Source organism: Apus apus, chromosome 2, assembly GCF_020740795.1.
Source record: "Apus apus isolate bApuApu2 chromosome 2, bApuApu2.pri.cur, whole genome shotgun sequence".
Taxonomy (NCBI): Eukaryota; Metazoa; Chordata; class Aves; order Apodiformes; family Apodidae; genus Apus; species Apus apus.
In genome coordinates, this window is record NC_067283.1 from 52,962,898 (window position 1) to 53,539,613 (window position 576,716).

Sequence of the window (576,716 nt, forward strand, 5' to 3'; positions counted from 1 at the left end):
CCTCGAGTCCATGGCCCACCCTCTCTGCTTTCTTCTCTCGCAGCTCTCTCTTGTGGGCAATATGTAGAGCAACTTTCAGGGCCTGGGACAGGATGTTTCCCTCATCCCTTCTCTCAAAGCTGAACTCCAGCAGCTCATGTTACAATTTCCAACCTCAAAGACTAGTGACAAGAAAATGCCTCTTAAAAAGGTCTGGTTTTTTGTTTGTTTAAGGAGGAGACAAACCTTCACAGGCTGCGGATTTCATTGACACACATCTCTCCTGAGCTGCTTCTCTAGATCACTTCTCTGCAAAAAAACCAAAACGCCCTGATCTCCTCCTGCACTACATCTGCTCATCCAAGCCAAATTACTTTCTATTTCACCAAGGTAAGTGAGTGTTGCTACTCTAGAAAGTGGTTTTTTTTTTCCCCTATCTATTTTTTCAAATTCTTTGATGTCCCAGGATATAGGGAAGAAAGCATATACAACAGGCCCTAGGGTTCTACACAAGCTCTCTCCTTTGATCCACGCCCTGATAAAGACCTCAAGGAGTAGGAAGAAGGAAACATCATCACCTGTCTGGCTGAACTCAGCTTTGCTGGGCAATGTGCTTGTTGGTGGGATCTGCTTTTATTTCTAGCTGAGGAATGTATGTTGTACTTAACACTGAAAATCTCAGAGTATCTTTCAGGTAAAATATGAGGTAAGCATCTTTCTCCCACACTTGTGAAGCCAGAGATTCCCCATGCTCTTACCTGAAGAAGGCCAGAATAATTTACCAGCATTTTTTCCTACAAATTTTTCACTGTGACCCACTCCAGCCTCTACACAGACAGAGCACCATGTCTGGGACTTCATCCAGCAACAATCTCCCTCGTGATTTTTTTTTTAATTATTATTATGGTTTTTTTTCCCCCCACTTTCTTGCCAAATTGAGCCCTAACTTGCTTTTAAAAGTCCCTTCTTATAGGGAGAATAGATCTTGTGTTTCAATGTGAGAAAACCCAGTAGATGAGAGTTAGAAACAAACTGGAAACAGGGTTTTCCTGAGCTACAAAGCATGGTCTTCATGTTTGCATTAGCAGTACTGCTTCTGCTTTGAGCTACAGGAAGGGCAAGCCGAGGGTACAGAGGCCCCCTGTGCTCCCCACCATCCCTGGGAGCTCCTTCTCTCCAGGCAGTGCCTGCTGCAGGCTGTGACATACCAGTGCATATTATGGGGCACAGAAATGCTGTTGAGCACCTTCAGGGGGTTTTTGGGGGAACTGACATCCAACTGTAAAACGACAGAACCCAACCAGAGCACAGTGATTTTCCTCATCTCCCCCTCTTTGACCCTGCACCTGCCATGTGTCAGCTCTGCTCTCAGCAGGAACGCTGTGGCTACTGCCTCCTCCATGCCCCTCTGCCTCACGGGGGTTCATGTAGGGCTGGTGCTGTTTGCACTCCAAGAAGGAGGTAGGAGGGGCAGGGCATGGTGACGAGGCAACACTGCTGCAGCAGGGGCCTGGTAATGCTCAGAGACACGGTGGCACTGCAGTGTCCTGCTGCCCTTGCAAGGAGGGTGGTTTTGATCTGAATTTCCTTTGTGGAGTCACAGCATCTGGAACGTTTGGATCCAAGCCCCAGGTGTGCATCCATTTGTTTTCAGTCAGAAGCATCATTGGCCCCCTGGAACAGTTGAAGTTCAACAACAAGATAATTTTCCGCTACTTGCTGGTCATCTGGAGCGTGTCATCATGCAGCATTCACCAAAGTGTGTCCTTCTTCACCCTCTTCGTCAGAAAGGAATATTTGCATCTCACCAGCACAGTTGGTACACACATCATGACCTTTTCACACTACCTTGAAGGGGAGGTGCTTCGGAAAAAATCCTGTTATTTTTCATTTGGGAATCTGAGAGAAAGGGACTTGCCTGAGGTCACACAGGATGTCTACAGCAAAGTAAGGAGCCGAATGTGTGTGTCTTCTCTTCGTTTAGCCTGGGTTACAGCAGCAAGTGCAGAGATGAGCATGCAGATGGTCCAAGTTTTGTAATGCTGCACCAGTCTCTATAAATTGTAAGCTCCCAGACAAGGTAAACTGGAGCTCTTCTGCTCTGAAAAAACTGGAGCAATCTCCAAAATGCATTTCCAATGATACTGTTGTTCTTACGGAATGATGTTTAGATCATAGTGTAAAAAAAACCCAAATATTGCTGTGTGGCATCTCTAAAGCCAGCATTACCAATGCTACCTTTTTTATGTTGCTTTTATTATTCCTTCTGGAAAAATGGATTTTGGGCACTCCAGCATCTGCTGTTCCCTAATTCCCTCTAACAGGCCAACGGACGTTGATTGTTTCCACAAGACAGAGCACCCAGGCATAGGTTAGATGAGGTTATTGTCTTGTTCTGCCCTGGACAGCCACTTTGTGCCTTGTTGCTTGTCCATAAAATATGAATAAATAGTGGTACCTTATTCCTCAGTACCAAAATCAGAACAAAAGCATGGCTTGAGTTTCTCAAAAATGTCAGTAAGTCCTAAAGATCATAAGAAAAATACAGAACTTCTTCACTTACCAACTCGTTGATCTATACCCTTGCAAAGCAACTTACTAGTGAGAGAGCAGGACTTCTGCTTTGCAGCTGACCCAATGGCAAATAACATGTGGAAGTTACAGAAGAGGAGCAGGCCATCTGCAGTGCAGTGGAGAATCTGCAGGAGCAGTGCCTTCCTGCACTACAGTTTAAAATGAAAATGCGTCCCCATGCTGGGAAGCAAAGGGTGCTGCTGCGCACAGTGCACCAAACCAGCAGCCAGTGTAACTTGGGTGTGGTCCTGCAACCTTCCCCACCTCACAAAGGCTCTTGAAAACTTGTGAACTCCAGCCTGGAGTCCTTGCCCTCAAGACAAAGCAGCAGGCACCTTCTTGCTTTCTACCCTGCCACTGCAGAACAAAAACCACTTATGACCGTTTATTTAAAACCCTTTTTTCTTGCCAATAATTCTTTCTGAGGGGGGGAATAAACTAAGAATTACAGAAGGCATGAGAAATGAACAAAGAGCTACTAACGATGTATGTGAGAAGTGGGGTAGTACATAATAAAAAGCTTATCTACAGCTGGTCTGGTGATTCCACATCAGGAAAGTATTACTGTAAATCTGTCAGACTCTATTAGTCACTATGTACATTTCTCCCCAGATTGCTTCTCGTTATGGATGGTAGATCCTGCTCTGAGACTTCCAACCAAGAATGTACTATTATGCAAGAGAGTGAAAGAAGACATGCAGGTAGTAGTAATAATTTTTATTTGCAAACTGCACTTGCAATTACAATATTGCCTTGTGGGAACAATGAAAAAAATATAGAACCCAAATCTCATAGAATTTTGCAGACCTGTTCTATCAGAAGTTAAATCTTCTGTCAGCTTCTAGTGTCAGATAAACTGGAGATGACCTTCTCTTTCAACTGCTCTTCTGGGGGGCTCAAGTTTGGTTTAGGGCTTGTTTGGGTTTTTTGTTTGTTCATTTTGGTCTGGTTTGTTTGGGGTTTTTTTGCTTGAAGTACAACATTTAAGTCTTAACTGTAAGAATTCCCCGTGGAACTCTCATAAAAAACCTGGCTGCTCATGGCCTGGATGAGCACACGATCTGTTGGATCAAGCACTGGCTGGAGAGTCAGGCCCAAAGAGTGGTGGTCAATGGAGTCAAATCCAGCTGGTGGCCAGTCACAAGTGGTGTCCTCAGGGCTCAGTGTTGGGACTGTTTCTGTTTAACCTCTTTATTGATGATCTCAATAAAGACATAGAGTGTATTATCAGTAGTTTGCAGATGACACCAAGCTAGGTGGGAGTGTTGATCTGCATGAGGATAGGGAGGCCCTACAGAGAGACTTGGGTAGATTGGATCACTGGGCTAATGTTAATGGTCCGGGCTTCAACAAGGCCAAGTGCTGGGTCCTGCCCTTGGGCCACAACAACCCCAGGCGATGCTACAGGCTGGGGAAGTGTGGCTGGAAAGTGTCTGGCAGAAAAGGACCTGGGGGTTCTCATTGAATGTGAGCCAGCAGTGTGCCCAGGTGGCCAAGAAAGCCAATGGCATCCTGTCTTGTATTAGAAATAGTGTGACCAGCAGAAGCAAAGAGGTGATTGTCCCCCTGTGCTCAGCACTGGTGAGGCCACACCTGGTGTGTTGTGTCCAGTTTTGGGCACCTCAATTCAAGAGAGATACCAAGGTGCAAGTACAGAGGAAGGTAACGAAGCTGGTGAAGGGCCTAGAGAATAAATCTTATGAAGAACACTTGAAGGAGCTGGGAATGTTTAGTTTGAGAAAGAGGAGGCTAAGGGGAGACCTCATCAGTCTCTACAACTACCTGAAAGGTCATTGTAGAGAGGTTGGTGCTGGTCTCTTCTCACAGGTAATTAGGGACAGAACAAGAGGGAATGGCTTCAAGCTGCAACAGGGCAGGTTTAGACTGGACATTAGGAAAAATTCTTTCACAGAAAGAGTGGTCAGACACTGGAATAGGCTGCCCACGTTGGATGAGGCTTTGTGCAGCCTGGTCTAGTGTGGGGTGTCCCTGCTCATAGCGGGGGGTTGGTGTCTGATGATCTTTAAGGTCCCTTCCAACCTTAACCATTCTATGATTCTATGATTCAATTACTTTTTTGAAGCAACATTTGTTTAAAAGCATCTGTTATTCTCCTTGAAAGTGATGAATGAAAAAATGTTTTAGTGAGATAATGTCACCATTTTAAAGAAAATGTAATTTTCATCAAAATCTCATGGTGAAATTGACATGACTACCTAAACTGTTTTTTTTCTTGAATACATATTTCCATCAAGTAGTAAAAATAACTGATTATTTGAAATGCAGTTCCAAAATGAGGCAACCTCTTGTCTTGGCTAAAATATGTTTCTGTCTAAATATTTCATCTTTATGACACATTTGTGGTGGCAAGAGCAGAAGGGAAGTAAATGCCATCAAACAGAATTAAATACAGTCACTTCAGCCCATAAGAAAATAAGAAAGTTTGTAGCTTAAATATTAGATGAATTAATCAATTGCCTCTATACAATTGGGAAGAAAAAACATAATTAGAACAAGAGGGATCAGTTCTGCTGACTAATTAAAAACTTCTAAAAGCTTCTCCTGACAACAAAAGAGGCTGCAGATAACAGAAGGTCAGTATTTCACACACAGAATAGCGAGAACATCAATGACACTTAATTTGAGGGAATCTACTTCTAGTCGTGTTTGAAGTGCAACTGATATTCAGAACAGCTTCTGCTGCAGGAAAAGGGGATAAATGACCAGCTTTCTACACAATGTAGAGACAACAACTTGACAAAACCAACATGAACAACATACAAGCACACGCCTTGCTGCACAGACACTTTCATATGATGCTGGCTTGACCTCTTCCAACCAAACACCAGCTGGTTTGCACGATGCTGTGACAGGTTTTCTAACTCTGTTGGACGGTTTCACAGGACAGGAAAGATAACACATCAACAGCAGCATTATTAAATTCATAAGCACATGAAGAGGCCCAACAAATTGGATCTGTTTTCTTATTGGTAGGATTTTTGTCAAGTGGGTCCTCAAAAGTGGGGAAGCTGGCAGCTTCTGCTCTTCTTCACAGCAGTTCTAGAACTGTTTGTAAGTGGGAATGAAAAAGCTGCTGAAGTTGACATCAAACACACTGTAGTTAGTCAGAAAAAGCAAGAAATCAGGTTTGCAACACTTGCATTACACTGCGTTTTGCGAAACACCATCGTGCAACATATTGTTGGAATATTGATTTCAGCACTTCCACAGCTTGAACACTAACATTTTAAAGGCTTAATTTTCCATCACTTTTTAAAAATAAGATCCATGAAACAACTCACTATGTTGAGCTTTATGCCTTAAAAAGAGATTGTGCCACTTAAAGCTCCTATCTAAAAAAGAATCCCCAACCAAACAGCTATGAAACCTCAGCTTCAGAAGTGAGTTTCTGGATTTTCTGGCTTGATGTACAGGAAAGTTTATTACAACACACTTTAGAATGCTGTCATGTTTTGCTTTCTGATTCATCAATCTGAAAAGCTGAACCACATTTGTCTCCAGGAGAAGAGATAGCAGGTGCTTTGCCAGATTAGGCATCTATCAATTATAGAGATACTGGTCATTAAAAAAAAAAAAAACAAACAAAACTTTGGTAAATGAATGGCTTGTAGAGCTAAAGACTGGTTTAGTCTGCAATGTTTCTGAGTCTGTTTGTATCCTTTACAGCAAATTTGAACAGTGCTCATGAAAATAAAAGTGGTTTTGCAGACTTATGAACCATGTAATGAATAGCTGTAGCACAGAGAGAGATGCTCACAAAATGAAACATTTATTGTTAGTGTGTGCTGGAAAGCATGGCTGCCTTTCTACTGGATTCTCTCCTCCCAGCAAAGTGATATATTTGAAATTTGCGCTGGAAAAGTTATTGATTAATCAGCTATAGGGAATGGAATGTGGGAGGTAGAAAACACCAAGTTCTCTTCTGTAATTTAATTGTCCGAATTCTTAACCAAGACAGCTTTTCTTGCTGTTCTTGAATTTTCCCATTTGCAAAATGATGGAATAATAGTGTCATACTCTCTAAAGGATGATGTGATGCTTAATTAAACATCATTAATATGTTAGTTTAGCTTTATACTGAAAGTTTAAAAGTAATGTTACATTTGTAAGGTGAATTTCTGTTTAGAACACTACAGGGATTAAAGCTATGTCTAGAACTGTGCGTTGTTCTCCTATTTGCTCAGATCTTTCATACCGGCCTGTCTGGAGCAAGAGATGAGCCCTGATTTCTAAATCTGATAAAAAGGGGTTGTTTCCACCCCCAGACAGAAACACAACAGATGGAGAGTTGTAGACTTCCACCAAAACACCACACTTTTGTCTTGAAATGAATGTCTTTTCCCCCTCCTGCCCCAGATAGTAACTAGTTGAATCATCTTGAGACCATGAATGTTTATTGTGCCTCATAATTCCCCCTACATACTTAGCTGATTTAGGTATTTAAAATGTGGACAATTTTTCTGTTTTTTAAAAGAGATGTAAACTGGATTTGGTACTACATTCTAAAACAATTATTTGTATCCTTAGCTTCAAAGAAGGGTTATACAAACTCGTAGTCAAGAGATCCACAACTGAGTATTGCCAGACATATGTGCCCCTGCATCCCTCACCTAACTGGGGATGCCTGGGAGCATGAAGGGCCAGCAGAAAGTGGCCCAGGAGATGCTCTTCCTCAGCAGCATCTGCCTCTGCCACTTAGGGGGGGTGGACGAGTACTGGACTAGGTGATTGGTCTGACCTCCCTGTGTGACAGTTCTTACTCCTCTGAGAAAGGACTGCTGCCTCCCTGTGTGATGCTGAACATAAGGGTTAATATGATACATAAGCAGAGGAATATTAATCAGTACGGTTTTTGTATGTAATTTTAATGACTCTGAAGTAAACTATACTTACTAGAAAAGCTTCAGGAAACAGAGAAAAAATCCAGTCCTAGAAAAATGTCCTAATGTGACTTTCATGTCTGTATTTAAATGTTGCAGAGAATGTTCAAACGTTATTTGATCACCTCCCTTGAATAGAAATTTGATATGGAACTATTTAATACAATATAAAAATGTAAAGTGTACTCCACTGATGGAAGCTAACACCAGACAAAGCCAGCCTAGACAGAAAGCAGCTTTTTAAGTGACACTGGTCAGGTTTTGGAATCAGCTGCAACTGCCAAGTGTTGGCATGTCTGCCATCTGAAATCTTTAATTATTGGTTTATCCATGTTCTGGTTAAATGAAGTTGCTGGTTTGATGGAGTTGTCAGGTGAGATTTAGATTTAACATTGTGTAGGATATCAGATAAATACTTCTTTCTAGCACAAACCAATGGACACAGATTTGGGATTTAACAAAATCTATGTATAGTTTATTAGGAAAAAATATTTCACTTGCTACTTTAGTTTATGGAATCCACATTTTGCTGAAAAGCTCTGTATTCCATGCCTCTGAACAAACTAGCATCATTGAACCCACTTTTTGGGACTGAATATGTACAGATTTTGCTCAGAACTTGAAAAAACATTTTCTTCTTTGAAAGATGCTTAAAATTGGGAAATAGTAAAAAAAAAACAAAACACACTAAAATAAAAAAATCCAACTGGACAAATATAATGAGGCAGAAACCTGCAAAGAATTTGCAGGAAGAAAAAAGGAGGAAGATGCAGACAGGTTACAGATGGAAGTACCTTCACAGATCACTTTGCAATTGATGTTGTAACAGCAACAGTAGTACTACTAAGGAGGTTACTGACAGCTTCTGTCCCGTGATTCATTGCTGGAAAAGCTCACTTGAGTCGGCTCTCTTGTTTCAGACATCAGCAAGTTTAATATGAAACACATTTTCAACTATCCAAGTTCTAACTTGTTTGATTTGAAAGCATTTGCAATTTCTGCTTTTTCAGGAGAACCAGAGGAATAGTGGTAGTCAGTTCAGGATGGAAAAATCATCTTGTGCCACAGATAGCTCTGAAGAAGGTAACTTACGGATAGCTTAAGTCACATAAGAGTGAAGTGTGGTAAGAGAGAAGTATCTGGTTCAAATGGAGTGTCAGCCAAAGAGAAGATTGTCAGCTGGTGGGAAGGGAGTCCAGAACAGTGAAGACTTTGCCACAAAGGGTGTTGTGGAGCCCATGAAGAAACAGCATAAAGAAATGAATGCAGGCCTTCTTCAGTTTTGACTCTTCTGTGTCACTTCTGGGGAGACTTGTAATGTGTTCTGGACTCCTGCCCACATTCTGTGCTGATGCTTTTGTGATACTGCAAACAACTTAAAAAAGCTCATGCTGAACTTCAAGGGAAATGCTCTGCTTTTGAAGGTGTAGACTCTTTCACTAGAGAGCCTCCTTGCCAGGAGGTGTTGGAAGGGGAACTCTGCTGTACTGACGATGCTCCCCAGGCCTGTAAGTAACACCAGGAATTGGATTATTATTTTTGAGATGCTTACATAGCAACAGACTACCTGCTGGTAAAGGCTAGACTTTGATTAGATGGGTTTCTGCTGGTTTTATCCGATACATCAATACACTTAGAATGGCACCTTGCTTTTTCCTTCTGCTCATTGGAAAGGTCAGGAGATGGAGAGCAGTTGCTCTGCAGCAGGTCTTGTGGCTGTTTAGAAGATGCTGAAATAGAATTTAGCACTGAAGTAAGTGGGGCTGGACTGAAACAGAGCTGTTTTAAGTAAATGATTAGAGATACTGTATAGGAGAGCTCCCTATGCACACAGACTTTTTATTTCTGCTGCTCTTACAACTCATCTCTCTCTGAAACACACATCTGCTCTCTTGTCATTCATGGATTAAAAACCAGTAGTATGTTCTGTGCCTGTTGAAGGAAGAGTGCGTGATTTTTTGCTTTCATGAAGTAGTTTCCTTCCCTCCAACCTGGTGTGCTATCAACAAGGATATGCTGAGTGGAAATATGGATATTTAGGAGATGGTTTTGTTAGGGACCTGCCAGGAAGAACTGGAATCAAGCTGACACTGTTTTTCTGTGCCATTTTCTTACACGCATTTTCTGTTTTCTTCTCAGTGTGACTTTGCCTTTGCAATGTTTACAATAGATTTGAGCACCATGTCTGCTCAAGTGCACTGCTTCTCTGTATGTTCAGAGAGAACTTTTTGTTAAATCTAGAGGAGAGAAAACTGAGGCTGCTATAGTAGGGGCATGTCTGCCTTGTACAGTTCTCACTGCACATCTGACAACCAAGTCCATCCACCCCTTGAACGCAGAATCTGTTAAGAGGAGTCGGGAGGATTTGTGTGCAGTTTACCTGTTGACATAGTTCCATCATCTCCAGCAACTAACACCAACAGGTGCTTCAGTGGACTAGGCATGTCAGGTGGTTGAGTGGCACAAATTCCACCAAACCCTCCAACAGACAATTACTGGCAGCAGAGCCCTGAGGGTAGATCAAGCCTACTCCAGTGGAAGAGGCAGGAAAGGCAGGGTTATTTCCATGGAAAACCAATGCAGAAAAGCCTGAACATACAGCTGGTGTACAGACAGTTCAGAGAGAGGAAAAAAAAAAAGAGAGGGGGAGGAAAAGGGACAATAGAAGACTCACCGGGAAGGAAGAACTGTGGTAAGACTACTGAAGTTCTCTTCTCTCAATGGAGTTAAGAGGGTGGTAAACAAAATACCAACCTGCTTTTGGTAGGTCCCTTTAAATGGTTTGCCTGAAATATGAAGTACACAAAGCCTTGTGGATGTGTTTATTAATGTACTACAAATCTACTGTTTTCAAGAAGGTAAGAAGACAAATTATAGAGATTTGGTTAACAATTTGATCACCTCCTTACTGGGGCAATCTAATAGCAGAGAGAAATTAAACTGGGCTATTACCAGTAGTGTGTTCCTAAAGTATAAACAATAACTACTTCTTCCTCAACTCAATGTATCAATTTATGAAACATCCAGCAATTATTCTGAGAGGAAATTAAAGTGTCAGAAAAATGCAACCAGATGCAAGAAATACCCTGAAAACAGGTTCTTTGCACCAGCTGTCTATGTGCTTGGAAGATTATTTTAGAAGCTATTCTAAGTACAGGAACACTGCTAGTAGTGGAAACAGCCTTCAGCTTCAACAGGGATGCAATCTGGCAGTTCATTCATTTGAAACAGCTACAGCAGTTTCCCAACCTGTTGTCCACAGTGCACATACTGCTTTCCTAACATCTGGACAACATCTTACCAACCAAATAATTTTTCCCTGGTGTAACTTAATTGCCATAGCAATCAGGAGGCTATTAAAATTTTACAGAAAAAGGAAATAGTTTTAGGAAAGTGGAATGGCAAATAGATCAATAGATGGACCCTTGATGCCACCCAAGTCATACACTGGGATCAATTGCAGGTGTTAATTCGTCATCTTTTTGATGACCCCTGAAACTTTTAAAAGCACAGTTTTATCTTAGCTTAAAAAAAAGAATGAAATGAGACTTATGCAAAGATGCAAGAGGTATACAAAGATGCTAGACTTCACAGAAAAGTGGTGAAGACACTTACTTTCTTCTGCAAACTCAACTGTAGGAATAGTAATGTTAATTCCCAACATCTGTTAAGGGAATACAGCTCAAAGCCTTACTTTACATTAACTTAAAAAATCTTCATTAAACCACAGGAGGCTGTGGTTTGACTTTAAAAGTGCTGTGCAACTATTACTTACAACCCAATTACCGTTGATACAAGTCCCCAGTTGGCAGTGTTTTTTAAAGCTTATTCTTGCTGTTATATGTGGTTTATACTCTGTAGTCATCCACAGAAGTTGTCAATTAGATTGATTCCTCTTCCCTTGTTTCAGCATTAGCTTGTGTGATGCTTGAAAAGGGAATTATTTGCATCAGTGTCAAACAGGTTTTGTTGTCCCATTTATTAGTACTTATACGAATAGTTGCATCAACACCATGTCCAGCAGTTTGCACTCTCAGGAATTTCCTCAAGCAAACGACAAAGATTTAAATCCAAAGCAAACACCTGTTGACTCAACACTAACAACTTTTAACTGTCTTGACTACACTGCAATTAGATTGTGGCAAAATACAGATACCAGAAGGCTTATGTGTATTTGAATAGGGCATCAAGCAGCATGCTTATGGCTGCCCACAAAAGGAGGTTAGTACAAGCAGATTTTTGGTGCAGCCCATTTTAAAATAATGGTGTTAAAAATTTCAATTTGACATGGTATCAAATTCTCTGCCTCATAAGATCCAGTCACTCATGAATAAATAAAAGAACAATTTAAGTTCTCTTATCCTTCACCCCAATAACTTAGTGGCTCGCAGTAGGCTTAGAAAATGAAAAATCCCTTGAGGTGTGTTTATGTGTGGGTATGGGAGGGAAGGGACCTTACTTCTTTTCCCTTGTTAAAATCCCAGTCTAGCTGCAATCTGGAAATGGGCTAAGAGAGGTTACACTGAATTGCAGTGATGTATCTGTCCCTGTAGTCCATCTGGCGCTGTGCAGACCATGATTCACAAGGATGATTAAGGGAGTGGAACATCTCCCTTATGAGGAAAGGCTGAGGGAGCTGGGTCTCTTTAGTTTGGAGAAAAGGAGACTGAGGGGGGACCTCATCAATGTTTACAAATATGTAAAGGGTGAGTGTCAAGGCGATGGAGTTAAGCTTTTTTCAGTGAAGACCAGTGATAGGACAAGGAGTAATGGATACAAGTTGGAGCATAGGAGGTTTAAGATGAATATCAGGAAAAATTTTTTTACTGTAAGAGTGACAGAGCACTGGAACAGGCTGCCCAGAGAGGTTGTGGAGTCTCCTTCGCTGGAGACATTCAAAACCCGCCTGGACGCCTTCCTGTGTGATGTACTCTAGGTGACCCTGCTCTGGCGGGGGGGTTGGACTAGATGATCTTTCGAGGTCCCTTCCAACCCCTAGGATTCTATGATTCTATGATTCTATGATTCCATCCCAGCATCTCAAGCTCTGGCCTAGCGTGCCTGGGTGAACCGTGGTGGCCAGTTCTGGAAAATCAAAGCTCCTTCAAGTAAGAAAGGAAGGAGCCTCAGATTCTTTTGAACCATACAATGCAACCACCACCATTACTGAATCAAGACTGACACCTGAATTAAATTAAGCTAGTTTTCTTTCTTTTGTAGGGAAAATTATAAATTTAAAATATTCTCCGCCATCCTGTCACTGTTACCTGGGAAAAATCAATACTCAGAATAAAGCAATTTTGGGAATTAATTTTACTACTTGAAGATTATTTTCCTGATAGAACTTGAATGCATAACTTTCTTACTGTCAAAAAATAATGACATTTTAAATCAAATGCAAGAATACTTTACTCTAAAAATTTAATAAACACATGCTTAGTGTCAAAAAGCTTTCCACACCCAGTGAATAGTACAGCCTACAATTTTGTGAAATTATGTCCAATAGTCTATGTAAAACAGACTTTTCACTTATGTCAGCAAACAGGTCAAATGGTGATTTGATGGATTTGACTGAAGTTCACGTCAGGGGAAGCTTTGAAGTTAATGGTAACAAGCCTGTGCTTCTCTAGAAGAAAAACAAGGACAGTTCTCATTGTTTCTGAGGCTGTGTAAAAATTATTTTATGTGTAAGGTAATTTTTGAGAAACACCTTTTTCTGTCTTATTAGGGAGTGGGGTGGTATTTTTTCGCTCTTTGTTAAAAGCCCATTTGACCTGCAATTGGAAACTAGCTAATACAGGTTATGCTGAGTTATAACGATGTCCCTAGTGATCTAGTCCATCTCGCAGTGTGGAGATCATAATTTCCAGCAAAGCATCTCACCTTTTTTGCTTCATTTTTGTCCTGTTAAAGGGGGGCAGAGAAGCTCTTATTTTAATAACAGCAGTCAGCAGCATTAAAAACTTCACTCTGAAACTGTACTAGTATGACACCTTTTAGCCACTGAAATTACTTCCTTCTATACAAATGTTTACATGTATAGTTGGGAAAAGGAATGCACAACACCCATAGATCAATGACTCAAAACACCTCTTGGGCCCCACTGCACTGGAATGACCAGAAACTATGAGTAATCACTAGGAGAGGAAGGGGAGTTTAATGACCCTGTTGTAGCATCTGCCCAAATGCTTCTAGCCCAGTAGACAAAAGGTTTCCTAGTGTCATCAATGAAGTAATGAAGATGAGATAAAACTCTTCTAGCCAGATCTAAAATGCTTTAAAGGGAAGGGCTAGACCTGAGGTCTAACACTCAAAAGCTAGTAGTTTCATAAAGACAAATTTAAGTCCAAGCTTGAAGTCAACAAAGCACACTTCAGTGCACCTGACAAAAGGATAACAGTCTTTACTCTTGGAAATTTAGGAAAATGTTGTAAAAACAAGTTTAATTCACTGCAAGACAGTCTTGGCTCAAGTATAAAAGCACATGTATGAATTTTAATTCAGAGCAATTGCTAAGCAGAGCAGTTTATTGCAGAGTTGATAAAAACCACTGGCAAGACAACAGATTATATACCATTTTCAAACTGTACATACTTATGTATCTTGGTTTGCATGGGTGAATCATCAGTGGGATTACTCCCAAGCACAACTTGAAACAAAAGCTAAAAACCTTCCTTTAGAAAGGAGCTGAATAGCTACTTGTAGACTTTCTATAAATGCGTTTTAAATGCTCTTCCTCAGTTTTTAATTACACATTTATATAACTTCATGAGATAGATACTCGTAACTGGAAAACAACCTGACACAAAATGTAGTTGCCCATTCTGTTGACCAGAAGTATTTGCCCTGCAAATTGTTCCCCGATTTGACATTAGAAAAATGCTACCTTGCAATGCCTTATTGCTAATTCTAAAGAGTAGCTTAATTTGATTTTTTTAATCCTGTTTTAATTGAAATTTTAACAATCTAAATTGTTTTACAGTTTCAATGTAAAATAGTGTATTCAGAGTGCGAGAGAAGAGTGACTGTTCTGTAAAGACGCAGCAAAATTCCAAACCTGAACTGTTGTTGAAGTATCACAGTGCACGACTTGGATTGACTCCCCAGGTGTTGTGTTGCCACGTTACACAGAATTATACTCAGCTGATTTAAGTTACCTTATTGTGATATTAGCACAGTCCAGCAGCAATGCAGTTTGTGTTAAACACAGTAGCAAACAGCAACAAATGAAATTATTTGTTAGAAGAGAATTAGTCACGAGTTCTGCAAATCCTTTACAGCAACTGAATGGAAAGTCAGATGGACTTGATGCATAAACACAATACAAAGCCAGAATGGAACTACATCAATCCAAACTTCTGGAAAAGGAGTTCAATCTCTTACCTTCAAGTCTAAGAAGTCTGTTGAAGAAAGAACGATGCCCACATTCTTAGTGTGTTGATTATAGAAGAATCCCTTCTTTAACAAGACAGAGGCACTACTTTGTTTCATGGGTTGATGACGAAAGGATGTTTTTGTTCTGTATTTTTATCATCAAATGCTATTTCCAGAACCACACCGTTACTATGAAGTGGCTTCAGTAACAAATGAGGAAGTGATATATCCTATCTTCATGAGAAACATATGGGGAAAAGAATGTTTGCCACATGGGAGAAAGGACAAAAATCAGTGAGGAAGTAAGTGATTAAACTTCCTGGATACCATATCAAAAAAGACAAAGTTTATATTGTCTTTAAGTACATTATGTTTATAGTTCTGAACATGTGTTCCTATATTTTACAGGTATTCAACAACAACATTTTAAAGTTATACTGTAATTGCAGAATTTCTCCTAGAAGCCAGAAAGGTGAGTAATTTCTAAGTTTTTGTTGCAGTGTGATGAGGTTTATAAGTTTATTACATCTACATTTTAATTCCTTGCTGATTCTTGACCAAATTACTGGAGTCTTCAGCAGTATGATGTACTTATAATTGTTGGGTCATATCCTGAAGTGTACTGGAGCAGCAGCTTAACAGATGGCATTGTGGAAGGCCTGTATTGATTAAACAATGCTTCAAGACTATTTCCTCAACTCTCTTTCTGGAACGTTTACCTTTGTTGATGTCTGACACCAGGTTGCAGGAGTTAACAGTTATTACCAGAGGAGGCTGGCTTTGATCCCTGGGCCAACTGCAAAGTCAAAGTGGAAAAATGCATCTTTGCAATGTGCAAGGGCAGCCGATATTGGCTACTGTATAAACAGTCCCACCTCTAACAGTCTCTTCTGCCATGAATCCTTTTCCTTCCCTTGAAGGAACCCAGTTTCTTCTCATGTCTGACTGAGAACACGCCATAACTTTAGTCTCTTAAATAACACCGTATCCGTTTCACCAAGACCACCAAACACTGCAAAACATTTACTGCACTGAATTATAAAGGAAATTGTAACAAAAAAATATGACTGTTAAACACCCTTAGCTTTTTTTGGTGAGCTTTACAGCACCTGACAAGGTTAAAAAAAGGAAATAAGACTTTACACTGCACTTTTCACAATGACACTGATGAGTTTATTTATAAATGCTAAAGACTACCTCAGTCACGTATCTCAGTTTTGCTGGTACACATTGCAGATAACAATACTGACAGCTGCCACTGAAGGCACAGTTTTGATTCCATGATGAAGATTTAACCATTCTCGATATCAAGCAGACATGTTGTCAGTTCTCTGAGCAGTCTTTTTGGATATAATACTAAAGCAATAAGGTCAGCTGGGGGAAGACACAAGTGACAAACTGTAGATTATGGTCATAAAAGTGCAAGAGACTCAGGCAGCATATATTTAAATGTGTTAACCCCCTCTTTCAGTTGGAAGTTGTTCCTGGAGGCAGTATTAAGCCAATACATTTTATGCTGAAACAGGTGAAGAAGTATCTAGGACTACTATGCCTCAGCAAAAGACAAGTTACTAAGAATAGTCAGTCTAATGTGATTCCCTGTGCTTTTCCACCTAACCATGTTTCAGGACTACAAAAACATGTTTTCTGTGAGGTCTGTAAGAAGCTTAAAACAAAACATACGTTTTGAAAACTGATGTTTTTATTTATTTTAACTAAGTTTTCACCCACTACCTACCGCTTAAAAACCAAAGCCAACAAACAAATACTGGTAAGTTCAACAGAAATTGAGATATTTACTGCAGGCTTAACATGGCATGCTAAGAGCATGCCTGCAGCTAGACCCATTTCTTATTTATTCTAGATTACAATATCCAATACTGGATTTAAGAATGGATCTTCCACATACAGACAAGGTCTAAAGACACCCTCCTTGTTTTCCTCTTCAATATAAAAATAGAGCATGCACACACACAAAGCAAGACTTTCCTAGGCAACAATGCCTGTCATAGGTAAAAATTAAAAAAGGAAAAATCTTGTGCAGACAAAAAGAGAAATGCTATGTATGTATTAACCTAAACTGTGTAACCAACTTTCATTTATTCTATGCTATTTATGCTATTCTAACGTGGATCCAGAAAGTACATTTGCATTTATTTTACCTTGATGTTTTTTTATGTGCTTCTAGACTTAAATTGCCACTGAACAGACTTTTTACCATAATACAGAAATGTCTAATTTTGTTCCAAATAAGATTTTTTTTATAAAACACAAAAGCAAATTATTACAGAACTATGTTTATGACTCAAGAGCTGGTTCAACAAATTTAACTTTTCAAAGACAATACGTTTGTTTCCTGAGATGGCTAAAAGTCACCTTTCAACTTCATGTTACACTACAATTAACAAAAAATACTAGGCACAAAATCAGAGATTAACTACAACATACAAACACATTTACAGAAATCACCTATTTCACTAGTACTATTTATGTTAGTGTACACCTGAACACAAGTCCTAAAATAATCTTTATACATTACAAAACAAGGCTTTACAAAACTTTATTTCCAAGTTACTTCATCCTAAAAATGTTGAAACATAAAAAAATACCATTTCCTAAAGGAGTTTACAATAAAAGACTAACAACCTGGCATGGAAGAGGTAAATATATGGAAACCTGTTTTAACAGTCACAAATCAGTCGCTGGTGATTAAAGAACACTTTGTTCTTCAAAGCTGGTAGGCACTTCCACGTAGCCAGAAACGTAACTTTTCCTACCACTCCTTTTCCCTCCCATACATAAAAATATCCAATGCAATTAAAAAAAAAAAAGGTAGGATAAAAGGCTGGACATGTGATAAAAGCATTATCTAAGGTCTTGATTACTGTTCACCTTGTGTAAGTGTAAAGATTTTGTCCAAAAGTTTTCCTGGTAAGATGGAGTTATTTGGCCTTTAAAAGTGTTAGCTGAAATATCTCCCTTTTTTACCAGTATATGTTGTTTGCTCACTGCTGTATTGCTGCTTTATGTCTGTAACAGAAACTGGCTCTAGGCCAGCCCATGGGTCCTCAAGCATTGAAGGTCTGTAATAGCTTTCCACATCATTAGACTCTCTTTTCTCTCTGCCATGCGCTGTACCAAATGGAGTAGATGTCCTGGGTGATCCCTTTGGAAGAAAACCATCAGGTAAAGAAACGTTTAATAGACCAAACTAAAAACATAAGTTTCCTTTTAATGTAGCAAAGCTTTGAAGCTGATTACTAGTAGTAATTACTACTCCTCACCTGTGTCTTCCTCAGAAAAGATTAAGTTTATTATACTTTTAATTATGAGTGATGATTTATGGGGATAAGAAAAAAAACACCTCTGTCTTCTCCAAAATACTTGTTTACGTCACTCTGGCATGTAGGCACGTTAACTACAGAAAAGCTCCTTGTGCTATTTTTCTTAAGATGCCTAAGTCAACAACATGTCTAACTCAAAAGCTGAACAATAAAACAGGGAGTTAGAAGCTGAAGAAGAGCTGATAAAGTTTACAAGAGCAGAAGTCAGATATGAAGTACTTACTGATTGAACACAGTATTATATGAAGCAAGTATCTACCAATGACCCAAAGAAAATACTGGGAAAATCATCATGTTTTAACCAAATTAGTGTTTTGTGAAATTTGAGAACAGATGACTTCATTTGGTATGCAATCTTCATAGTAATCAGTGATTAACCAGATACTGCATAAACAAAAACCTTTTGCACCGAGTTTTTTATTATTATTAAGATCAAGTATCACCACAATTGCCCATCTAAACCTGCTACAAGTCTGCAACTTGAGAGCTATGACATAAAGGAAATTGCTATGACCATTTCCTCCTGTTAGCATCCTCTATTGTTCTATTCCTCAGATTAATTTCCCTAAAAAGTGAGCTTTTGTCTAAAGCTATATTAAATTCATTTATTTTAACAAAAGTTAAACAACTGTACTACAGATACACACTAGTTAAGTCACCAAACATGCCTGTTGCATTCTCTATGATTAGAAGAACAAGACTACTTGAGGCTGATTATCAGCCCCATCTTTGTAGAGGAGCATAAAAGCACTCACTAAGGGCTGCTTTCCCTAATCCCTCGCAGACTTTATGGCCCAGCAGCTACAGTATTTGAATGTGACTAATAAGCCCTACATAACCTATGTAAATAAATCCTATGAAACAATTTCTGTGGAAAACTGAGAAATGGTGCCATAGAGCAAAGGGCCCTATGCTTAACCAGAACAGATTCCACTGAAAACTGCTGAGTCTTGAACCTACTTCTGAAAGTGTGCTACGGCAGAGCCCTGCTTGTGTGGTCCCAGTAAGTACCTTTCTTCTACTGAAGTCTGATGGTAATGGATACACAACCAAATGCAGGAACATCCATGTCTTATTCATAGGACATTTCTTTCTAATGATTAGATGTAGTATAATCTGGTTATGCAGCTGAGACAATGATCTTAAAACAGAAAAATTGCTAAAAGGTAGAGAATTATTTTACAAACTATTGTATCAAAACCATGAGGGACAGGTCAGAGAATCACCTCAGAACACAGCTAAAAACTTTCAAATGGACAAGGAGATTCCAAGAGCAAGTCAAAATGCACTAGCAAAGTGACATTAATGTTTTTTAAGCACTAACATTTAGTAGTAAAGCAGTAGTACAGAGTGCATTCTATCTTCAAAATAAAAAAACCCCAGCAACTATTTCAAACACTGTGTTTAATTCAGACCCTGTAACTTTTACACCGTAAAACAGTTTGAGCGTGGAATTTGTTTAATATTATATCTAATCTGCAGCAATGAAAAGAAAGCTCAACTAACTTAACAAGCTGCAGTATGCAGTGACAGAACAAAATAATTCAATGGCAAGACTCTTTTGGATGGATTTATTTTATAATATTAAACTTCACTACAGTATCAGTTGGCCATTGGTAACACTGACACTTTTGCACATGCACAACCTAGGAAATGTATTATTATGTAATACAAGACTGGTGGCCTTCAGTAAGTGTTAAACGAATCATGAGTATTCATATCATAGGCCTCTGCAAAAGGAAAATAGCCCTACCTGTGCAAATGAAACTATTCTGCACGACAGAAACTGTTTGGTTCCAAAGACAGCTTAAAAAAACCTTTATATTTTACTGTCACTGGTGCAAACAGCTTTTTCTCATGGAACTTTCCTTAAAGAAACAGTCGACTTCTTCTCAATACTTTTTTTTTTCCAGATAACAAATCTCCCTCTTCAATCAAGAAACCCCAAACTTCTGGTGCTATCAACATGTTACTGAAAGTGGTAATGCTGCCTTGAAAATGGGGACAATCACTCCCTTTAGCAGCTTTCTTGTCCTGATGTAATTTCAGCTGCTGTCAGATGCAGAGAAATTATTATTCTACCATTTCACAAGGTATTTTTTTTACTTTCTGTAATTTTCAACCCATCAGCACTAACTAGCTATTGCTACTAGGTAGTTCACTACTTGCTGTTCAGTGTAGAAAGGGAAACGCTATCACTAAGTGAATTCTAAGAGAAGATATTCAGGAGATACAACAAATGTTTTCATAAAATTTAAAGTAGATGCATCACTGGAAAAAAACCTGAAAGCTCTGTAAAGTACTGGCCATATAAAGGTTAAGTCAGCCGTTTCAGAAAAATTAAGGTTACTATGTTTTTCTTAAAGTTTTCTGCTCATTTCAAGAAATTAAAGTCTGCAAGCAGCAAATGAGCACAGAATGCTAGTAACATGCTGTTAACAGAACACTAAAGTAAATATAAACTGTCTTTTGGATTTCCTGATGAGATTTGAAAGGATCACTTAAGATTTTAATCTCAAAGGTGACAGTAGGATCATAAATTTAAAAAGCACTGTTGTCTCTTAACAGTAGTATCTACAGAAGAGAACAATCCACACACCTCAGAAGAAATTTGATGTCTAGAGCATGCAAAAACAAATTCCTCTACCTGAATCTACTCATAGCCTCATGAACTGAGATTCTTCTTGCCCATGTTGAAGAAAATGGGGACTCATGATTTATGAGACTTCCTCCATGATTGTCTCTAGTGCCCTCCCAGGCAAAGACAATCTGTGACTGCATTCAAACTTGTACCTTCTTCATGTCAGGCTTCTTACTGAACACCAAGGATGGAGGCTATTCCTGCGCACAGGTCCTGACATGAAACAGTTCTGACTAGAACTAGAGGAAAAAGGATTCCTGCATATTCTTCTGCTCAGTTAATTTAAGGTAGGCTTTTAAAAAAAAACACTTAATTGAAGATCCAAAGAGCGATTATCTGAAGGGAAATGTCTAGACATTGGTGACATAAACCATCCCTCCTGAATCTGCAGCAGAAACCTCACATCCTTTGCCTTTCCACCAGGTACACAGGTTAAGCAAACTGTGGGCTTTCACACTGGGAGAATCTTTCCTGATGTGATGAGGAAAATGTACACATTCATAATGACCCCTTTGCATTAACTAAGAGACTTCTGTAAAATAATTATTTGTATCGTAAAAAAGTAATCAAAGACTACTTTTGAATGGAAGCATGACTACGCAGTGCAGGCACATTAAGATTTTACTAATTATTAAGATTTTACTTATTACGCTTTAATCCTTGAGGTGTCAGTAAGAGTATCTGAAAAATGTTATCACTGTCTGTACTGCATGTGTAATTTGTTACACTTTTAAGCTTTCCCTAACACTGCATAAAGCCAGCTAGGTACATAAAGTTGGTATTAACTCCAGAAGTGTCATCCCTATCTGCACTGCCAGCCACACACCCCAACTAAACCACCTGAAAAAAGCATAACTCACAGAACCTGTTGTTGACAGCTCTTAGGAAGATTCCTTTATACAAATTAGAGCCTTCAGTGCAATGCAAAGACTTTAAATTACACTCTATTATTCCAACAGGTGTTCTCATTTCTGCTTAAGTGAGGCTCAGCTTAATTCTCTTTAGTGGAGCACTGCTTTACTCATTGCCCAGGAAGCTCTGTGTGTGGGCAGGGCAGCTTCCATCATGTCAGACAACACAGGCACAGTAAAAACACACTGCACTTCACCACTGCTGGATAAAACTGATCAAAGGGACGTATATACAAGGCAAATGTATGCTTGATGCAGTTTTGGGTGATAATTTTCTTTTTCTCTTCACACTCCAGAACATGAAACGGTAGAAAGCTCTGCTCTTGAGAGTCCCTGTGTCTTACAGCAGGCCTCAGCTAAGCCCGGGACCCTCTCCCCTTTCCTGATCACTCAGCTGCCTAGCCTAGGGTCTCCCCATCCTCTCAGCTGGGAGGAGGGCGCGTATTGCCCAGTGCGCTGCAAGTCTCGTTCTCCCCTGAAACCCGTGGTGGAGGGGACGGATCCTGCGCCTTGCCACACGCCCCCGCCGCGGGCTGAGCGCCCCGCTCGGCAGCACCTCCCCCCCCCCCTCCCTGCCCCACCGTGCGGGAGCGCAGGCCTGCGTCCCTTTCCGCCCTGCCCCATACCTGGTAATGCCGCTGGAAGCCCCCGGGCGAGCGCCTGTGCTGGTGCGGGGGAGCTCCGGCCGGGGATTTGCCGCCGTAGGGAGCCGGGTAGCGGGGGCTGACGCTCTGCGGCCTGCGCGGGGTCTGTCCCCCCGGCGACGGGCTCCCGAACCGCCCGCCGCCGCCGTGGAAGCCGTGGCCTCGGGGCGAGTGGCCGCTGCCGTACGGCCCGGGCCGGTGGCCGAAGGGCGGCGTTTGGTGGGGGTTCCCGTAGCCCCGCGGGGAGGGCGGCACGGGGCCCCCGCCGGAGGGAGGGCTCCGGAAGCCGCCGCCCGCGAACGGGGGCGTCGGGGGGCGGAAGCTCGGCCGGTACATGGCGAGGGCCGGCGAGGCGACGGCGGAGAAGAACACAACCCGCGCAGCGGCCTCCTCCGGCAGCCGCCTCGGCGGCGCGACGTCGCTGCTGCTGGGGTGTGTTTTTTGTCGTTCCTCTTCCCCTTTTTCCCCCACAGGCGGCCGCAAACGTTCCGCTTTCACAAGGTTCCGGGCTGAGGAAAAGGCGCAGCCCGCCACACCGGGCGGGCCACCCGCCCTCCCGGCACCGCGCCCCGTCCCCGGGACCGCCAGCCCGGCCCGGCCCCGCGGCCTGCAGCCCGCCTCGGCTGCCGGGAGGGCCGGAGGGAGGGCCGGGCCCCGGCGGGCCGGGCCGGGCCGGGAGTGCTCAGCGTTCAGCTTCCGGCGGGAGAGCAAGGCGGCCGGCGGGCAGGCGCGGTCCAGCGGGCAGAGCGAGGAAACCCGGTGTGTTGAGAGCCCCGCGTAGCTGCGGGTGAACGCCCGGGGAACGGGAGTTGGTATCCATCGGCAAAACCGCCGCTGTAAAGCAAACGCGAGGATTCGCCTCGCGTCTCCGTGCCGCGACACGCGTGTTTGTGCCCCTTATCGTGTGGCCTTTGTAATACAGGAGCCTTCGAATACTACGTGTGTTGTCGCGGGCCACGCTGAAAACAGCCACCCATTCAAAGAGTGCTTTAACTGAAAGGTTGTGGGGCTTTTTTTGACATCAGTTTGCACTGCTAGCCAGTCTCCAGTAGGGTGGTAGCTCTGGCAATGAGACCTGCTCACACCAAGTAGCTCTTCTTTGGCTGTAACCGGGTGGCGTCTTGTGTTTGGATTTTTGGGGGGATTTTTTCTGCTTTCAGTCAACTCGGCTCTCAACTGTTTTAGAGCCTGCCTGGTGGAAGCATGGGACTGTAATCCTTGCAGTTCTAAAATGGAGACTAAACCTGCTCGCTTCCATGTTGGTATTCATCCTTTACTCTTTTTATCTTCTTTCGAAAACAGTTCTCCATTTATTAGCGTGATGCACACGAGGAACGACACGTCCACGCAAACCAGTTTCCACACGCACATTTCTCTGTCGAATCAGTCTCGCTCTGGAAACAGCTTATTTTAACATAAACCCTTTTCACACAAAATGAATGAGAAAGACGTGTTGTCACATGCCGAGTTACACTGGGATCAATTTCCTGCTGACAAACCCTAATGGCTTCTAGGGTCCTCAGCACCCACCGTCACGCTTGATACTGCACGTTGCGCGTCGGACAAACCGGTTCTGCAGATTTTCCCTGTGCTCCTGCTCAGTGTTCAGCACCTCATGCAACGCTGCTAAGTCTCTGCTCCTTGTAATCACAGAATCCTAGGGGCTGGAAGGGACCTCGAAAGATCACCCAGTCCAACCCCCCTGCCAGAGCAGGGTCACCCAGAGCACATCACACAGGAACATGTCCAGGCGGGTTTTGAATGTCTCCAGCGAAGGAGACTCCACAGCCTCTCTGGGCAGCCTGTCCCAGTGCTCTGTCACTCCGCTCTCGTTCGGGGAGTCAGAAGTTTTACCCGCTCTTGAGATGCAGCGGCTGCCTCATGAGGACAGGCAAGAGGCGAGGACAGTGTATTTCCCATAAATAAATGCCGAGCCTCTCTGCAGGCTCTGCTGTGCTGTCACAGAGCAAGAAGACCCCGTAGCTTTCCTATAAAGAGCCTTCCACGGTCCCAACACAAACTAAAAACGGTCTGAAAGTACTTAGCCGAGGGAAGGAATCGTTTACAGGTCAATTCAAGTTAACCCTTCCCCAAATTACACAGAAACGGAGACACCGCTTAAGTCACACTGCACCTTCGGTGAAGCAACGCTGAGATGCAGGACCTGCCTGAGCTTTCCACACAGCCGCCGGGGCTACTGCCGCAACACCCGCGGGACACCTCCCTGTCGACAGAAGCCCAGGCACCCGCGCCCCGCACACCAGGGGAAGCGGCAGAGGCGCCCGTTCCCCCGGGGCCGCCTCCCCGGAGAGACCAGCCCTCCCGCAGCCTCCCGCCGGGAAGCAGCGGGGATGGCCGCGCCTGCGCAAGGCCCGGCCGGGCGCAACCCAGCGCAGCCAGCCCCGCCGCAAGCCGCGCCTGCGCGCCTCCCGCAGCGCGCACCTTCCGCGGCGGTGGTGCTGGCAGGGCGGGATGGTGCTCGGCGGCGTGGGAAGAAGGCTCCGCCGCGGCGGCAGCGGGCTGTGGAGGAGCCCGTTTGGCCCCGCAGCCGCCGGCGGCAGCGCCTGGCCGCGCTGCTGCCCCGCAGCCCTGCGCGCCGCCTCCGCCTCCCCCTCCGCGGCTGCGGGCGGCGGGGCGCGGGGCGGGGGCGCGACCCGGGCAGGTAGCCGCTCCCCTTCCCTCGCTCGCCTCCCGGGGCTCGGCGCCCGTCACACGGCGCCGGAGCGCCGAGGCGGCTCGGGCGGGGCTGGGAGCCCGTTTGGCTGCGGGGCGGGAGGGACGCGAAGCACCTGAGGGAGGCTCTGCCGCCGGTGCGCCGGCCGCCCGCCCGCCCGCCGGTGCTGCAGCCCAGCCCTGAGCCCGCTCCCCAGCCCTGCCGTCCTGCTGCCCTGGCGCCGTGCGGCCAGACCGCGGGGCGGTGGGTGGGCGGGCGGGCTTGCCTGGCGGCAGCCCGGGTGGCCGAGGCGGCCGCTTGTGCAGCCCTGGCCCGCTGCGTGGCTCCTTGCGGGGCCGTGCCGGGCTGCTGCGGGGCCGTGCCGGGCTGCTGCGGGGCCGTGCCGGGCGGCCGCGACGGACTTTGCCCCGCGGCTCTCGCTGCCGGTGGCTCCGGTTCTCCGGGCCACTTCAGTTCGCGAGGGGGAAGAAGCGCCCTCCGTCCAGCCCTAGCCCTGTGTTGCGCTTGTTGCTGTTCTGCTGTTTGTTTGTTTGTTTTCAAAAGGTTACAAAGCTCTTCATACGCTTGTTTGGTGTTTTTTTTTTTCACTGAAGAAAAATAAAAGCGAGCTGCCACAACATAGCTTTCCTCTGGCTTTTAGGTGTCTCTTGTCTTTTAACAGCGTAGAAAAATACTAACAGTTGCGTTGATTGCATAAAAAAATGGAGCACGTTTGGAGATTGTGCATCCCTGGTTGGAATGTACCTGCTGGTGGTGAATTAATCCACGGTGGTGGTGGGCTTGGCTGTCACTTGTTGCATGCGTGACTTAAAAAACACTGTGCAATCGAAGTAGGGATAATTGACTCGAGGAGTCATCTCTGGAACTGGATGTAATTGGAATGGAATCTATGTCTTTACTGTTAATTTGCATCGTAAAAATATTAAATGTACTAACCAGCTTTCTTCTCCGTGCCCTCTTCTGTTACAAGTATAAAGGAAAGCTTTTTTGAGGAACTACGATACAAAAATTAACTTCTGTTCTGCAGAATGATCTCTGTTGGTTGTCCACTCATACTGCTGTGTTAGACCAACCTTGGGACAACCTACTGAGCTCACCTAAAGAGTTTAAGTGATATTGAGAGTGGATCTATTTTTTTTTCTTCAGTTATGCGTAAAAGATACATACTGCTTTTTCAATGTACAGTAAATTCCAGCATCATGGGAATAAACAGATTACAGGTGGAATGTAGTTGGAGCTGGGAGAGTGGGTTTTTCAGTCATCAAGTTACTGGAATAATTAAAAGCAAAAATATAACAGAAAATACGAGTTTGCGTTTTAGAATATTGAGCCAGAGTTCCAACAGAAAACACTCTGTGGGAAGAGTTTAACTTTGGGTAATGTGCCAAATAGGAGGCTAGTGAGGAGAGGGGAGGGCAAATAATAAAACAGGAGATGCGTGTGGTCAATAGTGATCAGTGCTGAACCTTTTGTTTGTAGTGTGTTGCTGTTTGTTTTTCTTCCTGCAATAAGGAGTTAGTAGCACTCTGGTACTCAGGATCAGTGTACCAGAACTGCTGTTTCTCTGATGGTCAAAGGCTTTCTATTGTTGTTTCAGCAAATTAGTGTCTTGCTGGAATGTGAATCTAGGTCCTGTAAGCTTTCTTTTGTTAATCTGTGCTATTCTAGTCTGAAGAGACTAATGGGTCTATTATTTTTTTTTTTTTCCTCAGATTTTCAGAAGCAAGTATTTTATCTCTTTCTTGCATTTCTTCATCATTCTGGACAGCAGCATTATTTACTAGCCTTAGAAATAATTCGTAAGGGTCAGTTTGTCTCTGAAACAACAGTTGTACTGTCCTGTTCTCTTCCAAGTACAGGAGTTCTAATCCCAGAATGGAGTGTTTGATGTTACTATAATGTGAGTGATATGGTAATTAGTAAGCACCCATCAGTTTTAGTTTGCATAAATGCATATTTACAGGCTAATTTTAACATTTTACAGGCTTATTTCGGAAACACCTTTATGGATTCCAGCAAGACAGTTACCCACAGGTAACCTGTTGGCTCTGGAAAGTTACTGTTCTGGTTAGTCTATCTGTGAGAAACATGAGTAACACCAAATGCTGGCTCAGGAGGAGAGTAAGTGAGCCATTCAGTAAGAGAGTGCACACCTTTTAAAGGTGTGCAAAGAATAGAGGAAGATGGAGCCTTTTCGTTAACAAAAATTATTTTTTTGTTAATGAAAACTACTTTGTTGTTTTGTCAGAGAGCTGTGCTCTTCAGTAAAGCTGTTGCTTACACATTTTCTGTAGACAGAGAGTAATGTCATTGTGGAGCAAATGCTCTTGGTTCCTTACCAAATAAGCCTGTGCTTAAGTATTTGTTCAGCTAGGGCCAACTTCATAAAAGCAGGGTTGCTCTGGAGGATCTGTGGTGCTTACCTGGCTCTAGCACAAGAATTTTCTAACACCTGGAACTTGCACTGAGATGTCCCGTGTTGGGGAGAGGTGGCAGCCTGAGTTTTCCTAAAAGCTTTTAAATGTGCAAATGATATAGCCATTCCTAGACAAGCACTTTTTCAACTTGCTGCTTGGTCAGCATGTTGTGTTAAAGCCCCAAACCTGTTAAATCCCTCTGGAGTGACTGGTAATAATTGGGGAAAATGTCTTGAAGATGAAGAACGAGATGCAAGTGTTCTCATTGAGAGAATGAATGAAAACACTTTAACAGAAGCCTTGAATTCCTGATGCTGCTTCATATCTCTGTGGGTTATTAATTATATATCTTTCTATATATCTATCTCCTCCTTACCATATATACAGTAAGATAGGAGGGAGAGTTATGGGGGTGACTGAAGGGTGGCTCAGGTCTGATGGATGGAATTTGGAGCAGGACACAGGCATTCATTAACACCAAAGAGAGTTGCTTACCACGTTAGCATTGTGTAATTTTGTTGTGTTACTGGCCAGCTGGACTTTTCTGGGGGGGAGTGATATGAGACCACCCTCCAAATAGTAATGAAATTACCATTCACATAGAGTGGATGTATTGTGTTTGTATTCCCTAGCCTAAAAGTAAAGACAGTGAGTTAGTGGAAGATAACCCGAGGTCACCAAAGCAATAGTTGGCAAACCTGTGGTCTAGACTATGAGACTGTTTGCTCTGTCTGTGATGTTTATTGCCACTGCTGTTGTTTCTCACAGCTAGTCAGGTTGGAAAGGGTGAGGAGAAGGAGTAAGGCATTGTGATTTCCTACTGGTTATCTTGCATGTACAACTGCCATTGGAAGTTAGGACAAATAGTTCCTTGGCTTGTACATTGTGTTCAGTTTTGTAACCTCTAGTGGTTTTGTTTTAAAAGCAGATACTCTTTTTGTGTGATGCAAGTGCATGGGTCTACGCTGGTCAAAATCCTTTGTGAGGACACTGCTTTGCATTGGTCTGCTACCCATCAGCTTTAGTTTGTGCCTTTCTGATGTTGCTTGCTATTGCATTTATTGGGTCTTTCTTCAGATTAGTCTTTAAAAGCTATATGGATTTTTGTGGAAGGCACATATAAAGGTATCTCTGAAAAGTAGCTTCACTGTAGAATTGCTAGGTGTTGAGAATAGTTTCTGCAGTGAAAGCTGTTAGGCTTTCCAACATTAAAAGGCTTTACTAATGTAATATACTCCTCACAATCTACCTGTGCAGCAAGTTTTATTATTCTTTATTTGGAGAGGGAGATGAGAGAGGATGATGGGATATTGTCATAAAAACAGTGTTTCAGACTACCCATGAGAAACGAATTTTATAAAAAATACTTCAAGACTAAGTTACTGTTTTCTGTTTCTTTTCAGGTGTTAATAATGTAAAGCCATTGGATGGTGTGAAAATTCTTGATTTAACAAGGTTTGTGTTTTGTCTGTAATTTGGAACAGTCTGTCTTACATGCAAATATTCTGATAGGAGAAACTAAAAGAACAATCTTTTTTTAATGTGACAGGGTGCTCGCAGGGCCCTTTGCCACAATGAATTTAGGAGATCTAGGGGCTGAAGTTATCAAAGTGGAAAGACCAGGTAAGATTTTTATTTATCCATTTTTGATATAAGAAGAATGTGCAGGAGCTTAACAAATAGTTGCTTACATATTTTCAGTAATACCTGACTGAAAAAATGAGATTGAAAGCCTGTGGAAATATTTAGAAAGACAATACTGTGGTTATATGGTGATGGTATATTTTTTATGACCATGTGTATGGCAATATGGTAAGAAATAATTAATTTTGTAGCTATTTGTTGTGGTTTTTTTTTTGGAAACATTTTACATCCTCATACTATTTCAGGTGTGATAGAGAACTAGTTATTAGGACATTTGCTTATATGCCTATGATCTGTTTGCTTGAAGTTTAACACCGTGCTTCGTGTACGTGTATTTTGATCAGAAGTAATCTATGTCTGTATTTAGAAAAGAGTGTGAGAAAGTTGAAGTTAGAAGGTTAGGTAACTATTTAATGTATTAGTGTACAAACCAGTACTGAGTTTTTGCTTACAAAAGTGCCTTATTCCATTAATTCAAACTAAATTAATTTTGCTTGAATTTTGCTGAAGTTTTCAGTTGGGCTTGTGAATGCTTAAGTGGGTAATCATAAAAAATGCTTAATTCTTATGGAACAGCTACACTTTTTAGTTCGTAAGACTATACAAGAATAGTAACTGGCATGGCATTTGTTTCTGTTTTAGAAATATTTCCTGCATTTGGCTTTCAGTTTTGTTATGGTTTGAGTGGGCGAGGCTGATTTTTATGGTACTGATACGAGGACCTAGAGAGAGTGTGTTTAGTACCCTGAGGGATCAGGGAGGGTGGAACAGACAGGGGTCAGTATTCCCTTCCATCTCCTGCCTTACTCAATAAAAGCCAAGAGGACCAAAAGCTCACCCCTTCCTGCTTCCTTTTTCCTTGCTCCATTGCTGCACTCAGAGGTTTTGGAGAGAGATTCCTGCTTTTCCATCAACTCGTCACAAGCTCTGCAGGATCTGAATCCCTCAGGAGCTGCGAGTTTTGTGATGGAAGGAGAAGGGCAGCCTGAGAATCCTGAATTTCAAACAATTTAGAATGTTTAGTGATGCAAATAATGTGAGTAATTAGCTCTTTCCGTGAGAGGATCTCTACTGTCACAGGAGTATTAATCCATATAGGGTAATAGCCATACGAATGTGATACATGGAAGGTACTACTGAAATGTTTTGTTTTGAGTGGCTCAAAGTGGTTACATACAGAAGAGAGATTTTTCCCCCCCCCCAGTCTTCCCACCTGAACCAAACAGTTCTTTGAGAGGCTAAATGGTACAAATGCTGATGAGTATTTGTGTTTGTATAACTCCTACTACAGTTGATCTTAAATGGCTTCATGTTACCATAGTGTATAGCATAATTGTGATAGTGGCTATATTGTGTAGGACCAAAAGTCCTTCAGCTTTTTCTGTATCTATGTGAGTATCAAGGAGTCCTCTGTGTTGCTTCACTAAGGAAAGCTTTCACTTCTGGGAAGGTATCAAGCAGGTAAAGTCTAGATATTGAAATAGATACAGGAATGAGCATGCTTGCTAGCACTTGGGATGATGATTATATCTGAATTTAAATTAGGCTTTAATTGTAATTAAAACAGATTGCCAGTCTTCATGACATTTAAGAAAGGTTTGAAATTGGAAATCAGGCATAAATGATAAAGTGGCATCAGTGTCTGCAGCAGCTTTAACACCATCTTGTCTTTCTGTAAGGCAGATGCAATTCTGGAAGAGCTGGAGGTGCAGGATTGCACCAGCTATAGGAAGTGCTTATTTTTGTTGGCTTTGTGGTTTTTTTTTTTCCTTTTTTTTTTTCTTTTTTTTTTTCTTTTGTGTTCCTGCAGCATGCAGCTTAACAAGTTGTTCCTGACCAGTGGTATCTTGATGTTGTGCCTGGAGTGTTTCAGAAATAGCTTATTGACCATGTGTATTATGTGACTCATGCAGGGCAAGAGCTTCTGCTAAATTCTTCTGGATTGCCTGAAACAATGGCATTGTAGCCCAGCTTAAAATTAAAACAACTCCACCAACAAAAGAACCTCCCCTCTTCCCCCAGCACTCCACCAATCTCCAAACAAAAACAACTAAAAAATCACAAATACATTTGTGCTGTGTGACTCTATGTTAATATTTTTAAAGCCTAAAAGCAGTCCTAACACTAGCAAACACTGTTCACTTTGCTTAATCATGTTAACTCTTAGGTGTTATTTGGACATAAATATCCTACTAAGTATATATTAAACTAATTTTTGTCCTGCCTAGTAGAAGAAGCTTAGGTGATTTATATATGCCATTGGAGGAAAACTTTTTATTCATTTTATTTGTTGGCAGTGTGATATTGGACAACTACAAAAATGTGATGGTATTTCTTTCAGGAGCTGGTGATGATACAAGAGCCTGGGGCCCACCTTTTGCTGGAACAGAAAGTGTTTATTTTCTTAGTGTCAATAGAAATAAAAAGGTAAATGGAGTGTGGTATTGAACATTAGCCTATGTTTCCTGTAATTACAACTGAAGATACAACACTTCTCTTTTGTTTGATTCTTAATACATATGATGGAGCAATAGTTACGTTGACCTTAGGTTATGATGAATACATTTCAGGAGAAAAACAAAGAGTACTTTTAAATAGAAAAGTCTGCAAGCCCTGGTATGATGCTCTGGGCAGCTGAGGCAAATTCAAGAAGCAAGGGCGGTCCTGCCAGTTCTCAGCTGCTGGTGCAAATTGACTCCAGGCATCATATCACAGGTTAGCTAAAAGTAGCTTGGGAAACTTCAAGATGAAGATGAAGTTTCATGATATGCCTGAGGTGTTTAATGGCTTGTTGCCATTGAAACAAATGTTTCTGGTGTACTTGCAGTAGTAGGTGCTGTTCAAACATACAGTGAACAGACTGCAGTGTAGCTCTCAGCTGCACATCTGTCAAACATGTTTGGTGCTTGTCTGATCCTTTAATGAGACAGTTCAACTTGCTTTGATGACAGTTTTTGTTTTGTTTGTTTGCTTGTTTTTCCAGGGGAAGATGGGATGTGTTAGAATCCTACTTACTTGATTTAGCTGTAGTGTGAAATTCAACTGGTTTTGTTTAGAAGAGGCTGATGATCACCGAAAGGGCTTTCACATAAACTACTGTTGTTTTTTTTTGTCTCCCCAGAGTATAGCTGTCAACATGAAGGATTCAAAAGGAGTAAAGCTAATCAGAGAGGTAAGTTTGGCTACCATGCAAACTCTGCCTATTTTGTATGATTTTGGTAATAGTGAAGAATAAATCCTGTATTTCAAGTATTACCTTGATATCTAATAATTTAAAATATGTATTTGTGCAGTAAACTTCTTAAAGAACAAAGCCTCTTTTTAGACTATATGTTCAATGTAACTTCTAATTTTAGATACAAAATTTCCATGAAAATGTCTTCAGAAGCTTCAAATGAAATATTATGAGGAGGTTGTTAACAGCCTTGTACTTTCCTTTTACCGTTGCTGTATTTAATCTTGCTGTACTCCTTCATTAGAAAGATTCAAGCTCGACTGATCTAATGAAGTCAGTGAGTAGTTTACAAAGAGGTGATACTAAACTCCAGCATTTGCAGGATTTTGATTGTTACAGTATATTTGTGACTTGAGTTGCTGTGTGCCTTTCTGAGAAATACTGTCCACTAGGACAAACTTCACATTTGCTTCTTTTTTCATTATTTGAGTTCAGAATGTTAAGGGTCTTCTAAGGATGACCCATTTTTTCATTGAAAAATTAATAAAAGTATAATATTTCATATTCTGTGAAAGTTGTGCTTTGTCATCCCTTTTTCATTTACTGAGAAACATAAGACCTGCCACTTGCTAGTGCTGTGTTTTTAGCCACACAATACTAACACATCTAAGAGGCTAAGCTGGCTTCTGCTACTGTTTGTTTCACTATCAGTTCCAATCACTTTTTCACAGTGAGCCTGGATGTGTCCTGCAATAAGTGGAATTTATCTGATAGTATTTTTTTGTTGGGAATATTGCATGAAATGGAAATAGATTAAGTTGTTCAATACTTTTGACCTTTTTTCTTCCCAGTCAGCTATGTAAAAGACACTTCACATGGAAACCTTTGGAGTTTACAAGCTAAGGATTCTGCAGTGCCTTTCCTCTTAGCAGAACAGAACCACTTTTTGGATAAACTAGTCACATTCTAAATAGGGCTATAAAAATTGTCTTACATGAGACAACTAGCTTGTTATTTGACCTTTTTAAATGATGAAAGAAAAACAGTGTGTGTGGGCTGGATGTGTTTGAAGAGTTAAAGGCAGCTGGGCCTATGAGACAGGATGAGCTGGAGAAAGGATGGCTTCAGCCTAAGCTGCTTCTGTGCCACTGTTTGTGGTTAGGAAGTTCCCCTTTTCTCATCTTGACATTTGTGCAGGAAGATTACTGATTGATTCTGGTTTTGAATGTGTAACCTTCTGCCTGCAATATGGAGAACCTTTTTTGTGGTTTGTGTAGTTTTATGGCTGATGACTTAAGAATCTGCAACTTAACCTTTGTATTTGAGGCTTAGGTTCCTGGTTGAGTTCAAGACCCATATAATTTTTAAATCAAAGAGCAGCTTTCTTCTCCCTCAGTTGTCATTCAAGAATAGCACTCTCTCTGTCAGCTCAGTGCTGGGCTTCCCAACCTTTTCCTACTGGTAGGGTCTCTTGTACCACTGTAATGTAAAGCTATTGTGATGCTGAAGATGGGAGAGGTGGCAGTAAGAGTACTTACAGCTACAGACAAATGGTTCCTGCCAGCAGCAATATTAATTTTTTCCTTAGCTTGATGTCACTGAAATAATCAAGCACGCATGAGAATTATTTCCTAAGATGTGATATTATGGAATTTCCAATGGGTGAACTAGCTCTGTTAAATATTTACCACGCTAGCTGTGGAAAGGAAGATATCTCCTGTGACAAGTTTCTTGCCTTTGTGAAGATAAATCTGTGATGAGAAACCAAGCTCATGGAAAAACTAGAAAACAACTGCCAAGATTTGCAGAATTGACCTAAAAATGAGGGCAGTTAGTATCATTGCCAAGTATTTTCTTATAGTTTTTGTCTCTTATTAAAGTTGCTTTCATAACCACTACAGCTTTCTGTTACTTAAATGGCACCCCTATCAGTGCTGTAGCAACACTGTGGACTGAAGTGATGAGACATTATTGAAATGTGACCCTACTTGTGGTGTTCATCTTGCTTGATTCAGAGTGATAGTTTTGGGAAGTATTTGGTGCAGACATCCTGACATTCCATCTCAAATGGAACCAGAATGTAACTACTTCTGTTTGGAGTTGTGTCAAAAAGAGTATGTAAAGGAAAGTTATCTATAACAGGTATTTTGTTGTCAGTCATCTCCTAATAACATCAGGACTGATGTGTATAGAATTAAGCATTGTGCAGCGGTGTATTTGTTACTATGAAAATAGTGTTCATGTCTGTAAAGTAATTGATGGCAAGAAGAAATTCAAGTTGGTGACACTGATTACTCATACATGAATATGAATTAGCAATATTCAGCAGCTTTGTCAGAAGCTTGTTGTAAGAACCTTGATAATATGTTTCTCCTGAGCATTTAGCCGTAGCTAATTAGCTATCCTATTTGTTCATGAAGAACTTGGGATTATTCCATTGGCTCAGAGCTGATGGCACTCTTTCCCTTCCATTTCCTTTATCTGGTAGGTCAGTGTCTCATGCATGCTCTCTCACTTGATAAAACTATTAACACATACACATCTATACATATTTTTATTTGTGTGTATATATGTGTATGAGTATATGCACTCTGGAGTTTTTATAAAAAACAAAGCCCCCAAACCTCAAGAAAACCCTTCCCCATATGAAACTTCCAAAAGGTACAAATAGTTTGTTTTATCAAGTCAGTAGCGTCATTATTTGTTATTTTTATTCAATGTAATGACTACTTTGGCATAAATGATGTCTTCTTTCATTCTGGAGGCATAGATGTTGAGCACAGCAGTGTCTTACATGGAATACATGGTATTACAACTCAGGTCTGTATTGTATTACTGTGTTAGTAGAGGTTAAAATACGAGTGATATGTTCGGAGGACTTGTAGGACATGCAGTGTGAAATACCAGTTAGTAGTGGACTAAAACCCTGTTGAGACTGAAAACCCCTTTGAGTTTTAAGAACATGCAGTTTATTTGGATCAGAGTCTGAATCCAGTTCTCCACAACAGCAGGATCCTGGGTACCTAGGCTTGGTTCAGTGAGCATCAAAAGAAGTACTATACAGACTGCTGCCTTTGTGTATGAAAGACTATTTCCAAGTGTTGTGAAGACTTTAGCAGCAGAGCTGGCACAGCACTTGTAGGTTATCTTGAAAATTCATGTTCATTTCTCTCTGAGAAACTGGGCACATGTTGTTGTATCATCACTTGCCACTGGTATCATCCCACATTTGTTGCCAAGTCCAGAGGCATGGTGCTTTTTATGTTACAGTACTGTACGACATGCTTTCTTCCTCAGTGGCTTGTAGTATTTGATAATTCTTCAGTATGAGATGGACAACAACTCTCAAACCATTTTAGCCCATACAATCACTGTAAATTGGATAGACTATAAAACTCCAGTGAAAGCAATACACAAGTTGTAACTGATTTTGTTTCTTGAATGAATTAAGCCAAGGCTGTAGTATTACCATTTTGAAAAGTATTTGTGTATGAACTGTGAAGGATTTAAAGAGAAAATAAAAACCCCTTAACTTTTCTTCTCATAAAAGTATACTATTAAAGAACAAATAACTTGCCTCTATTTTGTTCCCCTTACCTTACTTTGGTGTAGATCTGTCTGAGCTATTTATTTTTCTACTAGCAAATGCTTTAGCTCAGTGGAAACCTGGGTCTTCTTAAGAACCTCCTTGTGACTAATGCCCATGTTTTAATAACTTCCATGAAGTTATGTTCTGTTCATTCTGTGGAGTCATGAATTATCAAACCAGCCAGCTGTCCACATTGAAACCAAGCAATGATTATTAAGAATCTGGACACTTTATCATTTTACTGCAGTCCTACAGGTTCTTGACATAGCCACTTTAAAAATACGTAACATATTTTAAAATGCACCCTCACTGTATGTTGAACCATTTTATGTAAATGTTATTAATGTCTCTTCCATGCATCCAATTAAACCATAAGTTGTGTGCCACATTGTCTAAGAATCAGTTTCTGTCTTTTCTGTTAAATACTTGCTTGCTTGGCAGCTTCTTTGGCCTTAAATTCAGCTGAGTAGTGTACATGCTAGAACAAAAATGCTTTTGGTTGCTATTATGATGACAGTCATTTGTAAAAAATAAAATTAAAATAAAAAGCAATATATAATTTTTTTCTGAGGTAGGGAAAGGGTGAAGGATAGAGTTGCATTGTTTCTTCCACTTCTTCCTCAAGCTAAGTGCAGGTATAAAAGTGATGATTGTTTCTGTAAACTATCATAAAGTCTCGGGAAACTGATGTGCTACTGATAATACAATTACAGTTTTGTTTAATTGCTTTAGGATTTTGATAGTCATCTTTCTAAACAGGTAGCATCCTCAATAGGTAGTTTGCAGAGAGGCACAGTCTAGCAAGCCCCAAATGATCTCTGTAGATTTGAATGTTTTCTTTTGTCACAACACTAGAGCCAATTTGATTAGTGAGATTTAAAAATTAAGCTACGTGAAGAATTTGTCAAACTTGTGGAAGTTCATTAACAAATCTTGCTCATCCTTTTCTTTTCTAAAGCTTGCAGCAGTGTCTGATGTTTTTGTGGAAAACTACGTCCCTGGGAAACTGGCTGAAATGGGTCTAGGTTATGAAGACATTAAAGAGATTGCTCCTCACATAGTGTACTGTTCAATAACAGGTATTTTAGTTTCAATTACTTTTGTTCATTATTTCCTTTGTTCCAGTCAACTTGCTATAAAAGTCACGTGGTTATATGGGAGTATATTATTGTGAAGTCAGTCAAGATATATGAAAATAGTGCGTTTGACTGAGTTATAGAAAAATTAGGAGGCAGCAGCCATGTCAACAGCTTGTAAGTTGTTCAGTGTTGGCATTACCATGCCAGCCTGGCATGCTCTTGGTAGCTTCCAAGGAGCCAGGATTGACTGGGCTCCTGACAGTCTGTTTTAAAATGGTCAGTACCTCAGAATATTTATTTATTTACTTGCGCAACAGTTTTACTGTACCAGTTTCTAATCTAGGAGCCTCAGTGCCCTTTACTGCCTGCAAGCATCTCTTTCTTCAGAATGATGTAGTTGTATGTTAATGGAATTTTTGTTACTATGCTACAGTCTATTGCCTGGTAAACAAAATGGTGGAAGAGTTGTAGATACTTTATAAATTATGTGAAGAATGAAAAGAAAGTAGATGTTTGAGTATCAGGAACTGCATACATGAAAGAATAATTTTAAGACTGAAAAATTGGTTATGAAAAAACAAAAAAAACACCTCAAGAAATTATGATTAAGCACTACAACTGAAGGATCTATGCACGTGAAGTCTACTGTTAAAATACAATTAAATTAAAACAGAGAAATTGCAAATGTTTTTAGATTGGTTTAAAGCTTTAGTTGCAAACCTGTGATGCCTCTGAATTTTGGAAGAATAAATGACTTTGGCTTTTTCATTACTGAGTATTGATGTCATTTAATAGGAACCCAATAGCTCTTTAGTCTGCTTGTGTGGCAAATGTCTGAAGAGGATGAGCAGAAAAGCAATTATCATTCAGGGCTTGTGGAGAATCTCTTTGTTTAAATACATTTTAGGTTGGTCAGTGGCTAGTTACCACAACGTTTTTCATATTTGCTTGTGCATGTAATCTCATAAATGGAATCTGTAAAGTGGTTTGTATTTGCATTTTTTTTGTTTAGTGGCTGTACTCAAAATTGATGAGAGAATATAAAATTATATCCAGACTATAATTTATGTGAGGTAGCTTGGCTTTTGCATTGGTAAATGTTTTTCCATTCACACTACATGTCAGCTTTAGAGTGCTTTAATATTTTATTGATAATAAACAAAAACCCTACTTGAAGTGAGGGCCTAAGGAAAGATACAGAATTACTGACTTTTTCTGGGTAGAAACGGCCTCTTGAGTCCATCTAGTGCAACCCCCCCTGCTCAAGCAGGTGTAGCTACAGCAGGTTTCCCAGGACTGTGCCCAGCTGGGTTTTGTGTATTTCCATTGCTGCTCCGAAAAACATGTCCTAGTGTCTGACTAGGACAGTTTTTACCCTCACTGTAAAAAGTCTTTTGCCTTGTTCAGGAAAATTTGCCTGTTGCCTCTGGTCCTGTCAGTGGGTGCTACTGAGAAGGATCTGGCTTCCTCTTGCCCACTCCCACTGGGTGTTTATATATGTTGAAAAGATCCCTTTGAGCTTCTCTTGTTTAGGCTGAAGAGTCTCACCTGTCTTGTTCTCTCATCACGTGTCAGATGCTCCAGTCCCTTAGTCATCTTTGTGGCTCTATGCTAGACTTGCTTCAGTAAGTCTGTATCTGTCTTGTACTGGGAAACTCAGAACTGGACACACAACTCCAGATGTGGCCCACTAGTGCTGAGTAGAGTGGAAGAATCAACTCCCTCAACTTGCTGGTGAAACTATTCTTAATGCATCGCAAAATACTGTTGGCCCCCTTGGCTACGAGGATGAGTGCTTTTGTGTATCTTAAGTGCTCCCTAACTTCTTCCACTATGAGTAATTCTCCTTCTAGGCCAAGGTGACCTGTTTAGTGGATGAGGGAAAGGCTGTGGAGGTTTACCTGGACTTTGGTAAAGCCTTTGACACTGTTTCCCACAGCATTCTCCTGGAGAAACAGGTTACACATGGCCTAATCCAGTGTACTCTTCCCTGGGTAAAAAGAATTGCTGGATGGCCAAGCCCAAAGAACTGTGTTGGATGGAGTTAAATCCAGTTGGCAGCCAGTCACATGTGGTGTTTCTCGGGGTCAGTGCTGTGGCCACTTCTCTTTAATATCTTTATCAATGATCTGGATGAGGGCATCAAGTGCACCCTCAGTAAGTATGCAGATGACACCAAGTTGGGAGGGAATGTTGATCTGCCTGAGGGCAGGAAAGCTCTACAGAGGGATCTGGACAGGCTGGATAGATGGGCCAAGGCCAATTGCATAAGGTTTGACAAGGCCAAGTGCCAGGTCCTGCATTTTGGTCACCACAACCCCATGCAATGCTACAGGCTTGGGGAAGAGAGGCTGGAAAGCTGCCCAGAGGGAACAGGACCTGGGGATGTTGGTTGAGAGTTGTCTGAATATGAGACAGTGGTGTGCTCAGGTAGCCAAGAAGGCTAAATAGAATCCTGGCTTGTATCAGAAATAGCAAGACTAGGGAAGGGGTTGTCCCCCACATACTTGGCACTGGTGAGGCCTCACCTTGAGCACTGTGTTCAGTTTTGAGTCCCTCACTGCAATAAAGATGTTGAGGTGCTGGAGCACGTCCAGAGTAGGGCAATGAAGCTGGTGACGGGTCTAAAGAACAAGTCTTATGAGGAACATTTGAGGGAACGGAGGTTGTTTAGTCTGGAGAAAAGGAGACTGAGGGAGACCTTATTGCTCTCTATGACTACCTGAAAGGAGGCTGTAGTAAGATTGGGGTTGGTCTCTTCTTCCTAGTAAAAAGCAACAGGACAAGAGGAAATGGTCTCAAGTTTCACCAGAGGAGGTTTAGATTAGATGTTAGAAGAAACTTCTTCACCAGAAGGGTTATCAAACATTGAAGCAGGCTGCCCAGGGTAGTGGTTGAACCACCATTCCTGGAGGTGTTCAAAAGACACGTAGATGTGTTGCTTAGGAATATGGTTTAGCACTGGACTTGGTAGAGTTAGGTTAATAGTTGGAGTCTGATCTTAAAGGTCTTTTCCAACCAGAATGATTCTGTGATTCTGCAAGGTCTTTCTTGCTGCAGGCTTTCCCTCTAGTGTCAGGGATCTCTGACTCCTGAGGGCCATCTTTCCTGGTAAATACTGAGGCAAAGAAGGCATTAAATACTTCTGTTTTCTCTGTGTCCTTTGTCACCACCTTCTCTGCCCAACTCAGCAGTAGGCCCACATCTTCTCTGATCTTCTTTCTGTGGCTGAGTTGTTTGCATAATGCTTTCTGGTTGCTCTTCATGTTTTTTGCATAATTCAGCTACAGATCAGCCTTGTCTTTCCTAGCCATATACTTGTACAATCATACAGCAGCTCTAAACTCCTTGGTCACTTGTCTCTACTTTCATCTCTTGCTCACTTTAATCTTATTGTCGAAACAAGTTGGACAAAGATCATACAATTTTGCTGTTTAAAGGTCCACATGCAATGCATAGTTTACAGTTATGTTACACATAATGGAAAATACATAAACATTAAAAAAACCATAAATGCATAGCTAGAGATTCTTTTTACATTCATGCACTATCATCTTTTGAGAATGAAGGTGTTTGGGAGGTAAGAGCTAAGTAACATTTGTCAGGCACCTGCAAAACAATCTGATATCTTATGTTTGGTTAAGTCTTGGACATCAATCAGGTGTGCAGAAAGGGGACATGAAGACACTAGAAGAGACTTGATTTAGGAATGTTTAGCTTAAAAAAATAATTCCAAAATCAGTGAAAAGGAGATCAAGTTGTTAAAGTTAAAACACTTGCTGATATAAATTGCTCAGATTAGCAGCTCAGATTAAAACATGAATACCTATGGGAAGAGACCAAGAGAACTTTTTATTTGCTTTTCCACATTAAAGAAGGCTAGAAAAACTGCAAAGGAGTTTGGTAAGGTAAAAGCATTAAAACATTGTTGTGGTTTGGGCCCAACACAACAACAAAGGAACAGCCCCCATGGCCATTCACTCAACTGCCCCCTCCCCCCCCCCCCCACTCTGGGATGAGGAGGACAAAGCTCATGGGTTGAGACAAAGGACAAGGAGGGTTCTTCACCAATTAAGTTCCTGGGCAAAACAGACTCAACTTGGGGAAAAAAATAATAATTTAATTTCTCACTAATCACACACACAGGACACAGAAAACACACAGAGCAGGACTTACATATGTTACCCCACCCCTCCCTTCTTCCCGGGCCCAAATCCCTTTGTTCCCGGTTTCTCTCCCTCCTTCCCCCCAGCGGCACAGGGGGACAGGGGATGGGGTTTAGAGTCACTTCACAGGCTGGTGGCTCCTGCTGCTCCTTCCTCCTCAGGAAGCAGGATTCCTTACAGTCCTGCCCTGCTTCCCCACGGGGTCCCTCCCATGGGAGGGAGTCCTCCAGGAACCTCTCCTTCACAGAATCACAGAATCATCCTGGTTGGAAGGGACCTTGCAGATCATGAAGTCCAACCGTAACCTAAATCCCCCTGCCATAACCTAATTTACCTGTTCATTGTTTTAATCATGTTGCTAAGCACTATATCTACGTTTCTTATAAGCACTTCCAGGGATGGTGACTCCTTCATGAGTCCTTCCCACAAGGTCCGGAGCTGCTCCAGCCTGGGCTTCCCACAGAGTCACGGCTGCTTCAGGAACAGCCACCTCCCCTGGCACCGGGGTCTTCCAAAGCTGCATAATCGGAGTCCACTGGCAGCAAATCCTCTGGCCACACAATCCAAGTCCAGTGTCCAAGTTCACCCCTCCTGGCGCCTTCAGGGAATGTTCCACCACGTTCCTCCATGAGTGCAGGGGGACAGCTGCCATCTCGCCATGGGTTGCAGGGAAACTTCTGCTTGGGCACCTTCTTCCCCTTCTTCCTCACCAACCACCAGCACTGCTCTCCTCCTGCACAGCTCTTCTGCCCCTCTCCTAGCTCTGCTCAGGTGTTATCTCAGGTCTTTTGTATGTTAATTGCTGAGGAGCACCTATTGTCCCTCTAATGGATCTTTGGCTGGGTTTGGAGCAGGGGGAGCTTCTCAGATGCTTACCAGAGCCACTCCTGTGGCCCCTCCCCTGCTATCAAAAAACCTCACCAAACCAGAACCTTCCACCCCTCGCCTCTGCGAATCACATATGAAAGAATCATTAGCAAAATCTACATTCAGCACAAAAGTTTTCACAAGCTTCACTCACACCACAAAAAAAAAGAAAAAAAAAGTAAATTATGTTGTCCCAAACCATGACAACCATCTTTATGGCAGCTAAGTTATGTACAGTACCGTTTATTATGGGGAAGGTTAGGGAGTTTGAATACTTGTGCCTTTTTCTGCAAGGGATCAGTTTGAGAAAGTTTGTTCATCTCCATATCCAATATAAAAGTGTTTCAGAATAAATTGGTAAATGAGTATTTATGGAACACCTGCAGCAGTATATCTAAAAAAGGTGAAATTTTGGTCTGATCCTGTGTTGTTAAGATATGTCATAATTTTGCTAGTGAAAGTACAGGCAAAAAACCCTAACTGAACAAGCTGTTCCTGTAAAACATAGAAATCAATTCACTTTCCTTTTCTGAAGCAAACAGTGGACCTAATAGGCAATCCTTTGCTTTTGCAACAGCCCTCACATCTGTGTTGCTTATTATTCACGGTGTTCAAGTACTTACCTTTTTCTTCTGGGTTCTTGAATGTGGAAGCCTATTCAATAGTGAGATTCTGGGCACAGATTTGTCTGTAAGCAGTCTTGGAGGTTTTAACTGGGCATTTCAATGTTTGACCAAAAAAAGCAGGTTTATGTAAGTTGAGGCATTTGAGTTGGATGGCTTGTTTTGTAAGATTTGTGCAGAAAGCAGGTAACTGCATTCTAGAAGGCCATGCTTTGTTCCCCCCTCTTGGGGCTGGATCTATGCTTGTGAAAATGTAAAAGCGTGAGGATTTGTATTGAAGTGGAACGAACTGAGACACACTGAATCAAGTAGGTTCCTGAGAGCTCAGATGTAATATTTCAGATAGAAAGAGACTGAGAATGCAATCGAAGTTAATTTGGTAACACCGTAGAAAGTTATGTGTTTATACAATGTCTAGCTAGGGATATGGAAAATATGAGTTAAGGAAGATCCAAAGAGAGGTATTGTTTGTCAGATGTAAGAGATGTGCTGGCCTGGAATGTTGAATTAAATGGACTAGTTGTCTTCGCAAATGTTGAAAATTGCTGAGACAAATTATCTTGGTTACAGCAATCCCTTTTACATCTAAACAGTGGGATTTCATCCATCATTTGGCATCTCACAGGCTGGAAAAGAGATAATAGAAATATGTTAGTTCTTAAGCCCTTTCTGGTTTGCGAGTCCTGTGAAGGATAACTGGTACACAATATAAGATGAATTATGTTCTGAGACCTTTGAACAGAACCATTGGAATGGTTTATGCTGTTTAACTTAGTTTTGAATATGCTTTTTAAGGGTGTATTTTATATATCATAACTATAGTTAACAGACAAAATTATGTTGGTCATTGTTAAAGACTCTCATAAACAGTATTACAGATGTGAGAATATGTAGAGACATTTTGGCATAACATTTGATAATAAATAAGTAAACAAAAAAATAAATATGTCCAGTATGTCAGAATCAGTGTGTTTTTCCAACTTCAGTTTTTGTTTTTCTTGTTTTTTTCTTATTTGTCAGTATATATGCTGAAGATATGACAGTCGATTTATTTAATAAATTAAAAATAATTGCTGGACACTATTCCCCTTATCCAATTAGTTAATTCATGAATGAGACTGGAAATAATGTGGAATGTTTTGGTTTCTTTTTTTTGGAACCATATTACCTTTCAAGTTTAAACTTCATAGGTATGGAATGCAGTAAATAAACTAGTCATTAGAAGGAATAGTTTTCAATGTACAGTATAATTTGTATACCAGCTGCAATCAATATGTCTTTAAGTTTCTTGGTTCTTTTCTCATTCAGTTTTTTGAATGCAAGTATAAATAAATCAAATTGAGTATTAAAACTTCCTTAATTTTAGGGGCCTTCAAAAATATGGGAAGTAATTTTCTGACTCCAGCCTGTACTATATCTTTCCTTTCTGCTACTCCAGCGAGAGTGTGCTCATACAGTTGTTGTTCTTGTTGCTGTTATGGTTGTTATGCTTTAGAAGGGTGGTGCTTTCCCTTTTTAAATACTTGCTATCTGTGACAAGATGTGTGTGAATATATAGGTCTTGCAATTTGTCTTCAAACCTCAGAGATGCTAGTTGATAGCACTAACTGACAGCCTTTTCTTAAGGGCTCTTCTTCTAGAACATTTTAAATATCCCAGTCACTGGTGGGATCAGCATTCTCCGGCTGGGTTGTGCATGTGTGTTTACAGTGATGGTAGCCATTACCTGGCTACGGATTAGGTTATTTGGCATATCCTTGAAGTGAATAAAATACTGAATGAGTGCACTCCTTGTGTTACTATTCTTGTGTGTCCCGTTACATAGGAATTTCATACTCCTTGATGTTGGGGCTTTTGTGCCTTTGGAGTATATTGCATTTGTCATGTGGTCATGAATGATTCATATGTGCCACCTGTAATATAACAATACCAGTATGTATTCAATTAAACTTAATTTTCCTTCTGGGTGGTAGGTAAATATCATAGAGATGGCACCAGCTTACTCTTCATTTATTACTTCCTTTGGTCTCCTTGCCTCAAGTTGTGGCATCACCATGAAATGTAGCCTCATCAATCTCATTTCTAGTACTGTATGGTTGGTCCTAGCCTCACTTTCTCCTTACTTCTGGTGGCCTGCAGAGTAGTATTTCTATTAGCCTTCCATCTACGTGATGCCTTTATGCCCTCTTCTTGGTCTTTGTGTCAGCTCTATTTCCTTTCCTTCTCTTTCTGCCCTTCCTAAGCCATGATTGCCCAGCTCAGCCAGTTCAGACTCTTCCCCTCTCCAGTTCAGTTCCTCACCAACCATCAGTTCCACTACCTCCTTTGGCTTCATGCTTATGTTTTCCTACCAACTTTGTTTTCCAGCTACTTGTGCTTTCCAGTCCTTCAGAACCTTCATTGTAACCTTTCCTCCCCCTCTCATTTTCCACATTGCAGTGCTAGTAGGAGATGAGCAGAGGGAATAACTTCTTACTATGCTTAGATTTTGTGTGCTCACCACATCCACAATAAGTGTGCACAGTAAAGATAAACAAAAACTGGGCTGGAGCATGCTCAGTTGGTCTGTGGGGGCACCATACGTATATTTGTCAGAACAAATTGCTGGGGGCTGTGTGATATAACAGAGCATGCACTTCATGGACTGAATCTTTGGAGATTTTAGCCTTGAAGCACTAACAAACATTTCCTCAGAGAGTGTGTATTTCCCATCCCCCATGATACTTTAAAACTGGTTTTGGGGATTTTTCTAGTGGAAATAGGCACATATTGTAGCAGAATGTAAAATCTGGAAGACATGCTACTTAGAAGTCAGAAGATAAGTTATAAATTATTATATCCAGAATTCAGCAGATTTTCTTAAATATAGGAATAATGTTTGTATGGAAGCACCTCTTTCTAAATTTTGGACTGTTCCAAATTGTTGGTGATAGTAAAATGGTGTACAGTGTAATTTTTCAGGAAGTCCAGGGTTCACATGTAGGTGAAGAGTTTAGACATGGGTAAGCCAGGTGCTGTCTCCCTTATGACATTTTGGAAGTCGTGATCAGCAAATTGAGTTTCTTATCCAAACAGCTCTGATTGAACATATCCAGCCCTGCAGTGGCCGTTTGCAGAGTTGCAAGGATTTCCAGGACATTTCCCAACTTTCCTGCTGCTTTCAGTGCTCTCGAGCTCCAAGTTGGCTTTGCTGAGGAGAGTAATCTTAGAATGAGTTTAAATATAATATATTTTGACAGGTCTGGGGTCGAGAATTTTTTTTGGCTGCTTCAAGTAAAACATGTAGAGATCCCAAGGGAGCGGCTGTTGCTGTCGGTACGGTTTGTGTAGCGCTTCCCCCAGGAAAGTCACCGTTTGTTTCTGAACAGGAGGGGGCACTGTTTAAAAGGATAACTGTTGTCAAATCAAAGCACTTTTTCCCCTCCCTCTTAAAGCCTCGGAAGGCAATGTTTTGAAATCATTTTGTAGCTTGTGTTTGCGTGATGAAAGCTATTCCTCTCAAGTTCTCTACCCCATCCTCTTGCTTTGCTAATTTGAGTGAATTGTGCTTACTCTTGTGTATAGGCTTTATCAAAGATAGTGTTCCTCAATTTATTATTTTTTTTGGTCTTCTCCCTTTCTTTCCTCCTCCTTTTCCAGGAAGTAATACTTTCTGTCACAGGCAGGTTGCTTTGTATGTTGCTCGTGGCTTTACAGAATCTTGAGTCAAATTTTTTTTTCCTGTCATTTAATTTCTTAACATTAAAATGAATGTGTTGCTGAGTTTTCTGCCTTTTAAAGAAATTTTACTCCTGTAAAGACTTTTTGATGTATTTAGGCATGAAAGAAATTGAATGCATAATGATAAAATGATAATAATAAAAATCGTAGAAATATTCTTAGTTCAACCAAAAGAAACTACAAAGGTAAGATTTCTGGGATTGGTATTTTTATTAACTAAACTGTATTAATACTGTAACAGATGACATTTCTTGTAGATTTGCAGTCTCAACCTCAGATAACTTAGTCTTAACTCTGAATCTACAAATACTTTTTACTAAACTGTTAATTTGGTTGTTGGCCAATAGTATTGTTGTAAAAAGGCAAAAAAAATTAGCTGGAAAGAATGGCAAAAGTTTTATAGGAGGAGTGTTGTGTGTCACCTGAGTTTCCTATGGGCCTGAGCCTGAAATTGTTGTGTATGTAGCTTTTATTTAATGCACATAAAGTCCTTAAGATCCACAAATGAATACTTTTCTTAAAAAATAATAAGTAAATCCTTTGTGTCTCTAGAGTGAGTCTGATAAATCTATGAGAAGGAAAATAGTTCTTCCTTCCACCCATCTACATAAAAGTTAATAATAACTCAAAAGAACCAGTATTTAGTACTTCCCAATACATCTTGTTTTCTACTGATAATTTGTAGTGGCTTCTCACGAGAAGATGTAATGTTACAATTTTAATGCATATCCTACTTTGCTTCTAGTATTTTCACAACAGGACATAAAAGCCAACTGCAACATGTTTTGCTGGGCAAAGGCTAGCTGAGTAATTCCTCACATCCTTTAATTTGTGAACTAACTGTGGTAAAACTGGGAATTGCCTTGGATTAGGTATGGTTTGTAGACTCCCTCTTACCAAATTCTGACGTATAAAATTATAGATAACTTGGAGTGTCTATGTCTTCATGCCCACTCCTTTCCTTGACAATTGAAGTTCTTATGGTTTCTAGATGGTTATAGTCTGGTTATAATGACCTGCTACAAATGGATAGATTACCTGCCAACAAAATGATAGCTCCTACTTAAATAAAATGTGTGTATTTCATACAAATTGCATCATTTAGCAAAATAATTTCCTGGTGCTGTATATTGTTGATGTCCTAGAAGCAGCAGACGAAGTTGGATTCAGAAGCTGGTGTAAGCAATCGCTGCAGTTGTCACTATGTAATAGCAACTATAGAAATAGTCTTGATCATGAATCTGTTCAGAAGTTATTAACATTTGTGACCCAAAATTACTAAAAAGAGATTTTTTTCTTTTATAATTACAAAAAAGGCAAGATTACTCTAAAGCTAGGCACAAGAAATTGGAGGGAGAGAGGGGGGTGAAGAGAAAGCAAAAAAAGTCTGCATAGCAAAATGCACAGGTTGGTTGAGCCAAATAGGCCAAATAGCTAGTGTAAGCAGAATGGTGTGCAGAATGAAATGGAAATTAGGAGAATTAACTGAGATTTTGAAGAGTTAAAACAGTCTTATAAACATATATAAGGCATGAACAGTTTGGAGAATGAAGTAATTAAGGAAGCTGGAAACTGCAAAAAAGAGGATTGGTGTCTTGGTACCAGTCTTCAGTAAAAGATGTTCATAGAGAATTTTTCAACAGAAGTATTACTGCACTGTAAGAGATTAATATGTCAAAAGAGGCATTGTTAAAAGAAAGTGGTTGTTGTGATTCCAGTAGTTCTTGATGTGGCTTAAGAACAAGGAGGCAGATCTGGAAAACTGTGAACATTATACCTCCCTCAATTAATCACAAAAATCAGAGGTTTGCAAGCCTTGAAGTATGGACTAAAGTGCTGACAGTGCTTAAATAAAGCATTCTGGGGAGAAAAAATATGAAGTTTCTACCTGACCTTGATTTAGTAAAATTAGAGCCTTCCAGGGTTGGAGAAGAAAATCAAGTCTCTCCAATCTGTTAGTTTTTGCTTTATGCAGTTGGAAGATGGACAGATTAAAGACTTAAGCTATCAAAAAAAAAAAATAATTACAGATTGAAGTTGTCTGTGAGTGGACAATTAAGAGAATCATAGAATATCTTGGGGTGGAAGGGACATTACAGATCATCCAAGTCCCACTAGACCAGGTTGCTCAAAGCCCCAGCTGACCTGGCCTTGAACACTTCCTGGGAGGGGTTATTCACAATTTCTCTAGGCAAATTGTTCCAGGGTCTCACAACCATCACTGTAAGAAATTTCTTCCTAATATCTAACCTAAATCTAGCCTTTTTCATCTTAAAACCATTCTGCATTGTTGTATCACTATATGCCCTTCTGAATAGTCCCTCCCCAGTTTTTCTGTGGGCTCCCTTTAGGCACCAGACGGCCGCTATAGTTTTTCCCTGGAGCCTTCTCTTCTCCAGGCTGAACAGTCCTGGCTCTCTCAGCCTGTCTTTGTAGGTAAGATGCTCCAGCCCCCTGATAATCTTCATGTCCCTCCTCTGGACTCGCTCCAAGAGCTTCATGTCCTTCCTGTGTTGGGTGTCCAGAACTGGGCACAGTACTCCAGGTGGGGGTCTCGGGAGAGCAGAGTAGAGGGGGAAAATCGCCTCCCTTGACCTTCCAGTTATGCTTCTTTTGATGCAGCCCAGGTTGCATCACGGTTGGCTTTGAGTGCTATCTGAAGTTAGTAGTCCAGGTCTAGAGATAAAACAGTCTATGAGAGGGTTGGTGTTATATGAGGAATAACTGTTGGTATTTCATGACTGACAGGGATGGCAATACCTCAGAACTGGAAAGGTTGGAAACCTGAATTATTTTTTTCCTAAAAATGCTGCTGTGATCAGAAGGAACTGTCTTCCCAAGGCATTCTGTAGGTTTTCACACAGTAGTTCTTAAATAAAGATCCTTATAAAAGCCTCAGCAAAAATCCTTCCCTAATGTGTAGACGTAGCCAAAATTTTACTTGGTATTTGAAGAACTGAGGGTGTTAAGAAAAGAATATATTAAGAAAAAGTTTGGGAGTTAGTGATGAAAAGTTAGATATGACCATTGGACAAGCTGATTGGCTTTCAGAAAGTTAAGTAACTGGGAATACTAGAGGAGCATACAAAATAATAAATGAGGCAGATATCCTGTTAGCCACTATTTACAACTACTCTCTGAAGAGTGGTAAAGGCATCTTATGAAACTGGAAGAATATATCTTTAAAGTTGGTAGTGCACTGCAGAGAAAATTTTGCCTTTTAATATTCTACAGGGTTTCCTGCCTTATTATGTCCTTAAGAACTCTATATTAGTAGAGATAAAGATGAAAGAGTAGACAATTATACACAACAGGCACAATTACAAAGATATTCAGGGGTTTTGGAACAAGCCAGCAGTTAACTACTGACTTATTGCATACCAAACTAAGTGATGTTGGTTGTTGTACACCTCAGTTTAAACACGTGGAAGAAATGTAATGAAGGTCTGATTTTGAGCAGGGCAGGTTATAGTATGATTGCCTTGCAATTTTTTAAACCAAGAGAGACACACCGAATACTTCAGTGCTTTTCTACCCTGTGCTGATGTGCTCCTTCATTCAGTGGAAATTGTATGTTTGCACAATTAGTAACTGGTTCCTTTTGTAGTTAAGAATTAGTTTTATGGCATGCAGCAGGAGCTTTAAGAGGGTTTTAATCTTCTCACAAGTAATTACTCTGATACCTGAGGTTTCCATTAATATGTAATCAAATAAACTGATGATTTCAATACTATATTAGTTCTAAATATGAATTTCTGCAAGAACTGGGAACAGAGATTGAATTTATAAAATTGATGGTCTTACGTAGTATGTAGTTCTACTGGTAAATTCATTGAGAATGACTTTGGTCTGTTTATTTAGCTTCTTTCCCTTACCAAAAGAAAATTTTTGAGGCCAGTCAGAATACATCTAGGTCACTTGATAGTGCTGTATAGAAAAGATGGAGCCAGCATGGTAAATTAATCCTAAAGTGTAATAGCTGCATTGCTTTTGTGGCCTGCCTTGTTGATTTATTTGTCATGGTATAGCAGTATGTGCTGTCAATGTACTCCCAGTACTTGTTTGGGACTAAAAGATGTTTTTTGTTAATGTCAAACTTCAGGAAGGACAACTGTGTCCAGTTCTGGTCTCCCTAGTTCAAGAAAGACAAGGAACTACTCGGTAGAGTCCAGCAGAGGGTTACGAGCATGATTAGGGGAAAGGTTTATGAGGAAAGGCTGAGAGTCTGGGGTCTGTTTAATCTGGAGAAGACTGAGAGGGGATCTCATAAATCCTTATAAATACCTGAAGGGCAGGTTTCAAGAGGATGGGGCTGGACTCTTTCCAGTGGTGCACAGCAACAGGACAAGGGACAACAGGCACAAACTGAAACACAGGAAGTTCCATCTGAACATGAGGAAAAACTTCTTTACTTGGAGGGTGACAGAGCACTGTAACGGGCTGCCCAGGGAGGCTGTGGAGTCTCTTTCTCTGGATAGTTAAAAACTTCTTGAATGCAATCCTGTGCAACCTGCTCTAGCAGAGGGTTTGGTTTAGATGATCTCCAGAGGTCTGCTCCAACCCCTACCATTCTGCCACATGGATTAATGGGAGATGGTTCTATGGCTGAGGGTTCTGAAAATTGCCCATACATATTTAGAGACTATCATGTTTTATGGATTTGCTTAATTTAGCTAATAAATGTTAAGATAGTATCATGCCTCTACTTCACTCTATCTTGTAGAGAGCTACCTATGAAGTCCTCAAACCTCCTTTTGCTTGGCATGAGACCCATTCCAGAAGAGAGTCTGCTGCCTCAGGATTGGCACTTTGTGGCCAGTATTTCTTCCCAGAGTAAAATACTTAGTACAGGACTATAAACTGCAATCCTAAGTACCTGAAATTTATTTTTTGTAAATGTTACTGATATATAAAACAAAGCAAATATTATTATCACCTTCACACGATTGACCACTTTGTCAAAACTATTTGATGAGATCCAATGGGAGCTTTTATTTTCCCAACCCATGATGCTAATTACTATCCTGCTGAAGGACAAGAACACAAGCAGGGGGTTATTTCTGATGCTGGACAAGGAACTTGATGTTAACTTCTGCTTCTTGTGAAGATCTCCTATATCTCCCCAGCTGTCTCTGTTTTGTATCACAGATGATCCATTTGCAAACAGGTGTTTACCTCTTCTCCTTCTCTGGACAGAAATTAAAAACATTACATCAGTGTGTTAAAACCAGTATTATTTTTTTTCCCATATTAGTTTTAGTATTTGGTGTGTTCTCTTAGTATGCAGTTATTTTGTGATAATTTTTACTGTTCTTGAACAAAAAAAATAATCCTAATAATTCTGAGGAGGACTGGGAAACAAGGGCTTCATTGTTAATCAGACTTGCAAAGAGACGACAAATAATGGGATTACTTTGAATTATTCTACTTTATTGTTCATGTCTTTTAATACTTCTTAAGGTTCATATGTTTTGGAAGCCTGATGAATAGGATTTGAATTTTTGGGGTTTCTTGTTAGAATACTGTAACATTGTTAAAAATCCTCAGATGATTTTGTTTTGTTGTTCTTGTTTATATTGTAATTAAGGAAGTTGAAAGTATCTGTTTAGGCTAAGCACCTAAAACTTGCAAAGGTTTTCTGTGTGTCTTACCCCTAAACAGTTGATTTTGGAACTGTCACATAACTTTACATCTCCTTTCTGTTATGCTCTAAAGATGAACCCTGTAAAAAACAAACAAACAAACAAACAAACTTTAAAGCATTATCTACTTATTCAGGACACCTGCCAGCTGCAAACAGCTGGAAGCTGAGGGGCATACTCAAGAAAAATACTAGATAGGCTTGTCCTGTTTTTCTCCATTCCTACAGACAGAATATGTAGATAGCTGGGCCTTGAGTCTGAACTAGTGCATTTCTTTTCATATTTCTGTGGCTACTCTGTGCTTTTCAGACACCAGGTAAAATCTTACGCCTGTTATTAGCACAGCATAAGGACAGATACGTTGTGCTTTGGTGCCTCGGGAGTGTTATCAATAGAAGTGTTGCCCAAATACCAATTGCATGTGTGAATCCCCTTAAGCACACCTTGACAACCTATTGGGAGAACATGCTTTTCAAAAGGTTGAAGAATTAAATGTGAATCAACAAGGTTTGACAGGTGTGTGTTGCAGAGCAATTCAGCTTGGTAGCTCTTAATTGAAGGAGAAGCGCAGTGGACTTGGCTTTTGGAGTTTGTAAGTTTTTCTAGTGGTGATAGCAACAATGCTTTTTAACCTGTATTATACACAAAAAGTGCGTATTCAATTCAGGGGTGATTGAAATATGTCAGAGGTGCATTTTTAGGGTGTTTCGGAATAAAAACAAACTTTAAAGATACCTGCTTGAACGGGACTAACATTGTTATTCTGTGTCAAGGTGCAGAACCAAAGGTTCATTTTCCCACTTAAATTCATATTGCTGGTGGGTTTATATTTATTTCTCTGCTGCTGCCAAAATGAGCATACTGGGATCCCAAGCAGGCCTATTTAGGAGAGGAAGCTTCTATGAAGTTCTGCTGCTGAACTAATTTTTTTGGAACTGAGCATGAGGCCGTTTTTTAATAGAACAGGCTTCTGTCAGCACCACTGTGCCCATCAGGAATGTCAAGAGGTGTGAACACTGGTTTAGCTGTTTTGGTAGAAGCCATTAGCAAATATATTAGTATAATGGCAAAACTTTTCTTTTGCTGGTAAAACTGATCTGCTTAGAGATGTGTCTCCGTAAGGGTTTTACATTCTAGTATGGAGTTAATTTGATCTGGGAAGCTATATTTGCCCTATATTTGCAGTGCTTTGCCAGTACCTCTGGAGAACCAAAGGACTCTGGCATTGAACAGACCAAACTTCCAAAATGTATCAGTAATCCAAACTAATATTAAAAGAGTGGAAGCTGAAAGGAGGTGTGTTGAAGCAAAACTTGCTGAGAAGCAGATGGGAGCTGACAGGACCCCTCTTCTGTTGGTAGGATTGATATCCTTGCGTGACTCAGATCTGCTATGCACCTCCAGGAAGGTGGGATTTTTAGTTGAGTGACACTAAATTTTTGAGTTTCTGCTGCTTCTGTCATCAGCACATGAGCAGCAGCTAGAGTGCATTTTATTTATTTATTTATTTATTTGTTTACTTTAAGTGATTGAGCTAGCCTTTTGCACTGGCATTAAGCATCCTAGTAGAAGGACTTAACTATTTTTTCCACTGTTATTTCTTCAGTCACACATAACCTGAATGTCCAAAATACTGTTAATTTTGGAATAAGAAACAGTTGAAAATGAGTGCTGTTCCCATTTCCTGTTCAATATGAAGCCTACACAAAATTTAATGAGCAAGTCATAATTCTTCCTTGCTTTAAAATTAAGTATTGACTTTCAGCTGTGCATGGATGTAATATTTTCCTTACGACTTCATGCTCATTGCTTGTTCTTTCATCTAAATAACACCCTGAAATGAGCAGTATTTTGTGTAAAATCTGAAACTTAAGGATTTTGGACTCTGTCCTAATGAAGAATACCATGGCAGACAGAAAGCCTGTGAGTTGTAAGATTTGACACTGGGTTAGTTTACAGTGAATGAAACCAGATTAGGCATTGAAATCCTGAATATGAACAGCATAGCAACACAGTACAATTGTGGAGACACTTACTGATGGTTTAATGTTTATTTTTCAGTAGCTATTATACTTGGACTGGTGCCTAGCTAAGTTAACAGAAATAAAACTGGGAGATTTTAGCTTCAGAAGCACTGAAGTCAGCTTTTGTAAAACAGTATTTATTGTGTTTGAATTCTAATATTCAAATGAGAAGATTCAAGAAAAGATCACCAAACATTTTATTGGCTATTATTAAAAACATCTCTGCTGGTTTCCAGGGGAAATATTTTCCAGGGAATTCCCTGTCTTGCAGCCTTCTTTTCTGCTTTATGTTGTCTTACGAATCTTTGTTTCCTTGCCTGATTGACTTATTTGGGAGGATTTCTGGATTTTTTTGTTGTTTTACTGTTTAAAATCACAAGTTTTTGAGATTTCACAAAATAAATGAATATGACTTATTAAAATGGTGCAAAGATCTGGTGTCTTTGTTATACCCATTCGCGTTATCATCTATGGCTGTTGTTAGACTGGAGGGAAGACTGTAAGTAGCTGGTGTTGACCTGAAAATGTTTCCCAGTAAGCATGTGGTGTTCATTACTTCTGTTTTTTAAATATTGTGATAAAATAAACCACTTTGTCTGTAGCTAACAAAGAAAAAGAAAACAGTTTTGGGTGTAGAAGACAGAAATTATTAAAAAACTGTCTGCATTTTGTAATTTTTAGAAACCAAAATGTGGCAGTATCTGGCACTTTTCCGTGTACTTGAACATTAAAAGCATTCTGCATCCCAGTGTTTATGTTAGAGTTGGCTGTAACCCACTGATCTGCAAGTTGTCTTGTAGAGAAAACCGTGTCATTGGAAGCTTAGATGTTATTGCAAAGTAAGGGTGTAATGAGAATAGGTTTGTGCATAACAGCCTTCCCATGAGTAAAGGTTATTGTATAGAGAGAGAATAATCTGTTTGTGATATATGGGATAAGAAGTAATTGCCAAAATTTCAGCCAAAAATTTGTAAAATTAAACATTAAGAAAAACTTTCTAATAGTATTTCTTTCTTGTCCAGGGTTAAGAGTTCTTGTGGCTTTGCAAAGTCAGGATAGGGGTACCTAGTGCCATTGTGATCAAGTCTTGCGGTGACTCCTGACCACCTTTCCAAGAGGAGTAAGGGAGGCCAAAATTTTGTAACTTCTTATAGGCGAGTACATATTTCAAAGTAATTCTATGGAACTGCAACTACAAGGTGTTTACTCATATAAAACTACATTTTTTTTGTACAGTAAGAAGCGATAACTTATATCATGTACCTGCTCAGGCTGTATTTTATAAGATTGTTTGTCAGTTTCTTTTACTTCTGTCCAGTTAAAGTCACGATCTTAAGATACATGGGAATGAATTTAGTAATGAATCCTAACTTATTTTAACATTCAAACTGGAAAAACTAAATATAGTAAAATATATGATCTGGAAGTAAAAATACCATCTCTCTTGCTATAAATTGCTCTAGTTCTATTAACTTTATTGCTGTTCTGGAAACCTTCTTAAGTGATGTCCCCAAGATGTGTAAGTGCTCTCTCCAATTAAAAGTTTGTTCTGTTTTCCTGTCTGAAAAACTGGTATCTTGTTGTATTTTGTATTGTATTTACTTAGGTGGTTTTCATCAATGCAATATGAGTCAGACCATCTGGTTAGATGTAATTGTGCTGGGAAAATCTTTAGAGAGGAGAAAATAAACAAGTATGTGGAGTATCAGTTGTGTCCACTACAGATATTTTTTTCTTTTCTGAAGGCAAGTTTTTTTTCACATATGACCCTTCCTAAGGAGCCAATTGGCAAAATCTGTTAGTAGAGGAAAATCTAAGTTAGGCAATACATTGAAATAATCAGTTATTAGATTCAGCTGTTTCAAGTAATCAGATGCATTTACATTTTACTATGGCTCATATTAATTCCTGTGAATGATCAGCAATTATTTAACTATTCATAGTTTAATCTCGGAATCTGTTAATGTTAAGAACATTCAAGATCAGTTTCATACGGGTTTCTAAGAAAAGGCTCTTCCAACTTTTCTTTATGTTCACTTAGTCGCTAACATACTGGTAAGTAATTGCAACTTTCTGCTTCCATCTGATCTGCAAGAATAGTTCATTTAAACTTAAAGCTAGGATTTACATCCATTAGAGTGCACTGAAAAGTAATGTTATATTGGGATTGCAAATGAAATTCATGTTACAATTCATGATTTCAGAAGTAAGAGGTAGGTGCATGCTCATTCTTTGAGCTGAGCAAGGGTTGAGCTATTAACGCATTTTGTGTGTATCAACCAAATAGACCTATAGTCAGGATCAAAAACTGTCAGTAAAGTTATTGGGTTGAGAGGACAGCCTGAAAATTTAAGAATGGATTTTATTCTATATAACTTAATCCTCTTGGGAATTAAACTTTACAGTTTTGTTTTGAAATTTTTTGAATAAATGTTTGGAATGTTTAGAACAAAATCCATACTGATGTTGAGATTGACAGTCTTTTCCAGCTTCTGCTAGTCATCACTAATGGCCCTTTAGGGATGATGAATTGATCTTAGAGGGAGAATTCAGGGCCCTGGTACACATACTCATCTGTGGGGCCACATATGGAGGTGCAGTTGAGCACTTAGTCAAGGTCAGCTTCTTCGCTGGACGTGGCTGCACAGATTTGTCTGTCAGTACAACTACATAGAGACACAGCAGATGAAAGTCTGTTCAGGTGATATCCCCTTTAGAATAATTCAGATAAGAAATAATTACGTAATTAAGTAGTTATTTGAAATTTCTGTCATAGGGTTGTAGGATAGTAACGTCTTTATCAGAGACTACTGTATATCTGTGGCCTCAGAGTTGAGACTTCTCAGAGGCTACCCTGACACTGTACTGCTGGGCCATAGCATTATAAATATTCATAGAAAAGACACTTTGCAGGTACTCTTAGTTTTACACATTTTTTTTCCACTACAGAAATAGGAAGATTGTTAGTATCTGTTGAGCTGAAGTCTGCTGTCTTTCTGTTGACTCCTGGCTGATTCCCAGCATTAGCCAGGTGTTTCTCACAGACATTTGCTCCCTAGTAATAGTACTGAAGAGGTGGGTTGGTGGAGGAGTTCTGGCAGAGTAGGTGAAGACACACAGAGTTTACTACAGCCAGCTTCCCTCAGTATTTAGCTAGTTTCTCTGTAAGTTTTGCAACCTGGGAGGATTCTGGGGGAATGCCACTGCTGTGCTACTCTCAGCCTCCTTAAAAGGTGGGGTAAAAAGGCTGAGTGCTTAATCTGAGTGTAATTGAAAATCTTAAGCTCTTAACCGACATTTTATTTCCTGAAAATGGCCATATTGCCACATCTGATTTCTGAGATCATATAGAGGATTCCCTCCACCTAGATTGGGAAGCCACTTCTGGATCTAGATGATCTTTAAGGGCCCTTCCAACTCAAGCCGTTCTATGATTCTGAGATTCTGCCTTGAAATTCAGAGAGTGGCATGTTAAACTTTAGCTGACTTAGCAAAAGAGAGTTATATCATCTCTTAGGTAATTACTGTTTAAGTTATAGAGGGAAGAAGTACTTTCTTGTAACCTATATTTGGCATGTTGAAAAGCTAGAAAATACGGCCCAGAAGTTTGCAGTCTAGATGAAAAGCCTGTTGAAAGGCCACATTTTAAAATCATCTGTAGCCGTGTCCCAGAGGTGTGGTTGGTGTTTTCAGAGTTGTGTGAGGCTGGGTACCCAAATTGCATGAAAATTGAAAGGAGTTGGACAACTAGCTGAGACTGCTGTTTGTCCCTTTCCAGTCTTTCAGTAGCCAAATCCTAGCAGAAAGTTTTGCATTTGATTTAATATTTTTATTTCATCTTTGTCTTCCAATTTAAAACACCTGATCTTGTTTAAAATGCAGGGTTAGAATGTCTAAATGGGCATGTGTAAAAACAATAAATTGATATATTGCATACATTCCCAATCATCAATTGGGAAATAAAGTGTATTTATCAGATCGTTGGTTAGATTTTATGCCTGCTGACTTGAGGTTTTATTTAAGCTCCTTTCATCTCTCTTGACAGTTTGCTCTGACTTCACCTTTTTTGTTTCGGCTCTGATCTCCTGTAATGTTGCCTACCCAGGAAGTTGTACTTCCTTTCCTTCTGACCAACACATGGCAAGCATTTTCCAAAAGTCTTTACTCGTTTTGCTAACGTATTTGGCAGCTCTGACTTTGCAAAGTTTCATGTAATGCGTCTGTTAGATTTTGGCTTTTCTCGTCACAGAGAATTGCTTGTGTTCTTCTGCTTGTTTCATTAATCTTTATTAAGTAAAGATGTAAGCTGTCTTTAATTGAATGTTTTCTTTTGGCAATAGAACAAGTCAAAAGGTGTTTCTCATTAATTTGTTATTCAGCAGGGATAGCGATCTATCTGGATTGAATTTATGACAGTGTTTAGTCCCTATTTGTAGAAATGCCTATGTTGAACATATTTTTCTATGTTTTGCTCAGAATATCCTATACAGCCTGATTTTATAATGTCATTTGTCATGTGGGAATTCAGCTACAGGGAATTGGGCTGTGTTGACAGCATGTCTCCGTGTTGGTTTATCCTCTCCTTTTAGTACAATGTGTTTTATCTTTGGTCTCCCAAAGTTTTATGATTCTATCAAATCATGAAGAAAGATGGCTTTTGGTTTTCTCTAGCGTGTGATACAAATATTTTGGACAAAGGTCATAATGAGAAATGCTGACCTTTCTTTTTATGACACACAATCGTATTCAGACTTTCCTGTAGGGATTAATTACAGGGCCATCACTAGCTTGAAAGCAAATTGTATTGAAGAAATGAGATTAGCTAATTCAGGTGTTGCATGAGTTCTTTTGTCTCCCGTCCGGTTCCTATGCTTTTAGTAATTTTTAAGATTTACTTATTTATCTGTTTTAAGGAAGGTACAAACTGTCACCCGTTATCCTGAGGAAAATGTTAAATTTCATCAAATACAAATCAAATGTTCAACAACTTGAGAAATGAAGAAGCACTTTTGTTAACATTTGTAAAAATCCCAAATGAATCTAAGGTAGTCTAGATAAAAATATTTGGTTTAGGGCAATTGTCCTTTAAGTGATGATATTGCAACACGTTCGTGTCTGTTTATCCCAGATGCTTTCAGGCAGCTCCTAGCCCAAATGAATTGTTTGTATACACGTTAGGAATCCTGTCATCATATCATCAGTAAGTCCTAAGCAAGCTGACGAGGTGTCCAAATGTGTGTTCAGTACATGTCTTGGAACAGAATAGGATCTACGGACACATGGAACGTCGTCTGGGACAAAGTTGTTTATTTGGTTTGCCTGCTTTCTGAAAGTTTACAAAGAATGTCTGCCATAAATGTAGCTAAAAATCCCACTGTCATCTGGCAAAAATGAAATAAAGCTATGTTGTAGCTGACATGGTATTATAAAGCTAAACCTAGAAAGACACATTAGTCTGTTTTTCTAACAGTTTTTTTGGAAATGGATTTGCTAGCATTTTTAAATTTAGTGTGACATTTTTAAGCATCTGGCATTTGGCAGCTTCACTCATAACACTTTTGTGCAGTCTAACAGCTTTTACTGTTATAACATTTTTCCTAATCTTCAACCTGACCTTTCTCACTTCATAATATTTATTTCTGTCTCTCAGAACAGAATCGTTTAGGGTGGATTCCAAAGCAAAGTATGTCTCTTATGTGATAAATATATTGACCATTTTAAAGTGGATAAACTAGCAGTAGTTTGTTATGACATGTTATTTTTCCCCAAACTTTTGTCCCATGTGATGTCTGCAAATACTATAATTTTTCCTGTGGAATGTTCCAAGGCTTGAGTGCCATCACATGGCACTTGGACACCAAGCACAGAAATGGTTAGTTTCATTGTGTCAGAGGCGACTTAGATGTTTCAGACTAATTTGCCCTCTTTCATCAGAGTAGGAATGCCACACCAACCCTAGAGAAGCTGCTAAGATTTATTTCACGTTGAAGCGTGTCTTTATTTTACTAGGTCTCTCTGATTCAAGTAGAAAAATCTGGGATAAAGAAATATTTTCAGTCCTTCCATTTGTCAGGAATTGTGATGTATTAATAGAGGTGTAATTTAATTGGATAATAGCAGCAGTCTCACTTTTTAAATTAGTTTTTTTTAATTGGAATGGATATATATTGCCAATATTTATGGGAAATGTGTTTGTTTCAATTCAGTTTATCAAATGAATCTTCAGGCAATTATAGTCAGTGTTTTGCATACAGTTACTTCTGAAATGCTCCCAGCTAGCAATGAAGATCTTAGCACTATTATAATTTACTTTTTGTCTTGGCGTGATTATCTTCCACTTTTGTTAGATAAATATTTTTGAGCATCTTGAATCTTCTCTTGTTGCTCTGTATCAAGTATTCGTCCATCAAATAACTGGAGACTTTTTTAGAACAGCTGTGAGCTGCATTATTCCATATTAGCTACCTTATTTTATAAAACTTTGTCATATTCTCCCAAATATGAAAAAAAATTATAAATAGATACAGGAACAGAGGTATTTCTTTTTATGTCACATTAAGCATGTGAAATTTTAAACATTCATATGGTGGGTGTTATGCTACAGACTAACAAAGAGAGGTGGTGATCATCTTAGTTAAGAAAATTCTTTCAAAATTTTCAGCTACAAATTTATCTTTAAGCAGTTGGAAAGTTCTGAAAAACAAAGGATGTTACATAGAGCCAGTAAGGTCAGTTTCTCCATTCTTGGCTGAGGTAAGGATACAGGATTGCTGGTGAAAATTATGAGGGCTACAGGACTGCTGGTGGAAGGCTGTGGCATTCACTTTGTAAACACCTGCCACAAAGGCCTGTTTCCTTTAAGCTGATACCAAGCAGCCAGTGCAACTTGCTTCATACTTGCCAGTTGTTTTTCTTGCTCACCAAACATGAAGACAACAAAGGTACGCTTTCTTATGTAGAAGACTGACTTGGCTGCAGGGTCTGGATAGGAACAGGAAGATTTAGGTGTAAGTGACTGTGCTGAGTAAGCAAATAGTCCTTTAGTGGACAGCTAGAGTTTGTGTTTGTGGGTGCTTCAAATGCTTACTATGCAGATTAAATAATGCATTGACAACAACAATTTTTAGGAGGCACTTGAAGATCTACCTGGGGGTTATTATGTCTAGTAACCAGTTTGGTTGTGAAACTGATGTACATTTTCAAGTAGAGCAAAAGAGCTCATACTGCAACAATTTTGAGATCTAGTTATGTGAGGATGTGGCAGGTATCAGAATAAATTGTGCAAGGTGCAGAATAGGGATTTCGGGAGTTGAAGAGGGGTTTAGGGGAGGTGCAACTTTATTTTCATCTTTCCAGACTCCAGTTTACACAAATCTAAAGCTTTACCTGAGATTACACATCCATGAAGCTCCCTCTCCAGCTGAAATTATATAGAAAACTCTCAGATTTATTCACTTAAGTTTTATATTCTTTTGTCTCTCCTCTGAAACATATTCCCCAAAATAAAAGCCTATTCATTGGATTTAAGGGACTAAAATAAATTATCTACTGGTAGAAAAAGACTATTTAAATATTGACCGTAGCCTGGGGAAGTAAGCTCCACTAGAGGGCAGTTCAGAGCAAGAGTGTAGTCGGTTGCCTTATTTTATCTTCAGAGACCATCTATTCCTGTATTCAAAAGAATTTAATCTTCTTAGTATCAAAGTATTTTCCATTGTACCTAAGCTTGCAAAGCCACTAGCTATCATACACTAAGCAGGAACTTGTATTTAGGGTTAAGTGTGTGTAATTGCAAAGCTATGCTTTTGCATGCTGAATTTAAGTGTGAGGGAACATGCAGAGTATTTGGACAAAAATAAACATCAGGTGGCATTTTTATATCTTTGAGAAGTTGTTTCAGATACGTATGCTCACACAGTCATATATCTACACACATACATACATATGTGTGTATATTACAGTTATGGTGAAGATCTGTGCACCAGGCTGAAAATTTTGTGAATATAAATTGTATACTTTGTCAAACTTCTCGTATTTGTGTTCATAGTTATTTCTAAAACATCTGTACTGAGTTGCTCCATTGACCTGTGTAGTTTACTAGAATAGTAATGTTCAACATTTGATTTGATTTTTGTCTGGGTAAAGAGATCTAGCATTTTTAGAAATTGCTATATATCACTTAACTCTTACAGTTAGATGGCTACCTCTTCTTGCAGACATTTTTAATGTCTATAATTCCTGGGGCAAACAATTTCCAGTGACAACAGATTATGTCCCCGCACTAGTTTTGTCAATTCAGAATTCAGATCTAAAGCAGAATTATGTTATTTTTTTTTTTATTTATTATGACCTGTGTAAACTCATTAAATACTCCCTGAACCTCTAATTTTTACCAGAAACCTATTAAATAATAAGCTTTATTTTGAAACCAGGCTGTTATAATGTGTCAAAAGGACTTTAAAAACATGTATTTGTAAAATACCAGTAGGAAAAAATGCATGACTTGTTGCCTATCACCTTTACTGAATATAGTGTTTGAGGAACGGATGTTTGTCCTTACCAGAGGAGCATTACAAAGCTTTTTACAGTTGGTCTGTCTACGTACTAAATGCTTAATTTTCAGATGTTTTCTGTTTATGAAAACATTTGTGTGAGCAGGCGTGTTGAGATGTCTTTTATTTGCTAATAATTGAGACCAGTACATAATTTCTCATTTACTTCAATATGCTTTTCACTATTTAATTAAAGTTGTTTTGAGTATTATTGTTTATTGAGCAAGATTTTGTTTTTGAAGTGGCCCCACACAGTTAAATGATTTTAATGCTGCAGTTTATTCCAATGAGATAATGGTATATGTCTAGTTAGAGCCCTTCAGAGCATTTTTGGGTGGATCCACCATATTTTATTTGCTAGTCCTATTAGTTTGAAAAGGAAAACACTGTTGTTTTCTGTAAACCTAAGTGTGTAAATATGAAAGGGAATGTCACCAGCTGTTCTTTAGGGTCTCACAGTCAGCTCTTGCCAGAGACATGATTTTGAATAAAACTGGGCAAACTGGTAGTTTTTTTATTCTTTCTTGTGAGTAGTGAAGTCAATAAGATGCAGATTTGAGCATAAGAATTGTGTTGAATACTTTATTCCAAAATGTTTGTTTTGAGGCTACACTGATGAGGTCAATGTACTGGCTGTAGTATCCTGATACTCCATGTGACACTGAGAAGTTGAGTTCCTCCTCAGCTTTGCCCAAGGTGGATCTGTTATCTTCAGAAAGATACTAGGTAGTTAAGTTTGTGGTACAATGAGGAAATGGATATGGTTAGGGGGTATCATTTTGCTTGACGCAGTTTTCAAAATCTTGATTGGAGTAACAAAGTTATTTAACTCTAGATTGAAGGGATTATTATTCTTTTGCACTGTGCATTAGAAGTCATTTATGAATTTTGTACATAACAGCATTGGTCCAAGTGAAGGAACTGAGGAAGATTACCCCGGTCACTTATGATCTTTAATTGCGTGCTGTAATCAAACAAAGCCAATGTTTAGACTGTCACGTCTACCAAACAGACTGTCTGTATATAGAAAATATTATTTTGGAAGAATAATAATAAGAAGAAATTGAGGAGATTTAAGAAGTTTTATCTTGCAGTATATGATGATATATTTTAATTTTAATAGTGTCCTCACAGCTAAAACTTAGTACGGAAACATTGCCTTAAAATTGTCAGCCAAGCTAGACATCTTGTGTGTGGAAAATATTTCTTAACGCTTTACTCCTGTAATTTGGGGATTTCTCCTAGAGATACCTGAAAGGGAAAAGAAGAATGAGAATAGCTTTTGAATTTGTTAACTCTTTGACGAGGAGAGACTCTTAAATCTGATTCTTAAGGGCCATGATGTTTTCTATTAGTTCTAATAATAACAATTGAACATGTTGCATCTTTGCTGTTGACTTCTTCCCTCTGTGTTTGTTGGTGGTCACTGACTCCATAAAAGAAAACCAGACTTGGCTTTCGGGCCTCTTAAAGTCTTTGCACTGTACAGGCCCAGTACATTAACTGCCTCCACTTTCAGCCCTAAATTATTAGATTATACTGGCAGTATATATATATAGGCAGTAATCCCTGGCAGGGGAATAGGATTGATACCTGGATTTGCGACCCCTTCAGCAGACCCTGCAAGATCTCTGCAACTGGAAGATTTTGTGGTTGTTGTTCGAAGAACATGAAGAGTTAAAGCAGAGAAAAGCATCCTGGCTACAGCTATTAATTCTAAGTTAATTCTATAGCTGAACAAAACTGTATTTATGTCTATCCATAAAAGTTTTTTTGTATTTTGCATTTCATTGTTGTAACTCTTGGAACACAGATTGTGTCTATTGGCTAAAGAGTGAGCCTTGTCCTCTGTTGTAAACAATAATTTATTTTGAAGGTAGCTCTGTTTAGATGTGGAATAAATTAGGAGAAGCAAGGGGGGACCAATTAATGTGTCTAAACCATTCATGTGTCATGATTTTAGTATAATTTGTGGTATTCAAGGTATCTTTATTACAGAGTGGAGATAAAACACAGGCAACATTGGCCCTGTTGGACAGCAGTTGCAGGCCTGTAGAGATATCATAGAGCATCTGAAATCACATCTGAATCTCACCTCAGCTGACCCATCAAATTAAAAAAGGAATTCTTGGTGAAAGTGAACGTAATGTAGCAGGGCCAGGAATCTGTCTAGAATTAAGATAAACATATTATCAGCCCACACAGGATAAATCCAACTGTTTAGTCTTAAAAATGTGCAGGAATAAATAGAATACAGTAGTATTCAGTGGTTGTACAATCTGGACAACTTGTGAACAAAGGCCTGTGGGAAATGCTGGTTGGTTCCTTTTTGTACTAAACTAGTAATATGTGTTTGTGTTCTACTTGTCTTTGATTAAATTACTAATTGTTCTCTTTCTGTTCTAGGTTATGGTCAGACTGGTCCAATGGTTCAGAGAGCTGGATACGACTCCATTGCAGCTGCTATTTCTGGTCTCATGCATATCACAGGGCATGAGGTATGGTGCTCAACTTACAAATTTAATAGCATCATTGTGTCATGTACTAAAACTTGATGCTGCATGGAGCAAGATAACTTATGTTCACTTGCCGTATATCTGTTATGCATGCTGTCCTGAGTCAAACAAGAAGTCTTTTCTCTGGGAATCTAAGAAAGTTATACTGCTCAGGTCCTCCAGATATTTCAATCCAGGCTTGCAAAGCACATGCCCTAGAAACAGAAAATAGAAGAAAAATGGTATCCTAAATCTCCAGTGAATGAGTTGACAATTTATGCCAATTTATTAATGACCACTAGTAGTCACTTCAAGAGCTGTAACTGACACATTGACACCCAGATGATGGAACCATACATACGTGTGGCAAGTCTCTCCCATGCTTTGAAACTGATATTCCCTCTTTAAAAGAAGAAATTGTGAAGCCATCCAGATAACTCTGACAAATTGTCTTTTTGATCATCCTGCCTGAAAATAAGCAGAGAGATGCCATTAGTGGCTCTGGAAAAGCTGTATGTGCTGCTATTCCTAGCGATATCCAAGATCTTTGGTAGTGTCATTAGTGCAGGAAGCATTACAGAGATACTTTAGTATCTGGATTCTGGGAATACATAGAATGTGTGTCTTCACCTCAGAAAAATGCTGGTCAAATAGGCGTTTACTTAAGCTGTCTGGAATCACCTACAGATGCAGGGAATGTGGTCTCCAAATGTCACTTTTCAAGTGAGATAGTTTTACAAGTCTGTTCTATGCATCATAAACACTAGATAGTCTTGTATATTGGTGCTCTTAATACTCTGGGAGCAGTAGTGCAGATCTTCAGAGTATGACACTTGCATGCCCTAGATAAACAAGGAGTTTATAAAGTTTCTGTACTTAGTGTCAGATATTCATGTTTGAGTAAGTTATTGAAAATTAACCACGCATGATGTGGACATAACTTTACTGTAGGATTGATATTCTGCCAATAGACTTGTTTTCTGCCAAGAACAATGGCAAATAACAGAACTCTCCGGTACCAGAGTCCTTTTTATTAAGAAAAAAAAAAAAAAGTCAAGCATTTTTTGACTGAGAAAGCTAAAACATCTCATGCCTAGTGTCCTAAGATGGTCTGCCCATTGCTGCTGTGTTCATGATACGTACTCATAGGATATCCTATTTCAGAAAATGAGAAGACATGAAGTTGAGTGCAGTCTTTACAGGTACTTCTCTTCAAATGTGCAATGCACATATACACTGAAGTAATGGCTGATCACAGGAACAGTAGTGCAAGTAATTTTTACATTCTGACCCTGGTGTCTGTAAAGTGCAGGTTTGTACTTCTGGTATAATGCCAGAAACTTCATGCGCACCTCAAAATATGCTAAACAAAATTAAATGGGAGTATAAACAGTTAAAAAGGGGCAAATATGATTAGTACTACATGAATACAGAAAAATATGTTGAAAAATTGAAAATAAACAGGACTATCGTAAAGCTTTGCAAATGTGTGAATGACAAGTATTGTACTGAAAATTTCGTGTATGTTGTTGTATGAGAGTAATAGTCCTTGGTGGCCATTATGAAGATGGATTTTATTTAAAAATTATCTTAAGATCTACACTTGAAGTCCAGATGTTCACATCACCTCACCAGGACTTGAGGCAATGCAATAATAGGAGTCATTTAATCATTGCTAGTAACAGTTCTAGGTATTCACTGGGGGCTTTTAGCAGTTAATTCAAACTTACTCATTCTCTTGCATTATTAAATAAGCTAAAATTTGCTTCTTATTTTTGTTTATTTGAAGTATTTATTAACTTATTTCATCAGTTACACAAAGCCATTTTCTGGTTTATAGAGGGATGATTTTGTTTCAAAGACGTAAGTGGTCAGCTTATTACAAAGCATTTTATTAATACGATGCTAAAATTAATGTCCCATATATCTGACATTTTTTAAATGGCTAGAACAAATAGCAATATATATTCCATTTTAGCTTAGAGAAATTTTGTGGCTGATATTTCAGGATCACTTTCTCCAGGCCTATGAGCGATGCATCCCAACTAAAAGAAAGTCAAGGAAACCAAGGAAAATGTAGGCCCTCTCCTGAAAGGAATGAGAGACCTAGCTATGCAGGATATTGAGAAAGCTGAGGTTCTCAATGACTTTGCATCACTGGTAAGAGCTCCAGGAGGGACTGGGAGAATGAAGCATCCCCCACTGTAAAAGAAGAACAGGTTCATGACCATCTAAAGAACCTGAAAGTGCACAAGTCTATGGGACCTGATGGGGTCCATCAATGGGTCCTGAGGGAGCTGTCGGATGCAGTTGCTAAGCCTCTGTTCATCATATTTAAGGGGTCATGGTGGTCTGGTGAGGTTCCTACTGATTGGAAAAAGGGTAACACAGCCCCTACTTTTAAAAAAAGGAAAAAGTAAAACCCAGGGAACTACAGGCTGGTCAGTCTCACCTCTGTGCCTGGCAAGATCGTGGAACAGCTCCTCCTGAAAACTCTGCTAAGGCACATGGAAAATAAGGAGGTGATTGGAAAATAAGGAGGAGCCAACATGGCTTCACTAAGGGCAAATCATGCCTGACCAACTTGATGGCCTTCTATGACAAGGCTACAGAGATGGTGGATAATGGCAGAGCAACTGATGTCATCTACCTGGATTTGTGCAAGGCATTTGACACTGTCCCACATGACATCCTGGTCTCCAAACTGACAAGGCATGGATTTGACAGATGGACCACTCGGTGGCTGAGAGATTGGCTGGATGGCAGCACCCAGAGAGTTGTGGTCAATGACTCAATGTCCAAATGGAGACAAGTGATGATTGGTGTTCCTCAAGGGGTCAGTATTGGGACCAGTGGTATTCAGCATCTTTGTTGGAGACATGGACAGTGGGATTGAGTGGATTCTCAGCAAATTTGCTGATGATACCAAGCTGTGTCTGGTTGACACCCCAGAGGGAAGGGATGCCATCCAGAGGGACCTTGGCAGGCTGGAGAGTTGGGCCAGTGCCAACCTCATGAAGTTCAACAAGGCCAAGTGCAGGGTCCTGCACCTGGGTCGGCACAACCCCAGGCACAGATACAGGCTGGGGGGAGAATGGCTGGAGAGCAGTCCTGAGAAGAAGGACTTGGGGATGGTAGTAGGTGAAAAATTCTTAATGGCTTACTTTTCTTTATTTGCTGGAAAATAGTTGTTATTGAAGTGACTTAATGCTGATTATTATGAAATGCTTCTGAGCAAAGTTCTGAGCCTCGAAATCAAGCTATAACTTCTGCAAAATTGCAACATTACAGTCACAAACAACTGCATTTGTGCTGTTGTTTTTCCTGATTGTACAAAACCTGACACATTCAGTGTACAGTAAGTAGGATGCTATCTTGAAACCGTGCTTTCCTGTGCAGAAACCTGCATGGAATTAAAGCTTTTACACTTGTACTTGATTACCTCTGTATTAGAAAAGTGTGAAACATACAAATTTGAAATTCTACTGTATTAATGAAAAATTACAAGCAATAGAGGGGAATCTGTTTTGTGTAAATCTGTACCACAAACCCATTTTGAATGAAAGTAGTTGCTATAGGTCACACTTAGTTTTTCTTTACATAAATTAAAATATGCTAAAAGGACAAAGTTTTCACTGACAATACTTTTGTTGTCCTGGATGAAATAATTTGTAGATATTTCCTGGTTAAACACCACATTCAAGTTTCATATTTACTGAATGGAAAGGTTTTACTTAATATATTTGGATACATCAGCACCAGATGAATATCCCTTTGAAAATTTTTATGACTCATTAAGGCAATAACTTGAAATTAATTAAATAAAAATCAAATTGGGTCTAAATCCCTTCCATCTCCAAGTGAATCATTAAGTGCAGTTTTCAATATTCAGGGCATCTTTATGGTGCTGCATTTTTTCTTGCTGAAGAAATATTTTTGTTTTACTGAACATGAGAGAATAAGACATGATTGGGATCTACAATACCAGAGGGGCCATTCTTCAGCTTAAAACCAAACCAAGTGCAACAAAAGAGTACACATGATATATAGCTCAGAGCTGTTGAAAAATATAGCCATTGCTGGTTCATATTAGCTTCAGCAGCTATTTCCCATCTGTAAAGACTACTGGATTTAGAATAATTTTATTAAGCATGTAATTTCATTTTTAATGGATCATTTTTATATTACTGATGTAAATTTTGGAAGAGAATTATGTTAAAGAGCAAAAAAACCCCAAACCTCTGAAAAGGAAGCTTCCAAAGAGTGTTGTGGCTGTCTCTGGGCTGGAATGTGTTGACAAATTGTAAGGAACTGAGCAAACGGCAAAAATTAGGAATAAAAGTGTGAATTGGTGGTAAGATTGAGCACTAACAAAGTGTTGTGATGGAAGAAAAAGTCTTCTCTACTGGAGTGAATCTTCATCTTTTAAAATTAGCGAAGTTCATGCCCTGGTGTTTCCCCTAACTGGGGGTTATCCCAGCTCTTGAGCCTGGATGGCAGCTTTGTTTGCTTAGAGCACTTTCTCCCTGACTAGGGCTGCATTATCTCCTTCTGCCAGAAGAGTAATATCTCTTTTGACTGGCATGTGCTTGAATAAAAGCTACTGTACAGGTCCTTACTTTGGTTAGGGGCCTAGTATAACACTAGCTACACAAAAGTACTGCTGTGCTGCCAGAAGCTCTGTCTAAAGGAAGGTATCTGTGTGTGGAGCTTCATCCTTCATGTAAAGCAGCTTCATATCCCTTGTTCTGCAGGACAGAGATGAAAACCTGAATGAATCCATTTCACAGTATTTATTGTAATGCATCTAGTCATAGAAAGGCTGGTTTATGGCACTGGTGGCTGATTAAAGGGTGAAAACTTGCAGCTACTCATGGATCTTGGTAGAAAGACTAGTGAAGCATGGAAATTGTGTAGACTGCTGGAGCATTATAGGTTGTGGGATGTTAGGATGAAGTAAAGCCAACATGTTAAAAATAACATAGCAGTGTAGTGCTAGTAGTTTGTAGGAGTGTTCGATAAGGAAAAATTGTGAAAGTACTTTTAGAAATAATCTTTTTACTGAGGCAAAGGAAGTGTTTGCTTTAAAACATTTGGTAATTTAGTACTTAATGCAGAAAGTGCTGGAATAAAGGCTTTTATGTCTGATCTATATATCTTCAAAGTGTAGTTTTTCCATCAAGGGTGAAATTAATGACACTTTGAAAGCAGTAGGAAGTGTTTTCAAACAAGGATGTTGCTGTGTATCTCTGCAAATTCTTAAGTATTTTTTATTTCTTCTCATCCTAGTGTCTTGGCTGCAATGAAGAAAGTATGATTTAAAGTGAGAACTTGCAGCAGATATTATGGGCAGACGTTACATCTTTTCTCTTGCATTTCTCAGTAGTAGCTCTGAAAAGCAAGAACCTTCTCATGTGCTATATTAGTTTTCTTAGTATGCCTATAAATAAATACTTTCCTGTTTTCCCCTGGAGCAGGGTACAAGGAAGGTGGGAAATGGATTAAACCTTTGAGTTGTCCATTGTCTTGGAAAGTTGAAGTAGCTTAGTGTAGAGCATGGAGAAAGAAGAAATAAGAGATTCTTCAAAAAATAAGTGCTTCCTAAAGCAGTTTACACCTTAAGAAAGTGTGGTTTATACATAATCCTTAATATCTAGGCTATAGATAGTCACAGAGTTTGAATGACAGTAACTGAGATTTAAAACAAAAAATAACTGCCATATTTCATACAGATTTTATAATTTTGTTTAGTAACTTTCATGACATGAATAAAATAGCACCCTTTTCTAGCTCTAAGCAGAAAATATTGTACTAGTCTTTTATCCCAGAATTGACCTATTAATGCAATTGATAATACACCATGGTGTTTTTTTTTTTCTTAAAGTAATTTTAAGTGTATATATATGACTTACATAGATCCTGTTGGAGTGCAAAAGATAAAAAGCATGGTGAAGATAAGTTTTATATTTTTTATGTGAAGCCAAGACACTCTTTTTATATAATTATCAGTAAATGTAGTTCTTGCAATCTTTGTGTATGATTACATTTCCTAGTTTAGCCATGACAAAGTAATTCTGTAAATCCAATTTTAATGAATTTATGCTAAATTAGTTTAAAGAGATTTATGGAAACTTTGATAATCAGTTATTATTTATCAGTTATACCAATTTTAAGTTGGCTTTTGACAGGCTTATTTATGTGCTGAAAGTCTGAAATAATCCCATTAGCTTTGTGGTGCAATACTTTAGGGCAAGCAATTGCTACCGGAATCTGAACATCTGACCTGGAACTTTTCAGAATAGTAAATGGGAGAAAGTCTTAGAAGAAGCATTTTTAAGCTTTTATGTACAAGCCTTCCTTGACTGAAATAAGAAGTTGGTTTTGCCATTTATTACAGAGGGGCTATATTTTGTGCCAACGATTAGGGAAGTTCTGAAATGCATGATGTAAAATGAAGATTCTGCCCTTGATGCCAGAAAAAGGGATGACATACTGTAAAAGGATATTTGAACCAACAACTTTCCAGTGATTATTGGTCAGAAGGTGAAGAATTTGCATGTGTTGACATGTATAACGTGTACATGCGTAAACAAAGCAGTGCTGTTTTTGCTTTCCTGCTAGAAGCCTGGAATGTGTGTTCTGAAAAATGCAAAACTGAGATATGGCTGGAGGAAGGCCAGGAGAGGAGAGAGAAAAAGAGAGTGAAAAGAGCAAAGAAATAACATTTTGCCTTTCAAACAGGCATGTAGCTTGGGTCAGCTACCCGTTGTGTCTAATGCTATTTCTTTTTCAACTGATGAATTGAAGCATTATGTTACTAAAGCAAAAACTAGCATAATAAATAAATAATTCACAATTTGCAGATCACAGCATTACAAAGTTACAGTATTGTGAGGTACTGCAAGATAATCTGTTTTTCAGTGGTACGTTTATACTTCGGTTCACGCAAAGACACTATTTTTTTCTTGCAGTTAGCAATCCAGAAACTTATGAAAGCTCTTTCAGATGAATCTTGGGTAGAATGTAGCATAACAAAAAGTAATGTTTTGCCTCTCTTTCCCTTTTTTTTTTTTTTTTTGTTCTTGTTCTTTTTTTGTTTGTTTGTTTGTTTTGTTTTGGGGTGCTTTCTTTTTCTTTAGGATGGTGAGCCAGTTAGACCAGGAGTAGCCATGACAGACCTTGCTACTGGGTTGTATACATATGGAGCAATTATGGCTGGTTTACTTCAGAGATACAAGACAGGGAGAGGACTGCACATTGACTGCAATCTCTTGTCATCTCAGGTAGGAGTGCTAACAGTTTGCTTTTAGTTGTGTAGATGTTTGAATCTAAGAATGCAGTTTTTACGTAAATTAATGCAAGCTAGTACAACTTCTGATGACAACAATAAGGACAGTTATGCCATTAACTGACAGTTTCCTTATTCTGCCACTCAATAGTAACCATTTTTTATGATGACATGGTTATACTTACTACTGCATTATATTTGGTTTTCACGTTTTACAAAGGTCTTCTGTGTTCTTTGAAAACATACGTTAATCAAGGTTTGTAATCTCCTGAGATTGTGGGCAACACTTGTAGTAGATAATTTGAGATAGACAAGCATAAATGGTGAAACCAGTGTTGGAAGGGAGGCCTTGGCACTGGGTAATATTACTACCAGAGTGATGGAATGATTTGTGCAAAAACACCCAGAGTGATCAAGTATCACCCAAATGTCAAAGTACTGTAATCCAGTAGGTCTGCCTTTTGGCTCTGGGAATAGAAGAATAAAGTAAGCTTGAAAATGCAGCATTTTCTGTAGGCACATTACAGAGAAATCTCATAAAAATGGTAAAGATGTTTTGATCATGAAACGAATACCATATACCACAAGTAATGAGAACTTTAAACTGTCTTAGAACATTTAAGCATAAATGGTGCAATAATTTGTAATTTACAAAAAGAAGGTGATGTTGTTATGAGCTACATATGATGGAATGTTACATTGTCTTGCTGATGTAGGAATCTGTTGGTACCGACTGGGTATATGGGGCATAGGAGTTTTCGTGTATGTTTTAAAATACAGAACAAAATGATATGCAGCACTAATCAAAACTACTACAATGCTCCATTATTTTCATCTTCGTTCAGTTATATTTTTCTTCACATTATACCTGTCACTACATTTAAAAGATGATAGAGCACCTATTGTACAAAAAAAATTGGCCCTGATGTGAGCAGGAGGTTGGGCAAGATGACCTCCAGAGGTTCCTTCTCACCTATATCAGTGTCTGATAATAATGACTGAGACTAATGATTGAGGTTACTCTTGTTTTAATACTTGCTGAAATCAGATTGGAAAGGAGGGGAAGTCCTTGCTTAGATCAACCAAGCATTTTTCATTTGTTTTGGAGGTGTTTGTAAGGGCTGAACTCTTCATCATGCTTACATATATTTGCAAGTGTTTTGTCTGTATTTCTGTGAAGCCACTGAGGTGAGGGACTCCAGAGCGAGGGGTTGTGCCGGTGGACCCCTTCTGCAGTGGCTAAACCGAGCGGAAACCCTCGGCAAAACCGAGGGAGAGAAGCCGAGAGAGAGGGAGGGAGTCAGTCAGTCCCAGCCCCTGTCCCTGGGGAGTGAGAGCTTTTGGGGAGCAGCAGCTCTGACTCACCGTGGGCGTGGGCAGAGGGACGGTGGCCTGACCCCCTCAGGTAGAAGCAGCCCCTGGGGAGTGCGGCGACCAGGAGCAGCAAACAGGGCCCTCTTGGCTCACGGTAAGAACTCAGCTAGTGGTCATCGACCTCCAGAAGAGGACCTAGCCATGGGATCCACTCAGGTGAAAACCATTGCCAGGATGACAGTGGTGACCCAGAGAGAGGTCCCTCCCTCTCAAGAATGCAGCTGTCCAGGTCTCTGGCTGCAGAGAATGCCTCAGCCTGTCACTTGTATCAGAGGAGAGCAGAGAGAGCACCTGCATGTGCTGTGACCAGGGGAATGATTTACTCAGCCTAGTGGCTGAGCTAAAAGAGGAGGTGGAAAGATGAAGGGGTATCCGGGATTGTGAAAGAGAAATAGATTGATGGGGCCCGGGTTAGTGATGTTACCGAGAAACTCCCAGGCCTGGTGCAGCCCTCTGGTCACTACCCACTAGTGGTCATGCAGGTGGGCGCAGAGGAGTTTGCCAAGGCAAGTCCCAAGGCAATGAAAAGGGATTTGAGAGAACAAGGCTGAATGCTTGCAGGATCAGGAGCACAGGTGGTCTTATCTTCAGTTCTTTTGGTGGCAGGAAATGCTGAAAGGACTAGGAAAACACAACTGATTAATGAATGGCTTAGAGGCTGGTGCCATTGAATGAACTTTGGGTTTTTTGATCATGGAGATGTTTACAGGGCACCAGGTATGCTAGCAAACTGGTATAGAGCTATCAATAAGGGGAAAAAGGGTTCTTGGGCAGGAGTTAGCAGGGCTCATTGAGAGAGCTTTAAACTAGGCTCAAAGGGGGTAGGGAATAAAACCCCTGGAAATGAGCCTGGGGGCAACAAGAGGACAAGAGTTACCAAGGCTCATCCAGAGAGCTTTAAACCAGATTTGAAGGGGGATGGGGATACAGCTGGGCTTGCTAGAGAGGTGCCTGTGGGTTACGGCTCAGCACTTGTAGGGTGGCATGCCAGTATTTTTCCCTCTTTTAAATGCTTACACACTAATGCACACAGCATGGGGAATAAACAGGAAGAACTAGAGATCAGTGTGCGGTCACACAGCTTTGATTTCATTGCAATCACTGAGACATGGTGGGTTAGCTCTGATGACTGGAGTGCTGGCACGGATGGCTATGTACTGTTCAGGAAAGATAGGTCATCAGAGTGAGGTGGTGGAGTGGCTCTTTATGTGGAAGAGCACTTGGAGTTTACTGAACTCCAGCCAGGGGAGAAGGAAGAACACTTTGAAATTTTATGGGTGAGAATTAAGGGCAGGCCAACATGAATGACACTGTTGTGGATGTCTACTATAGGCCACCTGATCAGGATGAGGAAGTTGATGAGGCCTTTTACAGGCAGCTGAAGGTAGCCTCACAATCACAGGGCTTGGTTCTCATGGGGGATTTCAAACACCCAGATGTTTACTGGAAAGCCAACACAGCTCAGCATGCACAGTCCAGAAGGTTCTTGCAGAGTGTTGATGACAACTTTCTGATTTAGGTGGTTGAGGAACCTATGAGGGGCAGTGCATTGCTAGACCTGGTACTAGCAAAGAGGATCTTGTTGATAATGTGAAGGTTGGGGGCAAACTTGGCTGTGGTGACCACAAAATGGTGGAATTTACTATTTTGGGTGGAAATAGGAGAGAAATGAGCAAGACTGCAATTCTGGACTTCAGGAATGAAACATTTAACCTCTTTAAAGATCTGCTTGATGGAATACCATAGGTCAAGGCTCTGGAAGGTATAGATGTCCATGAAAGCTGGTCAACTTTCAAACAACACTTGATCCAAACTCGTAACCGGTGCATCCCAATGAGAAAGAAATCAAGCAGAGGAGGTAGAAGACCTGCATAGATGAGTAGGGGTCTTCTGGAAAAAATTAAAGGAAAGAAGGAAATTTACAGAATGTGGAAAAGAGGTCTGGCCATTTGAGGGGAATACAGGAACATTGTAAGAGAGTGCAGGGATACAACAAGGAACGCTAAGGCCCACCTGGAACTAAAGCTGGTGAGGATCATCAAGGACAACAAGAAAAGGTCCTTCCAGTACATCAATAAAAAAGGAAGAATAGGGGAAATGTAGGCCAGCTGATGAATGAGGTGGGTGCCCTTGTGACTGATGACACAGGGAAGGCGGAGTTATTGAATGCCTTCTTTGCTTCAGTCTTCACTGCAAAAGCCAGACCTCTTAAATCCCAGACCCTGGAGATAGGAGATAAGGTCTGGAGAAAGGAAGACTTTCCCTTGATAGGGGAGGACCAGGTTAGAGGCCACTCAACCAAACTGGACATCCATAAATCTGATGGGATGCATCCATGAGTTCTGAGAGGGCTGGCAGATGTTACTGCTAGACCAGTCTCCATCGTCTTTGAGAGGTTGTAGAGAACAGGAGAGGTGCCTGAGGACTGGAGGAAGGCTAATGTCACTCCAGTCTTCAAAAAAGGCAAGAAGGAGGACCCAGGGAACTAGAGGCTGGTTAGTCTCACCTCTGTCCCTGGTAAGGTGTTAGAAAAAAATCATTCTGGATGTCATCACAAAACGTGAAAATGAGGAATGTCACTGGGAGAAGTCAGCATGGATTCACCTAAGGGAAATCATGCTTGACCAACCTGGTTGCTTTCTGTGATGTCATTACTGGCTGGCTAGATGAGGGGAGAGCAGTGGATGTCATCTACCTTGACTTCAGCAAGGCTTTTGATACTATTTCCCATAACATCCTCATTAGGAAATTCAGGAAGAGTGAGCTTAATGAGTGGACAGTGAGGTGGATTGAGAGCTGGCTGTGTGACAGATCTCAGAGGGTGGTGCTCAACAGATCAGCATAGAGTTGGAGGGCAGTAACCAGTGGTGTCTCCAAGGGATCAATACTTGGTCCAGCCTTGTTCAACGTGTTCATCAGTGATCTAAACGAGGTGACAGAGTGTATCCTCAGCAAGTTTGCTGATGATATAAAAGTGGGAGGGGGGTGGCTGACATTCCAGAAGCCTGTGCTGCCGTTCAGCATGACCTGGACAGGCTGGAGAGTTGGGCAGAGAAGAACCTCATGAGGTTCAGTAAGAGCAAGTGTAGGGTCCTGCACCTGGGAAGAAAGAATCCCAAGCACCAATATAGGTTAGGGGTGGACCTGCTGGAAAGTAGTTTGGAGGAGAAGGATGAAGGAGTCCTGGTAGACAGTAAATTATGCACGAGCCAGCAATGTGCCCTTGCTGCCAGGAAGGCCAATGGAATCTTAGGTTGCATGAAGAAGAGTGTGGCCAGTAGGTTGATGGAGGTCATTCTCCCCCTCTACTCTGCTGTGGTGAGGCTACATCTGGAACACTGCATCCAGTTCTGGGCTCCACAGTTGAAGAGAGATGGGGAGCTACTGGAGAGAGTCTAGAAGAGGGTGACAAAGATGATAGGGGGATTGGAGCATCTCTCTTACGAGGAAAGGCCGAGAAAAATGGGACTCTTTAGCCTGGAGAAGAGAAGGCTGAGGGGAGACCTTATTAATTCCTGTAAGTATCTAAAGGGTGGGTGCAAGGAGGGTGGAGACAGGCTCTTCTCAGTAGTTCCCAGTGTCAGAATGAGGGGTAAAAGGTACAAGTTGGAAAACAGGAAGTCCATTTAAATATGAGGATAAATGTAGTAAATTTAGAAAAAAAAAATTTAAATGTATGTTAAACTTGTAGTAAATGTTTTGTGTATATATATGGAAGGTATTTTTTAAAACTTTTTTTTTTTATTTATTTAAGGTAACATAGTGCTTTGCATTATGGCAGCTTCTCCTTGATCTCTTAAATTTCTAATTTTAATAAAGGGACTTATGGTAATTTCTATTAATTTTGGGAGTTATTTGGCTTTTTAAATTGAGCCTTCATTATTATTTGATAGTTTATCAAATGCTAAAAGTAAGAAGAGTTAAAATCAGACATTTCTGTAACTCTTATTTCATCTTACTTTGTCATCTCATGTCTTTAGTGTCTTTTTCCTTGGTTAGGATAGATTTGGCTATGCACAAAGGTGTTCTCATACTGCAAGACTTCCATCTGAAGTTCCACATCATTCCCCTTTAGGCCACTCACTGGAAAACACAAGGAAGGGAATGAAGACTTGAATAGATATCAGTGAACAAAGCATGTTATGTGGTGTTTGATTTCTGTGTGCTTAGCTGAAGAGGTACTGAATGGTGAAGGGACAGTTTAGTGATTTAAAAAACATTAACTCATTCCACGCTTGTTATCAGATTATAGTTATCTAAAAGTTCTTAAGAAGCAATTCCATACATGCACACTCTTATTGAAAAAGAAGTGTTTTTATTTACTTTAATGTTGGGTAAATTAAACTGAAACACGTCGGTATTTTGAAATAGAGTATGCTTATAAGCTGTTCTTGAGAAAACAGCAATTTTGTTTTAGATAACCCTTTTACTTCAGTCCAAATTAACTTAAGGGTGTTGGCCCAAGACAATTATGAGAACATTTACTAATATTTATGGATGAGGTGCTGGGCTGCCAAAAATAAAACAATGTTTAATCCCATTAAAAAAAGTGTTAAAAATTAATGTAGACAAATGTAATGACAGCTGAGTCTCTCTGAAAACATCTAGTTTTTCTGGTTAATTTTTTTATTTTTGCAAAACTGGTAGTTACTCAGGAGTCTGTAAGGGTGAGTGTACTAAAAATGAGTAGAACAAATCTAAAAATCTTGTAGTACTTCTGGTGGTAATGTTTTGGTTGGTTTTTTTTGGAGGAAAGTTAGACAATTACTGTGATACGATCAGGTTCTTGAAAGATCCATGCTTTCAAAGGGATTATGGTTTTACATACCAAGCTTAAATATCTGAAGCTAGCTCTTCCTCATGTGATGAATGTTTAAAAAGAATGGCCTTTTGAAGTCTCTCACAGATGCTGCCAAACAAATAAGGAACTGAAAGTTGTAGACCTTTTGTTAGGTTCTTGTTGCAGTTGATTAATGGTGATATCTAGAGCTCAAACAGATGCATCATGATAACTTTTTCTTCAGTGTTTCACTGGAGTGTAGTAATTGCTAGCGAGAAAAAAGGATTTTTTTTCTGTATGTAAAACAAAAGTGCTACTGAACCATCCTCTTATTAATAGTGTTATGATAGCAGGACCTGTATAAAGCTTTTGGCTTTTGTCAGTATTTCTGACTGAGCTAATGTAGCAGCATGTTTGCACATTTTATCCATCCCTTCATCTGAACTCAGAATTGTGAAGCTGCCCTATACATATGTGTTTATTGGGCAGTATTGATGAATCAGCTATGTCATAAAGTAAAAAAAAAATCTGGGAGTTAAAAGGGGTTACAGTTACTCTATTAAAGCACTTGGAAATTAGAAATCCCTGAAAACAGCTTTGTTTATTTTATAGCAAAAACTCTAGCATGTACATGTCCCTCTATGTCTGTGCTGTCACTTTTCTGCATGCACTATAGAAATGCAAGAAGATTTTCAAATTTTTTGTGGGAAAGGCTGGAGGATGCTTTTGATGTTAATTTCCTGGAAAGATATGCTAATGACAAAGAGCATTGAATGGAGCTCATCTGGCAACAGAAACGATCTAAAGCTTTTTAAAGAGATGTCCTAGTGACTGACAAATTTGTTTAGTATTTAACTAAATAAGTTATTTAATACTAATAACTTATATCTATACGAGTAGTTATTTAGTAGTATATAATAATAGTTATTTATAACTCAGTATCAATAACTTATTTAGTATTTAACTAAGTAAGTTTCACTGAGAAGTGAAATTTTGTTCTCTAAAGGAATGTTATTTTTAGAACATCTTAAAAAGATGTCGTCCTTTCTAATTCTATATATCTAACTTTTTGCCCTATAGCTTTATAGCAGCATATTACTACCAAAGAGCATTTCTTTCCCCACAAGAAAAATAGAATTCTAGGATTTTATTGACAAGAGAGATATGGTGACCACTAGGATGTGGTTTTACAGTGAGCACTAACTTTCTATATCTCTCATCTATAAACTTTTAACCCATGTCATACAATTCCTTTGAATTTTTTTACTTTTAGATGATTTACAGTTGTCAGCTCCAGACCTTTCAGCATCTAAATAGTATCCTTTAGATGATGCTAGTAAATAAGAAGGAAGTGGGTTTTGGATTTGGTTCCAATTATACAATTGTGCCTTTTCTTCTGTTGTGGCTTAAAAAAAAAAATCTCTTGGAAGTTTTAAAATCCTTCCTGTATTTAATTACAACCAGGCTCCAAGAAATACTGTAATAAGTTGGTTTCTCTGGAATTGAAAATCTGCAAGAAGTAATTTACATTTAACATTTCTGCACTTTTGGAGTGTAGTTTTTCCCCAGAATCCATAGACAGGAAAATGTGGTCAATATTATTTGGATTGTATGATTGTTCATCAGACACTTCTCTGCTTCTGATTACTATGTTTTAGCTTGTATTTGCCATAGCAAACTTCTCAAAATTTTGAAGTGACCCTAAAAAAACCCAGCAAATTGGTATAAATTATTTTCTTTGTTCCACCTTTGTGCTTTAGTTTGGCAGTTAGTTTACTGAGATAATGGTGAGGTTTAGAAACTTAGTTTTTTATTTCTGCATTGCTTTTTCCCCAAGATGACTGTGTTTCACGTTTATACATTTAAGGTGCTTTTAGGGCGTGCTATTCAGGGCTTTCATGATGTCTTTTACTGCCTGTTGGATATATATGGCATCATAGGATCCCTTAGCAGTAAGTTATGTGAGACATGTCAGTCTTGGAAGTCACATATGGTCCAGATGTCTTGACTGTATCTTGTTGCTCTTCTGCTTGCTAACTGAGAGTTGCAAGTTGACTGAAGACAGAAAGAAAACGGGCTTTTTAAGAGGTCATTGCTGCTGGTGATTTCAGAGGCTGACTAGGAGGACTGTGACACAGTTGTCTTGAGTATGGTTTGAATAAGTGGTTCTTTTTTTACAAGCTTATAAAGCAACATCTTTGCAAAGCATTGTATTCTTAATCTCCATCATGATAAAAAATAGTGTATGCACTGTATGGAGATGTCTTTTTCACTGCATAGCTCTAATAAGGAAAGGTAATAAATTCTGAATTAATATTAACAATTATTTAAATATATACTGTGCATTGTCTAGTATTGTCTGTATAAATTATATACTTTTCTTGTCTAGTATTAATAATTTCCATTGAGGACATCAGTATAACTAGGGATGGAACTTGTCCCTCAGAGTTTTAAGTAGCCAGATTTTTATTGAATAGACCAGAAGACCATACTGACATGACAGTAACCCAACTTAATATTGGCCTCTGTGGAATGTGTGTTGTGATTTCTAATTATTAGTTATCAAAAGATCGTTGGTAGATCATACTCCAACTGAATCTTGGATTTATTTAGTGGCTTTCTTTACTCTGGAAACAGAGTACATGCCCAGATTGCTTGAGAATTTCTTCTTTAGCTGCTGACAGTGAATTTTGTGTCTTTTTGTCTTTGTGACTATTGTTGTGCTAATGAAAGTAAGCCTGAATGTGTGGCAGCTTCATTTTCCTGTGTTGAGCTACCTCTGTCATCAATTAGAGAAAGACTAGGAAGGAGACAGAAAAAATATGCCCCTTTATTTCATAGAAAAAAAGAAAATGGCTACCTGGAGTGGGTGAGGGAGGGAGTTTGAAGACAAAGGAAGACAATTCTTTTAATGAGTTTATTATTTGTATGGCCTTTGAATAAGGGTGTAATTCTGGAAATGGAATCAAGATTTTTCTTTTAGTTTATTACAGCAGATTATAATTTGGGATTGTGCTAAGTATTAGGGGAAGAATGGTAATCTGGATAGTTCAAAAGAAATGAGAATAATTCAAGCAACTCGTGTACCCCAGAGCATTTTTAGTGTACCCCAAAAACTCACCCTTCCCTCTAAACTCATAGAAGCCTTCAGAAGTCATTCTGTAACTTGTTCAAATTTGGATAGGACCTTTCAACACCTGATGTGCTATTTATTTATGTAAGTAGCAAAGAAAAGGGCTGTAATTTGATGGAAGAGGTTTCAGTGTTGTGTAATGGAAAATTTTAGGTTAGCAAAACAACTGATTTTTATGTGCTGTCAAACCTCTGGAAATCTAATAAACCTTAAGTATGGCATTTATGAGTATGTTGGTGGAATGCTAGCTAAGGTTTTAACACTACTTGGCTTGATCACCTCAGATCACAGTCATAGAATCGTCATGGTTGGAAAGGACCTCTGAGATCACTGAGTCTAACCATCAGCACAAAAAACTCCTAACCCAAACAAGCACAAACAGCCACATACACTCCACCAAAAAACACCCACAAAACCCCCCACAACCTCAGCCACTGGAGTGTGCCCTGAAGTGCCACGTCTACAATTTTCTTGAATACCTACAGGGATGGTGACTCCACCACCTCCCTGGGCAGGCTGTTCCAGTGCCTGACCACTCTTTCAGTATAGAAATTTTTCCTAATATCCAATTTGAACCTCCCCTGCTGCAACTTCAGGCCATTTGCTTTGATCCTGTCAGTATTTACTTAGGAGAAGAGGCCAACACCCACCTCCCTACAACCTCCTTTCAGGTAGTTGTAGAGGGCAACGAGGTCTCCCCTCAGCCTCCTTTTCTCCACACTCAACATCCCCAGTTCCTTCAGTCACTCCTTGTATGACTTGTTCTCTAGACCCTTCACCATCTTTGTTGCCCTTCTCAGGACATGCTCCAGCACCTCAATGTCCTTCTTATAGTGAGATAGCTCTGACTTGAAATTTCTCTGTAGATTATAAAAAAAGGTGGAACTAATGACTTCTTTTTGGTCTGCTTGGGTTCTGTTGCCATGACTATGTGTTTCTCCTTGTTTGTAGTATTCAGCATGGTATTGTTTCTGGCTTATCAATTAAATTGCAAACTCTTGAGACTAGGGGCATGTAATTAGGCCAGAGGTCAAAATTAGTTACTTATTATATTGTAGTGAAAGCTATAAAAAAATGTGTTCAGAATCCAGTTTAGGACTTCAAAAACAGGTATCCATTAAACTGTCTTAAAGTCAAAGTTCCATGAATTCTAAAAATGTTTTGCCTTCTTTGGAATGAATATTTGTAGTACTAGATTTCTCTCATAATTTGTATGGGACACTGTTTTCACTAAAGCTTTCTCTGTGATATAACATTTTGTTTTTTCGTGGTACTATTTAAATATTTTATAGATCACTTAGAGAAAAACTTGCTTCTTCAGAGAATAATTTTCAAATTTGTTGTCAGTATTCAAAATGCATTATCAGGGAGAAGTACCATATTTTGACTCCAGACTCATTGGTAATACTAACCCATTCATTTTTCAAATCAAATGGAACTTGGGACTACATTTCTCTGACTTATCTGCTGTTTAACAACTCAGTAGATGAAACACATCTGCATGGTGGACAGCATTAAAGTGCTTAAAAAGGCATTGCAGATGACCAAACGGTGTGTGTACATTAACACTGCAGAGGCACAGGAATATATTCTTGTGCATTGTAAAATGTCCTATTTAAAACATTTCATTCAATTGTTTGGATTTGTTTCGTGTGTCATCCCTATAGTGCACGTCCAGAGATCTTTCAGTGTTACAACTACTACCAGTGTTGTTCTGCTGAGAAAATACTGTTATGACCAGAGGAGATTTGGCTGTGATAATAACGGGTGGAATATTTGTACATTTTTCACCCAGCTGAATAGACATGGCTCATTTCTTTATGTGCCTCCCTGTGTATTAAATAAAACCCCTAAAAATCTTTTGAAACTACTATTATTTTTGTGGAGGTGCAGTTCTTCACAGATAAGATGAAAAGGACATTGTCAGGAACAGCCGAAAACGCTTAAGATTCTTTTTTTTGTCTGCAAGTATAAATGCTGATAAATGTGGAGAGAAAAAGATGAGTGCTGTGAATGGTTAGGTATAGACATATTTTCATTGTAAACGGCACTGTTTCTAATAATAAGATCAAAATCAATAAGTGGTTTAATACAGTTTCTTTTGGATGTTGGCAGCTTTCCATGGAAAAGCAACCTTGTTACTTACTAAATAAAACAACAGAATCCTTCACAAAGTGTACATAGCATCTGAATTGGAGCCTCTGGAGACTACCCTATTGCAAATAACAAGGAATACTGCTATAGTTATTCTGATGCCTGTCCTCACTGCTAATTAATTTTCATATGAGCAAAATGTCTGGATTTTATTTGTGGATTTTGCTCTTTTTATTCTCAGCTGTCAAATACAGCTACCGTTTTAAAACTCAAATTGTTCTGTGTTTTGCTTGTGGTTCTTTGTATGAATACAAGCCACTTTTGATCTGTGCTATCATATTTGAGAAGTCATGGTCGTCCAGTGAATTTTCCACTGACTGGAAAAGGGGAAACATAAACTCCATTTTTTAAAAGGGGAAAAAGGAAGACCCAGGGAACTACAGGCCAGTCAGCCTTACCTTTGTGCCTGGGAAGATTATGGAACAGATCGTCCTGGAAACTATGCTGAGGCAGATAGATAATAAGGAGGTGACTAGTGACAGCCAGCACGGCTTCACTAGGGGCAAATCCTGCCTGACAAATTTGGTGGCCTTCTACAGTGGGGTTACAGAATTGGTGGATAAGGGAAGAACAACTGACGTTATTTGCCTGGACTTGTGCAAAACATTTGACACGGTCCCACTCGACATCGTTGTCTCTAAACTGTAGAGGCATGGACTTGACAAATGGACCACTCTTAATAATTAACTACTCAGATAAGGACTTGACTGGATGGTTGCACTCAATGAGTAGTGGTCAATAGTTCAATGTCAAAATGGAGACCAGTGATGAGTGGTGTTCCTCTCATCAGTATTGGGTCAGTATTGGGACTGGCACTGTTTAAGATCTTTGTCAGCTGTTTAACATCCTTGTTAGCTGATGACACCAAGCTGTGTGGTGTGGTTGATGTACTGGAGGGAAGGGATGCTATCCAGAGGGACCTTAACAGGCTTGATAGGTGGGTCTGTGCAAACTGCATGAAGTTCAACAAGACCGAGTGCATGGTCCTGCACATGTGCCAGGGCAATCCCAAGCACAAACACAGGTTGGGCAGAGAACAGATTGAGAACAGCCCTGAGGAAAAGGACTTGGTGGTGATCATGGATGAGAAGCTCAACATGAGCCAGCAATGTGCTCTTGCAGCCCAGAAAGCCAAGTGTGTCCTGAGCTGCATCAAAAGAAGTGTGGCCAGCAGGTCAAGGGAGGTGATTCTCCCCCTCTACTCCGCTCTTATAAGACCCCACCTGGAATACTGTGTCCAGTTGTGGAGACCCCAACACAGGAAGGACATGGTGCTTTTCGAGCGAGTCCAGAGGAGGGCCACAAAGATGACAGAGGGCTGGAGCACATCTCCTACCAAGACAGGCTGAGACAGTTGAGGTAGTTCATCTTGGAGAAGAGAAGGCTGCAGGGAGACCTTATAGGGGCCTTCCAGTACCTGAAGGGGGCCTACAGCAAAGCTGGGGAGGGACTTTTTTTACAAGGACCTGTAGTGATAGGACAAGGAGTATGGCTTTCAAATGGAAGAGGGGAGTGTTCAAGGGCAGGTTGGATGGGGCTTTGAGCAACCTGGTCTATTGGGAGGTGTCCCCACTAGTGCAGTGGGGTTGGAATTAGATTATCTTTAAGGTCTCTTCCAACCCAAACCATTCTATGATTCTGTTTCCTAAACAATCTATGAAATAAAACCAGGCATTATTACATAGAATTAAAAAGCAGGGAAGTTGTAATTCATATTAAATGCATAGGTTATTGGTGGGAGAGACTATAATTAAAGAATAATAAAAGAAAATGTGTTCTAGTATTAAAAAAAAACTGTGTAAAAAGTAGCAGAAGAAACCTTTTGTAAGTTGAATTTTGCCTGGGCTTAGTAAGCCTGTGTGAAGACATGGAGTGGAATTTGTTTAATGTTTCAGTGGATATATATTCTTGTTTCAGCGAAGATAGAGACTTGATTTAGAGATGTCACTTATAGTTAAGGTTGTCTGATAAGTCTGTTACTGGTGTATGATTTTAGTTTTTAGAACTTTGCCAAAGTTTTAACTGTTTTGGCAGACTGTTCCATGTCATGGAATTGCCAAAAAGAGCTTAGTTTTCAAAGTTACTATTAAAATGATACATCTGTTTCCAGGAACAAGTTATGGAAAAATACGTTGATGGGTTGTTTTTTTTTTTTTCTTCTGGGAAACTCTGTGCCTTCATTCTTTGGAGTGGAAACTTGAAATCTGGCAGATGAATCGGCCTGGTTTCAGGGAAGTGCCTTTTCAAAGGAACTCAGGGTGGCAGGAGGTGCAATGTGGATAACATATGATGTGTACAAAGGCTGGTAGGGACCCTCTGAGAAATAGAAGGGAGTGTTTTGGCTTTGTATTCTTGATGAAATTATAAGGAAATATTTAATAAGTACCTACTAATTGAGTGAGTCAGAAGTTTGATTGAAAAATTGTATAGAGCCATATGATTAAGCTTTGTATGTAAGTGCACTAAGATCTTACACAGTTTACAAGCTAACTTTGGAGTTTTGTGGGGTTTTTTAACTTGAATATTTTCTTTTATAGATTTTTTTTTAAGTGATGGATTCCTTAGAGCCATTCCTGTGATATGAAGCTGAAAGAGGAATTTTTCACTTATTGAAATAGTATGATTTTTACAGTTACAGAAAAAGCCTATTACTGTTTTATTTTCGTCAATAATATATATTTTTTATATATATATATATATATGAAATTTCAAGTACTAGATCTGTTAGTTGCATCAGTCTTTGATAACGGTAATATTAAATGGGTCTTAATCAGGAGATGATCTCCATTCTGTGGGAAGCACAGAACTGTTCATTCTGGTTTATAAGCTCTAAATAGCTCATTAGAAAAAAAAGTTGTAGATCAGTTCTTTTTGTTGTTGCATTTCACTGAACTCAGCAGTTCTCTGCTATACAAATGCTTTTTAATTTGAAGATTCCTTAGCTTCTCTATATTTGTTTTCTAAACTTTTTTTTTATACAGCAAAAGTTGTTTTCAGTCATCATTTTCATACTAAAAAAGTATCTACATAATTTTGCACTTTAAAGTCTGTTTTGCTCTCTTCAGCTTTCTTGCCCTGTGAGATTCTGTCTTCAAGACAGGGTTTTCAAATACATTACCACTGGTTTTCTCATTGCATGTATTTTTAATTTTTTTTTTTCTAGCTCATTATGCATCTCCTAGCACATACTTTCTGAGAGTGTGTGATATGCTTTGTGCTATTTGATTAAGTGGGTAACTTTAATCAGCAAGTCCCACAAGCTGGGTGTGATTACTGCCACAGAATTGAATATCTGCTTAAATGTCTATTTGGAAGACCCTAGAATGAGACCTGTTCTAAAATTGTAGTTATTTGTCATTAAGGATTTGATTTTGTCTTTGCAATATTGTATTTGTGTCTGGGATTATACCATTTGCTGATGCTTCAATACAAGGAGTTTTCTTTTGAATTCATGATCACTTCCTGCCGGTTCTCATTAAAATAAATCAGCGTCACTGGGAAGAAAACACTTTTTCCTCAGAGCAAAGTGTTCATAATGTGACCACAGACATTTTCTAAACCGGGTGTAGACTCTTTAATAATGAGTCTTGGCCTACGTGATAGTAGTCTTGCTTTTTTAGACCTCTTAGCTTTTGCAGACCTCTTCAAAGTCATTCATGGAATTTGCTGGTCTGCAGAGCACTGCTTGAAAGCAGCTGCAATACTACTGGCTCTTGAAGGGGAGGGAAAAAACTATGTGGAGGAGGATTATGGGACAATAGTTGTGAATTCTGGAGGAGGTCGGATCTGCTACCTTTCACGGATATAGGTACACCACTGAGGAGTTTGTAAAATCTTGCTTCTTTGTGGGCAGTGGCTTTGCTGTGTACTTGCAGGTGGGGTTGCCTGCCTGGCCTGTGAGTATGTGGCACTCTTGAGATGATTTTTAGCTCCAGCAGAGCTTTCAAGTCCAGGCTAGATGTGAGGCCCTTATGTGCCCAGACATAAGGTGATGTTTGTTGACAACTTTGTGGGAAGTCTGTGGCTTCCTGCTGGGCCCCTGTGGAATGGGCTGCCTTGAATTGTGGTAGTTGTCTCACGTCTGTGGGAGACTGTGGTTCCTGCTGCCCAGTTCATTCTTGCACGAGTCTGACATGCAGTCGCCTGCCTAGAAACTGGTAGAACGGCACCTTTCATTGTGGTGCAGTGTGACGTGCTGAACCAGTTGGGTCAATGCTTAGGATGTAACATAAAACATGCATGCACTGTCCATAGCAGCAGTGAGGTGATTGCAGACTAATAGCTTATTGCTACTCTCATTAAACATTGTGGCTACACATAATTAGACTTCAACTGTAAGTGTGGGAGTTTCTTCTAAGTGGAGTGGGACTTTCTTGGTAGAGAGAGAAGGGTTTTGTTTTGATTTTTTTTAAACAAAAAAGTACTCAAGAATTGAGAGTTGAGGGTCACCCTATGCACATGTGGGAGCAGCTTCAATACAAATATACACATGAGAAGAACGGCGGTGGGATAAGTGCACAAGCAAAATTAATCAAACTTGAATGTTGCTTTATTAGTGTCAAACTATTTACTGCAACATGGAAAGAGAAAAACATATAAACCAGAAAAATCAATCAGGAGGTAAATACCAGTATAGGATCAGAGGGACCTGGACAGGCTGGAGAGGTGGGCCAATGGCAACCTCATGAAGTTCAACAAGGCCAAGTGCAAGGTCCTGCACCTGGGTCAGCACAACCCCAGGCACAAATACAGGCTGGGGGGAGAATGGCTGGAGAGCAGTCCTGAGGAGAAGGACTTGGGGGTGGTAGTAGAAGAGAAGCTCGACCCGAGCCACCAGTGTGTGCTGGAGCCCAGAGAGCCAAACACATCCTGGGCTGCATCAAAAGAAGTGTGGCCAGCAGGGCCAGGGAGGTGATTCTGCCCGTCTGCTCTGCTCTGGTGAGACCCCATCTGGAGTACTGTGTACAGCTCTGGTGCCATCAGCACAAGAAAGATATAGACCTGTTGGAAAGGGTCCAGAGAAAGGCCACCAAGATGATCAAAGGGCTGGAGACAGGCTGAGAGAGTTGGGGCTGTTCAGCCTAGAGAAGATAAGGCTCCAGGGAGACCTTATAGCAGCCTTCCAGTATCTGAAGGGACTACAAGAAAGCTGGGGGGACTTTTCATCAGAGAAGATAGTGATAGGACAAGGGGTAATGGTTTTAAACTGAGAGAGGGGAGATTTAGGTTAGATATTAGGAAGAAATTCTTCACTCTAGGGGTGGTGAGGAACTGGAATGGGTTGCCCAGGGAGGTTGTTGATGCCCCATCCCTGGAGATTTCTAAGGCCAGGTTGGACGAGGTTTTGTGCAGCCTGATCTAGTGATAGGGTTCCCTGCTCATGGCAGGGGGGTTGGAACTTGATGATCTTTAAGATCCCTTCCAACCTTAATGATTGTATGATCCTATGATTTAATTTAAGAGAATTTTGTTAGTGTACAGCAATTGAGAACTGTGGTCATATGGTCAAATTTTTCACATATGAAGAAATTTTTTCCGTGTCACCGGGACTATGGAAAATGTGTAAGTGGAAGATTATTGGCCTTTGCACAATAGAAGGCACTACAATTTTTATAAATTAGTATTTGGGTTACTAGTTCAATAGTATAGTGTAAAATAAGTTATCTGTGCTGCTGTAAAATGCTGATGTCAAAAAGTTCCTAAAAGACAGTCTACATGCTTAATTTAGGAAAAATTAAACAAAGAATGAGAAGAAAAAAAAAATTGGCTAAGAGTGAAAGCCTTGTGGCAGGAAAGCAGACACAAAATTGGAGGGAGAAGAAAGTAAAGAGTATAATTAAAATGTTGCTTTCTCCTCTTTCCAGTTACCTGCCCTCTTTTGGTATTCATATACGCTTGTTGAACTTGCATCTCAATGATTGATTGACTCAGTGAACTCATTGTAATAAATTATGTTTGATGTGCTATCTTGAAAAAAATCTTTTGAAATTCTGTCTCTTTTCTTTGTCTGCTCACCTTGTGGCTTTTAATATCTTGTTTCCCATCTGTCTGATTCCATCATAAGCTGAGCATAACTTTTTAGACCTTAATGCAGCTCTCTTTTTGTTCTGGTTAAAGTAATGCAAATATGTGATTTGGCCATCAACAGTAATACCATAAAGGAATGTTGAAGTGTGTGTTCCCTTTATTGATGTGAAATAAAGAAACTCTTATCTGTAGATATTTGATAATACGTATTTACAGTGCATAGATCTGTCTGCAAGCAAATGAATACAGACATGTCTGTATCATTGTGTTACATCTGCTTTAACATTGCAAGTCCAAAGGTTACTGGTAAAGATTAGTTCTTAATTAAAGGAGGAAAGAAATGGATCTATAAGGTTTCAGGAAAGCATTTTTAAATATATATTTAAAAATACTTAACTAAATATTTAATACAGATGTACCAAAACTTCATTTTGAGAGATTGATTGTACTGTAGATATTTGTACTGCAAGAAGTGCCTCTAGCATTGAGGTATTAACTGAGTTTTGAATTACAGGGGAATTTGGAGACAGACCTATTTTGTTAAAAGTATTTTTTCTAGGGGTTATCATGTCTGTAGAAATGTTGTGTTGGGATATCTTTTTTTATGCTTATAGTTCAGCAGTTTGCTTACAAGCATAAGGTATAGTTAGATAAAATTATTTGTGTTCTTTATTAAGGACAAAAAATGTATATGCAGATTTTTTGGATAGTGCGTTTTTTAACGAGAGTAAATCTTTGGAGACACTAGAGGGAATGAACAGAGTCAGGAAGAGAGGAGAAGGAAAAAAGCATGGTAGTCCTGAGACTGTCTAGAAGTTTCATGGGACAGTGGAAGGAGAACTGTTGTTTAAGTCTGCTGAATTCATCAGAGGGTGGTTATGAAAAGGCCAAAAGGCTGCAGAATTCACTCAACCAAGTGTGTTTATACATAACACATGAAGCACTGAAGTGCTTACTTTGATATGGTCAATATAATTTTATTTGGATGATGATGATGATACTACTGCTACTAATTCTTTTTTGTCTGGCTGATTTGACTATGAACAAGGTAAGCAACTAAGAAAAGTAAGTCATTGGGAGCCAAAAGCCTTTTTCCTTCGTGATTGATTGAAAAAACAGTAAGTAAACCAGTTTCAGCAGAGTGCATAGGCATATTCATTCAAGCAAGTGATCGGTAGGTACATTGACTGAAATAGAATTATTCTTCCATCTAAGTATCGTGTTGAGCTGAGGCCTTAATATGTAGTCTAAGCAACTTTTAGTTCCAAAAATGCTGTCTTTGCTAAACTTCTGACTTCCGTGGCATTTGTTGTCTGTTGCTACTGAAACAGCTCTTTGAGCAAAGAGCTTTAGTGCTGTGATGCTGATATCTAGCAAGTTTTATGTTTTAATTCTTTTTATCCTCTTGAACTGTGGGCAACTGCATTGGAGAAATCTTGGTGTGTATGTGTTACACCATTGAAGGAATTACATTTGTCTCATTGAGAAAGCTGAAGCAATTTGCAACACTACATGAATAAAAATATTTTGAGGATAGAAGTTTTCTTGTGAAACTTCTTGTGGAGAATTTTGTTTATGAAACTCACAGCTCTGTTTCTAAAGCATAGAATATCAACAAACAAACAGAATGAAATCTTGGCTCCACTATATTTAATATCAATATTTTAGGATTTCTGTTTCACTATGTTTTAATTCATCATGTAATTCCTAGAGTTGTTTGGTAGAGTGTTTCTTTCCAGAAGTGTGAAAAGTTAAATGCTTGTGTCACAGTTTGTTCTGGTGTCTTTAAAAGTAAAAGCCTGTTTAAGTAGATACATCTCACGTTCTGAAATTTTTATGTAATACAGCAGCTGTGTATTGTTACACCCAAATACAGAAGATTATCTAACATTTAATGTTTCATCATCATGGCATAAGCATTTGCTGTGGTAGAAAAAAATATCACTAGGGAGTGTGACCCACAAATTGAAAAAAGGCAGGAATGATGGGTCTAGGTTGTGTGTTTCTAATAAATACACCTATGTGACTCATGGCTCTCTCTTTGTAATAATGGTGTGTTTCGTTCTGTGTTGCTGAGGAAAGTTTCAAACCAGAAGAAAAAGTCCTTTCTACATTTTCCCAGATCTATTTCCTTAATTGCTGAGATTTGCATGGGGATTGAAGGACAGACTAGACATTGTTCAACATTTTAGTTGAATGAAGTGACACTGTGCCATAATTAGCTGCAGTTGAAATCCAACTACAAAGTGTTTTCCAACAGTACTCAGGAATAAGGCGTTGTATTTATTGTCAGTATATTTGGATATAGTTATTGGCAGCAGTTAAATGCTTATTTGCTTCATGTTTTCCTAGGTTTTCTGCTGGACTAAATAATTGAATCCATGATGTACAGTTACATCTTTGCTTTAAATGTGAGAGTGACACATTCACATTGCCTTTTCAGCATACATGGAGAAAGGAGAAGAAAATGAAATGGCATTCTTATTCTAGAAATTCTGATATAATTTACATATTGGAATGTGGTGGACTCTGAATTAACTACTGCAATGATTTTGATGTAGATTAGACTGATTAGTAGACAAAGAATAGTGTAAGCACTTGGGTCATCATAGCAAATTTCTTTCATCTAGGGGAGAAATATGAAGAAAATAATACTGTTTGAAAAAAGTGGTCATATGGCCTGTTGTTTAGGCAAGCAGTTGCACTAAGTGGCACAATTAGTTAACAGTGTAAAACAAATATATTGTCTGGTGAAACAGTGATAACCTCATGCTAACTGTAATGCTATGTTATATTACTTGGCTTCAGATATAGTCACACACTGTATTCTCTTGAAGAAATAAGAGGAAAGAGTCTCCCATTGATTATAAGAGGATCACTGATTTTCATGCATTACTGCATCATAAATGTTCACTTCTTTTCTCCTAAGATATCTTTGTGCTTACTAAATAAAATATATTTAGTCCCTCAAATTGTGGTTACTAAATTAGCATGCCATATTTTTCACAAAATGAATCTTTTTCCAGTTTTGTCTGTCTGACTAATAACTGGGTAAATCTCTCCTTATCTTCTAGTGGCACATAATTTATCAAGGCTTACCACTTAATTAATATTACAGAGCATGTGGGGAGCTGAAGAATTTAGAAGTATTTTCCATAGTTTGGACATGTAACATGAGAAGCATAGGAGAAAACAGAAAGATAATCTTGTAATTGAGAAAAAGCCTTTGTGACTTAAGCATGGGATTGAGGTTCAGGAAATAGTGAGTTCTATCCCACGAATCCATCATGCTTCCCACTAGACTTTGGACAAGACACTGATTTTTTCTGTGCTGCAGTTGGCCATTTCGTAAAATGTCAAGGGTAATACTCCCATATCTCTTGAGGTAGTTTAATGTGCTACATTTGTCTATCATTACTGGTGTTACATGACAGCGTATTAATTTTGGGTTTATTGAGTTGTACTTATATAAGCACTTCCATGATATAAATGTAGCCTGAATTTTTTCATATTTAAAAAGGGTACATTATATGTAATATAAAAATGATACTTTGTGACATAAATATGTTAACTTATGTATCTGAAGCACTTAAAAATAGACAGAAATCTCAAAGAAGTTGTCAATGAAGTTTCAGCTTTCCTGAATACTTTTACTTTTTCTCCATTTCCAGGTTGCATGTCTCACTCATGTAGCAGCTAATTACCTTAATTTCAAAATTGAAGCAAAACGCTGGGGTACTGCTCATGGAAGCATTGTTCCATATCAGGTAAGCAGAAAGCATTAAGTATTTTAATTTTTCTCTTGGAATCAATGATTTTGTGTATTATGAGACTGAGCACTGACTTTTCCCATGACTTGCTGTAGTCTGTAATGTGTCTGTGTCTAGGTAGGACAAGGTTCTGTTGTTCATTGTCATTTTTGCATTTTGCATGTTTCTTCATCAGCAGTAGATTAGTAACAGAACACTAAAATAGATCAAAGGTGTTTGCTGAAATTGGATGACTTTAAAGCTAGCATCATGACTTGAGTGCTTCTCACCTGACAGGGAAACCTTTTTTTTAAGGGTTACCTGACTTCCGTACCAGTTGTAAACTGAAATTCTTTACATTTTGGTGTTTTTATCTTCTGAGGCTACAAGAGCAATCTAAATGACCATGAAGATCTGGGAGTTCTACATATTTTGTCATTTTGTATTGATTTTGCTACAAATCACTGTGGCTCAGAGAGACAACAGGTTGGCAAAAGGAATTAACCAGAGCTCAGATCTCCCCAGCAGAATTCAGTGTCTGCTACATGTAATGAAGGGTTGAAATTCCTTAAAATAACATGACCTTCATCATATAAACAAGCACAGGGGAAAAAAAAAATGCTTCAAGCTTTATCTTACTTCTGGCTAGTATGGGAAATTCTTCCCATAAACAAAGAAAATTTTGTTCTTTTCCAGCTGATCATTTTGTGATGACTACTTGATGGAAGTCATGCTAACTGACTGAGACTTGGGCCTATATTTAATTTAATAACCCCATGCTTTATGTCATTATCTTTGGCACTTCTCATCAAATAGTCATGTTTGTAGCTAGCTAGGCAGAGCCTGGATTTCTTAATTTTATTTTTGGTCTGGAGTCCTTTAAATGCTGTGAGGAACATTTCCCAGCATTTATCAGGGAGAACTGCACCTAAACACCACCCGGTTTCTTTACCATCTCCTTTCTTTTTAGGGAAAGTGAGGGAAACACTGTGTATTGTGTTCTTCGCAGTGGTGAAGATGGCGGTGATTGTAGGATTTGAAGATTTGCTGCTTGTGGCCATAGAAACTCTGAAGCAAAAATCTTACATTATTACATAGAACACTGTCACTGGGTAGTGTCACAGCCAGGCCTCCTCAGGTCTGAAACTAAAATCAGCTGGTTTTGTAAGAGCTGCATCTACTTGAGCTAGGAGACTTTTTCCAGTACATACCACTGTATAGTCAGCTGTCTTGTTATGAATTAGCTAGAATGAATCTTAGTATCTTAAGACTGATGGGGAGATGTTGCAGCTCTTTCTGCAAGGATGGGATTGGTCCTGCAGTATTCTTGTCTCAGGTGTCGTGCAGCACAGCTCTGGCTGGCATTGTGTAGCACTATGGTCGTGTTTCTTACAACCAGCTCTCCAATGTAACCAAGCATCCAACATCCTTCTCATATAAACTATAGTATCACCTGGCAAGGGTGAACCAGATGATCCTTGAGGTCCCTTCCAACCTGGCATTCTATGATTCTGTGATCCACATTTTGCTGTGTTTCTGTGATGTGACCTTTTGGTGCAACCTTTATTGAACTTCGGTATGCTGGAAGTATAAAACACATCTGAAGTGTCTGAAGTTTGTATAAACAAAACCAAAAGCCTGACTAAACAAAACATTTTATCTTCACTGTGATGCATTTGGCTTAATAATTGAAACTTGCATTCTGTTATGCCCTTTTGCCTTTGTTTGTCCACAGTCAAAATGAAAAGAAAAACGTACATTAAGTATCCTTTATTTTCTTTCATACACAGCTCTCCAGATATACAAAAATTCAAGGAGATTGTTTTAGCTTTCTTCTGGTTTAATCTGGAGTAGTCAATATGTAAATAACTTTTTTTTTTTTTTTAAATCCCATCTAAACTGCAGTTCCTGTTTCTCTGTATGCTGTTTTTGTAGTAGGTATTAGAAATATTACCTCAATATTATGAAGAGTTTTTTAATCTGTATTTTCTTGTTCATAAACCAGTAATTAGGGTCGTTTTCCTATGGGTGGAGTTGTGTGTGTATGGCTCATCTGCTAACATTCCATCAGCTAGCATGGTTATAATTCTGATTGTAACCATAAGTATATTATGCTTTCTAGAGTTTTTTTTTTTTGCTCTGCTAATGGAAGCTATACTTAGACTGCAAAACTCTTCAGAAACTTGAATTAACCCTGCCCCTTGCTATTGTGCTGCTTTTATAGTTGCTTCCATCACTCATTTGTAATATAGCTTAGATCAGAACTCTGAAACCTTTCATCCCTCATTCTAGTTATTGAATACTGTCTTTTGCTTACTAATCTGTGACTATCACAGTGCTGATTATTACAAATACATGGATTTTTTTGTTGTTTGTTTCAAGATACTTTGTGCAAGTGAACTATAATTTGTTCAAATAATAAAAATCACATTTCAGAAAATTGAATTTCTGTGTATTTCAGAAAAAGGAGATGGTAGTGGATTTTTTCTTTTTTTATGTCCTCAATTTTATTTTTTCATTTTCTGCATTTTGAGTTTTCATGCTGGTAGTAAATTACAGCTTTGAAGTGATACAGAGCCTGCAATCATGCTGAAAAGTATCAGACTATGTTAAATCACGGAACACTAGGTAAACATGAGAGATAATTTCATAGATATTAAAAGGCAAAATCTAAATAATTTCCATCATCCTTTGGTGTGACAGAAATCCGATCAGAGTCATGCTGGAGTGCTGACCAAAATTAAATTAAAAATACAAGTCAAAAATATCTTAAATATGTACTTTAACAGTGCTTTTTTAATTACAGTTGTTACAGTAGCTGTTCTAGTGTTGTTTAACACATTCACTTGTGTATACTGAATGATATTGCAGCTTTTATTTAGTTGAGCTTCAGCTGAATTCCATTTTTGTTCTGAATATTTTTGCAAATTGCTCTATTTATTCTGGGTCAAATTAAGCGTTGAGTATATCTCTTTAATTTCACTGAATTCCCTCTTACTTCTTGGCTGAAAATGTAGCAGCATAATTTGTCCCTGAGTGCATACTCTAGTTTGACCTTTCTTACTTTTTCTTGTTATTTCAAAACATAAAAATTGAGCATTATTGGGCAGCTGGGTTTCCTCTTTCATGAAACTACTATGTTGTGTAGCACCTTCGAAAATCTATTTCTGGCCGGAGCAACAAGCTCTTAATAAAAGACATGTAAAGTTTGGTGTGCAAGGACTTTCATGGTCTTTTTGTGTTTTTCTCATTTCCTGATATTGTGCTGACTTTGTGTCATCATCATTCAAAAAGTCCGAGTTTTCAGTTCTGTGTGCTCATCACCAGAACCCAAAGAAAAGCGTTTCAACTTGTTTTGAGTGTACAGTATCTTTCAGGGTACACGTCAAACTGTCTGTAAATGTTTGCCATATGTTTTCAGTGGAGGTGAACTTTGCAATGTACCAGAAAGACGAAGAACTCTATTTCTAATCAAGCCAAATCAGAAATACTTTTTTTGAGTGCTTAATAAGAAATTCTCTATTTTGAGCATATCTGCTTCTTAATCAGAGAGCAATGTAGTTTGAATAGGTCACTCCTGTGACAGTGCATGTAATCAGATCCCAGTTTGCTTGGTTTCAAGTGTTAAAACACAAACCTTGAGTTCTGGGATGTATCTTAAGTGTAATTAGTGCAATTTTTAAAAACAAGTTTCTATAATGAGACACCTTGTTTAGCTACAGCTGCTCCATGATTATCCAGAGGAAATCAGGGACTTAAAAGCATCCGGTTTACATAACTGTGCTGAAATGTAAAGTTGTATTACTGCCTTTCATTTAGGGTGATAAGGTCTTCCCTGATTCTTGTAGTTTCAAAAGTGGTGCTGTCTTGCCTGAATCACATGCGAGATGTAGACACTCCCTTTTTTGTCTTCCACTTGACACAATTGGAATGGATATCCATTCTCCTGAGAAAGACTACCACAACCAGCATGTTTACAGGATGTTTCCTCTGGCAGCTTATCACCCTGCCATCGGGCACCCAGAGAGCTGGGCAGCACTTTCAGAGGCAAAGTTTCAGCAAAAGATTTAGGGCTGTATTCTCTTGGGCCATAATGACAGAAGTCTTCTCAAAACCTGAGAAACCAACCTCTTACAGATATGACCCCTTCCTTCCCCTGTCAATGTATATGATGTTATTTCTCTTCCAGATTCGGTCCTAGGACTCACAGTGTCTTCTCAAGTATACTTCAGTACAGTTTCAGAATATGCAAAGGACACAACCATTCTGCACAGAAGTTGAAACCACAAGACAGGAAAGAAATTATTGTTTTGACCAATAATATTTTGTGTTGTCTGACCTTTGTATTGTTATAACCCATCAGACTCAACATTAATGGTTTTTTATAGTAGAACATCACTCACATTCTTTAAGCATCATCTTCTTGTTGTGATAAGCATAAAATTTCTTTCAGATGAGGAAACTGTCTGCGTCAAAGGCCTTGCAGTTGAGATGTGTTACAAAAACTAAAGTATAAGCTCACAAGGAAGTGAAAGCCATGAGGTAGCAGGAAGATGAGTATAGTCATAGATATAAATATATTTTCATTGTTTATGGAATTTGTATCTCATACTTTTTGCTTGCAGAATTTCATCCTTTCCAGGGATCTTCCAAAGTAAATACTGCTCATGTCACTCATGTCCCATCACAGGAACAGATCATGCATTGAGTTGTTACCTGATTCATATGGCAGAGATGCCTTTCATACAAAGGCACGATGTGACAAACTTTTCTAACTCAGCTATGGAGAATCTCACAGAACTTTTAATTGCTACTTTTTAAATGTTTTTTAATTGTTTTTTTTTTTCCTCCTTCCAACGGAGAGGGCAACAGAATAATGTCAATAATTCAGAAATTTCAATCTGCTTATTCCACAGAAGAACCTTGTCTATATGAGTCTCCTGGGTTATTTAGACTTCCTTGAGGGCCCCCTTTTCTATATTGTTCTGAGCAATGAAGTATCACTGCTTTTCATTTGACATGAAAATTAAATGTATTCACAGATCAACTGAGTAGAAACTTTGTGCTCTCAAGCAGCAGCGAAGTGTGCTTTCTCACACATGGTTTCAGATTCCAAAGAACAGTCTGGCCACCCTCAAGATATATGTCTTGACTCATATGATTAATACCCAATCTTCCAGATACTTCAGTGGCCTAGTGTATCTCCTTGAACTACTTACCTACAGGTCTTTTTTTTTTTTTTAACTAGGTTCTTCCTTTCTCTCTTTATCTTACAACGGTCAGGAAAGAGAGAAGCCAGAAAGGTCTGTGTCATCCTGGATTCTGTAAAACAAGAAAACAAATATATCATTTGCAGGACTTTATCTTTCTTTGTTTTTGAGCAAGATTCTATTTGTGGATTTCCTTACTATATTCTTCAGAAATGTCTTGTTGTGGTATGACTAGAAGAACTACTGACTGCGCAAACATTTTGGTGTTACTGTGATTATAAGGGATCACAGATGGGGCTCTGCTTGGTAAGCAGTGCTGGAGTAGGGATTCTGTTTCCTTGCCATTGTAGTCAAGGAAAAGTTATAGTAATCACCTGTGGGAATCTGCATAGAAATCGGCCCATTTATGAGGAATGAATTCTAGTTATTCAAATGTGACAACATTATCTTGATAGCTTTCTGGTGATCATCCTGCAGTGAGTTGTCAAGCCTCTCTCCCAAGCAGAGCAGCTGTCTGGAAACCAAATCAGTACGTTTGCCTTAGGCAGTTTTAGGTACATGCTCAGTATATAATGTGAGATGAAGTTATAACTTCATTCATATATATCCTATCCTGTCACAGAGACAGCACTTCAAAGAAACTGACCTTATATTTGAGTAGACAGCTTCTTACCTGTGCACAGGAGCTTTTCAGCTGGAAATGAAATACATTTTTAGTTTGAAATGGGATACTTTTTTTTTTTTTTTTTTTCCTTTCTCAAGAAATCCTCCTGTACCTTTCTACTTTAAGCAATGCCTGCAAGACATTTTATTGTCTTATACTTTGAGTTTGCAAAATATACATGGATAATCACAATTATTGTTATGGAATGATAGCTGCGAATTGAGACTGCTGTTTTTTATGTCCTCCTGAGAAGTGTCATTGTGACTATTTTGTGTCCATCATAAAACATTCATATATGTGTACTTTTATGTGTTTGGACTTGTATATGCATTTATGCTCATTTAAACTGGGTGTACATCAAGATTATTAGTCTGTGTCTTGTCCCTCATCATATGAGAAGAACTGTAATGAAACTAGGATTAGGACACAGGGACACCAATATTCAATGTCATTTAGTGAACATATTTGTATTTTTTGTATTCTGTTCATTGTTTCCTTCAATTTCTCTACTGCTGGTATCAAGGATCTAGTTTGTAATATTTACAGCATCATGGCTGGCCTCCAAACAAGTTGCAGGGTTACTGAACATTACAGATTTGTATAGCCGTGTCAAATTGCAATTCTTAAGAAAGGCAGCGCAACAGAGCCCTGATCAGTAGATTGCTCTTCAAATTAGAGCTGGTTTGAACAGAATAAAGGAATGATCTGTGGGCTCGTAGAGGGGATATTGACTGCGAGTGGTTCACTGCTTTCCTCTAATCTGCTTATCAGATCCAGGACAGAAAAGTAAAATTTTATTTTCCTTTTCTAGAAATATTATAGAATCATAGAATGCCAGGTTAAAAGGGACCTCAAGGATCAATCTTTCTAGGTAATACTATATATGAGGTGGCTCAGCACCCTGTCAAGCTGAGACTTAAAACTGTCCAATGTGGAGGAATTACCACTTCCCTTGGGAGAGTATTCCAATGTTTGATTTTCCTCATGGTGAAAAATTTACCTATTGTGTCCAACCAGAATATCCCCAGGAGCAACTTGTGCTCATTATCCCTTGTCTTTTCCATGTGACTCCTTGTAAACAGGGAATCTCCATCTTCTTGGTAGCCACCCTTTAAGTACTGGAATATTGTAATAAGGTCTCCCTGAAGCCTTCTTTTCTCAAAGTGTAGAAGATGAACAGATTTTTCAAGCAGGATTTGCCCCTGGTAAACCCATGTTGGCTTTTCCCAATCACGTGCTTCAATTGACTTGTGACAGTCCCCATGAGGATTTGCTCCATGACCTTTCCAGGGACTGAAGTGAGGTTAATGGGTCTGTAATAACCTGGGTCCTCCTTTGGACCCTTCGTATAGATGGAGGCAACATTAGCCTTCCTTCAGCCTTCAGGGATGTCTCCCAATCTCCACAGCTTCTCAGAGATTATGGAGAGAGGGTTTGCAACGACATCAACCAGGTCTCTCAACACCCTTGAGTGGGTGGCATCTGGATCCAGTGATTTTCATGGGTCAAGCTCCTGTAACAGTTGACACACCAACTCTTCCTTCACTGACAGTGGTTTGGTGTCTGCATCAACCTGGACTTTAGTTCCTATGACCTAGGACCCAACAGCACTGGTAAAGACAGAGGTGAAGAAGGTGTTGAGGACCTCTGCCTCTTCACCATTGTTTGTGGCAAGTTCATCTCTCCTGTTTAATAGTGGGCCAATATTATCCCTCTGTTTCTGCTTGTTATTAACATATCTGAAGAACCCTTTCTTGAAGATTTTGACATCTTTGGCCAATGTCAGCTTAGGCTGAGCTTTTGCTTTCCTAGCTGCATCTCTGCGGCCCCTTTACTCTCCATGGAAGCTTCTCATGGGATCCCTTAGAACTGAGCTGTGAGCAAGCTGAAGTCTGGTCTCCTAAAATCTAAAGCCTTTGTCCTGGAATTAACCTTCGTCGTGCTCAGCAGGATCCCAAACTCCACAATACTGTGGTCGCTGCAGCGAAGTCTGTCACTAACTGAGATCTTACAGTGCAGGTTTTCTTGGTTGGTGAGTAATAAGTCCAGCTGCTCCCCATTCCTGGTTGGTACACTCATAGTTGCATAGCTATAGAGAGCAGCCACTCAAAAGATGAAACATGTTTAAACAGTCTGAAAGAGAACTCAGAAATCCGTGTGCAGCACTATCACTCCGTGACTTCTGACATAGTTATCCTGCCTATACTGTGTTGCCATCGTAGCTAGAAACCCTAATAAAACACTACAGTCCCTTGAAAAAGGTATTGAACAAGCAGGACAGATGAGCTCTTTCTGGTTGTTAATGGGGAATGAAACACAAAGGAAGTACTTTAAAGGATTAAGAACTTTGGCTGTGTTCACTATCTTTATAGTTTATGAAGAAAAAATAATAAATAAAAAATCCATGAGCGTTCTGACCATTGTTTAATTAATGTTCAGGTGCTTGCTTTTACTATGTGAAGCTTGTGACAGTTTTGTTTGGAAAATGTTGATTGTTATGAGAGGGTATGTCCACTAGATGTCATTCATGTAATCTAGTTTTGATTGTAGCATTTATTTCTAAGGACCTGGTAGGATGGCAGATAAAAGTTATCAGTATTATTAGCTGCTTTTGTATATGCAGTGCTTTTGAGTTTATATGTGTGTGGAATGTTACAAAATAATGTTCTGGTTGTGTCTGTGATGGGTTTGACATACCTAGAATGTCTGTCTTTACATGTTTTTGCCTACAGTTATATGTAAGAGCACCCAGGTGAGCTGTATGAAGCCTGTAACTCTTCTGCAAGGAGAGATGTGAATATAGGACTTTATGCTCCAGAGACAAGAAAAGTATAATGTGACTAATACAATTCCACATAAATATGTTCTTTTCTCAGCTCTTTACACCTCAGAGGGCAGTTATTTAGAAAAGTAAATATCTAATTAGGAAAGATGTCATAAATCTAATAAACTTACAGAAATGGATTTATATACTCACAGGTCTTAGCTGTAGGACTTTGCTTACAGTACTTGATTTCTGTGACTGTATTAATATCTGAGACATTTCAAATGGAATCCCTTAAATCAAGCTTAAATGAAGTACTCTGTGTGTGGACAAATCAAAGATGCACCTGACCATTCAGTCAGGCAGGTTGGTAGGATCTGTACAGTTATTAGCAAAGAGTGTTTGCACCCCTGCTTCCCTCCCCCCCTCTTTGTAGTATGACGCGTTACTAATTGCTAGACAGCTCTGGGAAGCTGTATCTCTTCTCTCATTGAAGAGCAACTGCTGCAGCATTGGCCTGTGCTCTTTCCCACTTTCAACTCGGAGTAGCTACAGCAAAACTGGAAGCTGGAGATCACAGCTTCCTCCAACCTCCCTCTCCCCTTCCATATGGAATAAAGAATTTCTCTGCCCTGTGTAGTCAGCCAGAGGGCAGGATGGGGAAGTGATAATCCTCTTGGAATGAGCACTTGCATGAAAAATGATAAATGCTGCATTACATGGGGATTAACACTTGCTTATGAACTTGCTTTTAATGGAGTGATGCTTCTCTTTCAGCAATGTGAAGGTTCACTGTACTTGCAGACCTAATTAAAAACCTTTACCACTGTTCAGCCAAAAGGGAACCATCTGCCATCAAAAACATACTGGGGTTCAAAACTGTTTCAGTCTTTTGCATATTGCCCTCAAGAATGTAAACCATTTACCTGCGCATAGCGTTTGCTTCCCTAGAAAAATACTTGTGCCTCAGATCTCATTGGAATCTTCTTCCCTATCTCATAATGAGAACTGCATTTCCACTAATACTTAATGCATCTGTTTGAGGTCTGTGCTTTCTCACCATGGAACTAAAACATGACTACCCAGAGATAGTTTAATGAATGGAGTTGCTATACAAATCACTCTGTTCTCATTTTTTTAATGGAGGAGCTTATGATATCCTGGACAGAAGTTAACAGAGTGGACAATCTGTGAGTGGAGTTTATTGAGGCTGTTTGACATCTCTAGATGTATTTGATATTGAGCACTAATTTGTAAAGATACAGTAGTTGCAGCTTTGCAGGATGACCCTTTATTTTCACAGTGAGCTGACTTGTTATGCGAATTTGGTCATTAAGTTAATTTCTAAGCACTGATGTATACTAATATATTTGGCATAGGCTATATTGTTTCCTCCAAAAATACTCCATTACTGCTACAATAAGCTTAGCTCCACTGGAATAACAGCTGTGGTCCTACAGTACCCAGGCAGCTTTTGGGAATTTAACTGGAAGGATAGTATTTTTGAGAGGGCTTCTGTTCCATTTTCAAAAGTGGCATATACACTTTAGAAGTCTCAGTCCTGCTGCCTTATTAAGCATTTAAGTTTTAAATGCTAAATCTAGGTGTGAAAATAAGCTTTAATTTGCAGTACTTTGTAACACGATTTCTCCTGCTACATTCAGATACAATGTTGCATGATGCTAAACCAGGAATTTTTACCAATACTCTCACTAATAAAACTTAATGGTAAAAAGACTGAGAAACTGCAATATAAGTCTTTGTCTATTATTAAACCCCTATTATTACAATTTTTTTAAAAATTTGCTTAGTTTTTAAGATATGCATTACTTTTGGTACAATATTTTAATTCCAATTGTATTAGTAGTAGTAAGGGTGAAGGTGAGACAATTTTTTAAAAAGTAGTTCTCTCTTTTTGACAAAGCCATACTTCCTGACCATCACCTAAAACACACAATATATGCTGGCTGGAATTCACTCTTGTAATACAAATTAAGCTAGAGACATTGATCTTATATCTGTATCCCAAGTCAGATCTCAACCAGTTTTATCTAGTCTATACCTTCACCTTTGTTCCCATATATGTAGGATACTTTTGACAGATGACTTTTGTCCCAATTTCTTTTCACCAGAAGTTTTGCTACAGTCTTGCTTAGGAAAAGAAGTAATTCCTTTTTCAATAAGGAAGACAGAGCCTGGATTTAGGAAAAGGTTTTTGGCTGTATAGTTAGTGATGCATTATGGCAGTTGATTGCCATATTGCCTATAGGAAATTTTGATATATATAAAATATAGGTAGGTCTCATCTAAAGCGTTCCCTTCCCTGTTTTGTGTGAGACCAGCTCATTCCTGTGTTTCTCAAGGTTATATTTTTAAAGCTCTTGTATTTTTTATTTTCTCTGTGACATGATTTCCAATTTGTTCGCCTCTTCAAGTGGTGTGTCCAGATCTGGTGAGTGCTTTAGGTGAGTTCTTCACATTTGAGTATCATGAGGAGCTCTCATATGCTGTTAAGACAGCTGGGAATAATTTGCTTTCATTTTTTGGTGGCATCACAATGCTGTATCTCCTTCTCAGGTGTTCAGCTGCCCAAGTAGGAGAACAGCACATACCTCTATGCCTAAAATTTGCTGATTATTTACCACCTACAACCTTCAGTTTGAATAATTATTACAAAGTTATTTGGGTTCCTTTTCCTGTGTTCTATGACTATTGGTTTGTTTCACCATGGATACTTTTACAGAATAGTTTCACTGATGACTCTCAATTCAGTGAAACCTGCAGAGTGAGGTCAATCAATGTTGGAATCACCTCTGAATCTAACATAGCGGCAGCCAAAGCAATTGTCTGACTCTGATCTTTGTTTATATCAGCTACAGCAAGTTTAGGGAACTCAGATTTTGAATAAATGTGCCCAAGTATGGGTTTAATGAGCTTTTGCGCATTAGTTTTGTATCACTAGTAATCTTCCTTTTTCTTGGTGTTTCTTGGCAGATGAAGCCTGAGATTCCAAAAAGTTGTCTTGTAAGGATGTGGAAGACTCAGCTTTTATTTTGTATGTTGTATTTTCTGTATTTTAGAAGAGCTACCAGAGTAAAGAGTAGAAGTTAGCTTACCTTAGTAGAAAGGCTATTCTTTGCTAGATAAAAATAACAAACAAACAAACAAACAAACACAAAGATAACCTGTAATTTGCTAATTTGTTAATAATAATTGTGATTTTGCATTGGAACCAATCCATTGTCTTGTGAAATGGCCATAATAATGACCAAATAGCAAGTTGATGTGACTTCATGCAGAGAAGCATTAGTCGAATCTATGTAACATAGTTAAAACTTAACATAAAACCAAGGAGTATAAACTATTGTAAATACCAGTGTTAGTCTGGATGATAATGTCTCTTCTAAACAAAGACAGTTTTTTGATCTTGTCAAACTTATCCTTTGTATATGTGGTTATGATAGTGGCTAGAGAGTTTTGACCATAAATAATAGCAGTAACAATGCAATAAAGCCTTTTGTAGTACACACAAGTCATTAACTTAGCTCATTGGGGCAGAGACTGCATTTTAATTTGGCCTGAGGCTTAGAACAATGGGCCCTGAGTCTTATTTTAGTGCTTCCACAAAACCACAAATAATTTCTTCCTCCTTTGTGTACAAGCTTACAGTATTTAATTTCATTTTATTTTGAGGGTTTTAAATATAGAAGAGAGTTTGGAGGGTAAATGAGAAGTAAAAATGACCATCACATGACTGTTGGAATAATGAAAGAATCTGAGATTTGTTTAAGACATATGGTGTTTACTGACATATTTAGTCTGCAAATGATGAGAGCCTTGGGCAGGAACAGAGTTCCATGTATTAGGAATCTGATCAGGTACCTCACTTAAGAGAATGTTATTAGAGATACCTTTTAGCACTCATGCATAATTATGCTATCTTTTCACTCTTACCTTTTCAAACTCCTCCGAGATTCTGAAGTAATTTTATTTCCTGCCATTTAACAGTTTTAAGTAATAATGATAAGGAGAAAACAGTTAAATAATTTCTTTTCTAAAACACCAGGTGCTGAAAGCAACTGAGAATATCGGTGGTTTTTATAGTGGTTTCCTGTTCATCTTGTGTAAACAACTTTGTCAGATTTCAAAAGGTAATATAAATGATTTGTGATCAAGAAATTAGAATGAAACTTAGAAAAGTAGTTCTACATTTGCTTGCGAAATAGCTATATTATTTCTGGTTTGGATACTTGTTACAACTTTATTTAATGTGATGCTGCTTTTTGGGTGAGTGCTCCCAATCAACTTTTAATATAAGGTAGAGAAGTTTCTTGAAATCATCAGTTCCAGATTGTAGCAAGTAACAGAGTGGTGGTTCCTTCCAGAATTTCTGCTGCTGTGTTTTCTATCACATTTCTATCTGTGTTTTGAGATTTTACTCCTGCTAGTGTGATTAGAGTAGGCCACTTTTGTGTGCCCCTCCTCTGTCTGTGAAAGAGCTGATCTCTACCTTCTACTTTTCTCCTGTTTGCTCTTGATTTAAATAGCCAGCTGTTCAAAGAGATCATTGCCACCTTTCAGGGTATGACTGTGTGGCACTGAACAGTGTAATGTAAAAAGTAAGTGAGCTAGTTGCAATGCTGCATGCAGGAAACCATCATAGAAAAACAGTCTTGGATGTGTCTATCCCTTCTTCATGTAAGATCATCTTTACCAGTATTGCTCACCACAGATATTTGCCAGACCTGTTCTGGAACTCCACAACCCCCCAGGCAGTTAATTTTAACGTCACACTATTCATTATCTCTATGGCACACAAGGCAAAAAGTGCTTAAATCACAGCTAGGAAGAGTCAGATCAGACATTAAGAGGAGCTTTCTAACAGAGAAGCTGGATTCCTTCCTTTTTCCTGTTGTCTTTGATGACCTTATGGACTGGTATGTCTCAGTCTAGGCTAAACATTCCTAGTTTGCTTAGTCTTTGTCCTGAGGTCATGCTTTCCAGAACTTACTGCTATCCTCTCTACTTTTTGGAATGCGTTGTTCTTGTGATGTCCAGAACCAAACGCAATACATTACTCCAGCTCCAGTTTCATCATCTTGAAGTACAACTAAAAGATTATTTAATTAATCTTGGTGGTTCTGCTGATGTTCTGAAATGTGTTACCCTGCTGTTGCAAAGGAGCCTTTGTTTAATTCATGTTCAGTTTGTAGAACATGTGGATTCTTGATCCTTTTATTTTGTATGTGAATTATTTATGTGAGTGAATTACTCATGCCTAATTGCAGAACCTCCCGGTTGATTTTCTTTGAATTTCACCCTCCTAACTCCAGACTTCATCTCCCAGAGAGTTGCAAACATCCTCGGTTCTATCCAGTCTGTCCAGTACTTGCAATTATTTTAATTTTGTGGCATCTTCAAGTTTGATGTACATACTTTCTTTTCTCAGTAGTTGGATTATTAATGACAATATTGAAATGATCAGTGAACAACTGATAGTATTTTTTCATGTTGACAAATATTCATTTGAGGGATATCCAACCAGTTGGTAACCCTGTTTCTCATATGGCCTTGTTTAGGTTGGTACTGTCCTTCACTGTAGTCTGGTGTGCAAAGATAGACATCTAAGGCAATTTATTTGTACTTTGCAAGTCAATATTGACTTCTACCTATTCTCTTCTGGTTGTTTGGGGGGATGTATGTGTGTCTTTCTTGGAGGTAAGTGCTGACATACAATTTGCCTCATTTTATTCTTTTTTTAATCCAGTCAGTGTGCTTGCACATTTCTAAGATGTACTATTCCCAGGCTGCTAGTTTGCAGCCTCCTCAGACTCTTCTGCAAGGATTCTAAAAGAAATCTAGGCAAGCCATGACACTTGAAAACAGAGTTTTTAGAAGTACACTCTTAACACAGCTTTCTCATCATCTAGGCCAAATTTCACCTGTTTATTGTCCTGTTGGCGTACTCCTGTGTGCTGAGTATATGTTTGTGTAGTGCATGATGGAGTTAGTAGGTATTATTTTAATGAAAACAATAAGCAATTATAATAGCAACAGAGAGCTTACTGTGAACACTAGGCAGATGGGCTGTGAATGTTCATAAGAATCAAGAGGGTCAGGAGTTAGTTTCAGATTACATTGATTATTGTTCTGAGCATCTTCAGAAGATTTAATCACTCAAATCCAATTGAATAATTTAAAACTAGAAGTTAAGTGTGACTTCAAGGACATATAAAACCTGTTGATTGACTTCCGTGCTAGAGTTTATGAATTTCACCTGGAAAATGTTAATACCCTCTTGAGGAATGAGCTAGTTCCAGGTTTTACATAAAATACTAATCAGTCATGTGATGAATTTAAGCGAGGAGACACTGGGTAGGTACAGCATGTTTACTGTGAAATAGAACTTAGTGGAAACAAGGTTCTGATATTTAAATATTGACAGATGTACCAATTATGTTCTTGCCTCATATTAAATCAGTGTACCAGGTCCTGAAAATCATGAGTGGCATAATAATAATAATGCTCATAATATTAATTAAAAAATTATGTCTTCTGTGTCCATTTACCAGTCTTCTTATTCTCCCCCACCTCATTTTTTTTTCCCCCTCTATTATGAGTTCCAAAATTTGCTTTGATGGAAAAAGAGGGAAGACAGCTGACTCCTTCACATAATCACTCAAGCTGACTTGGCAGCATGCTAGGCTTTGTGTTTTTCTGGCCACCATTTTAATAAAAACCTACTCAGTTATTTGTTTGTTGCATCTTTGATTTCAGCTCCTTGAGGGACTCAAGACCCTGTTCTTGATTTAATGAGACTTTACTATCTGGATGTGAATGGTATTTTTTCAGTAATGTATATTAGATTTACCAGACTCATCAGTAACATATCAACTCATCAGGACTTGGAAGGAAAGGCAGCTTCTCCCTGAGGCTCAAAAAACCCTGAAAGAGAAAAATACTGTTAGTTTTTGGTTTAGAGCATCTCATGGCTTTCAAGCCAGCCTTGCAATTTTGGGGAGATCTGAGTGATTTTGAGTATGTGGCTTGGCATGGTGTAATAATTTAGTGTACCATCTGCTGTAATTCCAGCAAGAGATGCTTGAAGGCCCTACCCTACAGACATTTGATAACCCTGTTTCCAAGTTCTGCACTCATGCCTTCTGGTGGATAAGAAGGTTTTTAACGTGTCCGAAAGGCCAGTAGGGACAAACCTCATATCCACGGTATTTAATACGCTATTCAAATCCATTGTAGTTGTTGTTCTGATGCCACACTCCGAGAATGTCTTAAAAGATATGCAAAAGCATTGTAATGAGAATCAGGAATTCCACAGACTCAGTGTCTCCTGAACCATTATGAAAGTGGCTGCAGTGGAACTGGCAACAGTTGGTGATTGAGTAATGGTATGATGGTAGTTTCAGCTCAGACAGGGAAGATGCTGTGTTTGCCACATGTGAATTAATATAGTGCTGCTTTTTACTGTTGAGGGATTAGCACTTCTTTTTCTCTTTTTTTTTTTTCTTCTTTTTTTTTTTTTTTTCCTTAAGAATATTTGAAGTAGAAAAGACTAGGAGAATAGATGAACCCATATTGCAGACAGCTGCTTTTCTGAGTTGATCAGCTAAAAATCTGCTATAGCTGGGAAGCATCAAATCTGAAATTATAACACTGCCAGTGCCTGTGATAGGACTTTAAAAGTACCTGATAAGTGCTCTGCCCTTCAGACAAGTAATTGCAAAAAGAATAGGAGGCAAGAATATCTGCATGCTATTTGGATTGGGCTTTCATGCTTAAAAGTAATTTGTATTGTATCCGTTTTTTTCCAGTCTAATCCTGTGTGCATAACTTATGAATATCAACCACCAATGGAAAACAAAATTTGAAAAAAATGGAAATGTAATGCTAGAAGTTAAGAGTTTGTTTTTCATCATTCTCGTTCTCTTTTTTCCTGGTATGTGTGCTAAAATCTAAGAAGAAACTCAGAGGCAAACAATGCATTTTTTCTTCAGCTCTGTAACATCCAGGAGGTCAGTATTTGATCTTTACTTACAGAACATATCTTACTGCAAATGCAAGTTAAGCATTAAAGGTAGTGGTTGGATTGTAAAAGCCTCTTTTCAGTATGTAGAAAATACACTTTAAAAGAAATCAAATTATTTTATCATTGTTCATGAAACTACATGTAGCTGAATTTATCAGTTGTCATCATACTGCATTGAGGGGTATCACTAACATGAAGTAAGAGAAACATTCTGAGGCCAATCTTGCACTTTCAGATTAGTTCATCAATATGATTAAGAATACCAAGTTCCTAGAATGAGAAGTAATATATGGACTGCATCATCGTGCTCAGTTCTCTTGGAAATGAAGTGTGTGGAGAAGCAACCATAAAAATATGCCTAGCTTGTGCACACTGAGGCTACAGTGCTCAGAAAAGGGATTTGGAATATTGTGTGACTATAATCTATTGTTTGACACCCAGTGCCTGCTCCTGCGTAATTTACTTGCCTCTTTTGGTCACCTGACTGAAGACATTAAGTGGGCCACAGGGTAAGCCAGGAAATTCAGCTCTCTGCTTTCCAAGTCCAAAGCTCAGTTGTTTCCCCTTTGCCCTTCCTCCTCCCTCTTTCTTCGCAGCTGGTCAGCACATGCACAGTAATTGCTTAGGCCAGGTAGGGCAGATAGGGAAAGACACATATGGAGCACATGCAAATCTGCACTAAATTTCTGGAATGCAGCAACAGGGTGAAGTTAATGTAAAGCAAGATTTCTTTTATGTTTAAAGTTTCTAAAACTAATAAAACAAAAAGAGACAACAAATTCACTTTATAGCCTTTCCTTTTCTCTACTACTACTAACTGAGCGGGTTTGGGATTTTGCCAAAATATTACACATTGCTCAAGAAGATTACAAAGAAATCCCAGACATGCACTAGAGAGCTATTAAATTTAACATTTCTAAAAGATATTTTCAACAGCTAAATACTTGTTAGAGCATTGTTTTCCCCAACTTTCAAAAGTTACCACAACTCAGTCACAGATAAGAACTTCCAGCTCTTTAATTGATATATAAATTGAGTTTTAAACCAAATTCACTACATTTCCGGTGGTAAAGGAAACAGAGACTCTTCAGTTTGGTTTGTCCCTAATTTGAAAATCATGTTCTCAGGAAATCCTGCATAATTATTTTACGTAAACAGGAAAAGTAATTATTTGCTTGGGGCTCTGTTTGTATGGACGTGGGGGTGTGCAGAGGTAGTGTAGATTCCTAGAACTCAATGTGTGAACAAAAATATTTTAGAATAAAGCAAAGCACATTCCAAATAAGGTAATTTTCTGTCTGGTCATTCATAGGCTAATAGGAGGGGTTTTAAAAGGCTTGATTTTTTCATTTGTGTGTTCTTACTGTTTCTCTGAATTTCTTTAATAAGAACAAGAAAAGATGATACATTTGTAGCGAGGGTATCTTTGTATTCTTTTTCAGGTGCCTCTTGCCTTGTCTGTAAAGTTGCTCTTTCTCATCTGGAAATGAAAAAATTATATAAAGCTGTTGTAAAAATGCTGCAGGATCTCAACCCTCACATCCTTCTCTTCTCTCACCCCCTCAAGGCCCTAAATTTACTTTTGCCATTTGTAATAGTTCAGTTAAAGGTTGAACTTCCCCTTCTGCTCCTTGTGAGCTTTTCTGATTTCACTTACTGTTTGAACAAGATATATTGGACTTTGTTTTCTCTAGAGTTAGTATGAACTCTTCACTTCTTCACACTGTTGATTTTGTTTTCAGTTGGAAAATGGCGCTACACATTTTGAGTATAAATTGTACAGTAAGTAGGCTGGTATTTTTTTGTGGGGGTGGAAACAATCATCTGTAGAGTTATTGCAGGAGTTGAACCATGTTTAGTTATGAGACTCTTGAAACAAAAACCCAGAGATTTTTGAGGAACTATTTGTGGATTATTTTTTTAAACCAGGATGTGATTCAGACTATTATTTAACAAGAGGACTCAACAACCTCACCAAATGCAGAGAAGAATTAAGTACAGGAGCAGGTGCATGCTTACTTTATTTGGATTTGTTTGTGGCATTTTCTTAAAAGTTTAAAGTTCAGTATATCACTCTAACAAACTGTGGTCCTGAACAGTCATAGCTTCAGGGGAAAATTGGAAGCAGTGATTGTCTTAGCAGAAATTTAAACACTGAATTTGCTCAGGGAGCATAGTTTAAAGTGGAAAATCAGGTTAGTTTCTTCCTGTTTTCTCAAGGGAAAACAGTGAGTCAATATTTTAACAATGAAATTATAGGTATTTCTTTGTAGATTTTTAATCCAGGGGAACAGATTTATTAAGTAATCAGTCTAAAAGGCATTTGAAGAATGTTAACCTAAAATGGTAATTACTAAGTGACTGTATGTTGCAGTGAGAAATACTTTTTGTGTTACATAGCTACATGAAGGATAACTTGCAGTGGAAAGGTATTCTCAGGAGCAGGGAGTATGGTTTGAAATGGTGAAGTCATACTTTTGTTAGATTAATAACATATTTACCTCTTCTAGGTAATCTCAGAGAGGTAAGCAGGTTAAGCTACTACAGAAAATTCCTCCCACCCTCCTTTTTTTCCTCTTGTATTCGTTTTGTATGTACTTGAAAACTCCCATTGCACGTTCCCATTTCTCCTGTGTGATTCAGGAGTGGGGCTTGAACTGAGTGTGAATTCTTAGGACACTGATTTGGAGGAAGTAATAGTCATTCCTTTTCATGTCAGGTTAACATGTTTTTTTCCCTTTCAAACAACTTTTTCCATGCTTTGTACTGTGATATTTGTAGGTATTGCTATTATTTTTGAAGCCAATAGTTACTTTGGTGGATAACGTTGGTGGGAGCAGGATGCACGGTTTATAAAAAAACATAAATTTTATTCAGAATCTGTGTCTATAATTATAAAGGTAGATCTATGAACCTTTTGGGTATATTTTACTAGGCTATACCTAGTTTGTCTTTTACATAAGGAAATGTTAGGACTCACAGGGAGAAAAGGATATGTCCAAATAATTTCTTATGAAGAGCTGAGAAGCCTTTACGTTCTTCTAATCAAAACTTCAGCTGTGGGAAGAAATTTGTAGGCTAGCATTGCTGTGTGTGTTTGTAGCTTGCAGGTGTGAGTCTGGCATAGGTGTTAGTTAAGGATGTTTTGGAGGAAAAAAAGGACTAGAATTGCACAGGCTCTTCTAAGTTGATGCTTTTTTTATTTATTCTTTGTGGGCATTTAAAAAAAAAAAAACAAAACACCAACCATACCTATGCAGTCCTTTCTCTAAAAGTATTGCTCTACCAGCAAAATCTATTATTGGCAAATTCTTGAATACTGACTTATGGGATGGGAAAACAAACCATGCTTGGATCAACTTTTTGGCCACTGATAGTTGTCTCTTCCTTTTGCAAATTATTTAAGTCATAGCCAGAGAACAGGAGCCATTTTCTGTCGTAGACTTAGATCAGGCAGGAAGACTGTGAATGGTGATGTTATAAATTGTTTAGAGTTGCTGTGATTTTAATAGTATGTTTATAAATGTCTTAATAGATCTAAGGAACATACTTTACAAGGATTTCATTCTGTTTATAGATAGAGATACTTCTTTTTTATATTCCTTCCCCTTCCCTTTTATTTCTTATCCTATTTTTTAGGAGCCATTAAGAAATAACAACTTTTAGCAGCTATTGCCAAGTACATGGTTTCTTCCAAACAAGGGAAAACTGATAGCTTGTGAGAAGTAACAGTTCAATCCACTTCTCAACATTTGATGTAAATCTTCCTGTAGACTTCACAGGGTGCTTCAGTAAGCCCAGGACCCTGATTCTCGCAAGCACTGCCGAGCTTCCTATCTTGGAAAACTCTTCTGAAAGGAAGCTTCTTTTTATATTCATTCCATCCATCATCATGCTCTTTCAATTTATGACTCTGCCCAATAAATTCAGTATCAGCTACTTGAAGTAGCAAGTCTCCTATGTCTTTTCCAAGTTTTACACTTCATAATTCTGCAAAGTTTTTCTGTAAACAAATGGAAGAGAAACCAAGCCCTCACATTTATTTTATACTTACATTGCAATTTTCTTTATGGTATCTGCTTTGATGAGCTCCTTGCCTGGAACTATGGGTGGAAAAGCAAACCTGGAAGAACGGGGAAAAAAAAAAAAAGAGGTTAAATAAAATTAACTTCTGCAGTGATAAAAGCTTTATGGTATCCCATTTTCACTGGCAAAACTCTGGCTTTTTACTTGCAGCAAAATTGGCAGAAACAACTGCAGGCAATTATAGGCTTCAATTCATCAACGTACTTAAGCATATGTCTAACTTTAATTGAGTGAGTAGTCATTTGACTTCAGGGGATTATTCACATTCTTAAAATTATACATATGCCTAAGTAACTTGGTGAATCAAAGCCATGGTGACTATTTTAATAGAATAGTGGAGACAGAACAAGCAAATGTGACCTTCACTGTAGGTGTTCTTTGATTGCTCTGGTTTTTAAAGAATAGTTTTTAGTGGATGTATTTTCTATTTCTTAATAAAATATCAAGGCTTAGTTAACTATATAGTTCTGTGTTAATCTTCTATGGACAGTACTTCTTCTATACCCAAACAGTCTCTTAATAAACATGGATAGAACCTGTGGAGGGCTGTTATGACAGCTGTCATGCAGGTTAAATGTATTTAATAAATTATTGTTTTATTTTACATGCCAGCAGCCCAGGGGCAGGAGTACTGTACATTTCCTGACAACTGTTGTTTGTTAAATTTGCTAATTTGATTTACAGGCATGGTACATACCATGACCAGTTTGCATCAAGAGAGTGACAGATTTTTAATCTGTAGAATTTTCTTGGCTATATATACTTGTAAGAGATTTTATGTTTTAAAGATGCATTGCATTAGATAATTCCGCCTCAGACTCTCCTTCAAATGTTCTGTGTGAAGGCTTAACAATCAGTGTGATACAGATTTGTTTTGGAGGTGCAATGTGATAGTATTCTGAAGAGTAAATGTTAACCAGAAAGAAAAACACAGGAACATGCAGTGGAGAGTAGCTAAGAATTGCTGGCTCAGTTTACTTGTGATTTAAAAGTGGAACATAATTTGAGGCAAGGGTTTGCAGTAGGGACATTTATGTATCTTGAAAACCTAGGCTTTCATCTTGATGTATAAGAATGATGTCTTTTGGTTCAGCTAAGTTATTTTATATCAAACTAAAAAGAATGGATGAAGGATAAAACTAAATTGAACGACTCTCATAATCACTGATGCTGTGCAAATAGAACCACCTTTTGTCCTACGGAGAGGAGTAGGTACTCCTATGCCTAGTCAAAATAGAGGTGTTTTCATAGCTTTGGACAGATTAGCCCTTTTTTCATTCAAATTTTACTTATTCTTTTGTTTCTTCTTTCAGTACACTCTGATTCTTTCTCAATGAAATTGCAATCACCTGGTATTACTGCAGTGTGTCAGAAGTAATCATTTAAGTTATATTTATTTTACTACTTTAGGAACTGCATTGCAGGCTAGTAGTAGGAAACGTACTTTTTGTTATGGGATTCTAACATTTGGACTTCCAAGTCTGTTCCTTTTTCTCCTCCCTTCAGACTAAAATACCTTCTCAGACACTGGAATAGTTTTGATCCTTTTATCATGATGGATCATGTTTAAAAGGATAAATTGTATTGCTGTGATTTGCCAGGTTTTAACGGCAATCTGCAAAAAGTCTAGGTGTTTTTAAAACCCAGAAAAACAGTGTACTTATGATTCTGTCCACTGTTTTTGAGAACTTGCCATAGTAGGATCAATTAAAAATACACAAAGCAGGCTTAGGAAACAATAATGAAGGCAGGCAATGTGAAAGGAATTTTTTTGTTATGCTTAAAACATAAGTAGAAAGCAAGAAATATCTGTAAGTGGAAGCGAGTATATCCAGTTTGTCAGCTGACCTCTGGTGAGGTCATAAAACTGAAGAATTTGGCACTTCCATTTCTGTTTATTGGATAATGGGAACATACAGCTAGTTGTGTTTTTTTCTATTAATGAAAGGAATGTGACCCAGGTGTACAGGAAGGAGCAAATGAATAGACAAGGGATGAGGTTTACGTATCTGCTCTAGATAATGTATGATAACTCTTATTACATCAGTTCTTCTCAGTTATGAAATCTTACTGCCTTCTGCACAGCCAAAAAAATAACTGGAGAGAATGCTATGGAGGTCCACAATGGACATATAGTTAAGCAGCTGTGTTTTGTGTGTGAAACAAAAACCAACCAAACAAAGCCACAATCAATATTATTGGTTACAACAGACTTAAAATATTTATGCTTTCTTAGGTATGGCCAAAATATTTTCTCGGAAGCCTCTGCATAATTTGGACAAATTGAAGTAATTGCTTGATTGGAAATTATTTTATTATCCCATTGACATACTAAGATATGATTAAGAGGTGGTTAGTGAGAGTTTGAGATTTAGCCTATTAGAATCTTGAAGCAGGTACGCAATTATAAAATACATTTAAAGCTCCTGATTAAGTGTATGGATGAGACTTAAACCAGGGAAATGTCTTTTTCCCTCGCTCTGCCATCTAATATCCTGTTCCATTTCAAATGAAGTGTTGCTATCTCTGCTTTTGAAGCTCTTTTGAGATGAATTTAGTAGAGTGGTAGTTATGTATTATATGCTGCTATACCAGTCGTTTAACATGCTGAGGGATACTCTGCAAGACTGACACTGCCTTGTTAAAGGAACAAATTGTGAAATGAGGCTTGCAAATTGCCCTTTGAAGGATACTGGTAAATCCATATTCTTACCTATTTATAGTGATGTATAAACCAGAAATCCATGTAGTGTAAAATCTGCTGGAAAGTAACTCGTAAGCTCCTTGAGGAGCGATGCAAGGTCAGGCTTGTTTTTCCTTGAATAGCAATAATGTGAAAGTTGATGGAAATGGGTTTCTTCCTCATATTCATAATTCCAGAGCTGAACCAGAGCAAGCCTAATTGGAACCGAATACTGAAATATAAGGAAAATTATTAAAAGTGTAAGTGATAAACAGTTTTTACTTACTGAGTGAAGACTTAAAGGGAGCCAAACTTCTCTTCTGGAAGATGTGAGCAAATCAATCACTTTTTCTGGTTTGGAGTGTGCTTTATAGCACACTGTTAAATTTTGGATATATGGAAAATGTAGAAAAGAAAAAATAGGCAAATTTTAACAAGAGCTCAGTACACAGAATAAGAATTCCTTCAATGCATGAAGGGTTTCTTGAATCCTTTATGGTTTTGCTGTGTGACTTTTGTTTTTAACTTTCAATTGTTCCTGCAGGTAGGAATGTAAACGATTCCGAATTATACTGTGTATCCCAGTGGGAAGAAAGCTTAAATTCTTCCGGGGCTATGAAGGTGCCACAAATACTCAAGCTCTTCTTTTTTATTCCAGGAATGAAAAAATAGTATATTAGGTAGACCCCTTTGCAAACAGGTGCTTCCTCAAGTTTTATTAACTCTATATGTGAAAGTAAAAAGTGCGGTTGAAGTTGAGCAGTATCGATAGATTCCAAACCATGAGAGACTTCTGAAGGAAAAGCGTGTTTCTGTGTGATGTAGAGTATATGTACAATTTTTTTTTAACTGGCAAAATGATGTGGCTCATTGACTAATGCCTTAAAGCATTCTAGCATGTGCCAGCTGGAGCATTCCATGCTGTAAATCTGGGCTGCTTAGTCAGAGCTGTGTGTCAAGTACAGAATAATGGCTCCTCTAACTTCAGGTGTGGTCCTTATATTACATATTTAGGAGTTGTAGAAAATTCCCTGTCTAGGTGTTGCTGAGCCTCCAAGTCCTGATCCTATTTGATCTTCAGAGTAAGGTAACATAATGGTTTCAGACACTGAATTTCCATGGTGAAGCTGTTGATGGGCCAGATACTTTGTGGCATGGGGATATGTGAAGCTGAAGTCACGGCAGAAACAACTACTGCCCATTGAAACTGGAGCAGAAAATGGGAGGACACTGCTAAGGTGAAGAAAAGTAAAGAACATAGTTGGAAAAAAAACATAAAAGATGTTGGAATAATATATTTATACTCGCTGGACAATATTGGACATCTTTATAGAGGAATAGCAAGTATATCTTTTCAGCAGTATTAGTTTCTTAATCTACATAAACCTGCATTTGTTATTGACTTGTATAGCCTGGCTTAATTTCACTGAGAGTGCTTGAGGGGTAAATTAACAAGAAATATCACATTAAAAGTAGTTATATTCATTCACTTAAAAAGAAAAAAGAGTAGGGAAATTCAAAACTATTTTTGAGTAACAAGAACATTTTTCTAAAAAGTAAAACCATACGTCTTATTTTTGATGATTTTATAACTTAGAAAAGACTCTAATTTAAACCAAATTAAACTGAAAGAATGCTTGCGGACTGAAACTTCTGAAGGTGGGGCTTAAGCCCAGTGTGTGTTTATTTTAAATGGCTGAAGTACAGATTTCTGAAAAAGAGTTTTGAAGTAAGGTTATTGAAGTCCTTCAAGGCAGTGATAGGGGAGTTTTTTGTAAGATGTGGTATATGTTTGTATGTATGGTTAAAAAAAAATGAGTCTTGTGTGGAGCTGACATCTATCAAAAGTTAATTGGAAACTGTATAATTTGTAAATTTCTGATTAATGATTTATAGCATGTTTTAATTTAAAATAATTTCTCAAGTCCAATTTCTTTGTCTAGTAATAGTGCTAAACAAAAGTGCTTTGGTGCTGGGTTGTTTAGGTACTGCTTGGTCCTTAAGCCAGACTGCCTTGGTCCAAAGTAGTACAGACTTTTCTCAAAGTCCTTTACCTATTTTCTGGATATCTAGTTGGTGTTGTCAGTCCTGGCATGTGCATGGATCTTTTATGACAATTTTTATATTCTTATGCTTACACTTGTGGTGTACTGCCTTAATATTTGCAAGTTTTAACACACGGGGAAGTTATCCATGTGTGCATTTGCTAGGTTCACCAAAAGCTGAGTGTAACACTGATAAACACGTGCTTTTTCTCCTGGTGGAATTAGTTTGTGCACTTGAATGAGCACTTGTAGGAGTGCTACTCTTAGTGAGAGTACATTCTCAAGAGCTACCAATTATTTTTTGGATGCTTCTGTTTCCTGTTTGGCCACTGTGATCCTGAAAATGAGTAACTGAAAAAATTGTTTAGTTAATTAAAGTTTACATACAGAGAAAATGACTTCTCACCTCTTTTCCTAAGTCACTTGACATGTAAAAGGACATAAGGACTGTGTGTCTGTGTTCCCTACACTCAGTGCATAGAGACATTAGAAAATCTAATGGTGTCAAGATATAAAGGAAGATATTTTTGCAATCAAGTAGTGTTTGACAGTGGCAGCATTTCAGTGCTGCTGGAGGAAAAGTGTCCTTATTCAGATGAACTTAAGGACGTGCCTCGTTTGATTCGCGTATGTTCTTGCTGAAGACAATGAAACTTAGAGTATTTTCAATTGGAAGGGACATACATTGGCTTAAGTATTGCACAGAACAGAAATAGATTTAAGAATATACTTAAGTGCTTTATAATGCACAGATAGTGGAGTGGAATTCATACTCATTATCATGTTAAGACAGATAAAATGCATCGGAATTCAGTAAAGACCTAAGGAAGTACTTTTGAAAGGATTCTTAAAGGCAAAGCAGGCACGGTTTCTTCAAATGCAATGTGCATACTGAAGATATAAGCCAGTTCCACAGCATCCAACTAAATTACTAAAAAAACTTGCAAAGCTCTAGAAACTGTTCACATTGATTCACCTGAAAATAGTCCAATGTCAATAAAGAGAAATATGAAAGAAATACCCTTCTAATAAAGTTAGATGATACTTATCAACAAATAAATAACCCTTGTTTCTAAAGCCAAAGAGATTTTGCCTTCAGCCTATAGGATCATATGACTAATGATTTTCAGATTTTAAGACAAGTTACTCTAACTGGTGGTATTGCTGTAACACAAGGGAATGTTTATGTCGTGGTAGCTAGACTATGCTCATTACTTGTGCTGAAGGCTAGCTCAGGTTCTATGTATTTAATCTCCAGTTTGTTCTGTAATTGCAGTGTCTCTCTTTCTCCCAGTTGTAGTTCTTCAGTTACAGAACCAAGGACAAAATAGATTTAGACCTGAATGGATGGAGTTTCACATTTCTACTCTGCTAACCATAACATACCTGCTTGCTCCCAAGGAATACTTGTGGCAAGCTGCTCTCATTTTACATCTGTATCCTCCTTAGCTGATGTATACTAATCTCCTGTACAAAGTTGATCTGATTTTATGATGCTTTGTTGAGATCCCTGTTTCAAAGAGAACATAGTTTATGTTGGAGTTGTTGAATCAGTTAGACTTAGAAAGTGGTGTTTAGATAGTTCTCTGGAAGGATGACTCAGCTTCATTCACAACCTGGTCAACATCTCTTTCTTTCACTGTGTCGTTTGTTTAACTGCATGAAAAATCTTATTTAGATACGATATCTGGAGGTTAAAAGGTTGTGATGGACCCAAAATGGCAACCTGAGAAATGAATGAAAAAGATTTTTGTGAATCTTGCTTACATTTGGCATTTTTGTTGTAAAATTAATAGGACAAATGAAATTATTTTAGATTGCACTTTCTATTTTTTATACAGATGAGATTAATGGCTGAACAATGTCTCTGAAGATGAATGCAAATGCATTTCTGTAGTTCATGCTGTGCTGTAGGAACATAAACAGTCATTAGTGCTCTGTATTTATCTATTACCTAATATTCAATTAGAATCGGCCACTGTACATCTCACTGTTTTTATGGAATGCGGTGCGATGTCTCCTTGGTGTCTAAAAACAGGGAAGGTGGCATGCTGCTTTCCAGGGCCTTGGTGGGGTTAAGGCAAGCAATAGCTGCAGTTATACATCCAGACTTTGCAGCACACAGTCTGTCCAGTGTCAGTCACTGACTGCTCGTGTCCCACCCCAAGTGTCATGTCTGCATCTCACAGAACTGGTATATAGGCAGTAGAATTCAAATCACCTGCGTGTATGAACAGCAAAAGAGGCAAACATGTCTGTCATACTGTAATACTTGGAGTATGCTGGCAGGATTCTTAGCCTACAGAGCTTCCTTTAGATCAATACATTGAACTAAATTTTTATCCTCTTTTGGTAATATATGTGTTTGAAAACTGGAATCCTTCTTACGAAGTAATTTTTGAAGAGTTCTCTGGAAGAGTGACTTGGCTTCACTCGCATACTGGTCAGCATCTCTTTTCCCTGCTATGACATTTGCCTGAGTGTATGAAAAATAGCCTGTTTTATTTGGTTGCATAATGTGAGTCCAAATTTAGTACTGATTTGAAGCTTCTATGCATAGCCCTTTTTGGCTTGTTTTTCTTCCTGGAAAGCTAAAGCCTGAGCCAGGTAGACCACTTTTACAGTCTTTTGTAGCAGCTCTTACTCCAGTGATAATATATCAATGTCGTATAGTAATAAATTAATGCCATTATATCTCAACGTCACAGTTCTCTAGGCAACAAAAGCATTTTCCTCTGACACCAGTGAGTTGTTGACATCCTGTCAGGGAAGAACTGCCTGCTTTTAAGATAAGATCTTTTTAGCACTTAATGTCTTTCATTGATTGGTCTTAGCATCCACAAAGGGGAGCATGTTCACGTACATATATTTTCCTTCTTGCTGTGATTTTGAGGAAGATATCTCTAGAAATGATGAATAGCCCAGAAAAAAATAATAATATTTCTTGGTGTGGTCTGTCAGTTTGGATTGAGAACTTTCACGTGGGGTTGATGATGAGTAGCAATTAAGTAGAACTTGCTATTTTATGGCTTTGTATAGTCACTGTTGAATGTAGATGAGATACTTCTTGGACCGCTGAGCAGCCCACAGGTGCTGTTCAACCTTACACTGTGCATTCATAGCATGAAAAAAATGATTTACCTGGTGTTGACCCACGTATTCTGTGTGGGACATGTATATTTGGGGAGGACTTTGTACTTCTACTGATTTTGTCATGTTAAAGAAAGGATTTGGTTTAGTTGTCATTTTGACTTGTGATTTTTATTTGTTATCCTCTAAAGAAAAATAATTTGTACATTGTTTTTCATTACTTGCTGTAACCAAATTCATTAAATTTGGCCTTGAAGTACATACTGCCTTCTTTGATGCTAAAAGTCTTTGGCTGCTTTTTACTATATAAAAGATTAAATTAAAACTTATTTCTACAGTTTTAAAATTTATGAGTTCTAAAGTCACTTGCAAGCAAATAAAAAAACCAAAAATCAATGAGAAAATTCCATTCTTTTTATTTGCTTTGTAATCTCAGAAACACCCATGATGTATAAAAAGACATGATTTTTAATCCTCTCTTAAAATTGGTGTTCACCAACTCTGAACTCCAGACAAATGGTGCCACACAAAGAAAGTGCTGTAGGGTGATACTGAAGAACAGATTCTGGTTCTTGTAAACCTCTTTTTCATTTTTTTTCCTGTTTTCCGTCTCTCTTTTGTATAATCTGTCATCTTTATTTATACTATGAAATGAGTGATATTTTTATCATTCTAATAAAAAAGTGAGTTATTGCTACATTGTTGAAATAAAATTCTTAGTGCAGAATGGTAGATTATTTTCTGCACTATGATGACATGCAGTGTATGGGGGACAAGCTGCAAAGAATGTTCAGTTTTACAGTGTACACAATGATGCTCTCAGTTGTTTGAATTTTTTTGGGGCATAGTGTAGTAAATGTCAAGTACCTTTGAAACATTTGAAGCAGATGTTCTACTGCCAAACTGAAGCATTTGAACTCAAAATGAAACAGTTCCCTTAAACCTTGACATTAAGTCTTAACAGTTTCACTTCCCAATTGGATGTGTTATAGAGAAGACAAATAATAGAACTGTAGCAAGATAAAATATTTATTCTCCCATGAGGTGGGGAAGGAAAACATGTTTAGCATTTGCTTTGCAATTTTATTTTTTCTGGCTCATTTCCCTCTTATACTCACATATTTACAGTTCCAGGCACATGTTAAAAGCAGTAACTAGGGCTTGGCTGGGGCCTGATGTCCTTCTTTTCCCCTTCCTTTTCGTTCTGATTTTCTCTCACAACTTCCCTTAGATTTCCCTTTTGCCCCAAGTTCCTTTTGGGGAAGCATTCATCAAAATGTTCTCACTTCTCCAAAATCTGCCTACTTAATAAAACGGATCAGTTCCTATGGAAGTCAGCATCAGCCTGTTCAAATAGGAGTGCCATATCGAGACACCTCAATAAAAATGGTTTGAATTTCCCAGGCTCTCTGTACCTGCTACTCCCACTGTTCCATCTGGGAACAGTGTGGGTGATATGAGGTCACAGCTATGATAATATTTTAATTATGTGGCCACCTTCATTTTGGAAATGTCAGGCTCCATTTCCTATTGGTCTAGTGAACACATCATCATAATAAGAGTTTCTGTCTGACATCTTAGTTATTCTACTGGCTCAATCCAAATATCTCATCCTATATGCATTAGTACCGTGTGCTTTGCTGCCTGACTGATAGTGTTGTGTTATAAACACACAGAATCAAATAAAAAGCTTTTTAGGTCCTGTCACTCATCCCACTATTACAAAACCTATGGCACTAGTTTTGGGCCTTTCAGATGTTGTACTTCTGCTGTACTCTCCTCTTTCAGATCAGAGCTGCTTTTCTCCCAGTTTCCCCAAGGTGAGCTGGTGCTATCTGCAGACCCTCTCTGGTTGAGAAATGCTGGGGAAAGATATGGAAGTGGAATAATGCCTGTGTCTTAGCTGACAGCAGTCCTCCCTCCTGTGGCTGCTTGTCATCTTCTGTGAATCCATCTGATTGGGAAGCATGCATGTTTGGAAGAGAAATTCATTGGATAGTGCTTTTTTCTTCAGTACCAAGAAAAGGTGGCATGGACAATGGAGAAATTATTATCTCTGGAGTGATGAAGCAATAACCTTTAGTAAAAAATATAATTTTGGTCCATAAGCACATTCTTATATATACACACACACAGGTGTGTTTGTAACATATAGTGTCAAGTTTACATTGATAGATAAATTAACTTTACTTTCTGAGTTTTCCTTATCATTCCAGTTAGATACCAGAAAATAATCCTTGTCTCTCCTGGGGAAAAGGTTGATAAAAGGTAGATATGCAACATCCAATTTCATATGGAAATTAATGGTTAACAAGAGTGATCACTCTATAAGCTTTATATAAATATATGTGCTTGAAAGCAACGTGTACTCTTTAAAGAAAAATTTGGCATGGTCATACATCATTTGAATGGTACAGCATGTCTAGTACTTGTTGTTTATGGGTGGGGTATTTTTGTTCTATAAAAAGGTCTGTGTAGCAAAATTGGCGAGAAAACTATACCATGTACTTGACTCGATCGTGGAGCCAGAATATACAAGCTCACTTTCAGTGGTAACCTTATAAAGCAATGCTTTTAAGTAAGGGAGAAGTACTTAACACAGCTTTTATAACATCTTGTACTGTGATTCTGTACTGCTGGTTGAATTAGGGCTTCTCCTGTGCAGTCCCATCTTCTAATAATCTGGGAGCTTCATTTTGCTTCCTAATGCAACCTTCTTGCAGGAAAGCCAGTGTTTTCTGTATAGGCTGCAAAGCTGCTGATGCTTTCTTCAGATCATCTTCTGTTTAACCCCCTATAGAATAAACACTTCCCATAAGCTTTAAATGTTCATCCTTCTGAAGGCTTAGGGGTTTGTTTGTTTGTTGTATTTTTATTTTGCAATACCTATTTAGAGAGGTCCTGGTGTGAGTGTGAAAGATCTATTCAACACACACCTTTGTAAAGGTAGAGTAGTGCTGTAGAATTCTGATAAAATTGCTTGGTTTCTGTATTTTCAGTGGCCTTGGAAAGAAAAAAATAACAGCAATTGTGGAACTTTTTTTTTTTTTTAATTATTCCCTTGTAATGTAGAATGTAAATAAATTTGATTTGTGTCTTATGGATGAGCAGCTTTATTCATAGGACCAGCACAGATTAAAGTTAAGTTAGGAGATACATATACACACACAAAAGAGAATTTTTAAAATAGCTTTTATATGTATGTATATGCATTAATACATGCAAATATATATATATATATACACACTCACACACATATGTAAATGTGTACATTTATAAGATTTAGATATTACCTACCTAGATAAGCTTAATTCAGAGGCAGTTGCTGTTAGGGATTGTTGTAGCTATACTAAGATCTACATATATATACACACATGTAGACGTACATATATATGTATATTTAGATCTTTAGCAATAATAAATACTTAATCAATATTATTGCCATCATTATCAAGTGTACCTTTTTACTATCACTTTTTTAAACTCAACATCAAAAGGTTCTAGAGAGTAAGTAAATCTCATTATGCTTACTATGTAAATGAGGAAGCTGGGACAGAAATGAAATAACTTGTCTGTCAGTCACCAGGCTATAAAAAAGTCTTGTTAGAAGTATCCAAAAAAGTCACCAGTTGGTTTTATGGTTCTACCCATTAGACAGCACTGCATCTCATTTGGTAAGGTCAATTGCATTATATTTAAAGAATAAGTTTCTGTTCCCTTATGCTTATTGCAGACATTATTTAGGGTGGGGTTCAATAAGAACGTATTCAGTTACAATTATGTTTTCACTATGAGGACAATCAGTGAGTCAGGTTGCCTTGGAGAGGTTGTGCAGCCTCCATTCTTGGAGAATTTCAAAAACTGATTCAATAAAACCCCAATTAACTTGTTCTAATCTCATAGGTGACTCTGCAGGAGGATGGACTGGAGACTTCCCAAAGTCCTTTCCAAGCTGACTTATGAGAGATGCAGATAAATAAAAGGTCCCCCTCTCCTCAGTTCTGTTGTTGGGTGGAACTACAGGAGAAGGGAATAACCACTGCAGGGCAAGCCCTGTGATTATTCAGGTTGTATCATTTTATAGGGGTAGCAATGCCACCAGCAGTGGCTGATGGTAGTGATGTTTTGCAAATTGGTGCTGAGTGATAAAGGCAACAAAATTTTGTACACAATCAAAGATGTTGTTAGGAGGGAAGAGCAGGTGGGAATATTGGACAAATGGGTAAAAGGAGACCGGAAGACAAAAGTCTCCCCACTCTTCTCACTGTACATGTTGTATAAAAACATTTGGAGATTCTCTTTAATCACCAGTGATATCTGTTGTGGCTTTGCCTGAAAACATATAGCAACTGTGGTCTGAGGAAAAACTGCCTAAAACTTCCAAGACTGTTTTTAAAGTAAAGTTTTAGCTTTTTCTGTTTCCATGGCAACACTTCAGTAATATATTTTTGAATGGAGACTTTAGGGGGAACAAATGGGAAATAAGAATGTGACTCCAACCCTTTGGAAAAAAAGGTGCAATAAAGATCAGGAGTTACTTGAGGTGTGAGCCAGGCCCCTGCTCCAGCATCGCTGTGATTTAGTTGTGTGCCTTGGCTTGGCCCATGATGGTGTGAAAACCATTAGTAGGGCAGAGACAGATGTCTTGCACTTTCAAGCTCCCCTCCTATTCCATTCACCATGTCCCCAGATAAAAAAACCCCACAATTCTCCACAAGCTAAAACTACTTGTTTCTTTTTCCATTGCATAGCATGTTTTTCTCTAAAATAAAAAGGAAATTAAAATGGAAGTTTGTGTTAAAATGAAAATATTTAGCTCTGAAAAAGTAAAAATATTTCATATTTTTAAATTACTGCAATTTTTCAATTTCAATTTTCATTTTAAACTTTTCATGTTCTTTGACATTGTGTGTTACAGTGTGTTATATTGTTGACAAATAAACATTTTCTGTAGGAAAAAAATGAAGTCCTAGGAGTAGCTGGCAGTTCTACTCTTGAATATATGTATCAGATGACAGATGCTGTAGCTCTAAGCATACGTGTTGAAATAGGAAATAAACTAGCGTGAGCAGAAAAAAACTCTACCCAACTGGATCAACATAGCTCCTGAGAAGGATGTTTTGAAAAAAACCAAAGTTCAGCTGCTTTTCAGCTGTGGCAGCAGTATGCATTTTTGTCTCAGGTTGATGTCTTGTGTGTTCAGTTACATTTTACAAGTGTAACTGGCTTTTCTAGTGTAGCTTCCTGTATTTTAAACAGAGTAAGCATAAAACTCTGCTCATATACATCCACTTTCTGAATAGTTAAGGTAACATTTTGTAGAAAAGAAACAAAGTTTGAAAGGATGACTCCATTATTTTGAAAAACTGACAACCTCTAGAAGTTGCCCATATTAATCGACTGGGGCTCAACAGGATGCACCCACTTTGGGGTGAGAAGTTCAGTTCCCAAGCAGTTGAAGTCCTAGTCTTCCCTGAACAAGAGTGGTCGATTTTCTGAACTGTAGGTATTTTTCGTGTTGAGGACTACTGTCTCCTAGGGACTGGGGTTAGAATGCCACAGACTTTCCACTGAAGACATCAGATTGTACCTTAATTTTCAGTCAGTGAGGGATGATTGTATAAAGCTGCAGCCTAAGAAATTGTTATCTCAAATTTGTTTTATTTTTGCTTTGTGTAGCTTGTTTAATTTTTTTTCTCAATATACTTACTTATTTCCAGTTGACTTTCTTTTTATGTTCCTCATGGCCTGCCCCTTTTCTTACAGACATTTTCCCATTTTCTTTTTTTCCCTTTTGGACTGTATCATGTTGTAAAATATATTTAAGATGCATTAATTTTCTCTTCATTGCAAGGCCTTCTGTACTGACCTAGTGGAAAATGCAAAGACGTGGATGAGCTGAACGTCATTAAAGTCCATCTGTCTAAAATTATGGAGTCCCATGCAAGTTTTGTATTCTCATAAATAGAATAGAAACTCAGTTTGAAAAAAAATGCATGTAGACTTCAGCTGAACTATGCAGCCTGGTACAATTTTTTAGAAATACTGTATTGCAAGATGAAATAAAAAATGAACAGGGACTTACCTGATAGAGTTGCATGACTTAGGGGCTTTATGAACACCTAAATTTTTAATCAGTCAAGCCAACAATGTTGTCTAGTGACATCTGCATAGCTGCAGCAGACAACAGAATGAATTTCAGAAGTGTAAAAAATGTTAGAAGCTTGGGTTTGAAAACATTAAATTTAAACCAGAATATTTATTGTAGAGTATAGAAACTATACTGTTTAAACAGGAAGGAAAAAGAGCCAAAGTAAACATTTATCGGGATCTTCAGAGAGAAATACTTTGTGGGAGAACATTGTATCACTGTACTCAAAAATTCTGAAGACTGCAAGAGGGGTCATCCAGGTCCTTAGAACTGTTTCCACCTAATAGCGCAGCATGATTCTGTACACTGAAAATGTTAGTAAGTCCTTTCTCTAAAATGATAATACAGAACACTAAAACTTACAGATTTGGTAGTGACTACTGCAGTGGATTTTTGATTGTGCCTGTAAAAGGGTATGCTTTTCTTAAAATAGATTTAATTATGTATTTGTAATCTCAGTATCAAGGTAAACCTTTAAATATAACTCATAAACAAATTATTTCATCTGAAGTTGAAATGTCATTGTCACAGTCCTGATTGTATCAATTTAGGCAAGCAATCAAGCCTGATCTTTTTATCTCAGAGCCAGAAATGTTTTACCAAGAGAGAAGTATACAATGGTGAAATCATTCATGATACTCTCTTCAGCCTCATGGGGAGGGTGTGCATATAGGTTTCCACTCCATGCTGAAGTTAGTCATAAATAATGTTTCATGATGTAGGAAGGAATTAATAAAATGATGTAAATATTTTTGTAATTAATTTAATGTCTGTATCAAAGCCAATCCATTATTAAACATGAGAGATAAACTTTTATTAAGATGGTGAATGTATGTGTCATAATTAGATCCAGTGGCCTAATTATATTCCAAAAAAGTGTGTGAGTCTTCACAAAAGTTTTGACAGCTGTACAAAAATCACTTTTCTGGAAGTATTTATCATCAAGATTTTATTATAATCTGTGCATCTACAAAAATCTAGGGACATGAAACTGCTTGGGTTCTGTGGCAGTTTTGGGTCTTCCTTATGGGTTGTGTTACTTTCTGATTGTGAGAGTTACTGGGCCTCTGACCCATAGTAAATGAACTGATTTGTTTTTCAGAGCAAATAATGAGATAAGAATGTGTAAAGTTCAAAGTTAGATCTGTATGTCTAGGCTTTTGTTTATTTAAGAACTGTAATATTTTACTCTGACAGTTTTCATTTGATTTAATTTACTACTGGATTTTCTCCAGAGATAAAAGAACTACCCTGCCTTTCTCTTGAAAAACAGTCACAAGACTTTTTTGTAACCACAATATTACTGGGAACTGTGCAAGCAGCAGGCATGTGAAGCCAATGGAATTATGCACAGGAAAGATCCATGTACATAGACATGTTGTGCTAGTAATTTTGGTAGTCTATGACTTTCTGTATTTGCTGTAAACTAAAGCTGTATAAAAATGTTTTGTTTTCTTTCTATGTCAAGCAGCTTGCACTTCTTCCATCTCTTCCATACCTGATATTTTTCGATCAAGGTTGATGCACATGTAACTTTGAGTGGCCCCAAAACTAGCTGGTACTTCATGAATTAAGAGGATCAGAAAATCCAGCTCTCTACCACTCCCTACTGAAGTCAGTCTTTCTTATTTTTGACTGCAACTCAAAATGATAAGCCCTTTGAATTCTGAAGAGTAGTTATTATATGAGAACAAAGTGTAATGGAATACAATAAAATGAAACAGATTGTAGCTCTTAGTAAATTAAGATTAAAAAATGTCCCAATATGAAACACACTCAAATGTGTTGTAAGTTCATGATAGTTTGAATAATGAAATTAATCCAAGCCAGGAACAGTTGACTCAAATGTTTCTTGTAATTAATGCAAGAAAGACACTGTTAATTTAAAAAAATATATTAAAAATTACTACACACCCCTTAATCCTCCTTCATATGACGAAAATGCAGCAACATTTTCCTTTGACTATTGTTCTCAGTATCTTTTGTGGTGTTTTCTTCGAGTTGACAAACAGGGCATTTGGTTTGACAGATTTTTAATAACCTTTCCATCTCACATAAAACTCATATCTCATGGAGACATGGAAAAAGATGATCTTTGCAATTGCTTCACATGCTAAGCTTGGCTGTACTTCAGAGTATTGCCAGCATAGTTATATTGGTTAGATGTGTGGGAAAAATCACAGTTCAACTGACATAACCATGTTGGCATAAGCTTTGTAAACAGTTGTACTGAAAGTGGGGTTACATTCCTGGCATGTAACTATCTGGGGAACTCAAATAGGCTGTACCAGCAAAATAACTTCTGACAGCATGGGCTGGATAGGTCTACTGTAGCTCTGCTGTCTGTAAGGTCTTGTTTTTGTTTCTTAAGCTGTTGAGAGAAGGCTTGAGTATTAGGCTAAACATGGCTTGCTTGGCTTCTGAGGGAAAACAAAACAAGAAAGTGATCAGCTGTGCCTTCAGTGGTAGTGTTGGCTCCTAGTGTGGCAGTGCCAGAGGCTGCTCCCACACATGGATAACAGGCAGTACCTGCCCCAAGGACACGGGGATTCACAGTTGAAACAGGAGCAAGATATTATTTTTAAAAAGAAACATTAAGTCTAATGAGACCTTTAATCATTCTAGGATACAGTTAATTTCTTTAAATAACTATCCCATGGAAGCCTCCTTTTAACTGAGATCCATGTTCTTGTGTAGAATCTGAAAGTATTAGCAGAAACGTATTTTAATAGAATTTTGAAGGAAGTTTCCCTCTAGATTTTTCTTGTCATTATGACCACCTAATGTTCATAGCTCCATTTAGCTTAACAAAAAGAAATAATTCTAGTCTTTCCTGCCAATTTGGATTACCACATAAACTGTTGGTTGTGCTTGTTAAAAAGAAAAGAAGGCTGTACGAAATTTATCCTGAAGCAGATGCGAGAAGCTGTGTTAGATTAGAATTATTTTTTTCTTTTTGCTTAGCTGCTGATCAGCCATTTGTTTAAGCATCTTTTGTTCAACATAGCTTGAAAGGGTGATTGAGATAACAAATGAAATAACAAAACCTTTTGTTTATTAAAATAAGGTGTTAACATCTTACATTCGTATAAATGTTCATGTAAATAAGGCAAAACCAGAAAGGGGCTACAACGTTCATCCTTAAATCGGTCTTTTAGCAGGTTAGGCACTTGTTACCATTCAGCAGCTGTTAGTGCTCCAGATTAACAAGAAATAAGTTTTTAAAGTTTGTGGTTTTCTTCAGGAAGGTTCTTAAATTGTGAGATTACATTAGTCCCTTTGGCCAGTGGTATCCTGACGCTTGGAGAACACGTTTATAACTTCATCCTGGACGTATAGTATCTCCAGAGCCAGGCTGACTATAGCAAATCTGTGTCGGAAGGCCTTACTTTTCTGTATCTGTCTGCAGACAGATAGCATACTTTAATTTTAATGCTAGATTTAGCTTCCTTCAAAAATAACTGCTTAAAAAAAATAGGAAGATTGTGCTTCACATTGCACAATAATATTATGCATTGTGGAAAGCAAACCAGTGTGAATGTGTTCCTTTGTGTATTGAAAAGAAAGATGCAGGCAAGATCAGTATTTTTTAGATGACAGTGTCAAATTAAGTTTTTCCATTGAGAATAAAAATACATTATAATTTAGTTATGTTGATTATTTTATACCTTAGCCTGTTTTTACAGCATTATTAATTTATGGGACTTCAATATTTAAAGGCAATACAGAAATTCTGTGAAGCAGTAATGAGTTCTTTTTTTTACTGCTTCCTCTACTGGATGTTTAGTTGTTCTTTTAAACATTTGGAATCAAGAGCAATATGTTGAGAGCAATACAAACAAATTACTGAAAGGTGGAAAAAAATCAAATATATTTCAGTTCTTAACATTCTTTTATTTTTTAAAGTTTAGACATTTACTTTTGGCATCTTGATTCTTTGAACACTTCAAAAAGTGATGTCTGATTGCTTCAATATTAGGAATATGTAAGACTATGGCAGAAGAAGATTGTCAGAAGATATGAATGAAATCAAGTGAAAGCTAAACGTGGGAAAAACAAGAGAGAATGCGGTCCTCTAAAAATCTAAGCTTGCCACGTGACACTTTATCAGTAGGTGCAGAGGAACCTGCCTTAGACTGAATGTCCTCTGTGCTCCTACCATGAGGTAGGTGTTGCCTCTCAGAGAATGACTGCGATCCCTATTTGTAGTAAATAAAGGTTAAAGATTATATTTGGAAAAGTCTGACTCCATTGAAAAAAAAACAACACCTAAATAATTTAATCCTAATTTAATCTTTTTTATAGTGCATCCTTCTGTGAATTACCAAAAGCACTTGAGCATGCCTCGCATCCATGTAGATTATTTTTTGGTTTTGGCAGGTGCGCTCAGAGCTGTGTTAAGCTCCCTGGTATATTTGGGTTTGCTGCCAAAGTCCCACAACATGCAGTCCATCTCTGCTGGGGGTGGTCATCCTGGCAGTCTCTCTAGTCTCTTGAGTTTGATTTTGAAAGCAGCCATGGAGGTGCAACATGGATTTATTGATTGTGTCTGATCTGATGCCAGTTCCATGTTACTCTGGTGTATGCAGACCAGAGTGGAGCCTTTTCTTCCTTCTGAATGAGTAGAACAGAAAGGACACACTGCAAGTCCTTTTCAGTAGTATTTACACTACTTTTGTATTCCTTGAGGAACAAGACTGTTGTTGAGTTTCTCTGTGCATGCAACATGAATGAGTCCAAGAAGCGGATGCCTCTGTCTTCTGTTCCCATACGTTGTGGAACCAATGCGTCCAGAGGTTTACCTGTCTGCAAAACAAAGGAATGACAGTCAAAGCAGAGTCTGGTTGTGCTACTCTTATCATATTGTAGAAGGTATAGTCTGAAATTAAATTTTGAGGTTTAAGGTCCTCTTTTTTTTTATTATTTTTTTTAATTTTTTATATAGTGATGTCTTAACTGACCAAAAGCTATTTTAACCTGGATTTGTGCAATGGGTGCCGTTATAGCCATTAATAAAGTTCTGGCTGCGAATTAAAGTAGGGAGAGAGCATGCTTTGAAGAGCACCACCATCTTAATTCTGAATCTGTTAGATGGAGTAACTTGTCAAAATTTAGGAAACTTGAATACTTATGTATTGTACTTACATTTAGCATAAAATAAGGATCAGAGAAAATATGTGTAATAGAAGGGTGAAATATCAGATATCTGGAAAAGGAGTAATTTTGAATACGTTAACAATTGCAACACAAAGTTCTGGTTTTAGAAGCCTGTTCCTTTGTCTCTCTGAGATGAAACCAGGCATGCTTGAAGAAAGGAGATGTTTTGCTCTTCCTGGCCAACTAGGAAAATAAGTCCCCCTTCCATCTTATTTCATAAAAGCTAACAGCTTTGTTTAAGTTCCTCTGGAAAATGCTAAGTCCTAAAACCTTCTGCATTGTAGAGTTTCTTACTAATAACTGATGACTTATTGATCTTCATAATTTTATTTTTCACATATCTGTATTTTACATGGCCACTATTGTAATAAAAAAAAAAAATAAAAATGAAAGTGAGGAGATAATTATCTTCTGCAAATTGGATTTATTTAATGAAATTATTTCTTTTTATTGTTTGTTGACTGTAGTAAAGTCAAAGCCGTTTGCAATTGCTGAAGAGAATCTGGTGCAGAATTCCAATCACATAGTCTTTATAAAATGAGAACAAAGGGGCTTGGTAATGCTGCTGAGGGTTCTTTCAGATATCTTACTCTGTTTCCATTTGAAAATAATTTAGAATAAGTTTGGGGAGTTATAATATTGCAGCCTTTAATCATAAGCATGCCATTTGATGCAGACATGGGTGAATGACATTTTAAAAAATCCACTTCTTTGTTATGAATTCATTATCATTTCATGGGAAAAAAAAAAATTGATTTGCTCAACCTTGAATGGTATCATAGCATATGTGGTAAACAGCTAGATTTGGATGATGTGTTACTTTGTGGGCTGTATCATTGTATGTAAACACTTGAAAGACAAGACCAAGAAGATTCACAAAAGGCAAGATTAAAACACAGCTATTGTTCTCTGGCTTAAGATCATAAAAGGAAGGAAATTCATAGTTAAGGATCCAGACCTCAAGTATCTGGGCACACTGCAGTGCCAGCCTTAATTTTACGTAACTGTACCCTGTTATGAGTAGACATTGGTCGTTTGATCCTGAACGATGAGTTACATTGCTCTCAGCAGCTGAAACCAGAAAACTATTTTTTATTTAATGCTTGCCTTTATTTGGTGAATAGACTTTTTGAAACAGTTGTAATTGTTTACTTTTTGTTTTCTTGCTAATTGAAAAAAACAAAATCCCTAATAAATAGTATTTTTTTCAAAAGTTATCCTGAAAACTCTGCTACACAACGTTCTTTTAAAATGGAAATAGGAAATTGTGAAGAGAAGCCAGTGTCATGCTTGGATTTCAGGAGTGTAAAAAAATTTGTGGTAAGTTATACTGGTTATAATCCTGCAGAAGCTTGATTAAAAAAATAAACCCAAAACAAACACAACCCAGTGCCAAAATCCCCAAATAATTTCTGCAATTAATTGAATTTCTGTCCTGCTTTTCTTAAAAAGTTCTCTTTCCCCCCTGTTTCTTAGAAATTGTAATGAGGATAGCAGAATTTGTGCTTTATAGGATGTCAGACTGTGGATGCAAAATGCAGAAGAGGAAAGATAATGACAACAAATCTTATCTTGACATTTTAGCCTAAGGACATTACTTCAAGGATTCCAAAGGGGAGGATCAACAGTTCTTTAGCAATCTCCAGTCAAGTTTGGGAAAAGCCTTTAGAATTTAAAAGCCAGGGATGACCTGCCAAATGGTCAAAGAGTAAAATCTAGCGTTTGATAAGGGGAAGCTGAAATGAAAGAAGGATGGTTGTAGTTTTCTCAGTGGCATTTTGTTTTTTTCACTGGTAGGAAGAAACCTCAATAGTGTCTGAGTCACTTACTCCTTTCTGTCTTTATCTGAGATTTGGAGGGATGAAGCTGACAAGAGCTGATAGGTGAAGAGACAAAAGTATAAAATGATGTATCTTTTTCACAACAGGTGGAGCTCTAGTCAGTTTTGAATGGTAGTTTAAATTTTCTCTTGAGTAGACATTACTAAAGGTATGGGAAATTCACATTGCAGATAAACTAGACTCTTGGGTGTTGCAGTGAAATGAAAAGGTCCCTGACCCACAGCCTGAAAAATTACAGTCCATAAGACAAGAGAGCTGAAGTGTTCAGTGATAAATCTTTTGTTCTTCAGTACAACTGAGCATATCGCTAAAAAAGATTTATACATGAAAAAAAAAAGTCTGGAGACAGAAGGAGAAAAAAAAGTGCTTGATGAATGTGATAGTGCTAAACTGAGCAACATGGATAGCAGCTATGTGGAATGGTGGTACCATGTTAGACCCACAGTATGGATCAACCATCAAGATGTTGGTTCAGAGAATTGCTTAATGTCGGAGTTTCGTGGCTGGGGATTTAGCAGTCACTTCTCTTCTAGTTTTCCTGTATTTTCTTTAGTGAAGCACTGATTGGAATTGTCTCTTAGTGAAGGGAAACCACCTCCTTTCCTGTCTCAGTGCTCATCCCTGGATTCTTTGAGTATTCCCTGGCAGACATATGTGACCCTTTGATTTCCCCTCTCTCTTCATGAGACTACAATAATGATTTCCCTCTGATTTTCTGATGCAATCTCTTCCATTCACATTAGAGTATTCTCTTTTCTGTTGTGACAAACCTGCTTATGATGGTATCTTTTTTCAGCTGCTCCATGTGTTGGGGTTTGTTGGGGTGTTGGTTTGATCTTCGATTTTTTTGGCATAGGTTCTGTAAACTGTTTTTACCATGGAGCACCTACTTGAAATCCATACACAAGTCAGACCAGAGCACTGTGTCTACACTAGCACTGGGTTAAGTGCAGAAAGTTCTACAGGTACATCAGTAAGATACATCACTGTATGAATTTCTTTGCATTGTATTGTGGGAAAACTTTTCCACAGGCCACAATACAAAAATGTTTTTAACTCAACTAACTAAAGTACTTCCATGGCTTTTGTTCCAGCCGGTAGCAAGGCATGGATCCAGCTCTAGATGATGATGTTTTCCATCTGTTGGAATTAATGCAACTCTCATTTTTGGAAGAGCAGAAAATTCTGTGCATGAAATTTAGTGTAAAAGCATTTCAAAAGTAGCTTTTTGCCTAAGAAGTCAGCAGCATATTTTGCCAGTTTTCTGGTGTAGTTGTGTAGATATGGAGACAGTTGATTTAGGTTGCATAGCTGCAGAATCCTCATGCATCTTCTTGCATGTCTGGTATGGCTTCTTCTCCAACATGGAGGATGCTTTTACAAGGGCCTAATTAGACCCTTGTGAAGAGCTTGCTGTGCCTGTGCATAACTAGGACTTACAGGTGAAGGGGATACTTACTAATACCTAAGCTTGCTGCTTTACTCTGATCTGTCTTTTGGCCAGTCCTTTGCTTCTGTCCCAGAGTGTGGAATTATGCATTTCAGTGACTGCTTCAAAGTCAGAGGGCTGAAAAATATTGATTTCCCTGAAATAACATCTGTTTTTTTGAGAGAAAGTGTGAGAGGTCTGTTGAAGCCACAAAATTGTTTAGTCTTCATCCAGAAAGGTTGATATTTCCCTGTTAGGCAAGCTGAGGTCATCCAGATAAAAAGTCCAAAAATGGGGATAGGGGTCAGAATGTGTGATGTAGAGCTAATCTGGAGATCCCATCTTTAAAAATTATTTTTAAATTTAAACAGCAGTTTACTTTATTGCTGCCTCAAATGTGGAGTCACGAGATCCACAGTTGTTTAATGGACCTAGATTGTTGTCACCCACCTTGCCTCAAATAGAAGAAGAACATGGCAACAGCTGGCAGCAGAAAATTTCTTTGTGTTATTAGCAGTATATAATGACATGCTGTTAGTATGGTTTGGCCAACTGAGGCAAAATGGCATGATCAATGAAGTTTTCAGACAATTAAGTCCCTATATGTCTGTTTGCTTTTGAAACATGCAAACATTGTGACATATGTGAAGGGGAGGAGTGAGGAATTTCATAAGGTGCCCCTCTAGCTACTGGCTGTTTATGACTTTGTCCATACTAAAAAATAAGTTTATTTTTTATTTCAGTCTAAATGCCACATGGACCAAGAAAGCAAACTGATTTCCTGAACACTTACCAAAACCTTTTATGCAAGTTTATGATTAGAGCCACGCTTTAGCTCACAAAGGTGATATACTTTTTCCTGTGTTCCTGTTTGGTACTTGCCACCCTTGTGCTGCTCTAGATAACAAAGGCACTTATATTCAAATTCTTCCCAAAAAAGATAGTCTTTGTTCTTCTACTCCTCTATTCACACCTTATATCACATTTTAAGAGCTTTGGTTCCTTAGCTTTTTTATGTAGACTCTATATGAAATTGATTTAGCCAGTAGGGTACAGAACAACATGAAAAGCGTGTAGAAATAATTCCTCTGTGAAGAGTCCGGCTTTGTGTTTTCGGTTGGGAAAATTAAAGAAATGCAGTGTTAGGATGGAGTTATCCATCAGACTTAGTTACATGTTTTTGTTTTGATGACTTAACATGGAATTAAGGTAATGATATACCTGTAGATGATTTTCAGATTACCAGTGTGCTCTATGCAGTGGCTATCTGATTTTCCTTTAAGCTAGGTTCTTTAACATTTAAGTGTGTTAAAATGTTCCCTAAATGCTAATAGCTAAATAATGACACCTCAAGTAATTGCTGCCACTAATTCTACAGCTATTGCTGTGTTGTTCTAGCAAGAGAAAAAATGTTGGATACTTTAAAACACAACACCAATTTTCAGAGCAACAAATAATATTATGGTTCCTCAGAATGTAAAACAACAGTTCATCAGATTAGCTTGTCCTAGTTTGAGAGTTTAATTTAAATCACCACGCACTTTCCTATTTTTCACCAGCTAGATTCTTTCCTTTTCATTCCAAAATATCCAGGTTTAGCTCTTACATCAGCTGTCAGGTTTAGAATGCGGACACCCTTTTTGAAGGTATTTACTCATTTCTGTGGATCTAATGAGGTTTTCGAACTTCTGCATCTGTCCTTATTCAAGTTGATGCTGGTCCACATCCACAAAAATACTTATCTGCCAAACCCCTGTCTCGGACATCTGGCTGTGGGCATTTGTGTGTGAAGTGCAGCTTGCGGAGCAGTTAGAGGAATGACTGGCAGCTGCGGTTGTTGTAGTTCACAGAATTCCCATTCCTTCCTTTTTTATGCAAAGAGGTGTTTTGGATAGAAGAATTCTCCAGGAAAATGTTCAAGCCCTCTTATTTACTATTTGCTGCTTAGTTTTATATTTGCTTCGCTGTAATCTGGATGGGAGCAAACATGATCCCAGGTGCATCGTAATAGTGCTTTTGCTTTCCTTTCTCCTGACACGCCTGTGCCTTTCCCACCACACACATGACCCTTGCTTTGACACCCATTTGTGATGTAACTGCTTTCTGATCTTGAAGTTTACATCCTGCTAACTGATGTGAGAAGGGATAGGGAACACCTCTCTGTGCCTCCTGAAGCTGTCTGTCTTTCTGCAAACTGTTTTTTTGTATGTGGCATTTTAACAGTGTAAATGTAATAATGATGAGTGGAAAACTGGATTCCCTTCTCCTTGCTGTCTAAGTTCATGATTCTTGATGTCAACAGCAGAATGTTTCAGAAACATCCAAGTAGGACATGACCACTGCTGTACAAAGCAATGTAAGCTTGCTGTCCAAAGAGGTACTATTGAAATACCTGTAGGTCCCAGCCTTGGTACTAGTAGCAGCGTATTCATTGTGCTTTGCATTTTACAAGTATCAATACACTTGTAGCAGCTCAAGAAGGGCTGTTAGGAAGATGATTCTCAGTTCACGTTCTGCAATCTTTGAAAATCAGGACAAATGTGAAGGTAGTTAGCCTGAGCTGGTCTAGGTACTTCTGCAGAGTCTCTTACAGAGGAACACAGTGTGTCCTGATGAAACCTTTACATGCCAAAACACTCAGGGTGAACAATCACCTGCCACCATAGGCTTCCTGTTATTTTTTCCTCTTCCATCAGGTTTTAAGACCAAAAAGATTTTGAGTGGGCTGTAAACTTCTGTGGGGGAAGGGAAAGGCTGTGCTTCTGTTTTATACATTTGAAAACCAGGGTTTTCTTCATATGTGAAAAGAATACAAATCTTACTCTATAGGACCTCCATTTCCATTTGGGAGCTGAAGTCCAGGGGACAACCATATGTTCCACTATTTTCAGCTGATTTTACATTTTTTATGGCAGCTTAAGGTTGCTTTGTTTGCTTACTTGGTGTATTTTGTTTTAACTCGTGCAAATTCTGAAAAGAAAGACAAATTAAGTAGCTGGAGAAATGCATTCTTTGTCTAAAAAGTTATATGCTTCAGTATGTAAGGGTGTGAAAGTTGGTGTGCATCCCGGCATAATTTTCACTAGCAATCTTTTACACTTATAAGCACAGCTTTGTCAATGTCTAATAAAATGCCCAAGCTTTGTAACTGGGAGACAAAACGTATATTGGAAGGAAATTAAATGTACCAGTATTCCACTGTTGCTGAAAGCTGCCTCTGTTCATCTTAATTAATATATTGATTTAAATGTGTTTTGTTACTTCTCTCTATGTATTATTTTTTGGTACCGTTTATAAGAGAAGCTGTAAAACATCCTAATGTTTTATCAGCACCCTGGGGGGAAAAGAGTGCTCTTACAAATCCATGCAACTCTTCTCCCTGTTTGCTCCTTCTTCCTCCTCCCCAAGTGAGGCAATCAGATAATCAGCTTCATATAATCGAGGGACAAGGACCTTGTTTCTGTAAAAGGTCATTTCGTAGCCAACTCCATGGGACAGTGGGCAGGCGGCACTTCAGGCTGTTATCTGGGGTGCAAGAACAGGCCAAGCTGCTGCCAGCAGCCCATTTTAGTCCTCCCCAGCACAATGGCAGGTCTGTGTGCTGGGCTTGCTGCTTCCTATTTGATGCCAACCCCAGTGTCACCAGAAGGCCATCTGGATCATTAGGAGACAAGCCCTTTGACTTCGCCAGCTCAGTGAAGAGGGAGACAAGAGCATGACGAAGGCCAGGTGCCAGGCTGCTCCTCCACTCTTGCTCTTGTTATCCTTCAGCCATAGCCAGACTGGGCCCCTCAAAAGCTGGGATCATTTCTGTAAGAAAGATCATCTGCTGTTTCTGAGATGTTCACTCTTACTGGAGATCTTTGCTGTTAGCATGTAGGCTGTAACATGGTTGTGCTATGGTGTACGGACAGCGCTAACTGGGTAGCTTTAAACTTGTTTGACTACATGTGACTGACATCTAATTTAATTGCAATGCTGTGTGTACTTGCTTTGGTTTACTTTCTGTAAATTATTTATTATGAAAAGAGGTAAAAACTGATTTTTGCAAGACTAGCAAAAGCAGGACATGTTCATACTTGTGTTGGTTGACTGAGGTACGGTGATGCTGGTACAGTGTTTGGTATCAACTTGTGGCAATTTTCTGTGGCAAAACTGCAGTAATGTTGCACCTTTCCTGATGTCACAGAATTTGGCAGATGTTAATAAAGGCCTGGTTCTCTATAAGTGCTACTGTGATTTGCAGTTGAATATTTCTTTAAGAATGTGAAAAGTAAAAGTTTAGTTCAACAGTGGAAATAAATTAGCTGATCATGCCAAGAAATTAAATCTCTGTAGCACTGGGTGACCTGCGGAGTCAGAATCTTGCCCTAAATAAGCCCAGACTCCTGTGATTCTCCCATGATTAAAGCAGAATTGTCATTTGGATGTTCATACTCTCTTGTAGGAGAGAGAGACTGTCCCTTGGCCACCTAGAGCCAAAAAAAATAAAATTAAAAAAATGGTGACAATTTAAGGCAAGATGAAACCTGAGAGTAAACCTAGCAATTAATAAGAATCAAGGGTGTTCATTGAAGAACAGCATGATGTACCTGTGAGTGGAAACTAAGTTGAATTTTTTCCTTTCCAATAAGCAGGGGAATAATGTGGGATCTTCTTTGGAAGCTGGGATCTTTTACTTCTCCTTTTGTCTCCTCCTATTGCCTTCTCCCACCATTTTACTAGCATAGCTATGTCCATCACACTTTGCAGGGGGTGTGGGGTGCAAGAGGGTTTAGTACAACTCTGGAAAAAAATCTGATTTTATGCTGTGATTAGAGAGGCACACTTATAACCGTGTTGATTCTTCAGAACAAGTACTTTTGTAAAAGATATGTTTATTATGCAAAAACACCCTGCAAGGCCCAGATGTAAAGATCTTTGGTAAAAAGCAAAATAGGAGCTACTGCCATGCAGATTTTCTCAGCTTTCTCAGTAGATAATTTGATGTTTTATTTGCTAGAATGAAAAACTGGTTAAATATTGGCCAGCACAGTTTTAAGTTGGCAAAGGCTGTAATGTTTTAATCTATCATTGTGGAGATTTTAAAACTTTAACAATTGGAATAATGCTAAATTTGGGGTAGATAAAAGATTGTAGTTGCAGTAATGTGACATATTTCCATATTCCTCAGACTACTGGGGAATGATTAGAAATATAGACAAATATAGAAGTCTGATTTTTATAGTTTTAAGGACACCTAATAGAAAGGCACAGGGAAGTGAAGAGGAAAGGGAATTCTGAGTTTTTTAGACATGTATTTGTTCTACTCATCAAGTGTTATTTTTCAGCTTTTTTTAAACATATCACACTAGTGTTATTCCTATGGCCTAGCAATAGTTTATTTTGGCATAAATGCAGGACTTTAAACAGTGTGCATCCTGGATGTCTAGCCAGTTCAATTTAAGAATCTTTGATTAGAGATAAAGTAGTGTTTTAAACCAAAACAAACTACATGCAATAAACCTTAACAAGTCTAACTTAAAACCACAAATCAAGGATAATGAAGAACTAATGAGTCTGACTTAAAACCACAAATCAAGGATACTCAGGAGTCAAAGTTGAAATCTTTCAAATCCATCCTCACTTCACCATACTGTATCTACTGAAGAGTACACAGGAAAACATACTGTTTGAGAGATATCTCAGTTGAAAAAACATCTCCAAAATGGGGCAAAAGCACTTTGGCAGAATTGAGTGGAGTTTCTCCTGCCTTTATTCATCCTGTTTTGCAGCTAAATGGCAGATTTCAAATATGAGTGCTGCTTAATTTGTGAAAGTCCCAAATTGTGAAATGCAGCCAATTTTGCACGCCTGTAATTGTTACGTCCTCTTTGGTGTTTTTGCTGATTTCCATCAGCATCAGTGCTAATTTGATCCCTTGTTCTTCTTGGTTGGCTGGTTGTCAGAGAAACTCGCGAATGATTCAGCTTGACTTTTTGAAGAGCCTTCTTTATGGCAGGACATTAAGTTATTAGGACTTTGACGTTAATAGCACTGCCTGCCCGGTCTGAGTTCTCATTTGCTTGCACAGGGTCATCTGTCTGCTGCTTGAAATGCCAGGCTGATTGGCTCAGTATGAGTTACCAAAAAGGCTTCCAGTATTACAAAGCTCACCTTTGGAAATTGTACCACTACATCACCTAAAGCCAAGGAGTAAGAGAGGGAAAAGGGACAGAAATAATGAGACAAATCCTGCTCTGATGATTTCTACTGAAAACAGAAATAGAACCTCATTTAGAATTAAATTGTAAATAGCACTCTTAAAACCTTGTATTTGACTACTCAGATTTTCCAGTCAACTATATCTTATGATTTTTGGAAGGTGTAAGAACTATTTGTCATTTCTGCTTCAGTAATGCCTGGAGGCCTGTATCAGGATCAGACTGTGGTCATGTGTGTGGTTTTTAAAAAAGAAATGTTTTAATTGCATTCTTTTACTTTAAAAGTGAAACAAAAAAACAATGCTTACAATCCCAAAATTGGAAGAAATTGTGTGAACTATTGTGTGAGAAGGAAAAAGGGTAGGAAACACAGCTTGGATTCAGGCTTTTGAGAGATTATTATAAATGTTGAGAAAAATATTGTTTAAAAAATAGCTCTACAGTGCCCTTTAAAATCAGTAAGCGTCTATTTTAATTCCCATATAAGTAATAACTGGCTGCTGCCTGTATATATACTTAAATGTTGCTTGCTGTATAAGACCTTGTTTGCTTAATTTCAACCTACCTGAATTTTTATGGCTGTGCTATAAACCTCTTGAAAATAGTGGCCTCAATGGAAATGCTGACACAACATTAATTACACTGGCTCCAGTGTGATACTGTGATTAAAGTTCATTTATTTTGTGAGTGCATGTCTGTGTGTGTGTAATTTCATTGTTGAAAAACTAATGGAAAACTAATGTGGCAATGGAGAATGTGGTTCTGTGCCTGATATTTTATTTTTCAACAGCAAGGAGCAGCTTTAATGCCAGCTTACAATATCAGAGAATTTATTTTTAACTGAGGTATAGTTTAGGTATTTAAAATTTTAGAAATTTGGGAAAAATCACAAGACACATGCTGTTCAGTGCTCTTCCAGGAGTTTTTAAATGGCTTTTTGGGTGGTGAGGCTAGACATATTTTGCATCCACGAAGAAAATGGCCTAATTTCCTTGCAGCATATGTTCTTTCAGATTACTAGGAGGAAAGTCTCTTCTCTACTAATAAGGGTATGCAATCTAAAGTTGTCATTCATTGCACTATTAAACATGAAATAACAGCTATAAAAAGCTTTTTGGTAAATAGCATGTCCAACTGATACTTTTAGACTACAAATCTGTGTATTGCGTCTAGTCAGTTGGGAAACGAACAGTGCAAATATTATATGATCAGAAGAAGAGTGAGAGAAGGATCATGTCTCCACTCCATGTTTTAGGACAGTGAACTGGGATTGCAGAGTCCTTGATTTTAGCCTGTCCCCAGCAGTTTATACTTCTCACATTAGGGAACAACTGGATGAAAAAATGACATGGTGAGGAGAGCAGAACTTGGCTGTCCTGCTTCCTGAGTGTTGAGAGTAATATACTATAATGCCAAATGTAGATATCGCTGTTTGATGCTGTGATTTTGTGATAACTTTGCTGTGTCTTTCACTAGGTGAATTCAGAGCATATTTAATGGTTCTCATCTGCTTTCCTTCTGGATCTGTTAGGCAAAGTAATTTTTTTCTACACTCACACATCTATGGAACTTGAAGGCTGATCAGAAAAGGTGTCTAATGGATTGTGGGTTCTGTAAAAGTAAATGGTCTCCCTGGTTGGTAGTCTGTGGTGTGCTCTCCTTGACATCAGTGCTGGTGTTCTGCTTCATCTCAGAGACCGAAGTAATAATTCCCAGTCTTACCATAAACACCTTTTCCACAGACTTATGGCATCCAGTCAAAATTCTCTTCTCTGCGAGAGAACTATTGCAGATATTCTTGAAACTGATCTGTCTGGTAGACTCTGATAGCTGTGAAGTTGCAGGATAAACCATCCACTATGTAGTGGATGAGTGAAGAGAGAGACAAGTAGCATAGGTTGAGAAGACCAGAGGGAAAAAGTGACATCTTTGCGTGGAATGCCCTTCTTCGGTTTGCTTCGTGAGAACATTCAGGATACATTAGTCCATGAAATTTACATTTTTTATTTTTACTGTTTGCTTTCACTGGAAGAGAGTGCAAAGTAGGCAAATAGTTTCAAAGTGTGTGGTCTTTATGATTTATATGTATTGCTCAGAACTACAGCTGACCAAACTTCTTGGTCTTGTTCCCATTTGTTGCAGTAATTAAATATGAAGTTGTTGTGAAAGGATTGTGCCCTTCCCTTGAGAGAAAAAAAAAGAATGTGCCTACTCTATGATTCTGTGGCACAGCTGACATTTTATTCAAACCAACGTGTAAAGGTAGAGAAGCAATGTGCCAAGTTTATCCTGTCTGGAAGGAATGTAACTGTTCTGGCTTTGAAGCAAATCTGAGGATCTCCTGCTCTTTAATGTATTTGGTAAACAGAGTTTGCTAGGGCTGGAAAGAGAAAAAAAATCAACACATGCTGTAGATACATTTGCTTGGCAGAAGAGAACCTGTGTACGGGTCAGTCAAATTCTGAATACATCACCTTCTTAATTGCAGCCTTTAATCTACATTAAATACTAGAGAATGCTTGTCCTTAAGTGACCTTTGCATTGAATCGCCTATCTCATTGGAAATTTCAAAGTGTAATTGAAGACGAGTTATATAGTAAATTAAGAGTAATATAGTAATTTTTTTCTGTAGCTTCAAACCTGTAAGAGACCAGCTTCTCTCTTTGATCACACCCATTAATACCAGCGAAGTCCTTCAAGCATATTGTGGAGTCTCCTTCTCTGGAGACATTCAAAACCCGCCTGGACGCCTTCCTGTGTGATGTACTCTAGGTGACCCTGCTCTGGCGGGGGGGTTGGACTAGATGATCTTTCGAGGTCCCTTCCAACCCCTAGGATTCTATGATTCTATGATTCTATGATATAAACTGAGACCAACATATATAGAGTCATATAGTGTTTTACTGAGTAGTTATTCACTGATTCTGTGAGTGGAGAGACTGCTGTAAATGGGAAGATGGAGGGTAGAGGAAGGAGTAGCATATGAAAATTAATGTCTTTTAAAAAAATGTTTGGGATTTGTTTCAAAGTTTCGTATTAAAATATTGGGTTAGCCTTTTCTGGTTTTATGTTTACAGATTTCTCAAGTAGCTGTCTTTGTTCTGCACTGTCCCTGGCTGGTCCCAAGGTTCATTCAGCCTTCACACAAAACTGCTTGATCCTATGCCAACCTTAGGAAAGAGCTCGGCGGGGTGTGCTCCCCTGGTGCCATCTGAGAGTGCTCCCTGTTGTGCTGACAAATACGTACCCTACAGAAATAATGTATGTAGCCTTTCTAGCAGGATGCATTTTTTCCAAACTTAAGCAAGCTGCCTCATGATGCCAGTTGGAGCTATCAGCCTGTTGCTTTGTAAAACCAACAGCAGTTAGATGGCATTCAAAAGCTACTGTCCTTTAAGCCCTGCTCCAGAACTCACCAATACATTGCGACTATCCACAAGCCTTCATTTGTTCCCCTCACAGTCCTTCATTGGATGCTTTTAGAGATGCTACTGTTTAACTTCATGAATCAAAAAGCAGTGCTGTCTTGCAAGTTACTTCAAATCTGAGGGTATCTAACATCAAATATTCCTAGTGAAAAGTGACTGTAAATATCTTTACAGATCCCAACTGTTATTTGCATAGGAACAACAGAGAAGAAAACTCAGAAAGTTGAGTAATACACCCCTTTTACCATACCTGATGTAGTGCAAGTCTTACACCAAGGGGAGGCCTGGAAGCTGTCAAATATTTTGACCTCTGACTGCCATTATCAGTAAAGGGCCCACTACAGTAACTGGTACTGAAAATAATCAGAAGCTTGTTCAGATAATCACAGAATCATCATAGAATAGTTTGGGTTGGAAGATCATCTAGTTTCAACCCCCCTGCATGGGCAGGGACACTTCCCACTAGACCAGGTTGCTCAGAGCCCCATCCAACCTGCCCTTAAACTCTTCAAAGGAGGGAGCATCCCAGCTTCTCTGGGCAACCATCCGCACAGTAAAGATTTCTTCCTAATATCTAATCTAAATCTACCTCTGAAAGCTATTAACCTCTCCTGAATATAGAATAATTATCCAATTTAAAAATTAAAAAACACAATGCTTTTTTCTGTTGATCTCCCCAAGTATGGTTTGGCCTCCAAATTCTTCTTCCTGAGAAGTCTCCAAAGAACTGACATCTATCTTCTGCCTGGATGGCACTTGCATCCTTTGCATTTGACCTTGGCAATCCCTGTGGCACTGGGAAGCCGTTTCCTAATGGTAATGGCTGGAGGCTGTATTTCCATGTGTGCTGGAGCTGGTCTGCCAGTAGCTTTTGAGAACAGACCATGAAGTGCCCTCACTACGTCTCCCTCAACAGTGCTGATTTAGATTTAGATTTTTGACGTGGAATGAAAACTGGCTGACCTTGTATGCTCAAAGGGTTGTGACCAGTGGCATGACATCCAGTTAGAGGCCAATCACTAGTGGCATCCCTAGGGGTAAACTGGGCCAGTACTGTTTATCATACTCATTAGTGACGTGGATGATGAACAGAGTGCAACCTCATCCGGTTTGCAGAATATACAAAACTGGGAAGAGTGGCTGATGCACCAGGTGTTTGTGCTGCTGTTCAGATGGATCTTGACAGGCTGGAGAAACGAGCCAACAGGAACCTAAAGAGATACAACAAAGGGAAATAGGAAGTCCTGCATGTATTAGGGAATAACTTTATGCATCAGTTCAGTCTGGGGGCTGACTTGCAGATTTGCAAAAAACCAACCTGGAGGTTCTGGTGAACAAAAAACCAGAACATAAGCCAGCAATGTGCCCCTGTGACAAAGAGAGGATCCTATTATATATTTGGAGGAGTGTAGCTAGTGGGTCAAGGCAGGTGATTCTTCCCCTCTGCTCAGCACTGGTGAAGACAAATAACCAGTGGATCCAGTTATGGGCCCACAACTGGGTTCACTTCTGGGGTTTGTAGGACAAGGATGTGCTCATATTAGAGCGGGTCCAGTGAAGGTCTATGAAAATAATTAAGGCTTGGAGCATCTCTCATATAAAGAGAGGCCGAGAGAGCTGGGACTGCTTATCCTGGGGGCGTGGAGAGGAGGCTTGAAGAGATCTTATGAATGTGAATAAATACCTGATGGAGGGGAGTAAAGCATCACCATAAGCAAGAGCAGATGTTCTGGTTGTTTTGATTTCTGTGTTTTCCATTCAAATACTGAAAACTGGCCTGGACTTTTGATAGTTTTACTGGAATTGGCATATCTTTTAATTAGTCCCTTATATTTTAAAGTTTTGTTTGTGGAATTAACATGCAAATGGAAACATATGTAAAGATATTTATCTATGATTGATGATTTCCATAGCATATATAGGCTTAAAATTCATAAAGCAGGCAATAAATACAATTAGATTGACTGTCTTTCATTAATACCATCAAAGTGGGCAAATTTTGAAAGGCTTTTGATTTAGAACAGTGCAAAGACTGGCTAGTTTTGCCTCACTTTATCTCAGCAAGTCTTTGTCCTCTCTGGTAATGAACTAAGGTTAAGTTTGGCCTACATCTTTATTGTCTATACAGCACTTTTGGAGAGTACTTGTAAACCATTTAGAACATTTCTGAAGGTGGATAGAGTTTATATTCCATGTGTTTATGGGGAGTTAAATTGTTTCAGTACACAAAGTATCTTAGATATACAGTGTTCTAGCATCAAATTTGGAAAAGTGCTGAGTATTAATGAGGCCCGGTAATATCCATTAGGCAGTGTGAGGTGTTGATGCATACATGCTGGACCCTGAGATCTGGCTTTGAACACACACATGTTGAGGTAATGTACTGTATTTTGTTCAGAGTGAATTTACAGATTATATTTGCGGAAACCCCCAAGCTTTTTACACTATACTGAAAAGCTATGCCTTTGCATGCTACACAGTCGGTCTCTGCATATCTCTGAATAATATGTGGACTATTTTTTTTGTCTGATTTACGTTTCTTCTCTTCACTGAGTGATGGTCGTATCGCTCAAGATAACACATGGGAGTAGCAGGTTAAATCATGCACATGCTCTCAAGAATCTTATCAGAAGAAGACCTCATTCTACAGTAAAAGCGGAAGGGAAGAAAGACTTTTGCCTTGTGTGTGCAATGTGCCTTTTATTGTGCTAATGTGAAATGATTCGATGTGATGGACAGCAGTTTATCAAAACAAAATCTCATTAAAATCTCTCTGCACTTTGCCCTTACTCTCCTTTGTATAATAAAATTGGGAAGCTTTCTGTGACCAGACTGTAACCTGTGGTAACCTGTAGTATGCGTACATTTATGGGTGATGAATAAAACCATTGTTATCACCCTTAAATGTTGGCATCAATATTGTGCTAATAACACTTGGAAGTTTCTGCTTTATCAGCAGCAATGACTAGCAAATAATCAGCTGTTTTGTAATGGGAAGCTTAAAATAGCAGCCGAAGACATTTGAGTTAAGCTTCATGGAAAAAGACACTGCTGCATTTATTATGATATCATTTTTGTTGTGTAAGGATGACATGATTGTTGTTTTAGCTTTTTAGACATACAATGCAATTAAGAATAATCAGTTTTCCCACACATTCCGCCAAGCAACTGAAGCACAAATGCTAATAACCAGGCCCTTAAATTTAGAGTGACTTCCGCTGTTGCATGGGCAGCCCATGGGTACAGATGCCTGTTTCATAGTGGTATGCAGCTATTGTGTGACTGCAGTCTTCTTACAGACATGCAAGTCTCAAAAGAAGTTGCTGATAAGTGGTAAAATATTTAAGATTTGCCCATACTACCAATTTAAATGTAGTTTGGAGTGTGAAGGAAAGGGTTCTTTGTAGAAGTACATATGACCTATAATCTGGGTTTCGCAATCTGTAACAGGCATCCAGACTGGAAGTTTAAAAGAATTTCTAATTTAAGTTTACTGGAAGTAGTAGGTGGTCGCACCAATAAAAATTATGTTGTCTTACATATGCACACAGATATGTGAAGTGTTTACCCCGTAACTTGTGTGAAATGTGTGTGGCTGGTTTTAGAATTCAGAGCATCAGCAAAGACGGGTCAGGGTTTGGACAGGGTGTTGCAAAAACAGATCTTGCCTGTAACTAAAGGCGGTCAGTTTATACTGACACGTTTTGGTTTGAAACTGTTCTTACTAAAAAACATGTATTTGTCAGGAGGAAGGTGTCTTATACGGTCTTAGACCAGGCTCTGGCATGATTGTTTTATACAGAAGTCTGCATGAACAGATCTGTCTAAAAAAGTTTATACATTCATATGAGACTTTATTTTCTGTATTCTTTTCCCCCTTTTTTTTTTTTCTGTGCTCATTGCTTTCCTCAGTGTGAGTATGCAGTTCCTTAATATTATGCATGCTTCTAGACTTTTACTGTACGGGGGCTTTTTTTGCATGCCTGGGACTAAACATTTGTTGAATTTTGCCTTTGCTTCCTAAAGACCTTAGGCGGAAGTGCTTAATAAAATGTGTGAAAAATAAATTGTTAAACTGTATCACTGACCAATACTCTACCAGGATTTGAAGCGTAGCGAGAGCAAACAAGTGATACCTTAACTATGATGTACAGTTACTTGCATTTTGTATTTTCCACATACTGTTTTAAATTTTTGAATATACAAGATGGTAAAAGAGTCTTAGTGTGGATGTAGTTGTATCTGTATGAAAGACTGCAAGTAGAAAAAGCATGTTCATGTTTGTGAATTAACAGGACCATGAGAAAACTTTTTACTATGAAAGTGTTTCCACGTTACGACTGATATTTATGTGTCATCTTACCAAAATTTATAGTAAGAATTCACACTTATAGATCAGGACACAACAGCTCAATAAAAAATTGATGTCTGAGAATGGAAGATGAGTTTTGCTGTCTCCAAGAAACTATTGCAAGGCCTCATCACCACTGGTACACCACCCTGTGCTGGCCCCTTGCACAGAAGTCAAATTATTAGTGAAAGAATTTTTTCCAAATGCTTGCAAAAATTGTGGTTGTGACATGTATGACTGAAACTGCCACTACACACTCCTGTATAAGTAAGGGAGTGATGTAGAGGAATCTGTTTGCATTATCCAATTGTAGAAGACGTCCTGATGCAGGGGTAAAAATTGAGGATGATGCCAATTATACATTTTCTTTCATCCAGTGAAAAATCTCAGTGGAGATGATGTTGACTGAAATGAAGGCAGTTATGTCCTGCTCAGTTAAATGTTCTGCTCACTATTAAATGTGACAGTAAGGCCACTGTAATTAACTCAAAAGAAAGAAAAAAATCCTCAAAGCTAGAGAAGTCCCATTTGTGCCAGGAGCTCAGACTTGAGACCACTGACCAAGGAGATAGCTGAAGAGCTGGATAGATGCGTCCTATTCTTTTAATCCCCAGGAATGTCCCTAACTTATCATTGCTGTATTTGGCTTTTTTTTTTTTGTTTTTTTTGTGTATTTGCTCAGGGTCTGTGACACCTCAGTGCAGCTGTCTGCTCTCTGAACCAAAATGTTGAAGGAAGCCATTTGAACATTGTTTACAAAGTTCTTACTTAAAAGTTGTGTTCATGTTTTATAGTTTAGTTGCAGCTTTTCACCTGTCTTTGTTCTTCCAGGCTTTTAAGACCAAGGATGGCTACATTGTGGTGGGAGCTGGAACTGACAACCAGTTTGTCACTGTGTGCAAGGTAATGATGTGTTAGGCAACAGGGCACAAATGTATAACAATTTCTGTTCTGACTATGAAAATAATTACTGATTGCTTCCCCTGTTTTTGGTGAAAAGAAGTAGTGAATAAAAATTCTAACCCTGGGGTTTTGGCTGGTAGTTTAGAGGACTGATACAGGTTCTGTGCTTTGCCTCTGCATTCAGAACACCCTAATTCCCAAACTTGTGGGTGTTGAATCCCTTTTGAAGTCTGTGCACCTAAAAAAATGAATAAACTAACAACCTTCCAGTTCTGGAATGGTCAATGTCACAGTGATGCCTTTTTCAGGAAGAAATGTGACACTGTTTTTCCATAAAATATAAGATAGGCACAACTATTAACAAAGCAAAGCCAAGTGCATAGTCCTTATCAACACTAGTATTTGCTGGTCTGTGCTCACAGAAAAACTCGTGGACTTCTTAGAAAATAAGTGTTACAGGACTGTGGGCTGACTTTGGAGTGGTGCAGAGATATGATGTTGAAGAACAGATCTTCAGACAGGATTGCTGCCTTCAAAAGTTGTTATTTTCATTATTTTGAAAGTCAGGAACATGACTCTGGCAATTCTGTTTTCACAGAGGGTAGCTTGGAAAGTTGTACAATAGTTTTGGATTTTTCACATGCTCTTTTCCTATTGTTTTAATACCTGGAACTACTTTTCCCTGGACAGTGAATACATTTTAAAAGAGAAGTAGTGGTTGTAGGGAAACAACATTTCAAACAGGAGACCCCAGTAACACATAAGCTGGGACAAGAGAAGCGATACATATAGCATTACTATGTTTTAAAATGAGAATTCTACCCGTTTCCTAGCATTATGCTTTTTCTCTGGCAACCTGGATATTTAGCCTAAATTAATCACACTAAATGAGCTGGCAGTCTCAGGAAATGGAGACTTGTTTTCTTCCACTTGTTCATGTCAGATATTTCACATTTCCACAGATGTTCACAGCTAATACATAGGATGTTTTAAAAGGACACTGCAGTTTTGATTCTCTCTTGGTGCAGTTTGGGCTACATATCCACACCTTGCTAACTCAGGATTCTGGTTTTATTTGCTTGAATTGGCTTTCTCATTAGGAAGCAAGTTACCTTCTTTGAAGTATTCTGAGTGGGTTTTCTTCATACAGGTGTGCAACCATGATAGTGTGGTCATTATCTTAACACAAATGAAGACTAACGAGTGAATAAGCGTCTACTTGCCACAACTCGGTTTTATCAAAGCTTCATTGTCTCATAAAGGAAATATTTGCAGAAAGTCACAAGACATAGTTATGAATGTCTTCTTGGAGCTTTGTCACCTGAAGAATTATGTACCAATGCTCGTATTCCTGCCATCTTTGAATAAGGCAGAGCTGAAGATCTGGCTCAGTAGGTTCTAACACTGTGGTGTGAGCTTGATGGCTCTAAAAATTCAGACCCTGCATTCACCTCACTTTGGGGTGCAGCTGAGAGACTGTGTGACTTGTTGCTACATACTCCTTCTGTAATCAGTCAGGAGTAAAAGGTACTCCAGAAAATGAGCCAATATTTCTACAAAATATTACCTTAGAATCTGTAGAACTAGAATGAAGTGAGATGAATATTGGCCCTCATTTGCATGCTGATGGTTTTTGTCTCATCCTTATAAAGGTGATTTTGTATTTCTAGAATTGAGCATAGGAGGTACAGAACATGGAAAAATTATGATTGCTTGCATTTCAAAGGGATTAAAAGACCAGAAAAAGCAGTTCAAGTTTTGGGCAATAGTTAGATTTTTCTATAAAATAGTTATCATTTTTTATTTAAAGAATGGTATTTTTTCCCTTCTTGAGTTATTGTAGGAATTGATTTGGGCTGTTAAGTTGCCCAGAAATGGAGGGATATGGAAATCAGTGGAATGTTGTGAAACCCTTTGGAGGTATATTCTGTGCTAAGTTGGAAGCGACTTAGAACTTAAAATGTCATGAAGTGGGAAAGCCAATAAAGGAAGGGGACTTGATTAGAGGAAGGCCCACAACACCCTAGTGATCCTTTAGTAAATACAGAGAACACTAATTCAAACATTGGAATTGCTGTTAGAGAACCTTTCTGAGATGAGCTGGTGCTAAAAATACAGACTGTTTGGAAGCTTTTGCCCTGAAGATACATACTCTAGAGATTTAACAGCTGTCTCAAGCTGTAAACAATGGCAAACATTTTGTTTCAGATGTATCTTTTCAGGCAAGCAGAAAGAAAAAACATGGAATAATTCACTGTGATATTTTAAAAATGAATGACAGCTAACTGTAGCTTGTTTGGGACTGGGATAATGGCAGAAAAACTGTAACACTGCTGGATGAAGTGCATTTCATAGTGGTCGAGTGTTACAAAAGCACAACCTGGTATGTGGCTGCTATGATCTAGATAGGAATACTGAGCAAAACTCTTCAGAAGACTGAACTTTTGTGTACAGCAAAGAAGAAAGCAAACAGGTTTGCTGGTGTTGGGGGACAAAATGCAGAGACTGTAAACTCCAAATGTGAATCTTAAATCTTGAAGGAGGCCTAGATATGGAGAACAGAAGTTTCATTCCAAGTGGTCACAGTGAAATAAAAAAATAACATTGGCAGTGTGATCAGAAAGATGAATGGTACACTAATTAATAATTTCTCAAATGTGCATTTGTTAGTCACAAAAAAATGAGAACATATATAGACATGCAGCTTTACAACAGATGGACATTAAGTTAAAGCTGAAATCAGTAATGTTAATTAAAACAGTAGAATGAGCAACTCCATATGATCGTTTTTCGTGTAACTCATCAAATGGAGCCATCGTTTTCTGATTAATTTCCTGGGGTTTTTTAAGCTGTTATAAATAAGTATTCGCTATAATTGACTTTGAACAACACTGCATTTTTTTTTTTTCTCGAAAGCAATGATTTGTAACTCTAAAATAGCACTATTAAAAAGAGGACATAATTTTAAGGGGGTACCAATATTATTGTTAAACTTCTAGATAAGAAAGTAAGAACATTTTCTGAAGCTAGATTATGATGCAGTATGATTTTTATTTAGTATAGTCATTGTTTTAACGGATACTTGGGGTTTTGTTCTTAGTTTTGTCACGCTAGGTGACAGCTACATCAGAGGTGACAATCTGTTTTGAATATCTCTCAGTATCTGTTGAAAGAATGTTTTGCTGCTGGTTTGAAGTCATCAACATTTCTTCCCTTGGAAAGGAAGCCATATCCTTATTCAGTCCAGCAAAGTGAGGAGTCATGAAGTGGTAGTGGCCTGAACCAATCTTAGAGGAATTCATAGAATTTTAGGTATGAGGTATCAGAGATTATATAAGAGATATAGATATATCATATAGATATATGAGGTATCAGAGAGATTGACAATAATCTATGTATCATTTACATGTGGTAGTATGTAAACATCTGGATTCAAGGAGTGACATGTTAATAAAACAAAACTCCATTGAGGATCACTAAATCCACCTTCAGCTCAGAAATGCCCTAATCTAAAGAAGGCTGGAGTTTGAATGAATGTTAAGGAAGCATCATATGTGCTGGCCCTATTCTGAAGCTCTTCCTAGGTATCAGTACTCAACAACAGGCAGAGATACGTTGAAGGGCTATAGGGACTTCAGCTTTGAGACAGTACTGTTTTTCTGTAAGCAGTCTTGGAAATAGATATCTTCAGAAATGTAGCATATTTAGAATTATAAGAGTCATCATAAGTAAAATTGATCTTGAGTGTGTGTTAGTGAGTAAAAGTATATGATGAATACATAGAATCATAGAATGGTTCAGGCTGGAAGGGATCTTTAAAGGTCATCCAGTCAAACCCCCCTGCAGTGAGCAGGGACATCTTCAACTACATCAGGTTGCTCAGAGCCCCATCCAGCTTAACCTTGAATGTTTCCAGGGATGGAGCTTCTACCACCTCTCTGGGCAACCCATTTCAATGTTTCACCTCATTGTAACAAATTTCTAGTCTAAATCTACCCTCTTTCTGTTTAAAAACATTACCCCTTGTACCTTGTACTTCAGGCTCTGGCTCATATTCAGCCTCTTATCAATCAGAACCATGTCCCTTTCTGCTGGACAGCTTTCCAGTGACTCTTCCCCAAGCCTGTAGTATTGCATGGGCTTGTTGTGGCCCAAGAGCAGGACCCAGCACTTGGTCCTGTTGAAATTTATATGGTTGACCTCTGCCCATCAATCTAGTTTGCCCAAGTCCCTCTGTACAGCTTCTCTGCCCTCAGGCAGATCAACACTCCCTCCCAACTTGGTGTCATCTGCAAACTTACTGAGGTTGCACTCTGTCTCCTCGTCAGGGTTATTGATAAAGATGTTAAGAAGAAGTGGTCCCAACATTGAGCCCTGAGGAACCCCACTTGTCACTGGCTGCCAGCTATTGTCTTTGCATGATGGCTAAATTGCTAATGTGCCAGGTGGGAGTTATTCACAGAAGATACATTACTTCTACATAGTTGATTATATCACCAATTTACTTTATTAATTATTTTGGAAGAAATCATAAAGAAAAACTGTGACATTTCAACAGAAAAACACCTCGGGTTTTTTGTGTTTTATTTTCATTTTTGAACAGAAATTACTGAAGTGAAAAGAAATATTCTTGGACATAGCTTTTCTCAGCATAGCATATGAAGTACAACCATATTTCTTATTCTGTAACATATAACTTAGTGCAGGATAATCCCACGGATCTCTTCAAGCTCACAGCTGATGTGATATTGGAAAGATAACTTACAAGCTTCTACAATAAGAATTTCTCCCAGGTAATGGTGAAAACTATTAACTGAGGTTTGGATCTTCAGTTGAATTTCTCTTTTATTTATTTATGTATTTAGTTAGTTATTTTTGTCTTGTTATGTAAAATTAACCAGGAGGCATTATCTTTTCTTAATTTCCTAATCTGTATGAAAAGATTAATGAGAAGTAGGGATTTTTTGGAAGCTATTTTAAGTTGTTAGTGAATCTCCTTAGCTATGTAAGAATCTCCCTGTATATGTATCTATATATCTATATAAGAATCTGCCAAGCACATTTCTTACTCACCTTTATTTTTACTTAGATCCTGAATTTGCCTGAAGTTAGTAAGGATTCCAGATACAAAACTAATACACTCAGAGTTCAGAACAGAAAAGAACTTACTGAGATATTGTCAACCCGGTAAGTTAATTAAAAAGGAATAAATTACATTTAATCTATTAATGTGAATAGTCATGCATAAGAAGCTCTCATCATGTGAAAATTTCACCTCAATCTTCTTGAGATACTTTTTTTTTTAAAAAAAGAAAATGAGTATTGAGACTACTTACTGGTGTTAAATACACTGCTTTTTGCACAGAGACTATGGTGTGGACTAGCAAGAAGCCAGGCCTCAGATTTAAATTTTCAAAGACCATTTTAACTTATTTTTAATCATTAACTTGAATTTTAGTGAAAACAACTAGTGCTTTCTGCCTTTCTGGATGAATGTAACTCCTGGAAATAAAATACTTGGTGCACTGTTTGCTTTTGCTTTGACTGGAATGTTAAAGTTTTCACTGAGAGTTGCTGTATCCAAGGGAGTTCCACTTGATGCTACTCCCTCACTGCTGGTTCTGTATTGTGGTACTCTGTGTCCCAAATTCTCAGTCCTTTTGAAATCAAATGGAATATGCTTAGTATTCTATGTGGGAATCATCCTATCAAATACTTTTATTAAATAATTTAATTAAAATTAAATAGCATAATCAAAAATTATTTAAGAGGAAGCTCAGGAACCCTTTATTTGAGACATTAAACCAACTTATTTATCTTCCTCATTCTGTTTGAGAAGGCCTTATCTCTGTGGAGTGCTCTTTTTTTTAGTGGAGAGAATGATAAGTATATGTAACATAAGGAAAAAACATCTATGTAAAGCTACCCAAAGGTGGTTTCAGCAGCACTTTATACTTTGGAGGACAAGCAGAAAAGGTGGTATATATACTGTTGAAAACGATTCAAGAAAAGTCACACTACCATTTTGACATGTGGCCTGTAAGGGTCTTCATGAACAAATGTGCAACAATTATAATTCAGGAAATTTTTTGTGGTGTTTCTTTTTTAGGAGCATTAGGTCAGATGCTCCCCCTTTCCACTCCATCTGAGAAAAGAGTTTCAGTTGCACACCCCTCCTCATCTCTCAACCCCACACATTATTAAATAATGAGAACCAGTGTATTAAAGACTGTAGAGAGAGTGATTCTGCCTCTTCCTGTTGCACTTGCACTTTTGTCTCTCTCTTAGCTGTCTATTTTCAGCTGTCCTGCCCCTCATGAAATACTGAAGTATTGGGTGACTTTGCATTTTCAAATAATGATGGTACAACTGTTAATGCAGAACTTTTGAAACTTGTCTTTTACTTGCCTTCCTATAACAAGTGTAGTGTGATAGCACAGATGAAGCCACTCTTCCCATAAATGTTAAGCCCTTGAAAGGGAACTGACATCTTTTGGCCTACTTTTGAGCTATTATGTTATTGACAGTTAATCTTACTTTAAAAGTTAATTCATGTTGAATTATTACTTGGAGTTAATTCCATTTAATATGGCCTTTAGCTTATGCACTCTGGTACCTTATGAGAGTGCTGTTTTGCGATCCACAGATCAATTAATAGTTTGTTGCTTGTGGTTAATTTTGAGTGCAAGAGTTTTTATGGCCAGTATCTGAATAAGAAACTAAAGTTCAAGTTATTCTGTGAATGAATTGCCAGAATTTTGATTTGTTTTTATATCTAGCTATTAGTTCATCAGAGTACATCAGTGCTCTTTCAGTTACTGCTTTATGTCTTTTTTTGTCAGTTTATTTTCTGTTTTAGCATCATTTAGTCTGAATTTCTGTGTAATTTATAGGCAAGTATGTGACTGTACACACTTCTGGAGTAGACTTTTTCAATAGTATTCTGCTAGGTCATATTACTGTGAATTCATCTGGCATTCAGTTTTAAAACCCTGACTATAGCAAACACCTTTGGCATTCTAATGGAGGTCAAATACATTTCCATATACATTCCATGGTAACTTTGCTTTTATTCACTAATGCACAGTTGTTTGTAAAATTATATGTGGTTCATTTTTCAAGTCACTTAGAGAATTAAATGAATAGTTTCTCAGTGCTGAAAAATGTCAGCCCTTGAGAAATGAAGGGAAATGACAAAATAGTAATGGCAGAATTTAACTGAAAAATACTGTAATTAAATCAGCGATTGCTTGATAGTATTGCAGCTTCCAGCACATGGAAAATATAAACCTAAGGTGCATTAGTTAGAAAGAAACACCTGCAGACCCCCTTACTCACTCATTATATGTACGCTGCTATTCACCTCACAGTGAATTCATGGAGGCCATGAGCTGGAGCAGCTTAGAAGAGTTGTCATTTTCTTGACATGTGCTCTACTGTAGCCACTTTTGTTGAGATGAGACCCTCCTATGTGTGGTAGAAGGCAAAAAAAGAACATGAAAGTTCCTTACAGATTTAGTCAGTCCATTCATTCATGTCTCATTTTGATTCTGTGCCAGACAGGTTGGGTCCAACTGGAGGCAAAGCAGCTTTTTTCCAGTGATGTTGCAATGGAAGAAGTCAGCAAACTTGTTTGGTTTGCCAGGCTGAGCAGGAAAAAGCCAGTAAAAATTTGCATCTATGTATAGGAATCTGGTGATTCCTAAATGTTGCTTCTCTTTTGTACATGCTTGAAAACATAAATGGGAATTATGGTCCTGTAGTGAAATTCTGTGAGAGTGTCACTGCTGATAAAGTCAGTGAAAAGTTTTGCAGAAAAGATTCTCAGCGTCTCAACGGTAATTATGGTGACTAAAAGTACATGGGAGGAAACAGAGTGTGTTTTGCTCCCTTTACCCCAACCTCTGCCATTTTCAGTTGATACATCCTTCCTGTTCCACCAAGCATCATTTTTCTGGCAGATACTTGGTATTCTGCAGATGCTTGCATGTATCACTGCTATTGCACAGTACACATATCCATACTATTTTTTCCAAGCTGTTCATGCTGTTACAAACATGTTGAGCTGAGGTCCCACCAGAGCCTAGAGTAGGCTTCCGTTGACCTAGCTAGACTTTCTCCTTCCTCCTATCTCATTTGAACTATTTCCGGAGGTATGACTTAGCTTTTTTCCCCCTCTTTTTCTTAGTTTTCAAAATGGACTAACTGCAATTCATGTCTAACTTCTGAACACTTAGTGCAGGAAGAGGGATTTTTAGCCTCTACCTCTGAAAGAAAAGGATTTCCCAGCTTTTATTTAGGAATAGAAGGAGATGTTCAGACCTACTCAAAGGGTCAGAAACTCCCTGAAGTCTTGAGCATTTAATTTGCTGCATGTGTGGAGCTGAAATTTTTAAAAACATCTGAACTCTGAATACCAAGGAGACAGTTGATGCCTTTCATTTGCTAGGGTAAATGTTAAGCAATTGAGACTCTGGCCACAGTTTTATTCTAGATGTGTGCACAAAGGAAACATTGGTACAAGCAGTCAATGTTAAGGAATGCTATGTTTTTAAAAAAGGCTTTTTCTTGGGAATTCTTGACTCAGATGACCTACAATTTAGATCAATGATTCTACTCACCACCTGCAGTAACCATACTAGATTTCAAGACAGCTAGATAAGCATGGGGATTACATAGCACTTAGAAGAAATTGACCTTTAAACAGAAGACTTTTCAGAAAGGTGTGAAATTACCTATTCATCACAGTCAGATGTCCTGAGCTGAGTGAGAATACAAGATGGAGATGAATATGGCTTGAGACGTAAATGTAGTTTGAAACAATAGCTCAGAGAGGTGTGAATTGCTCCATTCATTTCAGAAATGAATCATCCTCTCTCATCAGAAATCTCAACCTCTCTCTTCCCTGACAGAAAGGAGGAGTGAAGCACATCTCTCCTTAGCTCTTCACCCCAGCTTGCTGTCTCCTTACCACATCTGTAGAGTATACATGAAAGAGAGAAGTGGAGAGTCAGTAGGGGAGGATAAATTCACATATCCACATAAACTGTCAGATCTCAGTAAGAAGAAACTGGAAGGTAGACCACTCTGGAGTGGTATGCTGCTTCTGAGAGACCCAGCTCCCATGTTGAGTTAAGATGAGGGAATTACAGAAATCAGATCCAGACAAGTTGAGAGGAGGAATGTTTTTCAGTTCCATCTTCTGTGGGGAAATGAGTACAGTGCTGCAAGGACTACTGGTTCATAGGATGTTCACAGGTAAGAAGAATATAGGCCTATGGGGTATTTTATACTTGTTTTACTACTGGTGGTAATATCCCTTTCCCATCTGTGGTCCTCTTCCTGCTATGCCCCTTTTCTCCTGTCTCCATCATCTTCTTCCACTTCCTACTACTCCCCTAGCTTCTTATTTCCTCTTTCTCCTCCTACTGCTGATATTTGCATATCTACTATATTTGCTTCACAGGAAAGGAAGTTTCAATGACTTTTGTATCTTCCTCTTTATTTAGGTGACATTTTTCCCAAATGACAACAAAGCAGAACTCTGACAAATGCAAATTACCTATGAATGCCTTCCTTTCTTGGGTGTGTGCCAAGAGTCAAATTTAAAATGACCCTACCTGGGTGGAGGTCAGGTTCAATGGCTACTACAGAGGCCCCTGAGACTCTCAGTTCATGTGAGAAGTGACAGACTACAGAGCACTCTGTTTTTTATGTTTCCAGTGGAAACCTCTGGTTTGTGAGTTAGATACACATCTATCCGTGAGAACTAGGTTTTGATTGTTGCTTCCTTTCACTTTTGCTATTGCTTCCTCTGAATCAGAATAGTACCAGGCACAATGTGGATTATTCTATATGTGTGTACATGTACATACATATGTGTATATGTGCACACATATATCATGACATACATATATAGTGTGTGCATATAACTTGAGATGCATCTGTGCAAAGGCTGGTATAATGCCTGTTTTAATAAAAGCAGTTGTGGGGAAAAGGACTTGATCTGTTGACCTTCAAATGACTCCAGAAGTTGAATGTTAATCCTACCCTGCACCTCAGTAATGTAGATATTTTAAGGTAGTGCAGCTAAGTGTGTTATCCAAAATGTAAATGGAACAGGGTTTGCAGAGTTGTATGAGTGCAGGAGGAAAGGGAATAGCAGACAGGCCATCAGCCTTTACAGTGCAGCAGCTCATTTACTGAAGAACGCATAAATTCATCATAATTAGTGCTCCTGCAGCTATAGCTAAATTATTGTAGACTTAAAATCAGAAGTGTGAGGGCTGGAAACGATTCAGGGTGGAACTTCTATTCCTAGCACTTACATTTTGAAGCCCTTATTCTTCACGGTCCACCACAGCTGCATGTTGCGTATGTAAGTGTGAGAGGGAAAGGAATGAGCAGGAAGGAAGCACAGAGGAACCTGATCCTCAGTTAATGAGATACTTGCTAAATTGTTTCCACCTAGTAACAGGAGAGGAGGGCACCTAAAAGGGAAAGTGTATTGTAAAGTGTTTAATTTGCCTGATGAGGAGGACTGTTAAATTCACAGTTGTTGAGACTTGTGCAGTCTCTATAAATGCCCTTCCCTCTCCCTGCCATTTTTTTTTTCTAAACTAAGAGCTTTGCAGACTATTACAGGAATGACTATCTGATTGTTTACTACTTCAGCAAGACAGGTATCTGAAGTTTGAAAAATAATTTACTTCAATGTGGTACAGCTGATGAGGTGTACTTTCCCTAGTCATCTCCCTCACCACCAATGTCAATAGATGGCTGAGCTGTGTAGGCATCAGCTACGAAGCTGCCACAGTTTGGTTTCAAATGTGTTAAAGTGTTATTAGTTTTATATTCATGTCTATGTGTGCAACTGAGAGAGATCCAAAATGTCTCAAGCATCTGATTTTTGGACTGGGTAAGCTAATATGTATTGTCTGTATCCTTTTCTCTCCATTTAATAAGCTTCTAAGCATTATCATTCATAAGTGTGAAGTTCAAGATCCTTGCTGAAAAGGAACTTGCTCTCTTTTTTCTAATGATACACAGCTACAAGGCTGCTGAAATCAAGGGAGATCTTTTCATTGATTTTTGCATGAGCTTTTTGACCTGACCCTCTTTGCTACCTTTGAGTAGTTAAAAGAAGAACAGCAGCAAAATGGATATAGTTTTCCATTATTCTCAACGTGCTTTTACTGATGTGTGTTCACCTAGCCGATTTTTAGTTAATTTGGACTTCCTTTGTCATAACTATAGAAGTTACAGTCCTTTTGCTTACATGAGAAAAAGAGAGGAAGGCTTGGGAAAAGGAGTATAACTTTGTCTGAATCCCAAAAGAACTAAGTCAGGAGCTTGCTGGATTTTACAACTCGGGACCCGTAAGAAGAACATTTTATAGTATGGGTGTGTATCCCTATCTCTGGTGTGCTATTCTTTGAAAATTTTATATGGCTTTAAAACAGCATGCAAAGCTTGATAAAGGAATTTGAATATCCATTCATCTTTAAGACAAATTCTGCACATAAAGGTGAAAGTCTGTTAGTAATTTTGTTAAACTGGTAACAATATATACAGCTTTCAGAGTGGATTTCTGGTACCTACGAATATCTGAACTGTACTTTAAGTGGCTATCACTTACAATCTACTATATGTGACATCTTTTAAAGTAATTTACATCAGCAAAACATGCCAGTACAATCAAGTTGGTCCTAGAGATTTAAAGGGTCTGTTGTGATTTGCTTAGTGGTCAATCAGTAACCAAGAGGAGACTAATTAGACACTAACACGGAGATGCTTACGGACGATTTAGTAAATACTATTGTATTCATTTTGAAAACTAATTGTATATTTACTGTACACTAAGGGATAATGATCCATTATTTGAATTTTCCATTTTTTTCTCTATGACTTCTATTTTGTACAGTGTCTGACATAGGTGCTACTGTAAGAAACTGTACAAACTATTTTACTGAGTTAACGACCATTAAAAAGATTAGTAGTGATGAGAGAAGATATTGTAGATGTTTGAAAGTAAGTAGACTTGATAGAACAAGCCAATGCAAAAAAACTAATGCAAATTGTGGTTGTGCTAGAAAACACAGGAATGCTATTGTGGTCTTCAGCAAGAACAGAGGATGTTTTTGTTATTAACTGCATGTAGAAAACTATTACTAATCCTAGACATTGATGTTCCATCCGCATTTGGTAGCAGTCCAAATTACTTCTCTAAATTAATTGCTATAAGCATCCTATGGAAAAGAGAAGTATTTTGCTTCAGTAATTCTTGTAAACTTATTTTGTGTGGCATTGGATAGTTTTATCCATTAGAGAAATCCGTCCACATAGGATAAAGCAATAATAGAAGGATTCCTCTGAAATATGGAAAATGGGATATAGGCGAAGAATGCACACGAAGTTGACTTGTTCATGCTTTAGAAGTCTTTATTTAATTGAAAGACAGACTATTCGCTAAAAAGGAAACAAAGTTTACATTAATAATTAACAGACTGAGAAACTTAGAAACATAACCGTGGTCTCTTAAAACATACTAACTTGTTAAAGTCATCTCATCCAACTGGTGCAAGTCAAGCAGATGCTGTCTTTTTGAAATTAATGATCTATTCTCCCTTAAAAAAAAAAAAAAAACTGAATTAGAAATTTGTTAGAAAGCAGGAGGGGATTTAGGTCTTGCTTTTTAAGAATCAAAACTACACTTTTGGTTTGTGTGAGGAAATAAAGTGTAAGTCCTTTTTATTTGATATTTAATTTCTGGACTCTTGAAGGTTATTTCTTATGTTGTGCCATAAGTTTTTTTTAATTATTTTGCTGAACGTATAGTTTAAATTTAGTATTTTTAATGATGCCTGATAGACTTATGAAAAAATATTTAGTTGGATTTATTCCCAGGAAATGACATTTCAATTAGTTCAGCTCATGCTACACTTTCTATTCTTATAATATTTTTAAGCATGAGATATCTTTAATGTTAAGTGTTTCAGAATCTGATGCCTCATTTCAGAATTGCAACTTCAGTAGCTTAATGAGTGCTGTGTAATTCAGTGCAGAGGAGGCTTTGAGTACAGCTTAAAATGCAAATAAGACATGTAAGGTTTAGTACAGGGTTTGCAGTGAAGGTCCTAGCAATGGGTTTCTTCTCCATTAGGCTACATCTCCTTTTTCAGAAGTGTTTTCAGGAAGAGCCTGCATTCAAGCTTCATACCACAGACTAGAACAGTAAAAAGTAATTTTATTTTATTTTTTAATTTCTGAAATACTGGTAATAATTGTAGAAAGGTAAGCTACATATTTAAAATTTTTCTATGGGTAAATCATAGATAATTTAAATGGCATTTTTGTGATTGTATCTATAGAAGATGGAGCATTTCAGAGGGAAAAGGGACTCATCTGGAAATACATGAATCTGTAGTGTGAATCACATGGTTGAGTTCTCCTGCAGTCACCAAGTACCTTGATTGCAAGTGTCATGCTTCAGAGTTCAGATGCTGTATAGTCTTGGATGATTTTTTAAAAGCTTAAGCTTTAAAAAGATCATTGTTTAGCTTTGTACATGCTTCCATCAGTGATTTTATCTATACATAAGTATAGAAAAATTACTTTTTACCCTCTGTAAGACAGCTGATGACATTGTACATTTTTCGGTTAAGAAAAGGAAATTATAAACTAAGTAGGGTATTTATAACAGGCAATATCAAAGCACAGAAAAATGTTTTAAAACAAGTGTTAGGGGAAAACGATTGACCTGGCCTTGTAAATTCCTGCTGATAGAGCTTTTCATTTTTAGTCTTTTATTTTTCTTGGAAGTTTTTGTTGAAGGTCTTTACTTGATATTTTGAAGTGCTGAGCGTGGTATCAATTGATACCTTGTAACCTAAACATCGGCCCTTTGCTACAAGGAAAGCTTATGGTATTTATTTGTGTTAGTGCTATTAAAAATTGTATTTAGGTGGAAGAAATTATATAGACAGGTTAGCAAAATAATAACAATTGTGCAGCTGTCATCAGAGAGCTAAACTTGGTCATTTTTTATTAATGCATTTTACCCTTTCTCTTGTCAAATGTTGAAACAGTATTTCTACCTTAATGCTGTACAAAAGATATTTCAAATATATATAAAACACAAATGAACATAATAGTTGCATGATGTTGCTCTCAGAATCTGAATAATAGACCTTTATTGGCAGTGGTGATGTTTTTAAACAGTTTAACAGTATGCTGTCAACAGGCTCTTTTTACCACAAATAAAGGGAGCTATTCTACATCAGATTTAGGTCAGGAGTTTCAATTTCAAGAGACAATGCTATGTGTCTCCTTTGAGGGTGATAGAATGTGGCTTTTACAGCTTTGATTGAATTTAAAGCTTTTAGGAATTCTCTCCAACCACCAATAAATAAATTAATAAGTAAGATTAACGACGAGGTTCATTGAAAGCAAGTATTTTTTAAAACAGAACATCACTTGTTTTCTTCAAAATTATGGTAATTTTTTTTTTTTGGTCTGTTACATGGGAAGGAAAAACTCAGAAATTCATACACCCCATAGAAGTTTTGCAAAACATGCACTCCTTTCACTGCATGATGAGTCACTAGTAATAATGTTACTAAAGAACGTGTATCTTTGAAATTATTCTGATTTACCATGACATCAGAAAGTAGCATAATGATTATGCAGATGTAGATAACTGACACTCCCATTAAAATGAGTTTATTTTCAGATTATCCTTTCAATCCAGTAGTTTTTGGGGCTTTTTGTTTTGGTGCTTTTGGGTTTTTTTAAACTCAGGAGAATATTTATCAACTCTTTCTTAAAGAGGAACATAACATAGCAGGGCTTATTCATTAGTAATGGGTCCAGGGAAAGATTATATCAATATTAAGAATTATTTTAATTTCTTATTGATGGTCTTCAGCACCAAGGTTATGATGGGTCCTCTTGTAGATGTGCTATCTTTTATTAGAAACACGATAGTAGTGAAGGTTGAGGTGTCAGAAAAACTAGCTGCAAAAAGCTTTTAAAAAGGGAGCTAGTGAACCATAAATTATGAAGATCTCAGGAGGGAAGTGGCTCAGTTGCTAGCAGAGAATCAGCACAGTTTTGTACAAATAGCACCAATAACTGACAGGAAGCAGTTTTTCATGTGAATAATATTTACACTATGCAGTAGTTTGAGCCACAAACCTTAGCAATAGAAGGAAATGAATGATAAGACTATATGGTTTATGAGAATTGTTGCCAAACAGGCAGTACAGAAGAGAAATACAAATTGTATTTTGTATTTTAGATTAAAATAATGCTTTCCCAATGGCTACAGTCACTAAGGAAGGAATATCTTTTTTTTTCCCCACAGTTTCCTGTAGTGCACCTGATTCTAGGTATCACTAGTGGAATAGTTTTATTTTTATGGTTGAGTACATCTTTACTGTGAATTAAGTTTAATATTCAATGAAGTGTATAACTGAACAGTGCAATAATCTTATATCTGTTTTCTTCAGAAAGTGATGCTTCATTTTATCATAAATTTTGCACTTTTGAAGCATTTTATTTTGATTTTTCTATAGTATTGTTCCTTCCATTTCTACTAGTACTATTTGTTAATTTCACATGTATTCAGCAGGAGTAAAGGTTCTATTTCTGAGAAAAAACAGGGCAACTGTGGTGCATTGTTCCTGTTTACTTAGAGTGCAAAATGTATTGGGTATCAGGGTTTATTCCCTCAGAGCTTGGGGAAGTTGTTCTGCACAGGGAGAAAGACATTAACTGTGAAGCTTGGATCTGTAACTATGTTGTATAGTTAATATAACTGTAACTTGTCACCATCACTATTTTTTTTCTTTAGTTTAAAAGTAGCGTAGAAGAATTTGCAGCCAATCTCTGCATATATAGGAAAACGAGTTGACAAAGTTTGACTTAGTACTGATCTAGGGATTTCTGGGCTTTTTCTCTATTAGGTTTCTATCAGAAACTTCAGTTTTTTTGCATGGCAACATAGAAGTAAAGCTGAATGTTACCAATATCCTTCTGGGTAACACTTGGGCAACTCTGAACTGGTGAGGTACAGAATGCCAGTAACTGAGTGACCCTTATCAAGGTTTCCATTAATTCTAATTTTCATCAGGTCTTTAAATCACACCTAATTTCTTATCAGTGTTGTGTGTATCATGAAGTAGATCTTCCCTTTCTAAGAATCTGGCAGACCTCTGTGCTATTTACCTTCATGAAGTTGAACATACAATTTCCAAATAAGTTCACCTTTGATTCAGAATCCCAGCCAGCTGCAGAAAATACCATCTGTCAGTGACCAGTATTGCTTGAAGAGTGTTTTTTTTTCTTCATGTAGGTAACTCTACTGGGCAGAAAAGGAAAGAAAAATTATCCAGTAAAAGAGGGAAGTAGATTGGTGGTGTACCCGTTATTGAATTGAATCCTTAGAAAGAAATAAACTGAGCTTTTTGTATGAGATACAAGGACATGGAGCTCTGTGCTCACCCACACAGGCACAGTGTATTTACGTTGAACCGGATGTCCTTAGGATACAAGAGGATACAGTAAATAAATATGTAATCAATGTTGTTATTTGACTAAAATATGTGGCTGTTAATCCTGACATATGTTTCAGATGTAATGGAGGAAAAATCTGTGGTGCTTTACATCAGCTTTTAGTGAGCAGTGTTGTATGTTAGACTCGTACCCACATTATATCTATCTTTTTGTTGTCAAATATGTACATAAAAGAAAACAAATGTGAAGCACATTAGTGTAATTAAGAACTGGAGGAAACCCATTGATCCTTATTTGAAACTGCTGGTAAATTTAGCTTTACATCATTGCTGGATTGCTTCAGATGATCAGATAGAAATAGAAGTTAGTTGAGCTGTGTTCTTTACCCCATGTCTTTGGGTTTTGCATTTCTGAAGAACACATGTAATACATTTTCGTTATGTTACTCACTGCTTGGGAAGAAATCAGTGGGGAAGGGTATGGAAGCAGTGAGAGGGAGGAGACATGCTATATATTTTTCACTATCTGAAAGCACGGAGTTGAAACCACATGCTTCTTATTTGCTCTTAGGTTTTCAGAAAAAGCAACAACTGAATGGTTGCAGCTCTTTGAAGGTAGTGGGGTTCCATATGGCCCAATCAACAATATGCAGCAAGTATTCTCGGATCCTCAGGTTGGTTCTCACCAAGTCTTTTCTGTACGTTATTACATGTGTTTTGCAAATGCTGAGTAATGATCACTTTTTTTATCCTGTTCAGACATGGATTCAGCTACCTCAAAATGGGATTTCAGACTTATATGGTGGGTTGAGTTTAAGACCAATAATATGGCATAATAAATAAATACAGATCCTTAAATGAATTCACATTCTTGGGGAAAACAGATCATAATGTACTGAACATAGGTATTCCATGTCCTGTATGGTGTCTGTCTTTCAAAAATGGCTGGTAAAACAGGGAAATAAATTGCAATATATTCTGTAATTGCATTCTGTTAGATAAATAAGCAGCAAAGTACCTTTCTTGCCATCCGCAAGCAACTGGTTTTCTATATGGAATTTAGATGGCCAGGATATGCACAAATTTTGCACTGGAAACACAAAGCACAGAAGTTCTATACAGAAACATGAAAATATTAACCTTTTCTTGGTCTGGTGGTTTCCCTGGCTGAAAACGTTGCAATTTTTTATTTATTTATTTTTTATTTTAACTCCTTCACTGAATTGTATCTATACTTAATGTTGAACAATATTTTACTTTTTAGTACCTGTAGAGTTAGGATACTTGGATTTTCCCTGATTCCTCCAGTTCTCCTCACTCTCTGGTTTATGATGGGTTAAAGAGCCCAACTGAATTGGGCTGAATTATACTGTCTGGAACAGTAGAATATTTTACAGCTATTCTATTGTGTGATTAATCTCTTTAAAATTACTTTCTAATAATGAGAGTAATCAGAAAAATTATTGGCCATTGGGAGGACTGGAAACAACCAATTTTTTACGTATTTGTCAGGAGTATAGATATGATTTGTCTTTGGGAAAGAACTGGCAAATCAATCTCCACCAGAAAGGATTATGTTTTTTATAAATGTTTGCTATAAATATATTTATGAAACTTCTAAAAGTATAAGACAACATTTGTAAGGCTACCACAAGGAAAGAAGCTTTTTTCTTAAATAATACCCTCTTTCTCCATCAAATGATGTAGTACCATGCTGTAAAGTATGCATGGGCCAAATTTTTCACTTCATAACTTTCACAGGGATTACGGTTGGGCTTTGAAGAACATACAGCAAGAGGCTTTATTTTATTCAGAATGTGGCTGACTTGGCTGTACTTGGGACAACCCTGGAAAAATATTATTTGCACTTTTTTGATGCTGCAAATGTTAAGAACTCAGTTCCACTCTGAAAGCGACTGCTTTTTAAAAATTGGTATATTGTGGGATTGCAATTACCTCCCGGATTGCAAAAAGACTAGCTTGTTTTCCCTGCTTTTGTTAGAATTCACCTAAATATTAAATAACCTGACATAGTTAACCTGTCCATAAAAAGTATCACATTGCTTTGCAGTCAGATATCATTGTATGTCAGATTTTTCAAAATACTTTCCTGTAAACTCCTGTAAATACTTTCCTGTGATCATTTTTCCCTTATGAAACTACTTGAAAATGTTGTTTTTTCTACATTCTTGTTTCAAGTGGCACTTAGACAATCTTATTCCTATTTGAAGTGACATGACAGTATTTGTGGTGATGCTGCTTGTTACACATTTTTATTATTTCTGGTGCTATCTGCTTCCTTAAACATTTTCTCACAATTATCAAGGGGAGGGAGGAAAAAAACCTCCCGGAGTTTTTTCTTATTCTTTCTTCAAATGTGGAAAATGGTTGTAATTTTAAAGTATTGCTTCTATGTCAAGATATTTACTTTACATCACTTATATAAAATTAATTCCCCACTCCACCTTTACACCCAGCAGACCAGCAATCGAGAGAAAAGCATACTCAGCCTCTTAAGTATATTTTTCTAATTCAAAATCAGAAAAATTTCTAACACAAATTTTTATTTGCATGGTGAAAACTTCACAGGTGGCTTCATTGCCCTGAGCCATTTATCTGTAGCTTGGATTTGGAGGCTTAGGGTCAGCTTTTTACTTTCACATTTCTTCTGAACAGTGTTTTTTACTGTTGTACCTTGCCCAGTCTCCCTCCCCTTGCTCATCCTTGTGCTGCTGTATAGACAGCAGGCATCTGGGGCAAACACGCTTGGGTATATCCTTACTGTTTCATAAGCCAGGCTGCAATTTTGCTTTCTGAAATGCCAAAGCATGACAGTGCCCTGAGACTATGTTGAGGACTAGGGAAGAAGTCTAGCAACACCTGAGAATCTGTAATCTAGGTATCCTCTGCACTATGAAAACTCAGTTATAACAGGGAAAAACCAGCACCCACCACCACCAACATACTGTAATCACAGCAAGATGTTTATCGTGCAAAGGTTAACCCAGTCATTAAGTATGAGGACTTTGCAGTCATTCTTCACAGTGCTCTCATAATATCGTGGGGTTTTTCAGGCTCAGTTTAGATCCAGACATGCATTTCTAGGAAAGGTATCACTAAGCTTGCATTTAATAACCTCACTTACTATTACAAAAAGTACAAACTGTGATGTAAAATAGTTTATCATAATGCAGTAATCTGCTTTTCATAGTAATCTGCTTTCAGCCACTGCAAAGACTCTAGGAAAACATCAAACCAGTGATACTTCAATACAGAAAAACTCTAATCTGCCTCTAATCAATAGTACTTAGGTTTTGCTAACCTCTTCCATTCTGGATGTTGCCAGCAGGATTGGTTCTAAGCACAATTCCATGTTTAAACTTCATTTGTACTGCCATTCCCTTCCTATTTGATCTGTGGATTTTGCTATCCAGAATGCAACCATCATTCATTTCAAGTGCAGTCTTGTCCTATTAGTTCCCAAGATACACTGCAGGGGTATCAGCCATCATCAAAGCACATGACAGCCCAGCTGTTAGTAATGCTGCAAAGGGTGCCCTGGGCTTGTACCAGCCAAAGGCAGAAATCCTAGGAGGGGCTTGGAATAATGCAAGGCAGGAATGGAAGCAAGTCTGAAGAGAAAGGCAAGACAAGTAAAGGAGATGACTGAAGTGGTCTAATGGAACTTAATCAGCTACAGGTGGGTTGTGTTTTATAATTTTATTTTAAGTAAAAGAACCTCAGAACTCTGAAAGCCAAGAATGGTTTGTATGGCTCTTTCTATAAACTGAGATAAAACAACACATTTTTGATCCCAGGACATTTTGTTAATATCATTAACAGCTTCAATCATACTGGGAGTGAGCTGCCAAAAAACATGAAATTTTTCACTAAGATGGAGTGCCAGGTGATACTGTTTTTTCCATGAATGGAGGGAAACATCCACTTTTCCCACTGATTATAATCTTTTATTCATTTGTGAAGTTAAAATGAATACCACAGGCATTTGTACTGCTAAGTCAATCAGTCTGTGGATAGACGCATATGTGTCCTTGCGGATGTATGGATAAAAAGGCTGAGAAAAGGAGGAGCAGCTTTGCTAGTTAAGGGAACAATTTTCTTAAAAACAAGAGGGAGGAAAGAATGTTTGTAAAAGTTCTTACAAACTCTTCAGAGTACAGTATAGACTATTTTAATGAAGCTTTTTATAGTCAAAATTTTTCAAGCTATTTTTTAAAAATGTGTTCTTTTAAACAAGCCAAGATAGTACAAACATTAAAGGAATTCTTAAAACGTTTTAAAAACTTAGTAGTGACCTCAGTATGGTCCCATTTAACATACCCTGGGGAACATGTGTATGAAATACAATGTGGTTTGAGGTTTTCCAAACAAAACAAACTTAAAAGAGAATGCAATTTTTAATATGAACTATTCAAATTCTCCCAAAAGATAAAACAAAAACAGGTACGCACTGTACTGCAGCTAAAAGTATGGAAGAACAAAGATCTTTGCTGGTAAAGTGAGGGGACTGGAAGTTTTTCTTGTTTTATTTGTTTTAAAACATTATCCTCCCCCTTTTCAGAATGTCATTTCTTTCACTGTTCTTATACAATGTTACCACTTTAATTAAATGGCTGGCGTACATACGAAGCAAAAAAAACAACCCACAAATATTATGGGCAGTTTAAGAAACTGATGTTTTACTAGATAAAATCCATTCATGTTGATTAATTTTACTATGTGAATGCTGCCAACTGAAAACAAAAATTGAAGCCATGCAGTGGTACTCCCCCACCCCTGCCCCAAGCAGTTATAGTCATACCACACAAGTTGAGTACATCAGGTGTAAGACATCACCCTGATGCATCACTTCTGAGAAATATGGGGAGGGACATATCGGAGCTGAAATATCACAGCTGGCCCTGATTTCAGCTCCTGCCAAACACCTGCAGACTCTAAAAGGATACCAAAACAAAACTCCACCCTGTGGCAAGAGGCCATCCCTTAACAACCCTTCCCTGACTTTGCATCAGTCTAAAAATTAATTTAACTTTTTTTACAGGAACCTTAATCTTCCTGTCCCAGAAGGCTATTACAGTTCCTTTAGCCATTTCTCTGAATATGCCTCAGAAAAAAACCCACAGTAAATTAAAGTATTGAAATACCTGCTAGCTGGAGATTATCTGATGTTTGAAGTTTATTATTGGTGGAAAGTTATGAAAGTGCTAGGATTTTTTATTAACCTCCAGATCATCTCTTATTTTGGAATTAATTTCATTTGAACACATCCTGGCAAAAAATTACGTAGCATCTGGTAAAAGCTTCTACAATCAATGTTGTGAATGCACAGAACAGCGAAAGATATAAAGTGTGTTTGGATTTTGTTTTCTTTTCTTCTTTAAGTCATCCTAGAAATGGTTGTTGTTTGTTTGGGGTTTTGCTTTGTTGTTGTGGTGGTGGTGTTGTTTGCTGTTCCTAGTCAAATGAAATTATATTCATGTCCCTCCTGCAGGGAGGTTGTTTTTATATAGAGAGGTTTCTGTAACTGAAAAGGAGTTGATGAAGGCCTGAGGAAATATGGTGAGTGTGGAAGTAATTCCTAGCAGACAAGACAAAGAGAGGAATTAAATTTTGCATGTGTCAATTAAGTAAGCACTAAAACTGGTTGGAAATTTTTCAGTTGAATGTTTTTACATTTAAAAATGCCAATTCATTGAAAGTGAAACATCCACATGAAGGTGTCTAAAATGAACTTCTATTTTGCTACAGGAATTTAGCTTTATTCCTGTCTGACTTTCGAAGTTGAAAATGTGCACTGCCTAGCTTTAATTTCGTGTTTGAAGCCAGCTTTTTACTTCGATTTTTACATTTTATGGAATGAAAAAACCCCACACCACCAACCATACCCAAGCCTTTAATTTTGTCAAACGTAGCTCTTTTAAACTAAATTACAAATGTTTTAAAGCTTTTGGTCTGTGGTAAATTTAGGGAAGTAGATTATGTTCTAAAGTGGAAGGCATTAAGGAATGGAACATAGTTTGAAAAAGTGAAATGGAAAATCCAAGTCTAGGACTGTAGTATATGTTTCCTACATAGGCACTATTATCCTGCTTTTACACATGTTTTGTGATAGTTCTATATCCAGATGATACAGGAAGGGCTCAAAATGAGACATCACTTGTATTTTGGTATAGGAACGTTATCATGGGAAGTGGTTTTAAAATTTTGGCTGTAATGAAATGTGGTCCAGGGCTATGCCATGCTTTTGTGTGGCCTGCGTGTCTCAGTGACTAGTAGAGAGGTTATAGTGGAGAACTCTTGAAATACAATGGGGTTCTAAAAAAAAAAAAAAAAGTATGTTTATATTAATGATAGGCTTTTATTTGTCCACATATTAAATATATTTATTCTTACCTGTTGTCTAGATTTAAAAAAAATATGATAAAGGAGGTAGTTCAACACTTTCTATCATGAGGTTTTGTTTTCACTTGCCTATAGCTGTTCAGAATTCAATATGAACTTTCTAGTGCTGGTTGTCTGCCTAAGTCTGAAGTACTTCTGGAAATATTTCTCCTAAAATGATCCACTCATGTTTGACAAAAAGTCTCCAGAAATCTATTGTCTACCGTATAAATATTTTCATACAACTGCTTTTTGCTTTGCTGCTCCTTTTGAGACAAACAGTTTCTTTGCAAAGCGACTTGGGTAGAAAGGTGACTGCAGTGTCATAGATGTGCTCTTTTGCTATCCCATATTTTAAGAGTGGAGGAGAGAAGCTGGCTATGAATAAAGATGAATGGAGCTGCAGGCAGTATATGCAAAAAGATCTGCTTTCACCTGCTGCTGGTTCTTTACGTGGTTTGTTGAGCCCAAGGATGTTTGCTTTGCTCAAGACCTAAATTAGACATTGTATAACTACACTAGATAAAGTAGTTAGGCTTTTTCAATGCCTGAATTTTGTTTTCTAAAGGTGTCACAATAAATAAATAAGAGCAACACAAACATGAGAAAATTCACCAACAACTTCATTTACTGTAGAAGAAGCTCTTAATTTGTAAACACTGATATTTTTACATCGAGTAGTGTCTTTCTGCTGTACCCCCTTCCTGAAGCAGGCAAAATAGATGACTCTTCATCAGGAGAGCATTTAGTCTGCCTTGTGAACCAAGTTGTCTGTCAGATTCTTAAATAAGTTGATTCAGAATATGATGAGTAGTGAAAGAAGTAAGAGGTTGCAGAAATATGGCTTAATTTTTACAGAAACTGAATGCCAGACAGGAATCTCTTCCTGCATCTGCCACACAGTTCACATGTGGTTTTGGGTAAGGCAGTTCAATCAAAATGTGTGTAAGGTAGTTAAGAAACATGTGCACCTCATGTTTTCTGCACCCACCTCGTGATGTCATATGCTAAATACACAGCAGCACTAAGTTCTTGTGGATGTAAATGAAAACGTTTGAAGTATTCTTTCAACAAATTCTTAAGTGCTGAAAAACCTAACGTACCGGTTTTACCCATAGTTTTCTTGGTACTTTGGTTATTTAGGCATGAAATTGGGACTTATCTAAAAAGCAGTGTTGTAAAGATGTAATAGTTATGCTTCTGAAAAGTATAGTTTGTAATGTGAAAGTACTAGAGAAAGAAATCTTTGAGACTTCTTTTTTTTTTTTTTCCAGGTATTGTAATTTGAGTGATACTTGAAATTACACCTTACTTATGAGAAATAACACCACTTTTGAGTACCTTTTATTTCACTGAAGGAGGGAAGAGCCTGACAGGAAAAAAGTTGAGCATGTACTTGAAGATCATAGAATCATAGAATTGTTTTGATTGGAAAAGACCCTTATCAGCAAGTCCAACCATTATCCTATCAGTGCCAAGTCCACCACTAAACCATGGGAGAGGAGACTGATCCCAACCTTCTTAAAACCTCCTTTCAGGTAGTGGACAGAGCAATAAGGTCTCCCCTCAGCCTCCTTTTCTCCAGCCTAAACAAGCCTGGTTCCCTCAGATGCTCCTTCTAAGACTAGCTCTCTAGACCCTTCACCAGCTTCTGTGCACTACTTTGGATGTGCTTCAGCATGTACTCTATTTCTTTTGTACAAGCAAGCAAATAATGTTTTGTAGCAGCATTTTTAATGTTCTGTTTTAATCTATCTTAAATGTGTACATATATGGATGTACTATTTGCACATGCATTCCATTGAGAAAAGATTAATGGAAGTATTTTTTGGTTATGGAGAGTATTAAGTTCTCAAAAGTATCTCATAAGAGGTCTGTTCTAGTAAAATACTACATTGTGTTTAAAAGCTACATTGCAGTCTGGCTGTTCAAATATATGAATTCACCTAGTCTTTTGGGGCATTTCCTTCTAGGAGAACTATCAAAAAGCCATCCTCCAGTTATGAAGGAAAGAGCACAGCAAAAAAACCTATTTTCAAGACCTCAAAATCTTTGTTAGGCCTCAGTGTTAGGAGTCCATAATACATGTCCCTTCCTTCTTCAACTCCTGAAATAGCCTCTGCCCTTGCAGGAGTTACACACAGGTTCCCTAACCTCACAGCTCATGACAGTGATATCAGCTGGTTCCATGGAATCTGTATTTGGCATCTTGCACTACCAGAGTATGCTCAGCATAAGGCCACACAGCTTTAGGACATGCTGAGCTGGATGATGTGTAGCTTTTTAGAAATCCCTCACAAAATGTGAGCCCAGCTCTCACTTCTGTTCATATAAACTGTGTAACTGTGGCACCAAAAGAGTGTTCTTAATTAGACTGGATGTTGCATTTATCTAAAGTTTGATGAGTGTCAAGTCTGGTATAGGTATGGGAAGGAGGGGAAATACATATATATGTCCCTTTAACAAAAGGTCACTTTTAAAATTTCCTACTGTATTTTTATGTTTTCAGAATTAAATGCCACCTTGTCTTTTTGGAGTTCATGTGAACACAGTCTAGATTTTTTTTTTTTCCCCTTTCTGAGATGCTACAAGGACTATGTTTTGTCATAGGTCTTGTTCACTTTTAAATAGATTGGTTTGTAATCAATACAAGTAGCATGGTGCAGCTTTGTAGTATGAGTTATATTTTGTAGGCATGAAAATACTAATGGTATTCTGGAGAGTAAGTATTTGGCATCTTCAACTTCAGTATCTCCCAAATGTTAGTATCTACAAATGATGATGTTTTCCAGCCAGGTAAAATATAAAATGAAAAATACAACAGCGTATTAGGCTTTAGTTACCATTTGCTCTTCAGCTCCTTTTCCTGAGGGCTTAACTTAATGAATTTAAAAATCTTAGCTCAAGCCATGACCCTGACCCATGATCCTGAAATGACAAGATTTTCCATTCTCTTCAGCCTAACTTCATCTTGGAGTCTCACTGCTGAAAAAAAAAAGTGACATTTTCAAATGAGATGCCAACATGTCCACTTTGTCACATACCTATGAAGTAACACTTAAGAAATACACTGCCTCTTACTGACACGGAGGAATATTTGAACTATGAAAAAGCAAATATCTAGGCTGAGTAGGAGTGGGTATTTGAAGATTTAGATTTCCAGCCACCAGAAAAAAGCATTACTTAGGCAAGCTTTCTCTGTCATTGCCATTTTCCTTCTTATCTGACTGTTTCATGTAGGTTTCTCGTATGATTCAAGTAGACAAGTTTGTAAAGAAGCAGGAAGTATTTCCTCACTGTGCGTGGTCACTGAGGCCAGGACCATTATTACTATTGTTGTAAGGAGGTTGTCGTAAGCTTAAAACTGAGTGCTGCATTCAGATGCTCAATGTTGTGAGCAGCCAGGCATATGTGGAAATGTTCTGCACAGAGTTTCATCTGGCTATTTAACAACTTAGCAACTGTAGCATGTAATTATAGCAATTTAAATCAGGAGTTGTGTAATGTTGCAGTAAATATTTTAGAGGTAAAAGTTCTTTTGAATTACATACAAATCTTGATTAATAATGTTGGTGTTCTCAGGTGTTCTTCAAAACTTTGAATCTCCTGAAGAACAATCTAGGCCTATTGTTAATTTAAAAAAAGAAAGGCAAATTTTGATCAGGTTTGCAGACAGGCCTTTGGGATGACCCAATTGAATTTTAGTTGTCTAGAATGATGCCTGAAATACCTCATAGCTCACACAGGAGGAAAATATATTTATATTTTGATGCATGCCTGTAATGGCCTATTAAAATAAACATTCCTATAATAAGAGCCACCTCAACTTGAAGGTACTGCTTTGAGGATGATTAATGGTAGTATTAAAGATGGAGATCCTGACTCACGTGTGAGAGAAGACAAAGAGTTTAGGAATGGTATGAAAAAGACACAAGGATAAATTGAGATGCCAAGTGGACATTTATACTATGGATCCCAGTTTAATTTCTAAGGCAAAACAAGAAGTAAAAAGAAGAGTCTCTTCAAAAACAAACAAACCCCCTTCCTAGCAGTTCCTCCCTGCTCTTTTGATACCAGTGTTGCAAACACAGCATCATCATCCATGATGAACTGTATGTATGGGCAATATAGGTTGTAGATGAATCTGGGAATTTGAAGAGTCAGGCTATGTCTCCTAGCAACCTGTGAAGGCCAGTTTGAGGGGTTGCTGTTTCCATGAGCTGTGTTTTGGAGTGAAGCTTCTGCCAAATATAGTCTGATGCTCCCTTGACATGAAGCAGGCAACTGAAACGCATCTTCCTGCAGGCCTCAAGTCACACCCAAAGTAGGCGTGACCAGAAAGACCATTTAGTATCTCACATCTTGTTCTTTGAGATACTGTATTTCCACAGGGTGACAAATGAAAAAGGAAATGTGGGTTTCTCTAGTTCTTCTTGTGATGCTCAAGAAGCACCTATTTCTCTAAAGTCTCTGTTCCAGTCATCAAGATACAGGCTTTGAGTTTTAGAGAAACTTTGCTATTAAATCAGTTATGCAATAATGAATTTTGTAAAAATCTCCCTCCTCTTCCCCATAACCTTGAGAAGAATATTTACTGACAACTTGAGTGTGAAAACCATCCCCTTCCCTTGCCACAAGTTTCTAGGTCATGATGCTGCTTTAGAATTAGGGGCTACCATGTACAGGGTAGGAAGAGGTTGTAGCCTGGCACAATAATTTTCAGAAAGGAGACAGCAGCTCTGAAGTTATCAAGATATCATTATATTATTATGATTAAATTAATTTTTATTGATACTGATAAATGTGACCTCGTCTGGTAGTTTGTGCCAAATTTATCAAGATCATGGTCTTGAGAAAGGAAACTGTTACATCCCACAGTTTCCCACATAGGTTTGCTATCTGACATTTAATGTATGTCTCTTAGGTAGGATTCAGCCATCTTTCAATGACTTTCTTGAGCTGTTTTTGGGTACATTATTTGCTCATGCTGAGAACTGCAGTTACACTTTCCATTTTTACCTCTTGCATGTACCTTGATACAGAAGGTGGTGACTGTGCAGCATGCAGGTGCCTCCTTTCTACTTACATGGTGTTGCTTTTCATCCTTATGTATTTTTCAAACTATCATTTCTTTGTTTTTAAACATTTGCATTGTGAATCATCTAATCTGAAATTTCTATTTCACTGTCCATCCAATGTGTATGTTCTGGATGTATTATTTATACACAACTTAACCTATTGCATTGTCTTCTAGTTCTGTTGATGGAGTATTCTTATTCTGCACCTTTAACTGAAATATTTAAAAAGAGAGATACTTTGTGTGGCAAGACCTACTGATTATAAGAACTTGTTGGATTTTTCAGTGTTACATCTTATTTTTAGGGTGCAGGAATATGTATTTAATAAGAAAGTATACTTGCAGATTTTGTAATTCCTAGGCTTTGAAACACAGAATATATATGCCCTAATATAGATTGATTTTTTTAAATTGCCTTTTTTCTGTATTAAGTTCTGACTTCAAAAACTATGCTGCTACAACTAGTGTCAGTTATAAATGTGTGTTATTATAAAAAAGAGACAGCGTGTCCACAGTGAAATTTCAAAAATTAGGGAATTAAAATACATACTGTAATGTCTTTATCCTTTGAATATGTCCTTTCAGAGTTTAGAAAACTAAAATTTTGCTTGCCCAAACAGCTCTTTTAATTGAAATTAAAGGCACAGCAAGACCGGTGCAACTGCTAATCAAGTAAATATCTAACTCTATCCTATATTACATGCAGATTTATAAAAATAACAGCAAATTACAGGTTTCTCGTGACATTTTTCTGCTATTGCAGAAGACTCTTAAATCCAGGCATTTTTCCTACTTCAGAGCAAAATGCAAACACATTCACTCTCACTGTGTACATTTTACTTCTCTTTTTAGATGAGTGATGGAAAAACAAACATAAAAGTATGTGGAGATAGTTTATATCTTCACAAGTCATCTAGGAAACGGTGTAGAAAGAAGTGTTGCTGTAATTTCATAATACAAAGCACTTTTTCAACCTTCTTCACTGTTTTAAGTGAATTTTTGTTTTGCTCATACAAAATTCTGTGGATAAAAACCTTCAGCTGCTACAAAAGGAGAGGCAGATGCCTACTGTAGGTGTCCTCTCTTTGAGATTCTTGCCTTTGCATCAGTCTGACCTGTATCAAATCAAAGGAGCAAAAACCAGAGGGGCAGGCTTAGCTGAAGTAGCTAACCGACCATCTCAGAGGTCAGTAGGGTGAGGGGTGGGACTGAAATTAAGTACGTGCAGAAGTATCCAAGCAATGTGGATGTTGAAACGTTCATTACGGAAACAGCAGTTCACCTGCTCCGCAGATAGTCATTGAGGTTGGTTTCTTTGTTCACCATTCAATTTTTTTGTGATGAAACTACCAGTAGGTAGGCCAGCCTTTGGGTGGGCAGTAATATACCTTCACAGGAGTATTTAACATTACTAATTCATTTCTAGGGGCCAGTATTTTTTTGGAGTGGGTGTGGAGAATTTACTGCTAATTACTCTATCTTGACTGCTTAGCAGGTGACAACACACGTAACTAAGGATTATTAAAAATTAATTTGTTGCTTTTTAAAAAAGTATTTTTTTCAAGCTTTTTGTCAGGAACTTTTTTAAACTGCATTTTGTACACGTGATGCAATTAAATGGGGAGAAGGAGACGGTATGCCAAAGTATAAAATCTATATACAGCAATTACAGGCTAGGAATGTACGTTTTATATAAATAAAGTGTAATTATGAATTATGTCACCAATTGCAGAATAATAAAACTTAGTCTTCTTGCAGAGGAGTCTTGCCTGCTGCTCTGTGTTGTTACTTAGTAAAAGATCACATGTGCCTGAAGTCCTAAAAAAGTCTGAAATCCCATGTAAAACACATTGCAGCTTCAATTAGCTGCATTTGAAGGGATGACAGAGGATGAAAGATAATGTGAAATCTGTTCTTGCTTAGGAAACCTTTGTCTTTTTATTTATGCTAAACAAAGTTATAATCTCCTTAAAGCTATTGTGTCCCAAATTCCTATTTCATTTTTAATTTTAGCATTTGTTCAAAATCTCCAAAGAGGTTACAGGAAATAATAAAAGCATGCACAGGGAGATTGCTGTAGTTGGTAATGGCCATCCTGTTTTCTCTGTTTAGTGACTCTGTGTTTTAGTTGGTTCAGTTAAAAGGTGCAGTTCTCTCTCCCACTTTCTCCTCTGCGTTGGAGTCATTGCAGCTGTACTCAGGAAAGTAAAATACTAAGTATATTTGCTGTGCTAACAAAGTTTTCTGTTACCAAAGCAAAGGATTTTTCCTAATATGCATAGCCTTGGACTGACATTTACCCTTCCTAGCAATGAGGTATTCAACAGATAAACATTTCTTCACTGCTTCCTTGAACAAACTGATGTATGGGCCTGATTTTCTCTCCTGATAGGAAAATACAGCTTAAAAGCAGGTTTATTTTTTCCTTTGTTTTCTTTGTCTTAGGCTATTTTATTATTATTATTTTTAAAATAAGATCTTCATGTGAAATGGAATTGAGCTAATACATTCTTGGTGAATGGGTCACTAGAAGTGTGGTTCTTGAACGCAATTTTTTGTAATTTGTATCAAACTAAGTAGTTTTAAATACTATAAAAAATTTAAACGTGAACAAAATAGCAAGGAGATGAAGCATTTTCTTTAAATATACTGTATCCTGGATCAGAAGAGAGATCTAAAGAAACGTTTCCTGCCTCTCAGAAGGATGATCACTAATATAAATATTATTATACTCTATTATGATTATGATAATATAAAGATAGGATTTTTTTTCCTGTTCTGGCTTTCCATACACTTTAGATTTATGCCAAAGCTCTAGTTTTTTTTCAATAAAACATTACTTTTAAACTACAGTTTTGTAAAGAAGGATGGAAGAATCTTCAGATGGAAAACCTGACTTCATAATATTGTGGAAGTAATATATGATTTTCAAACACAATTACTTAGGTTTTTGCAGTTGACTTGAACTCAGTTAAATATTACATATTTTTAAAAGCTTTTTTTTTTTAAATTGGTGATGTTCTATACTGTGCTGTATATCAAGATGACTCTGATTAGTAGCAGAAGGTAGAATAGGAAAATGTATTTAATTTATATTCATTTTTAGGCAGAAGATTTTTCATAGATGGGGTAAAGTTCTTTGATTTAAAACTTAAGCAGTGTGGCAGACATTTGCATACAGAGGCAAGAGCTCGCTGTTGATTTGTGCATTTCTTTGCTTCCAGGTTCCTGAAGAACAGACATTTCTGCAAGGAGTGTTTTATGAGCAGTTTAGCATGGCAGGGTTTAGGAATATAGTTTCTTGTTTCGAAGTAGGTAAATGCCAAGACAGAGATAGCTGCAATAGAAGGAGTTTCTATATATGTTTTTCAGAGCAGGATGGGATCTCTACATGCTTGCACTTATTTTGGACTTCTCCTAAACTCATATGGCTCCAGAGACTTGAATCTAAGAGGTGCTGAGCATTTCTGACCCCAATCCATCAACCAGCATGCTTCTTGTGCAATGTTGCATTCACAGCAGTGTGATTGCTCATGCTTTTTTTCCCCACTTTCTCCTAGTGTATGCTTCACAATGTTGAACAGTTTCAATTTCATTATTGAATTTCATATATTCTTCCTCCTGTAAAGGATTTTCTTTTCATATTTTTGGTTCTGTTTTAACCTCTAATGGTTTGTCTGTGTTCTGCATAGATGAAAAGCTAGGTGGTGGTGCTGTTTTGCATTTTATTTCAGAATTGTTTGCTATGATGTTCATCCATATATGCCTAGCCTTGCTTCCCCTCTGCTGGAAATACTCTTTAAACTTCTTCTTAATGACTTGAACTTTGAGTGAACCTTAGCAAGTTTGCAGGTGGCACCAAAGTGGGGAGGGTAGTTGATATGCTGGAGGGTAGGATTGCTGTTAATCGGAACCTTCACAGGTTGGACAAATGGGCTAGCAGGAACCTTCTGAAGTCCAAGAAAAACAAATGTGGCATCCCGCGCCTGAGGTAGAATAGTCAACTGCAGCGATACAGGTTAGGGATTCCTGGGATACAGAGCAGCTTCACACATAAAGACCTGAAGACCTTCTTGGACATCATGTTGAACATGAGTCAGCAGCATGCCCTTGTGAGAAATACTAATTCCATGTTGCATTACAATTGTGCATGCTGACAGGATAAGAGACAATGGACACAAGTTGCAGCAAGGGAAAATCTAATTAGATATAAGGAAGAGAAAGTTCACAGTGGAGACAGACTTTGGATCACAGGTGCTGTGAAATCTTCATCCTTAGAGACAGTCAGTACTTGACTGAATGAGAACTTGAACAGCTTCATCTGACTTTGAAGTTAGCCGTGCTTTCCAAGGGATTTGGACCAGATGACTACCAGAGGTCCCTCAGGATCTAAATTATTATTTAAAATATGATTGCACTAATTGTTTCAAAGGCACAAGTGGTGGCATCTGACTAGGCATGCAAGCTAAACTGTATGACAATGTAAACATTTTTAATAAAGGTTTGTCAGAGTGCACACAACAGTTGAAACTGAAAAGGTAGGGGTTTATTGATATTTCAGTAGCTTAGAGGCATATTAAAGCTGAAATTTCAGCAGGTCTGTTTTTATTTATTTCTTTTTACTGCTATCATTCCTGCCTATTTCTACAGTGAATTACTTTTTTACAGTGACAAATTAGATTGTGTTCCCAGCACCTGCCGAAGAGGGAGAAAGAGATTTCTCTGCCTAGAAGACATTTTTGAAAAATCTTTTCTAGTATGCACTAAAACAAAAAAAGGAGAAATGAAGGTCTGTTGCATTAAAAAAAAAAAGAAAAAAAAAAGGTGCATAAACCAGACGGTTTTATTTAAAGCATCCAAAGCTGATAAGGAAAAAAAATAGGGATACAACACATAGGCTGCAAATGCAGTTCCCATGATTTAAATCTGGAGGCTGTTCAGTACATCTGTTTAACATCTTGCATTTTCAAGAACTCTGCCTTGAAAACCTTCTGTCACAGTGACACATGAAATAAAAGGTTATGTTATGACTTTCAGATGCAAACCTGTAAAAGGTTTATCTAATAGCATACCATCTTTTATTAACCCATTGCTGTCACTCACCTATAACTTCCTTTTGCCAGCAGTTTTGGGAGTGATTCTACTGTGTAATGAAAAGCAATGTCAACTCAGACTGCAAAAGTAATTCTGTAATGGCATTAAATGACTTATTTGCCATATGTAAATGTCAAATTTACATATCTGTATATCTCCTCATCTGTTTTCTCTATTGCTCTTAGTATTATTCAACTATATATTTTTTCTTTGATTAAAGAAATGGAATGTATTCTATTTCTGATATAAATTTTGAGAACAACTGGAGTGGCACAGAATAATTTGAACAGTTTCAAGATCGATGATTCTCTAAGGGATAAAATACTAGAATGGCTTCAAGATGGTATTCTTGATTCAGAGCTCTGAGTTTAAGGCTATGAAGTTAAAACAAGTAAGGGTGTAATAGTCACCTTCTCATTAATATTTACTACTGCTGCATCTCAGAACGTGGAAAAAAAACCTTTGCTCACAGGACAAAGCTATTATATAAAAGTTGTGTTCTATCAAATTCTTCAAATTCTTCTTGACAGAGTTATGCTAGGAAATGTTTACTGGGGGAGGTTGAAGTTTGCTTAGTTATAGAAAATGTGCATCATGCAAGAATAGTTCTTCAGGGTCCTACCCAGCAATTACCTGGGAGCCTAGTACAAAATACAGGAGGTGCTGGGATCCATTTACTGGGAAATTTCCTTATACTTCTTAAATTAGAATTTGCTGCAAAATGCCCTGACAAGCCTACCTAAATATATTAGTCAATGAATCTAATTGACTCATTGAGTCAAATAGAAATGAGGGACTTTATCTACTGCCCAGATATGCTTAGTACCTTGCCAAATCAAGTAGTGCAAACATGCATCCAAACTTAATGGTTGAATTCTGGTGGTTCCAAAAATAGAGTCTGGAGCTTGATTATAATACTTGTTACTTCCACAGTTTTTCACAGTGACTTTGGTTAAGTTATTTAGCTAGGTAGAGCTATGGTTTCCATATTTACAAAATATGGAGAATAATACTTACCTTGCTGAAACATGCTTTATTCCTTGTCTGCAAAGAACTTTAGAGATCCTTGAAATTTCAATGAGCACTGCTATTTAATATGTTGAAGTGTTTTGTTGCTTTTCTTTTCAAGGCACAGCGGCTCCCCAAGAAACAATGGTAATTTCTTTACCTCCAGGAGCTGATGCCACGCATGCAGCAGACACATCTCAACAGTGAGCTCTGCTGTATGACCTGCAGTGAGTGGGTGTGTGAAAGAGGGAGAGATAGCATTTCCTTCATAGACATACACACCCTCTGACCCAGACTAGAGAAGAATCCGCTTTGCAGAAGGTTTGCTTCAAGGGATTTTCCACATGTATTTTATTATGTTAAAGCTGATAGTGGTGACAAGTTGCACATTAAGTAACTGTTTCTTCAGAAATGTGATGTTTATATTCTCTTTAGGAAAAGTGATGTAATACTGGGTTTCTCAGATAGATAAACAGTCATTTGGTTATAGAATATGTTACTACTGCATATGAACCTTTCTCTCATCTGCCCAATACCTACTCATTTTAGGCCTCTGGCTTTATATTATGATTACCTGCATGTTTAGGGACAAATGTATTCATATTCATAAAGTTAGTAGCCAGTGGTTTCCACCAGGGAAATAAGTTTAGTACGCTGTTAGTAATTTGGTTTCTAAAGTATCGGCGAGGTCCTCAGCATAAGAGTCAGTGAAACATGTGGTCTTAATCATTCCCTTAAAAAGGAGACATGGTCTATTTTCCATTAGGAATGGTGCTTACAGCAAATGAATAAATACAGAATGAAATTTACACACATACTATAACTTTAGTGTGTGTGTGTATGCTTTCAAACATGCATGTACATGTGTATGCTTAGGCATACTCCCAGTGAGTGTAACATGATGACTACTGTAACACAGCCAGGCTTAGAGAACCAGTTGGTTGGTAGGAGAATTGGAAAATGCAGCTGTTTTCCAATTATTTTTTCTCCCCCCCCCAGCCAGCAGAGTTCAAAACTTACATTTGCATCTTGTAATTGGCACAAAGGAGCTACGGTAAAAAATTTTTAGACGTGTTGGGATTTTAATGTAGCTCTTACACAGAACAGAGTTCATAATGGCAGAAATGCAGCCCCCAGCCTTCTCAATGTGCTGTGCCAGTATACAGAATCAGAGACCAGCCTTGGCTGGACTGGTCACACAGAGCATGGCCTTGGAGAATGGAAGCAGAGAGAACTGCCTTATTTCATAGGAGCTGTTTTATCCCACTGAATTGCGAGGGCATCAAGAAGCTTTCTGGTGGTGCCTTACACTCTTCCCTCTTAGAAGAAGTGGCATAAGAGGATATAAGTTCAGTCTGGTTTCTCCCTTCTGGCAGCCTTCTGCTGCTGTCTGTGGGGCTTTCTAGTGGCAGAACAGCAAAGCAGAGCTCTATTCTGTGTTCCTCATTGTTAGGTTTCCATTGGACGTTGGAGCAGGGGCCTGGGTATTATTTCCATTTTCTCTGCCTTGAGATAACTTTGTCATACTTGATGCTCTAGCATTCACAAGATAAAAACCAGGGGAGAAAGCAGGGCTTGGTTCTGCCTTGAGCACGTTTTATATAGACCAGGTGTGAAGAATAATGTAAACTTGCAGCTTTTCCAGGGAAGCATTCTTGCTCAACTTTTTCAGCCAAATTTGCTTCTGAGGTAGTGTGTTCAAAGCTGACCATTTGAAAATGTTCCCATTCTTCTGATGCTGCCGTGAGCAGAATCTAACCTATAGATACAGATTGTGATAAAATGCCTCTGAAAGGACATTGTCTTCTAGGTTTGGTAGTGTCTGCATTGTTGCATCTTTAATCACACTTGGGCATCTTTCTCTTTTAATCTGTATAGACTACTACATATGACCTCACTAGTTGCTAACCAGAAACTTCCTGACTAGTGTATGTATATGTATATTTAAGACATGTATATTAACTAAAATTAAATTACGGTTTCCAGGAAGAGTTCAATTTTCCAGGGACCAGTGTGAATTTTTGTCTTCTCTCTTGTGAGCTTTCAACTTCAGATTGAACAGCATGATTAATCTGATGCCTTTGGAATTGACAGGTCAATATCAAAATTGCAATATCAAAAATTTTCAGGGGCCACTGCTTGTGTTGGGACTCCCCTCCCCAAATGGAGTCTTGTAGTGCAGATTCCAAGCCATGCAATGTTTTGCCGTTGCCTTTTCCTTCCCCTCACAAGTACTATACTTCTCCTGAAGGGTAACTCAAGCATCTTTTCAAATTTACCTTGGTCCTCACAAAGCCTCATTGCTGTTGTGTACTGTAATTTAGATGTGAAAGGTATTCTGCTGCATTCTTGGATAAGTGTCATATGTAATACAGTCCCGCAGCTGGGGACTCAATATATACCCATCCTTTACTCTTTGTAAACACATCAGTTCCTTTTCTTTAATCTAACAAATCATACAGCCACCATACACCCTGGTCAGGTACCATCGTTGCTTGATCTAGTTTAAAGATAACATCTGTTTCGCTGTCCTGCAGCTGCACTGCAAGGTTCACTGTAGACATGCATTTTCTGTGTCACATTTGGAGTTTGGGTTCTCCAGTTTCTATTGCATTTAAGTAAAGTTGAGCATCTGGCACTTTTGGCACTGGTTAGAGTTATGCAGGTTTTCCTGCAGGTTGTCAAGATAAATCTCTCCTTCTTCTGTCACTTGCTGTATTGTCATCACTAATCCCCAATCTTGTGTGTTATTCATTGTCTTGTTTTCAGAAGAGGATGGACATTAATTCTCAAAAATTAATGTGTTCTTATAAGCTTTGCTCAAGTCAGCATTTCCCATTCAAGAAATCTGCTTGGGCATGTCCATAACTTTGACAGGACTTTCAACATGTACTTAAAATACTTAAATCCTTAACTGGACAGAGATAGACTAAATCTTTCCTGAATCAGAGCTATAATTTTTGATGTGTCAGTTATACAACCTATTGCAGAATCTGCTTTGACAGATGGATCTAGGTAATGTGAAAGCCATAGGCATCTTTGTGGGGAAGCTGGGGATTTCTTCTTATTTCATTTTTTTTGCCTTGTTCATCCTGGGAATAGCATTTACCATTGCTTACGTTTTAAATATATGTGTATGTATATGTAAAGTTATATATATGTGTATATGTCTGTGTATGTGGTCATGGTTGTGAACTGAAAAACCAAATTTCCAAAACTTCTAATACCAAGTCATATCTAGAAGCCATACAATATTGGTAAGTAACCACAAATATAGGTTATTAGTGTAGAACATTTCAAAGACGAAGCTGAAAGTACATAATGTACTACTTTTTTTTTTCTCTATCATCCAGTGTGTGTGATTTCCCACTTAACTGTTTTGACACCTGTTTGGTATAAGCATTTACTCTAAAATGAACTAATCATCTCCATAATAGAATGTGTCCATTCTGTAACACTTTTTATGAGTACATCCCAAAGCTCTTTGCTTTGTGTCATTATCCTCATGTAACTTACCAGGAAATTGAAGCACTGGTCTGGCTTTACATCAGGTATGTGGTCGTCCAGACAAAAAATGCAATCTCCTGTGTTATGGGAGAATATTGCTTAATTTTTTTTATTTTTTTTTTGCACTTTTTAGGATTCCAAGAATATACAAGAGAGTTCAAAATCTTTTTTGGTGTGTTTTGTTTTCTTTTGGTTTTCTCTGGAAACTGGTCAGTTTTTAAGCCAGCAAGCTCAAACTGTTTTGAGGTGAGCTGAAATTTTGCCAAGTATTACTGATGTTGATTGTTCACATAGTAAACCGTGGTGGTTTCAATTTGGGTTTTACCATTTGTTTTCAAGATTTCTTGCATCTGAAGCTGGAAATGAAATGAGAGTATGAAAAAAACTGTCAGAAAGAGAGACTGGGGAATAAATCACTCAACTTCATAGTATACCTTTCTGTTGGATAAAGAAAGTACAAGCAGTATGCAAGCGAATCATAACTATTCAGCAGAGAATTCTGTGTTCTCAGTTCATGTCATGAAGGAAATGGAGATAGAGTGTGTTATGACAATTCTGTCAGGCAGTGACTGATTTTTAACTTTTTTTTTACATTTTTTTTTTTTAATTATTCTTTTACTGTATTTGAATTGAGACTTTCAAATCTACTTTCCTATGAAAACCAGTTTCTCAAAGCGTTGACTTGACTGTCTAAGGCTGGACTGAAATGAGAAACCTGTGCTTGGCTTTTGGCTAATACATCACATAGTGCTGAGATGACGCTCCTGTCCAGCTGGAAATATTCAGTTCATTGTTCATCCATCGTGATCAGGATGTGTCATGGGGGTTGGCCTGTTTGTTCTATTTTTGTTTCTATTGCCTGCATGTTTAAATAGCTTTAAGTGCATAAATGATAACTGAGGCTTTATCCTAATACATACATCTGTCTGTGCAATGTTTTTATCAGTAACACTCTCTGAGGGGGAGTGGAGGAGAATGTACCTCATTTGAATCATAGTCTAGCTTCCACTGCCTTTGCATCCTGTTTCCTTTTCTTCTCCAGGCTATCACATTTTTTTTTCCTTTCTTCAGGGGTTTGATTGCCATGTTTATTTTCCATCTTAGCAATACAGACAGATTATTACTGCATGCTCTTCAGGGGACTGTAGTATGGATTAAGCATAAATCTGTCGGGGAATATTATGGGTTCTGATTTGTTTCTGAGGGTGATGTACTTTTTTTTGTACTTGTCTTTAGGAAAATCACTAAACATTGCACCTCAAAAGGTAAAAAGGTGTGTTAGTTAATATAAGAAAGAACATATGAAAATTAATTTATGATGAGACGTTAATTGAAACTGTGTCAGTTTATAGATTATTTATGTTTTGAGGTGAGAAGAAATGTAGGATAAATGCTAGGCATGATTGTAGGGTTAGCTCCTGTCATTAACTTGGTACCATTGGTAAAAGCTTCTTAGTCTTCACTGTAATTTTTCCAGGTTATAACTAATACTCATGAGCAATTGGAACATAACCATACAACTCTTTATGAAGATACAAACAACTTCTGCTAAATCAACTGGAGAGGGGATTGGTTGATTATTTGGATTGGATTATATAGATTGGATTTTTTTTTTAGGGAATAACTGTCTCTCTTTATTACATTTTTATTTTTCATGAAGAACACACAATTTTAAGATGTATTAAAATTATTGCTTTTAATTTTATATAAAAGCAGGATAGATCAGAGAGCAGGTAATGAACTTACATAATTCAATTCCCAAATTTATTTCCTCTGCTAAGTTTTGATGAGAAAAGAGAAAATTTACAACCAGAGTAAATGACTGATTTCCCCTACAATGGAAATATTGGTACATCCTGACTCCATCCTGGAGGGTACTCTCAGGGATACTGGTTTTAACAGTGCATGTGTGCAGTAGTTGAGCAATACTAAAAGAAGGAAGCAGTGCACAGTTGCACACTGAGTAAGAAAATGAAGGAAAAGCTGTGCAAATTTTAAGTGTGGTTTGTGACAAATTTGTGTGAGAGATGAGTTTAAATGGCCTGTTGATCACTAGTATAAGTTATTTGCTTAACATTGAATAGAATTAGTATATTAGCAAAAGTGTAAGTGATTAAATGCTTACAGACATCTGTAGATATATGACATGAGAACTACAGTGGTAATCTTTTTGACCTTTTACTTTAGTAATTCCAAGATGTTTTAAACTTTTAAGCTGCTAGTTGATGCATTTTCCTTGGATTTCCAGAGAAGAGGTCAATATACTGCTCTAGTACACTTAATTAGCAGCAAATCAGCTTTTGTTATGCTTTGTAATATTACATAGCAATCCAATTGAAAGTGGAGGAAAATTGTGGGTAAACATGAATAAATAAGGAAGTGATTAGATTATATGAAAACTGTTTAGATTCTGATGGAAGTTTCTGTAATCTGCTAATGGCAGTAAGTACAGTTTAATTATTACTGCCAAAAAAGGAGGCTGACCATGGAAGGGAGGGAATTTTTTTACTTGTTACCACTTCTGATTTCCTAAAAGCTATCCATATGGGTCCACTTGGTCTGGTCTTATAGGCAAGTTGGTCTCTAGCCAGATGCTCCATCTCCTTGAGCTCACACCTCTCTATAGAGCTCTAATGTTCCCCTTAAGAGTACTTTTTTTTTTTTTTAAACTCTCTAATTTAGATTTGGCAGTTGGAGCATGATGGCGATTGAATGTTTTGAGAACGAGCAATAAATAAAGCCTTAAAACTTCCATTGTTTTGTCTTTCAGTTGCTGTGCTATGCAGTTGCATAAGCATCCGTAGGCTAATGTAGTGGAAATCAGATTGGATTACATCTGCTAAGGTCACATTTTGGTTAAGATTTCTTTCTTTTCTATTTTTTTTTTTTCTCTTTCCTCCAAAGCTCCAGCTATCCTCATTTGTATCATAAATAGAGACATATAAAGGAGGAGTGCTTTACTTTATGAGATGATGTCCAACAAGGAATTAATTGAATGAAGAGGGTAGAGTTTGGTTAATCGGAACAACACACTTGTAATGGAACATTATTTCTTTCCACCCATGTAATCCTCCCCTCTTCTTCTACCATGGTAACCTGTTGTTGTGCCTCTGCCTGCTCAATGTTTGAGGTTCATGTCATATGGCTCTTTCAAACTGTAGAAGCCCCAGGGATTTGTGCCTCTTTGTCAAAGCAACCTGATGAGGTAAAAAGCCACTATATTGTGGAAAACATGGGGTATCTATGTGGTAGTGTGTTCTCCACCCTTCTGCAGAGCTTTGAAGGCAGTAAAGGGGGCAGCGTGGGTTTTTTTTACTGAATGTAGTGAAGGTAGAATTATATAGGATCATAGAATAGTTTTGGTTGGAAGAGATCTTTAAGATCATCGAGTCCAACCATTAACCCAACTCTACCAAGTCCAGTGCTAAACTGTGTCCCTAAGCACCACCTCTACATGTCTTATAAATGCTTCCAAGGATGGTGATTGAACCACCTCCCTGGGCAGCCTGTTTTAGTGCTTGATAATAATTTCAGTGAATACGTTTCTTCTAATATCCAGTCTAAACCTTGACACAAGTTGAGGCCATTTCCTCTTGTTTTGTCACTTGTTACGTGGGAGAAGAGGCTGTCCCCCACCTTGCTACAACCCCTGTTGTAGAGAGCAGTAAGGTCTCCCCACAGCCTCCTTTTCTCCAGACCAAAAAAACTCCAGTTCTCTCAGTTGTTCGTCGTAAGCCTTGCTCTCTACATCTTTGACCAGCTTCTCTGCCCTTCTCTGGACATGCTCCAGCACCTCAATGTCTGTCTTCTAGTCAGGGGCCCAGAACTGAACACTGTATTTGAGGTGTGTCCTCACCAGTGCCTAGTACAGGGCATCAATCCCTTCCTTAGTCCTGCTGGCCACACTGATACAAGCCAGGATGCTGTTGGCAGCCTTGACTCATATTCAGCTGACTGTTAATGAACACCCCCAGGTCCTTTTCCTCTGGACATCTTTCCAGCCACTCTTTCTCAAGCCTGTAGCATTGCATAGGGTTGTGGTGACCCAAGTGCAGTACCCGGTACATGGCCTTGTTGAACCTCATGCATTTTGTCATGGCCCACTGATCCGGCCTGTCCAGGGTCCTCTGCTGAACCTCTCCAAAACCCTTGTATCAGTAGTTGAGTCAGAGATTTGCTTCCAATGTCCTGGTCCTGGTATTGGGAAAGTAACAATGACGGGAGTTGCTTGCATAATATAGAGCAAGAATGTGGAAACACGTGAGAGAAAGCACGTGTTGATCACTATACAGGATGTGGATGTTAAGTGTGTGCATGAAGATCGGAGGTTTTCAGGATGTTTTTTTCCTTCCACTCTTGTCTGCAGTGTAGGTTGACTATGTAGATATTCAAAAGATGAAAAATGCTGAGATAAAGCTGAAAAGCAATATGAAACAAAGCAGTGTTCAACAACAACAACAAAAGGTAACAGAATCCCGGAATCATTCTGGTTAGAAAAGACTTTTAGGATCATCAAGTCCAGCTGTAGCCTAACTCTACCACCCATTAACCCAAGTCTACCACAAAACTGGGCACATGTAACATAATCCATACTATGCCAAGTAATCTCTAAACTGAGTTAATCTGTAGATTAACATGAAGAAACTCAGATATACCCTTAAAAACACCTGATAAAATTTGATTTCCTCTGATTCATGCTGAAGCTCAAAACTGTGAATAATTAGGTTCCTTCTTCCTTAAAATTCTCTACAGTACTTTAGTGTACTTACTCAACCCCTAAAGGGTAAATGTTAAGTGTTATTGCTTTATTGTTATTAAAAGTTTGGATAATTTTCCATAATATTTGGACTCTACAAAGCTTGCAAAATCATACTAGAAACTTCATAACATACATTCTTGTCAAGTTTTTGACCTTTTCTTCATCTGATTGCACTGTAACAACCATTCTTACAGTATGCTGGAATCCTCTTTCTTGTTTTCTTTAGAAGCACGAAATGCATGTTAATTTTGAAGGAGAGGAGGAATGATTACATTTCCTGAAATTCCAGCAGCAGTTCAAATCTCAGAATTTTTGCTTTCCTGTTTCTTCCTTTCCTTTCAGGGATCTAGTTCATTTGAAACATGGCTTGAAGCTGGAGCAAACTGTGGTAGCAGAGGAATGCAAACTGTCCTACGATAGGAGGGGAGGATAGGTTGAATACTTGCTATTGCATTCCCCCTTGCATCTGTCTCTCAACAGATGCTACATAAGGAATGAACTGGGTGTTCTCAATGCTTTGTTTTACTCCTTCTTCAGCCAGCATTGCCTGTGCTGTCATGGCTCCATAAAATGTTTGTAGTTTGATTGTGCCATCTCTTCTGCTTTTAGCCACTGTGGATGCCAGAATGTCCTGAGCCTCTTGAGGTTAATGATGTTATACAGCTAAAAATCCTGATAGAGACTAAAGCTGCTTTGAGTGAAAAAAGGAGAAATTAGTTTTTTTCCTGACAAGAAAGCCGTTGGCAAGTGACAGTAAAGTGTCACAAGTATTTCATTCTAATGTGCCATGTGGCTGCTTTTATTTTCAAAGGCAGCCATTTTGTTGTTTCCCTTTCAAAGGGACTAAGTGAAACAATATAAAGATGCACAGCTTGAAGTAAACATGTCTGCAGAGGGAGCTACTATCCAATAATTGCTTGCTTTTGCCTTTCCCCTCCCCCCCCCCCCCCCCCAGTTACTGGCCTTTTTTCTCAAGCCCTACATCTTCATTAGCATGCCATGTTCCATCTTTGTTTGGGACAGCTTTTATTTTCCTTTTTCTTTGTCATCGTGTAAATCTGACCACATAAGGTTTTGTCACCTGTGGGTCTGACTTGTGTTTCAGTAGCCCTGTCAACCGGTGATGACCAAGTGAATCAGGTGAAGGCCCCAGCTATGTCAGTGAGGGACATCTGACCGTCTACATGTCCCAAGACTGTGTTTGATGTTAAGTGCCGAAATAGTAGGGGTGAGTTGCAGAGTAGGGAAACAACAGGATGGATAACTGTAAAACATTTGATATCCTGTCAGCTTGGATGGACGTTTTTCTTTATTTCAGGACTAAAAGCAAATGGGGGGACCAGAATGTATCCCCAATAGTTTAATTGTCTCTGGCTTGATTGGCTTGGTTATTATTTAAGGAAAAAAAAAAAGGCAAAACCTCAGTCCTCTAATAATTTCTAATGATTTTATACTCCACAAGATTCTACTCTGTATGTGGAAGGATGCTGTGACAAATCAAGAAACCAACTGATTTTCATTTTGAGGTTTTAAGATTGCATAGGAAAGATGGATTGATGGATATAGACTCTGACTGTTAAACAGAAAATGAGGGAAAAGAAGTTTAAAAGTGATCCCAGACCTCAGAAAAGCTCCAAACAGACCAACTGAACTCTGTGCACATAAATAATAAGCTTTTCTTAAAGCCCCAAGGCTGCTAGATAAAATCTGCAAATCCTGATAAATTAATTTTATACAGTCTTTAGAATAGATTAGTACAGGCTTGGAATTGCAACATTTTAGTAGTCCCTCAGCCATTTTTTTTTTTTTTCTTCAATTCTGAGGAAAAGCCCATCAGTCACAAATGAATATACTACAAATATTTCTTAAAATGTGAACAAATTATTTTCACACTTTGGAAGTGACTATGCAGCATGTTGGTATCAGCTCTTACTTTGGCTGCTGGGCTCTGTGCTATCCTGGCAGGTTTTTAATTTATTCTTTACTTTATACAGAATCTTCTACCTCCTTTTTTCTAAATTGAGAACTTTCCACTAGGGAAAGTGACTAACACCAGCCACATGTTTTTTGTTCTTTGTGTTGTCTTCTGCTGAAGAAAAGATTGGTTCCTTAAAATAATGTGTGATTTAAGTTTTTTGGTTTTGGATGTATTTATCTTACTTGGAGTATATCTTGGGGAGGTAAGGTCAAAGATGTTTGTTTTCACATGTATTGGAAAGTGGTGAAAAGGACTGGAGTGTTTAGTTCTGCAGAGTGACTATATAGCTTCCACCAATTGACATTCTTGCAAATTTCAGGTTGAACTCTAATTCTCTGTCTTCTGGCCCCAGTAGCTCCAGACCTTACAGCTCAAGAAGTCTGTACAGGTATAGATCTTGGGACAACCTAGAGGAATAAAAATCCATGGCTTTTGTGTTACAGACACAGATGAGGAAAAGTAGCATAAATATATTTCAAAATCTCATTTAGATACTGCTTTAGGCTGATAGAAAAGATCATGAGTTATGAGGCTGACTCGACAGCCAGCTGTTTGGAGATGCTTATGCTTCTCTAAATGCCAATCCACTTTTTAACTGGTTGCAGTCATACTTTTGTCACCATCATACAGAAACTTGGCCTGGAAACTTTTTGTGCCTCTCAGGTTATGCTGCCAGAATCTCATGGCTTGTCATCTCTTTTGTGTCTAAACTATGGTAGGAGTAAAAAAAGAATTGTAATGTTACCCTTCTACCTGCAAGTTTATATGGCTGTATGCTGTACAGCATCTGCTAGAGTTTAGCTTCATAGTTTAAAGAGAATATCATTAAATTAACTGAAAAGGTAGGACTCCTTGGATAGTTTTTGAAAATCCTGAGGTTTTTCATTTGTTTGTTTTGGGGTTTTTTTTGTTATTTTTCTTTTCCAGTGCCTTCGAAACTGCTGCCTTCTGTGCCAGCTTTCTCCTGGTAAAGTGAAAGTTCTGTTTTTCTAAATGATCAATAAAATACAACCTGGAAAAAAACCCAAAAAGGATTAAACAGTGTTGTTAAATCCACTTAGAAAGCTTATTTTGATATGCTTGGTGTATAGGGAGTGATTAGCAAAAACGTTAAAATCAGTTTTTAATGGAAGTAAGACAGTTTCAAATAAGATGTTACTGTGATACAGTGAAGTGTACACTGCTTGTAAGTTCAGTGTTGATGTCAGTGGATCTCCTTTTGTGAAAGCATCTGCCTTTGCAGTCTTGACTTCATGGTGGAAAGCTTTCTGTCAAAACCTTTTAATCTAACTGTTCACAAGAGAGAAAACTCTTGTTATTCGTGTGTCTTCCATTTTGCTCTTGTTGCTCTTATATTGATATTTAAGGGGGACATGTAAGACTACACAATAACTACTGTGTAAGAGGTCTTGTTGCAAATAGGGAGTGGATCATGCAGCTACTTGTTTCTCCTGAATTTTCGTTGCTCTTCTGGTCTTTCATCTATTGCCAGTGTCTTTTCCATTTAAGTGCTATCCTAGGACTCTGAATGGATCGTTTCCAGTGGTAGATTTGTGCAGTAAATTTGGATGATCCTGTGTTGTGAAGGTGATAATTTCTTCAACACAAAATCGGAGGATAAAGCTAAGTAGTAGTACAATTTTTCCTAAAAACCTGAGGATTTTCCAAATATATATGGATATGGAGCTTCATTTGGCATTCACTGCCTTTTTAACTGGCTATGAGATAGAGGAACTGAGACCAACAAACTTTTGAAAGTTCGATCCAATTCAGATATGAGTCTGTTTTTAAATTTTGACTGAAACCAGTTTTGTCAGTGAAAACTGTATGGTTTTGATACATTTTTTTTTTTAAAGAAAAATATGATAAATATGATAAACTGCAGTCAGAAGTTTAAGATTCCCCAGCACTGTTTTCAAGCAGATTTTCAAGGCATTTGGAAAATTTAAAATTTCCTCCCAAAATATGAGAATCTAAAAAGTCATAAATAAGAGAATATAGATTATAATGCTTCATTCCCTCAAGTGTGAAAAGCACATCATCCCATCAGATAGCCCTGACAGTCTGTCACCTCTCTACACAAGTCAACAGCAGATCAGTGAAAGGAGATGGGGTATAATTCTATCCCACTGTGTCCAAGCCTGCTTTTTTGTTGTTGTTGTTGTGTTTTTTTTTTTGTGCCTTAAACTATGTTTCTATATCTGTGCTTCTCCGAACAGTGAAGAATTTCTAAAGTGAAGTTGGAGGAAAATTCATTTCTGAAATAACAAGTACCACCTCTTCCCAGCCATCTCATAATATATTATATCTTCTGCTCTATTTTATATGAGCCCTTTTCAGCCCTGACTTTGATCTATTTCTGACAAGTTACAAATGGTAATCTAAGACTTTGCATGATAGGCAGTGGGTTGGGAGCCAAGAAAGAAGTAGCCTTCAAAACAAAGTTGCTAAAGGGATTAAAGGTGAGAGTCAGGAGAATGGGAGAAGAAGTATACCCTACAAACTTTGTTGGCTGTTTTGTAAATATTGTGTCAGTGCAATAAACGTGGCTTCTATGGCTTTAAAACACTATATGCTTCCAGAGGAGAGGTGGCTACTGCAAAATTTTATCACAAGCCACTTGCAGCTCAAGAGAAACACGGAGTGACCTATAAAGCTGAAATTTCCACCTTTCTCCTTTAAACCATTATACTATTGCCCGTTGGCCTGATATACACTATTGGAAACTACAGCTGCTCTCTTCTATTACTTCCTTAACTAAAATTTGAATATTGAAATAATTGTTTCAGTTAAATTGATTGGTTTATGATATGACTGCATAAAGACAAATAATTACCAAATTTTTTTAAATAATAAAAAATAATCCTTAATTCTTCTTCCTGTCCCTTGTGTCCAGGAGGCAGGAACAAAAGAGTTTCTAACATCTTTTATTTAAGTAGCATAGAGACTGGACTGTGTTTACTGGTTTTTTTTTTAAAGTTAATTTTGCAGGCATTATGGCTACATCCACAAACCATCCATGTTTGCCTTTCAGAATGTGATTATTGCTCATAAGGACAATTTTAATTGAATGCTTATGTCACTAATGGCTTGTAGCATGCTTAAAACAACATACCTCTATTTATATGACTATAGTTTATTTTTTAGAACTCCCTGTATAACAATACTGGGAAATTACTAAAGGTTTTTTTTTGCTGTTCAGCTGGGTGATTTTAAAAGATATTGCTGTTATATCTGACTTATTGGCATTGTTACTTAGGAATAAAAACTTAAGAAAATTATCTTTTCCCCCTTTCAAACAAAGCCACATCTGAAAAGGTCACAAAAGGAAACGCAATTCAGATCATCTCCTTGCTGTATCTGAGATTAACTTGGATGCAGATGTTTAAATTTATAGTTTGATCTGGCATAGTGCATAAATTCAACAAAATCCTGTTTTGTATTGCTTCTATAAACACTAGTGTCTGATAAAAGCATGTTGGCTTTTCTGCCATCTACTTGAATCAGAAACCTCTGAGCCACTGCTTAGAAAGCAGGAGTCAGTCTGACATTCAGAGAACTAAATTAACTCTTTCAGCATTTGAATGCAACTTTTCTTAGCCTTTTTCTTGCCTTACGAATGGCAAATCCATTTGTGGCTTTCTTAATTTAAGCTGCTGTGCATAATTATTAGACTTTGTTCTTGCTGCATTTAAAGATGAAATGATTCAATGCTGTTCATTATGGCTCACTTTCGGGCCACGCTGTAGCCATTAAATTTCTGAGATGCTATCTGAGAAATCACTGACATTATTCATACACCATGACTACAAAGTCTCCTCCCATCCCCCTGTTGTTTGCCAGGCATTAACCCACCTGTCTGTAAAGGGAAATGGATTTGGCATGATCAGAATCTGTCTTTATGGAAGGTCATGAACGAGCTGTCTTTGCCCTTATTTATTTGTTTGTTTGGGTTTTTTTTTTTGTGTGGTTTTTTTTCTTCTTTTTTTTTCTTCTTTTTTTTTTCTTCTTTTTTTTTTTTTCTTCTTTTTTTTTTCTTCTTTTTTTTCTTCTTTTTTTTTTTCTTATTTTTTTTTTCTTCTTTTTTTTTTCTTCTTTTTTTTTCTTCTTTTTTTTTCTTCTTTTTTTTTTCTTCTTTTTTTTTTCTTCTTTTTTTTTTCTTCTTTTTTTTTTTTTTTCCCAAAAGCAGTTTCTCCTTTATCTGCAAATAGGATTATCTAAAAAATGAATGGCTTCCTCTGAATCACAGTTATCACTCAAAGATCAGCTGAGAGTGACAGAGCACTGGAACAGGCTGCCCAGAGAGGTTGTGGAGTCTCCTTCGCTGGAGACATTAAAAACCCACCTGGACACCTTCCTGTGTGATGTGCTCTGGGTGACCCTGCTCTGGCAGGGGGGTTGGACTAGATGATCTTTCGAGGTCCCTTCCAACCCCTAGGATTCTATGATTCTATGATTTTTATACCCCAGGTGTGAAGTTACCTTGCTTCTGATTCTGTGTGTCCCACCAAATTTTGGTCACAAGACCTGATACGAGGTTTACTCTAGAAAATAAGTAGAGGCTGCTTTACTTCCTGCTAATTAACCTAATGAAGGAGGGCACCTAATGAAGGAGGCTGGGGCTGAAGAAGATGGTCAAAGAAGTGCCAGGGGGGATTTTATTTTAATAAAATTCGCTGATTTTTCTATGTGTCCTTTGGAAAATAAGGATGGCCTTATACTTGAATTCACCTTATATTTGGGCCACTCTGGTAGTTCTGGCTAAATCCATGAGAACCACCAGAGTCTACAAGGATAAACCACGATGAGGTGGAGAAGAAAGGATTCAAAATTTGTTTTGGCAGAAAATAGTTAATTAAGTCTGTTTAGCATTACACAAGACCTTAGCTTGGCCAGCTTACTATCTGTGTTAAATATGTGGCTTCCCAGGAGTAAATCTGGATAAAATGTCATAATACTGTTTATCTCATTTATTTTTTTTCATAGGGAAAACACAAAAATTGTGCAATTGTATATATTGGAACAAATAAATATATAGGTTTGCATTTTCCCATGAAACACTCTTTTCCAAAAAGAAAAAAATATATGGATAGAGTTGTTCATTTTAGGCCCTATATTGAGGGAAACTGCAGTATTTTCTATGTTATGCCCATCACTCCCAAAGCTGGAACAGAGAGTCAAACAGCAAAAGCTGAGAGTGATATATGTATGGTAATGTTTTAAGAACATTGATATATCAAGAACAACAAGTCAAGTGTCTCAAGCAGATGACTTGAGACAAATATCCCACAAATTTTTCCTAGCTTTAGCAGCTGTTGCTAGACCTAAGTTAGCTAATATCTCTTTAAGTATTAGATTTAAATAAATTTACTGAGGTTCATGGCAGCATTTTCTGACTGTAGAAAAGTATTTCCTGGAGAAAGAGTATGATTCTGGGAAGACCTTAGACATACTGGAGGATGGACTTGGAGACATACTAATTTTCTTCTCACCAGGATATTACATAGCTTACCTTTAGCACATAGTAGACTTAAGTAGGTTCAAGGTCTGTTCTTCCCAAATATAGGAACAAATTAATGAAAATTTAGGAATAATTGACATTTAAAGAAAATCAGTGGTACAAGGGGAACCTAACAGCAATTTTCAGTCTCAAAATACAATTCTAGAGTTAATTTCTAAAAATCAGTCAACCATGAGTTTATTTTTTGTTGTTTTTTTTTAAAATTCTGTCTGTTAAAAATAGAGGCATTCTCAATGTGAATAAAAATAAATAACTAGCAAAAGGAGTTTTAAAGTAGTCCGTGGGCTTTTCAAGGTAGAGAATGTAATGGAGAGGTTACCAGAAAGTAAGCTTAAAAGACTTGGGGTATAATTCCTCTGGCCTGTCTTGTTCCTATAGCTATGCTGAGAGGCCAAAGAGCCTCACTTTGTCAGCCGTGGATTTTTGTGGTATAAAGGAAAGTCTTGGGTTGTAAAATTTTCACTTTCCAGGTCTGTGGCAATCGTGTGTTTTCTTCCTCTTCAATTTCCATCTAATGGACAACTAGGCTGAGCACAGGTTGTGAATATACACGTTACATTACTCTGCGTTGCACTATGGGCCATAAAAGCTCAGACTTGGAATATGATTCTTACAAGCAAAGGATGAGTAAGACTCATTAGTATTGTAAAGCTTTTTTCATTACATTTTACAGTGGGTAGAAGTAGCTGTGTAGATTTAGCTGTATTGTACATAGGTATCAATTATCAATCATTGCTATTTTAAAAGCTGACAAAAGTCTAGGCCTTGGTTAAGGTTTTTTTTTACTTAGTTTGGGAGACTTTACCTATTTTAAGTTGTATGCTGCTATTTTTTGTTTGTTTTAAAATTAACATAATGCTCAAGGTATCGCAAAAACTTTGAGTAAAACTGAATTGTAGAATCATAGAATGTATGGGATTGGAAGGGATCTTTAAATGTCTTCTAGACGAGCCCCCCCTGCAGTGCACGGGGACCTTTTTAACTAGATCAGGTTGCTCAGAACCTTGTAGAGCCTGACCTTTGCATACTTACAGGGATGGGGTCTCTACCACCTCTCTGGGCAACCTGTTCCAGTGCTTCACCACCCTCACTGTAAAGAACTTCTTCCTAATATCTAACCTAAATCTATCTTGCTGTAGTATAAGACCATTGTCCCTTGTCCTGTCACACCCTTGTAAGGAGTCCCTCCCCAGCTTTCCTGTAGGCCCCACTCATGTACTGGAAGGCAGCTCTAAGGTCTGTCTGAAGCCTTCTCTCCAGGCTGAACAATCCCAGCTTTCTCAGCCTGTCTTCATCAGAGAGGTGCTCCAGCCCTCTGATCATTTTTGTGGCCTTTCTCTGGACTTGTTCCAAGAGGTCTGTGACCCTGTTGTGCTGGGGACTCCAGAACTGGACACAGCGCTCCAGATGGGGTCTCACAAGAGCAGAGTAGAGGGACAGAATCCCCTCCCTTGACCTGCTGGCCACACTTCTTTTGATGCAGCCCAGGATGCGATGGGGCCTTTGAATGCAGTGATATAAGCATAGAATTCCGTATATAAAGGAACAAACTATTCTGGTAATACTCACTCTTGATTGCAAATGTAAACGTAATGAATGGCCACTATAGTCTATTTGCCATCTGGTTTTAACGGTGTGTTTCTTTTTCATTTTCCAAAATGCGCTCGTATCTAAGAGCTCATTTAGTAAATTTTTACTTTGGTAATTAATGAAACAGTGTATTTCTAGCATACATGTTGAACTTTTTGAATTGTCATTGTGTTGCCATTCTTAGGACAACAGCTTGAGTTTAAGCCAAAGATAGCTTTGAATCATTTGGTATAAAGGTACTAATGAGCTCTGCAGACGTTTCAAATACAATTTTTCCCTCTTCAGCCAGGTGTGGCTTAATCCACTCTATTTTTCCCATAAGCAATATGATGTCCAATATATAACTTTTTCCTCATACTGCAAAGAATGTTTCCAAAAGGTTAAAGTCATGCTTTTTGCAACACAGAAGAGACTTGACTGATTTCTCTTTTCCTGATGTTAAATTACTATCCATTTCCACCCTGAAATTTGATGGCCTGACCAGAAGTATTTTTTCCTCAATATCTCAGATCATAAACTCTACTAGTTTGTATATTCTGATTTGTCTGTTTCCTACCCTTACAAGCTATTTATGAATCAAAGTAAAAAAGGCTTTTTTAAATCTACAGGGTTCTACTCAAGGATCATTTTTCTAAATTTTACCTGTGATCATGTGAACAAATTACGTTCATATTCCAAGGAAAGAAACTGAGGGTTTGATACTGCAGTAAAAGTATTGAATTAATTACAAATTATTTAATTAATGCTAAAGCAGAAGCATATAGGACGTTAAAAGGATCTTGTATAAATCTTGATAGCACTTGCTGCTGCTTCTTAGAGAACGTGTACATGTTCTGCTATTGATTTTTAGCCACAGAGTTAAATCATAAATTTCTGGCTAGTAAAATTTTTGTGCGTGTATCATGGGTGTTTGTGCTTTGCTCTCCACTTCCAGGAGAAAGGTGCCAGCTTTTGCCTCAGTATTTCTGACTCATTCCACAAAATGTAATTTTGTCTGTGCCCAATTGCCAGAAAGTGTTGGCTCTGCCATTTAAAGCAGTTAGTAAGTCTTTTCAATGCAATTTGCTTACATTCAGCATTTTAAAAAATGTTAGTTCACTGTGCCTTTGGTAGCTCAGTCATTTTCTTTAGAAAACATTCTAGTTACAGGTTGGCTTCTCTAAAATGTCACCTAAACTCACGCTATAGCTTTATTTGCCATGGTGTGGCAATGCTATGACATTCATCATGGCAGTCACGCCAAGAGTGACAAAATTTGGGATTCAAATTTTCCCTTGAGGAAGTCTATAGGTTTTGCTTCAGACCAAAGACGTGAAGCTCCACATGTCATCTTGGTATAAACATGTAGTTCCACAAAACACCTGTATCTTCTATAAATTCCTTGTTGAAGCAAAGAGGACAACACATTTTTTTATATGTACTAAAGAGGATGGGTGATCCTTGGTTATTTCTTCAACTATGGCACCTCCTTTAGTATTGTCATTTGAAGGGCTAAAAGTAGCAGAGAAGTTTCATTCCTTCCCTACCAGGCAAGGTGTCCATCCAAAATGTCAAATGTTTTGTTAAAAGGACTGCATGTACAAGACAGTATCTTCTGAGTACTGAAAATCTTTTTTAAGTACCTCCACATATAAAGAAATACTGTTATTTTTTTAATCAACTACCTGTCTTGAATGAAAGGATTTTCCACGCAAGGGAAAACAACCTCATATTATGATTATTTTGTGTTACTACCACTGTTCCTATTTTTCTCAATAAATACAAGGTTCATGTCTTAGAATTCGAGGTGAGCTGTTTTCTTGTACTTCTGGTTCCTATTGTCAGTTATGATTCCACTGATAACAGAATAGCACAACCTTTCTTTGGGTGGGGAAACATATTTGTGTTTCACTAGAAATGTTTGGGTAACAGAAGCACAAGAAACTAAACCACAAAATCTAAAAAAGGAAGTTTAAATGTATTTTTTATAGGAGCGGATCTGTAATAAAAACAATAAAATCCAGTGTTTAAGCTTTATAGAAATAATTTAATGACCAGCTGCAGCAATAAACACCTTTCGGTTTTGATTGGGTCTTAACTCCTCCATCCAGTGATTAATTGCTCCATGAAAGACAAACACATTACATTATACCTTAAGTATAACATCCTGTTTTAAAGATTCCACTAGTACAGTTTAAATGTTTTTGAACCTATTCAGACTTTAAAAGGGTATTTCAAGCATCCTCCATTTATCATTGCTTCTTGCATATATTCAGGACCAAGACAATAACTGGCCAGTATTTCCTTTCTCATGTTCAGTTTTGGCCTTCCTTGCACTGGATAAAAAGTAATGTAATATTGTGGTGTCACAACTTGTTTTCATTGGAAACACCATGGAAAGTACAGGATGAAGATTGTATTTTATTTAAATTGTGGGGAAAATTTGAACTTTATTAAAAAGGTCTGTAACTGGTTCCAGTGCAGGATGGAGCATGCATTAATGTCTTATTATTAAAGCCATACTCATTGCAGATAACAGAACAGCCACTAAGACAGTGATCTAAAAATATTTTGGCTATAAACTAGATTTTATCTGATGATCTAAGAGGGAAATAATGACAGTAAAAATTTCTAATTTATACACTCCTCTTCTTCCCCAGTTGGGCTTCTTTTCTTGAGGAAGCCTGAAAAGGGGACTGCACAAACTGCTAGCATCAAGAAATCCATGTCACAGCAAAGATTGTATCTGTATCACAAGTATGAACTACATCTGTTTTTTGAGTTTCATTTTATTTCACCTACTGAACCTACATTTGAGAGTGTTACCTTGAGTTTTGCTACGGAATCACAGAAAGGTTGAGGTTGGAAGGGACCTCTGGAGGTCACCTGGTCCAACCTCCATGCTCAAGCAGGGTCACCTAGAGCCAATTTCCCAGAACAATGTCCAGCTGGCTTTTGAGTATCTCCATCCAAGGTGGGAGATTCCACAATGCTTAGTCACCTTCACAGTAAAAAAAATGTTTCCTGATGATCAGACAGTTTGTGTCTGACTCTTGTCCTGTTACTGGGCACTGCTGGGAAGAGTCTGGCTCCCTCTTCTTTACACCCTCCCTTCAGGTATTTATATACATAGATAAAATTTCCCGTGAGACTTATTTTCACCATTCTCAGCCTCTTCTCCTTTGCTGGATTGTCTTCAATAACTTGTTTTATTTTATTTTGGATTAAAACCTTTGTTTTGGGATTATGGCTTTTATTAAAAATCTTCACAGTATAGCACTTCTTTTTATGGTTTCTCTGATGAGCCCAGCCAGAGAAACAATAGATTCTTGACTGGGAACAGAGACAGGCAAGTTCAGGACCATTTCTTCCCTTTATCATCTGTGCATACAGCAGAAAACATTCCTTTGTTAACCTGGAAATCTTTGCTTGCTTGCTGTGTTTTCCTGTAGTCACCTGAGAGCTCAGAGTGGAACTTGACAGAAATGTTTATGAACTCAAAAAATGAGGCAGTAATATCAAGATCCAGAGCAGGTGGGTGACAGCATCCTGCTGATCCTACTGGAAGGGAAAGGTGCTGACTGTAAGATCTCTGGAGAAATCCAGAGCTTAAGGGAAGTGTTTAGTCACCGTCCAGTCCTAGGAAGGTGGATATAGTCACCTTGGCCACTGGGAGAAATAGGTCAGGTTGAGATAAATCTTTCCATTCATTTAATGATCTGAAAGGAAATACTTGATGGACCCAATTGAAATTTCAACTAGGTGAAATCAACCATGTTAAGGCTTTTATAGTATATAGTAAAGATAATGTGAAATTAAACTCACATTCTTTATGCCTTGAGGAACAAGATTTTATGAGCCAAAGATCTAACAATAGGCTGAAATTTTTTTATTATTGGACTAAAAAACTTGTGTAATTTTACAGTTCTTAGTATCCACAACTGTAGGTGCATAGGTGTTGTGATTTGTCTGCTTTATCCAGAAGAGCCAATAATTAGGCAATAGAAACAGGAATTGAGATATTTAATAGAAATATTCAAATAGGAAAACCTCAAGCAAACATCTAAAAGATGTTTAAGACAACGGGCCAGAGTATTTCTTGTAATTCTCTTGTACTTGGTGACAAATCTGGCTCCACTTGAGTCAAGCAGTACAACAGCGAACTACTGAGTTGTAGAACTTCACAGGGAAATAGCTGTCAGATATTTAGCTGCTTCTTAAAAGGACCAGCTCCTTGTTGTTAACAGCTGCTCATTGGTTCCTATCACAAGTGCAACATTATTTGGGATTTCTGAAATAGGGGGAGCAATGTGAAACATTCACTTAAAGCAGTGGAAAAATGTATCTTTATTAAGCATACAAGAACATAGGAAAACAATCAAATACAACACAACTGATGAAAATTCAGCAAGAGAAAATTCTTTGAAGTCATAAACAAAAATGATTTGAAGTCAGAATATCAGGTGAAAATCTGTTCTTTCCAACTTTTCTTTTTATGCTAGAAGTGTTTTGATATTCTCGAGATATAATAATTGCACTTGATTTGCGAGATGAAATAGATACAGTAGCTTTTTATGGTGATAAGGACAAATTCTATTTGAAACTTTTGCTTTCCCTTGCTTTATGATAGTCTGTAGATATCTTTATTTAGGGTTCTCTATTTTCCATACTGATCAAAGCAATAAAGCCAATCTAAAACTCTGTATGTTTGATCTTGCTGTATTATGAGCTTTATAATTTGAATCCATGTAATCAGAGATCAGCAAGACATGCATGGGACAGCATGTAAAGCAAGTGGTGCTCCATGTGTTGATTCATTCTCCCGTTGCCTTATTTAGTGCTTGGTGTTCTTGATATGAAATTGTGTGTTAGTGCAGATGGCATACTATTCAGAAAACAATTCACTGAGTTTTGTGGTATTCTTACTAGTACCTGCACAAATGATCCTGCAGGATACATTATACTCTCTCACAGAAAGAGTTAAAATAGGTTTTTCATGGTCTGGTTTCATCAGTGTTAAGGTTTATACGTTACATCCTAGACCTTTGGAAGCATAATTTGTTTTGCAGACTCGTCCTTGAAAGTGTTCTCTGTTTCAGTCTATTTGATTTTTATATCTTTCTCATTCCAATGTAGTAATAATGTTAAAAAACAGCTAATTTTAAAAAAATAATTAAAAAAAAATAGTTAAAAACTGAAGTCTGTCTTAGAATTTCAATCATTAGTATCTTGATCTTTGTTATCATTCTTGGGTGCTAGTCATCTTGTTGCCTCATACTTTTTGGACAGGACATCAAGATGGATAGACTGTTGACAAAATATTTTAAGTTGAAGTATTTTAGTAGTTTTAATTACTGTAGACATCTCTGAACTTGCATCTATTGAGTGTTTCTGCACACAGTCATGGTAAAATCAACTACTTAATAGTATGCAATGATAGCTTGTAGCTTTTGAACTGATACAGAAAAACTGCTGAAAACAAACACTCATCCATGAAGGATTATTTTTAAGTAGTGCACAGAAAAGATGAAAATATAAATTGACAGCAATCTGTTTTGAGAACTTTCAGAAGAACTTCTATTTGTCCGTTTTTATATCAGCAGCCACAGCAAATATAATGTAAACATGACAGTCTTGAATGTGAGCAAGCCAGGTGCTTGCTCCCAAAGCAGCTGGTGAAGGTCCAGTCCCTGAAGCTTTCCTGGGAATTCTCAGGAGGCTAGGAGGAAAAAAATACTAAAAAAAATCCTCTTGCAGCCCCCCGCTTGTGGAGGAGTGGGGGCAGAAAAGACCCCAACATATCTGAAGATGACTTCTGACTTTGTTCAGGACTGTGGGTATCCTTTTTATTTCCTCCACTATTTATTTACGGTCAGTAAAACTCAGATGTAGCCTAGGACGTGGGCCAGTTACTGCTGTATTGGAGAATACTGTTAGTCCATCTGATGGTTTAGAGGAAGACAAACCCCTCTCCTCCTTCATTCCCTTCATAATGCACCTGGCCAGTTGTGCAATGCTACCCAATGAACAGCTGCTAACAATGAGGAAATTGTGCTCGTAAGAAGTAGCACAGGATCTGATGGTTAGTCTCTGGGGAGAAATTGAAGCACTAGGGACTTGTTTCTTGCCAGGATTTGTTTTTTTTTCCCCCACTTTAAAAAGTTGTCTCTGTGTTGAATTAAACACTTTTATCTTCTCTGTTTATGACTTTATGGAGCTGGTTGCTTTAGAGGGACTCCATTTCCCCATCATTTCCTTTTCCCCTCCCTCTTTTCCCTCTCCTGCTCCCTCCCCCTCTCTCCCCTCCCATCCATGTGGGGGGATTAAAGATTTTACAGCTGAGAAATAGCTAGGCATTGGAATGGCTATTTATAGTATGATTGGAAACTTTTCCTAGCAGTAATGTTTGTCTGCATTAATGCTATCAATATATGTGTATGTTAGTACGTGGATGTGTTTTAGCATATGGGGTACATTTTACAGAGAGTGTGTGCATGTAGCAAATATCTAGTATATTCTCTCAGGACATTCCCATTTACTTAGTGTCCTTCCTACAAACATCTTGTAGTACTTTAAAAAAAAGAAAGTAAGAAAAAAAAAAAAAGACAAAAAAAAAAAAAAGACCAAAAAAGCCAACACAAAACCAAACAGGATATGAAAATTCAGTGCCAAAGAGGCAAGTCTTCAGGCCTGATTGAAACTTAGCTAATAACATAAAGAACTCCATCTATGAAGGGAAGTCGCTTATTTGGGCTTGAGAAAATAAGCAGAAACATCTTAACTGATGTTTTAATTTGAGAAAGTCTGCCATCCTTCACAGCCTGAGTCAGGCATATGCCTCTGGGAGAGCACTCAAAGAAATCCGTATAAATAATGAATGTAGTGAATCTTTTTCTTTTGTATCTATGAAATTCTTGCATTGAATCATGTCTTCAGTCTGGAAAAATCCTTGAAGTGTAAACAAATTCAATTCAGAGGAGCTAGATGGGAGTTTCAGAAGTAACTTGCAGTATTTATACGGCTCTGTGTAAAAGTTGCTTATTATTTTTTAACAACTTCAGTACATATTTCTCTATAGGCCCTCCTGCTTCATCATGAGAATGACCCAACTGAAATACTCTTTCAGAGTTTTACTCCTCACATTAAAATAATTCTTACCAACTCATTACACTTATACAGTGGCACAAGAAAGCTAAAACTATTTCTGGCTTGAAACTATGCCTGTTATAATACAAACAAATGCATTTGCTGTCCTGTATGAAAATATAAGAAAAAAGATCATCTTCAAAAATCTGCTATGGTTGGAAATTTTCATGAGTGGATAGAAAACAAGTAATCAGTAGCAGGCATGATTCATCAATTTTTTTAGCAATGGTCATGGTATTTAGTAGAAAATCTACTAGGATTGCCTTAAATATAACTAATTTTCTCTATTCTTCAGATCCTACAGATCTTATCCAACACAACGTTGAAAAATATTTTAAGTAAAATTACCTCTCTTCTTACCTTATTCTACAGTGAGGAAGGGAGTACTTGGACTGATGCTCTGAAGCTACTCTCTGGGATACCATGAAATGGAAGTCTGCCAAGTGGGCAGCATTTGCCTGAAGGCCTTGGTACTATGCTTACAGACTGGATTTCAGCAGATTTGTTCCTGTGACTTGTGAACCTGCATGTAGGCAGTCTTGAAATAACTGTGAACACATTACTCAGAAACTTGCACTGAATCTGACATTTTTAGTCATAATTATGATCACCAGATCACAATAACTTCAAGTGTTCCTTACAAAAAGCAGACTTTCTTGGAATACCTCCAGCTGCCTTCAAAACTGGAATTTCTGATCAGATCAGCAGAATCTATGAGTATCTTGCTGAGACCAAGAAAGAACGAACCAAAACCTAAAAGCAAGTATCCCAACACTATCTCTGTTGACGTGGTTTGGGCAGTCACAGAGAAAGCATTTGAAGCCTTGAGGAAGTTCTGGCCTACCACATAGCTGATGAGAAGTAATGTAGACCATCTGGCCTTCATAATAACTGAAATCATCTCTGCCAGCTTTAGAGAAGGCAGCATTCCATCATTCCTAAGCATGCAATAGTGTAGCCAGTGTTGGAGAAGTGTACATTTCATGTCAATGCCCTCATAAATTATACTCGTGCTTCTTCCTATCTCATCTCATGTTCTATCTCCTTGTTTTAGGAAGATTGCAGAGTAGTTGATGGCAACTCATTCTCTGTAGAACCTTGAATCTCTTAGAACATGCATACCATGAGGTGACAGAAATGATGTAATCTCCAGATGAAATACAAATGTTCAAATTCTTGTTGCTAGATTTCACTTCAGCTTTTGACAGATTTAAATACATAGGGCATGTAACAGCCCAAGCAAGGTAGAAGTACAACATAAAATCATTCCTTTGGGAGGGATAAGGTAGCATTTCAAAGGCGATGCCCTTTACCTCACCTGGATATCTTTTTTGCCTCTTTGTTATCCAGGACTTCCCAGAACTGCTGAACTCCACAGAAATTATGTTCTACAATTCAAGCTTGCAATGGGAGTTAGACACAATGTTTTTTCATTAAAATATTATTTATTAATGGTAATATATATTATTTTTAATGGCTTTAAGATATATTAGTAACTCCAGACTAGATTCTTCCATTGGTTATAAAGCTGCACATCTAGTCTAACTCCACTGAGATGGGTAGAAGAAGTCTGGAATACTTCAATCAGAATCCACTCTGAAAATACCACTAAACACTGAGGCAAATGCAGCTGTTATTTTTATACTGATAATGCTAGTACATTAGTTGACTTTATTTGCTTCCTGAGAGAGAGAGAGAGAGATATATATATATTTAATTACAGTCACTTTATTTTGGTCACCAAAAACTGGGAGAGGCTCTTTTTCTGTCACAGCAAAGGAAAAAAACATTTTAATGAAAAAGGAAGAAAGTAGCTGCGAAAGACTTTAGTAAGAGAGATGGGGTTGATTTGCAAAACAAACCACTGTTTAAATCATTTTTAGGCACATTTGGAGGCATGACATGGTCAGCAGGGTCAGGATTGTAATTATTTGATAAGCATGTTAATTTCCAAAGTTTCCTGCATGGAGAATGTAAATGATCTAATCTGATCAAGTAGCAGCCAGCCTTCTCTTTGCATAAGTAATGATTTTTGTGTTGATGTCATGTTTTTCAAACATATGAGCCATCTTTTTGTTTTCACCGTTCCTACCTGCACATTTTTCTGCTTCATGGTTCATTCTTATTACTGTTCAGATGTTGTACTAGTCTTTTTGATCTTTATTTCCTCAAGGGCTCTTGTTAAAGATATATTAGGGTTGGGCATATTTTATTATGCCCTATAAGAGCGTTTTTACATATTTAAGCTCACAAGTCATTGTTGCTCATGCTGTTAGACCCACTGAAGTCAAGGAGAGACCACTAATATCAATAGAAGCATGCAAAATCAACTCTTAAACATCCCAAGGTATGAAATTTAATCTTGTTAGCACAAATCTGTTTTCGGACTTTATGGGAGAAACTCCATGCATCTGTTTAATCCCTGGAGCTTTTACATCATTTCTCTGAATTAAGTTAATATGATCCACACTTCCCCCCCTTCCCTTTTGAATCATGGGAGAGTTCAGGATTTTCCTTACGATATATTTAAAACATCAATCCAGAGCAAGTCTCCTGAAAGAAGTACATTGTACAGTATACTTCAGAGTATTTTAAAAAATAAACAAATCTGTTTGGATATTGTTATTAAAACAACCTGGTCTCTTCAAGAAATTGATGAGGATTTTTCAGAAGTGACAAGAACACAGCACTTCCTTTGAATGAGTTTTAGTCTTGAATTCAAAATATTAGTTTCTCCATTGAGGACTTGGGTTTACTACTCTCTGGTTATAATACAGTATTGGAGTAGACTCTTCAATATTACTGTGATTTTGAGAGGTTTTGACCTTTGCGGAAGATGGCAAACCTTAAAGCAGCCTGTTTATTTGGGCAGAGATTTTGAAAACCCGGGTTGTACAGATTACCTCCTCAGTATGGGTGCAGGCACTTCAGAGACCTGAATACTTGGAGATCTATCAGCATCCCTGAAAAATTCAGATTATTAAGAAATAAGGATGCAAGTTTTTATCTTCATTTAAGACAATTTGAAATAAGTGTAATAAAAGATTTAATCTTTAGTTTGCTTGATGCAATAAAGCTTTAGGGATAGTTGTCAGGGGCTAACTTCTAGCCGTGTTGATGTTAGAGGTAAAAATTCTACTAACTTTTTACTCAGTGATCTTAATTTTTACTCACTTGAAGTTTCCATAATTTTAAAATACTGTTAAGTAAAGCACCTCTCTGAAATAAATATTACCCTGCAGTACTGGGAACGAAGTACAACTTTGTTCTGTCACTGAATCAGAACCAAAGGTAGATAATAACTTGTCTGTCTTGCTCCATAGTCCAACCTATAAACATAAACGGAAATTAAATTGATGTTTACACATGCATACTATATTCTTTTCAATTATCTAGTAATACTGTTTGTAAAGCAGAAGATAAAATGTACCCATTATATGAACCAAATATACACATAATGGCTACTCAACTAGAAGCAGGGCAAAAACAATAATCAAGAAATTGCACCACCATCAAAAAAATAACCTTCTGAAATGCTTTGAGAGTCTGTGGAGCAATGGTCAAGTCACAATGTTTTTTTTTCTCAGCTAAAGCAGAACAGCAAAAACCCACACACTGATAAAGACTTAAAAATCCTCCCTTCCTTTGTGTTTGTGAAGGAAAAATTGTCAGTCTTGGTTAGAGGATAGGTTAGGGTACCTGAGATTTCTACTAAACTTTATCATCAAGTGATACAATCAAACACTCAGGCTCTTTCGTCGCCGCAAAGGATCAGGATTTGTCTTATTCCAACTTTTTCCTGAGGTCCATTTAAGCCCAGCATTTGCTCTGTTTTTTAAGTCAGGTGCAGGTTAGGGAATGAGCCATCACTGAGCAGATCTGAGATACCAATCTGGCAACAGTTTACCTCATTTCTCATTATTCTCCTGTCATTTTGTTATGATGTGTTTTTAAGAACATACAGCTTTTATTTGCAGGAAACCCATTTCCTCATGCAAAGTAGAACATGCAGACCTGATTTATTTCTCATTTCAGCTGCAAATCTGTTGATTTTCACTTAGAAGAATTAACGTCTTTTTTTTTCCTTCCCCCAACCCCTACCCCTATCTGTATTACAGGCCAGACTGTGCCTGGCATTCACAGCAGTACACAAGAAATGGAGGGCTGAGAGAAGAGAATTTTGTTCGTTTAAACACCATGTATGGGTTCCAGCTGTAAGTTTAGACCCCACTGCTCAAACACACTCCTTCAGAGGGAAATATTCACCATACTCCTCTATTCCTTTTAATGCAAGAAATACCAGTCACTTAGTCTACAGTCTCCATTTGACCTAATACAAAGGGGATTGTGTACTGTGGTTGCTTTATCATAGCAGAGGATTGGATTTAATGGTGTGAAGTCCCTCTCCCCTGTTGAAAGGGAGTGTTGAGCAGCCATTGTTGGGTTTTTTTGTAAGATAGTGACATATGTGCTGAGAAAATTCTTCTGCTTTATATGACCAACGTGCTCACCTACTGCCACACTCACTGCTTTTACATGCACTCTGCTTGTTTTATCTTCTTCCAGCCACCATTGGATGTGCTGTTTTTAGGCTGCCTAGGTTTCACACTGGGAGAGTGAGTTCTTGAGGGCTCATTCCCAGATGTAGATTTTTGGACCATAAAATTCTCGTGCTCACTGATGGATGTTGTTGTTTTTCAGGGAAATTAAAAGTGTTCTCAATTAATTCCTCATGAGCAAAGTTTGTACATCCATCTGCTGGACTCTGCAGTTGCAGCCGCTCCCCCTTAAAAGTGGTCTTTGCAGGACAAAATGGAATCGCTTTTAAAGGAGATGACAGGGAAGTTTGCACTGCCTAGCTTTGTGGATAGAGGATCCTGATTTTTTTTCGCAAGAAGATACTGATTTTTTTTTAATTTTTTTTTTTGTAAGCCTGTAATTGCATGATATCTGTGTCTGTGATTTTTGTAGTTTCTTTAATACATGTATACACAGTCATGGTTCCCATTTGGTTTTTGGGATTACAAGACTTTCAAGTCATTGAGCTGCCCAAGAAACTTTTAAATGATTGATATAAAGACTATGTTGTACATTATTATCATTTCAGCTGTGTGGGCAGAGCAAGCAAATAGTGTCAAAAATTGTATTAACCAATACAGACATTACAGCTCTAATTGTGCTTCATCTCTCCTGGTCTGAAGGTGCTAGAAGCTTGGTATATGTGAGCTGTTCTGGATGGGCAAGGTAATGGAGCTGGAGTGGATATGATGAGGGAGTAAATTATTTTTTTATATGTCTTTCCCTCTGTGGTCCCCTCTTGTTAACAATGTGATAGGGAAGTTTCAGACAGTACTGCTTAAAGATGCTGCAAGTGGTTACAGGAGACCAAATGGAGCAGTATTAGGTGAGTCAGTCCCACAGCCAGAGCATGCATTAATACAGCATTTAACTCTTCAAGAAGTGGCCATGGGGAACTTGGAAAAACTAGCTGGATTTTGTCTTCTCAGATATAAGCATAGATAACTTTTGCAGTGTCTGGTGTAGGCTACCTCTATATTGTTAGTATTATTCAGGCTTGGTTTTTTAATGGGCTCTGGTTTCTCTTTGACTACAACTTGGATTTGCCCACACTGTACCTTCAGGTGACTGAATAGCCAGTCTCTTCAGTACACAGAGTTTTATTGCTCAGGTTCTCAGATGGATCTATCCCTGAGTATTCCCCAAAATGTTTCAGAAGTGGAAATTGTTCTCGATTATCTGTTTCAAAGACTGGGCTGAAATTCCTCTCCTAGCTGTGGTTTATTTCTTGGAAGAATGCTTGGTTTCCAGCTGTTAGAATGCTATGCTTACCATAAAGGTAATCTGAGTAGATGGGATTAGTTTCTACAAGTTTTTTTAGAAATATAAACATGCAAAAAAGGAAGGAGGTAAATTTGTCTCTGTGGCTAAAAAGTAAGTCAAATGTCTGGTAGCTTTTATAGTGACAGGATTTGTTACACCTTAGAGTGTTTATGCTTTCAGTCCGCCCTAGTGTTTAAACCTGGCCCAGTTTCTTATGTTTCTACATTAACCGTTCTATGATTCTATTATCTTTCTTTTGTAAGAGAGACCTGAACCAAAGCTGTAGATTCCACCATTTCCAGTGTTTGTTGTGGATTTTTTTCAGAAACCAAATCTCAACCTGAATTTTACAAATGTCCCGATCTCCTGAAGTTTCACTAATTGTGCAATACATGGATTTTATTAGTTGGTCTCCTGTTGTCTGTCAAGTCTAACACTTGTTTTGCTCTTCTGCTGTTATACTTCTGATTTCTGTATGTCAAGGACATTGGGGGTTTGCCCCGGTTTCAGTAAACAGAAGAAAATTGTTGAGAGTTCAAACACAGTGAATGACAGCCCTGGATCCAAGCAAGCCATTATTCTATATCTAGGGGTACACAGTTTACTTCCAGGCTAGCGAGGCAGCGTATTAGTTCTTCAACTGTGCGTTTTTGGGAAGCTTCTGAAACGGGGATTGCTTTGGCAGAGCAACACAGGAGATGAGTTTGGAAGCAAGCAACGAGTGGATTTGGGACGTGCTACTGACAGAATTCCAGGGTGCTTTCCCAAAATCATGTGGGAGGCAGGCACACCAGGAACGTGGTAGGACACACCATTCCTTTCTTTGTTTTCCCGATTGTTACAACTCACTAAGGAGCGTTATTATACCAAGAGGTTTCAGAGGTTTAGCTGTGCGGGCTGATGACTTCAAAATGATTCTGCCGATGCACGCTTAGCTGTCGTTTGTGCACGAATTCAGTCCCAACTTACCCGGCAGCAAAATTCCTGTTGCAGGGAAGCGGTGGCAGCGCTGCTGCGCATCACGACTGCTGCACCTCGCAGCCGTGCAGCACCCAAAGGGACCTCCCCGTCCCCTCTCCTTCCTCCTCCCAGCTTTTCCTTTCCGAGGCCTGGAAGCTGACGGAACCCTCCCTGGGAGAGGCCGGGGTGGGGCAGCCCAGCGGGCCCAGGCTGCCCGGCCTCCTCAGCCCCAGATCCCAGCTAGGTTCCCGCCGCGTCGCCCCCCACCCTTACCTGCCTGTTCCTCTGGGATCATGACTTCTTAGGCTGCTCTGGATAGTCGAGGAACAAGAATTAAATTCCCCTCTCCACTCTGTCCCCAGCATTCCTTTTGTAGCGTGATCATCAGGCTGAAAGCAGCATATAATTAAAATTCTTCTTTGAGTCAATCTTTAAAATCATATTTCTCACCACACTCCCTGGTGTGTTACTTCAAGACAGCATGGGGAATTCTGCCTAGTAAAGTAAAACGAGATTTTCTTTCATTTCTTGCTACTACAAAGTAAAATCACAAACAGCGATGTTCAGTTGAATAGCTGGGAACGCTTTTGACACCTTTGTTTCAAGCAAGACTACAGAAAAAGTAAAGCATCGTGCATATCATTTAGCACTGTGAATTTGTAGCAAAATTTGGAATAGCATCTTGCTTTATACAGGCTTCCTTTTTATAGCTTTGTTTAGTATTCAGTATTGTGGTATTTCAAAGATTTAGATACACAGGCAATCATTTACACTGGCACAAGAATACAATAAAAAAGATCATGCATTGGCAAATAAGTGAATATCAGATTATACAGAGGTAAGAATTTGCCATTTGAAAACATTCAGAATTATTAATGTTTATCAGTAGGTATTCTATTATCAAGGATTTAAATTACAGCATTTTTCCCCCCATCTTGTAATACAGGTCTGAGCTGAAAATTATATAGAATTTAAAATAGAATTTGCTTTAGTTTGCTTTGGTGTCCTAATGATAAATAATTTTGTAATCACATACTTTTTTTTTTCTGTACAATTACCTCAAAGCTGTATACCGAGGATAATTTTAGAACTCTGTGTACTCATCTTTCAGGGTATGGATGTATGTAATTTATTGAATAATATGTTGTGATATTGGAAGTGTCTGGAATCATAGTTCTGTGGCAGCTAGAGAGTTGGCCCTTTGTATTGTCTGTAACAGTCCAAACACTGAAAATTCGCTCTCACATAAGTATGCCAATACAAAAAAAGCACTGAACATAATTTCCTAGCTGTTTTTTTAAGGGCCAAATCTATAAATGCAGCTAAAGCCCTTTTTCCTGGGGTCAGTTATTGGATGAAGTCTTTAGTGTCTCCAAGAGATGGTTGATGTTTTCTAAGACAACCTTTAAATATCCCTACTTAGTACTGTGAAAGACTTGCTAATACACTCATCATTATATTTGTCTTTGGGGAACTATTCATATGGGAGTTATTTGAGCAGTGTCACATCTTCATGAATAATACATGTATTCATTTGGAATGGAAGGTGCTCTCTGGCACGCTTCCAAAGCACGAAACATGTCAAAACTATCTTCATTTATTTGCTGAGTCCCCAGAATCCATGTTTAGGAGCAATGGCTTCGTTACTCTTTTGTACATTGTATGCTCTTGCAGTCCTTGACTGGGCAAAAACATCAGTTAAGTAAGCAAATTGTACAAACTTCAGGATATCATCAAAGCTTAGGGAGAACCAAATGTGTGTTCAAGCAAGAAGATTGCGCTCTGGGCAAAATTCAGATGCTACATCAGCTGTATTCCTCTTGAGGCCAATAAATGTCATTTAAAAATGAATTGGTATTTGACACTTTTGGGAGTTGTCCTCTCTCTGAGTGTATTCCAGGGCAGTGTGACCATTTAGGGCTGTTCTCATGTAGGAATATGTTTGGCATTTGAAAAATAGCTTTTGTATTTGCATGGGTATTTATTAGTAGTTCTTTTTCACGTTACTTTGAGATGGGTAAATGATATTAGATTGGGAAGATTTTTAGATTGTTTTTTCAAACTGCATGACAAAATGACCGTACATATTGCTTTTGCACATTCTTGACCAGATCACATTATTTCTGTCACCATATTTTTTGACAGAAAAGGAACAGTAAGTCAGCCACTTGCTCCTGTTGTGAGAAAAGAACACTTCCAGCACTTCCCTTGTTGCCGAAAGAAATAAATCCTCCTTGTTTCATGAAATTTTACTGCTTTTGCAACTTTTAAATTTACAAAATAAAATGCCTCTGGAGTTTTTCTGAGCAAAAGAGTGAGTTTAATGAGATTTTGAAAGGATGCAGTAATTTGTTCAACTTTCACAAGAAAAAGTCCATGTGCATTTGATCCTTTTAAGTCAGAACATCTTCCCAAACATAGCTCTGCCAGATGAAGTCTACATTGGCCAGTACTGCAAAAAAGGCAACACCTGGGAATGAGACTTATCTGCATAGAAACTCAGAAGCTCTGTTCCATGTATTTATTTCAGAAAGGCCTATTCTCTTTGATCAACTTTTTTAGTTCCCTTCTTGAATGTTGGTTTGTTGTTATTTTTTCAGCAGCATTAATTGCCTGTGGTTTCTCTGATGAGTGTCTTTTCCACTTCATTTTAAGCTTTTAGTCTGCAAATTCATGATCCATGATGAAACATCGTCATGATTGTGAATCATCTAATACCTTGGTTTTTCTTAAAAAAGAGAAAGTAGTGTCTGCCATGTTACAAGTTACAGATTTTTATTTTATGTTTTCCAAAAGCACTTTGATTGGTAGGAACACAACCAGGCAGCAGAGTAGGTGGAAGTTAAAAAGTTTAAAAGTGAACACAATTCTGTAAAACCATGCACAAGATCAGTGCCACCTACTGACTGGTCTTCTGCTCTCTGCTTATTACAGGGTGTGCCAGTGTCCTGGCCAGTCCTTTGTGTCATTTTTCTGTCCATGGTCCCACCTCCCAAGACTGTGGGGTCCTACTCCTTGCCATTTTTCTCTTCTCTTTTATCCATACATTGCCTACACGATAGTTGTTTATCTTAAATACAGCACCAGTGTATCTGAACTATTAGCCTTTTCTTGGTTAAAGCAATGGTGGCCATTCTTGCTATGAACTGGCATCCCTGCACTCACAATTTCTGCCCTTTTCAGTCTGCTTGAAATGTTTTTTTTGTGTCTTGTATGAAGTCAGAAACAATTATTTTAATATTTGACCCCATAGATCACCATCAGCTGAGTTCTGCTTTAATTTCTGATGTTCCATAACACTACACTGCTCAAAAAATTCTGTTTAAAATAACGTGACTACTTAGCATGGATCCTGCAGCCCGTGGCTGTGCTAAGTAGTGTTCTGTTTCACAAGTGGTCCCTTTGAAGTCAGTCAAGTTACACATGCTTACATCATGTCTGAACTTGGTCCACTGTGTTTACAACATGCATATTTGATATTGCACAGTGGGTGTACATAACTTTTAAAATAATAAAATCTTTATTACTTTGAGGAGTGTGCACATTAAAGAGCAGATTTTCATTTACATCAAGGCTCCTTACCCTCCTCTGGCTATGCAAAAGGCCTTAAAACCAGCATAAATTCCACTAAAGACCAGCTGAAAATCCCTTTTCACAGCCAACATCATGTAAAATGGTGCTGCATGTAAGCTGAAATGCAGCCTTTCCCAAAAGGGTTTTTTTATTTCAGGGGAATATTTTCACTGTTGATTTTTTTTTCTCCTGTTGTAAATATACAATAGAATTAATCACTGTAACTTTCTGCTTGTTTTTAATGCACAGTATACCATCTTACAATGAATCTTTTATGATGAACAGTTGACCTTTTTCACCCCTGTGAGTTTCAAATCAAAGGTTAGCACTTTTTCTAGTTACTTGTGTAGCAGTGCTCATATAAACAGTGAAAAGGCTGCTTATTTCTTGAATTACTCTGAAGAAGTAAAAGCAAAAAGGATTATTACAAATATGTAATGTCATTTGGAATCTGTTGTGTTTGAGTTCCCTGTTTGGGAAAGGAAGGTAATGTATAAGAACGTTTTTGAAGACTCAAGAGGTGGACTTTTATGTCTAAACCTTTTCAAATCTATTAATTTTTGTTTTTAAGCTCCAGTTCTGGTGCATCTGCATAAAATAGGCTACAAAAGTAAACTCCTGAAGCTTCAGCTTTTGCAGATAAAATACTAAACAGTTATAAATAGTGTAAGTGTATTCGTTGTTACCTGTTAAAAAAGTATAACTTTCTGAAGATGACCTTGTATGGACAAGAAATTTGGGGGATCTGCATCCATTTCTTGACTGCAGCAAATTCCTTGTTTGACTCTTGGTAGTTCATTTAGTCTCTGTACACCAATCTGTTGACCTGTCTGTCTGCCTGTCTGTTTATCCATCTGCCTTGTAGAGGTGTTATAAGGTAACGGCACTTCTACTTCACATACAAGTTCTGCCTGGTATCTCTAAGGAACTGCTAGAGCAGAGGAAAGTAAGTTTCTTCTGCTGCCAGTACTCTTCCCTGAATTTTCGTGTTGTTCTCCCCACAAGAGAAAAAGAAAATGACTATTGCAAATCTTTGTAAGAACCCATCCATATGAAATTTATGTGTATCTGCATAGTCTTGTTTGAAGACACTTTAGTAGGGAGATTTCCTATCTTGGAATAGAATATTTCTTCTGGACAGAATGGTGTAATATTTATCCATACACAGCTAGTTTACAGCTTTCCTATATGTTTCCTGAGGCATCCTTCTCATCTTCTTCCTTTTTCTTTTTAACTGGGAAAATAAGCAGTGTGTTGGAAATTTTTCTTTATGTGCTGTAGGCTACACTTAAACATTGAGGTCTCAGTAATTTGTGTTTTTAATGGATAGGGGGTTTTCCTTTTGGGCCATTTTCACAGAGCAACTTCGGTTGTCCAAACATATTCTGAAATACGTTGGGGATTATGGTTTCAACACATGCATGCCTAGGGCCAAAGTATGAGTAACACATGAAATTTTGTTCCATTCCATGAACAAACCACTGTTTTGTGGTGTAATACAAAACATATCTAAGCAGTTTAGATCACTATCAGGCATTACGTTAGGTTTTCTATTTATGTGACTACCCAAAGCTCATTAGAAGCTCATTTTGTAGCTCTAGGGAAGTAAGAATAAAAAGCAGTGAAAAATAGTACATTGTATTCTGTTCTAATTATACTCTATTTACTGTACTTACTAATATATATCAAGTGTATAATTTTATAGTTGCAGAGCCTGATTTCCAAAACTTGTGAAGTCCAGAATTGTTCATAAAACTGTTGTGCGTGCAGTTTACTGAGCAACTTTGACTGCATGGACAAACTAGCTGTTTGTGCAGACTCCCAGTCTCTGGCCCCACATGAGTATCCTTGAAGCCAGGTCTTTCCCAGTTCCTCGTCTCCACCTGCTTGTAGCCCTGCAAGAAATATGGCGGTTGCCAGGTCCAGAGGGATCATCTGAACGGGACCGATGGATCTGAAATATCAGAAAGCATTTGCAACTGTGAACTGTCAGATTCTGGGTGTGGATTTTGACTATACAGTGCTACACTTTGGCTGCATGAATCTTTCTAGAAAAAAACACAGCAGTGCTCACCTTGGTCATGCAGGTAGAGGTTTCATATTTCCATCAGACTGAGTTTATGCATGTGGAAGAAATCCTGATGGATTGAAATAAGGTATTATGGATGAGAATGAGGTAGGTAGTAGAGCAGGGAGTGCAAGCAGGAAGTGTCCTTTTTGAGGGACAGTATTTTTACTTGCTGTTTCTTGTCAAGTTTTTAAGCTACAGCTCTTACGTAGCCCTTATGGCATATTGGTCTCAGCTTTTAATCAGAGGATGAATGCAAAATACAGCCATAGACAAGTAGTAAAACTTGTGCAGCTAATGGCAGAGAGAGGGAAAATGAGTCCATTAGGTAACAGAAAAAAAACAAGGTTTTGGACAACCTAGATAAAAAACAATGATAACCTTTACCTTTCCATGCTCTTACCCCTCACTGGAAATTACTTTCTCTAATAAAAGGCTATGTTGCATAAACCCAAGCAAAAATGAGTGTTTACATTTTTTTGTAATGTAAAATTAATGAGCCATTCCCCCAATAGTAAAAGCTTCTCCCAAGTGTGCATTAGTGGATTATGAGCACACTTCACAGGTGGTTGAATACACAAGGCTGACACACACCCAAGACATACACTGAATCTTAGTGAGGCATGCTCAGTCATGGCTTATACTATAGGAAAATATTTAACAGCATTCCAGTTTATACAGCACTTAGTTTAAAATGAGATGTGTAAGCTTGTTGTTCTAATAGGACACATGTTTTAAAAGAAAAGCTGTGCATGAAAAAAATGCTTAAAATCTAGATAGCAGAGTGCCTTCTGCATGCTTTCGGTGTAACATATTACAGCAATAAACCGAAAGCACCATGCAGTAGACTGCAAACAATATGCCTGCTCCAGAAGATGAATGTCTGTTTATTAGTCTGTCTTCTTGCGTATTTTGGTGCCCAGACCCCCACTGATAACGAGAAGACGACACTAAATTCAACCACAGGTATTTGTCTTCAAATTAAGGCCACTTGCACTTGCATTCTCTTTTATTTATTTTTATTAATGAGTACAAATACTGGTTTTCTTCATCTTTAGCCTTCTTTCAGCTTTGCTGTTATGCACCTTGTTATAAATTCCTTGGCTTCCAAGCAGAGTTTTATGAGCATGGAGCATTGTATTTAAAAATAAAGATTCTGAACACCCATATGTTTTGAGGTACAATTCCTTTCCTCAGAGGGTATATAACACATAAAACAAAAAAGCCTATTTTATAATGGAAATCTGAAAACAATCAGTGAACCTCTTGTTCAAAGTAACACCGGGTTTGCTTTAATTTTCAACAAATTCAATTTTCTTTAAAGTGCCCTTTATATGCCCGTGTTGGATTATAATAGTTAGTAGTAATTTATTGGGGATATTATTCCTGGAATTTTTCTGTCTTCTGCCTTTGACCCTAGGGATGCAATAGAGGGGGATAAAGAATGTATGGTGCAGTATGACACAATATACAGTACAAGAAAAAGAGCAGTACAGCAGAAAGCTTATCTCAAAAAGACACATTGATTGCATTAGTTTAACTTAAACCACTTTCATAGTGTTTATGCACAATGAGGCTGCTATCTACTCTTGATTATTTTTTTCTCTATGAAGCTTTCTTCAAAGCCACTGTATTTGCTTGCATGATTCTAGGAGAGGGTCTTTGTAGCACAAAAAATTGAGCAATTTTGTCCCAATTCAAAGCTAGTTGGAACAAATGGAAAGTCTCTGCTGTGGGTTTTGGGTGAAGGCAGGAATATTGTGTCTCTTCTTGTTTCTCTGTATAAGCTCAAGGCTTTGTGACAGGGTTTGGGATTTTCTTAATGCTTTTTGAATCTTGAACATTTTGAACCTTTTCAAGCAGAGCCTTGCTTTTATTTTCTTGTAAACTTTCTGTTTAAGTCAAATTTTGCAAGACACTGTTCATGTTTTCACAGCAGTTTCCATGGACTGCTGTATTTACAGCAGAATACAGCAGTTTCCAAGACTAATATTGTGGAAAGGTTGTATTGAACTGTAATTTTTTGGTGTATTTTTTTGGTGTACTCCTGTAGTATGAGGCCTGATGCAGAACTGCAGGGAGACTGATACAAACCTATCTGCATGCTTTATGTCTGGCATCAGGACTTTGCTCCATGTTTTTCTACTAAAGTCTCAAGAGGCACTGATTTAAATGAAGTGATGCATCTTCCTTCCCCAGCCTTCATCGTGTAACTGGTAGTGAGATCTTTTGATTCAGTGAAATGGAAATTTCATCCTGGTAGTTAATCTTGGCCATCCCGTAAGTGAGACTGACCAGGCAAAGCTATTTTTGCTCATGTTTGGGGAATTTATTTGCTCCTGAAGACGGATCACATTGATAATTGATGAACATGTCACCAGACACAAAAGAGTGTTATTTGAGATCTGAAAAATATTTTAAAAACACTGAAAAATGCAAATGGAAAGTTTTATACTGCAATGCCTTTTAGCATCGTACAGTAATTGAAGAGAAAATACATAGTATTGCTTGCTGTCAGTCCTCTTTACAAAGCACTGGTGTAGGAATGGTCATGAGCCCTGGTTGATGAGATTCTGATTTCTGTGGCCTCACAAAAATTGATAACTCCGTTTCTCCTTCATCTCTCCTCAGCTGGGAAACCCTTTGCCTTTTATCCTTGTGCATGTAAGACTTGCCATTTTCAGTTGCCAGACACAACAGTGCCAGGGCAGCTGATTTAGTGGTTTCATTCCTTCTAGGCCACCCAAAAGAGCAGTTTCTATTATACTGTACTGGGTGAATTGGCTTTCAACCTACAGTCATAGAATCATAGGGGTTGGAAGGGACCTCTGAAGATCATCAAGTCTGATCCCCCTGCTGCAGCAGGAACACCTAGGGAAGATCACACAGGAACATGTCCAGACAGGTCTTGAAAGTCTTCAGAGAGGGAAACTCCACAGCCTCTCTGGGCAGCCTGTTCCAGTGCTCTGTCACCCTCACGGTAAAGAAGTTTTTCCTCATGTCAGGTGAACTATGCTTCTAGATGTGCTTCTCCCATACTGCTGCCATCTTTCCAGTAACACATCATCACTCCTGCCTGTTCCCCTGATACAGCATGTTTACAGATCGCTGGAGCAACAGAGCCCTTTGGCAAGGTGTTAGTGCAATACATCATGAGAGACAGCTATTCTGAGTGGGTTTTACTCCAAGGGTGCTTTCATCTTAAGCAGTCCAGCTGGTCTTGGGACTGCCTGAGAAAACTGTTGAGACAGATAAAATGCTATCTTCAGAATGACCCGTAAATGATGCAAGTGTAGGTTCAAGGTCCCCATCGCAGAGGACCATGCAGTGACTCAGTTTTTATGAGAGCTCTCTCCTCTCCTTCAGGATCCCCAAGCAACAATTATTTTGTACTCTTTCTCATTTTATAGTGTGACTGCAAAATCACTGTTTATCGAGAATTCTTGTTTTCTTTTCATCATTAGGTGGCTTTTACGATGTGGGCAGCAGCAGGCATGGAAACAAAGGGCGTTTGAGCTCGGAAGACGGGGAGCATGGTAGCAAAGAACAGTGCTTTGGCACAGCGCATGGCAGGACGGGAGAACACTTTATGTAACTGGATACAGACACCACGGCAGGCAGCTGGCACTGCAGGAGAGCACTTTATGTAACACGATAGATAATCAGCATGTGGCTGGCATCACGTCTTAGAAACACATACAATGAGAGGGGGAACAATTGCATTCTCTTCTCCCTTGCTCTCACAGAGGTTACCGAGAGGAAATCCCTTCTTCCCACTCTGAATAGGAGTGATATTAGATATATTTACTGGGGGAAGACAGAGATCCAATTCCATTGTGCTAAGCTTTTTGTTTGTCTTAATTTATTTTTTAAAAACATGCCCTTTGCTCACTTGCTACTGTTGGAGGGACAGACTAAACAAATCAAAGCTTTCTTAAGGAAAAGAGTAACTTTTTAATCACTGCAGTGAGCAGTACTTTTTGGCAACATTACAATGCTACCAAGAGGCAATTTTAATAAAACAGTCCAGTGCTTCAGAAGCTCCTGAAGTACTAGCAATTTGAAGGAAATAAGAGGACATATTTCTTTCTCCGCTTCTCTTTTTTAACCTTTAAAAGAAAACCACAGTGCCCCTTTGGTGCCTCTTAAGTGGGCACAACTGTTGATTTAAAAGAAAGACGAGCTGTCTTTATGGTTAAGCATTTCAGTCCAACACCCTCTTTTAAAAAGCAAAGCGCTTTACGATTTTGCTTAAGGTTTCTCATTCAAATCCAGAGGGACCAGAAAAGGTTGGCTGTGGAAGGCAAATTTCTCCATACCAAAGTTTCCTTGGTAGGACTCCAGGAAGGCTTCAGAGTACCCTGATTTCTGTCCACTCTTTGTCTTACAGTATTTCTTCCTTGTCCAGTGAATAGATTAAATTATTTTCACTTGCTTATGAAGAAACAGCCTGATGTATGTTTTACAATAGTTTTATGCTGGTGTAAATTCATCTGTGCCAGTGCCTAGGAAAGCAGAGTGAGTTGCACTGGAATACCTGTCATTTCATATCACACCAATCATCCGTCTTACTGGGTTTCATGTTCTGATGGGGTCTTGTAATTCAGTGTGCCAAAACCTTTCAGATCAATTTGTACTCTGTGTCGTATTGTAGATTGCAGGGGTAGGTTGGAAACAGGGAAACATTTATAATGATCTCTGACTGATGGCTGTCACTGGACTACCACTTGGAGCATATGATTTACAGGCCTCATGCAGGCCTCTGGAGAAGAGGAAGCTGAGGGGAGATCTCATTGCTCTGTACAACTGCTTAAAAGGAGGTTGGAGTGATGAGCGGGACAACCTCTTCTCCCTGGTGACGTGTGGTAGGACCAGAGGGAATGGATGCAAGCTGCGCCAAGGGAGGCTTAGGCTAGATATTAGGAAGCATTTCTTCACTGAAAGGGTTGTCAAGCACTGGAATAGTTTGCCCAGGGCAGTGGTGGAGTCACCATCTCTGGAGGCATTTCAACAGCATGTGGGCCAGTTGCTTAGGGGCATGGTTTAGTGGTGAGCTTGCGGTGTTAGGTCTAAGGCTGGACTGGGTGATCTTGGAGGTCTCTTCCAGCCAAAGACATTCTGTGATTCTGTGATTTCCAAAACCTGGAGCCTGTGCATATGAAGTTTTACATGGGCAGGTACCCAGACATGTGCATCTACAAATCTTCCAGCTGATTATGAAGTTCACAGATTCCTGCAATTGCAGCATTAAGAATGCTGCTCAGAGCCCCATCCAACCGGACCTTAAATGTTTCCGGGGATGGAGCTTCTACCACCTCTCTGGGCAACCTGTTCCAGTATTTTACCAAATAAAAGTAGCTAATGCTGATCCTGGTGAAAGAGATGTATGAATGCATGCTTGAAGCGCTGTTCGCACTGTTCATTGTAAAAATGCATGTAAAAAATATTGCAGTCAAAATTTAAATCAGTAAAAATTGATCACATAATACCGATGCACACATATGGGTCCAACAAGCCTGAGGCTGTAAAATGAGCTCAAAAGTGGCCAAGTGTAACTTATGCAGTAGACTTTCCTGAGAAGTGTTCCAAATGTGCTTAAAATTTGGGACCTATAGCTCCTTTTATGTAGTATGCAAATTCTCTTCAAATCCAAGTGAAGCTTTCCATTCATTTAAATGAGATGCGGACCCTAGGACTTAAATCCTTTCTGTTCCTTCCTCCTTCACTCCAGTTTGGGGCTTTTATACCCACAAATGTCCTCTACAGTATGCGTACATGCATGTAATTTACTGCACATGATAGACGTGTATTTCAAAGTTCTTTGTCAAAAAGTAGCCTCCATATGAGTTGGCTTATTACCTCTTAAAGGCTACTATAGTGAAAAAAATAACTTATTCTTAATGGCATGTGTGTGGCTGACAGTTCTAAAAAAAGTAGCAGTAAAATTTTTCCCTGTTCATAATGAGGTCTGGTCTAGTCTTCCTCAAAAATTGGTCTAAAGATGATGTCATTGCCTTGTGGATAAAGTATCCTGGTTTTAAATGCAGCTATGTTTCTTTCATGAAATTTGCAGTAGAGACAGAAAGAGCATGCAAAGTATATATTGTAACTTCATTTCAGTTACTTACAGCAATAGCCTGTCCCTTTACTGAGAAAGGGAAGTTCAGATTCCTGGAGTAGTCTTCTGTCAAAGGGCTGATGAGAAAGCAGTCAGATGCCTTGGCTTTAGCTGGGAGAGTCACAGAGTATAGGATCATCCCAGCAACATGGTGAAAGTGCTCAGGGTGAGAATTTGTTCTGAATTTGTGCAAGGTACACAGGATTTCCTCCTCTTTCAGTCCAGAATGTTTATATTAATAAATATTTTGTATGGAATAGCAGTAGACAAGAATAGCCAGTTCATTCCCAGTTTTTGATCATGTAGCTCTGCCATCCTATATACCTTGCTTCCATCTTGTGCTTCCTGTCCTTCTTTGTTTTTCCTGGTTTGTTTTTCTATATTTTTTAATTGTTTTGTTTTGGTGTGGGTTTTTTTTTGTTTGTTTGTTTTTAAATAGATATTTATACCACATTTTCTTGACTGCTTAGGTTTTGTTTGGAGTCAGCAACTACTGGAAGAATACCATATTTCATTTTCAACCTTTGTGCTGACTTAAAACAGTTTTCTTTTTCTAACGTTAGAAAAATTAATTTCAGTTTAATTTCAAAATTTCTGTCCATTCTAGTAGTGTAATGTCTGTAGATAGAAATCACAGCGAAGATAGGCAAAAAGCACTCTAAATGGAAAGTATTTTCCAGTTTATGAAATAGGTGCCTTTGTGCAGATTTTGCGCAGAATAAAGTGTGCATTTTGTTTTATTTTCAATAGCTAAAACTAAGTTGCTTTGCAACGGTAGGAAAGATAGCACTCTGCAAGCCTTGAGTTATTCCAGGCAACCATCCAGGGTTATTTCTCAGTAAAGTATAATCATTTTCTACCTAGAGCTATTACATCAGATAATCCATGGGCTGTTATTGCTTCAAGTGTGGAGAAAGGGTGACCCTTCATATATCTCTATATATTTTTTAAACAAACCTTGAGGTTTCAGGCAAAGGGTTGGGTTCCCTTTTATGTGATGAAAAATGCCCACTCGATGTATAGCACCAAGGACCCCAGTGCTGATTCGGAAATGAAAATATTCCAAGATGAAAGAGACACAGTGAAGTAATTTTATGGAATTTATATTAAAGTTCTTTTTAATATGACGTACATTTGCAAGTAAAAGGAGTAATTTTATTTTTTTTCTCTTGAGTAACTGTTAGAAAACAGGATTTAGTGGCAAGCAATGTTGTTCTTCTCTACTGCTTCTTAACTACTAGGGATTTTACTCAACATAGCTTCTTTACTTTACATAGCTTCTGTCCTGAGCTGCACTTCTGCAGTCCTGCTGTTTATGGTGTGCCTAACTGAGAGCACTGATTTTGTACTTGTCAGATAATTAAAAATTATGTTGATTGTGCAGATAAAAGAAAGCACCAGAATACACCTTTTACAGCCTATTGTCAGAGTTGTTCTACAGTCAATTGCAAAGCTGACAAAAAAATTAAGGCATGTGCTTCCAAGTGAAGTAGGTAAGCCCACATATCAGTGTCCTGGATGAAGCCTGTGACAAGTATTTGTCTGTGTAACTGAGATGTCTCTGAAGAACTAACAACAGTAAAGTACAGTAGAAGCTAGTTTCTTACAAACGGATTCATTTCCAGTTAGAAGGTTGAGCAGTGTTAACCAAGAAAGTAGATGCTTTGAATTAGAATTGGCAGCTCTGAATAATGAAGAGCCACATTTCTTAGCTTGCAGTGGGTGGGAATTACTAGTAATTTATTTTTCATTTTCAAGTTAAGGAGGAAGTGTTAGGGAGAGCAAGGTGTCTTGGTGTTAGGTCAGCTTAGAGGCATAATGGGCAGCAGTTGCATCTTAGCTCTTGGGGTCCTGTTTGGTTTATTGTTTGGGTTTTTTTGGTGGTGTTTTTTGTTCAGTTGGGGTTTTTTGTTATGTTTGGTTTTGTTTATTTTTTGTTTGGTTTTTTTAATCTAAGTAAAACTGTGGAATTTAAGAGGTTTTGAAGCCTTTTTGAGTCCTTCAGAATTGCACATTGATTGAATGTTTTTCAGGGGCTTTCTGGTTTTAATAATGTTCAATTTTTGTCTCTATTTCTGTCTCTTTAATCTGTGTGTTATTTTGTAGGAAACTCCTAAAATGCCACTGGCAGATAAACATTGTGTAAATAAAAGTACTATCTGTTGTTCTTCTAACTTATAATCATGATTAAGGTTTTAAGTTTTCAGAAACATGTTCACTCAACAGCTTTGAACAGAAAGAGCAGAATGTGTTTTCCTGCTGAGCCTGTTTAGTTTATGCCTGTTAGCTGTGAATATTGCAACTGACCAAGAGGCTGTTAAAAGACTTTTCTTTCAATCTAAGTTGAATTCATAATTTATGCAAACACTTAACCAACCTGATGAATATTTACAACAAACACTTCAAAGCTTGAAGTATGCTTTTTTAATTGTTTTTATTTTCCTGTCAAATGTACTTAGGTATTAGTCAGAGTGAGTAATTCCAGATACATGTTTACAATACAAAAGACATCCTGAGACTTCTCTTTCCTGTGCAAACACAAACATGTAGGACAAATCTTTATGATGTCCAGGCTTATGTGACTTGCTACTCCTTTACTGTAACTAGCACTGAAAAAAAAGGCTTTTTTTTTGCCTTTTTTTTTTTTTTTTAGGATAGGATAAAGTGTTAGTTCAGCATCATCAGAATACTTTTCTGTGACTTGAAGAAATAGCAATTATGAGCACAAGCAGTAGAGTAATCTTATGGCCGTGTGGCAGAGCATCTGAAACAGGACATGGAAGGCACTCATCCTTCTTAAGTGGTTTTCAGGCAAAACTTTGTTAGATCAAGCTTTACTTGTCCTTCCACAGCCAGAATAACTTCTGTATCGCATCTGGGGCTAGTTCAAGGAAAAACGCTTTTGCCCAATCCTGATTTTGTTTCTGGGTTGTTGGGTGTTTTTGATAACATAGGACTAATGACCAAAGAGCTATGACTTTCATTGTCTCTGTGTAAAATGGGATAATCCTACTTCCTTTTCCACTTTTTGTCCATTTTATTTATTGAGATTAAGAGCTCTCTGGAGCACTGATTTATTTTGTAAATAGTTCAACTGTACCAAGCTCAAGTATACTCTCAGTAGAAGCCATCAGATACAGCTAAAATTATTTTATAAAATAGCAGTAACATTGAGTAGTGGACAAGATTTATGAATATGTACGGTTTCCCCTCCATATGCTTTTCCTAAAAGATACTGAGTTACATCTGTAAGTGCCTCAGAGCTCCATCATATGAGAAAAGAGGTTTCTAACTGAGCTGACATTTGTAATGTTTAGATATTTGTTATAGAAAGTACATAGCAGTCGTAGAAAAAGGAAATTGTGCTTTATCCATACAAATACATCCCAAATATCACATTCTGAGTCTACATTACTGGTACTTATTGTGTTGTGTTAATAATAATCCTTTCTTCTGGATGGTGATTGCCCCTCTTTTCCCCTTGCACATTTAAAATGAAAGATCAGAGACCAAGTTACACAGATAACTTTTTTGTTTTGTTTTGTTTTTTTCAAACTATGATGGCAGCATCATCAAGCTTTTGAAATACGGATGCTAGTCAATTGGAAGTAGGCAGATACAAAAACTCTGCAAGTAATTGCAGTGATTTCTGCAGCAGAATTAGCTTGCTGGCACTGGGAGTCCCACACCTGCAGAATTCCAAGAGCCCCAGCTATTCACTGCACTTTGAACCTTTGCTTTTTCCTTTAACTGTTTTAGTTCACTTGAATGTACAGCCACAGTCTGTGGAAATGGACAGATGCTGCATGTATGACAGTTTGCCGCCAGAAATGGAAAAAAAGCAAATCCAACACACAAGAAAGGGCAGCCTTGGATGTTGTATCCAGCTGCCTGTTGTGATTTTTCCACTGAAGCACTAGAGGGATTATCCAAATGCACTGCCAACTTTACATGATCTAGGTCAGGCTTTAAAATGGAGACTTTTGCATTCGTTTGTCTACTCTCCTTTCCCTATGCTCTTCCTTGCCCCTTTTTTTTTGGCATCCCCTTCTGCCACTGACAGTGAAGCTTCTTGGCTAACTTCACATTTGTTGTTACTGTCTTTCAGGTGAAGTGAAAGCTATGGGGGAAAGAATACCTTAAATGAAAGACACTGATTTAATTGGGCCCTGTGATGCTTGTGTTCGTGGGAGACTGTACAAAATTACTTGGCTAGCAGGAATGATTATTCTAATAGTGAACATTAAGAGAATAAACTGATCAAACCAGAGAGATCAAACCTTCAGTGCTGCTATGGGTACAAGTGGGTGAAGGAAGTACATGTGCTCTAAACTTCCAAATTAGTTTCCCTGTTCTGTGTACTAATGCACAGTGCAGGTAGGATCCTAGCCTACTTTTGCTTTCTTCAGATTTCTGAGGTTGGGAATCCAGGGATATTTCTGAGAACAAATCATTGTGAACAGCATTTGCTCAGTGGTGGTGGGAAGAGGGAAGCTTTTTGCTCACCTTCTTGCAGTTGTCCAGTGACAGCTTACAAACATAGCTGTAGGAGAGCGTCTCTGAAAAATGAAGCCTGAAGAAGTAAATGTCTTTTTGTGCATGAGGCAGCATGAATTATGCTCTTCAAATCAGGGAACTAACGCAACATGCAATATCTGTGTCTGGTATACAGTCACTAGCCCATATCAAACACCAATACTAGATTTGCTATTTGTCCTTAAATGCAATTCTGTAATTCCTGGTATTCCTGCAGAAATTATTCAGTAAGTGATGAAAAATCCCAAATAACATGTATATTGTTGCCAGACACTTATTGAACAAGAATGAAGTAATTTTTTCTTAATTGTTCAGGGTTTTTTTTTTGTTAATTTGCCATATTATAGGAGGAGTGGTGGTGGTAAAGAGGAATAGATAAGGGAAAAGTGACCAAATCTGAAATTAAATTTCAAAAAACAAAAATAGTCTGAGAATAAATACAAAAGGTAAGTATGCACCACACACTTACACTGTTTCGCCATGCAGTGGTTGTGTTCAAGTCCTTTGGACTGATGAGATTTTGAAGCACAGTATAAGGGAGTGAGCATCAATCTAATAGTTACTTTGGCAGGTCATTGAAATGAGTGGGTCTCTATAGTAGTGAAGCTAGTTGTTTCCATCACTGCTTGTAGTACTGTAGATTGTGTACATACGGCATCCTATATGTGAGTGTGTTTGTGAGATACAGTGGTTAGAAGCAGGTCATTTGCAGTGAGTGAAGACAGGCTATTTGAAACTTGAGTGTGTGATCTGCTTCTCACTTGAATAACCCAAGGCTTTCTGCCTGACTCTATCAGTAGCCTTCAGAGAACACAGAGAACAAGTGTCTTCTGAAATCCTTATCAAGTTTTTTCTAGAATCACAGAATATAACCAAATCTCCCTGAATTCTAGTGCATTGCTCTGAGTATTGCATGAACAACTCTTTTCAATGGCTCTTTATGTGTTGTCACATAATTACCCTATTGATTATCTCTGCAGTTTGTTTTACAAGTTATATAGGGTGTGGTAAGAATAATTTGGGACTTTTTTAATCTCCAGGTCTCTAGAATAGTGCACAAAGTGTGATTAATATCAGACAAACCTAAGTCAAACTAAAGACTCACTTAAATTAATATGTTATTTTCATGACAGATCAGCAGGAGATAATTTAGTCAGGAAGTAAAAATGGCAGGTATATTGGGAATGATCCCTCCCCTGTTACATCATAGCATCTCCTGGTAATAAAACCTGCTGGAGGAATGGCTATGCTTTGAGACTTTTTATGGGGGGAGGGAGAATTGGGAGGGCAACAGTACAAGTTAAGAAGTGTTCCCTTTAATCTTACAATAAAATGTTGTATTATTGATTGTCACTGCAGAAATAGCAGCAGGGTCTTGAAACCCTGGGGAAGGCATGCCTGCTTCTAGCTTTGGAAAATAAGGCCGTTTTAGAAAAACAGATAAATTTGAATGTACTGGCCTGGTAACCATTGCTGGTAATCTTCCATTAGCTGTCTGCATAATGGACACATTTCACAGTCTAAAGGATGAAATCAGGTATTTGCACAGTTCTGAAGTCTGCATGCTCTGCTTTTGGCTGAAAGAGTTTCCTCCAGATCATACCCAAAGCTTATGGCCAAGACAGGGTAGTGAGTTAAGCTCTTGTTGCTGATATTCTGAGATGAACAGAAGTTTTCACATTTTAGGGCTGTCAGGCTTAATACTATAATGTGAACCATCTTGAGACAAAGGGGATTGAGAACAAAATTGGTGTCGGTCATATGCTTAATTTTGCCAGCCTAACAAAACTTGGGGTTTGTATTTTTTTTTTTTTTAACAGTCTAATTCCTGTGGACTTATGAGGCAAGGACAGATGATTACAGCTGCGGGATGTCTGGAAAACAGCTCACTTAGAATCAGGACAGTTTTGCAGTTCTGTCAATTGAAAATACTGCCATTGAGTGAAAAACAAGAAACTTCTAGTGGCACTCAAATAATACTCAGAAATATGTCACTGTCCTGAAAAAGAAGTGTACAAGTATCTTTGAGATCCCTTCCAGCCCAAACTATTCCATGATATGATTCTATGTATACCCTTAGGAATTGGGATGGGGCTTTTCTGGATAGCTGGCTGCAAATGCAGGAGGAGAAAAAGAATTGCAGGAAAGGCACAAGGGAAGATGAAAAAGGAATCTTCAGTTGCAGACCAGGTTGTTTGTCACTCTGAGAAGAGTCCCAAGGAACTGGCTTTCAGTCAGATGATAGGATGAAGAATTTCTGGGGTTTTGAAGAAGGAAAATACTTATTTGATCTAATTTGTCTGGAGTTCAGGGAAATAGGACTATATCGTTTTTCAAATAACAAAAGTGTATCTGTACATGCCTTAATTTCTAAATTGCTAAACTAAAGCAAAATTCTGACTTTAGCTTTTTGGGTCAATAATTAGATGTATAAGCAAAATGAAAGTTATCTGCTAGTAAAGCATTTATTAACAACAAGGAAGACACGTATCGCTTCTTAAGCTTAGTCTTTTCTTGTCCTTTGTATATTTCCAATAGGAACAAGAAGGAAATTTATGCTTTGTGTACAGTCAATAAATTAGTCAAATATCAGAGTGGGTCAGAAAATAGGGGAGTCTTTGTATTTCACCTTCTTCTGAACTACAAGCTGTGAGCCGTTGCTAGGTAAGAAGTCTAATGTGTTGCAGTAAGCTCTGTGTTGTACAAATTGTGGATGTGGAAGAGATGCACGTGTTGGTGTTCCATATAGCCTGTGTTTTTTCTGAGAGGTACATCTCTGCCACAGTAGATGAATGGGGACTTTCTTTGCTTTTAGTTTCAAAAGCTACTTAAGAGCTATTGGAGAATCATGCATGCATATTCCAGGCCAGTAGGTAGAGTACATGAAGCATTGTTTATCCTTTGGTTGGCATGATTAGCAATACTCGGAGTTGTGTGCAGTTGTTTAGGAAAGATGGAGCAAAAGAGTGAAATGCAGGAGGTGCAAGGATCAAACATATGTCAAATTTTATAGTGTGTAGCTGTCCTTTAAAAAAGTAAGCAACAGAACAGCTATTATCTGGAATAACCATATAAAAGCCCTCTCAACAGCTTCTATTTTTCTATGTGATCATGATTACAAGGCCTCTGAGAGGTAAATGTTGACTTGTTCTGCTTAAAGCAAGTAATTTTGTTTTTTTTTTCTCTTTTCCCATTTTTGCATCCATTCTGTCCTTTTACTTAGTTTAAACAGATACAAATAAGAATTAAGTCAAGGTCTTTGGCAGAATATATTTGCTGCTCTGGGACTGTGCCATTCTATCATGTTTCGGGGTGGGGACACGCGAGGCTACTTCTGTCAATATTGAAAAACACGTCCAGCTTGCTTTAGCATTTCTTTGCAAGCCAGGTGAGAGGAAACAATTTGTTTTGAATATGAATTTTGTAAATTTGGCTCTTAGTGACATAAGTTATGGTGTCTGTCAATGAACAGAGTAGCTTTTTGTATCCAGAAGGAAAGGGACGTTGCCAGAGTTTTACGCATACAGCCATGTATCATAACTTCTGGAGCAATGATTATAGTGTTTAGCAGATGCATAACATATAAGGAGTTAGTTTCATTTAATCACTGGTATGGACAAAAGTAATTTATGAGCCAGAAAGGTACATCTGAACCAAGAAGGTGGTTCTTTAAGTTTATTAGATTCCTTCCTGCCTGGTTTGTATCTGCTGTATCCTTCAATCCCCTTTTCAGTTTCACCATAAAAATGTCTAAGTATCTTTTAAGTTCATCTGTATAATTTGCTTTGATGATTTCACTTGGCAGCTCTCTCCACATGCTCAGTACTCTTTGAGTGATATTTTGTACTGGAGTTCTAACTAAATTCACTTTTTATTCCCATAGTGCTTTATTTATTTATTTACACTCCGACCTGTCCCAGACAAATTATTCCTTTTTACCTTATCAAGCTTTTAAGGAATTCTAAATAAGATTGACACTGTGTTTGCTTGAGTCATGTCCCCTGTTATTTACTTTTGTTTTCACATGTCAATTCCCTTGATTTGGGAGTTTTTGCTTTACTTTATCACTTCTGAAGAACAGATTTGGAGCAACCCTAGTAGAAGTGGTAAGGGTTCACCCCTTGTTATCCTTGTCCCATGGCTGACAGAGGTCAGAATCTGGCCAAAATCCTACTTGGGCAGATGTAGGAAGAAATTGTAATCGAATCTCCTTCCGCATTTAGGTCACGTGCCTGTGCCTTTGGTTTTTCTTCCTTTTCTCCCCTGTGATTACATATAGGCTCATTTAGTTTGCATACCTTCCCTTAGTAGGATCTGCTTTATTTCACACATACTCGCATCTAAGTCCTTATTGTAGATTTTGGTGATGTTTCCAAATACAGGTTTTGTTGCTTTTCCTAAAATCCTCCCCAGAGGTAGCTTTTCCTCTTGCTTCTGATCGGTTATCTACACCTGGCTGATGTGGAAGCCCTCACTCAGTTCCAACCCACTTTTTTTTCCTGTGGTGTTAAGATTTTTTTTCCTCCCCCTTTAATTGCACTGGTGCTGCCTCCAGAGGATAACCATGTGATGGATGACTGCTCTCATGATCCAGCTGTAAGTGGGATCCTCAATAACATGTGCCCACCAGGGTTCTTGAAAGTGATGGCAGAATCTCTTGTGAAGTGACCACTTACTATTTTGCACATTCTGCACTTAGATACAGTATTTTAGATAGCACAACAACCACTTCCCTGTGAGTATTGGACAGGCAGTAGAAGTGACAGAACATATTCTGAGTTGGCGAAGATGGACACAGTCATGGAGGCCTAACTTTCTACAAAAGGCTTGGAAAAGTGTGTGTAAAAGATTGTAAAAGCCTCATTTTCTCTGTGTTTCAAATTATTTCATTGTATATTGAGAGTGCATCCCAGACCCTGGTTTGCCTCTCTTTCATTCTAGTCATAGCTGACTGAAATGTTGTGAGTAAATATTTAGAAAATGGACTGAATGAAAGAGCTGAAGTAATATTTTTTTTTCATATGAAAGTAATAATAATTAAAACATTTCAGATGGCAAGTGGTAGTGTATGAGAAGCACACATGGATGACATATATACGTATATATATAGTCTTCCTTTCTTTTGCTTGTACATTTGCCAAACCTAGCAGGTAATTGAGCTCCAACTAGTCACTTAGAATTGTTAATATGTATGCAAACATAACTGCCTGTTGTGGTTAGTCTCCCTTTCTTCTGTAGTCCTCATTTTATGAATATATTTAATATTATTGTGTGTGTGTGTTTTTCCCGTCTGCTAACACCCTGCATTTCATTCCTACATCTGTGTGTTTTGGGGTGGGTTTTTTGGTGAAAAAAGTCGATGTCCTCACAATTTATTTGATGCTGCAACACTAGCATTCTTGTTAAGTGTCTTTTAAAGAAAACAAGAGCTAGAGTGGATTTTAAAATTTCATTCCCATATGCAGAAGACATATATTTTAACTTATCATAGTGCTCAAATAACTATTAAAACTTTCAGGTTGAGGATAAAGCAGACTTGTGATCAGCAGTTTGTAACACAGGAATCTAATAAATTCTAGAAGATGGACACTCTTAGAAAATTGGTGTGTACTTGTGCACCGGTGACAGGAAAAGCAGGTATTTCTGTTTCCTGTTAAGAACATTGAATGCCAGAGCAAGAACAGTAAGCATTCTCAGTTGTTAAATTTTATGTTTTTCCTTTATATTGTTGTACAAGTATGTCTGCTTTGGGTCAAAGCTTAGCTCTAAGGTACACTAAGATACCAATTGAAACTAATACTAAAGTGACATAAGCAATTCAATTCAGTTTTGTATTAGTTCTTCTGCATCCACTAAGGGTCATTACTGAATTGAAGGAACCTTTCAGTTTTTTAAGGATAGAAAGTTGACAGTTCAGATCCACAGTGCTGGGTTAGCTCAGAACTGCTTTTGAAGAAAATAGAAATGGGTTTCCCAGAGCATTTGTAAATTTGGGTGGAAGTGACCTATCCAGAGTAGTCACTGGCAGAACACAGCCCTACATCCCTATCTTTCAGCTTCCAGGCTTCCAGTCAGTGTCCTCTTCACCCCACATGCCACCTGCTAGCTGGCAGAACTTTGTGTGGCTTTGCCTGAATTTCCTGCAGCATTGGGACCCAGTCCAATGACCACTGAGGCTGGTGGGCGGGAGTGGTTATCACTTGGTAGTCCAAGTACTGAATTCACTGCAGTGCTCCAAAGCAAGGACAAGCTATGCAATTAGTGTACGATTATGCCTCTTACTTGGAATGTTATGAGACAAAAAGTGGTGGAAATAAAAGTAAAAATAAAGAAGTGGAAGTGAAAGTGGAAAACTACTATGCTTTCAGCATAAAAATATCACTGCAGACTTATCATCTGTTGTATCTTTGAGTTAGTTTTCAAACTCTAAGTCCATTTATTTACTCTTTAATTCTGTTGGTACTGCTTTTGTATGTACTGTTTTATGGGAGGGATTTTCTGTCTGGCTTCATAAACTTTTGGGATTATGATCTCTGTTAAAAGATGTTATTCCCATGTATGTTGCACTACTTTTTTTCACAGGACAATAATAAAAATCACTTCAGCCTATAGAAATAGGGAATGAATATGCCCAAAGATGCCACATAGAAATGCTCTTATATCACAGAATCACAGAATGGTAGGGGTTGGAAGGGACTTCTGAAGACTATCTACTCCAACCCCCCCTACTAGAGCAGGATCCCCTAAAGCAGATTACACAGGAATGCATCCAGGTGGGTTTTGATTGTCTCCAGGGACAGAGACTCCACAACCTCCCTGGGAAGCCTGTGCCAGTGCTCTGTTACCCTCAGAGTAAAGAAGTATTTTCTCTTATTTAGGTTAAACCTCCTGTGTACTGGTTTGTGACCATTACCTCTTGTTCTGTCACTGGACTTCTGACCCAATCCTCCTGACGCCTGCCCTTTAGATATTTATAAACATTGATGAAATTCCCCCTCAGCCTCCTTTTTCTCCAGGCTAAACAGACCCAGCTCTCTAAGCCTTTCCTCATATGGTAGGTGCTCCAGTCCCTTAATCATCTTAGTGGCCCTAATATGAGCTGTTAGTATTCTGCTGTTACTCAATATTTTTTAAAACAATTTGGAACAAATATTTTTATTGTTCAGTGTCAGTTCTAGTGACATAGGTTCCAGTAATTCTATCTGGCTGTTCCTTATCCTGCAGACATCTGAAAAGTCCATCATATTGCTGAACTTTCACAACATTTACATATCCCATTATAGTAATTTTTACAGAATTCAAATTAACTGATTTAACACTTGTTTATTTGCTTCCTCTGAACCAGTCTAGGGCCATTATTTAGTTGTAGTTATTCTGTAAAGAAATACTGAATAAAGGCTAGCTGAAACAAATAGAGAAATTAGTCACTTATTAATTATTAATACATTTTTTCTTACAATTCCTGCAACACTTTCAGGAAATGCTCCATTCCAGTAAAAAAAAAAATCTCTAAAACTTAACATGATGTATATCTTCTCTCTTAGTAATAGCCAGAGTATACTTAGGAGGTGTGCATCTCCTGCCTCATGGCCAGGGCCATGCTGGTATTAATTCATTCTTCAGACTTTTCCACTCTGAAGATCAGCAGTCCTCACTGACACAAGAGCCCTGAGATTCTTCTTAGTTACCCTTAGCCCCAGAATCACCTCCTTCCCTTGCCAGCACAGAAGGGTACAAAGTCATTGGTATTGCCTTCCTTCTTCAGTGCAGAGGTTTGCTGGATTTTATTTCAGCGTATGTGTGACCTGTTCCTGATTTGTTTTATGAAGAGCAGTGAGATGTTGTGGGAAACTGTTCTTTTCTTCCCCGCATAAGTCTTGCGACAGATGTCATTTTGAATTTTCAGGTGGGAAATACCCTGTATTCCGTAGCTGAAAGTGTTGCCCTTAGATATGTTTTTCACTGGTTTTATCTACTGTTTTTTTAAATTTCAACTCTAGATACTCAGGCCTTTTTTCAGAACTGTGTGAAAATGATCGCCTCAATACAGGTGTGGAAGTACGTGCACTCAGGTTTCAGAAAGTACCAAGTGTTGTCCTGTGCCATGAGAAATAAAATGTGGAGACCTTGCAGTATCAACCAGCACAGACCAGATTGGGCAGCAAATACATGAAACCCATTCAGGTCTGTTGGTTAACAAATAGATGAGTTGTGAGGTGCAGCACAGCACTGGATTTGTTGGGCCCTGCAGCACATTTGCCTTTAATACAACAAATGGTCTTAGTAGGATGTACACATCAGGTCTGTGATAGAGTAGTATCTGCATGATTCTGCATCCAGTCTGACGAGAAATCCAGGGCAAGGGGAAATGGGTTCAGGCAGGTCCATACATAGCAGAGCCAGAGCTCATAGGCTGAGATTAACCTGTCTTGATGATGTGTAGAGGCAGGGAAGAGTTGTACTGGATTTCCTTGTAGTCTGCAGGAATATTTAGGCTATGTATTCATGGAGCCAGATTGGGGTTGGCAGGTTACTAGCTTTGGGCTGAAACACAAATGATTGCACTCCTCCAGGAGCCAGCTTTGGATGCAGTTTAGTAATATTTGTCTCAAAACTCATACCTAACAGACCCTTCAGATTCCAGGTTTCTTGCATCCAGGCTTGAATAAAGTAACCATCCTAATGTGAAAGGTGAGCAACCAGAAATGTTGGTAGAACATGTACGTTCACAGGCAAAAAAGCAAAACCAACCCCACCCCAAATCAAAACATAAGTCAGTACATTTATTTAACGCATACTGCATTATTTGTCCTGTATTCTGTTGTGTTTGTATCTCCATATACTTGGTGTAGAATTTGGACTTCCCCAGATCATGAGTTCTGGACTCAGGAAAGTAGTCAGTAAAGATTGACTTCGGTGTGACTAGGATTTCACCCAGAACTGAAATTCAAGTTGTGTGATTTTATGTCATTTGATATTATAGATAAGCATGCAGTTTTTGGCCCATACTGAGTGAAATAAGGGTATAGTTTCTGTGGGTGTTCTTTTCAAGTTTTTCAGTTGCTTTTAGACCTTCCTTTCCAATATGAATTGAACCTGACTTGAGGAAGAAGTTCAACTTATCTGGCATAACTCCTCTAGCCAGTCTTTCTGTGAAGAGGATGAGCTTGTGGTTCAAAGAAGTTTTACAGTGGCTCTTCTGGACAGCCATCGATCTGCTCTCATTCAGTTCTGATTACCAGCTGAGCCAGAGAGAAGTTCCAGTATAGATGGACATTCTGTCAAAATACGCAGTAATTAAAATGTGCCTTGGAACCATTTCCACATTCCCATCTTCCCATTACATATAAAATATATTGTGACCCCATGGAGAGCTGCTTGACATCACATAATGGCTGAATGTCTAGCTTCCCAGTCAACAAGGGAATACATCTGAGTTTTTTCTTGGCAGTTAACAGGATTCATTTCAGCTTTTAAGTTTGGGTCGTAGAGCATTCTTCTTACCTTGAGATAAGAGCTTCGGTGGTTTCATTTACATAGAGGTACGTTGGAAAGAATTTCTGGTTTTAATTCAGGAATGAATGCTAGCTCTGGCTTTGTAAACACCTGTTGAAATCATTGAGTGTTTCATACTTTGGCTTTTTTTGTATTTATTTATTTCCATCCCAGACTCCTTTGGATGTGCATGACTGTGCCTTCCAGATCCTTCTCTTTGCAGGACATTCTACATAGTGGATTGCTAGAGGTCAAATGCCAGTTTCTCTGACATTCATGCTATCTGCACTAGGTGTGACAGGGATCCTTGCTGGAAGTTGGCAAAACAAGGTGTGCTCAGAAACATGTTTACAAAGATAGTTTGCTTTCTCTGCTCAGTGGAAAGGGAATAAAAAATTTCTGCATTGCACATGTCTGTGCTCATGAGCTCTGCCTGTGTAGGAGGTGTGAAGCAGAACCCCGGGTTAAGTAGCATCTGTTGTTTCGGGTCATCTCCAAACAGCGGGACAAAAATGTAAGAGAAAAGAAGTTTTTTCTTGATCTGGATGCCTCTTTATCTCTGTTGTAACATTTCTGAAAGTACTGGTCATTTGTGGGTTGGTGACTTAAGGTGAATGTACCATGTACGTACAAAACATTTGTCTTGCAGTGGTTGAAGCAGACTGAGATCTGAGGCAGAACCTACACCAGCCAAGGAGGCTGGCAGCACAGTAGGGGGAAATATTTTTTATCACTGTTGCAGTAAGAGAAGGGTCCTGCTTCCTGATCTCAATATTCAAATTCTGGTTGTGCTCAGTCATAGTCATATCATCTATGTGAGCCTAATTAAGGGTAGTTTGGGAGTTCATAAACTTTAAAATATAAGGAACTGAATAGGTGAACTTCCCCTAAAAAAGCATAACCTTTACAGGAACAGCCTGGCTGTTAACTAAGTAGTAAAAGCAAAACTGTGCTAAGGAGGTCACTTAACAAATAATACAAATAACATATTTTTAAGACTGTAATGATGGCAGCACTTTCAACTCTGGAAGCCAGCAGAGTTAGTGGGGTGGATCTATTGCTCACAGGTATTATGAAGATGTTTCATTTGTACTAACTGTTTTCTGTGAACTATTAAAAACAATTGCCTTGTATTTGGGAAGGCAACTAATGCACAATATTTGTGTGACAGTTTGCTGCAATGCAAACTTCCAGCATTCTGGACTGCTTCCAAGAGCATTTTGGGAGCAGGAAACTTTACTTTTAGGACTAGACTAAGGCCTCCTTCATTAGCCTTGGCTTTTGTGTACAGGGCATTATGTTATGTTTAGAAGATCAGTCTATTTATCTGTCTATTTACCTGTCTAAATAAACTGTCTGTATACACACATATCGTCCTAGCTAGCAAAACATGTTGTTTTCTGGGACAAAACCTTCAGGTTTTGGTTGGCTGCTGTATCAGTAGACTGGAATACTCACTTACAGCTGTCCTTGGAGGCCTTCTATAAAACTGCAGGTGTTCAGCTTTAGCAAATAGTTCTTATTATATGGATAGACTTTTGGCAGCTAGTAATGATGTTTCCTGAAATTGAAAAATGATTTTCTACCTAACACACTGGTTTTACATTACTGGAATGTTGGAGGGGAAAACAAATACCTCTCATCAAGAAGTACTGAGACTGTTTTTGTTAGTTGTATATATTTTCTGATTTGTATATTTTATACTGGAGTGCAAGTTTTTTTTCCTTAACTGTTGTGGTCAGATCTGAAATCTTTTCCAGCAAAACTCAAACAATGAGGAATTAAGGAAGTGTCTGGCAACAGAGAGTTATATACTTCTTTATACATAACTATCAACTGCCTTGCAGTTGGTGTACCACCAAACCCAGAGCTAAGGGGGCGTTGTAAAGCCTTTAAAAATATTGTACAGTATTGTAGAATACTGCAAAAACTTTTACTTTTTTTTTTTTTAATCACTGAGTAAGGCACATATGATGATTTTATGATTAGATGTTTAACCCATTCTGTACCACTGTTATATAGTGCTGGAAGAAAACAGTGGATCATTTTGTTACAACCACTCTTTGAACTATGAGATTGATGGCATACTGTATGTCAGTTCTGAGGAACTGTAGCTTAGCTTCTGGGAGTTAAACAACTTATCTGGATTGTATTTAATTATCCAAATGCTTGACTGGATGATTTAGTGTTCAGGCTTTCTGCAGTATGCCTGCTTAACCTTTACCGTGCTATATCAGTACCTGAAGCCTGGTGGCTCAGGATTCTCCTTTCATAATTTCTATTTATTTCCAAAGTAATATCTTAATGAGGTAGTGTTATATGAGTGTTTTAAGTATAATATGACATATGACATGGTTGAGTCCCTGTTAGACACTGCAGAAAAAGCTCAGGTCTGTCAAATCCAAACGCTTCCTCAGGGAAACCATCGATCCCTTAAGAAGCAGAGCTGGGAAGATAACAGAGTCCACTCAAGGGTTTAGAGGACCATAAACCCTCACCATGAGTTTTTTTATGGTGGCCTTTGCATGTGATGTGAATTACTATAATACAGTCCTCAAGATATAGCACAGTTGGGCAGCAGTGCCTACTTATTTTTTGTGGTGGCACAAAAATACTGAATGTAAAGTAAATGGGAATTTATGACTTCAGCAAAAAGGGACTGTGCAAGCCAACTCTGTGTGCCCAGGAGACCATCCAAGTCCTGGAAGGGAATATCAGGACTGTATTTACTACTTTTGTTTGTTAAATCTTTGTATACATAGTTATTTTGTTTCTCAAATACAGTCCAAGAAAGTAACTCTATGCTTTGCTGTGAAGAACAGCTGCGTATTTGAAACCTTTACAGGAACAAGGAGACACCAAATGCAGGTATTAAGCTTAATCCTCGGACTCTAATAACACTTTATCTGATGCTAATCCACAGTGCTACAGACATGGATTATTGCTGATGGCGTAAGTATGTGGTTATGTTAATTGTAAAGGTTCCTCTTTATCTCCTTATCTGTATTGCCCCTCACATTTCTCGCACCCATTTGTGCACAGTTCTCCAGGTTTTTTTCATCATATGAAAGTATCATTTTCAAAGGCTTTTGCTTTTCACATCCATGTCAGTATTGCAGATTAGAATGTGACAGGGCATACCTGGTTGCATACTTCCTTTAAACCTGAGCCAGTAGCACTGCAAAATGTTAGGGAGAGCACCCTTTCATCTCACACCATGCACCACTTTAAAGTGAAAGGTTTGTTGATGTAATCCTATTTCCAATCTATAGAGGTCACCTGTAATGCACTGCTCTGAAGATAAATGTCTAGTACTGTTTGATGTTAGAGGTTTCTTTTTTTTCAAGACAAGTTTAATGATATTTTGGTTTGCCAGGATACTGTGTTGAAATTTTTGAAGACTTCAGCTGTTTTTAAACCATTGTTAACCTTTCATTCAATTGTTAACAATCCTTTCAAAACTGATATTTTTATTATTTCAATATGTTTCAAGTCTTTGTTTTTTTGGCAAGATCTGATAAATTGGAGGTAATCTGTGATGTGAGATGGATATACTAGCTTCTAGATGACAGGTTAGGTGACTAGACCACATATATATTTCTTTGGCAATCAACGACAACGATAATATTAATTTCACAGGGAGAGGGATCCATCCTGCCAGTTCATCACAGAGTGATGAAATGGAAACCTTAGTTCCTAGTGTAGGTCTTAAGCAGTTGTCAAACTCCCATTCAGGATCTTTCTCGATCTTTTTGAATATACCATTGGTTTTTTTGTGTCTAACTATATGTATCATAAAAGTTACTGTATTGATTGTGGATTTATGGGTGAAAACCTACCCCACCTAAAGTTAGTCATAAAACCTGTAAGTGGGATTCAGCTTCTTCTTCTCCAATTTCCATTAACACTGTTGGCGCAATAGCTTATGGTGTTTCCCAAGTTTACTAACACTGAAAAGTATTTCCTGGCTACACTGTATGGGCAACTCCTCCTGAAGAAACACAGTTTTTGTTGCTGTAAGTCATACAAATTTTCCCCAATAAAAAGGTGGAAATTTATTTCATAGCTTAACTGCATCTACTTTTGCTAGCAAGGCAAAGCCAGTTAGGGATGGGCTTTTTTCCTCTATGAAACTGGCTGATCCAGGTAGATGCAAGTTGGCAAAGGCTTGCTAAGCCTTTGGTTATATATGAGTATTTGGCACATTGTAACAGGAATTTCTTGTCCATATCTCCATCTGTTTTGGTAGCAGAAGAATCCACTCTACCTGTTAACTGTTCAGCAGGCATCTTTCACAGTTGGCAGATCTGCATGTGAATGTGAAACACACTGGTGCACTGTCCAGAACCAGGTTCCCATTTCCAGCCCTGTGGCTCACTGCTTCAGAGAGGAAAACTGCAGACCTGATGTGGTACAGGAGCTCTTTGCTTGGAATTGCTCCGTTTCCTGACCCAAAGTAGTCACGTGGGGAGTTCAAGTCAGGTTAACAAGGGCAGGCTGACATACAAAGGCTTCATTTCACTGGATCTTACGCTGACTCCTGTCTTTTTATTGTTAATGCCCTTTTGTTAATTTTTCTTTGTTTGTTTCATCTGCCTGAGAGTTGTCCCTGGCAGCAGGGAAAGTTCCTTGAGCTGTTTTGGCACAGTGTGTGGTTTTTAAAGCCCTTTGCTGCTTCAGGCAGAACCCACTTTCCAGAGCTCTGTCACTTTCCCTCGTTCGCTTTTTATATTCGGTCCCTTCCTCACCATTCCCCACACATGTTATGCACAGTTGCAATGACTTGCATCTGTCCTGAAGTGTGACTTTCTTAGAGCTGATTCTCCTGTTCCTGTGTGTATGAGCCAAAAAAGGACTGTGTGTTACACGAGGCTGCCAGCACCCTTCTCCCAAGTGAATATGTGTGGTCCCACCACATTCATCTGAATTCCTACTAACCCCAGAGATCAAGAATGTTTAGACTTCTTTCTGTCTCTGGTGGCCACCATTATCAGAATGACTTTGTCGGCCCAGAAAGTTAAAACCCGTTGCTATTACAATTCCAGTTCTATTGATGATAAACTATGGAAAACATCAGTGTCATACATGGTATTTAACATAAGGAGCTGTTTGACACAGTGTATCCTTGAAATGTTTATGTTGAGTAAGCAAAACTGTGAATTCACTTTAATAAAAACTCCCTTTAACCTCAGAAATGGAGCCTGTACAATAAAGTTTTATTTCTCTCAGCGATGTTCACCCTTCTCATTCTAAGGTCCAAACACTACATAATAAATGCCAAGGAGCCTCTCTCCATTTTATTAAGTCCTTTACTTTTATTGTCTGTGTGTAGCACATCTAACAAGAGGAGAATAAAGATCATTCCTTGAATTCCCATAGCATGGAGGCCAGTTGGCATTTCTGACCTCTTTGTTTCACTCCCCATGGTCCCCAAGGAGAGTTCTGGTGACAGGAAGAAGAAAGTAGTCTTTTGCAAACTGATTATCCTTAGAAGGTGGTTTATTCTTTGCTTAATCCCCTGTACCCTGTCTTCCTTGCTGGTTATTCAAGTTGTCTCTGAGAAAGAAGAACTCATTTGATAGATCCTAGCAATCATCCTAGTTGCGAGCATCTTGAAGCTTGCTGAAGGCACAAAGCAGTATAGGGAGACAAAGTGGTATCTCTATGACTTGAAGACTGTGAGAAGGAGAGCTGCTCAGCAGCTCTGGAGCAGAGTGCTGGTGTGTTATGAGAGGAGAACATAGTAAAGCAGAATTTTGTTAGTCCTAATTTCACCTTACTGATGTATGTCAATATCCCTTCCTGACCTTTTGCTAAAAGGGTGGGTGGGCCACTCGATGGTGAAAATTGCCATGATAAACATCCTTAGATGCAACTGAACTGATACTGGTGGTAGTTGCCTTGATTGCTCATTCCAGCCTGCACTCTGCCCTATTCCACCCAACCACAGGATCAATATCTTTCATTTAAATCTTACTCAGACACTCAAAATTTTGATGTTTAGCAGTTTTCTATAATAGTAGCCAAATACTAAAGAACATTAGGGATTAATGAACCTCTTCCTCTCACTTTATCCCAAACCACCAGAAGAGTCAGCAAAGGAATATTCTAGTGTACTTTCGTATGGGGGTATTACATGAAGTAGGATTGATTCTCTTGCACTGAAAAAGTTCCAGATGGAAGTCCCTGAAAACTACCATGAGAGTATGCTGGAAAAGTATCTCCACATTATTTATCCTCTCCACAACCAGAAATTCTTCTGTTAGTGACTGAAATGCATGGACTTTTGATCTGACTTGGCCCAGCCATTCCCGTTTCTTAAATGAGCACTCCACGTGCCAGAAGAAAATGGGGCAGTAAAAAAGGATACAGTCTTGTCCTCAGTGAAAATTCGCTCTTTGATTTTAATAAATTAACTTGGATAGTATATTGTGGGTTCTCAATCTCATTATTTTTTTTTTAGCTAGATGGAGGATTCCACTAAAAAAAAAATATCTTATGTGTTTTGTATGATTTCATTTGCTCCTTACAGGCCCCATCTCAGGCCATAATTCTTGATTTCTCCTAATTAGTTGCTGTGGAAATGATTATGTCATAAACACAAACAATGGGAACATAAGGAGCAGATGAATTCTTAAGACGCAAAGATTTGTTTTCCTGTAAATGACAAAAAAAACCAAAGGAGAGGCATTATAATACTTTCTGCATTGTCTTTCATCTCAGGATTTTACAGTCTTTCTCAAGTATTAATACATTAAAGATTTTTAAAAAGCTGCTGCAGAAATGGTGTTGAAACCTTTTATGTTAGTTGTCCTCAGTAAGTCATGATCAAATCATTGTTTGCAACTAAAAATAAGCCTTTCCCTGCAAATTGAGCCTTTGCTCTGAGAGCTGACTGGATTCTTCCCAATGTACTCATCATCACTAGCTACAGAGATTCTGCTGACCAAGTTATTTACACCTGTGCAGTCCAGTTTGCTTCAAGGCTCATTTTATCCCTCTGCTTTCAGATTCTTTCCCTTGGAGATTTGTAGGCAGTTCCAACACTTTTGATAGTGTTGCCTCACTGTTGCTGCACTATGGAAAGAACAGTAAACGATTGTATCGGAGGAGCACAGGGTGGAATGGAATCTGCAGCTGCGTCAATCTCACTTACGTTCTGCATGACTATCAGGAGAAAAAGCAATAAAAATATATTTTTTTGCCACTGAAGTCAGCACATGTGGCTAAGTGTCCTCTGAGGCGTGAAGTCCATCACTCTACACAAGCCCACTGTACATCAATGTTCTTAAGTGCTCAAAATGGGGCTTGTGTGGTGTATAGACCATGTGAACTCATGTGTGGATTTCACCAAGGGAGAGTGTCTTTTAGTCAGAAGATACCTTTTTGCATAGTCGCTTTTCAGAGTTGTTCCATATTTTGGCTGTCACCACACCTCTGTCAGACAACTGAGTATTTATAACTGCTGCCTTTTACAGATGGGAAAACCAAGGCACTGAGAGGTTAAATGACTTGTCTGAAGGAGCACAGTGGGTTAATGGCAGAGTGAACACAGAGTTCGGCATTTCTGACTGTGTCTTCTAGCCTCCACAGAACATTTCTAGAGCAATACAGAAGCAGTGTGCAAGCGGAGTAGTTTTCAAGCAAAAATATCTGTCAGGTTGCATAAAATGTCCAGAACAGCTCTTTAAACATGCAAGAACTTACTGATTTTAAATGAATGTGGTCTTTTCTTTAGTGGGTAGAGGTAAGGGATGCTTAAATGTTTAAATACTTTGTTCTTCCATTGATTAAAAAAAATTATAGAAATTATCTTTCTCATAGCTATGGAATAGAAATATCTACATAGTTCTTGGGCTTCCATCTGAAAGGTTTTTTGAAACTGAAGCTGTAAGCACAAATTAGGAAGTAGAATCTTCTTGTCAGCTGCTCTCATCTGCTATTGGAACTATACAGTAGCACATTTCCAGTGTTGCCTTCTAATATGCCCATATCAATTTTATAGAACTGAAACATGCACAAGGAAGATACTGTAAGAAAGAAAAAATACTTTTGCATAGTTTTTTATATTATTCACACAGCTGGAATGTTTACAGCGTAGCACAGAGTGTAATGAGCAAATGCTGAACCACATCAAGCGGTTCCCTTGTCGTGCATGTCATTTAAATATCAAATCTATAAGGGCGTTTGCTATGTTCTTCACACACAGAAAGACCACAACTAAGTGACTTAAAAGTATCCCATGAGTTTTTAAAAATGCGGACAAACAACTCTCTTCTTTTGATAATTGCAAATACATTGTTCCACTCCGTTGGTTCTGCAACATCTGGTGTTTTATAAAGCATTTTAAAATGTCATCTCCCATCCCCATTTGCCCACACCCTTCCCACTGCACCTTAACCCCAGCATAACAAGAAACTTTAATTTCTAAGGAATTCTGTGGAAAATGTTGCACAACAGAGTTAAGGAATAGTGTCTGTGTAGGTTTGAGTACTTCTTAACTTCTTAAGAAAACCAAGTCAGTGGCATGGAGCAACTCTAATCAATAGAACAGTTTTCAAGAGGAAGATGAATAGAATTCTGGGCTGATTCAGTGGAAAGGTGTTGTTAAATGACTCTTACAGCAGAGATGACTTAGAACTTTTTGCTTGGTAGTGTTAACTTGATATACCAGTCTTGGCATTAAGTTTTCTTGAAAAGGTCAGAAGGTAGTTTCTCAAGAATGAAAGACTGTAACCACATTTGTAAGTCCTGGTATGTGTCCAACGTTTGAATAGTAAAACAAGTGTAATTAATTCACAGTTCATAGGTTGTGCCTGAGAATGAGCTTATAGGTTAAGGAATCAGAGTGGGGAAAGGGAAGGGTCATTCCTGTTTAGCATTTGTTCATAACCAGGGTATTTTAACATGTTTCATAGAAGTTCTTGTCCGCTCAGTACAGTATACAGTGAATAGGATACTTTATTTGAGAAGCAGAGTGAAGATGCCCACATAAGAATGCAAAAATGAGTAAAGAAACAAATCCATTAATATAGAAATAATTTCAGAAGCTGCAGAAGAAAATCCCAAAGCAAGGAGACAGGGTTTATGTTGCCTGATTTTAACCATCTGTCAGTTATGCATATAGTGCAAGCAGGTTTTATAGTCTCACTGTATTTAGTGAAAAGTAGCAGGGGCACCTCTAGATGGCAGTTCATTCCCCTTGTCTAGATGAGACTAGGTACTCACTTTTCATCTGACTAAATTTAGATGGGATGAATCTCACCTTTACTAGTCAGCACAGAAGAAGATACTTCACAATCCAATTAATTTAAAATAAGATGTACTTCTTTAGCTCTTGAAGTCAATAAAGTAGAAGATTCCTTCCTTATAAAGATCATACTCAGTGAAATTGCCTTTTTACTAATGCACTGTAAATGTGTGGCAAATCCTAAGATAAAATACATCTAGCAACAGTCAGAAAATTATGTTAGTCTATTTGTATTAGCTTCTTGTCATGTAACTGGTGAAAATAGGCAAAATTTTATTAATAATGAAAAATGTCATATTAAAGGACATTTTTTAAAGGAGACTGACAGATCCTGATATGCTGGTGATTTCTGATCCTGAACCCAGTGATTAGGATATTCTGTGTTCTTGTCCCTGTGGTCCTACTGGGACAGCAAATTTCCACAGGCTGTTGTAGACTTACTTAAATTACCAAGTACCACTAGTGCCCTAACGAAAGATTTCTTAGAAGCTGAATAAAAGTGCAGCCTCTAAGAAATCTTATTGCAAGTGCTGTGTTGCCTTAGCCAAAATGTTATTAGTATCCAAGGAGGTGCAATGTGACTCTATATCCTGAACCTTTCTCGTGTCTGTTTTGCCAGAGTTGTGTGACTGTCAGATAAGTAGGGGTACCCTTACCTGCTTTACTCTCACTAAAGCAAGTAACAAACAATGCAAGTGTAGTAGCACTGTTTTCAAGATGGATTAGAAACCAGAGCAACTGTTTTAAGGTCCCAAATAAGCTTGTACCTGTGTGCTGTCATCTGCTTTCCTTTCTGTTATTAACTCCTTAAGATTTTTGAGCTTGTGCTGCAGACTTCCATTTTCCTAACTAGTCATACTCCTTGTAAAAGCATGCCTTGTTTGAATTAATAAAATAGAAGTTATAGGGGTTATTTTTCTTCCCTGTAAATAAATTGAAGGACAAGTTTCAGAGCACTAGATGCAATTTTTGCAAGTAAATTCATAATAAAACTGTTCCTGTGTATATTTAGACTGAAAATTAAGGTGACGTATAACATTCCCATAGGGATAGTGGATGCAAGTGTTCAAGCTAACATAGATAGGTTTAATAATGGGTTTATGGAGAACTTCATGGTGTTGAAGTACAAAGGCCTGGATTTAGACACTTAGGATGGAAGACAGCATAGTCTTCTAAATCCTTGGGACAAATCATCCCTTTCTGATATTTTGTGGCATGATGTTATTATGCAATGGTAGTAGCAAAGATGTAAATTTTTCTAGCTGCAATCTCTAAGAGTCTGCCAATTTCTGCTCTTGGCCCTTTGTCCCTTTCTGCTTCACTGTGATGATTTACTATGATGATGGTGATGCCAGCCAATGTCCCCTCAGCACTGTGAACTTAAATCCCATTACTGTGCAAACACTGTTCCTGCAGCCTTAGAAGTTTAAGAAATAAAGGGAAATGGTGATTCCCTTTGGACCAGCAGCCACATGACCTTTTGTTCTCACATGGTTTAGTCCCTCTTCTGTACGTGACTGCCACTTGGGACTTTTGTTTTTTTGGCTTTTGTCCATTATATTCTAGTTAGCATTTTGTTCACACATCGTTATGAGAAGCGCCGCTTATGAAGATACACAGCTCTTGTCATAACAGAAGTATTTTGTGTGCACCTGCAATTTGACATTTGTGTTGGGGGAATATTGCAGAGTGAATAAAAAACCTGAAACACTTTGCTTTTTTTCTGGATCCACCTGCTATGGAATTGTTTTCTTGTATTTTTTGAGGAAGGGCGTTGAGGTGTTTTGGGTTTTTTTTGTTGTTGTTTGGGTTTTTTTTAAAGAACAATCTGAAGGTGTGTTTATGGCGTTAGGGAAAAGGTACATTGTGGGTTACAGTGCTATAAGCAGAGAAAAAAGGAAAATCTGTAAGACAGATGGCTACAAACATGGTGTAAATACCCTATTTTTAAATGCAAGGGGAAAAAGGTGTTCCATATATAGTCCTCAACCTGGAAGCTTCATGTTTGTAATAGTACCGTGGCAATGTGCAAGGCTTAATCACTTCCTCCATGCTATTTGTGACAGCAACGTTAACAGAAAGTGTTCTCAAGAAGCTTTACAGTCTCATTGCATTTGATTCTCTTGCTTCAGATGCACCTATTCAGATTCACTGAATTAATTAAGCCCACCCTAGCCACCTTTGCTGTGAGTGCAGATGAAAGGACCTGCAACCTGCTTTAACCTTGCCACCTGAGAATCCCCCTGGTGCATGAAGCTGTTAGCCACCGTGCCCAGTCGTCCCCTCACCCCTTGATCACATACCAGAAGCAAGAAGGGAGAGGGTGTCAGGGCACACTGCAGCTGTGCTCTGCTGTGACTCAACCAGGTGCTCCCAGAATTAAGGAGCTGTAAATGGCTTCCTGATTGTGTTCCCCAGCTTGCATTCTCCAAGTAAAACTCTGCACAGGAGACTGTCTGGCCTGATAACATTCACCAAATCAGCAGTTTGGCCTTGAAACACTTCTTGCTGCTCATTGCAAGAACTCAAATGGTTTAGAATGAGAATGACCTAATATACTCCAGAAACTGCACTGCAATTAAGAGTTCAGTCTCATGTATCCACATTAAGTGGAAAGACAAACAATTTGAGTTATGTTAACAATGCCTCTGTAATGGAAAATGTTGATACTTATGCTGATGGGAATTTTCTCTAATTGATCTTCCATATTCAAGAAACTGTTATTGGAAACTGATATTTCACACCTTCATAGCATGGTGATTGTTACTTATTAAGTGCTTTTATATCATGATGTCTGGTAGTAAAGGATCCCCAAATACATGATATTGTTAATCCATCTTGTCAAGTAATTTTTTTTTCATAATGTGGTGTGACTGAAAAAAAAGACTTTGAGTATTTGTTTTTAGTAGTTTTAATATTTCATTCAGAGATTCAGGTTTTTTGGGGGGAGGGGAAGAGGGTTTTTTTGGGGGAAGACTTGCTTGGCAGGCAGTCATTGGCTAGTTTTGTTGAAAACTGAGTGTCAAGACAGGAGTCAAGTTGCAGTAAAATAGCTCATGGTAAAAGGTAAACTGTATGTTTCCATGGAATATATCCTGTGATGAAAGCATCTTTCTTAAGTAGTCACTCTCTCTAAATAATGCATTCTTTCCAGACACCGTTGCTATTTTGTTCTTTGACAGGTAAATACAAACTTGCTCCTAAAAAAAAAAAAAAAAGGAAAAGAAAAGAAAAAAGAAAGCCATGCACCTAGAGGAAGGCTTTTAAATGTAGGTCCTGCTTAATCTGGTTTAATCTTTGTTTGTATAAATTCATGTCTGTTTTGAGAGCTCGTTTTTCAACTTTGAAGCACCCTCTGTATTTCTCTGAAACTTTCTGCAGCTCTCGCACGATGAGAAAAAACAATGCTGGCAGTGAGTTTGTGTATATAAGCTAAAGACTTCTGGAAATGCATGCATTTTTGCCAACTGCAGTGCTGGTTTAAGCTGGCAAGCTAGTACCACCCTCATAGAATAGTGCCTTGATTGCAGATGATGTTTGTGAATTCATTGCCTGAGTTTGAATATAATGCTTTATTTCAAAATAGGCAGTTACAGAACAGTGTAGTTTTTATATAGCATCCTCATTGCCTGAAAGAGCTGTGGAACAGATAAACTAAAGAGAAAAAGGAAGGGAAAGTTTAGGGTGAGGTTGTGACTCAGGGATTCAGGATCCTGATAGAGCAGCCCCAGGAAAAGAATGACATCCAGCTGTTGAAAGTGGACAGATGGAGAAGAGGCCTAGGATGAAGAAAAAGAATGAGTGGAGGAATAAATGTGGTCAGAAGTGTAGGGTGGATTTGGTCCTTTTAGCATTTCAAAAAGGGAGAGAAGCAGTTGGATTTGGAAATTAACAATATCCTAGTGAAGACAAATGAGGCTTTCTTCCCAGAATGAGAGGATTGTTTGGTGGCTCTGAATACTTTTTTAAATTACTGTTGTTGTCCTTAGATTTTCAGTAAAAAATCTTCCTGGTGATCTGAAATGGTTTCCTGCATTAGGAAGCTAGGTATAACCTTGTCACCCCAAATCAAAATATCTAATTGAGTTTTAAGATACATTATTTCTTCCTTCTTTCTCTTTAAAGATGAATTTCAAAATGGAAATATAATTTAGAAGCAATCACTTTGGAATTTGTTTAAGTGATATGCCTTAGGTTTGGGGGGATTTTTTTTCAGTTGAACCATTGCTGATTTCAACCTGAAGTTGTAAATTATTTTCAGGTGGGCTCAAAACTAGCACATTATTCACTGAAAGCACTACCCAGCTGTACAAATCATGAAATGTCTTGGGGACTTTTGTATAAGGAAAAAGCTGTGTGCAATACATAATTGCTTTCAAATCCTCTAGATATCATCTAATCCAAGTAGCCTTGGATCCAACCTGAAGCATTCCGTCCCTAATTTTGTGCCAAATACCTGTGTCGTTTGGGAGTTCAGATTGTTTGTTCATTGTTAAGAAAAGAGTGCCAGCTCACACCGGGTCTAAGACCATGAATGAAAATAATTTTTTGTTGTTTCCTGCTTCCAAAGCCATTTTTAATTGTTGTAAGTGCTGGTTATATATCCTTTGTAAAAGGAGGCTTTTTAAAATGGAGGCATTCAAAGTAGCTTGTTACTGATGTCAAATGCAGTCTTAATGTTTTTGGCTTGATCACAGTGAGAAAATAGAAATAACCAAAGAGTTTGCTTAAAGTTAAAAAAAAATAGAAACAAAAAAAAGGTCTCCTGACTAAAGAAATATATGCTTATTGTCGCGATAAACTGCATACCCCTCGAGTGCTCGAATTCTCCTCTTTTTCTAACAATAGTCCCTTGGCACATTCATCTCTGTGTGTTGCTTAGAGGCCTGTCTGGTAATCTTTAGCTAGTTTTAAATCACAGGTTTCTCCATATGCAGGCCAAATGTTACAGAAGATACTGAAAGTTCATGCATGCGCACACACACACACTCTCAAAGGCTTTAAAATATCCAAAGATACCTTTAAAGGGCATGTGCTTACTGAAAAAGTTAATAGGCTGTGTCACAGGAAGGAATTTCTGAGCAAAAACAAGTTGTCAGATATTCATAAAATGCTTTAAAGAGTACAATTTTTTTAATCTGTCTTCTGGTTCCAGGTACCCAGAAAGTTGGGGGTTCTTTTAGCTCCAGTTACTGGTCCTAATCTAATAATGCTTTAAAATATTGCAAAACATTTTAGTTCTCACTTGAATGCCCTTCCTAGTTACAGGAGGCTATTACGTGCTTTTCCTCTTCTATGCTGCAGTAGTCCTTTCGAATCTAATATTATATTTTTGCTTCACTTACTACCCTTAGTGTACATTGCGGATCTCATAAATAAAATAAAGACAGTTTTGTTGTTTGAGAAGCTGATATGCGAAGTGGCTACAGGGGCTTGGAGGAGGTAATGGGAAGATTGAACAAAGTTAAGAGAGAGCTCTGATCTCTGTACTCCACGTTCCTTCACCAGGACTATCTTGTAGCTAAAAGGCAAAATGGAGCCACGGGGGAACCAGTGTTTATCACCAAGACCACCTTCCTGTTGGAAGGAGGATATTTGTGACAGATACTGGACTAGATGGAGCTGTCAATGGTACAGCATCATGCTTGTGTTATGATGGAGAAATCTACACCTTTTCAGTGACTAGTACAAGAACTGTGTTATTATATTTCTTCTAAACTTAACTCATCTTAGACATCAAACAATTTACATTTAGCAAACCCAAATGCGCAGGAAGGTTGTGTTATTATTATGTAATATTGTCCAGCACAACTCAGGTAGTGAGGAAAAAAAATAATTCTCACCTTTCTAAACTACATTTACAGTAGATTTCCAAGTGAAAAGGGCTTTTTTTTTTTTTTTTTTTTTTTTTTTGTCAATTCATGTGATGGTTTTCAGCTGTTTGGTACATCTTGCACTTCTGTGTTCTCTGTAATACTCATTCGATGTGGAGATAGTGGGGAATAAGCAGCTGCTGACCATGTCCCAGGAATGAAGGATACTAGATAAAAGGTTCAGCAACACCTTCTTGTTCAAAGAGAATGGAAGAGCAAATTTTGGATACAGAGTGATATCACATCCTTGGAATAAGTTATTATTTTGTTATGACTGACCTAAAGATTTAGACCTCCTGTTAATCATGCAGGTTTTTGAAAACTGTTATTGATCGTAACTAGATCTGGATTTAGGTGGGGGTTTAGTATGAATGGCTATACTGAAGGAAAGAACTCCACTGTTGCTGAAGTGAACCCTGTCATTGTAAAAATGATTACTGTAACATTTCTAATGTCTTCTTAAATTTGAGGAAGGCGACTTTTGCCTTTCAACTTTTGTAAGTCTTCATCTGCTTGGGAGTGGGTTTGGTTTTGTTACAGTAGGCTGTAGTGACTTGAGACTTCAGTGATCATCAGCAGGAGTAAATGTGGGCTCTTTCTGGGGCAAAGGAAGAGAAGTGTGTTGTGAGGCCAAGTTTTAGGGTTTTTTTTATAACTGTGACAAAACAGGTATTTCTTACAGCATCCCTATGATTTTATTATAGTTCTTAAACACAGTCAGGGCTTTGTTCTTGCACAGAACAGATGCATGGCCTCAGTGTAGAGATAAGAAGCATGCTTGGGGGTTTTGTAATTTAGATGTGTAAAACTGAAATTGCCAAGATATAACTGGGGGTGAACTGGCCTTCTATTTCAAGAAGAGATTTGGCAAGGAAGATTTAATGTCATCTTCATGTTTAAGACAGGGTGATATATGCACAGTAATGTATTATATACGTTGCACACTGTGGACTGCACAAAGAAGTTATATTTTAAACTGATTTCACATATCTTTTCAGTAGAGAAAGGCAATGTGTTGGTGGATGTTCATGGGGTATTCATTAGTGTACTTAGTCATCAGGAGTTATGTCATTATGATCTTTTATACAATACATAAACCAGCATGTTTAGTAAAAGAAATTATTGGATGACTAAAAGATTATAACTAGCAGAGAGAGTAATGACAGATCACCATAGGAAGTTCTTTCCTGATGGAAGTAGGCACAATGAACAGCACTGGCATTGACATAGATTGTCATAAGCCATATTGAGAATACTACTTTTCCATGCCGTTGGCTATTCCTAGCTGCTAGAAAAGATTTTGGTCATATTCCAATGTTTTATTTCATAGTTAAAGGTCTCACAGTAGCAGTATTTTTAAGTCTTCTGTGTATTAAACTGCAAAAAAGCCATAAAAATAATCTATCTTTCAATTCCAATAAAGTGGAAAATGCCAGAAATGTAGTTCTTGTCCCCACAGAGGCTGTTGGCATTTTTCAGTAGTTAGAAAAATGGCCAGTGTGAACAGACCAATTTATATTTAAAATACAGATTTATAGTGTCAGATGGTATTTTGTCAACACATAAGGAAACAACATATTCTGTCTGAAGTAATATGTGGATTGGAAATCATACATTATCTTAAAAATCCCACCCCTTTTCCTGTAATTAATTCAAATCTATTTTTTTAAGCCATTATATTAACAAGTACTTTCTAGAATGTCAAAGCTGTAAAGCTCTCAGAATCAGGGAGAGAAGGGGTTTGGTAGGAGGCCAAATATTCTGAACACCTTATATGTGTTTGTGTATGTGTGTATAGATCTAAGTATCTGTATACATATAAATAAGAGAAAGGAAAGTTTGCACATCTTAATCAGACTGTTGGATCTGAACACAAAGTATTAGCCAGTGCAGGGCAACATTAGAGCACAGCAGAAGAGCTGAGCCAAACAGGAAAAACAAAAGTTTTCTTTGCATTTGGAGGTTTTTTGGTGTACTTTTTTCAGAGAACTATGTGACAGCTCTGTTCACTTCCTCACCCAGTGGAAAACTCTTTTAATCTACCCAGAAGTAAAAGGGAAAAGCCCTTAAAAAGGTAGCCTGTCCTTAAAGTAGCCCAACACAGATATTGGCATGCTTTGGATTTTGGACATCTGCTTTCTCCTCTTTCCTTGACAAGTAAATCAAGTAAAAAATGTTTACTGACTTGGCATAGAATTTATCAAAATAATTAAGGACCTTCATTTTTTTCCTACAATCCTTAAATTATAACTTTATTATGAAAAAAGAAAAAAAAGCCCTCCTTGTAGGTTTTTCCTATATTTTTCTGTATATTCTTACATATTCTGTCCTCCACTGGCATTTTTTAGCTATGTGAATGGCTCATTTCACCAAACGGAACATAATCTTACTTTTTTTATGTGATAGAAGTTTGAACTTCTTTAACTGAATTAAACCCTAAATTTTGGGGTTTTGCATAGGAATAGATATTTGATACGTCTTTTACACAGGTAAAGAAAAACAAGATAACAAAACCCCAAGGTCAGAATTTTAGAGTAGTGTTATTGAACAGTCTGAGTATTTATGATATGATAGCTGTGACAAAATTTTTTTAAAAAACGCTTCCATGAAAGGATCATCATGAAGAATAATAGTGTTGAAATGTGATTTTTATATAGGATTTGTTTTATTCACATTTGGCAACCAGGATGGGAAAAAATCAGCTATTTTTATTCCATGATGCTGAGACTGAAATTAAGCTTTCTTTAAAACTCATTGTAAATGGGGTATTTGGTGGAGGCCATGAACTACTTTAATACATATTCCATCATTCTGTGCTGCATTTTTTTCTTGTTTTTATTCACTTCAGCATACTGAATGATTGAAAATCCAGGTACAGCTAGCATAGGCTTTATTGTCAGAGCCGAAGCCTTAGATGTGCACTGAATGGCAAGTGGTGTACCCAGAAAACCTAATGCTGTCTGAAGGGAGAGAAGGGCTGGGGTAGCTGGATGAAAACTTAATTCCTGATATCTGTTTTATGTCTCTAGTCAGCCTGGAAACACAGATTTCCTAGTGAAAGTTATATGGTCTTTCCAAGAACTCTGCTCTCTTGCAAAGAAAAGATTGGCTTCTATGTTAAGTGTCAGCAATGCAGGAAAAGTAGGAAAGGAGGAAAAAAAATAAAAAATTGTGTAGGAATCTCAGCAGAAAAGGTAGCTATAAAAAAATAACATTCCTACTGGCACAACCTCTTGGCCCATAATAAAGATGAAATCCTCACATGACAGAACACTCCATTCCTGCGTGTCAGAAAAAGGATACTGTCTAGCAAAGAATTTTGGTTGCCCAAGTTAGTAATTACCAACACTCTGGAATGAAACAAGGACTTTTTTCTTTCTGCTTTGTATATTCTATGACAAGGATTTAGTCTCCTTCACTAAAATCTTACATGACATGCCCGTGGTACTGTAAGACCAAAAACAAAATAAAAACTAACCATCCCCCAAAGAAATAACCCTTTAAAATTTTAGGATTAAAACTGCAGATTCTGATAGTTTTCTTCGATCTGTCATTTATTGCATCCATAGCACTCCATATTTAAACAATAGTCACAGTAATTTACCACTCAACATTAACAGTTGCTTATGTCAGCAATCAAAATTTTTCCAACAGGAGAAGGAAATTAACATTTTGCTTTGTGTTGTCAAGGATTCATGCATATGGTCACTGCACTAAACTGTTTAATTTTTTGTTTAAATTGTTTCATGAATAACTTTATACTTCTGCTCACTTGGGATAGCTGTGGAAAAAAGGAAACATTATATTTGATCCCTCACTGTTGAGTGAAGGAAAGGCAAAAACACCATAGCTTGGCATGGAAACTCATCTGGTTAATTCAGTGGAATAACTCCCTTTTGGCCATCTTCCTGATTATTGTACTGTAACATATTCTGTTTCTTTTTTTCCAGTCTTGTACATATACAAAGATATAACTGAGAAATTTAAAGATTCCACTTAGGAAGAATTTGACCCATTTGTACCAGTAACTATATGGTTTAATATGAATTTTTTTTCAAACTGAAATGTGAAAGTATACTTGATAATGCATCTCTCCTTCTTAATTGTCTGTCTTCCCTGATCACATTTTTCATTAGTCTTTCCTTATTCTACCAAACTACTTTTATTAATGCAGCACTCTCTTTATACATGTTATAAATCATTTTAGTGGAGCAGGCTATGAGCATCTGCCCTTGTTTGTTGAGCGGAGACCCCAGTTGCTTTGCCAGAATTTCTCTTACATGTAGTTTTTTTATGTTCAAATTTAAATGTTTTTTTCACTTATTCAGTGTTTGACAGTTACAGTGTCAGAACTGTATGGTACACAGAAGACATCTGGCCATTGTTACCAGAAGATGTGGATCTAACCAGGTGAAGTTATAAAGACAGCAACTTTGTGAAAACTAGCTGTCATGTGTTTATTCCTGTTACAGTTGCCTCAGAAATCCATTATGGATGTAAATGAGCATGTAAACTATGTAAATGCAAATTTTTATTAGAATAATAATTGAAAATCTTTTAAGGTGGTTCCAACCATAAACAGACACAATCTTCTATGTCTGATCCACATTACAGGTCCCATTTTAATTGGAGCACTAAAGTTGGGGTCTCTGATTCTCAGTTTTGGCAATCACTCTATCCTTTTTACTTTCATTTATGTTTTGAGGATTGAAAATGATGTTTTAAGGAAGGCAGAAGGGGAGTTTGAATCTGGATCTTTTGGTCATACAAATTCTTTATCAACATAAAAAATATGCTGAACAGACCCCTCTCTGAGGTGGCATAGAGAGAAGCATACATTTATGTATTTTTTTATTATAAAGCACAAGTTTCAATCCAAAAGGGAGCACAATGCAATTTTGACAAAAAAGCACAGATTTTGCGTTCATTCCAATACAGAATAAAATAATTTAATGAGACCTCCAAATCTGCCATGAAATTTGTCATCACTTCTGATCCTTCTAATCTGCTTTTTCCACTGACTTTCAAATAATATGGATAAAGCCCAAAGTTTATTAGCTCCATTTCATCCTGTTGACTTACATACCATTCATGAACAATGTGAACAACGTTTTGGCCATTCTTGGCTTTTATCTTTGGTGGTGGTAGACTTGCTCTCCCTTCAAAATTATATGTATTGAAATAATGATGCCATTAAATCCTATGAACTGTGATTGTATTCAGTATGAATAAGCTGAGTTTTGAATGAAAACCTTCCATTTTTAGTTAAGTTCAGCCATGTTATTTTTCTGATGTATGTATGTATGTATGTATGTATGTATGTATGTATGTATGTATGTATGTATGTATATACTGCCTTTTGCAAGACAGTTCTGATCTAAGAAATGCTGGTAGCTGGTTGTGTTTCCCTAAATAACAGATAGGAGGTGAGAGTTGAGGCCTGGGGAGACTGATGGCTCAGTGTATGCAAGTTGTAAGAAACAAGACATTTTCACTTTGCCCGGGCATTCCTTTACAGAGTCTTCCTTGCTTGTTTGAAAGGTTAATGAAGATCATATTTAAGAAGAAAGAAGCCTTTCCATACAACACTAACAAGGCTTTCAATAGATACAAATGATCTCCCCATGTGCAGCAAGCATAATTGTTCAAATTAGTGGTGTTCAGCCAGATTCAACATCACAAACACTGAAAGTTTTGAGTTACACATTCTTCCAGAAAGGATAAAACCAGATTTTTTACTAACTTGCATAATTTCAAATTGTTAGTGTCTGTTTATGTACCAACAAGTGCACTTGGCCGCCTCTTGTCTGATCAAGACTGTCACCTTCTCTGTCCTTCAGGAAAAGAGAACCGCCAAACACCACAAAAGGTGACATTTGAGCAGACAAGGTGCTAAGCTGAGTCCATTAATCTCTTATTAATCACACTGACATTTTAAATAATTATTTTCTTGAGTGGGGAAAACAAAAATCTCCCAATAGCTCACCAGATACTGTGAGGACTGGAAACAGGATGAGTAGTCAGAGGCCAGTGATGGATTGGATTTTCTGTTACCAAGAGACAAAATAAACAAATGTGTTTCATCCTGAGAATGTCCACCTGGGGAAGAGATCTCAAGGGACAGTCACTCACTAGGCCTTTAGACTTCTTGGGTTGACACCAAGCCTCTGAAACCATTCCAAATTTTGGACACCTATCTGAACCAAATTTTCCTATTGCCTATTTTTACATAGATTTTTTTTCTTTTTACCATGCCTTTTTATGTCTGGATAGATTGATTAACTTCTTGTTATCTTGCATTTCCCATCAGCCTTAGGCTGATCGACCAAAACTGTTAGTTGTTTGAAGCATCTGGTAACCAGCTGTTATTCCTGCTTGATAGCATTTTCTTATTAAATTCTCATTTACTTACCTGCACACCTGCACAGAATCCTCCAGGTACACTTTCAGAAGCGATCATGATAGGGTATCCCTGTGAAGGGAATGCAGTTCTGTCTTATCTGCCACTGCACTTGTGACACAGGTACCTGTATTTATTGGCCTTTTGGCAAAGAAGAGGACTGTGCCTTCACTCTGCAGGGATAACACAAAACCTATGTTTTGCATCTATACTAGAGATGTGAACACATTAGTTCTAAGTTTTTTTCTTTCGCTTCCTATTGAAAATTATTTTTCTCTTTCTAGTCACAGCCACCTTAAAAGCTTCCTCTTCTTTTTATTTGATATCTGTCACTATGGAACAGGCTAAAAAAAAACAACAAAAGAAAATACTACTTTTTACCACTTAGTGCTCTGTTCCTTACAAGTTGTGTGGACCCTAAGAGAGAAAGCTATGGAGTTAGGCATAGACACTTACTGATACAATAATTGTTATCCTGTTACATTTTAAGTGGCTGTAAAGGCTGTAAGACAGTCTTTTCTAGAGATAACTGAAGGATGCTTTGATATTTTTTTTCTTTCTTTTTTTTTTTTTTTTAAGTCTTGAGCATTTACCTTTACTCCTAGCAGCTCCTAGCAGAGATCCATAGATTACTGATCAAGACACTCTTATCAGTTTGTAGCCCTTCCCTTCTCTTCCTTTCTTTGCAGTTCCAGATAACTACAAACAAACAATGCCACATGTAAGAGTACCTTTCTACCTGCCCAGATCCCTCAGGAACTCACACAGCTCTGCTGTATTCATGATGTCAGTATAATTATAGATATATATAATCTGTAAGATATGTTCTCCAGTAATTCCCAAATTCCCATGCAAGTTTATCCAGCCCTGACAACATTGTAGGTCCTCCTGACAGAAGGTGTTTCCAGATGTTATATAATTCCAATATATATGCTTTATTTGTAGAAATCACATTTGTAATCATAATCATAATAAAAATCAATATTCTCTCTAGCAAAACAAAAAAAAGCTAAATTTAAAAGTGCTGAAGAGACCCAAGCCAAAAAGTGCCTGGAATATTAAAAACAAGATCTCAACTTGATTTGAAATTAAGTGGGAATCTAGTGTAACAGCTGTGATTCTGAGGAGACACACCATGGACTACAACAGTTGGGATTTCTGAGTCTCTGAAATATCTGTGTCTGAATATATGGTCTTGCTGTTAGTTGGGCTGAAGAGTTAGAGGGCCTTGACATTGTCAGTATCCAAACTGACAGAACATAGCTGGTGATCCTGGTCAAAAGAGAGAGCAGCTTAAAAAACATGTACTGTCCCACTACTGACTGGCTAACTGTTGACATGCACAGAAATGGTGAAGTGGCTACAGACTCCTGGTTTGTTGTTTTTTTTTCTGTCTTTCTTCCAGTGTAGATTGCTGTTGCTCATGCAGGAGCTGGTATGTGGCAGTGGTTATATGACTGATGTGAGGAGGGACTGATAAAGTTCTGTTCTATTTATTTATTGTTGGGATTTGATTCAATACTGTTTCAGCTTGTTGTTCCATGTAGCTATTGAAAATAAACAGAGGGGTAACTGATATTTTTAAAACCCCACAAATACCATGACTAAGAATATTTGTCAGGTAATGCAAAGGACTGCCAACAAAGTTCTTGATTGTGCTAAGTCCTGGATAAACAAAGAGGTGTAGATCATCTGTAGCCAAGAAGCTCACAGTCCAAATAAAGCAGGGGGAGGGTGGAGTGGAGGTACCAGAAAAAAGTGTGTGAACAATGTGATATTTGGGATAAATATCAGTTCCACAGTTCTTGGCTTCTGCAATTACCCACACGGTCTGAGGAGTTCAATGGTGGAGGTAGTTTCCTGTCACTGCTTACTGGGCGTACCTCTCCAGGAAGGACTCAAGTAATTTTAGAGCACTACTGTCACTGCAGAGGTCCAAGATGATGGGAACGGATGTCTGTCCTCTGCCCATTGATGGGTGGAGAATATTCATCAGTCTCCTAGGTGGTGTCAGTTGTGTGTCCTGGCTTGACTCCAGACTATGCTGTGTCTAAAAGGTTAATTTCCATCAGATGAGAATGTCCTTGGCCTTTGAGTTCTCTGTAGACAAGCTTGTGGGAAATTTGATACTGGGCGGTAGTTGGCCAGAACCAATGTATCCAGGGTGGGTTTCCTTTCTGTGAATAAACAGAGCATGTGTATCTCCAGGATCAGGAGTCCGGCATCTTCTGCCAGTACTGAATTCACTTAAAGCCATCAAAGGGGATTCTTTTTATTACAGAGGTTCAATATCTCTTTGTATTTTCCAGCCTATCAGTGACTAACTTACATTTTCAGGTGCAGTATTTTAGCTGACTTACCTAGTTGTCTGCTTATATGAGTTTGTACTGTTCTCTTTACTATCAAGAAGCGTGAGTTAAAGAATTATGCAGCCTAATTCTGCACTCTTCTTTGGTCCTGTAATGTCTGTGTATGATGAATATAAGCCTGTAAATGCTGAAATGCAGTTCTCTTTCTGTGTCAGTGAAATCTCTTTTGTCTTCATGCATTCTATTCTTACAGGAGAATCTTTAGTTTTGTTTAAAAAGTAAGTTTGGTAATATTTGCAGCTAAAGTGCAAGTTCTGATTGTTTTTTTTACAGCTATTAGGTACGAGAAAGTCTGATCTGTTATGCAGCCTGTATTCCTGACAACAGTACTTGCAGATATGTCTTAGTGATTAGAATGCTGTTTAATTTACTTTTGTGCTTGTTTCATATACATACTAATACCAACAAGTGTAGAAGTTTGGCTCTGAGTTTCACTTAAGCCTGAAAGGCAGTGAGTCCTTAATCTATCTTAATCGAGCAGGTTTTCAGCATCAATTGAACAGTTGACATCTGGGATTCTCATTGTAATCACAAAAAAAGCTGTACTGAGGGGACCAGCATTGTATTGGTGTTGTAATCTTTCTCTCACATCTTGTATGTGTCAAAGCAAATTGAGCTGATAAAAGGTAGGTTCTTCTAGCTTCTTGTACTAGTGACCCCCATCATGGCAGCCGATGATGATCTAGTACAAAGTTAACACCTCACTACTGCTACTGTGCTATACCAACCCTTTGTGCAAGGGGGAAAAGATCTGGCAAGATTTAGAGTTGACAACTCAAGGCAAGGGAATTTGTGTCTATCATTATCTGTATTTCATGACCGCAGATGTTTTTAATTGATAGCACCATTACTCATAATGAAAAAATTATGATGTTATTATTATACTATTATTACTGTGCTATTGAATAACCCAGTGAAGGACAAATATAAATGCTGTATTAATTTTTTCCCAGCATTATGAAGTATTATTGTGTCACGGTATGAAAAAGACTCATCACAGATGAAAATTGTGCTTTAAATGCTATCGTCATATTTGAAAACTGAAAGGACCAAGAATAAGACTGGGATCCTGTTCAAGTAATGTTTTTTCCTTACATTGAGTCAGGGATCCTGAATCACTTTTCCAAAAGGTTAGGTCTGAGGTCAGTACCAGAGTTATTTTTTTCACATGTGCTTTATAATTGCCTTCAGTGGAAGTTTGCTTGAATAAGAAGTAAAAGCTGGGAACACAGCTCAGTAAACATTATCCACCTCAGCACAATAGCAAATGTCTTTCTGCTGAGGGTTTGAGTCTTCTAAAGAGCTTGTTCTGGCATGTGCTGGCAGAACTCTTTCTGTTCTGCTTTCTCATATACATGCTTCAAGGAATGGATTACTATTGAATTACTGAGAATTTCTGATTTACTAAAATACCACTTGATATGTCCCCCATCCTTTAAAAAGGATCCCAGGTTTGAGGATTTGTAATTTTACTGGCTTCAGCTTTAGTGTTCATTATTGTAGCAGTCCCTGTTTGACATACACTTCACATGATTTTAATCTTCACAGTTGTGGGGGTTCCATTGTAAAAAAGATGCTATTAATGTTCTCCAACCATTGTTCAAACATTACCACCTTAATGAAAAACAAAACAGAACCACTTTTAAATATTCTCTTGGTGCAGGCAAAGCCATTTTGCCTTTTGCTTTCATTTCAGCCTGTAGGCAAACACTGGTTTTAAAATCTGTCACACAGTCTTGATTGATCACTTTCCAGGAAAACAGGATTCAAGTGATTTTTAAAGTCAATTCATAATGGATTAAACAGAGTTGCCACATAAAGAAGAAACACTTTATTCCTTTCTAATGTCAGAGGAGCTGATACGCTCTGTTTAGCAGTAAAAACTCCTAAACAGCTCAAGCATTCACTAACTACACAGGCACAAAAACTAGACATAAAACAGGAAGGAGAATTTCAGTGCAAGATGTAGCAATCTTGTATTCTTCAAGTTGCTGTATTAATAAGTGAAGTATGTTTAAAAAGCAGGTCTCAGTAGATGTATCAGAAGTAAAACCCTCTAGAAATGCAGCACATGATATTATTAAGGAAACATGAAGGTGAAAATTTGAGCTCGTCATTGGAGATTCTGCTGTTGACTTCCAGGATCCAGAATTTTACACAGTTTAAAAAGTGTAATTTCATGAGATTATAGTTTTAAATGCAAGTAGGATTGACTCATTGGTATTTAACTAGAGACCATCACTTTTGCCAAATATTGGGCAGACACTTATTGTTCATTCACATTTTAGCTTAAAGTTAGCAGCTCCTGTTTGCTGTTCAGTGAAGTGGGTAACTCCCTCTGTTTATTTTGTGTAAGTCTCTCAACGTGAGACTAAGTTATTCTGCAAGTATCTTACTCAATGGGGTGTGTGGAGATACCTGCTTACATCAGCTGGGGTAGGAGTGATTCTACCACTACCTCAGTCAGTTAACTGTGCTATATATATTGGCTTCCAGGGAAAATCGTTGATGTAAACTGATTCTGAAGAAATCATTAAATTCTTTTGCCAGGTCACTGTGCTCTGCAATTTAGCTGTTGTGTTTAGCCTATAAAGAAAATATGGTCTAAATAAATGATATAGAGTCAGACAATGACAACAGTTAATTGAAGCTGCAAATGCTTTTGCAGTATTACAGGGCAGTAATGTTCACATTTTGCAATACTGCGTTGCCCTTCATGCATCCCTTACACTGATGTAAGCTGTTGTAATTCCTTTTCTTTAGAACAGGATATGAAAACAGAGCAGATGAATGGCACCATAATTGTTCCAACCATTCTTGGATAGCCAGCATTGTAATTCTCAAAGTCTTGATGTGGTTTGATAACGTAACTAGAAAAGAAGGAGCTATTACTATAGTTACATCTGATAGTTTGAACATTTCTGTGCTTGGCACAAGTTTGGATTCCTATGCCTTCAAAGTTCAAGTTCATTTTCTTTGTGAGGGAAAAGATTTCAGTTATGGATTTGCTCTTTCAAGTTTTTGCTCAGGGAGTTCAAAATATAGAAGAGAATTCTTCTGTATGTTTTCAGTGTGCCATAAGAATCAAAACATTGTGGTATCCTGGAGACTTGCAGTGTGCACAAATTAAAATCCGTTTCTCAACTTTTTCTTGAACTTAAATGAAACCCTAATTTTTTTACATGCTTTAGGGATTGTCTCTGAAAACCTATTTTACAGGGACCCGTAGTATCTCCCTGTTCAAAAGGTAAAATCAAGAGCTTATTCACAGCATTTTCCGTGATCTCTTTCCCAGGCTTAAGTTTTCAAAGAGAATATTCTTTAAAAAATACTATTCTGTCTTGCAGTTCAATTTCCTCTAGTACTGGTTATGTTGAGATTCACAAGCAAAGTATTCTCTGAAAGTTTGTGGATCGTGATGCGCAACCTAAGCTGGGAGGGGTAGAGGAAAAGGAGGGAGGGTGAAGGTTCCTTCTGTTCTTAAAAGTAATTGTCCTGATGTGATGGAAATTGCAGTCACCTGCCTAGCAGTGGAAAATCTTTAGCTATAAGAAAACCTACAGCATCATCGCATCTTTAGAGTTGCTAGCAATCTTATGCTGGACAGCAGCTCTGATGAGTCTGATATAGGCAGGGTTATTAAAACAACCTAAGGGCTTGGAGAACCATAGTTATAGACTATATAGCTCTTCTTAGTGAAGCTACTGCATAAAATGTTTGTGCTCTTGCAAATTGTACTGTACAAGCAGATTTGGTGCTTGGGAACCTGGAGCTGTAGGGTTTCTTTTGCTAGTCTAGGGTGAGTTCAGAGACAGTGTCAGGTTATTCTAGTGCTGTGTGAGTATCAATAAGGCCAGATTTCAACCCCAGGTTTTATTAAACTTGATATCTGATTTACTGAGAAAACTGGCATTTATGACTACTGGTCTTGCAGTTGCCATGGCTAAATATGTAAACTGAATCATTAGCTTCCCTTCATCTCAATTGCCCCTCTTTAAAATAACTTGCCTTATAGTGCTGCAGTTCTACAGTTAGTTATTTTTATACATTTTATACATTTTATAAGGGTCTTCTAGGTTATTTTCCATAAAATTGAATACAACGTGCTGCAAATACTGTGTCTTGTTTGTTTTTTAAATGTAAAAATAAAATGTTCTTACCATGTAAACTTTAAAAATACCAGGCAAGCATAGATGCTAGGTGTTTCCTTTTACATACATCAGTGCATCTTTCTCCTTTCTTCTCCTAATTATTCCTTGGCAACATCTGGTAACTTTCTGCCTAACTGTCAGATTTCTATTTCTGTTTTATTAGCCAAACACCTGCATGCCAGCTGAGTACGTACAGACAATCCTAAAGTGTTACTGCCAGCTTTTAACAAACTTGCAGTGTGATAGCACAGTAAGATTCTCCCTATTTCCATGTCATTAATTTACAGATTTAAAAAGTTCATAAATCCTAGTACTTAAGGTACTAGCTTATTAAAGTACTAGCTTATTAAATACCTGATACTTAATTTCACTACATGTAAAATACAGTATTAAATACACTGATAAATATATGATGTTTCTGCTTATCTTCTTTATTCTTTTGATTTCACTTCATGAAAAGCTATTCTGGCTGCTTTTCTGGACGATTCATTAGCCCAGGATAAGATTAGCTCAAAAGACATTTTTAAAAAAATCTTCAAGTGAGTTTAAAAATCCATGTACAGATAGAAAACTTAGTTTAAAAATTTGTTAGGCCAGTGGGTTAAGTTTTAACCTCATTGAAATCTCTGGCACTTTCTGGTCAGCTTCTGTGATGCCACAATCTAATCCAAAACCTACAAAGAGGATGAGTCAAATAACACTTACCAAGCTAGGGGCCTTCTTTTAAATAATAGTTGTAATACTGGAAAGAAAATTGTACTAAAATATTCATAAGACAATTAAAAGATTTAATATTTTAAATGAGATTTTAAAAAAGCCTTCTGTGCTTGTGAGCTTGTCGTTTTTTTCTAGCTGTATCAGTGAGCTAATAAAAGATACTGCCTCTTTTCCCAAGTCCTGCTGCATGTACCTTTCCATCTTCTTCCAACCCAAACCATTCTATGAGCATGTTATAGCCTGATGCAGTGCTTCTGCCTTTAAATCTCACTAGGGTATTAGAAATCTCTTTTGTTCCAGTCCCCCAGTTTGTCAGATGGAATTGATAGCATGTCCAATTGAGCTTCACCTGGCTGTTTCCTGTGTGCTCAGTGAAGATCTTTTATAACGCAGCAGTCCTGCTGTTTGAGAGGACTCATCCAAGCTATTTCCTCTTCACTGTTCTCTGCTAGCTCTACCTTGCATGCCTTCTATTCGCAGCTCTCAGCTCCAGCTGCCTCTCTTGAAGACTCATGGCCCATTCCCCCAGTCTTCTGACTATTTTCCTTTCTAATCACCTGTGCATTTCCCAGCTGGGCCATCTATGTCAGTTCTGGCAGTCCCCTCTTGGCTATGTTTGCTGATTCTGGTCTGATTTCTGGTTGTGTTTTTCCCCCCCCTCCCTTGATATAATTTGAAGTCGCTCAGCTAGAGGCTCTCTAGTGCCTTACTTGTCTTTTGTTTTTCATAATTTACCTTATTTTTCTTTTCTTTGGCTTACTTTCTCTTGAATTGTTTGACATCTTGGGTTGTATGAATAGGGATGTTACAAAGAAGAAGTAAAACTCATTGGGTAGAAGCAGTGTGAGATGGGAGATGGTCAAGTAATGGCTAATAATAGTAGATTTTTAAAGGGAAAAAGCAGGTTGAATAACAAGAGAAGAGCTATTGGCTATCACCCGTTACCCTGTGAACGAAACCAGGGGAGACTGAAATGAAACTGGGGAAACGTTAGCATGAACAGCTCTGTGAGAAACAGACAGGCCTAAGTAAGCAAATGGTCTTGATGGCTGAGCAGATTTCTAACACTTCTCATTCTTGTGATTCCAGGAGAGAATGATGAAGGGGAAGGTGATAAGCCAGAAGGGCTGTTTTGTGCAGGGGGTGAATGATCGTAAATGCAGCACACTCAGCTGCTCAGAATAACCAGAAACTCATATTGGAAAAATCTTATACAGCAGAGGGTTAAATTTGAGCCTATAATTCTTAGAAAACATGTTAGAATTCATATGAAAAAGCTTTAAGGACTTCATTTTAATTGACCTTGAATACACAGGAGGTCATGGCCTTCTGAGGAATTAGAACCAGAGCATTCATCATGGAACAATACAAGTTTAGAAGGTCAAGAGCTGATGCCTAATCACAAGTGCAAATGTTCTCATGTGTGTTTAATATGGACTGGGAAATACTTTGCAACATGTTGGTCTGGAAGAAATTGGAGAGAAGGCCTTAATATATTATTTTTTATATTAAATATGATATTTTGAATTGTTGTTTATTATATTTTAAAATCATGAGAAAAAGCATGATGAAGGGCCAGACGTAGCCATAACCACATGCTTTTTGTAATAATGAGATCAATAAACAGCTGAGGCAATGACCTTCCTGACGTGTTGTTGAAAATTTAATTGTGAAGACATGGGTTCTAACTAACTTGCTTTACCAAAACAGGAAGGGGGTGGGGGTGGGGGGTGGGTGCAAAGAGTTTCCCACGTTAAATTTAGGAACAGTCAAAATAAAACGAATGCTAAAATTATCCAATTTACTTCAGGCTTTGTGAGGAAGAATGGGCAAGTAATTGTCAATTATGGAGCGGAATTGGAATGCAGGTTGTAGAGGGATAATTAATTGAGATATTTCATTTTGATTAGCGCAACTTGAAAAAGTGCCATCTGAAGTGGTTTCAGAGACTGCAGGGCAGTTTGCTGCAGATGAGCAAGGGACTGGCATGCAGCACTAATGGGGTTATGAGGTAGATTAGAATCTATCGTGTTACTGAAAATAAAATAAAGGATTAAGAAAGAAGAAAGGATAGCCTTACGATCAAGAGTTAGGTCTCTGCACTGAGAAACCTGGGGTTGTTCCCAGCTTGTGCCATAGAGTTCCTGTGTGGCCTCTGGTGTGGAATTGAGAGCTGGATTGCAATACAACCCAGCAGCATTCTTGCAGAGTATAAAGCAGCTCCCCTACCAGGATGATTCTATTGCTGTTCCCTTCATCACTGTTTCAGGTTGGGCATCAGAGGAAAGGGGAAAGAGAATTAGTGGGTTTGCATCTGGTACTTCTCCGCTTTCAATTTCAGTAGGTGAAGTTGAGCTGGAAGAGGCCAGGCTCATCTTTGGTGTGTTTTTCCATCCTACTTGCTGACCCACTCCCACGGCTAAAGGGCTGCCAAGAGGTAGCTGTGATTTAGCTAGTGCCATAGCTCTTTCCTAGAATTTTCTGCAAAGCAGCACATGACAGCTCATTCTTCTCTTTCATATCCCTTCATTTCACTGTCTTTTCATAACCCAACAGAATTATTTGGAAAAGATAATACATTATCTGAGGCTTGTTAATGTAATGCAAAAGGATATTGAGATCTTTGGGCAAGAAAGACAAAGTACTGTTAATAATTTGCTTTAAATAATTTAGCTGAGAGAGTGATTTTCATCTTGTTTTTATTTGGGTTAATTTGGGAACTGAGATTTTGCGGAGGGGATATTCCCTCTTCCTCCCATGTTCCCTCAGTGGAGATTTTAGGACTTCTTAGAGCAGGGGTCCAAAATGGAAAATGTGGTTGCTGTAAAGAGGCATCATTACTGCAGTGTGTGGAAGCGGGCTGCCTACCTTCCTGCACGAACCATTTTACCACCAACAGATTCCTGTTCTGACACACAGCTTTCAGCAAAATTAGCCAACAACTGCGAGCCAGACACGAGTGTCTTCGGCATTCAACAAGTTACTTGCACATCAGACAGTGCTGATTACCGCTGGAAAACAGTATACATTTCACATTTTATATTTACACTTGTAAAATTGATTCTTTCCCCCTTTGCTGAGTTAGTATGCCAGAAACTTTGTTAATTGTGTGATGGAGTTCAAGGAGATAATTCTGGCTCCAAAATGACAAACAAAAGAAGAGTACTTGTGTCATTGTTATGTTCTTTGGCTGATGCCATTTTCACAGTCACCTGTTTGCCTTGTTAAAACTGCTTTGACCAAATGGAGTTTTAAATTCTGCTGTGTTCTGACTTCTGTATTGTTGATACATCTGTCTAAATTCTACCTATGTAGCCTTTCCTTGCTTGTCTAAAGATGTTTGTAGATTTGCTAATCAAATTACAGTAAGTACCTAATCTTTGTAAAATATTTCAGTGTCTTCATTTGAATACTACTTAAAGAAGAGTCCTTGGAAAAGTACAAATGAATAGTTGATTTGCCAGATGATGTTATTTTTCAGCTTGAGCTGTTTGGTAAATCTTTAAATAGATTAATCTGAAAAAGAACAATTAAGCACAGTATTTCTTTGCAGCCATTTGGAATGGGGCAGTTTAGAACTTTTTTGCACCTTTGTCTCAAAGGAACATTTTGAGACCAAGTTAATTTCTATTTTATCAGAGCATTAATTAATAGAACATGAATTAATTAAGTATTAAAAACATGAAGTAATGAAATACTTAGTTTCCAATTGAAATGATCACTTCCATTGACACCAAAATTTGTTCTTTTTATCCTTTTCGCTTGAACTATGGTTTGAAAAAGGGCCTATTGGCAGAAAGATAACATTGCTAAAAACACTCCTAGAAGCCTTCAAAATCTCCATAATTCCTGATTAGAAAAAAAATAATTTAACTCTACTGATTTTAAGATGTGTGTTCTGACAATACAAGCTCAGTTCCAATTGCACATGTGAATAGCATAACTGCTTTTGAGTTCCAGGGAATGTTTTGCATTGATAAAGCTACTTATGTTCTTAATGTGTTTAAACAATTATGTTTCTTAAGCTTTTGTGTCTACTTAGCATGGCAGCAGAGGTTTTGTAGCTGCATAATGCTTGAAACAGCATGCTCCAGTATTTCTCTAAGCACAGTGGTACAAAGTATCATTTATTGTTGCTGTTTATAATAATTAAGATCTGAATTTATCTCAAAACAACAACAACAACAGGTCAGGAGGGATGACACTATAAATCCTGATGCTGGATGTCCTTGTGTTCTTTTCCTCATGGCATTTAGTGGTACTTAGGCAAGATTGAGCTTGCTGGAAATTCCTGAAGGTTGAAAGAGAGGAAAGAAAAGGACAGGTAGGCAGCTTGATGAGTCAAGTTCATTTCAGAAAAGACCATTATAGATAAAATTGTTCTGAGCGAGAACAGATATAAAGAAAACATTTAACATTGAGAAAATTAAATATAAATTACATAGACTTGATTGTCCTTTCTACTTTTCTTACCAGTTATAGTACTACTGGGAAAACTCACGCTTTCAGAAGGGACTGAGGGTTGTTATATACAATGATATATGAGTAATCAGGTAGAAGATCATTGCCGCTGACAAGATCACCATCCTGCCATAGATTTGTTCAAGTCTGCCTTTGAAAGGATGAAACATGGGAAAGGTACGTCATCTTCCACCCCTTCAAGACTCAGGCCCTCCTTTAAAGCTGTTTCTCTGCCTGTGAAAGGGAAAGCTTCTGAATTCCTGAAGTAAGACACATCTTAAACCATATGAACCACTTTCCCTGCTGACAGAATTTAGTTAAAGCTCATTATGTAAAAAGGTGCTATAAGGAAACTTTATAGAGTGAATGCTCTTTATAAACTGGAAGCTAAGGTTCAGCCAGTTTCCATTTAATCCTCCAATATTGCCTGCAGCAGTCAAGTAAATTTCATAACAGACTCACTCCCCCCAAATGAAAACCATGTGGCTGCTTCATTTTTCACTCCTTTCCTAGTCCCCCCATTCAAATCTCTCCTCAGTGCTTTAAAGAACCTTGCAAGAATGTGTAGAATTAAAAAGTAGAGTTAAGTCTGGCACTTATTAATTAGACCATATTAGCACAAGTACTGTCCTTCCTAAACAAGCTCAATTGCAGGCAAATTGATGTGTGTGTACGGCAATGGGAAGTGTTAAAAATCATGGATGTACATTCTCTCTTCATGCAGCTTAAAAAATTTCATTAGAATTTTCTTCTGTGTAGTGAAATTAACTCAAGTAGCAAAGCAAATAGGTAAAGCAGTGTTATTTAATAAGCCTTCATTTTAGTTAAATTGATCTAGGGCAAGAAAAGAAGTCTTGATTCTTGGGCTTCCTATAGAATACTTGAATGCAACCATTTTTAGAAAGAATGTGTTCATTGCATGTTGTCTGAGTAGTTTCAGATTTTATTTTCTTTTATTTCCCTGATTTATGTCATTGGAGACTTCTTTTCTAAGAAGAAAACATTTCTGGAACAGCCATAGACTTTCTTCATAACCTTAGTGTGCTAAAGCATAAAACTAACTACCGGCAGGCATTAGCAAGCAGGAGTCATGGGGATGTCTGCCCTTCCTCTAGATCCTTGTTCTGTCCCTCAGAGAGTGCCACCACTGGCAGTCAACCTCATAATTTCAGAGCTGCAAAACAGCAGAGACATTTTATTGACTCCTTAGGTTGCAGAGAGAACAGCTACTATTTTTCTCAGAATGATGACTCTACTAATCCTTTTTCAAGACTTAAATGTAACTTGAAAATACATTGTACATAGAACTGCATATCTGAAACTCTGCATACAAGTAAAAACAATGAAGTGCATAAGAGAAAAGTCTCAAGGAATTTTTAAGAGCATTCCAGAAACAATTTTTTGTCTGCTAAAACCCATTAATCATCAAGTATATTTAAACATGACAGAGTTGAGCTCTTCTGCTCAGATTGCCAACACATCCTGATGAGTAAACAACTCTCCTGTTTGTCTTCCATTATGAACAGAGTTTAAAACGAGACTGTGGCTCCACAAAAAATTTAGCTATGGCCTTCATGCCATGTGAACCATGCCCTTAATGCTTTATCTGCTGTCTCATCTGTAGTGAGAGTTAGGAGGAAGATTCTTCCATCATCATGAAGTAAAACTGAAAAGAATTCTAATTCTGAGATGTCAATGCAAAGAAGCAGAGGATAGGATTGTGAAGTATTGAGGGTTTCTCTAGTGATACACAAAGTTTAAGAGAAATGAAACTTCTATCCAGTGTCACAATAAATAGAAGCTAAGGCTAATAGGGACAGAGAATTTGGTTTAAACTTCTGATTTAACTCTTTTTTTTTTTTTTTTTTTTAAAAAGAATTATGCTATTGATGTAGCTTAAGTCTTTTACTTGTAATTTTTTTCTCCTTGATAACACTATTAATAGTAATTAGAATTGCTGTTTTCTAGACTTCTGTCTTTGCATGTGTTAGAGAGTTTTGTTAATCCTTGTGATGATTTTGAGAAGCATTTTTAATAGGTATTTACAAAGTTAAAGGGAGAACAAACGGATCTCTATGGTCAGTTGATCGCAACTGTCAAATTTTAACAAATGGTTTTTGTGTTGTTGAAAAATTAATTTAAAAATATTGGCATTAATTAGCAAAAGAAAAAATACGGTTCTAAAGATGTCTCAGTATAGTGCATTGCACAGTAATATGAGGTTGATGATTGTGTGGTGTGTGTTTTACTATATAAACATCTCATTTCAAAAGATAGCAGTAACATTTTCTGGATCATAATCCATCAAAACCAATACTGTTTTGTAAATCTGAAAAGTAAAACTGTATCATTTCTGCTGGTGTGACAAGAAGAAAGAGTGGGGTTTTTTGTCTTTAGATTTATTCCTCTTAGAAAATTGCGATGAGAACAAGAACTGGACTAAGATGAGATTCTTGAGGGGTTTCTCTGTTCTCACTGTTTGCAGTCTCAAATGATTCTGTGATTACATGAATTTTCTAAGATGAAATAGCTGGGTTTAAAGCACTAAAATGTTTTCAAGCATGTTAGTTTAATTGGAATTTGAAAGACTAATTGTTTCTGAACTTAGTACCGGGTTCAAACTCTGACAGCTTTTGCAAACAGAAAAGTATGAATACTTCAGGATAAAGATTCTGGCAGCTAGCTTCAGTGACAGAAGCACATTAATCTAACATCACCAGCCTAGCAGTAGAGAGAAAAACATTCTGTGTGCCTGAAGGATGTCTTTAGCCTGTCACTTAGAACTTGTACCTAAATAGATGAATTGTAATGAATGAAATGTATTTACTACTCTAGTTTTCCAAGAGACAGCTATGAGTGTTCATCTGGGTTTCATCATTAACAGGCTAAAATGTAAAACCTGACTGAAGAGCAGTAGCCCAGCATGTTTTGGGTTTTGCTCCAACTCCTGTTTCTGTCAGTGGAAGCAGGATCTGTTGTCTTCTTAGCTAATCAACATACAGTTTCAGGTTATATTACACAGGTCCTTTTCCAGGTCCCCAGTTACATACTTCTTTTTGCAAAGTTATTCCTTAATTACAGCGAACCTTTAAGCAACTGTGCATGCATTTACTTCAGCATTTCAGAACGTTTGAAGCCACTCTCTGTTTACCATACTTTGGTTCACGTTGTGGAGCTACCTTAGAGAGAGCAGACTGGATTTCTTACTCATTTGCTTTTCTCCCATAATAAAACACAATCAAAATTAGGCACCTACAATTTAGTAATCAAAGACAAGGTGAATATGAGCTAAATATCTTGCAGCTACATTTGGGTATCAGTTACATATGTGGAACTTTGAAAACTGTTTTTATGGGGGTACCATGTTTGTTAAATTTGAAAATGGTTCCGGCTTAACATGGTTTACCTTTATGAAGTTAAGCAAAGACTTCATTGCCTTATTGCAACAATAACAACAAAGAAGCAAGCATCAGCCTTATGACAGCTCTGCTGCCTTTGATGATGTCTTCTTGAGAGATGTGTTTATGCAAGGCAAATAAGTAAGCTATCTCCATGAAACCTACTTGAAAAACCTCCAGATTTTTTCTGGAGATGGAATATCTCTTTTCTCTTCAAGTATGTGTTGATGGATTAAGGGAGAATGCAGGCAGGCCTTAACTGCCAACTGCCTGTAAGCAAAAAGGCTTGACTAATGATGGAGCATTTGTCCGTGCTGAAAGGGAAAAGTGGGTTATACACACGTCTGAGCTGTCCTTTTTTACCTTATACACTTACCACTTTTACCACTTACTCGGGTCATATTTTCTGAATGCATTTCTGCTTTTTCCTTTTCCACAGAGTATTGACTCTAAGCCTTTGAATATTTTGTTGTTGTATGAAAAAAGGAAAGAACTGATAAGCAACATCTGTGTCAGTGAATATACAGAGGAGCAGTGACAGTGAATTTCAGCAATACTGAGGATTTTATTATATAGTGCAGATTTGTTTTGGCAGCCTGTCTCACCTCTGCTGCTGTAAATCAGAAGGCAGATTGTGTGTGTCCACTGATCTGAAATTAGCCCAACACCATGTCCCTTCTGCATCTTTCAGTGTCCCACGTGCCTTTTAGTCTTCTAAAAAATTGTGGAAGTGTTATTTCCCACATTTTACAGATGAGGAACTCATGTACACAGTCCTGAATACATTTCAGCTAAAACTAAGCATTTAAGTGAGATTTTCGAGCTAGCTACTTTTTTATTCTATGGTTAATGGAATAATATCATAATCATAGTAATAATAATCATAGTCAAATATCCGAGCCATAAGCACCCTCTGGAAGGGCCTTTCTCTCTGTTGTCCATAATGAAGGCAGTTTGGTTGTGATCTTGAGATCCTCAGTCAAGTGTCTAATGTTAGTTGAGGTGAATGTGGGTCATAAGGTTAATCTTCAAAATCATGCCATACATGCATGGCATAGCAAGAAATCCCACAATGCTGAGTTTATTTTTCAATGAGAAATCCTTTCTTTTATTGTCTTCACTAACTCACCAGCTCAGAGTCCATTGCAGTCCATATCAATTATAACTGTAAATTAATTTTATGTGGCAACTGTGTTTTGATCATTTCTGGATTCCTGTTACTGGAGCAAGGGCTGAGTGCAGTGAACATTAGTCAAATACTGGTGGCTGAAGGATCTTCAGGAGAATAAGTAATACTTGAACACAAATATGAAACTTTTGAGCTCTTCCAAAAGAATATTTCTATAGATATAAGATTCAAGTAAAGGATGGACAGATGTGGGAATATTTCTTTTTCTGTTTATCTTAACTAAAAAGGGGTATTAGATGAGTGAGTAAATGTTCACAGGTACACAGATTGAGTTCTGAAGAAAAAAAGAAAAGGCTAACTGAAGCCCATTTATATCTATTTCTGTGTAAATTAAACTAGAATTTTTGTGGGAATGGATTTCCAGTAGGTCTCTAATATGATCTGATCCTCAAGGGAAATACTATGACATTGGGCTTTTAATAGTCACAGAACCTAGATACTAGAGATGCGTCAACATCACTGAAAAATTCATCTGTCTTCTTAAAAGCCAGGGTTCTTGTACAGAGTGTATTTTCTAATATTTTTACTTAATTTAATGTTAAAATTTCTGTCAATGTAAAATCATGGCTGGATCTTAGGAGCAGGAAATTAAAATGGTGCCAAGTTCCATGATGTGAATGGATCCAGAGAAGGGCACCAAAGCTGAGAAAGGGGCAATGGCAGGCATGTCCTCTGAGGAGCAGCTGAGGACACTGACTTTTTCTGGTTGGAGAGAAGGAGGCTGAGGGGCAACCTCACATCTCTCTACAGCTTCCTGAGGAGGGCAAGTTGAGAGCGAGGCATTGGTCTCTTCTCCCCAGGGATCAGGGCCAATCTGCCCCAGGGGAAAATTCCTTCCAGACCCCAGCAGAGCTGGCCATTGGCTGCTCCCTGAGTGTGTGAGCAAGACTTGCCTCCTCCTCCCACAGGACAGCCATGCCTCCTAGTAGATGCCCAAGCCCTGCTCTCCCTCAACCTGCAGCCATCTCAGCCTTTGGCTTGATCAGCCTTCAGGATAAGAATCTTTCCTACCCCTGGCAGGGCACCAGTGGGTGCTCCAAAGCAAAGCTGGCAACATCTCTGTGTCCCATGTATTAAAGCTGTTGCCCCTGGCTCCACAGGACAGTGAGCTCAGCGTCCTCCATTTCCAGTGGCTCCTCAAGGACTTCTTGGATGGAGCCTCAAGGCTCCTCTTGGATGTCTTCTGGCTTGCCCCTGTGCCAGCTCTGGCAGTGGAACACAGGAGAATGTCCCCTTATATACTGTCCTTATGCATTGTCAAATACGACCCAAATAGTGCAAAACTGGAAGTCACAATATTAAAGGAAAACTTCTAAAAGTTGCTTAGACTCTCCTAGGTTTTTGACTAAAAGCCCTCATCAGTTCTTATTTTATCTCAACAATCATATGCCTCTGTTATGGAATAAAAGGCAAACTCCAGTTTTATGCACTATGCTGCCTGTATAGTATGGATATATATTAATGAGATACAAAGAAATAATGCTTTCTCTTTAAAAAGTATCACATGAGGTGCACTTAAAATATATAACATTGTTATTTTGTACAATATTGTTTTCAAACTAGCTTAACATATCAAATATACAGTACTCTCCCTTTTGGTGTAAAACACCAGACATGTTTTAATGTTAGAATTTCCCAACTGATGTCTGGAACAGCAGGTGATAAATCCAAGGAATGGAAATAACTTCAGAATAGAGTCACATGATGATAGTAATGGGGTGATTCCATTCACCAGCCCATTGTATTTGATGGTACTGCTCGATTGTACAGCATTCTTTAACAACTTTATTTTATCCAGTTGGTAGAGCAGATACTTGTTTTGATACTCAGGTAGGATTATATCCTCAAACTTCTGGCTTGCATGGAATATTAAGGAGGTGAAGAGTTTTATTGTCCAAACTAGTTCTGGAAGAAGAGTCCTTTTGCTGGACTAGAGTTTTTTAGAAAGATTGCCCATTTTTAGGAAATACATACTGGATAATGAGCCAGTGGCATTTTAATCGAAGGCCCCAAACAATAAATTTGATGCATTTAGGTTATACTTAAATTTAACCGAGGTTGGATTCAGTGTCACAAAACAACTGCAAGCCTAAACCAATTATTTAAAAATATTTCTTTTTTCATTTTGTTTATTAGATGTCAGCTCTCTACATTTTGTACAGTTTGATTCCCCTTCATTCTAATTGTCTGCTTAAATAGTACTAGTTAGAATGAAAGGTCTTATAGAAAGATAATATTCAGAGTGCTGCTTATGGCTTGACATGAGATACTGCTTCTGGCAAATGTTAATTGCTGTGCAACCTGCTTCAAATAAACTCAGATACAGTGAAGTTTTGCAAATTGATGGTATTTTGAAGGCCCTGAAATGCTTCAGTATGTACACATGCACATACTACGTTTCCAGTTACATTGAACATCTGCTTAGATTTAAATGTTTGGAAAAAATACTCTTCTGTCATGAGAGATTACTGTCAATTCTGCTTTTAATGCTATCAAATCCTAGTATTAACTTCTGTAACATAACATAACATAACAGGTAGGTACTGCTGTTGAGGTAGAAGAAACCTTCAACACAAAGTTGAGGAGTTTAAATTGGGTGTAACTTCCAAAATAGGTCAGAACGTTTGAAGATGTGAATTTCCTTGGGTGAAGAAGTATTTCATGCCTTTGTTCATGCAAACTGGTGTAAGATTTTAAGCAGAAAAATCAGTCCTTGTTTATTCCCTTTTATCTTTTTTTTTTTTTTTTTTTAATCCCCCTCCCCTTGGTCTCCCATCCCTTCTATAGCCACTTGTTTCAGCCACTGTGTTTTCTAATTAATTAATCTGTCAAATGTGTGAAACGTTTTCTGGAGAGCATGTGAGAGATTCTGTCTCTGTATGGACACTGTAAACACTTCAAGTTTCTGCTAGCAATTGTACTGGGAACAGACATGAAAAAAGGATGGCATTGAGGCTTAGCCCTGGTACCTACTTTCTGAGGTGTCCTCATTTGGCAAAAGAAAGTTCAGGCTTGTTATATGGCAGGTCTGACCACAAATGGAAAAGTCATGTGGAGGGTCTGTGCAGAAATGCAAATTTAATGCTTTATCAGGTTCTCTGTGTTTTTAGGAGTACATCTAGAACTTTCTAATTTTCTAACATTTCTGTGGCTTAAGGAAATTAACAGTGCTTGCCTAAAATTTGTTTTAATTAAGTAGCTGATGCATATTTTCCAGCTGAATGGGATTTCATTATAGGAACATAAATAAAATTTGTAGTGTAATACCCAATGACATTACTGCAGGCTATTGTTAGGTCTGTACATTAGCACTCAAAACTGCACTACTTCTATTTTGTTTTATAAATTCAGGTCCTGTATTTTCATTCTTAAGGTTGGTAGCATAGGATTATTAACTTCAAAGCAAGAGAAGACTGCAAAGTTCATAGGAAGTATTGTTTTTTGGTCACAGTTATATATGGATATATATATATATATATAGTAGTCGAACACTAATTGCTTTTTTGCATCAAATTCTCACAGAGCATCCAAAGCACAGTAAATGTAGCAAAATGTAGTATTTTCAAAACTATGTTGTTTGGTTTTGTTTTCTTTTAATGAGTATGGTTTCTGAAAGAAATCACCTCTTTTTTGTGTGCACTCATAGCTCTGGAATACCTGCCTGGCCTTAGTTTCGTTTTGCCTTACTGCAACTTAGAGAGGAAATTGGGTAATAAAACTCATGAAATTCAATGTTAACAATGGAAAGGTGGATAAAAACAGTTAAGTACTGAACTGCTAGAAAGGAAGATACTGACATGGAGTGGCAAGTTATTTTCCACCTAGGTGTGCTTCTCCATACACATCTTGCAAATAGCACTCTTGAATCCAGTCTCCTTTATATACACTTGGTTAGGAGTTCTCCATCTTAAATGCTTGTGTTACAAAGGCCAGTGTTCATAGGGCAGAGTATAAATCAGGAAAGATCTTCATGTGCCTGAGTTTCTGTTGATGAAAGTTAGTTTGACTGCCCACAACATAAAGCACTGAAGAAGGAAAACTAAAATGGAAAATCTACAGTGCTTACCAGTGTAGTCTGCCTGTGTAGCTCCAGAGCACTCCTTTGACTTAGGTCAAAATGCTGTAGTTCAAACCACAGGGACAGTTCCTTTTCTAAAGGGTTACAAAGGTCAGTGCAAGCATACGCAGGGATAAACCGCTTGTGAGGAGAGGTGTAGTGAATCTCTGCCTGCAGTCGGCTGAGCGTCTGCAGGGAGATGGTCCCATCCAGATGTACTATACAACACTAAGCAGGTGCCAATGTTAAGTGGCATTCCTCTGTGGATGAGCAAGTTTTGCAGTCCTGGGAAGGGGTAAGTACTCCGAGCTGACAGACTAGCTCTAACAAAACAATGAATGATGTAGAAACAAACCACAACACTTACATAGCAGGTGAAAGATGGATGGAGTACTTAAAAGTAGGCTCTTGGGAACTCAGTGTGGCGTGCGAGATTGGAAAACCTATACTGATTATGTACTTTGTACTGAGAGAAACAGGTGAGGTCCCCAAGGACTGTCAGAAACCGAGTGATATATTAGCATGATGGTACACTGCTGCTGTTAGTGGTTCCTTTGCTTACTATTAGCCTGGCAGTAAATTTGTGAATATTTAAGGCTTTCTGACTATTGAGATTTCTTTTCCTTCTATAAATGTATTTTTGCCATAACATGCACTCCTGTCTGAGAAAACATGATTTCTATAACAGAACGATTAGAAGTGTTCTTGCTATTCAGTATGAAAGATTGCACATTTTGAAATACATTTCTCCTACGTGTTGGACAAGCCACCTCAGTACATTTCTCAGTCCAGAGTTGCAACTGCAGAGGTACTGCTGAAAAATAGCAGTTGTACAAAGATCCACAGAAACCATCAGAATTTTCTCTTTATCGTTGCTATGTAGGCAAGTTTGCATATGATCCCTGAATAGAATGAAAATATGAAATACAGCATTGTTATGAGAACAGTGGCCGTGGAAAGGTTCTCAGAATTTCCTCCCCACCAATCTCCCACTTTATGGTGCACAGTGCTTGAAGGCATGGCAGTCCTAGCTTCTTACCACTGTAGGAATACGTGCACATTCATTCGCATTTACAAGTCAGTTGCTGCAGAGGAAAACAGCTGGAAACTTATTTTGGCTTTGTTTCATGTGAGAGATGTCACAATGAATAAAGTAAAATGAAAACCTTTCACATGACAGTCTTGACACCAAAATAATATGACCCTCGTACAGTCCAGGACATACTCACTTGCATTTTAAAAAATAATGTGTAATTAGGTTTGTCCAGTTTGATAAACTGCAATCATAATATTTAAATGTTGAATATAGCATTTGTAATAAACCAAAGGAGGAAAAATACTATCAAAACCCAGTGATTTACAGCACCATTGCTAGCAGTAAAATACTGGCACTTCTAACTGAAAGAAGCAAAATGAGTCAGTATTTCAGCCTGTTGTAGTAATAAAATCAATCTGTTTCTATCATGCCTTCCAGGTGATCGGTGCAGCATTATCGATGTTATACATGAAAGGAATGCCACAGCTGGAGACAGGCTCTTTGATTCCAGAGCCAGTGCTTTGAATGCAGCCACATCCCATCCTGCTATCAGGATGAGCCAGGTCTCATAGCCAAATAGCAGTACAGCCAACCATCTTTGCTTAAATATTTCTGTGAATTTAGGATTTACACATTCAAACTCACCAAAAATGTGGTTTTGCAATCACATTTCAGTTCCCAATTTAAAAAAAAAATAAATGAAAAGTATATGTGTTTTTTAACCAACAAAGACAGATTCTCTCCTCTGTCGTGTTTCCAGACTGATGTGGCAAGAGGTTGTCATGCAGCTGTACTTGGGCACCTGAGAGCAGGGACCTGATTTTTGAGCACCCAGAAAGCCTCCTGAAGTGAGGGTCATGTCTGCATCTTTTAAAATCAGAGAATTAAGGCAGTTACTTTCAGTCTTGCATCTTTGCGTTTTTGTATATTTCGGCCTGAGCTATAAATCATTGTTCTCATAATCTCCTTGCTATTCATTGTAAATGTTAATTAAACCATTTGCTGTTAAACCTCCCTGACATATTTGCTTCTCCAGAAGAGTTAAAAATCTGATTCTTTACTGGAATATGGGCTGCTGTTAGAATAAAAATACCTTCTTTTACTCTCATTATTTTCTAATACATCTGATGAAAACATTTGAGATTTATATAAACGTATTTAGCAGCTGTCTCATACTTACCTAGACTGTGAGATATAAATTGAATTTAATACTTTTTCTCCAGACTAAGTATGTGTTTGATGATTAGACAATGGCAAATGTGTTTCTACTCTGTCACAAATGGTTCTCGTTGTTAATTTTTTATTATTATTTAAAGTCTCTTTCTTTTGTGCATTACACTGTGGCTTACTTAGCAGTAAAGGCTTTTCTGGTTTTATTTCATAACAGTAGGTGCTAAGGGAAGTAAAACATTAATATGAGAATAACTCAGTATCAGGGTATTCTTTTGCTTCCATTATTGAATTTGAAAGCAGATGTAGGAAATAAAATTGCTAAAAATGTTAACTGCCTGGTTTACATTGGTCACAAAACCAATTTGCTGAGTAGATTCTCAGGTCAGAATTTGAAGAACAGACTTTCCCAGGATGTCTGAGAGGAGCTTACTGTGGTGGATATGTTCTGTGCCAATATAATGAACTACTAAAAGAATCCTGGAAACTTATCCAGGAAACCTGGTGAAGCTTTATCATCCTTATGCTCACTTCTGAACCACTTTTAGTCTACTGTGCAGATTTTATAATTTCAGCTTGTTAGTATTTAATTTAATGGATGACAAGTAGTAGGATTTCTGTTGGGATATTTACACAGAGCTTTGGAGTAGGAAGAACCTCTGTGGAAGGGATTGCCTAGAACCATAGTAAGAATAGATTGCTGATGTAGGAAATTAATGAGTGTGGTTACTCATACAGGAGTTGAGGAAAAGCTGACAAATGAGGGCCCACACTATTTAAAGACATCTGCTGATGATGTCAGTCATACAAAAGGTGTAAAGGGACAAGAATGAAATGTACAGCAAAACTGAAGGAGGGACAACAGAGCAATTCTGGAAAGCTAATACAGTGTCAAATTTAAGAGTTAAATAAAAAATGACGTGGCCAACTCCCTGCTTCCCAAATGCGTACAAAACCTATGCATGTCTGTATACCAACATGAGATGTGTAAGAGAAAAAAAGAGGTGACATGAAATTCTTGGCAAAGAAAGAGGGTCTTGACATAGTAGCCATTACAGAAGAATGCTGGAATGACAAAAATCAATAGGAGAGTGTAATACCTGGCTATAAACTGCACAGGAAGGACAGATTAGGTCATAGAGCTGGGGGAGCAGTATTAGAGCTGAACTGTTGAGTCTTCTGATCAGGAAACGGATATTGACTCTAAAATGTCGAAGGAGATCAAAGAATCAGCTAGGCCTAATGAGGCAGTAATAATGGGTGACTTCAACTACCTTCAGCTGGTCAAATGGCACAATGGGACAGAGCATAAGGGAAGCAGTTTCTCCTCATTCTATGTGATCGCCTTTTTGGAACATTTAGTTCTAGAGCATGCAATATCTGACTTAAGTGACATACAGGAAGGCAGGTAAGAAACTTATATAAGTCCTATATCACATCAGGCTTTTTTGGGTTAAAGTCACGGCTACTGTAAAACTTACATTCCATATTGAAGAGCCAATAGTTTATAGAACCATTATCAGACTGGAGGATGTAAAAACTCTTTAGGTAAAAGATACTGAATTAAAAGAAGGGAAATTAAATCCTAAGAATCAATATAGAATCCAGTCAAGGTGTCAGGTAGTAGAACAAGAGAGAGAGGCAGCAGGCAAGTAGAAAAGCAACAAGTATTTGAATATGGTTACATGGATCAGGATTTTTTTTCAACCAAAGCTGCATGCTTCAGGCCTCAAAAACCCATCCCTAGGGATGTCGATAAAAAGTAATTTTGTCTACAGTATGTATATGAAAAGCCATGAACATGTGACATAAGAAGGACTTTGTCAAAGCCATCACCTCACACCCACAAAGAAAAGAAAAAGTTTACCAGAGCCAGCAATCTATACGACATAGGCCCGGCAGGGAAGCAGAAAGGGAGAATAAGGACATTGCAGTGAACCGTGGTTTTCTTTTCATCTATTCATTTGGTATCACAGATGTGGTGCTGGGGACATAAGGACTATAACGTAGGCAGAGCATTTAGTGTATCAGAATATGGGACTGAAAGGTAAAGAGGTAAATTAAGAAGCAACCAGAAACAAAACAAATCAGATTTCACTTATTAAAAAATGTGTAAAGAACATGACTTTTGTTTAAATTGTGTACTGATTCAGCATGAAATGGTGAAATACTTCAAATATGAGAGGTAGATGCAGATGATAGATGTGAAGATAGATGTGATTCATTAATACCATACTTACATGTCTCATACAGTAGAGGCATGAGATTATCTTCTCCAGGGGAGCCTGCAGGTTAGAAGCAGTTTTTGGAAAGAAGAACAATACATTTATTAGTGATGAAAGACAACTGTCACTGAAAAAAAAGGAGGAGGGGGAGCATGCTGATATACAGAACATTCTGCCATGTAACATCATTCTAGAAATACAAGACCAAGCAGAACCAGGCATCAGATAGGGATACATTTAATATCCTTTTCAATTTTTGAGTGAGTTAACATCTTTTTATTTGGAAAGTGGTGCTTCTAGGATGTGGGATGTGATTCCAGTATGGCATTGTGTTCACAGCATGTGCTGTTACTTCTTTAGGGGGTGATTATGGCCATAGTTCTATGTTCAGCAAGGACAGGAAAAACAGTATTATTATTTTCTTGTGGTTTGGAGGCACTAGTAGTAATTACATTTACCAACAGCCAGCTATCTTGTGGCTACAAAAATATGGACAAAATGGTTACATCATTTCCTTTGTGGCCCTGCAAATCCTTTTCACTATACTCTAGATGAAACTGTGAGAGAGTGCTATATGGACTAATGTGTATTTAGAACGTGTGGCTCTACATTAAATAGATTTTTTTAAACTTGGAGGTGGGAGGGGGGTTGGAGCTGACAGCTTTTGGTATGGTTTTCATTCCAGCATCTCCTTCGATTGGGATTTGGAAGCTGATTTTATTTTAGGTAGTACCTAGAATGGATTTGAAACCTTGAAACGCTGCTGGAAGTTCAAAGAGAAACTGCATTGCCATGGGTGATCGGTTATGTGCGTGATCAGTTACATTAAAGTTGAAATGAACTAACATGATACTAAATGAACCTTAGGATTGCAGAATTTCCTAGATGTTTACTAGGTGGCCAAACACCCCATTATCAATGTGAAAAAAAGACAGAAACAGTATTTTTTATTCTTCTACCTGCCATTTTTGCTGCTGCATCAATAATACAAAAAGTATTTTACTACTTTAGCATGTAAGAGAGCCATTAATTTTTGAGCAATTCAAGGAAGATTAATAATGTTAATAACGACAGTAATGATTAATTTCTGTTTCACCACTTTTGTTACTTTGCTACATAGTTGTTGTTTTTGTTTTTTTTTTACCAAAAGAACCCTTTTGTATATGTATTTTTATTGTATTTGTCTATTAAGGGACCTCTTATCAAGCATCAGATATTCTTACAAGTTGTGTAGTGTCCAAGAAAAAAACAATTTCTTTAAATAATCCTGAAGTCGTATACTGCACGGTGATAGTTTTTCTAGCTGTTTTTTAGATAGATAGGTAGGTCTGCACACATAAGTCCTCAAGAAAGTCATCACACCTGTTAGCCTGTACATCTTACTATCTTAAGGAACAGTACACTCACTCATAGAAAAACTGGAGTTTCACCTTTTTCCTTGCAGGATCCGTAAAAGTTGAAAAAGTGCCTTGCAGCACTGTAGGTACCAAATGATCTAGTACATAACAAGTCTGAAGTCCCAAGCAGTTGAAGAATCTATTGGAATGTAGAATTTTAACCTTGCAAGTCTTTTACATGAAGACAAAATTAAAAAATTGTTTCTGCAGCCACATTGTATTTTTATATCATAATTCTGCTTCTTTTGAAGTTCAGTTTATATAATTTTCTTCTTAGCTTTTAAGTGAGACTCAAAACAGACTCAAATACTGGTAAAAAAGTACAGTGTTGAACTGAACATGCCTGTAATATAGATATTAATGCAAAAAATTAGTGTCAGTTGAATACTTGTTCTGAACATGGTGAGAATAAAAAAAATAACTACAGTTAATACTTGATCCTCCTTGTGAAAGCAGATGGCTAAGGGAATTTAACTGTTTTCTTATAAAAATGCTAACTGCTTTTTAACTTGCAGCTATTAACATGTTAGGGGAAAGGGCAAAATTAATCATTGAAATTATTGTATCTGAATTACTGTGAACTTCAGAGCAGCTGATGTGAGTATCCTCCATAGTTTTTCTCAAGACAGGCTAAGAGGAAATGATGAAACAACTGAGAATATATATGATGAAATATATTAAATTACCCTTGGTTTGCATTACACAAATAAAACTATGATCTTTGCTCTAAGTTATTTTTTGTGGACTTGCTTACATATTGTATTGGGAAACGCATAAGAAAGTTATTTTTAATGAAATACTTTTATTCTCTGAGGTTGGAAGGCATAATCTCATGAGTTGTTCTATTTGCTGTAGTTTGAATAAAGTAATATAATAACCTATACTGGCTAAGTAAACTTATAGTGATTTCTGTTGGTTTTTACCTTCACCAAACAATACTTTCCATTTGTAACACAGGCAAATCTAACACTGTGTGCAAATACAGTAAATAATCACTAAGTAGAATTTTGCAGCTAATGATAGAAAATTGCATATATTCTGCATTGTATGTGTAATATCTATATAGTTTTTCCAATTCAGTCTGCAAAAAAACCACAATTTAAAAAAAAAAAAAAGATAGCAAAAGTTGATGCAGAAGTCAATGACAGATGACAAGAATCAGACCAACCTCTCATCTATTGACTTCAGTAGAATACAGACATTTTTAAAACTATTTCATGTTGTGTCATTTTTATTTTCTTACAAATAGGAGAGACTTTTCCTATTTATTTAAGTGACAAGTGGAAAGACATAAACTTGTATGAATAGAAAAAAAAATAATCAAGTTTTCTTTACATTAAACAGTAGACAGACAAGAGAAGTTCCTACTTTAATCTACAAGGTGTCTGTATCTAATAAAATGAAATAGCATTAAAAGGTCATTACTGAAAGACGCTGCTTCTGATTCCCTTACAATGATCTCACTCTAATAAGTGCAAAATGTGACTCAAACATCAGTTTGATTCACAAATCTCAAATGGTAACAGGTAGTATTTTAATAGAGTACTTTTAGCCTGGAAAGTAAGTCATGTGAAAAAAAAACAAACCACTTTAAAAATGGATCTACTGGTGGCTGTCACCTTTTACATGATCCTGTTGATTCACCAGTTCACTATGCTGAGCTAAGGTGAATACAAAGGGGATAGAGAACTCTACCACATTTGAAGGATCATGACCATTTGAGCTGTACAAGACCATAAAGGAGAAGGCCTTAAAGTTCTGTTTATTTCTTTGTCCTGAAACTTTCCTTGTCATTCATGACAATGGACAAGAACATTGCATTCTCCTGAAAGCCAGGATGCAGTAATCTTAGATATTTCCTTCATAGTTTTAAGAAGGCACATGAGGAAGAGCCAGTGAAGTTGTTTTTTTCCATTTCTTTTGGGGAATCCTCATAGTGGAACACAAGAAGCAGGAAATTACAAAGTTCTTATAAACAGTGTTCCTGATGTGGGGGAAAAAAAAAAAAAAATCAGTCCTAATAACTGTAGAAATTAAGACTAATAAGAGTAATGACAGTTGCATTGTTTTTGAGAAAATAATGTATCTGAGAGGGAAAATCAACACCAAACTTATAATGAAAATTGAAAGGAAGCCTGACTGTGTCTTATGCAATTATTTTAAAAGTAGATAGAAGTTAAACTGGTGATCCTCAAAGATTCTGCAGGATTTTCTTATTTCATTCTGTCAAAAAAAGGGAGATGGCATTTGAGTGTAACAAAAAATAAATATTTTAAAGGTAATATAAGTCTGCCTTGTCAGAATAAGAATTTAGAGACCCAGAACACAGGAAGGCATTACTTTTGTGGAGCCCTGAGTAGCTGCTAGAGAATCCCTGTGTTTTTCTTTAACCAATTGGTGCCACTCTTGCTTAGGGACAGCCTTTAATTTGCCATCTAAAGAAGTGTTAATGCACCTCAAGTGTGCTGTTGATTTCAAGTTCAAATAAGAATGTTTTCTTGCATTTAGGTCACAAATAATCAATTAAATGCATAAAGAAAGCCTGTGTACATAAGTTATAGACAAAGGAGGCCAAAGTTTCAGTACTGTTTAATTAAGGGCATAACTGGAAAGATTCTAAATATAAGTTAAAACAAGCAACTATGTTTTCCAGTTCTGTCATTTGGAAAAAAAATCCTGAATGTCTCATTTGAATGTCTACCAAAAGTGGTGTTCACCTCCTGAAAAAGAAATAGAACTAATGATTTGGTACAGTGCCTAATAATGAGACCTGTGAACGGACATTCTTCCACCAGCATCTATTATCGGAAATGTCTGGATTTCTAAATGTCAGCTAAATAGGCTCACCCCACAAGCTAAGAGAAAACTGACCTGACCTTTTGACTCCACCTGTTCAGGAATGAGAGTTTCTTAAGTGTGCTATTCTACACAGATAAAAGGTTCACAAAATTTGACCTGGAAAGAATGGCTGAAGGAATTAGTTTTGTTTAGTCTACAAAAGAGCAGACTGAGGGAGGATGTGATTACAATCTTCCAGTACGTAAAAGAATGTTATAAAGATGCTACTGATTGTTTTTCTGTGTCCAGTTGGGGAAAAGACAAGAATAAGGATTTTAACACACCCATAAGGTGCCACTGGCCCTGAGGGTGACATGCAGACGTGTCATAATAATTGTAGAGAACTGAGGATAATTGTAGAAGGAGGATGTGGAGGGTCATAATTTGTAGAGGATTCTTCAATGACAAAATAATTTTTAAGAATTGTTGTTGAGTATAGGCCTTCAATACATATTACAGATTAAAAGTGAAAGTGGGTGAAGGTTTTAATTCTCATTCCATGTTGTTACTAGTTGTCTGTTGGGGGTTGACAGCATGACATTCTTGCAGTGTGGTTTCTGATGTTTGGTGTTGGATATAAGAACTTGAAAATATGTTAGACTTGAAAAGTATTACTGAAGCATTTATTGAGATGCATAAAATAGTAAGTAGTGCCAAACATCAGGGTCTTCATTTCACCAATTAAACAAATTACTTTTATTGTAGCTCCTTATATTTTCAGATTTTCTATGAAAGAACATTATAATAGTTATCTCTCTTTTCCTCTTGAATTTAAGAACTGATTCTATTTTTTATTACATATTTTTAAATTTTTGTTTGTTTTGTTTTTTTTTCCTAGGTGCTGCACAATGGACTTGTGATGGAAATGAATCATCCAACAGCTGGGAGGATAGCTGTTCCAGGTTAGATGTTTTATTATTTTTTCTAAATAGAGCTTGAAATTAAATGCTACAAGACATCCTGAGTAGTTCTGGATCTCAGCTAAGGACATGGTGCATCTTCACATTTCACTCAAATTAACAAAAGTTTAACCTGAAAGACATTTGTGTTCATAATCATACTTGTAGCAGTAAAATGGGTTAAAATGTGTCAGAATAGCTTCTGGTTTTCACTGGTCAGTTGTCATAAAACATGAACATGGATTTGATAATATTTGCAAACTCCCACTGCTAGAAACATTACTGCTAAATCATCTACATGAATATATTAATGTGATTTTGCTTTAGGTCTATTTTGCAAGTTACACAGGCTTCTTTTAGGGACACTTCTGTTCTGACAAAAAAAAACAACAACCAAAAACAACAAAAAAGGGAGGAAGAGCAGGGAAGTTTGTACTGAAGGCTTCATCACACTGTGTTGTTTAATGAAATTAGACATGAAGCTCTGCAATGATGAAGTCTGAAATAACTACTTTGGATTTCCAAAGAATACAGGAGTTATAAACTAGTCCCTACTCTTTTAAGCTCTAAGTGGATCAGAACTTGGAGCTGGTGTAGCTTTACTTCCATTAGAGTTAGTTATGGAATGGGGTTATGTTCATCTAGAGCCATTATGAAAATTCTCATTCAGATCCTCACATTTGGCTCTGTTTTGACAACAGAGCCTTATCTGACAATCTACTAGCTATTGGGTCAACTGTTTCTACTTCTCTATGCTTTTCTGTCTCCCAAGCCACATTGAGAACTATTTCCTCCCTCATTCAAAGCATCATGTCATTTTTATTTTTAAAACATTTTCTCCTTACATTGTGATTTTCTGTGCCAAATTCCACCCTCTGACACAGCATCCAGTTGTCATCAATTTTAGTTGACTTGAGTACGCATAGTGGTAAGAAGAATTTGACCCATAAAATTTATCTTAATTTGCACATCCTGGAATCACACTGGGATGCAGAAAGAATTATTTGAAAGAAATCAATCCCATATTAGATCATGTTTGCTGCATAAATAGAGGGGGTGCTTTGTGTGTGTGTATGTGTATGCTTCATATTCTCTCTTTGTCACAGATTGCATTCCACATTTGGTCCCACTAGGCTTGGATGTTTGGTTGATTGTATTAAAAAATGCTTCTCTAGTTTAGATGCATATATCTGGAAATAATAATCCTTTTGTTTTAGTTTCTAACAGAAAAGTAATCCTGATATATTTAGCCAAAATTAAAAGACTAATAAGGGTATTGGTTTAATTCTTTTTAAAGAAGGGGGCAGAAAAGCCTTGCAGATGGTAGAGAGAAAGTGCGTAAGGTTTTCATGTTGCATACAATGTATAATCTATCTTAGAGAAAGCAAATACTCCTTCAGGGGATAGATTAAACTGCAAGAAGAGGAAGGAGATGAAAGGAATGTTCTAATGTCTGTCGGCAGCAATAGAGTGTATTGGCAAGAGAGTGAGTTTTTACATAGGTAAGCCATAGTACTTCCCAAATCCTTAGTTATTTTTTATTTTATTAAACCGGTGACACTGCACTAAACTACAATAAATCATCTTAATCTCTAATGGTTTGCCATTTAGATGGGCTTCTATGAAGAGCTGCTTGTATCGAAGCAGATGGCTGAAATGATTATTGGATATTTGAGCAGGAAAAGGAGAATTCCTTCCTTTCCTGGCATGCGAGAACAAGGAGGGGAGAGACCAGGGAGGGAAGGGTGAAGGACACTCGTTCAGTGAGAGCAGAATGGACCTGTTGATATCACTAAAAAGACAGTGCATTATCCTGTCCCAAAATTAAAGTGCTTAAGTTAGTTTGGCCACTGTTGATGGTAGCTAATGGAATTACCCTGGAATTTATCCTGGTCCATGATATATCTGAAGAGTACAGGGAAGAGTGTGTGGAGGAGACCTCTGGTAGATAAACAGTTTCTTAATGATTATTCAAAATAGTAACAACTTTCTTTTTCAATATGGTTATATTTTAATATATTATATTTGATAGAGAGAAGGTTCATTAAGCTCTCAGTTTTTTGCTTACAGTTAGTTAATAGAGATATTAATGTGAATGTTGAAACTGAATGGACTAAGAATGTCTCTCCTTAAAGAGACTGGGGAGATTCTGATCCCAAATGACTTCTTAACCATGTAAGACAGATTTTAATGGGTCTTTTAGTAACTGAACTGGACATTGCACTTTGATACTGACACTCCTGACAGTGGTCAGACTTGTGCTGCCAAGTAAAATTGTGAGTGCAGTGACATACACTTACTGAGTTAGTGGATGCTGGCAAACTTCAGTTCCGAGCATGATGGTTGGCCTAGCATATTGGATTGGAATAGTCCTTTACCAGGCTTGTCCCCACTTTGAGAGTGGGTCCAAATCTGTATATGAATCCTCACTTACACATTTTGCATTGTGAAATTCTGAGGGATTTGAACATTGACTTTATTGTAGGCTACATTTTTAACTTTGGACTTGGTGATTCATACCCCTTCTTTGCTTGAGTATCTTTTGATACAGATATTGAATTTGGTTCAGTGAAAGGAAAAGTGGCTTCATCCTGGCTCAAACCAGGGCATACACCTAGTCAATTATTTCCCCCTTGCCTTTTTTTTTATAATTCCCAGCCTGAGATATAATGTGTGCCAATATGCATAGTGTAAGATTCTGATGGAATGGGGGTGGGAAAAGTTACATTGCAAGAAACATATCTGTTTGTTTTTCTTTTCAAAATGTGTGTTGATGGTAGGAGAAATACTGACATTGTATTTTGATACCTCTTGCTTCAAGTACTCATTGAAAAATGGCTTGCACATGCACACTGCTGTTACTATTAGCAAGAGGTCTTAGATTCAGGAATGGATGTGAAAAAGGGAGTTCATCATGTCTGAGAGTGACCGTATAAAACACTATAAGACCATTTTAAAGAAAAATGTGGTCCTGTGGTAGTTGAGTAGTTTCATTAGGATAATGTTTCACATACACCATTCAATATATTTATGTTGGGAAGTTAATCTAGAGCTGACTTGTCATATACATACACATATACTTGACATACCAAGAAGGTGCAATACTGTGAGAGATCCTTGCTTGCATCCCAAAGGCCTGGCACTGAATTGCACTCAGTCTTCACAGGACTGGTTCATCAGATTGCAGAGGTGTACTGGTGAATCTCTTCTGGTTCTATATGAGAAGTCAGCTTAGTTCTCTGCTTCAGGGCAGGGCTGTGAAGATGATCAGGAGCCGGTGCACATCAACTGGAGAAGCTGAGGAACAGGGGCTGGTTTAGCCTGGGGAAAAGGCAGCCTGGGGGAGGTGGGGGATGGGGGTGAGCTGGCAGCAGGCCCCTAACACTGATGGGGACATTATCAATGTGAAGAGCCAGGCTCTTCACAGAAGTGCATGGTGGGAGGATGAGAGACAAGAGATTCAGACTGAATATTGAGTAAGTCCTTTTCATAATGATGACAACCAGGCAGTGGAGCAGTTTGCCCACAGAGGTTGTGCAGGTGCCGTTCTCAAAGGCTTTCAAGGAACACCTAGATGAAGTCATGAGCAACCTGATCTGACCTGAGACCGAACCCTGATTTGAGCAAGAGCTTGGACTGGAGACCTTCTGAGGTCCTTTCCAACTTGGGTTATTTTCTTATTCTCTGATTAACTTCACTGTCTCCTCCCTCAGCTCTGTTGTGTTTAGCACTTCTGGAGAAGTGACATAGTTTTAAGAAAATGGAAAAGTACTTCTGAGGGCAAAAAATTATAGGAGAGAGCTGTTTTATAGAGTGCCAGATTGCAGATGATGCTGGATGGCACAGGGACAATACAGTTAAGTGAAAGGACAACATTTGGAGAAGCTTTAGCATCTGGGTTAGTCTTGAACTCAGTTGCCAAAGAGTAATGGACTTTTTCTGAAGAGCAGTAGCATGTGGGTTTCTGGGAGCCACTGAGTAATTTATTCTGAGTTTGTATGTGGAGCATAATGGATACCAACCCATACTGATCATGCAGAAAACACTAATGGATGCAATGCAATGCAGTCTTGCCCAAACCTTTTCCATTATCGTCTGGTTTATATGGTTTAGAAAATGGAAATAATAATATTCCAAACTTCTGCATTATCTAGTGTCTCATGTTGACTTTTAAAAGCTGCCAGTTGTTTTTTATAGTAAAAAGAGTGTTTCTAATACGATTTTTTTTTTTTTAATGAAAAACACTATGCTTCGAGTTCTCCCTAATAAGCCAACCTTTGTAGAATTTATTAACTAGCAGGAACCTCTGTGAAATAAGCTTCATTTCTGACCCTTTCTAAGCCCTAGCAAACTGGGGCTTTGGATATAAGCCTACACTTCAAAATCATCTCTCATCAAACAGGAAACAATATAACTGTAGAAATCGTGTAAAACACCTCCTCCAGACAAAACAACTATTCTTAGTTTTGATAATGTTTATATTGTATGTTCTTCTCATCCTCATTTCCTGAGTTGATAAAAACTATTTCTGTCCTTTGGCCCATGATCTGCATCAAAGATGTCTTTATTGCTCAGAAAGGCTAATTTCATACCTGGCTTCATGATTTCCTTCTGTGCTCTTGAGATAATGTGTTTGGGGGACTGCTCCAAGCTCAGTTAGGAGAGGCTGTACAGGATTCCTCCTTGGCATAGATTTCTTGGACTGGATTCAGGCAATCTATGTTAATTAATCAACCCACTCAGGAGAAATGTCCCCTTTTCCGGTCTTCTCCTGTCATTGTGAGTTACAAATATGCTACTGAAACAGGAAAGACATTTTTTTCAGAAATAGGCTTTTCCTGTGGTATGATTCATTAAATGGTGTCGTGGTTCCATGGAGACTAATTGCCATCAATCTTTTAGAAGAATGGTTTTAAGCAACAAGATGAAGAGGCAAGAAATCTAATAGGACTTCCTTACTGTGCCACAGATTTCTTCCTTAACTTTGGACAAATCACTCTTCATGTCTCACCTTACTAATCCTTTACAGTTTATCAGATCTTACATAGTAGTTGAAAAATACTTTGATTTAAAGAAAAGAAGTCCTTGGGAAAGCTCTGTGTATTGTTAAACAAGCATTCCTATTTATCATGTAGGTATGTATTTATACTTATTTTCTCCATGTATGGGGAAGATCAGTTGTTTTTGTGGAAGTAACAGTGGGATGTCTATGTGTTTGATCAGATATGGCCATCACTGATACATGCTCTCTGGTTTTTGATCATTTAATGTAAGTGCAATGGGGGAAGCTTCGATAAGACTAGATGTATGGCAGAGAAAAGTGACTCCTGTATGAGGGAGGTTTGCAGGAAATTAAGGAAGATTGTACTCCAATCCATCGTTTCCTGCAGCTAAGAGATCCCACAACATAGGAACAACAACAACAACATTAAAAATCCCAGCAGTTGTTGTTGTTTTTTTTTCACAAGAACCTCTGCTTGAACTTCTGTCTGCTTCTCATCAGGCAGGTTTTTTCATAGGCGTGTGTGCGTGCATGTGCATAACTGATGCTGATTGAAAAATTTTAATTTCACTTTACTATTTATGGTACATTGGAGACAAACAGCTTCACCGGCAGTACAGTTACCTCATTCGCCTTTTTTAGTCATCAGGACTGACTGGTTATGTCTTTTACATTCATGGAGCTGATTTCAATTTTGAGGAATTCAGGACCATTACAGGAAATCAGCAGAAATGATGTATGACAGCTCACTTAGCTATCCTCAAAATACTTTAAAAATATTAATAAATACATAAACAATATATTTGTATTGATTGCAAAAGCAGAAAAGAGATGGTGGGAATGGCAAGGAAAATGTTATAAGCTTCAGGATTATGTGGAAAAGGTTTTTCATTAATTGATAGTGTAATTTGAAGTCTTTAAAGTTTCCTTTTATAGTAAAACATACACGACAAACCTTTTCATATTTTTGCTTCTTTGCTCATATGTTTCCAGAATATTTCTCTGCTGTCTATTTGAAAATTTGCTATAGTCCTGGAATGGTCTTAGTGCGAGATATGATACTTTTAAAGTTAATGTTTTAAGAAAGAAAAGCCAGCTGTCTCTTACCTAGTTTTGCAACTTCAGTAGTTGGGGGAAATTAAGAAATAGTGGAAATCTTTTCCCTCAGGCTCAGAGTACCAGAGTAATGATACTGGCTGAGACCATCAGCTCTGCATGTTTCTTTGGCAGTGGCCCTCCAGAGCTGTTCAGGGTGTTGGAGCTGGACTCTGCTCTTGCAGACCCTAGGTTTGTCAGTCTTTTTTTAAGTTGTGGCAATCAAAATTGTTTTCCTTGTGTCATGTGTTTCTTTCTAGGACCTCACACTTCCATGTTGGGAGGGGAAAAAAAAAATATTTCAGTTGACAAGAGGGGACATTTTCCTACTCCGTGTATAATTTAATTAAGTAAAGTAAAATGCTAGTTGAAGTTTTGCTGAACGTTGATTGATAATTCTACTTGCTGGAGAATATTTTCTTTACGTTTTCCTCCGTGTGCCCCAAGATATATGATGATTTCCTTTAAGCTGGACATAATAGATTCTTATGGAGAGTAAACTAAACAGCATCACCTTGCTGTTACATAGGGGGAAAAATGTTGAAGAATTAGCTGAATAGCCATATAAGCTCATTAATTTCTCACCAATGGTGACAGTTCTAGAACTCAGTTTTGTTTAAAACATATTTTTTTCTCCTGTTTAAATGTATTTTCTACTTCTTTCTATGTAAGTGACAGTAACATAGAAAGTACTTTCCTAACTCTCACTTTAACAAGCCTAGCCAGGTGCTCCCACAGTTCAGGGTGTGTGATTGTAAAGATATATCTGCATGCCTCGGGTGCATTGTAAAACAGCCAAATTACTTCAACACCCATAAATTCTAAGTATATCTTTATGATCTTTAATAATTATTGGATAAGGAAAGGAATCTACTGTCAGATAAAAAAAATAGGTTTCATTAAATGTAAAAATATGTTTTAATCATTTAGACAATGGTACTTAATCCCTAGGATACTGAGTATACTAATCCTCATTTCTGTTTCTGCCATGCTGTCTTGACCCGAGCCCTGCCTCCTTGTAAATGGAAAGAATTATTGGACTTAAACCATTTTCTGTGAACCTAGACTGAGCAATTTTATGGTCAGCAGTGGCCATTAGATCATGTAGTTTGCCTTCTTATGACATTGGCCATAGAGTTTCACCAATTTACTCCTTTCACATGTGATTGACTACAGTTTGTCTTATTTAGAAGTCCTCAAGAGATGGAAAATCTGTCAAATATCTGCCTCTTTCTTGAAATGCCCAATCAGGTTCATTGTCAAAAAAACCAACAACAAACATGCTATGAATCTATTTCAATGTTTCCTAGTTTTATAGATTTACAATATTATTTCATATCTTTTATGAACTTTAACCATGTTTGTTTTCTCTCCATTCAAGTACTTACGTGACAGAAGTAACATCTAGATGACTTTTTGACTAACTGTGTAGGGTAATTTGCCCAGCTCTTTTCAAATCTGTGGTGTAAGCAAAGTGCAGCTGTTTTATAACTCAGTCTTTTTTATTGTCTGGTTAATGCACATTTACAGGAAAAAAAAATGCAGTTGTATAGAGTGCATCACAAACCTCCTGCCTGACTCTGGGCAAGGGTCTTAGTGCATGAAGTAACATGTAACACTCTTTCATCTAAAAGTTTGATATAATAGAACTCAGAAGTAATTATAGCACATAAATATGCTCATTTTCCCCCAAAGTATAATAACGATGATACACAAAAATCAGCACTGTGCTTTTTTTGTAGTTAATGGAAGAAGGGATTTAATAGAAACGAGGGGCAAAATAAGGCTTATACAGTTAACTTTACTGTTCAGTTGGGTAAGAGCCTACCACCTGTATGTAGCATGTACCTGCTTTGCACAAGTAAATTTACATATATTAAATTTTCTTATCTGTAACTCCTGAAGTAGGACATATTTAAGTTGTCTTAGTCACTGTGAACTTGTAATTATTTTTGCTCCTCCTTCTTGCACTTCCCACAGCTCTTTCTAGTAAAGTTCTGCCTAGAAATTAGTCCCATGTTGCATCAAAATCTCTTTCAAAAAGATGAGTATTGCCTAACTTAGAGATATGAGGTGTCTGCCCATGCAGTAAAAATCACATTTCTCTATTTAGCTGTCATACTATATTTCAAGCTAGTGTCTAATTTGCTTGCCAATTTAATCCTGAAGACTGTGTCAGCATGACTATTTCCAGATATATACTTCCATTTAAGTGCCTGTGTTTCAGGTTTTCTTCAGATATGGTCTTTTTTCCTAATATGAATAGAAAAGAGAGCAATGGTTTTGATGGTTCTTATCACTCTTGATTCCTTTTTGTGGTCAATGATGACATGATTTCACTGTGTAAATTTGAATCCACCAACCTCTTTGCCTATTCTAAAACTTGTGCCTGATATTCGTGTTGATAAATTCACCGATCTTCCTTGCGTAAAAGCCCTGCTTCAAAGCAAGCATGATGATTTGGACCTCAGTCTTAAATATTCCAAATGATGCCTTAATAATCTGGTCTATCAGTAACAAAGCAGATTTTTATTTAGCTGATATTATTTACTGCATTTGATCCAGACTTGCAAATATTGTTTTATAAACTTTTTTTTTCCCCCCAAATAAAACTAGCTTGTCCATCTTATCACTATATGCAAAAGGTTTAAACTAAGAGAGAACAGATGTGAACTAGCTTAGTCCAAAGTCTATTGAAGACACTAGGCATTGGGTAAAGATCTGACAAGGAAAATCTTCCTGACAGAGTCTGTTAACGTACGGAACAGAGCCCCCCAGAAGACATAGAATGCCTGTTTCTTTGGCTGTCTGAAGCTAGACTCAACATAGCAGTAAATAAAAACAGTTTACCCCTCTAAAAAGCAGATAATTGTTCTATTAAAAGGGATTGATAACTTAATGAATATTAAAATTTGGTGTCAGTTCATTGCTTTAAATTAAATCTGTTTAGAGACTGTGCCTGTGGCAGGCCAATAAAAACTTTATATTGGTTTGTGTGTAAGTAGAGTGTTCCTCATGGATTTTGAACTGGATGCAGAGATGAAATGAGGCAGAGGCATACGGATTAGAACAAGCTTTTTAATATTCTTTGCAAGCTGTTTTTAGAAACATCACAAGGAACATAAAATCAGGCACAGTTGTGAAGAGAGGCACCACAATTTACAAACAAACATGTGGGGCAAACAGGATTTCAAAGCTAGTCATGCACAAATACCCAGTTCCAGTTGTCCAATTTGCACATACTGGAAGCACAACTGCAGGCACACATCTACTATTCCCAGCCCATTAATGCAGACATACTTACACAAGCTTGTACAACTCACAGCAATTCAATAGTAAAGAAATTACAAGATTAGTGCTAAAAAATTAAGCTGCAATGCTTTGACTATGAGATTTGAATTCCTGTATGAGTAAATCTATGATGAAAACTGTTCTGTAAGTTGCTGAGTTATGTTTGGGAATTATTTTCTCTTTTTTGAAGAACTAGGTAGTGCAATTTTCAGCGGGAGTTGAGCTAGTGGTTTTTCTTTAGAGCCAGGTTGAGTTCTGGTGATGCCATGCAGCCATTTCTACCTAGCTTGACTGTCCATGCAGTATGTTTTTTCCATGTCACCTAGTCTGAACCATTCTGGATTACTGAAATGGTCAGTGAACTTGTCTCCCTGGAAAACACACCTTTTAAAACTGGAAGAAGTTCATATGATGAAGGCACACCTCAAATATGGGTCTCATATAGGGAGAATTGTTAGCTTTCAGGTCTCATTCCTCAGCCAGAATCCAACTGTAATCTGGGCTGCCAGCACAATCCTATGTCTTGTTCTCAGCCACCTGAATTTTAAGAGGTTGAGACACTAAAGTTAAACAGCTGTGGGGCACTGCCCTGGAAACAAGTGTTACCTGTTTTGTGCCTGGGGTCAGAAGGAGTTGTGCTGATAGCAGCTTAATTAAAATAGGACCAACAATACACAGGACTACTCTGCTGGAGAACTGGAGTCCTTGCTCAGGCTCAATGCTCACCTTAGGCAGGTGCAAAGTCTAACATGTTTGACCAAGAAACTGGTGGCTCACAGCAAACATCATAGCATCACGGTCGAGAAGGGAAGGCTTGCACACTGTTGAGAAAACATGGGGAATTAGTTGAGGAAGGAGGTGATAGAAAAAGACTACAATGAACATCTGGCCCTGCAAGCACCAGCTGGTGCAGGTGGTTCCCCGCCTTAAACTGATCTTTGCTAGTTGGTGTCAGTGGTTGGTCAAACCAGTATTCTGAATTTCAGTAGTTCTGTAGTACTTTCTGTGTTTCAGTTCTTGTTAAGGTTCAGTGAAAACTTCAAAATAATATGCCAAATTGAATTCTGATCTGAGACAAAGTAATTAAACTCTTTTGGTTCATGTGAGGTTTGTCTCTTGAGAATAAGTTTTTGTGAAGGTGCTTAGAATACTTCATATAGAAAAAAAAAACTTCTTTGCAAAGGTTATCACTCTCTATACATTTCTATCAGATATTTCCTTAATGATGTAGTGAGTTATATACTTGATCGTGTAACTGCTCCACTCACTATTTTGTATGTGCAAGCTGGCTGTTTATATGAATAAATTAAGAGTGTACAGTTCTGTTGTTTCCTTTAAATACGCCTGCATTGTAAAATCTGGCCTTCATCTCCCAATGGGGAACACTTTAGGGATCAGTACATTTGGCAAAGAAGGCTGTTTTGGCAAACATTCTACTTTTCAAATTTATTGATACTTAGAGAAATAGAAAAAACAAAGATTTTTGTGTTAGTAATATTTACCTTTGCTACCTTCCTACATCACTAGAATAAGGACTGGTGTTGTAATTCCTGAAGGGCAATTTTTGCTTCCTGACTACTCAGAAGTTAGTGTCTCCACTGTGTAATAGCTGTTTTTTTTGTTGTCAAACCTGAATGCAGAGTTTAATAGCCTACCTCCTACTCTTCATTTTTGCTTGGATTTCCTTAGAGAAAAATATCAGAAAGTATTAATGTGTCATTTTGCTCCTCACGCTTCAGGTACCATGCTCTTGCTTCCCCCAGCTCTAAAAGAGTGTTGTGAGAATACATGGTTGAAGGGTCTCTGTGGTATAGCTGCATGGCAAAACTAGATTGGAAGATGCCATTTTAACCTACCCTTCAAATAGTTCTGTAATATTGTCACTGTAGAGAAAACTACTGATGGGAAACAGGAAAAATTGGACAAGTAGCTCTGAATTTAGCAGAAACCCCTTGGTGTCTTCCTGTGAAGCCATTCACCTTCTAAGAGTCATTATTCTAGCCTATTTTAAGTCTTTCAAAATGTTGGCAACTGTGAAGATACCTTCGAACCTTTTGTTGCTGTTGACTTTAAGAAAGCAAGCAATACCATGTTTTCTGCTTTACCGTGGCTTTAAAAAAGATTGTCACTGTTCATCACTCAAAGCAGCATCACCCACCACCAACCTCCATGTGCCAATCTGTTATCATTTCCATGAACTTGTGCTTACTTTCAGGGTTTTTCTGTCAGACGTCCTCAAGTCACAGTTGTGGTGTGGTTTTGTGTTGTGTTTTTAAGGGGGGAAGTTTGCAGTCGGTTGCTATATTGTGAAGCATAGCGCATACTTCTAATTTTCAGGTATTTTCAGAGATTGGTATTCTATTTCCAAGGTGTACCCAGGCATGAATCAAAAAGCTTCATTAAGTGTGTTTGGAAACTAGTCTTACTTGACTCTAGGAAACCAATATTATACTGAGCAACAGACCCAATGAGATATAATAATATACTTCTATAACTTGATTATGTATTACATCTGCATATTGCACATGAATGTATCTTATATATTAATGTTTTAGAACATAACAATCCTGATAGCCGTGGAGGTTATTTGGTCTTAAAATGTAGTGAGAGAAAAATGAGGTGGTTTCAGTGCATACAATTTATAAGCAAAGGTGATTCAGAAAATTCATGAGTCTGAATAATTTGTTCTTAAAATGCTAAATTTTTTAACTAAGTGTTGTATGAAGGAAAGTATTGTAAGTTAAAAGAAAGGTAAGTCCTTGTATCATATTGATATTTTACCTGCTCATCTTGGAGCAGTCAGTATATATATGTGTACTTATAATGTGTGACATCATAGACAGGAAAAAAATAATCATTATTTATAAATAAGTGTTTGAATATTTACATGCTCTGATGATTTGTGGTGATGACATTGTTGAAGATAAATGCCTTAGAAAGTTGTCCTCAGCAAAAGAGTTCTGGGGTTTTTTTTTGTTTGTTTGTTTTGTTTGTTTGTTTTTTGTGTTGTTTTTTTTTAAGACTTGACTTCTGTTTCGAAGAGCTTTGTCATATAATTTTTCTGAATTGGTAATTAATGAAAAGTCATGATCAGTAATCAACTTAAATGTACTGTAAAATATGGAACCTAATATATGCAAGACAAAATTTAAGCTTTCCAATTAATGGTACACGTTTTAGTGTATTGACTGATAATTTCACAGAGATCTTAAGAGGATCCATTTGTAGAGGCTCTTTAAAAAGTCAAGAGGTAAGATCAAAAACTCAATCATAATTTAGGAAATTTCTCTCTTCTAGTGCTTAATGTGTCTACCTGAAGAGTATTTCGTAGTTCAAAAATTACTTTTATATTTTAGTAGTGTAATCATTACCACCTCCTATCTGGTAAAAAGAAATTAATCCTGCTCACAGTGACCAGGGAATTTGAACCACCATTTGGAGGAGGAAGGACTGCGTAGTGGTTTGCTTATCATGCTGGGGTAACAGCTGATTTCCACTTCATTGCTGCTTTTAGCTGCTTAAGTAGTAATACCTATGGGCCATAGACACCAGTCCAGACAGGAATGTGATTATACTTAATTCAGGAGTAATTTCTGGGCGCAGATGTAATTGGTGTACAACTCAAACAGCCTTTAAAAGATTTTTGATTATACGTTGCCTTCTTCAACAGGTCTCATATTTCCAGTCTTTCCTAAATATTGCAACTGTGAAATGTAATGACTGAGGCATGCTGGCAGAGAAAACAATTTTGTCCTGAACTTGAAGATATAATGGATATAAAGTTCACTTACCGGTGGTGTTCTCCCAGTGGTAACATTCAGTGTATAATAAAGAACCAAAGTGATTGAATGGATTCAGAGCCATGTAGCTGTAGAGAGAGCTATGTAATAGGAAAAAAGGCAAATTATTAAAAAAAAATGTGCACTCACCAGTGTAGTTAACACTCTTCTGTGACCACTAACCATATGGGATATGACATAAATTGTATTTCCTAATGCTATTGAATCTATTTGACAAAAATGAGACAATATATCCTACTAGTTTGTTTTTCCTCTAAATTCCTACTTCATAGACCTAAAAGATGGATTTAAGCTATATATGCTGTGTATTGTGTTTATGTTTTCTACATGATACTGAAATTTAGTTTGTCTGTGTAAATGAGCAGGTAAATTTAAATTTATAGTTTTTCATATTTTGTTTTCTAATTGTGTGTATTAGAGGTTATTGCCCCCACTTCTACCCAGGTTTCTTTGGCATTATTTTCCGCAGTAACTAATTTCTCCCAGACATCTGTCACATGGGCACATGCCCTCCTTATATTGTATACTAAAGGAGGTCCTGTACAGCAGGACATGTTCAGAGTGCCATGTACCCTGTAATTTTGGATTAGAAGGAATTAATTAATTTAACATGAAGGAATATAATCCATACAGGTGTTGAGAGTTGCTTCCTTTATTATGTAGACTAACAGTGTGCTGAGTGAAGAACTAGCTCTGGGGCAGGGCTCAAAAGGTTGCAGTGAACAGGGCTACATCTGCCTGGTGAGCAGTGATCAGCACTGCTCCTCAGGGCTCAGTTCTAGGGCCAATTCTGTTCAATATTTGTATCAGTGATCTGGATGCAGGCGTTGAATGCACAGTTAGGATGTTTGCAGATGATACTAAACTGGGAGGTGCTGTGGACACTCAGGAGGGACACGAGGCCTTGCAGAGGGATCTGGATAGCTTGGAGCATTGGGCAGTCATCAATGCCATGGAATTTAATAAGAACAAACGCTGGATTCTGCACCTGGGATGGAGTAACGCCAGGCACAAGTCTGAACTGGGAAATGAGTGGCCTGAGAGCAGCCCTGCAGAAAGGGCTCTTGGGGCACTGGCTGACAGGAGGCTCAGCAGGAGCCAGCTGTGTGCTCTGGCAGCCACGAGGGCACAAACACAGCCTGACCAGCTAGTCCAAAGAGGTGATAATCTTGCTGGTTTTAGTGTTGGTACAGCCTCACCTGGAGTATTGTGTGCAATTCTGGGACACACCATTTAAAAAGACTGTTAATGTACTTCAATGTGTCCCTAGGAGGGCACCAAAGCTGGGGAGGGGGCTGGCAGGCATGTCCTCTAAGGAGTGGGTGAGTTTGTCTGATCTGCACAGAAGGAAGCTCAGGGGCAACCTCAGTACAGCTTCCTCAGAAGGGGGCGTGGAGAGGGAAGTGCTGATCTCTTCTTCCTGGGACCCTGTGCCAGGATGTGTGGGAATTCCTCAAAGCTGAGTCTGTCAGGAGAGGTTTGGACTGGACTTGAGGAAACACTTCTTGACTGAAAGTGCTGTCAAACCCTGGAACAGGCCTCCTGGAGAGGTAGTAGATGTCTCCCATGCCTCTCAGTATTTAGGAGGCATTTGGACAATGCCTTTAATACCACGCTTCAACATTTGGTCAGCCCTGAAGTGGTCAGGCAGTTGGATTAGGTGATAGTTACAGGTCCCTTCCCTCCCCCTGCTCTGCTCTGCCCTGGATATGGGGCACAAGGGCCACCTTCATGGAGCAGGAGCAGCAGGCATGCTCAGTGCTGCAGAGGAAGGCAGAAAAACCCCGGGGACCAGGGCCAATCTGCCCTGAGGCAAAATTCCTTCCTGACCCCAGCAGAGCTGGCCGTCGGCTACTCTGTGAGCATGTGAGCAAGACCTGCCTCCTTGACCAAGGGCTGGTCACGCCTCCCAGGAGATGCCCAAAACCTACTCTTTCTCAACCTAGAGCCATCTCAGGGGCTTATGAAATTGGCCAAAGTCTTTGGCTTGATTGACCTCAGGGGCAAGAGTCATTCCTGCCCCTGGTCCAGAGGAGAGCAACAAGGCTGGTGAAGGGACTAGAGGGAAAATCTTATAGGGATAGGCTGAGGGAGCTGGGGTTGTTTAGCCTGGAGAAGAGGAGACTCAGGGGGGATCTTATCACTCTCTTTAACTACCTGAAGTAAGGTTGTAGTCAGGTGGGGGTCAGGCTTTTCTCCCAGGCAACTAGTGACAGGACAAGAGGGCATGGCCTGACACTGTGCCAGGGGAGGTTTAGGTTGAATATTAGGAAGCACTTCCTCATGGAAAGAGTGATCAGACATTGGAATGAACTGCCGAGGGACGTGGTGGAGTCACCATCCCTGGATGTAGAACTTAGTGCCATGGTCTAGCTGATGCGGTGGTGTTAGGTCATAGGCTGGACTTGATGGTCTCAGAGGTCTTTTCCAGCCTCAATAATTCTATGATTCTGTGAACATAGGCTATTCTGATCTTAAGACATCTTCATTTACATTTTCCCCATAACTTTTGTTTGCCTGTGTGTCCACCCAGCTCCCTCCAAAATTATTTAATGGCAAGGAAAAACTTTTTCTTTCATCAGTTTAATTCTGTCCTTCCATTCTAGCGTTTGTGTTTTGGTTATGTTCCACAGGCCATGTGAGATGGGCACCTGAGAACAAGACTGCCCTTGTGAAATCTCTCTTGTGTCTCAGTTCTCTGATGTACACTGGGAATGCTTCCCTGAACTATGAAAGTGTCCAGTCCAGCCTGGTTCATGGAGACAAAATGCATTATTCTTTCTCCTACAGTCATTATGTGTCCAAGAACAGCAGAGGTTAAGAAACTGGGTTTGCCTGGCAGATGTTTCTTGTTTTTCTGCCAGTGAAGTCAACAATAGGTATTCATAATCCTAGGGAGTCTTGGAGGTCATAGAAATTACAGGGCAGGCAGAATAGCTCATGCACAAATAGCTGAAAAAGAAAGCAATCTTTTGGAGATTTCCACCACCCCACCCCTCTTCCTTTTATTCTCCGTGTCCTAGAGGCTGTCACCAATCAGTAACATTGTGCATTAGCTTCACCCCTTGGTTCTAGCTGCAGTGTTCAGGGTCCTCAATGAACTCTCATTGCTGCAGGGGAGAAGTTCTTCTGCAGTTTGTCTTACAGTCAGTGTTCAGTGCTTTGTATAAGTATTAATACATTTTTCTCAGCTACTAGATTAAAATAAACAGTTGGAATGCTTGCATTCTTAAGGGAGAATGGGCAGCCTCTAAGGAATGAAGGCAGAAGTTGTGGTGTGGCACACAGTTTAATGCAGTGTTTTGTTACCTTACCAGTATAACAAAATGAATTAGATTCTTACTTTCTGGCCTTGTCAAGTATATCCTTGCTGAGCAAGACACAGAGCTGGCAGAGAGAAGCACGGATCTGAAGTGGAAAAAGACATTTGGAGAAATCATGAAAGATCTAGTTTATATGCTTGTGGCTGGGATGTTAATGGCAACTGAAGGATCTCTGCAGGTCATTCAGCAGGGTACCACTGGACTTTACCAATGTGGTATTATTACCTTTTATGCAGTAAAGAACAGTGGGATACAGCAAGTATTCCAGCAAGGTGAAAGAGAGTGCAAGAATAAAGTGTTACTGAAAGACAACTAAAACAAGAGCTTTAAAGAGAGACAGTAACTTAACTAAGCAAGCTGAATTTTGGGAAGGATTGGCTGATTCACCTGAAGGCTATGTGACCATTCAGCAAGATTTGGACAGGCTGAAAAGCTGGGCAAAGAGGAATATTATGAGGTTCAACAAGAGCAAGTGCAGAGTCCTGCACCTGGGAAGGAACAACAAAATGCACCAGTACAAGTTAGGAGGTGATCTGCTAGAGAGCAGCTCCGTAGAGAAGAACCTTGGAGTCCTGGTAGACAACAAGTTATCCATGGGACAATAATGTGCCCTTGTGGCCAAGAAGGCCAGCGGTGTCTTGGGGTGCATTAGGAGCACTGTGTCCAGCAGATCGAGGGAGGTTCTTTTAACTGATGCCCTCTGATAGGATGAGGGGCAATGGATTCAAACTCGAGCACAGGATGTTCCACCTCAACGTGAGGAAGAACTTTACTGTGAGGGTTACAGAGCACTGGAACAGGCTTCCCAGAGAGGTTGTGGAGCCTCCTCTGGCTTTCAAGACCTGTCTGGATGCCTCTCTGAGTGATCTGCCCTAGTTTTTGATCCTGCTCTAGCAGGGGGTTGGATTCGATAATCTTCGGAGGTCGCTTCCAGCCCCTAATATTCTGTGATTCTGTAATTTCCACACAAATAATCCTTACTCAAGCATAACAGCACTAATATATACCGAATGAGATATTGCCTGGGGAGGGTAAAGATGAGAAAAATATGGCAAGAGTTCTACCATCGCTTCTAGTGAAAAACGTAAGTGAACTAGACATTGTTGGTACTAATAATACCTAAAATGCTGTAGCAGCTGATAAAAGCATTTGATATAATGTGACCCTAGAAGGAATGTGACTGTGTTTTTATCTGAACCCAAGAAATAGAAGGGGAATAGATGCCTGCCTTACAGTCTTACACTCTGGCATCCACATGTACTTTTGGAGACATAAAAGATTGTTTAATGAGAGACAGAAGCATGTATGGGGCAAATGATTCCAGCATACAGGAGAAGCTGTTGAAAGAAACCAAGACATTTCTCCAAATGGCAAGGGCAGCTGAACTATCTAGGAAAAGGATCAAAACAGTGTTAATAGTGCAAAACAAGTTCACAGGGTACTACTAAAGGAACCTGGGGTGCAGGACAGAGACAGACTGACCAGGAATGCAGGCGTCATGGTGCAAAGTATGTACAGAGAGAAACAGTTTGGAAGACAGAAAACTGTCAGACCCCTGGAAGACATGTAAAAAGCAGAGAGCATAGCAATACTCTCTGTCCAGCATGTTGCAACTAGGAAAATATAAAAAATGTGGGAAATCTAAAAAATTGTAATAGTGATGGAGAACACAGCAATTACAGTTAAAAGAAAGATGTCTTCTGGCTGCCTTGCACAGGCCCATTCTGTTCATTTTACAAACTATTCTATCAGGTCTTGATCAGTTGACTCCAGTTGGATAGTGAAGTCATCAGCAGCCTAATCCTACCAAGATGGTTAGTAACAACTTTAATCTGGGGGATTAGCATCAGATATTAATGATGCCTATGCAAGTACTTGAAGTCAAAGAGCAAATGCAGCCTGTAGAGAAGAATTCTGAAAATTAAGTGATGTTACATGTGCAAGATCTTAATTTCCTGTGCATGGTAGTGGAAAGAGAGTGGTCACCTTGAGCTTTCTCAAGCATTTTCAGAAAATGTAAGGACATATTTCAAGTATCTAGACACACAAAATGAAAGCCAGAAATAAGCCCCTATATACATGCAGTGAGATGACTAAAATTCAGTTTTGTTCATAATGGCAGCGTAATGAGAACAAGTTGAGAACACTACTGAGAAATGACGTCATGATAGCCAATGAAATTTTCAGAGAATGGCTCAGATGCCTAATTAGTGCTGAGGAAAATTTGGAGTAAACTGAGGATCTTCATTTAGCCAAGTAACTCAATGTATAATTGTAAATAAATTGCTGCTTATCAACACTAACAGGCAATAGACTGTATAATCTATCATCTGTTTAACATCACTGTTTCTAAGGCTAAGACTGAGTTTTACCATGTTGTGGTAAATAAGTCCATGAGCAGTGTGACAATACTGACTACACCTTTTGGAAGATAATTACCTAATGTAAATACTTTTAACCTGGGCCCAGTGTCTAAGGTGTTCCAATGTAAATTGAAGCTGGGAACAATTCCCAGACATGTTGCTTGAAACTGATGACAGAGCTATTAAAAATTAATTATCTAACAAAAGAGAGAGTCAGTGTCACTATGTAAGAACCAAAATATGAGACTGAATGAAGACATGAGAAAAATGGCACTGATCTCTGTTAGCTGACATCTGTAGAGATGGCAGCAAGGCTCTGGAAAAGTCAGTCCAATTAGTAAAACACTCAAAATGAAGAGTCCAATAATTTTTAGGGATAGTAAACTTTTTTTTTTTTTTTTTTTTTTTAAATAATCAGAGGTCTTTAAAACAGAAATCAGGAGGGAGGAACTGCTCCTAAGACTCTGCAGGATAGCTAAAGCAACATTTTTTTTATTCTGAAGGAGGGTTAGGAGTAGTGCTAATGCAAACTCAACAGCCCAGAACATTTGCTCAAACACAAGAAATATAAAGGAAACAGAGTCCCACTTTCACTTTCTGCACAAGCTAGCACTGTTATCAACTATCTTGTTTGCTAAAAATCCTTTAGAAGGAACTGAATAAAACCATTTGGTTTATTCTCAGTTTTGTTTCTTACAACTTCAACAGTATGATATGAAAATAAGGTACTTCCCAGGAAAATTGCTTTCTGTGACAGATGAACTGAACAGGATATGTCTTCCAGAATACAATAGACATGATTTTATGGAACAAAACTTGCATGTCTAGTAGTAGGCTTCAGGCAATCATCTAAAAAGCAGGCAGTAAACCAGCTTCTGAACCAATCATGGCAGTCTGAAGGAACTATTGCCATAGGAAGTTACTCCATTTTACTGTCAGGGACGAGCTTTACATGCAAAATAGGATTTTGTTTGAAGGGGACTGAACAACAATCCTAGAAGGCTTAGAGGGTGTTACATGGAGCCTGAAATGGGAAAGGAAGGTATGAAATGAGGCAGGCGGTTTGTCAATGAAGCACGTATAGCCAAATGGGAGCAAAGAAAGTGCAGTCTGAGTTGCTCAGACTTCTGACTCATAACAGGGGACTGAACATCTTCACGATATTTTGGCCCTGGTAAAAGTGCAAAGCAAAAAAAAAAAAACCAACCCCAAACCAAACCTTGTTCTGATGGTCAGACAAGCTTAGTGCCGTAGCTGCTGGCTGACATACGAACAAAGACTGTGACAGGAGTTAGGGCACATGTAAAAGCATATGTTCCAAGGTCTGGAGTACCAGCCCCTGTCTGAAAACTAAACATGCCTGGCATCAGATTTCAAACAATTTAGCACAGAATAAATAACATTGGCCTGGATGCTCAAGGAGCAACAGGAGAGTCAAGTTGGCAATGAAGAGCTTGTTAACAAGAACAGTACAGAATCACAGAATTATTGAGGCTGGAAAAGACCTCTGAGACCATCAAGTCCAACCTATGACAACAACACCACATCAGCTAGACTGTTGCACTAAGTGCCACATCCAGTCTTTCCTTAAACACCTCCAGGGATGGTGACTCCACCACATCCCTCAGCAGTTAATTCTAATGTCTGATCACCCTTTCCAGTAGGAAGGCTGGGCCGCTCTACTGTCTCCCTTTCTAATTTTCCTTGACAGTGCTACACCAAGTCTGCAGTGCAAAAGGGAAACAATAGACAGTGCAATAAATTAGTTAAAATCAATGGAAGAGGTCAATGATTTGATAGTATTGTGCAAGTGAACAGGTCTGGCTCAGCCATCAAAAAATCTGCTTGAAATGTAGAGGCACAGGTTAGTAGCAGAGTGAAATCTGAAGACAGTACCCAAACAAAATAAAAATCAAAGTGAATTAGCAATACCAAGGGAAGAAGAAAAAAATTTAAAAAGAAGTTAGTGTAATCACGGTGCTAACAGAAGCTCAACATCTCATTTATTTCAAAAGTTATCGTAGTGTGCTTGAAGAAAAAATAAACCAAAAATACATATTGCCATGGCAAAGGCAATTGGTTCATTGAGTTTCATTAGTACTGTTGTGCAGGCTGTTCTGAAGGTGTTCTCTTGTCACAACTGGTGACCGTGCAGCTGTAGCTGCAGGAGAATGCAACACGGGTGTGGAGTAGATGTTCCCCCCATTCCTGCGCTGTGTCTTTGTAAGCTGTTTAAACAAGTCTCACATAGAGAAAATAAAACCTTATCCCTAGAGGCATTTCACATTTGTTTCTGCTTTCACCTTGTACCCTTTGCAACATCAGGATAAACTCCTGAAAGCGGAAGACATTTCTCCCTCCTGATATCAAGTCCTGAGCCCAAGAGATGAGATGCAGCTTTCTTCCAGGGAGGTGTCTGACCTGGCAGGTTTGCTTTGTTGGTCCTCAGTGCTCTTTCTGGAAGAAAAAATGTGATATGTGCTTCATGCAGGTTAAGTAAAGTTTCATGTTCAGAACCCCACTCTGGAGAAACAAGCATTTCATTAGGCAGCTGCCTGGAATCAACTTAATATGGAAAAGCGAGAAAGCTTGAGAGATTTTAGGGTCTCTGAATACAGCTTTTCTTGTTGTTTCACACAGTTACACTTATGCAGAGAAAAGCTTTTCTGAAACGTTAGGCTCCTTCTTAACTCACATATGTTTCTTCGGCTGCAAACTTTACCAGGGCTAAAATTCCTCTTCCAGACAAAGGAAACCATCCCTGCAAACCTTGCTAGAGAGTGGTTTCATCACTCACAGTTATCTCAGGATCAAACCACTTTGTCGAACACTTTTTGTCGAACACTTTTTGTTGAACAAAAACCTTGACGTTCCGTGACTGCCAGCGCACTCTTTGTGCCGGCCTCTGTTTCCACCCTGGATTGAATAGTGACGGATACCTTTGGGTGCGGAGAACTTGTATTCCGTATCTGTCCACCAGTGTGTCTGTTCAGCTCCCGAAGCCAGTCTGCACAGCGCTCTCCCACAGCTCAGGGTGATCTGCTCAGCTTTCCAGCCCCTGAGCTGTGTTGTTGAAAGGCAGGTAGGGCGACATGGCCCTGACAGTCCCACAGCTGTGCCTGGACAAGCAGAGCGGGATTCATGACAGACCTCTTGGGAGGCAGGTGGTGTGTATCCTTTTACTATGAAACTTTGCAAGACTTGTGGGAGCCTTTCTCTTCATCTGTGCTTTATATAGCCTGCTTGTGTACTCGTATTGGGTTAGACATTGTATTTGGATGTGAGTGTTTAGCTGTGTATTAAAGTATGGTTAGATGTGAAGAACTTGGCACATGATACACAAGGTATGTGCAGATAAAATTATATTATACATTTTTGTATCCTGCTAGGGGACACAGAAGATTCTGATCTAGTATTCTAACTGAGAGTAAACCAACCCTGCTAGAGATATTCTGAAAACTTTAATAAAAAAACTTTTTAACTGGTCAAGCAGTCTTCAAGGGAGTGTTGGAAAACTGTCATTTGGGGCTTGTAAAAGCAGGCTGGACAACGCATTGATAATAAAGTTTTTTAAAAAAGGAATGACAGTTGGCAATAATTTGCAGTGATGGGAGAGGGGAGCATAAATTATTTCTTAGGCTTTTTAAAAAATCTTATAATCTTAAATGATTTCTTTGAAAGCTTTTCCCCCTGCTTTAATGTAATAAATTCCATAGCAATGATGAGTAAAGTATTTAGGGTCTTTTACTAGGGAATATTTAGAAGAGGCGATGAATGATTATTGGCTTCAGTTGCTAATTGACAAAATAATCCATGCCAAGGGATTCCTCTCTGCTTTTGAAACTCTGTTCTAAAAAGGAAAGAGAATTTATCTGTTAGATAACACACTCATGTTAAGAGACTGACCGAAGAAGGATGGAAGCTCATGGCCTCTCATTTTTCATAAGACATTGTATCCTTCTTGGCTTTATGTTTGTCTTTTTCTTTTAATTTGTGATAAGGAAAAGATATGTCATATTAATGTACAACCTATGACAATAATTTTAAGAGGCAGCTTCAGTCTGCCAAAAATGATGAAGCTATAGAAATAGTCCTACAGATAGTCTGAATGTGTTTGTGGGGGGTTTTTAAAGGAGAAAATGCACAAACAGAACAGGTTTGCCTAGCTACCTTTTCTATAGAACCACTAATTTTCACTCTGAAGAGGTCAGACAGATTTATGGAATAAAACAGGGCCTCAGGCCATGTAACATGATTGTGAGCTAGTCAGGCACTCATTTGTGCCAAGTAAATTTTGGAAATTATTCTCCTGTGCTGACAGTACCCTCATTACTGATTGTGTAGAGTAATTTATCAGGCATTTCTTAAAATAAACCATTCATTTATGCTAATAGGACTTGGCAGGGAGGAAAAATTGGCAGGACTTGAAGTTCCTAGTGTTTTTCTTTTTTAAAACAAAAACTGTAAAGTCCTCAGTATTTTGAGCAACCGTTATCACAGCCGTGCATCCCGTTTATGAAAGTGACAACTAATTGCATAATACATTTTCAAAATGGGAGAAAATTATTCCTATGTTAAGTTTACAAAGGCAAATAGTTTGGTAGTATTGTAAAAGCACAGTCATTAGCTTCATACTTGGGCATACTTTATTGGCTAAGCTTCTGGTATTAATGAATCACTTAGCATCTTTTCCATGACTCATCTGTTCTCAGTGCAGTACCTCATCTTGAAATATCTCTTTGTTCCTTACCCCTCGTGCATTTTCAGTTTGGTAGCTCCCTCCAAGGAAATGTTTTCTTTCTGATTCCTGCTGAGGCTTTGATCCTGCAAACACCCATGTCCATCAGTAACTACTGAAGTGAGTAGTCCCGTTGAACCTATGGAACTGGTCAATATGTACAGTTACTCACATACACCAAACATTTGTAGGACCCAGCTGTAGTCCTTGTACAGAGTTTAGCTCAAATCCTTTGCAGCTGAACTGTGGAGATCATTATATTTAGATCAATACGTTTCACATTCAGTTGCCTTCAAAAATCAGTTTTTAAAACATCAGTCCCTGAAAAAGGCATCCTTCCCAGCCCACTAAAAATCCCCAAAGCACAAAATAAAAAGAAAGCATGCACTGAAACTCAAAAATAAGGACAGTAAGACTGATAAAATGACAGCTGTAGCAAATTGTGACTCACCAAAAAACAATGCTTTAATCCAATGCCTGCTGAAGTGTAAGGGGAAGTCTTCTGTTAACTTGACTGGTGGTTAGATCTGGTCCTTATTTAATAAGCCAAAGATAGATATATCTCCACTTGTATATAAATTTTATAAGTTTTTTTATGTATTCAGTTTCCCTGCAAATGGCAAAATCTGTTAGATATTTGAGTGAAACTAAACAGTGCTGTTTTTTTGTTGTTGCTTTTTAATGTAAGTAAATATGGTAATGAGTAAATGCAATTAGTACCAAATATACTGTGCTTCTTTCTATAATAACAAATTGAGCATGACACGTTGACCCCAAATTTTGATCATGCCTCAGCCTTTAACTGCAAATGCCAGAAACTCAAGCTGTGTTTGCAAAGACAAACAACTTAATGCAGCCAATGTCACCTTAAATTGGAGATTTAGCCCTAGGTAGTTTTTAATAATCAGACTTTTCAGTGAAGCTGTGTGATGATACAACTTAGATTATGCCTTTTTTTTTTTTTTTTTCTTTCTTTCTCATGCTGCTGTATTTTGTAGTTTGCAGAACTGAAGGGACCACAGTGCTACAAAGAACAAACATTCATTAACATTTTTGCATTTCTTCAGCTTTTTAGACTTGAAACTCCAATTTAAAGTATGAAGCTCATTCCCTGAACATTTATTGAACCTGGCCTTTTTTCCACTACATGTCTCTTACCATCACAACTAGAATGTCCCTGCACTGGTCTAAATGTTTCTCTTAATGCTTTCCACTTCTGTCTGCATTCTTTTCATATTGTTTCCTGCCATTAATGCAATAAAAATGTCAGCCACAAATACCAGATTCCTAATGGAAAAGCAAAACAAACTAAAACCACAGCCAGCACTACAGCTGAGAGATATTATTTTCCCCTGATACTCCAAATTGTTACTAGGCGAACAATTAATTGAGGTTGCAAATACAATGTGCACTGTTAACTAAGTTATATACATTGTTTATACACAGAGATCAGAATTACTGAGGCTCACTCTAACTATTACACAGCAGTTTCTTGCATACATTTGGGTTGCCTGATGAGAGAAAGATGGTCTCCTGTTTAAATGAGAGGCCCATAACTTGTACTTCTGGCTTGTCATGCTCTTGGAATAACACCTTAATCTTTAGTTTAAGATACAGTGGGGAAAACATTACTCCTTTGATGTCTTCAGACATAAGGATGTTTAATGAATTTGCACTTTTAATTTGGTATGAGTTTCTAGAGGATCTAAAGCTGATTATCTGTTGTTGGTGCAATATGGACTTTGTAAGGTGTCAGCTAGTTCATACAACTCAATAAATAGCCCCAATGTTTTTTTCTTCTCATGACTTAGACCTTTCAGAGCTTTTGACTGTTTTTACATACAGTTATATGAAACATTTCTAGTTAGATAATATAGTTTATTGACATGAAATCAGTGAGGAGGTTAACTTAGAAGACTGAATTCTGTATAGAACAAGTAAGTTGTGGTAGAGAAGTTCCAAATATATTAATGTTAATTTGTATCTTTGGAGATCAGATCCCCATATGTTCTGTTTCCTAAACATAAATAAGATAGAGTAAAAAAGTAAACCCTTCCCTGTGGAAGGGTCTTTGTAATCTTAAGTATAACACAGGAGGAAACAAATCTATAAAGAGCATAAAGAAGCATAGAGGCAATGCTAGTCAGCGTACAACAAATGGTCGCACATCTTTGGTCAAATTTCTTGAGAATATTTTAGTTACTCTTTGAAGAGTTGGTTTCTGAGAAACTCCTGAGTTGCTTCTATTAGTGAAGTTAAAAAGTGCAGGAGAGAAAGGCTGGTTGTCTGTCTGTTACCTGCCAGGTAATTTGCCAATATATTCTTTAACTCTCTCCCATAAAACTAAGTGTTTGGGAATAGTATGAGATGCAAAGAGTAGGTTCCGTCTGATAGGAGTTTAACTTAGACTTTGGATTATGCTGAAAATCTGATCATTTTTTATCTGTTTATTCTGCATTTTGTTTCAGAAAATGTATTTTGATATCTTCTGCTGTATTTTTGAGGCTCTCTACTATTGTGCAGTTGAATAGTATGAGTTCATCATATAAACTCTTCAAATTAAGGGTTGTTTTCTTCTAATTGTGCAGTTATTGGTTCAGCTGAGCCTCTGTCTAGATTAAAAACAATAGCAATAACTCAAACTAAGTATGTAGTCTGCAAATGCTTTAAAATGTTCCACTTCTTAATGAGAAAGTGATGGAAAATGGCGGGAGGTTCAGAATACAATGGATTAACTCTGCTTCCCATATTTAACTTTTCTTCTTTTTCCTGAACCCCTCGGTGGTGATTCTGCAAGCACCGCAGCATAGGAATTGGCTATGACTGGAGAGTAGCCCTGTTTGTTTATTAACAAGGCTCCACTGCCTGTGGGAAAGCTGTGTGGCGACGTGCTGTGCAGTGATCAGATTTCATCCAATGCAAGTGTCAGGTCAAAATGCAGGATTTGAAAACCAGTAATAATGGTACAAGCAGGTAGCTGAAATGTCTGTTGGAAGAGTCCTGCGTGCAGTGCCAACATGAGCAATGGACCTTTGTCCTTGCTCCAGCTGCTATCTACATGTCTGGGTACTGTCATTATCGCAGCCACTGGGACTGCCAAGGTCAGTGCACAGTGCAGGACAGCAGTGAGACTGTGTAGGAAAAAGTCAAAGCTGCAGATTTACCTTCTCCCCCAAGCCCCTGCTAAAAAAAAATAGAAATAATAATAAAAAAAAAATCTGTGAAGATGCTTCCTCTGGAGTCTGTTTAACAAGCCTTTGCACAGTGGTGTATAATTTGACACCACGTGATTAAGAAAAAAACTAAGTGCCACTGAATGCTATTTTAAAAGGCTCAGCATGGACATTCCAATTCCAGCAATATTTCAGTAGTTCCATCTGTATTTAGTCTGGGCTCACTGGCGCTAGGGCTGAAACCTATTAACACTCATGAAGTTCCCCGTTCATGATCTTTCATTTGAAAATAGAAATGCAATGCCAGGCAAAGTATGAGTTGAAAAGGTTATCCTTTATCTTCTCAAACCAACAGCACACCAAAAAAAAATACCCTAATCTAATTACTTTGCATGAGTGTATCGTATTTTTTGGCCTTCCTAGAAAATGGCTGTTCCTCATTTTTCTCCAGCTGTAAGTAATATGACTTAAATAGCTCTGTGAAGCAGCTCTATTATTTACTGGTCAAAAAACATTGCAAATGATTGAAAGGTTTTTATGAAAGAGGTGGCTGAGAATTGTTCTCATTTGCTTCCAATTGAAAGTTAATGCTTGTGGCATATTGCAGGGGCAATGTAAATCCATAGGCAGTCAAAAAATCTGAAAAATTATATATTTTTTTTTTATGGTTTACATTTTTCTGTTTTTCTCAGGTTTGCAAATATTTAGTATATTTAAAAGGTGGGTTTTTCAGAAGTGATTTTTGCATGCCAGGTTTGAGGTGCTTCGTAAGTGGGTATTGATTTTTAGGCACTACTTACTGGCCTGATTGAAAACCAGCCTGTCAGAACAGGCCTAAACCATACAACCAAGGACAAAACAGGTACCTCCAGGAGGTCTCCAGAACCACGGAGTTTGTTGTTAGCAAAATGCTTTATCTACTCTGATTTTTCCCATGCAAAGGGGAAAGGACTGCAGACCATAAAACTTTTGAGCTTCAAGGTAATATCTTTGCATGGCACCTCAGAAAACCTTAAGCCATGTTTCACATTTTCCCCTAATGAAAGTAGGGAGAGCTTTATGAGAGATTTGATTTTAAAAGTCAATTTGAAGCCTAGTCAGTTGATCTAATGCATTGCAAGTAGGACTGAATCTTACTAAAAGTTACGCAGCACCAGGTTTAAAATCTTTCAGGGGAAAGATAAGTGCAATGCTGAATCGTACAGAAGATGTAACACTGATGAAGCCCTCCTGCTGGCTTTTGTCAGCTTTCACCCTATTTCCCTGTGCCAGATACTGAGTTTCCCATTCTCACTCCCTGATCAAGTGAAGTTGTTCAAATGCTAGGTTTACTTTTACATTTTCTTTAGTCTTATATGCTTAAATGAGTCAAGAACACACTGTTTGACTAGGGCTCTATTGCTAAGATTGACTATCACAAGAGAAATACTGAAATTGTTTATATTGGACATTGTGCGTCTGAGAATCCCACTGGTCAGAGCAGGCTCAGCACTGAATTCAGACCAGATCACTTGGGGCTTTGTCTGGTCAAGACTTTAAAACCTCCAAGGATGGAGATTCCACAACCTCATCTGAAAGTCCTCATGAAACCTGCTTTCTGAAGGCAGTCTGTGTTGGAACAGTAGGAAATAAATCCCTTGTTTTCTTTCAATTATAGTATTGCCAGATGTTATCTGAAACAATACTATGGGAAAAAAAAAAAAAGGATCTAGTGTTATTTAAAAATTGACAGTATTCCCTTAAAATGATTATTTTCTAAATGTTTTATATGAGTGCTGTGGAACAGTAACACATGCACATACTCTTCCAGCTGTACAGTAAAATTTATGAACCTCACACTTCTGGCACCATTGCTATCACTGTAAGGACAATAGTTTTGCATGAGCAGTATTTGTATTGTGGTATGTTGTGTTTCTATAATGATAATAAGTGTTAGAAGACATGGAGGTTTGTTGGTTTTTTTTTTAAATACAGGAAAAGCTTTTATTTTAACTTCATCTTCTTATTTCTCAGCAAATAAGATCATACATACGTATGCTTTTTAAATATTCCTAAAGGATATGGGGTTTACTGTCTGCAGTTTTTTCTGCAAGAGAATTTCATTGCTAAAAGCTGTTCTTCTTGGACAAGGCCTTTTGATTGCAGAGGAAGTTGAGAATCTATCTTGAAGTTGCTTTCCTTTTCTTTATCATGCTGTCCATCAGTGAAGCTCAAGCCTGCACAACTGACTTTTTTCAGACACAATCCATTCAAATTAGCTTTTTTTCTTTTTTGCTGTCTTTTGTCAAATCAGCTGTTGGCTCCTACCACAATGTCCCTTAGCTCAGTTCTTTCACCCGTGTTCATAACCACATTATTCATGGAGTCAGCTACAGCTGGCTGAGCACATTATGAAAAATTCTTGCGATCATATGAACTTCCTCAGCTGCAAGTAACGTCTCTGCTTTGTATCTACCATCTTCTTGCTCCAGCAGCATTGATAAGCATCTCAGTTACCTTTTCATCACTTTTAACATTAAACTCTCCCTTGCTCATCCTGCTTTCTCTATAATTTTCTGCTCCAACAGTTCAACTCCTTTTTTGCCTCCAGAGCTCTATACTTCCTCGGCTTTTTTTTGCTCCTTCCCCTATCTTATCTTAGTATCTTTTTTCTAATCTCTATCTCTCCTCTGATTCATTTTAAGAATGGTTCGTGTACACTCAAGAGCTGAAGAGTGATCAGCCTTGGGCAGACAGAAGGTCTCTCGTACTGTGTCATCTCTGACAATAATAAAAGTTTTGGCTCCCCTGCTAGAAAACAAATAAATAAAATAAAAACAAACTCCAACCTTCCTTTTGTGATTATTTCTTCTACCAATTAAGTTAAAGATTCCTTCAACATGCGACCAGAGCAATTACCTGAAGCTCCTCTCTTTGACCCCACTCTTTCTTTTGGGAAACCTCATGACAGAATCCCTGATGGTGAAATTTTGGGTTGCACTTTGTCCTCCCCAGAAGTGTCAGAGTCCGCCCCTCTGGAACTGCATCATTCTGAGAGTTGAGCAATGGGAGAGACCCTTAATAGTTGCAGAACTGTGTGACCCTATGATAACAAACCACTTTGAATGGAAACTTTGGTTTGTGTTTTTGAGCAGCAAATATAAACAAAGAAGGTCCTTTTAGGAGTGACATGAACTGAATTAAATGTCCCCCTTTTTAAGGGCTGCAAACTCAAATCCTGCCCTTATGATGCACTACAGCTTTTTTTTTTTTTTTTTTTTTTTTCCTGAGTGACCCAGCTGGAGTTTTGCCTTTTCCTCACTAGTCTGCCAAGGAACCTTTGTGCTGAATCACTGACTATTTCTACTGTAATTGGCTTGGACTTCTAGGGTGAGGGGTGTGCTGAATACTTCTCCCTTTTTGCCCGCTAATTGTTTTTCTGTGCCTCATGGGGCATTTTCTTGAGATTTTCTGTGCTTCTGTAATATTTGATTTAGAGTTGGATGTGTACCAAGATGAAAATTGTTTCAATTTGATTAATTGCTTAAATGTTGCTTGTCAGTATAAGGAAATTTTGAGCAGTTTTTCTTCTTGCTGAGGAGTGAGTTTTAGACTATCTTAAGACTTCCTGGAGGTGACCAAATGTCAAAAAAAATCCTCAACCATTTTTCCTCACAGTTATTTCAGCCAAGATTTGTGTTTATCCCTTTATTGGTCCTTTTAGAATAAACAAGAAATAATAGAGTAGTTGTGCTTACATTGCTCTATTCCCCGCTTCCCAGGCAAATCAAGAGTGTCTCTCAGCAGCAGAAGGATGACACAGAGTGGTGATTGCAGCCATTACGTGGGGGAGCAGGAGGTGACAGGAACCAGTGTGCTGGCTTTTACATGAAGAGCTGTCTTCTACTTGTACTGCTCATTCTGCAGCAAAAATCAGGATTTTTAGAAGATTGATCAGTGCTGTAGTAATTTTTGCATTGAGGAATTGTTTCTGCAAGGGTACTTGATATCACTGTAGGGGGTGTGTGTGTGCGCGTGCTAACACACTTGCCCACTAAAACTACAGCAGAAAAGGGATGGGGTCAATTTAGAGAAGGGAGACAGAAATGCAGGCCCAGCTGAAAAAGACAGGCAATTGCACATGGTTGTTCTGTGAATATGGCACAGCCTTCTTTTACAGATGGAATGGTGGGCAGCACCTATGTTTTGGGGAGGACTAAGTGCAGAAGATATCAGAAGCCTGTGTGACCTCACTGGCTCATCAACTGTGAAAAATCAATCCATGTGTGATTTGCTGTAGGAGAAAGGCAAATCTTTTACAGGAAGGGGCATTCAAAAGTTGCAGTGAAATGCCTGCTGCAGTGAGGTTAGAAAAAACAAGGCTTTCCTTGTCTTGAGTCCCATCAGTTTTGGCTTCAGTTCTTGTACCACTTGTTTTGCCTTTAACCTCCAGGACACCTTCTTTGTCAATTTTCACATGCTTCCTTAGCAGTGTATCTTCATAGAATTATAGAATCACGGAGTTCTTTTGATTGGAAAAGACATTTAAGATCATGAAGTCCAACTGTTGACCCAGCCCACTGCCAAGTCCACCACTAAACCATGTCCCTAAGTACCACACCCACACATGTTTTAAATACCTCCAGGAATGGTGACTTGACCACTTCCCTGGGCAACCTGTTCCAGGCCTGATAACCCTTTCAGTGAAGAAATTTTTCCTAATACTCAATCTAAACCTCCCCTGGTACAACTTGAGGCCATTTCCTCTTGTTCTATCACTTGTTATCTGGAAGAAGAGACCAACTGCCACCTGGCTATTAACTCCTTTCACGTAGCTGCAGGGAGTGATAAGGTCTCTCCTCAGAGTCCTTTTATCCAGACTAAAACAACCACAGTTCCCTCAGCTGCTCCTCATAAGATTTGGTCTCCAGATCCTTCACCAGCTTTGCTGCCCTTCTATGGGTGTGCTCCATGTCTTTCTTGAAGTGAGGGGCCCAAAGCAGAACACAGTAATCAAGTGTGAGTGTCAGCCTGAGAACATCAGATTGCTTCAAAGTGTATTTCCTTGAGAACTACTCACATACAAAAAACAAACAAACAAACAAAAAACAAACCACAAAAAACCACTACAACCCCCCCTCCCCAAACAAAACACCACCAAAAACCAGCTGATAAAGGAAATCCTTCACTATTCATAAAATATTTGGGTTATCTGAGAAAAGAGGAAATTGCTAAGGATTAGGTTTACAGCACATGAGCATGTCTCAGAAGTGCTACTCTGTAAAGCTTGTCAAGGAAAAAAAGAAAAAGGAAACTAAATCCCAGTAGGCTTCCAGAGTTTTGCATCCTGTAGTTTATTACAATTGTCAGTAAAAGCAGCAAGGATTATGAAAGTAGATTTATTAATGTTATGAAATCCTGGCATGAAGGACTGATGGCCCTCTGATAGAAAATGAAGTGGAAGTATTTTGCAAAAGACATTGTGTACTTGCAGTTAAAGGTTGTTATTGCAGCGAACCTGTTGCAAATAAATTGCTGTAGCAAATCCCTTGGAAGTTACTTGCCTAAAAGTCCATGCGATTATTTTTTGTCTCTCCTTGTGTAGAGAGAGATCCTTGGTTTCAGGGTGTTCAGACTCCTCAGGGTGGTATACAGAATTAGAACAGCTAATCATAATACATTTTGAAGTTTCCTGTTGGTGTTTTAGCATTTGTTACTAATGCCTTAAAGGCACACTCTGCTAAAATGAAGGTTCATTTTATGTACTTTCAGAATCTCATCCTTTGTACATCATGTCCTTAAGAAGACTTCAAAGTATTTGATCCTTTTCAGGATCTATCATCTGTTCGTTGAAAGGAAACGGAGACAATGGCAGTAACTTGTGCGAAAAAAAGTTTTAATTGAAATATGATTATTAGGTCATTTATAAACGTGATCTCTTTTTCACCTGAAGGCAGAGTCCATCATGTATGACAGACAAAAATACTGGTATTGAGATCTGAATTGCTAAAAGGCTTTTTTCAAAGTTTTAAAATCATATCCATCTGAAAGCAGTTGTAGACTACTTGTGTAAAATCTCTTCAAGGACTCCATTCTGGTCTAGTAGGTACCTGCATCACAGGGACAGCAGTTTCTCTTGTCTCTAAATATTTTAGCACTTTCAATGGGTATGGGTACCCACTGAAAACAGTCCCATTTTCTCTTAGATGTGTGTCTCTACAAAAGAAGGTTAATGCCTTCTGGGCAATGTCATAGAAGCTGAAAAAGCAGCCTTGCTTTTCTCTTTTAAATAAGAAAAGAAGTTATGTGTCCATGCTAGTGTTGCAGTAAGCCTTCAATTATAATAGCAGTCCGTTTCATTTTTGTCTCAAGTAGTAATTACTTTAACTCATATGAAATTACAAAATAGGTTTGACATTTCATACCAGCGTTCAATTATTTTGCATAAATGTAATTGGAAAACACAGCTCCTAACTGCCTAAGATACTTCAGTTTAAAAACTATTATCCTTGTTTCATAGGAACAAAGAAAATTTTCCTTAAGGTCACAATAAATGAGTTTCATGTGGTGTAGTCCTGGAGAACCTATGCATCAATGGCCCATCCTTTCCTCAGTCCAGAGAATCACAGAATCACAGAATCCTAGGGGTTGGAAGGGACCTCGAAAGATCATCTAGTCCCATCCCCCTGCCAGAGCAGGGTCACCTAGAGTACATCACATAAGTGTAAAATTCTCAAATCTGTTCCTGCCAGACATATTGGCATGCATCAGAGAAGTTTAGCATCGTTGTTCTAAGAAAAGTTGAATAGTTATAGTGGTTATGACACTGTAGCTGCTACTCTACTGCTTCAGTCTCCATGCGTATGTTACTTAGGTCTCCTGATATCACAGAATCATAGAATGGTTTCATTTGGAAGGGACCTTAAAGATCATCTAGTTCCAGCCCCACTGCAATGGTTGCTCAAAGCCCCTTCCCACCTGTCCTTGAACACTTTCAGGGATGGGGCATCCACAGCTTCCCCATGCAACCTGTTCCAGTGTCTCATTACCCTTATAGTAAAGAACTTCTTCCTAATGTCTAGCCTAAATCTTCCTTCTTCCAGATTAAAGCCATTACCCCTTGTCCTATTGCTACAGTCAGCAAATTCCATTATCTCTGTATTACAGCTGATGAGACTGGGGCATTTAAGCATGACCTGAAAAGGTTTCCTAGATCACAACCAGGCAGAATAACTACTTTGTGCAAAGTTGCATGGTGAAAGTGCTGGAATTTTATGCCTCTGTATCCAATGGTTGTTCCACATCAGATTTGTACTCAGTATGTCAAAGATGTGACTTCATATATGCCTCTATATAACATCAGCATATCTGTATGTATAAGCAAGATGCTCATCCATGTGTAACTGGTTGAAATGGAAATCTAGATTTTCTGGAATGGAATTTATTTTTTCTCCAAACTCTGAAATTTGTACCACTAACGAATGTGAAATACAGTCTTACTGGAAGTGCAAGGCTAAGAACTGATAGTGAATTTATCACATCAGAAACACTGTTTTTTACAAGTATTTATTCTTCGGCACAGCATGTTATATTTCTGTGGGGTTTTTCTTCCCTTTTTTTCTTCTTTTTTAGCAATTCTAAAGAGTGTGTTACTATATCAAACATAGTATTTGATTTGCACTAAAGGGTAATATCACACCTTGCAGTTCAGTCTTCTAATAAACTCCTCTGCTTCTATGATTTAATTTAAAATCTCCAAATCTTGGAAAGTGGCTGATTTCAGTGTATTCCCATTCGCATGCTATAGTGTTATAGTGTAGTCAAGGAATTTTTTCCATATGATCACAGTATTATCACTATTGATTTTGACATATCTGGATCAAAATTCAGATGTGAGTGAAAGTAAGCAGTTCTTCTAAAAGTTTAATAGTGCTTTCTTTATTTTCCCACATTCACAGTTACTCTCTCCTTTCCCCCTTCTTTTTCTTTCTCTTCTGAAGAGCTTTCCTGTAACTGTTAAGTTCTCCCTGAGAGGATATTGTTAAATTGGTGCTAGGTTGTGATGAAAATAGCACATTATTTGTGTATCTTCATTGGAATTTTTATCAAGAAATATCAAAACGAAGAATTTTAAGTGATCAGTTGTTTACCTTCCCTAGGTTATGAGTTTTAACCTCTCAGAAAGGCACCTTGTATCTGAAAAGGTCAGAAAATCACAAAGAACTCAGATTCAACAAAATATGTTCATTCTTAAATCCTTTAACAATCCTTTACATTGATTTTATGCTGTGCTTGTAGGTTGAAATATTTGTTGAATCTGGTCCTAAATATTTTATTTGAAGGAGCACTATTTATGGGCTTTTAATTAAATGTGGTGGATAGTGAGAGTCAAAGCTTACTTTAAAAACTGGGATCTGAATCTTGTTAAAAACTTTTCAAGTTGTAAAATATACCTTCATAGAAACAGAACGAGGAAATCATCCATTGCCGTAATTAAAACTAATGAGAAATGATGTGATTTTCCTTTCTGTCTTTCTCACTCTCAAAACATCCAATATGAGCAGCTTCTGTGAAACTTGTGGGTTTGCTTGTACCCAGATGTTGCGTGCTGTCGTTTGCCATTGATTTCAGCAGCAGTTTCCACATGTCACGGAAAGTACACCATATAAAGCAGGCCTGTGTTCTCCATGTATGCTGTGTCTATAAACCAAGCAGGACATCATGATTTTAATAGATTTTGGACTGACATTGGATAACATTTTCAAAAGGATTCAGAAGGCTGTATAAAAGAGGACAGCTCCAGCACAAAAATACTAATTAAGATCAACTTTTCAAAGTTAATAAGTGATTTGATCCTCAATTTCGGTTACCCAGCTGAAGATGCATTAAAGACTGAACTTCAGAGACTATGCTTTCTTAAAATTAGGGCTACCACAGGCATGTCAGATCAAAAAGTAAAAGCATCCTGGCTTCCTACTTCAGTCATTTGTGAAAACTGTGGACTTATTTCTCTAGTCACGTTACAAATCAAAGCTAGTTGGGAGGGGAGATGGAGGGGAAGCGTGTGATCGATCACCTGGGCTAGCCTGTCATAGAGCCATACTTAAGAAGCTGAGCATCCAGACTTTAATTATAAAAGAGGCAATACCAGCTGGTTGACCTAGGAGAATGAATGCTGTAGAAAGATGCCGTGGTCATGTCTTCCCTCTGAGTCACAAAAAACCCCAGCATTTTAATTTATCTGATGAGAAAGTTGTTCTCATATCCAATACAGAAGTACCCTAAGATTGCTGTTGCGTGTACATAAATGACATAGTTTCACTGAAAGTTCTAAATAATATAAAATTAAATAAGCCCACCCTGTTTGATTTAATTGTCTGAAATTTTTTTCCTTTTTTTCTTTTTGTACTTTTGTTTGTGGTTGACCTCTAAGAAGACTGGATAAACCTTACACAGAAATTACAGAAATTCACTCTGTATACTGAATTGGTATTACATCTCTCAGCATAAATTCAGGTCCTACTAGCACTTTTAGGAGTCATCGGTGCTTTGCTGTATCTTCCCACACCTGCTTCAAATATGTTGGTTGCAGTGTATGCTGCAAAGTGGGGTTACTTGGCTTATCATTAAGGATAAATTCCAGCTGCCGAGATCTAACAAATCCAGATGAAGAATTCAGCAAATATGTTCTGTTTAGTCAGAAGCGCTTGCAAATCTTTCTCTCTGTCTCAAGTATTGCTTTCATTGTACAGTGTGCAACTGGTCAGCTTATGTATGAAATAGAGGAGGGAGTACACTGATTAATGAAGGAAATGAAAAAAACGTGAACAGTGAAAAATATCAAGCATTCGGAGTATTCAATATTTAAGGTCAGTAGAAGGTTTTGGAGGAGGAGTGGGAGAAGGAGTGAAGGAGAACAGGGCTTAGGATTCAGTGGAAAGTGCTGTGGGGAGCTGTGGGCTTTGGGAGCAAGAAAGATCGTTGAAGCTTGATGAGTAATTGAGCTACGTGGGATAAATTAACTGATGGTGTATTAAGTTCCTTGTGGTGATTATCCTCAGGATGTTAGAGTGGGCGTTGGTTAATGGGAGACTGGGGAGAGGGATTTGGGAAGAACAGGGGAGTATGCATAAGAGGAGGGTGGGATACTGGAGATAGATGGCAAGTTGCTAGAGGCTGGGAAAGTATCATGGGAAAGTACTGAATGTTCCTGCTATATTCTCATACTCCTTCAAAAGCATCTACTTTTGACGATCACCACAGAGTGATCTAGAGTACTGAGCCACTACGGGCGTTTTTCTGCTTTTATATTCTCTGTGAAAGGGTGAAGGTTTGCCCACTTCTGGTTAGTTGGCAAAGGAGAACAAAGAGCAGTGCCAAGCAGAGAAATATAGAAATAGCTTAGTTGAAGAGGTAGACCTTACTGTAGTAGCAGAAGATTGGTTAGGCCACCTTAGGACAGAGGAAGAGAGGAGTCAGAAGGTGGTGGGATTCCTTATCTTTTGCTCTAGAGTTCTTATTCCCATGCTCTAGAAGAACAGCTTTCCCAAACAAATCCATTTTTCTGCACTCCTGAATGTAAAAAGCATCTATTGGCCCAGATCACTGCGTATCTCATCCTACTCCATTCGCCCCCTTCACCCAGCTAACTTTGTTTTTAGGTTGTTGTGGAGCCCAACACAACAACAAAGAACCAGCCATGTGGCCGCTCGCTCAACCCTCCCCTCCACCCCCCCCCACACACTGTGGGATGAGGAGGACAAAGGCCAACTAGAAGCTCATGGGTCGAGACAAAGGACAAGGAGGGTTCTTCACCGATTAAGGTCCTGGGCAAAACAGACTCAACTTGGGAAAAAATAATAATTTAATTTCTCATTAATCACACACAGAGGACACAGAAAACACACAGAGCAGGGCTTGCATATGTTACCCCACCCCTCCCTTCTTCCTGGGCCCAAATCCGTTTGTTCCCGGTTTCTCTCCCTCCTTCCCCCCAGCGGCACAGGGGGACCGGGGATGGGGTTTAGAGTCAGTTCACAGGCTGGTGGTTCCTGCTGCTCCTTCCTCCTCAGGAAGAAGGATTCCTTACAGTCCTTCCCTGCTTCCCTATGGGGTCCCTCCCATGGCAGAGAGTCCTCCACCAACCTCTCCTTCATGAGTCCTTCCCACGAGGTCCAGGGCTGCTCCAGCCTGGGCTTCCCACAGAGTCACAGGCTGCTCTGGGAACAGCCACCTCCCCTGGTGCCCGGGTCTTCCACAGCTGCATAATCCAAGTCCACTGGCAGCAAATCCATGTCCATCCCTCCTGGCGCCTTCAGGGAATGTTCCACCATGTTCCTCCATGAATGCAAGGGGACAGCTGCCATCTCGCCATAGGTTGCAGGGAAGCTTCTGCTTGGGCACCTTCTTCCCCTTCTTCCTCACCAACCACGAGCACAGCTCTGCCTCTCCAGCTCCGATCCTTCTAACTATTCACTCTGCTCAGCTCTTATCTCAGTTCTTTATATGTTAATTGAAGAGGCGCATCTATTGATTCTCTAATGGCTCCTTGACTGGTTTTGGAGCTGGCAGAGCTCTTCAGCTTCTCACAGCAGCCACTGGTAAGGCCCCTCCCCACTACCAAAAAACCCATCAAAGCAGCACATAGGTTTATTAATGTTTTCTGACGTGGGCATTTGGTTCAAATATAGCAATATGTAGTGAAGAGGTTTTGATTCTGTGGTACAGCCTGTGATGTCTCATGGTTGCACTGCAACCACAACCATAAAAATTAGATTAAAACAACTTCATCTAACAATCTAGCTTTTCTTGAAAAGTATAGTTTTCTCCAGCATTTTCAGTACATTTTAACAATATAGCAAGTTTAGTACATTTTTAACAGGATGGCTTTTGACTGGAGAGCCTTAAGAGGATGAGATTCTGAATTATTTTCTCCACATTGGTGTCTGGCAGTCTAGTATCTGCCCCCTCTGTGTACCCATAGGATGAAAAGATATTGGAAGCCAGCTATTTCTTGCAGCTTGTCAGTGGGTCTGTGTCACATCAATAATATCAGTCATTCACCTGAGTGAATATAAATAATGTGCGCATCCAAAAAAATGAGAGCTATTATAGCAAAACATTATATATAAAGATGCACTTTAGATTTTAAAAGTTTGAAATCTTTGTATTGTAAAATTAAAACGAACCTAAGACACTTAACCAAAATTACAGATAATTTTCCAGCTCTAGGTTTGGGTGCTACTTATTTGGAGAAGGTGCAGAATTCATTACATTCAGCACAATCGTCTCTGCCTTCAAAGGGGAACTAAACCAGGCTAAGCAGTACTGGAGCCACTAAAATCTGAAAAATACTTTTTGATAGCTAGGTATTATTTAATTTTAATTCAATTATATTGCACAGACATAGGTCAATAGAGAACCTAAATATCCCAGACAAGATGGGGCTGTGACATTCAAGGTTCTGCAAACAGAAACCAACATGTGTTTTCTACCACGTTATGGGAAACAGTTTCCACCCAAGAGTTAGCTAAGAGTTTAATCCTGCAATTAGTATGCTCTCTGCCCAGAAACTATCACTTGCAGTACAACAAGACAGATGGATTTCAGATTAGAAAGAAACCTCTCCCACAACACACTAATGCACAATTTATCAGATATAACTTGGGACAGTGGTTCATACTCCTCTGAAGCAGCTCTGGGAGACAGGATATCAGAAAATTATTTGTGTTTCGTTCCAATACAAAGTGGGGCCCATTGTGTCAGACACTGTATAAACAAATAGTAAGAGACATCTCCAGTTCCTAACATTTTCTAATCTAAATAGCCAAGGCTAACAAAACTGTACAGGAAACATAAGGATATGGCAAGGGAATGTGATTTGACTGTGATCATAGAGTTGATAGAGCAAGGAGCCAAATCCAGCCATTTGGATTCCCAACTCTACAGTCTGTACTGTGGTTAACCTTACTATTCAATGATTATTAGTTTCTTCTAATGAGTTTCTTGTATTTTCCTAATTTTGTTTTGTATTTGGTGTTACTTGTTTCTCAAAATTGCTGTACAGAAAATAAACACCAGGACAAGCAGGAAGCTAGTTACCCTATTTATGTGATAAGAAAAAAGTAATTGAACTATATTCAAGGTAGATTTAAAATTTCTTCTTATAGATATTAAAAAGCATACCATCAAGGATTATTTTAAGGAAAAAATAGCAGCTGGCTTTGAAATTAATGAATATAATATGTAACAGGTACATATATAAAGCATGAAGTAATTCCTGGCATTCTTCAGTTGATACAGTATCTGAAAGTTGGAGAAAAAAAAATTAGAATCCAGGAAAGCTACACGAAGTATTTTATTTTATGATTTTTTTTCCTGCAAGTGGATGAACAAGCATTACAAACATGCCCTACACCTGTAAGATCTAGTTATATGGCAGGTAACCAGGGAATATTCTGTGTTTTAAAATGAAATCTGCACATTGAATCAGGCGGAGAACAGCTGGCTTAGAAATCAGCCTGAGAATCAGAATAATCTATGAAAGGTATTTGTGTTAGCATTAAACATTTCTGCATGCTGTCGGTGCAGAAGATAGCCTCTGAGCTTTGTGGATTAAGGAAGTGGCTGGTATGGGATTCTGGAATTGGGTTGCCTTGTTAAGAATGGAAAACTCAATTAAAAGCTGGTTATGAGAAAGCTATGTGAGCCCTTGTGATTTACTGCTGCACAATGTGGATTCATATTTTAAAAGGCAGAGTTTTCCGTTAAGTTATTAGGGAACAAGGTTATGGTTGTTCCTGCAGCATGTTGTTAACTTTTGAGGAAGGGCTGTGCACCAATATGCATGTGTATCTGATAAGCAACAGAAAGGCAAATAAAGATAAAAAAGAAACTGTTCTTTGATAGCCATATACAAATAGATTTGGAAGATTAACTAAAGCACAAACTAGGGGAAATGCATTCCTGTATATAAGAAACAACTAACAATTAGATGTTATTAAATTGTATTGTGGTTGGAAGCAATCTACCAGCACCAAGGCAAAGCAGCCATTCATTTACTACAGCATCTCTAGTTGTGTTAGGATGCAAATGGCATTTTTTCTACAGGCAATCTGGAATTGTCACAGCTACTTTTAATCCACACTTTTAGATATGTCATTGCAAACTGAGTTTGGATGCTTTTGTCTTGGATTTTGCTTGAGATTATACATGTACAAAATAATTTATATTAACTCAAAATGGAAAACTATAAGGAGAAAAACAACTAGAATAAGATTAACCAAAAAGCTAAAATTAAATGGAAACAAAAACTATTAGTATGGAACAAAAGTGCCCACACGCAGACTTGTTCCAAAAAAACTAATTGTATGAAGTAAAACCAACTGTTATTTTAGTACCAGTTTTTTGTGCAGAGAAGCCCTAGGACCTCTGGCAATTAAAATGTAATTGTTCTGGTGATGCAAATACTGAGAACAAGTCTAAGGCCCTTTTAAATTGCCTGTAGTGTAGAGTAGACGCAGAGCTGCTGAAACTGAGGCCCAGAGATAGCGAGGCCAGAGACAGCAGGGACCTTCATATTTTATAAGGATTTTTAACACACAACAGTTCCGAATCGTATGAGGTAAAAGAAACCAGAAGAGAGGTCGAAGGGTTTGCAGTGAAAAAACAGATTGCAGAAAGGAGAAGAAATACAGTAAATGAAAACCCACAAGTACAAATGGCAAAGCATCAAAGGTGAGGGACTGTGTAGGAGGGAGGTGCTACTGATGCTCCCAGACATTCAGGGATGGAAAAATTCCATTGAAAGCAAGCACCTGCTGCTTAAGATTAGGGCTTCAATATTAAAAACCATATCAGTAAAAAGCATTTTGCTTTGCAGTTTAAAGAGGAGCTGAAGGAAACAGCCAGAGTATTAGGAGGTGGAAAAAGAGAGGGAATGGGGAAATATTTTAATGAAACTGATCTGCACACATTTAAGTTGTGATTTGCTTAGGCATGGCTGATTTTAACTTTTGTTCCCCAGCTTTTCAGCTTTCTTCTTGAGCAAAAGATACTTTTTAGTTTAGTTTAGTGAGGGGATAGGCAACTGAGCTTTGGATGGCTTCCTAACCTTGTGCCTCATTCCTCTTCATGGGTGTGTCTGACTCCTAAATTTCTGTTTCTTAATCCTACTCTAGTCTTTGTGGGTGAAGACAGATGATTTCTGACTCTTTTGCCCATTGTAGGGTAGAACACAACACTGAAATCCCTTCTGATTGAGTAAAGACTGTCAAATGTTAGAAACCACAAGAGCTTAGATACAGACCCAGCCTATACTTAACTGACATACACACGAGTACATCGGCATGCCTGCACAACCAGAAACCAAACTGGTGGCTGCTTGGTTTGAAATGGCTGTTTCTCCTGCCCCATAGAATCATAGAATCATAGAATCATAGAATCTTAGGGGCTGGAAGGGACCTCGAAAGATCATCTAGTCCAACCCCCCCTGCTAGAGCAGGGTCACCTAGAGCACATCACACAAGAACGCATCCAGGTGGGTTTTGAATGTCTCCAGTGAAGGAGACTCCACAACCCCCCTGGGCAGCCTGTTCCAGTGCTCTGTCACTCTCACAGTAAAAAATTTTTTTCGCATATTCACCTTGAACCTCCTATGCTCCAATTTCCACCCATTACCCCTTGTCCTATCACTGGTCATCACTGAGAAAAGCCTAACTCCATCTCCCTGACACTCACCCCTTACGTATTTGTAAACATTAATGAGGTCACCCCTCAGTAATGTTTACAAATACCCATGCTCCTTTCATACTTGTAAGTCAACAAGTATCATGTCAGCAGACAATGGAAAGCCAAAAAGCTGTTCCCATCCTTCAGACTGAGACAGAGTTGATCAGATTGTCACTTATAAATAGCTGGGGGAAAAAAAGCCTAACCTGCAGTGTGTCATCTCTCTAGTCCCACTCCCAGACTGCAATTTAAGCGTTCTGTTTCCCTTTGAAGAATTTAAGATTTACCTGATGGTTGCTTTGCAATAGGAAATAGGAAAAAAGAAGTGGCTAAACGGAGTTATATGTCTAGTGTTCTACTTCCCCCTGCTCAGTGAAGGGATATTCACTCTTCTTGTCTACTTTGAATACCAGATGTCTCTGCACAGTCAAATTGAGACATCCTGAAAGAAAAAGATTTTCAGATGTCCTTAGCTTTCTCTGGAAACTGGGCCTCTTTAAAGATGTCTCAAGTATGACACTCAAAAACAGAGTCGTCCCAGATTGCACAGTGCTTTTCAAAACTCAGCCAGCATTTTTAGTAGCCTATGCCTCAAGGAGTCTGGGCACCTTACCCAAAAAGAGCTAAAAATGTAATTTGCAGTTCTTCAAGTAATCCAAAACAAAGTATCAAATCCCTTCCCATCTTCCTTTGCCAGGGAAGGTCCCTGTGCACTGGAACTGGCCTCGTTTTGCTGCACAAGGGACAGCAGAAGTAAATGGAGGGTGGAGTGGGAGGGCTTTTGGAAGAGTGATCAGGCTGCGCGTAGTACTCAGCCCTACTTAATCACAAATGCCTTGCTTGAGAATCGAGTTCCAAATATTTCCATGGTGCTCAAACAGAGTTACCTGGCTGTCGTCTGTGCTGAGGAATTCCAACCACCAGAATTTCCTTGGCTGTGCTGCTTCTGATGGCTTTTTCCATTATTTTAATACTCACTCAGCAGATACTCGCTTGGTGTGGGTCACTAACCAGGCAAGAAAGTATAGACCAACTGTTGAATTTTCCACATGTGGAGGTTTCTATGCCTATGTATTGTGGCCACAGGGGAAAAATCTAAAGAGGTGTAGAATAAACGTGCATGGCAATATGCATACAGCACATGACAGACACATGATTTGATGTGTAAATAAATATCTTTGCCTTTTTATAACAATACACCCCTTTTGTGACTTTATCCTCTGGCCAAAACAAGGGATTTTTGAGGAAAAGTTAGTCAATGTGAAAGTCCTAAGAAGTGATTGAAAATAGGTCTGCTGCAGGGGGACCAAAGAAGGTTTTCATTTCTCAGTTTCTTTTCCTTAACAGGCTAAGAAGAATGTCTTAAGACATTAATTATCCTAAATAAATTAATAAATAATCTGCACTAATATACAGATGGGTTGTGGTGAGGGTGGGGAACTAAAGCAAAGCAATGTGTAGACTGCTTCTGTAATAAACCATTTGCCACCCAGCTCACTTTCTATTCTGGCTACCAACTATTGCTGCCAAAAGAGCTGTTACAGGGGGTGTTAATACCATCAGACAAAAATTCCAGGTAGAGCTGTGGAACAGATACCTCTGGTTTTGAAAAGAGACTTAGAGAAGCATGATTGGAGCTATAGACATATAATCATCTTAAAGTAAATTCCCATTACAAGCTGTACTGAAAAGAGCTGGTCAGCTCTTTAGAGGTATAAAAAGGGAACAGAAAAAATCTTTTTCTTCTGTGCAATAATCTCTACCCTGTTCTGATGTCCATGCTTACAGAAGGGTACAGAAATAACTAGACAAAGACTTCAAGGGCAGACCACATAAAAATGTTCCCTAGGAGCTGGAAGATCAGACTTGTGAATCTTGTCAGGGTGACTGAGACAAATAAACACATTTTCATAAGTTCCTTAGGAGAATGTTCAGAATATTCTTTTGAATTTGTGTTAAAAGAAGGCCCAAAGATTTCTAGTTTTTAGTTATTTTTACCAGTTGTGTAGAAAAAGCTTAAAGCCTCCTACCCTGAAGAAGTGCTGCTTTAGCAAGTGAGAGATTGGAGTCTTAGGATCAGGTTGTGTATGTTCCTCAGTGTGCATTGTCCCACACCCCTGAATTAAGAGACTAGAACCAACTTCAGTTATCTCAGCTTCAGCAGGTTACCTAAAGAATAAGGAAGAGCTCATCTGCAAGGAAGAGCTCATCTGCTCCAACTCTGATGCTGCACAGCTGGCCAAGAGGATTACTTTCGGGGTCTCCGAAAAGCCAAAAAATCTAACCTATAGCTGAAGAAAGAACACAGGGAAGGACAAATTGGTATGCTGAGGAGACACAGACACCTTCTGCGTTGGCTGGCTTGTCTTGTTCCAACATGCAGGGTCACACTAACCACAAGGCATGGGACTTGAAAATAGTTTTCACCAGGCTCAGCAGGAGGGCCCCAAGGAGCTCCTGGCCTTCCTGCACAGCGGGGGGCATGATTCAGCTTCCAGCATCATGTGAGCATGTTGCAACTAGGCAGTTCTCTGCCCTTACAAGAGGCTCATTTCAGGTAGCATTTTGTTTTTTCTTGTTCCATACTAAGAGCAAACTTCTCCCTAATTAGTCTCCTTAAGATACAGTAATTAAAACCTTTGGGTTTACAATAAAGGTGTCTACATGAAACAATATGTGGCTTGGCATCCTAAGTATCTGAGAAGGTTCAGGTAGGCTATCTTAACCCCAGCCAGGTGTGGAAACAGTACTGCTTATGGAGATTTCAGAAATTCATATGGTTTATGCCCAGAAATAAGCATTATGATCACACAGTCTGACCTCCTGTGTAGCACAAGATTTTCAGCCTCACCCTGTAATTTCTGCATTAGGTACACATCCTGTGGTTAACCGGCATCCTGTAGTGGGATTGTGGATTGAGTTTTGTATTGATTAAATTATGAATTGAGACAAATTACATTTTTAGCTTGCATTTTCAGTAGTTTAGGCTTGCTTCTATGTTTTGTTTTTCTTTTACGGTTTTGCAGAACTTCTCTTCTTTGCCGTCTAGTTCTTCAGTTCCTTCATGCAGGAGCAAAAACTTGAAGTCGCTTAACTTCCTTGGCTTGGGCTGGCACAGCCTGAATGCACCTTCCACAGTACTGTATAAAAGATACCTAGAAGAAGCTGTTGCATGAATACTGGAACTAAAGATTGGTTTTGTTTAGACTTGTATCCTTTAGAAATCCTATATATAATCTTTATGATAACCTGAACTTTCCTCCTTCCCTTACGTCTCATCCCCCCAGCAAAGAGCAGTTCATGCTAGGTGACTCTAATAGAGCCATGTCTGTACTTACTGGTGAGCCATTTGCAGCGAAACAGAAGATATAACAGCTGAGGTTTTGGGGGTTTTTAATGTCATCAGGGCAGTAATTTGGGTGTCTGTCAGCAGTTGCTGGTTTTCACAGCACTGGTAAGAACTTAACTTTCCTTGGGATTTCTACACTTTTGTCAAGATTGGCAGGTACAGAAGTTACTGTGTGTGGCAGGGACAAGGCAGACAAACGGATGATTAGAAAGACAGCTCAGACACGTAAACTTGTTTCCTTAGGAAATGGAGCTACAGATTATTACCTAGGGAATTTATGGTTCTTTAAAATTACTACCTCTGGGTATTCTTACTAGTCATCTTCCTTCCTGTCTTTCTCTGAATCTTCTCTTAAGGTCTTTGGGGGTTTGGGGAAGGAGTGGGACCAAGTGAGTCTGTACAAAAAGTTAGGCCAGATTTTTAGTGTTGTGAGGTGATACATGTGGGAAGCAGTAGACACCACCTTACTGCAACTTTCCTAAAGCTTTTTGGTGCCAAGAGCCCTCTCACAAAATTGCATTATTTGAATGGTGTAATTATGTGGGATTACTCTCAAATATGCAACCAGAGTGACTGATAAATTATTTCCTTTACTCCAGCAGTCATGCAAGACTAATTAGGTACAGTGAGTATGGTGACACTTTGAAAATGTAAAGTCTTATATAAATGTTGAGTAGTTTTTACACTGATTATATCCAGGATGTTGGTTGATAGGAAATACATAAAATGTTTTTAATGTATTTCTATATATGCATCTTCAGGTAAGAAAGTACTTTTATGAATGTACTTGACAGAATGTTTTAAGAATTAGGTAATGGATGCTTTGAATGCCTAAGTATGGATTTATAAGTGGCTTGAATTTTAGACACTCGTCTATGGCTATCAGACATAAACTATGTATATGCTCTGCCTGTCAACTCATTCCTGTCACAGTACATCAGCTTTTACCTCCTCAGTTCCTTGGACATTGTAGACTTCTCATAGCTCTCCCATGGCAGTCAGCGTTGGTCAAATGATAAAAGGCAAACAGATGGCTTGTAGATATTTCTAGTATTGATACTATCTACTGCCCTAGTGATTTTACTGTTTACTACTACTACTCTTTAGTCTTTTATTTATATCTGTGTTTGTATGACACCTAGAACAAGGTGTAGGTTTTTTTATTACCATTTGAAAAACTTTGTCCATTCTCTGCGCTCTCAGTTACTCATTCTTCTCATCCTGCCAAAGTTTTCCACCCTCTCAGTTGTGCTGGATGCCAAGTGAACACAGTGTGGCTGTACTCTCAGTGGGGGAAGAAGTAGAAGCTGCAGTGAGGGAAGGAGCAGCAAATCTTTGAATATTATCTTCTTAATTCCTTTTTTTGAATCCATTATGAGTGGATCTTGAAAGGTAAATCACCAGCTCAAATGTAATGCAAAAGGAAAGGATTTTTTTCCCAGCAAATAAATAGATTCCTGAAAAGTCTCCCAAGCTCCCAAACTTTCAGATCTGTGGCAAGAAACAGAAAAATGTGGGAGTTGCCCAGTTATGAGAGAGCAGGTCATTAATTCTGGAGATCCCTTGAAGCCTCTGTGCACTATTCAAACTAGCAGGACTTTTTAATGACCTTTTTTTTTTCTTGTATGTACTTTTCTACTTTATTTGTCATCAAGGTGAAGAAACCTGATGTAAAAGCAGTGTAGCCAAGCTGGGCTTCACTGTGTGCTCAGGCACCCCATCTTCTCAACTGTGAATAGTTGATTGACAGAAGTCATGGCTGGGACCAAAGGGAAAAGACCAGACACACAAACTGAAGTCAACTCCTGGTAACATATCTCTGCATACATCACTTCTAACATGAAAATGTCCTATGAATGACATGACAGCTGTGAAACCCCTCTTGCTGACATTCTGTATTTTCTTTTTTTTCCTTTTCATTGCCTTAAAAGACACTGCTTGTTTCCCACAGATCCTCCTTTAGGCCAGTTTCATAACCAGCTGATTTCATACTTGAAACACTTGACCTGTAGCGTATATGGGATCTGGGAGCACATGTATTGGCTGTGGGCCATCACTGTTGACTGTGGATGATATTTCTTTGGAATTGCAGAACTGTTATGTAGCAACACCATGTTATTGGAAGAGGCACAAGTGTTTGGTTGGTTTTCATATGATTCCTCCATGTATATAAACTGCAGTGAGCTGGGGTAGAAATGACTAATGAGTGGCATTGGCTTTCTCATTTTTGCAACTGTATATTCCAAAAGCAGAATGTATACACATACATTAGCTCAAACTTCCCCTTTCTTTTCCTTGTCACACTTGAATAATGAGAACTAGTCATGACTTTTCCCTGAGCTTGGCTGTCCCCAGGCCTGATTCCCTCTGCATAGTCTGAGAGTTAAATGCTTCAATATGCACTAACCTGTGCTGTAGAAAAAGTGTTGCCCAGTGACTTTGCAGAGTGCTGCGAGACTGCTATTTGGCAGCACAAAGCAAAGGTTATTACCTTTACCCATTTTTAGATAGTGTGCTTTGCACCTTTAATATAATTCTAACTCAACTTTTAATTTCTGCTACTCATAGAGTAACACTGACTGCTTCTGCAGCCCCAAGTCTCAGCAATGCCCAGTGACACTTTGCAACGACTGCTGCATGTTTCACCTGTTCAGGGTGAATGTTCAAAGACATTTTGTTCCTGCAGGGCCCTTCCTGTGGTTTTGTCTCATTTTTGTCTTTTGCTTTAATGTGTTTAGTATGTCTTAATTTAATATATCAGTTTGCTGCCTAGCAATACAATAGTAGATAGGCACTAGAGAAACAGAACTTATGATGATGATACTGAGTTCAAATACTAGGGAAGTCTTCGAGATATCATGGTATGATTGTCATTGTGGTTGCAACTGATACAAATTTTGATTTACTGTTGCATTAATAACTCTTGTACATTACATGGTGTGCACAGCATGTATTTTAGCAATGTGCCAAAGCCAAAATTATAATAATAAAATAAGATTAGCCTAGAATATAAATGTGGTGGAAAAGCCCTTTGGCTTACTGGCAATGAAAATCAAAGCAAAAAAGAGACACAGGCTCCTTTTAACAAGACAAGGATAAATCACAGCTACCACTCCTTCCTTCAGTGCTTTTTTTCAGGTTACTGTGTATGTCCCTTTAACTTCATTGCTGAATTGAGTATAGTGTCCTCTTTACAGCCAGGATGCCCAGGTGACTGCTGCCTTACCTCCTCCAGCTGGTAACCCTGCTTCCACCGCAGCAAAATCCTGTTTTCATCTGCAAGGCTCCCTGTAACTCGCCCACATGCAAATGCTTCTGACCTCAATTAAAGCAGTTCACCTCTCTCTGCCTCAAGGGATGGTTTCCTCTTAAGGCAGTTGTGTTTAATTAGCATTTGCATAGCATTCTGCTGGTTGCACTCTGGGAGCGTTGTTGGGTAGGAGCGTGGGATTGCTGAAGCCTGACTGGCAAGCTTTGCACCCTCCTAATTGACACAGAAGCCAAGTAGAAGTTACACAAGGAAAGAACAGAGAATCGTTAATGATGGATCATTAGCAAGTAGCTCCTTTGAATGAATGTAGATAACTTTATAAGTCTATCAAAGTGAAAAGTAGCATGATGAATTATGCATCAGACAATAAAAGCTCAAGGAAGACACTGGTTTTATAATTGCTGTATAATTTTCTAGCATGCTCTAGTTTGGAAGATTAATTTCTTTGGGAAGTGTGAAGCATTCTATGCCTGTTGTACACTTAATGTCATTTTTGTTTTTCTCTCATTAGAAGTTTTATTCTGTGTCTTTTGATGTTGCTGCAAAAACTCCTAGGGTCTGAGATACGCAATTTTTATACTAGCAAAAATTTGCACAAGCAATTAAAAAGTGTATAGCTGTTAAACTAGTTCCTTTCAGGGTTTGTTGATTTCTCGGTGTAAAGAGCTCTCAGATACACACACCTGAAATAAGATTGCTTTGTATCTCGATGTTGTTTTTTTAATTATATAGAAATTGCCTAATAGTTTTGTGGCTACATTGAATTTCTAGACTAATAAGTCTCTAAGGGGCATTTCTGCTCTGAAATTATCTTCAAAAGCATTTCAGTTGGCACAACTAGATCATTCCTGTGGCTTGCACTAGTGCCAGTTCAGCCCTCAGTCAGGCCTAGGAAGAGGAATTAATACAAATATTGCCTAGTGCCTACCTGTCACTTTAAAATTTACTGATCTCTTACTTGAGATTTTCTCTGAAAATTGAACTGTGTTCAAAATGAGCAGAATTAGAGGAATGAGTTGATAGAAAAGTTATCACTGATGTGAGCTGTTTCTTCACTTTCATGAATATTAGTGGGTGAAAGGGCACAGTGAGAGATCACGTAATCCATCAGCAAGCCCCAGGAATCAGCTGTAGAATCTGCTATGGTGGAATAATTCTTGTTCCTAAAGACCTGGTTGATTTGAACTCAGCAGCCTTCTTGCATGGCCTGTTGCAGCATTTTGCTACATTTTAAAATTTTTTTTCTATTTTTTGAAGACATATTTCTCCTTAGGTCCTTCTCCTTAGGTCCATGATCCCACTGTGTTCAGTTTGTCCTGTTTTCCCTGATCATTTCAGTTGCTGTCCTGTAGAACCCCTCTGGGTATTACAGATGGCTGTGCAGTGGGGGCCCCACACCAGACACTGCTCCAGCTGTGACCTGCCAGCCCTAACTAGAGCAAAATGATTATTTCATGTGTCCTGCAGCCTTTTCTCTTGTTTGTACATCGCTCTATGATGCTTGCCTTTTTTGCAACAGCATGATGCTGCTGACTCATCTTCACTTTGTGATCTAGAATAAACCCTAGCTATTGCTACCTTGGTATTTGTCCTCTGCCCTGTATCTACATAATTAAAGGTAGTTAACTTCCCCTTGACAGAATGCAATTTCACCCTCTTCTATCAGACCATTTCTCCAGTGTAGCCAGGTCATTGTGAAATCTACTTCACAGTCAGTTTTAGCTTAAGTCCTCAGAAACCTGAGCAGGTATGATCTGAGTTCTACCAGGCAACCCACTAAAAATATACCAATAGATTTCTCTGAAGCTCACTTGAAACATTGTGCTTTTTAGAAGACCCCAGGTAGCAATTCTCTGAATGTGATTTCCCTCTCAGTATTGCACCTGGCTTCAAGTTTACCCAGACTGTGTTCTTTCATGAGTTTATGGAAAAGAGTAGAGAATTTTCTTTCTGCAAGTCAAATCTTATCTGGCATCCTAGTGGTCAGAGGGTAGTCTCACCTGACTTTAGATGGTAGAGGTCTGCATCTAAGTTATTTGCCTGCCAACTCCATTAAGGAGAAACCTAGGTGATCACAATTCATCTGGCCAAGTTTCATAATTTACCAGTGTCTTAGAAGAACTACACTGTGTGTCTTTTCATCTGCGGTGATTCCAAAGGGAATCTAAGCAACAAAACATCTATATCTAGGCTATTGGCATCTAAAGTTAGATGGGATGTACCTCACCTCCAGCCCTTCTCCTGGTAGAAAAACAAGAGATTGAGCTATTTTTTCTTCATAGATACATGCTGGCTGTTACTCATCTCCTGAGTACTTTCAGTGTGATTATTTGCTCTAGTATATAATGGAACTTAATTAAGTAATCTGGTCTTTTATTTCCCAGTTCAACTTCCTTTCCTTTTTAAATACAGGAACCATACCTGACCTCTTCCAGGAGCATACTCATCAGGAACATACCAAATCAGCTTGAAAAAAAATGGGTTTTTCGAGGCATTCTTTACCTTATTTGGGCCTGCTTGTAGGTGAATACCTTTACTGTATTAATGATTTGATCACAAAATTATTGAGGACTGATGAAAAAATGGCATATTTTAGCATGCTGTGTGACCTTTGTCAGCATCTCTCCTCAAATAAGTACTCAAATATTAACTCAACTTCCCTATTCATGCTCTTATAGGATGACTTCTCCCTGTGGTTCATTTCCCTTACTGGGAACATCCTATTTCTTCAGAAAGAAGTCAGACACAGTTCTGCCTAGTAAGATGCCCTATGTATTTCTTTGCATTTCTAAGTAAAGCTGTAGTGTCATAGGCAAAGACATTACTTAAAACTTTTTCTGTAATTCTTTTAGATGATATAATAAAGAGCTTAAGTGCAAATAGAGGAAATATTTTGCCAATTGTCCAAAGGATCGAAGGTTCTTGAATTTTGTATAAAAGTTTTCAACTGATAATTTGGGAAATTAATGTCCTCTCTTTCTCTATCAAATGGTATTTCTATGCATACACTGGGCATACACCTCAGTTTTGATTGCAGTCTAAATTTATGGCTCATTTCCTCTTCTGAGCCTGACAGTAATTGTTATAGCTGCTAGTCTGCAAGCAACTATACTGAAATCTCTGCTCAGTTGACTACAGGAAAAATTGACATCTGACTACCTGCAATAGACATAAAAGTCTTCATATTGTTGCCAGCTTCCCTAAGTGATTTTCACCTTTGAAGTTATTCTTGCTGTATTAAAAAAAAAACAACATTGTTGAGTTTCTTATGGCTGCTGCTGCCTATATTTTTGACAGAAAACATGAAACAAGCTTGAAGTGTCTTTGCTGTGCATTATGTCAGTTCTACATCACCTCAGTGTAATGGAGCTTGCTGCAGAGGCACTTGAGCTGTTGTTAACTGCAGATGGTGCTTCCCATCATCTGGTGCACTGTTCCAACATCAGTAGCAGTGTGTTAAGATGACATTTCATTGTGTTCTTATGGTTGTGCTGCCTCCTGTCTAGACAGAGTGTGGGGGTATCTGCACCAGATCCCGTTGTGTGGGCTGGGCATGGTCTGGGCACTGTTGTTCAGCTAGCAGAGAGTGGTAGACTGTGATGCAGTGTGTGACTCAGAGCACCCCGACACACACACCACTGGGAAAAGGGTGAAGACATTCCTAACATTGGACAAATATTCAGCAGGTCTGCTTTTGAGTGAACTACTTGAATCTGGCTTATTGGTACATTATTCTGAACTGGAATTTTTTAGTGTGTAACTCCAGAATATGACATTTCTGTGATAAGGAGTGTGATAAGACCACCAGAAAAGTGACACACTTGCCTTTAAACTAACATAGACACTTAAATATAAATATGGGCAGCAGCTTTCGAAAGTAATTTCCCTTCTGTCTGCTTCTTTTACAGGACCAGGTGTCAGATACAGTGAATTTGCTGTGTCTCATCCCAAGCCACCTCCTCTTGTTGGACAGCATACAGTGGAGATACTGAAGGGCATGCTGGGGTATGAGGATGATGCCATAGAAGAACTGCTCCGCACTGGTGCTGTGTCTCAGCATGAGGTCAGATAAGGAACATTAGCTACATTCCTTCACACTGAGTTCACATTACTTTGTCCTCTCTTTACTCCCTTCAGCTCCCCTAATGGGACTCCAAGAGAAGACATAATGTAATTCCTAATTTTCTTCCATGTGTGTTTGTATGATTTTAACTCTGATGTATCAAATAAACAATCTCATAGTGCCTAAGTGAAAGATTTTCTTGGAGGGGGTGGTGGTAAATGTAATTATACAGTCCTGTGTGGCTATTCATTTTCTGTACTTCATATGGGAAATGGAGTTCTTATAATAATTACAGTAATTGCCTAAATGTTTGTCCCCAGAAGGACATAATGTTAGTGAAAAGAAGCAGAACCTTAAAAAGCTGTATACTAGACTCCCGATTTACAGAAAGCTGTTCTGTACGATTATTTTAGTAGGAAATAAATTGTTTACAAAGCAGTGGTTTATTTGATTGATTTTGAACAGAATAATCAGTCATGAACACTTTGTTCATCTCTATTTTTAATCCTGGGCAGAGTAACCATTGCAAAACCCACTTCTGTTCCCTGGTATTCCCAATTACCAGTAGTCTTTATATTACATTGCATGGTCAGGACAATCCCAGTATGTTAGCAGAAATAAGCTGAAATTGGCACAGTTAGTCAGTTATGAAACAAGCCTATTCCAAGATCAGTTGAGAGACAAACTGTGATTGAGTAGTCTTTTGTAATTTGATTCAGAAAGGCCCAAGGTACTGTTGATTAAACATTGAGCCACACAAAAAAACCCCCACATGCTGCATGTCAAATCCCAGAACTTGCCAGACTTTTCAGTCTGGCTCTGTGGGTAGGTACTGATCCCTGTCTCTGACTCCAGTTGCCATCCAAAGCACCTTTCATTATGGAAAGAACAAAGGTTAAAATCTGCGCAAAACTTTTGACTCAGTCAAAACCCCCATGGTGAGAGTTGACAAACATTCCTCAGATTTAGTAATAAGATCCTGCAGTAGGGTTGGTCTTAAGAGTAAGGCACTATGCACTGCTAGGAGGAGGAAGAATTTGATCTGTGACAAGTAGTAAGGAAAAGATTAAAAAAGAGCCATTTCTTCTCTGCAAACCAATTTGGCAGTACTTCACTCACAGAAGAAATGCCACGCTCCTCTATCACAGCATATAATTTACAGCTAAAGTAAACTCAGCATATGGGAAGGGTCTAACCTTTGTTGTATGCACTCTGGGAGTGAGGCAAAGCCTTTCTATTCTTAGAACTAAACAAAACTAACTCAAATTGACACTCAACACATAACATCCGTATTTCTCCCAACATATCGGAAACAGGCCTGGCATTATAAGTAGCTTGTCACTTTGTTTCCACTCTAACAAACAACATCCTCTGTATTACACTTGAACTTCACAAGTCTAGGTTACCTTCTGAGGGAAGAAAAGAGGTTATTATATAATCAAATTCCAGTGGAACCCCACTGTGGTTGCTCATTTTTGAAGCCCAGTGTGTTTTGGTTCATTTGTTTGCTTGTTTTCACTGTGTTATTGTGTTCTTGTTTTCAGATCTTCTCCCTTTTTTTTTTTTTTTTTTTTTTTAATTCTCTCTTGCACTGCATTCCTGGCACTAAACTCCATACTCTGTCCATGTGCTAAAGACATCATGAGATCCTGGAAGAGTGACTTCTTAAATAAATATGGAAATAAATCTGAATTCAGAATAGGGACACCATAGGGAGAGAACTGAAACTGGATTGGAAGAGGTTTTGATGTAGTCCACCTTCCTTTTAATCTAAGGGGAACATCCCTTTTTGATGAGAAAAGCAGCAATTTGAATTCAGCTTCACATAAAGTGGATAATCTGGCATTGAACTGAACTTTGTTTACTAATGAAAACTATTTAGCTTGTTCAGATAACATTCACAAATAAAATTGCTGGTTTTACTTTGTTAAGGGCTTTACTCCTCCCATTTCTAAGAATCACATATATAAGATATAGTAAAATATTGCTCAGTTTTTGCTCAGTTTTGAGTTTCAGTCACATCCTGGAGTGCCTCAAAAACCACTTCTTAAGAGAAGAAATAGACAGCCCTACCTGAGGGGATGCGTTATTGGACCTGGTGGTCACAAATGCAAGTGAACTCATCAGGGATGTCAAAGTTGAAGGCAGCCTGGACTGCAGTGATCATGCACTAGTGCAGTTCACTGTCCCAGGGGGCATGAGGCAGATGAGCACAGTCAGGACCCTACAATTTAGGAAAGCAAGCTTCCAGCTCTTCCAGGAGTTAGTAAATAGGCCCCTCTGGGAAACGGCCCTCAGGGACAAGGGAGCAGAACAGAGCTGGCAGATCTTTAAGGATGCTTTCCATAGAGGACAAGACATCTCAGTCCCCAGTGTAAGAAATCAAGCAAGGAAGGCGAGAGACCAGCGTGGCTGAGTCGAGACCTGCTGATCAAACTAAAAGGCAAGATGGAACTGCACAGGCAGTGGAAGTGGGGACAGGTATCCTGGGAAAAGTATAGGGATATTGCCTGGTTTTGTAGGGAAGAGATCAGGATTGCCAAGGTGCACCTGGTGCTGAACTTGGCAAGGGATGTAAAGAATACCAAGAAGGGCTTCTACAGGTATGTAAACCAGAAAAGAAAGGGTAAAGAAAGTGTTGCCCCACCCCCAGATGAGAAAAAAATGGTGAACTAGTAACAACAGAGGAGAAGGCTGAGATTCTCAACAACTTTTTGCCTCCACAGCCTCCCTGGACAGCCTGTTCCAGTGCTCTGTCACCCTCACCCCAAAGAAGTTTTTCCTCATATTTAAATGGAACTTCCTATGTTCCAGCTTGTACCCGTTGCCCCTTGTCCTGTCACTGGGAAAAGAGTCTGGCTCCACCCTCCTTCCACCCACCCTTTAGATACTTCTAGGCATTAATACAGTCTCCCCTCAGCCTTCTCTTCTCCAGGCTAAACAGTCCCAGCTCTCTCAGCCTTTCCTCATAAGGAAGATGCTCCAAAACCCCAGTCATCTTTATTGCCCTCTGCTGGACTCTCTCGAGTAGTTCCCTGTTTCTCTTGAATTGGGGAGCCAAGAACTAGAGAGTAATGTGCTCTAAGCAATCCTGCTTTAGCAGGGGAGTTGTACTAGATGATCTCTACAGGTCCCTTCCAACTCTGATAATTCTGTGATTCTGTAATTCACTGGCAACCTCTCTCCTCGTGGCTCTCAAGTTGATGGCCCACAAGTTGGAGACCAGGGAAACAAACTTCCTCCCACCGTAAGTGAGGACAAGGTTTATGACCACCTGAAGAACCTGAACATACACAAGTCCATGCGACCTGATGAGATGCATCCTGGAGTCCTGAAGGAGTTGGCTGATACAGTTGTCAAGCCACTCTCCATGACAATTGAAAAGTCATGGCAGTCAGGTGAAGCCCCTAGTGACTGGAAGAAAGGAAACATTGCCCTAATTTTTAAAAAGGGTGGAAAGGAGGACCCTGCGAACTACTGACCTGTCAGCCTCCCCTCTGTCCCTGGGAAGAGCATGGAACAGATCCTCCTAGAAGACATGCTAAGGCACATGGAGGACTGGCATGGCTTTACTAGGGGTAAATTCTGCCTGACCAACCTAGTGGCTTTTTACAATGGAGTGACTGCATCAGTGGACAAGGGAAGACCTATGGATGTCACCTATCTGGACTTCTGCAAGGCCTTTGAAATGGCCCCCATAACATCCTTCTCTCTGAGTTGGAGAGATATGGGTTTGACGGGTGGACTCTTCAGTGGATAAGGAACTGGCTGGATGGTCACATCCAAAGAGTAGTGATCAATGGCTCAATGTCCAGATGGAAAATTGTGACAAGTGGTGTCCCTCAGGGGTCTGTACTGGGACCAGTGTGGTTTACTATCTTCATTAGTGATATAGACAGTGGCATTGCGAGCACCCTCAGCAAGTTTACCAATGACACCAAGTTGGGTGGTGTGCTTGATATGCCAGAGGGACAGGATACCGTCCAGAGGGACCTGCACAAGCTGGAGAAATGGGCCCAGGTGAACCTCATGAAGTTCAACAAGATCAAGTGCGGGGTCCTGCACCTGGGCCAGGGCAACCAGAGATATGAATAGAGGCTGGGGGTAGACATACGAGAGAGCAGCCCTGTGTAAAAATACCTGGGGGTACTAGAGGCAAAAGCTGGACAAGAGCCACCAAGGTTCAGTTACAGCCCAGAAGGCCAACTACATGCTGGGCTGCATCAAAAGAAGTGTGGCCAGCAGATCAAGAGAGGTGATTCTGCCCTGGTGAGACCTCACCTGGAGTACTGCATCCAGCTCTGGAGCCCCCAACACAAGAAGGATGTGGATCTGTTGGAGTGTGTCCAGAGGAGGGCCACAAACATGATCTGAGGGCATGAGCACCTCTCTTATGAAGATAGACTGAGGCAGTTGGGGTTGTTCAGCCTGAAGGAGTCTCCAGGGGGACCTTATAGTGACCTACCAATACCTGAAAGGGGCCCAGAAGAAGGCTGGGGAAGAGCTGTTCACTGGGAAATGTAATGAGAGGACAAGGGGTAATGGTTTTAAGCTAGGTTGGACATTAGAAAGAAGTTCTTTAATATGGGGGTGGTGGATCACTGGAATGGGTTGCCTAGAGAGGTGGTGGAAGCCCCATCCCTGGAGTCATTCAAGGTGTTTGATGGGGCTCTGAGCAATCTAGTCTAGTTGGAGATGTCCCTGCTTATTGTAGGGGGAGTCTAGATGACCTTTAGAGGTCCCTTCCAATGCAATGTATTCTATGATTCTATAATTCTATGAAATTTTGCCCTTTCACAAGGTTTGGTCCTTTGGTTTGGGATTATTTGGAGGTCAGTTAAATATTTGTCTTCATAATATCTTAGCTGTTATAGTACCCTTTTTCCTTTAATAATGAACAAATAAATGCAGAAAAAGAGTATTTACAAAATTTACTGCACTCTTCCAAGGAATCTTCAGGAATACATGTCTCTAGAGCTCAGTTACATTTTGAAAATCTTGTAATTTCAAAACGGTTTTATTTTGTACTGCAAAACTGGAAATCAACCATCACACGGGATTTTGGACTCCGTAAACTGAGATCCCTCCAATTTCAAGGAAGAAATGTAGTTAGGAATGACTATACACAGCTGCCTCTGGGAATGAATGTTTTCTTTTCTCTCCTTAAGATGGAAAGGAGTCTGCTGGTGCTGCCATGATGTGTGTGTGGTATTGGCTTTAATTTCACTTGATTTACACATAATTATATTAAAAAAAAAAAAAAAAGAGAGACTTACAGGACACACCTGATGTGTGGTTCAAAACTGAACTCACCTATAGCTGTTTGCCAGGATGATGTAACTACTATTGGAAAGGGAGATTTCCATTTTGGCATCCATTCTGTCTCCATGGTCCCTGGCCCCTTTGGCTCCGTTCTCTGCATTGGGGAATCCCATTGTTCTTGTATTGTCTTGACCATGAAAAATCTTTCCTCAGCCCCCCTCACATAACTGTCTTCCTTTCTTTTCTATGGAAGGTGGTAAAGCTCTTTATCAGTAATAAATCACCCAGAAAACTGCAAAACTGGTGGAGTCAGGCTGCTTTTGCATAGCCTCAGGATCTCACTGGAGGATATTTTAATGCATCAAAAGAAAATTCCAACTGAACAGCAGGCAAATGGATAGTAATGGAGTTTTCCTACTCCTGTGCAGCTCTTGTTCTTGGTGTCTCTTCCCCAGGATCTTGCCATGCACCTGGAAATCTCTGCAGGGTTTTCTACATTGGGTGCTATATAATTGACATTCAAAAGTAGGTCTTGTTTGATTAGTGGCCAGGAGGGAGAAGTTACCCACTAGCAGAAGCCCACCAGCCTATGTAGCAGTCCAGCCTATGAAGCCACGTTCATGTGATGATTAATCTGTTGAAACAGATCATTTAGTTGTGCTGAAAGGCAAATGCTCCTTTTCTTCTCAGGTTTATAAAATCAAAGTCAACAGAAATAAACAACGTTATTTTTGACTATATATATATATATATGTATAAAAACAGAGAAAGGGAAAATATCCCCCTTCTTGCTTTACATACAAAATATAAAGGTCCTCTTTTTTTATAGTTCATTGAAATAGAAGCTTTTGATTCCTGTTGATATTAATCAGAGTTTTGGCCTTGCCTCTTCAGAGATTAGAGCTGTCTAATGACAACGTGCTAAGGCTAAAGTAGCAGGAAGAATAACTCTTCCAGTGAGTGTGCATTCATACTCAAAAACTGGGGAGAGCATTTTAATTAAATTGTCATGCAGCTCTGCCACCCCCAGAGCATTGTAAATCCTCAGCCTGGTGAACATGTTGATAAAAGGCAGCTAGGCATCTCTATGACTAAAATGGTCGTGATTTCTTTTAATATCTAAATGACAAGACACAGTTAATCCTTCGACCTTCCTAACATTATAGCACTGTATTAAAGTGTATTTATTTCCCCAAAATGTATTAAAATGTATTTAATTGCCAAAAGACAGAGGAAAGGTAAAGTACTTTCAGAGTTCAGGAATGCTGGCACAGCTGCTCACATTTCATGTCAGTGACATTAAACAGTGCCAGATACAGTACTTTTCTTAACTGCTTGTACAGTGAGTTTAATGTGACCTGGTGAAATGCTAAACGCTATTAGCTGGTGAAAAAAAAACCCAACCAACCTCAGAGCAGTTCCTGCAGGATCAGGTAACCTCCCTACACAGAGGGCTGCATGATACTGGACAGTGTGATAAAAATACACTAATAAACAGTGATATAGTTGCCTTTTTAAAGCTGACAACCAATCAATTCAATTACTGTATGTTTCTGTTGTGACTGGAATTTGGAACAGATGTGAGAAAAATGCCTGGGATCACATATGCCAAGGACCCATGAAACTTTTGCAAAAAGATCTTTTTTTTTTTTTTTTTTTTTTTTTTGGCACAGGCTGTGTCAAGCATTGAAGGGAGGCCAAGCGAGGGTTGAGGTGGGGACAAGTTGTTAAGTTTTAGGGTTTTTTGTATTCTTCAGAGCTACAGATAAAAGTGAATTAGCAAGCACCAATTAGCCCTTAGTTAACATGAAATTCTTAAAAATCATAGGGTAAACCAAACTGCCTCCTTAAAAGGCCTTCATGATGGTCTAATTTGCAGTGAGCAGGGTTGCCCTGCTTATTCAGGAAAGCAGGCTAGAGAAGAGCCCACTACACTGCAGTTGCTTCTGTGCTTCAGCTATTTCACTATTTGTCTATCTAATAACTACACCAAACTGGCCAAAAGAGCTTTAAAGTACAGGAAGAAATTTGAAGATATGTAACCAGGTAGAGGAATGCATATGTAGCTCTTATCTCTTGCAGGTCCATTTTAGGGGAAGCTAAAGTTTCGCATCAAAAAGTTGCCTATAAAAATGCAGCATGGTGTGTACATTTCTACTGACAGTCTCTTCCCTTGGAGGCCTGAGCCTCTGGCTAACACAAATGTTGTGTGAGAAAAGTGACAGTTCTCTGATAAATTTTTTTGTCTTTTCATCAAGACCCTTTCTCTCTCCCAAAGCCAAAAGTGAAGGCTTTTAGCTGAAAGATGGAAATACTGATGCAGCAGTGCCACTGTGGAGCTTCCTTCAAATCGCAGCTCAGGTATCTCAAGCCCCTTTCATCTTCAGGCCAGGTGGCCATGGGACTCTGGTGCTGCTTAATGGGAAATGCAATCTAGCCAGAGGAAAATGGGATCATGAAGCAGTCACTCTGCAAAACTATGCATGAGTCACAGGGGCACCATTTTTCTGAATTCAAGTTTTCAGAAACAAAACCCATTGTCCAACTGCCTGTGCTCCTAGGCAGTTCTGCACACTTGGTGTAACCTATCCATTCGACTAAATTCTCTGTTCTTTAAGAGATATATTTGATAGGAAACAGCTTGAGATAGAGAAAATACCTCAGCCCTTGTGTCCAGCCCAAGTCTCCCCACAGCTCTGCAGAACAGTGCTGGCTGTAACAGCAGCAGACCTTGCAAGAGCTTACATGATGAAACAACAGCAGCAGATCCTGGTTGTAAACCAGTATTGACTACCTTAGACCTGGTGAGGTGTGAAGACCTGTTACTCTCCGTCAGTGATGTTCATTTGGTAAGAAAAGATTATTTGTTAACAAATTCACATTTGTAACACTTTCAAAGATTCTCTCCTCCTTGCTGACTCATTTTGTGTGGTTTTATGGACTTGTCTTCTTGAAATTCTCTCCTATTGTGCCAATCATCATATCTCCTTTGCATTTGCAATTGCATTTGTGAAGTTTTAGAGTATATATTTCCGAAGCATTATACCTCTGGGCAAGGAACTGATTATGCTAAAGCATGAAAACTACTAGAAAATGTTACAGATCTGTTTTGTGCCATGAGCATGGGAAGATTAAAGGCCTAGTTCATTGCCCTTTGAAGGCAATGAAGGGGAACTCACATTGATTTCAGTAGACTTTGAGTCTGAACCTAAGTCAGCGTCATTAATTTTTTCATGTTTCTGAATATGCCATATTGTGTCATTTGCTTCCAGGCAAACTAATAACATATTTTCTCTTTGGAGATGCTTGAAAATAATTAGAGACATTCCAAGTGCACAAAATCTATTTCTTTAACTTCCTTTGGGAAAAGCTTCCATATTTTTCTCTGTTGTCATCCTGCAGCCTTAAATCATTGGAGTTTGTATTTCTTTGATAGGGTTAAAAAGTGTTTTCTGTCTCTCTTGTCATTGCACCTTCACTTAAAATTATAATATGATCTAAAATTTAGGTGTTTATTAAATCAAATGCCCCACGAGGCTTTATACAGTATTTTTTACTTGCATTAAGGACTATACTATTAGCAATGTTAGTAAGTGACATCAGAAGACTCATTTACTGAAATATGTTTGAAGAAAGGGGAAATCCTAACCTTTTTTGTGAGCAGCTTATTGTGAGACATGGACTATTGCCATCCTTAAATACTTCAATATCCAGAATCAAACCCTGAAACAAGCAGGTTCAAAATATGGAGGAGTGTTCTAAAATAGTATGATAGAACAATCTAGATTTAAAAAGAAAGAAGCAATATCAAGATCTGTGATAAAGTTGATAAAGCTGGCAACATCTCTTGTGCATATATTTGTCTGTGGAACAAAATGCAGGTCATTGCTGGCTTCCTTGCAGGCCTGCAACTTGTCCAGCTTGGTTCTCTGAACTTTAGGGAGCTGATTTTTAAGAAGTTTTTTAGGAAACTGTTGCAAGTGAATTCTGCTGATGATTTTGGTAGCAGTGTTTTTTAAATATCTGGTAGTTCACAGAACTACCTGGGCATTCAATCGGCAGCTTAATGCTGGAATCAAGCTGATGTTAGTTGATAAATTGAAATAGATACTATTTCCTGTTACACAATGTGCACTTGAATAAGTTGGATATGAACACTTGCAGTGTTATGAAAATAAGCACTACGTGATTGAAAGCAGAGTTAATTGGACTGGGCAAGTGAATTCCCCACCTCTTTCTGCAAATAAAAAAAGGCCGTTCTTCAAATTCTTTGCGGAAGAAGGAGACAGAAACCAAGCTCTTATGGTGGGATGAAGACTGACAGCAGCATCTATATGAGATCTTGAAATGGTGGAATGTATGATAGCCCTGTTGGCTTCTGTAGCTTTTACGAATTTATCCTCATGTGAGTAAGACTGGTACAGTGGTTGATGGGCTAACTGAGAGCTATCAGAAAATCTGTGTTTATTTGGGACTTTCCAGTCAGAAAGGGCAAACTAGAGATTGCGAGCTGGCCTGATAGCAGAGGCCATCTCTGTTTAGACAGATGGAATCCATTGTCTGCCTTGCCGAGCCATTGTGTTGATTTTAAAATGCATGTGTTGCAGCATAGCAGAGAAGTTAAATTGTTTTGCAAAGTGAGGACATTCTATTTTTTCCTGTAAAACCAATATGAATAACCGCAGTTTCCCAATCTCCCATTACTGAAGGAGAGAGAAGCCTCCCCAAAGGGCTTGTGAAAGACCTCTACAGATCACTTGGGTATAAACAGATAGTATCTTTGTACCTAGTGGTTGCTGATGTATAAAACTGAGATCACAAACTTTTAGAGTTTGGCCTTTCTGGCAGCAACTGCAAAAAGTTCAGGAAGTTAATCTCATTTCTGACTTGGATAGTGACTTCAACATTAGGGAGATTAGCTGAAATATATATCCCCAGGAAGAACTACTGGCAGCACTAGAAGTAGCTGAAAAAAAAGATGGGTTTACATCTAAGGTGGAAAAAAGGAGAAAGACAAAGCAAAAGACAAGAAGTAAATAGAGAAAAAAAGAAAAAAAAAAAGAAAAAAAGATGAAAACAGAGGACAAAAGACAGGAGAGGAGAGGAGAGGAGAGGAGAGGAGAGGAGAGGAGAGGAGAGCTGTGGAATACTGAGAAAAATCTGTCATATATGTTGCTGTGTTTGATCCTTCTGGTAGCTCTAATAGTGATAGGTAGCATTAAAGCTGTCATGAATGATCACAGCCATGACAGTTCAGAGACCAGCAGCAGTGACCTGGGCTAGACTAGTGCAGGGATTTTGGTGGGAATGCAGGAAGACACTGCATGATTTAGTCACTGATGTGTGCCTGGTGTTACCAAGCAGAAGGGTGAAACAGATACAGGGACAGAGCATCATGCAGAGCTACTTCTGCCACCAGGGCAAGGAGGAACTTAGGGAGAACTGACTGTGAACAGAAGCTCTCTAAATCTTGGAAAATACAGTCAAATGTGCTAGGCAATCATTCAGGGTCAGTTCCCTGATCTGGATGTATGTGCCAATCACTTGGTTAGAAAAATTCCCTAGCAGGGTGGATAAGAGACTTCGCTTTTTAAAAAGCAGAAGGTAACGCTGTGTTCTTTTCCGTGTTCCTCGCCCTGCAAAATTTCAGACGCAGGGCCTGATCCGATGCCAAGTGGAGCACATGGAATTACTTCCTTTGCCTTTGATACATTCTGGCTCAGCATTTAATTAATAGTCTTGGTTTTAGAAATAGTTTTTGGTTTTGAACTTTTCACTCCACCTTTCCCAGATAGAAAGATGGGACCCACACTTACCTCATTAATTTCACATGGTTTGTTTCTGCTTTCAAGGTGTGCATGTGGAGCCCTCTGAACTTCCCAGGCACAAATGAACATGAAATCTGGCCTACGCTTAAAAGTAGGTCTGAATCTGTAATGCCAAAATGTTTTGAAAGTGAATTTCAGTCTGATTATATTTGTAATGCTCATATGCATTCCAGGAAATACTGAAATACCTGAACTCCAGACGAAGGGATAGCAATGAAAAGTGGATGGAAATCTTGCACATTCAAATACTGAAGAAATTTAAAACTGCCCAAGACTTGTTAAGCGTGTCATTTGAGCCTTGCTCTTTAGTTACTGAAATCACCCACCCAGGAAAAAAAAAAAAAAAGGGGATTCCATTTGATTTCAGCTAATACTCAGTTTTGCAATCTGCTCTTAAACTGAAAAATGAAGTTAAATTATGTGACCTACACAGTCATGTCAAACCATACAGTTTAATGAAACTAGATCAGTTTCCACACAAGTCAGCATGGAACTGCGTCAGCTTCCAAAGGAAGAAAAATCAGGAACTCAGGCTGTTTTTCAGACATTAATGTCAGTAACTCATCTTTTGACCTGCTGGGCTGAAATCTTGTTTTCCCTTTTAAAACTGGGAAGAAACTGAAAGCATATGAAAGAGTATTTGGGCTCAAAAGATGTTTATTTTAGACATTGCCATCTGAAAAAATGTCCTTGCTCTTATATCACCAGCCTATGTATCCAATGCAAAAGGATATTTGCTCCAGGGGAGCAGCTGGGTGTGGGTGCCCCAGCAGTGGATTTGCATCTTGGCTCCTTTAAGAGCAGCCCCAAAGCACAGCATTAAGGCAGAAATGAGGAGGCATCAGGGTTGTCCCTGGGAGCAACTGATGTCTTCCCTCCTACTGCAAGGAAGGCAGTGAGGGGCATTGCAGGGGGCATGGACACCTGTGCCCCTCAGCATGGGGTGGGGGTGAGAGGAGGGTGGGATCAGGGGCCAGCTCTGCTTAACGAGCTTACATCTGGTGAGGAAAGTGGTAGGTCTGCAAGGAGGACTCAGGGTGAATGTAGGGCTGGGGAACAACATGAAGGAGGGAGGTCTTGTAGGGTATTTGGAAACTGAAGGATGTTTTGATCCTTATTTCTGTCTCTTGAAAAGGAAGGAAATTCAATCTAAAGCAGCTGAGATGCCTTGTAAATCTCTACAGGGATGAAGGGGAGCTGCTAGGCTATGGGGCTGGGCAGCTCCTGATGGCTGACAGCCACATGATTTGGGCCACTCTGTCATGCCAAATCTGTGTTAACTGCTCTTTGATTTATTTTATTCTCAAGCTTGACAAAAAAAACTGCCTTTGGGAAAGAAAGCCAGCAAAACTGCCAGAGCATTAGCAGGGCTGCAGGTCTGTAAGTGTTAAAAAGACCAAGGTGCAATGATGTGTCTCACCTGAAACTAATGCTCAGAAATTTGAGGCAGGTGGTTTGTGAGGGTACAAAAAGGTGTCCCCTGAGCTCTCTGCTAACTTGCTCTATCAAGGATTTCTCTTGGTTGCTCTTTTTCTGCAATCTCTTTGGGCAAGGATTGACTGTTTCTTCATGCTTGACCAGCATAATGAGGTACTGATTTTGCTTGGATGATACAGTGATATGAATAACTAGTGTTTTGTTCATCAGCTATAAATTCTGAGAAAACTGGCAACCTTTCTTATTGTGCTTTTGGACTTTGTCACCAAGAAAGTATCTGATTTCTTCTATTGCGATGAGTTTGGGCTACACTTAGAAGACCTGAATCCTGACTTTTTTTTCTTTTGTTCCTATTTCAGATCCTTAACCCTTAAAACTGCCTCACAATTATCCCTTAGATTTCAGCCTTTCCCTGTCCCCTGCCCCCCCCCCCCCCCCCCCCCCCCCGAATGTTTTCTGTAGTTGTCAAAAGAAGAAATGTGATAATTTGGAAGGTTCACAGAAAGTATGTTTTCTGATTATTATTCTTGCAATCTGTCCAATGTAAACTGCTTTAGAAAAGCTCTGTTCCAGCCACTTTAATTCATTTTTGCAGAATACTGGATTTGCAGTTGGCTAAAGTCAAGGGCTTTTTTTTTTTTTTAAATGGGTACTCTGAGAGGAATGCTGTTTAACTGTTCAGTTTCTGTTTGGGCTCTTAGTTTTGCCTAATGGTGCTCCAGGGAGTCCTCTGTGGTTAACTTCAGGCTAATCTTCATTTGCCACCATTTTATTGTTGGTAAGGGGCAAATATACTCCTTTCAGTGTGGTGGCCCATGGCTGTTGGGACAGTTTGAGGGTGCCTTATCTAACGCCAGTTCCTCATCCCTAATGCAGTCTGAAATAGTGTCACAGAAATGTGTCTGCTTGCTGTAGCTGGGGGACAGCTCTGCTGCCCACGCGGGCCTGAGAGGAAGATCCCCACAGAGCCTCTCCCTGCGGTTATGTTGCAAAGTCTGATGAGTCCCAAACTACAGCCTGGAAGGGCTGGTAGTACCTGGGAGCACAGTCTCAACAGCAGAGCTGAAACCGCAAAGCCTGGCTTTTCATGGGTAGAATGACACCAGTTCACACCAGCTGGCAACTCGGCCTGGTTTCATGTTTCTGCTCACTTCAGAGCCCTTTTACAGGGTGTTTACAAGGTTGCTGATGCTTGCAAAGGCACAGCTAGGTTCCCACAGCTGACTTTCCCTCACTGATCCTGGAGAATTGCTGAACAATCTTTGGGGTGTATGCCAACTTGATAGGAAAAAATTGCCCTGAATCTCTCCCTTTTTGTTTGCTCTGTTGCTGTGGCCCCCTGGCAGCAATCATTCCAGGAATTAACTTTTCTAAAACAACAGGACACTTATTTTCTCTAATCCTCTAACTTCTTTAACTCTTCCCAAATCAGAGTAGAGACAGCAGGGAGCTTAACCAAGCCTACTTCCAAATGATCACTCCAGCAGCTGAATTTCTGCTTTCCATCTCCTCCACTGGAAACTGCAAGGATCAGGTTTACTTAGGGCTTCTGTTTTGTGGGAAGCACCAGGCCCACAGAGGACCCATAACAAGGTGCTGATAGGGGGGTGCAGCAGGGTGCTTCCTTGTAGACAAAGCATGGCTAGAGAGAGGGCTGTGGCTAATAGCTGGGTGCCCATCACGGCCATACTGACCGTTAGGCAGTGATGTTTGGTTACTCAGTTCTTAGATCTTGAAGGATGTAGACTTCACCTCTCAGTGAAAAACAGCCAGAAGCACATTGTTTAGGGGCTTAATCCCAAATGCAGTGGAGCCATGAAGGGTGGTCTGTCCCACCATCTTTTCTGCTCTGCTGCTGTTATTAGAAAAGTATCCAACCTCGTCAGCAGAACACCTCTGATGCAACTGATGCTATAGTGAAGTTGTCCTATATCCCTTATTAAAGGACATGAATTTATGCTCTGAAAAGAGATTCCTGGAAGCTATCTAAAATGTTGCAGCCATGTTATCTAATGGAGTTAAACCATAACACTCAACTCTTCTGAGTTTCATGTAGGTGACAGAAGTTTTACCTAAAAAGGAGTGCCGGTTCTGTTTGGTTGCATGGGAACGAACAGCAATCTAAGAGATCAAACCTTTCTGAAAGTTCAGTTTCTTGTTCATCTTTGATGCACTTGCTAACCTTCAGACAACTATGTGAGTGTTTAGAAGAGCAAGGTGCTCTGCATTAAATGCATCCTTTATTTACTCAAGATAAAGAATGGATTTTGTCGAAAGTTATAAATTCTGCATGCTAAACCAGAGGATTAGTGTTTCCTGATCTTTCTTTACAAACAGCAGAAGAAAGAGTTGATTTTTTTTTTTTTGAGACTTCTTAATGTGTGTGGTGTAAGTTCCCTTTTCAAAAAGAAAATTGGCTGGTGTTTGAAGAAACTAAATCTGTATTTGTGGGTTCTGATGATGCGAAGAAATTCTTTAAGCCAACATTTAATTTCTTGGAGAAAAAGCAGGAGTTGTTTTTAAAATTAATTTCTAAACGTGGTATTTTCCCCTTTGTTTTCCTTTAGAAAATGAATACTGATTTGGATGATGTGACTTGATGAATTTCTTTTTCTTGTCATATAATGGTATTAAAACAGTTGGGTGCATGTCATTAGTTCTTCAAGCTTAATAATGGATTCTTACGAACTTGAAAATTCTGTAGCACAGGTTGACATTTAAGCTCTCTTCATTGATTGAATAATCATATATGAATAATTAACCTTCTATTTTTACTCACATGTGGATTCCATATGTCCGTTAATTTTAACTCAATATTCTTCATGGAATGTGATATATGAGGCATTTCTTTTATGTAGTGTGTTTCAGTATTTCTATCAGTAAAAAGCACTGGTTAAAGTTCTACTCCTGTTGCACAGGTAGCTGACTCAGAGCTCTGTTTGGAACTCAAATATTTTCTTATGGGAAGCTGTATTTAGCTAGTATGTCTGTGTCACTGAAGTATTCAGAGTATCTACTCAATTTGTGACTACTTCTTTCATTAGTGTCTTTGCTGGGATATTGCTGAGAGAAAAGGTCACTTTTCTGAAACAAGTGGCCTACGCACTGTGATGCTCTGGGCTACAGAATGTAGCAGGAAGATATGGGGTGTACCTACATAGCAGGTGCCCTAACAAACCTAGAGAGATCAAGACTGCTTTTTACTCACGTGCAGAGATGTGGTAATTCTATAAATAAAAACCCATTAGGTGAAAACTTAGAGTGCCTAAAGTTGCTGGAGTGCTTGAAGGGTATATTAGGTTCTTGCTGTGAATGTATAAAACCCTTTTGAGTGACTGAATTAATACATGAATGCTGTTTCTTTTCCATTTTAATTAAGTAACACTTAAGCATCATTGGTACTTGACATTTAGGTCCCAGTTTGTAACAGCACCTGCTGCTAGATTTGGGAGATTTAGAAGTTCTGAGTGCCCATCTTGTAGCTTATGGCCAGATTTTTATATATATTTCTAAATAAAAATGTGTATGAAAAATGCACATGTGCACATGTGTGTATATATATTTTTTTATTTAGATAAATAGGGTTCTTAAATATTTATTTCAGTATCTGTAAATATCAGCCTTATCCCAACTGCCCACCCAACATGATCAGATGCTCTAAGGAAAACACGAAGCTGCGTCTGTGCACTTGTTGCTCCCTGTCTGCATGTGCTGGAAACCCCCCTGTAAGCAGGCCCCGTGGTTGCTTGTTCTGTCTCCATTTATGCCAGGTATGTAAGCACAAGCCTCACGTTAAGCATGCTTCAGAGATCTTGTTGATTACAACAGGAGTACTCCTACAGCTTATAGCTGTGCAAATGTTTACATACCTGGCTCAGTCTGGGCCTATATAAAGATCTGTCTCCTTTTCCCTGTGAAGCCTTTTCTGTCTGTTGCTGTGAAATTTCCCATGCTTCATGCTTCCCCCTAGTTGGAGGGAGGCTGCTGCTGCCCAGGTCCTTACTAGGAGAAGTCCTAGTGTTGGAGGTTTGAAGACAGCTCGTTGGGGATTTAAAGACTGGCTAAAACAATGAGCTGTACCTCGGTAAACGACTGCATGCTGATAGTGAGGTTCCTGTTACTCGGAGCAGTTTTCATGAGTGTAAAATCTCTGTGGGTTTTCCAAAGTTATTCTTTAAGTTTGATCTTTGTCCCTCATTTCCCTGCTGTCCCAGAAAATAGCCTTGCATCATTACTTAAAGGCAAGAACTATTATCCTACATGCTTTAAAAAGAAGAAACAAATTTTGTGTGCATGCATCGTTGTGGTTCACAGAGAAGGCTGGATGTTGGGGCCTTGCGTCTAAATGCCCCTACTCTCCATGTACATACATGTGTGGTGTGTGTGAGTATATATGTGTGTGTATATATATATATTAAAAAAAAAAAATGTATGGATATATGCAGAGTTAGAATTTTCAAATAGCTTTTCCTTCCAGAAGCTGAAATAACAGAATGATCATGGAAAGGAATAACATGTTTGTTCCAGGTGGTGAATACATTGAAGTTAGTAAAGAATAAGCCAGGCCTTAGTCAATCACTCCTTCACTCGCTTTGTTTGCTTGATGATTACGTTGTTGCTCAGTAGGAGAAAAAATAACCTATGAAAAGTCTTTTCTGAACTCAGAAGACTTATGCTCTGCCTTGTTGATGTTTTCTGCTAGCACTTATGTTAATCCTGCTCCTAAACATAGTGTGTTAATGATCCTTTAATACATTTTGAAGTGAATTTTGCTAGCTTAGGTTTTCTTGCAAGAAGTACATATGTGATTGTTTAACAGGTTTTTAAAAAATAATCTTGCTGTTTATGTGCTGTAATAGAATATACAGTTGATGCTTACTTTCTGTAGCACACAGAATTTGCCTGATAGACCTTTATGGAAGCCTAATCTTAATGGCTGTGATATTGCCCAGGTCTATAACAAAGGCCTTAGTATCTGCTAAGCAGTTGAACATATTCTCACTTTCACTGGTTGGCTCTTTAGTACTTGTCAGTGTTGAAATGCTAGAGTTTGCACTCAGTTATTTTATGTCCCACAATTAATGGCATGTGGAAATGGTAGGCATATCTGTATTTTCAGAGTGCCCCTCAAAATACAAGTATTGAGAATATATCTCTTCTGGAAATGCTAGTCATTGTGGCCAACAAGCAGTGGTGAGATGGAAGGAAGGTCCTGAAGGAGCTGTCAGATTGGAGCACACAACTACAGTGAGTAATTGGGACTCTTTGGAGTGTTGAGGTAGCTATTAAAATGTGTATGGCTTTACCTTGTGCTTAGTTAATGTTCAGTCAGTGCCTGTGGTATTCTCCAAACCCACAGAGTACTACTGAGGTTTGGGAGCTCTGGGTCACTGCATCTATGTCAGCCATTCTCATGAACAGTTTTCCCTTCTGCTGTATGCAGTAACCAGTTTGTGCTGGGAATGTAACTGTGTCTCATCTTATTTTTGTAAAACTGGGTTAACGGTTACAGCAATATATTCCTTTAGAGCAATTCTTAGGAGTGGACTCGGTAGTATTAGGTGAATGGTTGGACTTGATCATCTTAAAGGTCTTTTCCAACTAGAATGATTCTGTGATTGTTTGCTACATGATATGGGCACCCTGGGTTTAGTGTTAGGAGACTGCTGTGGGGGACCTACCTTTGAAATGTTACAAATGCTCCTAGCAAGCAAGTGCAAGCCAACTTCGAGGGGAGCTTTGAATACTGCTAATTTTTTGAAGAAGCCAGGGGCTGCATGTGGCTAGAACTGATGAAGAGCTGCAAGCCAGCAGGAACGTGGCATCAGTGAACCTGCAGTGACAGGTTCCATATCTCTTGAGGGATGACACCAGTCCTGTTGGTAGAAAACTACCGCAGAGTGTGACAGGTCTGAGTTTAAAACAAAACATTGCAGCTGTGCTACAGGTATTCTTTGTGACCTTAGGCAAGCTTCTTAGTCGTTCTATGACTTGAGTCTGAGTCTGTATTACTAGCAGCAAGAAAAATAATGCCTTCAGTATCTCTTCTGTTTATATGGTGAGTGATTCGGGATGGAACGTTCTCTCTATACCTCTGAGCAGCACATAACACAGGGGAGTCTTAAGCAACTAATATAAATAAGAGAAGTTCTTCCAGCTCAAGGGATAACAAAACCTTTAGAAATCTAGCTTGTTTAAATGAAGCTAAACAGATTGGATTTGGTATGATAACTATTGGTGTGGCAACTATCTGTCACTACTGCTGCTCCAGCAGTCTTTTATCTGTGTGGAAAACATGAAAAGAGGGTTATTCAGAGTACTGAACAAAACCTTAGGCTGCTCTTTCAGTAGGTTTCTCATAAATCAGCAGCCATACCCATTGCTAGTCTACTTAGCCTTCTTGCCCCTTGCATATGCTGTGGGACAAAGCACACTGAGAAATTAAGCCCACTTACAGTAAATCAGACATCCCAGGAATCCCTGGCACCTCCCTTGCCTTCCTGCCTTTGGCTTGCTCCCTGCTAACATTTCTTTCTATTGAGAAAAGGAACAACAATATTGTTTTATGAACTGTTATCAGACATGTACACTTACTTTAAAGACATGGTTGATTTTTACTGAGCCTGTATTTATCATCTAAGTGCATTTAGTTTCTTTATCAATGTCTTTTGAAAACAAAAGATGTCATCATAAAAAACACAACTTTCTATGCAAAAACTAATCATAGAAGCCTAGAATAGAATCGCAGAATGGTTTGGGTGGGAAGGGACCTTTTAAAGGTCATCTAGTCCAACCCCCCTGCAATGAGCAGGGATATTTTCAACCAGATCAGTTTGCTCAAAGCCCTGTCCAACCTGACCCGTCACCTTTCCAGGGATGGGATATCTACCACCTCTCTGGGCAACCGTTTCCAAGGTTTTGCCACCCTCCTGGTAAAAAAATGTCTTTTTTCTAGTCTGAATCTACCCTTCTTTAATTTAAAACCATTGCCCTTTGTCCTTTCACAACAGGCCCTGATGATAAAATCCTTGTCCTCATCTTTCTTATAGGCCCCCTTTGGGTATTGAAAGGCTGGTGTAAGGTGACAGGGCTTTAAACTAGGTTTGAAGGGGGAGGGGGATGTAGCTGGACATGCTAGTGAGGTTCCTGGGTGTAGTAGCCCAGCATTTGTGGGGCAGCATGCTAGCATTTTTGAGAATCAGAAGGGCTACCACCCCTCAAGAGTGAAAAGTCCTCTCTGCTCAACTCCCTCTCTGAAATGCCTGTACACCAATACATGCAGTATGGGAAATAAGGAGGAGGAGTTAGACATCTGTGTGTGGTCAAGGGGTTATGCTCTGCTGGCAATTACAGAGACATGGTGGGACAGCTCATATGACTGGAGTTGTGTCCAGTTCTGGGCCCCTCAGTTCAAGAAGGAGAGGGAACTGCTTGAAAGAGTCCAGCACAGAGCCACAAAGATGATGGAGTGGAACATCTCCCTTGTGAGGAAGGGCTGAGGGAGCTGGGTCTCTTTAGCTTGGAGAAGAGGAGACTGAGAGGAGACCTCATCTATGTTTATAAATACGTTAAGGGCGAGTGTCAGGAGGACAGAGCCAGGCTTTTTTCAATGATGTCCAGTGACAGAGCAATGGGTGCAAGCTGGAGCATAGGAGGTTCCACGTAAACATCAGAAAATACTTTACTGTGAGAGTGACAGAGCACTGGAACAGGCTACCCAGAGAGGTTGTGGAGTCTCCTGGGCTGGAGACATTCAAAACCCGCCTGGACACATTCCTGTGTGACCTACTCCAGGGGATCCTGCTCTGGCAGCGAGTTGGATTAGCCAATCTTTTGAGGTGCCTTCTAACCCCTACCATTCTGTGATGTGCAGAACCTTGCACTTGACCTTGTTAAACCTCATGAGGTTCTCATGAGCCCACTTCTCAAGCTTGTCCAGATCTCTTTGAATGGCACCCCATCCCTCAAGCATGCCAACTGCACCACTTGGTTTGGTTTCATAATCCAAAAGGAGAAGTTTTGCCCAATGGGTAGCCCTAGTTGAAAGTTGCCATAATGTAATGTACTCAATATCTGGGACCTGAGTTCAGATTTTGCTCATCTCAATGGAGATGCCCATTAGTTGAGTGCTAGATGATACAGCTGAAAACAACTCTTACCTTCTGGGAAGTTTGGCTCTTGTTAGTGCTGCTAAACCAGTTATACCCTGGTGCTGTAAAAGCTTCACACCTTGTGGCTGGGATCTTTCCTGTGGCCAGGATCTTTCCTGTGGCTACTTTTTGAAGAGGATATCTTGGCTTGGTACAGGAGCAAAAAAGTCTGGAAAGCAGTGTGGTGATCTGGAATAAGATCCAGTGAAACAAGTCCTGGAGACCAGATTAGATCAGAGTCTGAACCTTTTTCAGCAAGCACATTAAAATATTTCAGTAGCGTTTTTCTCTTTCAACAAAATGTTTGGTTTAGAATCTGGGCTGATTGGGTTTTTTTGGGGTGTTTCTGGGAGGAGATGGGTTTCCCCCAAGATGAAAAGCAAAAGCTGAAGAACCCCATGAATCCCATGGAGGTCTGTTACTTTCACAGTCTAATCAAGGATGGATGAAGCATATGTTCAGACGTGTGACAATACAAGATACTACAGTTGGTGGCTAATTATTTTGTTTTTACTGACCCTAAGGAGATACAAAAGCAAGTAACTTTCCCATATGGAAATTCACTTTTCAAGCCATGGCATGTTGCAAGTTTCTTTTCCATAAGGTTTCAGTTTTAGGAATAAAGGCTCTGCAAGAGATTCTCAGGCTTTATTTATGTGTTTAAGAAGAGGAATGAATGAAGAAAAAGATATCATTGCATAAATTTTAAATTCTTGCTCCTCACAACTTTAATCCTTTGTCATGATTTTGTCGAAACAGCTCATGCCAGAATGTTGGGTTTCCCAAATTTATGAATATTTATTCAAAAGATCTTTGGAAGGAAACTGAGTCTTCAGATCTGAAGGTGTCTTTGAAATATCTGTTCCTTAAGTGTTTTGAGAATGCTTCAACTTTTGCTGTAAATGACTGCCAAGACTTTACATCATGTTATGGAGCATCTTCAAAGAAACCTTAGCTTCTGCTGAGGCAATATAAAGAGACATTGCTGTGACTCCACTGACATTCCCCAAATTTATGGAAAGCCAAAAACTAACCCCAAACCCTGAAACAATGCCCACACCAACCCTCCAGAAAGCTACAGGGAGCTTTAGCTGAAAAGGAGAATCTCTAAGTTTGATATCCAGGCTGTTTCTAGAAGAAGCTGTTATAGTGAAGATCATCTCTGGCTCAAGCATATGAGTTTGGTTTTCATGCAAATCTGGAATTTTAACCTTTATATTTTACTGAAAAGAGTGGAAGCTCCCCACATTTTTTTTGCTTTAGCGACAGAATAAATATTCTCAGAACCAGTAAAGAGTTGTATTATTTGACCTGAAAGGCCATGTAATGGATTTTCTAAGAAAGGTATCTCTTTTATCACTTCAAACCTATTGTGTCATTAAATTTAATTATAATGTGTTCCCTCTATTGAAAAAGAAAAACAAAAAATGAAAAACCAAACATGTAGCTTAACAGTCGTATGTAATCACTAAGAGCATATAAAAAGTACCAAACTAGTATTTTAGTGTTCATGGTATAAAACAGAAGAAGATGGCTGCTACTCTTAGCATCCAGCCTGTGTGCAGTAGTTGTGTGTGCTGTATGTGTTGATACATGAGCCACCAGTGTCATCTTCTCACTGGTAGTTTGTAGCTGCTGTTCTGCTGGTCACAGCTCTTGTACTGCTGTGTTCATGTGTGTTAGTGGGACTCCAGCAATGTTCCAGTGCTGTGGAAATGTGAAGTTCCTGGTAATGTTACGCTTGTCATCCTACTTGACTAGGTGGGTGAATCCAGAACTTAACTTCAAGATGAGCTCTATCCATTACATATTATTGGTGCTGCAATAGCAAACTCTGGATTTCTTGTGTAATGGTTTCATGTGCCTTCGTATTTTAAGAATAAAAAGTGAGAAAGTTGTGTGATTATACTGCTCAATGACACATGGGTAAAACGTTGAAGGGATGTTGTAATTGGAAGTTTGATTTATACTTCAAAGGTGTCCAAGCATGCCAAGGTAAAAAAGACACAACCAAGGCCCAAATTATGCTTTTAGTTCTACCTTAACTTGGCATATTAATCTTTGTGCCTTTATAATAAAACTAACTATCTGTTCTGCAGGCCACTGACTATGCTTTTGTTTTTGTGAACTTAGGAATGTAAGCAAATGTGTGGAAAACTGTGTTTCTGAGCCATGAAAATGTGAGAATGCTTTCTAAATATCGAGGTGGAATATACTTTAAGCAAGTGATCTGTCAAGATCTGAGGATGGTGGGGTGTTTGCACAGGAAATTCAGTGGGAATACAAGGATTTTTTTTTAACCTGTAAAACCAGTCCAGCTGGTGGTATGATATGACTTCTTTTAGGTTAATGTGAGGATGGCACCATTCATGAAAGGGAAGGTGCTTTAGGAGGACTTACAGCTCCTCTTAAATGTGTGGCTGATGCAAGGCAAAGATAACAAGGGCTGTATTGTGCTTCTATCTATGTACATCTATGGAAAACTCGGAGCATGTATGCTGCAGAAGCTGCAATGCATAAAATGCTCCCAGGGTAGGTGCCAGGCCAAAGTATGAGTTGACATGGAGAAAAGAAAAAATGGACCTGAGTAGGTAGACTGTATCAAGTGATGCTGATAGTTATTAACTTACTGTGCCTCACTTTTGCTTGTTGTTATTCAGTCTCCTGCTAGCTGTTTATCTTTTTTATAATTTCAGAGCCCTAGGCTGTAAAATGGATAGGTAGCAGCTGTCCTGATGTCATCTTGTTACCTAATGCATACCAGGGTGAGCTCCTTAAAGAGCATCCTTGGTCGTCACTGAAGGGAAAACATCAATAAGATGAAACATCTAGAGGATGCTATTAATACATTAGTATTCTGAGGGCATGTTCTGTAAAGGTTAGTGACTGAGGATGCTTGAAGAAATGTTTACTGTATTTTATTTTTTTACAGAATATTACTGAATATTATTTTTACAGAATTATCTATTAAATGCTCCTCAGATGCTCAAGAGCTGCAGCGTGTGGGTGGCTACACTTACTTTGGCACTGAGAGACTGCCAGCCTGGGCTCTGGCTGCAGGACAGCTTCCAGGGAAGGTAAAAATAAGATTAAGTGCTGCAGGGCCACAAAAATGATCCGAGGGATGGAGCACCTCACTTATGAGGACAGGCTGAGGGAGTTTGGGTTGTTCAGTCTGAAAAACAGAAGGCTCTGGGGGGACCTCATAGTGGTCTTCCAGTACATGATCCACTTCGAGTTAGGGGTTGGGGGTTTGGGGAGAAGTTGGGTGGGAGAAATGATCAGCCTTGGTGGAGCCTCTCACGTTCTAGTCTGTTAATGGTCAGCGTTTGCCTTAAAAATGAGACTTGTTGCAAACAAACCAATGGTAGTCCCTCTCCAACCTGACAGGATTTGGATTGTGCTGAGGATTGGAAAGACCCTCTTAACTTCATGCTTAACTCACTGTGCTGCTTCTATGTGTAGCTGAGCTTTGGCACTAAAACTTCAATGTTAAATCTGTTCTTCCTATTCTATCTAGTGACATGGTGATGAAGGGACAACGGTGAAATGGCAGAAAAGCCAAATATGTTTGGCAAGGCACTGGTGCCACTGTGCAAGACACCAGAAAGCTTGATTTAGAATACTGCATACTTTTCAAAAATTACTATCTTAGAGTTGAATTAAAGCTAGAACATGCCTAATGTCTATGGAAAGTCTAGTGGGGATATTAAAAGATTGGAAAGCCTTCTTTTGGGAGGGGACTACAAGAGATTGGCTTGTTTAGTTTAGCAAAATAGAGTTGAGAGAGGATTTGACAGCACTCTATAAATATATCCAGGGCTAAATGCCAGAGAGGGGAAAAAGCTATTTAAACCCAAGAGTAATATTTGTCTAAGAACAAGTGGGCATAAACTTGGCCCTGAATAAGGTTAAACTGGAAATCAAACGTTTCTGCCCCTCAGTATGGTGAGGTCCTGAAGCTGCCTTCTAGTAGGAGCAACAAGGGCACAAAGTACTTTTTGTGGACAATGAGAGGGACTGTGCCTGAAGAGACCCAGGCTTCCTGACTGCACAGCTTCATTCTGGACTTGTGTTCCTAATGATGTGCATTAGTACAGGGGTGATGGGCATGTCCTGCTGCTGGTGGTGGTCTTCTGCCATGAGGAGCAACTTCTGCTGAAAATTAAAGCACTGCTGTTAAACTTCAGCTGTATTAATAATGTTCTTTAATAATCTGGGGGAAGCTTCCAGCACTCCTTGGACCTATGCATGTAACTGTGCCAGAATGCCTACTGATATCTCTGGGGCTTTCATATGAGTAAGGCTCCTTCTGTAAGGAAGGTATATAGGATTAGGCTTTTAATCATGTAACCCCAAGGATGAAAGGTAGCTTCCCCAAGTAGAAAAGACAGCAGCATCTCAACAAGGACAGTACAGAGAAGGGCTTTTTAATGACTCTACATTTTTTCTTATTTTGAATTCTATGAATTCAGTGTTACATTTGATGCTGATAATTAAACACTTCCTTCTACACTGCAGTTAGACTAGCACTATGGTACACCTTTAATAAGTAAAGGAACGGGAGCATAAAGGATTTTGGGGATGGTCACAGTGGTGATGCCAGGACCCCAGTCTTCTGGTTTTCAACTGCACAGCATGCCTGTTGCACCATCCATCTTCTTGAATGACAGCACTCGTGGAACTTAACTGTGTTTCTATTTTCACCTTCTATTTTCTGTTACTTCTTTCTTTCTGAGTCTTTGGCCTTTTAAGCGAAAACTTTCCAGGCTTGCTCCTTTTATTCATCGGTGGTATTTTAGGAATGCCTCTCTTCCCTAAAACTTACCAAGTAAATGCGTGCAAACCTGGTGGTGGACCTCTTTGCTGCAGCAAGAGCCAAAGAGAAAAAGCTGAAGCAGGGACAGAAATAGCCTCCTGGGAAGCAGATTGACAAGTAATGCTTTGATGTGAGTCAGCTGTAATGTGCTGAAATTTGTACTCTCTGTGCAGAAAGGTACTTTCTGTACTGAGTTAAACTGGCAAAATGCATAGCTAAAGACAACCTTAAAGATTACAATGGTACGCAGTCAGCAGTGTGTCAATCATAGTAATTTCCCCTAGTTTCTCATTGCTTTTCCTTACACTTTATATATTCCTTCAACATAGGATAGGGAATGTGTCTTGCTCTCATGTTGTCCATGGAGTGCTACTGTTTTGATGGACTGCAGCAAAGAAAAGGAGGCAGGTGCAGTATTTCTGTTCATGCTCTGGAAAACACTGCCCTGACAGAGTAAAATACATTGCTGGTACTGACCTCCATCATTAACCTTGCTTTTCATGCCTTCCCCCTGCTGCTTGGTGTTAAGAAAAAGGGAAGCAGTAGCCAAATATCATGCTCTTGACTGCTCCTTAGGAGACTGAGATGAAGGCTTTTTATGTATGGAAGATTTTTTCCTGAAAATTAGTTCTGGAACTTCACATATCAGGCTGTATTTCAGTCATGTTTTACTTAAAGGGAGAGGATGAAGTAAGTCTCTTTCAACATGTTTTAAAGTGTTACTTGGAAAACGCAGAATCCCTTCAACATTTTTGGAAAATAGTTTCTGACACTTTGTTTAAAGTGAGACTTAAAAAAACCACTGACACCAAACAAACCAAACTAACAACAAAAAACCCCACTAACCAAACAAAACCCAGACATACACCTTTGAAATAACCAGAACAGGTAAAAACAAAACAAAAACACGAACAAAAACTAGAAATGCAAGCAAAAGGAAATTACATTTGGGGGAAAGGATGTCAAACTAATCTGGGAGTTGGTATTGACTGTGGTTATTTTGGGTAAGAAAATCTATTATTTGCTTGATGACTTAAACTTTTATCATTTTGAGCAAGACATTTTCTTTCTTAGGACCTTAAATGTAAAAATACATCTATATATGCATTTACATTGCAGCTGTCACTGTGCTTTCCTGGCAGCACCACGTTAAGTCATTTTAGCTGTACTGTATTTGGGAGGGGAGAAGGAGTTTGTTTACAATTTTCAGAGAAAACTATTTTGGCTTATATGTTCTTTCTTTCCAGGAAAAAAAGCCACAGAACCTTTAAATTCTTTCTGATGTTTAAAGACTCAGAAAGCTGTATCTTGGAAGGATACAAACATATCTAATACCATAGTGCCTATGTCTGTTTCACAGCACTTATATCCTTACAGAAATTTATTTTCAAGTGTTGGGGTTTTTTTTCCCCCATATAAGAAAAGAAAATGAAATTAAATAAACTGCAGATTAGCAGATGGCAAATACTTAGCAGCCTATGTCAAATTATTTTTTTGGGGAGGGTATTAGTCCAGCTCAGGTACATGGCTGCCCTTATCCCAAAACCTACCATAACAAATAGCTAAGAAAGCTGAATACTGAATAATTTACCACCTACCTTGAGAAGTTGTTTCTGAAGTCAGGGGTAAGGTAAATTTTGGAGGGGTAGCCTGGGGATGCCCACACCTTCATTACCCATGTTTTCCCTTTCTGTAAATAAACAGAAGCCGGCAGTCTCCAGGGCTGTCAGTGTAGCACCCCTCACCAGCCTTAAAATTCATCTTAAATAAAAATAAAAAGCTACAATGTAAGCACAACGAAATTTACTATAAACGGGTCTTAAGTACATAATTACACGATAGACCCAAATGGCTCCAAAAGAGTTGCTCCAGGCTATTGTGTAAGCAATACTCCTTTGAGAAATGTATAAATACATGTCATTCAGTACATAATACACATGTTAAAAAACTACCTAATTACATATTTTCCCAGGAGAATGAAAAGGCTCCAAAAGAGCTACTCCAGCCTCTCCTGTACACAATGTGTGTTTTATAACCTTTCATGAATCTCATCCATTCTTTTTCCTTTAGGAGGGGAAAAAAAAAGGAAATTAAATACAAAACACCTACTGTACATTTAATTTAGAGGACAAAACGCAATGCTGAAATAACATTAAGGCTGTGACGCAAACCAAGGAAAGCCAGGAAATTGAGTGTAAAGGCTGTTACTCCATCCTTAACTCACGTCACTTGTATAATGTTTCAGGCCACTGTTCTGTAACAGCAGATTTAAAATTTCTTCACTAAAGCAGTGTTGTGGCCTATCTACACTTGCAGGTACCCATATGGTCTATGTTGCTGGAGTACCTGAGTGCTGCTGAAGTATTTATTTATATTCAGGAATATAGGTGTGTTTTTAGGAATATATACATACATTTTTAAAACAACCTTTTTCTGTTTTTCCTAATGCTGAAATGCTGTGGCTTTAGATTTGTATCAATGCAACAAAAGGAAGGGAAGAAGTGAGTTTTGCCTTCAAATCCAATGGTTGTGTGATCTTTGGGAGCAAGAGGGTTTGCCCTCACCTCTGGATCCAGCCCTGGAGGAAATCCTGCTGCTCAGATTTACAAGCCCCCTTTACTGGCTGGTGGTTTTATTAGTGCAAGGGAGTGGAATGACCTGGAGAGAAAGGCCACTTCTGAAGTGGCTGATGCTGAGCCCTTTAGGGAGAGCAAGGGTGTGCTGAGCTACTTGCTGCCTCACCAAGAGACAGCCTAGGGAGGGGAGTGATGGTCCAATGTGATCATAGCAACCTGTGTTACTAAGCAGATATTTATAAATAGATTTTGCCTTTGCATTTTCCATTAGATCAAAGCATAACCTGTGCCCTCTCTCTTTGCGCCATTCCCTGAAAGCAGACAAAATGGTGCATACACTTTTATTATTGGAAGGACAAGCTAGATCCAAGTATATCTTGTTGTATTGTATATAATTTTTACCACAGAGCCCAACAGAAATATACTGCCATGTACTTTGTCTGTGGTGGCTTTTGTGAATACTGTTTGTAAAATTGTACTGTGGGGATAGCTGTGTTTATCCCAAACTCTGACACAGGTAGAACAACAGGATTACAGAAGACAGATCAGTTTTCCATTTTTACTAAATTGAGCAGATTCTCTTAATTTTATATTTTATTTGATAGATACACTTTCTTCTCTGGAGTGAACCCAAGGCCTTTCGAAACAACTGATTTTTTTTCTTTTTCAGGAAGGGCAAGAGTAGATGTACCAAAGATGTGGGGCATTCACCTGGAATGCAGGAGGCCCAACAAATTTTAGATTAGAAAAGCAGAAGTGTTTCCATAGGAGAAGCCCAGAGAGTCTCACCTGAGAATAGGCAGGTGGTCAGAATAACTGCCTGGCATTTGAAGCCTTTCAGTGCCTCTTTGGTTTGAAGGAGGCAAACACAGTTTAGGGCATGTCCCTGGTGTCCTCAAAAAGTGCTGTTTGGGGACTCTGTAGAGTTAGCTTCTAGTCAAAACTAGGAAGATTTCTGCTGAATCAGAAACTGCTGCTTACCTGTGTGTTCTTGCTGATTCAACAAATCAGTGTGGTTTAACGAAAACCTGTTTTATCAAAATACTCCACCAGCTCTACCAGTTTTTCCAGATTTCCTAATGCTGATTGTTTTACTGTGTTAAGTGTCATAGGTAACAAATAGTTACAGAAAACTTGGTCTTTCAGATTCCTCACTTTTAGGAAAAATTTTTGAAAGTTTGCTAAGTGTATATATATACATTTTTCTTTTTTTCTAGGGGATCTGACAGTGAGATCACCTTTTATGTTAACAATATCCTGTTCATGGGGATGATAAGACAAAGTGGTTTAAAAAAAAGTAATTTTAACTCTCAGGGGTCACAAAATTGGATGGGTTCTGAGGAGAGGCTGCTGTATTAGAAAGGCAAAACAGAAGGTGAGATGAAAGAACAAAAATTAAAAAGAACCTTACAGAGCATACTCTTTACACTAGTATGGCAATTTCTATCTAAAACTGGATTTAACAGTGTTTTCCACCTGAGTGGTGCTGTTGATCATTAGTTGCCTTTAGAGTTGGTGGTGCCTCTTATATCTAAGCAGAACCAGAGCATTAACTAGTTTGGTATGTGCTTAACAGCAGTACAGATGGCAGAGTGGGAATGTCAGGTAATGTCTGTTTTTAACCCCCCCTTCCCCTGAATGGATGCTCTGTGTCCCTGGTGGATATTCAGTGTTTTCATTTTGGGTGCTTTTGTTTGATTTGACACATGGAAGGCTTTCAGATTAGAAAACTTGCTGTTGGCACTGATACTGCTGGACTTCTAGGCAGTCACCTGAGAATGTTTGCATCTGGAACAGGAGGCTGGAGTATGGTCAAGGGGTCTGCTGAATGCAGTGTAGCACACTATGGTGTGTGTGAACAGAGAACTTGCACCCTGGAGTGCAAGAGAGAGAGAAGGAGAGGGTCCCATGTGACAACATCTCAACCTAGTGCAGGCAGCGGAGAAGTCGATTTGTGTAGCTCTGGGTGAGTTACTGGATCCTGGCTACCCTGCAGTATCCTCCTGCTTATGGTCTCTTAACCTGCAATACCTTGAAGCATTAGGTACTAGGCAGCCCCTTGAGTTGCCTGTCATCCTCTGTTGATGAGGTCAAAGAGACCAGCATGGCCTTCCCAGATCAGGTCTTGCTCTTAATGTGAGGTTTTCTGGTTCGGCATTGAAGTGGAGATGGCCTCAGGTTTTAAGTTTGTATAGTTTTAAACCTGGACTTAAGCACTGGAAGAGCCTGGATCCCACATACATACTCTGACCCTTATTTCACCTGAACCAGCAAGGGAATGCCTATAGCAAACACAACAGGGTGATTTTTCAAGTTTGGGCTTTGCCTGGCCCTAATTTTAATAATAAATGTATGTGCAAGTGAAAACTAGACACTATGTTGACATTATGCAATTTATAATTATAGGATGTTGCCTTCATTTCCATAGCAACAGCTTAGGATGCAGCAAACAAAATTATGAATTGGATTCTGGCTTCAGGTCTGCTGATACAGCTCCAGAATATCCTCATACATTGGTGCCAGCATCTTTATTCTTTTGATAGACTAGCTAACTGAAGCCTTCACCTGGCCTTCTTGAATTCTTTCAAGAAACAGTAAAGCAGAAGGAGTACCATGAGGAAAAAGCAAGTAGAATTTAGATGTGAAATTATACTAAGAAGAATATAAAATTAGTAGTTTAGGGAGATAAGTACATAACTAGGTTGCTGTTGGGTGAGTTAATGTCTGTTTTTAGCACACTGGTTAATCCTTGATTGCTGCTTGTGTGCCTACTTTTTTTACACAGAGAATTTAAAGTGTATTCCTACTCAATAAAAAGTGCAGATAGATTTGCAGGGCTCTGAAGGACAGATGAAATTAATAAATGGATAAGCAGAAATAATATCTAACTTGTAAAAGTTATCTAAAGTTATTCTGCCCTTTAGGATCAAATAGAAAACTTCTGATCCCCCCCCTCGCTCCTAAGGCAGAAGACAGGACTATATATGCAATCAGGAACCTGTTGAATCTAAGTGCTATTTTTACCCTTACAATAAAGCTGCACTTGCAAAGATCAAGTTTTGCTTGTAGGGCTGGTAGATGAATCTGGCAGGACTACCCTTTGAAGTAAACGTTTAAGTTTCCTTGAACTGAAGAAGAGGAAGGATGGTTCAGTGATCAAGGCACTGGCCTCAGGCAGGGGTGACGGAGGTTGAGGCTGCTGGATGGCCACCCAGTTCCCTGGGCTATGGTCTCTACAACTCCCTCACTGTGAAATGGGGTTAGGAGCACAGAGGACAAATGCATGCAAGGTGCTTGGCTTGTGAGGGGAGCCACACAAGTACTTGCAGATAAGATGGAGTACTACAGGCTGGAAAATGTGTGTGTGTGTCATTGGAGATGGGGTCTGTGCTGAGCAAAAAGGATGAGACCAAGAACATGCAGAAGAAGACTGTCTCCCTGTGTGGCACTTGTTAAGGGCAAGTCATGACGAGCAGACTGCGGTGTATGCAGTTGTCGTTACGCTGAAGGGAAGTAAATGAGACAGATAGCTTCAGATCTTATTATAGACCATAAAATAGCACTGGTAGCTTCTGCTGCCCCTCTTCTAAAATGGCTTGCCCTCCTTGGGAGAGATTACTGATTCATCCCCTATGGGACTTCAGTGGCTTAAAGAGCGCAAGATGGAAAGTGACTTTAGCCAAGCCACTCTTATGTAAATAATCATAACTGCAAAATCATTACTAAGTGTGATTTCAGACCACCAGCTTTGTGTCTGTATGCTACAGGCACAGGGGAACATGTTTATTTTCTAAAAATAAGGTGCTGACTGCATTTTTAGGTTTTCATTTTGTTTTGCATCTTGTCCTCAAACTTTCTTTGCAGTTCTTCAGCATCTGTTTTGCTGGTCTGTTTTTGTATTACAGTTTAGTTAACAGGGCTAGAAGCTAGAGAAATTGAAACCCAAGCTCACCAACTTTTAAGATGCTGACAAGGAGCTATAAAAGGGCAGAATCCTTGAAATTGCCTTGCCTGATAGGGGTCTGGCTGGGTTGACTGACCTCAAAAATATCAGCTCTGTCCTGTGTAAAAAACTTTTTTTTTCTCTCTCAGTCCCTGCAAATGTTTTCTCGACAACTTTTTCTTCCTGGAATATCAGGACCCTGTAGTTTTTGCCTACAAGAGCTAGAAGTGAAAAGAAAACAGAAGAGTAACTTCCACTCAGCATGTTTATTCCTGCTCATCTGCCATGCCTGGATCCCCACAGAGGACTCCTCTTCAGGCTATGCTGGTGTGACCTGGCAGGGGAACTGGCCATGTCCTACCTGGAATAGGGCAGTGGAGATGCATCCGTGTTGGTAACTGCAGTGGAGAAGTATCACTTCATTTCAGCTAAACACTGAGTCCTCTCCAGCACAGCAGAATTCATGCATGTCCTTGAATTGAAATGCATTTTAGTCTTGCTGAGTAAATTTTGCTTTGTAAAGTGAGAGTGCTAATCCCTGCTGTTATAGGAGGAATTTTGGAACTGTCCTGCCCTGTACATACTCCTGCATGGATATGATATTGTATACGAGATCATACCAAAACTCAGAGGTTTACCACAAATGTTTACTGTGACTTAATTCCCCATTAGTTCTAGTCATGCAATGGCTATATTTTCATCCCTTTAAAAACGTTCTTCCTCCAGACTGCATTCCTAGGTAGGTGTGAGATAACTCACTAAATCACCATTTAATTTATAACAATGTCAGTCATTCAGTGAGTCATGACTTTATTAGTGCAGGAATGCAACCCACAAACAGATTCTCCACCCTCACCCCTTCAAGCTTCAGTTTGGTCCAAAAGAAAGCTTTGGTGCCACATTGCCCAACAGACAATCACAAACCATGTTTCCACCCAGGGCTTCTGTTGATGAACTCTATTCCTGATTTTTTTTTTTTCTATTTTTCCTTCCCCCCTCTTGCTTCACCTTCCCCTCTCCCCTTTGTGTAGCTTCCCTGAGTATTTTTGTGTCTGCTGGTGCTTGCAGCCTAAGTTTCCAGGGGCACCTTGGAGTTGAAGTGTCTCAAACCTATCTCTGAGCTGTGTGTTTGCTTTCAACTGTTGTTTTTACAGTAGTCAAAAGAGACAAATGGCATAAGTGCTATCAGTGAGAGCACACTAGAAACTGCTACCTCCTCCTCTCTTCCTCCAGTCAAAAACAACAGTATTTGTAACCAGAGACAACCTTATGCAACACACAAACATCTCAAGTATGGTAAATTATTTCCAATTGTTCCATGTGTCTAAGTAATTCCTGGTTCCCCACTTCTGATATCTTTTGCAATTTTTATTTAAAAAAAATAAAAATGCTTATTCCTATTCTATTAGTGTCTGGATGTTTTGTGTGAACAGTGCCTAGCACTGCAGATGTTTTCTCTATCCTGAAAACTGCAGCCTCAGTAACTATTTTAAACTAAGAATGCATAATAAAATTAGGGATAGGATATATGAAAAGTCCTAAAGAGGAAGCAAATGTAATTTTCTATACACTTCCAATCAGCAAAACTGGGTGGGGTGTTGCACTGCAACAAGGTTCTGATGTTCTGTATTTTCTGATGAGTCACAATCTTCCAAAGGAAATATTCTCTTCCATTTGCAGCTTTGTTGAGCAAATGCAAAATATGCCACTGGATTGTCATTTTTAAAGACTTTGGATGAATGCTTCCAGTCTGTCTGGAAGACCTCAGATCATCTCTGGACAGTCAGGTCACTTTACAGGTTAAGATCCAGAGACAATTTTTTGAAGTACTAACAGGTCATTTTTTAAGTCCTTGTTTTGGTCCTGTATCTGTGGCACCTTTATTTTGAGATAAGCATGTATTTATTAAGGTATTGTGGGGCAGATCTTCTCACCTCCGTGTTTACGATGTAAAAAGCCCAACTGAACAAGAAGGAACTATTCCTGTTACTGATTTTTAAAGTGTTCAATTATATGCTCCTATTTTAATGGAAATTAGGTGCACATTAAGACAATGTCTTCCTCCTTGTTTTTCATCATATCTCCTGTATGGCTTCTTTTGGGGGGCATTGATCACTTTAGAAAAGGCCTTTAGGAAAATGAATAAGGATAGGCTTTTTTTATTATTATTTCCAATATAAGACAGTTTATTGGACATTTTGCTTACTCATTCAGCTGACTGCATGACTAGGGCTTCTTTTCTGCTAAAACCTGAATTGGTTTTGAGTAAATCCTAATGCTTTACACCACAGATGTGATGGCAGCATCACTGACATGTTTCAGGATCATGTGCTAAGCTTTGTATTTTACTGCTTGTGGTTAACCTCGTTGTTCCATGTGCAGAGCAGTCAAGTCATCAGTCTTTCTGTCATAGACCATGTCTGTCAAATTTTAGGCTTCAGATATGTTGCTCGGGATATTGGAAAGCAAATGGTTGTGGGTCATCAGGAAAAAGCAGGGAAAATAAAATCCCATTAAGTGCATGGGTACTGTGGTACCTTGATCTGGTGAATGTTTTGGAGGCAGCAGTGACTGGGACATGAGACCTTTGGCTCTGGGAGTGCAAATGTTAGAGGTATAAGAAAAAATTCAGCCTATACTTACAGGGTGAACAAAATAGTTTGCACACAAATGTATAAAAGAAAGTTATCTAACTGTTGAAAAGTCTCATTTTGCAAACCTTTGACTGTCATGCAAGAAAGTACTGTTTATGATGTTATTCTGCCAAAAAAATGTTTCAAGACTAAGTTTGCATGGGAGAGTCTGTAAAGCAGAGGGAGAAAATCTTCAGCACTAGGATTATGCTTTATGGTCCAAATACGGGTCAGTGGTGGATTCCCCAGACTGCCTCAGTGATAAGATACTGAAAAGTCAGGGCATTTTGTGCAGCAATATCAGCATGATAAGTGAAAACACATCACCAGGTCTGCAGATTCTGAAATGAGAAAATGCCAAAAGAAACACAGATTTTATTTCCTCAGCTGTTATCGTGAGAGATCATGATCCTGTTGAGCAGTAAAGCAGTGCTGCTTTCTAAAACAAGCCACAAATTAAGTGATCAGTGATAATATATTTTTTCTTTCTCCCATTAAAAAAAAAAACAAAAAAAACAAAACAAATAAAAACAAAACAAACAAACAAACAAAAACCAACAAACCCCTGTTTGACCCTTGGTGCTATATGCTTTCAGAGTTTCTACCAAGACATATCCACTGGATCTGATTGTTTGGGGTTTTGTTTTTGTTGTTTTGTTTTGTTTTTTCAGAAGGTGTTGAGCACTTCCACCCCCTCCACCGAAGCTATGCCTTGGGTTGTGTAAAAGGAACAGAAGGCCTATGGGGATTTCCTCTGAAGCTAATATACAAACAGCAGTCAGAAGGCTCCAGCTCTTTAAAGTATAGAGAACCTTAAATATATGGGCTGGGCTAACTGTGACGGAAAGAGAGACATCTGTTGAGTTGTTGAAAAGACATATGCTCCTAGCACTTCCTTTGTCATGCATTTTGGTTTTTTTTTTCTCTGAGTTTGTTGCTAAGATTGAATTTAAAACTGTATTTGGATTGTTGACAAAATTGTATTTTTATAATATACTTTTATTACCTATAATACACTTTTATCCCCCTTCCCTTGCTGGTCTAATCTGAGCAGCACTTGCTCTCCTGTTTCCTCCTCGTGCTGGTCCCAATTCATGCATCCTGGGTCACACTGGAGAAAGAGGCACCTCACCCTGGCTTTGGCCTTATGTGAGAGGGCAAGGCTGGTGGGAGAGCAGAGAATGATGGTTCACAAGTTGGTAACACCTCACTCTTCCTGTCACCCTCCAGGCTCGCAATCACGTTTATGTCGGATGGAAAACGTGACTTTATTTGTGTGTGTGTTTGTGTAAGAGCAGTTAATGACATTTCAAGGCATCCGACAAAAGCCTAATTCCTTGGATTGGTTTTGTCAAATAATAAAATGACTTGACATAAGTGTAATTGAAAGCAGATGTGGAAATATGGAATTCTAGCAGTCATTCTGCCCTCCCCCCAACCCCCTTTTCTCTTAGCTCTCAGGTCATGCCAGAAATATTTTCAGTTTTGTTTCTTACTTCCTCTCTGCAGAACAAAGCCTGGGGAGATGAGCTCTGGGGCAGGGAACTGAAAGGGTATTCATACTGGGTTTTCATGCCTCCTTGTAAAACTTCCACCTTTCCTGAGTTTGTTTTCCACAATGAAGGAAGGTTTGGATTTGGGTACCTCCCTTCTGCTCACCCCAGTTGTGACCCCATCTGCTAGATGCACTCTGTTACACAACCCTCCCTGTCCGTGATGGCTGTTTACTGCTGCTGCTTGAATCCAAACCCTAGGATATGCACCTGGCTCAGCTGAGTGAGCAACCTACTTTGTTTTTGCCTTCCACACTCTGCTGGATTGACTAAGTGTTGGATGGTAGAAGGATATAAAGCTACTAGAGGGTGTCCAGAAGAGGGCCATGAAGTTGGTGAAGGGTTTAGTGAGGATGCTGTATGAGGAGCACCTGAAGGCACTTGGTCTGTTCAGTCTGGAGAGGAGGAGACTGAGGGGAGACCTCATCACAGCTTACTGCTTCCTCATTAGGGAAGGAGGGAGGATTAGGCACTGATCTCTTCCCTCTGGTGTCCAACAATGGGACCTGAGAGAATGGTAGAAAGATGTGCCAGTGGAGGTTTAAGTTGGACATTAGAAAGAGATTCTTCTCCCAGAGGGTAGTGGAACACTGGAATAGGCTTGTCAGGGAAGAAGTAATGGCATAGAGCCTGACAATCTTCAAGAAACATTTGGACAATGCCTTCAGGGACATTGTGTGAACTTTGGGGTTGTCCTGTTCCTGAGGCAGGAATTGGACTTGGTGATTCAGGCTGTCCAAGGAGGTGGTTGAGCCACCATCCCTGGAGTCATCTAAAAAGACAAATGTGGTGCCAGGGGACAGGGTTTAGTGGTGGACATGGCAGAGTTAAGGTAGTGGTTGGACTCAAGGATCTTGAAGGTCTTTTCCAACCAGAATGATACTGTGATACTGTGAAATTGGCACTTGTGCAAACAAAGCTGTGGGCAAAAGGTCAAAGGGTTCTTTCCCAGAGTTTGCACTAAAAAATACATAGTCTTTATGGCTGCTCCTGAGCCTGAAAGGAAAGTAATAAAAGTATCAGTGATGACAGTGAATGTATTATTGGCCACTTAAATGGCAGCCATGACTTCACCAGTGGAACAGCCCACCCCACTAGGTCATACCAGTGCAACTGGGAAAGTGAAGGGATCAGAGCCACAACAATGGCAGTTTAAAATAAGCATCAATTTTATTGAATCTTCAGCCATGCCTGCATCATAGTTTCATTGCTCACACTGCCTTGGAAAGAAATGAGACTTAAAAATCTATTATCTGCTTTGATTTCTTGTATTTTGAAAAGGAGGGTTTTATGTTTCAGGAGAGTCAGGTACTCAATTCCTATTGCAGTGGCTTTCAAGCATAATATCCTGTCAAAATCCCAGCCTGAAGCTTTAACTGCGGTCCTTTAACCTCTAAAGGTTTGTGTCTATGTTAGCTGTGAGTCTTGAACCTTTTCACTACTGGGGAAAAAATAGAGACTTCTAGCCTTCTCAGTTATATTTAAGTTGTTTATGGTGTCATAAGGTACATGCAAATAGATGGTCAAGTAATGGAAGAAGGAAGAGAGATGCAGTACTGTCAGTGCTAATACAGAGGCTGCATGCACACAAGATGTTGCCATCTGAACTTTTCCTTTCTAAGAATACAAAGTCAGTCCCGTACGAGCCTCTGATCCATCAGAAACAAAGGTTCATACTTTCAGTTACCTGTGAGACTGATGGTTCCTTCCTTCAAAGCGGAGATGGTTGGGCCATCTGTGAAGATGACTCTGATCTGATTTTGGAATTCTGGACACTAGTTTTATGGTTGCTTCAGCTGGAGCATGGCAGACAACATTTCCAAGAGCACTGAGACCACAGAGCTCCATCCGCAGGCACCAGTACCTTCAGGTGTCTTTAGAAATCAGTCTTCGTTAATTATCAGTGTTGGTATTTATGCACAGTTCAAATGCAGCAGATAATATCTGAGGCATCTCTTCATTGCTGGCAAGATCCTAATTTAAATTGTGCAATGTGAAATACACAGGCTGAAGTGCTCAAAAAGTAATCTGAGTGCAGGAAAGCAGCTGAATGCATTTAGTTTACAAAAAAGAGATGGAGAGAGGGATGGTCTATAGAGGAGGGTTGGTGGAGCCAGCTGAAATAGGAACCACCTGGAACATGTCAGTGGGATAATTTGGCAAGGACAGTTCAGGAGAGGTGTTAGTCCTGCAGAAAAGTGACAAAGAGGAGAGTATAAGATACAGAAGTCTGCTGCTTTAGTGTGCACCTGCACTCAGACATATGTGCCTCTTCCAAAAGCATGCTTATATTTCATGCAGGGCTGCAGTGTGGCAGGAGAATCTGGTATTGGACATAATGTATTGAAAACCCTCTTCTAGCTTATCTTTTGCTGTCCTGTGAATCTTAAAGCTCTTGCAGGCTGCTAGCCAACCTGAAATAAAGGTGCTGAGGAGGCATAAAGCTTTCTCCATGTTGGACAGATGTTGTGGTAGGCTTATCAAGCTGACCTAGGCTAGCATGCTCCTCCTTGCCATTCACTGCACAGCCAGAGTTACGAGTTTGTGTTGTGGAGGCACTGAAGGCTCACCAGAGACCTGAAATCAAGAGAGTGCTTGTTAAGTGCAATCTGTTGCTTCAATTTGGTATACTTATTTTGAGGAAGGAGATATTTTAATGCATGTTCTGAAAATCTTAGAAGAGCATAATGCTATATTAAATCATTGCTATATTTTGAAAATTAGTATTAGTAACTTCTTAGAAGGTAGAAATCATAATGTCTGAGTTACTGACTTTATTACTGTCTATTAAGGTAATTTTCATACTGTCCTCCCCATACTAGGAGTGCTAAAGAAGCTGATCTTACATTTATTCAGAATACTGTAACAGGATGTGGAAATTCTTATAAATCTGACAACTCTGCTTACCTAGATAACCGCAGAGCATCCTGAGATTAGCTGCGAGAGACAAAAACTCATGGCTGTGATTCATTGGCCAAGTATGTCGGTAAAACCATCCATTTGTTGTGAAACTGCTGGTTGCACGGTTCAGTCTGCACATGCAATTTCTTCACTGGTGCACACACTTATCAGATTCATGTGGACAAAACAGAGGCTTGCACAGTATTTATGGAAAGTTCATACTCTTTTGCTGTGATCAAAATGTCAAAGTTGTAAGTCAACTTTTCACATGAACACACTGTTCTAGGGTTTGAAAACAATTAGAGGGCGCATGTAGTCATCAGCTCCATCAGATTATTTTGTTTTCTGTAGGCTTCTGTGTGGTGTAGACCTTAGGCGAATTTCCTTCAATGTATCTATTAAACATGTACAAGTCAAGTCTGTGGCCATATTTTCTACACGGAGTGAATGTGGTGTCCCAGACTAAACGTGTAATGACAAGCTCAAAGTTGTCTCCTGCTTGAAGGTAAAACACTATTGGCCACAAGCATCCTTGGTTTGTCCCTGATGAAGATGGTAGCTTATGGCTGAGAAGAAATTGATCCCACTGTTGAAAGTACTCTGCAAAGTCAAAACTGCCTGCAACATAACCAAATGTTTAGTACATTTTAGTTGGAGTGACAGTGGGGAGAAAAATGCAATGAACTTAAGCACTAGGTAGGCCTTCATATGATGCTTACTTTTTCCTTTTTATTTTTAATGAAATGAAAGTATAATTGTATCCTAAAGCTATTAACACTGGCCCTTTCTCCCAACATTTGAGTATCAAGTCCACCAAACTGTCAGTTTTGACCTGAAGTTTGAAGGAAGCTTTTGGATCCTCCTTACAGCACATATTAGGCTTCCATCTTCTCTACTTCTCTTCCATGGTAGGAAGGACACTTTATGTGTACCTCCTCCCTCTCACTCCCTTCTCCAGCCTTCTTCTTTCAGAAGTTACATTACTCCATAAAGAACTACATACTGTGGATATTTATTCTGCAATGTGTGTCCTACAGCCTCCATCTTCCTGTGAAGGCCTGCATTTGTGTTCCTCGCCTTCCACTTCCTTCCTCTCATTATTAGGGAAGGTAAGACATTTGCTGGGGGACAGCATAATCAGTTCTATTGGAAAGATGGGATGGAAAGAGATGAGGGAGTGATACTGTTATTTCAGAAAGCATTAATGAATGTTGTCAGCCAAACCTTTGACCTAGGAGGGGGAGTGGTGGAAGCACAAAGCAGATGACGAAGGCTCTTTGTGTTCCCCATTACCGTTGTACTCGTTTTCCTTGGCTGTGAGCATCTGGAATGGTCTGTAACATTTTTAATTGAGCAAATGCAGCATTCCCAAGCTGTCGTGTGGCAGACAAACAGACAAACCTACAAAGAAATGCCACGAATTTAAGTGTGTGGGTTCACAAGCTCAGCCAATTATTCACAACTAGAAAAATAAGGTTACATAAATGGTCAGGATTTTTTGAGAGTGACTAATTGTTTTGGATGTCTTATTCTTTGGATGATCTGTTTAAAATACCTTAAAAGGCTTGTACATATGGGTTCCCACAACCTGAAAAGTGAGGGTCCTAACAGATGTTACATGGTTGATATGAAGAAAACCCACAGGTTATCAAAATTAGTCTTCATCTGAAAGTGTTAGCCGTAAATTTAGGCAAAGGGGCATTATATTCTGGTTTATATCTGTCTGTGAATCCTCCTCACATGTTTGTATACAGAGTCTACAAATAAATGTTAACAGTGCGTTTTATAAGACGTTGTAGGTGGAAACACTTTGCTAGGAGCAGACACATTTGTAATGGTCTAAAAGGTTGGGAAGGGAGGCCTAGGAAGAGTTCATCTGTTAGGACTTGAACGTGGAGCTGTTTACTAACCACACACAAAGTATTTTAAGAGGAAATGGGGCATTGCAGCATTGCTCTGTGATGTTGCTGATGTCTGAAGCATGGGAAAAGAACATATGAAAATGTCCTAATAAACTCAAAAAGCTGAGTGATGACAGGTCCTAGTAGGCCTTTTTAGGGTTGCTATAGGATGGGGGTTGCCTGAGGTAGGGGGGAGTTTGGTGGGCACAGCCACAAATTGGTCACTTGCAGCACCCTGGGACCAGGCTGGGAAAAAGCAGCCGAAAGGTCACACAATCCATCCAGCTAAACAGTCCTGGTGGGTGGCAGTCTGAAATAATTCCTGAGCTATTAATTAGGAAGATGCTTCTTCCAGGTTCCGGCCAAAGTCATAAGACATGCCAAGGCAAGGAGCCAAAAGATCAAAAGGACACTAAATATTTTTATTTTTTTTTAAGTCATTCTGGGGAGGAGAGAGCTGTCCAGGGCCGGTTCACACAGGACGTGCCGACAGGCCTTGGCTTTGCTCTAGGATGTGAAGAAGCAGAATCTGTCTGGCCCTGCCCTCCTCGGTTTTCACGTAAAGGCAACTGTGGCTTCTTTCATCTTAGCTTTATCTTTGTCTTAGCTTCCCTTAGAATTTTAGTGCTCATAGTATCTATTGCTCCCAGTGTTAGGGCTGCATGGTATCTTGGTTTGCAAAGGCTGAGTAATGACCTGTAACCATTAGTTACAAGCCCTTGAGAAGGAGTATTACAAGTGTTGATTCCAGGCAAATTTCCTAGTTAAGGGTAAGTAAGCCCACCCCACTGTAGCTTGAGACTATGAACTATTGAATTAACTCAAGAAAAGACAAAGAGGCGATGCCAGAGCTAAAGTCCAGGGAAGAGGATGTACCTTGCTTATATGGAGACAAGGGACAGGTCAAATCCTGTGTTTTGTAAAACAAGTAACTCATGAATAGCCCTACCCACAAGAGTCCCGTTTCCCACAGACTTCTCTCTGGTAAACCCCTGCTCCTCTTGTTTCCATGAGGCTCCTGTTTGTATCCTCTGATGTATGGTAAGGGTATATGCTTCAACCTTTCCCGCACTGGCTCCACCTGCCACTATTCACTCACCTCACACCTACTATTCTGTCAGAGCTGGCTGAGAATGAACAGGTAATTTGAAATCTGTTGGGGAGAAACTGATATGAGAAAATGACTGGGTGACAGTGTGGTGTCTTAAATCCCTATTTGGCTGAGCAGGGTAAGTTTAGGGAACTGAAAGCAGCATGTAATTAATTTTTGCAGGAGGAGCCCAGTAGGAAGGACACCAAAACATCTAAACTTGCTTTGTGTCTCATAGATTAATTTTTTTTCTTTTTTTTTTTTTCCCCACTGCAATACACAAAGCAGGACTCAAACATGGAAGGACAAGTTGATAAGTTCTAACAGTGAAAAAGAAAACCAGAATTTTACAGCCCAAACAGGAAACATAGTGGTAGGTCCTGATTGTATAAAATCTTTCTTCTCCTGCCATTGCTCTTGTGGTTGCACAAGGGAAACCCCCTTTCAAGTGGAATGTTTTTGTGGGGTCCAGACTGAGATTCCAGTGGAGACTCTGTTGCAATCTTAATCTTGGAGCAGCTGCCATCCCTCCTTAATGACGTCAGTGATATTATTTTGATTAAAAAGAACATGTTCTCACAACTTTGGTGGAACTCAGTCATTTAATGCAAGAATAATTTTTCTTAATATGTAATTTTTAAAAACTTCATCTTTTTAAAAAAAGATTGCAAAAAAGAGAGGCTAGGACAATAGATTTGCAATGTATCACACCTGTTGTTTTTTTGCCTATTTCTGATTGTATATGCATTTATACACTTTTTTTTTTTTAAAATACACTTTTAAAAAAAGGTTGTTTAAAATGTAAAAAAATGTTACTGAAAGTGCCATTATCTCCTTTTAGTTTTTTTCTCTCACTTTAAACAGGAAATAGAGAAAAAGGCAAACCTACCAAAACTTATTTCATTACATATCTGCTGGTGAAAATGCACTTACCTAACATCTGGAAGAGGCTAGAGTGTTTACACTTCTCAAAACCATCTGAAGGTCTTGGCAGTGCATGTCGTCCTATAAATCTGATTCAGATAAATGAAATTCAAGGTACTAAGTAACTCAGATTTGGGAAATAACACCACTTAATTGTTATGACAGTTAATTGATAATAGACTAATATAATGAACCAAATTGCCTAGGGTGGCATTAGGTTTCAGTAAATGTAATCTTTTATTCAATTTCAAAGGAGTGAGAAGTGTCTTCTCTCTACAGTAACCAAACATGTTTAACATTCCCACTAAACTTACTAGAATTGCACATATGTATGAAGCTGAGTATGTATCTAATGCAGGGTCTGTAGAAGTGAAAGTAATTTATTTTTTTCATTAATTAACAGATGTGAAACTAGTTCTCTTCACATAAAATTGCTTTTAAATAATTGATTTACTGCCAGTCCCCATCAGAAATATCCTAAAATTAATTAATTTTTCAATTTAATATAATAATCCTTTTCTCCACATGATTAAAACCATCTTTGGTGTTTGATCCAGCCATTATTTTATGCTTTATAACTCTAAGCAACAAGTCTAAGTTCTACTCCTGAGTTCCAGATTTGCTTCTGCCTGTAGTGCTCACATGATATTTCATTTAGAAATTAATAATATACACCTATGTTTGAAGTTTTTATAAAAACGAAATTTGTCAAAATAAAAAATGGGTGTATGCCCTTCATTGAGCTGAGGGAGAGCACGTTGTTCGTTTTTTGTTCTCCATACAAATGCTGCCTTACAAGATGGTTATAAGAGTGTGAGAAAGTCATAGCATCACTCCACAAAACGATAACATTTGGCACAATCCAGGGATTCTGTAGTTCCTGAGATAGCGAAGAGGAGCAGCCCTTCCTTTTCCACTACTCAAAGTCCTGAGCGCTGCACATTTAGAACATATTAAAAATAACAGTTCCCTCCCACAGCAATAACAAATTGCAGAGTGTCTACTAAAGCTTAAAGGACAGCACTCAAAAAGTCACCAGGAAAAGAAAACACATTGGGAGTCCTTCTTTTTCACAGGTGCAGACTTAAGCACGTTGCCTGTAGTTTCCAGGCGCACGTACGGTAGCTTGTTATAAAGCTTAAACTTGATCCTCATTGACAACTATAAGACTGCAAAATATGTTAGGGCAGGATGTAAATCTGTAAAAATATTGGCAATATAGGAAGGGAAAGAAAAAAACCCAACACATAACAAAAAAAAAGAGTTCTTCCCACAGCAGCAGTAAGGAGGAAACACGTATTTTGAATTAAAAGTTTAACCCTGAAGATACGCTCATTAGTCCGTGGTGCTGTCACATGGGGCATTGTCACATATGAGTGCCAACTTGCAATCACCTAGTGATAGATACTGCATGGCCTTTGTGGAAACTGCAAGTCTAGGTCATACAATTAGAAAAAGTCTGCCAAAGATGGGCTGGATAGTGGTGACAACTAAGTGCAAATCCCAGCCCAAGCACACCCTTGTCACATAAAAGGAAGGTTAGCATTTGCAAAGAGGAATAATGCAACCTGGAGAGTGCAGGTGACTCCTGAAAATTTGTATTTCTATGCACTGGGGCAGACTCTAAGCTTCCATTCTTCTTTCATTTGCCTTGGGTTGCAATGTGTCCAGAGCATACTTACACAAACTGGGGATCGGGGTGGTGCAGGGATTCTCTTGTCAACTGTTTCTTGCCCAAAGACTATCACAGAAGTCTTGGGTTGGGCAACAGATTACAAGGCCAGATCTCTGCCACTGAGATTCATGGTTTGCTGTGCCATGGTGTCCTTGCCTGCAAGGATTTTGGAATAACAGAATCAAGAAGTGGGAGTTATTTTCATAGCTAAAGGCAACTGTGTAATTGTTTTTTGGTTGCCCTCTGTCTGGCACAGAGGAGGCCATGTTCCTAGTGCTAGGGAAGATGAGCAATGTAGGTGCATCTGAGACCAGATTTTGATATGCCAAGTGCCAACTTTGCTACAAAAGGAGTCCCAGCTCCTTGGAGGCTGAGCCCTTGGTGTGAGCTGGGCTGCCCTCTTTCACTACAGGGCAAGAGCCAGCATAAGGTAAAGGCCAGATCACAGGACCAGCTCTCCCACTTATTTGTAGCTGAGTTTTGTACTCTACTGTCCCAGATATAAAAAGGGGAAGAAACCCTGAATATTTAAGTGGGGGGGGGGAAGTATTTTCCTTGGCACCACTTCTAGCTTTTCCTCTGAACTGTAGTTTCTCATATGCCTTCATATCCAACATCTGTTTGCTGGATCTGATTGTGAATACACACTGGATGTCTCATTATGGGTAGAGTGTAACCACTGAACATAAATTAATCTTTACTAGTCTGGCTTTGCTGTCAGTTTATTTTGTTGTTGACCTTTGAGACCTTATTGCACATTCTATTGATGAAAGAGAGAAAGTTTTGCATTAGAGATTATAAACTCCAGAGCCAGGGCAAGGGATGGAGTAGGCTAAAAGAGGCTATTTCAAAGACTTTCAGGAAAGAGGACCAGAAGAGCAGGTGAACCAGAGCCTCACCTATCACAGAGTGTGGTGGCAATTAGCAGTACATATTTTGAAGAGAAGATAGGAGAGTGCAGAATTCCCATTACGTCCTTCTTGCTTCTGGCAATTTTTAGGAATGAGCTGAAGAATGTTCCCAAACCATTGTGTTTAATAGCTAATGACTTTTGGTTAAATAAATCTGATCCTCCCTTTGGTCAGTCATATGTACTGAATAATGTCTTCAGCCCCCTGCCAGCCATGTTTTCCACGGATCTTTGAAGGTCTGTGGAAATTCGTCAGGCTCATTTTTCAGTTTCTTGTTATTCAGATCAGCAGAGCTGCTCCAGCTGAGGCCATCTAAGGATCTGACCTTTGGATTCATGTCTGTGCTAGTGTGCTTTCTGTTGCTGCTATGCTAGCAGTTTGCCACTGTCTTCACTGAAAATAGTTGTGCAACATGATGATCTGTGCAAGTAAAGGGCAAGTCTGACTAGCAAAATTCAAAGAAGTAGGAAGGGAAGGGAAGGCTGTTTCTTCTTTCTACATGGCATTTGGGATTGAAAAGGCTTTTCATTAGTTGTTAGGTGTGTATACATATGTCTGTATATTTGAGGAATAATTTTCCAAAATTTTACAGTCTCATAAACAGGCTGGGTTTCATCTTTTAAAAGTATGGCCTTGGTACATGATAGGAAAAAAGAGCTTTTGTTCTGAAAGAGTTTTCTCAATCATAAACCATGCATTTAGCTACTGAACTTGCCCACATTTTGTTACTGTTTTCCCTCCAAGTATACAATACAGTGTCAGATTAGACATTCTACAGTGTATTACAAGTCTTCCTTTTAGTTTCACATAAACAGAACTGATAAATATTGTCAATCAGAGTTACTATTTTTTAACTGCATATGGTGAAGTTGTGGTCATGAGCAGTGTAAGCCGAGGCAGCTTTTGTAGCTCCCTTTGCTGACACTAAAGGTTTTGTAATTTTCTTTTTAATTTCTTTGAACTATAAATAGAAGAAACGTACTGCAATGCTTTATTCCTGATGACAGAATATACAACAGTCCATATGTCTGAGTTTTGGCTCAGTATAGGCCAGATAGATGTTTGTAGTTTTTACATGTGCTATTGATGATTCAAGGTTAGATAAATTTACTGTAGTGGGAGGTATTGGCAGAAGTAATACTTGTATAAACATGATCCTTTTAGTTATAAAATAAAAACTACCACTAAATCACTTCACTCCCAGTTGCATATATCCAGAAGTTCTTTCTCATTCCCTGGGACAAGGTTTGGTAAGTCCCTTCTGGTCATGAGTTGCTTTCAGAGGATGATTTAAACTGTAGATAATTGAATTGTATTCTGCTAGGAAATGGGTTGGCAAACCAAGTTAAACAGAGTAGTAATTGAGACGTATTTCAAGGATGTTTGCTTCAGTTTCATACGTTAAGGAGGTAAATAGGCCACTTGTCAGTAGCTGGTATGTTGTGTATGTCTCTGTGCATCCATGCAGAGTTGATGAACCCATATGTCATAGGTGTCTGTTATTGACACTAAGACTTAATTTCAAGATGCAGTTTCCTGTATTGCACTTTTAGGCAATGCAATACACAAATTTTAAGTTTAGTATATTTTGGTTGTTCATTTTTTATCTGATTCCTCACTGATTTGGAAATTTCCTTCTATGAATTGTGCCAAACTGTGTTACTGTAGTGTCATTTTTTTGTTGCAGGGACAAAATTATTGTTTTATGCAGCATTTGTTTGTGGCCCCTGAATTCAGAGCCAACTTGAACATGAAATGAAAGGTGATCTAATCACACCTTTTGCTAGCTGGGAATTCTCTTGTTGGATTTTCTCACACAGAGTGAGTGCTCGACTTTTACCTTCTTTTACCTCATACCATGAAAACCTTTGTTGGCCCACATAGTAAAGATTCCTCATAAAAAGAATTGTTCAGTTGGCCATCTTCATCAGTTTTAACTTTGCTGGTTTGAAAAAGGTAATCGATTTTGTGGGTCTGGAATACAGGACCTTGAATATTTCAGTGTGTTCACAGTGTGCAATGCCAAGATTTTAACATGGGATTTTTTGTTTTACCTGATTTTAGAAACAAGGAAGCTAAGACAAAAAAATATTTCAGGTGTATTTTTGTCTAGATTTTGCTGTCCAAAATCTCAGGGGAGCTGAGTAATTGGCACTGTGACAAAACTCAGTCCAAGCTTATTACCTCTTAAAAGCAGTCTGTATTTAACTGAGCTCCTAACTACAGAGCTAGAAGCAAAATGTTAAGAGCTATTTAAAAATCACTTAAATACAACTTTGCATTATTATAGGTGTCTATGAAGAACGTGCAGTCAGTCTTTGTGTGTACTTGACTATATGCCTATGTATTACGTACCTCTGTGTATCACTTTATCTGCATGCATGTACAGTATTTGAAATATATTATGAAGACACATATGAAAGATGAGAAAATAGCAATGGTTTGATTGAATTCAAGCTACATTTTTATTATTTCCTAATGGGAAGGCAATACCATTTAGCAGTGTCCTGGGAACATAACTTTCTGCTTTCTTTAAGGGATCTTTATCAAGCAGCAAATGATCTATTGTTGATCAACAGATCTGGAGGTCCAACAGTCACAGGACACATCAGAAGATTTTGGTGTGGAGGTTATGGTTCTTTGGGGTTCTGGCTGCTGTAATCCAAAGCAGTGATCCCAAAGAATTAGCAAGAACTACTTGGCACTTCACAGCCAGGTTGTGAAATGTTCTGTTCCCATGGCTAGGTGATTATATTGGGAAAAGTTTGAGTTGAAAGGCATTATTTTATTGGATTAACTTCAAGAAGTGTTATACAATTACACACACAAGCTTTCTCTGTGTGACTCAGGAGTGTGGTTTTTCTAACTCTGAAATGTGGTGCTATCTACAGCCCAGAAAGGTTTTGTTTGACAGCTCTGGTAATCCCTTATGAACATCACCAGATTACAATTTTGAATTTGCTCTTAAATATTTTTTTGCCTTACATCTGGCCATGAATTCGTATATACCATGTATGTATACATAGTCAGACTGTTAGGTTTTAGTGCTGTGACTTAGAAAAAAGGATTTCAGGAAGAAACTGTAAGCAAAGATTATTTGGAGAAGCAGTGGATGGCACTGTTGGATTATAATTATAAGGCAATAAAGCATGCAAATAATAAATTAAAATATTTTCTGAAAAAATACATGAGCTACATTGCACACTCTTCAAAAGGTATGAAGTGAGGCTAAGCCTCAGTGGAATATGACATTCAGATGGGCATTGTTGCTCTATGGTATGTTATAAAAACCATTGGGGTCAGCTGAAACGAGGCTGTGTCAGTTTGGGTTCCAACATTTTGTGATGTTTCCTTTGTCCTGGAACTGCTGGTTATAAAGGACATTTTTTGCATTGAGGGATCCAGCTGCTAAGGGGGAAGAAGGGCTGGTGGCAGCATAGAGCTGTGCTGGGATGCCAGAGCAGGGCTGCTGCTCCAGCCTCTTCCCGTGTGCTTGTATTTGTTGTCAGGAGCTGAGAGGTCCCGGAGGCACCTCCAGCCCACAAACATTTCATGTAAAAATGGGTTAATCTGTTCCTGTGTGGTGCAAAGGCCTGTGCACACCCTGAATCACACTTCTGACCTATGCTAAGACAAGTATAAATGTTGACATAATTTTAGGCTTGTCATGTGTACAGAGGTGAATTTTCCCCTGCCTTAATGTTTCTTCCTTAGGATACTTCTTGTTCTCCGCTTTCCTTGTTATGGGCTGGGAAGGCACATTTGTACATGGTGGGCCTGGTGTTTCCTCTGTGTTGTAAACATTTATTTCCTTTTTCACAACACCATTTTCATAGATAGACTTGTAGAGGTGCAGATTACGAGGAACAAACATTTTCAAGTGCTTGTTCCAAGGCAACAATCAAAATAATTCCCATAATTTATTACTGACCACAATAAAATTAAAAAACAGCAGCAACAAAAATAGGTGAACTTGTATGAAAGCACAACCTGGTGAAAAAGCTCAAATTCTTTCTTTTCAGCCAGGTGGACATTACAGGGTTATTCCCAGGTCTTTCCCAGTAGCAGGCTCCTCCCTCTTATCTTGTGCTTGGTCATGCTCCTACACAGTATTTTGGGTCAGTCTCCAGATTCTGCCTCTTCTCCTCTACTTTATACTGTCACCCTTTCTGGCAGTGGAAATGCCCACTCTACCTGCTTAGCAATTGCCAGAGGGTGCAGAAGGGTGCCCACAGTCTGGGGGAGGGAGGCAGGCAGGGAGGTATCCCTAAGGGAATTTTCTCTCCTCTTTTGAGTACCAGGTGACAACAGTCAGACTCTGCATTTTTAAAGATGACAAAAAAAGCTGAGGTGTGTGGTGGCATCTGTTTAACGTGCAACAAGTAGGGTTCAAATCTTACATGTTTTTATGCCAGAGTCAGGCATTTTGAAAGTGGGAAGCTCACTCTTGCTTCCACCCAAGACAGGGAAAGAAATTAAAGGAGGTTTAAAATAAAACAAAATATGGTAGTCTGGAGGAAAATACCTATTGAACTAGCCCTGATGGGAAGCAACTACTTTCAGCTAACTGCTCAAGAAAGGGAAGAAAGCCAGAGGTCTAAAAGAGGTGGAGAGAGGTGGAGAGGAGGGACAGAGAGTAGAGGCTGAGATGATGAGGTGGAGGGTTGTGGGAGCACTGAACTGTGTTTAACACTTAGTTCCTGCCCTTACTGCAGCCAGTGTACATCACCCTAGCATTGCCAAAATGGGAGCCCTTGCTGTATGCAGCGTGGGGGAAGGGGGGAGAATAAAACTAGATGTCAGATGGGAGGGGGGGAGGAGGAGGTTTGTTAGAAATACAAAATACTGTTTGTTTTTTTTAAATAAAAAATAGTAGGAAGTGTGATGAAGGAAGCTGAGTGTAGGCGGGGAAGAGCGCAGAAGGAAGAGTAAAGGAAAGGAAAAGGAGGACGAGAGATCTGAGGAGAGGTGAAGGGGAGATCAGGGCAGTGCTCTCTCCTTTAACTCAGTATACCATTTGAAATGGCTATATATAGTTAAGAAATGCTAACATATGGCACTCATATAGCATATGGCACTCAAAATAGTTAAGAAATACACTTGTCTTGCAGCCAAATGCTGCCTTCAGTTGCATGGGTGTAAGTGAGGATAGGATTTATTTCATACAAGAACGTTTCTCAGATTGCTCTGACTGTTAAATAAAGTGGCGGGAGGGAGCTCCCCTTCTATTTTATCTTGAGCCCTCTTTTTCTCCTCTGTGCAGAATCTCAATCCCCAGGGCAGAGCAGGATATATGTACCAAAAAGATTCCTCCTGACCTCCCAAACTGTCTGGCTTTGAGTTCATAAAGGCTTTTGCTGAGGGTTCTCAGAAGTCAATGGAGACGCTTACATCCATTTCAACAACTGTTTAGTAGGCTCATTATATCCGCAAAGCTGGAACAGTTTTACAGGTTTTATTTTTATTAATTGAGCTTTGTCAAAGATTTTTTTTATCCCATTTGGAGATTAAAGAATGTGCACAAAGCCATATTGCCAAAGGAGATCTTGCTCCTTTCCTTGGAAAGTGTATGGATTTGTGGATTAAGTGAGAGTGGAAAACCCTGATTTCTGTTTCTTGTTGTGTCCTTGGTTTGCCTTAGTAATCATTTGCATCTGCAGAGCAGTTCTTAAACTTCCTATTGCTTGGTTGTATTTAAAATTGGAGGTACCATTTGAAATGGGGGACACAGCATGAAGAATGTTGCATGCACATGTGAAAAGGAGTAGTCTCTGTTCCCTAAGAGTTTCTAAGGTAAATCGAGAAGAGGCAACAAGAGGTGAATAGAACAATTATCATCCCAGGTGAAAATTTTTTTCTGCATGGAGGAAACACTTCTGTACTTTCCTACTTAAAGAAATCCCGCTACTTGAACCAGAATTACATATATAAAACCAAAACATGAAACCCTGTGCACCAAAACATAAATGTGTTTGGTTTATAAATGTTATAAATATAATACAATAGTTATTCTGCCCAAAATAGGGTGTTGCTTTTTCTGCTGCTGTTATCTGATGATGGGACCCTAAGAGTCTTCACGTACTGCTATCCTATTCCAGAGCATGGTCAGAACATGAATCACAGCTCCACATGCTGGGTCTCCTGATCCCAGGTCCTGAGCTGTGCAGTTTTAGACCACAGTGACTTCATTCAAGCTGATTAACTTTTCTTTTCTCACTTAGACATGGTGATGGGTATCTCTTATCAAATCCTCAATCCTGACCACTGCAGTTCTGCAGGGGTTATTTTGTGCTGTCCTTCAAAACATTCTCATTTCTTCTGTCCCTCAATAAAAGGAAGACTGTAAGTGGGCTTAAAGGTGAAGGAGAAATGCAAATGTGAGTTAGTGACATCATACTTGATTGTGCCAATTTCATGCTTGGCACATATGAGTTTGTGTACTAATAATTGCAGAGGGAGAGTGATGATACATGGTAGATTAAGAACAAGCGAATCCTCTTTGCTCAGCCTGAATTTCACTAGGACTCCCAAGAGTTATGTCTCAAGTGGTACCTTTGTAGTCTCTGCAAGATATATAGTACATACCTTCCTCCTTCAACTAGCCAATGGAGTTCTTAAAGTGCTATTCACAGTGCTACGTGCTTTATTTTACAGGCTCATGTTTAGGCAACATTTTGCACTGTCATGTAGTGTAACACTTAGGTACTACTATCCTTCCAAAATAGCTGGGCACATGAAATACGGTTCTGATAATGATGGAGCTGTCAAGAAAATAATTTTCCTTTCTAATGCATCTTCCTGCACAAAAGTACACCAGGAGAAAAAACGGAAGGTCTTTTTTTCTTGTTTCACAGTCAGTCTTCATTGTAAACACTTGAAATTATATTCTTCGTTCCCCTGTTATGTTAGGTTTAAAGATTTCATAAGCAAGGAACCATGTGCATTATACATCCTATCAGTAAATACCAGTTTTGATGAGATAAATGTAAAAATTCTGTGGTAAATCCAGAACTAAAAGTGTATATAGTTTGTTACTGAACTCACATAAACCAGGAGGACAGTTTGCTTGGCACAAGCCATCCCTTCAGATTCATAAATTACACACAACAGCCTGAAACATGAGCAACAGGGTTTATTATCTCCCCCAGCTCTGCCATATCTTGAGAGAGTTCTGAATTTTATTGAAGTTGCTCTCCCTTCAGAGCATGTGAACTTCTTGGCTCACTAGGACAGCAATGTCTCATACATCCCAATTAGAATTATATCACCATCATTCCCTATCATTCTACTCCTGAACTTTTATTGCTTCCTCCGCCTGCGCATCCCTTGTTACCTTTGTAGTTTTAGCTGAGATTTCCAGAGTGTGAGCCTACACACCACGAGATGACCTGAAAAGCCATGCCACACAAAGTGCTTAGTGATGTGTATGTTAGTCATCTGCCTAACTAAAAGTTCTTCTTATGCCAGTTGTTTGCAGATACCCTAGGATGCTCTTTTGCTTACTATATTTTCTGCTTTAGAGCTCTTAGTCACATCTTAGTCAGACCACCCTCAAGGCAAAAACTCTCCCCCAGACTTCTCATCTTTTTTTTTCTTTTTTTTTTTTTCTTTTTTTTTAATGCAACCTCCAGAATAAGCAGATTTCGTGAATGCAACTTGCAGCTTTGCATTAGTCAGAATGCTCTATTAAATCACATAACCTTCCCTGCTGTCCCTAGCCTTGAAGCAAGTGGGGAAGGTTTTGGCATTTATTTAGTCAGCCTCCAAACAGTGAAAAAGAACATTATTGAATTCTCCTGCTACGGAATGAAAAATCAATCTCTTTCCTTTTCCTTGTGAAGAGTCCTTAGAGAAAGATGATGAAAATGACTCTGTGATTAACAACTGGTTGCTTATTTTTGCCATTGAAAACCTACTTTTAAAGCCACTGTTTCAATAACATTAACATGACTTCATTTTAAGCCACATAGCTCATTGAGATCTTGATTTTTTTCCCCCTGATCCACAGGCTGAACCATTTGCTGCAGGTTACCCTTCTCTCCCTCTGTGCTTAGAGCTCAGGCTTTGCCATGGCTGGTTCCTCTCTCACCTCTCGCAGTGGCACAGCCAAGCACTGATGGATCTGCCACCAGCTCATTGCTGCCTTCTCCCCCAGCTGTCCTGGGGACACCACCACCTCCAGTCTCTTGTTACAGTATTTCTCTGAGTCTGTTATATCAATTGTGCTAAAGAACCAGGGAATAAACCTGTCCCCTCCAGTGCCTTAAACCTACAGCCACAGGGAGGTTTTTCCTTTCAAGAAGAGGAAAGAATCTGAATAGCCTCTCCCATGAATATCCCACAGCCTTTATGTAACTTTTTCTAAAATTAAATTCATCCATGTTATGTCTCTTCCTTTCCAATGTTTTCCTGATCACACGATGCGATCCTTCCAGTGGAGACAACTGGTTTATATTCCCTTGTGAGCAAAGTGGAAACTTGTTAATGAAAATGTCATCACAGCAAATGCTTTTAATTCTCTCATAACCACAGGCAGCAGTATGTATAACATTCACTTGCCAGCCCCCTGTATGCCTGTCCATTGCAGCAACTGCTTGCTCTGGGGCAACTGCATGGCTCCCTCTCTACAGATGCTAGCAGAAGTTTTGGCTTTTATAGAAAATGTATTAATGTCATTGGCTGAGTTTTGACCTGAATAAACATTTTGCCAAGTAGTATTCAGTCAAAGCCCTGAGTGCTCCTGATACCTGGGAGTACCTCCTTGCATTTCCACAGGTGCTAGAAAAAATAAAACAGTCCAAGAAGTAGTGCTCTCTGTCCACATATCTTATTGAAACGCTGCAAGCATTTAGTTATGTTCCCACCCTTAAGCATTTGGGTCCACTAGCAGATACTTATAAATATCTGTATGGCTCATCTGTGGGCCTGAAATCCTCTTCATCAGAACTTACAAGCACATACTTCAAGAGGCAGCCACGCTTAACTTGGTCCCTGTGCCACCAGAGATGGATTGATTCATAAAAGGTAGACAACAAAGCCATCACAAGAATAGAATAAATGCATAGTTCTATATCATGTATAGATGAAATGTTTGGTTTGTGTGCATGCTTGCATATTTGTATGCTTAGTCACTTAGTTATTCTCAAGATAGAAGCCTGCTGGCCAGAGAATGATGCTTTGTTCAGTCTGGGAACAGAAAGGAGGTAGAAAGGTCTGAGAGGGTTGTTTACAAAAAAAAAACCCAACAAACCAAAACAAAAAAAAACCCAAGCAGATCTTCAATGCTGGAAATGGAAATACTATACCAATATTTTTGTGCTCAGTGAGTTGTTGAAGGTGCAGCTACCAGATTTGCACCTCATCATTTAAGCAGTCTGGGGCTCATATCTTTTTCCCAAGGCATGTACCCTGTATTTACCACCAGATTAACCCCCAGCCTCCTGGTATGATATGCTGGCTGTTTTCTGGCAAACAAAGTTAAAGTTGCCTTTTTCAATAGTTCACACCTCATTTTGTACCCTTAGATAAATTGGTACCTTTTCAGTCCAGCTACTATTTTTAGTAGAAAATGTTTTCCCTTATGGAGCCAAGGAGATATGAAGCAACAGTATTTACTAAAAAATCCATCTGTCCTTTTTTCCCTCCTGAATTTTAGGATTTTTTTTTATTTTATTTTTTTAATGTGCCTAAATAAGAGCTTCCTACACATATACTTCTCCCTCTCACTGTTCTCTTGATAACTCATATATTCAGTGTCTTAGGAGACCTATTATGGTACAGATCAGTATCAGGTCTGCTAAGGTGGACAAAAAAGTCCTTCAACATAGTTAGAAAAGCTCAGGAAACCACCTTCAATGGATTGACCTAAGCAAACTATGTACTTTGTATTGCATGGGAGACACTAGTTACATAGGATTACAGTGAAATCATCTTTAGTTTTTTATTTTCAGGTAACTGTTTAGCTGCAGCAGGCCACTTTAGTACTTTGATCTCTCTCATTCACCACGGGCATGAACCTGAAAAGCGTTGTTCCAAAGCACAAGTGATCTATCCCTAAGTTAAAGATATCCTTAAGTTAAGGATAGATAAGTGCATCAACTACTGACACACTACTAAAAGTGCTTAAAGTACTTTTAATCATTGTCCTGAAGAGATTCAGTGGCTGAAAGGGTGGGTTGTTTTGGGACTGCTTTTATTGCATCAGGTCTAGTTGTTGCTTTTGAAGGAGTTACGGTAACATAAGGATATATATTTCTATCTATACTAACAGGATTTGGGACACTAAAACCTTATATTTACAGATTTCCATGCCTTTCTGACTGGATTAAGATCTAAGCTAAATGTGTGCCACAATGGTATGTGGCAGATAGAAAAGCAAAGCTCTAAAAGAGTATACGCTACCAAAGGGTTCAATTACTATGTACATTACCAAGTGCAACCTGAGTACAACAGTAACAGGAAGATTAGTTAGATTAAATACATAGGAAAGACATATAAAAGGAGAAATTGTTCTAAATAACTTAAGTGCCTCCAGCTTCCCACACTTGAGCCATGCTGCATGTTTTCAGATGGAAGAGATATATTGCTTAGTTTTACAAGATACAGTGTGTTTAATATGTACATTTCCCTTGCTTCTCCTCTGCACTATCTGAGCATCTTTCAGACAATAACAGATTTATCTCAATAATCAGTAATAATTTTTTGTAAGCCTCTTTTTACTGCTTATCATCTGGAATGCTTATATCTTCATAGCTGCCATGGTTTTAACTGCACTTCTGAGTGCTATGAGCTAAAGCCACTAAGGGAGCTCTAATTTTTAGGCATCTTGGTACTATTGCCTCAACCTGGAGTTAGGCATCAAGGCTGTGTGTGCTGCTAGTGGGAGGGATCTTTGAAGTGGGATTCACAACAGCTAGCTTCAGTGATACAGCAGTAAATAAAAAGGGAACAAATGTATGTATGTGGGGACTGGAAGCAAGATGATGCTCATATACCTCTACAAGGGGAGTTGGTAAAAGCAGTTTGTATGCATCTATTCCTAGCTGCAAATGCAACTGGAAGCTAATTAAATGGGAATAACATGGATAAGCATGTCTACATCTTCAGGCCTAGGGGCTTTAATTCTGGTCTGTAAGAAGGTAACTCCTTCTCTTTTGGTTTGGACACATCAGAAGATGTTTTGGTATCAGGTATTGGCAAAGATCAGACTACACAGCCTCTTATGAGTGGATCTAGTATCCATTCCTCTGTCAAGGTGAAAACCAAATTAACTTGGATCTCCCCTATGCCAACTAGTTTCTGATGCACAAAAGACAGTATTAGCAGAAAGAGTATTTTAAGAAATAAGGAGTAGTCCAAGGCAGGAGTCAGGTTTGCAAGCCAAATACCTACAACATTTGAAGTCACAGAAATTAAGCAACTGCTCCCAATATTTAGAGTTTTCCATTTGTTAATATGCTGGTACCTGTGGTGGCTTCAGATAGCCCTCTTCCCAGCAGTGAGCTCCCCAGAGTGACCAAAAGGCTTTTAAGCGGAAAAAAATAAAACACAACCAAAAGCAAATAAACCAACAAAAAAACCCTAAAACAAACCTGACCCCAAAATTTTTTAAAGTAAAAGCATACTTTTTAATTAGAAAGAGCTAAAAGTAATGATATCAGACAGAATAGAAATTTTGAAAAGTTTCTATACCTCCCTTGTACACCATGTTTTACCAGGCTGGTTTTTGCTTCCAGCCAGCTTGGTGATTTTCCTGGTAGCAGCAAAGTGTTAGCTGGTTACAAGAAGATGTTTCTCCACACCTTGACCCCTGCTAATCTATTTTGTTTCAAAGACTCCAATGCCACTTGAGACCTTGCCTGCTCAGTAGCTGGCAACGTAGGTCTTCAACCTGCCTTCCAAACACACATCTATCTATCTATCTATCTATCTATCTATCTATCTATCTATCTATCTATCTATCTATCTATCTATCTGCTATTAAAGCTAAATTTGGTGGCTTTTCTCTCACCATGTGGGTTATGGTGGAGTCCCATTCTTCCACCAGTGTCTCCATCCTTGAAATAGGAGCTTCAGACAACTAACCAAAAGCTCTGGTTTGGATTGTGAGGGTCACGTGCCTGAAAATAGCTGCAGCTGTGCTCAGCCCAGGGCTGTGCAGTTAGAACCAGGGGACTAACCTACAGAAGAACCAGAAGGTGACTTTTCCTTGTTTGTTTGTTTTTAATTTATTTTTTTGTAAGACCAGTTCAGCTCAGAAACAGGAATTATTTCTAATGGAGAAGGTCACTAGAAGAAGGTGTGCTTTGAAGCCAACTGCATTAAAGAAATAAAAATATAAAAATGTAAAAAAAAAAGTTGCAATTCTTGTACTAAGCCTTCTTTTCTTCCAGTCAGAGAAAAAGAGGCTGAAGGGAGGTAGAAGAAAAGAGACTATGAGAACTTCAGATTTTTCTCAGGAATGGGCAGACTGAGATGTTTTCTACCTCAGTTGTCTACCACTTTTGCCTCTGATTTTGAAAGGGAGCAGACTCATTTTGGAAAAACTCCTTGGAAGAACAACTCTCAGGTTCTTCTAAAAAGTTTAACTATTACAAATATTTGATAGGCTGTATTTGAGTTAGCTGAAAAACACTAGGCCTTTCCCATAAGAAAAAAACAAACATTTCCATCCAGTTCAATAACGTTCACTGTCTTCTTTCCCTTTTTCTGGAAGCAGAGTTAACACAAGGATGTGTGTGTAGACACAGGAGGGGAGAAAAGCCTCCTGCTTCAAAGTGAAAGGAAGTGTCTTTGGGCTGTGAAGTACAAAAGAGGATAAAATCCCACTAATAGCAACCACACTTTTGCTACAGATGTTAATATCACACATTTTTTACACTGTGGTCTTCTGGGAGCACTGCCCGACACAATGGTCAGTGCAAAGGCGGGCGTGTGTTGGGTTAGAGCTTTGGTGGTCCAAGGAGACAAAATGCAAGTGAAGGCCTTGAGTTTCCTGTGCTGGTTCTCTTTCTCTACATACTTAAACCACCCAGCCATGGCAAACAAATAGGCAGTGAGAGCGTGGGTGTGTAGTTGGCAGCCTAAGGAAGGATTTTAATGAGAAAGCATGCCCACTCCTCCTCTTCCTCCCGTTTTCCTCCCTTTTAGAATGAAATAGCAAGTGCCTTCTTTAGGGGACAGCTGGGAAAAGCATTTTCCTCATTTATCAGAGTCTTTGCTACTTCTCCAGTGTTTTCTGTTATCACATGCTCCAGCTGTACCCTGGCCCCATTTCCTGCCGCACAGGAGTGCTCCTCCAGCTATGCTGCTCCCAGGGCAGGGCACCCGAGTCCCTCACCTTTCTGACATCAGCCAAATCCTGTCTCCTCTTCAGATTGCAACACTCCTTTCTAACTCACAATTGCATTCATTCATCTTTGCTCTTTCCCCATACAAACATATACCATAGGTTAGAAAAATCTGCATTAATTGCTGCCCCCCACCCCCTGCCCTGGGATCTTGTATCTCCTGTTTCAAGCCAGTGTGCTGTAGGAGCTCTGGTCCCAGCAAGCATTCCCTTGTGGCAGTAAATGGTACTTTACGCTGTAGCTCAGGAGGCTTGCTTTTCCCTGCATAGCTGAGAGTGTTTTTGATAAGACTCAGTTCTCTGTTGTCTAAGGACCATCTGTTACTGGAAGAGGCAAATACTTTGCATTTTTGGTGAAAATTTGTTCTATGAGAAAAGTCGACTGCTGAAATGAATTGATGGCTCAGTCCTGGAAAAAAGACTTTAATAATAAATTCTGTCATCACATTTGGTATTAAATGGCATTAAATGCCATTACATTGAGAGTCATAGTGACAAGGTCCAGGACTGAGCAGGCAGGGATTTCTTTTTTTAATTGGTGCATTTTCTCTAGTAGCAAAAGGTCATTCAAGAACATTCATTTAATGGATTAGAGAAGCCTCTTAAGCATCAGTCCCGGGTCTCACAACGTTCTTGAGGTGGGTGCCAAAATACTGCCAATTTACGCACCACTGTGGTTAATTTCTTTATTTTTCCATCCTGCAGTGAGGGGTATGTAGGTCAGTGCTGAAACACATCTGTGAGGTCCTGTTAGAAAGCTTGTACTATGTGTTCCTGAGTTTAACTGGTTTGGGACTCAGCTAAGAACTGTTTTTCATACAAGTGCTGACTTTGCCATGAACTGTCAAATGAAGACAGAAAAAAACTGGTACAGAATTTAGTAAATATTTAACTCCAAAGGCAGCTCTTCTTTTCCTATGGACACTTGTGCAGTGTTTCAGCTTGCCATCAATTCCAGTCATTGATGGAAAAAGCTCACCCCACAGCCCTGCACAGAGGGAGATGCTGTACTGAAGGAACTGGCAAGTTAAGCAAGTATAGCAAGCAAAGATCACTTGTCCAAGTGAATTTGTCTGTGAACCAAGAGGAGAACTGAGGCTCCCGGTCTCTTTTTTTAAGAGTTGTATTTGCTAAACCAGCAATTCCCAAATGTGACCACCAGGGACTTTGTGTGCAACCACCATATAAAAACTCACTTTTTATTACTCTGCTGTGTGTCTGGCATCTGTGACCACTGTGAATTTGCTGTGGCTACGTGTGTGACCACAGCACAAATTAATCTAAGAGCTCTTGTGTCAAGGGCTGTTTTTCTACTACTCTCCTTTGGAACTGTTGTGGGCTATCGTGTGCTCAAGTGATCTATAGGTATTTTAAAACACTACAGTTAAACAGCTATCTTGAAAAGGTAAAAAATATATAGAATCACTTATAATAAGACTTTGTTGTAGCCTGATCTATTGTCGTGTTTAGGGTTATACCTTGAAACTGCCTGAAGTAACAGGTGGGTTAAAGCTGATATTGTAGGGAGTAATTTTTAGCTGTTGTTCCCAAAGCTTTCTGTTTAGGTAGTTGGCAGGAAAGATTTTCTGTGAGTAAATGGAGCATTTATATGTGCTTTTAGGTTATAGGCTTGAATTTCCATGGCTAGTCCAAAGGAAAATACTAACAGCTGAGCTGTAAGTACTGGAAATATGACATTTATAATAGACATGTTTATGCAGTTTTAGCTGTGGTAAGCAGCAGGGTGGGAGTTGTATTAGCACAGTCCCAAGGAACACAAGCTATTGAGAATTAAACTTTCCTGTTTGCTAATCTTCCAATAAGTGAATTCCTGAAGATTCTATCTTCTGACTTATCTTTAATGCTTTAACAGAGGTTCTTTGAGGTAGTGCTGGGAGATAAAACACAGAGGCATATTCAACATGAAAGGTCCATTGATTACTGTGATCTCTCTTTAAAACGTTAGGCTTTGCGGTAGGATGGGCATTCTGCTTAAGGTGAGGTTTGCTGTACCCACTGATTCTGTGACGTTCTTACAAGTTTTAAGGTATTTAAACCTTATGTAAACATTTCTGACTGTTCTGGTGGCTTTGACCATTTTGGATTTTAATATTTTTAAGAAAACTCTAATTGCTAGACCACATTGTCAAGGACACTGCTTGGTTCGATTAAACATCTTACACTCCAGAACCAACAGGGAGGAAAGGGATCACACCTGTGACCCTCCTGTGGGGAGGAACAGACCAGGCATGTGACCGAGATTGACCAAATTAAGTATTCCATCCCATACACATTGTATTAAATATAAATTTGAGAGATCATGAGGGTCAAGTTCTCTTCGTCCATGGCCTGCATCCTGAGAGGGCTGCATCCGTTCATCTGCCTTTGATCCTGCTCTGTATTCCTGAATCCATGCATTCCTGCATTCAGCTCCAGGAGCCCAGTCCAGGATATTCCCAGAGCCTGCCCTGCAGCCTTGGTGGTGGCATGAGCGTTATTGAGGGGGAAGCACAATAGTGGTTTTGCATCTATTTATATATATCTAATTTATTTCTTTTTCATCATTACTGTTTCACTATAGCTGTGTAGTTTATTTTCCAACCTGTAAGTCTCTCTCCCTTATTGTCTTTCTTTTCACTTTCTGGGAAGGGAGAGGGGTTAATAGAGAGCACCTGTCATTTGTTTAATTGCCGGGCCAGCATTAAACTGTGACAAAGATCAAGCCAGATTAGCCTCATGTCATCTTTGACAGGTGCCATGCCCTTTACAAGAAGATGTAAGAAACCATGTAGATAATGCCACAGGTAACCAGTAAAATAAGGCAGTGTTTTTTCTTAATCCCACCTGGAGTGGAGCCAAGAAGATAATACTCCCATGTGGAGTGGCTAAGAAAAGGGGCTAGCTGAGTGCACTCACACATAAGTATTATTGAATTTCCTTTTTCTTGAATCAAAGATGAACTTTTATTTAGTCTGATTTATTTAAAATCTGTTACTTGTGTTTCCCCATTAGAGAAGGCTTCCATAGTGTGACAGTCTACCATGCATCCAGCGTGTAACTGTCCTTGTGTAAGTGGTAGTGAGGTAATTCAAGGCTGTTTACTCCTAAGTAAAAGAAGAATAAGCTATAACACATCTCCAATGTGTTGATAGCATTCACGGGGGTGGTTACTAAGCAGCAGCTGATTTGAGATAATTTGTTCTCATGTCCATAATCTCTATCATGCTAATGCTGGGAAAAGTGTGTATAGTGCCAGTCTCCTCAGTATTTGACAGTGAGCATATGCTACAATGTCTTTTCCCTAAATGGATCCTGAGGATTAGTACAACTCTCTTAGATTTGGTGCCATTTGGATCTGGGTAACTAAAGAAAGCAGAGTATTAAAGCAGCCTCTCCCGCCCTCATTTGACCCCATATACACCATGAATATACAGATTAGCACAGGCTCTTAACTTGTGTGATCACATGCAGCTTGTTTCCTCATGCATCCCTGCCTTGTTCAGTGCAAGTGATTAACTTGGCAAATTCTATTGGAATCAAGAGAGAAGGAGGGATGCAGAATTTAAGGCTGTATAAGGGGGCACAACATTCAGTATCCTTGTATAATGCCAACATACAGTTTCCAGTTACGATGGAAAGAGAGACCATTTCTCACTGTAGAATGATTGACATAAAGGAAGGAGTGGTGCTAAGCTTGTAAGCCAAAACGTGATCATTTTGACCTGGTAGCACTTTGCTGCATGCTAAATGTAGCAGCACACTAAAAGCATGGTTTGGTACTGGTGTAAAGAGATTCATGTGTAATCTGGCACTTGGGCATTTGGCCCTGCTTCCTCCAGCAGGCTTATGAAAGGCCTTCTCCATGCGCACACCCATCATAGATCTAAACAAGAGGGACAAACCACACTAGAATACCACCATTGATGTGCTGCTGCATTGAGATCCCTGCTAGCTGGTCTTGGAGAAAAGCAAAGGGTTTAGCCTTTATAAATTTTGATCACACGCATGATTAGCTTTGGGTTTTTTAAAGCTCCTTCTAATTTGTACAGGATGTTTGGCAAACTACAGAGCTCTCCTACGTAATTTGGACTGGGCAACAATTGCTGATCTAGTCAGGAAAGAGATAAGACTTGGTATGGGAGAGGATATAACAAACGGGATCAAAAGTACTGGCAAAACTCTGAGTAGAAGCTAACACAGCATCTGCTTCTACTATATTGACTTTAGTCAGTGATATCAGATTTTTCCCCTTCCATGAGAAATTAATTTATACACAAAGCTTAAAAGGAAAGTGGTGGGGGAATTTGGAAACATTGTCCCTGGGTATAACTGGTGTCAATAATCTATAAATTCAATAAGCATCAGATTTAATCCTGTGCCTCCTCAGAAAACAATAAGGGAAAAATTAAATGGAAGATTGTCAGCCTGCGTTTCAAGTTGGCTTTGAAATGAGTTAGCAGCAGTAGAAAATCCCCCTCATCTCCAAGTGTTTCCAAGAGTTGTTTTGTCAAAGATAATAGGTTTTTTTGGGAAAAAAACCCAACAAAAACATATGCCATATGCAATATGCTCTCAAGATCACTGATCAAAAATACTGTCACTGAATTATGGAGTCTACTTAATGTACTCTTTACACAATATAGCTGCTGTGAAATGCAATGGTATGAATTTGAAAATGTTGTGAGAGTAATCTAGAATATATAATTTGTAATAAAGACTATAAATGTTTTAATATATCTAATTGCATGCAGTTGACTCCAGTAATAATACTGAGATCTGACTGAACAATTCCTGGTGAATGACTTATTCAACACATTTTACTACTATTCCTGTTACAAAGTGGCCCTGACCAAAAGCAAACAAAGCACCTTGTTGACACTTATGCAGTGTTTTCCATGCTCAGAGAACTTGAAAAATATTAATTTTCATGACGCTGCTGTTACAGATATGTTACATCAATACTGAAAGAGATTGGAGGTTTCATCCTACCTGGCACTCATAGAATCATCAAGGTTGGAAAAGGCCTTCTAGATCATCAAGTCCAACCACCCTACAACTCCCAACCACTAAACCATCTCCTGATACACCATGTATACCCATTATTTTAACACCTTCAGGGATGGTGATTTCACCACCTCCCTGGGCAGCCTGTTCCAATGCCTCACCACTCTTTCTGTGAAGAAATTTTTCCTAATATCCAAACTGAACCTCCCGTGGTGAAACTTGACTCCATTTCCTCTTGTTGTCTTGCTGGTCACCAGGGAGAATAGACTAACAACCACCTCACTACAACCACCTTTCAGGTAGCTGTAGAGGGCAATGAGGTCTCCCCTCAGCCTCCTTGTCTCCAGGCTCAACAGCCCCAGCTCCCTCAGCCTCTTCTCATAAAACCTGTTCTCCACACCCCTAATCAGGCTATTTTCCCTTTTCTGCTCCCTCTCCAGCACCTCAATGTCCTTCCTATATTTTGGTGCCCAAAACTGCACACAGTACTCGAGGTGTGGCCTCTCAAAGGCTGAGTAGAGGGGCAGGATCACCCCCTTGGTCCTGCTGGTCGCACTATTCCTGATCCCTTCCTCCAAAAGGCATAGATTCTCTCTTTTTCCCTGAGCACCAGTCAAAGCTCCCTGTTCAGTCAGGCTGGTCTGCTATGCCACCAGCTTGCCTTGCAGCACATGGGGATGGCCTGCCTCTGTGCCTTCCTGGAGTCCTATAACCCTCAGAACAGATTCTCATGGGGATTCTGGAAATCAGACTACTGAACAAGTTAAATTTGCTCTTCAGAAGTCTAGGGTGGTGGTTTTGCTGCCCCCTCCTCCTGGCACCTCTAAGAATAGAGAGCTCTAACAATTCGTGGTCCCTGTGCCCGAGACAGCCTCCAACCGTTACATCTCCTACCAGCCCTTCCTTGTTGGGAGCTCTATAGCAGACTCTCACAGCAGTATCAGCCTTGTTGGCCTCGCCCCTAATCCTGATCCAAGTGCACTCTACCTTTTCATCATTCATAACACATCATTCATAGTTCTAGATATTCATAACAATTTCTAATATACAGGGCCATCCCACCACCTCTCCTTCCTTGTCTGTCTCTCCTGAAGAACTGGTGGCCATCAACTGTGGCACTCCAGTCATGTGAGGTATCCCACCATGTTTCTTTGATAGCCACTATGTCATAGTTTTCCTGCTGCATCATGGCTTCCAGCTCCCCTTGTTTGTTGCCCATGCTGAGTGTGTTGGTATAGATGCACTTCAGATGGGTTAATGATCTCGACACGTTTCTGTGGGCATGGGCCCTGATTCCTGCCTGACCCCTCCCAGGTATTTCCATGGCTTTTGAACCATCAATGACCTTTTCCTTTTTTGCTTCCCACTATACCTCTATCACCTATCTCAACTGAGGTGGCAGAGCGAGAGTCTTCTCTAGCACACCATCCTACAAACCTTGGCATGCATTCCCTGTGCTTACTTATAGCAGACTCATTTTTATCCCCTTTCCTCTTCAAATCTAATGTAAAGCTTATATTAAGTACCTTAATATACCAAGACCTAGATCAGCCTCTGAAGAATTTATAAATGGACCAAATACATAAAGATCATTGATAAGGTGCCTCATCACCACTGGTTTGGAGAACATCTGCTTTCACCTACATAACAGGGGGACTCAAACTAGAGTGAAAGAAAGGTGGCACAGTGTATCTAGTGGTAGGCTTATGCTTTGCCACTACCCATTAATTGACTGACAAATTTCGCTGCAAAATGAAATGTTTGGTATGTAGCTGATTTTTTCAACAAGTTCCAAGTAATCTAAGACTGTATTTTAAATTTCAGAGAAAAAGCTGTTCAGATAATGTGTCTGTTACCTGGAAGATGACCAGTCAAATATTTTACATATAAAATGTACCTCTCTAAATATGCATAATTTACATGAGGTGTTTCCAGGCTGATATACCTCCCAGAAGTGAGAAGGTGATGACCGTTTGGTGCACAGCTAGATGGGAAACAGCTCCATGTTGTCCAGAGGTGCTTAAAGGCAGGAACAATGCATGAAAGACTCCAGAAGGATCTTGGGGAGTAATTTTAGGCAAGCGGATAGGGAATACAAATAAGGGAGAAGAGGGATATAGGCAGAAGTGGAGATTACCATGGAAGCGTGAGAAAATTCCTCCAAGTATAGAAAAGCCTACAGAAGGTTTTAAAGAGAAGAATGTGATTAGATGGATGGGGGAGGAGGGTGATTTTTTTTTAGCAGCATAATTGGTACTATTGAGTGAGAAGGAAGGAAGGCAATAGTAGTTAATCAATTCTAAAGTTGGCAGAGTATAATACAAGGAATGGCAATAGTTTCAAAAGAAAATGTTTAAAGGAAACAAGACTTTTTGGACCAAAATGGTCCAAGAAAATAGGAGAACACAAAATGTACAGGTGCTCCCATATCTGTAAATCACAGAGATTATCTTTAAAACTTACTGTACAGAAAAAACAGTTGTAGAAGAGAAAAAAGTTTAAAGTTTTGAGCAGCTAGTGAGTGATCAGCAGAATCTTCCTGTTCTCAGGACTGCTGCTGTTTGTCCAGAGATCAAAATGGGAGCTTCAAATGAGTAATTGAGCTGGCATTCCTGTGGCAGAATATAATTTTCCCTTGCTTAACAGTTTCTGAAGACTTCAGCAGGATTTGTAACCAAAGTACTGAGCCTTTGCTACAAGGCAGTTGTGTTACTCTCATGTGTTAGACAGCAACATGTGCAAAAGTCAGACTATGTTGTGCTAGTTCAGGAGTTGCAAACCCAGCTATGTGGCTGGCTCTCCATAGCCAGTCAACTTGTCTAGGTTTTTAAAGAAGCAAAAATATCTGGCAAATCATACTGAGGATGAATATCCATGCTGTGTGTAGACCACTGAACTTCTCCACCTGCACTCGACTGGCGGATGCTGCAGCATCCAAGTGCAACACATGGGAACATTACACCAACATGCACACACATGTACAGCAATGAATCCATGGTGGGGTGCAGCTTATAAAGGGATTCCTCAGCAGTCATCACCTGACAAGAGCTGCAGTTTGAGATTAGAAAGGTCACCCGGGTGGGGTGGGTTTGAATAGTGCAGCAGCCTTGAAACACATTTGTACAGTTAAAACAGCACTTTGGTGACAATGCACGTAAATTTTAATTAGGTCACTTCATCTGGGCAACAGACAAAGATAATTTGCTGGAAGGAGAGGGTGAGTGAGACAGAGAGGGCAAGGGAGCAAGAACTCTGTTTGCTGGAATAGATATTAAATCTCAAATCTCAAGAGGGAAGTGTGAAAACAAAGAAAACACGAGGAGTCGCAAAGGGTACACCCTGGCAGTAAATCATTCCTAAATGACAAATGCACACAAGGAGGTATTCCTTAATCACACCCTTTAGCAGGTTGGCATCCTTACTAGTTTGTCTGAGGGTGGGGGGCAGCAGGGGGGCAGCCCTGGCTGGGCCAGTACAGCCTGGCCCATTGCAGCACAGCTGCATTTTCTCAAGACCTGCCTCGTTCTTGAGAACCGGAAAAAGTCCTTCTGAGCCCTGGGCTGATACGCCGTACCATCTTTTGTGCAGCTGTAATTTTGACAGGGGGAGCCAATTTGAACTTCTGTAATCCTCAGCCCCAGACACCTCCAACGCCTGAGACTGTGTGTGTGTTTTTTTTTCCAAAGGTTTTTCAGCTGTGCTCTTGAGAAAGTCACTCCATCCAAAGAAAGGGGCGGGGGGAGAAGGGGGGAAAGGGAAGAAAAAAACATAAAAACATCTGTCTGACTTTGTCCAGGAGATTGTTTCTATAGCTGTAACATTTTGAAAAGCGGGGGGGGGAAAAAAAAAGTTATTTTTCCATCCCTGCCTGCCTACCCATATTTTTCATTTTTTATATCTTCCTCTGTGATGGACATCATTTCCTGCCCCTCCTTTCTTTTAACCACTGTTGACCGAAAAAAAAAAAAAAAAAGGAAAAAAAAAAGAAAAGGAGAGAAAAAAAAAAAGGAGAAGAGGAAAAATAAATCTAAGAAACTGATTGAAACTGGACTTAGAATTGCACAATGATCTTAAATTTTCCCAAGGCTTATATTTTGGGAGGGAGCTGTTTTATGAATGGATATAAGGCTGACACATGAAACGCGTGGGATCTGTCTGAGTGCCTTGTCTGGGTCAGCTGTGACATCTGGCTCTTATGAATCTGGCGTATTGTGACTCACTAATACACAAATAGTAATCCTTGATAGTATCCACTTGTGATGCTTTGCGAGTGTTGTCACAAACAATGTCAAATGCCAGAGAACGGCCTTAATTCTGGCCTGCGTGGCTGACCCAGGCTGAGACGGCTGGTGGGGCTCAGTGTTGGGTGGGGATATCTGGGGGTGCTTGCCCTGCTCACTGGGCAGCACGGTGGTTCCCCAAGGCACTGTTGGGTACGTAAGTGATTGCGTCTCGCTAGTCTGTGGGTTTCCTTTGATGTTTTAGGCAGGGAGAGTCTGTGCTGGTGCCAGGCCAGTGTAATGCAGCTGCCGATGGAGAGGGTGGTTTGTGGCACAGCTCCCATCTGATGCTCATTGTCCCCAAAGCTGTTAACAACAGCAAATTTTTCAACTTTTCATTCCCCTTCTCCCACCCTATATTGTGTCCAGGCAAGCTGAGCAGCTCGGTCTACAGCCTCCACCAGCCACTATGAGGTTTGGTGTCAGGGGGAATTTTGTACTGAGACCTTGATCTATGGATGGCATTGGTGCAACAAGGGTCACAGTCATGGTAGGGGAAAGCATATAGATTAATGCAAACCCCCCTGATGCCTATGACATTTCTTGGACTGGCTTAAAGAACCTATTACAAAGTGAAAAGCATCCCATTCAGTATAAAATACAGCTAGAATTGCAGGAGGGAGTTGACAAGAGGGGAATTCACCTCACTTAATAGCAGCTTTTTTTCCCCCTAATGTGCTCCTGAAACCAAGGGAATCATGAATTCAGGGTGGTTCAAGAGGTGAGGCAATACCATGAATAAAGTCTGGCTTATGTTTCCTGCACCTTCTCTAGCTGGAGTGGGATCTTTAGGATGGGCTAGGTGCTAACCCTGGTCTTACAGCTTTGGGTTTTGACTGTGGAATGCTAGATAACTGGCTTTCTGAAGTGTTGCATAATGAATCAATTACTTTAATTTTTAAAATGTGGTATCTTGAAAAGGGATGCAAATGGGCTAACTACACACAGAGCAGCAGCAATGGTGAGGAAAAGAGGCAATATGCTGAGGGCCCATGCTGATGCTGACCCTAGATCATTCTGGATGCCAGGAATATAATGTACAAGCTCAGTGTTTAGGCACAACAAGATTATTTAATCCCTAGTGGCAGAAAAACAGGGGTCAGTATTACCTTTATTTTTACACAGGAATGAATCTCAAAAGGTTAGAATTCAGGATCAGCAGTGTCAGGTCCACTTTTCCTGTATCTGTTGGAGGAGTGGTATATGCACTACAAAAGCTGACATCCTAAATGTTAGGATATTTTAGAGTGGCTGCTAGTGGCTGCTGATCTGTCACCCTGAGCAGTGATCCAAACTGGTGGAAGGTGCAGAATTCTTGCTGGGAACCCACTCTGGAGACTGCAGTACTGTCCTTTGGTGGCTACAAGTGTAATCCCAGATCTGCAGGGGCTGCATTTTCATTGTCTCCTTGGTGATGTCCTGAACCTTCATAAAAACTGAGGTCTGGGGTGAGTTCTGAGCCCCATGTTGGGCCTGGAGATCCTGTATCCTCTCCTGTCCTCATTCCTTGAATACAGTGCTAAGGAGTCAGCTGTATTGCAACAGTGAATATTCTTCTGTCATTTTTGTTGTAGCAAGTGAGGATTATTTGAGGATTATAGCTATCTAGGGAAAACTCTGCTCTAAGTAATTTTTGATATGAGGAGGGATCAGCAGTTGTTTTTTTTGCCTGTGGTGAGAGTTCACGTATTGTCTCTGTAAAGTTTTAGAGCGGATGGAAGGCAGTGATTTTATTAGTGGTTTTGTAATAGAGCAGTACCAAAGATGCCTAGTAATAGGTGAAGGCTCCTACAGCTCTGCATGTTAATTGTGCTAAGCATCTTGCAAACACATAACAAAATGCAGCATTGTAAAACTGACCTTTCAAATGCAAGACGAGTCTTTTGCTTCAAGGGGATGAGTGATACATTTTGAAACAGGAGAAAAAATGTGTTTCAGAAGCTTTTTTGTTGTTGTTTTGTTTCCTTAAATTTCCCCACACATGAACAAAATCAATCTAGAAGAGCCAAGAAACCTGTAATGGATGAAATGTTTTACACATATGTGATGGAAAACTCTGCTCTGCTAAGTCAAAAAGCAGCTTCTGAAGAACTTAATGTGGCTAGAAAGTCACAGGTGCCTGACCCCTTTGGCCCCGTTACATCACTGCTGCATATGCTTGGACTTCTTTCACCACATTTTCAAACCTGCCATATGGGGAGATCATATTCTGCTAACCCGAATCTTCCAGAACGCTTTGCAGGACCTCGTGCCAGAGAAGATTCCCCACATCTCACCCTTTTATCCTCACACAGGAGCATTAGTGAACTAAACATCTCTCATTTCAACTTCCTCCCAGCCCCACTTTTTTGGCTCATGGATTATATCTCTTTTCAGCAGCTGTTTTTCAGCTGACATTTAAACTAAGCTCACATCCTTGAGGTTCATTTCTAATGTTTCCTTGGGAAAAAAAAAAAAAAAAAGAGCACGCACACACACATACAGACACAGACACACACCCTTACCCTAAAAACTCTCCACCAAACCCAAACAACACTGAGTACATGGTAACACCTGCTTTTGGAGACTGCTGGCATCCCCAGCTCTCACTTACAGTGGGTAAAAAACCGTTCACCAGAGACATACCTCGCTCGAGGGACCAATAAGGGGCTATACATAAGGCTTTTGCACCTCTACGATACTGGTTCAAATCCAGCTCAGGTCTGTAGTGACTGTAAAAGTTTATTACCATCTGATAGCTGTTTGGTGGTCCTCCACTAGCAAACAGGTGTCTGGGTCATAAAAGGGAGCAGGGGAAGAGCACTGTGGTTAACACACTGGGCTGAAGCACCAGATTTCTTGGTCCTCTTCCCAGGTCTGCCAGATTGTATAGCCATAGGCAAGTCCTCTGTAAATGGTGATAATATTCACATGCCTCATGGGAGTGTTGTGAGGATATGTTCATTAATATCACTGAGATGCTTGAATGAGTTGTGAATGAGGAGCCTGGTAGAACTAGAAAAGCAGTTATTTTGTGTTGGCAACACCAGGGAGAAGCTGTGAGACGGAGGGGTGTAATAAATGGTCTGCAAATGAGCTATATGCTCATAAATGACCTCTACATGCTCAACGTCTGGACAGAAAATCTCTGAATGGGAGGTGAATTACTAGCTCTGTGTGACTTGTCCTGTGGATAAACAAATAGGAAACTGATGGTAGATATTATGTGCATTTTGTAAAGGGAGGTACAAATACCCTTAGTTCCCTGGCCATCTATAATGCAGAATATGTCAGCCTCCACCCCTGTCACTTTGATATACCTCTACAAATGATAACATAGGCTGCAGCTTGGTCCTCTGTAGGGTGGCATCTTCAGTGTTATGGACCACAGGACATCCTACCCAAGGGAAAGGTGCCATCTGGGAAAGGTGCTGCTCCATGCTTTGAGGACTAAACCCTTGCTGTCACTTCAGCTCTGTGTGAGGAGAAGTGGGATATGACCTGCCTCAGGTGCCACCTAAGTGACATTTCTTCTACTTCCCACAGGGTGAAGAGAGGGGACAGGGTTCACAAGTTGCAGAGTGCCATGGTGTCCCTGCTCTTTCTCCAGCTGTGAAAGCAGAAGAGTGTAGAAGACAGTATTACTTCTCCCTTTGCAAAGTTACCCCTGTGTGCCAAGGGCCCTGTTAGAGTACAAACAAGCTGGCGGTGACATGGAGTAGGGAGGGAGGAAGCTCCTGTTGCCAGGAGTGCTCTGTAGTGGAAGAGTTATTGGTATTGGGTATTGGTGATGCCCTTACAGATCTCAGGGGCTGCAGAAGCTATTTTTTGAAGTGTGAGCTATTTTTTTCCCAAATTTCAGCTGCTTTGTAATGGCCCATCCCTGCTAACTTCTGAGGACCTGTGTGTGTTGATAATCCTGTTGAAGTTAATGGAGTGCTCTGCGTGAGTAGAATGTAGGAATTTGTTTACAGGGTCAGGCTCTGATGTTATTCCATTGCCTTTTACAGTGGCTTTGAAGCTTTTTCTTATCCATTTTAACTTAAGCGTTTTGCTTAAGGTATATTGAATGGTTGGCAGGGAAAATTTTAATACTATTTTTTTTTTTTGTGGCAACAGAAGCAGAAAAGCAAATGTTGTGGTTTGACATTTGAGAGAATAGGAGCTAATTATTGTTTCCTGAATTAGCTTTGGTCAGGAGTAAACTTAAAACGTGGAGCCACACAGGGAAGCGTTTCGTTTACATTAGCAAGCGGTTACCAAAGTTGTTCCATTGATTCACTGGGGTGGCTCTGGTGAGCGCCAGCCCATCTGTGTGAGCAAACCCAATGCAACCTGATCCTTCAAACTGAAAATCCTCCCGCTATGCCTGCATTTCAGACAGGCGTGCTGAATTACTTCTACACTCTTCGGAACTTCTCGGGGTCCTTGCTTCACAATATTTGCAAAACCTCTAGCTGGCACAATTACACCTCTGTGAATAACGTATTTTCCAGTGCACTGGAGGTCTTGACACCTTGATGTTTCAAATGAAACAGACTGGGGGGGAAAAAAAGACACAAAATGGAATATTAATTTTCTGCTGCAAAAATTGCTTTTCATTCTATTAGGACTGAACTGATTTTCAGCTAAAAAACACCCACTTCGATTTTATAACTGTCATAAAATGTTGAAACAAATATTCAGCCTCTAAGAACTTAAAACGGGGGTGGGGGGGATGTTAATTCTTATGAAAGCATTTTAATTAGTGACATATTTTAATATGGGAAAATCTGCCTTTTTCTATGAAAATGATCTTGTCTGAAGAGTGTTGCCTAGCTCTGATTGTGAATGCAGTCCTTCTCTTTCAGCAGCACTTACCTGAGGAGTATATTTTGCATTGGAAACTCAGAACACGGATTCACACTTATTGATTAATAGCACAATAAAAAGGAAACTGCTGATACATTCCTAAAAGCAGTGATTATAGATCAAACCAGATCATGATTCAGAGACTCTCTCTTGATCTTCTGGCAAAATGTTGGACCTGGATGCTCTGTGCTTTTGAGGATATGAGCTCACTATTCTTATTTGAATATTTTGCCGGCTTAAGAATGCTTAGTGTCGCTTGCATGAATAAGTAAAATTACTATATGTCATCTTGGATTTCCTTAAGCTGTAAAAATGAATCATGGCATTAAGTGTTTTCAGGACTTGAACTTTTAATATTATTTCCAGTGATCATAGCACTTGAGGGGAGGGAGGCAAGGAGTGTGAGAGAGAACTGAAAAATCATATGTTGAAATTTTATTATTCAAGGGGAAAGTATCAGGTAAAACTGTTGCTAGGAAAGACCTGGTGGAAAAATGTGTTGAGATGTGGGTAAATGCTGCCAACCTCCTGTTCCAAACTCTGCTTCTGTGATGTCTAGCCTTGGTTTGGCCCCACAAAAGTCTCCAAGATTACACCAGTCTTGTGTTGCATTTCTGGAACAGAGATCTGCCCTTTCGCTGTTCATAACCAAATGTTTCCTTTACCCAATAACCATCATTTTTGTCCCTTTCTGAACTTTTCCATGTTACAAGATTTGGATTGGGTATGACAGTCAGGAGCTAAGTGCATATTTCCTGCAAAGTTTGGGGTGCTTTAGAAGTAGGATTTTCATTTAGCCTGTTTGCTAAATATAAATTCAATGTACCTAAGGGACTGAGAATTCTCCTACCCTTCTCCTAAAAGATGATAAAATGTTAGTAGAAGGTGGGAGTGATGGAGCAGGAGAAGGAAAAAAAAAAAAGAAAAGCAAATTTAATCTTGATGGTTATGGCCTTCACACAGAATTATACTTTAGGGGTTTCATTGATATTATGTTCTTGTTTGTGACCTGTGTTGTTTCTTGGAATAATTGTGTTTATTAGTCAATTACTTCTTATATAATAAAACTCACCAAGTCCCTAAGTGGTAGTATCCTATAGCCATGACAGTTACAGCTTTGGAGAGACCCATCCTTTTCTCTTGTTCTCAGCTTTGGTCAAGAAGCATCATTTGTTGCCCCAACACTGACCTCTACACAGCTAGGGGAGGCCTAATACCACTGGCCCACCATAACATTATTTATTTTGCTCTATAAAGTTAATTACTTTCCTGGTTCTTTTCTCTTCCAAAATATCCAGTATGGATATTAATATCCAGTATAGGAAATTAATGGGAGCCAGAAACCCATCTAAAAGCCATTACTAGACATAACAAAAAATCATATTGGCTCTCCAACTGGCTGGAGTAATGCAGGAAAAATATCCATTTAGAAAGCCATTTCCATTTATTTTTTCACTCAAATGTAGGGGGATAGAAGGTATACAGTTGTTCTGTCTTATCTTGTCCACTGGCTAATTAGAAACTGTTGAAAGCTGTTTATACATAAAGATAGACTCATTCTGCTCCCAACCTCCCCCACCATGGTAAATATACTAGTGGAAATCATCAACATGTGTAATGGTCATATAATACATTTGTTGTGGAACTGACTTAAAACTTTGGTAACCAAGTAGCAAGATTGCCAGTTCTCCCAGTTTTTTAAGTGCTAACTTTTGGACTCATGGGATAACAGGAAACCTCTGAAAAAGATAATAATATCTCACTTGTAAAGGAAAGAAAGGCTTGAAAACCTAAATCCTAATCATTAAAAAGGCAAAAGGTGAAAACTGTCAAATCTCAGTTATTGATAGAGATAGGTTTTTCTGTGTGCACAGAGTTCAGGAAGGTTGATTGCTTCTCACATGTAGAAATGGTATTTTCAGGGACAGAAAAAATCTGAAAGTAGTGTAATATTTTTATCACAATGTGGCACTTGGGTTAATAAACAAAACAGGAACAAAGGGGTGGTGTCAGGAGGCTCAGTGCTTTCTGCAGCTCAGCTGTCTGCATGTCTGCCCTGGGACCATGACCTGAGCTGTGAAGCCACTGCATTATATCTGCATTATGGTCCCCTGTGGCTTGAAAACAGAACACAGCACTAGCATCTATGTGCCTGTGGTCCTGTGGGGATCACCTTGCATGTCAGTCAGGGAGATTCTAAGTGAGGTGAAGCCATTGTGAATGGACTTGAGTTGATGCATGGAAGACCCTGAAGACCTTCATCACTCTCTAGCATATTTCCCATATCAAGAAGCTTTTTCTCTTAGCCAGGGTATAACAGCTACCCTTGGTCGCTTCTGGCCAGAGCAAGAATTACCCATGAGAAGATGTAATAGTAGCAGGCATACACTAGAAAGGTTTCATGGTTTTGATACGTGAGGTTGACATTATCACTCTTCTCATTCTCAGTTTTGATGAATTAAAGCAAAAAATGGACAAGAAAGTTGCACATGATTAATATTATTTTCTGCACTTTGGGAACATTAATTAATTAAGGCTTTAGTTGACTGACATTTAGTTCTATGAGACATATAGGAAAATGCAGACTGAAACATTCAAATAGAATGTGTGATGTTGGGGTACAATGAATATGTGAGAATTAGAATTCAGGAGCTAGGGTTTTTTTGTGTGGGTTTTGATTTTTCTTGTTCTTCTTTTATTATTTTTTTATTTGTCTGCAGTGATTCAGTAACCTAATACAGACCACAAGAATGCCTTTCCAATTTGCCAAAGATCTGGGAGAAATCCTTTGACTTGAGCAGGATTATTAGGCTTGACAGAGAAATTTCTCAATCTGCTTTTAAGTCCTGCTACATAGGAAATCAGACCGGCTGATCAAAATCGTTGCTTCTGAAGTTTTCCAGGCCAGGTCTTCCCTCCTGTGCATAATCTGAATGGGCTGGAATCTCAGCTGAGCCTTGTAAGTGCTAATAGTTCAGCAATTCTGAGGTTTTTGAGGGCAGACGGCTATTAGATGGCCTAATATGACAGTATATTCACACTGGCCATAGGATTTTGGAAAGTCTTCAAGAAAGAAACTCTTGGATGAAGAGCAGCTGACTCAAGTTGAACACAGGCAAGACCAAAGCAATGCTAGTCAGAAAGGGGGAATGCTTTGAAGAGAGGGCCAAGGCACTGTCTCCACCTTCCATTAATTGAAGACATATGGCCTCCATTTATCAAATTTGTGCAAACCCTCTGGGTCCTGCCTGGCTTCAATGGGCAGGTAGCATTGCTTTCTAAAGATTTCACAGCTAGATGGGAAGTGGCCCTGCCTTCCTCCCAGGTGGTGATAAGCTGAGAGCAGGAGTACACAGCTCTAGGTTCTTGGAACTCTTTTGATCTGGTTATGTTTTATCTGACTGTAAAAATTATGCTTACATTCAGGATCAGGTTAATGCAGCTACCCAGTGGTGTGTTAAGTATCTGTAGATGTTGCTGCCTTCTTTTTCTGTGGTGGGTGTCTGCTACCCTAGACATAGCGATTCAAGTCCTCTGCTGATGCTTCTGATGTCACTTTCAGTACTGAGAGTGGTTAGTGAATCAACACCAGCTAATCAAATCCAAATTTTGATGTATGAACCATTATGGCAATAGTACTCCTACTGACTGAAGCAGAACACATCGCCCAGAAGAAAGTATGTGAGATCCGGATAAAAGACTTTCTTAATCAGAGAATGTGGAAACGTCTTGCAGACAAGATCAGACAAAATTTGAGTCTGACTGATCTTTGGGAAAGAGGCTGTCTTTTATTCCATCTGTCATACTCATGGCTCAAACAGCTTTTTATACTTTAACATTTAACAGGGCTTTGTTCGATATTTATTCTGCACTGTTGGGCTTTTTTGCAATTTTACATAAAATGTTCAAACAAACAATTATCTTTAAATTAAAACCATGAAGAATCAGACAGGAAGTTTCTACTACTTTAAAACTTTTAATTCTCAAGTAATAATACAAATATTACCATCAAGAAATTATCAAACCAATTTGACATTAAAAACTTCTGTGTATTTGTATTTTTTCAATGTAGTAAGGGGGAAAATGTCCCTTGTGAAATGTAATTGCAATTTCACATGCACTTGTAAGGGGCAATGAATACACAAAAAGAAGGTATAAGGTTTGGGATTATGTCTTCCTCTAAGTAATGGAATCATAGAATCGTTTAGATTGGAAAAGCCTTTTAAGATCATCGAGTCCAACCACAAACCAGACACTGCCAAGTCCACCACTAAACCATGTCCTTAAGTGCCACGTCTACATGCCTTTTAAATACCCCCAGGGTTGGTGACTCAACCACTTCCATGGGCAGCCTGTTCCAGACAATCCTTTCGGTGAAGAAATTTTTCCTAATATCCAATCAACACCACCCCTCCCAGCCTCCACCACAACTTGAGACTGTTTCCTCTCATCCCATCCCTTGTTACCTGGGAGAAGAGACCAGTTCCCCCCTCGCTACAACCTCCTTTCAGATAATTCTAGAGAGTGATAAGGTCTCCTCTCAGCCTCAGTTCCCTCAGATGCTCCTCATAAGACTTGTTCTCCAGATCCTTCACCAGCTTTTTTGCCTTTCTCTGGACTTGCTTGAACACCTCAATGTCTTTCTCGTAGTGAGGGGCCCAAAACTGAACACAGTATTTGAGGTGCAGCCTCAGCGGGTGAAGGATCACTTCCCTAGTCCTGCTGACCACACTATTTCTGATACAATCCAGGAAGCCATTGGCCTTCTTGGCCACCTGGACACACTGTTGGCTCATATTCAGCTGTCTGTCAACCAAAACCCCCAGGTCCTTTTCTTCTGAGTAGTTTCCAGCCACTTGTCCCCAGGCATTGCAAAGGATGGTCATGACCCAAATGCAGGACCTGGCACTTGACTTTGTTGAACATTGTACAATTAGCCCTGGCCCAGACTGTCTAAGTCCTTCTGTAGAGCCTTCCTGACCTTGGACAGGTCAACACCCTGCCCGACTTGTTATCATCGGCAGACTTACTGAATGTGCACTCGATTCCCTCATCCAGATCACTGATGAAGATATTAAACAGAAGTGGCCTCAACACTGAGCCCTGGGGAACACCACTTGTGCCCAGACACCTACTGGATTGAACTCCATTCACCACAATTCCTTGGGCCTGGCCATCCAGCCAGTGTTTTGCCCAGCAACAAGTGCATCAAGCCAAGCCACGAGAGGACAGTTTCTCCAGAAGAATGCTGTGAGAAACTGTGTGAGAGGCTTTACTAAATTCTAGGTAGACAACTTCCACAGCCTTTCCCTCATCTTCTAAGCAGGTCGCCTTGTCATAGAAGATCAGGTTAGTCAAGCCTTTCATAAGCCTGATCACCTGGTTGTCCTTTATGTGCCACATGATGGCACTCAAGACGATTTGCTCCATAACCTTCCCCAGCACTAAGTTCAGACTGACGGGTCTGTAGTTCTACAGATCCTCCTTCTGGCCCCCACTGTAGATAACTGTCACATTTGCTAATCTCCAGAAAACTGAGACCTCCCAGGTTAGCAAGGACTGCTCATAAATGACAGAAGGTTGTTTAGTGAGCACTCTCACCAGCTCCCTCACTATCTTGGGGTAGATCCCATTCAGCCCCGTAGACTTGTGTGTGTGTCTAGGTGGTGCAGCAGGTAATTAACACTTTCCCCTTGGATTATGGGGGCTTCATTCTGTCCCCAGTCCCTGTCTTCCAGGGGGCTGGATAGCCAGAGAACAACTGGTTTTACTACTAAAGGTTGAGGCAAAAAAAGAATTAAGTACCTCACCCTTTTCCTCATCCTTTGTCACTGTTTTCCCTTGCATTTAATAAAGGATAGAGATCCTTCTTAGCCCTTTTCTTGCTAATGTATTTATTGGAACATTTTTTATTGTCTTGTATGACAATAGCCAGACTAAGTTCTATTTGTGTTTTGGCCTTTCTGATTTTCTCCCTGCATAATAACCTCACAATATCCTTGTAGTCCTGCTGACTTGCCTGCCCCTTCTTTCAAAGGTCATAAACTAAGTAGAGGGGAATCTGTTTTCCTTCAATTTTAGGCATATGTGATGAATTTTAAGTAATTACTTTGTATAATATTAAAAGAGAATGTGATATGTCATAATCAAGATGGGATTAGAAATTTATGACATTTTTTCATATGCACATTTTTTCTGTGGCCTATAATTTTCGCTCACCTATTCTGCTTGTTAGTCAGACATTTCTTCAAGGGTTTGTTATGAGAAATCAGGAGTAAGCTGAGTACAAGAAGAAAGGATTTAAGCTGTCTCTGGTATCTCCGGCATGTCAGGTAGAAAGCTGAAAGTGTTAATTTTAAATTATGGATCTTGATTTCCAAAGCTAAATTGAGATCTGGCATCTGTGGAGTGTTTCAATTTTACAAGCACATTGATTGTGTTCAAGCTAAATTGCTCCAAATTGAATACAAGACCGAGGCAAGCCCTCCTTTTGTACTTCCTGGATAAATACCAGGGTATGATGGTCTTACAGTATAGTGTATACAGCATACTGATTCCAAAGCTGTCTTTCCTTGGTGCAAGAAGACTGCACAGGTGTTTGAGCGGAGGACATGGCCAGATTAGACCTGAACAAAAGTAATTCTTTGCCCCATCGGTGTCCCACAAGGAGAACTGATTCAAGGACATACAGAAATTAGATGTGTTTTGAACCCTGTGTTGTGCAAAGTCCTAAATTTCTTCCTCACTGAGAAGGAGTAAGTTGTTTTTTTTTTTTCTGAATAATTATCTGACTAGTTGTTCAGCTTTGGCAACAGCAGCGGAAAGGCGTAAAAGCAGTGTATAAAAGCCAACTTTCCTCTTCTGTAACAGTTGTTACTTTGGGCAATTTCCCTAAGATGCCTAGAGTATGGAGGGAAGCTCTGAATGGAGAAGAGCAATCTTATTTCTTTCTACGCTAGGAAGCTCTTGAGCTGTGAGAGACAACTCTTTCTTTGAAGAGTGAAAAGAAATACATCCATAAACGAGTGAAGTTAAAACTATGTACAAAAAATCTGAGCTCCGTTGATCTGTTTGTTTTTTGCAGTTGAGTTTAAGGACATGGAAACCTGTCTTCTGGGTGCAGGGTCAGCAGGGGGTGCCCTGCTTCTTCAGGACATGGGTGAGGATTTCCTGCCCTAGAGAGAGAAGGAAGGGCTTGGTACCTATGATGAGGCACCTCCCTCAGTGACTTGTACTTGTGGGAGAGAATTATTCACCATAGACCATGTCCTTAGCCCTTTACTGAGGTTTTGTTCAATCCTTCTCTGTCTAAGCAAGGTCCAAGTAAGAAAACTAGTCAGGGCTGGGTGCTCTGTTGCTCGCATCTGAGTAATACCAGTACAGTCACTCCATTAGAGAGGAGGTACTGTTTTGAAAGAGGTATCTGAGAAATGAAATTATGAATAGGACCAGATCCCTAGCTTTGCCTCCATCATCAAGGGCAGACCCCCCAGCAACAGGAGAGGATTTTTGTGTTACATGAGGAGGACAGTCCTTGTGACTGCATCCCCTTGAGACAGAGCTCCACATGGGAGGTATGTGTAGCAGCATCAGGGACATATTGCCCTCCTCCTGAAAAAATCTTCTCTCCTGGTTTTTAGGGAGTGCACAAAGATAGAAATAACCAATGGGAACTGCCCATTACTCAGGCTATCAATACTGCACCAACAAAGCACAGAAAGTAGACATACAATAAGCAAAAAACAGAGCAGAACATAGCCATATACAATCAGGAAATTATTTTTCTTGATTTGCAGGTGACCGGAGTAGGGAGCTAAGACTTTATTCTGCTTTTCTGTGGTCTCTCACAATCCTTGAGCAAGTACTTCATTTAAGAGATAGTTTCCTACAAGCAGCTCTGACTAACATGAGGTTCTTTTTAAGGGTTGACCCTGAAAGTGATTTAGTGATGTTTCATCCATTGGTGCTTTCCCCTGGATCACTGCATCCTCTGGAGACTGAGAAGGATGTGGTATAGATCTGGCTCTGCATATAACATCTGCAACCTGCAGGAATGCAGGTAGCTCAGCTCCTCGGGTGGTGGAGCAAAATAAGTATGTAAAGGGTTTTTCAGGTTAAGTTGCATTTCTGGAGTGGTGCAGAGGTATTGAAAGCAAGAAAAGGCTGTAGCACAGTAATCCAACCTCGTGGTTGGATTCAGTGTGGTACTCTCGCTTTCAGAGTTAGGCATCCAGGAGTGCTCCTGCAAATTGCAGGTTCTGGCACCATTTTGGTGTGATATAATCAAGTAAGAAGGTTGGGGGTGGGAGCAAGGAACAAAAAAAGGAGCTTATCATTGCCATGCAGATCTTGAAGGCCCCTAGAGTATAGGATCTGGCTCATGATGACACAGCTGCTATACCAAGCAATTAAGAAGTTTCTGCTCTTCCTAAAACAGTTCCAATATGAGTGGGCATTTGACAAAATGAACGGTTGCTAGCTCTCCTAAGTAACACTTGCAGGCAAATTTTGCCATAATGGAAAGTCCACATTTTGGAAGATAAAGGTGCTTCCTTAATTGTTACTGTTGTCATTGTTGTGGATTCCTACATTGTGACTCTCAAGCAGTCCTTGATCTGTTCTGAAACCTAAAAGGGGAAAGGAAAAACCTATAAAAAATATTGGCTGTTTAAATAAAATAATAATTTTAAAAAGAGTTCCTATGGTGCAACTGAGGTCAGGAAGTAGTTGATCATAGCAGGAGTCTGGACCAATGCCCTATTATTTCTGGAACAAGCCTGGTTAGAGTGAGGGAGAGGACGTTACCTCTGGACTGGAGAAACTGACACCTGAACCATAAAGGAGTATTTTCATTCTGCTTCAGGGAAGAATATTATAAAAACACCTTCTCAGGAGAGAAACTCCTTGAATTCTTGTTCCAAACAGAGCTGTAAAATTTCTTACTGAAAATGGAGGGACAGTTTTGCTGAACTATGAATCTTTGTTCCCTGCAATAACACCATTTGGCATGTTCTTCCACTTAATATATGAAACATACTAAGAAAAGGAGGAAAAAGCTCAGCGAACTTAACAAATTTCCATCTCCAAGAGAAGGAGCAGCCTATGATCTGGCAGGGTGCCACTGTATGACGCAGGGCCTTGTGGAAATCGCGTTGCATCGGTGAACGACCTGAAACAGAGTGCTGAGCTGTCAGATAAGTCACAGTTGGTGAATGTTAACCTCTATTTGTTATGTTTTGAAGACAAATACCATACCCACGTACCAGACAGGGCAGGGTTAGACTGCGGGGGTGAAAAAGGGAGGAAGGCAGACCAGAGGAAGGAAGATATCCTTTGTAAATAAATAGAAATGTCAGTCTTCCCCATTTACTTGGGCTGTGTTGCTCATGACTCTCTTATACCAGCAGCCAGCAGGACAAGTCAGTAAAAGACCATTTCTGCCCTCCCAATTGCCATAGGATTCCGGTTGTGTTAAATGAGACTTACAGTTTAATATTTATTAACAAAACTTTGAGTCACAGTCTACCCCATATGAAACCCCATGGATAACCTTTGGCCCTATCCCATTACATCTTCTTTGCAGATACTATGTATATTTTTAGCTCTGTAAACTATAACAATTGACTGTTACTGTTTTATTCTAGTTAATGTTTACATTACACTGGTGCACAGTGTTTTCAGTCAGAAAACACTCTTTTGTTATTAGTACAGGCAATAAAAAAACAGGAACTTGTGGAATTATAACATAGGGTTCCATTTATATTTAGGTGCACCAGAAATGCTGTGGTGATTACCATGATATAAATAAAATAAATATTTGCAGACTTTACACATTTTACTCAGTACAGTTTTCAGAGTAATTTTGCCTACATTTCCAATGGAAAATAATAATTGTTAAAGAGAATGATGCCCCTCCCAATCTTTAAGCACATAAAAGACAAGAATTTTTTAAATGGTTGAAGAGATTACTAGAAATAAATAATTAAAAACATACTTGCAGTTGAAAATGAACACTTCTAGGAAAATGTATTTTCCTACTTTCACTTTTGTGACTGGCTGTGCTAACAAAAATAGAGGAAAAAGAACAAGTCAGCTCCTCTGTTTATTTTATTCTTGGAGGTTTTACCTAACAAAACTTGTATTCCGAATAGGTACATAATTAAGGCAACATGGGAGTATTTTATAGATGCCCTATTTTAGAAGAAAGGCAGAAAGAAAGCTTATTTCTAGGCATTGGCTGGCATAGTTTGTTACAAGCAGTAGCATACTGTAAGCTCTCTGATGCTGTTCCAAAAGGTCCTAATATACCGTGTCAGGAACAATGGACACAATTGGGCGAACTGTATTACAGCTCCTTTCTCGTGCCTCTGGCAAGTGAAAGGATTTCCTAGGACTTGAATCTGGTTCAGAGCCATTGCTCTTCCAGCCAACTTTCTAAACAGCTCATGAACAAGTTGAAGGCACCTGGCTTTGGCATTCAGTGGGACACAGAACAGTGTCCCCTGCAATTCTGCCAGGCAGAGGTGACCCATCACACTTATATCAGGGGATCTTCCTGCATGTTCTGTAAGTTAGGTAACCTCAAGTTTTCTTGCTCCACTCCACAATTCACTTTGAGCTGTTGAACAAGATGAGGTGATTTGTTAATGAGCAAAGAGAGTGTTACCCTCCCCACAGTAGACAGCGGTTGTCCGCCTGACTGGTCCAATGAGCAAGCTATGGAAGTGTTTTTACTTCAGGGCTTGTATTTAATTATGCACATGAAAGCTGGCCAATGTGTATGAATGTGTTACACAGCATGTGTTTATCTTGCCTTGCTCATTCACACTGAATTGATAGTGGCTGGTGCAGCTTAGTGGGAAGCGTACTGTTGTTTTACAGGCCTTAAACAGAATGAAGTGCTTCACTTCCAACAGCAGCACACTCTTGCTTGCTCTCATTGGTCTCTTTAGTCATGTGTATTTAGGTACCCTAGTCCATGTGAAAGTATTAGAGCTATCAGAAGAAGCAAGTAGCCTTTCCTTTCTGACTAGGCCAGAGTAGCACCTTTCTTCTTTTCCCAAGGGCAGTCGGAAACATCTCTTCGCTCATGTCTCCTTTATCCAGCCAACCAGACAAAGGTGGCAGCAACAAGACCTCCTTTCCTCCTTACCCAGTCCCTCCCATGAGGTATGCTGGTAGTAGATGTGTATCCTTACAGTGGCGCTGATAAGGTCATGTGGAGTACTTGTTCTGGTAGTTAACTGTTGATATATGCGAAGCTGTTCAAATCTTTCAGCACAACTACTTCAGCCCATCTGCAGATTCAGTCAGGCTTGCTACATTGGTTACATCTGGTCATGTTTTCAAAGTTTTCTTTTTAATCAGCATAGGCTTGAAGGCCAGGTGCTTCATTGTGTTTTTGTTTACTCACTTATTTTTAGTTTTGTTTTAATAGAGGTTGTCTGGTGTCTTCACATAGCTTTGAGTGTGGTAGCTGTAGGCACAGGTTTGGGATTCTTTTTTTCTCATCCTTATTGTATACATGATTTTATACTGTCATTGTCTGTAGTCCAAGGTGTCATTTCAGACTGGAGCTGGCAATACACAGTAGAGATTCACAATCGAAGCCCAACTTTGAAATCTCAGAGGATATGGAGATGGTATGGTACTTTCTAGGTGTATCAAAGGTCTCCATTTACCACCATTCTGCTTCACACACTTATGTCAGTTTAGAGATCACCCTGTTGATGAATGAACTGCCACTGAAGTCTCAATTTGACTAGAAATAACTATAGCTTTCTATAAAGTTAGTTCTGGTTCAAGCAGTAATTGCTTACATACCATGGTATGGGTATATGGGTATTCTTTCCATGAGCTCCACAGACAAATCCCTGTGCTAGTATGTTTTAAATTCTGTAAGTTAGTATCATTAGTATAGGTTTCCTTCATTTTATGAAAGTGATGGAATATTTTAAGGAGGAGTTCTTCGTATTCAGTTGTAGTAACTAGCTGAAAGCAGTAGCGTAAGTCAAAAGCATAAGAAGTATTCAAAAGCCAGACTCCAGTAGGCATTAGTAGAGAGACTGACTTCCCAGCATTTGGGTATTTGTTCTCTTTAGTAGCAAGACTGTATTTGTGGGAAATTCAAAAAACACTTTGTAGATGTATCATTATTTTTTATATTGTTTGTGTTTTGAGATCTGAACTGGTTTGGACTCCTGTTGTGATTTGGACGGTAGAAACACAAGAGAACCCGTACCAACATGCAAGATATCAAAAAAAAGGCTTGATTGATTAAATAGGTTATTGAAAAAAGAACATGAAGTAACAGAAGCTGTATGAGGTTTTAGCACAGAGTAGCCACGTGCACAATTTGTAGGAGTCAGATGGGGGTAATTGAAGCAAGTGTTATTGGCGAGAGGCAGCATGTTACGTATGACGGCAAAGACTAGGACTCCATTAACAGGCTGCTTTACTCCAGGACCTTCTAGCTAAGGTTGTATCCCAGAATGCCAAATAAGTTAGTTGTAGTGTCTGCAAACAAACATCTGAGGTAACACTTCACCTTATATGGTGGGAGGAAACTGGGGACCATCTGGGAGGGCTGACTAGAAACAGTATGCCACGTAACTGGAAAAAGTGTAGTAGTGTGTCTCAAATAGTTGATATATTTCAAAAAGGCATCCAGAAATCTGGGTGGTTATCTGAGCTAAACTGAAACTTTTAAGGTTAACCCATCATTAACAAGTTCATTCCCAGGACTAATGGCCATGCAGTACAGTATGTGCGTGTTTAGTGAAGCCACAAATAAATTATGAAGGTTAATAAGTGTTTTTCTGAATAAGGAGAATTATTCCTCAGGGAACCACAACATATGCTATTAAGACCTTAACAAAATAGGCGGCCTCTACCATTTTGAGATTGTGGCTTGTTTTGTTAAATAAGGCAGTAATTGTTTTTGTTTTAATAGTGTGACTAGCCAGGTATTTCTGCTTGAGCACTTTCTCTGTTTCTCAGGGTGAGAAGGTCAGATTCGACCCTTTAAAATTTGATTTGGAAAATCAAACCAAGGGGTTGGGGGGAGCAGGGAAAGGCAAACAGAATAGGGTTATGTGTGGAGTTACAGGTCTATGGGAACACTTGCTAACTGGATCCTGCATGCCCAAGTTGGCAAAAGTCTTCACTAGATTGCCAGACTTCTCTGCCCTTCAGATATATGTGAATGCAGAAATTAATTAACGCTGTGGATTTTCTATTCAAATAGATGGAAATGGCTTTTACATGGTCACTAGCTAGGATGGCACTGCAGGAGTTCTTATTTGAAATGTTTAAGAAGATATCACAACATAACAGCCTTTGAGCATCATGTCCACATTATACATATTGGCAAATGGTGTCACTGGGAGGACAGCACTGTATTTGAATAGCACTGTGACACAGGGAGGAAGATGGATCAGAGATAAATAACCAGCAGAGATAAACTGGTCATGCCAGATTGAGTTCTGTGCCCTCACAGTAAACTTCATATTTTTACTGGTTGAAATTTGAAATGTTTTCTTGAAGGAAACATAGAATCTTTTCCAGTAGGCTCCTCTGAATAGAAATTTAATGTCCACTATATTCAGAGATCCACAAATCAACATTGCCCTAATATAACCCTAATACTACTCTCTCTTGATCTGGGTTAAAGCTGCACAGTTAAGAGGAACTTTGCAGAGCTTCTGTTGTCCAGTCTCACATGGCATGAGGCTGTTATGACTCCACAGTTTCTTAGAACACAACAGAAAATACCCAAACCACCAATATTTGGTTAGTGTAATGAATTTCAGACGAGCTGGTCCAAAAATGGACTGTGTGGTCATCATGTAAAAGTCAATGCTTTCCAGGGGTGACAACATGTTGTTGTCACAGTATCTCCTTAGAGTTAAAAGAGGAAATAAATGTTCCACCTCAGATACCACTGTGTGATAACTGCTGGCATATATTCACCAAAGTAAGTAGTTCCTGATGTTAGATAATTGAGTCCTGAAACTAGGTGAAAGGAGGTGTTTTTAGCTGAGTTTTGCTGCAAATCTCAGGTTTTGAAGCTAGTAACAAACCTCAAGGCATGAAAATGAAGGCAGAATGACCTCAGCCCAATTCAGATGCCGTACATGAACATTCTGTGGGCAGAATTTGAAATTTCTTTCTTGATCTGGGTCCAAATACTGTGGCTGGAATCTACTCTAATCAAACCGAAGAACTTTGCATAAACACCTTCAAACAGAACCTGCCAATTTCTGTAGAGCTCTGCTGACAAGCCAGTTATTTTTCCTGTGCTAATATCATTAGAGGAAAGTATACGAACAAGAAAATAAACAAAAAGACACATTGAGTTGAGGTTGAGTGGAAGAATGAGGATAGCTGAAGTCAGTGGGAGTTTTGCCATGGGTTTTACTGGAGCCCAGGACTTCGTGCATTCTGTTTCCCTCTAAATGTTTGCAGTGATCTGAGATTCTGAATATTGAAACCAATCTGCAGGTGCCACTTGGTGTGAATAAAATGTGTGTGTGTGTTTGCGTCTACAAGTAAGTGTGCATGCACATGCTTCTTATTAAGACATCCTTTTGCTGTTTCAAATTTAACTTTAAAACTATTTATTTAACAGGAGGGCTAGATCAATGTGGCATTGATGGAAGCATGGGGCAAACAAGTATGAGCTACTTCTGAGCTATTTTCAAGTGTGCATTCATTCTGACTGGAAACTGCCTTGCCTTCTGCCCCGGATTTCCTCACAAATATTAAGGCTGATCATGTCAAATCTGCAGGTGTTACTTTGTCATGCTTGCACATAGAGATCACCTTCCTCATTTCCCTTCAGTAGAAAACGATAATGAATTATTTTAGATAGTGCTGAAAGATTTAATGTACACATTTACTTCACCCCACAAAGGGAAATTGCCTTTTTTTTTAAAGAGAGCTAAATGTCAGCTGTATAATTTTTTACTTCCCTCCTTAGGAAGAAGCATGTAGTGCATGCAGTAAGGAATCAGGTATTGCAATGGATAAGAAGATAAGAAGATAAAAATCAGTTGCTTACCCTATGAATTTTTTATAGGAAAAAAAAAAAGAAGAGGGCACTAGTGGGGAAAAGGACAATTTCTGAAAGTGGTGGTTGTTATTGGTGGAAGATCAGAGAAACTAACTAAAGACTGGTTCTGCAGAGGAGTGCTGTGGCATTCCTTAGTGGAAGCCAGCCAGATAAATTAGTGGAAGCCAGCCAGATAAATCAGTAGAATTGAAAAAGACCCAAGGAAGAGTGAGGCTCAGTACTTTGAGTTGAAGAGTAAGGCATGTTGCTTGGTACTTCTCAAGGTTGTAGCACTGGGAAGAGGGTGACTATGGGTTGCTTTTGCACAGTAAACCAGTGAGATGTATAGGCGTCTCCTTTGTAAAGGGTAGGTGTGTGGGTGTGTATCCAGAAGTCACAGAGAAGTGTGGAAGAATCAATGAATTTGGAGAGATGCTTGTGATCCTAGGGGGGGTCCAGGTGATCTTTAGTGGCTTGGAAAAGTTAGGTAAACTTTTGCAAACATCTTGCAAAGTCCTTTCTTGCCTAGTGTCAGCTTCGTAGCTCACCATGCAACTTCTCGATTTTCCTCCTCTATCCAAAAGAAATTCCATGCTTTGAGACCTTTAAACTGTGAGAGTTTCTGTGACTACCAGTATATGTCTTCATGCTAACTCATTGTTTGGTTTGCCTTCAGCAAATAGTGATGCTTCTGTTTAGAAAGAGGAATGTGGTACTGAACCCGTAAACAAACAGTATACATGGGAATAATAGATAATTACTATGTAAAGTAAACTATGATCTAGTCAGGATGGAAAATCCACTTCTGACCACTGCTGTAATGAATGATGACATTAAGAACAGATAACTCGATAATAGAAGCTGCTCGGAATGGCTTTATTTTAAATGGTAAGCACTTGCCTAAACATAACACTGAGCAAACATATCATTTGTTGAGACTTTGTATGCCATAGAGCAGCAGGTGTCTAAGCATGTAATGGTTTGTTTAATCTGTATTTCTGAGTTCCTCTGAGGCTGCCAAGAACACATATTCAGTACTGGAAATTAAATCTTAAGAGATAATTTGGAAAAGGCAATTAGCTTGTAGGTTTGGCTTGGTTGTAGAGAGTGATTTGAGAGCATCTTCCTAAGCAACAAAGTACTCAGTCAAAGCCCAGATCTATGAAGAACTGCATGACTGACCTATACACTAAAGGCTTGGTTTTAGTAACGCGGAAGGTCTTCAGCTTGTCATGTGAAGCAATGTATTTTATACATTTTATATTTTCATTCATACCCCTATTGTCCCCTGATCCAGTGGTTTTTAAAGGTACAAGTGAATTTTAGACATTTAGAAGGGGAATGTCTAAAATATCTTCAAGGAGAGCTATACATAGCACCGTGCAGTGTGCTTTTCTTAGAGTATGTATTTGTTTTTTCTTCAAAGTACTTGTTTGTTCTTCTCTTTGATGCGTCCTTGTAGAGGCTCGATCATAACTGAATGAAATGTGATAGGAGATAAAATAGGTAATGAAGATGGATTGATGAAGCATTTGCTAAGGTTGCTTTTGTCCCTTGCTTCAGAGAAGGCTTTACAACTGATTCTAATTTTTCCAGACTCCTCTATTCCTCTGTCATACTTCAGTGCCAGTTATTACTGGGATTTAGTCAATATATGAAATTGCGTAGATAACCCAAAATCGTAAAACTTCTGCAATATACAGAGAAAAGGATTAATACATTTAGACTACAATATTTTATCTGAAGAATAATTTGCTTACTTCAATGGAATATAAAGCTTTTTTTTCACTTATGCTACAAAGATATAATAAAGAAAAAAATTGCATATATCAGTTCAAGGACAACAAAAAGATCTGAATTTTTTTTTGCTGTTGGGTGCGGAATGCCACCATCACTCTTCTGATAGTACTCCAGGGATAATTTGCTGTGAAAAAGTGGTAAATTTAGTTTTGTTTGCACTTCCTGTCTCTTTCTTAGGATGTTCCCTTTCAAGCATAGCTTACATGCACTGTTTAGAGAAGGTTAAATCATTCCAATAGTACACAATACAGTCAAAATACATCAATTCCAATTTAGTTTTAAACAGAGCAGTATCAAAGTAATGAAAGTGAAGTCTTAGAAATGTAGGAGGTAAACCTTCGTCTTCGCTTTTCCAAAGCAAGAACCACATCCTGTGAAGTGCGCAGCATCTGCTGCCCTAATCAATATAGCTGAGAGTTGGCTTTTCTTGATAGGTTTGTTCTTCCAGCCAGCAACTGTCCAGCTATATAAGAAAGCATCATTGTTTGGCATGAGGAGGGAAAAAGAATTATATCTTTTATGGGAAATCTAAATCATCTTGTCATCATGTAACTCAAAGATGGCCAAGTATGTTTTCCCTCAAATTTGTTTAAACAAACAAATGTATTTCTTAGGTTTAGGCCTTGGAAGCCAAGTTTTTGTCCAACATGAATTTAGGACATAAAGATTTGTTTGTGATGGAAACAATGCCAGACACTTCTGCATAGCAGCGTAATGGAGCACTGCTAGAATGTAGCTTATAAAACCGGATTCAGGAAAACAGAGCTACTCTGTCTAACTTGGCCTGTGCCGTGTGATTACAATAGCACAACTGTGTAGCTTGGAAGCCTTTCCCCTCTCTGCTGAAACGACACAGTATTCAAACACGTGTGCATTTCTTCAACAAAAGGCCAGAGCTGAAGCCTCTGCATAGCCTCCAAGCCCTCATCTGGGATGGGTCCTCCTTGTGCTGCTGTGACTTCCCACGACGACAGTGCACTCCCACCTGCACATGGTTCTCAGAGCTTGCCAGTCTGGTACAACTGTACAGTTTTGTTAAGGCAGCCCATTTTTCAGCAGTTTTTGGAGCAAAATTCCCCCAAATGGGAGTGTTTGCTCCTCTCATGTGTTAGACTCTGGTTCTTCATTAGCAAAGATCATTGGTACACTCAGCCTGTGTTGATACCCTGGGCTGCATCAAAAGAAGCATGGACAGCCAGTCAAGAGAGGTGATTCTCCCATTCTGCCTTGGTCTGGTGATACCCCACCTGGAGTACTGTGTCCAGTTCTGGAGTCCCTAACATAAGAAGCACATAGGATTCCTCGAGCTTGCCCAGAGGAGACCCAAGAAGATGATCAGAGGGCTGGAGCACCTCCCCTATGAAGACAGGCCGAAGAAGCTGGGGTTCTTCAGCCTAGAGAAGAGGAGGCTCTGTGGTGACCTTATAGCAACTTTCCGATATCTGAAGAGGGCCTACAAGAAAGTTGAGGTAGGGCTTTTTACAGGGGTGTATAGTGAGACAACAAGGGGCAATGGTTTGAAGATTAAAGAGGGTAAATTCACATGGACATTAGGAAAAATTTCTTTCCTGTGAGGGTGGCAAGATGCTGGAAGAGGTTGCTCAAGGAGGTTGAGGATGCCCCCTTTCTGGAGGTCTTCAAGGCCAGGTTGGATGGCACTTTGAGCAACCTGGTCTAGCAGGAGGTGTCCCTGCCCATGCAGTGGGGCTGGAACTAAATATCTTTAAGGTCCTTTCCAAGTAAAAACATTCTGTGATTCTATGATCTTCTTCTGTGGTCAGTAGTACAGCACTTTTCATGTGATTATCAAAAAGATAAAGACAGACTGTGTTTTGGTGAAAAAGGATAAATTCACTGAGTTCTTCTTGTGAGAGAGAGGAGTAATTTATTTTTTTTCAGCAATAAATCATTTGTAAGGAAAAGTTAATAGCATTTTTGTTCTGAAAAAAATAAATCTTATAACACCATATTTTAGGCATTGAACTTTGATCAGTTCAAGAAGGACAGGGAAGTGCTTGAAAGAGTCCAGCGCAGAGCCACAAAGATGATTAAGGGAGTGGAACATCTCCCTTATGAGGAAAGGCTGAGGGAGCTGGGTCTCTTTAGTTTGGAGAAAAGGAGACTGAGGGGTGACCTCATCAATGTTTACAAATACGTAAAGGGTGAGTGTCAGGAAGATGGAGTTAAGCTTTTTTCAGTGATGACCAGTGATAGGACAAGGAGTAATAGATACAAATTGGAGCATAGGAGGTTTAAGGTGAATATCAGAAAAAAATTTTTTACTGTGAGAGTGACAGAGCACTGGAACAGGCTGCCCAGAGAGGTTGTGGAGTCTCCTTCACTGGAGACATTCAAAACCCGCCTGGACGCCTTCCTGTGTGATGTGCTCTGGGTGACCCTGCTCTGGCAGGGGGGTTGGACTAGATGATCTTTCGAGGTCCCTTCCAACCCCTAGGATTCTATGATTCTATGATCAGAACAAAAATATTTGCTGGGTCTCAAAATACTCCTTTGCTTTATCCCAGACCAATGTTTCCTTTTCTTTTGTTTGTTGAAAGTATGAGGACATTTTCTTTATTTATTTTTTTCTTTTACTGGGGACATGAGAGATGATGGAGACTAAATGTATTAAAAATATTTTTACATACAGTTATATGAAAAGTGTGCTAGTTATCACTTTTAGAAGTCTGCACATACATATATGCACTTAAATAGAGAAAAGCTAACTTCAGGTTATCTTTAGGTTCTTGGCTTGAAACTGCTGGCTCCTGAGGAAACTGAAAGAAATGTTGTACAAATACTTGTGTGGGAGACTTCTCTGAGCACTCTTTTAGCACCCTTGTAACCTCAAGTGAATATTTATGCTAATTATATAAAGAACTAGCAAAGAGAAATATTTTTTTTTTCTTTTTTCTTTTTTTTTAAAAAGAGGATCTCCATCCTGGGGCTGGTTTCCTTTTGAAATACAGGTCTTCCATCTACTTCTAGAATATTTGGAGAGAGAGTAGTTCAGTAGTTTTTGATCCTGATAGCATCACGGTCATGGCAGACAGAGCAAAGGTTTTGGTCTGGCACTGAAACCCAGATCTTGCTGTATGTTAGATATTTTTAAAATTATAATAATAAAGTGTTTAGCTTTTTGCCATCATGGCCTCAGGTCAAGAAAAAAAGCTAGAAATACAAAAATTAGTTGTGGGATTTTTTCCTGGCAGTGACTGGGAAGAACAGAATTGGTGTCAGAATCTCATTGCCCATCCCCTGTCAAATTTTGAACATCAAAATAAAGCTCAAACAGAATAATAGGTTTCTAGTAATAGAATTTAGAAACCAGATTCTGTAGTGGGGGATAAAGTTTCAGCCTCCACTCTAGAGAATCACCCATCACTCACAATAAGAAGAGAAATTTTAATCCTTTAGTATGTAGTTATACCTAGATATGGTAGTGGGAGCTGGAGAGAGACCTGTGAGTTTATTCTCTATGTTTTAGTCATTTTTTTAACTGAGAAAATTTAGCATCCACCTCAATGGAAGTCACTTCTGACTTTCTGACTCGTTACTGAGTAAGACCTACTGAATATCCTGCTGATAGAGTTTCTCAAGACGTTTTAGAGTTTACATTTTAGATTCTGTACTTGGCAAACGTTTTTGAGCTGCACAGATCACCTTGGCTCTCCTCTTCCAGCAAGTAACATTGTCTTCTCAGGAAAGACAGAAAATTTTCCTCTGTTTATGTGTGTGTGTGTCCATGCTCTTGTTTTTTTCCCACATCCAATACCTGATGGTCCTACTGAGGACTAGTATTAGCAACAGCAGCTCCTTGCTTTGGCATAGCTTGCACACTGATGTCCGTATCACGTTTTGGAAGCTTGGGAGCAACGGCATTATCTCTTAGAAAGAGATCTGAGCCATGTTTCAAGACAGAAAACAGGTAAAGGATCAGATGCTGCAGTGGTGGGGAGCTTTTCTTGTTAAATGTTTGTACATATTTACAGTCTAAATTTGTCTAACTTCAGCTTTTGGACTATACTTTCTCCCTTCTCCTTCTCCCTTAACTGAAATTTGCTGAAGTGAAGTCTGCTGTTGTGCAAACTGTGAAGACACTTCTTTGAGTGATTTTAGAGTAACAAGGGAAATAAGATCTGAAACTACCGACTAGTCTTGGCATCTCATTTGGCCAGCAGCAAACAGAAATTGGACCGCAAGTCTCGAATTATGCTTTTAAGTTCTGAAATGAGATCTGCTCAGATGAGCCATGCCACTTCAGTGCAGCCAGGGCAGGCGTATGAGCCTCCCTGAGCAAAGATCTTTGTAATTTCACAGCTGAACTGAAAACCCACAGATTTCAAGGGGTGTCCAAATATGGTAAAATAAGCAGAGAACGACTTCCCTTTTCATCAACCAGGAGTTGCCATTCACAACACTAACACAAAGCCTTTAGTCAATTCTGGGAAGTTTCTTCCTACTCGGAACAAGAGAAAAAGGCAGCGTAATAAGGGTTGTAGCTGACTTGTGTGACTGATGTTGCTACCCTGGAGGTAAACAGGAAGAGGATCTGATACACTTAAAATAACCAAGATGGTTTAAAGAAGAAATGTGTGATCCTTGCTTCCTGTCTGTGAGACAGAGTTAATCACTGCAAGTAGCCAGTAGCATGTGTTTTATTACGGAGAAACCCCTCTGTGTCATTCCCAGCACATGCTTCGATGACACAAGATGTACTTTCCTTTCTTCATCATTCTAAGATGTTGTGGGGTTTTCCTGCCCTCTGAGAAATTTTTTTTTCTTCAATTCCTCTTAGCAAAAAAATGCCTAGGTAATGAGGCCAAACAAGGAGACACCCTGCAGTTCCCATGATGACACACCTCCCTGCCAATGACTCATCTAGTGATTTAAGACTTTCTGTTGATATTTCTATTAATGTCAAAAATAAACACCTGATAAGAAAATTACTTCATTGGTTATATGTCATTTGTGTGGTGAGCTCTTTCAAGAGCTCAAATTATTTAGCTTTAGGGAATAATACAACAGGATTAGTAGTGACCTGTCCCATGGAGAAAGATTCAAGTTCATCTGTAGGCTGTGTAAGTATCAGGGTTTTTGCACTGAGCTAAATCTGATGCAGAGTGTTTCAGTTCTGCTCTGAATCCAATTCCAGCTCTCAGCAGGCTGGGGAATACATATTTGCCATACTGATTCAGATCTGCCTTGGGAAAGGGTAAAAGGCAAATGCTTATCATCAGGAGGTATAGACCAAAACAGTTATTTATTTGTTTCATTTTGTTTGTGCTTTAATACATCTTCCTAGGTGTCTGTGCCATAATACCTAAGACTGAAGTAAATGAAGATGGCAATAAGCTTAAATAACACTGTCTTTTAAAGGTCTAAGAAAACAGTGATTGTAAAACACCTGGCACCATTTGTGTTCCTATTCAGTGGAATACAGTGGAGGTGTATGCATGTGGACCCTGTGAAAATCAGGCCAGATAATCGGAAGGACATGTAACAGCATTAGTCTAAATCTAGTGTCTTTTAATAAATGTAAATTTAAGTTCTCTCATGAGAGCTATTCTTTGTCTTCATTTTCTGTTATTCTCCTTGGCCAATGTGCACCAGAGTGTATCATCTCAGATATCCAGGTGTTCTCTTTGCCGGGTAACTTCAATCTCATTAGAACCATGATATGCATTGTTGACAGCTGAGTGTGGAACTGGCTGGTACAATTGCTGGACATGGATATGTAGGGGCAAATTTAGCTATGGGTAAAACCAGAAGATACAACTCAGAGTTTTTGCTTGAGAATCAGCTCTAGTGCTCCTAAATATGAGTATTATTTAGTAAAAATTCAGTTTCTTATCTGGTCTAAACCAGTGTAAATCTGCCAAGTTTCTCTGGCACTGGTCACTGGCTATCCACCTTGGGAATTTTTTTGTATATTCTTGACTACCTATTGACTCCTGTAACGTACTGTACAGAAAATAATTAGAGAGACATACAGCAATTGCATAGATATTATGATTTGGAAACTAAAGATGGATGAAAAGGAGCTCTTGTTTTCTCCTTTTTCTAGAGACTAACAGAATTGTGTTGCTCCAGACTAAGGATTTATTGGATTTGATGTTCAGCTTTGAGCTACTAGGAATCTGTATGGATTTCTCATGCCTTTTCGAGATGAAATAATCTGTTTTCAAATCTTACAACAATCAAAGCTGTTATCACTTGCATGTCAACTTTGAGGTGACAGAGGCTGGTCAGTCCTGCAATTGCAGAGTTGCTGGGCAGTCTGCTTAGATGGGAGTCAGCTCCAGCCAGTGGCGAAGCAGATGGCATGGGCTGCAGAGCTGGGAAGGGTTATTGCCAACCAGCAATGCTCAGTGTATTCTCATAATTTATGGATCCTGCTACATATATGCCTTGCCTACATGCCTAGCTATGCCCATAGCCAACGTATGTGGTCTTGCTGCTTAGACATTATATTCTTGTGACCAGATGGCACACGTTCATGCTCCTTGGCTGTAAGTTGAATGATCAAAATAGTGGTGCAACCTCACGACACTACTGTGCTGACTCTAATCCATGTGTAGCCTTCAGCATGTGGGGCCTGAGATGTCTCTCTTTACATAAACTGCTGAGTTTTTTTAATTTGGGTGGGAAAAAGTTTTACCAAAAGAAAGAAATAAATTCTGAATTCTACTTTTACATCTCAGAGAACTTCTGGATAGTAAACACCTGAGGCTCCATTCCCAACCACATTGTGGTCCTAAAGATCAAAAAAAGGAAAGAAAAAAAAAAATCATAGATCCTGTCACTGTTATCTGCATGGGAATCCTGGGTTCTTGGGTTAGACTCAAAACAATAACTGAATTACCCCTCATGAAGTGGCAGACATGGGATAAGGATGGCCTGTTATTCCTCCATCTCTGTTCTCAGATTGTGTGACAATTACAGCTAAGTTGGCCAGTGTATGTCTGCAGCTAAGTCTACAGCTAAGATGTAGATCCATTAGCAGAAATGTCAGTTTACTATAAAGAAGGCTCTTGTGAAATTTCCTATATACAGGAAGGTGACAAAAACAGTGAAACATCCTGAGATTCCCCATCTATTTTTGTAGTTCCAGTAGGACTGAACAAGCAGCTAGAAATCAAAACCTTTAACTGAGCCAAAACAAATAAAACTTTTTGAGGTTCCTCTCGTATTAGTTACAAAGACACTTAAAACATTTCAGAGACAGATGTGCTGCTGCTGGAAAAACAGAAAAGCAGAAAATGACTTAAAAGCATCCAGTTCTTCACAGGAGGCTGGATTCTTTGAGCTATTAGACTAGATGGTTTTTCACAAGGTTTGAAAGCAGAAGGGCTAAGATGGAGATTATAAAAATAAGACAGAACAACAAGTGACTCATTAAAAAGTCAATATTAGCCCAAAATTACAGTCTCACCTCTTTACTTTGAACTGGTCAGCTCCTGTGAGCAAAGCTAATAACCAAACTAATTACTAAGAAAGCAGGAAGTACTGTGCAGTCACAATTTATTATCAAATGTCACTTATGATAATGGTTCACAGTGATGTCATTAGTACTGGACAAAAACATGGCCATGGTAACTTTTCCTAGTCATTGATTATTAGTCACATCTTGGTTAAATTGAAACATTGTTTCAGTTATTACAGAAATATGGCACTTTGCTCAAATAAGGCATCTGTTCCAACAAAATGTTATGTTTTGAACATAAAAAAAAAAAAGAAAAAAAAAAGAAGAGAGTTTTGTGTTTTTAAAGAAAGCATGTGGACATGAAGATGAGTCACTTGGTTTGAGAGGCTACTGTGTGTGAAATTATTTTGAATCATGTAAAAATTAAAAATACTTAGAAAGAAATCACTTTCCTGAAATATTACTTTAATGTTTTTCTTTGCTTTTGTTGTATTTTTATCTTTCCATTTCACCAGCCACCCAGTGAGGGAGAAAATAGCAAACTTTTACAACTCAGAAAGATCAGGAGATTACAAACATAGTCATGTAGTTGTGGGATTCTGAATGGAGAATACAGATGAAACATCAGCTGCAAACGAACTCCCTTTAGAGTGTTAAGACGTGCCAGTTAAAAGTTTAGGTTTTCCGTAAACACTGGGATTATATCTATGACCTTGATAATGTGACAATTCTTAAAATAAGTGGAACTCAGGGGATATTCAAAACCTTGTAAAATACAGTATTCTGAGCAGTGATATTCCCAAAAGCTATCTAGAACAAAATAGGGGACAGCAAAAGCCAAGGGGATATTTAAATCCAAGGAGCTTCTGAGACTTCTGTAAGACATTCCAGGGAGGTAGGGCTGTATTTGTCAATTTGCCTAAACATCCTCACTCCATATGTTTTCACATTTCTCTCCTAAGCTTTTAATGCATTTTGCATTAAACAGTGATTGAATAAAAATAAAATTACCCTGGGATAATTTCAGGAAGCAGTTCTCCTCCTCCCAGTGGTGCATTCTGCCTGTCAGGCTACAGAGCTGGTGGGGCTGGAAGAGTCCTGCCTTCCTGCCTACACTGCATCCCCACCTTCTGCTGGCAGGAAATGTGCTTCCCTGGAGCAGTGTGCTACAACCCAAGGATTAGAGCATCTCAGAGTATCAACAGGTGGAGGTTTTACCCTTTTAGGCTGAGGAAAGGTAACACCTAAGTTAAGGCTATCCAAGAGATGTGCAGGAGCTTCTGGGATTCATGGAATAGGTGCCAGGCCGTGCAGCACAAGCAGAGGAGCCTGCCCTGCACTGTCAAGACCACCTGAAACCCTGGGCACTAGGAAACAAAAGTACACAGATCCCATGGGTGGGATTCACCTGCAGGCGCAACCATCCCTGTATGCTTGGATTTTTCTCCAATGGATATTGAAAATTTGGAGAAACTGTACTTCAACAGCTGTGCTGGAAACATCCCTTTGAAGAATGGTTTTGCAGTTACAATTGTGGCGCTCCTGAAATTACTCTGCTGCCTACCCTGGCAGCAAGGTCCTGCCTGCCAGTGAAATATGAGCCAGGCAAGGCCTTAGTATCTGGGCTTTTCAGAGCATTCAGGTGTTTAGCATCAGCATAATGCCAGTGCTGTTATGTATGGGCACCTGTGTTTGCTGAAGTAGCGGGTGCAATAAATGTTGATATGGTTTGGGAGACAGAAATGGCCACACTTTTTGGCCTGAATTTCCTCAGCTGCAAGTAGAAGTTGGAGAAATGTTTTCAGGGGAGGGGAAGTGCATTTGCTGTTGATCCCTTATGTATTGTGGATATGTTATGGATCAGAATGGGCTGGAATAGTGATCCACTAGCAGGCTGAAAGAAAAGAAATTAAAATGGAAAAAATGCTCCCTGCCCAGTTCAGATCAATTATAAAAAGTATTGTTTTGGCATAAAACTTACAGACCTCTTCTAGAAAGTAAAATAAGAGGAAACTGCAGCTAAGGCCTCTCACAAGGGCACATTCTGACATTTGTCCCTTCCCCCCTTCGCCCCTGTTGCTTTTGCTGACAAAAACCTTCTACAAAGCAAGGGATTTGCCCAGATGCAACAAGAGCAAAAAAGAGGCCATATACCTGGGTGGTTGGGAGGAACAGAGATGGCTGCAGAGAACTCTTTCTTCTCTTACTCCATGGCTGGGTGTGAATACTCTCCTCACCTGCATTAAGAATATTTCAGACTTTCTGTCTGACTTCTATATGATTCTATGACTGCTCTGTCTATATAACTCAAACATGAAAGGTACAACAACCCCATGGTCAAGATAGCTTTGCGGTGCTCAGTGTCTGGTGTTACTGCTTGTGATACAAGGAACATCAAGTAGAAAAAAGACCCTACCACTTGAAGGGCCAGTTAGCTTAAATGCAGGCAAGTAACCCAGCAGCAGTAGGAGCAGTTGTGGCTTGTTGTGGCTAATGGTGAGCCATTTGGCTTGAGCCTACTCCAGCTCATGAGCTGCTAGTTGCTTTCCTCAGCTACTCCTGCTTACTCCCCAGCCACTGGAGAAAGGTATTTTCTACAATGTGTTAATTTAAAGCTGACCTTCTGAAGCCCTTTGGAGTCTGTGAGATCTGGTATGGAACTCTCTACTTCAGATGAATTAATGAGCACTGTAAAAGTGTTTGGAAAAGTCCTATATTTAAAGGCTATTGTACACTTGAATTGAGAGCTAAAACTTTTAACTTTAGTTGAAACTAAAATTTGAGAGCACAATTAATAATCTGAGGAAAAAAAATGCAGTCATTTTCAAGGTGCTTTGAATATGTTGACATTTATTTGTTTGTTTGGGTTCTTTGCTTGGTGTGAGTTTTTTTGTTTGGTTTAGGCTTTTTTTTTTTTTGTGGCATTCCATTTATTCTCTTTTGAGTCCCAAACCAAAGTCTGTCTGTATGTATAGCATTAAAGTGAAAATCAAAACACAATATTTCCCCCGAAATTTGTAGTTTTGGAGCTGATACAGTCCTTTGAAATGTTTTGCTTTTAATAAAACTGAGCTTTTGCTGATGGGAAAAGTTATTAAGGATCCTTTTACCGGCTTTACATGGAGTGTATTTCCTCATATTGTTTTGATGCCTTGTCCTCTAAAATTGACATAAAACAGAAAACCCAGAATTACACAAGCATGAAAGCAAAGCTCAGTTTGTTGATTTGGAAGTACTGTGGTGCTGAAGTCTCACGGTGCCCCTATTTTATCCATTTTTCCTTCTATGGAAATTGTCAGTGTATTTGCCTGAAGTGTGGTTATGTCATACTGTCGTACCCCAGATGATTTTGGACGCTGCAGAAAAATCATGGTTAGAGGGAGTGTGTGAAATGTCTGAACCTTTGAAAGGTTCAAGCACGTGATGAATGTGCTTCGTTATCCCACATGTAGGCTGCCTTCTGCATTCATAAAGCAGTACTTTTTGCAGTAGATGAGTTATGGAAAAACATAATGATTCATGAAAAAAAAAAATCCTACTTGCACACAGTTAGATGATCATCTTACTGCTGCTTGCTTTTTTTCTAAGCACGAGTTTGGGTGTGGGTGCGCGGTGGCATGTGGATAGGGGAAGAGAGGACTGAGTGTGCATGTGAGTTTATATATGGAATTAGTATATGGATTGGGATATTCTTTTTAAGTCTGTAAAGTGTGCGTGCTGCTTTTATTCATTAGCACCTACAAAGGACTAATTGCCATCAGGCATGTAGGTGGAATTTTTGGCAGGGAGCAAGAAACGCAATAGGTTTGATGACAACCAATGATCTGCCAAAGCCTTGTCAGAAGAAGTAGCTAGTTTTGCTGTCATTCACCCACCCCTTTAAATTCGAATGCAGATGCTTCCAGGGGGTGTGTGGCACCTGTCCAAGTCAGTGTTTGAAGCAGAGGGCTCCTAATACTGTATTTGCAGACAGTGCTGTAGCTGTGGTTGCTGCCTAGTTCTTGAGGTAAGAGGGAAATGTGAAAGCTGAAATGAAGACAGGAGGGTAATGGGCTGCTTGGAACTTTCTGCAACAGTGGCAGTATGGCAACGAGGATTACCATCTGGGGTGGGTGGTGGCTGCCCTACAGAGTCCTGTGGGACCTCCTGCTGGGGAAGCCAAGCACAAGAAGTAGCTTTAGGCTTGTAAGCCCCATGAGAGTGGTCATGGGAAATTGCGGATTTACAAGGATGGCTTTGCTGGTGTGGCACTCTTGTACACTTGCTCCATGTTTCAGTCATCATTGGTATAGTGTTCATATCCACTGCTGAAGTACCAGAGACACTGATAACCCGGGAGGCCAGAAAGGGTCCATCTGACCTTTGTCCTGTACTTGACTTGTGACATTTTTGCCCTCATGTCCTTTAGCTCCGGTTCTTCAACTAAAAATTAAAGTTCTTGCAGAAATTCTCAGAGGAGTCCAGCACAGTGAAAGTGATGTCGCTAGAACCTGCCAGCTTGTTTAGTACTTGTGCTATTGGGAACAGCACATCAGTTGCAGCTGAAAACTGGCCTATATGGTATCTGTAGGATGGACATCTGCCATATGGTAAGGCACTACAGGGTGTCTGCGTAAGAAACATATAAACAATGACAATTTCTCTCTCCATCAAAATAAAGCAAATTTTGAATGAAAACCAAGAAAATCATAAGGTGACATATTGCTCTCTATTAGCCTTTACTTTTGCAGTACCAAGATGTGTGTCTTTCTTTTTGGCTGGTAAATGTGATTATATTCCTTACAATGAATATGCTTGTGTCTATGGATGAGTTCCAAACATATGTGATGCGTAAGATGTGCCTACGTTAACATTGTTTTTGACTTGCATACATCTAAACATCCTCTTATGGCAGGAGTTAAAGAAGTCTGTCTAATACATGAGAAGAACTGTCTTTACAGCTTTTGCAGGGTTATTCTAAGAATAAATGTAATTCTTTAGCTAGTTGTGTAGAGCAGGTATTAACTGTCTCTGAGAGTGCCTACTCTGATGTGATTGAGGTGAAATGAGATAGGTCTTTTGAGTCTGGCTCAAGTTCTCTTTACATCTTGGAGTCAAATTAATCCTCTGCTGGGCTTCCTGATTGCATACCTCCCCTATCACCTCAGATGACCTCTTTGCTCCCCCTCAAAAGGAGGGAAAGTTGTAAATTCTGCTGGAATGTGGCATTTATCACCTGCCACATTCCAGAGGGATTAGTGGGGTTGCTACTTTACATTGTATTTGTTTCAATATAGCTCATATTCTTTGATTTATACCCATAATTATTTGTACAGTTTGGAGTTAGCTGCAAGAAATCAGCACAAAAGTACATGAACTCTGTGTAGCTGATAGTGTAAAATAAATTCAAAATATTTTTTTTTTAAAAGGGAGCAGGGCAGCGAAAAAGATGTGACTGAAAGTAAGTTACCTGTATTTTAAAAAAATAATAAAATTTGTTATACACAAATTCACATACTGGACTAGCTGCTGTAGTGTAGAAGTCTTTCTGTAAAATAATATTGTAACTTAAGCATTTCCTAGGGCTGTTCTAAGACTAATAAATGCTTGCTAATCGCTTTGACAGCTTCAAAAAAGGTGCTATGAAAGTAATAGTTATTTCTGTGATGCTTTTTTTTTTTGTATTATTTTCCATATTACAATTGTGATCAGGAATTAGAACATCTACTTTTATCAAAAGGTGGGTGGTATCTACTTCAGTACTTCTGCCTGTTTCTCCAAGTCACAAACTGACATTGGAATAACAAATACAGAAGAAACGTAACTGGGTGGTCCTAAATTTCATTTCTCATAATGTCACAAGAAGAAATTCAAATAAAAATAATGCATATGTAATTAGTATGCTTAGGCAGCAAGTTCTGCAAGTCAGCAAGACAGAGACTTTGGGACCCAGTTCAGTCATATTTTATCACATTTAAAGAGACTTCTTGCCAATTAAATTAGTGCTGGCCTTTCTGGTCATCAGTATAATGCACAGTGGCAGAAGTTACACAGTAAATTTATTTAAGAAGAAGGAAACCTAATTTGTTGGGGTGTGACAGTCTGTGGAGCCTACAAAAAGGTAGTTCATGCTCTTACAGATGCCCTTTTCCTTAGTTTCATTCGCTGAACTTCGTTGAAAGACAGCTTTACAAACACAGACCTATTTGCCTCCGCTTTCTATTTGCAGTCACTCTGGTACTCACCACAGAGATACTAATTGAGTGGAAGTGAGTGCACCCTCAGCAAGTTTGCTGATGACATCAAGCTGTGTGGTGGAGTTGACATGCTGGAGGGAAATTCTTCACTGGGAGGGTGGTGAGACACTGCAACATGTTGCCCAGGGAAGTTGTGGATATCCCCTCCTTGGAAGTGTTCACAGAAGGGGCTTTGAGCAACCTGGTCTGATGTGAGATGTCCCTGCCCATGGCACAGGGTTGGAACTAGATGATCTTTAAGGTCCCTTCCAACCCAAACCATTCTTGGATTTTATGATAAATAGTGCACTCATGAACAGGAGGGGAGGTAGCCCATAGTCTGTTGGTATTAAGATATATATATAAAAAGACGAGACTATTTGATTTATAGAAAACTGACAAGAGCGGCACCTGAATTTACACTGGCCAAGAAAAAGTTAAGAGTATTATCAATCTTTATCTACAAGAGCATGAGCTGATCACCAGCTGCAGCTGGGAAGAGCTTCCTTCCTTTGGCAAAGTCATCACAACTTGGTATGCTGTCAGAGTTTAGGTCTTCCTTTGGAGAACTGCATGCTTTGTCTTTGGAACTGGAGGTTTTCTCCTACAACTGTGTCTTGTTTCTCCAGTTAAATAGTGCCAGAGTATTTAACTGAACCTATTTCTTATTTGTTACACAAGTGTTGCATTTTGTTTTTCAAGTCCAGAGTGACTACATAATCTTGTGATGCATGTGAATGTCAAGCCACTGATGCTTGTAGGTGGAACTAAAATTGATTTAGTAATAAAGGCAAGACTTCAGCCTGAGCATGGTACTGCTGAGAGGTGGAGATATGCAACCTTTCCTTTGGGGTGGATTAGTTGTTCAGATGACATATGTAGTCCACATACCAGCTAATGACTGATCAAATAATGCTTGTAGTCCACATATTGGCAAATGATCACAGGAATTTGGGGCCCTCCATGCAAATGCTCTGTGTTTCCCCGGTGATCTTCTCTCAAGAGCTTGGGAGATGTTGCTGTTGGTGAAGTAACCTTGACTACAGCTTCCTTTTTTTTTCTTGTGTAGTAGTTTTGGCTAGTGTATTTGCACGTTCAGGCCTTTCCAAGCCTGGTTGTGGCTGCTTTTTCTCTCTCCAAAGAGAAACTCACTGAAGTGGCAGGAGAATTCCTTCTTGAAATTTCAGAAGTTCTTGCCCCTCTCCTCCTTGAATTGGAATTGCAGTAATTAGGCATGAGGCAACCCTTGCAGCTCTTGTGATACATGGTCTGTGGCAGGATGCGTCCAACGTTAAAACAATACAGACTATCCCTTGTTTGGAATCAACTTACCTGGATCAGCTCATAAAAATTCCCAATAAAGAATATTCTGCAGCCTCCTAGGTAGCATTTCCAGTGCTTCTTAACCATTATAAATAGATGTTTAGAGAAATCTTTGCTGCAAATTAAGCCAAATTCTCCGTGAGCTACTCTAAGTGCATATGAAAAACATGGATCACCATTGTCTCAGTAACTGCTTCTTACATATTTGAATGCTGTCATCATGTCTCTGCTCCCCTTTCTCCCTTCTGGTCTCCTCCAGGGTAAACATGACCAGTTCCTTCATCCTTTCCTCATCATAGTAATTTTTCTGGTCTCATAAATTTACCTTCATTGATCCTACAGCATGGTGCTGAAAACTCAACCCAGTTCTACATTACAGGCCTCACCAGAACTCATAGAGCAGCACAATTATTCTTACAAGACAAATTAGTTGAACAAAAATCAGTTTGCTCTAATGTTGTGATGCTGCCAATTGTGTATCGGTGTAGGCTCAAGTTGATAGTAAGGGATGACAAAAATGTCTTTTTATTTTTAATTACAGAGGTAACTAAGCAATTAAATTCAGGTAAAAATATTAGTGTTTAATTCAAAGAAATTATGAACCATGCCTACCTGTGTCTTTCTGAGGTAAAATGAAGCAGGAAGATGTACTGTATTTCCCTAGACAGGGTGAGATGCAGGAATGCACTTTCCTGATAGACAGTTTTACATTCCTAAAGGAACTGAACTCCACAAGCTGCTGTGGTCTCTATTTGGCATTTGTTATAAATGGACATTGCAATTTCCCAGACCTTAAACACATCTGAGCATATCCACAAGCTGATGATGAAACATCTGTGTGCACATGTGTATAGGAAACCATGGAAAGGAAAGAATTTTTACTATGAAATATAAGAGCAACTCTCTAGATTGCTTTTTATTATCTTTTTTTGCAAAGTATCAAAGTATTTTTGAAAGGAAAAGGAGGACAGAAAGTGAAATGGAGGTTTATTTTTTAGTGTTTAATAAAAGAGTAGGATTTTCCAGTTGTGCAAAGCACCACTTGATGACAAACCTGTCTGTTGATCACCTAATTTAATGTCTGAGGAGAGTCAGCTTTAATTTACAGTATTATTTAAGAGGAAATGGTTTAGAGCATGATGTCAGGTTCCTCTTTGAAAGTACAGAGACAACTTTTAAAACCTGAATGCCTAAACTTACACTTCTAAATCTTCATTTAGAGATCTTAAATTTTGAGGGCTGATGGGTTTGAGTTTTCAGTTGTGTTCTGATATTTTCGGGACTTTTTTTGTTTGTGGGTCTTTTGGTGGTGGTGTGGGTTTTTTGGGTTTTGGTTGTTTTTTTGTTTTGTGGGGTTATTTTTGGGGTGTTTGTTTTGGGAGTTCTGTTGTTTGCTTGTTTGTTTTTGGCTTTTTGGGTTTGTTTTTGTTTTGGGTTTTTTTGCAAGCTAAGACATCCAGTGACTTCAGTGTGGATGTTAGTGGAGGCTCTGTGTTCTTTTAATGTTATTACAGAAGGTCCCTTTTAAGGTATCTGAGAGTGAGTTTTGATCTGGCAGATTTGAACACTGTATGTTAAGTTACAAAATAGTAGGAACTGTTTTAAAAACTCTGTTTGCATGTACGATGTTTATTCTGTCAAGTTCAGCATCTTCAAGTGAGCAAAGGATGCATCATAGTATCCCAATCTTAATATAGTCTTAATTCAGGGAAGTGTTGAAGTACATGACTACCAATAGGCAAATACTTATACAAGTGTCTCTCTTGTGGAGATATGCTGACCTGAATTCAGGCCTGCAAAAATACCTTAGAGCAAATAAAAAATGTTTTAAACAAGTCACCACTATTTTATATTCTGTTGCTTCTATTTACATGGAACAGCATATTGCAAGAAGCTGATCTATTTTATTACAGAGTGTGACATTAATCAGTGTGAAACTGGCTTGATAGAAAAAGCATCAGTATCTTTGTGACAAGTGGCTTCAAGTGGAACTGGGGGCATCCCAAAAGTGTGTAGGCTTTAAGTTCATTGAATCACCAAGAAAACCCCATGTTATTCACTTCTATTTCACCTGTTGCTCAAGAATTTTATCTTAGTACTTTGATACTTCATTGAGTGTCAAATCTTGCTTTGGTAACTGTTGTAGCATTTAGGTATCTAATGCTCTCACCAGCCTTTGGTCCTGTTCTGCCTGGCACAAATAGCAGGAAAGGTGTTCTTTGTAACTGACTTTTTCACATTAAAATATTTTTGGGGAGCAATGTAGATTTTCTGTTATCATACTTTTTTTCCACTTGGGACAAAATGGGGTAGCCAAGAGCTATTTGGGTTGGCATGGCTTTATCATAATTGTGTATGTAATTTATTTCCATTAGAGTGTGACAGGGAAAATGGTTTTATTGTTGCATTTATTTACTGACCATAGAATCACAGAGCCATTTTGGTTGGAAAACACCTCTAAGATCATCAAGTCTAACCATAAACTTAGCACACTACCAAGTCCACCACATCTACCCATTTTTAAATACCTCCAGGGAGGTATTTAACCTCAATCACTTCCCTGAGCAGCCTGTTCCAGTGCCTTCCCCTTTTGGAGAAGAAATATTTTCTAATATCAAATCTAAACATCCCTAAATCTACCTGAGGCCATTTTCTCTTGCTCTCTTGCTTGTTACTTGGGAGAAGAAACCAACACTCAATTTGCTTCAACCTTCTTTCAGAGGCCACACTATTCCTGATAGAAGCCAGGATGCTGTTGGCCTTCTTGGCCACCTGGGCACACTGCTTGCTCATATTGAGCTGGCTGTCAATCAACACCCCCAGGTCCTTTTCCTTGTGGCAGCTTTCCAGCCACTCTCCCCCAAACCTGCAGAGTTGCATGGGCTTGTTGTGACCCAAGAGCAGGATCTGGCACTTGGCCTTGTTAAACTTCATACAGTTGGCCTCAGCCCATCAATCTAGCCTGTCCAGGTCCCTCTGCAGATCTTTCCTATGGAGAACTCTCAATCTCTCAATTGGAAATGCAGAGAGATTTAATGCTTCTGCTGACCTGATGCACTTTTAAAAATGGTGCTGCAGAGGTACCAAGCAGATCTCTGTAGTTGCATTAAGACCTCTGGGAGTGAAAACTATTCTTAAAGAGGAGAAAAGGACAAGACCAGGACTATGTCTGACATCCTGTTATGTTCCACACCAAAGGACATATATATGTTGAATGGATTTATTTTTGGTTTTCATTTGCCCTTAAAAGTTGTTGTTATTCCCCATCTCTGCCTTCCGATGAATCATTCAGTAATGTTAAACAAATTCCAAAGAGTAAGCAAATATTACTCACCTCTTTCCTGATACAGGTAACTGTGTTAGTGGGCAGGTAGAGGCAGGTCAGATTGTAGAAATGGGTATATTTTCAGCATATTGTTTTAGCTGTCTAGAGTTTTCTTTCTAATCTCCAGAACACATGAACAGCATGCACATTGGGGTAGAAGCATTATCCAGATATTTACCACATGACTTAATAATAATAGGGAAAAAATTGTCACAATCAAAATAGACAACTTGTTTCACATGGGGTAGTACACATCTCACAGAAATGACTTGTGTGGGTATAGGCCTGCATGATTACACTGGATTTCTCACACCTCACATGATAGGATAAAAGCATCAGAAAGTGAAGAGGCATTTTTCTTGCCTCCCCATCAAAAGGGAAAGTATGACCACCCCTGTTTTAGCAAACAACACTAAAAACATACTCCTAAGTGTCTCAACTAGAAATGCATCATCTTTGAATAAGAAGGAAGCCAGACAGTATGTCATCCTTCACTCCTGATGCAACTCTTCAAAAACCCTGGCCTGTTGTTAATACTCTTCCACATTATGTCTGTCTTGTCCTCCAATAGCTGTTCTCCAGCAAAATTGTTTTCAACAAACTCAGTCCTGTGGTGTGGGTTTTAAGTCAAATTCTCTTCTTTACTTAAACCGTTTTTGTCCTTTCCCTGCCACGTCTGGTTTGTGTGGCTTTGTGTTATATTTCTCTATTGTAATGATGGAACATCTAATTAAGATAGCTTAAATAGCTACTTGAACAAAAATTTAATGGAATTCTCTGTTTTGGGAGAGTTCAGCCTTCCAAAATGATCAAACCCAGTGGCAAAATTTACACTTGGGTTTATGATCAGGCTTCAAACATCCTTGAGATGTCAAGACTATAAAGATATGTTGATTAACCTAATATCCATTCCTCAAGTGGAGGCAGGACAGGGCTAGGGGGCAGTCGCTTTATGGGGGTTGTGAAGTTTGGCAAAACTATTCTGCTGTCTCCCTAGAATATTTGTGAGTAGTAAATATCATAGAATCATAGAATGGTTTGAGTTGGAAGAGACCTTAAAGATCATCTAGTTCCAGCTCCCCTGCATGGGCAGGGACACCTCCCACTAGACTAGGTTGCTCAGTATCTTCATCTTTTTTTTTGTAAAGAGTTTCTGAATGCTTTTGGTGAGATGTGCTGCACTTTAAAATAACTAGTATTTACTACCGTATCTAATAGTCAAAGAGTTACCCAAATGCTCCTTGGAGGCCATTTGTTAGTGGCTAAGCAGAACTTTTGTGGATTTGTTTGTACTAACCTCTTTATTTCAGCCATATGACAAAATCCTGGTATAACCTACAGTCAGAATCCATGTAAGACTTGATTACCTTTCAAGATGTCAGTTCTAGCTTCAGATTTTGGTCTCGTATTTGCAGAGAAGATATTAGCAACAAGCCTTTTTTTCTGCACTTGCATCAGTTCACATATGACATGTGAACCCCATACAGACTATGGGCATAAACCTTAGCTGGCTGAAGACAATACATCTTTCCACTTAAAAATGAACAGGACGATGGTGAAGCCCCGGATTTCTTATGGTTGCAGATCTGGTGAGTAAACTGTACATAATACACATAAGAGTTATGAGGTTATTCCTCTTTGCCTTTACAAATGTAGTTGATGTGACATAAATGGACTCAGCAATTTGTGCTGAATCACTGTGTCAAAACAATGTTAGAAATGCCAAATCTTGACATATTATTGGAAGACAATGCTTTTTTTCCAAAGGCGTGTGTATAACTATCCAAAAAGAAAAGGGTAACTGAGTGATCCTAAAAATGCTGATTTTATTTTATTGTGTTATAAACAATAAAAACCATAAATGCATATACAAAAAAAGATATAAACTATCTTAAATTACACATGAAGTAACTCATAACTCCAAAACTGTTTACAATTAATTAGGACATGGGATGGGCAGAAAAACATGTAAAAGACAGCTCTTGATATATATATATATATATATCACAGTTCTAAGCAGTAATGAATACATTAGCTAAAGGAATGAAACTTTGTTTATTCACTGAGGTATTCTGGCAGCAGATTTTGTGAATCCCTCTGTGAGGAAAGTAACCACTCAACCACCAACCAGTGGCCAGGTTTAGTTACATGTGAAGATACTGCTAAACCAGATTTTTTTGTTCTTTGCTTTGTTTTTGTTGCAAGTACATCATTGCTGGTATGAAAATTTAATATAATTTGTACAATAGAAACCTTGGGTTTTTAAAATGTGGTGCAGCTTTGATTACATTTCATGGGGTTGAACATGTATGAGAGAATTATTGTAAGAAGTTATACCAATTTAATTAAATGCAGGCTTTTAATGTCTGAAAGTTGTGTTTGGCTGATGCAAGGTCTGAAACTAAATCAGCCTGGCTACGCCTTATTAATGCACAAAATTTCATATTTATAGTATTCGGTCTTTTTGTGTAAGGTTTTATCACTCAGTGATAGGGAGTGTGTTCTCAGCAGTGCCTGTAGTGACTATAGCTGCCAGCTGTAGCCCACCTCTTCCTGGAGAGTCATGAAATGAGCTGTTGCAGCATGAAAGTTCAGCCTCTCTGCTGGAGAAACCTCCTCGTGAGCTGTTCAGAGTCACTCTCACTGGCATGTCTTCCTCGGCACTACTGTCTGCGTGGCTCATAGCAGAGCCAGATGGGCCAGCTCTCATTTTTGGCTGTTAGCCTTATGGAAAGCTGAGGAGAAAGCCATGGTCTTTAAGATGTCTCTTATGTGCAGCAGAGGCCAACAAAAATTTTGCCTGATTGAAACACCACAGTGACACATAGTCACAACAATCTACAGGATGTAGAAACAGTGGCAATGGAGGCATTTGGGCACCAGTGGATTTTTGTTGTCTTAACAGTGGGCAGTGGATTTTCCAGCCAGTTCAAGATTTATTTCTAAGGTCTCTGAGAACCACCCTTTTGGGAGACCTGTGAGAAATGCTAAAAATACCAATGCCCAGTGTAGACATTGCTCCTGGAGCACCATTACTCATAAGAGAGGAGTTCCCGTGTCTCTGCTGGTTAGGTGAGGAAAATATGAAGATTTCATCACACATCTGAGAGCCAAAGTGGTGGTGGGGGAAAGGGCATGTGTTAGCTTCTCAATTTGCTTTTGTAAAGGTCATAATTTTGTAATGAGTAAGTAGAGATATACTCAAAGCAAACAGTACTTCTTAGGACCAAGTTCTGAGTTATTCTCCATGAGCTTTGTGGGTTGTTTTGTTTTGAGGCTTCTTATTCTTTTTTTCCCCAAAAGGCTCATTGAAGACATTTATGTTGGTTGATATACAGGTTTTTTTCTTTGATTGATAAGGGTGGGGAAAAAGTCTGCGAGGAAAGCCTGCAGGAGTGATTGGATTTTTCATTGAAAAGGCAGAGAAAACATTTCCACATGCTCATTTTTAATTATTTTTTTCTTTTTTTTTTCTTTTTCCTGAGTGTACAGGTAACTTGCCATTTTCTGGGTCAGGAAAAAGACCACAACCAGCTTGTTATTGTTTTTTCCTTTCAATGAAGCTGATTTCTTTTGCCAGTATATGCACTTTGTACTCCACTGATTTGGACAGGAAAACTCATCCTTTTTAAGAAAAATGCAGAATAAAACAGAGCTGTCATCTGAAATCCAAAAATATTCTGATTTTCTTTTGGGTTCTGCTGTCAATGCTACATTAACTTTGCTACAGAACACTAATTAACAAACTGGCCATTAATTGCTGGTAATAAGGAGCTTGTCAGCAGTCATTGTTTCCTTTAACTGCCTAAATTCAAGAAGACAAGTTTAGAAGAAAGTACCTCTCTGAAAGATCCTTGTCTTTCCTCCCAAATGAGACAAACTCCCAGTAAGTAAGTGAAAAGGACTCTGGGACTATTTAGTGTCAGATACTGTTAGTTTCTGAAGCAACAGGAGTTTGTCTAGAAATGACCAGTAATGTGATGCTAGAATAAGCTGTTTCCTAGATAATGCCTCTTGCCTTTGACTGGAAACAAATTTCACTAAAAATAGTCATGAGAGAGAATGATTTCATGCCCGAGGATTGAAGTGGTAGCCATGTATGTATTTCTTGCCTGTCTTCACTTATCTTGTTCGTGTAATAAATGGAATGACGACAGATACGTGCAGTGACATTACAGCCAGCAATAACAATTGCTGCCATTTATTCTGCAGGCAGAAAGTTGGGCTGGAATTGGAACAGGTATCTTAGGCTCCAGGGCATTTGGAGAGAGGTTACAGTGCTCAGTTAGGGGTGGAAAAGTATTCCACTAAACAAAGATGATAGTAACGCTCAGGGAATTCACAGACAACTTCTGTTTTCTTGTATTCTGGAAGGATACAATGCTTCTATTTTCATAGGTTCTGATTTTCAAATAAAGATGTGAAAAAGGGTACAAACCCAGATAAAATTTGTTGATTCCTATGTAGGTTATGTAGAGATAAAAAAACAAAACGAAACAAAACAACCAACCAAGCAAAACTGCCACATTATTATTTAAAACAAAAAGAAACCCAGAGCTCTTGAGAATGAGAGCATCGTCTTCTGCTAATGTTTTGCTTTTGTTATGCTGAGGTAAGGAGGCTTTCTTATTTGACAACCATGACTCCAATGGCCCCCCTTTTTTTACCTCCATCAGGTATCCTTTCACCTTTTTCTTAGATTTAAAATACCTTTTTAAACATCTGATGTTTCTGGAATTTTACCATGACATTTTTGTGAGTAGGGGTAGATTTAGATGATCTACTATGGTACCTTTGTCTTTATTTTTAAATCTCATATTGTTGTGGGAATGTTGAGATTACACAGACATTTATTGACATCCGGATTACAGAAGCTTGTCAAATTAGCATTCATTATTGCAAAATGGATGAGTGAAGGAATAAACTTTGCTAGCATTTCAAATTTAAATGCATAAATGTGTAGAGAAGTAAAAAAAAAAAAATTTGAAGACTCACAAGACTTATTTCAAGAAAAGTAGTCACATAATTTGAATTGGATGTAATGCCTCTTTTTACTTCCTTCTATCTTCAATAACCTTGCAAAGCTTGGGGAAAATACCCAAATTTCTGACAAGAGAAAACAAAACATAAATGAATGTCACTTTGCCCCAAACCACAGTTTACTGACTGCACATCTAGAAGGTATTTTGGTATTGCAGAGAAGATTGTATTTTGGGAGCTTAAATAGACTTTTAATTAATTTCTGTATTTTTATTTCATTTTGGCCTATAATTAAAGGTGCACAGAGGAAGGAAGTGTAGGAAAAACAATGGTTTCCCAAAACTAGACATACATAAAAGAAAACAGCAACAACAGGAAACAGAAAATTTTAGTGAGACTGTCTGTCAAAAAAGATTTAGTAACTTTACAGTGCCAAAATCAAGACATATTAAACCTGATAGACTCTTTTTAAAAGACTGGGTGTTGGTCTGTGTTATGCCAGGTTTGTGTAAATTAATGTGGTGGGTTGATCCTGGCTACAAGGAATCCCTGCTCTAGCATCTGGACCACCTCCTCCCCCTCCTTCTTCATTGCCCTTGGTGTCTGCTCACACTCCTCTCTTCTGGCCACCTTTGTGCAGCAGTATTTTTTCCATTCTTAATTATGTTATCACAGAGGCACTACCACCATTGCTGATGAGTTTGGCTTGGCCAGTGGTGGGTCCATCTTAAGTCAGCTGGCAGTGCCTCTATTGGATATAGGGGAAGCTTCTAGCAGCTTCTCAGAGAAGCCACCCCTGTGTCCTGCCCTCCTTCCAAATCTTGCCATGCAAACCAAATACAATGAGCAACGAGAAAAAACAGTCACTTTTGAGAGCCCAGTTCATGTATTTTAATAATTGCAGCGACAAAGGGAAGAGTGACATTTCCACATGTTATTTATGGAAATCAGGCCTAACTAATTCAGTCAGGTTTTAAGCTCACTGAGGAGGCATGGCAGAACTTGAAAACTTGTGGTTAGAGGTTAAACTCCAAAGGTAAAACTGACTGAAAAAAATAATATTTTGAAAGAAAACGTGGAGGTTCTCTGTCAGATTTTGTATAGCTGCCTGTGATCAGGAGGAGAATATAGAATTTGCCCCATTAAATTTGCAGATGATGCTAAGCTGGGAAGGGAGGCGAGCCTATATTGGAGAATTTGATTTCAGAATGATGACAGGCTGTTGTAGTAATTGTGGTAGCTTACAAGCTAAACATGAGTCAAATATACTTTGCTGTTGTGGGGGCTGAAGGAAAAGTATATGAGGATACTTGAGGGAAAGTATATCTTGGAGGAGGTATGTAGAAATCTCATACTATGCTACACATGCTGTGGTAAGACTCAAGCTGGAGGATGGCACTGAGTTCCAGTCTACCCTCCCAGAATGGTGGGATCCAGTGGTGAAGATCCATTGGGCAACAGTTAGATGATTCAAAGCATTCCCAGTGATGGATTATTGCCTTAATATGGGCTTGCTTAATCTAAAATAGGGAAGACTGAATAAGGGACATGATGATAGTCTTCAAATATTTGGGAGACTGCTACAAACTGGAAATATATTTTTTTTTTTAATATGTCCACATAAGGAGAAATAATGAGCTTAAACTGTGCAGAGAAATATGAAGGTGAGACATTAGGAAAGCTTTTCTAACACTAGGGATACCAGTGATTTGCCATAGACTGGTGGAAACTTTCTCTTGCCCATAGGTGCTGTGGATGCATTTTCACAGCTATGTTAGATGAATGTCTGTCAATAAGGGCATAAGTATTGCTGACTTTTGGAGTTACTGTTGATTCATGGGTCTACTGTGGACTGGATCAGGGACAGGAGGAGCTCTTAGGATCTCTTCCAGTCCTATAGTGCTTTTGTGTAGTTAAGCACCAGTCAATTGGGAGGAAAATTATTTCTCTATCAAATGTAAAGCTTAAAAACAAATAAACAAAATACCTATCAGTAGGATGATGAATATGGGAGTCACACATTTAAAGACAGAAATCTCCTGAGATTTAGCTGTAATGGATATAGTAATTGCATTATATTATAATGGGGCAGTAGCTTGTGAAGGACAAGATAATGGTTTATTTAGCAGGAGCAGCCTTGAGCCCCTTTCTAGAGTTGGGAATTCCAGTAGGGATTATACCAAGACATAAGAAAGAGCTGACTGGGCTTCCAGATGTTTGAAACCTAGATGAATGACAAGATGCAACATGTGGGTGAAGGAAATGAGTAGAATTGGATAGAGGGAGGATGAGCTCATTTACAGAATAATAGCTATCACCCAATGCATCTATCTCTCTTCTTGGCTGCATATTACTGACTGGCAAAATGATTGGTAGGCCTTGTGGCAGAAGCAAACCTTTTAGGCAGGATGAAATCCAAACTAAATAGCTTTTTTCTTTCTTTTTTTTTTTTTTTTTTTAACTAGGCATGCTCTAATCTTATTACACGGGGAATTTCAGAAGGACAGGTGAGGGAGCAGTGGGGATGAGTTCCTACAGTGACTTGTTTCTATTTCAGGAAAGGGAGCAAACATTGAGGCATGAATGATATCACCTGCAGTTTTGGTCAGCAAGGAGTTTATATGTGCCCATGTGCAGTGCGTGACTTCTTTGAATGTGCTGTTTATTTAGAGATGGAGGCTTGGGTGTACTCTGGTTAAGGTTAATCAATTTCTTTTCTCATGCACAGCTAAAGAAACTAATGTCTTTACTCCTGAGATGACCCTCAGCACTCTTTGGTTTCTGGTCTGATTCTCACTGGTTCCAAATTCGGCCTTGGGAAAGTAGTCTGATTCTTTTTTCTTTTTATTTTTATCTCCTTAAAATAATATTTATTTACTGATTAGAGAAGGGCTTTGAAGATTGTTGAATTACCTGTAGAGTTTTAAAATAAAACCCTGGGCATTATTGTAAAAAAAACTATGAAAAACTGTACCTGAGCATTATATAAATAGCAAACACTGATTTGGTAAAACATTTGAGGAATATATGCAGAGAACAGTGGTTTTCTTTCTACTTTTAGAATTTGCTTTATTTGCATTTCATTTTGTTTGTGTTTTTCTTTGGGCTGTTTAAAAATCCTTGGGAGTTAAACATGACAGGTTGCATCTGAAAAGAAGAATTGCATTGGAATATAATTTACCACATTTTTCCCATGCCATGAGTATATGAATTCCTGCTTACATAAGAAAATATTTGAACATAAAAAGCAAGAATTTGGAATCAGATTGTGTAGGATGAATCATGAGACAAAATCTCATTCGACATCCAAAAAATATTCTGGTGTTTCTGCCAGGGTGTTTTCATAAAATATTTTTTTCTGTAAAGGAGTTACTCAGAAGGTAATAACAAAAAAAAATAAAAAAGGCAACCAAAAGTTGCAACCTGAATTTGAACTATGATAGCTTGCATATTGTTGCAAGGAAAAGTGTATATATTTTATGGAAAAAAAAAAAAAGAAGTTTTAAAAAAACCTGTTTACCTTTTCCTTGTTATAGATTATGCTTCCAAGGCCCCCTCTGTTCCACAATTAATGAAAAAAATACTGTCTTGGAGTCCCACTTCTCTTGTTTATTTGATATAAATAGTATGATTGGGTAGTGGGAAAAAGTAATGTACAGCCCTCATACTGTTTGTTGTTTTTTTTAAGCCAAAGCTTAATAAAAATATACAGATCCTTCATGTTTTGTGTGAGCATCATGAACTGCAAGTTATCAGCCTGTTTTCTGTATCTTAGAGCTAGGAGCTAAGAAAAAGCTACTGTCTTCTTAGCAAACATGCTGGGTTGTCAACTTAAATGGCAGTCCCTGTAGTTCAACTCTCTACAGGGGTGCTACATATGGAGGGCTTTCTAAAGCTCCTAAATATGATTGTACTCAAAGGTCCTTTCAATTCCTCTTGTGTGGTTTGGGGTTGTGGTTTTTTTTGTGGTGTTGTTGTGCAGTGAGTATACTGATCTTCAGCTTTTAATTTTTTGTTGCACTGTCCATGAACATATCTCCTCATGTATTCCCCAAAATAATTTTTTGATTCACTGACTTCATACAAGCATGGCAGAGGAGTTAGAACACTGGTAAGACCATGCCAGTGTTCCCACCAGGGAAAGAGCAGTGATATGAGCTTTCCCATAGGAAACACCAGAAAATTCAGTGTGCAGAAGCCATCAGAAAGAGTAAAGTCACATGGAGAAAAAAGAATCAGTTTACACCTCCCTAAGCAGCGATTAGAACTTTCCACAAGAAAGAGATGTGTAGGAAATGAGGTGTCATTATCTCTCATACTCATGACCTACCTTGTTGTTTCAACCCTCCATTATTTTTTTTTTCTTTTTCCCTCTAATCTCATGGAAGTAAAATAAAACCTGTTGGCAAGCAAGATGATTCCAAAGTCAAATCTTCCAGGGTGACCTGGCAAGAACAGGGATGCACTAAAGGGAATTTACTGGAAACACTGTGATGCAGAAGGTGGTTGTGCTGCAGGAAGGTGGCTGTCTGGAGAGCACAGCATGGGGCTGACCTTCATCCAGTGCTACAGACTGCCCTGGGACACTGAGCTGGCCACCAGTGCCTTCATGCCCACAGGCAGCCTAAAGCTGAGTAAGTGGCCTGGGAACAGCTGTATCTGTTTTTATGTACATTTTGTCCATTTGAAAGATTATAGTATGAAGCCTGAGGGAGTGCTTCAGGCAGAATATATGAAGTAACTGGTTGCTGAACTGTGTAGGAGGGACTGAAGTGCTGGAAAGAGAAGCTTACAATGAAACCTCCGTCTGTGCACTGAAGAAAGGCATTTGAGCTGCCCAGGTCAAACCTCACGCACTATTTCCAGCAGACGAAGGTGGTGGCCTAGAACAGCTCTGGAGGTTGAGCTGCTGAAAATAGAAACCTGGCTTGCAATGCTGTTTTTCAACAATTGCCTTCATGTAAGATTTCCAGCCGACAGGGCTGGAAGATTCAGAATGTGGATCTCTCTCAAACTATCCCAGACTTTGGAAGCAGAGTTTGGCTCCAAGTCTATTATAAAAAAGCAAGTTTGTAGAACTCAAATCCAGTTCAAGCTATCAAGTGTCCTCCAGAATTTAGAGGTATTTGGATCAAGCACTTCAGTTATGGTCCATCTCTAATTTTCACCAAATGTTTTAAACTTGTAAATCCCCTTTTGCTCCTACATTTCTTTCCTGACTGTATTTTCTTTTTTTATTCTTGTGTGTTTAAAAATGTCAGTCAGGGTTTTACCAGGGAGTTTTATTACCTTGGAATGCTCTTAACTTTGTCATCTGCTTCTCTTTCTTCTCCCCTCACACTGTAACCTGTTTGACAAATCTATTTTGTTCTGCAATTGTTGTTCCAAGGAATAAGCAGCAGTAGCTCTTAGTCACCTGAACAGTCCATTACGTTACCTGCTCATAACCAGATGCAGTAAAAGTACAGTTTGTGCTCTTCAGTACAAAGAACTTTGTGGGTTTTCTGATGTCAAAATATCCAAGTGCATTCATGGAGGAGTTGGAGTCATCTTGGAATGTTTCTCTTCAGAACTTTGTAGCTTTCATGATCAAATGGATGGACGGTATGAAAAATATTCTAACAAAAAGAGTCTGAAGCAGAATTCATGGCAAGTGGGATTGTCAGCAGTACTTAGTATCTTGCCTTTGTGAGTGTGTTAAAATGTGTTTATAATGAAGCTTATTTCATTAATTGATAGTTTTATTACCTATAAAAGCCATGAATCACCTCAGCTAGACAGTTAGAAAAATATTAGTCTCTTTAATTCAGTACGTAGTTTTCAGTAGCAGTCTGAGCAGTGGGTAGACACAGACCACTGTAGCAAAGAAAAGAGGTATTTCAGATGATACATTGCTGTGGCTTTTACACAGTGGCTCTGGATACAAAAAAAATAAAAAAGCAGTAGAGAAATAATATCTTCTCTTTCAGACTTACCTATAGGTAACATAAAGCATGTCTAAACAACCCTGACTTCGTAGGCACAACTGTAGTGATTAGCAATAAAGACGTAAAAATGGGCTGAAGCTGCTTTTATTCACCCATACAACAATGACAAATCAGTATTATATCTGTATATGTAGTGGATTCTTTTTCCTAGCATTGGGAGAAACACCTGCAGTACTTATCAAGATGTTGTGATAGACCTCTTTTTTAAATCATTCATATACACCATATTTAACTCAAGATTCTAGAAAAAATCTGAAAGTCTGTTCTTTCTCACAAATAAAAGTGGTGACTGTTGAAATTCAAAGAAACAACAAATTTCAAAAAAAACAGATAAGGGGATGAAGTTAGAAGAAATTTGTTTCTTTGTGATCTTATTGTAGCTTTTTGCTTGTAGTAACACTTACTAATACAATGCCTTATTAGCATAGAGATTTTGATTATGTTTGTACAGTGCTTAGCACAGTCATCCAAATATGCTTGGGGTCTTCCAAGTTAAGTAATGTAAAGTATGTGCAGAAACCTCTCTTGTGTTTTCAGAGGGTAATTAGTTAAGTTTATATAGCCAAGTACTCAGATGGTAGGAAGCAGTGTTCTTTAAGGCTGTCAGCATGAACTTAGGTCAGCCCCTTATATATCTATATTGATAAAGACTTAGTCACACAGTCACATGCTTCTCCTTTCTGCATAATATTTGCATTATTTGGGCCACAGGATGGATAATATTATTGGAGTTTCCAAGTTATTTTTTTGTTGCTGTTCAGAGTAATTTCCTGCATTCAGGCTACACTTCAAATATTGAATTGTTAATTTCCTTAAAAGTGTGTTGGTTTTTTTCAAATAATTCTTATCAATGCCTTTTCAAATTGTCTCAAGAACTCTTTTTCTCACCGTATGAGTGAAACAAAGGAAGTGTTATCTCTGGTTTGCATCCTGGAAACTGATGTGCAGAGAGATTAAGCTAAATGTATCCATTCATTTTAGTGAAATCTGAGATGCCCAGGACCTGATTTCTTTTCCAAGTACTATGAATTAGCTTGGTCCATGCAACACAGGATAGCTGGAATCACATGTGACCAGCACTTACGTAATTCAAAAATCAGCATTCAAGTTAGGCATCCAGAAAATGAGTTAAACAGAACTTGTGACTATCCCTGACAAGCTACATATAAAAGGCTTACTTGATGTTTCAAAGGCCTATCATTTGAGCGGCTTTTTCATGGGGATCACAAAAGGCATATCCTTGAAGCTATAGAAAGAAAGGTTACTGAACATCTACCTTATCTTGTCTACAGTTTCTTGCACTCTTGGAAGTAGCCAAAATCCTCATTGAAATGAACAATAATACATAATTCAGCCCACAAAAGAAAACAGTAAACAATGCAAGCGATTGTAATTTCTCAGGGCCAGAAGGAAAGAAAAACAAGATTATGCAAGAGCCTGCAGTGAACAAATGTTAATAGAAGGGGATCTGATTGCTATGCTTGCAATAACAGTGTCTGAAGCCTATCTCAGTAGCTATAATGAGAGTGAAAAGGTCAGTAGATTATACTGCAAAAATAGAGATAGAAGGGATGCTATACCTCTCTTTTTTGTTGTGTTCAGGCAAATGAGTTGATTGACCCCTGAACTGCCTCCTGCATTTTTGTGTGGGCCTGCAAAATTTCTCCAACAGCTGATAATTGATCTGCTCACGGGGATTATAGCCTTACACACAGGGACATTTTGGGATGGCAGGTCAGTGAGTGGATTCCTTGAAGGCTACCAAAGGAGAAAAATAACATGGGAAAATACCAGATTTAGTTTATCCCCATTACTTTCACATCAGATAGTCACCATTCTCAAATATAATTGCATTGATCTGCAAGGGTTGGCAAATAGAAGGAAACAAAATGCCAAACCCCAAACAAAGCTGGGATTTGTTCCTATTCCTGCCTTACCTGGTGTGTTGAGAATTCACCAGGCTGACTTGCACCAGTATTCAAACAGAGGCTGTTTTTGAGAGGATCTAGTAGTCCATGCCATTGCAACGTGGGAAGTAAATCCAGTTGTGTGCAGGAAGATTCAAATCTGTCTTATCCTAGTTGTCTTGCTTAGAAATTTGGGGAGGCAAAAACAATATTAACTGAGGCTTGTCTCTTCCACCTGTAGACCCAAAGCTGATCCGTGAAGTGGACCTGATACTGTTTAAATTTTTGTATTTAAGTCATTTAAAAGACTATGATAGGAAACTGGAAGTGGAAAGCAAGTTACTCCTGTTGCCTAGACTCTTGTTCCAGCAGGAGGACTGAGCTGACTAACTTGCCAGTTTCCCCCCTCACACCCACCCCTCCACAAACGTTTCGACAGCAAGGGCAGAGTTTTGCCTGTTTTGGCAATGTTCTTGTCTCTTGGTGCATTTAGTTACAAACTTAGCTGAAAACCTACTGTCAACAGTGGTTTACCATGGAACACTGGATTTCTAAAGGGAAGGCGATTTTATAAGAAAAGACACCATTTTTCTATGGAAACACTACTAATTTTGGCAGAAAAAAGCTGGATTCTAAAAGGCTGGGATTTGAGAACATCTTTAGAAAAGACTGTATAGCCACAAACTAACCTATGCTCTTAATCCAAAGGGAAAAGATACGTAATAGAATGTGATTTGAAGAAAATACAGAGATTGGGCTTGCTGAGGGGAGAGAGATCTGTAGGAATCAACATTTTTTCATTTAGATGAGTTTGCTTGAATCTAGAAAGCCTTTAACAGCATGAAGAATGTAAAGCATGTAATGTCAAGGTTTTAATTAATTCTTACAAATTAAGCTAAGCTCACTAGGCAAATAAAGTAAGTCTGACAAAAGAAAATACTATTTTTCTTTTGTCTTCTGTAAATTCATTGTGAACTCTTATGCTATCATGACTTTGCCGTTGTTTAGAGATTGTAAAAAGATTTTTCTAGAGGTTTCAGAAATTATGATAATGCCATGGTATTGTCAGAATTCCTGGGGTTACTTAAATTCCTCAGAGTCCCAATTTCTAAACATGTATTTAAAGTAACAGGAGGCACAAGAACAATAACCTGTTCAAAGTACTGCAGACAGAACAGTAGTCCTCTTTGCTATAGGTAGCTCACATAAGTTAGGACCATGCTGTTATACAGTGACAACCCAAAAGAACACAGCTGAAAGTTGTGTTACTGGATAATCTGTTATGTGGTATATTCTCTGCAGCACACAGATTCTGAGGTGGTCCCCTCAGGCTCAGTGTTACCATCTACAGTTTGGTTTTGTGGTGCTAGATGTTAGTTTGCTAGGGCCTTTCAGAAAATAGAGAAGTTATTTGATGCTGTTTAAATCCACTGGGTCATCCTTGGATATTTCTAGGCTTATACTTTCCAGAGGCTGTAGTGTCTGCCTGGAGTTTCTCAACAGCAGTTAAGATATTCTGCCTCCAACATAGATCAGTATTGCTTTTACCTCCTCCAAAGAGGGTTGAATCTTAGCTTCTATAAAGGCCTGGTATTATTCCTGAGTTTGGGTATCTTCACACATCCCATGCCCCTCATTTTGGCCAGAGTTGTGGTTCAGCTGCATGTGAGTGTGTGGGATGTACACTGCAATAGTGTCTTAATTTGGAATGGGCCCAGAGATAATATTTTTTCCTTTGAATTAAATATATATTTTCTTCATACAGAGCAAATGTAACAACCTATGATTAATGAGCAGCTTTTCACAAGGATTAATATAATTCTGAAGTTCTAAGCATTAAGTATAATTATTAAGGAATGTCTGAGTAAATAAACACATAAAGCCAGCTTTATTCTACTCCTTTTGTAACACCCACAATTCTAAGTGCTTGACTCTACATGTTTTTAGTGGATTCTGGCAGGTGTAGGGTTACCTGTGGTCATGATACATGGTGACTAAAAACAAATAATAAAAAAAAAAAGTAGGACATGTAGGCAGTGTGTCACCTGCATTAAATGCTCTCAGAAGAGAGGAAATTATGGGAACCTTCTGGGGACTTAGTAAATGCTCTTCTCAACTGTGGCAGACAGCATAGCAAGTCAAATGTGGGGAGAAAACCACACAGAATGTGAGCTTTAATTGAAAGCTTTTATCACAAATGCTGTGGTTAAAAACACATGGTCAGCGTGAACTATGGAAGTTTTCTTCCCAGTGCCTGCTTTTACACTGAAGATGCTATTTGTTAACTATATTTACTTCAACTGCTTTTCAATTCATAATCATAAGTCAGCTGCTACAGGCCTTAACCTGCTATGTATGCTACTGGATGTGTTTACTAATATAAGCAAACTTAATGAAGTTGGCAGGACACTCATTTAGGGTAATGATCAGCTTGATATTTTAATTCTCCGTGCACATGGGGAGGCACACCAGCTGCTTGAAAGTTAATGCTTTCCTGCATCCCTTCACTCAAGGCTAAACTGTCCCCTTTTTATCCCTAACCCCAATCCTGAAACAAGATATATTTTAAGAAGGCTCAGGCTATGATTCACTTTGTGGTGGAATTGCAGTGTGACTCGCACTTCTCTGGTCCAACTGTGGTCATCTCAGACCAGGGAGTGAGAGAACATGTGGTTGGAGAAGGGAAGAGGAGCCAAGATATCCATCTATCCCGACAGTGGATGAGCTGTGCAAGTTTCTGGAACACATGTCACTTCCTTGTGCTTCACCAAGCTAGAGGGGAGAGTGAATGTGCAGCATTCAAAAGCAATATTCTGAACTTGAGCTTGGCTATTTTGGATAAGGAAGTTGTACAAAACCAGCAAAATTTAGTTATTTTCCCCTTGGAATTGTTGTTATACTTGGAATAGAAGCTTGCTGAGCATATTAGGCAGGTAAAAACCCAGCTTTATGCTTATAGGGTGTTCATCTAACAGTATATGCTTTTAGTCTGCGACTGATGTTTTCTGTAAAAGTTGGTATAAAAGGAGACTCCAGAAGATGTCACTAGCAAAAAGACCCACCTTTGCAAAGGTACTTGGGGTCATTGAGTGCTCTTTAGAGGATGGATTTGATTCACCATGAGCACAAGAGGAGCTGGTAAAAAGGCTCCAGATTTCCTCAGTACTCTGGTAAATGAAAGACTACTGTGTTGGTGAAAGGCTGTATCAGGACCTAGGAAATAGTTCCTAATGATAGAAAAGGGCTACGGGGGTAGGAGGGGGAGAGAAATAAATTCCTCCTATTCATAACTTTTCCCTTGAACTCTTGATGATGCAGTTAAAATGAGACCCTATATTCAGCAACTCTTAGTTCAGGGTCAGCAAGAATAAGCATACAGTCTCTTTCACTTGTTCCTGGACTGTTTCACTGTTCCATACTTTAGGTCTCTGTAGGAAATTATTTGGTTTCCATTCATACTCTATCATAACTCACAGTTTGAGGGTTTTAAAAATAATGCTCCTGGCCAAGTGCAGATTGCTAACTCTTATGTAATGCTCCACTGACGTAGTAGTGAGATTTTTCCAGTGTTGCTGAATGGGTCATTGTGAACATCTTGGGGAGAATTTGCTTTTTGTACCTTGATTTTTTTTAGAGCTGGGTTATAATATTAGCAATATTACCTCAATATGCCATCCTGATATTCCAAGTAGAATGTCAACTCTAGCTAGGTTATAAATTTCTCCTTTATAATTTTCATTCTATGAATCACTGAAACAAGCCCCAACTTGGTACAAATTATCTGACTGCTGCTTATTTATAAAGACATCATTGGCACTATTTTAGCAGTTATGCTCAAGGGTTTAGCTGGAATATTTCATCACACAAAAAACCTGGCTGCCAGGGGTTTGACACTTGTTAGTAATTTTTGAAGGTAAGAATGCTCTAGTCTCATTACAGCATTTAATGATTGCTTGATCTGTTGGCTATGACAATCTGTATGTATTTCTGGACTTTCCACAGTTATAGTCATGAAAATTTAACTATTAAGTGAAAGGCTTTTCAGATCGACTTTATAAAAATCTCCTAGGTTGAAGTAAGACTTAGTGTTCCTGTCATAACTGATATCTCAGTTTACAACTTGAATTGTACCGTAGAAGATCTTGACTAGTTGTTGTCATTCTAATTTCTTTCACTTCTCTTTTGTGGATAGTTTTCCAGATAAAGTGAAAGTAAAATTTTTCACTTTGCTTCAATCTATTTTTTAATTTTTTTTTTCTTTCCTGTAAGGGACTTACCTACCTGCTTACTTTTCCTTTACCTTCAAGGAAACCAAATGCAAGATTAGTGAAAGACCACATGAATTGTAGCTGTGACCATATCAGCAGCCAGTCAAGCCAAATTAGTACCTTTTCACTTGCCCAAACAACCATGGTTTGCCTACACTGGACTACATTTCTTTTTTTCATTAATTGCATTCAGTTACCTGAGTGCCATTTTACTCCAGGCAATCAACACTTCTCCAAAAGCTAGTCTGGATAGATTTATTTCAGGATAAGAATTCTTGTTCTCTTAGTAAGTGAGGTCCAAGAAAAAAGCCTGAGTGTCTTGGAAATACCTGGTCTATCCTTAAATTATTTTTTATTTTTTAAAAAGGAGTTGCTTGGTAGTACGATAACCTGTTTACTGGTATAAACTCTAGAACCATGTCTACATTAGGAAGGAAAGCTTTTTTCCCTCATTACAAAAAACCAACCAAACAAAGCCCAGCGAAACCCCATTATGTTTGTTTTTGTGGGTTTTTTTCCCAGTAAACACTAAGCTAATCCAGGTATTTACCCAGAGTAATGTTATACATGCAGAATTAAGTTACAATTTATAAGCATACTACTAAGAACAGGGGCTGGAAAGGGACAGAATGGATTAAAAAATCCCTAAAATTTAGTCCTTTAAATGTGTCTCATGCTAGACAAAAGGTTCATAGTTGAAGCAGGGGCAAAGAAATCTCAAAATTTCTAAAAGTCATTGACTTGTAACTTTAGTTAGATATAAAAACCTGGTTATAGTCAGTATAGCATTTTATAGGCCTGATGGGCTGTGAATTGGTTACTGACAATGGCCTTTGACATCAATTCTGTGCTATCAGGACTTAGGAAGGGAGATCTGGTTGTTGGCTGGGTCTGCATGGTGTAAGCTCAAGAAGCAGCTCAAGAGATAAAAACAGATTAAAAAAAGCCCACAACCCATGCCCCCCCCAAAAAAAAAAAACATAACCAAACCAACCACAAACAAACAAAAACAGAAAACAAACAAAAAACAACCAAGCAAAAAAACCCTATTGGTAAGGCAAGATCATTCTATATAGGATGAACAAGTTTCATATTTAAAGAAGCTAGAGCTCTTTACTGCTATTGTGTTATAAAACTTGAAAGGGCTGGTGGGAGTTTGGGAAACAGAAAGGGACAAGAGGAAAAACAGGCAGAAAACATGGTTAAGAGATTACAAAGTATGCCCACTTCACTGACTATTTTTCTGTAGTTGTATGAATTAAAATCTGACTGAGAAAAGTATGTGGGCATCTGTGTGGCTTCAGCTGCTTCATCTTTCACTATCAATAGTAGGAGATAGTAGAGGAAAATGAACAATAAATCCAAGCCCTGAAAGGGGAACCTGCTGATTATATGGTGACTTATGCCAAGTTCATCCTACATCAGCATCCTAAACTGATCATTGCCTTGATGGGACAAGAAGCAAGGTCTCAACTGTTTAGGAGACTATTGCATGTCTCATTTCACAAATGGGAGTGCTTTTTGAGCACTGAAAACCTCATTCCATGTGTCGGGATCAAGGATTTCAAGTTTAAGCCCCTGAACTTAGTCCCTAAGTCCCTGTCTAGGAGTTATATTTTCAAAAGTGCTTGTCAACCTTTGTTCACTCAGCTGGAATTGAGCAGTGTACACTTTCCTGTAGTATCAAATGTAGGTACTCCATATTTAAAAATCAGATTTTTGAAATTAAGCTGAAAACTGCTTTAAAAACACTGTTTGTTCCAAAAGCAGTGCCTCCATGCACTATTACAATAATCTACTGAGAGAAGCAGGTGCTTTCCAGTATCACTGGCATCATCAGCCTAAATTTGGGGTGATATTCTGGCACTTCTCGTAACTGCTGTGAGTGGGTATCACAGTCACTTTCCAACCACAAGATGCTGTATCTTTTGTCCAGGGCTCATGTGCACCAGCAGAACAGTGTGGTGAGCCTGCATTACTCATGTTTGCACTGCACTTGGCACATGGGTTATGGGGAGGGCAGCTGCCTCTAATCTCTTTACTCTCTTTGTTGACTAACTACTGAATCCAATATAAAAGATTAACAAAAGTGTGTGTGGGGGGGAGAGCTAGCTGAGAGAACTGTGTGAAGAAGCAGCCCTCTGAAATCAATTCTGGTTTTATATTTTTTTTCATAGTGATAAATCTGCAGTTTGTCCATTAGTTTGCATTCAGGGAATTATATTCAGCAAAGGCCCTTTCCTTCTCTCTTAGTGACATCAATGACAATTTTAGGCTGGGCTATGGAACAGAACTTTCCTTTACAAAAGTAGATTAAAAACAGTAAATGGCTTAGTCAGCAAACCACAGTTACTTGTTCCACAAAGAGGAGTCCAGTACAATTCAAGCAAGCAAACCGCAGCCTTGGACACCTGATCATAAGAGTCCAGGAAATGTAAAAATCAATGTTCCAAAACAGAAGAATCAAGCTGTAATCAATGGTACACTGTTCAAACTTTGGCTCATCTACCCCTGAAAGTCCTATTTGAAAAACTCTCCTATGCTTTTAAATGGAGAAACTGAAGATGGGCCGTAGAAGAAAGGCTCACGGGCAGTTTTCTCTGTCCCCTAGAATAAATATACCTGCAACTGCTTCACTCTGAATAGCAGTTAACATGAGCTGTGGGTTCCATCCTTGCTGTCTGTATGTCACAGGCTTTTTGGACTTAGGACTCCTCCAATAGGGTCCTTTTATGGTACCTAAATTTGTTTATTGTGGGGGTTTTTTTCTTTATTTTGGGGTGTTTTTTTCTGTTTTATTTGGTTTGGGTTTTTTTGAGCTATGGGTGTTTTGCTTCCTATCATTAAATCAAGCAATCAGTAGGCAGGTTTGTCAGAAGCATGTGACAACACTTTCATTAAGCTCAGTCTGAGGCAGTTCAGACTTCATGAATATCTATTTCTTTCTGGGTCAGCTCTTGTCCTGGCTTTAGCAAAGCAGATCTCATGCCAGTTGCCTTGTATCTATGTTTGTAATGACGGAGGTAGCTCTTAATTTTGTTTGAGATGTCCGTGAAAAGCCTGCTCTGAGTCTACAGCAGAAAAAAGGAGTCGAAGCCATACTAAAGCTGATTCCTCTTCCCCTTACGTCCCCCCACATTTCCCCTTGCAGAAAGTAAGCATCCTTCTGCTGCTTGATTGACGCTGCTGTTCTGGAGGGCAGCCCACACTGCTCGAACATGATCCTCGCAGTGCGGAGATGCACGCTAGATTTCTTCCCAGTTATGCAATGCACTGGTTATGTGCCAAAGCAGAATCATCGTCATTCACGGGGCCACAGAGGAAAACACCAGAAGTGTGAGGGCTAACCTGGGGACACAGAGAGGCTAATTCAGGGCAGTCACTAGGTCTCTGTGGAACACTCGGAACATGCCCAGGTGGGCTAACAGAGGCAATGGCTAAGCCCAGCTCTTCTTGTTTCCTTCCACAGAGCTTCCTTTTTCTGTTCCCTCCATTTTCAGTGAAAATTACTTTTCAGGTTGGGTGGGTGCCAAGGGGCTGCTTTTTGTTTTTTTCCTTTTAATGTTTTCATTTTCTTTTCTGTTGTATCTTCCACAGACAGCTCAGGCTACTGTAAGATGCTGTTGTTAGGTTTTTTCTTTGTATTATTATTATTATTATTATTATTATTATTATTATTATTATTATTATTATTATTATTTACTTAGGTTATTAACTAACAACTTGTTAGGTATTGACATTTAAGAACTGTAAACCCATCAGTAAAATGAAAAACACATTTTAGGCCCATAAGCATCAAAGTACCACCTACAATTTGATTAAATTATTTTCTCCTCTCATCAACCCTCTGATTGGAGCTAGATGATCTTTAAGGTCCCTTCCAGCCCTAGGCATACTATGATTCTATGACGAAGCGTGGCTGGAAGTTCACAGAAGCCAGAAGAAACTGTCTTCTCCAAAACTAGGGATAGTATCTCTGATTCAGGCAGAGGGGTATAGGAGTAGATTGGTCTAGGTCTAAAGAATGTATAGTGGGGTGGTCATTCAGAAATCACTTAGGTGCATTCTGCTTAGAAATCACTTACACCCATTAGGCTAAAGTCCTACTAGAAATCTGGGTCTTTTGCTGTAGCCAGAGGAAGAAAGGGGCTGGAAAGCAGCTGCCAACAGCCAGACCCATCAGAGAAAAACTCCCTATTGGCACAAGCATGTTGGCTTCTAGCACTTAATCTTCTGCATCCCATTCCTATCCCTCCATCACTGGGGGTGTGTGGGAGTCTACAGTAGAAGGTGCAGGTCAGGGAATGGCCAAGCACCCCTTCACCCATTTGGAATCAGGGTGTAATTTAGAGCTGTCTGGCAACAGGCAGATGCTGACTCCCATCGCAAGTAAATTATAACTGCATCCCTGCTGCTCCCTTCCCTTCTCTGCATGGGTTTCAATGCTTGATCTATTTTTCTTTCTTAACAGTTTTTATCCTAGCCCACAATCCACTGGTTCAAATGCCATTGTGCTGATGATTGGAGCAAGTGGTGGAAATCAGGCCTGGGTTGTTTTCTGTTTGTCATTTTAAGTTGTGGATTGTGTAAGGTGAAATCTTCCAGTACTTTCAGTGGCCTGGGAGCACATGCTTGATTAAAAGGACTTAGAAAAATCAGTCTGGAGGGAAATGAGCAGACTGCTCTTGAGAAACTCGGCAACTCCCAAGAAGTTTTCTATTATTTATGTCACTGTTTGGAAGAGTGTGCTTGAATTACAATAAGGATGAAGGCATCTCTAAAATTAGGTAAGCAAGATACTTTTTACTTTCTACATACTTAACATGGTAAGATAGATAAAAGAATAGTTATGACAAATCCTGAGAAGTCTGAGAGAAACTAACCTATTGAACAGAGGCTCAAATTTGACATGGAAGCAGAATGGAGAGATTATGGTTGGATTCGGTCTCAAGGGTCTTTTCCAACCCAAACAATTCTGTGATTCTGTAATTGAATTCTTGAAAGAATTTTTGTAGCTGGAGAAAACATCACATTTGATTATTACAGGTGAGATTTTGTGGGGTCTATTTTCTTTTCCTAAAGAAGGAGGAGGGCTGTAGTTTTTTTTTAATACCCAAGTGAAAGGAGTAAATTGAATGTGTACGTCATAGTGTCAACCTTTTTTTTGCCTCAGATCATGTCACTGGTAACACCATTAAGCTCCTCATCTGCTGATTTTATGTCGAAAGGTTTCAAATGTCTGCATTGTGTTGCTGTTAAATCACATGGTATAAGGAAAACTGATGTAAGTCATCAGATTTCTTAGAGACTTTTTTTTTTTCTATATTCTTTGATCACAAAATTAATTGTGCTGTGCGTTCTCTAACTTTCAGACACAAAGCTAGGGCCCTTCTTTTAAACATGAAAAAGGAGCCCCGTTTTAGCTACAAGTTTGCAAACAGCACTGCTATGATGAGTAAGACCCCAGGGTGGTGCTCTATGAAACCAAGGTTGAAAATAGTTACTTGCATCCTTTCCAGTATTATTTTAGGTTAGCTACATAGATGTGACAGTATGAAGACTGAGTTTTCTTGACCTTTATATGAAAGACAAACATAGATTTACCTGGGGGAAATTCAGAACTGTTTCTTCTTCAACCCTCCATGCCTACTAGGTAATTTGCAAGTTGTGTCATCCTCGCTGCTGTTTGATACTGTGGTTTGCTCTTGCTCCCTAGCACCATGTAAAAACCTCCCACTGTGGGTGTGCCCCTATCCACGCTGTGGCTTACATCCTGCCCCTGAAAAAAGATGAGTATTGTCATGTCCTCCAGCCTTCTTTTTATGAGAGTGCCTCAGCAAGTTTATGCTGTCAGCTTAGTCACATTCTTGTCGTGGGGCATGCTTTTTAAAGAGCAGGAAGACACAACGCAATTGTGGAAGCAAAAATGTCTTATGGGTTTTTTTTGGTACTTGGTTATTGTTCTTTTAGAAATCAGAAAAGTATTTTTTATTATTTTCATTTCATATCCTACGTGTTATGTCTCAACACTGAGGAACGAGAAAGTGTTTATTTCCTACTGATCTCTCTTGAGAAAATATCTTCCTTCATTTTCTAGTTTTCCTAATGAGATGGTGTCAAAAATAAGTTATTTTTGGTCTTTGAAGGCTTGGGGAAATACACTTTCTGTCTCAGGAATAGAATTCAGTACCTATATATTGGTAAGCTCTTCATGCTTATCTGGCCTGCCCAAAGATAGATGTTCTGGACTTTCTCCTGCTTTTCTGGGATTTGCCTCATTGCTAAGAAGGATAAGGTTCACCCAAGATGGCCTGCAGAACTGGGAAAGTTTATATGCTTTTCCCACAAATTTACCAGAGGCAATTGAACAGATAGGTGTAAATATTCTAACGTTTGTGAAATTGCACACTTATTTCCCACAGAAAGGGAAATTTCAGAACACCTGTCCTTGATTTCTTGCTGCCTTCGTTTCTATTCATTTTTGGCCTGAGGCAAAGAACTTATTTTTATTCCCCTGATATTATACAGCTGTGGATGTCCTTATCAACCATTATCAGAGCTGATGACATACATTTCATGGCAATTTTTTCTCATTGAAGAAACGCTGTGGTTTGTGCTTTGTTAGGGAGATAGTGCTTCTTCCTTTGCTTTCACTCACTCACTGGTACAGACTGGACAGTAGCCAGAATGAGAGCCCTGCTGTCCATATTCAATAAATGCAAAGACCTTGCTTTTTACTCTCATGTTTATTGTAGGGAGTAGAAGTTTGTCAGCAGCTGAACTCAGTTGATATCCAGTGGTCTTCTCTACTCTGACAGTGTGAGTGTTTCACTGTGCCTTAACAGTAACCAGTTTCAAAAAAGAAAGTTATACTTGTTGGTTTTGTTTTCAACCTTGTCCAATTGTATTCTTTCTCCTGGAACTTGAGTGGTATTGTTCTATCCATTGTCTTTTGCCCATCTGACAGCTCTGTGGAGAACTATTCAGATTTGAAGGAGCCATAATTCCTGCGTTTCTAGAGGAAATGAAAAATAGCCCATTCTGGCAGTGAGGTGCAGGGGGTTGGCAGAGCATGATCACATACAGTCAGTTGCCCAACTCAGCTGGAGGCAGCCCCAGTAATCCAAACTTTCAGGGATGCATGAACACTCTCCTAGCTCTGCAGTAGCCCTTTCTCTTACATTCCTGTCTTTTTTCCCCATCTAGCTTTCTCTACACAGCTCCTGGATTCCTCATTTACTTCTTCTGTGTTGCTCAGTTTTTAAAGACATGGGTTTTTTTCTTCATATTCTTCCCTCCTTACTTGTTCTCAGAGTCCAATCTGTGGCAATGTAAGCCTGTGCACAGACCACTCTATCCTCTCTGCTGAACTGCCTGGTGTCTTCTGGTGAGTGAAAGCTGAGCTTTGTTTCGGGAGCTTTATGCTGATGGATTGATGCCACAGCACAGAACTGTAGTGTCTGTAATTCTCCTAAATTTAGTATATATTGATTTCTTCACTTTTTGATGGGAAGTATTTTTCTGGGAAGGTGTGCGAGAAATTCTTGTTCACAGTCCTTGCTTGCTGCATGCAGTAAGCAGAGAAGCTCTCTCGCTTTGTTTCTCTCCTCAGAACCCCAAGTTGTATTGGAAGGTTTCACTTATGGTTCAAATGTCCTCCTTTCTTACTCAGACGCTGATGAATAACTATATGTATTGAATGTTTTTTACTTGCTTTAGCTTATGGAAATGACCTGACTAAGGATTTGTGATTGTTGAGTTCTTTTGAACTATAATGAAAAGAAACTGTTAGTTACTCCTCTTGAACTATAATGAAGACTCTTCCTTGGTTCTTATTTTACACTCCTTTTAGGCATAGTTCAATAATGTCTTGCTTCCAGCAGGAGGCCCATGGGAATTACAAGTACAAGGAGTCCTCCCTGCCTTGCCACCTTACTGTTTTTCTCATGCATGTTACAGTTTCTTCTCTGGAAATCCATACCATGTAACAGAAGGTGGATAGAAGCAATATTTCTCATAGAGCTGAAGTATTCAAGTCATTTATCACTGTTGCTATTTACATTTGCAAGCATTATAAAGGCTTAAGAAAAGGGTGGGGTTTCTTGTGATTTGTTTGTTTGTTAAATGTTTTACTGTACATAGTGTTTGTTCTGCCAGGGACATTGTAGTGTTCTAGTTTTGACATTCAAGGGTCAGTTTGAGATACTATTTCTGATGCTTTAGGTACAAGTAGGAAAAAAAATAGACCGTTTAGGTTTGTCTCTGTAACACAGAAGCCAGAGCAAATGTGGGGTGTGGTGGATTTTTTTTGCTTCAGTTTTGATTTGAAGTGTGGGGTTTTTTTGCCTATGTGGGGAAAAGTAAATTGGCAGTAAGGCAGAGAATGCCATTGTGACAGAATATCTGTATCTAGCTTGGCAAAAATAAGAAGTATCTTGTGCAGGTATTGTGACACTGGGACAAAGCTGTTGCAGAATATAATTTTAATTGTTTTGGGGAGTGTAGAAACAGCTGGCAATACAGCAGATGTTCTTATCTTGCACTATGTAAATACCTGCTTCTAGACCAAGTCTTTGGATAATGGTAAGCATTATTCCTTGGTAAATGAGAAGCTGAATTTCAAAGCAAGTGGGTGAAGAATTCAATAATGCCTTTTGTTACATTCATTTGTGTGTTTATATGAACTACTCAGATGGCAATGGCTGAAACAAATGCCTCTCAAATCTGCTCGGACTTATTCTTCTCTTGCTGAGAAAGGAAATAAATATTACATTGGGAAAGCAAAACCCCTTGTTCAGTTTTTTCTTAATCCATTGAAATAATATTTACTAGCCCAAGCATTTGTTCCAGATCAGTACATCTGAATCCTATCAAAGATTATAGTTATGGCAAAGTGAAGGAGGAGGGTTATTAAAATATCTTTGTTGGTATATTTTCTGACATGTCATCTTTGCATCTATGATGGTATTCCTTTACTAACATCCAGTGTTTATAGCTAGATTTGATGGCAACTCCCATTTGCTCAGCTTTCTTGAGATAAGTTGGTCCTAAGCTACTTTGGCCAGCTTCCAGTTTTCACTTGTTTTAGGGCCTGGAGTAGAATACCCAGCAGCAATTAGGATTCAGATCAGGTATTATACAGACCAACCTGTTGTTTCAGAGACACTTAACTTTATTCCCTGTCCAAATACAAGGTTAATGTAAGTAGCCTTTAACATTTTTTTGTTTATTTCAATAGAAACCTTCCATTTCTATTCCAAACGGCTACCTAGCTATGAAACACGTGAAATGAAAAACCTTCTGAAGGTGATCCTCTGGTGCAGGAGGCCTCCTGGGGGCTGCTCTACCCTCCTCAGGCCTCCTCTTTATGTATATGTTCAGAGTCATAGCATGGTGTAGGTTGAAAAGGCCATGTGGAGGTCATTTGGTTCAACCTTCTTGCTGAAGCAGCGTCACCGAAAGCAAGGTGCACAGGAATGTGTCCAGCCAGATTTTGAATGTTTATGGAGATTCTACCACCTCCCTGGGCAACCTGGACCAGTCCTCAGTCACCCCTACAGAGAAAAAGTGGTTCCTGATGTTCAGAGTCTCCTCTCTTTCAGTTTGTACATATTGCCTCTTCTCCTGTTACTAGGCACCACAGAAGACAGCCTTGCTCTGTTTTCTTCTAAGGTACTCTGCTAGTTACTGACCTTCAGCTAAACTTTATACCACTGATCACCAACTTCTGGGCCTGGATGTTCAGCCAATTTTCAGTGCATCCTGCTGTCTGCTCATCTGACCTATACTTCATCAGCTTCCATTTGAGGATCTTATGGGAGGCAGTGTCAAAAGGTCTCCTGAAGTCAGGGTCGACAACATCTACTGCTTTCCCCTTACCTACCAATTAATTGTGGAAGGTTATCAAGTCAGTCAAGTGTGACTTCCCCTTTGTGAATCCATGCTGACTACTCCAAATTGCCTTCTTGTCCTCTACGTGTCTGGAAATAGTTTCCAGCATTATTTGTTCCATGACCTTACCAGGGATTAAGGTAAAGCTGAGCAGCTTGGGTCTTCCTCCTTGTCCTTTTTAAAGTCAGGAGTGACATTTGCTTTCCTCCAGTCATCAGGCAGTAGTCCCAGTGGCCATGAATGTTCAAAGATAACCAAGAGTGGCTCTGAAACTTCTGCCAGCTCCCTCAGCACTTGTGTGTACCCCGTTAGGGCCCACAGATTTATGAATGTCTAATTTGCTTAAGAATTCTCTGACCCAATCTTCATCCACCAAGGCACATCTTGCTCCAGACTTTCCCCATGGTCTCTGGGGCTTGGGATCCCTGGTTATAAAGTTTTTGGTGAAGACTGAGGCAAAGAAGGCATTCATTACCTCAGTTTTTTTGAAGTCCTGCATAACCAGGGTCTCTGTCCCACTCTGCAGCAGGCCCACATTTTCCTTAGTCTTCTTTTGCTACTTGTGGACTTGACGAAGCCCTTCTTATGGCCTGTGACATCCCTTGCCCAATTCCACTTCAAGTGAGCTTTGGCTTTTCTAGCACTGTTTCTGCACACTTGGACACTGTCTCTGTATCCTCTTAGGTTGCTTGTCCCTACTTCCACTTTTTGTATACTTCCTCTTTATGTCTAAGCTTTGCCAAGAAAATCTTGTTCATCCATGCAGACCTTCTGGCATTTCTGTCAGGGTTGCTGCCCATTGGGACAGACCACTCTTGAGCTTGGAGGAAGATGATTCTTGAATGTGAATAAGCTTTCTTGGACCCATCTTCTCTCCAGGGTCTTATTCCATGTAGCTCTTTCAAGCACATCACTGAAGAGGCCAAATTCTCCTCTTCTGTTGACCTGGCACATAATCACTAAGACAGGGTACATGGAAGCACACAAAGACATGTGCTCACAGAAGGACTTTCTAGAATAGGTCCATGCCTCCATGAATTAACAGGTTGTGTGGGCTGACCTGTATGTGCTGGATGAAGGAAGGGAGAAGAATGGGGAAAGCGCAAATAAGCAGTAGAGTAGTGGTATAAGCAATCCCTTATACAGATATTAGCAGTCTTGATATCAAATGAAATACAATTGATACCTTAAAGTTTGGGGTCTTGGCTCTTTTATTTATTTATTTATTTATTTATTTATTTTTCCCCTCTCCTTTTGATTGGCTTGACTACTCGTGTTCATTTAGAAATACCACCTTTTTCTTTTCTGAATCACCCTGCTACAATTTTTTTTCATTGTCATAAGGCTGTCTGGACCTTGCTTACAAATGAAAATAAAATATTTTTTCTTTTCATATTTATTTCCCAGTCTCTTCTGAACTAGAAGTAATGAAAGTCATCTTATGTGGTCTTTTTCCTGGCACTTTAACAGAAGAACAGGAACACTGGAAATCTGAGAAGAAGAATCTTTTCATAAGTACTCATTCATATACAGGGTTACTTACGTAGTTCGTTCTGTTAGAAAATACACTAAGCAAAGGACTCCTGCTAACCTTACTCCTTCACTTACTAGTAAATACTCTTAATGATAGGATGAAGATCTTCAGATCTAAAAGTGAAGATTAGCTCAAAGGTTGCTAATTTATTCTAAAGAGTACCATTTTAGAAATGTTAGAGAAAACTCTCTTTTCTCTCTTCATTGTGCATTCAAAAGATTTGGTTTATAGGAATAATATTCCTATTCCTATCCAAATATTTGGAGGTTTACCTGAATCTAACATCTGTTCCTTCAAAGTTCATCATTCATAGCAGAGCTGGGATGTAATGCCTCTTTTTACTGGAAATCTCCACATTGTTTATCATCAGCATAAGGTTCTGATTAAGAAAATCAATTCAGTATTAAATCAGGATTTCTTGGCTTTAGTGGTTTAAGACACACACAAAAATTCTGTCTGATTCAGAGAGAAAATTTTTGTTGATCTAAATTTAATGACCCAGAGAAATAATTTTCAGATAAAAGAATAGGGTTTTATTAGTGTGAAACCTTCCAGTGCTTTGAAGATATGGGAGAAAATTTTTATTTCAATTTGACATTGGACATGAAGCTGGATTCTATGTACTTTGTACATTCAAAGCCATAAAGTACTGAGGAAAGGAACTGAAACTGATTTTGTGGGATAAGTCGTGAAAAAACTATTTCCTACTCCACAGAGTAGGAACTGTTCTGGAAAGCTCTCCTAATAATGGTTAATAACAGAGCACTAGAAGTGCTGAATTCAGTCCTATTCCAAGACAGCACCAAATTGCAGTTGCTCTGGACCATCTTGTCATGGCTTTGCCAAATCTAGGCTTCCTATGAGTGAAGACTGTGTCGAGCAAGTAGAGCTGCAGTTTTCTCCTTTGGCCTACTATCCTCTAACAACCTACGAGAGCGGACACTGTCTAACTCAATTATTTGTGATCTGGGACTGATTTAATTCAATTCCACAATGGCAGAGAACCAAGTGTTGGAGACCAATGAACCATTATCCCCACAGAAAAAAATACCCTTGTGCGGTATTATTATTTGAGGAGGAACAGGGTCTGATTTTGTGTCATGTAGCAAAGAGTCTGGCATGGATTGGGTCTGGATTCGTTCAATCAATTATGTTGGCAAACTACTGAAGAGAAGTTGTTGCCATTTGAGTTTTATGAAGTGAAATGTAAAGGACAATTAGTTTCATACAGGATTAAAAATCTGGTTTGTCCTCTTTTAAGGATCGATATCAGTTGTTTCAGAGCAAAGAGGATTTCTTCCTGAGATTGGCATATATATGTACACACACACACACATATGTATAGCGGAAAAACACTAACAGCTGTAAAAATTGAATGGATTTGAAGTACCATATGATCTAGCTGTGGGAGAAATTTTCTACCAAATGTGAATGGAATTGCATTAGGAAAAAAACAACATCAAACATGTTAACCGTAATAAGCTTGCCCTTGATTATTACAGCATGCTTCATTTTAATTAAGAAGTGGCATGGGAGGATTGAAACAAATCAGTAGGAACACACCTAAGCCATTAAAAGTTTTTTTTAGCTTGTGAAACTCACGCAAAATGGTGGATGATTAAAAATCAGGTGGGTTTGTATCACTGAATTAAAAATTAGTCACCCATGCAAATGTTTAGCATCCGCTTAGCAAATGAAAATAAGTAAAAGATTTTCTGTCTTTTTAAAAGTGTTTGTACTTTCCTGTTTTTTTGTGTATATTGGTGAAAGATTTTGAACTGCTTCTTGATGCTCTTTGTTTGAAGCTGAAAACCGATGCCGACTGAAGTAGCAGACGCTGTTGGTCTTGGAGGCTCCTTCTGCTACAGAGAAAGTGGAAGGTACACAGGATATACAGCAAGCCTCCCTTGGGGCGCCCTGTCGTGCACAAGGCTCCCGATTCTACAGTTTAACAAGCTGAACACAACCCTACATCTAACCATTCAGAAGACTGTTTTTAGCATGTATTAAATTGTCATTGATTTTGTATATGGAACAGGATGTTTTGCCAAGTAGAAGCATACTGTTTAAAGTAGAACTAAGGATTTGATCCTGCATTCATTGAATTCGCCTGAATTCATTAGTGCAGAAGTTAGTTCTAAAATACACATTAACAAGGGCATGAGGGCATTTATAGTCATTATCTAAGGAAAAATGAAAACCAGAAAAAGTGTTTTGTCTTCTTTTTTGTTCATGCTACTTTTGCAAAGTGCTTCTCCGAGAAGGTGCTATCCTTTTTACATGTGAGTTTAAACCAGTGGTTGACCCTCAACAGGGGAAAATTTAAATGTGATTATTAAGAGCCGATAAAAGTGAGTTTCATCATTAGATGCTTTGCTCCTTTTCTGTGCAATGTTTCAAGAACTTTCTGAACTATCAAACAGCTTGTGGGTGGTCTTATTCAGCCAAAGCACTACTGCAATATGGTAGCTGCAAAGATAATTTAATGGAACTTGTTGCTCATCGGTGAAGAGAAAATCAAATATTAGTGACATCCTCTTAAGAGACTATGAGCTTACTTTATGAAATATTTTCACCAACACAACAGCAACTACAAAACCACCACCAACAAATAATAATAATAATAACAATAACAAACAACTTCCAAAATCTTAGATTCTTAGGTAATCCAATCCCAATGCGCTGGGCAGTGTGAGAGTTAGTGATTATGTGGTTTGACCCTCATATGGTACATCAATCATGGCAATGTTCTTTCCTTTTGCATCCAAGTAAAACCACTACTTCCCACGCAACATGTCATTACCATCACAATAGGATCTGCTTGGTAATAGCATTTGGAAGGGATCCTTCACTTTAAAGCACTGTTTGAAATCAAAGCTCCCTTCCTGTTGCAACTTAGCTTTAAAACAGACTTCTAGTGATCCTGGCAAATACAATGCTCTTTTTCTTTACCGTCTTCAGTTCTGATTCCATTCATTGCCTTCTGGCTACTTTTTTTTCTTTCTTTTTTTTTTTTTTAATGGAAAACCAGAAAAGGGGTTTTCGAGATCTTGAAATAATATTAAATTCTAAATTTCAGAAGGGGAAATAAGAAGAATTTTCCAACTGATCTTTGCCTGTGTGATTTTGAAACCTCCATAGTATGTTCTTTAATTGGAATCATCCAACAAAATGCAACAATCTCCAACCTTTCTTCAAATTACTAACTAAAAAAAAATAAATAAATTAAACCATAAAATGCTACTGTTATAAAGTAGCATTATAAAGATTTGACAGAAGTAAGCTGAAAAAAAGGAAAATCTGGACAACTCTCTAACTCCACCTATTGCAGTAAACTGTAGCAAATGTGTTCACTTAGTTTTCACTGTTTGCCAAGAAATTGGGCAAGGGTTCAATTTCTTTCCCTTAATTTTAAGTACTGAGTCACTAATTGCTAAGATGTGTTCCCTCTCACATATTCAAAGGCTAACATTGCAAAAGAAGATAGTTTAGTCTCATGTTTTGGTCTTTTAGTAGAAATTTCTGCCACGTTTTGGCTATTATCTAACGAAGAGTATTAGAAGTGCACCCAGCACTACATTATGTGGGAGGTCCACATAACATAATGGAAATAGTTTTCTTTCTTAATTAAAAAGGATAAATATTTCCTTCCTTTCTCGTGTGACAGCTGTTGACCTAAGAAGGATAAAATCCCCACTGGGCTTTTGGGACAACCTGGATGGAGGGAATCATTTGTCTATTGGGAGGGAGAGGGCCTGCCTGAGGACATGCAAGTTGTGTCATGATTTAAAGCTTTGTCAACCTGATTCCCAGCTGGAGTGGGGATGCTGCAGGTCAGGGCCCTCTTCTGAGAATATCCAACTGCTGTGCATTCACATAATTTGGTTATGGAAACTTTATCTGCAGCAGCAGAGGAGAGAGAAAAGGCTTAAGATAGTAGAAGCCACGGTTAATTTCCACAGCTATGTAATAGAACTGCATATCAGCTTATAAATGGAATGTGAATTGGTCTGGTGACCTGCCACTGGGCTATCTTCTCAGGTCAATGGTTGTTGAATTTCAATGCTGATTTTTTAATTATTATTATTTTTTTTTAATTTTTTTATTAGTCATTCAGAGTGAAACCCAGGTTAGTGGGTGGTACAGTAGACTAATTAGGGTTGGTGAAAGCACAGACTTCTACACCTAGGCCCATAATTGAAAAAGATGCACCACAGGACAGGATGTACCTGTAGACTAAAAAGGATTGGAGCAGATAAACTGTATCAGGTTGTGTGGATAGCTATAGTGTGAATAGCTTTGTTACTTCTCTCCTTCCAAAGGTATGTATTCATGGGCCTGTCTCCATGATGAGGTACTTATTTTTTTCATTTCAACTTTTGTTGGTTTGGTTTGGTTTTTTATTTTATTACATCTTTCTGGGCAGCAGAACATGTCTTCAATGTGACACAAGTAAGGACTGAAGAGAAGGCAGCAGTACTGTCTTTAGAACTTTTTTTTCCTTTTTCATTCCTGCCAGCTGTGCTGATTTCTTTCTTTAGTCCTAGGCTGATGCTTTCTATAACCAAACAATCCTGAATGGAGCTACTGCATTACTATATCCTCATGTTCATGAAATTAGGATTTTCTATAGTTTCCAAGAAAATGGAAGGCTATAAACTTCATTATTATTATCCAAAATTACTTGGAGACTTTGAGATAATTATTTCCTCTAAAAAGAAATTAAAAAGAAGCTTGCTTAGGAGTTTTTAGTTAGCTATAAGTGTCTTTTCCATGCCACTAAAACCTTTCTGTGACTACGTGTGTATAAGCCTAAGAATAGGAGAGCACTTCCTGAGGTCTCCCTAAGAATATCATATGCTATGTGCTGCTGGCCTTCTGTGGTCCCACATGACCTTGTGGGTCTAGTAGTAGGAATCTTCTGTCAGCCTCTCCTGGAGAAGACAAGAAAGCTGACCAGGTCTAAATAAACTTAATTCGCAGGCATGTTCTTTTTTGGAGTGTTTCTATTATCAGTGAAGTTTTAATCATAATAAATATAGTTATGCTATTATGACAAAACATGTGGACAGCCCACCTGTCCCTAATGGATTTGGGTCAGTAAAGCTACTCATTATGACCTACAGCCTGAAGCAAAGGATCCTTTGGCAAAGAAAGAGAGTTGAGAGAGATTTTTGGAAGAAAGAGAGAGGCTATGTTTTCGAAATCTCAGCTGTTGCCACGTTGGTGTACAGAAGCTGCATGTCATTATATTCTCTCACAAAGGGCTGACAGAATCGTGGGTGGGGAAGTGTAAACTTGCAGTCTGCAAACTCGTGGACTGAGAGGTTCAGGAAGCCCAGCAAATGGGAGAAATACACTACAGGGAGGTGGAGTAATGAATGAATCCAGCTAGCAGAAATGATGAGGGCCAGCACTGTTGCTGGCTGCAGGTTAATGGGCAGCCTGGCTAGTGGTTGCTAATGAAGACTGCACTGAAGAGAGTGACTCTTGAGACTGACAGAAAGCACAGTGCAAACTCATAGTGGTAGAGGGCTTGGCCCTCAGGGAGGCTAGTCTAAGGAATTACCCATACACAGCATCTGGAGCAAAGGACTCTTTCTGTAATGTTGTAACAGGGTTCAGCACCCAGGAAAAGAGATTATGTGCTGCTGGGGGCATCAGATGAATCTATCCATTCATAGCAGTCTTGGATATGAAATGGTGAGTGCTGCAGCTGGACAAGGAGCTATTTCAGCAGTTTTAGGACAGAGGCATGCTCTGTAGAGAAGATAGTATTACCTATAGGATTGTTTAGGTTTTCCTAATCCATTTCCAAAATGTTACTCCTCTTCCAGTACACTTCTCTTTATTTAAACTTATTTGTTTGACTTACTGCTTTTAAGTGGGGAAGTATGGCTCATTGAGTACCTTACTAATAGAATTTGACTGCCAGACTGATGGATAATGGCTTGAATGTTTTATTTTGAACCTTTCAAACCTCTGTTGCTATTCCCACAGCCCTGCTGCTTGCTAATCAGTGTCTGGCAGAAAGGTTAGGTTTGTGAGAAGACTGGTCAACAGTTGAGGGTGATACCTCTTGCCATTTTTCACCAAAGTTGCCTTGCTTGGACAGATTTGCAGGGAAAAATTAACTGAGCCAAAAAGGAGATGAGCAGGGACGTAACCGTCTGCTGATGGTGTTAATTGGGATATTCGGGGCAAGGCTCACTGAAGAATTGCAGAAGGATCCAACAAGACTGAATGACCAGTCAGTAAAATGCCAGATTAAATTCAGTGTAGGCAAAAATGTGATACACAGAGTAGAGAAAAAATAATCCCATGTATACCTTAATTTAAAGATACTGTTAGAGCAAGGGCAGTAAGCTAGTCCGACCTTTGGTCTAAACTGATAAATTTTCTCTTGGACTTATTTTTTTTTTCCCTTTACCTGGCAATAGTCATTCTTCAAAGGCTGTCCCTTTATATTCTGTAAGCCATGGGAAAACACAGCAATTTTAAAAAGGGGGGAAAAAAGTGTCTGCTCCTGAGTCCATTAAGAAATCTTGCAGGCTTCAGTACAACTTCACAGAAATTGCACAGATTGTGCAAATCAATCCCTCCTTGCAGAACCTATTTTTGGTCTCTTCTGTAAGCATCTTTGTGGGAAAGTGGGACCGGGGGTGGCTCTTCCATGTCATGTGTCTCAGCATCTGACTCTATAGATTTATACAGTTCTTTCTCCTCCATCCAGAGAGGATGAGGAGAGAGATCAGTGTATAAACAGTGAAACCTTGTTGGATACAAGCTACCTAGTGGTCTTTGGGTCTTTATTTGAAAGTTTTGGGTCTTTGTTGAAAGCAAGAGTACTTGTGTTAAACTGAGGTAGGGATAGAATAATTTCTATATGAACAGGTAGAGCAAAAGTCCAGTAAGCCACATGGTCCTCTTGGTGGAGGAGTTTGTACAGTCTGTGCTTCTCTGTACTTATATTTTAGGACTTTCAGTTTGGTCTCTTGGAAAATTTGGGCTAGGCTCTGCACTCTTAAAAAGAGCACGCCAAACACTTCAAATGTTCAATCTTGAGTGCCATTTCCTTTCTCTAGGGAATGTTGTTTTCCTAGACACAAAGCTTAGCACGAACATCAATGTGGCAGAACACTAAGGTTAAGATCATATATTTTGCCTTAAAAAAAATACTTTATAGCATTCATAACAGCAGCAATTAATTCTACAGGATTGAATGTTTTATGATTTATCACAGTCAGGAAGTGCTACACAATATATAACAAAATTTTCCAGCCACTTTGGTGTAGTTGGCTCCACTGCCTTATAAGCATTAGTGGCATATGGTAATTTGCTTCACAGGTCTCTTAAATAGTTACATGTTGTGGTTTTTTTTTTAAGTTCACCTGCTGCTTCTTTTTTGAGAGGAGTGATGGGAATTTCAGTATGTGGTAAACCAAAATTATTTAGCATTTAATCTAAAGTACTAACTGTTCCTTTATAACATAAGCTTTCAGTGATGCCTTCATAATAGATAAAGTAGATAACCAATTTGTATCTGATGTAGACAAACAGAAAAAAATTGATGACAAGTGGAAATGTGTTTCTAATTGTAGTGAGAGTTTGAGTTGGCTTCAAGTTCTAATATTTATGCAATATAAATTATTAGAGAGGCTAAGGCACTGCCAGTAGCTGAACTTTCTATTCTTGGATGGAAACCTAGCTATAGCACACTGTGAATTGATTTTTTTCTGTGTGCACATGCACACATACACACAGAACTGTTGGGATAAAGTAGACTCTGAACATAGAAGGTTAGTCTAAATACAGTTGAAGAGAAGTTGGAGTAAGTGGTGCATGAGAAGTTGACACTTCTCATGGCTCATTTCTATCTCTTCCAGGAAGAGCTCTGCCTTCTCAGTTTGCACCAATACATGTATTTGTGAGACTAGCTTGCATATGGATCACTGAAAGCTTTCACGTTAAAAGCCATTCTACCGCAGTTCAATGAGCTTTGGATGTAGGACAGGATGAGGCACAACTAGAGGAAATTACCTGTGCAGTATTTCACAGGCAATAAAACTGCATGTCTCTCCTGCATTGAGCACTATGACAACAACACAAAAATCCCAGTACAAAGTCACATGTGAATGCTAAACTAAATTCTAAGCAATTTGGTACACTACAGAAATCTCAGTCAGTGAAAGGACTGTTTTGTAGATAGAATATATGGGCTCTATGTTCTGAATTTCAGTGGGCATTCGGTGCTACCTTGAAGAGTCTGTCTGATTTCTATCTGAAAATCAGATATGGGATTGTTCATCTCAGACAGATGGTGTGAGGTCTAATTATTATTCTCTGCAGAAATCCTTTCATGTATGTGGCAGAGGAAGTATTATGTAGGAAGTGAATTGTTTTTGAAAGGCATAACCTTTGCCTCCAGTCATGAATCCAGCTCTCAGAGACTTGAATCTGATCCCAGAAATGATAACATAAGATTTGCTCAGAAGGTTTCCAGTGATGAGTTTAAAGAATAATTAGGGTTTTTAAGTTATAATAATGAACATAAACTAAATCCATTTACTTTGTTTTATTTCTTTGTACATGTATTTGGACAACTTCTAGTTTATACTTACTACCTATGATTGTCTTTCTAAGACTACAAGTTTTTGTTACTGCTTCTGAGTAGAGGCTTCATTTTGGAAGGGTTTCTCTAGAAAAATGCAAAAATAAAAAGCATCTTTAGTTGTTGTAAAGGCTTATAATTCATAAGCAATGCTATTGCTGATAAATAATTCCAATATAATAAACTTAACTGGGTTTCCTATGTTGGGACTAACCTATGTTAGTTATTGGTTAGTTATTACTAACCTATTGTTAGTTATTCCTATGTTGTTGTACTAACCTATTGCTATTCTATGATAAACTAGCAGAAAAAAAGATTGTAAAATACTGATACTGAAGCATGACTGTGAAGAAGAAATAGGTGGTTGAATTCTACTGTCAGTGGCAGCAAATAATGTTGGGAATAACAGCTGAAAAGGAAAACTGGAGACCTCAAAAAGAAATGTATCCAGTAAGCTAGAAAACTTTGGTGTATGAGAATTAATACTGGCCTGTATTCCATCATACACGCATCTATTCTGAATACCTGTTTTGAGAGTATCATTGTTTGCTGACTAAGCCCAACCCATCAGACAAGCTCAAAGGAAGATATCTAGTTTTCTATAACGCTCTGCCAGATATGTTACCATATTTGTTTGTACATATCACAGAAGCATAGAATTGGAGGGGATTAATCAATGAATTGGAGGGGAGATTAAAGATCATCAAGTTCCAACACCACCTGCATGGAAAGGGACACCTCCCAGTAGATCAGGTTGCTCAGAGCCCCATCCAGCCTTCCCTTGAACACTTCCAGGGATGGGGCTTCTACAACTTCACTGGGTAACCTGTTCCAGTATCTCACCAACCTCACAGTAAAGAATTTCTTCCTACTATCTCTCCTAAATCTACACTCTTCCAGTTTTGATCCATTGCCCTTGTCCTTCCCATTACTTTGAAAAAAGTCCCTTCCCAGCTTTCCTATATGTCTTCTTCAGATACTGGAAGGCTGCTATAAGGCCTCCCCAGAGCCTTCTCTTTTCCAGGCTGAATAACCCGAACTCTCTCAGCCTGTCTTCACAGGAGAGGTGCTCCATCCCTCTGATCACCTTTGTGTCCCTTCTCTGGACTCTCTCCAGGAGCTCCGGGTCCTTCTTATGTTGGAGGCTCTAGAATTGGACACAGTACTCCAAGTGGGGTCTCACAAGAGCCAAGTAAAGGGAGAGAATCACCTCCCTTGACCTGCTGACCACACTTCTTTTGATGCAGCCCAGGACACACTTGGCTTTCTGGGCTGCAAGCACACACTGCCAGCTCATGTTGAGCTTCTCATCCATGATCACCACCAACTCCTTGCCCTCTGGACTGTTCTTAATCCATTCTCCACACAATCTGTATTTGTGCTAGGGATTGTCCTGACCAAGGTGCAGAACCTTGCACTTGGCCTTGCTGAACTTCATGCAGTTTGCACAAGCCCGCCTCTCAAGCCTGTCAAGGTCCCTCTGGATGGCATCCCCTCCCTCCAGTGTGTCAACCTCACCACACACTTTGGTGTCATTGCCAACATGCTCAGTTCCACTGTCCATGTCGCTGACAAAGATGTTAAATAGCACTGGTTCCAGTACCAACCCTTGGGGACCACCACTCATCACGTGTCTCCATCTGGACACTAATCTGTTGATTACCTCTCCTTGAGTGTGACCATCCATCCAGCTCCTTACCCAATGAGTGGTCCATCCATCAAATCTGTATCATTCCAGTTTTGACACCAGGATGTCATGTGGGACAGTGCCAAAAGCTTTGCACACGTCCAGGTAGATGATGTTGTTTGCTTTTCCTTTGTCCACCGAAGTTGTGACCCTATCGTAGAAGGCCACCAAATCAGTCAGACAGGATTTGTCCTTGATGAAGCCGTGTTGGCTGTCACCAATCACTCCTTTCATATAAACATACATATATATATATTTGTAATTGCCCACTTGTGCAGAGGTCGACGTGCACCACTTGGTTTAGCCTGGCTAGCTCTTGTTATGGGTGGTGCATTTGAGGGGAGCAGAGTTACCAATGCACCGCTATGGTAAATGTTCATTTGGAATTCTTCTCCATCAAGCACAGATAATACCTAAATACCCAGCTTCCCATTCTTCCACATAGTCATAACTAAGAGTTTTTAATCCTTAATGGTAATTTACTAGCTATAGGAATGATAGGGGCAAAGCAAACTTCTTGTTACTATGGAGTTTCAAACTATGGAGTGCAGGTTAATACAGAAGGTTTAAAAAAACACAAACAGGGCCCAAAACCTGGAATTATAGTAATCAGTGTTGTTATACTGTCATGTGTTCACTGATATGGATACCCTTTAAAATATACATTTATTTGTGCAAGCTGTTTTAAAGAGGGAAGTGTTGATAAAGTACTTTAGGAATGACTATTTGGATTTGAGTGTGTTGCCCATTAACATTTGGGGTTGTTTCTACCACTGCAGCTCTAAAAGCCACAAATCAGCATGTCACTCAGAGCCCAAGATCTCCCTTGTCACTATGGAGATAACATCTTATTCCAAGATTTCTTCTGTTTTCTTTTGGGTTTGTTGGGTTTTTTTAATGTTTTGGTTTTAATAGTCTCTGATGGGATAGAATCTTTTCTTGCAGTGTGAATATACAGGAGTTGCATGGAGATTCTAATGAAGATTGACACCTCTAGGTGTTAATGCAATATGAAAAATAAACACTAATTATTTGGATCTTTCTCATCCCCTTTCTACTTCAGTGGATCTTTTCTTTCATGGTCTTGTTTGCAATTTAAAGGGTGAAATAATGTAACAGAGTTTTGCCTTCTGGAATTTAGTTTGGTTTTCTCTGCCGTGTTTCTTGCTGTGATGTTAAAAGAGTCAGTGAAAAGAAGATGCAAGAAAGCAAGTATTTGTAGTTAGATACAGGACTTATAGGAGGATATTAAGGTCCCTTTGAATTTAGTAAGAATTCACTGGCAAAGCTCTCTCTGTTTTAATGGAGTGAGGATTTCATTCTGCTTTCTGGTCTTAGAGAAAAGTTAATTTTGTTAAATCTTTCAGTGACATTTCCCTCAATCCAGCAGCACTCAAAGGCACAATTTTTCAGTTTGATATGAGGCTGAGTAAATGCTCAGAAAAGAATAAATATTTTACCTTCTGGTTCAGCTGCAACAAAGAAAGTAATTTCAAAAATAATTCAGGAAGGACAGGGGGTTGGAAATCTCAGTTACATCATAGATGTACTTTTTAATAATTTATAGCAAGCCACAATAATTTTACATTTTAAGTATTTTTTTCTTGTTCAAGAACATTTAGGGAGAACATGTGCAGTTTTGGCAACATCTCGGCTGAAATATAATTCACCAAGATTAATTATTGTTTCGTTTTGTAGTGAGATCACTGCTTATAAGCTATGGGATTAATATGCATTATCTTGCTAAAACTAAGCTTTTATGTATGTTTTTTTCCTTGTTTGAAGTGGGAGTGGGGGGAACCCCTGCCTCTGTAGCATTTTCAGGGTAGTTTGCTTTTCACGTTACAGCAGGCAGAAGGAAAACCTACAGGATCTATTAAGCACATTTAGCCAAAAAAACATCAATATCCTCCTGTGTTTTTCACAAAAATCAGTCGTTAAATAGATCTTTGGAGAATATGAGGATCATCTAAAGAGATCTTGTATTCTCTTTTCAACTCGAAAAGTAACCCAAGGGGATCTCATATGTCCATACTTGACTTGCCACTCACTATTGCCAAGGCATGAACGGGGACCTTTGTAGGATGTACAAAGAGGTCAATATGCCCTTTGGCCCAAGACAAGGTGTATCATCATCAGAATATTTAATATAGTCTTGTTCTAGGGTTATAACCTATACATACATATGTATGTATGTATCATCATATGTACACATAAGTTCCCAGAAATTCACATAGTCATGGATGCCTTTGCTATCTCTTTATTGTGTGTACCTTTTGTTTTAATAAGGGAAATAGTTGATATGAACTATTCAAAAGGATAATCTTCTATCAAAAAGTGGCGAGGGTGGGGCTGTGGTGTGTGGAACTTTGTTCCTAATAGCAAGTAACAGCTACATTCAAATCTGAATTCAGCTTCAAGCTTAGAAAAAGAGAGAGAAGCAAGGATGTTTTCATGTCTGTCAGAATCTTAAGCTAAGGCCTCCTACACTTGCTTTATGCAAGTACTAAATAATTCTGTATTTTATAAATTAAGTAGGTGGACATAATGATATGAAATTATTAACTGGTAGTTGGCAGGTGTGCCTTATAAAGATGATGGAGAAGTACAGTCAATGTAAGTCTTCTGCTGAATTTCACAACTCAAGCACATAGGTATGCACATAGACAAAATTAGTTGTTTAGTAGAAAAGTAGTAATAGAATATAATATTGTAAAATGTGTTAACTGTTCAACTTGCTTTCCCCTTCCTTTGTTTTCCCTGGGTTGCAAAGCAAAATTTTTCTCATGCTTTGAGAAGTTTATGATCAGTGAATTACACTAACAAAACAAGCAGGACAAGGGCAAAGGTGTAGTTATGATTTTCCAGTACTTCATCAATTATGTAATACTTGATGGGATCATTTGTGGTGACAAAAATACAAGTAACACTTTAGCTTTCAGGCAGCTGGAAGACAGTGTAAGGTGGGTGCCCTTCTTGCAGAGCAACTACCATGGAAAAAAATGTTACAGATGCAAGAGAAATAGAAATGTGTATGAAGACAGTTTTGCCTGCTCCCTTGCTTTTCTTGTCCTTAAAGAGAAAGAAAAAGAGTGTGCCTGTGTTATATACAAATACTCAGACAGGAAAGTTGCTTCTAGAGACTTCTAGACTGAAAAAATGTGTTGGTACTTTTGTACATAAGTTGTAGTGAAAGTGTAACATTTCAGTTGTTTTTTCCCTTGAATGCTTACAGAGCACAGTAAGAAGAAAGTAAGTCTTCTCTTTTCATTACTAGCAGGAACTTCTTTTAATTTTTACCTTGTAGTTGATGCAGCACTGATCTGTTTTCAGTTTTTAGCCAAACCAGAAAAGTGTGTTGATTCAAATTAACTTGGCTGGAATTCTTTTGCTTAACTGGGAGGGGGGTGGAGGGAGGAAAGAAGTAAAATGTTTTGTTTTCTTGAGCTTTTAAAATCTTTTTAATTGAACATTGGCAATTTTCTAAACAAAGATGTCACTTCGAAATGAAAACAGATGAGTTTATTTAAATAAAAAGTCTGAGCTTTTCTGAAATTAAAAATCCACATAATAAATTTACTACCATCACAATAAAATTTTTCTAATAATAAAACTCCTTTAAAAAAACAAACAAACAAACAAAAACCCCATATAATAAAGGCCTCAAAAACTGCTCTACTTCTGTTTGGTTCTAGTTTCAATTCCTGGCTGACACCACCTCCTTTTTGCTAATTTCACTGTTGCTAAAAAGTTTCCTTGCTCTTTCATTTCCCCCTTTCACCTTTCTTTCCTCTCTGAGCTCTTTTTTCCATGTTGTTTCTTGTAAGTACAAGTTCTAAAATAATAATCAATGAAGGTATTAAAGTGACCACAGAAAGTCTGTCAACACTCAAGAGCAGCACAACAGATATGGCTCTGTGTTAGGTTTCTCCTTCAGCTCGACCCATCCATAAACTGCAGTGAGAACAATAACGAGACTCAGAAAGGACTCCTGGAAGGTCACCTGCAGGGTAAACCAAAGAAGCAAATTAGTGAGCAAGTAGCATCTTTCTTGAAATTGTCTGTCACACACTGTACTCAGGAGAGTTTTGTGGTCTTTGTCTTCTGTGCCATATCACATTACCCTTTCCTACCATACCAAGTTTACATTCTGCCAGGCAGCACAGAGCTCTTACGGATCCTCTTCCTTCATAAGTAGAAGAGGGTGGAGGTATGTGTTTCTGGTTTCTTCCATGTTACAGCCTATCTCTGTTATTTTGAGAAAATCCAAACCTAACTGGTTCTAAGAGGTGACCTCTGGTAAGAGTGTTTTCCTCATGTTTTCTCTTGAGCTGCTCTACTCCATACCTCAGGATCCCCTTTACTGGACTGCATTTCTAATGCTGCTTAGGTCTCAGTCTAGCAAAGGGGTCCTATGATAGTCTTCTCTGTCTGAGGCTTGATGTGTGCAAGAAGGTCACATGAAAACAGCTGGACTGGGTATGGTGTGGAGAAGAGCCAAAGCAACAGACTTGAATGGAAGATTACCCTGCATTGTGGGTTTTTTTCCTCTTTTATTATTCCACACCCTGCCTCTTGGTACAATGGTGTAACTCAGATGCTGGAAGCATGGCAGTAGAGAATTAATAAACTACAGGTATTAGACCTCTCATTTCCTATCTCTATTCTGGTTTCTAGAAATTCTGTAAATCATTATCACATCTATAAAAAATAAAGATGTTTTCAATATTGAAGGAAATAAAAATAATACAAGATCAAAATAGAATTACAGATTTTTTTTTTTTATGGTTAAGATAGTGTAAAATAGGGATGCAACATTATGCCTGTTTTTCTTTTTAAATTCCCACCCAGCAAGTTCTATTGAATTTACTTTCTATTTATATATTTTTTTGTTTTGTACCTCCTGGCTGACCAAATGGAGTTTCAGAAGCCTACACTTAAGCTTCTATTTATTAATAGCTTAGTCTTAATTTACATTATTGCATTGTTGTCATAAAAAACTCCATTGTTTTGGTTAGGATGGATGTGAGGATCAAAAAAGAGGCTTAGGACAGAAACTAGAGATCTTGTTTAGCCTTATAAACTGAAAGCTGGAGGAAAATTTGTAATATGTCTGCATAAATGCATAGCTGAGATGAGTACTAGAGTCAGAGAAGGGGTGTTTAAGGCTAAAGGATGCTGCTGACCAAGAAAAAAAGGATAATAACTGACTAAATATAGGCTGTAAAATATTCCTGTGATGGTTAGAATATTATTCTGATAACGTTCTGGAACTGCATTTTAATGTCAGCAGCAAGGCTCGATCCAGAGGTAAAGTCTGATGGCTTTCTGAATGGGATTAAATAATCAACTTGCATTAGCAGAGGTCCACTTTGGAGGCACTTTACTTTCCTGTCTCTAATTTATTTTTAATTTTTTTTAATAGAAAAAATGTAAAAGTTTGAAAATGAAGAACTGAAAGTGTTTTTCTTTAGGACACGATATTTGGAGACTTACGTCAGAATTAAATGAATGAAAAATGTTGCTGAAGGAATACTTTATTTTTTGCAGTTTGTTTCTGGTATTAGGTAAAATGAGTCTTGATTGTATGACGCCTTCTGTATCCTACATGCTTGAGTGATACCTCTAGATATAACTGGTAAGCCATGCAGGGACATGTACTTACCAAAAACAAAGGACACTTATGTCCCTTTCAATACCCCATTTACTTATTCAAATAAAGACTCCTGTTATGATGAAATCTTCTATATGTGTTGTAATCATATGTGGTTTGTGGTTGTAGTTTAGTAGCTTTGGATTGCTGCCTGAGGTGCAATGAAACAGTTTAGGTGTCACAAACACTACCCTGTTTCCAAAGAAAGATTGGCTTCCTGTACTTCTCACCTTGAAATGTTTGGAGATGTGACCTTTCTGTACCTGTTTCTCTCAGATGATGATTTTTCTGCTGTATCATAGAATTTAACATAGAACTTAGCTTTTGCTTTTAGGTAAAGTCTGTGATACTCCATGCATTGCCTGACAATCCATTATTCCCAAGATTGACATTTGGGCTTCTCAGGACTCCGATGCATTTTTTTTTTCCAGCTTCTGATATGTAATAGTTCACATTCAGAGGTCCTTGTTGCTTGCAAAGCTTGATTAGCTGGCACAAAATTTCATTTCTTATGTTTTTTGCTGCTCTTTTAGCTCCACTGAAGTTGCAGAATTTTATGTAAGCTCTTAAGATCTGCCCTGTAAGATCTACCCTGCATGAATGTACAGTATTTCTGAAATGTAGAAGTCAGGTTTTCTGAATTTAGAAGATCTAATGGAAATGTGCCACTCTAAACAGCGCAAAGCTGTTGAAAAGAAGAATTTGTAGGAATTTATGCCTGGGTCAGGAAAGAGTTTAAGCAATGTAAAGATGGTAACTATGGAAACAACATCTGAGTTTGTCTAGATGGTCATGAGGAAGGTAAATAATGAACAAACTGTACCAAATAAATGTACAAGCTGTGCTGAACTGAGGTAAAACAAATTCACTATGAAAGACACATAACTAGAGGTTTATTGGCAGCTGCATGCTTGTTTCTGTTCAGCGTGTGTGCAGTGAATATAATCTTAGCCATGTGTTGGGTTGCACATCTGCCTTGACTCTAATGCTACAGGTTCCAATACAAATGCAAAAAAAAACCCCAAAAACAACCATGAAAAAAACAAACCACAGACAACCCTATTTCATGCCTTCCAGCGTAGCACACAAAGTTCTGCTTTCTGGAGTGGTTTAACGAAGTACAACTGCCCTCACTTAGGACGTTTTTAGCTTTCAGATTTCCCTAGCTCAGATCTGACATAGCAGTTACTAGCAATTTTATATGTGCAAGTTAAGGTAAAAGGAGCTGGACTGAAAGATTTCTGTCTCCATCTGCTTCGCACTACTGCTTTCCAAAAATATGTCAGCTGAGAAATCCCATCGCAAACCTTGTCTCATACTACCAGCAGAGCTTTATGTGAGGTATCCAGATGGGATGGCATTCAAGAGCTAAGGCTACACAAAGAATGGGAGTAAGATGGGAGACTATTAGCATAATCTTTATAAAGTTTTCAGTTTAGTTGTGATGAGCTAGGTTTCAGTATTAAGCTTTTTACTATCTTTTTTTAAACTCCTTTTTCCATTATTACATATTCAGGTGGGGAATTTATCAATAGTATTATGTGAAGAAATTGTCATATCTTACTTGATCAGCTGTTTGAGCAAAGTAGTCGACAGACTGTTTCAAAGGCTTTAATTTGGGTGCAGGGGGGTGACATTTGTCTCATTGAGTCAGAAAACTAAGATGATGTTCAACTAGGAAAAATGTGTTGTTTGTAGAGTGAAGCCTTTTCTTTCATAATCTGTAAATTATTCAAATAATTTGAGATTTAAAAAAAAAATTATGTCACTTTAATTTGGTGGTTGGGACACTTTACCGAGGAAGAGGTATCACATGAGTTACTGTGTTTGGTTTTGTACTTATGCATACTAACATACTCCTACAACATGCAGAAGAATGAATAAGGGAGATTGAAAGCCTCATGTAATCGTTAGATTATCCAGATAGCTGTCCTAGAGATTGTGGGTTTGTGTGTTCTTCAGCTAACAAAATCTTCCTGTGTTTGATTGTAGGTGACATTCCTCAGTTTACAAACCATTGGGTTAAAAAATATTATTGTTCATCTTTGTGTGTGGCAGTGGTGGATGACCAGAAACACCCATAAAAATCAGATCAAAGTTATTTGTGAACAAATCACTTTTGCTAGTTTGGTTTGAATTTGTGAAAGTTTCAAGCTGAAACTGCATTTCATGGAAATTTTGTGGTTTGTGAATAAGTTTTTCCCAGCTCTCATTTGTGTGCAGATCAAAGCACACCCTAATGTTGTTCATTCAGTCGTCATCCTGCACACATAAGTATAGACAATTGTCTTTTTATATGGGTGGCCAAATCAGCCTACTAAAATATGTTCTTCTATGTGCAATTATTCTCAAATGGTAGTATCTCCCGGATGATCTCTGACAAAGTATAAATGTGAAGAGAAAATTTTATAGTTCACTGGTAATCACAATATCAGCTCTTTTTCCAACAATGGAGGCCCAATTACCTACAGAAATTTTAAAAAAATGAATCAGACTGACTATAGTATATTTTGCGTCCTGTAAAATAATGTGCTAAAGTTCTTGTAAGATATGAACCATTTCAATATTTTTAATAAAAGCTTTTTGCATGGCACATTAGGAAATCTGTATGTAAGTGGGTTCACTGAATCACTTTCTTGGCATTTATTCAGAGGGATGCAAATCCTGTTAACTGAGAGCTATTTATAGATGTCATAAATGCACAGCCATGATTTAATTGTGTTTTTCTTTTTCTTCTTAGAAACAACAAGAAAATTATGTGCACCTTTGTGGTGATTTTAAGTATGTTTAATTTGTAATTTCTGGGCAAAGGCCTGTTTATATCAGTCTTCAGAAGTTTGATGAACATTTGAATTACTGTTATCCATTCAACCACAAAATCAATTTTAGAAAAAGACATCCTTAAGTTTTGTTGTTTTCACTCATGAAAGGATTGAGAAATGATTAACAGAGTCCAATGGTAGTGCTGGAGACAATAACAAAAAAGTCATAATCAATTATTGAATATTGTGACAAGTTTCATTACTTCCAGTGCTTCAAAAACAATCGCTTTCTCAAGGATTTGATCCTGGTCCCATTCAAGCAGAGGCAAGTTCTTAAATTAATTAAATGAAAATCAGCACAGATGCAAGTTAAAATTAATTTGGTAGCTGGAGTGCCATTTTATATTCTGCCTCAACAGAGATTAAACCTGTTGCCTACCAAAGGAAATTATCTTCATTTACTTACTAAACTTTAATTGGAAAGCACGTGGAAAGTAGTATTTTAACTTCTAGTTAGAAGCATCTCTGTCTTGTGTTTACTTGTGTTTAATCTGCATGTCTCTTGTCATTGTAGGAGCTATACCCACAGCTTTCTCTCTTACCTGTTTACCTGTGTTGGTTACGATTAAGCCTTGGGTAACCAGACTGTGGGGGCTTGCCTAAATACCTTATTTCAATTATACCACCTAAGCTGCAGGTTGTCTAAATACTTTGGCTTCAACTCTCTGGCATTCAGTGGGCCTTTAAAAACAGAACTATCAAGTATCTTACGTTATGGTGACTGAGCATAAAAATGGTTTTAAGATCATATTTGCAAATGCAAGTACACAGCGATTTCTCATGGTGGTGGGCTGACCTTGGCTGTCTGTTAGATGGCCGCCCAGCCTCACACTCACTCACTCCTCCACCACAGGATGGGGGGGAAGTAAAATGAAGAAAAAAAACCCCAACAAACCAACAACAACAAAACCCCACAACAAAAAACTAGCTTGAAGGTCAAGCTAAAGCCAGGCAGATTGCTTACCGATGGATGCAGAGGGGTGGGGACTGCAGCCAGTGCACACCAGCTCCTCTCTGCTGCTCTGCCCTCTCACCCTGGTCCCCTGACCCAGCGTGGGCTCTACACAGACAGGAGCTACCTCAGGAGATACCCACCTCCTCCAGGGTCCTCTCCAGGGGATTCTCGGGAGGAAGGGGTTGGGGGACAGCTGGAACCCCTCCTCCTACTCTCCCCTCGGGGCTCACAGGGCTTTTTCCCACACTTTTCCCCTCACCCCTCGCTGCCTGGCAGTTTCTGCCCTTTCTCAGCTGTGCTTTCCCCGGGTTGCCCTACTGCCTGTCTCTGCTGGGCTGTGTTCTTTGGTAGGGCCGCTGGAACAGGTTGTGTCTGGCTCGGGGCAGCCCCAGCCTCACCTCACAGAAACCCCTGCAGCCCCTGCCAGCACCTGGGCACCTGCTCCTCACACCCTCATCAGGAAACCTGTGAGCAACATCCTTCAGACACATGACAGAAAGTCATCTTGCTCCCTCAGGTAATTTCCTATCCCTGTTTCTCTCTTTCCATTCCCTTTCCCTTCCTGCATATTCAGAGTTCTGGCCCTGCCAGGCTAATGGTTTTGCCCTTCTATATGCCATTTGGACAGTTTGGTTCATTCTAGCTTATGAGCTCTTCCCTTCCCCTCTGTACCTATTAATACAGGCTTCCCAAGAGCAGTTTCTGGTACACATGGTATCTCCTGAAATGTCTAAATGAATAGCAGGTTTTCCAATCACTATAATTTTTACTATTTTTTTTTAATGAGTTTTTCTACTGCTGGCTGTTACCTTACAGAAATATTCACTGTATGGGCTTTGCATGAGCTGGCAATGTGCTCTTGCAGGCCAGAAAGCCACCCGTATCCAAGGCTGCCTCAAAAGCAGCATGGCCTGCAGCTCCAGGGAGGTTATTCTCCCCCTCTGCTCCACTCTCATGAGACCCCACCTGAAGTACTGTGTCCAGTTCTAGAGCACCCAACATAAGAAAGATATGGAGCTCTTGGAGGACCATGAAGATGATCAGAAGGCTGGAGCACTGTCATGATCCCATAATCAGATATGTGGAGATTCTCTGAGATCCCACCAAGGTAAGGCAAAGCGAAGTTAACACAGTATCGGGTGCACAAATAGGTTTTTATTCGGCTGGTAAGATCAGCTGGTAAGAGCTACAACTATATATTTGTCACAAGCTTGCACAAACTATAGCTTTACCCTTACCAGGTTTACACTTCAAGTGAGTTTGCAACAGGATCATCCTTTCCACCAGGGCAGAAACATCTTGGACCTATTGTTTTCCCCCAGCAGAGGGTTTGGCCTTAACCTTCTCCAAAAATTCCAGTGAAGGGGGATTATCCATGGTGTCTGCTATCAACTCAAAGGGGCTTAACAATGCAGAAGGGTATCCCTTATTTCCTCCTGTCCTTCTTACTTCCACACAGCTCCACTTAGTATTGAGACACCTGCAACAACAAATCTAGGCCTCCAAACTGGTCTTTTACACTTATATTGCATTTTATCCTGGAATGAACACTGAGGCTGGTGTACAAGAGGCGTACGAAAGATTGGGCAGAATGCCCTTGCTTTCTAAACTGCTTCACTCTCCTGAGGAGCCTAGGGGCAGCTGGATTCTACCTTTCCTTTCCTGGTGCAAGTCCTACAGCAGCTGCACCCTTTTGTCCAGCAAAATCCTGCCACCTATGCCAATAAAATGTCACAACCCATGTACGGCAACCCAGGAAGAGTGATTAAAATGTCACAGTCCGAGGAAATGTTTGATCGTCCTATACCCCTTGATTGGATTAAGGTGAAACAACACTCAAGGCCTGTGTTTGAATATTAGGTTTACTTAAAACTATAGAAGTATTATCTCAGGCTGCACAATCATAAAGACGGATTAAAAAGTCACAGTACATACATGTTCTAGCTGCACAACCTGAGAAAAAATCATGGTTAGGCCTTGAGTTACTTAATGATTTTAGGAAGAGAGAGAGAGAGAGAGGTAACAGGAAATCACCAGTCCTGGATCCGGCGTTGGGCCAGCCAACATGAGAGAATTGGTGTCAGTGAGACTCCCAAAGCCCACCATTGAGGCCCCCTGTTTTATAGGCCTAGTTTTCTTGTTTCACAAGGATGAGTAAGCATGATTGAGTCAGAAGACTGAGCAGCTGGAGTGGACCTCCACCCACTCCACCCCTCAATCAGTTGTTGTTATCTCATGTAGGCCATATGCTGGCCATCATCATTGTCTGCATCCTCTCAGACAGCCTTTTGGGATGCAAATGAGACTTTGTTCAAAGGGTTACAACTTTCACAGCACTTCCCAAAAGTTCGGGTCCTGAGGGCTGTTCCCTCTCAAGCACCTCTTATGAAGACAGGCTGAGAGAGTTATTCAGCCTGGAAAAGAGAAGGCTCCAAAGTAACCTTCTAGTGGCCTTCCAGTACCTTAAGAGGGTCTACAAGAAAGCTGAGGAGGGACTTTGTATAAGGGTATGAAGTGATAGGACAGGGTGTAATGGCTTTAAACTGGAAGAGGATAGATTTCTGTTAGAAATTAGGAAGAAATACTTCTCTGTGAGTGTGGTGAGACTGGAACAGGTTACCCAGGGAAGCTGTAGAAGCTTCATCCCTGGAAGTGTTCAAATGCAGTTTGGTTGGATCTCTGAGCAACCTGATCTAGTGTGAGGTGTCCCTGCCCATGGCAGGGGGTGGAGCTAGATGATCTTTAAGGTCCCTTCCAACCCAAACCATTCTATGATTCTATGAGATGTTCTCAGCTGCTGGGCAGCAGGATCACTGTCTCTCATAGGTCAGCCATGGTCTGGCAATCTCCCTTGTGTTGCTTCACACATTTCAGAGCAGTTTCCTAAAGTGACCATCACTGAACTGCTTTGCATGCTGTAACAGGTTGGAGGAACACAGCTACCTCAGCACATCTCTAGCTTGCTGTGTTATAATTGATTGGTGTCAAAACTGACATGGTGAAACATCGAGGTTTATAGGTATTTTCCCATGCTGTAAATGGCCCACAGATTTTTTATCATTGTGACAATTACAATGGGGAAAAAATAAACAAACATTAGCAGTTGGAAAAATAAACCTGTGGGTGCGGTATGGTTTGTAATACACCTTTAGGAAGGTGGTTCACTTGTTCCTAGTAGCAGTGTACCCCTGCTGCCAACACGTGGGCCTGGGGATTTTTATGTTTGTTGATGGAAATCTGTTGCTTCTTCCTGAACGGCAGCATGGGAGTAATATTTTGTGTGCATGGTTGCATGGAGTGCTGAGGAGCAATAGAAATTTGAAGTATGTATTAAAACATCCCCTTGGGGTAGAGGCAGGCTAGCAGTGAGAAGTATATGGATTTGTGGTGCTTGTTGTGGTGAAGGAAATCTTGCATAGTTCAATATTTTATTCCATTTATTAAATTTATCAAAGGTTTCTCATTTTATGCCAATGATGGCAGATCTGTGCATATGGTTGTGTATAATTGATTTCCACACTGTAAGGTTTTGGGGCCAAAGACTCTTTGCTTATAGTCTTATACAAGATTTGGGGAAGGACATGCATTGATCTTAATGAGATTCACCTAAATAATTAGCAGAATGAGGTCCTGAAGTATTTTTCTCCTTGGGATACCTACTGTGCTACATATTGAAGAACACAAGAGAGATAATTAGATAATAGGGAGGGGCAGAAATACAACAAAACCTTGTTGTTAACGAACTCCATTAGGACTTTAAAAAGGCCTTTAAAAATCTGCTTTCTCCCTTCAGAGACAGAGAAAAGAAACCAAGTATTCATGATGTGGATAACAAAATGTGATTTTTGAATCCACAAATGATTAGGTCACCTAACAAAGAAAACCAACGAAACAAACAAAAAACCAACACCATGGCCAGTTCTCATCTTACCAAAAAGATACAATTAAAGGATGCAACTTTCTCTAGAAATATCGTATTGCTTTTGATATGACTTCAAGATAAGGCTTTGACAAGGTCCCATGTAAATCAGATACAGCTGTTTCCTAAATTCAGCCTTTTTTGCCTTCTTGTTTTCAAGTAATTACCTCATCTACAAGAAATACTGTATTCCTGTATTGTACCCCTGAGTATGCTAAGTGCTTCTATTAGCTTGCCTCCTGCTGAGACCTCTTGGATTATTTTTTTTTTAAAAAAAACATCTTTCATCTCAATAAATGATATGGGGGTTGCACTTAATTTATTTTGCATCATCAGTATCCCCACTGGTTTAAGAAAGTTTTTGGTGTGTATGTTCGTTGATGTTTGCCTATGAAGGTCTGAGATCTAGTATTGCTCATACTCTCTGGAGTCTTGTCAGTCACAAGCTGAGATGCCCAAAGTTGGCGTTATGGCTGATAGTAATTATTCTATGTCTTTTTCTTCCGCACCTGGGAGATGTATATCTGTTTCTGTCATTTAATCCCTGGGTTGTTTTGAGCAATTAGTCAAAGAATTAATGTAATGTCAATAAATTACCCCAATCTCTGTCAGAGGCCTTGTCTCCAGCTGCAACATAGTTCCAGAGGTTTGGGTTTTTTTAACATAATCCATCTCTGAAAAGGTGGGGTTTAATTTGTATATTTGTTCTGTGTCACTTAAGCCTGTTATATAATATCATTTTCAAGGTCATCTTGTCCTATTTCTGGCCCCAATACAATGAAACACTTAAGCACATATTTATCTTTAGACAACTAAATACTGCTTTTGTCTCTGACACTGCTTTGTTTCCTTCCTGGGAAAATGTATCTACTTCCTGGATAAAATCTGGTTTATTTGGCTGATTTGGTGATTTTTCCATTGCAAATATAGAGTCTTCTGCTTTACAGAAAGCACAAAATTAAATATTTTTTTTTGGTAGAAGTTCATTTCCACATGTTCTTGTCTCTTCTCTGAGTAGAATAGACAGAAAAGTGAGTCAAGCCATAGAGGAATCAGATTGAAAGTCTGATGGGAACATAGCTCTGATTGCGGTAGTAACCTCTGTCCCATCAGCCATTCAGTTCTTTCACATCCATGTACTTCTGTTCTTCTGGTATGATCTTTTTTTTTCTTCCCTTATTCCTCCTAAACACTTAGCCCAAGGATAGCATTGGCAATGCATTGAAAGTGAGGTATACAATACAATTTCAGATGTGTGAAATTCACTGAAGTGTTCTGGGTTTTATGTTATAGCTTTCCCTTGAGTTTACTCACATGTCACAGTCAGTCCTATATATGAATTTTTGAAAATAGCAGAAAAATTCTTGAATCTATGAATCACCTTTTCCCATGGCTTTTGGGGTGTAATGTCTGTCGTTTCCATACTGTAGGGGTGGAAAACCACTTCCTGTGCTCTGTCCTCTGCTGATTCTTCCTTGCAAAGATGGCCAAAAAAACCCCCAAACCCAAATATTGTTACATGAGTTAGTTCAAAAAGCGTAACAGCCTCTGTATCACTTAAATATTATTATTTTTCACCAAGCATGTCATAGTTCATGTTTATGCAATGTGTTTCTCTATCCTGTCTTCCTAAAATGGTAAAGCATGAAACCAACCCATTCTGAATGAAGGTGGATGACAAAATACCATTTGCATTTATATCTTAACTATTTTTAGGATTTCCTATTAGCTTATGGACTTTAATTTGCCTTTACAGGCTGGTAAAAGAACCATTACTAGCTGCATTTTTTTCCAGATAAGAAAAGGCATGAAAAGGCATATTCTAACATTTTCAAATGGAAATGTATCTTAACCTAGGTTAAGATTTCTAGTTATCTTGTACTTCTTAATGTAAGTGTGTTTAGTTTTGCCACTCAGCTCTGGGAGTGCTGCAGGTAGCTGTTCCAAAGCTGTAAAACTCTACAGTGTTTGAAATGGAAGAATAAACTGGCCCCAGAAGGGGCTCAAAAGAAGATTTTTGTAATTATATAACACTGGTTGGAATAATATTATTATTTCACTGAAGTAATTTGAAATTTAAAAGTGAATTACAAGAAGTAAAAGTTTTCATGCTACAGCATTGTATGTCCTAATGACAAAATGATAACTCCCAATTTCTAATAAACAGTGACTTGTTTATAACATGTATTGCCTATTTAAAACACTTTTTAAAATGGATAGATGAGATACCAGCTGTATTTGTGAACCTTTTGGAAAAACTGCCATCACCTAGAGTATACACATCTCCCATCATGGCACTGGCACACTTGTCAGAGGTTCTATCGATCACAAATAAAAATATCTCCTATTGATTCGTGCACGTTTTCAGAATACAGGATGCTGCAAGAATGTTGTGTAAATTGGAGTAATAAAGAATGCCAACTGTATTTATTTTCTGAGAGCCCTCCTTGCCAGGCTGTGAGTAATGCCCTGTTGCACATTCTGCCTTTTGTGTTCCAAAGTCCTCACTCTCTGTGCAGTGTTCCAAGTCATGAATTCTGGACACGATGCAGGCAAAATAAATTTTGCATACTTTTATTACCACTTAGTGACTCTCAGCTAAAAGAACAAGTTAATTTAGATGAAACACACAACCAGTTCAGTACAACTGAAAATAAAATTATTCTTCCCTGACTGTGCCACAATTCAAGCTTTATTTCCAATACGGGCTAAAGGTGAGCCTTTAACAGTTTTGAATGAGCATTAGTGCAAAGCTTAGCATAAAACCTGCCCTAAGTATAGCTCTGATAAGACACCATCTGGGCTTCGGTAAACACACAAGTGCAAGCAGCATAAGTTAGCTTTTGAAATTTCTGAGATAATTTCCTTCATCCTCTTGTTAAATAACTTGTCTGTGGAAGGTCCAACAGTTTAAATGATAGCACAAAAGATCTTACAGCTACAAAACAAACTATTTTGGCTTGCTTCTTGGGTGGCTTCTTATTGTTTTAAAAGACAATGGGAATTGTCATAGTGTTTTGGATTATTTTGATAAATTTATTGAATATTTATTGTCAGGATTACTCCAGTTTTGTATTTTGAAGCTTAATGCTAGTCTACATTGTAAAGAAATCCTCTGGTACTTTTCCAGTTTTCCGTGACTTTTCGTAACTGCTCACTTTCAAAACCCTTTTTATTCTTATTTGTGAAATGAGTAAACAATCTGGAAGTCATTGATAGACAATAAAAGTGGCACCCCACAATGCTATTTAAAAAAAAAATGGGCGACAGACATTATTATCTTGTCTATGTTTGACATACTTTCCTAAAATTTCCCACAATTACTGGCTCAATTTCAGCTCTACTGGTGGTAGAAAATGTAGAAATGTTAGTAGACACAGGGCACTGATTAGGGTCATCTATTGCTATTTATTGCTATTAATTGGGTATTACAGTTTCTAGGAGGCAGAGACACGGAGAAGTATCCCATTGAGCTAGGCACCAGGACACCTCTGGAGAACAAGATTGTCCTTGCCACTCTGGGTTAAAAGATGATAGTTAAAATTCTGGTGAGCTGTCAACATGAAAATGTTTCCTTGATTAGCAGAAATGCAGAGGCAAACAAATTCAGCTCCCAGGCAATTCAGAGACTAGGTGTTACAACAGCTTCCACGGGGAGGTTGTGCTTCCTTTACCACTGTCAGATCAAGTCACTTCTCTATGTTTAATTCTACTCACTACTACAATATAAATACTTTGGAAATAAACATAAAAATTGTGTTGGGGAAAGAAGGATTGGGCACACATCATGCAAGACCTCCTGTAGTATTTAGCATTTGTTCCCTTCTGGCAGATGTAACTTGTCCTTCCTGTATTTGCATATGGGTTACTGGAGAGCATGAGAAAAAAAATTGCAAGTAGTTTTTATTCTCCTGGTGAAACTCTCTGTTACAAACATATCACTATGTATGCTGCTATATTCAATAATTTGGCAGGGCAAGTTCACTCCTAAGCAGAGGTGACTAGATTCAGTAGATATGTAACAGGTAAGGAGCTGTGGAAGTACTTTGTTGATCCAGAATTGTTATGTTCACAATAGCACACTATCAGCTATTTCTGGAAAACTGAACATCTTTTGACTGATCTGACATCAGCTGTAGCCTTAAAACCTGTTGTTCGCTCTGATTGGTTTTGACAAGAGGAAGATATTCCATTATATTTGTTCAAATGAGCCTTTGTTTCAGAAGAAGGTGTTTAATTGCCATTTTAGAACTAGCAACTGTACCAGAATAAATGTGGTTTTACCTCTGAAGCTTTCTCATATTGGAAAAAGAGACTATCTTTCCTGTGTTTTAAGGAATAGATCAGGTTTCAACAACTATAGGAAGACAAAAATTGGTGGATATGTTGAAGTACTGATTTATCTATAGACTTAGCCAGTAGCAAACTGGAATAGTGTGTTGAATGAAGTTAGTATTGTATAAAATATTAGCCTGGAGCATCTTTACTTATGCTGAATTACATTAGTTCTTGATAATGCTTGGATTGTTTCTTCTTCGGCACCAAATGCAGCATTTCTGGGAATTCACCATGTTGTGTAATGGAATTAACATTTATTTATGGATTTTATTCATCAGTACTGAAGTCATTTCCTGAAGGCATTTTTTGAATGCTTTATTAATATTGTATCAACTTTCCATTGTATCATCATGATATTTTTGGTTAGGGAGGTGGCAAGTATGCAGGCATTTAAAAAAAAAGTAGTGAACTTGGAGCCCAACAAATAGACTTCAGTTTTTCATCTTTGCACATTGCCAGTCTAAGTTAGGTTCTAAAATTTCCTGGTAGGAATGATAATGAATTGATAAACTGATTTTATTTAATTTCTGTTTGTTTCACAGCAAGTTGAGACAAAAGAGAGGAAGCACTCCTGTTGGATGTCTTGAGAGTAGGACAGTGATTGGGATGTAAAAACAATCTCTACAAAAGTAACACTTAGAAATTCTGAACTTGTAGAGGTTACATGGAGGTAGTTGCCCTGTTTTACAGTCCTCTGGGGATCTTTCAGATTTAGGCAAGTTCCCCACTCTCTTTTTGAAAGAAATATTATCCCCATTTGTTTTGTCCTGTGCCATCCAGAACTAGAATCCAGCATGCCAAATTTTCATTTACTTATTTGCTTATTTACTCATTTATTGTAATGCCTCTGAAATTTTTATTCTACGAGATCATGGCTCCCTGGGACAACACCTATGGAGAGATGAAACTACTTCTTTCACTTATTTAGAAAGCACTTGGATTTAATATTTCCATTGTGTAGTTTATTTAGCATGTTTCTGACTACATTTTTTCTTTCTTACAGCCTTCTTACAATACCATTAATAATACCTCACTGATCGTAGTATGAGAAGTATTGGTTTCTTAGTAATCTTACTGAAATTTTATTTGGTTTTATTAAAAGATCATTGGGTAAAGGCTATAATTATAGACAGTAGAATAGGAAATGAGACCACTAGGTGAAGAGCTCCTTTGCTCCCTCTAAAATCCAGCTGGTTGAAGATAGACAGCTACTAAAACCCCTCGTGATCATTCTTCCCACTTCAGACTTTGCAGTACAATAGGTCACGTGGCAGGAAAACAACTGCACAACTGCATGCCCCATCTTGTCCACATGATGAATGTCAGAAGAGATGACAGAAATAAACCCTCGCTCAATCAAATGACATTATATTAGGAATCGCAGAGAGAAGCTTAAAAGTTTAGTAATCCATTAATGGGGGTATGTAACTTTTCTTGGCTCAAAATGAGGCTTTTTTTAGAGCAATGAAGGAGCATTTAACCCTGCTTTAAAACAGGTATAGAAAAAACCTAACATGAAAACTTTCTGAAACAGCTCTGGGAAGCTAGGTATCATTATGCTTGCCTTTAGTGATGAAGCATTTTAGAGACAGGTCAAATTCCTTCATACAGTAAATTGCATTAGTGTCACAAAACATCTGGAAAAATATTGTGTGTCTAGAAATCCCCTAAATGGCCTGTTTTCAGCAGGCTTGTATGTATGGCTTGGTGTGATGTTTTTCCTCTGTGTGTAGCTTTGGGTTTTGGTTGCTTGTTTTTTCAAAGCCAAATGTGGGCTACAAGACGAGATATAAAAAGGTATTTGAAAGAATATAATCATTTTATATATAGCATTGATACTCAGAAAAAAAATTAAAATTATGATTTTGAATGAACGACTTGAAGTCTTGTGTGATTGCAGGTAATTTATAATGGGAAAGGGCATGAAGTGTAGATAGGTCACAGAAAAAGAATTCTAAAGGTCCACACTGACATTCGTACCTTGAATGATTTACATTTTGCAGATGGTCCCTAAGTAGATCAATTTAGAAGTTGTTTTTTTTTTTTAATCTGGGAAATTCTTTTTCAGAATTCATGAATTGTGTTGTTTCTTTTTTGTTTGCCTTAGGAAGAATGTGGCTGAAGTATTTTAAAATCATAATGGAATACTTGATTTAGCTTTACTACAGAAGTCATCTCGAATGAAAATGTTATTTGGATCAAAAAGAGTGGAACAGACTTGTTATTTTACACAACATCTCATCTTTTACATTGTTCCTTTATTAGAGTATTTGAGCTAAAGCCTTGCATCTGATGCTACTTTTGTTATGTTTTGTAGTGAGAATCACTTCATTATGTTAATGTCATACTTAAAGTTGTGTATTAGAAATGCAATGTTTATATTGGCTTACCACTGCATTTCATTGGGTACTTGATGAGAAAAGTGGCAAGAGTTTGGCTGTTGCAGCAAAATTGTGAACTGCCCAAGCAGTAGTTAGACAGTAGGAGGTCAAAGATTTCCAAATCCATCTCTGAAAGACAGTACCAAATTTTGCAAGGAATGAAGTGCTTGCTCACAGTCTCCTCACTTGCTTAATGTGTTGTGTCAGATACCTGATAGTATGTGGTGAAAAGAAGTAGGTTTATGTTAATGTCTTCCTATGCTGGAGACTCAGTTCCGTGGTGCCAAATGTCAGGACAGAGGTTAGCAGTTACCAGCTCTTTTCAAAGCCTTATTCAAAATTGGAGCGCGACTTTCCTTTTCACATCAATATACAGCCTTATCCCCTGCCACTTTGGGTCGGGTAACTGGAATTTTTAAAGAGTGTGCTGAGTGATGTGTATTCATTACTGTTTGATTTTTGTTGCTTAGGTGTGTAGAGGAAATGTTAGGGAAAGAGGTTTCAATTAAAAGTTTCTAGATATGTTTCTTGCAAACGTAACTGAGACTATTGTGCAAATTCTCTGTCTTTTCTAGTGTTTGTACCTCTGCAAGTTGAAGAAGACAGAACAAATGTGACATATAAAATTGTATATAAGTGTATTTAAATGAGAAATTAATATTCCTTAGAAATCATGCATTTGGATAGCCATGTCTTTCATTAAGGCAATTTAAGGCATAGAGCAGGTAGAAAGTCAGAGGCAAGCTGAGGAGCATGTTTCAGTCAATGAAATTCTTTATTTTCAAAATGGTTCCTCACATTTAATGTTTCTTGGTAAATATGAAGTGTTTTAGAAACATGATAGTGCAAAAGATTAGTCATGGACCACATGCTGTAATCAAGTGTTTACTAGTATCAAATGGTCCCTTTAGCCTGAGTGGACAATTGGTTTGTTGGCAGTACTGTTGAAATATCTTTGTTTTATTTCCTTGCCACTATTAAATAATAGTTTCAGATATCTAAGGCTCCCTCCCATGTCTTACAGGGGCAAGAAATACCTGTCTGTTTTGCTTTGAATGCTCCTTTTGTTGCATTAATTTTGCTGTATTACTTTTAATAGTTTCTTTGCAAATAGGCATAGTTCAGGATGCACTCTGTTGCCACTTAAGATGGAAACAGAAACCACAGCACCATCTTTACTCTAAGCAAAACTGTTTTCACATCTATCAAGTGTCTGAACAGACAAAAAAGCTTTGATCACTTTCAGTCTCCTTTAACAAGAGACTTGTTTTAATTATAGAATGCTTTAGCTATTACTACACATTTGCCTGGCACAGTTGGCATATGACATCATTTTACAAAAGCTTGGGTTTCTTTAGAGCCTTCCAGCCTTAGGCTGCTATTCTTAGAACTAAAGAAGGAGCATTATTTTTCCACCAACTGAAGAAGGTGTCTTTAAGTTAGAGCCAACAAAAATAAGCTGATAATTCAGAACCATTCCCAGGTAATGACCACAAAGCACCACTCACCTAATGAACTTACTCATATTCACTACTGCACTATTTCTGGTGACCTAATGATAACACAAAAAAATTCCCATTCCATCATGCAGGAAAAAATAGGATAGAATTTCTGGTAATCCCCCCACCAGTTTTCGTTGTATAAAATTGTGGGGTTCCTGAGATACAACAAAGGCTGGGAAATGTTATTCTTTGCTTGGATATGTTGTATACAGTATATATTATAGATTAAATACCATGTAAGGTCAGTATAATTTACGAAGAAACTGTCAGATCAGTCAATTAATAATCAAAACAGTAAATAATATTTGAGCTGTGAGTTTGACTACATTGGAATATGCATAGCTTGTATTTAAAAAGAGTGCTAATATTTGGTGTTTCTGATATCTAACAACATTTGCTTTATTTCTTGAAGCAGGGTAAGGTGTGATGAAATAGGTCTTGTTAATTACATATAGTGACCAGAATATGAAGTCTATTCTCAATGTCATTAATGTATACCAGAGGGACTTGAACAGGCCTGGATTTAAGGGCTGAGGTCAATTGTATGAGGTTCAACAAGGCCAAGTGCCAGGTCCTGTACTTGGGTCACATCAACCCCATGCAACTCTGCAGGCTTGGGGAAGAGTGGCTGGAAAGCTGCCCAGTGGAGAAAGACCTTGGAGTGTTGGTCAATAGCCAGCTGAATATGAGCCAGCAGTGTGCCCAGGTGGCCAAGAAGGCCAGCAGCATCCTGGCTTCTATCAGGAAGAGCCAGGAGGACTAGGGAAGTGATTGTCCCCCTGTACTCGGCACTGATGAGGCCATATTTTGAGTACTGCATTCAGTTTTGGACCCCTCACTACAAGAAGGACGTTGAGGTGCTGGAGCATGTCCAGAGAAGCTGGTGACGGGTGCAGAGAACAAATCTTCTGAGGAGCATTTGAAGGAACTGGGTTTGTTCAGTCTGGAGAAGAGAAGGCTGAGGGGAGACCTTACCACTCTCTACAACTACCTGACAGGAAGCTGTAGAGAGGTGGGCATTGGTCTTTTCTCCCTGGTAACAAGAAACAGGAGAAATGGTCTGCACCAGGGCAGGTTTGGATTGGATATTAGAAGATATTAGAAGAGACTTCTTCACCTGAAGCATTATTAAACGCTGGAACAGGCTGCCCAGGGATGTGGTTGAATTACCGTCTCTGGAGGTGCTCTAAAGATGTGGTTCTTAGGGACATGGTTTAGCACTGGACTTGGTGCAGTTAGGATGGTGGTTAAAAGTCTTTTCTAACCAGAACAGTTCTGTGATTCTATAGCTGGTGTAAATTCTGTATTTATCCCAGCATTTGGGGTTTTTACTCTTATCTCCATTCAGCTTTATGAATTAGGTCAGGATTATTTTTTTCCTCTAACGAGATGTAAACCATTCATTTTTTTCACACAGCACAGTGTGTTTAAAACTTAGTATAATGTAGCTACAATATTATGACAGCAGCTGTCTGAAGTTAAAGTTTTAAAAAACCTCTCAAGTTCATGGTATGATTTCTCAGAAATAAAAACTGCTGAACTAAAATTTTACAGCTTGGTATTTGTTCACTTTCAGTCTTTTCCTTTACTCTTGGGAAGCGAGTATGGTTTTTGATGTTTCAGCATCAGCAATATAGAGCACTGCTTGTAGTTAAAACAAATAAATACATAAATCTCTCAGTGAATAATGCTATTTCTGCATTCCTGTAAGTCTCAGTCCTGATTTGATTGACTATAGAAGTCCAGGATCAGACAGGGAGAACTAGTAATCTAGGCATAAGCATTTTTAAACACCATTGTAAACATTTCAGTCATATTTTTCTATAAATTCATATTTCTTTCATATTACACACCTGAAGGAATTAACTTAGGTTAAGTTTTTATTTTCAGCAGTATAAATCCTGTTCCAGAACATTGTCTTTCACATATGTGCATCACTACTAACCAGCTCTTTGGTGATCTTTAAGATAAGTTTACCTTTTTACTATCTTCAACATAATTAGGGCCACAGTTATGATATGTGGTAAATCCAATAAGGATTTGAATACTTGGTGTATATTTAAGTGCATTTTCTTTAGAAAGCTTGTCAGTTTACCATCTGGTGATTTTTCTCATGGTAAGTCTCAGCAATTATTTAGTTTAGTAGTTGATATTACTAAATATTTTACATAAGTCTCATTCTCTCAGAACGTTTAACAAAATACCTTAATCTGACTAAAATAAATTTTTGAAATCTTAATATATCAAATTGTATATCCTTTATTCTGATGGCTTTTGAGCCAATCTTTAATACATGCAACTTTGCTTGCTAGTGTAAAGAAGTCTTTGTCTTACTGTGGTTTTAATGTACATAATTCAAAAAGCTACACCCATTAACCTATACTAAACACATTACAGAAGTTATAGCTTATGATTTAGTAAATCAGTGCATAGGCTGTGCATTACTACCCCAGGCACTAACGTTGGCATCAAGAGTCCAAAACCTCATTAAACTGGATAAGTGTGAAAGCTATTCAATACCATTTTACATTTGGCAGTTTTAGCCTTTGGTTTTTACAAGGTTGAATAACGCTTTGTTTTCTTAAGCTTTGGATTTGCTTGCCTTCAGAAAGAGAAGCTCATTTTCTATTTTAGAAAAATTATCTCTCTGCAGTGTCTACAGGGAGCATCTACATGACAAAATTAAATGGTGGAACTGTAGTAATCTTTATTGCACTAATCCTTCCGCAGACTGTATTTATTCTAGTGTCTGAAGACTTTCAGCTTATTTAACATGAGTAGATTCTTATTATCTTTAATTATGCTATATAAACCCTGTTCAACTTAATGCTCAGATAACTCATATTCTTCAGGAGCCGTTTATATACCCAGGGTGAGAAGTTAGTAGGGTAGCGTCATTGACAGTCATAGTAGCTCTAATTTAGCTCTATTAGCATGACATATTGAAACCTCATTAAATTTCTCTGTTACATCCAGGGATGCCAGCCCTGTCAGTTGGTGGTTTCAATTCAGGGAGGCCTTAGCACAGGCATGGGACACAAGTGTGAGCCTCTCCTGTAAGTGTTCACATTGTAGTTCCAAGCAGTTGGTGGAGAGTTCATAAGATGATCTTTTAGGAGGGCTACCTGCATTTCAAGAGGCTGCCACTTGTATTCTAAGGTGTTGACTGGTCTTTATTCCTCCTGCAAATCTGATACAGTGCTGGAGGCCAGCTGCTAGTGCTGTGATTCTCACATAGATGGTAGTCTTTTAAAAAATTTCCACAGAATATAATAATTCAAAAAGCAACTGTGTGTAAAAGTAGTTTTATTAATGCATAGGTAGCATTTTAAACGTGAAGTGTTGCTTCTGTAGATCTAAAATAAGCTTTGTGTCTAATACAGTATTATTCTGCTGGTTCTGGAATGGCACAGAGTCTCTGCAAGTGTTTGTCCTGAGTTAAAACACTTCACATATTTTCCCCGAGAATCAGCAGTGAAGGCACAGAGGGGAAAGAGAAGGAAAATAAATTGTCTGGGGACTCTTAGGGCAGATTTGTAGAGGTTCTGGGTAATCCAAATGGACACTAATTGGCCTGAAATCTTCAGCTGCTTTCTCTTCATGCAGTTTTATAAGCAATAAACTTGGAGGGGGAAGGGCTGGAGAAGCAAGAGAAGACAAAGCAAAAAACCTACAAACAACATTTCCGTGTGTCTCTTGATCTCACTGCCATTCCTTTGGGTTGGCACAAGTCCTCTGTCTCTCACTTATATTAATTGCTCTTCCTAGAGTATGAGGAGCTGGAGTGGACTTCACTGCTTTTCATTGGCACCCACACTGGAATGTCTTTGAACACTGGCAGGGCATTTTACAGGGGCATCGTGAGGAACAGGGGCAAGTGGTCTGCCAGTTGAGTCCCACACTTTTGTAAGAGACTCCAAAATGCACAATCTAACAGATGGGTTTGGTTTGTTTGTTTGTTTGTTTGTTTTGCATGGAACAGGGACAAAACCAGAGATTTTGTGAAATGTGACAAAAATATTTGTTTGTGAAACTGACTTTAAAATGCTGATTTTTCAAAGCTACTCTTAAGGGAAGCGTACTTTTCAAAGGATGCTGAGATAGAAAATGCTCCTTCATTCTGTGAGGGCATCACAAGTTTTGATCTAAGAGAAACTGCTAGTTGAACACAAAGGCAGCTGGTGCAACAGGAGAGGTAAGTGTCTAGAATAGGGGAAGTTCAAATCTCACCTCTGTCAGGTACCAGGTGAATCCCCACACTGTTATACTCTTGGCTTTTCTTGGGTGAAACTATTCCACTTCATAGAAAAAAAAAAAAACACAAAACAAACCAAAACAAAAAACAACAACAAACCAAACAAACAACAAAAAAAAACAAAACACAAGAATTTTAGTAGGAACTTAAATCTGAGTTTTGCACAGGATTTTGTCAAGTCTTCCCTAACTCCAGTACTGTTTAATGATGATCTGAAATTGAACATCTATAACTAGACTGGAAAATACTTACCGGGGAGTAGCAAATCTGATGTAAGCCTCTTCCCATCACTTTTTTTTCTTACCTCAGTAGAGTTGAGAGCAGAGGGAATCCTGAGCCCACACTGTTTTAGGCTGGTGTGCATACCAGATGCAGTGTAATGCCACTCACAAACACTACTTCGAATCTCCCTCCTGGGTAGCTGGTGATGCAGTGAAAATACCTGCTTCTCAGCCCATGATGATGCAGTTGTACAGCTTCTGATTGTAGGTCTCACATGATTCATGGTATCGTCTCTGCACAATGGTACTTAATACGCACTGAAGATCTGCCCTTAAAAAGCAGAGTCTCATCAGATGTAGCATGCTTCCCTCCTTACAGGTTTTTCAGAAAGACCTGAAATGCAAATGGTCCTTTATTTCTAATTAGTTTTTAGCCTCCAATCACAAGAAAATGAGGTTTAGAAGATTACTCTGTTTTTCTCCCTGAGGAACTGATGAGTCTACTTGCATACACAAGAAACCTGGAAGCATAGTAAAACCAGATCTTTCCTCTTTCAGATTGAATAATGCAAATGTGTGTTGAAATTTTGCTTTTCTTTGCAGCATTATTAAAAAAATTACCATCTTCATCCAGTGGTAGACCACTGTTTTTTGTAATCACTGTCTTTGGTTTGCCAATGAACCAAGATTTTGTCTGGTTCTTACTGTGGAATGGTGGGGCTTTGCACTAGTAATTATAGAATTTTAGGGTTAAAAGAGAGCACAAGAGAGCATCTAGTTCATCACCCTGCCCCAAGGCAGCATGAGCTAATCCTGACAGATGTTTGTCTAACCTGTTCCAAAACTTTACAGTTATTCTTTAAGGCCCCCAGGCAATCTATTACAGAGCTTCACTACCCTTACTCTTGGGTGTTTTTTTGCTAATGTTTAAAAAACTTCTTTTCTGCTGTTAAGCCCACCACTTCTTGTCACTATGGATATGGGAAACAGATTGCTAGCTTGCCCTTTGCAGTAGTCTTTTTTTTTTTTTTTTAAGCTTGAAAATCATGTCATGTCTCTCCTGTTTTACTTTGCTTGACAGAGCTCCAGTTTTTTCAGTCTCTCTTTGCCGTTGTTTTTTGTTTGTTTGTTTGTTTTTTCTGTAGACCATGCATATTGCTATCCTGTATACCTGTAAACTCTCTTTAGATTATTCCTGCAATTCCTTTATTTCCTCCTTAGCTCAGAATATGTTCTACCCATCAGTTTGACTGCATTCTTCTCTACTAGAAAATCAGTTTTTCTAAAACTCCTGTTCATTTGTGGTCTACCATTGCAATGATGGATAACAACAATACAGAGTTAGCTTATGTTGTTATAGTACTTTTTGTGTTCAGAGGTTACCACTGGAGGCAGTGAGGGATATAAGATATTCTCACTCAGTTATCACTTTCCACAACATTTACTTAAGACCAGTGTTGGAGATAGGTACTGAACTAGATGATGTTACCAAGAATGGCTGTATGCTCTAATAATCTGTGTTTTTCAGTGATGTTTTACTGCTGAGTATATGAAACTTCTAGGGTATGTTTCTCTAAGGCTTTAAAAATAAGTGCAAGAATTGGGCATGTTAAAAGACCAGTTGAATGCTCATTTTATAGTAAGCTTATAAACAGAAATCTGCACTGTTGGTTGTCTCGCTGATGGTCAACTATCATTTGCGGTTCAGCAGAAGAGCCAGCAAATTCTGTGGGTCAGGGGGGACCCTTGGCAGACAAGCTCTATGGAAGTAATTCTATCCCAGTTGAAAATGGAGGGACTTGTGGCCATTGCATATGCATCTATGGAAGCTAGGCATTTATAGATTTCAGAGGGACTGTGAATGACTTGTAATCTTCGGTAAAATCTTTAAGAAGCACTAACCCTAGCCATAGTCTTACATTTCCATGACTGTGTCTCTGAAGATGTGTCTTTTGGGGAAAACAGTGTTTTGGTTTTGATTCTTATATTTGGAGTGAAGAGTTCAATTCCTTGTGTAAGACGCATGTCTCGTGTAAGTCATGTCTTAAGAGTTAAAGGATTTAAAGCACTTTGCTGTAGCAGAACTTCTATTTGAACCAACTCTGTCTTCCTTGAAAACAGAAACATTACAGGTGGGAATCCAGCTTCTTAGCAAATGTTTCTCAATACAGAACATTATTTTTTGCTATTACTGCATGTTAAAAAACAAACAAACAAACAAAAACCTTTTTTTTCTTGTTTGCCTTTTGAGAATTTATATATTATCATATTCAGATCTCTGTCACTGTCCCCACTTTCTTCTTGAATGCGCTTTTTGAAGATGTGTGCACCTTGTCTAAATAACCAGCTGGGATGCCACAAATAGTGTCTATTCTATTTATGACTGCAAAGTAATTAGAATGGAATTTAAAGACTTGGTTTATAGATCCAAGACGAGCATCTTCTGTGTACACTAAAAGGAAGAATCCTTTCCAGACCACTTCTTATTTGGCTGAAGATGAACTTGAGGAAGCATTTTGGAGTGTCAGCCAAGGCTGCTTTTAGAAAGACCTGGGTGGGATTCATACTGTTGATATCCAAATAAAAAGAGGCCCTGATTTTAATCTTTGCATGGTTACTTTATTGTAGTTATGAAACCATGAATTAACTTTAAAGCTTTCAGGGATGAAAGGAGACATGTAAGCAAGTGCCTGTTATCTTTTTTAGATTCATGGGAAAATATTTTATCCAATGTTCTAGTGGCTTTCTCTTGTGGAGTTGTCTTTTGTTTATTCTGTTTCTGTGTGGTATGCACTTTAGTTTCTTTCCTATGAGAGCAAGAAACCATGTCTGTGAGAGAAATATGTACAGGAAGAGGAAAAAAAGATGAGCACCGGTTGCTGGAGGAGAGAGGGGCTGATCTGCTGTACTTAAATGAAAATGTAGTAAGTATTCTCTGCTTAAGGTAAAGCTGAATATAGCTCTTCCTGGTAAATGGCACTGAAAGTTGGTGGTCTTTCTCAGCTAAAGAGTTGTTTTCAAAATTCAGTAAGGAGTAACAATATTGAGTGATAAAGGCATAATCGTACAAGAAATATATCTATATATATATTGTCATTATGAGGAACAAGTTTTAGGTTATCTAGAAACCTTTTAGTGTTGAAATACTGTTCGCTCCCCAGTTTCTTTAGACATCTCAGCACCCCCTCTCCCCATCCATAAATCAGGGATGTCAGGGCCTAATTGGTAGGAAAAATATACTTATTCTGCATTCAGTTTTAACATTTAAAAACAAATTAAGGAAACTTTGGGAGAGGAGAGAGGAATACATCTAGAATGTGTGTGACAAAGAAAAAAGATGCATTCTCCAAGCATTGGCCTACATGATTTTGAGGTAGAGTGGTCCCTTTGCCTTCAAACTAGGACATATTTTGTCATAAAGACAAGATGCTTGGCTGCATGACTGTATTCTCAAGCAAATATTTGTATTTTGGTATCTAAATAATGAGATATGCAGATATTCTCAAACATATAGTGACAGTCTGTTTATTGTGTCCTTCTTGTGATACAGTCGCATGGGCTTCCCAGGTCTAACTGGAGGTCAAAACTACTCATCTGTTGACAATTACAGGAGTTAATGAATCATGGCCAATAATGTACAGGCAGTACAGGAAAGAGCAATGAGACCACTTTGAATATAGCCACCGAGTGAACATACAGTGAAAAACAGGATTGATTCTCCTCACCAGCATGGAAAATCAGATGCTTCAAAGTCCATTCTGCATTCTTTTCATTGTGAAGTTATAACTTTTGAGCAGACCTGCATGGTGATGATGTTATTACAAAAATGCCCTCTGAAAATGAAATTATTTGCTTAATTTAGCTCTCTTCATGGATGAAACATGAATATTTTCTTCTTTCTTCCATCAGCTGTAGCCTTTGTTTCATTTTATCTTTCTTTCCTATAATGTAATTTCACAGCTGTAGTGAATGTATATATAGTTAAGCTTGTGCTCAGCACAGTTAGACTCAGACAGCAGAAAATATAAAATTAAAACAAGGCTGGTGTAGCAAAAAGGCAGACAAAGTGAAGTGATGCTGTTGCCCTTGGCAGTCTGCTGAGCAGATACTGTCAGTGTCACTTCAGGGGGAGAGGGGGCAGAGGATGAGCAAGAAAAACGACCACCTACTGCATGTTTTCTTACACTGGGATTATACAGTTAGTCTAGTCCTCATGCCAAAAATGACAGACCTTGAATGTGTGTGTGAGCTTTTTTAGTGCTTACACATAGCTGCAGTGCATGTTGGCAAATGGAACTGACACCATCATTTTCAGGAAGTAAACCGTTGTTTGCATAGTTTGTCTGAGTCCAGCAAGTACTTGTGTTCATCCTGACCATCTCTGCATTCCCAGCCTACACCATTATGCCTTTTCTCCCCTCTCAAAGAGAAAAAAAGAACAACCAAACTCCAGATATTTTAGTGAGCCTTTACAAATATTATTGCAACTGTGTTGGCAGGAGTGAGAACTGCTCTGTGGGTTAAAGGCTGCTAGTTAAACAAATACAGTTATGCCACTCAGGCTGCCTATCAGTTATAATTCTTTTTTCTTTTTCCTTTTTTTTTTTTTTTTTTTTTTTGGCAGGGGGAGGATGGGGACACAAGCAGGTTTATTCATCCGAAGGTTAGAAATTATTTATACCTTTATAAAATGTAAAAATTTCTGGAATAAAGCAGACCTGTATATCTGTGCCATGTGAAACTTGCTCTTGTTCACACATTAGGGGGAATTTAAGAGTTTTCAAACTCACTGTGCATTTTCCTCTTCCTAAATCTATATGGCAGGACTCAGCTCCAATATCCTGCTCTTTCAGCATGGGCAAAATGCCTAGTGAAATCAGCAAGCTCATAAACTGAACTTTTGAAGTGTAACAAGATCTGAATATAGAAAGTACAATCATCATCCCTATTTGAGAGAAAAAAAAAATTTGCCCTTAAAAGCTTAGCTGAGCCTAAATCATCATTTACTTAATTCAGTTGACATTATTTAATGTTGGCAACAGCATGTGTGTATGTACCACTGCCCTCCTAGTCAATGGAAGATGTCATAACCATTGAAGTGATTTATCAGTTTATAATTGTTATGCTCTGTAGTAGCTGGTGGCCAAGAGGAAGATGGTAGATTCTGCTTTAGCTCAAATTTTCCCCATGGAAACATCCTGCAGAATGGTAGTAAGAATGAAATCAGTGCTTTAGTATGGAAACCTAATAGGATTATCTCATCCAAAAGCCCGTATAATTTACTGGCCATAATTACAATGCTTTGCTCTGTAGACTGTAATACAGAATTGCTCTTACTATGGAATAATTGAGAAAAACAAACTATAAGTTTATTTTTAGGTGAGAGTATAATTCACCATTAAATTCAAGTGTTTTCCAAAATGATACAAATAAATAACATCCAAATTAGCACAGGCTTTAAAATGAGGTTTTACAAGGGCACCTGTGCTCCCATAAACCATTTCTACCAAAGGAAGACTAAGCAAAAAGAACAGGACTAAACTAAAGCAATCTCTACTCCTAATCTACCAAGCCACATGCAGAAAAAACCCAGGAATAGGTGGATTTACTCCCTGACAGTGTTGTCTGGGTGTGCTTTCCTTTTTGTTTCAAAGCTGCTACAGAATGCTCAAAGACTTCACTAATTTAAGTCTCTTAAATCCACCTGTAATTCCTTGGGTTATGAATATTAAACTTCCAACTCTGAACAGTGTTAACTGACTGAGGTCTGCCTGAATCTGCAGATGGCCCAAATCCGATCTCAAAGCTGCCTCTCTACTGACACTCTGGAGAAATGATGATGCAAATTATCCCATTATGAAATGTTTCCATAGTTGCCCTTTTAGCAACTGGTTTGCATACTTCCCCAGGAATTAAAATGGTCTCTCATCATGATGAGTGCAAAAAGCCTCGACCTTCTGCCATCTGGTCATACATGTCCTTAGCCCTCTCAGCTTTTACACATTTTAAAACAAAAATCTTAATTGTGCATTTAGATTTTTTTTCCTTTTGTGCATTCTCGACAAAAGAAATGGATGTGAAGAGTAAGGGTAACTGAGTTGCCCTTACAAAAGAAAACCTCAAACTTTCAGTCAGTACTATTTTGAACATTTACAGAAAAGTCTTATACAATTTAGTGGAGAAGGCTAGCCTAAAAGTATTTTATAGTGCTTTTAAAAAATTATTTTTAAATCATCTTTCCATACCAAGAATTACTTAGTCTACAAGGCTGTTTAAAGGCTAAACCCTGTAGAAAAAAAAGAAGCCGGGAACACTGGGGACAAGCTACTTAAAAACTTGGTCCCAGCAGGTAGTAAGCTGAATTTCATAAGAAATCAAACAGAAAAATTACCTGGGTTTTCTAATTAAAGGTTGTAGTCAGGTGGGAGCTGGGCTGTTTGCCTGGGAGAAGTCCCAGGCAACTAGTGACAAGAAGCTGCACCAGGGGAGGTTTTGGTTGGACATTAGGAAGCACTTCCTCATGGAGAGGGTGATTAGACATTGGACTGGACTTCCCAGGGAAGTGGTGGAGGCACCGTCCCTGGATGTGTTCAAGGAAAGGCTGGATGTGGCACTTAGTGCCATGGTCTAGCCAATGTGGTGGTGTTAGGTCATAGGCTGGACTTGAGGATCTTAAAGGTCTTTTCCAGCCTTGGTGATTCTGTGATTCTGTGAAACGATTCTCACAAACAGAAAAATAAAGTTATATTTTCATATTTTGCTCAGCACCGCTTAACTTTTCTGTTTAGCATAGCAAGCTGAGAAATTGTCCCTCTCTGGCACTGAGCCATGTCAGGATATGGATGTGCTGCATGTAATCAGGATCCATCAGTACTGTGCTTTTTTTTCTACCCTATAAACTTTCTGTAAAGTGGATGTAGCAGTGCAGCTCTTGCACTGTTAGCCAATCTGGTTTTTTTAACAAAACTAGCAAATTGGTTTCCAAAACACAGCTTCAAAATCCAGACAGACAGTGCCACTGTTCTCATGTCTCAGACAGGAGCTCTGTGACAGAGGGTTTAATATGGTCTCAGGTCACTAAGTTATACAGCAAGTCTGATGCTCTGCTTTAACTGAGTTGTACGTGGGCAAGAAATAGAAGGGACAAAAGTCGTTCTGAGCGAGTTTTGGAGCCCTCTGAAGTCTGGGGCTGTACTCAATGTACCCAGTTCTCACAGTAAAGAAGAGCGGCCTCAGGACCTCACTGGCCAGTCCTGTAAATGAAGTGGAAGGCAGCAGTGGTCAGGAAATTTGGTCCCTTGTCCTGTGTAGGGATCTTTACACAAGTAACCTAGAGTTACCAATATTAATTTTATGAATTTTGGGGCAATATCTTGGCAATTCTTTGGCAGGCAGGTTATATTTTAAGTTGTCTTTCTGATGCTTGTGTGTTGTAAAAGGGCTAGAACATTCAAATCAGGAGTAGGCCCAACACATACTGGGACCATTGTGAATATTTTCCTGCGTAAGACAGGAGATCCTTTTGACAGGGTAAGTCTAGGTTGAAAAGGAATAGATTTCCTTACATCTATGCATAGACTATATTTAAATCATGTATCTATTTTTTCTGTATGGATTTTATATCCTATTTTCCATCACTTTAATTTAAATAACAGTGTAGAAATTGCAAAACAGGAGGCCACAAGATCTATGTAAGCAGCAAAGAGTTAAGGAACTAAGACAGTCAAACTGTGGAGGAAGATGGAAAGACATGTTGCAGTCTGATGAAGATTGCCAGACCACCACAGAAAAGCCCCAAAGCATCCTTCAAACCTCAGGAAAAAATGTACTAAAAAGTTACCATGGGAACAACCAATTTAAAGAACCAATAAAAACAGACAGCTATCTACACCTCAACCAAATTATACAAACAAACAATAAAAACAGAATTGTAAATCAGCTGAACTCTATAACTAAGCAGGAAGTGGAAAAACACAGGAACCCAATTATGCAATGGCTAACTAAGACGTAAAACAGAAAATACAAATGCTGTATAGAAAACAAAATTTGACATCACCACAAGGCAAAATGTAAAACTAAGTAAATGCTTCTATCTAGATAAATGTTAGCACTGTTTTTTCCCCTACTCATTAGTATCTATTGTTACTAGCCATGCCCAGTTTTTTAAGAGGTTAGAAAGAACAATTCAAGAGGAGGAAAGGCTATTAATCTGTAGTCATGTGATAAGAAGACAAGTGAGACTAGGCCCCCTAAGATTAATTTGTACATTGAAAGTATCTTGAAAGTGGTCTGTCTGCCTCAACCAAATAGATGTGTTAGATTTATGAATATGGTATCAACTAATAATTGTATGGTAAATAAAGAAAAAACAAAACAAAACCCAAGAAGTTAGCATACTTCAGTGCATTAAAAGCATCCCTCTTTCTGTTTTACTTATGAGATAAAATGTAATTTCTCAAATTACTGCAGTCTATTAAGGAAGAACAAGACTGTGTGGTCCAAAATCTCAAAGGGATTCTGTTTTATGTTCGGGAAGCAGTTTGTTCATGTTCTCCCAGACAAATATTTGTTACTTAGGCATTAAATCAAAGATGGGTCTATGCTGCCAAATAGATTTGAATTCAAACCATAAGAAAATTTTAGGTTGTTCCCTTCTAGAGCTTTGATTTTTGCCCATCTCTTTATGTGAGGCTTTTAAACTTCTAAGGGCTTTACTAGCATTAGTTAACAGATGAAACAGTGTGAATGTTGAAGTGAGGGGAAAATGGTGCATTTTTGTTTTAAAGTTTCTTTCATTTTCTTTGGCCAGCCTTTGAGTTTGCCTCTTTCCACTTTTCTTGGCAAGATCACGGTTCTCACAAATAATTTGAACAAGTGGTTGAATTTGCATATGAGAGAACTTATAATGGAAGTGGGTATTTTTACATTCTTTTGACTTGATGCTAAGGACAAGTAATTAACACAATTGTACATTTGTACGCTGTGCTAGTAGAAGTAAACCATCTGCGCTCAGAAGCTGCAAACACCTTTGTTAAGTGAACTTGAGCAACTGAATTGTTCCTGATCATTGTTCCTGAGGAAGAAGGGAACATATTCTTCCGATAAATAACTATTAAAAATAGATCGTGATTCTCTTGATCTCTATTTTTTATGGAAACCACACCCTTTGCTGATGAAGTGTTAAAGCCTTCCCTTGTTTGAAGACATCAATTTAAAATCTACCCAGTCACATCAAGTCAGAGAAATTAGTTATTTGGTCCAGAAACCAATCAGTGTCTGTGTCACAGTTGGGAATATGTCTCAGCATTTCTTGGGAGCCCAGCTTATGATATCATTCACATTTACTCCAAACAGATCAGGATCTCCTACAATAGCCACTGAATGTGAGAATCTGTGCAAAAGCTGAAATTTAGCAGCAAACTGAATAAGTTATAACAGTGCTATAATATTAGCAGCTTGAAGCTAATTAACAATGTTTCTGTTTTAGAGATAACATTACTGAGGCTAATCATCAGATAGCTAAGAAAAACCCCACATCCTCCCCATCCTAGCCCCTTGTGGTTTTTTGATATTTCTAGCAGACATGACATATATTTTAAGTGTCTTGATCATGGTTCCTTGGTTTTGTTATGTTCTCTCTTCCACTGATGTGCTATCTTGGTTTGGAGACTGCCCATGCATAGAACTCCCAGTTTTTGACATGCTGAGATTGGTTGCATGCCTAGCTTGCATGTGAGTTAAGGAAGGTCACAAATGAAGTGTTCTGTGTTTCCAGTCATCTCTTTGTAAAGTCCCTTAACCAGGTGATTTTATCACTGTGTTTAGCATACCTCTTTATATAATCAAGAATCATTTTCCTAAGGAAAGCCCAAGTTTGGTTTGAGACAGCTGTTTCTCCATCAAACAAGCCTGATGCTCTAGTATCTAGGTTTTTAGTTGTCCTTTTATTCTATCTGCCATCAGCTGCAAACCTTACTGCCTATGCCCTTCTTCCACCCCTGTAGCATCTGTAACCTACTGATGCAGCACCATGGTGATCCTGGGAGAAGCTTTCTCCATATTAATAGAATCAAATTAAATTAGAGTTGTCTGGAACTGTGAAAGAAGAATTTTTCCCATGTCTAAAGATGCATCAATATATGCTATAAAGTACTACCCATCTGAGCAAATAACCACTTTTTGTCACAAGTTTAGTGACTTTAGTCTTTCTCAACATGCTACCAGTATTTTAGTTGAAAAATGTGGCATGATCAATAGAAGAAAATAAATATGAGATCAGTGAAGATCTGTTTGTTTTACTGCTTACTGCACAGTTGCTACGGAATGACTTGGAAGATGAGGACCAGGTTTGCAAAATTAAAGTTCTTTATCCATTACAGATTTTGTTCCCTGTGTGAGTCTGCGTCAGTAGCACATAGTGAAAATCAAAGTTATCCTAGTTTCCTTCAGCACATGTGCTGACTGCTACTGAAAAACTTGCATGATTCTAAAACACATGCTACATTATAGAACCTGAAAAAATAATTCATTGCTTGGAGAATCTTTAGTTTTTAACAGAAAACCCCCCACAAACAAACCAACCAAAAAAACACAACAAAAAAAACCAAAACAAAACAAGCCAGACACCCTGAATCTGTTCCTTTTTATTTGTTTACAAGGGTATGATTGTGAAACATTACTAACAAACTTTTATTAACAATAATATATGACAGCTGTGGGTAACATGGGCAAAAAGCCTGTTCACGGATTCATTCCTAGGTTGCATGTCATGTCTTAAACTATAAAGTATAATGACCTTTTCAGAGATCAAAGTCCCTTCTTTTTCCCCAGAGAGATGTTTGAGGTTATATGAGAACTGAACACATTGAGTGAGGTTTCAGTTTCTACCAGAAGTTAATTAATGGAGAAGTTGAGAGTGATAGTGCCAAGGGGGAATATGGAGGACAAGAGAGGTGATATGGGCAGATGAGCTAATGCACTTTTCCTCATGCACCACCCAATAGATTAGTTGGCTACCAGTGCTTCCTGTCCTTTCCACAAAACTATGTAATGAATCTGCCACAGGTGGATTTCCTGGTGTGTTGTGGTGGATGTGTGGTTGACACAGAGCAAGACCTTGCTGTTAGTCAGCTTGCTATGCTTCATCACTCAGAATAGTGTGCTCTCTCATGCCTGCACAGAAGCATGGCTAATGTGATAGCTTTGATGCTTTTAGTCCTGTGGAAAATTTTCCTATAGACTAACTTCATTCAGCTGGTGTAAGCCTGCCAAAGGATAGCCTCAGCCTCATCATCTGGATGCACATTCCTGTATCTCCATCAGGGTTGTCACAGGCCTTGATGGTACTCCCTGTCTATAAAGTCTTTCCTGAAACATGCTGAGGAAGTAGTGTGTGTTTTTTCCAAAGGTACGCAATATTTACTTTACTCTCATTTTAAATGGTGGTTGTTCAGAAAGTTATTGAAGAGCTGATTAGCCTCTCACTGTCCTCAAACCTGTCTTGAAGCTCCAGAAGCAGAAAGAGGCAAACTGATCTGTGAAGGAGAGAAGATATTGTTTGGAATGGGCTACCAGGGCACTGCCACAAATACAAAAAAGTATATTCTATTTGGTTACCTTTGGCCTGGTGTCCTGTCTGGACAGGGCAGGTAGTCTTGTCTTCTGCTGTAACATAAAATGAGTAGCATAGACCATACAACACAATGTAGCTTACCACTGCTTGCTGTTGTAAAAATCAGATACAATTCTGCCATGATTTTCTGTATTGTGTGAAGGACCATGGGCTATGTTGTAGGTTGTTTTAACGATAAGGTTCCAAATCCCAGATGAACTCATTTTATGAAAGTCTTCTGAGAAATAAGTAAACACTGTGATGAAAGCAAAATATTTTTTCTCAGAGTTTTTGGTGAATTAAATTGTGTATAACCTATTTCATGTTTTCTGGGAAGGTCTCTATGGTCGTTGCAGAACTTCCTTTTCTATAAATCTAAAATTGGTTGAGTAGAAGCCATGACTGTTGGAAGATCCTTCTTGTTGGTGAAGTAAGATTTCTCCCTTTGCTGTCTTTTGTGATTGTTACAGCTCAATTGATTTAGTCTGTAACTGAAAGCCCATCCTGGACGCCTTCCTGTGTGATGTACTCTAGGTGACCCTGCTCTGGCGGGGGGGTTGGACTAGATGATCTTTCAAGGTCCCTTCCAACCGCTATGATTCTATGATTCTATGATCCTAATTGAAGATAGGCTTCTCAAGGAATATATCCAAACCCCACACTCTTGACAGCTGTGCTGACACTGAGCAGATGCAGGAAAGGTTGGTTCCAGTGCTGACTTGTACTTGTCTTTGGTCAATATTTTTACCATCTGTGTTCTTAGGCAGCATTGTCCTGTCCTACATTGGTCCATAAAGAGCCTTTAGCTGAGGAGAGAACCAGTTAGGGTTCATCATCAAAAGTACCTGGCATTTCACCACCTGCCTTTCATTCAGCATTATTTGGGCTTCCTGGCAAGCCTTTCTATAAGACAGCTTCCCAGCAATTAATTCTCAAGTTACTCAATACAACGTCAATGTAATAAATATCCAATTTCTGTTTGTGCTGAAGTTGAGTGGTCCCTTGATTACCACCATTCCAGTCTTGGTATTGCTATATATACTGCGTCACTGGTTTGCTTACAAATGCTGTAGGGCATCAGAGGGAGTTTGCCCTTCCTCTGCTTAGGCTGGCAACATAAAGTGTTTCAGCAATGATATCTCAGCAGCCAGGGTTGGAGGGTTGCAGCTCAGAATGAGTGAAGCAGCTATTTTGGGTGCCATTACTCCATTGCAGACACAGAGACTGTGGATAAGCACATATATTAATAAGGGTTGAGTTTTGGAAGGCACCAGAAGTGTCCTCTGCAGTGATGAGTGCCATACAAGTACATAGATAAACTATTTTCTGGGAGGCTGCCAGTATAACATCAAACAAAGTATTGTGTTGCATGGTGGCCCTGAACATTTCACCCTGAAGAGAAGAAATTGATAATACTGTACAGTTAGCAACTTTCAGTTTTACTGTAGCCTAATGGAAAACCAAGTCCCCCCATAATGATGTTATCTGGCTACCAGTAAAGTGATAAGATGGAATTTAATAGAATGAGGTTAAGAGAGGAGTCACTAGTGAATACAGGTTAATTAGTAAATGGAGAGAGCAGCACATGTATAAATACAGCAATACATTGTCTGTACAGAAGCATCTTCCCATCAATAGTCATTGTGTTTGCCACTGGATTTGGATCAGACTGATAAGGTGTTGCAGTGAGTATATAAGCAAGCAGATGGATACATAAGTAAGGTTTCAGAATCACACAAGTATTTAAGCTGACCAGTGTGTCTTCAGTACAGTGAAAAAATTACAATACAGCATCCCTTACCTCTGCTTTTGGTCATAATGTTGTGCATATATATTTGCAGCTCCTTTCTCTGCTTCTCTCTCTCTTTCCCTCTCTTTGGTAACATTGTCCAGATCTTCTCTCCCGCCTGTGGGGCCTCACATTAGGGTATCATATTTTTCTCCTATCTGGTGGCCTGCTATTTTTCCGTTCCTCTATCACTTGAGTGTTTCTATTTTGGTGCCAACTTATAACATCCCAGACTTCAGATCAGGGGTTTCTAACAGAGACGTTTTGCCATGAACCTGCTTCCTTCCCATTTGTGATCCTAAAACCCACTCCTTTTGTTCATACAAGGCCACTGTGACAACTGTAACAATTGTTACATGGAAGCTCAGAGAAGGAAACTATTTTAGTGGGTTTCAGTAGCTGCATTTAGTGTAAAAAAAAATAATTCCTTACCTCATCTTCTCATTTCTTCCTGTTTCTCATGTCTGAAGATAAGGAGAGCTTAAACCATATGACCAGTCAGTACTCTGAGGACACAATAAAACAGTCTACAAACTAGCATATGACATTTCTTTGAAGTGCTGCAGAAGCTAAGTAAAGGTATGGTGAGCTCTGCTTTCTAGGCCTAAGAGTGTGTTGCAATATATACCAAAGGAAGGGTGTTGTGCTGACGGGGATATGTGTTCCAGAAGGAAAACAGGAGGCTATGAAGAGGATATGGACAAGTAACTTCAAAGAAAATAAACAGTTAATGTTGCTAGGTGACAACAGATTCAGCATTGTATGTTTTCAAAATCAAAGTTTCAACAAAATGGAAGCATCAAGGCAGCATAACCTATGAAATGCACAGCTACTAACAGAAGTAATAGACCTTATCTTCAGAATTCTCTGTAATTGCCTGTATAATCTTTTACTTAGCGACTTGGATATTGCTGCCATTTGTTAATGTAGGGAATGAGTGAGGGCAAGAAGAAGGGTGCAAAATTGATAGAGCAGGGTCAGATAGTGTTGTCATGCTGGTTATTTGTATTTTTGTGCTATTCCATGCCCCTACTGTGCTTCTGTTAAAAAGAAAGTGCTTCTTTATTGTACAAGCATGTTGGGAAGTTGAATTGGAGCACTGCCATATCTTTGATATGAATGTGATCACCCAGAGATTAAAGGAAACCTGTAGGGTATGAGCTTTGTTGCAGAGGGAAGGAGGTGGAGGCTCTGCCTCTGAAATAAAGATTGTGCTGAAGCAGATACAGACCTATCTGCTCAGTGCCAGGAGGGACCTATTTTAGTCTGAGACATGCTATGAGTTGGTGACTCGCACTAGACCCTCCACACTTGCAAGAAGAGAGGAATTGCTGTTCTGATGAAATATAATTTTCACTCATTAGCCATTTAGGTCTGGCAGGCCTGCTGACTGGGAGAAAACTCCTGCCTTTTGCCTTGAGACTGCATCTATCTTGTCCTTGGCAGCAGTGTCCATAGTCACATGCAAGTTCTCCAGCTAAGCAGGGCGTGCTAATTGTATTCACACTGCTGAAACTTTGAGGTCCCTCGAAGTGGAGTGCACCAGTCACATCCATACTGCTTAAAGGAGAAGTATCTGAGCATGTGGTACATGGGTACAAACTGGAACACAGGAGGTTCCACGTAAACATCAGAAAACACTTCTTTACTGCGAGAGTGACAGAGCACTGGGACAGGCTGCCCAGAGAGGTTGTGGAGTCTCCTTTGCTGGAGACATTCAAAACTCGCCTGGACGCCTTCCTGTGTGATGTGCTCTGGGTGACCCTGCTCTGGCAGGGGGGTTGGACTGGGTGATCTTTCGAGGTCCCTTCCAACCCCTAGGATTCTGTGATTCTGTGTGATGTGCAGGATCCTCCTCTGTGCAATCATCCCTTGTCATGGAATGATTTTGCTTAACATAACTTACATATAAACGAGTTTACATTTTATTTAAAGAAAACTGGAATTAGAACTCCAGTTATCCAGTCTCTCATCTGTCTGCTGCATCCATATTTTGGTCAATGGCAAAATGAGATAATAGAAAGAAAAAAATCTTACAGAGATTGATGAGGAAGAAAGGCAGTCAATTAATGCAAAAAATACCCTTGTGAGAACATGAAAAATACCCGTTTTGTTTTTCCTTTTTTTTTAAATAGAAAAATTAAGTATTAATATGACATGTTCATATACACAAAACCAAGGAGATATTTTTGTTGCAAGTTTTATGTTGGAATTCTGATAAATGATATTTCTTTGTTTCAGACTACTGAAGTGAACTTATTTTATCTGTGACATGGCAAGATAGTTTCTTAGGTTTTTACAGATTTAAGCTACACTGGGTTTTGGTCTTACTGTGTCACTTTGTAAAGCTTTTTCATTGTATTCCTCAGAAGTAATTCTGTTAAAGTGAATATATGACACAATATACAAGAAACCCTTGTTTTAAGGTTTTTACTAAAAAGGGGAAAAAACAAACACAAAACCAAAACCAACAAATAAAAGCCCTTTGATTGATGAATCCCACTCAGTAGTGTATTTTAAATCAGTTGTTAATTGAAATATAAATAACAAAAAAATACTCCAAGATGCGGAGTTCAGCTCCATGTCTCATACTGAAATATTTTCTTGAGAAGAATAACATCTTTTTGTCAGACTGTGAACACTCTAAAGATTTATGATGCTCTTAGTTTTTGATTCTGCAGTTGTATGTGTTTGGATTTTGTAAATAATGATGTAGTAGGTAACTATAACATTGTCCCCTAGCAACTCTAACAAGTTTTTGAAACAAAACTTTTCAGTTTTGTGACATATGTCCAATTCATCTGAACTCGCTTGAGTAATTTGGGATAATATCATACATACATATTCAGATCTGGATTGCCTGTTGTGGTACTGCAAAGAAATACTCAAATTTATATAGAAATACTGTTAAACGGGTGACTCAATTGTCCTGAGCAATATATTCAGGCTTTATAGGACCCCAAGAATTGTAAGGTATTTTATTAGGTAGCATGTATAAACTGTAATATGTAGTTTAACTGTCATTACTGTCTATGCCTCTAGCTTATCTGAGTTGTTTGTGATTATACTGTTTCGCATTGGTGACTGTACTTAGGCATCCACACAGTATCTATATCTATATATTTATCCCTATATCTAGCAGGAGACCTGGTCAGCCCCTCAACTTTATGTATGGGTTAAGTGAGCATGAAACACGGATATTTCACATGATCATTTTGGCCACTGCTGCCTTAGTTCTGTTGTCCAAGGTTAAGAATGCAAGGAAAGCAGGAAAAAAGTGCATCACAGTCCCTCGGGGAAGATACTCACTTTATGCTGCTCAGGGAACCAAGGCCTGCCCTAACAAGGCAGCCAGAATTTCTCCTAGTGGAAATGGAATAAATCCAATGGAGTCATCTATATGCTCCACACTTTCCTCACCCAGGCATGTAGGAGTTTTGTCTGGGCAGACTGGGTACAGTTGCATGCTGTTCCAGAATTAGGAGAGCAGATGGGTGACTTAGAGTCATATTTCCCTCCCATCTCTGATCCTGTACTGAATCCAGATCAACATCTCTGTTTTCCATCTCATCACCCTCATTCCCTTCTCCTAGCCAGACTAATTCTTTTCTCTCCTTCCCAGCCTCTTCAGGGAGCTATTGTCTTTATTTCAACAAGACACTATTACCAAAAGTTTCCTCTAGGCATTGTGATAAAGGATGAGTGTTGGTACAAAGTTAGGACTAGACCCACACCATGTTCAAGGAGAATGGAAGCAAGCTTGTGCTTAAAGCAGAATGTACTTCTTTGATCTGTTTTAAAGGGTGGAGACATGGCTTATTAGAGTCATCTGGTACTCCAGAGATGACTTAGTATTACCTTAACAGGGGAGAGATGTTCATTTGAGTAGGGAATTCTGCTTTCAATGCGCCTGCAATATTTTCTTTTTTTTTTTTTTTTTTATATTTCCAACTTTTCACAGAATCACAGAATCCTAGGGGTTGGAAGGGACCTCGAAAGACCATCCAGTCCAACCCCCCTGCCAGAGTAGGATCACCTAGAGCACATCACACAGGAATGTGTCCAGGCGGGTTTTGAATGTCTCCAGTAAAGGAGACTCCACAACCTTTGGGCCGCCTGTTCCAGTGCTCTGTCACTCTCACAGTAAAGAAGTGTTTTCTGATGTTTACGTGGAACCTCCTATGCTCCAGTTTGCACCCATTGCCCCTTGTCCTGTCACTAGACATCACTGAAGAAAGCCTGGCTCCGTCCTCCTGACACTCCCCCTTAATGTATTTGTAGACATTGATGAGGTTGCCCCTCAGTCTCCTCTTCTCCAAGCTAAAGAGACCCAGCTTCCTCAGCCTTTCCTCATAAGGGAGATGTTCCACTCCCTTAATAATCTTTTCCCAACAGTATTTGTCACCTTTTTGATTCTAAAGTGCTAAGGGGAGAGCTGGGGTTGTTTTATTCTTGGCTGTAGCTCTTTCCCTAAAGTATATGGAAAACCTAAGGGAAAAAAAATGGAAATAGAGAGTCTACCACTTATCTATGCTCTATCCATGGAGACTGTTCCTTGAATGTTTCTACTGAGTGTTTGTTTTTTACTACATTCACCTGGTCATTTTTAAAAAATGTAAACCACACTTGTTATTGCGCTGTCTAATCTCCCGTCAAATCTATTTAAATCAGGTGTATTACAGGGCAAGTCTTTAACTGGAAGCACTCTAGCAATGGAATCTGTTAAGATCTACTTTAATTTAATATTAAATTTATGGCTCAACAATTTAGCAAGCAATCAAAAGTTACAGTGAGACTCCTTACAGGCATTCCAGCATTCACTAACTTGTTTTGCGCATGAAGTAATCTGTGCCATGTAGCAAGTACTATATAAATGCAACTGCAATTAAAGGATAATGCATTACACAAGAGTGTGTACTTCTACTATCAAAACTGATGTTTACAGCTTTTAGCCCAGTCTTTAAGGTTAGGCAAGATTATACTATCTGTGATATTGATGTGATTGTTTTCCTCTGGATGCTAAGTGGTATCTCTTACCCCTTAGATTTAATTCCTCTATCAACCTCACTGTGTGATAGTTTATTGTTTCTGAGACCTGTTGTGTCTAACATACTTTGATGCGTGACCACTACCCTGAACTTCCCTTTTAAGGACACTCATGTCAAGGGTGTATCAAACATGTCTTGTGTCACAGGGGGATGCCAGCACTGTATGAAGTAAAGCCAACAGAGGGTAGAAAGGATCTCACTGGCAGAAATCGGGGCTCTTTTCCCAACCCCCAACTCTGCTTATTTAGTCTAGCAGAATATAACAGCATATGCACAGACAAACTGGCGTCCCATTACATTCCTCCAGGGTAAATAATTTATCAGGGCTGATGCTGATTAAGTATAAATGTGGAGAGTGTCAGGAGTCCAGGTGACATAGTGGTGCATGCTGGCTTTTGCTTCTGAGGAGTGCAGGTCACATTTCACCCTTCATATCCTGTTTTGGGGAATTTTTGTGGTGCTTGTGTGCTGTTTTGTTATTGTTGTTTTGTTTTGGTTGGCAACAGAGCTCTTTTAGAAGAAAACAAAATCTATTCACTTAGGCTACAGCGTCATAGTACACATGTAGTCCTAGAGCATGTATTCATTAGGAGATAATTACATTTGGTTGGATCTTCAAACCACTGATTTTATCCAATCCTTTTCATAAATCCTGCTGGTTTAGTCCTCCCTCCTGAATCCACTTTTTTCCTGAATTTATGTCAGTCTGTTTTAAAAAGACTCCAGTTAATTTTTGCCTTAAGTCCACTGGCGTTAAGCAAATTAAAAGTAGTGCACATGTAACTTCCGTCAGGTGGCAATCTTCACTGTAATGTATGGGTGTCATACAGCTGCTGAAGCAGGCCCTGGGACTCCAGTAGCTCTCAGGACACCCAAAAGCTAGATTTTGTAACACCTGAGATCCTGATGTGGATGCAGTCAAAGTATCCAGGCTGCTTTTCAAAATGGGTCACAGCCGAATGATTCATTTGGCTAGTGCACTGCTGAGATGAGGAATGCAAGCTGCTCTTTAACATTCTAGGCCTAAAACACAGCACACTGATACAGAGCATACCTGATAGCAGCTGCTTAGAAGATCTTTGTCAAATATACGGTTTAATTGTGTCAAAAATGTATCCTCTACAGAGAGGGCAAAAAAGTCAGGATGGGAAACTGGAGGAGTGCTCTCCTCTACTAACAGCACAAACTTCAGCAGAAGCTTGAGCTACTGGTGAGGTGATGTCCAGAGAGATGAGTTTGACTACATATGAATCAGCAGGGACTGCAGCTGGAATGTACAGCTGGGGAAAGGCCGTGGGAATGTGGCTAAGCCTCTTCTTAGAGATCTGCTGTCCAAGGAGCTTTAACCTAGTGCTACCAGTCTCACTTTTGACATGTTTCATGACGTGGCTTGGGTTGTCCTTTAAGTTGGTCCTGCTGTGAGCAGGAAGGAAAGTATATCTAATGCACTGGACTATCCTCTGCTGTCTAGGGACCTCAGATGGAGGGATGAACAGAGTGGATTTTAATAGATTATATTTGCTAGATGGTGTGCCAAGAATTATGTAAATCTTAAAAGATCTGGCCCTTTTTAAATGTAAGAAAATTAACTGGAGAAAACACATGAGATCTAATATGGAACAACTGATAGGGTCATCAAAGAATTCCACATCACAACATTTTTCTGTCCACCAAAAAAAATTACAACCTGGGCTCTCAGATGTAAATTGCATCCCCAAATCAGATATCAAAACCAGCTCTTGCACAAAAAGAGAGACACCCCTTTCCTTATACTCATGGTCAAGGCATGCTCAAAGTACATGCCCCCTGCAGTACAAGACACTGATCTTTTGAGATACCTTCTTCAATTTCCCATACTGTTACCTATAAGTGCATTAGCTGGAAACCCAGTGGAATGTGCAGAAATAACTTCCAGACTCATGGAAGAGAAAGCCATCACTTGTCTTCTGGCCTTGGATATTTAGAATAAGGCAAAATAAAGTCTTGAAACTAACCAAAAGTCTACCAACTATTAGTAACAAAAAGAACACCCAATTTTTTTAAAAAAACACGTGAGCTAACTAATATAAACTAGTTGTTATAGAGTAGAAATATGTGAGTATTTCACTGGACTGACTGGATTTGCTAGTATTTTTAATCACACTGTATCTGTACTGTTCCTTTTGTGTGTGTGTGGTAAACTGTTGACAGCTATGCTAGGGAAAGTATTCCAAGGCACTTAGTAGATGGGGAAAGACATAAAGGCTTTCTAAGGAATAACTGGTGAGAAATCTTTTACATATGTGTAGGCATTACCTTAGGGAAAAAAAAAATAAAAAAATTTTGGAGGTAGTCTTGACTTTCCCAAATATTAGGTATATTCAAATCTAAAGTCCTTATTCTTCTCTGTTTGGAAGAATTGACTCTGAAAGAAAAAAAAAAATCATCTGAGAGGTTTAAAATTTTCAAATTAAGTTGATGAAAACTTTGATGGTTTTCTAGTTTTGTTTTAATTCAACTTTTCAACTCAATTATAATTTCACTTAGTTTTCTTTACATCTGAAAGCCAAAATAATATTTTATATAAATAGCAATATTTTTGTTTGAAGTTCCTGCAGTAAGCATTATTTTTGTCTGAACATTTTTATCCCGTGAAAAGTGTTGGTGCCATGCAAGCTGTTTTTCCCTTTTTGCTGGACAATCTTACCATGCTAGTAATTTTGTCCAGCCTCTGAATAACACACCTGCTGGGCTTTACAGTCAGTCCTCCTAACTCAGGTTTTCTTGTTTGTGGGATTTGATTAATCAACATCATTATTTTAAGTTTATTGTGAAATGTCTATTAAGTCTGGCAAACGTTGTAGGCTAAGTGAAGGGTAATGCTATCTGAACTTAGGATAGAAGAAATAACATCTTGATGAAGGAAAAAAGAGACTCAGAACTTGCTTCTGAAATATTTCTTCATTTTTGTTTATACATAGCAGTCATGTTCATCATAGACAATTTAGAGGATGTGAAGAACACTGGCTCCACTGTACATGGCTCCATGACAAGGTGAATAAGAGAGTGGCATTTCAAGCTAGTTGTGAAGAGAGTGCGGAGCCCTCTTGGAAGTAGTACAAGGAAAGTCTGCATGCTGCACAGGAGTCAGTCTTCTCTGGAAACCTTTTATTAGTACCAAGCAATAAACTTGCTAGTGTGTGTTCAACATCATGAGCTACAGCTTCAATGTTCGTCCCCCTGCTCGGAGACTTGCCAGAAGGAGTAACAATTTTAAGCAGTTGATAGCTGTAGAGTCTTTTGGGCCTGATTCTGCAGGGTTTGCTGTTGAACACAGTCTGTTATGTACAGTGTAAGTCATTTCAGGTTGATGCAACCGATTTACCTGATTTACCCTTTCTGTGGGTGGGAGAAGTGAGCAATGAGCACCTTGCCAGTGAGATGCAGCAATCTTCCCATGCTTCTGAGCATTTCATTATAGCTTGGAGTTGGTTAAATCACCCTCTGTCAAAAGCTGTGCAATGACAGCATATGCCATTTGCATTCTCTCAGAAGCCAAATCAGGGGCCTGCTCCTTCTGAAGGACTTGTAGTGCAAAACCAGTGCTGTGTTGAATTCAGTATGTGAGGGGATTTGGAATGTTTTTTTGGGGGGGGGGGGGGGGGGGGGGGGAGAAGAAAAAACTATGACTCATTCTAAGAGAGCCATAAAATATAACCAGTGCCAGCATCATAAATTGTTGTCCATGAATGTATCACCCATCTATCAGAGACAGGCTTCTGCCAACTGCTCTGCCAATAAGAGATGGACTTTTGCCAGTATTTTTTTAAGGTGGAACATGCTGGTATTTATCGCAAAACTAAAGTTTGCCACTGGAAAGACATTGTGGCATTGTTTCAGATTATTTCCTCCTCCTTTCTCAGAAGCTCTTGATACTGCGCTGTGGAGCAGTAGCCTTCTTGAATATGCTTTGTGGACATTAGAATTAATAAAGGAAACAGAAACAACGCAGTTTCCAAAGTTTCCCAGGGGTCAGCACCGAAATGGGAGCACCAGCAAAGAGGCAGCAGGAAAAATAAAGCCATGCTTCAGAAAATGGGGTATCTTGGCATCCCTCAAAGAGGATGTTCTTATAAACCCAGAAAAATAATCTTACCGCTTAGCTGTTCCCTCTGCTGCCTGAAAATCAATAGATTCATAGAACTGGACCTCTAGATGAATCACCCTAGTTGCGAGCAGCAAGCTGTATTTTGCTGAGGTGAGTACAAAATAGTAGCACTTAAAGACTAAATGGGATAAATTGTTTTAAGGGGTGTTACGTGTGCTCACACAGAAGAGGGAAGAAAACACACGTCCGCTTCCAACTGGTGATAGTCTGTGTGAGGTATGCTGGGGAATGAAGGCTGTGCTCAGTTAGAGCAGTTTCAACTCAACCATATTTTCATAGTGCTTGTGTTGGTTATCATAGCCTCTTAGAAAATATGGCAATGCTGAGAATAAGAAGTGATAGCTGTAGGAGGGACAAAAAAACAAGTCTGAGAGCTGATGTAAGGATTCCCAGTTTCTTAACGTTACGGATGACATAATTGCTGTCACCACAATTCATCGATGCAAAGAGGCTGGAAGCAAGCTGGCAGAAATACAAATTTTTCAGTGACTTGACTGGTGGAGTCATTTATTTAACTGTCCTTTTGAGCAATGTTAGGACTCACATAGGCTCCCCATAGAGCACATACTGTATATCCTCCCTATAAAATATGATGAAGCACAGATCTTTTTGAGCACATTAGCAACCGGATCCAAAACAAGAGGGCTATAATTTTACAGTTACTGTGCACAATCCATTCTACCCCCCCCAACCCTTTTTTGGCTGTTACTTTTTAAAGCATGAAATATATCCTGTAGTGGAGTCCTTCCTGAAAGAATATATTATCAGTGCTTCTGTGTAGTGGATGGAACTGTGTAAAGAAGTTCTGTTATGTTTCTGATTTTTCCAGTCTTTTTCAAATTGTTTTGAGAATGAGACAAGTCAAAATCACTTGAACTGGAAAATGAAAAAGGAGAAGCCAGAACTGAGAACATTATAAAGTAAGATTTAAGTGACTATTAGGACTTTCAGTGACAATTCTAACAGGATGCTTGGTGCTTTTGATGCAAGGACATAGAAGACTCTAAATACTTTAATTACCAAAGCTAAGCTTCTTCACTGCTGTTGACTGTGATGTGGGGCCACCTAATGAAAATGAAAGTGGAAGTTACGATGACTAGTGACTCCTCAACTGCATAGTTAGTGAAACATTGAATGAGATGTGGTGCTGTCATCTTGTTCTATCACCACTGACATGGTTTAGAGAATTTGCATGCTCTCACACAATCAAGTATTTTTTGGCTAGATCTTTGGAACTGACAGGGCAGCAAAACAGACTTTTAAAAAATTTCCTTTTTACACATTTATCCAGAGGAAAGAAAATAAATTGGAGCAGATAGACAAGAAAAATATCAAAGGAAAAAAGTTACCTGTCATACTGTGTGGGAATTGTTACGCTCCTGGAAGCTGCCTGAGAAAGTGGGAAGAGCTGTGTTGCTGTGGGATCTCCATAGACTGCCAATTCCATTTCTACTCCTAACAGAGTTTTCCAGAGGCCATAAGCAAATCAATGGGCTTTTAAGTAAGCAAGTATTTAAAACTTTTGTCTGAAGCTTGCTGCATTAGACAGGACCTGTCTCCTTTGGCTGGGATTGTGATTCCGTTTTCTTGGCAACAGTTATGAAGACCATAATGCTGGTGGAGCATAGGGAAACTACTGCCTTATTCCAAAACAAGCTGCAGGGATGGTATGGCAAAGCTATAACTTTTCATGTCCCTTAGAGAAACTAGCTGTTGAACAGACCTGACATTGATGTGTCTGGGAAAGGAGTCTGACAGTGGAGGCACATAAAAATATGGAATATTTGATATTTGAAATGACAGGTGGCCATCTGACTGAAGCCCCTCCTTGTCACAGGCCATGGGGACAATGCCTTGCACACTTCAGTGGTTACAATTTCAAAGAGAAGCCATGTGGTTCTAGTCAGGAGATATTCCGATCCATTGAGCGACTTACAAAGAATGATCCAGTAGGAATTTGCCTGAACTTCTCTCATCTATGTATGTCTATGTACATCTACATCAATATGTAACATGTTTTTTGCATTATGATTCAGGCTGTCATTGAAATTGCTGTAACTATCAACTGCTAGCTGACGGTGGGAGCCAACCTAAACCTCAGGGTAAACAGGGAGGGCAAACATTACTGTCAGAGAAGTGGTGCCTGCTCCTCTCCATCAAGTAGTGTAATTAGCTTCATGAAATGCCAGGCGCCATTCCTTGTTGTGTTGTTGAAGGAAGACAGGGATTTTAGAGGCTGTGTGAGTCTTTCCTCCTGCTATGTGGCATAAACCAACACAAGTCTTGTGCCACAAGGAGGGAAAAAATGGGCTCCTAGAATGAAATCCTGGTCAGTGCTAGAAGCTCTGCTTCAGGGAGGGGAGTTTCACTCCCTAACTTTCAGAACTAGCAACCAAAGCATGACCAAACTTCAAAGTTGACAGTAAGGGTAATCAGTTACATGTAAAAGATAATGAATTTTTGTGTTTCTGCAGAACAAGCTGAGATAATGGCTTTAATGAAATGGTGAAGTGATGCTTCTCAAAGGTCCACTATTTGAACATTCTTGCTACACAACAATGCTTATTGTGTTTGCTTATTGTGTTCCTTTTTTGTACACAAAAGCCCTTCACACTGTGGGAAGAATTTTTGAAAACCCAAAGAATGCCAGGATCAGGTGGAAGATTAGCATGGACATACTGGCTGTGTTTTCAGAACATGATACATAATTTCCTTGCTAGTTTCTCATAATTCCTGGCTCAGAGAGTACACTTGATTCAGAGAAAGCGGTGTAGCTGGTCTATGTCATTGAGACATAGCCCAGATGTGTGTCAGGGACATGAAGCACGCAGCACTCTGATATTTGTTTTCTGAGTACTTGTATGTCATGAAACTGCCCATACATAACTCAGTTGTAAGTGAAAGCCACTTTCCTGAACTCCCTTGTTGATTCATATGGTCTTTTTAAATCTGTAGAACCTTGCAGTGGCAAAGGGCAAAGGTAGTTAGAAATGCCCTTGTCATGCCCTTGTCTTTCCTGTATGTTGCATTTGTTTAAATTTCAGTTCCTAATCTGGCATAGTGTTCTCAGAGTCATATCTTTTAAAACTTTCCAGTCATATTAATAGACAATGAGGCTAACCTGTGTCAATTTTACATAGCAAAGGATTTTCTTAGCTGAACTTTTAAGTATATACAGCACCATTTTCTATCACTTATCACTGCAGCATATTTGTTGTATCAGAATGATACAACATTCCTCTCTTCATTCCTCTCACTTCTACCTTTCATTCTTTACCAATCTACGTAATGATTTTGGAGGATGAATGAAGAAGCTCTCTCTGGGCTCTTAATGAAAACTCCCTTTTTATCTTATTTTCCACCCTCATAGTAACTTTCTGGTAAGTTTGTTTGTTAGAGAGGGTAAGCTGTTTGCTTCAGCTTCGGTTTAATTATGATAGTGAACTGTAAAAAAACCAGCCTGATGGAAAAAGATGCTTGGTCAGTGCTAGAGCAGGAAAAATATTCCTGCATTTCTATAATTACTTAAAATGTGCAATTGACTTCACCCTTTGGGATTGCCTTGTACATAGAATCTAGGAAAATTTTATTGGCCGAATATTTGCAAAAAGAGTAAAGTTTGGACTTGAAATAATTCCCTTAAGTTCAGGTTTTAAATAACTAATAATAATTGGGTTTTTCTGCTTATTTTTTGTTTGTTTGTGGAGTAGGGCATAGGAAATCCAGTTGCCAACAGGTGATCTCTTATTCTTGGTGCTTAGCTGTAAGAAGATGATGGTCCCTGTCATGAGTCTAAATTTAAACATACCCGCTGTCTGGACATCTCTGAGTATGTGTCCTTTTTCACTCAGAAATCTTGTTGAAATGGGAAGACTTTGGACATTTATCCAGAGTGTCTGAATGTCCCAGATGAAGTGGGTGTGATCAGTCCATGGAGCATGTAAAAAACACAGGCAGAGAGAGGCTGGTGGTCTGTGTTTGTCCAGTAAACTGGGCTCAAATAACAGATGGCATCAGTGATAGGTCTTCAGGCGGTGCTGTGCATGCACCACTAGGTGCAAAAGTAAACATCCCAAGCTATGGAGTTGAAGCTTCAGGGCTACAGTCTAAGATACCACAGCAACAACTGAAGACCAGAGTGTGACTTGCAACAAGCATTCAGAAAGAATCTACATCTAGCCAAATGGTGAAATTTATTCATGAGCTGAGAGACAATATAGCGCTTTTGAGATTTATTTGAACCCTATTCAGAGGACTGAAGTGATGCATAAGCCTTATGCTGGTCCTCCTCAGAGGAATGAAATTCATCCAGTGTGAATAGTTTTGAATAGAGAATGAATATTTAAACCACATGGAGACAACTGATGAATACAAAAAGAGGGTAAATTATCAAATTAATTAATATTAGTAGTGAGTGCTTACAAAAACTGCTCATCAAGGACTAGACCTTTTGTTGCTCTGGCTGGGTGGGCCCTTGCTGGTTTGAATTATCTTTGCAATCATTAAAGAAGGCAAAACATATTTTAAGAAACTCTTTTAATACAGCAGAAGTCAGAACAAAATATACTATTGTTTAATACAGCTATCATAGGCACAATTCTGAATATAGAAAAGTTAGTATCTTGGCTTGAAAACAGAACTAGATCCTATTCCAATATATTTATTTTGTTTATTATGAGGATTTTTTTCTCAAATATAATGTATTTGTTTATAACAATGTGGAACATAGCTGGCCTGTAAAAATGGGAGAGCAGCAAGCCAAACACTAATGCCTGAATTTTGTGAAGAGGTACTGAGTAACATATTTCTTTGATTTTTATCAGTACCATAACATTTAAAATAAACTCTTAGATGTAAATGAAATAGAAAGTATAGTCCAGATGATTTTGATGCTCTCTTGACTAGTCTTTCTGAATATTGTTCAAACACACCCCAGTTTTAATAACTTTAAGTTTCTTCAATGGCTCTTACTTTTAAATTTTAAGATTTTATGTACTGCCTGAAGTCAATAAAGAGGTCTTAGACATATTATAAATAAATTCTAAATATTTTTAAATTTGTTCATGAAAAACTTCATAAATATGTTTATACTTTAAGAACAAAGCATACATAATTTAAAAATCATAACAAAAATTTCTGCAGTGCAATATTCAGCCATTCACTCTAATAATTTCAATTTCAATAACTACATTTCATTTAAAATTTTTGCACTTGAAATTTGTGAAGTTTTACATCGTAACGAAGACTTTGAAGTTTTTAAATGCCCTCAGATTGTTGGAACACTGGAAAAAAAAAGGAAGCCTGCAATCTTTGGTTTTATGAACCACACCCCAAAAAAAAGTATTTCCAGATGGAACTATTATGTTTATTTGTCTTAATTTTTCCCTAAGTAAGTTGTTCGCCCCCTATCTCTGTCTGCTCTCTCCGTTTTCCAGCATTAGTTGTGGTCTGTTTTCTTTAGCTGACACCTTGTAGAGTGTAATTTCATTTCAACACAGTGCTTAACTGATACTTACATACTCTGTACTAACACCAGAGTTTTCAGTGATGTCTGTTACTAGCCCAGCTTTATTCCCATTGAAGTCACTGATTGCCTACCCACCTTCCGCCCCCGCCCATGTCAGTGGTAGTTGTTAGGCCATTATCAAATGAGCTCTGAAAATTTGATGTCTCTCTTAACTGTACACTATCAGAATAGTGGTCCTGTCCTTAATATATGCTAAAGAAGTTCTGTTTGTGGTTGATATAAATTCAAACTCTAGTTTATGTATCTGCCTGTGCTTTCTTCCCAGCCTCGAAGAGATCATAGAATCATAAAATGGTTTGGATTGGAAGGGACCTTAAAGATCATCCAGTTTCAAACTCCTGCATGTGCAGGGGCACCTTCCACTACACCAGGTTGCTCAAAGCTCCATCCAGTCTGCCTTTGAATGCTTCCAGGGATAGGATGACCACAGATCTTGCTCTAGCCTCTTACTAGCTTTAGTTTTCCAAACCAATTTCCTTTCAGCTAGATTTTGGATTCTAGTACAGTCCTTTGTTTTCAATATATAACAGTGTCATGATGTTAGCTATTGGCCTTGTTAGCACTTTGGATTTCTTTGTAATAGGATTGCAATCTCTGCAAAACAGATCTTCTCTATCATAGAAGACACTGACCTGTGAACTAGGAAAATGTCCATGTGCTCTGGTCTAGAGGATAGAGATATTGCAAATAAAAGGGTCAGAGATAAGAAATGTTCTCTGAAGCAACTGTGGCCTCTCCAATAGCCTGGAAGACAGAGAAGAACCGAAGAGGTTGGAAGTATGTGCAAGAACAAACAAGGGAGCAAAAGTTGTTTAACCTTCTCAGGGAAGGAAGCATGAAAGCTAGCAGGGAACTGACAATTAGTGTGTGGACCTGAGTACATAAAAACATTAACAAAAGCCAGGAGTGGAACTGAAGGTTAGAGTCCTCTCCTCAACTTCCCTCCCATTGGCTGGCAGGAACCCTACCCCCTAGGCTCACCGCAGCCTCCTGCCTCCCAGCTTGGGCCTGTGACTGCATCAGGCTGTCCTCAAAGGGATAGTGTATCTCCTCCCTTCACTTCAGATGGCCCTTTTCTTTCATTTGCTCCTGTTTTGTTCTGTTTCATCTTAGTTACTGATTTTACTCTTCAGAATTTATTTTTAGTTGTTCCACATTATATTGCATTTAACGTCTGCATGTCTCAAGTCACATGCTTTTTTGGCTCTTCTTCCTTTATTGGAAAAGGCAGCATTGCATAGTACGTCTCTGATAAGCTGATAGCCATGTGCCCGGAGTCAGTGATGTGGTATTAATCAACCTGCATTATGCAATGATTACGTGTGCCACTACAGCATGAGTCACTCTTCCACAAATAGTGCAGACTTTCACCTGGTTGTCACCTTAGAGCTTTCGGTTGTTTTATTTTCTTGCTTGTTATATTTTGTTGGTTCTAATTTTGACAATGTATTGTGAGACACCATCAAATATACCTTTTAATTTTCCTCCTAATTATTCTGTTCCTTGAGAAAGTAAAAAAAAAAAAAAAAAAAAAAAGCTTATACAACTGAACTTCCAAGTGTACGTGATACAAGAGATAAAACTTTCTCCAATAGCTGTAGAAGTCATCTTTTCTTGTAAATTGCATCACGACTGCTTTGAAATCCAGTGGAAATAATTAAAAAGTGGTGAGAACATTTGTTGCAAGCCCATCTTTAACATATTAGAATCACTCCTGAAACAATACTGGCTATGGACAAAAGGTAGTGTTTCAAAAAGAAAACACAGAAGAGCTGGCCTGCCACTCCCAACACATGCATGCAGGCTGTCACAACATTTTTGTAGATTGTCCCATCTTGAAATCACCAGAATGCAAAATAGACACTTGTTTTATTTTCTGCATTTGAAGTAGTTAGGTGATGTCAGAGACCCCCTTGTTAAAAATTACTCTAATACAAAGTGGACTCAACAAAAAGATGAATGCAACTTTGGACATCCCTAACTCATAGACCAATTTAGTGCTGAAGGATATGGGGAGACACAGAGACTCTCTGCAGTCAGTAAAGAAATGTTTGTATGAGCACGAGTGTGGCAAGAAGACTTTTTTTCCTGTTTGCAGAGCAGAAGCACTTTCCCAATGCAATATGCTGCAATCCTTGCTCAGATGTGTAGCACTCCCATAGACAGATTAATCACTGGATGACAGTCTATGGCACTGAAAAAGAGAAAAATTAAAAATCACTTCCAGTGTAACAGCAAATCAATTCTTAATGATTTTTCTATTAGTATTAGTGGCTAGTGAGGTCTCTTAATGGTCTGATATAACTGACTCCTTGTCAGGTTCTGACAGGATGGGAAAAATGCTTACAGATCTGGGATACTAACTGTGGGCAATAGTTTAATATCTAATTCCCAACAGCAGAGGTCTAAAGCTTACAAGTGGTGAAGCCAGAAGGACTGTAAATTACAAAAATCCCATGACTCACATCTGGGCAGGAATGTGCTTTGTTAGTGGCTCCTGTAAATTTATGGACTTCATCTCTTACTGCTTGAAATACATTAATTAATTTTTACCTTTTTTTTACATGGGTTTGTATATTTGGCTATCATTATTAAGGCAATATAAGGAAAAGAAATCAGCTATGCCACTGTGAGACATGCCATGCATTAGAATTTGGCTTTTTCTGTCTTTTGCAGAGGAAAGATTACCTGTTTTCTCTGTTTTCTCGTTTCATGCCAAGTTGTTGGGATTTTTTCATCTGTTTGTGGGGTTGGGTTTTATTTTTTTTTCATTTTCCCCTGTGGGGACATGAGATCATAGATATTCAATCATATTAAGGAACTTGACTTCCTGACCTAAGAAGATTTTCCACTACCTGCAAAGGGGAATCTGCAGATCAAGAAAATGCTTGAGTTACTTGAGAAGGAGGACATTTTTTGTCTTGTCACAGGAACCTGCTCTTTATATGGTGGTGTTCTGAAGGCATGAATAAGATCTGCAGTTGTGATCCTGTTGTTACCTTTAGGAGCAATAAGTACACTTGTAGGTGTGGATGGGGTGGCCACTCCCCATAGATGCAGAGCTGGTGTGTTTCCAGCCACGTGAAGTGTTTGCAGAAGTGTAGTTTAAAGTTAATTTAGTTTGCAATTCTTGTTTTTTTCTGAAATAATATGTCAACCTGTATTTGCATCTGTAGATAGTATTTTTGATCTTTTAATTAAAAATTACCAAAAAAAAAGGAATAATAATAATAATAATGCTGGAATTTTAGCTTTGTGTTTAAAACCAGACATCCCCTTCTTTCCCTCTCCTTCCCCCTCCTTCAGTCCCTAGTTTTGGATTCTCTGTTAGTACAACAGACATAACTGATTTAGATCGAAACATATGGAACACTTGCTCTATAATTTACTTTAAAACAACAACAACTAAAAAGTGCCAAAAAATAATAGTATAGTATACAACATTATTACCTTTTCAAAGGAATATACTTTCACAGTAATTACTGCATGTGTAAAGACATGAGGGATTTTTTACAGAACAAACGGGCTGATTGTGTAATGTATCCCACACATGACTCCTCTGAAATCTTTGAGAATACAGTTAGAGGTCACATTATACTGCTGAAAACATGCATGTGAACTTTACTGAGGTAGCTACAGAGAGTCCATCTCCTATCATCTCACAGTTTTGAGTTATGTTGTATATTTTGACTGTAAATGCTCATATATTATTCTGTTCATGGTTTTAATTTGACATGCTACTCTTTGTAATCACACCCAACTAAAATCAAAGATACTTACCTGTCAGGTACATAGTGGAATATATTACAGTTTCTGTAATAGATTCCTGTAACTAACATAAGAGTTTTATAAGTTGCTTGTAACTATTTTGTCTTTGATATACTGCTATGGTAATCTCCCAGTAATGGGATAAACACAGATAGGATCTTACAGTCATGAAATATGGCTCTCCATTAGCCCTTTATGGAAAATTAATCATATCAGCAGACAGTACCATATTTCAGTATTTCATTATTTTCTGTATGTATTCAGTTGGGGAGAATCTAGATATAAACCTTAGAATGCTAAAAAGCAAAAAAAAACCCCACCCAAATCCCACACATCGCCCCCAACCAACCAAAATACAAAACCCCATAAAACTCATGGAGGCAGAATATTAACTTCTCAGCCCACTGAAATGATAGGACTTCATAAGTCCACAAGATGAGATAGACTGTATATATTAATAGCTGTATTATAGAAAATCAGGGCTTATTTTCTGTTAGAGAATAAAACTTGATTAGAGATTATAATGCGTAATCGAGGGCATAATGAAGAGGGATTGAGGCAGACACAATTGCTTTTGCTGCCATACAGAAAAAGAAATTCCAATCTGGTGGAGACAGGAGAGTGGGATGGAAATAAACCAGGGAAGGTGAGATTGTGTAAGGATAGCAAGTTGGAGAAATTGTGAGAATGGTCAGTGTGTGTTCCCCTGAAGGTACTTTTCAACCTAAAGGAATTTGGTTTCACCACCAACAATGTTCAAGGATTGCTGTCATTGTGGGCAGTATTAGATATAATCCCATGCTGTATATACCAGATGCAGTTCCAGTTTTAAGTGTAGATCTGTATCCACATTTTCCTAAAACATAGGGACAGGCAGAGACTGAGTTTCAAACTGCAGTATCTCAGGGCTCCAGTTCCTTATTGTTCTTTCTCAGCACTGGATAGTTTTGTGCCACTATTCCCCATGTATAATAGTGTACAACCAAAATCAGTGCCAAATTTTTTCAGCATCATCTTTCAGAAAATTTCTTTTTATACCCTAAATATGCAGCAGCTCTAGTTTCCTCCAGTAAGGTAATGGGACAACTTTTTTATTTTAAGAACTACCGTGATGTAAATATTTTAAGACATCTGCTGCTGTTTCAGCAAATTGTGTCTGGACATTTGAGAATGAAGTTTGTGAGAACCACAGCACTATTTTGAACCAAATCAAAAACTTACTAGTTCGTAGTGTTTTATCAGAATTAAGCTGTGAATAAAACAGTATTTTTTCACTCATAGAGTTACATTAGGTAAGGTTATTTTTTTTTTTTCTGTAAAAGCTTTGTTAAAACAGACAAGACACACGAAGCACCTAGCTAATTATCATCAGATCTCCTCTGCCTTGCCTCTCTAATACCTTTATTTAAGAAAGTAAATGTGCTTAATAGATTCTTAGAAGTTACTGAAAGTAGCTCTTGGTGACACCCGTGTTAGTGTAAGGATCTGGTTTTGGAAAGCCATTCATGGGCCTTTTGCATTGCCAATTGTAGGTTCCTGATTAAATGTTTGTCTGAAACAAACTTACCTTTTCAGGTATTTCCTACTGTTTAGTTGTTTTACCTTTTAAAATTTTTCTGAAAAGATCGAATTACTGATTAGCATCAGCATTAGGCTGACCCTAACCTTAAACAAGAAGGCAGTGCATATGCAAATTTCAAAAAAAAATTGGCATTCTTTCTTTGTTCTTCAAATTCCATACAATTCTACATCTGTTGTACAAAACCCTCTATTTTTCAAGAAGGCATAAAAGTTGCACCATGCAGGTAAATAAACAGAGGCTTGATTGAACCTCTTTAACTTCCTTTATATTTGAGAATTGCTTAGTAGCTTCATTATAAGGTTTCCACTGCCACTCAGGAATTTTGACTGCTGTACAGAATCTGGGAACATGTGTTTTTTTTCTCAAGAATAACTGTCACAAGAGTAAATAAATTTGTATCTTACATCAAGGACTTGGTGGGCTATTTTCTGCAACTATTTTTACCATGATATTTTCTTCTATAATACGTTTGCTGACAAGTTATTTCCCCCCCCCCCAGGAGTAGCAGACTCAGGGAAATTAGAGGTAGAAAAGACCTATTAGGTCATCTTGTCAATTTTCCTGCCATGACAGATTGCTCCTTTCAGAGAGTTTTTTTCAGTATTTCTGTCTGCTGAGCCATATGAAGAGTCAGAGTACACATTTTCTGATGTAATAGCAGCAGCAACCAACACGGAGCTGCTATTTAAATTGTTGGTGGGGGCAAAGATGATCAGGACAAGTTGGAAAGAAATTCAAGGCAGTTCTTTACCAGGTAAAGAATACTTAATGGTAAAGTTGGAAGTAATGATGAAGTCTCTCTCCTTCCTTACCTGGGTGGGAGGGGGAGGGGATCGAGAGCATTGCTGTCAACCTGGGTCAAACGGTGACACACAGATTGCATTGAGGCTAGTCACAAAAGCAGGAACTGTAGGAAACTGTAGTTTTCAGCAATGATGATATTTGCTGTGGAGAAAAAGTAATATTGAGAGCTGTGTAGCAAATATAATTTCTATTCTGGGAAACTTCATGTAATCAAAAAGGTTCCTGTTGCATAAGGGGGGCGGGAAGCAACTCTAAAAGTTTTCCATCTTGCAAAGAGAGTGTGGGTGTACTTGTGCACTAGCACAAACATGCAGACCAGCCAACACCTCTGTGCTTGGGGCACATATCCAGCTCTGTGCTATCTTTCAGCAGTCTCATGAAGATACTTCCAGGATAGATCTCTCCCAGGCTTCTCTTTGCAGCTATGGGAGTTCTTCCATGGCACTTGATTATTTTTTCCTATGCAAGTGGGGCAGCTACAGTGAGAGTGAGCACACTCAGTATGGCTTATTTCTAAGAGTCTTACATAGGATGTGAGCAACTGTCTGTAGAGGAGCTCTGAAGCCAGGTCTCGCCTCCCTAGTGAGCACTGCAGCCACCTGTGAGCTGTTGGCTGTCCTTCATCCTCACAGTTTCACACTGTGCTGTTTTTTCTTAGAAAATCTCATGAGAACTGGTATGTTCCCACAGTGTATTTTAGCATCAATGTACTTATTCCATTTTTTCCATTAAAAACATTTGCCACTAGCTGTATTTCTCCAGAGTGCCAATCCATAATGTCTTTTTGCTAGTAATTAAAAAAAAAAAAAAAAAAAAGAGGGTTCTAAAACAAAAAGCAAAATGCATAATACTATTTTGAATACAGAAACTCTGGCCTGTTCAAGAAGGTAAATTCTACAATACTAAGAGGCATCAAAAGCACCAAGCAGGTCCTTCCTGCAGCTGTCTCTTCCTTCAGGTGGCATTTCTGGGTGTTACAGTATGCCAGTTTAAAGGAATATTGACTTTGCAGTGACTATCTGTGCTGTTGAAAGTAGTGAAACAACAGATCTGACTTCTGCAGGAACGGTTTCCAACCCCAATGTTACAGCTAAACACATTGTAACAGGCTTTTTCCTTACATGTTTGCCATCATATGATGCTTCTAAAACTGATTAGGGAAAAATTCATATATCAAACTGAAACCAATTGCTGCACTTCTTTACTACTGTAATGCCATTCCTGAGTGTAAATGCCTCTGCTTGCTTACCAGCTGCTGTATAAATATTGTACTGCTTTTATTTGCTGACTTTACTCAAGAAGACCAATACAATATGACATCATTGAAATTATCTTTTTTTTTTTCAGTCCTTTTAATAAAATACTTAATTTTTTGTTACAGATTTTGTTAGTATTAGCTTCTATGGCTTGTAATGGATTTTGCATCATAATCTGCACTGTGACATTGAAATATGTGACCATAACTCCTTTTCTATGTCAGGGGGTGGTTTGGATTTTATGATTTGAAGGTACATGACAACATTTATGATAATCCAAAATTCAGAATGAAGTTCTGTCCGAGTTCCAGATGAATGAGTACCAAAAGACACAGTATGTAAAATACATTGTAATCTTCGTCTTAAAATAGTGGCTGGCTTGGTATGGAAAAAATTCAGGAAACACTGCAAATATTTAACATACTGCTTCTTGGGTACAGCACGACTCAGAATTGATACCTTATAAAGATGACTGTTGAAAAGCAAGAATTACAGTGTTGCCTATGGTTGCCCATGACCTTTGCAATAAGGATTTTTTTATTCTTCCTATTATTATTTAGCTTTTACTCAGGGCTTTTAAACACTTGATATTTCGAAAGAAGTTTTAAATTCCTGTTCTTGTCTTGCAATGCTGCTTTATCCACAGATATGCATTATCTGCCTCTGGCTGCACATATATTATGCGGTTGCTTTGCCTCTTGGGTGTCTTAAAAAGCTGCCTGAAGAATCTAGCTATAAAAGTAGCCTCTTTGCTGTTTCACTGGTTGGTGTTTAATGCTGTTCACCTGCAGGGTCATTTTGAATTCAGTGAGAATTTCTTACCCTTCCATGGAGAAGTGGGAGCTGGTTTCTTCTAAAAACCAATGCTTGAACACATGCGTACGCGTACTCTGGACATAACTGCATTGCCTTCAGCAGTCCAGAGTACTGGATAACTTAGAATAAATGTGAATCCACATTTTTGTATCACCAATTGCTGAAATTGCTAACATGGATTTTGATAAGTGGGAAACAGCTAAGATTTGGTGAAGGGAAAATGGGGGGAAAGGCAGCCCTGGGTCCACTGAGTTAAAAGTGCTAGATCCTGCCATACTTATGTTACACGTTTCATTACCTGTTTTCTGTGGGGCTTGGGGGGTGGGAAATAAATCTCATAGGGCAAAGTGGAATTGTCATGCAAAAAAAGAAGTGGAAGAAGTGTAGGCTCCAAGTGTCCCAACTTGACAGGCTGACTATGAGACAGCACTGGTAAAGCTGTTATGAAAAGGGAAGTGCAAGGTCTATGCTCATGGAAAGAAGCATTTCTAGAAGAAATGGTTATGTATAGTGCCATACAGCACATGCTGGTTTTGTCCTGGTTGTGAAGTCATGTGAACAGCTGTAAAGTCTTTTACAATGTGTTTGAGGGACATGGCTCAAACCCAGAACAAGTGCAGAAAAAAAAAGTGATTCAACTTGATCCTCCTTTGCTGAGGGGTCTTTCTTGCTTCCAGGCCTTTCCCCTGTCTCAGGAGCAGTGAAGGGAGAAATGTCAATATTGCAGTACTGTCTCAATCACCTTTGCTGGGTTTTACAGGATCTCCGCAACAGTTCTGGTATTTAACTGGTGGTGAGGAAAAGGTGTGGGACCTCTTTTTACTTGTGCCCTATGATAAGGCAAGGAGCAATGGATTCAAACTCAAGCACAGAAAGTTCCACCTCAACGTGAGGAAGAACTTCTTTACTGTGAGGGTTACAGAGCACTGGCACAGGCTCCCCAAAGAGGTTGTGGAGTCTCCTTCTCTGGAGACTTTCAAGACCTGTCTGGATGCCTTTCTGAGTGATCTGCCCTAGTTTTTTTGGTCCTGCTCCAGCAGGGGGGTTGGACTCGATGATCTTCCGAGGTCCCTTCCAACCCCTCACATTCTGTGATTCTTTAAAGCAGGGGCTTGATAAATATTTGTTATAATTTCTCCCCCTCAAAGAATATTATTGCACCTCTCTGAAGCTAAATTTGATTCAGATATGTTGTCTTCCTCATTCTCTCAAAGTGGTAACTAGAGTAACAATGAGAAAAGCAAAGTATGTATGGTCATATTATGCAAAAGATATTTCTGCCCAGGAGGCAGAAAAGAGATACCAGGTAGAACATCTGTGCAAGTGGAATGGGCCAGGGGAAACTCCATCAAGGCACATGTCTAAGATCCTTGTCAAACACACACATTACTTCCAGGCTTTGCATAGACTGACTCCAGCTCTTTAAAATCTGACCCACATATATGTTTGTGTAAGATGAAAAGATTATTGGAACTGTTTTATATTTCAGAACACAGTTTTAGGGATTGCATGTGAATGTTGCGACTCATTATGTTACATTGTTTCAGGCTTGGCAGTGCAGTAGACCTTTAATTTTCTGTTGGTCATTTATCATATTTAAAATGTATACCTCAAAGCTCTATACTTAAATTAGTAGGACCCCAATTCAATTTAAAGTTTAGAAAAGAAGGAAGGAAAAAGAAAAAAAAGAAAAAAAAGAAGCTTTTTTACAACAGTTTCCCCCCCAGAAAGTTCTAAAGCATGTAAAAAGCAGAAGTTGTCTAGTAGTGACATTGCTGTCCAGACATTTCTGAGATATAAAACAGCCTCTGTTGAAACAACACAGCAGTAGTGCCCAACTTGAATTACATGGAGAATGTAAGTTGACAACATAGAGTTTAGTTGAGTCATTCAGGGCCAAATCCCGCTTTTCTTGCTGATGCAGGTGGTTCCTGTGACTTCTGTGTGACTGTTCATGTGACTAAGGTACATTTGAAAAATGGTCTTTTAAAGATAATTCTTTCCTCAACAAACTTCCAAGAGGTACTTCAAAAATAATAAAAAAAACCCCTAGGTTTTAGTCCAACACTTTATTTATGAGACATTTGTGAAATGCTGTTGACACTGCATTTGTGAGTAGCATATTTGCAAGAACAAAAGCTGCATGAACTGGGTTTGATTAACAAAATTTGCTTCAAGAGTACCTCCTTTCTTTTCAGGGCATTTGCAGATTCAGTATTAAAAAAAAGGGGGAGGGCTGGTGAAAAAGAGCTTACTTGACTAGTTAACTACAACAGAAGCATGCACTGCAAAAACGCAGCATAATAGTATTTTTCTTTTTAGAGGGTTTGAATTTTATCTAAGTTTTAATCAGTAGGCATGGTTCCTTTATTTATTCTTAAACCACCTTGTAAACAACACATTCACCTCAAAGCTCTAGAACCTATAGTGCAGTTCTTATGATAATGTGTTTGCAAATGGAAAAGAGAAGCAGAATGCTTGAGTATTCGATGTGCCGAGAAAGCTAAGTAAGGGTGATTTCCTTCAAATTACTTGGTTCAAGGTGAATACACCCTACCCCAGTATTGTTGCTTTGCACTTCAGAGCAGGACCCATTAGAACTGTCTTAAAACCTCACTACCCATTTCATACTGTGATCCAGTGAAAAATCTTCCTAAGGTGCCATTGCAAAGTTGGGTCAGGTATTTACTTTCCAGAAAACTTCTGTCTTCTGAGAGGAAGACCTGCTAATAACTTACCCAAACCAGCCAAATAGGTATTCCCTTACCATTATCTTAGTAAGTGTATTTATAAGGTCAGGTTTCTAGCACAGAAAAGGCAATTTATCTGTTGTTGATAGTACAGTAGGTTTTTACGGAGAGGTATTGAATTTCAGTATTCCCCTTTCCACCTGCATTATCTTTTACATGCATTATCTTTTACAGATACCAAATGACAATTGTTTGCTGACATTTTACTGAAGACTGAGTGAAAGAATAAACAGTTGAGGGTAAAAATCCTTGCCTAAAGCAACTGAAGAAGAAGAAAAAAACAGCTCTCTTGGAGAGGTGGGAGTACTAAAAAACAAACATGAAAATCATTCTTACAATGAAACGTTTTCCCTGATATTTAGAAAATGTAATTAATTGCAATTTTACCTCATAGCTCATCTTCTCACCCAGTCTTCTCTTCTTTCACTTGTTTGGTCTTTTGCTGTCATTGTCTCTTTAAAATCGGGGATTTGGGGCCTTATCATATCTCAGGGTCTTAAGAGAGAGTATTTTCTTGGCTCTGTGGAGACCTTTTTAGCCTGACAAGGCCGACTTAAAAGGCCCTGAAATGCGAAGACATTGTTGAGGGTGCAAAAGGCTTCCAGAAGATAAACTTTTAAATTCTGTTTTTGTTTTGTTGCTACTTCAGCATGGCAAGATGCCTGGCTTCTTCTTTTGCTAAACATGCAAGTAAAGCTAACTTGGCTTTTGCAGGCTCTCTTAAGTTTTGGACTCCATTTGTCAGATGCTAGACACCTTACCAGGGCAATGAACCAAGGCACAGAGAGAGTGAAACTGCAAATGCCATCTGCAGAGAGGAGGCATTTATCCCATTACAACAGACTTTTGGGTTGTTTTTTTTTTTGCATTTGGACTTGGTATCTGGCTAAATGTCTGGATACACTATCCATGGACATCTGATTTTCTCAAGGAACAAATCTTGGTGAAATGCAAAAGTGTGTTTAAAGCCCTGGCTCAATGATATAGCAAGGCCGTGGCTGACTGCTGCTAGTTAAATCTGTGAAATCCATAGGCTAAAGCTCTATTTTAAAAAAAGCTTCCTCTCAACACTACTTAATCTCTTCTTCCACTCTATAGAAACTAACATAGGCTATATGTGGCATTGTATCTTGATGTATACAGGAACGTTTGGTACAGCTGATTTCCAAGGGCAGCTTCATGAAAAGGTGCATTGCATTTTAAAATCAGTCAAAAGTTAATACTGAAGATTTTGTCAGAGTAGCAGGGGGAGAGAGGTCACCTTTATCTTTCTCAACACTCCCCCTACTCCCAAAGGCAAAGCAGCACAACTGAAAAAGTTGTGCACCACCTGGTTTTTATATTAATATTACTTTCCCTGGTATTCTGTAGCTGTGAGCCTGCAGATGTCTGCACAGCTTGCTGATGCCTGACCCTCTCCACAGAGGTTTGGCTCTGCCACCCGACTGGGCTGAATCTGGAGTCAGCAGAGGCCACTGCAGTGTCTTGCCGTAAGTGGATACTGGGTTTCTGCTTCACTTTCCTGGAAAAAAATGAGATTCATGTGCCAGAGTGGGGAGGTGGCCTTCTTGCAAGCTGCTGGGTTGTGCTGTGGAGACAGTGATTTGAGATTTTGGGACTTGGGGGGAGGTGTGTTGCAGACAAAAGCTCCCTAGGCATTGGAGCCCTCTGACAACCACCCCGGGCAGTGAAGCCTGCTCCATCCTGCTGCACGTGGTGTTAGCACAGGGCGAGGCATCTCTCTTCCTCAGGCTTGAAGTTTTTGCCATATCCCTGTCTGGTTTGGGACTTGAGGTGACTCCCAGGGTTGCAGAAAGGATCCTTTCCTGCATGTGATGTCTGCTGTTGATTTTGGATGTTGTATAATCTTCCTTTCCCATCATTCCTGCTGCTCAAGCAAAAATGTTTTTATTTTTCTGGGAGGAGAAGAGGGATCCAGTAAGAGGACAATTTACTCCATTAACTGTGGCACTAAGGACAGCTACATTTCAACCTAGCAATAACCTGGCTCTCCTCCCCTCTGCTCCTGATGGGCTCTCCCACAGTATATCACATTTCATTTGCACACACACCAGAGCAGATACCCCTGTGTACCTTCCTTTCCTTCCCATCTCCTCAGCATCCTTGTGTCTATCCCAGTTATGTGCAAGGCATCAGTTGCTCCGAGGGTCCCCTTCTGGTTGATGACTCATGGATGCGGAAGGGCACGTAGGAAAGAGCCACTGGGACGTGCTGTCAGTGACCCGTATGTGGAGGAATGACCAGACTCTTGTCCTGCTCTCCTTCCATCCTCAGTTTTCCAGACATTTATGGGAACCTGATATCTTTGCGTGTCCTACCTTCTGATCCCTGCCCCCACCTTGCCCCCTCCCAGTCAAGCATAGTTCAGACCACCATCCAGGTTCAAAATTGGGAGGAGAAACCGATGAACAGAAGACCATCATTGCATCATCATTCTTATATGCATCTCAAGCTTGCAATGCTAAATTTGTAGAGTTAATGATGTTATGTTTGTGGGTGAGGGGTTAGGTTAATCATTAACAGGGGCATGGGGGGTTCATGCTCTTCCACCCGAGTTATTCTGCTCAGCTATGCACACTGCCTCTGCCTCTTACAGCCTGTTCTCAGAAGATGGCAGGCAGCAGCACTGCACAGAGCCCTTTCACCTTGGAAAGAGCATGTGGGTCTGTGCTAGGGTTCCCCTTGGCACCTTTCCAATTTTGTTTCTGCAGAGCTGGACACCTATGAAATTTCCATGATATCAATATAGTAGTTGTTGCAGCAAAACACAGATCATTCAGCAGTGTTAGAGGATTTGTTTGCACTGCCTTTTTTCCCTTTTTTTTTTTTTCATTGGTTGAAAAAATAAGCAGGCTGCATGGAAAGGGTGAACATATACCCAGGAAATAGTTTGCTGATAACATAGGAGCCTTAATGTCTGCTGGGTGGTGCCTTAAGTTTTCTTAACAAAGAAGTGAGTGTTAGTTCTTCAAATAAAAGTTACTTTTTGCACTCACGTAACTGAGGCTGAAAATTTCCAAGATGAAAAACTTGGCTTTTAATTTATTTTTCTTTTTTCTTTTTTTTTAAATGGGACATAATTTGAGTGGGATCTCCTCTCCCTCCCGCAAACCCCTACCCCCCACATTGCCCTCCCCACCTTATGAGGATTACAGTATCCCAAAAACTCCTTAGCACTGTGAGCAAAGGAAACAGAAATGGCTTTGCATTATGAACTGAACAGAGATTAAGTTATTGGCGGCCTTGAAATAGCGCTTTCTCAACTTCCATTCCCATGAGGTTATCCACATAAAGTTGCTGTTTAGTACAGGGTCAGCGTGATGAAATTTATTTGTTGAGTCTCTTTGGTGCCAAAGCTTGTGCCAACAATCTGATCTACCTGATAGTGGTACTATTTCAGAAATGTCCAGTCAGTAAAAGAAATGCAGTGTCTGTGGAGTTTCAAAGACAGCAGTAATAAGTGGGATCAGAGCAGAGAAATCAAAACAAAAATGCCTCTCCTTTTAATAAACTAAATACATATAATAATTATTTAGACCATTTACAAGCTATAGAGAAACAGACAATATTACTTTTTCATTTCACATGCCACCCCTGCCCCTAAGCATGTGGAATATTTTTTTTTTTTTATGGCTCCATCAGTGTAGTGTATTTGATGTGTTTGTGTAAACTGCTATTAAATAAAGTAACTTTTGCTTCAGATCGATAGCATCAGATTAAATTGCAGGGGGGAGGATACAGGACATAAGGGTTAAGACAGTGTGGACTGTGCATTTTGAACATGATGTCCATTTTGTTTCCTTTTGTTTTGCTACATTTAAAACCTCTCTGCACAAACATTAGCTATACCAAAAACCCACAATACAGTATATCTACATAAATTATACATGAAATAAAGGCTTAGGAGATGATGGCTTGTCGTTTTAAGTACATATGTTGTAAAACTATATACGCTTTTACTTAGTCTCCAAACTGCAAGGGAGGATTGTCTTTCATTTTATTTTTCAAAACCTTTAATTACCAACATCAAATGAAACGATGATAATCTCCTCTTTGTTTAGTCATCTGCAAAATGAGTTTATGGCAATGGTTTCCTCTAAGTCAGTACCACATCAAAACCCTAGTCTATTTAGGAGTAGTGAGACTGTGTTGACTATGGGCAATTCAATTTCCCATTTTGCATTTTTATAAGGAGTATTTATACAGGTATAGAAATGCCAGAAGAAACTTTCCACTCAACATCCTGCTTTTATTTTGCTACACATGAAACCTTGGGAAGAGCCATCATACACCTGCCCATCTCTGCAGCTTGGCATGGATCACCTCAAGACAACTGAAAACCCCTTTTGCAGTAGCCTCAGTGCTCTGACCTGTGCTGTCCTAAGGTAATGCCACTCTAAGGTAAGGTGATTTGACTATCACATTCGGCTTATGTGCAAGTATTAACCAAAACAGGTTGTTGGGGCATTTTTTTAAACAAAACAACAACACCACCCCTGCCCCCCGAAAAAAACCACACAAAACAACACCAAAAAACCAAACCAAAAACAAAAATACAGAAAGATGTCCACAAATGGCTTTTGTGTTCTCAGATTCATGAAATACGGCATTTGCAATGCAAAGGCCTGTTTTCATTTGCTGTGTTGCAAAATAAATGTCTGGCAGGAAGCAAAGTTAGCCATCTGTGGTTTCAAATCTCTACATGCCCAGTGTGGTACACTGGCCCATAACAGTATGACAACTGCTTGGCCACGTCAGATGGTCAGTGTGCTCTAGCCTATACGGAGGAGTGTTTTACTGGTTGTTCCACCTCCGCACCAAGGGCTGCAGTCAGGCTGCTGCAGAAATCTTGCACGCCAGAGCCTTTGTCCTGCAGGAGTCTCACAGCAGTAGCAGAGAACATAATTGCATTTCCTGAAGCTTAGGTTACCCCTCCCTTCGTGAACATGGGTCCTGCTTAGAATGCATACCCTTCCCTTTTTCCCTCTGGCCCTCATTGGAAGGTCCTGGAATCCTCTGGATGCTTTTGTTGTGAGATGGTGTTTGCTAAAGGTAATGAATGCATAACACATTCAACTGCCAGTACTTTACACCTCACTTCCTCACAGCATCACAGAATCTTAAGGGTTGGAAAAGACCACTGGGATCATTGAGTCCAACCCCCGGACGTGAACAGGACTACCACAGAATCTAAGGCAGGTAACTCAGAAACATATCCAGATCGGTCTTTAAAGCCTCCAGAGAGGGAGATTCCACAATCTCTCTGACTAAACAGCCCCAGGTTTCTCAGCCTTTCCTCATAAGACAGGTGTTCCAGTCCCTTAATCATCCTTGTAGCCTCTGTTGGACTCTCTCAAGTAAATCCCTGTGCCTCTTGAACCGGGGAGCCCAGAACTGGGCACAATACTCCAGGTGGGGTCTCACTAGGGCAGAGTAGAGGGGAAGAAGAACCTCCCTCTAACTGCTGGACATACTCTTCATGATGCACCCCAGGATACCATTGGCCTTCTTGGCCACAAGGGCACATTGCTGCCCCATGGATAGCAAGGACTTTCTTTAGGCTCAAGCAAAGTAGGCACTGGTTGAAGGAAAGCACACTCATGAAGGCAGCAAAATTACAGTGGTGGTGAGTTGCTCCCTGTCCTTACTGAATGGCATAGATCTGTGCAAGCGTGCAAATTGCCTACCCAATTGTCTTGGGTAGTCATATGTCCCAGTTGCTGGTCCATCCAGTCCTAGCTGGTGACTTGACATATTTCTGCCTTATTTGTTCTTCACCCACAGGATGGCAAAATTCGGTGTTGCCTACACAGCTGAGAAGCTTGCAGCTGCCCTTTTGTAAGGCTGCACATGTTCAGGCAGCAGATTTTGAAAATAAGGTGGAGAATGTGAGTGTGTCAAGTGCCTGCAAGGTGTCCTGTAAATTTGTTTAAGACAGGTTAGGGTTCAGAGTGGGCCTCATAGTCACGGTTCATACCAGGACTATTTGTCATAATAGCAGTGCAAGGAACAAGTACAGTGTTGTCAGTATTATTTTAGGAATTTAATTAAGGGCCATATGCTGACTCAGTCACAAGTGGATGATACGGATGTCTTTTCAGTTCTGCTCTCACAGAAATTGTTCTCATTCCCTCTTTCCACCTGTTTTAGTCTATATTCCTTTAATATTCCATCCACTGTGTTCTGATTATATTCTAAATTATTTTTTCTCCTTCTGTGATGTCTAGATCAACCCATTTTTTGTATGTTTTTGTAAATTACAGATTTATAATTGTAAATAGAAACCAGTAACACTATTCAACCAAATGGTATCAGAAGGTTTTAAAAAATGCACACGATTAATTAATTCACACATCCCTTATTCAAAGAAAGAGATCTTAAGTGCCATTAAACAAAAAAAAAAAAAAAGGATTTGATGAAATTTCAGGATTTCAGATTTTTTTATTTTATCAGTTAATATCAAAGAGAATAAGAAATTATTATAAAGCTTCTGTTAGTCAGTCTCAGGAGGGACACTGCTAGTTTAAATACACGTTGTCCAACCCTTCACCTTTGTCTTAATGATAGACTGCTTGGTATTTTCTCCTAAAGCTTTATTTAGCCTATTGTGTGTTAGGTTTCCTGTGCCAAATCCTCTAGGCCTATTTTCATAATTTACATGATAAGATAAACAGTATTCGTCTGCTGAGGAAGGTTAAATTCCCTGTCACTTGCCTTACATCTTATCTGTTGCTTTAAATAAGATAGAGGCAGATTCAGCAGATTAATGATATCAGAAATTTGGTTTTTTAGAATGCGTATTGCTGGAGTTTTAAAACAAATAAACATTAAATAGTCCTGAGTGAAGGCTATAAATTTTAGCTGTTTAATTCCCTGACTTCTGTTGTCTTCTTGTGAAGGCCTCTGCAAACAGGAACACATTGCCCAGTGTCCTTGGCTTGAGCTGAGCCAGTGCTCCAGGGCACCCTAAGGTGAGGCATGTCTGACAAGCTAGGGGCTTCATGGTGAGCCTCCCAGCCCACCCTGGAAGGAAACAGCAACAGACCTCAAGCAGCCATGGGGAATATATGGGGAGAAGTAATCTCTTCTGTAACTTGGCCATAGGCTTCAAAGACAGCCCAGGCACAATCATGCTGGCACTGCGGGGCCAGGCATGCTTGGGGATTCGTAGCCACCCCACCTGCAGAGGCAGGAGATCCGTCAGCAGCTGCTGCTTCCCAGACCTGCTCCAGCTTGTCAGGTTACTCCAAGGCTGAGAGAGAGCAGCCGCTGTCATGCTGCAGGGAATGGGGGTCCAGGCAGCACCAGTGTCACTTTAGAGAGCTGGACAGAGAGGCCATAAAACATGCAGAGCAAACCTCTGAGAGTCTGAAAGATGGGCTGAGGCTGGTGTCAGTCAGGTTGATCTTTGGTGAATTTGTTTGTGTTCCTATTCCATAGAGGTGGAAAGGCAGAGACACTATATAACACCAGATGGATAAGCATTAGTATTAAACAACAGCTATACAGCTGGAGTATGTTAGTCAACTACAGAGATATAAATTCTATGAAACTGCAGCCTTCCAGAAGGGAAAGTGCGAGGTGGAAGGTGATTTATTTCATACTTTAGTGCACTTTGATGGTCAAGCAAACCAGTATGGAGAACTGTGCTACTAGTATGCAAAAGTGCAACAAGCTGGAAAAACAGAGGCTGGTACCTCTTAACTATATTTGCTTTCTCTGCCATGCTCAAGCACCTCCCCAGAGTGATATTATATTTCAAAAAGGTTTGTTGAATACTGCAAGTCCAGGTATTACAGTGTGGTGATATTTCTTCTTGGATTGGGCTTAAGTTTTGAATCCAGTGCAAAAGAAACACTTTCAATTTTGTATTCATAGGACATTATATACTGTTGTTTGGATTTTTACATCTGCATAAAACTGATAAGCAGAATTAGTTCAGGAGGATATTTTGCACTATTTTTTTTTTTTAAGTGTTGACGTTAGTACTAAGGGGAAGAGAAAATTGGGCAATAGGGCAGATGAGAATTTGAAAACTAAGAAGTAACATGTAGGGTTATTCAAGTCAGAACCAAACAAATGGTAGTTACCAACTCCAAGTAAAGCAATGAAGGCCTAAATTTCATTAAAAACAAAAACAAAAAAAACCCCATGCAGCTGTCTGTTGATAATTGATCATTTCAAGACTGCAGTTTCAAAATATTTAAGAGAGCTTTGCCCTTGTCCTGGCAAAAATCAGGTTTTTACTTTGTTAGTATACATCTCACACTGATTTATTGCATTGCAATTGCTGTAACTTGGCATGTATGTAGCTGAAGGCCATGTTTAGAATTGCAGTGTTTAAATGTTTTTAGATTAAATTAATTTTGTGTTAAAATCATTTAGTCCTCGTTGGCCTGGATGCCTTTGCAAAAGAAGACTTCATTTGTCTGCGTGATATTTCCTAGTAAAGGAATGGCTTAAGAAAAAAAAGAAAAAAAAAAAAGAAAAAAAGAAAAAAAAAAGCCAAGCACCAGGCAAGTTTTCATTCTGGCATTCCTTTCTAAGTTCTCATCATCTTCAGACATCCCCTCAAGCCCTGCCATGGTGTTTGTATTATGAGATTACATGATTTTGTCTTACGAGAACAAGACAGGTGCCTAGAGGTGCTGCAGATACCATAGCTGGATTAAGAAAGCCTGAAAACTGTGGCAGCAATTTCCATTAGTTTTTTTTTAATTACCACATGGATCGTGCCAGGAATTATTGCAAAACATGGATAGTTTGATTTGTTTTGTGTCTCCAGGGTGTGTTATAAAATGGGATTCTGGAATTATTACCTTTTAAAAAGAGTGACTGTCATAGGTAGACTAACCCAGGGTGTTTGCAGTGCCAGAGATATTCTGCTAGGCCAAGAAGAATGGCTAGTGGGGGCTTTAAAACAGGCTCTTTTACTTTAGTAGATAGAGGGGCTTTCTTCTCCTTTGCCATTTTCATTCTTCTGCAGAAGCCCCTTTTATGAATATATGCTACAGCAAGATACAACCAGCTTCTGAGATGTCCCATGTTTCACTGCCTCACTTCATAAGAAAAATGTAACAGATGACACTTCTAAGGGGAGGTAGACTCCACCCTGAAACAATGACTGATGAAACGGGTATCAGCAGGGAGGCAGCTGAGATTTACCAGAAACCAAGCCCTATCTATATATTGCCTCCTCCTCCAGTATATTGTGGGCAAATACAGCTGGGAAGATGAGGTATTTTTAAAGTTGCATCTTTAAAACTTTTATTGTTCAGAACAGGACTTCATGGAGACATCTGCCTCTCTTACCGTTATATGAGTCATAGCTCTGTGTTGTTTGTTTTTTTTTCCAGTGCGAGAATTTTGATTTATCGAGATTTTTGCTCCCGTCACAGAACATTCAAAATGCCGGAGAGAACACATTTAAGGATTATGCTGTCAGGGTTTTGTTATTTAGCCTTAGATTGGGTGCTGTTAAAAGGTTTTTAAATGCTTCACATCTGCTGTGCCACAGTAGAGGAAAACAGAACTGTGCCTGGAGTATAAAGTGCGGTTACAGTCAGAAAAGTGAGTATGTGAAAACAGTGTGTTTTTAGTCAACAGATCTGTTCCCTATGTGTATTACCACTTTCATGTGCATGTTTCACTTGTGAGAGTGTCACAGTTTTTCAATCCTTTTGCCAGTGAAGCTCCAGCAGGGCTATGGGAAGCAAACTGTATGCTACCTTGTGTCTCACGTAATAAACGGAGTCGCTAGTGAATTCCAGTTGGATAATGTTTGTTAGTGGCAATGGATATGATGCATGAGCCAGCCTAATTTCCAGAGAGCATGGCTGACAGCATAATACTGGCTAGCCTTGCTTCCGTCTCCGTTCTCCCCCCACACGCCTAAAAAGAAACAAAACAAACCAAACCCCAGCCCAAAACCAAGCACACGTACCATCCTTTGGGTTTGAAACTGAATAAATTTGATCTGGAAGTCATTGAAAACCAGTAAACATGAAACCCTACTGTGACATATTTACAGAGTGATATATTCCGAAGATGACCGCACTTAAATACAATAAGTTCAAAGACCAGTAATCAAAAACAAATATGGTCAGTCCATCTTCAAAAAAAAAAAAACACGGAAAAAAAAAAGCTGAAATTAGCATTTCTTGGGTTGGATGGATACTGGTATATGAATAGTAGCAAACAGATGATAAGCTCCTATGACTGACTATGAAGTTAAAAAATTATCATTAGCAGAACAAAAACCTTTCATGAACAAAAAGCCTGAAGCAAAATTTATCTGTTGACTTTCATTGTTAATGTCATTACTGGTCTAGGAAAAATGAGCAGAGCGTTCCTCCTTGGGCTGCTTTAAGATTCTTTAGCAGAGTAGCAAACAAATCATAGTGCCATAATTCAGGACAACCAGCATGGCTTTACTAGGGGCAAAACCTACCTGACCATGCTAGTGGCTTTCTACACATGGAGTGACTGTATCAGTGGACAAGGGAAGACCTATGGACTTCTGCAAGGCCTTTGACATGGTCCCCCACAACATTCTTCTCTCTGAGGTGGAGAGATATGGGTTTGATGGGTGGACTGTTTGGTGGACAAGGAACTGGCTGGATGGTCACATCCAGAGAGTAGTGGTCAATGGCTTGATGTCCAGATGGAAAACTGACAAGTGGTGTCCCTCAGGGGTTCGTACTAAGACCAGTGTGGTTTAATATCTTCATTAGTGATATTGACAGTGGCAATAAGAGCACCCTCAGCAAGTTTGCCAATGACTCCAAGGTCAGTGGTGTGGTTGATATGCCAGAGGGACAAGGTGCCATCCAGAGAGAACTGGGCAAGCTGGAGAAGTGGGTCCAGGTGAACCTCATGAGGTTCAACAGGGCCAAGTGCAGGGTCCAGGTGAACCTCGTGAGGTTCAAGAGGGCCAAGTGCAGTGCCCTGCACCTGGACTAGGGCAACTAAAGATATAAATACAGGCTGGGGGAAGACATGCTAGAGAGCAGCCCTGTGGAAAGGGACCTGGAGGGTGCTGGTGGATCAAAAGCTGCATGTGAGCCCGATGTGCAATTGCAGCCCAGAAGACCAGTCACATCCTGGGCCGCATCAAAAGAAGCGTGGCCAGCAGATTGAGAGAGGTGATTCTACCCTGGTAAGACCTCACCTGGAGTGCTGCTCCAGTTCTGGAGCCCTCAACAAAGGAGGGGTGTGGACCTGTTGGAGTGTGTCCAGAGGAGGGCCACAACAATGATCAGAGGACTGAAGCACCTCTCTTACGAAGACAGGCTGAGGGAGTTGGGGTTGCTCAGTCTGAAGAAGAGAAGACTAGTGGGACCTTATAGTGACCTTCCAATATCTGAAAGGGGCCCAGAAGAAGGCTGGGGAAGACCTGTTCACAAAGCCATGTAATGACAGCACAAGGGTAATGGTTTTAAGCTAGAAAAGGGTAGATTTAGGTGGGACATTAGAAAGAAGTTCTTTAATATGAGGGTGGTGGGTCACTAGAACAAGTTGCCTAGAGAAGTGGTGGAGACCCCATCTTGATGGGGCTCTGAGCAGTCTGGTCTAGTTGGAGATGCCCCTGTCTATTGTAGGGGTGTTAGACTAGATGACCTTTAAAGGTTCCTTCCAACCCAATACATGCTATGATTCTATAATTCAGCCCTAGCACTACTCCACTGCTGCAAATGGTCAGCTTAGCTAAGGATGCAAACTCATTTTTCATAAGGCATTTTTCTCATCTGCATACATCTGAACTGCTCTGTCTCACTGGGTAGGGTGAGTGGGTACATGTTTCTGCAATCCCAAAGGTAAGTAGATGTGCTGTCTTGGGCTGTCTGCAATTACTGATGTGAGGTAAGGATTTAGTCCCTTGCATGCTTGTGAACTGTGAACTGCATCAGAGGTGACGTGTAGGAGGGTGAAAATTATATCTCTGGAACTTTCCAAGTGAATTTCCACATGTGGGAAGGCTGGAAGAAGCTGTTAATTGAAGAAACTTGCTCTCACTTAAGCCCTTTTTAACTTTCTTGTAAATCCGTTTCTATATCCTATTAGGTGATAAAGTTCAAAAGCCTCTTTCCTACTCTGATAGGCTAGTAGCTTATTAACTAGTGTATTTTGGAGTGGGTGGGGCAGGAGGAAGAGACAAACTAGCAATTTTGATTAACAACTATCACTTTTCTTGCTTCAGAAATTATTACTCTTCAGCTGCCATGTGTTCGTTCGTACAAAATTTCACTTGCACTTGCTTTGTTTTCTTCCTGGGATGGGAGTCTCAGTGGAAAGTACTATGTCATGTAAATAATATACACATGACAGTCTATTATTTTGTATGGTTATTAATCCCTGTGGAGTTGAGAGCTTTCTGGTTTGTCTTAATGTAAAATCCATAAGCACGTTCCCATACAGAAAAAAAGTGCATGTTTTTCATAAAGCTTGGAAAAGATCTTCCCTTAGAAATTTTAAGAACCTTAAGAACCTGTTGTTAAACTCTGGGATGCAGATTAGGATTCAGATAGGCTTCATTTTTTAGCTCTGTATACAGTACTCAGAGATATTTTAAAAATATTTAAAACCCTGATGTTTCTAAGTTTGGTGTGTTAATGAAGGCTTGAAGAATTCACTTTTAATTGGAGATGGCCCCAAAAGAACTGTCCCCCTCAGGAACAGGGAAATATCAAGGTAGGGAATTGGAATCAAGCCATCATAGAGTACATAAGAGGTGTTCCCAAGGCCTCACATCTGTACACAAGTAATGCCTAATCCCCAGCTCCTTCACCATGTAGCCTTACTGAATTCTTCACAAAGCCTCTAAGTTAGAAATGGATCTACGTGTGTAATGTCAGAGTTTATCTGGACCTGGGATTTTCCTGAGAAGAGGTCTAAGTCACACCTGTTTTACTGTACAAGCAAAACATCAGATTTTCAAAACATTGTAATTAGGCAAAATCAAAGTAAAATGGTACTGATGAAAGCACTTTGCTGGGAACTGTTTGCACCTCAGGTTTCTACTTTTTTAGCTGCTTCTGAAAAATCTTGCTGCTCTAAAATGGAAAAGAGCTTTTTTTTCTTTTTCCCAGGTTGGAATTTTCTTCTTTCCCCTATACTTCCTTTCCCTTTGTTTTTACAATGGTTGAACAGTTCAGGCAGCTAGGCAGAAGTAGGCAAAGTGCTGCAAAACCTGGAATTGTCCCTTTGGAGCTCAGCAGCCTCATAGCAATAATGCCAAAGAAGCAGTTAATTTAGACAGTGAAATGGGCATCAGAGACTCACAAGACAGGACTCTCCTGTTTCCCTGCAGACTACCACTGAGGTAGTGGCAGTCTCTCTTGCCTTGTTCTTCTGTGTCTGACACAAGTAAACCAGTTCAGGGCTATTGTAGCATCGGGCCTTGACAGGCTGCTCTGAACACATCTAGCAATTTCTTTGATACCACATCAACACCATGAGGAATCCAACTCAAGAAAATAAGCTGGGAGGCTGAGCAACAAACATTGCCAAGACTGCAGAACCAGGGGACAAATGCCCAAATGCAAGAAGCATCCCAGAAATAAGTGGGAAAGCCACATTCAAGCTGCTGGCAGTGGTGTTTTTAAACACTGCACTTTACATCCCTGAGTTTCACAAAGATCACACAGTAGCCAACACCACAGTAAATCTTAAAGACCAAATAAATGTGTGGTTTACCTCCCAAGGTCTCTCCCCTAGTCTTATTATCACCAACAATGGGGCCAGTGTTACAAAACTGGTCAACATTGGTTAAGCTACTTGAATGCCATTAAGAAAAGTGTCTCCCTCTCTCAATTGTAATCGAAAAGATTTGAAGGATTTGAGTATTTATTTATTCTTATTAAAATTGTGGTCAAATTACCTTTATAGTAGCAGTAGTTCCTATGTAATAACATGTAAGCCATTAGATGTAAACAAACAAAGATTTAAAAAACTTTTAGGTGAGTAGGTACTGTTCTTGTCAATCAGACTTTTAAATGGCTTTTTTGTTTTCACATTCACACCTTAACCTCTCTGATCAGGAGGAAGATAGTGTTGAAAATACTGGTGTAGCACCTTCCCCACTATTGTCCATGCCCCACCCATGGACATGGGTTCACATTTCTATTAGCAGAAACAGTATGAATTCTGCACTGACCTTCTGGAATTTTGCAATTTTTTTCTTAGCAGCATGAGATCTTCAGGAAAACCCCGCTGGGGAATATTTTTCCCTGTTCTTCCCTCCTTTTCTACTTCTGATGCCATCTGGTAAATTGGATTTTAGTATTTTTGCATAGCCCCTCCTCTCATACTCTTGCTTCATACTCTCGTTTTTTTTTTATTCTGACATTCCTGTAGTCAGTGCTGTCCAATGCTCATGGAAGCAGACTGGAATTATTCTTTTTTTATTGGGTTACTAAGCACACCACTGAGGATGTTTACCAAGGAAGGAATCCTGACATGAACCTAACAGACGAATAGAAAACTGGTCCCAGGTTTTTTAAGAGAGTCTGGAGGAGTTTGTATTCCAGAATTTAATCTCTGGTGAACAATGCACTGAGCTTTAATTGATTCCTGCACAGTATCTTTGACTGATGAAAGCAACACTTCCCAAACAAAAGCAGCCATCAAAAGTTTCACATATGTACGTATGTGCAAACGGCCTTGGAATGATTGCAGCAAGACTTTAGATCCTGCCCCAGTTCTGTGTTGAACTCCAATTAACTGTTTTACCAAATCCTTTTTCTCACGATAATCATTACATCAGTCAGCTACACCCTGATTAATATTCCTTACCTCAAACTATATCTAAAACAGGTAGGTTTTGAGTAATACAGGGAAAAAGTCCAGTCTCATTCTCAGGTAATATTGAAATCCTTTATTAGGGAATTAATTCATGGAAAGCTAACTTCTAGGGTTGCAGTGGATATACCTTCTTACTGAACTGGATAGAAAGGAATTACCTTTTATCCATGCTTCATTTTTTATTTTTTTTTTTAGATGAAAGATAAAGGCTTAATAAATGTGTTTCATCTCTACTGTGTTACAGTTAGGAACCCATAAGACTGTGGTCTGAGTGACATGTATTACAGACTTTTCTGATCCACCCTCTCACTGGTTTACATTTCTAATTTTATTTTAATTTGCTTATCCTTTTAAGGAGAGGAGAAAGAAGTAAGTGGTCTGTCTGTACCTGTCAGTCTTCAGATCTCTCACCTTTCCTGCCACACTTTTGATCATTTAACTCTTGGTTGTCTGCAGCCAGGCTTGGCAGGCAAATAGATATCTCAAAGATGAGCCACCTGTGCAGATTTCTGAGAGTAATGAGCTGACCTGGGTAGCAAGCCCTGAAGGGAAGCACAGTGAGGATTAAGCAGGAGGAGCAGGTGTTATGGCCTCTGACAAGGTTTTCAGAACCTGGTGCCACTCTTGACAAGTGGCAGCACGTGTAATCTCTGATGGATAAGAGACTCTGTTTAGGGTGGCAGTGACAAAGTGGGAGGGAATTGGGGTAATGCAAGAGAAAAATCTTTAGGGGACAAAAAGAACAGATTTGCAGGACACAAGATTCATTAGTTCAGCTGTATGAAAATAACTTTAAAGTACCTCTCAAGTTGACATGGGTCATAACTACTTCAAAGGGCTTGTTTTTTTGTTTGTTTTTCCCCTCAAGATATTCTGTAGCTGGTTTTGTCTTTGTGCACAGATATTTTTCTTTTAATTAATTTTCATTTACCCCTATGAAGGTTATTAATGTAATCAATTACCTTTGCTCAGTAGTTCCATCTGAAAGGCATGTATTGTGCTGTCAACAAGAAAAAGAGTAGAATTGAAAACAGATTAAGTTCTTTGGGATTACATTTTTTGAAAGATAACATGCTTTTGATTTCATGAAACACACATGCCAAAACGACATTTTAAAAGCAGATAGTGTAAGGTCTGGGAAATGGGCCGGGCTGACAATTTGGGAAAATAAGGTATGCTGTAAGAAGGCAGCTTTCACTGCGGTGATATATCAGTGCTTCTCGACAAGTGGAAATCCAAGAGGTAGGAAGCACATCCATTGTGATTCATTCAAACCCTCCCCTTTCTGGCAATGTCTCCAAGAAGAAACAAAGCAAAATCATGTAGCACAGTTAGCCTTGGTATGACTTCCTGTCATTTCTAGGAATGATAAAATGGTGAATTTTTATTTTTTTTTTCCTTTTTGGCAGCAGTCTCAATTATTTTCCTTGCTTGTATAGTAGGAATTATTTTATATGGTGAAAATTTTCTTTTGGATATCTTAACCTGCATCTTGGCTCTATTTCTTAATTTAGCCATGGTACAAGTTACTTAACTTGTAAAAAAAGAAACTGACTGCTTGCAGATGACTTTTTTTCATGACTGATTGCACTAATTTTAAGATTCAGTTCTGAATATACTTAAAAATCTCAGTTTTCCAAATGGCTACCAGAAAGCAGACTAAATCTTAAAAAGAGACTAGTGAAGGTAAGATGGGTCATACTTGGGGCACCAAGCTCAAGGCATTCTCAAAGAAGCAGGGTTGACATGTCTTTATTGCCAAAGTCCTATAGGAAGGCAGAGGGGTGCTATTTTATTCTGTGCCGCATGATTGTATGCTCTTTATTCAATCTCTGTGTGTCTACATGAGTTTGATGCTAATCAGCTGTAATTGCATAATTTAGAGATGATTACTGAGAAATCCTCTACAGGTTCAGCAAAGACCTTCTGCATTGCTGGGCTCTGCAGTTTCAGGCCATCGTTCTTGTGGCCCTTAGTCTTTCACAATCACATCAGTTTGGCAAATGCCTGAAACATCTTTAGTCATCGACTCATTACTGATACAACAGGCAACACAGTGCATGAAACACCATGCTGCCCACAGCATTCCTAAATAATATGTTCTGGAATGCTTATCTGAAATTCTATCATTTTATTACTTTGGCACATTGAAATAAGTGGACTTGTCAACAAATAACAATCAGAAGCAATGGGCAGCATTTCATTCAAGTTATGTCATTACCCTCCAGATTTCATCATCCATATGTGAAAAGCATTCCGTTCTTGGGAAATAAGAAACATGGGAAAAAATTAGTGCTTTTTTGTTGGTATTTGACAG

General features: G+C 38.8%; 2 protein-coding genes across 8 annotated transcripts; one reads left to right on the forward strand and one right to left on the reverse strand.

Moving 5' to 3' along the window:
- Positions 1-7,900: 7,900 nt before the first annotated feature.
- MPLKIP (M-phase specific PLK1 interacting protein) lies at positions 7,901-22,796 on the reverse strand. Of its 2 annotated transcripts, none has more exons than XM_051610134.1 (3): positions 22,351-22,796; positions 14,838-17,994; positions 7,901-8,960 (listed from the first exon to the last, which is right to left on the reverse strand). In XM_051610134.1, exons 1-2 carry the CDS (start codon positions 22,702-22,704, stop codon positions 17,791-17,793), a joined length of 558 nt encoding a protein of 185 aa, XP_051466094.1. In that variant the 5' UTR covers positions 22,705-22,796; the 3' UTR covers positions 7,901-8,960; positions 14,838-17,790. The 2 variants fall into 2 exon arrangements, with proteins under 2 accessions (XP_051466094.1, XP_051466092.1); XM_051610132.1 differs by having other exon boundaries at positions 7,901-9,184.
- A 2,000-nt stretch (positions 22,797-24,796) lies between these two features.
- Positions 24,797-347,799, forward strand: SUGCT (succinyl-CoA:glutarate-CoA transferase). Of its 6 annotated transcripts, none has more exons than XM_051610119.1 (14): positions 24,797-25,030; positions 28,863-28,914; positions 29,009-29,082; positions 31,445-31,530; positions 32,225-32,275; positions 36,826-36,946; positions 64,947-65,038; positions 72,175-72,318; positions 93,463-93,558; positions 151,518-151,589; positions 156,679-156,776; positions 168,675-168,777; positions 294,125-294,188; positions 347,207-347,799. In XM_051610119.1, the coding sequence occupies exons 1-14, from the start codon at positions 24,841-24,843 to the stop codon at positions 347,368-347,370; spliced, it is 1,407 nt and encodes a 468-aa protein (XP_051466079.1). In that variant the 5' UTR covers positions 24,797-24,840; the 3' UTR covers positions 347,371-347,799. The 6 variants fall into 6 exon arrangements, with proteins under 6 accessions (XP_051466079.1, XP_051466080.1, XP_051466081.1 ...); XM_051610120.1 differs by lacking the exon at positions 347,207-347,799 and adding an exon at positions 307,244-307,485; XM_051610121.1 differs by lacking the exon at positions 72,175-72,318.
- The last annotated feature ends 228,917 nt before the right edge of the window (positions 347,800-576,716 follow it).

What these genes read in the sequence shown, in the direction of transcription:
- MPLKIP (XM_051610134.1), bottom strand. Translation starts at nt 22,704, where the DNA reads ATGTACCGGCCGAGCTTCCGCCCCCCGACGCCCCCGTTCGCGGGCGGC. An exon ending in GCTTCCAGCGGCATTACCAG is followed by an intron (nt 17,995 to 22,350) that starts GTATGGGGCAGG and finishes TTTCTTCCAAAG; the next exon opens with GGATCACCCAGGACATCTAC.
- SUGCT (XM_051610119.1), top strand. Translation starts at nt 24,841, where the DNA reads ATGGTGCTCGGCGGCGTGGGAAGAAGGCTCCGCCGCGGCGGCAGCGGG. An exon ending in GTGTCAATAGAAATAAAAAG is followed by an intron (nt 31,531 to 32,224) that starts GTAAATGGAGTG and finishes TTGTCTCCCCAG; the next exon opens with AGTATAGCTGTCAACATGAA. An exon ending in AGTGTACTGTTCAATAACAG is followed by an intron (nt 36,947 to 64,946) that starts GTATTTTAGTTT and finishes TTTCTGTTCTAG; the next exon opens with GTTATGGTCAGACTGGTCCA.